At 38.5% G+C, this 526,923-nt stretch overlaps 9 protein-coding genes and 1 long non-coding RNA gene across 16 annotated transcripts; 4 read left to right on the top strand and 6 right to left on the bottom strand.

Moving 5' to 3' along the window:
- The first annotated feature begins 9,379 nt into the window (after positions 1-9,379).
- On the top strand, positions 9,380-20,758 carry LOC121642770. Its single transcript, XM_041989720.1, has 5 exons — positions 9,380-9,437; positions 9,579-9,920; positions 19,715-20,050; positions 20,461-20,589; positions 20,739-20,758. Exons 1-5 carry the CDS (start codon positions 9,395-9,397, stop codon positions 20,756-20,758), a joined length of 870 nt encoding a protein of 289 aa, XP_041845654.1. The 5' UTR covers positions 9,380-9,394.
- Positions 20,759-34,382: 13,624 nt separating this feature from the next.
- Positions 34,383-36,459, bottom strand: LOC121643278. Of its 3 annotated transcripts, none has more exons than XM_041990616.1 (6): positions 36,408-36,459; positions 35,957-36,286; positions 35,466-35,825; positions 35,239-35,370; positions 35,098-35,156; positions 34,383-34,982 (listed from the first exon to the last, which is right to left on the bottom strand). In XM_041990616.1, the coding sequence occupies exons 1-6, from the start codon at positions 36,448-36,450 to the stop codon at positions 34,866-34,868; spliced, it is 1,041 nt and encodes a 346-aa protein (XP_041846550.1). In that variant the 5' UTR covers positions 36,451-36,459; the 3' UTR covers positions 34,383-34,865. The 3 variants fall into 3 exon arrangements, with proteins under 3 accessions (XP_041846550.1, XP_041846551.1, XP_041846552.1); XM_041990617.1 differs by having other exon boundaries at positions 35,245-35,370; XM_041990618.1 differs by having other exon boundaries at positions 35,254-35,370.
- Positions 36,460-41,440: 4,981 nt separating this feature from the next.
- LOC121642630 lies at positions 41,441-45,677 on the top strand. 2 transcript variants are annotated; one of them, XM_041989405.1, is made up of 6 exons: positions 41,443-41,525; positions 41,645-41,992; positions 42,096-42,440; positions 43,258-43,374; positions 43,590-43,651; positions 45,327-45,677. In XM_041989405.1, exons 1-6 carry the CDS (start codon positions 41,483-41,485, stop codon positions 45,471-45,473), a joined length of 1,062 nt encoding a protein of 353 aa, XP_041845339.1. In that variant the 5' UTR covers positions 41,443-41,482; the 3' UTR covers positions 45,474-45,677. The 2 variants fall into 2 exon arrangements, with proteins under 2 accessions (XP_041845336.1, XP_041845339.1); XM_041989402.1 differs by having other exon boundaries at positions 41,441-41,992.
- Positions 45,678-49,988: 4,311 nt separating this feature from the next.
- On the bottom strand, positions 49,989-52,286 carry LOC121643277. The gene is made up of 6 exons (XM_041990615.1): positions 52,205-52,286; positions 51,649-51,978; positions 51,126-51,494; positions 50,741-50,881; positions 50,582-50,625; positions 49,989-50,506 (listed from the first exon to the last, which is right to left on the bottom strand). Exons 1-6 carry the CDS (start codon positions 52,245-52,247, stop codon positions 50,381-50,383), a joined length of 1,053 nt encoding a protein of 350 aa, XP_041846549.1. The 5' UTR covers positions 52,248-52,286; the 3' UTR covers positions 49,989-50,380.
- Positions 52,287-59,609: 7,323 nt separating this feature from the next.
- On the bottom strand, positions 59,610-327,095 carry slit3 (slit homolog 3 (Drosophila)). Of its 2 annotated transcripts, XM_041989715.1 has the most exons (38): positions 326,357-327,095; positions 310,313-310,384; positions 303,472-303,543; positions 297,557-297,628; positions 176,393-176,464; positions 160,269-160,340; positions 134,887-134,958; positions 131,381-131,544; positions 130,163-130,307; positions 127,171-127,242; positions 126,203-126,274; positions 124,857-124,928; positions 120,919-121,062; positions 119,867-120,030; positions 116,350-116,500; positions 113,690-113,764; positions 112,219-112,362; positions 109,669-109,812; positions 107,159-107,322; positions 103,911-104,043; positions 101,313-101,381; positions 101,121-101,192; positions 98,140-98,211; positions 94,493-94,564; positions 94,314-94,396; positions 94,120-94,200; positions 93,248-93,372; positions 85,209-85,306; positions 81,749-81,888; positions 79,124-79,217; positions 77,229-77,366; positions 76,410-76,650; positions 74,126-74,256; positions 64,330-64,484; positions 63,670-63,827; positions 62,627-62,784; positions 62,086-62,291; positions 59,610-61,988 (listed from the first exon to the last, which is right to left on the bottom strand). In XM_041989715.1, exons 1-38 carry the CDS (start codon positions 326,545-326,547, stop codon positions 61,735-61,737), a joined length of 4,614 nt encoding a protein of 1,537 aa, XP_041845649.1. In that variant the 5' UTR covers positions 326,548-327,095; the 3' UTR covers positions 59,610-61,734. The 2 variants fall into 2 exon arrangements, with proteins under 2 accessions (XP_041845649.1, XP_041845650.1); XM_041989716.1 differs by lacking the exons at positions 176,393-176,464; positions 297,557-297,628; positions 303,472-303,543; positions 310,313-310,384; positions 326,357-327,095 and adding an exon at positions 160,664-161,114.
- An 80,726-nt stretch (positions 327,096-407,821) lies between these two features.
- On the top strand, positions 407,822-483,217 carry fgfrl1a (fibroblast growth factor receptor like 1a). The gene is made up of 8 exons (XM_041990292.1): positions 407,822-408,329; positions 409,290-409,390; positions 437,413-437,685; positions 469,785-469,862; positions 475,881-476,174; positions 478,240-478,412; positions 478,498-478,678; positions 479,265-483,217. The coding sequence occupies exons 2-8, from the start codon at positions 409,330-409,332 to the stop codon at positions 479,690-479,692; spliced, it is 1,488 nt and encodes a 495-aa protein (XP_041846226.1). The 5' UTR covers positions 407,822-408,329; positions 409,290-409,329; the 3' UTR covers positions 479,693-483,217.
- A 7,729-nt stretch (positions 483,218-490,946) lies between these two features.
- On the bottom strand, positions 490,947-499,286 carry LOC121642982 (probable E3 SUMO-protein ligase RNF212). Of its 3 annotated transcripts, none has more exons than XM_041990092.1 (13): positions 499,275-499,286; positions 498,629-498,745; positions 497,939-498,000; positions 497,767-497,841; positions 497,526-497,582; positions 497,206-497,264; positions 497,042-497,101; positions 495,204-495,268; positions 494,714-494,774; positions 493,823-493,865; positions 493,608-493,662; positions 491,632-491,701; positions 490,947-491,291 (listed from the first exon to the last, which is right to left on the bottom strand). In XM_041990092.1, the coding sequence occupies exons 2-13, from the start codon at positions 498,735-498,737 to the stop codon at positions 491,162-491,164; spliced, it is 846 nt and encodes a 281-aa protein (XP_041846026.1). In that variant the 5' UTR covers positions 498,738-498,745; positions 499,275-499,286; the 3' UTR covers positions 490,947-491,161. The 3 variants fall into 3 exon arrangements, with proteins under 3 accessions (XP_041846026.1, XP_041846024.1, XP_041846025.1); XM_041990090.1 differs by lacking the exon at positions 499,275-499,286 and adding an exon at positions 499,131-499,181; XM_041990091.1 differs by lacking the exon at positions 499,275-499,286 and adding an exon at positions 499,031-499,136.
- LOC121642984 lies at positions 498,645-502,989 on the top strand. The gene is made up of 3 exons (XR_006011020.1): positions 498,645-498,728; positions 501,966-502,034; positions 502,344-502,989. It is a non-coding gene; the product is annotated as an uncharacterized LOC121642984 (long non-coding RNA).
- si:ch211-255i20.3 (transmembrane emp24 domain-containing protein 11) lies at positions 500,536-503,476 on the bottom strand. Its single transcript, XM_041990093.1, has 5 exons — positions 503,005-503,476; positions 501,937-502,028; positions 501,427-501,552; positions 501,165-501,311; positions 500,536-500,881 (listed from the first exon to the last, which is right to left on the bottom strand). Exons 1-5 carry the CDS (start codon positions 503,132-503,134, stop codon positions 500,732-500,734), a joined length of 645 nt encoding a protein of 214 aa, XP_041846027.1. The 5' UTR covers positions 503,135-503,476; the 3' UTR covers positions 500,536-500,731.
- A 1,785-nt stretch (positions 503,477-505,261) lies between these two features.
- spon2b (spondin 2b, extracellular matrix protein) lies at positions 505,262-512,237 on the bottom strand. Its single transcript, XM_041990089.1, has 6 exons — positions 512,026-512,237; positions 510,698-510,963; positions 510,118-510,341; positions 508,390-508,581; positions 507,904-508,090; positions 505,262-506,201 (listed from the first exon to the last, which is right to left on the bottom strand). The coding sequence occupies exons 2-6, from the start codon at positions 510,930-510,932 to the stop codon at positions 506,023-506,025; spliced, it is 1,017 nt and encodes a 338-aa protein (XP_041846023.1). The 5' UTR covers positions 510,933-510,963; positions 512,026-512,237; the 3' UTR covers positions 505,262-506,022.
- Between the last annotated feature and the right edge of the window lie 14,686 nt (positions 512,238-526,923).

Raw genomic sequence — 526,923 nt, 5'->3', positions numbered from 1 at the left:
GTGAGCCAATGTCTTGCCCACTCAAGCTGGATTTATACTTACGGGGCTTCTTTAAGTCAGCTTCTTTACCCAATAGGTCTGGTGTTATATCTTTAAAGATTAATATAGTTATTAATTTATTTGTCTGATTTAGATATGTAAAGGAGGCAGATGTGGTTTAAACTGTGGATTATCATGATCACCTCAACCTCTGGAAAAGCAGAGCAATGAGAATTGTTGAAAAAGATTACCCAACAGCACCTGTTGAATGGAGAGCTGCACAGCTGAGAGATGTGAGTGCACATTCCACTAGTGGAAGTAACAGGCAAAGCTCTACATTATTAAATATGACAGTGACATATAAAAATGGCAAGAATTCTGGGATTAGTTTGAGACTGCCATCCACGGAAATGGTGAGCTGAGTAAAACTGAAAAATGTACATATCTTAAATCATCTCCTCCCTGAGCCGCCACCTTATCGTGGTGGAGGAGTTTATGCGTCCTGATGATCCTAGCGGCTATGTTATAGGGGGTGCATGCCCCTGGTAGGGTCACCCATGGCAAACAGGTGTCTAGGGGAGGGACCAGACAAAGCTCGGCTCAGATCACCCTTATGATGTTGAAAAACAAGGGCCAAGGTTTCCCTTGCCTGGACGTGGGTCACCGGGGCCCCCCTCTGGAGCAAGGCCTGGAGGTGGGGCACGGAGGTGAGTGCCTGGTGGCCAGGCCTTTGCCCATGGGGCCCGGTTGGGCTCAGCCTGAAAGGGAGACATGGGCCTCTCCTCCCGTGGGCTCACCACCTGCAGGAGGGGCCATAGGGGTTGGGTGCATTGTGAGCTGGGTGGCTGCCAGAGGCAGGGACCCTGGCAGTCTGATCCTCGGCTGCAAAAGCTAGCTCTAGGGACGTGGAATGTCACCTCTCTGGTGGGGAAGGAGCCTGAGCTGGTGCGCGAAGTTGAGCGGGCAATGACAGTGAGACCTGGAGGGGTGTAATTGGGAGGAACGGCCCCCCTAATCTAAATCTGAGTGGTGCTTTGTTGTTGGACTTCTGTGCTTGTCATGGATTGTCCATAACGAACACCTTGTTCAGACATAAGAGTGTCCACATGTGCACTTGGCACTAGGACACTCTAGGCCACAGTTCGATGATCGACTTTGTAGTCATGTCGTCGGACATGCAGCTGCATGTTTTGGACACTCGGGTGAAGAGGGGGGCGGAGCTGTCAACTGATCACCACCTGGTGGTGAGTTGGCTCAGATGGTGGCGGAGGATGCCGGTCAGGCCTGGTAGACCCAAGTGTGTTGTGAGGGTCTGCTGGGAACATCTGGCAGAGTCCCTTGTCAGAAAGAGTTTCAACTCCCGTCTCTGGCAGAGCTTCAACCATGTCCTGGGTGAGGCGGGGGACATTGAGTCCGAATGTGCTGTGTTCCGTGCCTCTATTGTCGAGGCGGCCAGCCGCAGCTGTGGCCATAAGGTCGTCGGTGCCTGTCGTAGTGGTAACCCCCGAATTCGTTGGTGGACACCGGCAGTAATGTGTCACTAACCCACAGATAGGACTCAAAGTATCAGAGCTCCAGAGATTGGGTTAAAAAGTGGTTTATTGGACAATAAGAATGTGCAATGGTGTTCAATCCGGTCTCGCAGGGTCAGCTCTTCTGTGGGGTATGAGAACAGGGGTAAGTAGGCAGAAAGTCAGTGGCAATGATGTGGGATAATGTTACTCCACGTACCAGGTGTAGTTGGGTTGTCGGGGAGAACGGAAAAAGCAGGACCGGAAGATTCAGCAAGGAGTCCGCTGGGTGGGTTGATAACTGCTGAGTAGAGAACAGGTTAGTGAGGGAATAACTTGGCGGGGTCAGGGAATCCAAATGACAGAAGCGGGGCTTCTGAAAATCTCCGTCAAGGCAGAGAAGATAAGTCCGTGATCCAGAATCCAAATCCAGTGTACGGTCCTGAGGTCAGTAATCCAAGAATCCAATAACAAACAAATCAGCGTTACCAGACAGGGGGCAGGCTGAGACGAAAATCCAGGTCCAGAATAACAAGGTCAAACGGCAGGCAGGCAGGCAGAATCAAAGGCTGGATACGTGCAGGGAAGAACCAAGACGATCTGGCGGAGAGAAGCTGTCACAGGCAAGTATTTAAAGAGCGCTGTACAGGTGAAGCGCATCAACAATCAGTGTGGGGAAAGAGGGTGCATTCAGGGAAGCTGGGACGTCCGATCCTTATCAGACGAACCATGACAGTACCCCCCCCACAAGGGTCGAGTCACGACGACCCACCAGGCTGAGCAGGGAAGCGGCGATGGAAACGCGCCCGGAGAGCGGAATCCAAAACAAAACGAGCAGGAACCCAGGAGTGCTCCTCAGGACCATAACCAGCCCAATCCACGAGATACTGCAGCGAGCGGCCCGAGCGACGCAAGCGCAGGATGCGGCGCACAGTGAAGGCCGGCCCACCGTCCACTAACCGGGCGGGAGGAGGGGGTCTGGAGGAGGGCACAAGCGGACAGAAGGAGACAGGCTTGATCCGAGACACATGGAAGGTGGGGTGCACACGCATAGCCCCAGGAAGGCGAAGGCGCACAGCCACGGGGTTGATAACCTTCGAGATGGGAAAAGGCCCCACGAACCGCGGAGCCAACTTCCGACATTCCAGGCGCAGCGGCAGGTCCTTGGTGGCCAACCAAACCCTCTGACCCACCTGGTAGGAAGGGGCTGCCCGTCGATGCCGGTTGGCCGCTGCCTGGTAACGCCGGGAAGCCTGCAGGAGCGCGGCGCGCGCGCGCTGCCAGATTCTGTGACAGCGGCGAACCGCCGCGTGTGCAGAGGGAACCCGTACCTCCGCCTCTTGAGGAGCAAACAGCGGAGGCTGAAAACCGGTGACAACGTGGAAAGGTGAGAGACCCGTGGCCGAGGAGGGCAGGGAATTATGGGCATACTCCACCCACGGCAGAGACCTGGACCAGGTCGAGGGGTCGTCGGAACAGAGGCACCGAAGGCAGGTCTCCAGCGTCTGGTTGGCCCTCTCCGACTGGCCATCCGACTGCGGGTGAAATCCGGAAGACAGACTGACCTTGATATCAAGCAGACGGCAAAACTCGGCCCAAAACTTGGAGGTGAACTGCGGGCCACGGTCGGAAACCACATCCAGGGGAATTCCATGCAGGCGGAACACATGGACAGAAAGAAGGTCAGCTGTTTCCTTAGCTGTGGGCAGTTTGGGGAGAGCAACGAAATGGGCCATCTTAAAAAATCTGTCAATAACAGTCATTATTACCGTCTTGCCATCAGAGGGGGGAAGACCCGTGACGAAGTCCATGGCAATGTGCGACCAGGGACGATGAGGGATGGATAATGGGTGCAGGAGGCCGGCTGAACGTAACCTAGAAGGCTTAGAGCGGGCACAGACAGGGCAGCCGGCCACGAAGCTCCGCACGTCCTGGCGACAGGAAGGCCACCAGAAGCGCTGGGACAGGAGAAACCAGGTACGTGCCACTCCAGGGTGACAGGCCAGGCGAGAAGAGTGGCAGAGAACCAGGGTTTTAGAATGCAGATGAGGTGGTACAAACAGGCGTCCTGCGGGGCAGCCAGTGGGGACGACAGCTCCCGCCTGCGCCTGACTGATCTCGTCCTCCAGCTGAACTCTGTTTACTCCCAGACGTATGTGAGTAGGAAGGATGAAGTCCTCAGCATCATCCGCATCCTCCTCCGGGTGGGCGGTCTGTCGGGAGAGAGCGTCAGGTTTAATGTTTTTTGAACCAGGACGATAAGCCAGAGTAAAACAGAATCTGTTAAAGAAAAGGGCCCAGTGAGCCTGCCGGGGGGTCAGTCTTTTGGCAGTTCTCAGATATTCCAAATTCTTGTGGTCTGTCCAAACCAAAAACGGCTCTGCCGCTCCTTCCAGCCAGTGCCGCCATTCCTGCAATGCCAGTTTGACCGCAAGAAGTTCGCGGTTCCCGATATCATAGTTGCGCTCAGCGGAGGATAGCGTTCTGGAGTAATAGGCGCAGGGATGCAACTTAGAGTCCTCTGAGCTGCGCTGGGAAAGCACCGCTCCCACGCCAGTATCAGATGCGTCGACTTCCACAATGAATTGTCGTTTGGGATCAGGTGTTCGCAGGATGGGGGCCGTGGTGAACAGGGTTTTGAGCTGCTGGAAGGCCGAGTCAGCCTCCGTAGTCCAGTTGTAAGGAGTTTTTACAGAAGTTAACTGATGGAGGGGAGAGGCTACAACACTATAATTCTTTATGAACTTGCGGTAAAAATTTGCAAAACCCAGGAATCTTTGAAGTTGCTTACGGTTCTCCGGCGTGGGCCATTCTCTCACCACCGAGACCTTGGATGGATCCATCTCAACCCCACCTGCAGAAATGACACTCCCCAGGAAGGTGACTGATGGACGGTGAAATTCGCACTTCTCCGCTTTAACAAACAACTGGTGCTGGAGAAGACGCTGTAAAACTGTTCGAACATGAAAAACATGCTCCTCTGGACTGTGGGAAAAAATCAGGATATCATCCAAATAGACAAAAACAAACTTGTTTAACATGTCCCGTAACACATCGTTGACAAAGGACTGGAAGACAGCAGGTGCGTTGGTCAGCCCAAAGGGCATTACCAGATACTCGTAGTGTCCCGTAGGGGTGTTGAAAGCCGTTTTCCACTCATCCCCTTCCCGGATGCGGACCAAATGGTAGGCGTTGCGTAGATCCAACTTGGTGAAAATAATGGCTTCCTGTAACAGATCTAGAGCTGTAGACATGAGAGGCAGTGGGTAACGATTTTTCACTGTGATTTCATTAAGACCCCGGTAGTCAATGCATGGACGGAGCGATCCGTCCTTCTTTTCCACAAAGAAAAAACCTGCTCCGGCGGGGGAGGACGAAGGACGGATAAGCTTGGCTGCGAGGGAGTCAGAGATGTACTGTTCCATAGCGACTTTCTCCGGGGCTGACAGAGAGAACAGACGCCCCCTGGGGGGTGTGGTGCCGGGGAGAAGGTCGATGGCGCAGTCATATGGCCGATGTGGAGGCAAAGAGGTAGCCCTGGCTTTATTGAATACCTCTTTCAGGTCATGATAATGTTCAGGCACCTGCGACAGACAGGGGTAGCTGGTTTCCTCTGCCTCGGGTGTGGAACTGACTGTAGGAGGAAAAGAACGGAGACAGGAGGTTAAACAGTTCGTATCCCAATTGATAATTCTGCCATCACGCCAGTCAATGTGAGGGTTATGGATTTGTAGCCAGGTAATGCCAAAAATAACCGGGATCTGGGGGGAATCGATGACAAGGAAGCTGATGTTTTCATGATGACAGGAATCAAAAACCACTGGTACAGGTTCTGTCCTTATGGTAACTCTGTGCAGAAGGTGGTCATCCAAGGCTCGGACCTGTAGTGGTGCCGGCAGGGGAAAGAAGCTCAGGCCCAACTGCTCAGCCACGTTCTTATCAATGAATTCTGAGTCGGAGCCTGAATCAATGAAAACTGATAACGTGTGTTCTTCACCTGCCGCCGTGACCTGGATTTGGAAGACTGGACGAGTGACAGACGGATCCAGTAATGTTCGGCTCAACAAGGTCCGCCCGTTCCCTGCTGAGCCTGCTCTTTTACTGGGCAGGCGCGTACGAGATGGCCGGACTGACCGCAGTATAAACAAAGTCTTTCTGTTATCCTTCGTGCCCTTTCCGCTTGTGATAACTTGCACTGACCCATCTGCATGGGCTCCGGTTCAGCAGGGGAACTGGCGGCGGCGACAAATCTTTCAGGAATTACTGATGGACCAGGTTTGAGGGGAGATCGGAGGTCGTGTGACGCGCGTGCACGTCCTCTTTCTCTCCGCCTTTCTCTGAGCCGCTGATCGATCCGGATGGAAATATCGATGAGTGCATTCAGATCAGCAGGAGGATCCCGAGCAGCGAGCTCATCCTTTATCCGGTCAGATAAACCATTGTAAAAGGCGTCGAACAGGGCTGAAGCATTCCAGGTACTGTCTGCTGCAATAGTGCAGAAATCGATAGCGTAATTCGTTACTGATCGGTCCGCCTGGGAAACAAAGAACAGAGTCCTGGATGCCTCATGATCGGAACGAATAGGATCGAAGACCCGGCATAATTCATCTGAAAAGCTCCGGAAGGTGGCAATCGCTGGCGAGTCTCTTTCCCACTCAGCCGTACCCCATAACCTAGCCCGTCCAGACAGCAGAGACAAGACATAGGCCACTTTGGCTCGTTCAGTGGGGAATGACGAAGGCTGGAGCTCGAAATGTAGAGAACATTGAACCAGAAAAGCCCGACACTGACCTGGATCTCCGGAATATCTTTCTGGGGGAGCTACGCGGGGTTTGAACCCTGGATTTACCGTAGGAGGAGACGGTGGTGACTGAGTTGCCCCTGAAACAGACGTTGTTAGGGTTGCGATCCCTTTGGTCAGTGTCTTGACCTGCAAAACCAATTCATTCAACCCCGTTTCCTGTTGGGAGATAGCGCTCTCAACTCTGGCACGCCAATCTCTGGAATCTGATGAGTCCATTGTTTTGGCCAGATCGTTCTGTCACTAACCCACAGATAGGACTCAAAGTATCAGAGCTCCAGAGATTGGGTAAAAAGTGGTTTATTGGACAATAAGAATGTGCAATGGTGTTCAATCCGGTCTCGCAGGGTCAGCTCTTCTGTGGGGTATGAGAACAGGGGTAAGTAGGCAGAAAGTCAGTGGCAATGATGTGGGATAATGTTACTCCACGTACCAGGTGTAGTTGGGTTGTCGGGGAGAACGGAAAAAGCAGGACCGGAAGATTCAGCAAGGAGTCCGCTGGGTGGGTTGATAACTGCTGAGTAGAGAACAGGTTAGTGAGGGAATAACTTGGCGGGGTCAGGGAATCCAAATGACAGAAGCGGGGCTTCTGAAAATCTCCGTCAAGGCAGAGAAGATAAGTCCGTGATCCAGAATCCAAATCCAGTGTACGGTCCTGAGGTCAGTAATCCAAGAATCCAATAACAAACAAATCAGCGTTACCAGACAGGGGCAGGCAGAGACGAAAATCCAGGTCCAGAATAATAAGGTCAAACGGCAGGCAGGCAGGCAGAATCAAAGGCTGGATACGTGCAGGGAAGAACCAAGACGATCTGGCGGAGAGAAGCTGTCACAGGCAGGTATTTAAAGAGCGCTGTACAGGTGAAGCGCATCAACAATCAGTGTGGGGAAAGAGGGTGCATTCAGGGAAGCTGGGACGTCCGATCCTTATCAGACGAACCATGACAGTAATGGATGCCATCAAGCTGAAGAAGGAGTCCTATCGGGCCTCTTTGGCCTGTGGGACTCCAGAGGCAGCTGATGGGTATCGGCGAGCTAAGCGGAGTGCAGCTTCGGCGGTCGCTAAGGCAAAAGCTCAGGCATGGGAGGAGTTTGGAGAGGCCATGGAGAATGACTTCTGGACGGCTTCGAGGAGATTCTGGTCCACCATCCGGTGGCTCAGGAGGGGAAAACGGTGCTCCGTCAACACTGTGTACAGTGGGGATGGGGGGGCTGCTGACCTCGACTCAGGACGTTGTGAGGCGGTAGATTGAATACTTAGAAGACCTCTTCAATCCCACCAACACGTCTTCTGATGAGGAAGCACAGTCTGGGGTAGCTGGTGCTGGCTCTCCTATCTCTGGGGCTGAGGTTGCTGAGGTGGTTAAAAAGCTCCTTGGTGGCAAGGCCCCAGGGGTGGATGAGGTCCGCCCGGAGTTCCTTAAGGCTCTGGATGCTGTAGGGCTGTCTTGGTTGACACATCTCTGCAGCATCGCGTGGACATCGGGGACAGTCACCCTGGACTGGCAGACTGGGGTGGTGGTCCCCCTCTTCAAAAAGGGGGTGTGTGCTCCAACTACAGGGGGATGACAGTCCTCAGCCTCCACGGTAAGGTCTATTCAGGGGTGCTTGAGAGGAGGTTTCGTCGGATAGTCGAACCTCGGATTGAGGAGGAGAGGTGTGGTTTTCATCCCGGTCGTGGAACAGTGGACCAGCTCTACACCCTCTTTGGGGTCTTTGAGGGGGCATGGGAGTTTGCCCAACCAATCTACATGTGTTTTGTGGATTTGGAGAAGGCATTCGACCGTGTTCCCCAGTCATGAGCTGTGGGTACTGACTGAAAGAACGAGATCACGAATACAAGCGGCCGAAATGAGTTTTCTCCGCAGGGTGGCCGGGCTCTCCCTTAGAGATAGGGTGAGAAGCTCGGTGATCCGGGAGGTTCTCAGAGTAGAGCTGCTGCTCCTCCACATCGAGAGGAACCAGATGAGGTGGCTTGGGCATCTGGTTAGGATGCCTCATGGACGCCTCCCTGGTAAAGTGTTCCGGGCAAAGACCTAGGACACGCTAGACGGACTACATCTCTCAGCTGGTCTGGGAACGCCTTGGGATCCCTCCGGATGAGCCGGTGAATGTGGACGTGGAGAGGGAAGTCTGGGTTGCCCCCGCGACCCGACTCAGGATAAGCGGATGGATGGATGGATCTTAAATCATATCTTGTTGGCAGAAAAGATCTTATAGTGAGTGCCAACATGACAAAGCTGTTAATTCTAACCCCAGTCAAGATGTTCTCTAACATTGTTGCCTTGAAACCACATTATAATGATTGTGAGTTCTAGATCAGAGGATTAGTCACTTGAAGTTTCCTCAAATTCATATGGTGAATAATTGTGTCCTATCTTGCTCCAAATGACGCCAGAAGACCTTGCTGTTGTTTAACAAGAGCAATGACCATCATCAAGGAATGGCCATCATTTGTTGTGCAATTCAAAATCTAGCAGCAAACACAATACCTGATGTAACAGTATTGGAACTTAAATCCCCAATTTATTCATAATTTAAATTGAAAATACCATTTTAATCATACTTGTGAAATGTTGATTTCAGACAACTATAAAGGCAGACTGATGCACCAAATTCTTGTTTCCAGAAGAAGGCTAAACAGGTTAAAGCCTGTTACTGCCATGACATTCACATTCATTACACATATATATATATTTGCATTGTTAAATGAGAAGTAAAGCTGTGACTTTACAGACTCATTCCTTGTTGGTTATCAGGAAATTAAAAAAATATATAGGTTTTCATCTCCATGTTAACTTTACTTTCCAGACCAATAGATTGCAACAAGCTTTAGCAACAAATTGCTTTTTTTTTTTTTTAAATGACTGAAACAGAAACACTCAATTTAATTCCAATAAAGACCTTAAGAAATAAAAAAACATTTGCATCTCTTCTCATACGAAAATGGACCCCAGCTTTTCTAAATGTAGTGGGACGCCCATCTTCTACAGTTCAGCCAATCACTGAATTCTGCTTTGGAAACTTTGGTCAACCCTTAAATATTTCCTCACATTGGGGTGAGGTGACATCAGTATTGTGACACAAGAGTAACTTCAACACAATGATCACTAGATTGACTGCTCGGAGTTTTCTCATTACATTATGTAAGTGTAATCCTTGTTTTCAGAAAGATAAAAAAAGATACAAATTTCAGTTTGTACAGAATGTGAAAACTTTGCATTTCTTCTATTGATTGTTTGTAACTATACTTCTACTGTTTTGATGTATTCTCTCTTTTTCTACAGCTCTGATTCAAACTGCAGATCTCTCTCATTTGATCTCTTTGAAGGAGGTCGGCCTGGGTGAAGATGTTACTTTTGACTGTAAACTCTCTGAGAAGCCTATCTACCTTTACTGGTATAAGCAGTCTCTTGGAAATTTGCTCCAACCAGTAGCAGGTGTGGTACTTGATCATATAACGATGAATGAACAATTTAAAGACTCTCGTTTTGAAGTACTTCAGTATGAGTCTTGGTATTCTCTTAAAATCTCAAATGTCAGCAAAGAAGATGAAGCTACATTTTACTGTGGAACCGGAGCAGGTTACTCACAAACGTTCATCAGTGGCACATTTTTGGCTGTAAAAGGTAAAATTTGGTTCTTTCACTGCCTCTATTTGTCTAACTGATCACCTATGTTTTTTTTTTTTACTGAAACATAAGTTTTTCATCTGTATTAATGTCTTTCTTTAACTAAACCCCACAGATCACAATCAGACAAAATCTTTAAGTGAGAAACAAAGTCTGAAGACGGACTTGATTGAGTGGGAAAACTCTGTGACTCTCAAGTGTTCTCTTTCCTCAAAGAACAAAGAAACCAGGGTGCAGTGTCCACCTGAACACAGTGTTTACTGGTTCAGAACTGGATCAGAAGGATTTCATCCAGGAATTATTTACACTCAGGGAAACTTTAGTGATGAAGATGAGAGAAGCTGCTCTCACAGTCTCTCTATAATAGACCCCTCTGAAGCTGGGACGTACTACTGTGCTGTGGTCACATGTGGAGCCATCCTGTTTGGTGAAGGAACTAAAGTGGAAACAGGTATGTATTTACAGTTGTATTTAATTCATCATGTATGATCTGTTTGGTTAAAACACATCAGCTGTGGAATAGATTATTTTTTACAGCTCTTTAAAATTAAGGAGTTTAACAAAGTCCAAACTACAAGACAAATATAATCATGTAGGTTTAATAACTATTGTCTTGAGACACTGATAATGTCAAGACCATTAAATGTGTTTCAGACCCTAATTAATTCTTTACAGTGAGTTTGGGCTTTTTAGTTTATTATTTCTTGAAGGGCTTAAAACGTATTTATTGTATGTTATCGGCAAACACAGGACATTTTTTTTTTTTTTCTTTTTTGTTTTTGTTTTTGTTTTTTCACCACATACATTTCCCGTAAAATTTTTTTTTTATTATTTCATTATGTCTCTTAGGATTGTTTTCTAGACCAAAGCCGGATCCTGTTGTCATCATACTTGGAGGACTATTGGCCTTCTGTGTTACAGTGATTGTCATCTTAATTATCTTTGTTAAACAAAAGAAAGTTTGTGAACACTGTAAAGGTAGGTTCACACACAAACACACATACTGTACATCTGCCAAAAAGATATGTAGGCTTCTCAGAGCAGGAGAAGCATAGCTCTTAGTTGTCAAAAACATGAGTATCTTTTGTTTTTCTGAACTGCCAAGGCTCACTCGATGACTTATGTCCATCCTTTCATCCCCTTTGGTGGGGTATTTTGTTTCAGATCAGGGGTTGAAGTTAAATGGTTTTCAGTCTCTTCAACAGCTTAAATTAAAGAAAAATGTAAAGAAAATGAAAGAATAACTGATTTATCTAAGTTCTTTAGCACAACACATTGTACGAGATTTACACATTGTACTCACTGTTTTCACCTCCAGTTAAAACACATCTTCACCCGGATGATGATGATGATGAGTTACACAGACCACTTCACCATCAGCTGAACACAGGAATGTTAGATCAGGTTAACACATGTAAAACTAATTTAACAAGGTTTTAATTGTTCTGTGACCTTCAGACTTCTTAAGGCCACATTTTGTAACAATTTTTTGAAACTGTATTTACTAAAACCAGGAAGAAGTGTGAACTCTGTGTACGTCTGTGTTGTAAAGGATGAAAGACTGGGGAGTTAATGTGATCTTGTCTCATGGTCATCATGTGGTTCCGGCCTTTTAGTTGTTCTCAAAGTCAGAACCAAAACTTGTGGTGAAGAATTTATGGCATGCATGTTATGTGTGTGTGTGTGTGTGTGTGTATGAATGCATGTATAAGAGAGAGAGATTGTGATGTGTGTTTTTAAAGTAGTTAGGTAGTATATTTTGGAGTGTGAAAACTACTGTTTTTGTTTATATCTGCCAAATTGTTTTTATGTAACAATGTGACTAAATGATGAGGCAATGAAAACAGCAAAAATCTACGTCCAACATGAAATGATCCATGCAGTTTAGTTTGTAACATTACAAAGAAAGGAAAGCTGACTATCTTATGTACCACTATCACTGTGACCCAACATTCCCGTTCAGCCACACACTTAAAACATAAGACTCCGGAGTGCTATACTATATAATAAAACTATAAAACTATATCAAAATCTACATAAAAAATCTATATAGAAGTATATAAAAAACCTATATATAAAATGTATTTACATTATTGCACTAATATTGATATTGCACGTCTGTGCTCCCACCACAACGTGGCACAAAATCAGTAGCTAAATTCTTCTCCTCTGTTGTTCCCTGGTGGTGGAACAATCTACCAAACTCCGTCCGATCCGCAGAGTCCTTATCCATTTTTAAAAGCAAGCTAAAGACTCAGTTGTTTAAGGAGCATTTCCACACTTAACTTAACTCTTCTACTCAACAGAATGGGTTAGAAAGATTTGTCCAGCTTCTTGGCTCAACCAAGTACTGAATAAGCTGTGTGCACTTATGCCCAAGATGATATTGATTGATGAAATTGTGATGTTTGTATTTAAACAAAATGACTTACAAAAACTACAAAAAAAAAAATAAATAAATAAATGAAATAAGCACTGCCTCTAGCACTACATGACAGCACCTGGGTCCAACTGGGCTCACAGCATTCTGACTACCACTTAATGATGACGTCCCATCTTGTTTGAATTCTTGCTTGTGTTGTTCTTACTCTCAAATAATTCGCTTTGGATAAAAGCATCTGCTAAATGACTGTAGAATAGAATAGATTAGAATAGAATAGAATAGAATAGAATAGAATAGAATAGAATAGAATAGAATAGAATAGAATAGAATGGAATAAGTGCAGGATAAAGTTCAGAAATGTTTACACTGAGGCTTTGCCATCATCATTAAGAAAGGATCTCAGCAGTGTCCCCTGCACTCCAAAAGACCTAATTCTCCTTATGAGATACAGCCTACACCATCCTTTCTTGTACAGTACGTTAGTATTGTCTGTCCAGTCCAGTTTGTTGTTCAGGTGAACACCCAGGTACTTGTAAGGTGTCACCCATTCCCCGGATGTTCACTGGTGCTGGAGGAGAGTGTTTACACCCGTGGAAGTCCACCACCAGCTCTTTGGTTTTCCCTGCAGCGATCTGCAGGTGGTTCCGCTGAGACCAGCACACAAAACCCTGGATCAGTTCTCTGTACTCTCCGTCGTCTCCGTCTGCGATGAGGCTGACGACTGCAGAGTCATCTGAAAACTTTTGTAGGTGGCAGTTTGCTGATTTGTGTGTGAATTCTGCAGTGTAGATGGTGAAGAGAAAGGGAGCCAGAACTGTTCACTGTGGGGCCCCCGTGCTGCAGACAACCCTTTCGGACTCACAGTCTCATGTCCTCACATACTGTAGTCAGTTGGGCAGGTAGTCCAGGATCCATGTTGTGAGATGGAGGTTTACTCCTGTGACTTCCAACATTTTTTTTCTTGTAATAGTGTACTAGTGTACATTTTTGCTTTAAAATCTTAGGTTTTCAAATTTTATTACAAAATTCTTTTTCAGAAGGTCAAGATGAAAAACATAAAAGCTGATTCAAACAGTGTTCCTAAATTTGTGCTGGTGCCCCTACGTTCATGTTAAGAACACAAATGCAATGAAGAAAATGAATTAATTCATTTAGGGTTTTTCCCTCCATGATATTAGAAGCGTACAGAGTGTTTTTCTGGGTATTGGTATCAAGTTACAAATCCTAGTATTGTAAAAACCTTATTGCAGAATATTTAAAAATAAAAAATTAGGAGCAACATTTAACATCTGAATACTCAGGAGTTTGTTTCTTTGCAGGAGAGATGAACATTTGTCATAATCTTGGACATAACATACCGAGTATGGAGCCGTCAAATGATTTGGTAAATATGCCTTTGGTGAATATTTTATTGTACGTATGTATTATATACAGAAATGATAATCAAGATTACAATATACCTCTTACCAAAGAAACATTTGAATGAAAACTGTGTCTCTGTCCACCTTTCAGGCTGGTCAAGCAGTGGAAGCAAACTATGCATCAGTGGCATTCTACACAAGAGTAAAAAGAGGGAAGAAGAAAGCATTTGAGCATGAATGTGTTTACTCTGATGTCAGATCAGACCATCAGTAGAGGTCTCTTCTTCTTGATGAAGGCAGGACCCAGACACCAACCTCATCAGGAATGCTTACTTAGTTAATCTGTATTATGTATCATTTTATCTGGTAAGTCAAAATTATGGGATTAGGTTTACAAGTCAGAATGTGTACTAAGGAGTTTCTACAAATAGTTAAAGTCGGCTAATGCTTCTGTGTTTCCACACCAGGCAAATAACACACTGTATGTTACTAAGATTCTAAATAAATAAAAAACCCATTTGAATTGAAACCTGATTTTAACATTAAATGTGTCTTTGTGTTTGTGGATTCCTCAATTAAATAAAATATTTTATAAATTAGTCTATGTCCTGATTACACCATTTAAACCATGTTTACCAAGTTGCTGCTGCAGATGCTGCACAATGTGAGATTTCTGCATGGAGGTCAGAGTAAACAATAGTTTGTGCACACCAGCACTGACCCTTGTGAGCAGAATCTGTTCAGCATTTAAATGTTTCATCCAGCTGGCCTGCAGGATGTTCCTCTCAGATTTATTTGTATACCAACAAAATATACTTCCACCCTCTTTGCCTAAATTGTGAGAGCAAATTAAACATGTCTGCAAACCAAAGCGCACAATGTACCATTAAATCTAATGTCTGAAATTTAGAAGTAGGAAATATTGCACAAAATCCTGTAGCATACTAATTAAGAGCATTCATGGCTGATATACTCATATATACTCACTTTGTGCGATGGTGATTTCCTGGATGCTAAGCTAGTGTTGCATCCTTAAAGCAGACAGGACTCCTTCTTGACTTTGGCAACTTTATTCGCCCCGTGCTGCATATTCTTTGTTAATATGTGGATTTTCTTGAGGTAGCCAGAACATGCAAAATGACCACCCCCCCCCCCCCCCCCCACACACACACACAGTGTGCACAGGCTGATGACTATAGTTCACAAGTGTTACATATTCCTGCAGCATACACAACAAAAAATACTAACAGAACAAAAGACTTGAAAAATCGCTTAAAAAATACAAAAGAAAAATTAACATTGCTGAAACACTTCTCCTGGACAATATCTAAATTAGAACATATTATGTCTTAATCTTTCCAGGCTGCAACATTAGCACAAGCTTATACAAAAACACTGAAAATAAAGGCACAGCTTTTAAAGACTTTTCCATTTAGTAAATATCTTCACCACAACAATTGTGCAAGATTAACTTTCTAGAGATTTTCTAAGAGCCATATGTGTCATAACTGTGTCATGTCTTATAACCTGTGTATGAGGCCCAAAAATGAGAAAATTCTATCAGCTCTCTGACTTGCTTGCTTCCTTTTTTTAGCTAATGTGCGCGCTAACAGGTGAGTCTGAGATCTTTCCCCTTCTGCCCTGATTGATGAATGATCGAGCAGGCACCAGCGAAAGCCAGATCCTCTGGGGGGCATGGAGAGGCACCACTCATGAGCATTCCAAGGTTCAGACACAGAAACAGCTCGTTCTCAGTAGAGCTCACTAGAGCCACATTAAGCTAATAAATTTTAAACTCCATAATAAAACTACTGCTTGTATTTTAAATTATTTTCTGTCCCGTTCTCAGTATGTTAAACTTGGTAGTAAGCAGTCTGATATTTTAACAAATACAGGTGCTCCACAGGGAACAGTTCTGTCTCCTTTTTTATTTTCTCTGTACACAGCTGATTACAGGGTCAGTTAGCCATCCTGTGTACTGCAAAAGTACTCAGATGAGACTGTGGGTCTGATGACCCGATGTGATGACTGTGCCTACAAAACAGAGGTGGAAGCATTTGTCAGCTGGTGTGATGCAAACTTTTTAAAGTGTTTATTAACAACCTCTTCACTATTATGTGGGAGGTTTGGTCCAGGTCCAGAAAACTCTTCTTAAGAGAGGGCAGAGGGTTAGCGTGGATCTGAGAAGATGTTTGGTAATGACAGCAAGATCAGGGGCTTACTATGATCCAGGGCTTGTCTGACGGTGGAGGGGTAAAGCCAGGGAATGAACTCTGGTTGAGATGAATAAGTTAGGTGTCAGGCAGGCCAAGCAGGCAGGCACTAACAGCAGGTGGTAGGCTGGCAGAAAGAGAAGTCCAGATCCAGAGTTGCCTGTAAGTCTCCAAGGGATGAACTTCAAAGTGCTGAGGAGTAGAGATAACAAGGTGAGTTTACTTGCAAAGAGACACAAGAAAAATCACTGGAACTGGCCTGATTACCACAAAGTAAAGAGAAAAAATCTGGCGAAGACTGGAGCTCCTGCTTTTCCCTAAATAGCAGGGTGTTGAACAGGATAACAAGCAGGATGATGAGCTGCAGGTGGTGTCAATTGAAGCTCCAGACTCTGCCCTGAGTCCCCATTGCAACCTGCTCAGCCCTACCTGCAAACTCAGACACACACACACACACTCACACACACACACACATACACAGTGCAAAGCCCATGACAGAAGCAAATTCAATAACACAATAAAGAATATTTTATATTTTATTCTCTGGTAATTTATTAAATCTATTAGATGGCTGGCTATAGAGGCCAACATCACCACTGAAAAGTGCAAAAAGAAGGTTTATGGTAACTTATGTTTTATAAGAGTGCAGTCCTTTCATGTGTTTGTATTGATGTGTTAATAAGTCAGATATCTTTCCTAAAGCTTTCTCAGTTAAAAATGTCTGGATACCTTGCCATGTTTTTTTTTTTTTTTCTTTTCTTTTTTACTTTGTTTCAGTGAGAAGAATAAAATAATGGAAATAATGGAAAGCACAGCTCATCTCATGTTCAAGATAAGTAAATCTTAAAATAAAGGTTTAGCAGATTTTTTGAAAACCAAGTGATGGTAACTTGAGATTAGCATTGATGCTTTTTCTGCTGCATCCCTTATTTCTCTGCTGTCTTCTTTTCATCATAGTTCAACAACAGAATAAATCCATCTGTCCTCATCTCACGGAGAAAATATACTTTAAACATTTATGTAAGATTCAGATTTTTTAAACTTTATTTGATGAGTTTAATTTCCCCTTTAATATGTTACCTGTTTCTGCAGCACAGCAGCAGCTTGAATATAATGTGTAGAGTGAAGGTCAAACTTGATCACTGCTGATCTGTATCTGATACAAATGGAAATTTTCTAATAACTTAAAAGCTAAACAAAATATAACTTTTTTTTTTTTTGTTCTGGCATATTTAAAATCTTCAGTTGAGACCTGTGGACTTTTTTTTTTTTATCATTCTAACTTTATTTGTTAATAATGTTTTTTTTTTTTGACTGCTGTCAGCAACCATTGTCCAGCACTGCACCAATACTACTTCATACTCCTGCATGCAGTGTGATCTGGGTCATTAGGTGCTGTTGGCAGGGGTTTTTGCCCTTTCCTTATGACTTTTTTTTTTTAATGGTGAGGAGTTGTAGATATCTTCTGGAACTGGATGGATGCTTCAACTACAATAAGGCCTTGATGAGGCTGATGTTGTAACTTGCTTTTTGAGTGCACACAGACATAACTTGCATAGAAATTCTCAGGACTTGCCTTGTGGCCTCTTCATGGTTGCCAGTTGCCTGTAGTATGCCAAGGTACTCGTAGCTCTCCTCAGCATTTGCTATTCTGCCCTCTGGAAGTGCAATGTCCTCAGTGTTACCATTGGCCACATTTCTCCAGTCCAAATGGCTTTGCTGTAGATTCTGGTGGTGTGGATCAGTGAGCCAATGTCTTGCCCACTAAAGATGGATTTAGACATTCTTTAAGTCAGCTTCTTTACCCAATAGGTGTGGTGTTATATCTTTAGAGATTAATGTAGTTATTAATTTATTTGTTTGATTTAGATATGTAAAGGAGGCAGATGTGGTTTAAACTGTGGATTATCATGATCACGTCAACCTCTGGAAAAGCAGAGCAATGAGAATTGTTGAAAAAGATTACCCAACAGCACCTGTTGAACAGAGAGCTGCACAGCTGAGAGATGTGAGTGCACATTCCACTAGTGGAAGTAACAGGCAAAGCTCTACATTATTAAATATGACAGTGACATATCAAAATAAGCAAGAAATCTGGGATTAGTTTGAGACTGCCATCCACGGAAAGCTGTGGTGAGCTGAGTAAAACTGAAAAATGTAAATATCTTAAATCATATCTTGTGGGTGCTGCATCGAGAGCCATTGTCGATCTAAAGTTAACTGAGTATAACTGCAATGCTCAGAGACAGATTTGGCAGAAAGATCTTATAGTGAGTGCCAACATGACAAAGCTGTTAATTCTAACCCCAGTCAAGATGTTCTCTAACATTGTTGCCTTGAAACCACATTATAATGATTGTGAGTTCTCGATCAGAGGATTAGTCACTTGAAGTTTCCTCAAATTCATATGGTGAATAATTGTGTCCTATCTTGCTCCAAATGACGCCAGAAGACCTTGCTGTTGTTTAACAAGAGCAATGACCATCATTAAGCAATGACCATCATTAAGTTGCAATATAACATACATCTAAAAAGCCGATAATTTAAAGGTTTAATGTACAATTCAAAATCTAGCAACAAACACAATACCTGATGTAACAATATTGGAACTTAAATCCCCAATTTATTCATAATTTAAACTGAAAATACAATTTTAATCATACTTGTGAAATGTTGATTTCAGACAACTATAAAGGCAGACTGATGCACCAAATTCTTGTTTCCAGAAGAAGGCTAAAGAGGTTAAAGCCTGTTGCTGCCATGACATTCACATTTATTACACATATATATAAATTTGCATTGTTAAATGAAAAGTAAAGCTGTGACTTGACAGACTCATTCCTTGTTGGTTATCAGAAAATAAAAAAATATATAGGTTTTCATCTGCATGTTAACTTTACTTTCCAGACCAATAGATTGCAACAAGCTTTAGCAACAAGTTTTTTTTTTTTTTTAAATGACTGAAACAGAAACACTCAATTTAATTCCAATAAAGACCTTAAGAAATAAAAACATTTGCATCTCTTCTCATACGAAAATGGACCCCAGCTTTTCTAAATGTAGTGTGACGCCCATCTTCTATAGTTCAGCCAATCACTGAATTCTGCTTTGGAAACTTTGGTCAACCCTGAAATATTTCCTCACATTTGGGTGAGGTGACATCAGTATTGTGACACATTGTAGAGTAACTTCAACACAATGATCACTAGATTCACTGCTCGGAGTCTTCTCGTTACATTATGTAAGTGTAATCTGTTTATTTAGAAAGAAAAAAAAGATACAAATTTCAGTTTGTACAGAATGTGAAAACTTTGCATTTCTTCTGTTGATTGTTTGTAACTATACTTCTACTGTTTTGATGTATTCTCTCTTTTTCTACAGCTCTGATTCAAACTGCAGATCTCTCTCATTTGATCTCTTTGAAGGAGGTCGGCCTGGGTGAAGATGTTACTTTTGACTGTAAACTCTCCGAGAAGCCTACCTACCTTTACTGGTATAAGCAGTCTCTTGGAGATTTGCTCCAAACAGTAGCAAGTGTGGTACATGATCAAATAACGATGTATGAACAATTTAAAGACTCTCGTTTTGAAGTACTTCAGTATGAGTCTCTTAAAATCTCAAATGTAAGCAAAGAAGATGAAGCTACATTTTACTGTGGAACCGGAGCAAGTTACTCACAAACGTTCATCAGCGGAACATTTTTGGCTGTAAAAGGTAAAATGTGGTTATTTCACTGTTTCTATTTGTCTAACTGATCACCTATGTTTTTTTTTTTTTTACTGAAACATAAGTTTTTCATCTGTATTAATGTCTTTCTTTAACTAAACCCCACAGATCACAATCAGAAAACATCTTTATGTGAGAAACAAAGTCTGAAGACTGACTTGATTGAGTGGGGAAACTCTGTGACTCTCAAGTGTTCGCTTTTCTCTAAGAACAAAGAAACCAGGGTGCAGTGTCCACCTGAACACAGTGTTTACTGGTTCAGAACTGGATCAGAAGGATTTCATCCAGGAATTATTTACACTCAGGGAAACTTTAGTGATGAAGATGAGAGAAGCTGCTCTCACAGTCTCTCTATAATAGACTCCTCTGAAGCTGGGACGTACTACTGTGCTGTGGTCACATGTGGAGCCATTCTGTTTGGTGAAGGAACTAAAGTGGAAACAGGTAAGTATTTACAGTTGTATTAAATTCATCATGTATGATCTGTTTGGTTAAAACACATCAGCTGTGGAATAGATTATTTTTTACAGCTCTTTAAAATTAAGAAGTTTAACAAAGTCCAAACTACAAGACAAATATAATCATGTAGGTTTAATAACTATTATCTTGAGACATTTGAGACACTGATAATGTGTCAGGACCATTAAATGTGTTTCAGACCCTCATTAATTCTTTACAGTGACTTTGGACTTTTTAGTTTATTATTTCTTGAAGGGTTTAAAACGTGTTTATTGTATGTTATCTGCAAACACAGGACATTTTTTTTTTTGTTTGTTTTGTTTTATTTTGTTTTAGTTTTTTCAGCACATACATTTCCCGTAAAAAATTTTTTTTTATTTCATTATGTCTCTTAGGATTGTTTTCTAGACCAAAACCAGATCCTGTTGTCATCATACTTGGAGGAGTATTGGCCTGCTGTGTTACAGTGATTGTCATCTTAATTATCTTTGTTAAACAAAAGAAAGTTTGTGAACACTGTAAAGGTAGGTTCACACACAAACACACATACTGTACATCTGCCAAAAGATATGTAGGCTTCTCAGAGCAGGAGAAGCATAGCTCTTAGTTGTCAAAAACATGAGTATCTTCTGTTTTTCTGAAGTAAAACTTAATTTTTGTGGTCTTGTTCCAGGATCTTTGATCAAATATTGAGATACGCTGCCAAGGCTCACTCAATGACTCATGTCCATCCTTTCATCCCCTCTGGTGGGGTTATTTGTTAAAGAATAATTGATTTACCTAAGTTCTTTAGCACAACACATTGTACGAGGTTTACACATTGTACTCACTGTTTTCACCTCCAGTTAAAACACATCTTCACCCAGATGATGATGATGAGTCACACAGACCGCTTCACCATCAGCTGAACACAGGAATGTTAGATCAGGTTAACACACGTAAAACTAATTTAACAAGGTTTTAATTGTTCTGTGACCATCAGACTTCTTAAGGACACATTTTGTAACAATTTTTTGAAACTGTATTTACTAAAAATCAGGAAGAAGTGTGAAATCTGTGTACGTGTGTGTTGTAAAGGATGAAAGATTGGAGAGTTAATGTGATCGTCATCATGTGGTACCGGCCTTTTAGTTGTTCTCAAAGTCAGAACCAAAACTTGTGGTGAAGAATTTATGGCATGCACGTGTGTGTGTGTGTGTGTGTGTGTGTGTGTGTGTGTGTGTGTGTGTGTGTGTGTGTGTGTGTGTGTGTGTGTGTGTGTGTGTGTGTGTGTGTGAATGCATGTATAAGAGAGAGAGATTGTGATGTGTGTTTTTAAAATAGTTAGGTCATATGTTTTGGAGTGTGAAAACTAGTGTTTTTTTTTATATCTGCCAAATTGTTTTTATGTAACAATGTCACTAAATAATGAGGCAATGAAAACAGCAAAAATCTACGTACAACATGAAATGATCCATGCAGTTTAGTTTGTAACATTACAAAGAAAGGAAAGCTGACTATCTTATGTACCACTATCACTGTGACCCAACATTCCCGTTCAGCCACAAACTTTAAACATAAGACTCCGGAAGTGCTATACTATATAATAAAACTATAAAACTATATCAAAATCTATATAAAAAATCTATATAGAAGTCTATATAAAAAGCCTATATATAAAATGAAATTACATTATTGCACTAGTTTTGATATTACATGTCTGTGCTGCTCCCACCACAATGTGGTGCAAAATCAGGAGCTAAATTCTTCTCATCTGTTGTTTCCCGGTGGTGGAACAATCTACCAAACTCCATCTGATCCGCAGAGTCCTTATCTATTTTTAAAAGCAAGCTAAAGACTCAGTTGTTTAAGGAGCATTTCCACACCTAGCTTAACTCTTCTACTCAACAGAATGGGTTAGAAAGATTTGTCCAGCTCCTTGGTTCAACCAAGTACTGAATAAGCTGTGTGTACTTATGCCCAAGATGATATTGATTGATGAAATTGTAATGACTGTATTTAAACAAAAAACCTTACAAAAACTACAAAAAAGAAGAAGAAGAAAAAAAAAAAAGAAAGCTATGCACAGCCTCTAGCACTACATGACAGCACCTGGGTCCCTCACAGCAGTCTGACTACCATTTAATGATGACGTCCCATCTTGTTTGAATTCTTGCTTGTGTTGTTCTTACTCTCAAATGTAAGTCGCTTTGGATAAAAGTGTCTGTTAAATGACTGTAGAATAGAATAGAATAGAATAGAATAGAATAGAATAGAATAGAATAGAATAAGTGCAGGATAAAGTTCAGAAATGTTTACACTGAGACTTTGCAGAGGGTCTATTTCCATTTTTAAATGAAGGAATTTATTTTTCTGAAATACCAACCTACTTTTTTTAAATTAAGTTTATCTTTAAGATATGATAAGATAAGATAAGATAAGATAAGATAAGATAAGATAACATAAGATAAGATAACATAAGATAAGATAAGATAATCCTTCATTTGTCCCACAATGGGGACATTTTGGTGCTACAGCAGCAAAGGTGATGTAGTGCAAAACCAGTGCAAAACAGCATTACAGAGATAACAAAAACTGTACAGAACAAAAATTATATCAAAATCTATATAAAAAAATCTATATAGAAGTCTGTATAAAAAGCCTATATACAAAATGTATTGACATTATTGCACTAGTATTGATATTGCACGTCTGTGTACTGTTGTGGCTACTGGGAGCAGTGCAGATTGTAGAGTCTGACAGCAGCGGGAAGGACCAACCTGCGGTATCTCTCCTTAACACACCGCTGGTGAAGCAGTCTGTCACTGAATGAGCTGCACAGTGTTGTTAAACAGTCCTGCATGAGGTGGTATGTTTTCTCCATCAGAGATGAAAGCGTAGCCATCATTCTTCTCTCCATCACCACCTTCACTGGATCGAGGGGGCATCCCAGTACAGACCTGGCCTTCTTAACCAGTTTGTTCTGTCTCTTCCTGTCAGCAGTCAAGATGCTGCTGCCCCAGACGACCACACCATAATAGATGGCTGATGCTGATGATCTCTCAAAATGGTTTATCTCTCAAAATGGTTTATCTCTCAAAATGGTTTATCTCTCAAAATGGTTTATCTCTCAAAATGGTTTAAAACTAGTTTTCCTGCAAACCCCACACTTTGCCTACTGGGCGACCTGGGTGACACCAACATAGGAATACACTCCATAAACTTGGTCCTCGCAGTCTTATGCATCGCAAAGAAAACTATTCTTGTGAACTGGAAAGATAAGAACAATTTGTCTATCCAGCAGTTTAGAAATCTCCTGTTAGATCACATCAGCATTGAGACAATGTCTGCCTCCTCCAGGAACCAGTCAGTTGACTTTCATTCCCTCTGGTCCCCTGTGACTGGCTACATCACTTAATGTAGGTGGAGGATTGCGGCTTCGCTGGGATAGGGGCGGATGTGGGTGGGGGGTCCCTGGTGACTTCAGGTCTCCGGTTGTCTCCTGGGTGGGGATCTAGGCTGCTCCGCTGCTGGGTCGGCTGGGGGTTCCGGTCTGGGCGGGCGGCATTGGGTGGGCCCCGGGGTGGGGCTGCCTCGTGGCGGTGGGGGGTGGCTGCCTGGGTCGGTGTCCGTCGGCCCCTGGCCGGGTGGCCGGTCGGGCCCGGGGTGGGCCGGGTGGGGGCCCCGGGCTCTGGGGCGTCGGGTCTCCCCCCGCTCCTGGGGGTGGGGGGTCTGCCGCTGCTGGGGGGGGCTGGGCCCGTCCGGATGTGCCGTGCCGGGGGTTGGTCCGTGCCCTGGTGCCCCGGAACCTGGGTGGGGGTGTGTTTGTGTGTGGGTGTGTGTGTGTGTGTGTCTGTGGGTATGCTGGTGTGTGGGTGGGTGTAGAGGGACGTGTGTGCTGTATGTGTGTGTGGGTGTGTATGAAGGTCTGGGTGTGTGCGTGTATGTGTGTGTGTGAGTAGTGTGCGGGTGTGTGTGTGGAGGTCTATGTGGGATGTGGGTGTGTGTGAAGGTATGTATATATGAGTGTGTGCACGTGGAGGTCGAGGTGTGTGTGGAGGAGTGAAGGAGTGGGTGGAGGCGTGAGTATGTATGGAAGTGCTTGTGTGTATATGCAGGTATGTATGTGAGTGTGTGTGTAGTGGTGTATGTGTATGGAGGGGTATGAGAGTGTGTGTGTATGTGGGCACCGGTGTGTGTGTTTATAGGTATGTGCGTGACGTGTGTGTGTGGAGGTATGTGCACGTATTGAGGTGTTGGTATATAGAGGTGTGTGAGAGTGTGTGTGAGTGGCTGGGGAGAAAAAAAAAAAAAAAAAAAAAAAAAAAAAAAAAAAGAGTGTGTGCGTTTGCAAGGGGTTAGGACGTGTCCTCTGGGGGGCGCCCTGGCTGGGTGTTGGGGGCGGGGGCCTGGGGTTCCCTTCCTTCGCCTCGCCCCCCTCCCACTCAGAAAGAGGAAAGTGGCCCCTTGGGCTGGTGGCTGGCCCCTGGGGGGGTTCGTGGCGTGTCTGGGTTGGGGTGCCTGCTCTGGGCCTGTGACGCCCTTCGGGGCCGGCGGGGGACGGGGGCGCCCTAAGCCACTGGCGGGTCGTCTTCCAGGGGGGAGGCTTACCCCCCTCTGGACCTACATCTCCTGACCCCTCCCCTCCCCACTCTTCACTACATACACAGGTAGGGCCGTGGGGGGTGTGCTTGTTGCGCTGGGCGGGGCAGGGGGGTCATCATAGTGGCCCCGTTGCTTCGCCGAGCGGCAGCATGCCTCCCAGCTTTTAATTCCACTTAGTCACTGAGCACAAATAACATTTGCAACATACAAACACGTTTTGGGGGGTGGAACATGCGAGGTCAGGTGGGTGGGACTGCTCAGGTGGCCCCACCCCCTCCTCAATGCAGTTACTGCCCCCCAATTTTAACCCTCTTTTTTTTTAATTGCAAACAGCACATAATATATTCCCTCACTAGTGGGGGAGGGAGGGGGGATGGGGTCTTCAAGCGCCCCTGTCTCCATGGATGGCCCGGGGGCGGGGCGGGCCGGGTGGCCTGTCGCGTTGGCCCGGGGCGTGGGCGGGCTGTCCCGGGGGGTTTGGCTGCTGGCCCTGGGGGGAAGGTGCTGTTTTGGGGGTGGGGAGTGGGGGACTGGGGCGGGGTGGGGGGGGTGGGGGCCTGGCTCGTGTCTCCTCGCCTCCTGGCTGGGGCTGTCCCCCCGCGGCGTGGGGTGGCGGGAGGATGGTGGTGGGGGGATGGTGTTTGTGTGTGTGTGTGTGTATGTGGGGGGGGGGGGGGGGGGGTGGTGTATGGGTGGGAGAGTGGTGTGTGTGTGGGGGGATGGGTGGTGGAGGGATGGTGTGTGTGTGTGTGGGAGGGTGGGGTGTGTGGAGGTGGATGTGTGGTGTGTGGGAGGGGGGGTGGTGTGGGTGTGGGAGGATGAATGGTGGAGGGATGATGTATGTGGGGGAGGATGGGGTATGTGTGGAAGAATGTATGGTGCAGGGATGGGGAGTGTGTGGGAGGATGGATGGTGGAAGAATGGTGTGTGTGCAGGAGGCTGGATGGTGTATGGGAGGGAGGATGGTGTGTGTGTGGGGGAGTGGTGTATGTTTGGGAGAGTGGGTGATGGAGGGGTGGTGTGTGTGTGTGTGGGAGGATGGGGTACGTGAAGGTGGATGTTTGGTGTAGGAGAGGGAGGACGGTGTATGTGTAGGAGAATGATGTATGTGTGGGAGGATGGGTAGTGGAAGGATGGTGTGTGTGTGTGTGTGTGGGAGGTGTGAAGGTGGAGGATGGTGTATGTGTGGGAGGATGAGTGGTGGAGGGATGATGTGTGTGTGGGAGGATGGGGTAGGTGTGGGAGAGTGTATGGTGGAAGGATGGTGAGTGTGTGGGAGGATGGATGGTGGAAGGATGGTGTGTGTGTGGAAGGATGGATGGTGGAAGGATGGTGTGTGTGTGTGGGAGGACAGAGTATGTGAGGGTTGGATGGTGTATGTGTGGGAGGATGAATGGAGGAGTGGAAGGAGAGTGTGTGTGTTTGTGTGTGTTGGTCTGGGGGGGGGGGGCAGGACTGGTTCTCGGGGTGTGCGGCTGGGCGCTGGGGTGTGGGGCTGGCCTCTGGCGGTGGCCGTCTGGGCGGGCCGGGTCCCCCCGGGTGGCGTGCTGGCCCTTGGCCTGTGGGGGTGGGGGGTGTCCCTGCGCTCCTGGGCCCGGGCCCTCTGCCCCGTCTGTCCCGGGCGGCCGGTGCCCGGGGGGGTCGGGGACTGCTGGCCTCGGCCTGCCGGGGCCGGTGCCCTGTGTCCGCGGGGCGGCTCCTGCTGGGGTCTCCTGCTGCTGCCTTCCTGGGCGGGCGAGTGGTCGTCTCTGTGGACCGGTCGGGATCTGTAGCCTACGGGGGGGCTGGTGGCCTGGGTCTCGGGACCGCTGGCCTGACTCTGGCCTCTGTTCAAGTGAGGTGGCATCTGCATGATCACTCTGCATGGTCACTCCTCCCTGAACGTCTCCACACAGTCTTTGCGTCGCCGTGTGGCCGAGTTCTCCAGCATATCCACACAGGTTTCTCTGCGCGTGTTCTTGAATACATATTTTTTTTTATTTTTTTTTTATTACTTCTGTTCTTATTATTATTATTATTACTCTTACTCTTATTATTATTACTACTACTATTATTATTATTACTATTATTGTGATTATTATTATTGTTACTATTATCAACTAGTTGTGTAATGACCTACTGGTCAGGATGATCTTAGCTATATATGTTGCAAGTAGTATGGATTACATGGTTTTCTGTATAATGTTTTAAGTCCCCACCCGCACTCCCCACACCCTTTCTGTCCCTCTCTCTCCCCTCCCTCTTCTCTCTACTTTCTTTTCTATCTATCTCTCTCTCTCTCTGTCCCCTCCGGTCGAGTCCAGCATTAAGAGTCTGATTTAATAAAGTTTTTCATGTCATCAAGAGGGACTTTATACATGTAGTATAAATCCCTGCTTGATAGAGTAAAATTGCCCAGCACCAGACAGCAGCCAGACAATCATTCTGTTTGCAACGATGCTGGACAAGACAGGTTGAAGAAAAAAAAAAAAAAAAAAAAAAAAAAAAAAAAAAAAATAGATGGCTGATGCCATCATATAGTTAAAAAAGGATCTCAGCAGTGTCCCCTGCACTCCAAAAGACCTGAGTCTCCTTATGAGAAACAGCCTACTCCATCCTTTCTTGTACAGTACGTTAGTATTGACTGCCCAGTCCAGTTTGTTGTTCAGGTGAACACCCAGGTACTTGTAAGGTGTCACCCATTCCCTGGATGTTCATTGGTGCAGGAGGAGAGTGTTTACACCCGTGGAAGTCCACCACCAGCCCTTTGATTTTCCCTGCATTGATCTGGAGCAGGTTCTGCTAAGACCAGCACACAAAATCTGGATCAGTTCTCTGTACTCTCTGTTGTCTCCGTCTACGATGAGGCTGACGACTGCAGAGTCATCTGAGAACTTTTGTAGGTGGCAGTTTGCTGATTTGTGTGTGAATTCTGCAGTGTAGATGGTGAAGAGAAAGGGAGCCAGAACTGTTCACTGCAGGGCCCCCGTGCTGCAGACAACCCTGTCGGACTCACAGTTTCCTGTCCTCACATACTGTGGTCAGTTGGGCAGGTAGTCCAGGATCCATGTTGTGAGATGGAGGTCTACTCCTGTGACTTCCAACATTTTTTTTCTTGTAATAGTGTACTAGTGTACATTTTTGCTTTAAAATCGTACTTAGGTTTTCAAATTTTATTACAAAATTCTTTTTTAGAAGGTCAAGATAAAAAACATAAAAGCTGATTCAAACAGTGTTTCTAAGTTTATGCTGGTGCCCCTACGTTCATGTTAGGAACACAAATGCAACAAAGAAAATAAATAAATTCATTTGGCGTTTTTCCCTCCATGATATTAGAAGTGTACAGAGTGTTTTTCTGGGTATTGGTATCGAGTTACAAATCCTAGTATTGTAAAAACCTCATTGCAGAATATTTAAAAATAAAATATTAGGAGCAACATTTAACATCTGAATACTCAGGAGGGTTTGTTTCTTTGCAGGAGAGATGAGCATTCGTCATAATCTTGGACATCACATACCGAGTATGGAGCCGTCAAATGATTTGGTAAATATGCCTTTGGTGAATATTTTATTGTACGTATGTATTATATACAGAAATGATAATCAAGATTACAATATACCTCTTACCAAAGAAACATTTTAATAAAAACTCTGTGTCCCTGTCCACCTTTCAGGCTGGTCAAGCAGTGGAAGCAAACTATGCATCAGTGGCATTCTACACAAGAAGAAGAAAGCATTTGAGCATGAATACGTTTACTCTGATGTCAGATCAGACCATCAGCAGGTCTCTTTTTCTTGATGAAGGCAGGACCCAGACACAAACCTCGTCAGTAATGCTTACTTAGTTAATCTGTATTATGTATCATTTTATTTTCAACTAGCAAGTCATATTGATGGGAGAAGGTTCAGAATGTGTACTAAGGAGTTTCTACAAATAGTTATACTCAGGTAATGCCAAAGCACAATATTAGCATTTAGTTAATTAGTTACAGATGTAGTGAATTCCAGCGTCTTCAAAATAAAGATTGGAACTTTTGTTTAATCGTGACTGAATTAAACATCTTTGAGGGTTTTCTCTCCTTACAGACTAACAGTCTCACCCCCAAAGTGGGGGTCTGACTCAAATTTATGACTTGGTTTCCAGCTCCACAGGTCAACAAAGGTCGACGCTCTCCAACATGGACTGGGGAGGACTTCATTAAGTTATTTACAAGTCCTGAACTTTAATCTTCTGCAACACAAATTTGCTTTTTAATGACCAACCAAAGGATCCCAGATGCAACCCTTCATCCCAATGTCCACTTCACCGCAAGTCATTCACTGTCCATCATCGATACCACCAGCCGAGCCGCGGGAGAGTCCGCAGCGCAGAGCTGTCTGATCCACATGACGCATCTTCTGGCCTTCTGGAAGTCGCTCGGGATCCAAACCACCTGCGCCAACTTCCTCACTTGCCATCAGAGTCACCACAGCGGTCGTAAGTCGGCTCGATCCAAACAGAACCGGACGAGTCCTGCTCGGATAAATTCTCTGCTTATCTGCTCTAAGAAATGGTTGGTTGTCTGACAGTGACCTAGCAGTTCTACATCTTAGTTAAACTTCCAGTTTTAACAGATGAGATTCAGTTTTCCCTCTTTTTCTTTTAGGATTTAGAGATCTTTTTCAGTCCTGAACCTTAGTTTAATTAACACCGCAGGTTAATTAACTTTTGTTCATTCCTTGCATACATTTCATTCATTCTGACACATTGAAATAAGATTTTGGTTTGAACTCCATATTCTGCATTTTACAATGTTTGATTCATTTCTCCATGCGAAGTCCTTTGTAAATATTTCCTTTTCATTTATGCATGATTAGTTTAGTAATAAATATTTCATATTTATCCTAAACTGGTCTGGTTATTGTGAACTCCTCCTTTGAACCATGTTATGGGTCCCTTCGACATAAGAATTCACGTTAGTAGCATCCTGAGACTGATTGATTGATAACTGATTGATTTGACTAGCTTGAATTAATTAATTTATTATATTAATTAATTTAGTTCTCTAATGGTGTCCACACAGCCATTAGATTAGGCTAAAGCTATCTGTATGGTGGTACCCTGAGGTATAATAGAATATTTTGTCTGATAATTTTATGAAATTATTAGAATTAATAATTTCATCAAACATCTTTAATGTTTAATGACGTTAAACGCTACACAGAATATATACAGTATAGATATGCTGTCTGATACAAAACAAATACATCCATATATCACCTTACAATGTCACTGTTGAATTAAAGAAATACATCTAATGTCAAAAGAGAATTTAGCTAAACACAAAAGTAAAAGGGATAAAAGGGAAGAAACTAATTTTCTGTAATATTCTCAGGTGTAAAACTTGATAAACTCCTGGTTTGTAGAATTTTAATATAGACTGGTTCTCATCAATTCTCCCAAATTTTTTTAAAGCTTCAAAACAATCATCAACTGTTCTGTTCTTTAAATCACACCAACACCACAACAGCTTCAGTGTTTCCACACCAGACAAATAACACACTGTATGTTACTAAGATTCTAAATAAAATGAATTAATTGAAACCTGATTTTAACATTAAATATGTCTTTGTGTTTGTGGATCCCTCAATTGAATAAAACATTTTATACATTTTTTCAAACATTTTCATAAATTACACGGTGGTGTGGTGGTTAGCACCGCAGCCTCACAGCAAGAAGCTCGCTGGTTCGAATCTTGGCTGGTGGGAAGTTTTGAAACTTGAGGGCGGTGGCCTTTCTGTGTGGAGTTTGCATGTTCTCCCCGTGCACGTGTGGGTTCTCTCTGGGTACTCCGGCTTCCTCCCACCATCCAAAGACATACATATTAGGTTAATTGATAACTGTAAATTCTCCCTAGGTGTGTGTGCAAGTGTGAATGGTTGTTTGTCCGTATATGTGTTGGCCCTGCGATGGACTGGTAACCTGTCTCTCACCTGTTAATGATTGGATAGGCTCTAGCTTACCCTCGACCCTTAATGGACTAAGCGGTACGGAGAATGAATGAATGAGTCTATGGCCTGATTCCACAATTTAAACCACATTTACCAAGTTGTTGTTGCAGATGCTGCACAATGAAGGTCAGAGTAAACATAAGTTTGTGCACACTGTTACTACACCAGCACTGACCCTTGTGAGCAGAATCTGCTCAGAATTTAAATGTTGTTTCTACCAGCTGGCCTGCAGGTTGTTCCTCTCAGATTTATTTGTATACCTACAATATATACATCTACCTTCTTTGCATAAATTGTGAGAGCAAATTAAACATGTCTGCAAACCAAAGCACATAATGTACCATTAAATCTGGAATTTAGAATAAGTGGGGAATATTGCACAAAATCCTGTAGCAGACTGGTGCAATCATGGCTGATATACTCATATATACTCACTTTGTGTAATGGTGATTTCCTGGATGCTAAGCTAGTGTTGCATCCTTAAAGCAGACAGGACTCTGTCTTGACTTTGGCAAATTTATTTGCCCCGCGCTGCATATTCTTTGTTAATATATGGATTTTCTTGAGGCAGCCAGGACATGCAAAATGACCACACTATACACGTCAGCCAGCAGCCCCACACATATCGCACACACACACACAGATACACACACACATACCTGGTGCGCACAGGCTAATGACGTACTACAGCTCACATGTGTTACATATTCCTGCAGCATATACAAAAGAAAATACTAAAAGAACAAAAAGACTTGAAAAATCACCTAAATGATAATAAAAAAAGAAGAAAAATGAACATTGCTGAAGCAGTTCTCCTGGACAATATCTAAATCATAACGTATTATGTCGGAATATTTCCAGGCTGCAACATTTGCACAAGCTTGTACTAAAACACTGAAAATAAAGGCACAGCTTTTAAGACTTTTTTTTCCCATACAGCAAATATCTTCACCACAACTCAGGGAGGTAATAGCTGCTGGATCAAAGGTAACTACAGAATCCATCTCATTACCAAATATATCTCTTAAAAGTTCCATATTGTGCAAAATTAACTTTCTAGAGATTTTTTAAGAGGCATATGTGTCATAACTGTCATGTCTTATAACCTGCGTATGAGGCCCAAAAATGAGAAGATTCTGTCAGCTCTCTCACTTTCTTGCTCCCCTTTTTTGTCATGATGTCATGGTTGCTCCTGTGCTGGGCCTCCAGTCCCTCATCACGCTCATCTGCTCCACCTGTGGCAATCCTGATTGCTCACTCTCTTCACCTGCTCCCCTCCCTACTTAAGCTCACTCCAGTCCTTGCTTCCCTGCCAGATGGTCAGCATTGTTTTCACTTGTTGATGTCCAGCATTTACTCTTGTTTTCTGATTCCTGTGTTTGACCCAGTTACGGCCCTTGGACTTCTCTTGCCTCATTCCATGTCGGACTGCTCCTGCCTTGTGCTCTCCTGGATTTTGACCTGTTTTGGAACGACCCCGGATATTCGCCTGCCCCAGCTAAGTAGTCTGCCTCTTACCCCTGTTTATGACTCTTGGCTTCTTATTTCTCCGCTCATTTGGATTGTGGATCCTCCTGATTGTTTCTGGGGTCCTTTCAGGATATTGTACCCTGCATTACCTGAGGAAGTCACAACCACTTCCTACTGGACCAAACCCTGCTCATCTCCTCCATTACCCGGTCTCAATAAATTACATTTTTGGAATCTATCACTGTGTGTGTGTGTGTGGCTGAATTTCCGGTCCTCAGGGAGACATCATTACACATGATCCGTCTAATAGAGTTTGGATTTCCTGCAGCCCTGAATTCACCACCTCTCCACACTCACTGATTGCTGATGCGCTCCACCTGTGCCGAGCCCTTAATATACCTGCCAGTGACAACTCACCCCTGCCAGATCATCTTGTTTTTTTTCCTTGTACGCTTCCAGCCTTGAGATTCTGCCTGCCAGCCTGTTCCTGACCCTTGACCTGTTTTGACCTGGATTCCTGATTCTGCCTTCCCCCTGTCTGGTAACGTCTTTTTGTCATTTGGATTCTGGATATTGGATTGGACATTGGATACTGGATATTGGATTCTGAATAGTGGATTGGATATTGGATAACGGACTTAACCTCTTGTTTCCTAATGGAGAATTACGGAAGCATCGCCCGCTGTTCTCCATACACAGCACCCCTGATCTGTCTGCGGCATCCGCATTAACTATTCTTTGTTCAGCAGTTCTCTCTCTGCCAGTGGTCATCCTAAGGGCTTCCATCCTCTCAGCTGGTTCGGGGCTTTCTTGAATCGGACACGGACAACTGCGGCCGATACATTACCCCCAGGAGAAAATTCAATAACACAAAGAAGAATACTTAGTATTCCCTGGTAATTTATCTAAATCTATTTAGATGGCTGGCTATAGAGGCCAACATCACCACTGAAACGTGCAAATGGGAGGTTTGTGGGTAACTTATGTTTTATAAGAGTGCAGTCCTTTTCATGTGTTTGTATTCATGTGTTAAGTCAAATATCTTTCCTAAAGCTTGCTCAGTTTAAAATGTCTGGATATATTGCGTTTTTTTTTTTTTTTTGTAACACTCATTCATTGAGAAGAATGGGGGGGGGGGGGGGGAAATGGAAACACAGCTCATCTCATGTGTTATGCGCAGTTATGTACATTTAAATAAATAAAAAAAAAAAAAAAAAAAAAATAATAAATTCAAGATAATTTGTTATGTGCAGTTTTGACACAGGGTCAACAATGCAATGAAATGCTTGGGATGAGGGGAACCGTTTGACTCGCAAAAATAAAGTACTAATAGCATGCAACGATAGTACTTGTTAGAAGAGAAAAAAATACAAGAGAAATAAGTTAACAATATAGTAAGTATAATAAAATAATGTATAAAATACAAAGGTGCGGGTAGGATTAAAAATACGGTGTAGGTAGAGTATTTTACGGGTTGTAATATTGCTTTAAGTGAATTTCGTATTGCACATAGTATGGCTGCACAGTAATATGTAGCAAGTAGTTTAGTGCAGTATTGTGAGTTCAATAGTCAGCTTGGCGGTAGTAACTGAGTCTTTTGTGCGTACTGGCAGGCTCCTGTATTGTCTATCAGAGGGTAGCAAATAGAAATATCCTAGTGCTGGATGAGTGTAAATGTTAACATAAGCTTAGCAGATTTTTTGAAAAACAAATGATAATGTGTGACATTGGCATAAATGAATAAGAAATGTAGAGTGAAGATTAAGTAGGAATGCAGCACATTGAATACAACTGTAAACAATTTTAAGTTATAGCCAAGACAGAACACATCTGAATAATAACTTCACAGATATGCTGTAAGCACATGGACCATGAAATTTAATCAAAAAAAGGAAACCATGGCATATTTAGATAAGTATGAGTAAATTATGTTTTTGTCATAACCTGGGTACATGATGTAAATATAAAGTCAAACTTGATTACTGCTGCTCTGTATCTGTATCTTTCAATAACTTGAAAGCTAGACAGAATGTAACTCCCCCCCCTTTGGTCTGGCATATTATAATATACAAAGTTACTTTTTCTATGCAAAGACCTCACACATGTAAATGTGCTTTTACACATGATATTGTCATGATCTTGAGTTGAGACCTGTGGATTTTTTTTTTTTTATCATGCTAACTTTTTATTTTTTGCTGTTATGTTTAAAGTAAGGTACGTGCCATGTGGACCATTGATGGAAATGAAAAGATCAGGCATTTTACTATAATTTTTATACATAAATGGAGAACTTTACAGCAAATATAACAAACTTGATTAATGTTCTTTCAGACATAAATTGCCTTCTACAGTATGAAACTCAGAAAAGCTGACTATCACAAAGCACATGTTTAAAATGACATTAACAGATTAAAGAGTTCATACTCATATCAATAGGAAAAATCTAAAAGTCACACATATATTCTGAAGGTGCTTTTTTATATATATTTCACCTAAAATTTCAACTTCAATATCATAAGCCTTTTTTCAAATTTAGATATGAAATAATCAAAGGGCATTGACTTTGTAGGCTTAAAAATCTTACGAAACATCTGTAAATAGTCTGTTATATAAATCGTGCAGAAATGAAAATATGCTTAGCTAATTGAACACATACTATTACTTTAGAAATAAAATAAAAATACCTATGAAGAAGTTATTTTTTAAACAGTGTATGAAACAAAAATTAATTTGACATTAACACTGAGCCATAAATCCAGGTTTTGTAAAGTTAATCTCAGTAAACATCAGTGTAGATCGTCTCTGCCTTGGTTGGTGCATTTTTCCTCCCTGCTCTGTCAGCTTTCCTCCTGGTAACAGTTACTGTAGAATAAACCAGGGAGTCCTGATTTATCTGAAGAAATGGTAAAAATTACAAAAAAATGAAAAGATTTTAATACATTTTAAGCAAAAGCTAATCCTCAAAAAAAGTTATTGGTAATTATGTTAGCTACATCTGAATTCCTCACCTGCTGATTTTGTTGCTCATTACAGGCTCTTTCAGCATTTGTTTCCAGAGACACAGAAGCTATATTGTGAAAAGACATAACTTTATGTTAAATTAACTTAGTTTTTAGAAAACATATGACTATATGAGTAACTGATTTCACCTTTACCGCAATTACATGATTTTTTCCTGATGGCACAAATGAGCAAAGTTGTAATAATCAGACCTACAGCCAAAACAGCACATAATAGAAAGATCAAAGTATTGTTCTTCTCTGAATACGTTGTGCTGACACCTGAAACATGAAAGAAATTTAAATATTTAGTTAATATGAGGGGATGAGGGGGGGGAGACAGAACAAAAGTTATCATAGAAATGTAGATAAATCACCTTCAATATCCAGTTTTGTTCCATTTCCAAAAGCTATCTTCCCACATGCAGCCACAGCACAGTAATAAGCTCCAGCATCAGAGGAGGTGACGTTGTCCTTAAAGAAGGTGTAGACACAACTCTGCTGAGAAAGAGCTTCAGGACTGGTATCACAATCTCCGTCACTGTCACTCTGACCAAAAATTAATCTGGGATGTGATTCCTCTGATGTAACTCTGAACCAGAAAACCCTGTGTCTGTCTGAACATTTTTTATTTTCTCTTTCAGAAAAAACAGAACACTGCAGAGTCAGAGAGTCTCCTGCATAAACGGCATCAGATGGAGAGTGTTGAATAACTCTAGTAAAATCCGGTTCTGGTCCTGGAAGAAAAAAAAAGCCAAAACTAATATTTAGATTAAAATATGGATTTAAATTTTTGCTTCAAGTTTTGACAAAATATATACATATGGATTGTGAAAATCTTTTAAACTACGGTTTTAACTATATTTACCTTTAATTCTTAGAAACACTCCTTTTGAAAAAGAAATATTGTACTTTTGCAATTTAATACAATAGTAAAACCCAGTGTCACTCATCTTTGTTTTTGGAAAATGAAGAGATAATAATCCTGGTTCTACTTTTGTTGTACTATGGGAATTCCTGCTGAGATCATCAGTGTCAAAGCTAAATGCTTTCCCCAAAATTTCAGGCATGCTTCCAGGGACAAGCCTGACCCAAAAAAAAGTTGCAATGCCCAGAGATGTGTGGCGGTTACATGAAAGGATCACATTTTCTCCGACCTCAGCTGTCTTTGTCACAAAGTTCTCCTCAACTTCGCACCCTGACAAGTAAACACAAAGAGATCAGTGACTAATAACTGACATACTGTACACTTTTACATTAAAGATTGCAAATATTTTAAACAAAGCCGTAAAGAATCTGATCTTTCTCCGTATACTCACAACCAACTTGAAGAAACATCAGAATAAAAAGTGTAAAATCCATGTTCTGATCTTTCCACTCTGGCTGCAGTTAATTAAGTAGTATTATGAGATGATTTGCTTTAATGTAGTTGTATCAAATGGGTGGGAATAAGTTCAGAGAGATCTGATTGGCCGTGCATCTTGGTAGTTTCTCATTTTAATACCCCAGTGGAAAGACATCAACCAGCACTTTCCAAATTAAGCATTAAACAGCACAGAATAAGTCTTCTCATTGTGGTGGTTTTGGTTTGCTTACAGTTGCTTAAAATTTAAATATTGGGGGGAAACAAGAAAATTAAAAAGTATTTTTTTTAAAAAGTAGCTTACATTAAGACAAAATAAAAGCTGACTTGGCCATAGAAACAGGAAGTCTGATGAAACAATCATTTTGATGTTTCTTCAAACACCCTCGCCAAGTTATATAAAGAAAAAACACTTTATATGAGCATTTTTACATTAAAACCAAAATCATCATCAGTTCTGTTGCCTAAGAAGCCAAATAAAGAGTAATGAAGTGTTGGAGCAGGTGAGAGCTGCCTTTCAATCATGAAACTTTGTGAAACTGTAACCAGCAGACCTTTAGTCAGTGGTATGACAACATTTTACTAAAATACTTTACTTTTACTTTACTTTTTTTTTTTTTTTTTTGTAAAAATATTTGTGTTAGATGGTCCCAGTTTTAAAATAATGTATTTGTAGGCACCATTTTTAACCTTCATGTGTAGCTTCTCTCAAGACAGTTACAGGTCACATATTTTGTCCTAGAAAACTGCAGAGTCATGCGTCAGAAATTCTGCTGAATCATTATTTTTACAGTTGTGCTTGGTGGTATTAACAAAATGACAGATTCAGTCTTTGTCATCATCACTAAATACTTTTGTCTAATGAGGAATGTTTGGGGCCTGTCTTATTCCAATACAACGTATTACTAGGTCTTAGCCACTGATAAAAAAAAATGCATGGAACCACATAGCTTTGCATGAAAACTTATCACACATGTTTATGGATAATTATGAATTATTCAAATGTTTTCTTAATTATTTCAATTTGATTTAATTTTAACATAGGTATGAATTACACTAGCTTTTCAAAGTTTGTACACATTTTCCTGTGAGATTTAATGATAAAGTGTGCCCGGACTATACTATACTATACTATACTATGTTACTATAAAAGTTTAGTATAAAACACCGAAGTTAGATGGGACATCTGGTAAACCATTCAACAGTGGCTCCAGAGCAAATGTTACCAAAAAAACTAAAAAACCCACAAAATTGGGCAACAGTCTGCCTTCATTATGGTGAGGGGCATATTGCCAACTCAAAAACCCCAATACGAAGATGATTTTCTAAATCTATCTATCTTTCGACATTCTGGCAATCTAATGATTTCAAGTAGGCTATAACTCCTACAACTGTGTGTGCATGAGAAAACAAAGTACTGCTGTTGTTTCCTTCACACATAGTAAGCACCCTCACACACCTACAGATATGCATAACAGTGGACACCGTGTCTCGTTTTTCTTTGGGCTTTCTGTTTGTGCACACTGTAAACAGACAAACCAAGGTGTGGAAAGTTATTCTTGCCTGTGGTTTGGTTTGCAGATATACCGTGTATTCAGAGAGCTTTATCTTCACAACATACTGTGTGTGAAACAACTGCTTTTATGCTACAAATGTAACATTTTACAGTAAGCTAAAGGACATTAGTATCATTTATCATTATATTTTTTCTCAATTTAGTACTTATTTATTGGCAGTTGCAGTGAAGAAAGGGATGTGCATTCATTAATTCTAGCAAGGACTTGATTAGATTTATAATGTAAATGCAAGTCAAGTCGTGCACAGTTAGTGGCATTAACAAAGACAGGGTTAACTCCATTTCATTTTACAAATAGTCGTCATAGATTATGGCTTTGCCTCTTAATCCTGAAACACTTTCATATGGCCAATATTATTGTGGAAATAAGTGACGTGTGGTAGCTTAATGTCTGTAACCCAAACACTTCATAGATCAGTGTCTTGATTTGCTGAACTAAAGTTTAATAAAGAGTGGTGAAAATTCTAGGTAGTATTTGAGTTGTATTTAACATTAAAAGAAGAGATTTTTTGAGTCTGACTGAAAAGGAAAAAAATGCACTAGTTTGAGTGAAAGGTGAACAGCATGCAGCCACTGATCTCACAACTCCTCCCATAGCTGAAAAACAAGCAAGTCAATATGAAACTTTAAATGGCTGACATTACTTGCATGTGTGAGTTTGAGTGTGTCTGTCTGAAAACACTCAGTTTGAGCATCTTCTGTCATAGTTAAATAACTTCAGCACATTTGGGCTCGTTAAATGAACAATTAACAGACATTTTAGCGGTTTAACACATAAAACCTGCTCACATAAATGAGTGAATAAAAATAGGTCTTTTTGAGGAGCTTTTTGTTGGTTTGTTTTTTCCTCAAGCCTTAGAGTCACCTCACTATACATCCTGTTTCAGTCTAAAGTCAAGTCATTTCTGAGTAAACAACCTCAGTGGTTGGTCAAGAGGCAGAGTGCTGGCTCACCACAGCCTGCATCTTGTAGTGTAGATGCTGCATGTGGCTTTTACACCCAAAATGCCTCCACATAGAGCTGTGATCCTCTCCGTTGCTGCCTCTATCTCTGTCCAATCACACACAGTCAAAACCCTGTGACAATAATCTAAAATCTAATCTGATTTTATCACAATGTCTTTTGAAGAGTTTAACTGATTAAAAATCCCACTTCACTAACCTAACTTAGTTACCACAACATTTGGCTGTAATTCAAGATAGTATCTTGTTTTCATATCCGCTCAGATAAGAAGCCTCAACTCAAAACCTTCTGTCTGGCAAGTTTATATTGAGTCAAGTCTTTTCGAAAGAAAAAAAAAGAAAATTTCTTTCCTGTCTCATTTCCTGAGCTATAGTTTTGTCAAATTCATTCTGCAACAAATAAGAACAAGCTGATCTTGTGTGAATTCAGACCAGCAGGTCACAATTTCATGATTTAAAGCTGCCTCAAAGCAAAATGTACTGACAAGACTGAGGTTTCTTTCATAGAAACAATGTTTACAGACAAAGAAGAGACAAAGGTTATTTACACAGTAACTGTAAAAATCCAGGAGCTGGTGGTGGGGCCTTAAAGATAAAACCAGTAGACTGTGGATTTATAAAAATAAATGACTATAAACCACCTGCTGAGAATGAAGTTCAGATAGGCTAACTAAGGTTGATAAAACACTTGAATCATTATTTTAAAGTAAAACCTGAGTGCTGCTGCATTGCTATCTTGCCTGGCAATCAGGTCAAACTTTGGTAGACAATTTAAGCTTGTGCTGACATCCTAACATCTTACTAAATGTGCTTGATCCTCTGAATATATTGTTTATTTTGGGAAACTAGAGGTTATGATGGAGACTGACAACTTAACCATCAACTTTCAGGACCAAATCTCCAAGGTGTTGATGTTTAAAGTCTGCCCTCTTTGGTTCTGGCTGAACTGGTGTGATCACAGGCCGGTTTGCCAGTAAGCACTAGAGCAGAGCCGGAGCCGGAGCTGGAGCTGGAGTTGGAGCCTTGTCTGTCTGAAAGCACTGTCAGTGGCATGCCTTTTATACAGCGCAAACCTTTGGCTGGTGTGGTAGGCAGGAGCAGCAGTCCATTACCAATTGGTCCACTTTGGAAAAGGATGGAGGCCCACAGAAGAATGACATGGGCTCTTCTCTAAGCGAGAAGGCAATGTCTGACCAGAGCCTGAGGTAAAGGAGCCATCATTTTCTTTTCCCAACTCTGATAAATTAAAAGGTTGATACCCAAAACACTACAGGTAGCTAAACCTCTGGAAGAAACAGAATGAATTTTGTGAATATTCAATCAGTATTAGATAATTACTTCATGAGGATGGGGCTTGAGATGCCAGACAGTGGATGGCAGTCCCCATTGTTATGTAACTCAGTCTAACCACTGGAATGGAGATGGCATCCCTGAGGCAAACTGACAATGGGCCGGCTGAGAGAACATAACTCTGGCCAGAACTGAGTGGTCAACTCTGAGTTTTTGTTGGAGGTGATTTCCATGAAGATCCATGCTGGCTTAACATTTCTAAAGAAAAAACAACAACAACTCTGCAGAAGGTAATTTAGGAAGGATTATAAAGCAAGTCATGATCAAGACACTGTCCATGATGGTGAGATCAGTAACATCATTAATGTGACTATGTGACTAAGTCCAGTCTCAAGGTTCAGGGACATGATAATAGAGACACTGAAGGATAAATAAAGGTCCCAACAGACCAGCTGGACCAACAATTCTCTTCCCTTCATGGCAGACCACCAGAAGTGTTGCAGAACGAAGCTTAAAGACCTCTGTATGAGTAAGTATACAATTTGTCCATATTCCTGCTTGTGTTTGGACAAGATGTAAATGGTTAAAAAATGGTTCATAATGTCCCAAGAAATCCTAGGGGAAAGAGGTTTGAACACAACTGGCCATTCAGTTTAACCAGACACTCATATTGGCCAATCAGTGTTTGTTTTGAAGCTGTTCTTCTAAACCAGTTACATATTGTTGTTTCAGTAAACCTTTAATCAATTAATGTTTACCAAGTTATTACCTTATCAAATGAAAGGTGGTAACCTCATTAAATAGACAAACTAACAGCAAACTATGGTTTGTTTAGATAGCTTATATTTGCAGTGCATATTATTTACTTACTCATAGTCTCATTTAAAAGTTTTGATGGACATTTCAGTTTTACAGTTTTATTTACATTTTTTTTATTTAACGTGCATGACATAAAATCAAATAGTTTGCACTTAGTTTTACAGTTTTTATGAGAATATGTTTAATCAGGTGTCATAACTCTACAGATTCTGCCAGAAAAAGAGCTAAAGACATCATTGCTGTATTGAAAGAGGGTGGGCATTTGTTCAAAGTAGGCGGATGTTGTCATTTTGTTTTGTTCTTTTGTCCTTGATCACCTTGTGACAAAACATCCCAGTGAGGAAGAAGACACCAGTAGTGTGACACGACACCATTTTACCACAATGACTGGAGGACTGATTGCTCTGATTCTTCTTAATTCAATGTGTAAGTGCAATTTATTTTTCTTGTTGTGACACATTAAATAAGCCTAAATATTATGTTTTTATTTGCAGATTCATATTTTGTTAGCATTTTTTTTATAACAGTTACTGTCTCTTCTGCAGGCCTTATTCAGTCTGCAGAGCTTCCTCATCTGATATCTTTGACTGAAGTTGAACTTGGTGGAAATGTTACTTTAAACTGTTCAATCCCAGATTATCTAGAAAACCGATTCATTCACTGGTATAAGCATTCTCTTGGAAGAAATGTCCTAACAGTTGCTTCAGCACATTATGACAAGATTGATCTAACTGAGCCTTCTAAAAACCAGCGTTTCCTTGTCCAGAAAGAAAATGATAAATGGCTCCTAACTATCAGTTCTGTTAACAAAGAGGATGAAGCTTTATACTTCTGCCAAAGTGGAAAACAGTTTTTACAAACTTTCAATTGTGGATTCTTCTTGGCTGTAAAAGGTAATATTTACAGTTTTCAAATATATTTATTGATTTATTTGTATTAAAGATAATTTTGTACATTTTATTTTTGTACAGTTACTCTTCACACCTCTCTTTTAAGATTCTAGTCAGCAGACATCTGTGTATGTGGAACAAACCCCTGAGACAGCAGTGGTCCGGCTGGGAGACCCTGTGACTCTCCAGTGTTCACTTCTCTCCAAGAACAAAGAAAACACAGTCCGGTGTCCAGGAGAAGACAGTGTGCACTGGTTCCGAGCTGGATCAGGAAAATCTCTTCCTGGTATCGTTTACACTCATAGGAACAGCGTTGATGGAGACCTGAGGAAAAGTTGTGTGTACCGTCTCTCCAGAACTCTACACAACTCCACTGATGTCGGGACCTACTTCTGTGCTGTGGTCACTTGTGGAGAAATACTGTTTGGTAGTGGAACAAAACTGGACGAACGTATGTATTCCTTTTCTTTCATTTTTTAAAATTTCCTTTAATTTTCTTCTACATGCCATGCATCTTTACTTAGTTGAAATCAAAATTCAAGCAGATGTGAAGGTAATATAATTCATTTTATAATATCATTTTTATGTGTCAAAAATATTGTAAATTGTGCCAAAAAAGAAAAATGGGGGGAAGCAAAATAAGACTGTTTACTGTTAACAGAAAATAAAGTTTTACTGCTGTGAACAGGTGACCTGTCCAGGCTGGCCTGCCTCTTACATAATAGTAGTACAAACCGACTTCCAATAACGATGTCATGCTCAATTAAAAAGTCCTCTGTCTGCTGCCTTTCTGATGAGTTGCTGCTATCAAATTCGTGATCATTTTGATAAACCTCTAATTGTACTATTTTTAAGATATTGAATGTCTTCTACTTTTCATTGTGAATAAAATGACTTTTTTATTTACATTTACCCCTATATCCCAGCACTGGGAGTCTCCTCAGGGTGCACCCCCTCTGGCCTCCTGAATCAGATAAAGCGAGTATAGAAAATGGATGAACAACATCCGTTTTTTGTTTTTCTTTTTTTTTCTTTTTTTAGAACTGCTGACTGTAGCTGTAATAGGCTCAAGCACTCCTTGAATTATATCAAGTGTTTTTGGATGATAAACAACTTAATTAATATTCCAAATTGAACCCAAAAACAATCAATGTATTTTTCAAATAAAACATAGTTTTAAAATGACTGAAGTACAGAAACTCTCTGAAGTTTGTGCTTTCAGTATAAACACATTCAGAGAGCAAATACTTAAATATTTCTAACTACAGGAGCAGAACTGGACCCACTTGTTCTTGTGCTTGGAGGACTGCTGGTTTGCTGTGTGACTGTTGTTATCTTCCTTCTCTTCTACATCCGTCGAAGGACAGTTTGTGAACAATGCAAAGGTTGATCATCCACACATTTTATATGATTTTTATTAAACGCTGGACGTCAGCACATTATTAATACAATAATTGCAATGAGATCACTGCTATATATTGTGTGTATAAAGTATATGTAGCAGAATTGTAATCATTGATATCAAAGTCTCACCTTGATCATTTTTTACGTAGCAGATAGCGATCGTTGGTAATATTTTTGCCCTTGTTTTTATCTACAGAATCAAAAGCCAGTCATTGTCCAGGACAGGATACACCAACTGCCGGTCAATTAACTGATTTGGTAAATATCTTTTAAACTAATCATGTATATTGTTCCTGTACTAACAGCTCATGTACACAACCAGATCCGCGGTACTGACTTTAAAAAACATGGCAACAAAGTTGTTTGAAACAGAAATACACTCAAAATGCAACGGTTGCCAAATAACCTGAGGCCTGTACTTCGAAGCATGATTAACATACCCCGGCTTTCTCTCCGTTACCTGGGTTGACTTATCCAGACATTCAAGATCTGGATAAGTTGTACTACGAAGCTGGTTGTCAACTCGGTAACTCAACCCAGGATTTTCCAATTAAGATTAGTGCGTGTTCACATAAAAGAGGTGATGTTTGGAAGTTCTGACCAATCGTAAACAAGGACAAACCCTGCAGAGCAGTGTATTTTACCATTGAGGAGCAGACCATTATTCTTCAAAAATACGAAGAGTCAAAAACAAAATTTCAGGCCAAAAGCAACACCGTTTTTGCAGCAAAAGCCAGGAAAGAGTGCTGGCAGAAAATTGCAGACTCCGTTAATGCGTAAGTTCATCAGATTATCCAATATTAGTTAATGGGACAATATAAACTGACAGCACTCAGATCACTGTATTACAGCACAAACATTTCTGGGAATGCTTTAGTTACGTCATATTTCCCAGTTCTTCAAATGATCCGCTCCCATGTGAGCACGTTATATGTTGGAGTATTAATTCCTCCACCATGAATGCATGGATAGTTGTGCCTTCCATAACTCAATGGTTCTGTACTTATGTCATGTGTGAAAAAGAATTATTATTATTATTAACCTCCATTTCAGAAGCAACCCCAGTGGAGCTAAAATGACTTGGGAGCAAGTAAAGAACAAATATAAAACCTAACTCAGAGCAGTCAGTGACAAGGCTTTATTACTGTATCTGTTGTATGGATGAATGGAGTACAATTCATCTGCGATGGACGCTGTCTGCGGGACAGTAAGCGCCTGACTACAATGGGTCACATTTGCTACAGACGGCTCCAACAGCTGACATCTCAGCCCATTTGTTGAAAATATGTACCTTTGGTACAGGAAAGTCCAACGGGTTGGATTTGTCCCTAAAGACTCTTTCTCTCCTAAGCGCTCCTCTCACTATCCGTGCACCAACATCAACGGGATCTTCTAAAAATGGGCAGGCCAATTTTTCATGAGATCTGATTGGTCAGAAGGTGGCGCTTTTGTACTCGTTGATCTCTTATTCAGAACATAACCTGCTCTGGAGCAGGTTAGCCGTGATACAGCTTGGTAAGAAGTGAACAAGTGTTGTAGTACCCAAAACCCATAGTTAACCCTGAAGGTACGCCGATAAGAGAAAATCCAGTTTCGTTGTACAAGCCTCTGGAAATGAACATATTTAGTGTCAGATATAAACAATGCTGTTATATCTTGTACACATCCTCAATAATAATAATGCAAAAATTATACTAAATGTTGAGTGGCTATACAACATTCAGTGAGTGATATTTTTTAATATTGATGTTTAGTGGAATTTAACAAATGAATGAGAAATGTTATGGGAATATTATAAATCATAAATTCTACACTGAAGTTCCTCTAAAGTCAATTCAACATTTGACTACAGTTCGCTAGCCTGGCCTTGATGTTTTAGCTTTAATTTTTTTTAATCTTCATCAGTAACACAGACCATTTCATGTTATTGCAGGAAAGCGAAGTACACGCAGTGAACTATGCAGCAGTGGATTTTTCAAGAAGAAATGTGAAACATGGGAAGAAGAGGAGTGTTAATAGCAACTATCTGTATGAAGCTGTCAGAGCAGATTCCCAAAGCCATCAGCAGTTCTCCTTATAGGTAGATCAGGCCGGTGTATCAGCCCTCAAACCTTTTCAGAGCTGTTCAGCTTATTTGATGAGTGTTCACATAGCAAATGAGACACTGAGGTAAAACTGTTCAGGTACCAGGTTTTCAAACGTTATTATAAATTTATACACATAAACTGATAAAGGTCAATGTGTCCGTGGCAATTTGTGTTTTACCAAATAAAAAGTTGTTCTGGCGCAATAAGGTATGCAAACATTCTTCCATCATTTCTACACATATTTTCAAAGTTTAAACTGCTGAGTGGTAACAACTTGAGTAAACTATGTCTTAATTTTACTTTTTATATGGTTAAGAGGCTTTTTGCTTGGCAACACTTTAAGCAACCTCATAATCTCAATGGAACAGATGGGTAAAAGACAAGGATCTAATACAAGTCATAATACTTCTAATTTCAGATTGTTAGCAGTCATTGAAACCATCAGATTACCCAGTGGCTTACACCATAGGTAAGCTTAAGGTTCTGGTACACGCCATCACACCAAACTGAGCTGATTCTGGTCCCCAGCCAGTCAGTATCAAAGTATCACCCATGTTCTTGCATCTCTCCAATGGCTCACAATAAAATGTTTATCCATCCATTTTCTTCTACTTAACCAGGGATCTGGTTAGAGTGGCAATATGTTCATGAGGTAGACCCTGTTATGGGACAACATTATTGGAGCACACCACACACAGTATCATCAATACTGTTAAATGCCTGATTTTTTATCTTCACGTGTGACGTCTCAAATAGATAAAAAATCTCATCAGATTAAAAAAAATCTATATGTGTGTACCTAGCCTAAGACATACATGCAGAGAAACCTGCACTGTTGTCCCCTGTGGTCACAGATTCTGATGAGTCACAGATTTTGGAGTAACAACGGTCCGGTCGGCAATCCCTCCAGCCCCTCCAGCGTTGTTCCGATCCGTAGTTGAATTGTTGCTGTCGCTTCCAGCAAGATTCGCCTGCTCCGTCGCTGCCTGATATGCTTGTGGCCTGTTTCTGTACACCTTCTTTGCCTCTGTGCTCACCCCTGGGCCCCTTGTGCTTGTGGTGCTTTATTGCATTCCCTCCAGTCCCACAGCTGTCCTGCTTTAATTTAATCAACTCCCTCCCAACATCGTGGCAGGGAGGGCGGATGCTAATCACCAATCAGCCATCTTACATATTTTCACACCCAAAACTATATCAAATACACAGCAAACACATAAAGTGAAGAAAAATTACCTACAAAATGAGACAAGCCTGACTAATTAGTCCAGTTCTGGTTTACACCTTGACATGAGCAAAGAAGATGAACCAATGTCTGTCAGACAGGAGCAGCATAGCTGATATCTTTTGTTAATGGCACACATTTAGCCATTATTGTTTTATAAATCTATATCAATGCCATAAAAAAGCATATGCAGTTAATTCCCCTTCCTGTCTTCAGTTCAGATGTGGAGTCAGTCTCACTGAGCAACAAGATAAATTTGCAATTTTGACTTCATGTATAAATTTATTCATTAGTACATCCAGAAAAATTAATTGTCTGTTACCATTACTGAAAGAACTTACATGCGTTTTCTTAGAAATATTTAGCTGTAAATTAAGTTACATACAGTTGCATTTTGACAGCAAAACACAATTGAACGTTTCTTTATGTATGTACTATTTAAGTAATTCCTACCTCTTAAAATTTAAATAAAGACAATCTAATTATTTTTTACGATTCTGTCAAATCAAATGTTCAAACTAAGAAATTGTTGCTGATCACAGGAGTCCCCATGACCTGGCATGTATTTTCCCCATATTGTAAAGAAAGAAATATACGCACACACACACACACACACACACACACACACACACACATATACATACATACATACATACATATATACAGGGTGTGCAGAATTATTAGGCAAGTTGTATTTTTGAGGATTAATTTTATTATAGAACAACAACTATGTTCGCAATGAACACAAAAGACTCATGAATATCAAAGCTGAATATTTTTGGAAGTTGGAGTGGGGCTTTTTTAGTTTTAGTATCTTAGGAGGATATTTCTGTGTGTGCAGGTGACTATTACTGTGCATAATTATTAGGCAACTTAACAAAAACCAAATATATACCCATTTCACTTATTTATTTTCACCAGGGAAACCAATATAACAACTCAAAATTTACAAATATACATTTCTGGCATTCAAAAACAAAACAAAAACAAATCAGTGACCAATATAACCACCTTTCTTTGCGAGGACACTCAAAAGCCTGCCATCCATAGATTCTGTCAGTGTCTTGATCTGTTCACGATCAACATTGCGTGCAGCAGCAACCACAGCCTCCCAGACACTGTTCAGAGAGGTGTACTGTTTTCCCTCCCTGTAGATCTCACATTTGATGAGGGACCACAGGTTCTCCATGGGGTTAAGATCAGGTGAACAAGGAGGCCATGTCATTATTTTTTCTTCTTTTAGACCTTTTCTGGCCAGCCACGCAGTGGAGTACTTGGATGCGTGTGATGGAGCATTGTCCTGCATGAAAATCATGTTTTTCTTGAACGATGCTGACTTCTTCCTGTACCACTGCTTGAAGAAGGTGTCTTCCGGAAACTGGCAGTAGGACTGGAAGTTGAGCTTGACTCCATCCTCAACCCGAAAAGGTCCCACAAGCTCATCTTTGATGATACCAGCCCATACCAGTATCCCACCTCCACCTTGCTGGCGTCTGAGTCAGAGTGGAGCTCTCTGCCATGTACTGATCCAGCCACGGGTCCATCCATCTGGTCCATCAAGACTCACTCTCATTTCATCAGTCCATAAAACCTTAGAAAAATCAGTCTTATGATATTTCTTGGCCCAGTCTTGACGTTTTATCTTGTGTGTCTTGTTCAGTGGTGGTCGTTTTTCAGCCTTCCTTAACTTGGCCATGTCCCTGAGTATTGCACACCTTGTGCTTCTTGGCACTCCAGTGATGTTGCAGCTCTGAAATATGGCAAAACTGGTGGCCAATGGCATCTTGGCAGCTTCACGCTTGATTTTCCTCAGTTCATGGGCAGTTATTTTGCGCCTTGTTTTTTCAACACGCTTCTTGCGACCCTGTTTTGAATGAAACGCTTGATTGTTCGATGATCACGCCTCAAAAGCTTGGCAATTTTAAGAATGCTGCATCCCTCTGCAAGACATCTCACTATTTTTGACTTTTCAGAGTCCGTCAAATCTCTCTTCTGACCCATTTTGCCAAAGGAATGGAAGTTGCCTAATAATTATGCACACCTGATATAGGGTGTTGATGTCATTAGACCACACCACAGAAACTAATTATAATAGTTTGTATTTATAGATTTTAAAAATATATTCATTAAACAATTCTGCATTTCTCCACCCAAACTCCAAAAACCACAAAAAACTCTGAAGACTGAAAATTCGGTGTTGAGTCTAAGATATTGTTTATATGAAACCTGTAAAATTACAGTTACTGTGAAATAATACATATTTGAATATATTTCCTACCATTCATAATTAAAAACTAATGAAAAGTACAGTTGTGACCCTGCGGCATTAACTGGATTAAGCAGGTATAGAAAAGTGGATGAATCTTTATATTCTGACAAATCTAAAGATCTTTTCCCTTCTTTCTAGTTTCAGTCATTTTAAACACCTTCTCTTCCTTCTTCTAAATTAAAGTAAAACAAGACTTTGTCAGACATCTAAATCAACATTAACAAGAATATCTGGAAAAAGATCCAGTAATATTTTATTCGTTTATCAGTTAATCTGATAATTATTCCATAATTGAATAAATATTACATGTAATAGATTGTACTTTTGATCAACCAGATCCAGATATGGTCTCTTCTACTCAAAACATAAACAAAACATACTGCCCCTCAATTTTAATTGTAAACAACACACACTACATAAACAGTCAGGACTGGGGAGGGAGAGGGTATTGGGGACCTCTCACACTCCTGTTCCCCTTGTGTGTGGCTGGGGGCAGGCAGGGGGAGGTGGTTGGTCGGGTCCCAAAGTAGCTGCGCTGGTGGGCTGCTGGCTCTGTGGGTGTTGGGTCAAGGGGGGTGCTTGGGGCTCGCTGTCCTCTGGTGTCCCCCACGGGGCAATGGTGGGTGGGTTATGTGTGACGTGACTGTGTGATAGTAAGTGCTCGTGGGTACGGCACGGGGGGGGGGCTTCGCTTGGGCTGCCCTGGGTGGCCGGTCCCTGGTGGGGCCGGTGGCTGCTGATCTTGGCCCACTGGGACCTATGCCCCAAGACTATGGGGGGCTCTTGCTGGGGCTTTCCTCTGCCCCCCTTCGGGTGGGGCTGGAGCCGTCTTCGTGGTGGGATAGCTTGGGTTAGTGCTCCGGGGCTGCTGCTGAGGGTTTCTGTTTTTGTTTTTGTAAAAGTTGTAGGAAATGTTCTGGTGTGTTCATGTACACATGTAACAGTTTGTTGTCTGGTGATGGTGTGGATTGAAGGGTCGTTTCCTTCTGTCTGTGATCTTTTTGTCTCCTTTCTTCTTTCCCTTTTGCTCTTTTTGCTATTTTCCATCTTTTTCTGTCCCCTCCGGTCAGGTCCAGCAAGATCACATAAATTCTGTGATTCAAATTAAATAAATAAATAAATGAATCAGATCATCAAGAGGAGTCTTACCCATAGACCTCCCCTTGGCAGAGCAAATTTGTTCAGCACGATACAGCAACCAGATTATCATTTTGCTTGCTATGATACTGGACAGGACAAGTTAAAAAAAGAAAAAAAAAAAAACATACCCATCTAAAACACCAACTTTTTAAGAGCCAAATGGTGAAATTAAGGCTTCAAAACAGCATTTCAGAAACCAGTGTGTGACCTTAGAGTAGTAATGACTAATTCTTATATACACTGTTACATACAAGTCATTAAAAGGCTTGTTACTCCTCCGCAAAAGCAGCACAGATCTGCTGTCTCTCCACTGCTTTTGTGTTTCTTTTTCCTCCACTGTCAGTTTTTATCACAGCAAAAACAGCAGTAGAGTAAATCCACATGTCCTCTTCTCTCTGAGGGAATGAATGAAACATTTTGTAATACAGCCAATGAAAATATAACATGACTTTCCTTCTTTAGGATCTTACCTTCAAGTGCTTTTCTCCAACATTGTTTTGCAGAAACATGGCAGCTGCAAAAACAAATTATAAGAAAACAGGAAATGTAAATATCATAGTTCTGTTACAGCATTATTCATGGAGGATTAAAGAAATGCATGTGATGAGTAATAAGATGAGATGCATCACTGTTGCAAGAGTCACATTTTGTTCTCTTCATGATGGGAAGTAGGACGGCTATAAGAAGAACACATGATGCCAAGATGACACACAACGAAAGCAAGCTGATGCCGTTTATCTGGTAACCATCACAAGAATACCCGCTGGCTTCTGACAAGGAGGAAAAGGACAAACAAAGTTAGTACATGAAAGTGAATATGTAAATCTGTCTTCTGGCAGTATTTCAGTTTCACAGGTGTTTTTAAATCCAATTCAAATTTTAAAACAAATTGTCATCAATAAGTGAATATTCTCTCAAGTTTCAGTAACTTGTGCGCAATTTTCCAACAATAGAATATTTCCAAAAGCATTTTTAAATCTACATAACCTACTTTCCTACACTTCATACACTTACCTGCAACGTCAACTTTTGTCCCATTTCCAAATATAATTTCTCCACACGTTGCCAAAGCACAATAGTAAGTCCCAGAATCGGAGGAAGTGAGATTCTTTGAGAAGTGATAAACACAGCTCTTTGAAGGAGCTGGTCTGTCAGGTTTCTGGTCACATTGATAAGATGCATTTCCATTTGTGTACATTATGTCTCCAAGAGATTTATCTGCTCTGATTGCAAACCAGTGGACACAATGTTCATCTGGACAGGACGGCTGCAGAGAATCAGAGAGGACTGAACATTGGAGAATCACAGAGTCTCCAGGCTGTACCGCACCAGATGATGTTGGCCACTGAACAACAGTGTACTCTGATTTTCTTCTACTTTTTTCTATAAAGCAAGAAGTGAAAGTAGTAAAATGTCAGGTGTTTCATGTTGTTATTTGGGGACATAATGTAAAAAATGTCAGAATACAGAAAATCATAAAGACTGATAATGTAAAATACATGAAATACACACATCAATGACAAGACCCATACTTTACCTTTTAAGGACAAATGAATTCCAGTCCACTGATCCACCTTCCAGGTAGAGACTGCACAGTGATACAGTGCTTCATCTTCTGGCATCATCTTGACAATGGTCAGAGTGCTCATGACTGTTGAGCAGTTTGCACCAAATCGTGCGGGAGAAAACCCTTGCTCAAATATGGGAGTCGCAGTAGCTTTCATCATTGTTGTAATTAATGTAAGAGTATCACCAATACTCTGTTTGTACCATTTAATTCGGGTGTTGCTGTACTCCAACTCAGGATACAGACATGTGAGAGTTACAGGTTCACCAAATTGCGCCTTGATCTCTGAGATGAGTGAGTCTAAATTAGAAAAGCACAGATAATAAATAACGTCTGTTTATTATCAAAATATAGTATTATTAAATTACAACTGTAATACGAAAATCTACTTTTGTTTGTAAGCTACCGTTAAAGACAACAATGGTTATAATTCTCTAAAAATGTAAAAAATACATAAAACATCTTTTTTTTTCAAAGAAAACATTCAAATTAACTATTTAAAGGGAAAAAGGTAAACCATATGTACCTGCTTGGTGAAGAATGACCAGTATAACCCATAAATGCAGCATCGTGATGGTGAAGAAATGTTTAGCGGGTGATGTGAAGTGAATGTGATGGACTACCTGATGTCGTAACATAGCTGCAGGTTTTATGTCTTCACTTCCTGTAAGTGTGTTCTTGTTTTCTGGGGTTTTGTGGTTCATTCAAATAGGTCACATTTTACTGTTTCTGTAAGATTGAATTCAGCAAGTTGAAATAAAAAACCCCACAGTAACTTAGACCTGCATTTCAAAAGTTTAAGATCTGGAAGCTGAGCAGAGAGGTAACAAATGCGATGGATGAATTTTGCGTATGGTCCCTGCTTCCTGATCTCTCTCAGCTTGAGTGACTGCATGTCTCACTGGTGCCCAGACAGCGTGTCTGCAGTAATAATCTGTTTTTCTGGAACATGCACAATGTCGTATGTGAATTTCATCAATCTCAAGCGAAACCTCGAACTCGAGGGGAAAGCATGGCAAGTGCTTTTGTATTCAACAATGGGATGATTAGTTTTTGATCTGTTTCATGTAAATCTCATGCCAAGCAGGAATGATTGCAAACACTCACATGCCCAAGTCATAGCCAATGAGCATGGTGTTTTTGAGCTCCAAGGCCAAACGATGATGCGTCTGATGACACATGTGTCATTCTTTCTTTTCAGACATAAGGGTCATCCAGAGGATGTGAGAATGATGAGAGCTGAGGGAGGAACTTGTCCAGGTAGTTGGCCATGCCCATCACTCTGCAAACATCTGCAGCACATGTGGGCTCTGGCATTTCCAAGATGGCTTTGACTTTGCTGGGGTCAGGATTAACTCCCTCAGCAGTGACCCAGTGTCCCAGAAACATAATTCTGCTCTTGGAAAACGCACATTTATCCTTGTTCGGGGTCAGCCCTTCATTTTTTGGTCTCCTTAGTACCTGGTACAGCCTGGCCTCATGTTCGGCCTGATCTTTGCCATACACCAAGATGTTGTCAGCGTGGCACACAACACCTTCACAGCCCTCCGGTATTTGTGTAATTCATCTATGGGAATGTTCTGGGGCTGATGAAATTCCAAAAGGAAGCCTATTGAAACAATAGCAACCAAATGGGGTAATGAATGTTGTTAAGAGAGCACCGTTCCCAGTGTAGACAATCTGCTAAAATCCTAACATGGGATCCAACTTGGTGAAAACTTTTGCTCCAGAGAGCAAAGCCAGCGTGTGGTCAACGGCTGGCAAAATATGTCAAATCTCACACAGTCTCAGTTTCTCCTTTGAGCCGGCTTTGGGCACAACCGCCAGCCCCACATGCCGCATAGTGGGTTTACTTACCTTGCATACTGTCCCCATGCCCTCCATTTGTCCTGACTTTATCCCTCAGTGGGAGGGGAATTCTACGTGGGGCATTCAGTTCCAGTTCAATTTGATACGGGCCCTTCAATTTTCCCAGTCCTGTGAACACATTAGGATAACTATTTTTGATATCTTCACTGTATGCAACTGTAGACCAAGTGACTTTAATGGCTGGAAGGCCCAACAGTGTTTTCATCAGTCGATGACAACTTAGATGTCCTGTTCAAATTCCATATTACCAGTCTCCAGCTTTCCCTTACAGGGCTCCAGGGCACAGTGACCCCTAAGTTAAATTTTTAGGAGCGCAAGCAGAAAATTTAGGGGCAAACAATGAAATTGCCTTGCTTAGCAAATATTCACATTTCCTCTCATTTTCACTGTATTAGTGATAAATACTTGAAAAATAAATTCAGAAATTATAATGTTTACAATTCACTTTTTTTGTGCAGCAGTTGACATAACAAAAAAATAAAACATCTTACTGGCCGCACTAATACAAAACCAGTAGACATAGAACTTGTCAAATCAAATCAAATCAGATTTGATTATTTGATTTTATTTTCACTTTGTAGTCGAAGCAGAACAGCAACTTTGTCACCATCATCCCTCATAGGGCATGGTAGGACTTGTCCATGTAAATCCGGGCAATAAACAGCTTCAGGGACTGATACTCCTCTACAGCCACTGTCCCCAACTCCTTAGTAAGAAAAGTAGCTATTGGCTGTCCTAAAAGTCGCTAATTAGCATAATCAGCCTAGTACAAAAAGTTGTAATGAATAATGCCATAAAGAGGGATGTAGTGGGAAAGGCAAATATTGATAAAAAGACAACCTAAAAATGTTTAGAACAACAAAAATAAATAAATTAATTTATTAAAATAAAATACACAATAAAATAATACTGTCAATATTTTCTTTATTTTTTTAGTTCAGTTTTTAAGTGTATTTTGCGTTTTAATGTGGAGTCTGGAACATGTCACAACACTTTTAACTTTTTAAATATTTTTGTCCACTTTCTTTATTAGTGGACATTACTTTGAAGGTAAGCCAGCGCAGGATCCTCCAGCAGAAGCTTTGTACGTTTCATTTTCAGGCTGGTCATTAAACAGAGGTGAACGTCGTCTGCTCTGAATGCAGCTAGAAGCTGCTGCTGCGAGAAGAAGCCTCTTATGAGTGCTTTTGGACGGGGGAGGGGTCTGCGCAGCACCCACTCCTCATTGGGAAGAGTAAACTACGTTCATTCACGTCTGCCTCCAAAAGTCGCCAAAAGAAAAAGACCAGCAAATGTATTGGTCGCCATTGTGCAAGTAGATGAAAAATTCACTCGCGCTGTCTCACATTTTAGTCGCAAAATGAGACCAATTTGTCGCAGTCTGGAGCCCTGCCTTAAAATACCCTTTTACATCCAGGGGCTGTCTGCCTGGACCATACAGAGGGAATGTAGGTGGCAGCAGTATTTTTAATGCTTGTCTGCAGAGTAGTATTGGCTTAAAATGGCTGTAACGCCAACTCCAGTATCTAGTTGAAATTCTATAATCTTTCAATTTACTGCCTGATTTTTTCTCCACTCATTAACACTGTTGACCAACTGACACATTACTGCCACCCAGTGGTGTGAAGATGCATTGCAACTAAGCTCCTTATGGATAACAGCAATAGTTCTAATGTCCTCACTTGATAAGTTATGCAGTCCTGTGGCCCTCACTGAAAACCTTTTTGCAGCCCTCTAGGTGGCGTTAGAGCCCCAAGCATAGGCCGTGGCCCCATGGTTATGAATTACTGCTCTAGACTTGACCTAAGATTGACGACCACACCACAATTTGGCTTTTTAAAAAGCAATTTTTAGCTGACATTTAACTGATATTTTATTTTAAAAAACTTGTTTAATCTAAAGAAATAATAGTATTAATATTAATAATAATAATAATAATAATGTTTTTTTCTTTTTTTGTTTTTACTTTTGCAATGTAATGAACACTTTGAGAGACGCACACAAACAAGGCATTACTGACTCTCCTTAACTAAATTGACAGTTTCAGAGCCTCCTGGTTGGACTGGAACAGATGGAAACGCAGACATGAATAAAATATCTCCCTTGACTCTGCTGCCATCTGCTGGCGTGAGATTTGAGAAACGAGAAGGATTTGTGGAAGCAACTTACAAACTTAGAAAAAAATGTTTGTTATTCAGTTTATAGTCTTTCTGCAGCCAGCAGTCAGGATTGTGAGAACAGTTTCACTTTTTTCCTTTATTTTACAAACACATTGCCTTTTTTTGTGAGTACTTACCTTAGTTGGCCAATAAAGCTGACCTTAATGATCAGCCTTTACAAACTAAATATTAATTGCTTTTGCTTTGCTAACTTGAGTAACACACCCATCTCTCCATGTCCATGGTGCATGTTTAACATTTTGGTGGAAAGATGCTGATTTTGCATATGGGGCCTGCAGCAGGTGCATCAGAATTTATCCCAGATCTCCAAAGTTAGTGACCATAGTTCAGTTTCAATGTTGGCATAGCCTTGATTCCAGTGGACTTTAAACTTTCCTACAAACACAACCTGAGCAACATGTTGACAGTGGGACTATGTCACAGTTGAATATCTTCTCAACATCATAGATGACGTAAAAACAGACATCTGGCCGAATTAAACAGGTCTGGGATGGCCCACACCAGTCAGCCACCAGAGAACTGCCAAGTTAAAAAGAAACTTAAATAAAATAAAAGTGGAAATTAAACAACATATAACAGATAATATAAAATAGATCTGCTATGCCCCCTCAGATCTAGTAACACTCCAGGTTTTTTTGTGATGTAATTTCAGATTTCTATTTTTTTATGAATTTACTTCTATGGCTGCACTTTATCTCTTAACTTACCCATCAGCTTTGCTTTTTTATCCTCACTTTTATATGTTTCTGTGTTTTCACCTTTCATTCTTTCCTGATCAGCTTCAGTTTATATCCTTACTATCTCTACATGATTTTATCTGTGTGATGGTGTGTGTTTATGTGTGTATGCTGGGCGTGTTGCAGCTGAAAGGAGTTCAAGAGGGCTTGTAATAGTTCTATTGCTTTTATTGCTCTATCTAGGAAAGTACTTGGTGTTGCAGGGAAAGCACTACATAGTTTGATTGATTGAACCTCAGTCATACCATTTTCCTAAACATTCACACATGAGTTGTTTGAACAATGGAATATCAGTGTTTGGAAATGTTGGTGAAATGATGGGATGGAGAGAAAGAATTAGGATTATAAATAACATTAAGTATTGTGTAATTAAACATGGATTATTTTCAGCTGTAACAGTCAAACTAAATCGTAACACAGAGGACCAAATTATGTTCGCATAGTAAAGTGATCCTCCTTAAATTATTTTTCAATTTATTCATAAAGTTGCAAATGGAAGTAGATACAGATCTGTGACTCAAAAACACTTTTACAAAACCACAGAGGCTAATCTGCACAGTCAAATGCTGTGTTGTGCTCTCAGGATACCTGCTGATAGTAGATATTAAATTATTAAATGTAATGAAATAACTTATTGGCATTTTAAACAGATTTCTTTATTGTTAATCACAACAACATTATCACGACTGCTCACCAAGAACACGCAACTTTAAGTTGTCAAACTGTTTCTTTATTTAAAAAGTTTGACTTACAAAGCAAGGAATCAGTTCTTGAATCACATAACGTCCCCCACAAAGTGCACAGGAAGGTCACCGTCACATTCTATTATAATTCTCCTGGTACGGGGTTTTCCACCATATTCACAGCGTGGATGCCTGACCCCGTAGTTTCTCATTGTGCAGACAACAAGGTCAAAAGGTAGATTACTTATTCTGTTTCTACCATGCGGCGTTCCTGCCTGGCCACAGACATTTTTAACGAGGTTGGTGGTGGCTCGGATGAAGGTATGGGTCTCTCTACACAGATTGCTGTTAAGTTCGACGATTTTTTTTTGTCCAATCACAGAAGTGCACTGAGTGGTTCTCATCCCTGCATTAATATGCTTGTGTATAAAACCTTGATAGCGGTGATTACGATCCTGACAGAGCACAGTGGTAGAAAACAGCAGCAACCATGCAAATAGGATCTTCATGGTTCCCTGGTTTATAAAAAAAAAACAACAAAAACAAAAACAAAGAACAAATATATATTACTTCAAAATTACTTTAAAAACATACACATGATAAAATAACAACAGATAAGTAAATACACACATACATACTCAGAAATATATGTATGGAAATAGAAGTATTAAAGGACAAACCTTTGAAGCAACAGGCAGAAAGCTCTGCTCTATTTTACTCTTGCAGCTAAAACAAAATAAAAACAGTCAAAATAAATCTTTTATCATTAAATCTGTAACAAAAAGTTTTATCTTACAAAAAGTATGATTTACCTGTACAGGTGACACAGTGGCCAGTGATGAGTCTCAGGACTGATGAAGAATTTATAGGATTCATTTTGAACTTTGATTTCTAGGCTCAAAACCAAACTGGGAGGGAATTCCAGTCAAAAGTTGTTACGGTTTGCAAAGAAGGGTCAGACTGTTTGCTAATATTGTAGCAATATTTGTTTTCCTTAATGTTTTGCGAATGGGGAAGGCAGCAGCTGCATTAGTATTGATCCCAGTATTTACAGTCGACCACAGTTCAGTTTCAGGTTTCATCCCAGTAACTTTCCTACAAACAATATGAACAACATAATGAGAAATGGGACTATGTCCAGTTCAATGTCTTCTCAACTGCAAAGATGACCTAAAACCAGGCATCTTGCAGAATGAAATAGACCAAGGACCACTGAAACCAGTTTACAGTCAACATGAGAAAATGTGTGTAGCTACATGATTTTAAAATGAAAGAGGACATGCAGAGTTATGTTGTGGTGATGAGAAATGCTTTACATTATGTCACAGTTTTAGCTATAGCCACACCAGTGGCTCGATGCCATAACTTTATCTTTTAATATCCTACACTTAGCATTCACTTGTTTGTCCCTTTATGTGCATGTTTCTGTTTTAACTTTTCACTCTTTTTCCTTGTTTTCCTTATAAACTAAGGAGGTTTCCTTCACTCCGGATCAGCTTTTGTTAACTACACTTGTGTGGTTTTAGCTGTGTGATGGTGTGTGCACATGTTGTTGGCTTGGAGGGGATCAGGGAAGCTTTTAATGGTTCTGTTACTTTTATTGGTTCATCTTCTAAAGCTGTTGGTATCTTGCAATGAAAGTGCTACACCATTTGACTGACTGAATGAGAAGCATATAGTAAATGAAGGCCTGTCTGTGAGCAAGTTCAGGCAGACAACTACAAATGTTTCCTGTGTCATCTGACTCACATTTTATATGCTGATGATCAAACTGGGAGTCTGTTGAATCTGCGGTACTTACTGCCACTGATTTTCATTTTTGTGTTTTCATAAGCTGAAAGCCATAATCATCAAAATTATAATAAATAAATGTTTTAAATATCTCACTTTGCATTTAATAAGTCTATACTAGTTTACCTTTTTGAGATAAATTACTAAAATAAATTAAGTTTTGCACAATATTCTAATAAACAGAAAGATACAGGAAGTCATTAATGCCTGGAGCCATCACCCTTAAGCACTGGACTGTCAATTATTATTGTCGGTTTTTATCCATTTTATCAACAATGGAAGTTTGCTGGTGTGCCATCACCAGCTCAGTAGTTGCCAAGCTACAAACATCTCTGAAGATTTCCCACATCTGCTAAACTTTAACTTTCCAACTGTTTGTCAGCTAACGCTTATCTATTTTTACTTTATTTATCTAATTATTCAATGCAAAAATACAATTTCCTTTTGGAAATTAACAGTATTTTCAGTTCAGTTGAACATTGCTGATTGAACATCCTGTTGTAACAAAAAATAAAAAATAAAATAAACTTGAAACAAAAAATAAAAAAAAAGTAAACTATACATTTCTCCTCCATCCACCATTTCACCTTAAATGATATTAAGGACTTTATGTGAATGTTGACATTTGCAGTAAATTGATCTTGATGTGAAGAACTCAGACACTGAATGACTGTAGTTTTGGTGGTAGTTTAATTTTAACATTCAACATAAGCTTCAATGAACATCAGTCACATAATTATGTTTTAAATCCAGGACCTATACAATGGAAGTGACATTACAGTTAATTCTATTGTCCACAACTAGGATTTGAGGTGTTTTATGCCGTTCAAAATGGAAAACAAAATCTTTAAGACCAGAATAAGAGGACATGAAAGGGGCAAAGGGAAGGGGCTACAGGTTAAGATATAAAGGGAGCAAAGAACTAATGGAAAATGCTGAAAACATATGTTTGGAGGGAAGGAAAGAGATACCAGGGGAATGAGGTGTGAAAAGTCATGGTGGAAGACAAGAATAACACAGACATGTGGCAAGCTTTACGAAGCTTTAGCTGCAAACCTGTGGCAGCACTTTGCATCAGTTGTAAACAAAGAAATAATGTATTAGGTAAACAATACAGTAGTATCATAAATTTTTCTATACTTTAATTGTGTTAGTTAACAGTTAGTGTATAACCCAGAGAAGAAGCTGTTTCAGCTGTGCCATGGCTTCTTGGTTGAAATCAGATTTTGTCATTTGAGGAGTTGCTGAGGAGGTTCGCTGTGATCAGACTGGAGCATTTTGTCTTTTGGTAAACAACTACAAGGCACTTTTTAACCTCCACACAGAGTCCATTAAATGCCTTTTAGAAATTTATAGCACATTACTTCATCAATAACTTATGACACATTCAGTAACACTGACAGAGGGGAGCAAAGGACATGTTTCTAGCTGACAAAGCAGTTTCACATTCAGCGTGAAGCTCTGATGTATTTTTTGGACAACAAATAATTCCCATTAAAATCACTGGGATCATTAAGGCTTCTCTTGTTCTCTTATAATTAACAGAAACTTCAAACACAACCTGATTAAGATGTGGAAAAGCTATATTCAGGATAATTTCTTTTGGAAACTAAAAAGGACCAACCAAAAATGTCATTGTGTGTCATCATGAGACGGCTGTCGCTGGCCAACACAACACGTATATCTACTCGTAGCTCATCAGCAGCTGTTGAAAATCTTGGAGCAACACTTTCAAAATTTCAAAATATGGACACAAAAACTTGAAGTTTTGTTGATTTCAGTCTTATATTACTTCTCTATTAAGGCAAAAACAGTTGACTTTGGTGTAATGAGCATATTTAACCAGCTTTTGGAAAAACTCATGATGAGGAGCAACAATGAACTGAAAAATGAAACCATTCAAAACGCTGTTTGCTGTGTCTAACATCCCACCTTGCTGATTCAGGACCAACATAAAGCTGAATTTACAGCATGATTTTCCTGATTTAAATGGACATTCCTAATTTATAATAAACTCAAGTTCAGATTTTCATTTCAAACTTCATGTCGCTCCAGATCTGGTGCACAAAAGCGAACAACAAGATGCACAAAAGTAGAACAAACTGTTAAATCATCTCTGTGAAGAGTCTTTAGTGGAAACGTAGATGTGAGGATGATGTCCATTATATAGTGAAGCAGGTTAGCAAGGCACACACAGTTCCCTTTTTAGCCTCGGAGAGAGGACAACAAAAGACTGCCACCTTTTTCCCTTGTGGAATCAATGGGGCTCCTTTTTCTCAGATCTCCCCCCTCAGCGTCCACAACCTCTCACATGTCACCACTCACATTAACATCATGCAAATACACTTAAAGAGATATAAAATCCATTTGGTTAGGGTAAATATTTTATAAATTTACACAAACATATAAATTCATATACTTTTAAGGAATGTTAATCTATTTTGCTGTGTACTTTTTTCTTCTTACAAGGTAGAAAATAACTTTTATGCTATATAACACATATAATCAACATATTAAAAACAACTCATCAGTCCTTTTATCATCTTAGAAAAACATCCATAATAAAAATAAGTTCTATGTTTCTCACTTATATCTTACAATATATTTTCTCTCTGTCAAAAATCACACACACATGTCCCATTTTTGTTTTGTTTGTGGCTTCTCTTGGCAATTAATTGGCAGCGGTCAAACAGGATGTGGAACTTATTCACGCAGTGCTGGTGCTCATCAGTGTGGAGCGACAGCCTCGTTGACGGCAGCTGTGTGTGTCGCTGAACAAACAAAGCTGCTGTGCTGTTACAACGGGCATTTGGAGCAGCCACATTCCAGAGGCGTTTCCATCTCCTCCGAGTACGAGCTGCCGTCAGTGCAGCGGAAAACCACCTTCCTCCGTCTGGTCTTGGTGACGCCGCAGCAAACATCAGGGGGCGCTGAAGTCTGGCAGGATCTGGAGCAATCCATTCGGGGGACCTTGTTGGTGGATGTGCACGTTCTCATGGCTTGGTGACGCTTCAGCTGCTCCCTCACCATTTCTCCTTGACATGTGAGCTCTGCATGTCAGGTAAAGGAGACACATGCAGACAATTATTCCCCTGCCATGCATATTGTGTCCTAATTGATCCTCTTTTCTAATTTTTCCAGTATTACCTGTGTCACAGGTTGGTCCAGTGTAGCCTGGCTGACAGTGGCAGACCGGCTCTCCTCCCTCTGACACCCGACACTCCCCTCGTCCACAGCGCTGCCCCCTGCAGGCTGGAGGCTCCTGCCGTCGGTCACAGTACTGACCCTGGTAGCCTTCATTACACTGGCAACTGTAAGTCTGACCCTTTGCCACACATACACCATGAACACATCTGGAACAGGAAGAGCAGAGAGAAAACTTCTTAATCTCCCATTGGCTGCTTTAAGACAGGTAGAAACACAAGATGTGAAATTATTATTAGTCATAAGTGATTAAAAGTCGTTTCATATGGGGCACTTGTTGAATTCATAAAATGTATATAGCAGACGAAAGTAGCTAGTATGAACCACAGTTTGATAGGCAAGGGTTTAATCTGTATCTTTAAAGGCACTCCTGCATTGGCTTCAGTTTAACTATTTTTTCTACAGACCAAAATCAAGGAGTAGAAATGCTAAATGGTGGAAACACATTTACAAACCACTGTAGGCCTCTGCTGTCTTGGCTCACCTGCTGTTCTGACAGGGATTAGAAGCTGTCAACTCATCACAGAGGGCACCGCTGCGTCCTGGAGGACAATCACAAGTTACCCCCGCGTCCCCTCCCTCTCTGCAGGCACCCTGTGCACACACCCTGCAAGAATGACATCCTGCAAGAATGCCATCACCCTGGTGACAGGACAAGAAAAGGTGGAGACATAGTTAGTAATGGCAAAAATGGAGGCAGTTTAACCTGACAAACATTTGGATATAATTCAACAGTCTCTATCAGCACTGGGGCCAGTCTGATTATGTTGCCAAAGTGGATATATGTACTTTCTTGTTGAAGGAAATGCAAAGTCACTTTTTAGCATAACTATGATACAATCTTAATTCTACTTAGGTTGGGATGTTTCATTAAATCTAACACAATATACAACACAAACATAGCAAATCTCAAAATCTATGCTTCATTCAAACTTTGACACAGAAACAGACGTCTGACCTAAAGAAGAAAAGGAAAATCCAGCTTGTTAAATGCACTCAGTTAAAAAGCCTAAATCTCTGATGATATGGGGCAATATTAGAGTCTATGGACACCAACTTTGATGAGAATTACCCAACAATCCAGCCAATGTAAAATCACACACTGCATCTATTGCAAAAGCACAAAGTAGAAAAGTCCAGGTGTTCTGCCTGCAGTAGAGACCTTCCACCAAATCAAAACATCTGATGCTAAATAAAATGCAAAATACAATAAAGACTCAGGAACACCAAACGCCTGAAGTCCTTTATCAGACAAGAAAGGAGCAGAATTTTCTTTAATAGATCCAACAACTGTCTCAGTTCCCAGATATTTGCTTGATCTAATACAAGAGAAGCTAACATTTTTCATATTAAAGTGAAAGGTCTGATTTTGATGTGTTTTCTATGTTCTACTATGGAAAAAAAAATATTTTATATTCTTATTGGGGTCGTTAACAGCAATACTGGTTTCAGAATTCTTTCCAAAGTTTCTCCACCGCACCCAGTTAGTGGCCATTCGCCAAAATAAGTCATTCAGAAAGTAATTACCTTTCCTTTGACTGCTTGCAGTTGTCCTCCTGTAGATTTAAAACTCAGATCTTGAGTCTCCTCATTGATCCGAACATTGTGGATGCAGCCATTAAAGGTCTGAAGGGAGCGCTCAGGGCCCAGACGTAAACCTGAAGCCTCAACCTGGGATGGTACTCCTATGAATGAGACACAAGAAAAAAAAAATGCATAAATAAAGTGGAGAGAAAGAAACAATTGTTAGGATAAAAGAATAGACGGACAAGTTAATGTGGAAAAAATATAGCATATTGACAGGAAGAGTGAGACTGATGATTAATAAACTCTGTTCTTGTTTTGTTCTTGAAACACATTGTTCCAGTAAAAACCGCATAATAGTTCTCACTATTGCACAATAACATTATGTTGCTCAATAGCACTCTAGAAAAAAAGGCGTATTGCTCTTAGAGGTGTGTCCTGCTCCTTTTTTGAGGAATAGTTGAACAAAAATAGTTTTCCACTTCCTCACCACAACCCCTGCAGGGATTTAGTTTGTGTGGGCATTTAGCATGTTGCTTGTGTTTATACTTGTATGTACCCAATTAAAACCACAAAAAGGCAGTAAAGAGCATGCAAAAGTAACATCTGGGTGCTTTGTACAAGAGTCTACAAATATGTATTAATGTGTGCGTGCGTGCATACCTCCTATGTAAAGCTGAGTGTTGTGGTCGACGGAGGGCTGGCGCGGTAGCTTGCCCAGGCTCTTTGGGGCGCCATTATCCACCACCAGGCTTAGCGAGCGGTTCTGAATCAACAGCTCAACTGTGTGGAAAAGTCCGTCATTCACCGACTCGACGCTGTAACAGGCACACGGACAAACAGAAGAAAAGGAGAGCTTTTCTGTGGGGTTCTGATTATGATAAATTACAGCTAAATTCTATACCAGACATGAGAATCATTGAAGGGGGAAAAAATGAAAGAGCAACCTAGAAGTGCTGGACAAAAAACAGACTGCAAAAAGTCAAACCTTATAAGTTTTGTTTTGTTGTGTTTGCAAATCAACCAAAACTAAATGAAAAAGAAATCAGATAAATATGCACATAAAACAGACTGATTACATTCTTGATGCAGAGCTCTTTTGGAATAGATTAAATGATACCCTTGATCTAGCTTATGGTTTTCTATCATGAGGGTTGAGGCCCAGAATGGGGCCCCTGGCACCACATGGGCTTGTTTATTCGGATGCGTTTACGCTTCAGGGTGAAAGTAAATGTAAACATTTGAAAAGCTGTACTCACACAACTTGGACCGCTGTGGTAAAATATACAGCCTTTTTGCTTAAGTTGATATCTTCTTTTAGAAGAATAAATGTTTTCTGCAATGATCTAGGATCATGACCTTTTGCACCATGTCCGACCCTGGGAAGAGAGTGTGTTTGCATGTGAATGTGTGTGTCTGAGATCCTCCACTAAGTGGTTTTTGCTGGAAGGGTGACAGACAGCTATAGAGACAGTGGTTTGGCAAAGCTGAAAGAAGTGGGGGGAGCTAAAGTCGGGGGGTGGTAAAGTTGACTGTGCCTCCGTTCACCCAATTTCTTGCAGAGCATCAAAAACAGAAGAGAACAAGAAGAGCTGCTCTTTCTGCTGGTGGTCCTTTGCAGACTCCAACGGCTAAACACCAGCACAATACTTCCCTTTGTCTGCAGCCGCTTTTAGGCTAACAAGCTAAAGAGCCTTGAGTCCCTTCTGACTGACAGCTGTTTACAGTGTTCAGATTACAGCGATGTTACATTAACAGCCAGTGAAGCAATGCTGTAAGTTCTGGAGGAGGGCCAGTGTGACTTGCAAAGAAAAGTGCTGACTATCCAAAAGGAGAAAACCAGAGAACAGAGCAGAGCAGGGTTACAAAATACATAAAAACATGTGAGCAGGCGTTAAAAACAGTCAAAACATTATTTTGAACTCTGACTGCCTTTTTCCTGCATAACAAATAACCTTTAGGAAATCTAAGTTTCATTATTCTGAAGGATCTTCACATGTAAATGCACCTTTTGGATGAATGCACTACTATTAGTAACAATCAACACCAGCAAAAGCTTCTGGATATCAGTCTGGCTCTGTGTGTAGCTGGTGGTCTCAAATAAGAACCTCCCTGTAGACTCTACACAGACACATACATGGTTTCCATTAGCAGCCATGTAATTTAATAATGGACTCAAACAGGCCTGTTATGACCAAGCGAAATGATGGTCTGCTAGCCTCAAAGATCGGTTATCTGCTTCACCAGCTTCCTTTCTTATCTTTACTTTGTTTTTTTTTTTGTTTTTTTTTTTTGCTCTTTTTTTGCTTTTCCCCTCCCCATATATCTCTCACTCTTCTCTTTATTCTGTACCTCCTTCCTCATCTTCTTTTTCCTTATGGTTCTTCATATCTACTTCTCTTTCAGGTCTATTATGATCCCCTATCTATCCCTAATGCCATTTTCCACTCATGTCCCACTCCCGTTCCTCTTCTAAAGCTTATTTTCCTTTATTCTAAAAGCTTCCCGTCTCCTTTAATTCCATCTGCTCAAATGGTGAAATCCAAAAAGCAGCTCATACAGCCAAAACATTCCCAAATTGATTTGTTGCACAGAAGCTTTATTTACTCAATTTTAGACAAACATAAATGTGTCTCAGCACACTTATGCGTGCTTGTAACTGTCCATCTCTCAGAACAGAGGAATAGCACCTGCTGTGAGACCAAAGCGCCACCAGGTGGCAGTAAATTACTTGTATGTCTGAGTCCTAGCAGCTGCCCATCCCTGCAGATAAGTCTATGAGTTTGAAGTCTGCATACATTAAACCTCATTAGTGATCTGAGTGTGGATATTCTCAAAACCTGGAGGAGACACATGTTTTTGCATGTTTATGAGTGATTCTGCAAGTTAAAAATATGTAAATAAAGTTACATAAATTTGCATGGTCTTGTTTAACTCATGACAAAATGCAGATTTTTGAAAATGCTGGACATGGAACTTTTTAATTAACTAGATATATTTTAGCTTCTTTGAAGCTGGCTGTGTTGGCTCTCTATAAAGCCAATTACAGAATTTGATTAAAAAAATGATGAAGACACAGCAGATTGTAACTGCCCCTCTCTCTTAAACTTGTTGCATTCACGTATGCCCACAAGGGACTTCAATTTCCTCTTAGTCCAAAACCCTGAATGACTACATACATACACACAAAAATTAACCAAAATAAAAAAAAACTTCTAAAATCCAAAATGGGCTTTTTTATATATATAATTTGCTCATCAGAGAGCCCAGAAGTAATTTCAGGTCATAGATTTAATCTCTAATTAAAAAAACAATATTTGGATAAGAGACAACTCGGCTGATCCACTTACACTCTTAAACCTAATTATACATTATTTTCATTTACTTACAATGTTTCTAAACCACATTTGCTCTGTGCCTGTGTGAGTGTACGTGTTTAGGATGGTACATGTAGGCAGCACTTAAACTATAGTTTGTATATTTATGTTTGGATTTTTGAGTCTCTTTTAAATGGATTTAATTGTTTGTGAGAGGGTATACTTCCATAAGTGTACGCATGTGCATTTGTTTCTGTAAACTGTGTTTGTGTGTGTGTTTGTGTATGTGTGTGCTGAACAGCCCAATCTGATTAAAATGATGCTCAGCAGACAGGCATCCCAGTTCCATATTACCGTGGTAACCTCAATTAGTCATTGCTGAGATGGCAGCTGCAGAACAGAGAGCGTCTTTGCTGTTTTCCTTCCCTCTTTTTTAGCTTTCTTTAAACCCGCCTGGCCTGTTCAGATGAAATTTGTACTTCTCTAGAGTAGATTTATAGTGTTTTGATGTAGAGCTCCAGGAATGACAACTCATTGGTTCAGGCCTCTGAAGTTTCAGTATTAGAATATCTCAATAGACTTTTTACATTTAAACCTATAATGCTCAAGGATTGTCTGTCTGTTTTATATTCAGGTCAGAGATTCAGTTCGTAATTCCCTCTTGTTCATCTAAATCCAGGAGCACAAGTCTTTTTGACAGCCTGAATCTGAATAGAAACTGCATGGAAAAGCTGCATATTTGTCAGAGGTTGAATTTTTATTGCTGCAAGTTTAATCATTTCTATTTATTCTGGAAGCCACACAAACTGAAATTCTTGGTATTTATGTGGCTATGAAATGCTGTAGGGGAAACACTGCTTAAAGGCCAGGGCTATATAATTATTAACTTGAATAATAAGCATATAACAAGATATGCTAATCATTCCATGATGGAAGCAAATGCAGCAAATCTCTGTGTTGCTGCACCATCTGGGCTACTGAGAAACCACCTAGATGTCCAAAGAATTTCACCATTGCATTCCACCCGCAGTTGGCCTGAGGAATGTAAAGGAAAAAATATCTTCTTGCAAACAACAGCAGGCTAAAAAAACAACATTTGTGTTAGGATCTTTTTAATCAAAATGACATTGAACTGAGTGCATTAAAAATATTGATGACATTTCCAACATGATGTCTCTCCATTACAGAATTCAGTGCAGGTATCTTTTACCTTGTTACCCCTTGATGAGATTGTCAATGGAGGGAAATAATCTTAAGCTTTCCACTTATTCAGTGGTACCGGTTAGTTGCATCAGAGATGTTACAATGTGTTACAGTTACGTAGTACAACTTTAAACCATGTCTTTGTCTCACCACACTAGATAGTTTTCCTTTTCCCTCCATTCACCCATCCATCATTGTCCTTTCCTAGCTATCCTCTGTCATTTTTTACTGCCTCCTCTCTGCCCACTCATCCATCCCTCCACCCTTTTCTTCTGCTGCTGCCTTTACCTTTCTTCATCACTCTATTCATGAATAGATCCACCCTCTGTCCCCTGCCAATGAAAAACAGTAGATGTGCTCTCTTTGACCTGATAGGAGATTAGTCTGACATTTAGTAAAGGGCACCACATTAATACAAAACAAACACATGCTCTGTTTTCCTCTTCTCCACACACTCCCCCACACACAAATGTTCATTTAACACTAGGCATGCATAATCTGTTTCATCTGTTGCTAATGAGGGCACAGTGAAGGACTTGTACACCTTTTCCTGTCTCTTCTTCTGTCAGTGTCTTTTTTTTTATTCCAGTCCCTCCTACTTCTACATATTTATTGTTTTTTGTTCTTTGTGTTTTCTTTTCATTTCTGTGCTTGTTCCCTATTTCTCTGTCGTCTGGGCAGTTCTACACGTCTGTAGGTGCCTGACCTACATACATTTGCTTTATATCCTTTTTTTTCGGTCCTGTGCCCCTGTGCATAGTGTATTAGGTGTGAATGTCTGAGTTTATATAATTGAACTACAAGCGTTTCCTCTGTCCTGCTACATGTCTCCTCTTTATAGTGTAAATTTAAAGTTGCTCTGTGGAGGCTTCTGGAGCTCAAGAAGCAGCATGAACCATAATGCCTGGGTAGTAGCTGTGCAAATATTTAATGGAGAAAGGGATAAACATGACACATCAAATAGCATTCAAGAATACCCTTTGTGGGTTTGATATAGATTACTAAATGTAAATGTAAACAATGCAGTTACTATAAATCAGGAATAAGAGTGGTCATCTGCTAATTAAAATATTGATGGTCTGATCCCAGGCTTCTCCAGACCACACGTTCAGGCCTCGGCACAAGAGTAGAAAAAGTGCTATGTAGGTATGGTCCATTTAAGATGTGTGATTTCTTGATAAAACACCACAAGATAAAAAAAAAAACTTTTTACTGTAATGGATATCCAGAAACAGAAAAGTCAAACAATGTAATATTTATGCCAAAGATAAAATTGAACCGTTACAGTTGTTGCAAAACGGACTTAACACAACGGCCCTTCTGGCTCTCTGATTTCTACACAAGATAGTCAACCTGGAGATTGTTGATCTCAGATACTGGCACTGGTCCATGGCTGTATGATTGCAGCAAAACCAAGGCACACATACTCTGCTCTCATTGTACCCTTGTAGAGCAGGAGCATTTTGAAAATTTGGTACATATATCTTCCCTTCTTGTCTGTACATTTGAAAGAACAGCTCTGCACCTTAATGTCATAGAGGTGATATTTCTGTGTTTATTTGTTTTAGTACAGAAACTAATCAAATGGAAATAGCATGGGTCAGGAAAGAACATGCAAACTCCAGACAAAAAGAACACTATCTTTCAAAAGGAGTCACTATCTCATATATACAATCAATACAATATTTTTCCATTAGATGGTTCACACAGTTAAATCTTAAACCAGAAATCATCTGTTGCACAGCATCAGTGCAAACAACATTATACCTACACCCGAGAGTGTAACCTACTATTTGTCTATATTGTCCCTTTAGGTATGTACCTCTAGATTTCAGTTATGATTTTCTATCTTTAAAATGAAATAAATGTCCATAGTGTTTATCAGAAGAACAGTTTCTCTACCTGAGCTGAGTTCTTTTCTGAAAGCTGTACTATGGTTACAGAAAAGGTAGCCTTAGTATTTGTGTGTGTTTGGGATTATCCAGAACATGTGTTTGAATATGTGTACAATGTCATTTGTAATATTTAGAGTCATGCAATCAAAAGATGCCACATTGAAAATAAAAATATGGTAAAATGAGCCTCAGGATTAAAGACGGACCTTTGCTAATGCTAAACATATCTTTGAAAAGCACGATGCATTGGGGTCAGATGACTTGATTCTATATATTTTTGTATTTTGTCTCGCCATCATTCTTTCATTTTGTCTTCCAGTTTGACACGTTCTACATCTCATTCTGTTTTTGTTCTGCTACTGTAAACAGTATCTTTTCTTCTCCTCTGTTTTCATCTCTTTCATCTACAATCTTTTTCTCACTTTGTTTTTTTGCACTGTGTCAGTCTGTCTGTCAGTCTGTTTGTTTCTCAGGCGTGGCCCATGTCAAGTTAATAAAGTCAGACAGGGATAATTCCCTGACTCAGCCTGAGGTCTACGTTTCTTCTCTGTTCTCCCTCCTCCCTTCCCCCATCCTTCTATGCTCCCTTGGTTCTTTTTCATTCATCCAGCTGTTCAGCCGTATTTCACACTCAGTTTTATTCCATCTTAAGCAACTTATTCTACCGAGTTATCTGTTGATTATGTTGTCTGAAATTTCATTCATGCCTTCTGTTTTGGATCAGTATCTCTATCTTTTTAAGTCTTTATCTATTAGTCTGTTTTTTGGCTGATCAGTCTGTCTTTTTAAGTATCCATTTCTTCATCAGACCGTCCTTTTCTCTCGCCTGCTTGCCTCTTTCAACCATCCCACCCCATCTGTGACCAAGCTAAATTAGATTTATCTCATCATTTCCATCCTTTTATTCAATCCCTATTTCCTCCATAATGTCCCTTCTTCTTGTCTTTCTCTTGCCTTGTTCAGAAGTCAAGCACTGTGAAAACTGACAATTAAGGTCATATTGAGGATGTGGCTATTACATTTCAACCAAACCAAATTTAAAAACACGCCTCATCCTTGGGAGGAAATAAATATCACCACAGAAATGAAAACGCTCCAAAAAAATCTAGAGTGCAAAGAAAACTAGACAAACTCGGCAGGGTAACAGATTGTATTTATGACAAAGCCAACTGTCTCAGTCCACATACCCACATGGCGTTTATCTGCCCTGCAGAAGTTTCCTTAAATAACTTGACAGTTGAATTGATCATAACAGCTACAGAGCTGTAGATATACAGGTGGGCAACACTGAAGTTAGGAAGATGGAAAAGAAGCTTAAAAGGCAGAAACAAAACCACTATAACCCAGGTTATATGTTTTATATCCATATGAAACAGGGGTATGGACAGAGTAGACTGCATGTGTGGATCACATGTTAACAAAAAGTAGCAACATGTCTGTGTGTGCAGACACCAAATGTAGTATAAACAGAACCACATGGCTGTCTGCTGTCTATGTCCATTTTGTATGACCATTAACTATTTAAACATTGCCACATTAAACTGTTAGCAGCAGGAAAAGACTTTATACTTTCTATCCTGGTAGTATGAAGTGACACAAGCTTAATGACATTTTCTTTTATTTGCAGAACATGGGCGGTTTATTATATCTAACTGTTACACAAAAAGGATAGCAGTGCTGTCAGCCTAAGTCAGAGTTTAAAACCCATGTGCTAGTTGCTGTGGGTGGATAATTTCTATTAAAAATGCTAAAGCTATACATACCAATAAAACACGGTTTTAAATGAGTTATATTTGAAACAACTGATGCAGCGACAATATGTTGCCCTTTACGTAGTAAACAGTGTCTTAAATCCGTCTTCGTATTTACAAGATTCGTAAAAAGATGTAAAGTCTTAATCATAAAATATAACCTTTTAGGATCTGGCTGACTAACATTCTTAAAATCCAAATACACCAAAGAAACGAGGAGAACAAAACCCCTAAGCAAAAATGTAAAAACAATGGATATTGCAATAAGAATGGAAAAAAATAAAGAGCTTATTTCTCCTAGTTTCTCTTCAGCTTTCCTCTCTCCTCACTTCTTACAGTTCCACTAAGATTTGTCTCCCTGAATGGTGTGATCCTTCACAGGTAGCTGAAAAGCATTTTGAATACTGATGAAACACTGTCAGATTTCCTTTCATATTTTGGTGTAATGACTAAAAATGAGACACATGGAGATGAAGTGGTATGAAGTAGATGCATGTCATGTTTCCCCTCAGTGAATCTAGGGCCTATTATTAAACCAACTGTGGTTGTGGCTTTTGGTGCTTGTTCAAATGATGTTGTGATGATTTACTGGCAGTGACACATGATGATGTTGCATGTCATCAAGAAGTTTGAATACAGTATTTGTTGCACATGCAACATTCACTTGTCTATGCTTGCATTTAGTTTTGCATTAAACTTCCCTCTCACATCTCTTTCTTCATTCTACATACATGGTTAAGAGACACAGACAACAGGAGCCAATCAACAGCAGACAAACATAGACATGTGTCCATCTCTACTTTATGACAAAACCACTCAGTCCTTTATCTCTAGCATTCTTCTCTTTTAGTCGTTTTAGATCATTTGATTCGCCTTTCAGTCTGTTTTCTTGACTCAGAGAAACAGAAATGGATCACATTATAACCACACAACAAACCTTTGAACTGTGAATGTGTATTGTTTTGTTAAAGCTTGGCTCTTTCTTCATAGCAGCTTTTGCTTATTAAAGTTCTTGAGCTCTTTATAATAAAAACATGACTGTTCCACTCTGCCACTTTTGCAGCATTTTTCAAATTATGCAGTAAGAGAAGTTTGGCTCAGAGTTAAGGGTGAAATTACAAATAAAGTCTTGTAATGTACATGCTTCTGAAGCTTACTACTGACTTATGGTTTATAATACTTGAACATCATTCTTTGCAGGGTTTATATTAAAAGACTGTTGACATTATAGTACAGGGGCTTTTAATAAAACAGCTTGGTATTCCAGGTTAGGACTGATGGCTTTTTTATGTTTATGTCATGAATACTGATGGACTTTGTAATAACCATTTTCTCTGTTGTTAGAAAGTGTGAGTTTTGTTTTATTGTATAGATTTTTTTCCAATAAGAAACTACTGAAAACATTATGTTCTTCTCCTGGATTACCTTGGTGATGTCTACAGTTTACCAAGACATATCCAATTCTACAAAACTGCGAATGTCATTTATTATATGATATCTAGGGGTTTACCCTGAATAACTTTTGTATCCACTGTTCAAGAGTGTTTAACCCAGAGATGGGACTGTTTAGTCAGGATTGTAAAGGAATTTTTCTTTGTTAATGTTTGTTTATAGAAGTAAAGTCTCTGATAGGGATCTGTTACTGAGTGTGTGTCTGTGTGTGTGAGACAAAAAGACACAAAGATTAAATAAAGCATCTGTGTGGCCAAATTAGCCTCTACTGAAAAGTCCTTGGATGCTTTGCAACGTTGGCTGTTGGCATACGTGTACCATACGCACAAACTCTTCTTGTATCTAAATCATCTTTGCTCTGCTTTGAACCCTTGTTACATTTCAATCTTGAATTTTTTTCTATGGAAATCTGCTTCTTTCAGTCCATAAATGACTGTTTATTTGTGTGATCTATGCTGAAGGTGTGTGCTGTAGTTAGAATTGGGTTTCCACACACTTCTTGAATCGATTTACTGTATCTGTGAGTGGGCATTTGTATGTGCAGCTTTATTTTTTAAGGGCACTGAACTACCTTGAACCTTCGCAGCAACTGAATATTTTTGCACAATTTAACTATAATTTACTTGGAAAAAAAAATAAATAGTCATGATGAATGCATATTAAAAGAGTTTGCCATGAGTTAAGGACGTTGGTGAACTTTTAAATGTGACTTATAACATTTTCCAGCTAAAAATGGTTTAAAAAATGATGATAAAGTCAACTTACTTAACATGAGAAAAAATAATTTATTTCTAATTATATAATTTGAACAGAGTATTTTTCACTCTCATGCCTGGCTTACCTGTACACAGTGGTTGGTGGGTAGTTGGCGATATCATAAATGAGCCGTATATGTCCTTGATAAAGTTCCAGCGCAATGGGGTCATGGTCCTCCTTGTACAGCAAAATACCATTGTCTTTATCTGTAGCCACCTAGACACACACAAAAGAAAACACATTGAAAGATAATAAAAACAAGTGATAATTGATCAGGAACCTATTGTAATCAAATCGAATTTATTCATGATTATATAAAATAACAAGATGGTCAAAAATGCTATACAAAGTACAAAGAACGGTCCAATAACAGCTGTGAATGACAACTGTTATTAAATAAATCAGAAAAACAAAAACATAATACTAAAAGTAGTGGCGTGTACTAAAACTGTAGGGATGGTCACTGTTTCAGCACAAATGGCAAGAGAAAGAAGAAACGGGATGAAAATTATTCGGTGTGGGGGCAGCTTTCAGAATGTATCCACAACAATCAGCTACAACATTCAAAACAACCTACTTAATATTTTATATGTCCACCAAGCTTGTGGACTCTGGGCTGACTAAGGGTTTGCCACAGGAAAGGTGCGCTGGGTTGCAGGGTGGGATCTCCGTGGAACTGGCATCATTGAGTTCAATTTTTGCATCCGTGATTTAATTGGGATCAGGGTAGTGTGGAAGTCTGGTCAACCTATTTTTTGTTCTCTTAAAAAGTTTTTCTACTGCACAACAAAATATATAAGACATCTTGTAAATGAATAGAGCTAAACCTAATAAAGCTGAACCTTTGGAGTTGATGTTATGCATCAAGTGAATTTGTTCAATTTATATTCTGTTTTTGTTAGGAGACCAAACCTAAAGCACCAACAACCGTCCTCACACAACTGAGAGCAGCTAACAGCTCAGACTGCGCCACATATTTCTGATTACTGCCCCCAAGTGGTAGCAAAAATATCCTCTGGGATTAATAAAGTATGTTTCTTGTTGTTTAATTCAATTAAATATAATTCCAAAACACAAAAAATAGGGATGTCTACTTGAGGGAGCTGTGAGAAACGATGCACAGAGGTATATCCAGATCATGACTTATCCAGTCTGGAAAGAGCAGAGTCCAAATGGAGGGTCAAACTGATGTGAACCAGAATCAACGGTAGTCACCAAGCCAAATCAATGTGTGTCTTTTAGGGGCATATAAGGCTAGAGACAAGTAAAACAAAAAAAATAAATAAATGAAAACATTGTTAGGACTCAAGACTAGAATACTGCACCATAACATGATTCACTTCACCTGTCATTGGTCTGAATTTTGTGATTGATAAGTGTATGTGTCAAAATCTTCATCAAAATAATAATTAAAAAAAGACTTTTATTAAACACGGTATGTCCTGAATTTAAACAAAAACAAAAAACAGAAATTCTACTGCACACACACACGTGTCTAAAGGAGGTAAATCGAATACTCTTCGCAGACACACTTGACATGTCACACTTGCTCGGGTGCTCTGCTAAGCGCTAACTAACTAGCAAGTGGAAATGGGGCCACGGGGCCAAGCACTTAACACTCTGGCGTCAATGGAGCATAGCCAAGTCAACACCTGCTAACAAGCTGCCGGAAAAAGAGAAACCAGCAGGCTGAGAGGAGAAATGGAGGGAGAGATGTAAGAGCAAAGAGAGAGTAAAAGCAGAAGAAAAAGGAGGTGAAAGAGGTGTGTGAGATGCAACTGAGAGAAATGAGCAAAGTTTAAGAGAAAGAGAGAAGCATAGTGTGATTTATGAAGTGTTGTGACCCTTTAATCCTTTCTTTTTCATTTTCTCTCTCTTTCCTCTGAGTCAGGGTCTCTTGGTGGAGTTGTAACAGCCTTGGCATTGACATTGAAAGCTCCTGGCAAAAGCGCATACATGCACAAAAGCTCATATGGATTCAAACAGGTGGTGAATTTCAATTAGACTACTCTCCTGATATTGTTTCTCTGGTTACACTCTCTTTTCCAAACGGAAGATATTATGTCTCCACTGAGCTCTAACTCTCAGGTGTACAGGGGGTATTTGTTTGAATGAGCATGTGTGGCGTGCTCAGTAAGCCATGGAAACAAAGGGTGTAGCACACATTAGCGTAGCTTTGTGGGCATAGGTAGCATAACATTTTAGGCTGCCCAGCTTTGCTTTTTAATGAGCGCTTCACAACATGTTATTTGTACTTCCAAATATTGATGAAGTACAGGAGACACACTGAAAATGTTTCTGCGAAAGTCCACAACATGGACCTGAATTCTTTGAACACGTGCATGGACAGAGGTCAAAGGTTAACCTACCTGTAATGAAATATGCGCAGTCGAACGGAGCTTGGTGCCTGGCAGCTCCACGTACCCGTTGTGACCCTGGAAGTGAACAGTGGACATCTTGCCACATTTATTGCCATAGAAACCAGGCATGCAGCGGCAGATGGGCTCCCCGGCAACCACCAGGCACTGGGCACCATTCTGGCAGTCAGACTGGTCGCAGGGGCTGGTCTGCAGCAAGATCATCGGCGGTGGGTTCTCACAGAAGAGCCCGCTGAGGGAGGAGAAGATTAAACAGAGGATAACTTATTCATAAAGCTGTAATTGGGTGATTTGTTGTGCTTGTATCTGCTGATAAGTTAAATGCTTGAACTGTAATTTGTCTCAGTGCGTTCCATAAGAACACTGGATTGATGAAGATGGAAATATTCCTAATAAAATGGACATACTTTATCAGCGTGACACTGTACACAGACTCAGAACATCCACCTGCTCCCCTCTGGATCTTTTATATCTGTGAAACTTTCTGAAAATTTGGTCCATACAATAGTTTTTCTCATGCCTTTGCCCTTTTTCTATTTGTTTCCAGCAAACGCATGACTTTCTCTCTCCATTTTTCCATTTCTGTCCCTTGTGATGAATTTGTTTCACTCTCGCCAACAGTCTCTGCTATAATTAACCACATGGTGCTGCATCTGCTGCACACACACACTCACACAAAGACACACACATGAACTCAGTAGGTCGAGACAGTCAAGTGTCTGATTATGAAGTGCCATCTGCATTTTCCTCCCAGTCTGGCCCTGCAGTGCTTGACTGTGTTTGCGTCTGAGCTGTTTCCATGCCTCTCACCTGAAACCCTCTTTACAGATGCAGGTATAGCCGTTGACAGCATCCACACACTCTGCACCATGTTGACATTTATTCTCCAAACAGTCATTATAGTCCTGCTCACAGTGTTGGCCCACATAGCCTGGTAAACACTCGCACCTAGAATGACAGGGAAATATGGATGGAATTAGTCTTCCTCGTGATTACACATGGTTTACTTTACAAAGAGTTGACACGTTGGTCCTTGTTACAGTGTGTTCAGTAAGTAAACATATTTCTGAGCAGCAAAGCTAAGTTTATACCGATAACACAAGTTCTACATAGGAAAGATCAATCAGGAATGGGTACATCTTGAAGATACAAAAAAGGGTCTGTGCAGCCCTGACATTTGTTACCTGTCCTTCTAAAAGTGTCATGTGACCATTGAGGTCTTGAGGTTGTGCAACTAGAAGTGACATCCAAACAAACTGCAGCTTCTGGCACTTGTGTTGGATTACCTTTTCGTGGATGGTAGGAAAATACTAATTCAAAATACTACTTCCACGTAGTATTAACAAAATGTACCAAACATATTGGCTCATGGCAGGTTCCCAAACTTTTTCTGCCGGGCCGCCTTTCTATCAAAAATAATGTCAAGGTTCCCTGATCCCTGATCCCTCTACCACATGCACACGGATGCTTACAAAGAAACGTACGAAGAAACGTGCCACAAAATAGTCTTCAGTTTATTGGCTGCTATTTAGTTAAATATAGTTAAAACCATGTCAGTGGCAGAAGGATTCAAGCCAAGCCAACTTTATTTAAATTTATAAAGCACTTTACAACAGTAGCTACTGAAAAAAGTGCTGAGTTAATTAACAATTCCTGTACTATAGTGAGGCATTTTAAACCAGGAAACTCTACAAACTACTTCATGTGAGTTGAGCTTTCAATGCGACAGGCGCTGTATATTCACTCTGTACACATGACAGTAGTTTATTTCTAAAGTAAACAGGCTTTGTGTTCAGGATGAGAAGTCCAGAAGTAGTGTTATAACTTGTTTAGCTTCATTACCCATCATTGACCATTACCTGGTCAAGCCTAGGGCAAGATATGCAAGATATTATGTTTTCTTCTTTATTTTTATTATTTTTATTTATTTATTTATTTTTTTTTTTTGGTTGGTCACTGTTTGCCCATTGGTTCTTTAACAAATTTGTCCATGTTTTGCTAGCAGTGCAAAAACTAAGTTTGATTTAGTCTGGCTGGGCTTTACATCCCTTCAGCATTTCTATCTGTGCTGGAATGCAACCAGAAAAAGAGTAAACTGTTTCATTAAAAATTTCCAGTACTTTAACCCTCAGTGAGCCCCGAAACACCGTTTGCTACAAATGCACCTCATTTGAAAGGAAAACCGTGCAAGTAAACATAGATTACTGTGAAAAGGTACAGTAAGGTCCATGAAAAAAAAAATCTAAAATGTCTCTCTTTCAAAGCCAACACTTGCTTCCAGTCTGAAAATATAATACTTTATATAATGCCTCGTGACACGGTTTATGATAATGTAGTCTCAAGGTTAAAACCCAAAAAGCATGACGTTTGGGATGAAAATATAAGATTTATGTTTTTACTGGCTTTAAAATCTAAACGTACTGATTTAAACTAAGTGAATCCACCTTTTTATACATGACATATGTATAGCACATACACAGTACCTTTAAAAAAGTGTGGCCACAGCAACAGGATTGTATCTGAGAAAATATTACATATACCTTTTCTCTCTCAGACTGCACATTGTGGATTTGTTAGAGGGCAGTAATATTTGACCTTTTGGCAAAAAGTTTTCAACTTTCTGACCTCACTTCTCCTATCACCTTCAGAGTGATTTGACCCTTCCACCATTTTGAATATCGATCTTGGCTGAAATATTTGCTCACCTGTAACTGCGACCAACATGGATACACTTGGAGTCATGCTGACAGGGGTCAAAACCACTGAGACAGGGGTCAACCACCTCTTCACACAGATCACCTGGTGACAAAGAGAGAACATATTTAATTCATTTTCTAGTTATACTGCAGTTTGAATAAACAGCTGAATTTGGGATTTGTTTCTGTTTTATACAAATTGTAGCACCATGAAAGCACAGATATTTGAATTTTTCAGTCTTAGAAAGTGTGTCTGTGTGTGTGTATCTGACAGTGTAGGGTGGGTGGGCGGGTTTTGTGTGTGTGTGTGTGGGTTACTGGAAATGAAACACAGGCAGAAAAACAGAAGATTAAAAAAGACTGGGAGGAACTAACCTTTTCACATAGACTCCTTGTTATCCATAAATGACAGTAAGAAAAAGAAGGAAAGTAAAATAGAGAACAAGGGTTGGAAAAAGATCATTTATATGTGTGTGTATATCACATTTAAAACCTCACATCTGCTCATCACACAGAAAACAGAGCTATCAGCTTTTTCTCAGAGTTGATGGAGAGGTTGGTTAATCAGCTGTGTAACAGTGGTGGCTGTTTCAAGATGTACATACATGCACTTACATGCTTAAGAGGTGAGAAGGGTTAACTGTGTGTAAAATGGTAGCTAAAGTTGGACATAGGAAGGAGGGTGGGGGGGTGGCTGGGGGGTAGAGAAAGGTCAAGCACATTTCCATCGCTCTCTGCTTTAATCTAATCCTGCTGCTTCACTCCCACCCTGTCTGTCTCCATCAGCCTCCTTTAAGTCATGTTGTTTTGAGCTACACTTTATACTCATCTGAAATTCTTTGAGCTGAGAGTAAATTTCCCTCCACAAAGAGACAATTTTACACTTCAGATGCAACAAAATTCCAGCATTTACCAAATCACCTGTAATACCTGTGAAAACTATCAAAGGCAAATGAGACCGCTTTAAATATGAAGATAAACACTTGATTTATCCTGTGGCCTTGAAAGTCCCCCTCACTGTGAGGACAGTGTGTAAAGCAGGATTAGTGTCCTCTGTGTCCCCAGTGACTTGTGTCATTAAGCAACACAACAGATTAATCAAGAAAACTTGGTGTTAACGCAGCACAAAGAAAGACAGTGTTTATTCAAGCACTGGCAACTCTGAGAATTTTTGGCATCATTAACACCATCATCTTTTTAATTTCTTCTTCTTCATCTTCATCTTTCATTTTTATCATAATAGAGTTTTTCTGATGCAATCAGATGTAGTGAAGGCATATTAACACATTTACACATAAAATGTTAGAAAAAAAAGGAAAAACTAGCAAATTCTACCTGCCAAATTTCATGCTTATAAGCTTCTTTGTTTTTAAATCCTTAAAAAGCTATTTCATTTAAAAAAAAAACAACAAAAAAAAGGAGTTTTATCTTCATACTCTGAGTTATTAGCGTCTACACACACCAAAATTTCCACCTAAAGTTATTTCCTAGATTGTTTTCCTTCTTTTCTTGTTTTTGTAATGTTCAAACACTAAATCCAAAATCAGCTTTTCCCTCTGCTGTGTCAGAAAATAAACCAATAATTTATCCTCCTCTGGCCCAGTGCAACAAATATGAAGAAAACTACTTGTTGCAATGTCTGGAAATTCAACGACAACTCAAAACATCTATGCCAATGAAACTTTTCTTGATTAATTTGTAAACCTAACTATACCTTTAAAAGATTTGAGATTTTAAAGTTTACAGTAAATCAGTCTTAATGGGCTCCTTCCAGTTTTGAAGTTGGACACACGATATCTTTCACATAATCTAACAGACAACCTGACATTTAACTTATTGAAAACTTTGTAGAAACCCTAAATCAGGTATTTAAAAGGTCTTGAGGTATTAAATCCCTGTGAAATAAATATGATGTGACTTTCCCGGATGCTGAGTTTGGAGAAGTGAAGGACTGTCCTCTTAATGTGACACCTGATGATTATGCTGTGGTTCACTGAGCTCACTTGAGGTTCAGAGCCAAAGGAGCCAGCTGTGTGTGTGTGTGTGTATGTGCAACAGCTGTATGTGGTAAAGTGACTGGCAGGCGAAGATCGTCAATGCCAGCAATGTTAATGACTGGTGTGTGTGTCTGCTGGTGAGTGTGTTTGTGTATATTGACTGAGGTCCAGTGTTTGAAGGGACTTGGTGTGTGTGTCTTAGAGGATACAGGCGCAGACAGAAAAACTTGATTTCCCAGTCAGCAGTTTAGCTTCTACTTGTTGGACTTCTCCAAGTCGGGTATATTTCTCTCTTTTACTGCTTCTGGCCTTTGTCAACCCCATCATTGCCCTTTCCTTTCCTCTGTGTACTTTTCCTTTCCCCCCGAACACAGTCCCTCTTTGCAATTTCACTGTTACTCTCATTCTCCTTCGCTCCTGTGTGATTGCTCTTTAAACCTCCTGCAGGAACAGTTTCAGGTCACTGCAGAGAAGCTGTCCTATTACTAACTTACCATCCAGTGAAGTGGAAAATAAGATTCTGTATGTGAGTGTGTGTGTGGAGACTTGGTGACCCATGTGGTGTCTCAGGGGAAAGGACTGAGGGTTTCAGGAATATTTCAGTATAGAAACAGATAATGTGTGTTGTGTTTTCTACCTGTGTAGTTGGGTGGACAGATGCAGGTGTAGTTGTTGATACCGTCGATGCAGGTGGAGTTGTTCTCACAATCGTTGTCTTCACAGTCATCAGGGTTTATCTCACAACGCTGACCCTCAAAACCAGGTGGACACACACAGCTGCACAAAAACACACAAAAATGTGCATCATTGCATCATATTTGGTGCAGATCTGACCACACACTCCTTTAGCACAGACTTGTACACATGAAACATAATAGTTTACTCAACTTTGACTTAAATTGTCCTTTAATATATAGCTTTACTAATATTGAAGCTTTATCCTTTGCACTATGTAAGTCCTTACACACCACTGGAGTGATAGAATATCTATATTTAGTGGACACCATTTCATGCCTCCTTTTATAGCTGTAATTAACAAAGTTAAAGATTATCAAAGTTTTAACTCTCCCTGCAGCACACTATAAACCCAACAATATGCACAAGATTTAGAGAGCATGAAACATCTGTTTTAAAATGCAGTGTATTCATCTATGTTATCTCTAGCCAATCTAAACTTTTATAACAAAATGGCTACAGAATGTGTGGGTGTTTTGCGTGAGTAAAAAGAAAATAAATAAATAAAGTAGACTGAATGCTGCCCACCTAAATTCCTACAAAAGAAATCATCACAGTCTTGTCTCTTTTTCTGTGTCACACCTGCCCCCTTTTGTCAGCAGCTCTTAATCTCTTCCAGCTTTCTCACCTTTGCATGTCAGTCTGGTTAACTTTTGGTAACAGATACCAAACAGGAAGACTGCTTTTAACAGAAGATTATGGTGAAATGATCCCCTCACACCCAAAGGTGTATTCATGCCCTGTCTGTTATACTATGACAGTATTACTGAGGTTAATTGAAATATTCAATGCAAAGATTTTTGCATTGAAAACACCCAGATTGTTAATTGCCTTCAACACAACTAATTGGAAGTCATCGACCCACACAGACAGTATTATTTGTTCTTGCTTGTACCCAAAAATTTGTATGGTAGTGTAATTTTTATTTTTTATTTATTTATTTATTTTTTACTCAGACTTTTCTAATCAGGCTTTGCTGCCTCACAGACTTTTTCTCACGCCAGCACTTATCTTGTTTGTTCTGCCCTCCCACACAAATGATAGTCAGTTACACCACCCGGTCTGCCCCAGTTTGGATTCACATCCAGCCGTGTTGACCTCAAGGGGGCTAAATGACCACAAAAAACATTTCTGTGTGCCTGAGATACATGCAACATTGTTGGGCCTAGGGTGTTTCATAATTTCAACTTTTATGACATTCAAGACAATAATCACAGAAGCAACCAACTGTTGTCTGGTTGCTGATGCACAACAATGTGACCCTAAAATTTGATGCAGTAGAAATACTTGGTGCTCAGTTTGTAAATTCAACCAGATACCTAATTCTACTCTTTATCTAATAAAAATGTACAGTTTTACGCAGATTTTTAAAAAATCTTTAGCTACTTAAAAAGGAATGAATAAAAAAATATGACAGGATGAAGGGACACAGATTGAAAACAAGCAAAATATTTGCAGGGAGAAAAAGAAAAATGAAATGTTTACCTGAGAAACAAAGAGCACCGCTGGGACTGACAAGGTCAGGGATCACAGTTCCACCAATCAAATCCCTGTCCTGACATTTAAATTATATAGCTTGACAAATGGGCTCCTGCTATGAGCCAATCTAATTGGATTTATTAAGTGTCGCCAGCTGATTGCATAACATGTTCAAATGTCAAAGGGTCCTGCTTTTGCCCTCCTTTGGGATATCTCCCTCTTGGCCTGGTCTCTCACAGCGGTATCTACCTGTATTGGTATTACCATCAAGGCAAGACCAGTAAAGGGTAAAGAGACCTATAATAGCGTTACCACTCTAACATGTAAAAGGCCAAACTCGTATCAAAGCTTTTCAAAGGGCAAAGGCCTTGTTAAGAGGGTTGAAGGGGGATGCAGATCTGGTAGAAAGATATTAATGACAATTCTTTCAATTATAGCTGCTGTTTGTCAGAAACCTTAGACAAAGGGAGACTCTGGAATGACACTGATTGTCTAGACAGGCACAATCACGCAAACCCGTGCAGACATGCACACATAATACATATAGGCAGTCATAAACAGGGAGACTGAATTTTATCTTTATTTTTTTTCTTTAGAAAGGCTGTCTCTTTGGCTCCTCTGAGACCTTTAAGGAATAAAATAAATATGCCAGATGTGGTGTGGTTCAATTTAATGGCAGAAAAACTATTTTGTTAGCAATGCACCATATTAAAAAGTCTACATATGGTCTGTTTTAATTCATCCCAATTATAAATATTTGTTGACCATTTTGGTTGCTTTCTGTTTGGGGTCTGCTTCCAACTTATATTTTGTTTTTTTTTATAAATGTAACCTCAACACTTTTGTTGTGGTTTTGTAATCCGTACGGGATTAAATATGAGATGATTGGCGGTAAAACACAATGTTAAATATTTTATGTCATTGCCACGATTTATGTTAAACAATTCAACAAAACATTTTAGAGTTTTCTGAGACAGAGGTAAGAAACATGTCTAAAATCCTGGATGAACTGAGGGAAGTTGGTAAGGAAAGTGAATGAGTCTCCACTCCCTCAACAACTGCCACTCAGAGGCTCTTGACCCCTGATGTCTGTGGTGGAGCTGCTCTGCAGTCGGGAGTCAAACACTGTGATTATGTTGGGCAGCTCCCAGGTGTGAACGTCTAAAACTGTGTGAATATAAAACAGAGACATTCCGGAAAAGCGGCTAGTATTGGCCATATGTTCTCCTTATGTGAACATAAGCGAAAGGAAAGATTACGTGCATGGGTTTAGAACATGAACACATTGATTAAATAGAGAAAGAGTCATGGTCCAGTACAGATATTCTGTAATAAACTCTTGTGTAATGAGACAGCTTTAGCTAATCAGAAAACTGTACTATAAAAGGCTCCCTTTCATTTTTATGAAATCTTAAAATTAAATTAAAATGGTAGCAGAAATTTTTTACTGAACTTAGGCCTGAATAAAGTATCGCCCTTTAAAAATGCCCCCTACCCCCTTCCCCCTCCCCGCCAGCAAACATAACACACACAGAAGCAGGAAAACACACGATGAGGTTGAAGAAAGTAAGATGTTATCTTGGGTAATGCATTGTTTAGTGAAGCTAGACTGTCCACTCCAGTCACACTGTGTATATTTCTGTGAGCCAAGCAAAGTTCATTTTCCCTTTAGATGAGAATACAGGGTGAAGTTCTAAAAATGTCTTGGAGTAATAGAAACAGCAGGAGAAAAGAAAATCAGATTTGACCCATTACTGAAAAGACCATAAAAGTTTTTCTTTAAAGAGACCCTGGTTTTATTCCTCTCAGACATCCACATGTAAGAATTAAGAATTATGCTTTCACACACACACCAATGTGATACAAACAAAACACTGATGTACCTAAATTGGTCTTCATGGCCAGGCTGAATGTGGCAGGTTCCTCCATTTAGGCAAGGGAAGCTAATACAGGCATTAATGGGTATTTCACAGTTTTGACCCTGAAAGACAGAAGAGGACAAGGTCAGGCAAAGAGATTCACATCTGTATATACCACATTTCTCTTCTAATACTATTCAAACAAATACTGCTTCCATCTGTGATTTTTCTTACATTACTCGACTGCTTTAAACATGGTCCTCCTCCTAACAGTTACACGCAAAGCAGAAAATCTTTCAAAGCTCCCTGAGCAAAGCAGCCATAAAGTTATTCACATGTGATTAATCAGGCTCTTTGAAACAGTGACCAGAACTGTTTAGAAAATTACACTCTACATCAAACCTGACCATATATGCTTTTTGTTTTGTTTTAATATAGAAATGCAAAAAAGTGAAACAAAGCAGAACTTTTCCTCCACTGCCTTAAGTTAAGATAATGACCGTTTAATTTAACAAACTGGTTTTGAACTTAGTGGAAAGAAATGTTTGAAGAGTACCTGCTTAGTAAGCAACTGCACAATATTGTTTAATTCTTACTATTTTTCTTTCACACCACAAAAAGATGACAGCAGCACAAATACTGGAAACACACACATGCGGTCTGATGCATACACACAAAAATCATGCATACTCTGTTCTCATAAATAAGCTCATAGAATGAATGCATCTCACACATTCTTCACATTATGTGTACACAATTTTAAAAAGAAACCAAAGTTGATTTGATGTAGCAGATACTGAAAAAAGACCAATAAATTAACCAACAACATAACCTGAATGTGATGGTTATTCACTCTCATTTTTGCCTCCTTTTCATACCATCTGTCTTTAAATATACTAATAATATACTATATTTTTAGTTGTGAGTGCTATAAATAATGGCAGCCTGGAGTCATGGTTTTGTTGGAAGTGCTAATGAGGCTTTATCAAGAGAATTAGTATGTAGAGATTGTTCTGATGTACTGAAAGAAGATAGCAGGACTCTACATCTGTGTTGTCCTCATGACGATTTCCATATAAAACTGTATACATTACACTTTATCAATGCATCCAGAGAAGATAAAGCGGGAGTTTCAGCTAGTACTGTTTCATTTTGATGTAAATTAAAAAGGGGAGGGTTTGCACTCATTCATAGCTAAATATGGGAGTGGAAATCAAGTTTGCTCATATGCCTATGTACAGCTTTATAAACCTGGAGAATGTTTATTTCTATAGCTTTTGTCAAGAAATTACACCCAGTTTGATGCATCTGGCCCGCTGTCCAGATAAACAGCTTTCACTAAGAACCGTATTGTGTATCAGAGCACTACTGTACACAAACTCGTACATACCCCCTTCCACATCCAACCCTGCAGCTATAGTTTTAATTTCAAACCAAGAAACCTTTGGCCCACACCACACTGACTTCCTCTGATCAAAGCTAAAAATATTCTGGTTTGTGCTCTCCATCCATCTTCATTATTTATTTCCCTCCTTTCCTTTGTCTCCTTCCATTTTGTTCACGCTCTCTTTCATTCTATAGTTTTCTATTCATTGCTGATCCTTTTTTTTTTGCTATTTTTTCTCTCATTTACTTCCACAATGTCTTTTCTATTGCATTTGTCCCTCTTTTCTCTTCATTCCTGCTCCATCCATCCTTCTCACTTTCTCCTGTGGTTAAATTCCTGGCACTCCTCTCTTTCGTCCTTTTCTTTCTAACCCTCTTTCTCTCACTTTTATTCATTGCTGGTACTTATTTGATTCCCTTAACACATTTTAATTAAATTCATCTCAGTGGACACCAACACAGAAAAGAAGAAAAACATAGACACAGTCATGTAGAAACCCACACACAGTTCCAGTTTCTCAGTCTGTGACCTTGGCAAGTGATGTTTTAATTAAAAGCACTTCTAAGGCTTTGTCCTCCTGTACAATCCCAAAGGTTGTGAGGTGTGTGTTCTCATAAGATCAGAAGTGTATCTTTTTAAAAGCCTGAATACAAGCACACATGCACACATACACAAAATCTCCTTCAAAGACTTGAACCCAATGATCTCTGTGCACACATAAGGAAAACTGGAGGGTAATCCAATGTGTAAGCATACAGCATCAAACAGACCTGTCAGACACCTAAGAGGTTTAGAATTAGACTGAACTCAGTATAACAGAAAAAGTCATTGTGACTAAGGCTAGAGAAAATATTCAACTTCTACATCAAAAATACAATATTTACAGTATGTATATATATATATATATATATATATATATATATACATACATACATATATAAATAGATATATATATAATTTGTTTTTTATTTATTTATTTATTTTTATTTTATTTATTTGTTTTTTTGATAGGGACAAGTGTATACAATAAACATGTATCGCATCATAGCATTTATAGCCAAGGCTAATTCGCAATGTCCGTCCCTAGTTGGGCTTTTATAATACAAATACATTACATTTACAATGCACAAAAACAATACATTTAGTTTAAAAATGCAAACAAATTTAATCCCAGTTTAAAACCTTCTTTAGTTCGTTTTTAAAAGCCCCTAAATCTGGGTCCTGTTTCAATTTGGCTGATGAGTTCCACACTTTAGCAAACTTGACAGAAAAAGCTGACCTTCCAAGGGTTTTTTTTCTCCAAGGCTCTTTCACATTCCCATTGGAGGCTCCTTGTGTAATTGACCCCACTGCTCTTAGTGGGACTATAAGCTGTCCAAGGACCTCTTGGTTTGCTTGTGTATGCAAACATTTATACATCAATTTAAGATTACAAACGTTTATAAAATTTTCAAAATTAAGCAAATATAACCTCTGCAAAATCTCACAATGGTGAATCCTAATGGATTTTTTTAGCCAATATTTTTGAAGCTCTGTTGTAAATTATTTGCACTGGAGTAGTTGCTGTACTCGTTGCTTGTGACCAGGAGGTTATACAGTAACTGAGGTGAGAGAAAACCATTGCATGCATGAATACATTTGCCGCCTGGAATGATAAACAGTCCCTTATGTGTCGAAAGGTGTACAAATTTGACTTTGCTGTTCTTATGATCTTTTTAATATGACTTTCAAATGATAAATGAGTCTAAAATCAAGCCCAAATGTTTTACTTCCTTAACTTGTTTAATTTCTTGACCATTAATTACCAGATGCAGTTTTTCATGAGAACGAAATCTAGAAGAAAAAAAAAACAAAACTAAAAAACGACACAGTTTTATTAACATTTAAAGTAAGCTCTGAATTTTAAAACCACACTGACACAGCATATAGATGGTGCTGTAGTTGAGCAGTAATGGCCTCAATATTTTGACCACTCACATAAACAACTGCATCATGTGCATAAATTTGGAAACCGGCACCAGGACAGATATTTGGCAAATCATTTATGTATAACGAGAAAAGAAGTGGACCAAGTATAGATCCCTGTGGGACTCGTATTTAGTGTGAGGTAAGATGATTTTTCGTTATTAATTATAACACACTGCGATGGACTGGTGACCTGTCCAGGGTGTACCCTGTTAATGCTGGGATAGGCTCCAGCTTACCTGCGACCCGTATTGGACCAACAGTACAGAGAATGAATGATAAATTGTTGTCTTTGTTCCAGATATGAAGATTTAAACCACTGTAATGTTGTTTCGTCAATGTTTAACCTTGATAATTTCTGCAAAAGGACATTATGAATAAGCAGATCAAAGGCCTTTTTAAATCCAAAAAGACCGCTCAAACCGCTTGGCTTTTTTCAATTGCTAGTTTAAGCTGTTTGATAAAATAGCAGTTGGCAGTTTCAGTCGAGTGAAAGTGAGGGCGAGGGTGGAATCTAAATTGCAGAGGATGTAGCGCATTATTGAACTGCAAAAAAGACATTAGTTGATTTGCTACGATCTTTTCCAGCACCTTGGAGAAGATTGGCAAAATGCTAATTGGTCTATAATTACAGGTTTCATCTGTGTTGCCAGATTTAAATATGGGTATAACCCTTGATCGTTTCCAAGCATTTGGGAATACCCCCTTTTCAAAGGAAAGATTAACCAAATGAGTAAGGGGTTTCACTAGTGCTTCTTTGTTCTTATTAAGAAGCGAAACGCCATATGTATATATATATATATATATATATATATATATATATATATATACATATATACACCATGGTCAGGGTGAATACTCGATTCTGATTGGCTGTAGGGTGTCCATTAAAAAGTGATAATGAACACCTATAAAAGAAATTACGGTCAAATAGACTTATTGTTGTAAATTATTGCGCTGACTAAACTGTAGTTGGTAACCGTGGCAAGAGAAACTCTTGGGCTGGAGACACGTCAGATCATGTCTGTAACAGTGCATTGCTGTGAAATCAGCCTACAGGCTTTTTGGCCTCCGTCAGTCCAGGAGAGGTGAGAATGGAGCAACGTTTTGTCGTCCCGCAACATCCCAACCAGGAGTGGTCACAGTCCACAAACTTTAAATCTCTGTACTTCAAACGCCACTATGGACATGCCAGTATCTTTATATAATGTAACGATCAACAGCAATGTTGCATTTAATTATAAATAGGTCGTCGCCTGTCTTTCTGTCTTGACTACCTTACTTACATCCTTAATACAGAGGGAATGGTGGATAATAGTATAAAAACGATTTAGGATAGACTTACTTACTTGATACACATTTAATGATCAGAGTGAATGGTGGATAATATTCTGTGCAATAAAAACAATTTAGGAAACAATCTGTGGACTTTGACTGAAACAAAATGTCACATCATCCTCTGGACACACACAAGCTGTAAGAGCTGCACCCGCCTTCTGAAATGTTACTTTGTGTCACGTAACACAACTGCAGCCGACCGAGCTGCAGTTTCTGTATCAGAGCCGGTTACCTTGGCAACGCTTCACAATGAGAGATTTTAAATAGTCCACTCAACCGCTTCTTGTGAAAAACTTACGATTTTAACTGTAAAAACAAAAAAAAAAAGAAACAACATTAATGTATATTTAATTGATTTAATATTTATTTCTTTCAAAAGTGACCATGGTATAAGCGGGATTATGCCCTTTGAGGTGTCCACTATCATAAATAAATGGACGACGTGGAGGCGTGAACCGTCCGTATGATATATATATATATATATATATATATATATATATATATATATATATGTATATACACACACACAGAAAGAGGAATTTGTAAAAATAGAAGTGATGGGTCTGAACAGTCTGTATTGTGCACAAGATGGCTGAGCAAGAAATCTGGCACACTCTGGATTTAGAGCTAGCATATAGAGACACTATGAAGTTGAACTAAAGTGTTTTGGAAGCATGACAAACATGAGAAACAGCATGACAGTTTCCAGCAGAGAAAGATGAAAAACACCCAGCTGCTGTCAACCAAAGGACCATCAAGCGAGGGATGTCAAAAAGCTTCATCCCAGCTCTGAAAGGGCGAAGCAAATTACAAACTCTGTCACAACTTCTGCTGCCAAGGATTTGCATTCATGTTCAGTCAGAGCTGCTCCAGTCTGTTGCTTACTGGAGCTGAGATACACTCTGGAGTCCAATCTCAAAGAAATCTTATTGACACAGTGTTCACCAAACTTGATGATATTGCTAATTATGCATAACAGGAGGACATTTGCTACAACTCTGTTACAGTACATTTTTTCTACATCAACATCTGTATTAACTTACTAAAAATATGTCATTACAGGCTTACTTTCTTTTTAACTTTTTTTTTATTGATGAAACATACTGGAAATAAATCAATTATAGATCATTACAAATACTTTGTTTTAAAAGTATCAAAATTTCAAAAGTTAAGAAATGAAGGAAATCCTATAGTGGTGAATTAAGATGCATTGGTAACTTTTATATAACTGCATTGAAGCCATTTAGATCAAAATCTAATCCAATCACGAGAGATTCAAAAACCCCAATCGTAATACTGTCTTTTGCTTTGTGGACTCCCATTTTGAAGCCTCATTTCACAGTCTTAGTTTAAACCAGAGAAAAAGAGTAAATGGTGGCTCTGAGATGCTGAAGAAGCTATGCATGCTGACATGGAAACTACTTATCAATCATCAGATGTAATAGTTCCTGTTTATCATAATTTGCCAATAAATAAATAAATAAATTAACAAACAAACAAACAGGTAATGACAGCAAAACCCCTTAAAGCCTTCAGGTAAACGTTACAGGCTCATCAAGCAAGCTGTACAAGTTTAAAAAGCAGCTTCTTCTCTAAATTCAGCATCACAGTGAACTCTGCTCTGAAATCACACACAGTACAATTATTAACAAAAAGCATCTACAATGTGCTGCATTACTAATATTCTTTGCAAATTTCTTGAGCAATATTATGAATATTTATATATAAACTAGTGCTGGGCACGTTAACACGTTAATCGTGCGTTAACGCAATGCTTAATTAACGCTGTTAATTTTTTTAATCAAACGACTCAGCCAGCTAAATAAAACTCCTTTAGAGACACAAATGTTACGAGACTTTTCAAAAAGGCAAGTTAATATGTATTTTTAATGAAGAGCCACCATAGGGTGTTTATTATTTTTGAAGAACCACATTTTCATTTCCATTTTAAGGTTTTAAAATAAAGAAAAACATAAAACCTTTATAAAAAAAAGAGGATAGACAGACTTTCTGCTAAGGAATGTAGATATTTGTGGAAAATGATGTAAAAGAAAGGAAAAAAAAGTCCATGGTTTCCAACCTAATGATAAGAAAGATAGATTTAAAAAAAATATTTTAGCCACATATTTAGAGGCATTGTGGAAGGTCCAGAGAAACACTTGCAGCTCCAGAGTTGCAGGTTGGAGACCCCTGATGTAGTGTTTGTAAACCAAAACTTACTGCATTTTCTTTTTATAGCTGTAGGCCTTTTTTTTAAAGTAAAGAGACATTTTGCGCGTAACGATGCGATTAATCGCGATTAATCGCAGCATGTCATGCGATTAATCACGATTAAAAAATTATAATCGTTGCCCAGCACTAATATAAACACATTTTATGCAGTATTATGATTATTTAGACATCTCATGTGATACTTCTCACTGTTACTAATTTATTTAACATATAGAATGCAATATGGTATTACAGACCCTTCAATTTACTTTTAAGAATATACCGGACTGTCTGTGGATATATAGTGATTAATCTGTTGTATACACCAAATACCAGATTTTACTTTTCAAGCAATGCACGGAAATTTGCTATGAAGTTTCCACAATGCAAAAAAGAGGCTATGCCCATCATTTATGAACAGCTTATAGTTAAGATGTATCATGCTAACACCTCAACCATATTTCCAGAGGCATAATGTTAAAAGTACCCTGACTGAAGTGCACATACCCATATTTACTTCCTCACACTTAATTCAACTTACTATTTTAAGTGCACTTTTAGCAGAGCCCTTGCTGGAATATGAAAATATATAAAATGAAAAGTTTAACAGCCTTGATCAGTCAGTACTTCCAGTTCAGACAGCTGCAGTCATCATCTTTCTGTTGATGGACAGGTAGATACATTATGCATACGGGGTTGAAGTTAAGCCTGATAAAGCTGCTAATACCACTGGCTTATGGAGCATGTCTGTCCATCTAGGACACCTTTCACACAAACCACTGATTCAAAACAACTGAAATCTTTTGCTTCTTCCAAGCCTGCTGGACTGCATTCAAAAATGTATAATACAGAAAGAACTGGGACCACACGGCAATAGCGTCGTTGCTGGATGAAGTTTTTTTCAGTTGCTAATACCCAGTAAACAAAACAGTGTAGTCTGTTTAGAGAAAATTGTAAATTATTTAAAAAAAAAAACAACAAACAAATACATTTCACAACATCTACAAAAAAAAAAAAAAAAACTACTTAATCACTGACAAGGTGTGCAATCTGGGTTGGAATGGTTGCCAGTGTTAAGGCATGATCCTTTCATAAATCAATTTATGTATTCATCCATTCATTCATTCTTGTTGGCTAGATTGAGTTTTGGATGCCGTCTCACCTTGAATCCATATGGACAGGTGCAGTGGTAGGATCCCGCAGCATCAGGCACACAGGTGCCGTTGTTCTGGCAGGGGGCTGCCAAGCAGGGGGCGCACTTTGACATCAGGCTGATATCCACGGGACCTATGTATTATAAAACAAGCACAAAAAAGGGGAAAAATGGGAGGAGGAGATAGGATAACAGAAGGAGGGCAAAGGAAAGTGTCAAAGGCAGATATTCATATTCAGTCACACTGAGCTAAAAGCGCTCCCATAAGTAATTCAAAGCACCATGTAAAAAGAAAAGTCTTTGTTGGAGTGAAAGCGGGAGTGCTTAGGAGAGCAATGAATGTGATTTGTTTCAGAGGCCACGGCATGCAGGTGCAAGAAGGAAGAGAGATTCGGTATGATTAAAAGTTTGCTCTTAGCATCTGAAGCAACAGCACAGCTTATAATCTTACTTTAACTTATTAGGTTTAAGAGTTTTATTCTTTGTGTAGCAGGTGATGCTAGAGGCCCGCATCTCCTGAATGCACTGTTTCTATTAATCTCTATGGAAATAAATTTAATCAATTAATGAATTAATGAGGCAAAATGTTTTTCCTGACTTGTTTGTTTGACATCCAGATAAGAAAATAAGTCCAAATGACATTATTGTGTTAAGTGCACCATAAAAAGACAACAATGTCAAAGTTAAAATCACTAGCAACAAAGATCCATCCCATTACCCAACAAAATCGCTTGAATTTAACATGAGACTGAAAAGATTTTATCTGAATTCAGGGATTAAGTGAGTGCAAAAGCAGTTTAAGACGAACATGTATGTAGTATGAGCTCATATTAAGGAAACACAACAGAAGGAACAGATAGAAAGAAGAGGATTGTCCTTACCTTTACACTGAAACCTGTTGAGAGGCGTGGTGAGCAGCAGTCTGTCAGCCATGTCTGGAGGCCCAGTACAACGAGCAATGCCTAAAACCACATTTGTTTTATCTTCCATTTCTCTCATAGGGAGTAACAGACTTTTGTAAAGACTGACACCAAATTTTCCTAATAGGTTCTTGAATAACACACTGATTTCTTACCTGGTTCTTTAAAGCCAGCTTTGACCCACTGAGAGAGCCAGCGTAGGTCACAGTTACAGTACAAAGGGTTGGCACCAAGAGCCCTGTGCACAATTAGAAGAAAAAGAGAAATTTGCTCATATTTTGCTCATGGTTTGCAAACATTAGGTACAGATAAACAATGATTGGGCTGCACGTACAGGTGGGAAAGAGAAGTGAGATGGCTGAAAGCTCCTTCAGGGATAGTTGACAGGTCATTACCATGGAGAGTCCTGAAAAGGAAGAAAAAAACAAGTTAAAAACAAATTGCAATCACAACACTGACATTGATGAACATTTCAAAAAGTCACTTTTTGACCCACTGGGGTTTTATGTAGTTAATTTAATCAAATACTTCTGTTTGTGTATAATAAAGCTTTTTGCAACCATTAGAGACATGTAGAACAGGCTTTTTCATTTGTTACTTCTTACAAACACTCTTTAAATGGCTAACACTTCAAGTTTACTCTTACTAATAAAGCTATGTAAACGCAGCTACTGTCACAGTTGCTGAATTTTAGTAAGGTCCAGATTTCAAAGCTGCATTTGAGGTTTACAGTAAGGAGCGTGATAAACCTACTGCATTTTATCCATCACGCCAATGCTGGAGACAAAGCAATGTCTCCAGCTGCTTAACACTCAGTTTGGAGCAACTAACACACCAGTGTAAACCTCACCAGCTGCATACTAAATTATTTACATTTATTTGTGGTTCCTTGCTGCAGACACATATTTCCCCTTTTCTATAATGTAAAAATGTACATTATTTTTAAAAGAATATCATAAAATAACCCAATAGCTTATTTTCATTGTTATTGGGAATAGCTTGTTTTGGTCTCTGAATGAAATATAAACTGTCTCATATGGTGATCTAGCAGACAGTGGAGTGTGTGGATGCATGCACATGCATATGTGTGTGAAAACTTTGTGTCACATGAACTGAAAGCTGAGATGTTTGTTGGTGTGCATTTCTGGTTTGTGCTGTGGGATTTAAGCTCACATGCTTGATTGTGCAGATGTGTGTGTTTATGATTCTAAAACTTTTGTCGCAGAGGAGCCACAGTGCAGTGGATGTGTGTGTGTGTATGTATGCGTCTCTTGAGTCTATCCATTTGAGCGTGTTGCCTGCTGGATACAAGTTCACATTCCATTAGAGCGAAGGGATGTGGCAGGGGACAGCTATCAAATCACCACTATTGGAAAACTGAGTTTGTGTGTTTGTGAGTGTGAGCGCATAATTCAGTGTGTGCATTAAGGTCAACCTTTACCAGAGTGCATGCAAATGTTCATACACAGATCTGAATGTGCTTTCTGTCCTCAGAAATATGTGCTTGTGCGAGTTCTTAATGCCTGTAAGAGTTTGTGTATGTGTTTGTGCATGTATAGATGGTGGTCTAACAGCCCCTGCATAGACTGGCCCAGAGGGGGTTGTGGGTAATGAGGAAGTGACAGTGATGACTGCCTGGCAACCAGTTGCTATGTGGGGGCAGAGAGGGATCAGTCCCCATGGCAACATCAACTAAAATGAACGGAAGAAAGAAGGAAAGAAAGTCATCAGTAAACTTCTGCAAGGTGAAAGTCTTGCAAGAGATACAGTCAATTTGTAGAGAAAAAGGCCAAAGCTGCCATCTCAGAGGGTGACATACGGACATGTTTGGCTCTGCACAAAAAAATGGTTGCCAAAGCTTTGTTGTGACCGTGATCTTCTTTAAAAAAAAAGCCCAGAGAGTGATCAATCAAATAGTGCTGCAGTCCCTGCTGTTGTCTTTGATATGTTGAACTTAACTGTTACTTCTTCAACAGAGAAATCCCATCAGCTCTATCATTTTGTGATAGTCCGTAAATCTCAGGGGTACGCATTAGAAACCACGTAGCCTACATTTTTATATTTACCTACATAACCCAACGTTTGTAGTAATACTAAATAGTGACCTTAAAGATGCAGCATGTAACAAGATTCAAAGGTCAATTACAAAAAACCGTGTTTCTATTTGTATCTAATCACTTTACTAAAATAACATTATAACAGCTGCCATATTTGTGCCACTATTTTTATTATGGTTTCTCTGAACGGAAAAACAAGTCTGTGTGAAATGGGAACCCTGTAGTACCGGCTTTGTTTGGTAAATGCTTGAGCTGTGTTTGCCATAAGCAATGCCTTAAAAGAGACATAGAAGAACTGTCTAAACATGTAAATAATTTCTAAGCAGTTACCTGTAGCGCAGTCATGGCTGCACCTGAGGCCACTGGATCTACTTACAGATGAAAATATGTTGTGGTCTAGAAGAATTTTGGCCACTGAAGGCCACTGTCCATTCATAACTGTGCTTAGCATCTGAAGTCATTGCATCTTTAGCACTAGATATCAGTAATCCTTATACACTGTCCCTTTAAGCACCATGTTAATGCTTTCATCTTTTAAATATAGTCAGATTTAATACAACTTTTTACCAAGTTAAGTTACTCTTTACCACAGATTAATTCAATATAGCTCTCAATCAGAATTTAAAGTTTTAATTCTAATCAAGCAAAGATTTACAAGGATAATCAACTATGTGGTTCTAAATTGTTGAGTAACTTGTACGTTGAATATGGGATGAGTCAGAAAAGAATTGATCATCAAAACAAGCATAACACTAAAATGGTGTAAAATCTAAACTGCATTAGTATTCAACCTGCTAATTGTGCTATTTACCTATGGATTTAATACGCATCTTCCCTGAAGGCCTGAATTTTCTGAGCAGCTCTGATTCTTTTTTAAATGCTGAATGAAAAATAAATGGATTAACATTTCAGTTTAGATAAGCTGAAGAGCTCATACTATGTTTGAGGCTACAAATGTGGTCATAGAACTTTAGTTTTGAAGCTACACACAGTGGGTAGATTTTGTCACCACAGGCACCCACATCTGCAGGGATCATTTTGGATGGAGTGGTTATACAAACTTTTATCAGAAATACAAACAATACTGATACTTTCCAGCTGTCATCGTGCAGGAATGTGGTACTGAACAGGCTGTGCTACATGTTGCCTGTGAGTTGCCTTTTGTTGTTTATTTCAGAATGATTTGTCCACGGCTGTGTTGCAATAAAAATATTTTATATTTAGTGTAAATTGTTAATTTCATGTCCAGTTTAGGGTTTTGTTGGTTTCATTTGAGCTAATGGGAAGCTGTAAGTCAGCAGGTTCAGAGATAAGTAACAAGCTTATTTTTTTAGCATAATGAAACCTAAGTTTAATTTCATATTAGCATTCATATTGAGCTTGTACTTAGTATCACATTTTTTGTAGTGTGACATATTTAGTTCAAGCATATTTTTCTTGCTTTGCACAGACTTTAAAAATAACCAGCCTTAGTTTTGTGTACCAAGTAGATGTTTAATGCATGACCAGGTCTATGTGTATGAGGCTCCTTGCGTGTGAGGGGGTGGTCGGACAGCAGCATTCACTTGCACACTGTGTGCGAATGCATGTGGGTTTCTGAGACAGAGGGTGGACAACTGAATGGATGACAAAGAGAGACAGAGGCTGAAAGTCAATTAATCAAACGCAACATTGGGTGGAGAAAAAGAAAAGCAGGAGAGGATGGATGGACAGAGGCACACAGCAAGATGGAAATGCCAGAGCATAAAGATAGAGAGGATTTAAGAAATGAGAGATGGGTGAGTGTGACTGCATTTTAACACACCACTTAGCTTGAAATCAGGGAAGTGCTTAAACTTTGATCTAGTTCAGTAATATAGCCTGCAAAGAGGAGTGTTGAATATTGAATCTACCGCAGCACTTAAGGATGGAGCGTACTACTCACAGCAGGCGAAGTGACTTCAGCCCATCAAAGGCATGAACTGGGATGCAGCGAATCTGGTTATAACTCAGGATGCTGAAAGAAAAAGGACACAAACAACCTTAATAACACATTGAAAAATACACAAAGGGAGACAGAAAGGCTGACGAAGCAGATTTGGTTTACAGATCTGTAGATTCTGTAGGTTACATATGGGAACATTAATAAGAACATTTTAAACAATACATAAATAAATAAATAAATACATACCCACAACAGTGATTTACAATACTTATAATTAAACTGAGTTTACCAAGGAGTGACAGGCAGAGACAGATTTAAAGACAGCATTATGATCTTTGATAAATAATAACATTAACCACTAAAGTATGCTATTACCAATTAAGCTAACATTTTTAATCAGGGAGCCTGATAATGAAGGTGATCACTCCATGAATCTACAAGAATTTTATAAAAGAGAACCTGGACCATGATGCTCAATGAAGTAACACCTAATCATATTTGCTCATTGTCAAGAGGCCTAAGAAATCTTTCATCTGTTCAGATTCAAGTGGTGTGAAAATTTCCTAAAATGAGCTTCACAGGCAAGTAGGAAGTACTGGAAAAAATCTGATGTGGAAAATCAAACACACATCTCTACCTGTAGCTTCAATTCTCAGCAAAGTGGATTTAAGCAAAATATTTAACGGAAAAAACTAAAGTTCCAGTGATGCTGTCTCTGTGCTGCCGGAAATATGTGGTGCATCCTGCAGCAGGCAAGCGCAAACCAGTATAACTGCATGAAATATGAAACAGGTGTTACTGGAAAAAACAAAAAGTGCATAGTCACTTTGTCCTGACATGCAAAATCCAGTAATCCATTACTGTGTAGTATGCAATGTAAGGTAAAAGGCAAAAAAGAGAGAAATATAAACTAAAAAAAAAACAAAGAAATGAATGGAAAAGAAAAGAGGGGAAATGGAGGGAGGAGCAGAGCACTTTGCATTAAGGAAGGTGATGCCATATTTGGGGTAAATGGAGGGCAAAAATGGAAGGAGAGACTCCAGAAAGAAAGTTCGAAAGAAGCAAAATAAAGTTGTACATACAGATTTTTCTTTAAATAAACACAACTCATGCATGACATCATTCAATGGTGAGAATTTGTTATGCTCTGTGTGTTTTGTTTTGTTCTTTGTTTGCTGTTCTTTGTTTCCTTCTGATGTTAAACCTGAGGTCTTTCACAAAAGTAAGATTCAGACATTCAGGATAAAATGACTAAGCTGGGTTCATCGACTCCAAAACAAGAGCCTCCAGGCTTAACTGGTTGCACAAAAAGCAATCCAGGATGAGCAGACACGGATCCATCCAGCCAGGTGAAAGTAATCCTGGATCAGTGCGTGGTCATGTCTTCCCCAAATATACCCTCGTAATCTATCACAAAATCACTGATCTACCATGGAAATGACAGCGATATATTTCTCTGTCATAGCAGTAAGCATATGAAGAAACATCGCCACGGTTATAAAACAAAGAGAGATGGTGTGGCAAAGTACTGCAGATCGCCGGAATGTGTAAGTAGTGCACTACTACACACTCACTACTCTGCTCTAAACCTCCACAATTACAATCCACTATATTAAAATCTCTGAAAATGTAATTGACCTCTGATTATGAATCTGTTGAAATTGCAGGTAAAATTGACTGGTGCACTGGACTGCACCCACATCAACATAAGATCCCCCTCAGGTGCCCATGAGGGGGATGGCTGGTCAGAGACCAATATGTCTTAAATTATCTCAGTTAATATGCTTTCAGTTTATGTTACATATGACCTGCAATGACAGAGGAATTAATGCCATTTTAAATTGAGCTGGCCTATTATGATGTGTATTCTGTATACTATATATATATATATATATATATATATATATATATATATATATATATATATATATATATGTATGCATGCCTGTAGGGAGGCATCTGCATCCGTTCATAATGTTACTCTTTGATGTGCATTTGTATTTATATAGGATGTGTATTTTATCATCTGAGGGAATGTGCAAATTATTTAATGATTGCAAAAACATCTAAAATCATTTAACTAAAATGACTACAATTAATGATCACAAGTGTTTAAATAATGACAGTGGGTCTGGTTGAATGTGATAACAATGTGTAGTGGGCAGTGGAATAAAAATTGGTTTCAATTTGTGGTGACTGCTGACTGTAATAAGGGATTAGATTAAATAGATCCTGGGATTTAGTCTGGTCTGAAGCAGGCTGGCTCCACAGAATAAATCTCTATGGTGACTGATGTTACAACATATCACAGTTTCCACTATCCAGCTTTTGTGCAACCAGTTCATGGATGAGTTGAGCCAGGACTACCAAGATATCCTGGTTCAATCCCATATCCCGGTTTTGTGCAGTAGGCCCCTTGTCTTTTTTGGAGTTGTTGACGTTTCTGTGTTTTAATGTTAATCTTGTTCTTTGAATGTCCACATTAAGTACTTTGGTCTTCTAGTCTGCTTACTTTTCAAATCGGGTTTCATTCTTCTCCTTCATTATTTAGATCAGTCTTCATTCTCGCACACCTTTTTTTTTTTTTTGCATAGCTCTTGTCTTTTTATTTTGGTCTTACTGCCATATTTCTAGTTAGCTTTATTTGCTGTCTTTGTTACTCACTTGGTCTAAATTTCTGATTTTTACACACCCACCTTGCATTTGCTATTGGTACCCTCCACATTAATTCCTCTTTGTTTCCTTTGTTCATTACATGATCTTTGCTGTGATTGTCTTTCTGTTGGATTGATGTACATTTATTTTTAGACTGTAGGATTCCCTACTCTGTAGCATCTTCTGTTTGTCCTTGTAGTTAGCTAAAGGCTTCCAATTTCCTCATCTGCTGCCTCCTGTGACTGTTTGCATTCAGGTTTCCTTCCAAACTCTCAAATGTTACAACATATGTGGAAACACCACCATGTGCTTGTGTTATGACTTACAGTGTGGCGAGTTGAGTCATGTTGCTGAAGGTGTATGGGGACAATGTGCTGATGCTGTTGTTACTCAGGTCCCTGTGCAAATATAAACATACAGTAAATTGCCAAAGACTGACACACAGAACAAACATAGTGCTTGCAACCATTTGGAGGACATTTGTGTCCTCTGTTGAAGGTTATGTGAGAGGTACATACACAAGTGACAGCTGCTTCAGGGTTGCCAGGGCCTTCGGCACAGATGTCAGCATATTACCCTCCAGGTATCTGCAAGGAAACATGCATACTTAATTCAGTCTGTTGTTGAAAATGAAAATATTATTTTTGAACATGTACAGATATAGGTTGTTAGGGCTGAATAAATAAAAATATAAATAAACACAGTTTGAGAACCTCTGATACAAAAGATGTGGAAGACAGAGGAGATGAAGAAAAGGCACATTAGGGGATAGTAGTTTTTTCTGGAAGTTTAAAAAAAATATGTTTTTCTTAGCTGTATGTTTTGTGTGTGGTGCTCCAGGGGAAAAACATAATAAAAAAAGCTACATTTAAAAATTGTATGTCATTAATTTATTGGCTGACCACTGGAAGCAAATTAGGGCTCAACGATTTATCCCAAAATACTGAAGATGGGATTAAGGGGCAGTCACCACAAGAATCTGGAACATTAGGATGTTTTTTTTCTTCTTCTTTAATGCTACTGTTATTTTTTACTTTCTGGTTTGCCCCAGAAATGTGCTTTTCAGGGAGTGGTACAGTAAAGACACAAGAGTGATACCAGTGCTCATTTGACCCAAAAGCAGGTTAACTGACACTGGTGTGATGACAAAACAAACAATATTATTATATATTTAACTGATGATGTAACTGAACATACTGTAATTCAGCAGGATATCAGTATAATTTATTCCACAAATGAAACAATAAAATAAAATTAATCTATGCCTTATGTGTGACTGTAGTTCTATGTTCGGTCAGAACACAGTAAAACCGACGTTGTGACCACAGTCATCATGTTTCAATACAATACTGAGATAATGATGATTCAATTATACCATTCCCTCTTGTAGTGATGGGATTTCCAGCTCTTTTCAGTGATCCAGATAACTTGGCTCAACTCAGCAAAAAGAACTGGATCTTTCACCTTGTGAATGGCTCATTACATCCTGCTACAACGTATGTGTGCATGAAAGAGTATGTGCATATTACCATTAAACATTTTTAAACACAATCATTTCTACATTATCTCTGATATAAAAATATGAAGCATGACATATGTACAGGCTACTTAAAGTTTGATTTATGTTGAGTGTCATAAATGTATGTTTTGGAACAGAATCTGAGCACAATGCATCTGGTTTTCAGTGCATATTTGCCACCGAATTCCATCTGCTCAGATTATACATATTTTTAATATGAACGTTTTATGTTAAAAACACTGCATTCAGTCTTTGTGTTGTTTATGTTTTTAAAATAAGTCCAGATGCTTGGCCTACTTTGGTTCCGACTCTCTCATATTAATCTCTGCCTTCTATGTTCACCTTCTATTTTTCTGCTCTCAGAGACTGTACCACTGCTTCTGCTGTACTGCACGCCTCCTCGGCTTTTCAACCTGATGTCATGATCCTGATCTGTTTTGGCACCTGAGTGGTTGCATGACATCACCACAGTCAGGGAGATCCTGCGGTTGCTGCCCAGCAGTGTAGTTCTATTTATTGCTTGTGCAGAAAACAATAGGAGCACAATAAGACCTCATTCTTGTACCTTAATGTCTTGTGGCCGCACAATAAAATATTTTACAACAATATCAGCAGACATTTTTTGCAAACCCACAGTTTATTTTCTCCAAAATGTAAAATGATTTGTTTAAAAAAGATAAAGGATTAAAATATCTTATATATACATGCATGAATATCTACTGGTCTGTATGAGATTTTGTGGGACATTACACAAAAATAAGCACATTTTTATGATACAGTGGTCTCTCCTCTCTCACTTTCAGGTCATAAGTAGGTCATGTGGACAGTATGATGGAGTGTCTTCTTCATACCAATCAATATCTAATCACTGCTATTGACCCCGCAGAGCAGACTTATTTCACAGCTAGAGAGCCATCTGTGTGTTTGAGAGGCTTGTGCATGTGGTTGTTTTTGCACCTTTGCATGCAAGTGCAATAATTCACGTTTACTGTAAAAGATTAAGTTTCCAGTACATTCTAAATTTACTAATCTTGATTAACAATGTTTAACCCTTGTTTTATGCTCCATTGATTCTAACAGTTAGTATAATTATAGACATTTCCTTTATTGGTCTAGTTCTTTATTGCAAGAACTCCTGAGAGCTTCAATTTAATGACAAAAGCAAAACAATTTAAAGAATGTAGCAGTCGGATTATACAGGAAAATCATTAAGCAAATATATAATTAAAGATGTTATTTACAATTTTATGTTATAAAAATAATTTGTATCTTTGTTAGTGTCTATTCAAAGAGACTATTTCAATAACACTAAAACAACACAGATTCTACGCAGAAATTTCTTCACATTTTTATGAAAATAACAAAAAAAAGCATTGCACTGCAGCAAAGCGTTGTTGTCTGTGTTTATGTGCATGTGTGCATGTGAATTCCCATGTTATCGAGAGCAAGCAGTGATAGAAATGCAAATTTTTCTTTGTGTAGATGTGCAGATCACTTTTCAGCTGCCTATCCTGAATATACACCCTCATGTATTTTGTTTGTGTGTTTTAGTGCATGCACGCCTGCGTGTGTTTTATAGCATGTATGCCCGACTCACAGCTCTGTCGTGTCCTTGGGAATGCCTTTGGGTAGAGAGTTTAGCCCTCTGTTGCTGCATCGCACCACACCATCTGAGCAAGTGCAGACGTCTGGGCAACCAGATGCAGGGAGACAACCATTGTCCTCAGCACCTGGGGAGAGAGGAGAAGAGTGAGAATGTAAAAAGACAAAGAGAAGGAAATATAAAGAGGGTTAAAATGAGAGAGGGATCGGGGAGGAGAGGATGGAGAAAATACACAGATCAAAAGAAAATTTTGACACAAGTTGAGGAAAGAAAAAGACAAAGAGATAAAGCCCTAAATATTAATGGGGTATTTTTCATAAAAGTCTGGACTCAGCACTTTAAAAAATTGCTTTATAATTTATACCAAATGACAAGAGGCTGTTAAAACCAGCAGCACTGATGTGTTACAACTTCTGGCTCAGGAACCAAAAACAGGTTAAAGTCATTTTAAACTCCCTGACCAAATAAATATGAGAAAAAGTTCTCAGGAGAGCCAGCAACAACTTTAAAAAGCCGTAATTACAGCCACAAAGTTAAATTGGACACATCTGTAGTCAGTTTCCATGACCTGCATTGTTAGGTCATACCAAACAGGAGCTCACTAACATGTCAACATAAATAGAAACATTAAGCTTCCAGTGAGAAAAACTTTACTGTCTTGTATACAGATTCATATCCACATATCTCCTTAATCAGATTACTTAACCTGCAACTTTCCTAACAGGTAGTGCTTTATCATCTGTTAGAAAAATGGTGAAGTCAAACTGAAAACAAGTATGAGAGGTCAGAATATAAAGCAACATACCCCACACATGCACACAAACATATTGTGGGGGGGAGGGAACAAAACATCTGAGAGTTGGAGTCACTGCAACACTTTGCAAAACACAAATAAGAAAGATCAGAGTCAAGAGCTGAATGTTCTTGTTGTTCTTGGCTTAAAAGGCCTTCCATTTCCTTCATTAACACAAACACACACATATGCACGTAGCTTTAATTTAGCCACGCAGTATGTAAGTACTTGAACTGTGGTCCCAAATGTAAAACAAGCTGAGTTAAAACCATAATGAAGGATAATGAAGAGTGGACACTGAGCCAATCATAACACAACTGTAATTTGACATTTTCTGTGTGTGTGTATACATGTGTAACTGTGAGAGGAGGGGGAAAAGGAAAATTTAATGTTTATACTTAAATATTTGAAGCCTTGGTTGTGTTTTAGTAACTGACTCCAATGTGTCTTGTGTTAATTCAGTGTTAGCATGTGCAACAGTGAAAGCCATACTAAGTTTGAGTTTTTAACAGCTCCTTCTCTTCCTATAGTCAAATTGTCATTCACTTTGTCGTTTTATAATTGAGCTAATGTCTACATGTTGAGTAAATGGGTGCTTATGTGCTTGTGAGTAGAGTCATGTCTGCATGTGTAAATGTGTGTGTCTAATCTGATGTGTGTGGCTTGTGAGTCCACAGGGAGGTGTAGCCAGGGGGCTAACTCAGTCTACAGTTGGCTAATTGAACTAACATCTAAATGTGCGCTAAATATCCTCTCACAAATTCAATTAACTTTACCTTTCCCCCGGCTGCCTCCAGACACCTTAACAGCTATTTTACTCAACTATAAATAGACTGGACATGAGTCCATAAGTGTGTGTATGTGTGTTTCCCTTTGCCTATGTTCTTTGGATAACCAGTTTGAAAATAATGCCTTTAAAGTAAGGACATTTAATCATCACCAAGAAGTTACACCGGACAGTTTGTTTGTTTGAATGTCAGCAGGACTCCTTCAAACCTTTGACAGCCGACAGGCCTTGAGCCAAAGAACAATCGATTTGATGTTGCTGATCAGCTAAATCTTTGATTCCACAATTTAAACTCAGTGTCTCCTTAAAGGTGAAAAAAAACCGGCTAACCTACATTTTGAATACATGATTTTCTCTAAAGTGTATAATAGGATGACATTCATCCCTTTAGAATTTATTAGAATAAATGAGAAATGGATGCTCCCTGAAAGGAGTGTAAAGGCTTTGACTTACAGGCTTGAGTGTGATTTTGTCTGGTTGTATTTAATATCTGTGCTGCTGAGTGAAGCTGAAAGTAGATTTTTTTTGTAAAAGTGTGTGTGTGCAAGATGCAGGAATGAATATCAAGGTCTGATACCATCTTAGTGTTTCCTTAATTGAACCAACCCAGCTAACTACTTTCCAAACTCATTTTCAGTAAATGGCTGCAGCACAGCTACAGGAAATTAGAAAAGTGTAATGAATTAAAAAAGAGAGAGACCAGAATGAGGCAGAAAAAGAGAGCAAAAAGGGTTTTTAATGCAGGATAGAAAGGGGAGGTGAGGGGGGTTTACATTTAACAGTCAGGAAGGGGGACCACACTTTGTTTCTGGCGTCAAAGTTGGCTGCCAAGTTAAGTTGCTACAGTCTACTAGATATCGCTGTGGTAAAAGCAACGTCACTGTTGAGACCACATCATGATGCAATCTACAGCTGCTGCTTGCCAGGGATCACTGATCAATGTTATCCTTACAAATCAGTTTAAGTAAAACAACCAGGATGTTATGTTGTTAGGTTGTGATGTCAATAAAGTTCCTGAAAACATTTAATTTTCTTTAAATTGAATCTTTTTGAGTATAAGTGCACTGACTGTAGCAGTGCAGTTATGAAAAAATAAAGAGTAATCTCTGCTGACCTTTCATGGTAGGAGGAATTTCCAGGAAAGTTTCATTACAGTAATGTGAAGTGTTACTTTTCCTCCCCCAAGACCAATCTTGATGTCTAACTGAGGACTTAATTAAAAGTTAAGTTGAGGATTATTACCACATTCAACAGTTTTCCTGGAGGAAATTTCTTCTTAAATGTCTTTCTGGGAAAATGTAGAATGCATGCGGTCACTGGAATGAGTAAACATGATGCAAGGACACATTTAAATTACCTTTCGCTCACTTGACTCATGCTCTTATCTGCACAGGACACATGGCTGCTGAATGGCACATGTCATTTGTTTTCAGGTTTAAACTATGACCTTTTTTGTTTTTCCTGACACTCCGGTGTGATTGTTAATGCTGGCTGCTGTAGCTTAGTAGTCTAAGATTAATGCCAAGAATTATCAAGTTAATGCTCTTTAAATAAGCTTTGATGAGCACATGTTATTTCCAATAATATTTACAGCGGACATAAAGAGTACAATAACAAAGATGGGCTTATTTAAAGGCAGATTTAAGAAAAAAGGAGGCGCACCATCGCATGTAAAGTCTGGGGTAGACACATCCTGGATGGGGATCTCCTTCAGGAAAGCTGGTTTCTGACAGCGAGGGTTTCCACTCACCACCCTGGTCTTCTTCAGCCACTGACCCAACCAGGCCAAGTGACAATCACACACATATGGGTTGGATAGAAGGTTGCTATGGAAAAGGGACATTAAAAAGGACATGAGGCAAAACAGTGACATTATTCACTATAATCTTAAAATTCAATCACTATAACAATGCTAATGTTTGTATTTTCAAACAAAATCACATTTTCTTTTAATATTGAAATACATTGTGATGGAAAACAAAGAGTAAATTAATAGAAAAAAGGTTATCATTTATTTTCATCCATTTAGTAAAGTACAATGATGAATAAAAAGGAAAAAAGTCAGACTGAGAAACTGAGAAAAGGAGGGAAAGAAACGGTTATCTGCACATTTTATTCATTTTTGACCACATCTCATTGCCTTTTCTTGCTTTTTTAAGACACAGCTCATGTAATATTTATGTTGAGTCAGATTTAAAATGAAAAGGGTGGAAGCCGCATCAACAGCAGCAGCCCAGGCTTGACAGGAGATGTAACTCATGTTAAAGCTGCTCTGGGCTTCTTACATCTTGTGGCACATTAATGGATTATTAATAAGGCAACTAATATTTCTGTCTAACTTGGCTTAAACAGACGGTTTACAATGAAAAAAGAAACACACACATCTTTTATGAAATCTCTGGTGACTTTGTAAAATCTGATGGGTAAACTCTGAGTTGTTATGGCCACTGACCTTTTCTTTTCACTTTACTGCAGTGTTTTGAATTCAACACGGCTGAGTAATTTATTTTAAAATATCAACAGTGAACTGCTAAGAAAAAGAGATTTAGGGAGGCTGTTACAGTAGTAGGCAGAACAACAGTGAGTTGAATAAGAAAAATAAATTCTGTCCCTTTTTACAGCCTACCGCTGACAAGAGAATGTAAGTATAAAAGTATAAAAGGGAACAAATTTAAGCTCTTTCACAATCAGTATATCACTGTATAAAGCCAAATGCTTATTTTTAATGATGATGTGCTGCTTTGATGTTATATCTAGAAATGTGTGAGAAGCACATAGGCTTTAGTTGTGTCCACTGCTGCACCAATAAAACTAAATACTACTTTATGTACAGCAATATTAACAGTGTACTGCTACAGATAGGGATGAGTTATGTACTCATTTCCCTGTAATGAATTGACCTCACAAGCTAAATCCCTTCCTTCCTTTTCAAAGTGTTAATCTTTTAATTAAATGGGCAAACTCTACAGGGAAACAAGCACTAAGAATAGAAAGAGATAGTAGAAAAAGTCAGGCAAACAGAGGAAAGATAGGGGAACAAACAGAGGGCTGAAACCCAGAACTATTTATCTTTCTTTCACGTCTCTCAGCAGGTGTTTAAATATCAAATCAAGTGTTATTATAAAGCCAATGCTGACAAAAGTGCGAGTGGTGATAAATACCAGGAATGAGAGAGCTGAATGATCATTTCTTCTTTGTGGGGATGATCATCAACAGGCCCGGTGAGCAAATGTAAGTTTCTGCAACAGTGCTTCCATCTATCCTGAATCTCTACATCCCTGTTTTCCCTTTTCTTGTGTCCTATCTTTCCTCCCAAAAGACTCAAGTAGAAGCTTAAATCAAAGATGACAGATACACAGCAGGTCAGACAGAAGGAACAAAAGGCAGAACAAGGAAGAGAAGCCTGGAGGAAAATAAAGAGGGAGAAGACAGGATGTCAGGAGAATGCCTCGGCTTGGCATTTCTGTCTTCTGGGAAAAAGTGCTTATGAATCAGACTGTAATGTTTTATTGACATGATAAAAATCTATTATTTACATGCATCAGATCTGGGTGGTCAGGGGATTGAAGAAACAAAGAAACACACACAGACATTCACACATGTACTTCATCCACCCTTTCACTTGATAATGTGATGTGGCAGGTTAAAACTTGTTGTAACTTCGGTTCTGTATTTCTGTGTAGAGACTGAACACCAACCAGCATCCTCATAGTAATGAAAGCTTGCCACCCCCTCCTCTTACACCCACTAACACCCCTCAGATAAGTAGATATGTCATCCAATAATTGATTTCCTTGTCGGAGCATCTTTAATAGGGATTAAAAAAAAAAAAAAAGATAAATCAAGCTTGCAATTTTTGTGATAACAAATATCCTGGGATTCAGACCAATCAAGTCAATAATGATGGAGAGCATCTGTGAGGAGAATAGTGTCCAGATAGTAACAGGTGCACAAATATTACCCTGTGAGCAAGTGTGTTTGTGTGTGCGTACTGCACAACAAATAACTTCTTCCATGGGGAGAAGACATAAATAAAGAAGATAAGCATAAGAAGGTGAGGTGCATCTGCAACATATGCTGGGAGATGCTACAAGTGATGGGATGAAACTTCAAAGGGATTTAGGAATTAAGCAACAGAAAGAGGAAATAGATTAAGACAAAATGGGACTTACATGGTGGACAGGGAGTGCAGTGTGGAGAAGGCTCCTGGGGCAATGCTGGAGATCCTGTTGTCATACAGCGAAAGCAGACGCACAGAGCTCAGACCTGTGAATGTGCTGTTATCAATGCAGCTGATCTGGTTGCTCCTCAGCATCCTGGAAACACATACAGAGAATGTGAAGGTACATGACACTGTGTGGAATGCTGGGACGGGAACGCCATCATGTAAAGAATGCTCTCCTGGTTTCTCCGCCTACTGCTTTTGTTGGCTGGTTAGTTCTTATTATATTTGGCTAAAAATTGACAAATCTAATGATGAAGGGAACAGATGCAAAAAGAAAAGAAGACAGCTAAGATAAAACTTCTGCTAATTAAGAAACCAGTGTTGTGCCAAAAAATGATCCCCACGAAAATGCAACCCAATTTTTGGCCAATTTCTCTATGAGGACTAGATGTGAATTCAATGTTGTTGTATAATTATGAAACTATGGAGACTCTATACTGATATTTTTGGGACATTGTGAAGGGGACAGGTAAATACAAAATTGAAAATTAATTTGAATAATTTGGCACAATGTAGGAATTGTAATGCCAAAATCAATTATAATTAAGAGTGGTAGTGTGCCATGCAAATAAAAAGCTGATGGTGTTTTTCCATTTGATTTGGCATGACTTAGAAGTAACAACTCTAACTGTAAATATGCTGTCTTCCTGAAACCACTCCAGTGTGAAATCTCAGCTAACTGTGAACACTGAGTCAGTGCCTTTGGGTAAACTCAATCTATCAAACTCTAGCTTTTAGACCAAATTCACCCAAATTTAAAACAAGCACCTAAGAACCATTTATATGGCATTTGACATTGTTTCAAACAAAACATGCTCAGGTTTTTAAAGTAAACTAATTAAGAAACTCCCACACATATTCAGTAGTGTGTTTATTTTATATAGTTATGCAGTGGGTTTTATAAGTCACTACCACTAAGGCTTGTTACACACTCCATGAGAAGTGAGAAGTTTGTTCTTGTTCTCAAGGCAGCAAGAACAAGGAAAAAGTGAGGCTTGGTCTCTGACAGGGCGGGGCTGCGCAAAGTACAATAATGTTGTATTCATTATTGTACTTTCTCACCACCTCGATCAGCTGTTACTTAAAATTGTTCAACCTCGCATCATCGGAAATGCGGAACTGACAACTTTCCGCTTCATGTTTTCCCGCGGTAACTACATCCACCTCAAATGTCCAACCAATCACACAATACTTCTTGGAGCCCCACAGGAAGAAAGTTCTGCTCAGATGATGCACTGAGAACAAGCCGCAAAATGTCCCCAAACAAAACAAAAAAACTTGTTGCTTCTCATGGAGTATGTAACAGCCTGCTTAAAACTTTTAGTTAAAATGCTAAGTCTGTCAAAAGAGGTAACATCTTAATATAAAGTCTCATTATGTTTTGTGTTCAAAATTATATTTAGGGGAGATGAAAAGATGTATAAAAAGATAAAAAGGAACATTTCATGTTGGAAAAATAAAACAGAGCAGGAGTAAATAAATCAGTGCCAACTGGACATCCATGACAGTCTGTAATATGACATTAGCTTTTGACATGCAGTCATGTGGGACAGTAAGTAAGTTAGTTAGCATTTGCAATCTCTGGGACACGTTAACCAAGTTAGCGAGGCTATTACTGGAGCCGAGAGCCTTTTAACATAATACAGAGGCCGCCATGATACCATTAGGGAGTCATTAGCCAGCATATATATACATGATAGTATTAGCTAGTCATTACGGAGCATACACAAGCAACATTAGCTCCTCATTTCATACATTATCCTGCAACCCCTGATTCAACACAAACCTCTTTATGATGGGTTCCCAAATTAAAGGAACCACAATATGCTGTCATTATGCCTGCACAAAAAATCCTTGTTCACTCATTTTAGTCTGGAGAGAAAAAATTTAAAAAAGGTTTAAGTCAAAAGCAAGTATATATTATTTATATGATTGATGTAAATGACAGGTCTAGTATGTTGATAGCTTTTCTTTTAATATTAATTCTGTTAACGAATCACATGACAGATCATATAACTATAAACCACACACTGACTCACACACATTATCTAAACATTACATTGTCTATATGCATTTTATCTATATTCATCATTTTATTTATATTAGTTCTCGCTTCCTCAGGATGTCTATCCTGAAATTACAATTCTGGTCTAACTGGTCAGCTGGTTTGGTATAAATGGTCCTACTTTGCATAAGGTGTGCTAATTATTCAAGAGACAATCGTAAATATATTAAATGCTAATGTGTGAAGTTAGTGGTTTAAGCAGAAAAAAATAAAAACCTATTTTGTGAGTTTTAGGCTATGTAACTTTGCAGACCTTTTATTTGGATAGAATAGCCATATAACTCTGGTGGAGTGCAGCAATCCCAAAGACTAAAATTTTGTAGATCTTTCATTTCAAATTTCTAAACAAGTTCCCAGGTTGGAATTTACTGGGCTCTCCACAACATGAGTAATTCAAGTCCACACACACACAGTCCTATATAATAGACTCACAGAGTTTTCAGACCACCGAGGCCTCTGAACATGCGTCCCTGCAGTCCAGTTAGCTTGTTCCCCGTTAGCAGCAGCTCCAAAACTCCACCTGCTCCATCAAATACACCTTCACGAATATCCCTCAGCTTGTTGTTGCTCAGGTTGCTACACAAAGGACAAAAATACCATCGTTTTCTTATTAAAGGATTTTTTCTTATCATATTACTTTAGTTTCAGTACATGCAGAATTACCTAAAAAGGCATTCAAGTAAACAACCACAGGAACAAGATAACCACGCATCCAAACACACACATGCATACCATTCTCTATTTAATTGCAGCAATTAATCTCCTCTTTCTTTCATCTTAATATCCTGGTCTTCTACACAAGATGTTCTGATAACAGATCCAGCCATTACTACAACTCACCAAGCATGCAGCAAACATACAAACATAAAAGTAAATGAGACAAGTGGTCACAAATGACTGAAAATGATTGTGATCTCTCTTCCTTTTGCACACAATGAGAGAAATGAAAAGAAAACAAGAGCACTTGGCCAAAGACACAATAACTTCAGATGATAGCCATCACAACTATTGCAGTCCCCATTCACAGCTAGTTTTGTATTTCTTCTTATCAGCTTTATGGAAGATGGGGGAAGGAGTGGAAACTATCAGCAATGGCTGTTCAAAAAAGTTAAAAGAATAGAAAATAATGATCACAAACAAACTTAGAGTAAAATGTATGTGGGAAAAAGCAAACATCAGGGAGGGTGTGAGGTGAGGAGAGCTGAGGAAGGAAATCAAGAAGAGAGGGAAGGAACTGGGGAAAGGAAAATGGAAATGAGTCCGAACCAATCTATATTGTCAGTGACACTGCTAGATGGTTAGCAATTTCCTCTCCAATAAATCAGCCTCTCGTCTCTCCCGTCTTTCTCTATCTCGGCCTTACACACAAACACACACGGGCACAAACCTGGAGTAGTTTGTAGATAGCAACTGACTGTAAATCTGAACTGAAGGCCCTTCTTCTATTCCCTTTTAATATTTGCTTCCTCTGTACCTCTAACCTTCCTTTCCTTTTGTTCTATCCCTCCAATCTGAGTTAGCTCCTCCCTCTTATATCTTATTCACATCTCTGATATTCCCTCTCACCATCTCTGCATGTGTGGTGTTTACTTTTCTATTTTCTCTATTATGTTTGCCTTTTTTTGTTTTTCTCACCTTTATCTTTATTTCACCTTTTACCACCTCTTTGTTCTGTCTTTGCCATCATCTTTCCCTTGTTTTTTAATTGTTGTTCCTCATTATGTAATTCCTGCTATACATACAGGATTTATATAATTCACATCTTCTGTGTCTAACCCACATCACAGATGTCTTAATTAATATGTTTGTGTAAATAAGACAGAAAACAAAAACAAACAAAAACCAAACAAACAAAAAAACTGTAGTCGTAACAAAATGAAAAACATACAAAAAGTGTACATACATTTTCCTCAAGTTGGGCAGCTTCTTAAAACTCCACGTGGCCTCCAAAACAGCAATCTCATTGTCATTTAACCGCCTATAGAGATGAGAAAAAAAAAGGGATTTAGATGCTTATTCTTTCATGAAACAAACCACTTTACTTCCACAAATGAACTCCACATACACACAATCAGAGCCAGACTCATCAAGTGATGAGGGGACTCTTGCATGAAAGTCAGGAGGACTTTCGTGGGTGTTAAAATATGATGCAGAACAAACCAATAGAATTAGAAAGAAATAAAAAAAAATCGAGGGATAAGTAGAGAAGAAAAGGGAAGCAGAGAAGAGCAATGAATCTTTTCTATGTAGTCATCAATACCTATATTGCCCTGAGCCTAGAAAAAACAGTTGAGAGATAGGAAGCTCGACATCTGCTTTATTGAGGTAATTTGTACTAAAAGGGTGCTGCTAAAAGGATGCTCTTTGTGTATGTGTATGTGTGGAAGTTGTGTAGTGGGAGATACTGAGGAAAAAAGTGAAAGTTCAGCTGAAAGGGACGCTTCTAATGAGATACAGGGTTATAAAAGATGGACCAATCTGGAAAAAGCAAAGGTGAAATACTGTATTGTAAAGTCTGAAGTAGTTTGGTGATCAGTCAGTGTTATAGTGGCAAAGGTCTTTTTCTTGACTAAAACAAATTAAGGCAGACTGATTATGACGTTTTATTGTTAGTGACATTTTTTTAAATTCATTTATAAATTTTAGCGATTTTAATTTTATATTTTATTATATTTATTTAGTGTCTAAAGGTTTTTTAGGGTGTGCATGAGCCGGTGTGAAATTTATCTTCGCTTCTGCTATATCATTGTGTGTAAGTAGTACTTGTTTTACTACTGGCCCAATTTGCATTTTTGAATCTAGAGAGTACAGCTAAAACATCTGGTTTCTTCACCATGGGACCTACAGCCTCTGATATCAACCAGCCCTTTTAACTAAGAACACATAATTCTCTTAAGATCCATTAAATACTGATTACTGATTCCTCTCAAGGAATATTACAGCCACTAAGGAAGACAGAAAACTACACAAAAGTAGGATATATATATATATATATATATATATACACACACACACGCATAAACTATACACAAAATATATTGGCTTTCAGTTGAACTATATTGATTTCCCCTGATAAGCCAGGTTACAGGCTGAAAGCCTTTTTCTGTGTGCATGTTTCTGTGTGTGTGTGTGGCCTTTAGAAACCAACTAGTTGGATGTGTTCTTAAAGAGAAGTGGAGAGAAAGACACCGGGTGTTGAAAACAGTAGAAACTTTGACATCCCCTCTAGCCAACCATAAAGGACAAAGTATGTTTCTGACATGAAGCACTCTGGGAATAGATAGAGAGAAAAGGGGGGTGAGCTGGAGGATAAAACAGTTGAGATTAAAAAAAAAGGGTGGGGGGGACTAATGGTCATGGCAGAATTCCCTAATGTACAAGTAACCTGCATAAGTAACACTATGAAAAAAGAACAGCCCTGTCTTAATATTCGACTCCTGCAACTTTTCTCCAGTACTACTACAGTGGAAACCACACCAGCAGCTCTCCATGTTTTGCCTACCTGGCTGCAATTCAACATTTCAACATCAGTAGACATATCTGTGCTTCAGGCCAGATTCCTGTTTCCATGCTAGAAATATTACCTTACTGAAATTTTATTAAAATCTCAGCTGCTCAGAATGTGTTTATTTTATGAGTTATTAGCATTTTCAAGCCTCAATGCTGGAGTCATATTACATTTTATGTCATGTATGTTCAGTGCTTGTATCCGTTATGATTCGGTTGATTAATACTTCATTAAGCCATCATTATCCTTTCAAATTTACACATTGCATTTACATAACTTGAAATTCTCCTTATCATTTCATTATAATTTAATCTAATTTAAGTAAAAAGAAAATGTTGAAATGTTCCTCTCAAATTTTAAAAGCACAGTGATTTCTTTTAATCTGTGCCTGTATAAGAAGGTTTAGTAAAAACTTACATTAGGCACAAAGCAAAACAGTCTACTCAAGCAAATAAGAAAAAACACCCAGAAAATATCTTTTATCCAGAATTTGACACAAATGATTTTTCATTTATCCAAATGGTTGCAGATTTTTAATTAATTGTCTAATCTATTAAAAGTCTAATTACTGCAGTTTGTAATCTCAACAGATTAAACAGTTTTCCTACACTCCTGTGACATTTTTTTTTGCTGAAAATGAATGATCCATTGGGCCTGTTCAGTATGCTGGTGTGAGACCCTTCAAGAGACATCGTGATGGCTCCTACGGGACTTGAAGAGAGATGGAAAAGACTGCTATGGCACATTTTGGTCTAAGAGCTAGAAATTACAAGCGACTGGTGATACTGAGAAAGGCAGAAAGAGCATGTGCACTGCATATGTGCATCTGTATGTTTTTGCATGCAAATTAGTCTATATGCTTTAATTTACAATGTGTGCTGTGGCTGTACAGGTATGCTTCCATTTGTAAGTATGAAATATATATATATATATATATATATATATATATATGTATATATAGTTCAGTAGTTTAACATGTGGCTTTCCTTTTGATGTTTGAAATGCAAACACAATATATTTGAAGTTTATGTAACAGAAAATACCAGCCAACTTACAGGTCAGTGGTGTGTTCAGGGATGTGAGAAGGTATTCGGGTCAGTTTGAGATTGGAGCAGTCGACCACGGTACCTTCACATCGACATTTCTCTGGACAAACCAGGTCCTGAAAACATTCCCCACTCAGACGGCTGCGGTAATCCTCCTGACCTGCAGAGGATAGTGATGGTGGAAGAGAGGAAAGAGGACAAAAGAGATGGAATAAAAGAGAAGGGGATGGAGAGGTAAAGGTTGAATGAGGGAAACAGGAAGGGGGAAGGACAGTGGACAACAAGTTGAAGGAAAAGGGAAGGAGAAAAGCAAGGTAAAGAAAACCAGCAAAAAGAGCGACGTGAGAAGAGACAGAGAAGAAAGCAAAAAGCAACAAAAGTGAATGATGCTCCTGTTACAAATAACTGGATGACGTATAAATAAATGACACAGAGGAAAATTACTTTGGAAAATCAAGTTGAGGAACATGATTAGCAAACCAGCCATTCAAAAATGACCACCATCAAACAGTATCTACTTCATCAGTTTGGAAGAACAGGTTACACTGTAGCCTGCACAGGACTGTTGCATGGAGGGGGCAACTCTGCAGGGCTACCTCTGCAAATTAAATTACAAAACAGATATCCAGGTGGTTTTATAGAATCATCTTGTAGATAGATGTGGTTTAACCCCGGATGTTTTTGTTTAACAGAGTGAGCCAGAGACCACTTCTGTTATTTAGATGTAATGTGAGCAGATATCATTTATGATTGCAAGTGCCTGTGGAGCAGACCTGGTTTACATCATGCAGAGCTTTGTGTTTGTGTGCCACGAAGTGCACTCCCTTTACAGGTCTCAAGGTTATCATTACTTCTCTTTCTCCCTTTTGCTTTGTATTTATTTGTCTGTTTTCTGTCAGTTCAACAATGTCTGCTTTCCACCATTCTCCTGTATGACTGTTCTTTCTTTGAGAGAAAAAAAAACTTCAATCTCTACTGAAACAAACTCTTTCCCTCCTTGTTACAGTTAAAAAAAACAAAAAACAAAAAGCACTTATTGAGAGGGCAGCTGCAAAGCATAATCTTTATTGGAGACTTGCATATGGTCAAAATATCTTTTGAGAGATGAGGTTAATATATTTGATGACTCCAGGCTGCAGCTAACCTATTTGGCTGGTAAATTGATGGGAATGACAGAGTGAGAAAATTAGAAACAATGGGAATGGAGGCGAAAACTAAAGCAAACAATGCGTTGGATTTTTATTCCCTTTAAGTTTTCCCTTAGTGAGGATAAAGGTGGAGGGGATATGATATTAAAAAATGCATTATTTTCAGATTATTCACAAAAAGAATGTCTTTACCTTTTAAAAAACACAGCAATAAAGTATAACTTGGAATATATTAACTGTTCAAATTTACGCCGGCAGTCAAATAATCAAGGTAAATGTCAATAGTTTTGAATTACTTTATAAGTTCCTTGTAGACTTATTAAGCACCAGTAGCACCTAGAAGTAATGACCTTGGATGAGTCTACTGATTTTCTTTATATTGTGCTTGTGCATGATAGAAACCATGTGCAGATACAACCACATGGTCCGTGTAATAAACAAATATATGAAGCTTGCTTTATACTAATCAGTCCCCTGAATTAAATGTTGATTCATGCAAAGAAAATATGCAGATGACAAGTAAGAATAAAACTTCATGCTGGTAAATGATGCACAAAAACAATGCACAATATAAACTGTTGACAGCTTTGTATTTCCAAACATTTTATGGGGAAGTAAAACCTAATCCAAGGATACACACATTAAGTTCTGGAGAGAAATGCTGACTGTGACAGGAAAACTCCACAGGACACCAAAAATTGGCAAAGCAGCATCAAAGGAAATCAGAAAGTGACACTCAACACTTTTTGACTTTATATATTCTGTGTGAAATTGATGTTTTAGGAGCAATTATTTCAACCACAGTCATGGCCTCATAACACAAGCCCTACAAATAAAGCAAACAGTCAAAGTGTTTGACCCCCACAGATATTGCTCCAAGGCAGGTGACTGGCTGGGAGAGGCAGGTAGGTGTGTGCTGGGCGGTCCCTGGCGCTTGACGGAACCATGTGATGTCACAATAGGCGGGGCCACATGGTTAGATCAAGCACAAGAGACAGCTGCACTAACCAATCAGAATGCAGGTCCACACAGGAGGAAGGCAGGGCAACAGAGAGCTGCACCAATCAGTCAGGGGGGTAGGGTCCATACAGGATAGGAGAGGCAACAGACAGCTGAAGATCCACACAGGAAGGGGGGCAGGGTCAGAAAACTGCCCACGAATAGCAAAAATGTCCACACAGGTCCAGAAAGGAAGTGAGATGCAGGGAGAAGCATGGGGCTGCAGAGAGGAAGGGCTGAAGCAAAGACGACAGCCATAACCAGCTTTGGGAGCATTTTAAATCGAGTTATCTTGACTTCCTTCAGGGGTAGACCACTAATACTAGGAAGCTGCTTTCCACTGAGTTGGCTAAAACTGTTGCTCATGTACACTTTGAATAGAACTTTTTACGGTTTAATGATGTTGGTTATGCTCGTAGGGATGTGCCAAAATTCAACATGGCATGCATCACTTTAGAGAAAAGAATGGGTGGGAATGTCACATCTCAGCTTACTCTGTCTTACAGGCAGGGTTCGTACTGCTTAAGAGCAAACCAAAAAAACTGTTATTCATATATTTGGTGTACTTTTTTTGTTCAAATATTGTAGTTGATTGTATGTGTTTTTCTTTAGTTTCATACTCTCCATGTAAACAATCCATTTCTGATACAAGGTGACCCCTGGATAATGAAAGGGAAGTAAATGCTGCCATTGTTCACTTTGACTCTCATTCTGTAAGACAAACACTGAAAACCCTTCAATCAAATCATAAGATTGGTGCCACCTATTAAAAGGAATTAACACAAATTGTGGAAATCACAGTTTTACACAGTCACATAAGTGGGCAATCAGTCTGCGGCCCTGCTGAGTTAATCATTGTGCTGCTTCAGTGTACTGACTCAGTCTGAGTCGTAATTAGTAACACTCATGACTCATATCAAAGGAAATAACAGTGATACAGCACTGGCATGTGGAGTGAAGTACAGACTGAATGTCTTGTTTTAGTAAACATACAAATTCAAGTTTTATTTACACATCACATACACAATCTGTTGAATGTGTAATGAGGATTTTTTTATTTATGTGCTCAACCTTGACTCCTAAAATTCACCTTTCTGTAAACAAAATAAATTGTTTGAGGTGTAATGACAAAAAAAAAATGCAAGTACACTGATAATAAGTACATGAGGAAAATGTTTAGCTTCTATGCAAATGCATATTTATGACATCAAAAACCTAAAATCCATGTAGACCGACTGACATATCAGACTCAGACTACCAGTGCAGGTCACAAACCTGCTAGTTTAACAACTGAGTGTGTTGAATGAGAATAACTTCTAGAACACAGGGTTGGTGTGTTTACAAGCCTCTCTATGAAGTTTTTTTTTTTTTTTTCTTACCTGTACACCTGAACTTTTTGCTTTTCACCTGGCTGATCCGTTTGTTAGCCAGCCTTCTGGGGTGGCTGCAGCGTGCTCCACTAGTCTCAATAGGGTTGTCAAACAAGTAATCTGCCAGCCACTTCAGGTGACAGTCGCACATAAAGGGATTCTGGGCCAGATGTCTGTGAGAGACAGAAATAAGGAAGGATAATTAGCAAGATGAGAATGCCCATAAAGAGGATTGATATTTGTCATAAATGTAATAAATGTTATTCTGTTTCTGTGATAAATACAAATAAACGAATCATTGAAAAAGTATTCCTCATTCAACTTGTCAAGGTTTGGATTCTTGCTTTGAGCTGCCTGTGTGGTACATCTCTCCTTGGAAAAACACTGACTTAAGAATAGTGGTTTTATGTTTGGGCACCAGATTGTTAATAAAACAGAGGAATTTTAAAACGAGGAAAAAAAAAGTTATATTGATTAACATGAGAATAGAAAGATGATAGTGACATTGTTTTTTTCTGTCTGGGTTTTCACATTAGCACAACAATGTGTAATTTATTATTTGTATGCTTTGGCTGCAACTAATGTCTGCTTCCATTTTATATTTATATTCAATGTAAAAATTTGATTTGAATAACTAGAAATGAAAATGCTGCATTTTAAATTACCCTGAGGCTATAAAAATATCTGGAACCAGTTTAAGTCCTAACATGATGAATGAATTTATATGAGAAATGTTGAAAATATTCACTTGTTATCAAAATGGCTGTTAGTTCCTGCCATATATATATAATTATCTACCACCACTGATAACGGATGGGGTTGTTAAAGCAACAATCTCAACAAAGAAGCCAAGGTTTAAAACTCCTGTTTGCTTTCTCTGCTGTTCTTTGATGAGTCCATGGTCGTATCCTCATGCACTAACAGGTGCTTGTTAGTACAATCTTTGTCTGCATTAGGGTCTCCTCCCATTTGAACATGCCTTGAAAACCCTCTCTTGGGAGACATCCAGGTGGTCAGCTGCCAATTTTACGACCCAATTCTGAGAGCTTCGTTGTACTTACAGAGTCTTGATGGAGCGCAGAGGGGTGAAGAGTCCTTTACTGATAGTTTGCAGCTTATTGTCGTATAGCGACAGCAGGTTGAGGTTCTGGAGGTCTTGGAAGGTGTTGACTCTCAAGCAGTTAATTTTGTTGGCATTCAGCAATCTGAAACATGAAGAATAATTTGATTCATTAAAAGTTTTGTTTTCATTTATAATTTATGAGCTCAAGACAAAGATTAAACGCAAATGCAGATAAGATGTTTTATTTCTCAGATGGATTTCACTTGCAAAATCATTACTTTTTTCCCTGTCCTCTTCTCCACACTATATCTTCCTCCAAGACCCCCGCCAAACCTAATGATTATATTTTTTTCTGGCCGTGACACATTAATCTGAAAATTTCGGTTTTATTCTGTTTCACTTTCTCTTCTGGTGCAGAAGAGGAATATCCACCGTTATGTGTGCGAGAGTAATACCTCGTTTTGACAGGAGAGACAGATGGAAGAAGAGAGGGAGGAAGATGAGAAGAGAGGAGATAGAAGAATGGGGATGGAAAAGAGAAAAATAATGAAGTCAGACAGAGATGGGACAGGTGAAAATTTAATTTGGAGTGACACAGTTATACATTTAAGTGAAAGAGGATGACAGGCAAAATGGAGGAGTGTGGCAATGGGAAATGGGAATCGTGATAGAGGGATTAAATGACAGGAAAGGTTTTCACCTCTACCCTTCAGTCCTTTTCTCTGTCCTTTCATACCTGCACCTCATTAGCTAAATTCTTCCAGTTATCAGGTTTTTCCTGCCCTTCTACCATTCCTCTTTTCTTGCTTCTTGTCTGTCACAGTGTCGAGCTTTTTTCTCTCCTCTTACACCCACCACTCTTTTCTCGTCTTTGGTTGCTTTCTTTGTATCCATGTCTGTCGCACACACTCAACTGTCCTCTCTTCCTCTTTTTGTCCCTGTGTGACAGGTGAGTAACTTGGTGCTTGGTACGGCAGCTCAGCTTAATTGTCTCGAGTTGCTCTAATGAGCGACTGCATTGCCACAACCTGCTGAAACGTCCACACGCACACATACAAACACAGGTGATATGCGCACACACATGCTGCTCTGCGACATATCCACGCCTCATTAGGCAGCTCACATGGGGAACTAATTACTTGAAACTGCACCAGTAAAATAAAGCAGCACAGAAAACATAAACAACAGACCAGTAGCTATACAAAGCAATAAATACAGCTTTGCCTTGTAAAGTTTAATTTATAATTAAGACATAATGGTGGAGAATTTTGACATTTTTGTGAGGATGAATGACTTTTTTTGGAGACGGCAGGTTGTTTTCTGTCAGCGGCAAAATATTAAGACACATTCCTTCTTTGTGCCTGCTGAATGAATGCCGTCATTCCCAGGCAACGTCTCTTTTGAATGGATCAACCATGTAGCAGGACACAATTATTAACTAGACATTTTATTCATTTGTTGAATAAGCATGTTGCAAGTGCAAAAATGACCTAATGATCTAATAAATGACAATGCATGCATGTCTAAACATATATCAATCATTCATTGGTTTAATATTTTACATTTTCACCAGCTGCATCATTAGATCAGAGGGAACTGCTCTTCCAGTTGGGGGCTGCTAAATGTTAATGATATTACATCACACATGTGCTGACATGAACACCAATTTTCGTTTGGTCTGTGCTTCTCTTAGCTCTCTTTGTGTAATAGTTCCCACATTTATGATTCTCCACACCTTCCTCTTTTTAAATGTCTACAGTGTGCCTCTTTACATCTTTCACTTTTCATCCATCCATCCATTAATTCATCTACCGGTCCACTCCCCCCACCACTTCACCCTCTCTGTCTCTGACCATGCACCATGCATCCAAATGATCCCGTAAGCCTGTAAAAGGTGTTTGTGGGTTAGATTCACTCATCCTCATTCTCTTTGCTTCACTTCCCTTTACGACGGAAAAGCCCAGAACATTAGCTGCTTCTGCAGTGGACTGCGGCATTTGCAAGGGCCATATGCCACATACAGTACTTATGTAGCTGTACAAGAAATTTTTACTGCATGCTGAAGCAGTGCCACAACTCCAGTCGGTGCCCACAAGGAATTATTCTAAATTAATAGTTTTCCTCTTTGAATACACCATAGGGTTGAAGAACTATGGGAGATTAAAGTTTCTATTACTGAGCACCAATTTGTTCACGATGAACATTTTTAGAAAGTCCTCTCTGCAGACATACACATGGGATAAAGGACCGACTGAGAGTTGATCCATGAAGGAGGGGTTCTACAGCAATTACCTCCATTGCACAACTGAGCAATAGTGCTGATTATGAACAATTTAGTCTGACACAGCCACACCTACTTCCACATTATAGCGTAAGAATGATCTTGATGCACTGAATGAAAATTCTGGTATGGGAGGGGAAAAAGTGTTAGATAAAAATAATCTCTGACTTTAATCAGGAATGACAGACTAATGGAATCTTGGTAGAGTAAGTTTACTTACAAGGAGTTCATTTTTGCAGACAAGCTGTAAACAGTATACAGCCAGCTGCAAACCCAATGTGAGCCAAACGTGAACTGAGGATACGATTGGTCTGCACAAGTATTAAAACTGAGTTATCTTAGAAAAGTCATGTCCAGCTTTCCCATGTGAAAGGTAATATATCTACTGAGAATGTACTCACACACAGACGCAGCTACTTTGTAAGATTCACAGAATATACTTGCAAAGGTGTGGACAAGAAGAAAACAATTATAACTACGACACTATGATCTTTATTTAAACTATGATCTTTATTTCTGTTTGTATTTCTCTAAATCAATCACCACTGTGTTGATCAGCAATAACCCCAGGATGCAGCATCAGTGCACCAAAACAGTAGGGCAAACACATGAAAAGATCCCCCACTAAAGTTGAAATTAAGTTCACTGTGGATCAAAACAACCGAGTCAAAGAACACTGCAGTAATGTCTTTTTGTCAACAGGAAATGTCACCAGGAAACAATTCCTTTTACATTTCTAGACACCAAAACTATGAGCAATGTGTATGTTCTGGACAAATGTAAAGTTTTTAATGTGTGATGTTGCCATACTTTAGTCACTAACTTCACTCTTCTGCTCTTCATTGGGACACACAAAAACTTTGTGCTCATTTGGAAATCTAAGCTTTCATCTATGAATGCACTGGCAGATGTAACGAAGGAACCAGGATATCACTGTTTCACTTTTTTCTCATTTTACATTTTCTTCTTTTCCTTGTTTTCACATATACACCAAAGCCACTTTTGGTTTAAAATAAATACAATACCTGGGTTTGGGTCTGGAAAAAAATACATGGCTTGGCAATAAAAACCAGCCCGTTCACAAGGAAAGAAAGGAAGAACAGACTATGGAAACAGATGAAATGTAAAACACCTTCATCTGAACTGGTCCAAATCATACAGATTGCTTTTTTTCTGGTTAGCAGAAACAGAAAATAGCAGTGTGCTTTCCTTGAGACTGATCTGCTGTTTATTGTACTACCTCCAATTAAAACCAACATAAAGTTTATTGCTGGCAGATTAAAAATAAATCTTGAGTAATCTTAAATCAGAGCCATTAATGTTTATTTAAACTTTTGAAATGGTAGCAGTTTTCCTTAAGTTTTGTATTGTGTACTATTTCCCGGAAAACAGAGCAGTTAAGACCTACTGTGTCCTCACAAAACTAGCAAACCTGCAGTATGAAGCAGTGAGAATCAGACATAGTTTATTACACTTTATTTGACTTTTCTTCAGCTGCTTTTTCCTAAAAGTAACCGAATCTAAACTGACCTGATGTTAAACTGACAACCTGTTATAAACGTTTACTGATTAATGTCTTTAATAGTTTGCTGGGCGGGGTACTACAAAAATTCATTGAGGTACACATAACAAGCGACGAGGTGTAAGCCACTCACAGAAGCTGCAGGGAGACCAGTCCATCAAATAATCCCTTGGGGAGCTCGGTAATCTTATTTCCGTATAGCACCCTGCAAAGGACATACAATAAAAAATCATTTAGGTTACACATTTTACAAAGCTCACTTGTGTGTCCTGGAGTTGTTTGCGGGTTAATAAAATGCATCTACTGGTTTTCTGAACAGTATTTCTGCTGATGCTGTTGTTATTATTACACTGATGAGATGAACTGTTTTGATGAAAAACTTTCCCATCCACTTTCCAAGAAAGTTTGACTTCATGGGCATACTACGCTTTCAACAGGTGATCATATAAAGCTCATGTAAACTTGTTTCAAACGTGTAAAACAAGTGCTCAGAGCAATGTTGCCTCAGATTTTGAACTGTCTATTTTCTTTATTATCAACCATGTTGAACACGAACACAACAGAACATAAACATGACAGAAAATAGGAAAAAAACTATTATATTTACCATTTAAGTCAAATATTCAACTTATTTTGGCTTTTTAATAAAGAGGCAGTAATGACCAAATTACAGATTTGCTTTTCATGTTAATGAGTGATAAATTAAACTGAAGGAAATAAAATTTAACCTCCAACATAACATATAAATTAGTATAAATTAAATAAAGATGAAAATACCAGTCAAACGTTTGGACACACGTTCCAATTAGATTTTTTGGGGGAAAATGTGTCCAAACTTTTGACTGGTGCTGCATCTGCTCTTGGCAAACATAAACAAACGTCATTACGCTGAACCAGCTGGAAATAATGTTGTGGTTAAAAGACAACAGAAGCCATTTTTCACTTTGTTATTACATTAGAAGCAAGAGCACGCAGTCATTTCTGCAACGAGACAGTTTTTCTCTCTGTATGCATACTGTGTTTGGACCATTTCTGTCTTGGGATTGTAAAAACTGAATGTGTGTTCAGTTGCAGTTGCAATCACGTATTTTGCCACATCAGAGCTCTGCAGGCCTGTAGTGCAGAACTCTTGCCTCTCAGTGACATTCCCAGCTGAGTCGGCCTTGTGAGTGCTTGTTTGTGCATGTTTGCATGTTCAGTGTAGTTCACCATGTCTCCCCCTTCTTGTCTGACTGTCTTGTTTTCATGCTCAAAATTAATTCAAATTAAACTGTCCTGCATATTATTACTCCACTCAACCTCACAGACACACATATGAACCAATCCAAACACACACACACATTTAGCAAAAATGTATAACACTCTGCACTGTTTTCCAGTTGTTAACATCAACAACCTAGAAATACAATTATTTTCCTGTCTATATGTGTGTTTGTTTATGTGCCTGTTTGTGTTTGCATATGTGGGCATTATACTTACAGTGAGGTGAGCGAGCGGAGACCAGTGAAAGCATCTGCAGCGATGTCAGAAATCTGGTTCTTACTCAAGTCACTGGGGAGAAAATGAGATGACTGTTATACGCAGTAATGGGGTTCACTCTCTGTGAATGTCCTCGAACTGTCTGACAAACGATCATGCAAGAATACATGAGCTTAGGTCAAGGCAAGGGGACAAGAATAAAAAAAGAGCATAAGAGGGGCAGACTGCGTGAGTAAATGAGGGAAAGAAGAAGAGGGTGATGAACAGGACAGGGAGAACCACAGAAGGAAAGAGAAACTAACAGCAGTGGTATGTTAAATGCAGTTCATGTCATTTTTATCCACTGCTGCATGATTTATTATTAAACAATGCTGTTGAGGTGAGGTTAAAACTCCATCTAGGTAGATGGGTGGAAATCCCTACAACCCTGTACACGTCTGCAAGTCAAGCATTTTAATGCATTTGGGCATTAAGGACATTTTTCCACCACTTTGTGTCTATAGATGTATGATTTTGCCGTGATCATAATTTAATGTTGTCTTTATTTAACAGCATAATTACAATTTCACAAGGTTATTTGTTTAAATTTAAAAAATTGATTGCCAGCAAGCTTAATACTGAAGCTGTGGACACAACTTTCCAAGGTGCTCTGGTTGTATTTACTGATTTATATACAGCTTTCAACACTTTAAATCAGTCTTTGTTGACACTCAATCTTTGTAATATTTTGTTCTACGCCTGCTTTGTCAGGCATAAATACCAGGCAAAGTAATTGGTTGGAACAGTGGGATTTTGTCCAACCAATCTTTAACTTTTTTCTTCAACTGTTCGGTCCAGTTAGAGTTAGTCAGTCATCAATGATTATGAGAGTAAACAACAATAAACCCACCAGTGTGTTGATTTATATCAGTTCATGCCTGCATGTTTGTATTTGAATGTGGTCTGAAGTTGTATGAGGGATGACTCACATCCTCTTGAGCTTCTTGTAGGGAGAAAAGGCTCCTGCTGGGACAGTTTTTATCAAGTTCTGCTCCAAACGACTGGGGAGAAAAAAAAAAAAACAAATAAATAAATAAATAACATTTTTATTATATGAAACATCAAATGAAATTCATTTCAGAAAAAGTACCTTATGCATGACAAAGAAAAGTTTTCTTTCCTTTCAAGGTTATCGTGAAGCCCCATTTACTTCCTACAGAAAAAGTTCAAAAGGTTCCTGTTCCAATCAACATCTACAAAATTTCTCAGCAGGTTGGTCAGTGGTTGGTAGCAGAGTCTGGCCAAGGTCACTCAGTGTGCATACTGACTCCAGTTTTAAAGCTCAGCTATTACAGTATGAGCTTACACAGGGCAAGGCGGATCCGACTGTAGAAGAATAAAATTAGATCTTTCTGGCACTAAAACCTGGACTGTTGACCACAATAGCTGTCATTTAGTGAATCCCTGGATTAAGAGTTCAGGCGGCATTTATAAATTTATAACATTTATAAATGTATAACAACAAAGTAAGTCAGAACACAGAAAACCAATGTTGAAAGTTTCAGTCTGCAAACAGAACAGGGAGGGATTGTTTTAAAAGAAGCACAAGTACATCATATAACAGAGATATTATTTTCTGATCTGAATTCCTAGTGAAATGTTTCTGTTTGGATCCTTAATAATAATAATAATAAATTATTTTGATAGAGCCCAGCACTCTCTATTGGTCTTATGAATACCTATGGATTTATGAATACATTCTGGCCTTCTGAACATTTTCAGGAAACGGGCCAAAGGGAATTAACTACATCTCTCTTTCGGTAAGACACAGAGTCATTACACCATACTGATAGTATTACACTACTATCATGTCAGAACTGCACTTGGTTCAAGCACACATTTAGATAAATTTACTGGAGTTCAGTTTATGCTTTCCTGGTGGTCTAAGAAAAACGTTCCCCTCCATAGCTCATGAATTCTTTAAGTTGACTTGTTTTTGCAATGACAAGGAAAGAGGGAAGGATGTAAGGAAGGATGGGAGGCAGAAAATGGCCAGGAGGGATGTATATAGGAGGTAAAGGAGTGGATAATAAAGTTTAAAAAAGGGAAGAAAGGATCCCAATGGAGGGAGAAATGAGAAATCATAAAAGGGGACGGGGGAAGGAGGACCACCAAGGAGAAATCAGAGAAGTGGAAAAGTGTGAACAACAAGTGAGAGGAGAGGAAAAGAAGAGGATGCGGTAAGGTCCCAAGGCCAGCCACAGGGTCAGCTGTCAGGATGATAAATGGAAACTAATCCACCCCACTTCTTCTTCTTCTTCTTCTCATCCTTCTCTTCAGCCCCCACCCCGTCCAGCTCTTTAAGTCCACTTTCTATCCCCCATTCTCCTTTATGTACACATCCATATCTATCTATCTATCTATCTATCTATCTATCTATCTATCTATCTATCTATCTATGCTAATCATATTTAGTGGGATTAAATACAATTTAACTTATTGTGCCAATTTATTGTGGCTGCCATCATGTAATGGGCTTTTTAAATGAAACACTTACGTTGTCCTGGTTTTGAACACAACACAACCCTTACGCAGCACTACAGGTGTTTGTTCTTGGCGAGCAATAGCTTCTACATTTCAGCACCTCATTTGCCTGGCAGCCAACAATGCCTGATTTTAACCAGGGGGTCAAAATAAATCAAGCATGTGTGGAGACTGACAAAGACAATCTGCACACACATCAAAATACAAATTAAATCAGGGAGACAGTTAAAGAAGGTTGAGACAAAGACACTTAGAGGTTCAATGTCAAAGGATATATTAACGGGAACGTATCTGAAAAGCTGTTTTAAAAAATCTATAAGGTGAGGGGACATTTAAAATGGAAGTTGAAACAGGATGTAGGTTTGGCAGGTGAACATCCTCTGCACTGTTGAGTGTGTTAACACACACATGCACAACAGCTCACTCACACAGATTTCTAGGGATGTTTTAATGCTACTAAAGCCTTGAGTCAAACACTAAACAAAAAATGGCTTTATGAGTTTCATTTTTGATTTGAAGAGTCAAATCAACATACGGCGCTTGAAAACGCACCTTTGCATAATGAGTATGTACACACTCATATACACATCTGGCAGCGATGCCGCCAACATTCAGAGAGATGACTTTGTCTCCATTAAAAGACTGACAATACATCATCCTATTATGCGCTATTGTTTCTGGCTGCAGCAGCAACATTTATCATAATGCATCCAATGCTAATTCTGTGAGCGTGCATGTGTGTGTCCTTGTGAGTTTCTATGATGTCATTTTTACTGTCTCTGTTGTGTATTTGACCCCTCAAGAACATGCATTTGTAGCCACGTACAGACTTTTTCTTTTCTTTTTCTTTTTTTTTTCTGTGCAAACAAACTTGTGTTTCTGCATTAAAGCTGTTTGCATTGTTGTGTGTACGTGAGGGAAAATCCTTTCGTATGCTGGGGAGGTATAGTGGTGTTGGTGTAGAGCTGTGGTGGAGAATTGCTCCTTTAGTCACAGAGCAATCAACCAGATGTCCTCTGTACAAACAAGCAGGGGGACAGCGATCAATACATATATCAAACACCTCCCTCAGTGGTGTTTCTGTGTGTGTGTGTGCTTAAATTTGTGTGACAAGAAAGAAAGAGAACTGGAAAAGGTGAGGAAAAGTGTAGAATTTGTCTGCAACACATAAATTACTGCGAGGAAACTTACAAAATGCCACAGTTTGGGTTAGATGTGGGGTCTAATTCATCACAGTAACTCCAAGTTTCCAAAGACTACAATGTAACTGTGTGTGTTGGGTGTATGCATAAGTTTCTACTAAATAATCTTGTTTTTATTTAATCTCTGAATCAAAAATCATTTTAGAGTAAATGGGTAAAGTGCATAATACCTAAAAATGAAAACCCATCACATGATACACATTTACATGAAAATCTGCATGTATAGTTGTCTCACATCTCAACGATGCCCTCTGGTAGGTTTGCCGGTATTTCAGTGAGGCCTTTGCGACGACAGTCCACTATGTTGTTGTTACAGCTGCAGCTGGGTGGACACACAGCTGCCTGAGGAGCACAAGTCCTTGGCTCTGTCTGTGCTGGACCTGCAGACAGACAGACAGAAATAAGATACGTTTTTTTCTTTTTTTTCTTTTTAAAGAGAATGATCTCTATTTCATTTAATATGCAATTGTTTCTTTTTTTTTTTTTTGGTCAACTGTCAAATATAAGGTAGTGAACAGGCCATCCATCTTTGCCTGGAGCTTCATTTGCACATATAAATTCCATGATCATGTTTTAGCAGAATTTTTCTTTCAAAGTCCTTCATAATGTTTTTGTATATTTTATCTTTGAGCCTCCCTGTGTCATGGCTGTTGTGTGTGTGTGTGTTTTGTTTATGCATAAAAAATCTTTTGGGGAAACTCAAAATCTTTTGATTTGAAATTGGAAGAAACTAAATATTAATGCTGCATATTATCTGGCCAAATTATGCACATAAAATATTTCTAGATATGAGAAGCAGGGAAGAAGATGGACAAAAAAAAGAGGTTGAAATAGTACGAATGCAGGCAGAGAGAAGAGAGAAAGCAACAGAGCAAAAGGAAAGGGTGATAAACAGTGAAAATTAGAGAAAAATGATGGTGAGAGTGAACAAAGTAAAGAAAAAGAGAGGAGGGTCTGTTATTGACACATAAAGTTAGAAATGGGGATGAGGACAGGGGGCCTGCTTTGGAACATGAGAGCAGAAAAGACTTAAGGCTAAAAGAAAGAGAGCAACTAGACAATCTATTAGCCCAGAAAGCTGAATCAGAGACTTATAAACATTGCCTGGTCTATCTGCAGAAGATGACACTGAATACATAGTGTAATTTTTTCGGTATTATAGAATCCATTGAGAGACTTGTTTTGGAGGTAGAAGAAAAGCATTGAGAAGGGCTTCAACATTGGCCTGGTCGGCCAGCAGGTAACACCCTGGGCTAACTGCTTAACAGACACTGAATTTTAAACTAACATTCTCACATATAATCTCTTTACAACAGAAATAAGTGCCACTACCACCTTGGTAAGTAGACTTTTATAAATGACCACCATCAAAACAGAACAATATAAGTAGAGATTTATCATCTGAGCTGATATCTGAGACAAATTCAATGTATATGGGCTGCTGTCAACTCACCTTTGCAGACAAAATCCTTCTTCTGCACATCAGGGACGTTAAGGCCTCTCATATGGGCAGGGGCCATGCACTGGGTGAAGGGAGCCAAGCCCCGCCTGGCTCTGAGCCAATCAGAGAGCCAGGAAAGGTGACAGTCACAGTGAAGGTTGTTGGAGTGCAGACGGCTGCAGAGAGATGGAGGACTCAATTAATTTTTTTTGCGAGTTTAAAGTGTTACCCAGTCAAAATATAAATCTGACCATGATCGGCCACGAACATGGGTCTTGGAAGAAAGAGGCGCACAAACATAAGGAGGTTTTTTTTTTTTTTTTTTATCTCTTCTTTTCCAAAGGTCTGATAAAATATGACTTTTTTTACAGACAGGACTTATGCACTTCCAGTAAATCACAATCAGATTGAGGTATAAGAAATTCAACAAAAAAGAGTGGGCATAAAAACAGAAAATGAAAATAAAACATGAATCATGAGCAGAGGAGAATGTGAACAAATACATTAGATGAGTGAGTCATTTTGGGTTTTTTTTTTATCCTTTTTTCTCATCCTTTAGCATTGTTTAGCCTAAGTGCTATGTCGCAACGGTTACATGATATGATCCCTAGTGCTGGTTTACAAAGCTACAAAGTCTGCATTTAAAAAGAAAGTGTTGAAAGAGGACTTTCTTTCGGATTTTAGTTGAAAGACTTCCGCTTGTTTGATTAGTTTCAGCTAGGCAACTACAGTTCACAAAGTTCTGAATATTGTCCAAAAACAATACTTATTCTGTTTCCCAGCTGAAAAACGTTCAGCTAGGTTTCAAGTTAAAAAGAAAAAAAAAAAACCCATGGGAGGGATTTGGAAAACATGGTTTGGTTTAAAATGCGTCCTTTCATAGCAGCTACCAATGGACCCTGATGAAGCAGCTTTACATGACGTTACAGGTGTGAAACTGAGCTCTCTATGTTTCTTCTGCTCAAATATCACAAGACTAGTTCAACAAACCCTTTACATTCACATAAGAAGACAGCCATGAATGGCCTTTTCTATTAGATAATATCACTAAACTGAGAGTTACAAGTTGCTGGTTTACATTTATATTGTCATTAGTAACATTTCACACTAATGGGCTGTTTGAATTGAACTCACAGCATTGATTGAAGGTTATTTCTCAATACAGAGTGCATCAGGTGCTGGTTCACAGAGCTGAGACTCTACAGGCTGTGTTGGATATGGAGAGATGATGATGAGGAGGAGGAGGAGGAGGAGGAGGAGGAGAAGAGGGAGAAGGGCAGATGAACAACAGAATGTCTTGTCAGCGTATTATATGCCAGCCGGGATATCTAGCCTTTCAGAAGACAGGCCTCCTTTTGTAATAAAGCAGAGGACAAATCCTGTTATGGAACAGAGATGGTCTCATTGATGCTAGCAGCAGGGGCAGTAGGATTTAATACCGCTCTCTCATTATAAATCCAGTTTATAGTCAAACCCCCGCCTGGAGATAGCCATGTCTTGGCCCACCCCCCCCGCTTAGCCTTAATTACTGACAAGTAGGATTAAAACACAGGGGAGAATAGGAAGAAGCAGGGGGCATGGAGAAAGTGCTATTTGTGTGTGTGTGTGTGTGTGTATTGGGAAGTCAGTATGATAGTGTCTGCTGTACTTATTGCATGGTACACAGTGGTTTGGTGAACATCTGTTTGTGTGTGCGCTCGTGTGTGTCTTTGTGTGTCTTTATTATTAGTCGTTTGCCTAGAGTATTAGTAAGTACATCCTTAGTACAGCAAATTACAAACACACACATGTACACACACACAGACAAGCGCGAGAGGTCCAGTCTTTTCATTGGTTCAAGTTTCTGAATGAAGGCAATCTGTGATATCATTACTGCTAATATAATACATGCAAACTGCATAAAAAAAAGAAAACAAGAAAAAAATAAGAAAAGAGAAACGTGGGCAGATTCTAATCATATTAGAAATATTTTTGAAACTTTCATTAAATTTGTCAGTTTATTAATGTGACAATTTTACTTCTGGGATGTGAAGGCAACATTAAGGAATTCACACAAAATTACTGGTAAAGGAAGCTGCAAGAGGGGTGAGAATGAAAAAGATAGTAGGAGAAAGGAAGATTAAAATCAACTTGGATACGGACGTGAGATGAAAAGGAGATTAGAGAGAGGAGAATAAACATAAAGGGTGGGAGGAAAGAGATGACAAGGAGGACAAAGTAAGGGTAGGAATGAAGGGGGCAACAAAAAGCCACTTTGCTGCAAGGAGGAGATGACTAAAATAAGTGAGACCAGACATTTTTATGGGGAATTACAGAGGGGAAATTAGTGAAGGCCAGCTAAAATAAATTATATTGGGACAAATGTGAACTAGAGTGATGAAAAATGAGGAGGGGAAAATAGCTGGAGCAAGAAGGAAATCAGAGAAGACAGTCGCTCACTGTTGACTGAAAACAGTAGCGGATGAGGGCATCTGATTAAAAGATATTGGATATTGGTAACTCTGCGCTCAATCGGCTGGCGACTACACAGCCATGCTGCTGCCTGCAATCCAATTTCAAAAGGCTGATTTCGAGCTGTATTGCCACTGCAGCTGCAGGAGAATGGAAGAAAAATAGAAGCCCTTTTTGTGTGATTCGCTATTGATGAACATTGTGTGGTTAAGTCAAATAATACAAAATAGTTGTAAGAGATAAGTAGAACTCAGAAAATGTCGTCCTGCTTGTTTTTAAGTTATGCTTGTTTAGAAACCCCCACTTCTGAATGTAAAGCAGAGCTACGTGACCGCACAAGGGCCTCTTAAAAACAATGATCTGGAGAGGAAATCCCGTTCTCTGCATGCTGGTTTGGCAGAATCCAACCCCAGCATGGCCAGGAAGAATGTACCCAATGGTCTTGCCTCTCAGATAGTCCCACAAGATTATGGGTAGAGACTCCCATTAAATGTAGGGCCATTGCCTTGACAACTATAAGAATGTTTTTTACAACTGCATGCAGAAAAAAAAAACACAAAAAAAACACAAAAGACAGACAAATTGAAGTCTCTCTGAAAGAATGATTTGGTTTGAGGTTCGTATGGGAGTGCAACTGTGTGTGTAGTGTGTGTGTGTCTTCATCAGTAACATCGGTAGAGGGGGTTTTGTTTCTAATGAATCAAAGCAGATTGAACCATAGAGCCTAAACAGGCCTTTATTGTGGTATTAATGAGGTTGCCATTACTCAAGTCTGCATGCATGTGTGTGTGTGTGCTTGTGTGTGTGTGTGTGTGTGTCTTTAAGTTTGCCTGTGTGTCTGTAATGGCCACATGATTATTCACAGTCATGAAACAATGGAAGAGTTGGTCTCTTATTATGGCATGATTAGATGATGACACACAGACCCTGCTGCTATTTAATGCGTGTTTATTTGTGTATGTGGTGAGTGTGTGTGAACGCATGAAGATGAACTGATCTGTTTTCTCAAGGCCCATGTTTGTCAGCAGCTATGGTCTAATGTAGTTTGCAATGTGTGCTATACTCACAGTGTCCGCAGCTTGGGCATATGATTGAAGCTGGATAGCGGGATGAGTGTGATGTTGTTGTTGTTGAGGGTGCTGAAGGGAGAAACACAGAGAGGAGAGGAGAAAAAAACAGTTGGTTAAAAGTGTCAAATAAAAATTAAAGACCTAAAACTTAATAAAGAGCCCATATCATTACTTAAATCTCTTTCAGTGAGTGAATATAAACATGTATACTGGGGATTGTCTCTCTCATAATTTGCCACTCCAAAACTCTCTTCAAATGCTGTCTGTGTAAACCAGGATTTCCTTCCTGTTCTGAATGACATCACTATGAAGCTCTCTTCTAACAAAGAATAAGGAGCTGTGTAAAATCTCCTTGTGTTGACCAATCGGAGAAGAGAACAATGGAAACCAATGAATAGCGTCATGAATGGAACTAATAGAACAGGATGGGATGAGATTGGGTGACTAGAACACAGAAGGGACAAACTTAAATGAGACTAGAAGCAGCTCAGGAACTGAATTACATTTAATTTAGATATTTAAAAAAATATATTATAATAAAGAAAATCTTTAATCTCATCAGAAGGAAGAGAAACTGTGAAAGGTACTGTTTTACAGACATCACATGGAGTTAAATCCATTATTTAATACAAGCACAAACAAGTCAACATACACACTTTTGATCTGTACGTTTTCTTCATACTTAAGCAGGTCATTGCTGTCTCTGACTATTAGCCTTCTAATAAACTACACTGTCTCATATGTGGTATCGACCTAAAGAGGAATAAAAAAAAAAGGCTGACTGTGATTACTGTACAAGCAAAGATACAACCCATACACACACACACACACACACACATGCAATCCCACTGAGTATGTTGAAGGGGCACAATGCTTATCGATTCTCTGTGTTTTTCATGTATAGACGGAGAGAGAAATGAAGGCAGGGAAAAATGGTAAAAAGAAATCTGTCTTTCCATCTAGGTAATTCACATGGGGATTTTATTGATACTCATACAAGCTGGTAACTCTGTATGTATCACACATTCACAGGATGGTGGGAATATACGAACACAAACAAGCCCCTCATCACTGAAGACAAAGGAGTACAACTCCCTTCACATGTACAATAAATATGTAAAATGATATATATATATATATATATATATATATATATATATATGTATATATATATATATTAATCTACCAGTTTTAATTTTTTTTTTTTTATCAAAGACAAAATATTTTTTCTGGATTAAGAAGAACCTGTATTTAACAGCAAGAAATGTTTTTGAGCAACGTCCGAAAGATAAAAATGAAGAAATAGAAATAAAACGCTGAGGCCTGAATACAGTTTAAGTACAAAATGAAAAATTTCTCTCTTTCTTTTCTAGTGAATGTAAACAGTATAGAAAGAGATTCATCTGTCAGGGAAAAAACAAACACAATGCATAAAATATAATGACTTTTCACTACAACTTATGAGGCTGTTCAAATGGCTCGAAGTCGATTTTTATAAGTAAAGGAAAAACTGAGAACATGGGGCTAAATGAGAAATCAATGACATGTTGAAAATGTCTAAACATCTGTGCTAAGATCCTTTTCTTAATTTTTTTGTTGCCTTACTTAAGCCAACATCTACAAGCAAGTGTAGCCCCTTTTCTAATACCACCCCCACCCCCCCAAGTTTCACAGATCATTAATTTCACTGGATAGAAAATAAGAGTAGTTTACTTTACATATCACCCGAAACCTTGTGTATTCAAAGAGTTATTGTTTCAGAAAGAATGAAGACTGAGTGGTCATTTTTCATATCTGAAACCAGTTCATTTTTCTCATTTGACAGTGTGTTTTTAATGCTTTCAGACAAGGACAAGGTCAGATTTCCCCTTGAAAAATGGGCCTAATTCAAGATGAAAGGATTTTTCACAGCATCTGCAATATGTTTGTGCCTAAACATACAGTGTAACCGCGGCATGATTTCACCCACAAAAATCAAGGATGGTTTATTTTACATCCAGTATTGTCGTCACAACTGCTCAAAATAGTTTCATTACTGGGGGTTTGCTGTGTTTTCACTAACACCCACTCGGCCCTTAAATAGACTGTTTTTGCTCTCTCTGTTGATGTTACATTTCTTTCTCTTTAATTCTGTCTCCTTCCGATTCTCTTTCGACATTCCCCTCCCTGCCAGTATACCCTCAGTGGCCTTGGTAAACGGATAAAGTTTCACACTCGCTTTCACAAAAACACACGTGCACTCACATCAGCAGCACTGCTATGGTCAGCCCTGTCAGGGGTGATTCCACCCAGTCTATATAATTTAATTGTGGAATAACAATAATTTCCCTCTGCAATTTCCCCGTCAGTTATTCTCCCACTCATTTTGTTCAGACCCCCTCCACACTGCTTTGCTTTAATAAAGTAGTGACTGGACTGACTTTAGCCAAGGTAAACACTAAAAACACAATTTAAAAGTCCAGAATAGTGCTTTATACTTATTTTCTCCAGCTTATTTTACACGCCTCTGGCCATGCGCGCACTCTTTAAAATTGTGGATATTTGTCAATTTGAAGTGACTGAAGAAAAGAAAGAAAAAGTACATTTTAGTAAAAGTAAGAATCGTGTGAAATTTGCTGTTTAATGTTAATAACATTAAGTCCAGGGGGTAACTTTGTAACGAGAGTTAAAGTAATTGATTAAACTGTTTATTTTATAGTGTAATAATGGATTTGTACCAAATAATTTATGTTTGTCAGAAGAAGGGTGCAGTACTGTACACCTGTGAATTGTTCTGTTGCTTAATATCAGGGCTTTGGTTTTATAGTACGGAGGTATTGATCAGGATGGAAAATTTCAGCTGACTTTGGGCTGGGCTGCAGCCAAGTCAGAAACACACCATACCACAAAAACACAGTGCAAACAAAACAAAAATCCAAGTATTTCTCATCATACAGCATTATTTATACTATTAGCATACTTTTATTTTTGCACACGTTTCAGGAAAACGTGTGCAAAAACCTTTTAACTCTTTGAATTCAGTTTATTTCCAATACAATTTCAAATACAATGCTTATTCTGGTGATCAATAGGGCCCGGTTGCTATCGGTTTTTGGTTATCGGATAGGATCAAATCTTGAAAATGGGTTGTTCAAAAGAGAAATCCGGAATCCAAAATCGGCTTGGATCATGTAATTCAATCCTGGTTGTTATCCAGATAAAACCCTCAGTTTGGGTTGTTCAAAACTTTTGAGTAGGATCCAGACAACTTTGATCCAAAAAAACAGAATTATCCTGATCCCAACAGAGGGCAGGATTACAAGGCGGATTTCAGGAAGAAACTGCGTTACTACAGTTGAATAATTAATAAAACTTTTTATTCGGGGCATATGCTTATATTTGTATTTTGCACCTGACTTGTTTAACCGTAACATTTATTCTTATTAAAAGAGGTGAGTTATTAAAATCTAGCGTTAGATAAACACATTACTAGAGTTATTTTAACACAAGCTATAAAGTTCAGCAGACGTCTGTGTATGCTGGTGGCTCCATAACGTCAACGCATCAGCTTTATTTATTTTATCGCAATCATATTGTCATTGCATTGCATGTTTTCCTGATATTATGCAGCCAAACCACAAACCTTTACCCAATCACAACTAGCAAGGTATTCCCTGCAGCTTTGTCACACTTTGGCCCTGCAATCCCAACTGACAGCTGCCAATCAAAGGGCCAATCGGCCCACTTGCCTGGCAGCTCCTGGAGTGTCATAATCTCAAAACAAGAGTCAATAGGAGCATGATGAAACAAGCTTTCAAACAGTGCTGATGAAAGACAAAAGTCCTTTTGCAACCCTTTTTATGTCTTTCTTTAGTTACATTATGGTGGGTGAACCATTGCTTAGTTCTTTATTCTATTATCTGCAATCTGCTTCTTGTAGAAAAACTAAGCTCTTTAAGTGTATACATTTAAATCAGGTAGTTAATGTTTGAGGCTAATTATAACAGAAACTTTATTTAAAAAAAAAAAAAAAGGAAACAAAATCTCAAAGAGAGCTCGAGGACTGATCCGACACTGGTGTTTGCCACAATCTTTCCATTACAAAATGTCTATTCAGCATTTTTCTTTATAATTTGACCCAGGATGCAGTGACCTCTGCAGTGGTATTGCAACATAGATCCCTGACAGGGTGTGTACATTTACATGTTTGTGTGTGCTCATCTTATGTGTGTATTCTTGAGTCAGCATGTACATGCTTATGTGTGTGTGTGTGCTTTTGATGCAGTGAACTCTGTTGCAGTAAAAAGGCCTCTGCAGTCAGTGATGGAGGAGACTCTTTAGAGGCAACCCACCACGGAGATGCTATCACTAGTGCTCACGCTTGTGTGTGAGCATGCGCATGTGTGTGGGTGGGTGGGTTTGCGCGTGGGACATAGAAAGAGAATGATGTTATCGCATGTGTCTTTGCCGCAGCCTCCACCCAGAGGTCAAAGCTTTACTCGTCAATCTTTTCCTTCCTCATGGACACACACACACACACACACACACACACACTCTTACAGGCAACATGTCGACATCTTCTGCTGTCCTGTTGAGATCCTGAGTGTTGAAAGAGGCATTAAAAATACCTTCAATGATAAAATATGCAAAAACAGCCACATGGCTGTTCAAAAACAAGACACAGCACATTGGTTGGATCATTTAGTTGTTCTAATCTAATATTCCTCGTTTAGTCCTTGTTGTTTCTTCAAATGATAGAGAATTCCTCTACATGATTCAACCCCTGTGACTCCCATGGCTAAAAGTATATCCTCATTTCTGTCATAGAGTCTCTTTGAAATCGTTTCAGATGCTGACCATGAGTTTTAAACATTTAATTATTTTAACATCTGATCATCTGAAGTCTTGAGTCCGCTAAATGTAAATGAACGCTTCTCTAGATAATAAAAATAGTACTGAAAGAGATGAATCAATGAAACATCTAACTTCATTTTCTTCAGCTAAATTCATAACTCTGGGTTGCATGTGTGTGAGTCAGTGTGTGTTTTAAAGCTAATTTTCTATTAGTCTCTGATATGCTCAATCAGCCTTAACAGACACAGATCAATACACTGGCAGAAAGTCTGAATTATTACAGCCACTAAATTACAACCAAACATTATAATATGACTGTGATTACAGCCAATTGACTTTATGTTCAGTACGATTAGTCTCTCTTTTAATTACAACGTGAGCTTTTGTCAATAAAAAGAAGCAGAGTGACTGTATTATCAAACACAACTTAAAACTAATCATTTAAGTGTTTCCTATCTGAGAACTAGACGCCTGAAGCTGCTGGTGTTCATTTTAACATCCAAAATGCCTTTCTTGATGATCATTCTCTCTTCTGTGACAATTTCAAGAGAGTTTAAATAGGAAATACTCACATTACAAATCTTTCTGGTTGAAAAAAAAAAAAACAAAAAACAAAAAAAAAACCTGAAGATAATGTCCTTGCATCTCTCATAATGAAGAGCAAAATGACAGAAGAGTTATCTTTGATTTTTACTGGAGGTTAAACTTAATCACAGCAAGTGCAAAAGCACCTATATCTATCTCAATTTTCTGCAATCATCTTGGCGTATCAGGCCTAATTTTTTTCATTCATTGATGTCTTATTTTCTGTGAATCCCCTCGGCTAACACCTGCTGGTATACTTGTACCTACCGTGCTCCAAAATCTAAAATCAATATTCCATTGTAGGAAAATAACCACAAACTCGAAGCATGACAAAGTAAATTCATGACCTTACTTAGAACGGTATGGCTGCTACAGTTGATCAAATTGCCCTTATAACTATAAAGATTATAACGCAGTCACTGCAAGCTGCTCTGAATGGTCCCACTGAAATCAATGTCCTACAAAGAATTTCTGATGTCTTGATTGTTTCCAGTTAATCTAAATACTAAGAAAGCATTGCTGCTGATTAGTGATCTTCTTGTTTAGAAAACTGGATCAAGCTCTGGCTGAAGCTCTTTACTGAATGTCAATGAATCTTTGTTCGTTGTGCATCGAATTTAATAAATAAATGAATAAATTTTAAAACTTTCACCTGTAAGTTTGCTCCACTTTTACACTATTATCTTTTAAGAAGCTGTGTTTGTTGTTAATGACAATTCAGTTCAAGTGAAATCCCATTGCTGTCACTGATTTGATTTATAATACATTTGCATAGTGTCTTGTCCTCAAATAGTTATGTCAAACAACAGGCAGGGATCACACCTGTTTTCAAACATATGCTTGCATGTTTATGATGGTTACCTTACTTTCTGGAGGTTAAATAGTAAAAATCTTCAATGTCAGGCAATAAGGAGGAGCTGTTTTGGGACAAATGTGACCAAATATAGAATAGAATTTTATTGCTGTTGCAGCAAAAAGTGCAACAAAATTACAAATATATTACAATTAAATATATTATGAATTACAATATTAGATCCATTATTTAGGGACCTTAAATATCATATACAATGATGTACATGTAAAGATGCTGTAATCGTAGCAAAAAACATGAAATCCGTTAAACTACAGCAAATGGTCAAATGTTTGGGTTCCATAACATACCAGATAAGCAACAGCATCATCAGTGAGGTGGTTTAATGAATAATTAGAGTGATGATGATGTTTTCATCTAGCTTTTATCTATCCAGCTATCTAACCATTTTTTCTTACTGTTTACTTTCTTTATCAAGGTCTTTACTCACTAGTCAGATAAGACTTAAAAATGGCAATTAATGACAAGGTTGCCGAGTCTACATTTCGCATAAGCCATCAAACTAAGACATAAATGCTCTTTTTTTCAATAACAAAACAATAAAAATACATATTTTCTGTGTTCCATCATCTTCTTGTTGATCACTTTTCCTGAAATCTTTGGTTTTGAATAATGAAATACTTCAGCAGGTATCGTATAAAAGTAATAATTTTGTTATTGTGGCAACTGAAGGTTGTCGTAGAAAAAAGTTACTTTAAGTAGAAAGAAAGAGTAAAATGAGAGAAAAAGGGATAGGAAATAAAATTGAGGTTAGGCTGTAAATTATAGTGACTACATTAATGAGTCATATCAGTCATCAACAAATCGAAAACCTCCAACTAATCTTTACAGTGAGATAGCTGGTTGGAATTTCATTCCACACAAAACCATACCAAAATAAAATGCAAAAGAAAAGATTTTGCTTTTATTCACACTATCAAGTTCAATGAAGCTAACATGGCTGTGTTGCAAATCGAATCTTTTCAAGATCCAAATTGGAATTCCAGTTCAGTGACTGAAAAAATATTGATTGTACAGATTGAATACAAAATGTTATTTGCTGGAAAATAAAATGGATGAATGGCAAAAGGGGTGGAAAGGTTAAAGTAGGGATAAATTGTATCAGAGGTAAATGCTAATTCTCATTCACAGCATGTGTTAAACCATGAGGTCAATGTTAGCATTGATTTTGTGGGAGTCTGGGAAGTAAAGGCATTACAGTCATCAGACAATTTGGAAGCTGTCTGCATTAAAAATATAGTTTTAAAAGTAATTTACAAAACAATTAATAAATAATAAGTAGCTAAAATATAAAACTACATCAATAAGACTGTTCTGCAATGTAATAAATGAAAGTTAACATGACAAAAAATGAGACCTCAAAAAGCTTTAAGTGCTGGATGTCAGGTCTCATCTAACTCATAACTCCCACAATGAAAAAACAAATAAAAAAAACAAGATAAAACATGTCCTCATATAAGTTCTGAGGTGATTTTGAAGACTAGTTTTCTCCAGTCTTTGTGTGAAGCCTTTGTAAGACACCTTGACACTGACAGTAGCTTCATGAACAGTTAAGAGAGACAAATTCTCCTTTATCATTCATTACTTCTCCCCAAAGAGTTATACTTCACTTAAACTAGGACAGATTTAGTCTCCAGTCTCTATTTACCAGTGTTTCTGTAGTCATGGCGCATTGGTAGTTGTGGGAAGAATATGAGATGCCTTCTGTTTGGAATCAGTGTGTTGATAACTGCTAATTTTATAAATAATATATGCTGGCCTTTTGTCTCATTTGAGTCACCAAATACAAAAAAACTCAGAAAGTTGGCAGATGCTGGATGATTCTATAACAATTAGAGTAAAATATAATTTCAAACTAATTCAGTTTTTATTTTATTATTTTAACTCTGTAAAAATCTAAAAAAAGCAACTAAATTTTCTATACACAGATGGCAGATGCTTATCATCTACATATATAAGTAATGTGTTGTGTTCTGCTCTTGTTGGTTTTGTTCAGACTTGATGCCTGACTGGAATTAGTTTCCCACACAAACGTTGAAAAAGGACCAACTATCAAAAGACCTGAAAGCCTCATTGAGTTGTGTGAAGAGCCCTCATCATCTTCACCAATGCCTTATTACAGCATTGGGAGAGGAGAGAGAAGGAAACGCATGGACACTTCACTCCTTCAATCACACTTTGAGTTTGCTCCTTAATGCCTCGATCGTTCTCTGAGGAGAAAGCTACAGCAACAAGAAGGACCCCTGAAATGTGTCAAACAGGTCAGATGATCATTTAACCTATTATCCTTTCTTTTCACTCCATCCCCCACAAGGAAGAGTTTTAGTAGGTACACTTAGGGATAAATGCATGTGTGTGCACTTGTGCTTCCGTGCTGCTGTGCTTGCGTGCGTTTTGGGGGTTGGCCAGCTGTACTCTGTCTCGCTGAGTCAGACAGCGAGACTCACCGACCCTTGAAGCAATCAGTCACATGGTGGCACACAATGGTGCAGCCTTATGCCATGCTTCTGCATATGTAGGTGCATGTGCATATTTTGTAGATAAGTGTACCTGTATGCAATGTTGCTTTCTAAATATGCTTAAGAGATGTCATGGATGCATGAGCAAACTTGAGTGTAATTTGTGTGTGTCTGTGTTGCGTAAGGTGGTCAGAGCAACAGAGATTGAGTGAGATATTTGAATAAATGCTCTCGTCCTTGTGCATGTCTCCTTTGATCAGAAGATTTCAGCTGGCAAAGCTGAAGTGATTTCTGACCCTGAAGATTTTAACACTCAGCTCTAAAAGCTCTATGGCGTCTGCAAACAGGCTTTAAGGGTCTTTAGGTGTAAGAGTTAAGAGCTTTTAGCAGCTGAATTGTCTCATATTTGAACTTTCCCACGGGGTTTAGTGCCTTTTTACTGCACTCCCCTGGCAGCCTGGTGTGAAATTGTGTACGTGTGTTTTGTTTGTGTGCACCTTTGTGTGCACGGATATTTATTTCTGTGAAAGTGGGTCTTCGTAAAGGATCTGGTTTAATAAACTCAAGTGTTTGAACAACCAAAGTAGAGCAATTTACTCCACTCATCTGTGTTAAAATTGACATTTCTAAAGTGTTGCCATTGGAAACCACCCTGGGAAAGCTCAGCTTATTACAACTCTAGTAGCTCTAGTAGTAAATTAGTAGTCGATGTTTTTTTTTTTTTTTTTTTTTTTTTTTCTCAACTTCATTTACTGTTATTTTATCTCTTTGTTTGAGTTTCAGACAACCTTAAATAAGCATTTAACTAATTACCTTTATGTGAAGTGAGATATCACAAAATGCAGCTCATTTCTTATGTGAAATGCTGACGTTAACTAAGAGTCTGATTTTTCTGCAAATGATGGCAAGAAAACATTTACTTTAATTAACTGAATAATGGATGTTTGCAATATTCTGATACTGCTGGGCACTAACTGCTGCATGGTTTCTTTTTAGATTCTTTGAAGGACAAAGGGAAAAATTTTGTCCAATAATGTGGCAAATTCTTTATAAAGATTTTACTGAGCCAAAATCTGAAACACCAAGGCTATGTGATGTGCTACATTAATAAAAACCTGAATGTGGTTTTGTGTTTTAATAACTGTGCCCAAACCCATATATAGATAATGTTGATTTTATCCAGATTAAATAACACTAAGTAAACAGGAATACAGGACTGCCATTATTAGATTTGTCTATTTGATTTGGCCGAGGAAGGGAGACGGAGAGAAAGAAAAAAACATGTGTGTGCACTGAATTGAATGAATTAATCAGTGACCACATTTTTTTATGTAAAAAAAAAAAATAAATAAATAAAAATATAGATTAATAAAGTCTTGACTGTTTCATCCATTGATTATGTCTTATAGACTTTTGCAGGGGTCACAAATCAATTCTGCACAGGACACCCCTGCACCTGAACAGGTTGCCTGTTCATTACAAAGATAATACAGGTGATATACTGCAAAGTCACAACATATTTACTGTCACCAATTTACCTTAAAAAAAAAATACTTACAGAAAGACCCCAACAAACCAGAGGTTTCACATTTTTGATGGAGCATGGTGGTGGGAGAAAGAAGGAAGCCAATAACAGAAGAGAGTGGAATAGACAAACATAGTTATGTACATAAAAACCTTCTGATGAGACCGTTACACCTTAAACTTGTATTGAGAATGCAGATGTCTCTCTTCAGTGATTCTTCTCTTCCTAAAGTGTTCATTGGCCCGGCTTGATTTTCATCTGAAATTACCTCTGTGTTCCCTCATCAACGCTCATTCTCCTCTTTGTTGTCCTGCCACCAAGTGGCATGTGATTAATTGTGCATTGGGTCAGGCTCATCATGCTCTTAAGATATTAGACGCCAGTCTCACCTCTGCTTTCATAACCGTTTTTCCTCTTTCTTTCCTCCTGTCTTTCTGTCATACTGCGTCAATGTTTTACCTGATTGGATGTTTGAATCTGTTCTAATTACCTCTCCCTGTAAGATGGCCTCCCTCTCTTTATTATGAGCTCTTAATATTGATCAGTACAACATATAAATGCACCTGCAAAATGTTAAGGAATAAAAGGCTATAATAGTTTAAATATTTGATAGTTTCTCAGAGACGTCTACTAATGCTAGCATGCTAATGTGCTCATACCCTTGGGCAGTAACAGATTCTCTTCTCCAGCCCTTCTCCCCCTTTTTCCCACTTTCACTCATTTCTTCCTCCAAGCTTACAAATTCTGAAATACAAAAATATTTTTATTCCTATTGAAAAATTAATAAATAACTAAATGACTTTCATTTTTTTCAATCTCTTTTGAAGGCCTAGCCTTTCTTCATCCTCTCAACTTGTTGTTCACCAACTATTTCTGAAAGTTAAAAGCAAGTAGATCTTGAATCACTGTCATTACTCTGAAGACAGTAGCTATCTCACCCACTCTGCTGCCCTCCCTTATTCTTCCCTTCACTCCAAATCTGACAGCAGATTTTTTACAGCTACTTTAAAACTTTATCTTTATTCCTGCTACTGACCCTCTTTGTCAGTTTTTTTGTTTTTTTCTTTCTTACTTTCTTCCCGTCTTTCCCACATGGCCTCATCCCTCTCTTTCAGGTCAGACCCTTTGTGTTCGCCAAGGTACTGCTTGTTGCCAGGGTGAGATGGCTCTGCTGAGCCCACTGACTCAAAGGCAAGCCAAAAGGCCAGCCAAACCAAAAACGCTGCACAGCACAAAGCTGTAACACTCTGTTCTCTTCTGACCCCTTGGTGCACACATGAGCATTTGCACACATGCGTGGGCAAAACAACACATGTGCAACAAGCTTAAACTGAACATCCGGGACGAAAACGCTAACAAACTGAGAGTTTAACACTTGCATCAATTTAAGCTGCTTTTCAATCATCTGCATGATGCACACATAAACTTGCATGCACTTATACCTCCCCTCCCCCCGACACACACACACACACACACCATTCTTCATAAACTTCAGGTTCAGGAGAGGCATGTTACAGGGGCTTCAATCCAGCACCCACGCGTCGGGGATATAAGACAGATCTGGAAGCAGGGCGCAACCACAGAAATGCAATCGTTTCTAGGGGCGGTCGAGGCTGGACACACACCAACTACATTCTGACGTACAGGGCAAACACACACGCTCATACTCACTGATACACACAAATACAGTTTACCCTCCCCTCTACAGTAATGCTTGTTTAATTTTGACAGTTGTACCAGTGGAGCTTTCCAAACAACTGCTCTATTTGGCCATGATGTAAGCTCAAATTACACTTAGGGGCAAATTTGTGCACACACAAACACACACATAATACAAACAAAAGCCAGGGTCTTTCAACATACTCACTTAAATTACTATTAAGGGAAACAGAACTTTCTGTTCTTTGTGTTTCTTTCAATTGCAGAGGACAATAAAAACCCAAGATCATTATTATTTAACTGGAGCCATGCTGTCGTCTTTATCTTGGATGCAGGGATAGCTTCATGCTATAGCTAATAAATGACTCCGATCTAGACAATGCTGAGCTGAGACTGTTACAGTGATGGGTATTATATCAGTTATCATAACACTGAGATAATCTTTTTTTTGAAGTAGCCATAATAATAAGTAAGTAAGTAAAAATGTGTAGCCAACATAAGCCACAGTTTTAGCCTCATACCATGTGTTACCGAGTCTGAAGATTCAAACAGGGTGTTACTATATGAAGTCACAAGAAGTCTTTTCAAACAATCAAGATTTCACAAAAATCTTTCACTAACTTTTGTTTTTATATCTTGTTGTGCTTATTTATACTCAAACTTATTGTTTGTACTTCCTCTTTCTTTTTAATGTGCATTTTAATGTTTGATAAGCTCTCCCAGAGTGCATCCTTCTGTGTGCAGCTCTCCAGTTGCCAGCAGTATTATCTGGCGAGATTTTTGGCAAATGTGTTTGTATGAGATGATTTTCGTTCAAAAACTCAGTTGGAAACATCATTAAAGGAGCAATGCTTACACTTTTATTCCCATTCCACCACTTCCTCTGTATTTTCAAGCTCACAGTCACAGGCCAGAAGTCAACAGCTCAGAGGACAAAAATACAATTCACTGCCATGAGCCTACAAGCTGAATGGATACACTTTCTTCCATTTTTCTTGCTCTTTTTCTCCGTTGATCTAATAGTTTGTTTCTTTTATGGTGACTTACTAAGTTAATATTGGGAATTCTCATTTTCAAATGCAAAATTAGTGACTGTGAAAAATTATCAATGTTTTAAAGAGAAATTTAATTCCTATCTTACATCAACTACTGGAGAAAACTATAAAAAGATGGAAAGGGAAGGAGGGATAACAGAAGGAAGTACATGGCCAAAGAAAAAAATGTATATAGATTATAAGGAAGAGAAAATGAGAGAAAATAAGAGGTAGGGCTACCAAAAAATCTAAAATATTAAAAGTAGGACAGACAAGGAGTATTAATGAAAGCTGCCTTTTGTTAATATACCTAAGATTAGCATTATATACCAACCTATTTTTTATATATGGCAAGTCATATCCTAATATTCAACAGTGCATATTGAATATTTTTCTAGTATCATGAAGCCATAGTTATACGGTCAAAGTTTTGCTCCAGAATCTGTAAAAACTTTTTGGTTCACTATACAAATGTAGCAGTTTCACAAAGAAAGGTTTAAAAAATTGTAAAATGATTGTACTATGTGGGCTCTGAGGTTAATTTATCCTTTTGTCTTTCTAATCAAATTCTATGATGAAAACTGTCACTTAACAAAAAATTACTACTACTAATACTACTACTACTACTACTACTTTTCAAGGTTTTTTAAAAAAAGTAAAAGGCATCTTTACATGACATTACATTAGAGTCAGCTGTGTTAGTGTCTCATCCAACCAAATACTGTAAGGACTTAACAATTTTTAGTCCTGCTGTCAGTTGTGGTTGGTTAGGGTTAGGTATAAAAAATGCATATACAGTAATCATTGTGCTGCAGGAATGCTACTCTTTATAAAACAACAAAATGAATTACTTTGTTGTTATTAGTCAGGTTTGGACATGTGGATTTATCATGCATTTTCATGTGAGACTGTGTTGTGTATAAAGCAAGACAAAACAGGTCACAAGGCAGGAGGAAAGCTGTGTTTTACTGTAAATGAAGTAAAAAAAAGAAGAAAATATGTGTTTTTGCGTGTATGTGTGTGTGTGTGTGTGTGTGTGTGTGTGTGCGTGTGTTTGAGAGATGCAGTTACAGAAAAGTGAAAGTCACCTTGTGAAGTTACAGTGTGCTGCACAACTCCGTCCGTCTCCCCTTATGAATTATGACAGCTGCTGGTTGGCCAAAACCGCTCTGCTACACACACACATTTCACCTCTCTCTCTCTCTCTCTCTCTGTCTCTCTCTCTCTCTCTCTCGATCTCGCTCTCTGTCTCTGTGGTACAGACCTAACCAGAAAGTTGTGCTTTGAAAAGACATCATTAAATATACAGTTGTTCCAGAGCTCTTTAGAGTGCCTCTAAGACCTTGTGCATGTGTGATGTGAATGTGGGCATGTCATGTAATGGCAGGCTCATTCGCTTGTCTCTTCTCTTTTTCCAGCTATATTTTTTCTCCTTCCCTCCGCCTTATTTTTATGTCACACTTTGAGTGTGGATCTGTCCTGGTCATGGTTACAGTTTTTCACCTCCTTTTGGCTTGCAGTTTTAAAACTGACTTATGATCTGTACTGAGTGTGACTTAAGCAGGAAATGGCATCCCTGTGGTTATCAAGCTAAACTTTTCCTTCTAAATCTCTCCGTCATTCTGGTGTGTGCAGAGAGGTAGGCTGTTGATCAGGATCAGGATTCAAGATTTTAAAAACATTTTTTATTTTTTCTAATATATACATAACACTGGCATCGTAGACCAAATGTCAGATGTTTTGCTTCATTTTCTATTTTACTATTGATGAGTGCTGTCACAGTGACATCAGCAGAGAACATTTAGCTATGGTTTCAGTGCTTATATCATGAACTAAAGGCTGTTTTATATTTCATAGGCTTTTTGGGCTACCCTAAGAGTTAAAAATTATTCCAAAGCTGTATCCTGTGCTTTCCAAAGTGGCACAAAGATGTTATGGCCAAAAATCTCCATGTGTCAGATTGGAAGTTGCAACAGGCTGTTTGTAAAGATACTTTTAGCATCCCATGTCTACATGCTTCAACGTTTGCACATTAACTCTTTTACGCTTGCAAGGACACAAAGCATTACTGTGATTTTCCAGATGCACCAAGTTGTAATAATAGTAATAGTAGTTAAAAACAGTTGTAATAATAAAAACAAAAACAGTTAACAGTTTCTCTTAGATTTAGTATAGAAAAAAAATATGTTATTACTTCCAAAAACCTGATGCAAAACATACACTTTTGAAATCCTTGTTTTCAACATGTGAAATAGTATGAAAGGAGTCTTAAGGAATTCAGGGAAAGCAGCAAACAGTTCAGCTTAAAAGGAAATCAAGGATTCCACTCTTGAAAGCACTTGCACTCATTCAACTTCCTCAGTAGCAGCAAAGGCGGCGGAATTTTTGCACTATATTAGCTTGTTGTCAACCGGTGACGCTACCAATGACTGGGTAGAAAAAATGTCCACAAAAAGCCCAAGTGGCATGTCTGGTCTAATGTGTCATCTTCTAGAACATTTCTAGAACATCTCAGGACACACGTGCGTGCATGAAAACCTTACAAGACGGAGCTGTTGTCTGGACTACACTTCAGAATATGTTGCATGCTGAAGGACACATGTTGGCTTTATTAGGGACTAAACAAGTATAGATTATATGATTTGCTCCTGTTATCAATGGTATTGAGCTTGCACATTACGAGTGGAAAGAAGTGTTTTCAGAAATCCATAAATATTATGTACAATCTTAATGATGGAGTCTCATCTCACGTTTGAGGATGGCATTCTACAAAGATGCAAGAGATGTTACTACTTCTGACGAAGCAGAAGCTGTTCATTTTAACTTTGTTTTTTTTCAGCAGAACATTAAGGATCAGAACATTATAATGTAATCAAAATATCCTTTCAGATCTGAAAGTAAACAATTCTCTGATTATTCATATCTCAATATAGTCTTCATAGTTGATAGCTTAGATAGGGACCTTTTGGAAAATGAAACTAATTAAATCTATTTATATCTGAAAATGATCAAGTGCTTATCATTTATTTTCATTAATCTTTGTGTCAGTGGAAATAAAAATCTCAAGTTGAAAGATCAGTGAGCAAAAACTGCATCTAATTCAACTGGTTGAAAACCGGTCTATGTGTAATTATTAATTAATCAGCTTCATATTAGCTTGACATCACTGCTCCGCTCTCCTCATGGAGCTCTTAGTAACATACAGTACACACTCGTGCACACACCGCCCACATACAATTACATTTGACCTCTGCCTGTGTGCACAGCTGTGTGTGTGTGTGCTTCCCTCCCAGAACCAGTTGTGAATTTATGATTGTGTATGCATGCATTTACTCAGACTCTGTGTGTCTATGTGCGTGTGTGTGTGCATGTGTGTGTGGGTTGATGGGTGCCCTTTCCCCAGCTCATTGGGATGCAAGACGTGAGACCTTCGAGTGAGAGCTGTCCAGGCTAGCTTTGGAGTCATTAGTGCGCTCGTTAGTCCAGTTATGTTAAATCTAAATTACCATTCATCATCACACAGGGACCCATCATTTATTCTGATGTGGCCTGGCAGACACAAGCACTAACTGGATTAACTCATTCAAAGACACGCACACACACTCGCTAAAACACAGTGGAATTCAAAATCAGGTGTTAGCTATGTGGTAAGTGCTTTAAAATACTGTATATATTATTGATTGAGACATTGCAGGGCATTAGAAATGATTGGCTGGCTCTTGTGAATACAAACTATTTACAAAATGTGCCCTTTTGCAGACAAATGCGACTTAACAGAGAACAATAAATCAAGAAGTTAAGATCCATTCAATGGTTTTAAACTAGCTAGCTATTTTTAGAACATATCAGGAGTCTAGGGACAGTTTTGGGGTTAGGGACTTGGTAACATTTAGGGATTTACTAATGCTAGGTGATACTACAAAGGCAAAAATAAATAAATAAAATGCAATAATTAAAAAAAATCTAAAACTGAATGGAAAGTAAACTAGCTTCATATTTTGGGAATAAACAGATGCTTCTGTCTTCTACTGTAATCCTCACTGATATAAATTAATGGTATAGTGTAGGGTGGTGGAAGGCTGGTTTGCATTCAGTTCAAGCACTTGACATGAAATTAACTCTTGCTGAGTAAACACACACTCACTCACCCTACACACAAAATGGCACATACAGCCATTAGCTGCTACAGGAGGAATGCCTACCATCTGCACTGATGTGATTGCAAAGACGGGGTCTTCGTGGGACTCAGACTGAAGTGCATCAAGCTGCTCCTCTGCCAAATATGAAGACTGTGTTTATCACATAATTAAATTTCCCCTTCTGCTGTGTTTATTGGCCTTACAAGTTCGAGCACATCCAGCTTTGACCATGAAAGGCTTTCAAAAATAGGTGGAATCAAAGTGTTAAGAGGAAAAGCAACAATGGTGACGTTAAGTTTAAAAATCGCAACACTCTTCTCAATCATGCATTAAATAAAAGTCATGTCTGACTTCCCTCTGCCTGCATGAAAAGTTAACAAAAGTCGGACTTTTATAAGCTGTAAGCCATTACAGGGCTCACAAATAAAGAACAGGGTCTGACCTTTACAACAGATACGCAGATAATATGTTTCATTATGTATATATTAATCAGAGGATGAAACACAAGGTTGTAAAATGTGTTTAAAAACCTAACTAACACTAATCTGAAGCCTAAAAAAAGCTTGTACTGTGATGAAAGAAACTCTCATGTCAAGATAATTGTTATTGTTTGGGTTTCCACTACAAAAGCTCAGTAATGCGCCAGTAATGCTTGCTGGTAAAAACCACTTGTTTAGACTGATAATGCAGAACTAATTGACTGTGATAGGTGTTTAATGATAAATATGATATGACCACCCCGGCATGCAATCTGTTCAGGATTAAAAGACAAAGAATAATGAGTCAAGTGTGAGTCTTTTTGTGTGTGCATAGATGACAAAGAATACTTAATACTCGAGGTGGCACTAGAGTATTTGATCACTGAACAGCCACTGATTTTACACAACTTAATTAATGCTACTCTTTCCTGGCTGAGCATCACAGAGCATGGCAAGAGCATCAATAAATTCACTTGTAAAACCAAGGAAAAAGTCCAGATTTAGCCTGACGAGTTGAAAGAGTTGTTTAAAGAACAAGAAAGACTGTCTGAATCAAACTGTCTTTTTTTTTTTTAGAATCTTGGTTGTCATTTACATGATTTTTAACCTTCTAAAACCTCATTTCTCATCATTTTGATACATTGTGAACAGATGGTGTCAACTTGCCAAACTGGCTATTTAGGAAACCTTACCTTAACTGCCCATACTAAAACCTTTCTAAATATACAGTATATATATATATATATATTTTGGCACACTTTATTAGAGTTGGCCTTTCCAGAGATAATGTTCCCATTTACTATGATTTAGGAAAGGTTGCAGCTGCATCATTACAAAGGGATATTTATATTAATCCTGAAAGTGCTTTTTTTTTTTCTTTTTCTTTCTTTCTTCTTTGGCTAGCCTGAAACTTTTTCAATTGTGCTATGTGCCATCTTCACCAGAAGTACATAGACTGTTATTTACACATCTTAACAAATCTCACAAGAGTTCCCTTTACATTGATTCTAAAAGTATATAAACAGATCTTATATATACTCATTTCATTATGGGTACACAATTTTTGAGCAGAGACTAAAAACAGGCACAGGGCCAAAGGGTTAAAATTAATTTTAGATCTGAAGTGGGATGTAAACTTCTGTCTCATTAATGAAAGTCACAAGTTTGTCACTTACCTCCCTCTCTTGACGTCCATCTTCACTGAATAAAAAAAAAAAAAAACAAACAAAAAAAAAACTCACGAACACTTACAGTAAATTGTGCTGTGGGGAATCCTGCTGTATGAATCTATCACTGTCTCAGAGATACTGGGCTGATCATTCATACCTTTCAGCTAGATCTCCCTGCAGAGCAGACACCATATAAAAGGGCAACCTTGATGCTTAATGTTGAGTGATACTGCATGAGTGTGTTCTTTATTTCCCTACCTGTTGTGTAGCCTTGAATTAAACAAAGTTGTTAGAAATTGGCACAGTAGTGAATGCAACACATTTTCTGCATTTTTCTGTCAGTCTGCTTACGTTTTGAAGCGGAAACATTTCAACAGTGATATAAACTAAGTTTTATCTTTGGTTTTATAGCATCTAACAGTGCTTGATTTTAGGCTGCTCAACAAAACTGTCATTTCTCTTATTGCTTTCTGTCAAACTAGAAATATACTTGAGAACAGACACAGGGTGAATTATTATGATGAACAATCTTGTGATAAGTGTTTTAAACATGTGGAAACATGACAAGACTGGCCAATATGCTCTCCCGTCAGTCTTCTTAAAATGACTTTTTTCATTAATTATTGGCTTTTCTGTTATCTACACTGACTTTGATGACATCTGCATTATCCAAATCATTTTTTTTTTTTAACAATTTTATTCTTTTTTTTTAGTAAATGAATTGGGTATATTTTTGGTATCCCTGCCTTTAATTGACTCAGCTCTTTGATCTGTCACTGTCTCAGTCATAGAATGCAACTCTCCTCCTCTAAGAGTGTGTTTTCTTGGCATGCATGGCTCTGCACATGAGTAAAAAATGTCATTTTAGAAACTTGACTGCAATGTCTTAACCAAAAGACTTAACCCTCTGATTTTCAGGTGCTGAAAATTTACCCAAGCATGTTAATTTATCTGTTTAATTTATCATGCTGGCAATATTTGAGTTTATTTTCATAACAGCGGAGTGGAAAGAGACTGGACGGATATTAACAAGAAATTGAGATGACCTGCAGCTAAGATCAAGTTGAACCCAAAGCCACAGTAATAAAGTACAAGAACAGCAGTTTATGATGGACCATTTGCAGGCTTATTTTCAAACAGATGTGGCCCCATGTTTGACATCATCATGCACATGTCTCAGAAAGGAAATCATGGGCTTTTCTGTTGTTTTCATCAACGCAACAAACGCAACTGCAACTGTTTTTGCCTTTACATTGTGGCTACTGGTCCATAGTGGTGACTTGATTTTGCACAGATTTCTTTAAGAACAAATAATATTGGTATGGATAAAAAGAATCCAAAAACTAACTTTAATCTGTAATAAAATAATTTCCCCTTTTCAGTCTTTTAAAAACAAAAAAAATCAACACACCAGCAGCCCGGATGGGCTCTCCATCCTCACTTTTTGAAATGCTGCTCTGAGTCTATCTGACAGCCTTGGTGGTCTGAAAACAACAAAGGGCCAAATTGAGTCAGTCAGTCAGACATTTGTTCCATCAATAATTAATGCCTCCCTGCTCTCTTCACTCTGATCCTTTCAATCTATTTTCTATCACAGTTCTTTTTTCATTTTTCCCACTAATGCCACATCAGTGTTGCTTCCATCTTTTCTCTATCCCATTTCATCTCCCTTTCACTCTCTGATGTCTTTTGTAGCTTTGTTTCCTACATCTCTTTCTTCTTGTGTTGTATTCTATTTGTGAGGATAAGGGCTTAAGTTTTGTCTCCCACTGTTTGTAATTGTCCTGTATCTGTTTTAAAATATTTGTCCACTGCTCTGATGTATTAATTCTTTCTTTATTTCTTAGCTTTCTTTCCTTCTTTTCCTCCACATACGTCTCTGTCTGATTTCACCTCCCAATCTGTTTTTCTTTTCTTCTCATATCTCTTCCTATGTATCTCTTGATTTGTCCTCTCCCTCTCTTCAGGTCCAACAGTGGATAAATAAATAATGTGCAGGAAACCAGCAGCATTTACAACACCAATATCACAGGCCTTACTTTCTTTTCCTGCTCTCAAATTTCTCCTTCTACCCTTCTCCATTTTAGAAAAGCCCCTCATGCCTCTGTTCCCCAAAATATCTCATCTTTCTTTTCTCTCCTGGCAAAATGGATAAGATAGTAACCACAGTCCTTTTGGGTTTAAATAAATCATGCCCTGCACTGCTTCACTTTTACAATGCCAATCCTCCACTTTCATCCTGGCAGCCATGGAAGAGAGAGTGGAGAGGAGGAAGTAAGAGTGAAAAAGACCATCTGAGGACGTGTGAGTAAAGGGAGAGGTAATGGTGAATGTAAAAGTGTCATATCAGTCAGTCTTCTTAAACCTCCTCAGGAAACAAAAAAAAGAAAAAAAGAAAAGAGAATGGGAGTGATCGTTTGTTAAAGACAAAACTCAGGTTTCTGTCAGGCATTAATGGATCACAGAATACTTTTACAAATCTTACTTCAGTGTAAATATTACATTTTTTTTCTTTCATTTTGCTTTGTGATGTTGGGGATTTTTTTATGTATAGTATTAGTATAGTATTAGTATCAGATATATGGACTTTTCAGGAATTTATTTTATTTCATTTTTAGATTTATTTAACTTAATTTATTTATCTATTTACTGTGGCTTTTTAAAAATCTAATCATTTCAAATATCTCACACTCTTAAACATGCTGTCCAATTTAAAAAGAAAAAAAAAAATCTCATCACTCGCCACTCATTTATTTCCAAAGAACAATTATAACAAGATTAATTAAAGCAACAAACTAAAATTCATTTAGCATTTTCATTATGAGCCAGACGCCCCAATATTCAGTTTTGAATCGTCAAAGCTGCTCCTGTGAAACGTATTAAGCTCAGATAAAGCCCAGTCTACAAAGAAACATTGGCTAATTAAAAATGACATGATTAATTAAAGTGCAGATTCATTAGTGGCGCACACACAGAGCTGCACTTCTTTCAATTAGCATTAGGCATGAACACATCTGACTGAGAAACACATGAACACTTCCACACAACTCCTATCCATTTGTCTAAAGTCTGCATTTAATATCTTATAAAATATTATTGTAACTTCTGACTAAGGTTTCACAATAATATGATCACATACAAAGAAAAATCTAATGGAGTCATCCCTCTCTTCTACTCATATTCTGCATGAATATGAATGCTTGCACAGAGGTACAAGCATCAGGATGCAGACAAGCAATCAAGAATGCTGATGCGCACACACACCCACACACACACATAAATCTTGCCATTTTTATTATTATCATCCTGTTTCTACAATGCAGTTATTCTCAAATAATCTAAATAAATCATCTAATTTAACTTTTAAAACAAATACAAACTGTAAAAAAAAATTTCAACTCATCAATTACAGACTGCGACATGTTCAGACGCAAACATATTCATTTTACAACTGAATGAAGCAGTGTGACGACAACAAACTCAGACTGGAGCAAGCAAATATTTAATATTACTAAGAGACTAAGATTAACTTTAACTAACACATCTGTAGACATCCTAAATATATTTAACTGTGAGATGGTAACACATCAGGCATTTTAACAGGATGATCATAACACATAAAAATGTGTAACATGTAGACCAAAACATTCACTTTAATCATAAACTTTTAAACATGTGCCATTATCATTTATCAATAAATCATTGAGATGAATTAAGGAATTGTGGGGGAAGGGGATGTAATAAAGTGCAAAGACTGTTGGAGACATTGTCCAACATGAGCTTCTGACCAGCATTTTCTTTCATGAAGGTGATCAAAGTAAGACAGTTTGTGCCTCCCCTTCCTCCTTATAAGAGCTGTCTACCTCACTAGCAAGAGGTAGACAGCAGGTGCCATCTGGTAGGAACAAAGACGACAACATAGGATATTGGTGTCCTAATCAATCAAAACTGAAGCTTTATCTGTGTACAGAACACAATGAGGAAAACTTGTAGTAGAAATATCATTTTTTAACAGTTTTTGTTCTCTAGTTCACATCTTATCATGATCCGGTAACCTGTGGATGATGAATAGTGTCACTAAACCTGAACCACATCCTTCTCACCCAAAAAAAGGTCCTAACCTTAAAAAAAAAACTTTTAAAGAGGTGAAAGCTTCGCAAATATGTCCTCACCTTGAAGGTCTCTAACTCAAACTGGTCCCCACAAAGACAGAAGTATGTCAGTATACTCACACACACACACACAAGTGTGGACACACCAACTTGATGGTGCAGTCACATGACCTCTAATCACTATTATCTCTATCATCCCATTTTGTACTGCGGTCACGAAATCAACCCCTAAGAACCAAACAGATGGGGCTGCTTCTGTTTGTGTGTGTGTGTGTATGAAAGTGTGTGAATACACATCTGTGTGTACGTGTGCCAGGTGTGTGCACTCAGATGCTTGAAAAGAAGATCATTCCAGCAGCAGAATTGCATACTGTCATTCATGCCCTATACACATGTGCACGGCCACAGACACACACACAGGCCCAGACGCACACACACGCACACCTGCCTTTATTAAAACGTCACATTCAGTGAATATACTGTGTGCTGTCATGTCGTCTGCTGTGAATGGCGAAGGCTGTGTATTTACAGTGAATTATAAATCCTGCCGAGCACTCAGCTGTCAGAGACTTATGAATTGCTAATATGTTGTATCTCGCACCGCTGATCCCCCTCTATCTGCCCCCTATCCCTTTCATTGCACGCTGAGCAAAAAAAAAAAAAAAAAAAAAGCGAGGATAGGGAATCAGAAAAACATTTTTTTAAAAGGACTTAAAATGTAGCGATGAAGGAATCATGACAGTTTGAATAAGAATCTACAAAATGATCCCCCACATTTAAAAGAGACACTTGAGCCTTTATTTCTTTGCTAACAGGAGTGGTGATGGGACCTTGTGTTAACTTGGATGGGGTCGACAGTTAAAGCTTCTTAATTTACATGTATGTGAACTAAGCAGCACCTCAATTTATACCTTCTACTGCAGCATACTAATCCAGGTGTGCCTGACAATGTTAACTAAGTCATGGGTTGACAAATAAAACCTTGTAAATGGCAAGAAAAAAGTCTTCAAAAATATGTTGTAAAAGCGTAAACGAAGGAATTTTTTATTAATCTGCCAATATTATTTGTTTCAGATCCTCATGCAGACTGCATCGGTTTTATATAACAGTCTGATTTTAATGGTTGATCTCCTAAAATGCTACTTGTTACATTAGATCTTTGAGACAGATTTCCTCCAGAAGCAGCCAATTAGAGTTCTATTCTTCATTTAAGCCTCCCAACTGTTGAATAAAGTATCTGATTACTGCCACAATGTGCTAAATGCCAAAAGAATCAACAGCTGCCTGCTTCAGTTCACATTTCAGCATCAGTACTGCATCAATATATATGTTTCTGACGCACTATCACACCACTTGTCGTCATTTTCCCGGATTTACTCCTGGACTATGTAATTAAGTTTGAACAAACAGGTTGGTCATTTCCTTTCACTTTGTCTCAGCTTTGCTTTGCTGCCTGTTATTTCTCTTCTGCTGACGGTGCTTTTTCCTCTTTATCTCTGTACTATTTGCTATATTGTTTTCTTCCTGTTAAACATGTTGAGCAAACCCCCCCTTTTTTTTACCTTTCAGAGCCATACAGCTGGATATGACCACACTGCCAACAACACTGCAGACAAATGGATGAATGACTGTGCCGTTCAAAGAAATGACCTTTTTTTTTTTTGCTCTGTTTTTTTCTTCCCAACTTTAGAAAACTGCAAGAAAAATGTAGGGCACAAATCTATTCTTCAGCAGCTCCATGTTTAAATGAAACAAAGCACAGCATCAGTGTCTCTGCTTGTCTGTGCACACTATTAACTCATGTTCATGCACACTTACGCACACTCACATACATGCAAGTGTAGAAGAAGTAGGCACCTTTTCCAACACGGCTTGCCTCGCCGCCGTCAGTCACCATATCTGAGCATACTGACAAATGAGCATCATATGTGCACACAGACACACACATACACCCACTACCACTTGCACAACTGGAAGCAAATGTGTAAAAACATTAAAGGGGAAAAGCACCTTAATGAGCTAATCTACTCGATACAAAGAAAATGCAAACCACAGCAGGTGTAATGTCAAAGAGTTCACACTTGCTGGTTGACAAACAGATATGTTTAGAAGCAATCCGTACGATACAAGCACCTTGGCGCACACACAAGGATATCACTAAAGGTTATTCGAACATAGAACCTAACATTTCTCAGAAAAAATTCTATTTGATTTAAAGCTTTGAATACTTAGTACAGATGTTTAAAGGACAAAATGATAGGATGGAAAAGTATAGTAAGGCTAGAAAATGAGGATTGACACACAAGTATGAGAAGAAGAGAAGAAAAAATAAACATGATTGGAAAAATAAGTGTCTAAGGATGAGGAAACTGCAGAAGAAAACAAAGATGAGAAGAAGGGACCGCAGGAGAGATCACCGTTTCACAAACAATAGATTAAAAAGGAGGAAGAGACAAGAAGAATGAACTAGTAAGAGGTGGAGGAGCAGGAGGTATAAGGTTTGTCTCTACTTACAGAATCTCCAGATCGCGCAGCGCTCGGAAAGCTCCATCTTCGATGCAGCTGATGTGGTTGCTGTCCAGTTGCCTGCACATCGCACACAAACACACCCGCACACACACACAAGCACACACAGAGATGAGAGAGAGATGGGAGAGAGTCAGGCGCAAGTCTGCAAGGTCCGCTCAGCTGGGGGAGGGACTAAAACAAGATGGGTTGCGTGAATGAGTGTGTGTAAATGGGTATGTGTGGAAGGTGATACCCCAGCAGTGGGCTGAAAGCAGCAGGTAGGAGACACCGGTGGCAAGTCTCTCTCACTCACACACACACACACACACAAGCTCACACAAACACACTGAGAGGAAAACTAGTCCAGACGACAGCATACAAGCTGAGGTGAAGTGTCTCACCTAAGTGAAGATGTGACCAGCCCAGAGAAGAGGAGGAGAGGAAAAGGAGAGTGTGAGAGAGGAGACCGGTGTGCTGAAGTGGCCTGCCTGCCGTCAGCCTATCACCTCCCTTCTCTGCCGCACGCCCGGCGCACACTGGCCACCGGGAGAGAGAGGGGCGAGAGAGGTAGAAACAGTAAAGAAGAGAGCGAGCGAGCTGCTGCCACTAAAGCCCACCCTGCTTGTCTGTTCTGTAAATATTAATTGCATTTCTCCTCTCCCATCCTCCTCCTTTCCCTCCTCCCCATGTTCTTTTTTATTCTTTTTTCCCCCCCTCTCTCTGTAGTGAAATCGGAGTAATTTCATTACATTAGGCCAGCCAATCCATTAAGGGCCTTTTACCGGCTCTGTCACTGAAACAATTTCATTAAAAGGAAAGCCTCCGTAAATCAACCTACAGTCACGACTCTGCCTCTCGTTTCCATTCTCCTTCCTTCCTCCATCTTTTTCCTGAACCCTCCCCCTCCTCCCTCGGCTCACTCAGCGACTTGTTTGTTGGACTCCCAGATGCACCCTGTACCCCACCATCATCCATCCTTTGCTTTTACTTTAATTCGCTCAGCTCTAGGTAGTCAACCCCCCTCCCCCTCATCTCCCCATGCACCTCTTATGAACCCAACAACCCTGAACCTCTGCTCCTCCCCTCCTTACTTCCATTACTTCCATCTATCCATCTATCCATCTATCCATACGTCCCTCCTACTCTTCCTTTCCTGTCACCAAAGTAAAATGTTGCCAGTTTCTAAAAAACTGCAGCATAATCACTATGTCCCGGAATCATGGATACGCAGAATCTCATTGTTTCTCAGAAAAGGTAGCCGCATTAAAAACATGATTTTTTTTTTCTTTTTCTTTTTTTTCCCATGTTTTCAGGACTCACGTGGGATGGCATTGGAACTGCAGTGTCCATGGTTGAATAAAGTTAAAAAAGCAGCATTTTTCAAACTGGAGTTGAATCCAGTTGGGTCTCCATCACAGCAGTTAACCAGCACCAACCCTCCAATCTCAAAATGTTGGCTTATTTGCTCTTTCATAAAGCAAACGATCGAACATGTTTGACTAAGATGTGTTTTCATGCTTTCTAAAAATGTAGCAATCTTTCCCTATGACGACTGGATTAATCACTTGTTTCTTCTAAAGCAGCACACATGGATAGATCAATGGATCGACTGCAGATGCCTCAGTGTGTTTTCTTGTTTTATATCACAGCTCAGAAACATGAGTTGCATTTTAGCTACTGTCTGCTCTCAAGACACAAAAATATTGAAGCTTATCGTACTACCTTAATCTCTTTTTTCGCTAGATTCTTTAAACGCTAATCCCTTTTTCTTTGACTTGTCTTTTCTTTTTTCCTCTTGTTTCTGAACATTCATCTCCATTTTTCATGTCCTCTCTGCTTCTCCATTCATAATCCTTTCTTCTCTCTAGTGCCCTCTCCTTTCATCTGTGTTTCCACTTCACCTTTCCTCTTCTCACACTCAATCTATCCATCGCTAATCCATTTCTTCTCCTAGTTTGCTTTTGTCAACCTTTAAATCTCTTTTTTTTCTCCTACCGAGTTTTGGTTTCTGCTTCGCACACTGCAGCACCTGTTATAGTAGTCATGTCAGCATTTAACCCCGGAGAAGGCGCTTCCAAAAGCAGAAGCTGTTTTTTTTTGTTTGTTTGTTTGTTTCTCTGAAGCACAGGGCAAATTACATCAGAGCTTTAGGGGAAGCACATTCTGTTTTATGTTTGCATGTTTAGTGCAAGGGTCTGAGAATGTGCATGCCTGCATTTTTAAACAGGCAGGTGGCAAAAGAGAGGGGCTAACGCAGTTATTTAAGTCATGATAAATAAAAGACACAGCTGCCAAAATGTTTGGAGTGTACTTTAAGAATTATTACCATTTAGGAGCTTGCAAACCAACATGAACCAATCTATACACTATCCCTACCATAACCAGCAAAACCCCAGTTCACTTTATTTACACACCTAAAGCACGGCTTGATAGACCAGCTGCTAGTGGTTACCAGTTGGCATGAACTTCCATGCCAAAGAGCCAGGTCAAACTTGCAACTTAATTATTTTCAGGTCCACCTAAAATGATGCAATGTTTTAATTTACTTTAGATTTATTTTAGAGGTTATTTTATCAGAGAAGCTGATTAACTCTTTAGTGTTCTAACATTAATTGAGTATGATCTCTAAAGATTATAATCATGAGTGGGAAGCACCATACAGCCTTGTTAAATCTGATGAGAGTAGCTTGATAGGATTTGTGCTGCTGTCTTAAGTCTTTGGTACTTTGGATCAGGGATTTGTTCCCACTTGTTGGAAGAGAGTTGTGAATGTGAGCATCTGTTAAAAAAACTCGAGTCTAAAATATAGTGAGTCTGGGGAACATGAACATATGGTTATGCCATGTTTGTGTTTTATGTAATTAAAAGGCTGTTTTTTAGGCCAACAAACTGGCACACAGCCTGATCTGCCATATGGAGATAAATGGCTCCACTGAAGTTGACTTTAACTGTTAAAACCTTTTTGTTTTCAGAGCTGCTCTTTAATGTATCAGAACATGATGTATAGGATTTAGGTAAAACATGCTTTGTTAAGATTTGTTGGTTCTTAAGAATAGTCTAAACACAGATAGAGGTAATAATTTACATACATTTTTAATAAGCTTTACAATCTTCCTGCTCATTTGCCTAGGCTCACAGCAACAACAAATATCAAATACTGTTAAATAACAACAACAACAACAAAAAAATATTCAAGATAAACAGCAAATACCATCTTGTCACTGATGTTTTTACTCTTCATGCAATCTTCCGCGTCAAATCTGGACAATGAAAACTTATTTGAGTAAAGTTTGGTTGGCTGAGCCAAAGACATGTAGAGAGTATAGCTGCATAACCAGCTGCTTCACATTTGCTGCTGCTCTAATATTTTGGCCATATTCACATGTAAATTCATGAGGAACATCAATCTCATTCATCTCAATGCTTGCTGTTGTGTCGTTGCGCACGTTTGATGCCATATTGCCTTGTTTTCACTGGGGCATGTATGACAGGAAAGGTACAGATCTCCTCCTGAAAGGAGATGTGCTCAGCAGCAACTTATTTAATTTAAAGCTGCAGATAAAAAAAAAAAACAAAAAAAAAACAGGGTTGTATTTCTTCTCTGAAATCTGAGACACAACTTCTTTACATGAAGTATATTAACTCAAAACCTAAAAATGACAGATGGACTATAGTTTGACTTTTTTTTTACCAAGGTGCCCTGAAAGGAGCTTTTATATGGTGCAAATAAATTGATCTGAAGTGAACAGCTAAGAAAACCCTTTTCTTTGCTTTGAGCCATTTCACATATTAACTCAATTATGTTCATTGAAAATTTGTACGATTTTGTTTATTAATTTTGAACCCTGCAGACCTGTGTATCTGTATCCATTTCACTTTATTGTCTTTCAGTGTTCGGCAGTTTCTAAATTAATAAAATATTTGTTTTCATTTAATTTCATTTCATCATAAGTGAAAATTGGGACTTTTTTTTTAACATGTTCTGTCCAGTATCATAGCAAGCAAAATGATAATCTGGTTGCTATATCGTGCTGAACAAATTTGCTCTGCCAAGGGGAGGCCTATGGGTAAGACTCCTCTTGATAATCTGATTCATTTATTTATTTATTTACTTTGTATCACAGGATCTATGCAATTTTGCTGGACCTTACCGGAGGGGACAGAAAAAGATGGAAAATAGCAAAAAGAAGCAAAAGGGAAAGAAAGTAGATAAAAAACAGATGGCAACGACCCTTCAATCCACACCATCACCAGACAACAAATTGGGACTTTTTAAAATTGTATTTATTTAGGTTTTTTTTGTAAAAGTGAGTGATTTCCCCCCCATATTGTAGTGCTGATAAGGACTCTTGGACTCTTGTTAAAACATCAGCTCTTCAAGTGTATTTAGTTCCATACGACCGTCTTCTTGATGACTTTGAGAACACATCCCCCCAGAAGCCTAACATCTACAATTTTCCCAGAATGAAAAATAACTACTGGATTCATATTGGTGGCCATGTACTTCATCTTCCATCTTCATCCATTGTAAATGATTTCATCATCTGTGATTGGATTCCCTCACAGCTTTGTTCACCAAGCACTCCGATCAGCAGTGACATGATTGGTTTCAATCTAGGATGAGGGCAACTTTTTGTGTCTTTATGAACATTTCATATTTGTATCATCATGTTGTATTCAGTCCTTGTGAGGGTTTGTGTGATCCAATCATAGATGTTTGTTAGAGATTATAGAACAGAGGCCCAACATTTAATTTCCTTTCATATAATCAGTTAGTGTGTTTAATCATGTTTGTCATAAGGCAATTGGCAGACTGAGTCAAAGCTTTCCTCCGCTACCATCTGGAAGCAGAGGGAAGCACTGCTTCAGCTGGCACCATCATGAATGCACAGATCAAAGGAAAGAACCTGGAAACTGGATGCATGTTGACAAACAGATTTTACCTGAACCTAAGAACTTATGTACCTTAAAAGAAGTTATGTGCTGTGGATATTTTTAGCATTACTATAACACTTCAAGTATTTGGGTACTTTCTGGATATTTTAAACAAATATGACAAAAATAACAATTTCCAAATTTTTTCAAAAGTCTCTTTTAGGATTAATAGCATGAAGTTGCTGTTAAATATATACTTACTTGATTTGGCTTATATCAACCCATTCTCATTTTCAGCTTGTCACATAGGGATGATGAGTCAGGATACCTAATTACTGTCTAACAGCTACCTCTGGGGCAAATTATGCTTCGCCATGGCACTGATTTTCATTGCTATGCAGATGATACTCAGTATGTCCTGTTAAAGCTTGGTTCTCTATGGCTGTATCCTGTGTTATGTACTGCTTCACAGAAATTATAATTACCCCCATGTGGTCCAGGAACAATCTTTACCCTAGTTTATGTGGCTTATCTAATAATGTGAGAAATGAAGCAAGCAATTAAAGTGTTGTTTTTAACTGGGACCTATTTTCTTATAGTCAGATAACTAAAAAAAAATGGAGTTTAGACTTGTGAATTTGAAAACTGTGAAGCAAGTTAAAACATGTCTTCTAGGTTTCTCATTAATTGAAATTGTTTCTCCTGAGGGCTTTGAGGGCTACAACATGCCAGTCCAGTATAGATACAGTACAGGAGAACCTGTCAGGAGACGAGGCTGTAAGGACAGTAAGACAACAAGAATGTATGAGATTGGATACCGCAGGTTGTGTTGGACCACAGTTTCTGATAATCATGAAGCTAAGATAACTAGTTTATTATCCTGACAGTTTCATAAACATAAAAATGGAGATAGTTGCCCTCCAGACAAGTATAGCTAAATCACTTTTGTACCATTTTTGTCCACAATTGGTTGCTGTAGGTTCCAGAGCCTCCGTGTTACATTAGTCCTTGAAGTTGTCCTTAAAGTTGCCCTACGTAAAGTAACCCTATGTAACCAAGCTTGAGCTCAGTAGTGGTTCTTTTGTGTGTTTCTTTAAAAGGTTTTACATATTCACATGGCTTCAACTGAAGAATTTTCGGTTAGAATTAGTGCATTTGCTTTTTTTTATGTTTCCATCATCGCAGACCAAGCTGGAGCAAATAAATACTTGCAACTATTGCAAAGGCATTTGACAAAGGACTAAACAACTATTAAACTTCTTTTTTTTAATAAGCCAGATGTTAGTGGGAGTTATTCTATGAGTGAATATAAAATCTTAAAATCAAAAAGTTACTCAACCGTTCTGGATCTCCTTTGTCTTTTTTGCTTTTGTTGGTTGTTTGTTTTGTTTTATGTCTGAAGGTTTGTCGATTAGTGCCAAGTCAGAAAAGATGGCAAACCAATTTTGTATCCTGTTGGCTACTCAGTTCAATCCTACAAGAGCTGAAATCCAGCAGGTTTTCATTGTCTTCCTTCTTCAACACACCTGAATCAAATTAAGTGGATTTAACAGCCTATCAGGTTCTGCACAATGACTCATTAATTTGACTCAGGTGTGTGGGTACAGGGATATACATGGAAAGCCTGCTGGATTGTGGTGTTCATAGGACCAAATTGAGAAACCTTAATCTATAGTGTCAAGCTGTTTTAATACGTACCTAGTGTTTTAGAATTGCCCTGCTATTATAAGCAAAGCCTTCTTAGAAAAATATCTGGCTAACAGCACTTGTTGCACAAAAAACTACATTTTTTTCAGTGTTGTGGCTGCCATCATAGAAATGGAAGTTACCATGTACTCTAATTTACCCTTGCATACAATCACTCATGCTGGCTTTTGAACCAAGCCTCCAATCTTTCACTTCAACCTTGTTCTATTTTCAATCAAATATAGTTTTTTTTTTTTTTTCAATCAAGTATTGTCCTTTCAAGTATAGGTTTTTGTTCTTTCGTTTTACTCCTCTTTTACACATAATCCCCAGATTTTTGAAAATGACTTGAACTTGTGTGTTTATTGGGAGCAGGAATGAGGTCTCTGATGTAAATATAAGGTATTCTCAAAGCAAACCACAGTCTCCTGGGACTGCTGAGAGAGTGGATTTTGACTACTGTGCCATTTAAAGTGCATACTGTCTGATATTTGCATTTAAGGGTACAATGAAGGATAGGTTTTGACTTGCAAATGACGAGTCTACTTTTAATGTTATTCAAGTGTACATGCTTTTCTAGAATCATAAGTCCTGCTCTGCTGGCTGAAATCTAAACAAGGAGCCAAGGACAGTAAATGGCTCTTCAGTCAAGTCCTTGTTAAAATATTAAATCAGAAACTAAGCAATTACGAACATTCATTTCCATGTCAATATTTAATTTTTATCACACAGTTTGCAAGGGAAAGAAAAAAAACAGTAAAGCAGTCAAAAAAAATATTCAACTTTAAGTTAAAAAAGGCAACTTTGCATAATCTGCGAACCAAGCTAAGATTGTTTTCTCCTGTTTTCCAGTTAAAGCTAGAACTGAAACCCAACGCTGTGATGAAAAATAGAATTGCCTATAGTATGCTGTCTAGCTATGTAAATACTTTACAATTCACACAAATCTTTTCATATTTATCTCCCTTGCCAGTTTCTAAGCTTGAACTTTTGTGTTAGCAACATCCTGTTATGTAGGTAAGTGTGTCAGGAGGTTGGTGTGCTGCAAAGAATGAGTAAGTGAATCATCTTTTATTTAATCCATCTTCTTTGCAGCTATTTATATTATATTATTATATTATTGCACAGTCAGCCAATTATTATTATTTCTATTGTTATTAGCCTTTTTTTTTGTGTATTTTTTTATGTCTGTCCCCAGATGTCCATGGTTGGAATCGTACTAAACATGAAATCAAATCAAAGCAAACATCTACAATAACAGAGACATGCAACATTGCAGGTATGTGTGTGAGTGCATGTGCACACAAACAACATAGTGTTCTCACCCCTCTCTGAGAAGCTGCAGTCATAACTCAAACAAACGGCCATCCTGCACTGCATTGTGGGTAGGGGAGCATGAAGCATAGAGGTGTTTTACGGTGGTGAAAAGAAGGGAGAGGATGTGAGGAAGGAGAAGGCTATACTGACAAACAGTTATATTTGTATTTTGTGAAATGTTTCATTCCCTGAACACATTCTTCCAAAGCACCTGCAGGTACTGCTGCATGAATGTGTAAATGTTGAGAATGGGAGAACACAGCAGGAGAAATGAATGAATTTTTAACACAATGAAGAGAAGTGGGTAAGAGAATGAAAAGACAAGCAGATGAAAACAAGGTACGATATGAGGGTATGATGGCTGAAGAAAATAAAAAAGCATGTAGGCACTGAGGTGTAATGTGTAGGTACATAAAACAGCTGTACTTTATCTGATGTGACTAAGCTTAACTGTAAACCAACTACAGATACGTATTTGCCTACCAACACGTGTAATTTACACACATGCTATGATTTAAGCGTGACTTCACTGTCTCTCTTTACTATGAGCAGAGAGTATTATAGTAGCGACAGACAGAATATTGTAGTATAACCTTTACATTGGTCGATATAAACAGGTTTAACTTGTAATGTGGTGGAGTTTCATCATATTCAGTGTAGCACAACATTTTGGGGAAATTGTGGACAAGCCTGGAATACATTTTTGGGTGGACTACATCAGGATACTTGCCATTGTTAATGATCCATCCATCCAGAATAGCTTTTAATATTCATTTTTTTGTTTTTCAATGGTCTCTCTCTCTCTCTCTCTCTCTCTCTCTCTCTCTCTCTCCATATATATATATATATATATATATATAAGAAAAAAAAACTAATAGGCTTTTGGATATCTTCCAACTTCACCTAATATTAAGTAATCTTTTGGTTGGCATCGTTTGCATATATTCATTCAGCATTTTCTAATAGCTTTAAAGTGGGCACATTATTTGTCTTCTACTCCTTTGGGGATTAATAGATTTTTTATCAGTTGATTACACTTTTTCATCAATATATGCTGTATTTTTTTACAAAAATACATATAAAAACGTATGAAAAATTCTGTAGTGGTGTATTCTGCATAAAGTCCATTTAAATAAAAATGTGCAAAAATGCCCCTTTTATACAGCCCTGATTCTTGATCTCTCTTTTCATAAACCAACCGGAGGGATGACAAAAGCAGGACTGTTATCCCAGTAATGTGCAAGATTCTCACAGTCTGTGGACATCTTTTCAGCCGGAGTTTTGATGCACACTAAGTGAACAAAATGGATGATATTAACAATCGATCGTCAGCTGGCTTGCAGTGGTGGTGCCAAACGTAGAAAATACAGTAACAGATCCATTTTAAGAATAAGAAATCATTTGACTTCAGGGTACTCTCCATTCCAACAATATATCCTCATTTGTCTTGTAGCGGGGGTGGTGGAGCAAAAGGTCAGTCAGTTTTCTGAATTCAAAGATTTCTGGTTGTTACTTAAGAGGTTTATATATATACATATATATATATATATATATATATATATATATTATTTAGCAGCTACTTTTATTTCTTTCCAGCACTATGTTTTCATTAGACACATCTTCTCAGAGGAATCCTGTCACCTGTGGTTGCACGTAGCAAGATAAAGGGAGTATGATTTAAAAATGCAGCATGTCAGGACAAGTTTATAAAAATATGTTTCAATATCAGGGATACAATGATGGAACAGTTTAACAGATAAATTAAAGCAAAGAAAAAACACCTACTAGTTTAAAAGATGGTACAAAATGCAAATTTCAAACAAATATAAACTTGGAGAAATCAGTTTGATGTAGGATGGTAATGACAGTGTTTAAAACAAAAATAGTGTATTATTTTTTTTTTTTCTCTTCTCTGTAAATTTCAGAACTTTGTAAATAAATCTATCTTATAAACCCTTTTTGGATTTCCTCAAAATTACACACAATGTTTTTTTAAATACATTTTGAATTCATAAGGGAACGGTAAAGCCTACACATCTATAACTAAAGCTTGTTTAACTCTTTCTTTCTTTCTTTCTTTCTCTCTCTCTCTCTCTCTCTTTCCAAAAAGGACCATATGCTAATATTGTATCCTAGCTTTTACAAGAAATAGTGCATATCATGTACCATTTACAAAAGACTGTATTGTTGGGGACATAAATGTACAACTACTGTAGTAGTCGTACATTTCATTTACGCTACTTCTTTCTTCTGTACTACTACTGTAGTAAAAGTAAAATTTTTCTGTGTGACTGAAATTTACCTTTATGGTAGCCTGTACCTTAGATTGAAATACAACAGCAAGAGACCGAGGGCAAAAATTATATTTTTGTTCTTTATGAAAAAAAAAACCCAAAAAACTAAATGGTTCAAGTCTCTGGTGTTTTGATTGAAAAGTATCTTAAGCATTCCTACATCATACTTTCTTTCTCAAAACTTGGCCTAAACATTAAGAAAAATGAAAAATTTTAGCTGCACTCTAAGCTACACTGGCAAATCTTTACAGGAATGGTTAGCCTGATGAAACCTCTCTGCCAAGGCAAGACAAGTAAAAAGATTACACAACCAGACAAGAGCAGACTGGAGGCAAGATTTGATTTTAGAAAATTTGATTAAATAAGATCAGATATGATAAGATAAGCATCCAGAATGTAATGTTCTGTAGAGAAAACACAGAGCATATTATTGGAATTCACACTGTGTTTTCTATCCAAACTCAGTATTTACCTTTATCATTTGTGGTTTGACTGACAGGTTGGGTTTAGGGGAATGACAGGCCCTGCAGTCAGCAAGTACAGTCAGCACAATGTATAGGAGAGCTTACACATACACCCAGTAACACCTACACACAGACGTATGGCATATACCCGTCTCCTTAGGTTAGCGGAAATCTACAGTAATCGTATTTGCCACGTTCTTGGCTGTTTCAGCAAAGCAGTCATCTGATAGTGGGTCGAAAGGGTCTCAGTGTGTGTGTGCATGTCTCTGAATGTGTATGCAAAAGGAAAAAAAAATCCAATAAATTCCATACAATGCTATACTAGCCACAGTATTAAAGGGAACAACCAAGAGAGACCCTACCCTCTGAGAAACAGTGAGCAAGACAAAAAAAAGGCAAACAGATTGAGAATAAAAGAGAGATGGAGGGAGAGACAGAGACAAAGTGAGACAGAGAGAGAGACATATGAAAAAATCAATGCAATGTCCACCAGGGACATAAAGTCATGGAGCTTTTTTTTTTTTTTTTACTCTGTGGTATAATGGAGGGGTTGGAGCTTTTTACAGGAGGAGTCACCTTGTCTAATGGGTGGATGGATGGAGGATAGTGGGAGGGTGAGATGAAGTAAAGGGGAAAATTAGTGAGGGACAGGGAATTTAAGGAATTGGACAAGTTGGAAGAAACAGGGATTGAGCAATAGGGAGAAAGCAAGACAGAATGAGAGGAAGGATGGAGAGAACAAAAAAGGGTAGCTCAGAGAGATAAAGATGACCATAAAAATGGACAGAACTGCAGTTGAAAGAGAGAAAAGGGGGAAAAGACTGAAGAAAGGCAAAAAATTAATAATTGAAGAATAATTGAAGAAAAATAACAGTGGATGGGGAAAATAAAATAGTTGGATTGAAGATGAAGAAAGGTGAAGAAAGAGAATGCAATGCAAGCAGAATAAAAAAAAATGAACACAGTAGGATTGTTAAATTTAGTCTTTTAGTTTTTGTGGGCGATCAGTCATTTTTGATCAATTGGACATACTAGAACAGTGAGGCTCCAACAGTAATTCTGGTGTGACAAAGGTAAAGATATAATATTTCATGCAAAATGTACAAACAAATAAAAATATTGACTTTGTAGCTGTCCGGTGCAATGATGGCATGTGTAAGGGGGTGTTATTGTGTTAATTTGATGCTGTGAATCAACTAAAAAGAGGTTGCACACTCAGCAAAACTGCATGGACACACACCGTTTAAAGACACCAACATCAAATGCAAGTTGCCATTAGGTTTTAGAAACAATGGGATGTGCTCTGCAGCTGTTTGAACACGGGATGGCTGTAAAATATGAGAGATTCTTTGGTCAAAGAGGTAAGGTTGTGCGCAGCGTTTAGTTCGAACTGTGTCCGATGTGACAAGCAAGGGTGGAACCTGAACTTAAAGGTTTAGAACAAAGCCGTGAGAACCAGCATGCAACACAAATACAAGCATATGCACACACAAACATTTTCAGGGTCATTTAACTTAAGAGTAATAATCTCCTGTAGACTTTGGCGTCCATATTAAATCACTCGTGGGAGCTAAAACTAAGAAGAGGAGTTCATTTGCCTCTACCCTAACGTTGACTTACTGATTTGTGGCAAGATGTGTATTAATCAATTCACAAATTGCCCAATGAAAGAGAGAGAGAAACAAACTGAGAATTTTGAAATGCAGGACACATAAGTTCCCATTTTAAAGAAAATGGATGCGTGTTTGGGATCTTGCAGAGGTGATAAAAAATAAGTTCAATCACTTTTTGTAATTCTCTCCTCCCTCTAAGCTTTGCCTCTGTAATTTCTAATTTTAGTAGTGGGTTGTAATGCAATTGTGGTTGTGTAAGTCAATGTCTTGGACCACAGTTTGTCAAGTGTTTCACTTACCTACTGTAAAGTAGGTAAGTGAAAGTTTATTGTACAAAGAAAACACAAATTTTTCAGAACGCTGACTTAATTTTAGTGACCAAAAGTATGTAAGCTTGAATGCTTATTTGATTTAATAACTTTTAGATTATATGTATTTATGTAAAGAGGGTGGAATGTGCCTGAAATGATTCATTCACATCCCACCCTCATTAGAAAAATTCCATATTAATGTTAGTGTAGGCAGCTGCATTACCTTAGGTAAATCATGCTAAAAACTAGATTTACGTGGCAATAGAAAGTTACTCAATGAGGGAAAATTTGGAAATAATTGAACAGGACACTATGAAGAACCCCATCATCATCCAGGGTGATTAAAATGTTTAAAAAAAAACACCAGAAGTGAACTTTCTAATGTTCAGTGGCAAAGAAATCAGAAGAATAAAACATGACCCTTACTGAAAAAGAATCAGAAGTGAAAGGATCACAAACATGTTGGCCAATTTGAAAGATGCCTGGTTTAATGGACAAATAAAATGACTCTGGATGAAGCAGATGGGTCGTCTCTGTGACATGTTCCAGAAGAGGGGAACAGGGCTACTGCTAGGCTGCTGGGCTGTTGTAATAAAGAATAAGATAGATTTGGGGATTACAAACTCTGGTCCTTTAGAGCCTCTGTCCTGCAAGTTTACATGTCTCCCTGCTTCCACACAACAGATTCAGACAAAACAGATCTCCTAGAAAGATTCATTTCTGCACAAACCTGTGAATGACACATTCATGTGAACCAGTTGTACTGAAGCAGGAGCACATCTAAAACCTGCTGGACATTGGTCCTCGAGGACTGGAGCTTGAGATTCATGAGCCACATTAACCGTTTCAAACTAAAGATGGACTGAAAATGACTGCCAAAACCATCTTTTTTTCAAGCAGCATTACAGGAAGAACTCAACAGCATCAAAGAAGGACATGACCTGTATGCAGGGAAGTGTTTTATCACATACATGCACACTGCTTGGCTACTTAGCAAAGGCCTTAACAATCGTATGGCTACCTCCCTCAACTTAAATCACAAGGAGAACTTGCAGGCTTGTATTAAAAAAGTAAGATGTACATTAAAGGAGGAGCTCTTTGAACACCACTTTGTCAGCTTTGGTTGCTCTTTAGTAGCAGCTGGTCAGAGACAGATCAATAAACTGATAGATCCAACAGAATGAAGGTTGATTCAAGTTATTAAAACAAAGGGTCACTTTACTAATAACAAATGTTAATTTGCATTATTGTTTTTTCCTTAATAAAAAATTGTGAATGAAATATAAATTTTATTTACCAAACAACTGTAAACCCTCCCGTAACCCTGTTGGAAAACAAAACTGTCTTTTTCTTTCTGTACTTTGGAGTATAGTAATAGTTTGGATTGTATTTGTTCAACAATTAAAAAGAATCCAGATTTTTTTTTCCCTAATAATTGTGCAGGAATTCAGTCAGCAGCCATTATCAACGAGCACACCTCAGTTACAGCATGTCTGAAATAAAGAAAACAAGTGAAGGAGTAGTTTGTTTGAATTTGTTTTCATCAGGAGTTGCAGATGTTAGTTTCTTCTTATGTGTTGACTCAGAGGCAGGACTTCTCAAACCTTTTAATAGCTGGTGGAAAAATAAATTTCACTTAGTGGTTAATTTTACATCTGCTCTTTAACTTTAAATCCTATGATATGTTCGTCACCAGAAGAATGAAACAGCCAACGATGAATGATGAAGAAATGAATGAATGATGCGCAGTTTTCATTTATTCTTAGCAGTGGGTCAGTAGAGTAAAAGAAAAAAGATACAACTGGAAATTGATCAAATACAACCTACTCTTGCTTCATAGTTTAAGGATTTATAACTTTGTGAGTCAAAATTGTGGGAAGTTCCTCAAATTTTATTTCACCAACTCAGGAGGTGAACAGGAAAACTGTCAAATTACAGATGTTTATTATATATATATATATGTATGTATATATATATATATATATATATATATATATATATATATATATATATATATATTTACTTATTTATTATTATTTTTTGTTACATGTGGTTCTGTTTTTTTATTTTTATTCTCTTTTCTTTTTTTTTTTTATCACTTCAGTCCCATTTGGTCAAAAACAAAAGCATAAATTCTTTTCTATTCTATTCTATTCTGTTTCAACTTCGCCTATCTTTATTGAGTTCTCTTACATTGAGGATACTGCCTCAAGAGTCCGTCTGCTAGTTTAGAGGCAGGATTGATCAGCTATTATTGATGGGAAAGATTGATTAGGCAGCTTATTGATCACAGTATTGGTGATTTAGACATCATGAATAAATGACAGGGTGGTATTGAGCCTTTACTGCGAGGACAAAACCTCTGTGGACAGAAAAAGGGAGGAATGGGGAGAGGAGCAAAAGACGTGGAAAAAGAGAAAAGTGGGAATGTTGGGGGAGGTTGAAAAGTAAAGAGTGGAGAACGAGGAGGAGATAAATGGCAGAGCTGGAGAGAACGACAAGATGCTAAAGTGGAAATGAGAAGATTGATTGGAACATTGGAGAAATGATGTGGAAACAAGGTTCAGCTAGTAAAACCATCTTCATTAGGCTAAAAAATCAAAAATAACTAATTTTACCTTCGACTGCTTAAATTGTGGTTTTGAAATTGTGTTCATGTGACAACTTATGAGTTGTTCCCCCTAATTGAAAACGTTGACAGTCTCACCATAACACACATATTTAGTAAATTGTCTATATGCCCGAAGCTTAGAGACCATAATTGCAAAGTGGTCATGTCTTCCTTGGCCATTTTCAAAGTGTTTTTAACTGTAACTATATATTTTATAAGACAAATACCTTGCCATGTTCATTCATTTAAACCCTAACCATGTACTCTTAACTTCTAACCCTAACCATTGGGTGGAGAGAAGAAAGGAAGTAGGAAGGTACGACTGATAAACTGATCTCAACATGCTTGTAGGCTCAAAGAATAGTGTTCCCTATAATCTTCCTGTCTGTTATTACAACAATGACAAAATATGATTTCACATCGCTGTGCTAACTATTTCTCATTCTGTTATAAGTTCTGGTTTGATATTACCTCCTTTCCACCACAAGCAGAGCTTAAACTTCCTGTGTCCGCAAATTGTTTGTGAAGTTCAGATTTCTTGGCTTTACTTGCAGAGATTTGGGATCAAGTCTTGTGTTTCTTTAATAGGAAGCTTTTATTGCACTTACTGTAATGAGTTGTTGCCAGCTCTGGTTTTTATTACGTGTTCTCTTTCTGGACAGGTGAAGTCAGAGAAGAGAAGAAGAACTAATACTGTCATGAATGCTTGATTTGGGAGTTAAAGTCCAAATGCGTCTTTGCTTTTCATGTTGTTGCATCTGTATTCAAACCAGTGTGTTATTATATAGCTGTACTATATGTACAACATGGCAATATGCAACCAGGGCAGATTGTAAATCTTCAAATTAATAAATAAATTAGAAGAGAAGATTTACCTCGATGACAGAAAATGAAAGGATAAGACAGATGCAGGAATATAGGAGGGATGAGACATAAAGAAATGGAGTAATTGTACTTACAAGTTTTTAACAGTGGTTATTCCTCTGAAAGCTTTCCTTGGAACCGCCTGAATCTGGTTCTCGCTCAGGTCTCTGGAGAGGCAGAAAGACAGACACACATGCAGACAGAGGGGGGATGGAGAAAGAGTGACAGAAAACATTAGTTGAGGTACCCAGAGCACTTACAGATATATGGAGTCAAATGATAAACAAAACCACAAACATTTGATCATTGCCACACACACGCACGCACACACAGCCACACAAACACATACAACCAATTACAGAACAAAGGCACAGAAGGAGAAAGAGATGAAGAGAGGGAGGGGAGAAAGAGAAAGGATGATATGACATTTATGATCAGTGGAACAATTTGGTCCAAAGAGCTTCAAAGACAAAAGGAACTATCAGAAATACTGCTGGCATGAGGCCATCTGCTGCATTGAAGTATGTGTGTGTGATTAATGGAGAGGCAGTGGAAAGGAAAGAATGTAGAAAGGGAGAATCAGAACGGATATGTGTTTCACATGTTTTTAATTGTTTTGTGTTTTTTGAAGTGCAGCTTTTCGTTTCAGCTAAACCAAACATTTCAATGCCGTTCGCAAGCATCACATGACTTTTTTTTTTTTTTACTCTTAACACACACAGAACAATGCAGCACACACAACACCCTCACAAACTCTCCCTTTTTTTACTCTATTGAAAACCTATATGAGCCAAATGATCTTTGACATGACACAGTGGTTTAGCTTTAACTCTATTAGTGTTGTTGTTTGGGAAGGAGGCCTGGCAGAGAATCAGGGCTCAGAGAGAATAATGTAATTAGAGAGAGGGACAGAAAGGTATGAAAATATCAGACAAGCTAATCGCCCTATATTCCTCCCAGTCAGGCCTAAGCTAAACACTTCCTGCACAAAGTCAATCAGCAGCAGCACAGTAATACATGACCATGCATGTTAAATAGTTCGTGTACACTTAGATAATCAAAGCAGAGCAGCATGGAGGACCACCAGACCTCGGCCTGGACATTTCCATTTGACCTTGCTGCACACATAGACGTATGCTTAGAAAGTCATACACACAGAATTGAAATCGCTCAGATTCTATGGACTATGGCAAAAACCAACTATATTCATGACATTTTCTTGACACAAAGGTAACATAAACATAGTTTTGTATCAGTAAATTATCACACACACATTACACCAAATCCTCACACACAGATCTTTGAAAGATATAGAAGCTTTTAAAAAAAGAAAAAGAGTTACACCGTCTATATTTAATCCATTTTCACAAACACAGGAGTAAAATTATCTTTGTATTATTCTTGAACTGATTCACTTTTAGCTCTCTGAATGTTAATTGGTGAGACCAGCTAACAAAACACAAAACTCATTTAGTCAAACTAACAATGTTTCATCCGTTTAGACTTTTCCATTTTTAGACTTGCGTTTTCTGGTTGATTCATTTTGTTTGACAAGAGATGAACTTTTGCTGTTTTGTCTCTGCATGTCAGGCTTTGCACACTCTTAAGGGCAAAGAAAACATATGTTTTTGTCTTTAATTTGGTTCTGTACTGTAATAAAGGAGGAAAGACAGTACAGAACAAAACATATGTGTTTACCTGCTTTGATTCTGACAGTTTGGGCACTTTTGGGGTAAGAAGAGGAGGTTTTCTTCCTTTTTTTTTGTCTTTGTTCCCATGCTAACATTGATTTAAGAAAAAGAAAATAACCCAGATAGTAGGCACATTTTTGGGCCTTATCTGGGCCACTATTGGCATTTTTTGATTGGTCATGGTGCATATTTGTGCCAAACATCCATCACTATCTGGAAAAGCAGGCACATCCCATCCTTTCTTTTCTTTCTCTCCTATCTACCTAACTATATCCATAATTTTTATTTTATCACCATCATTTGCATCTCTTTTGTGTGGCTCTGCCATTCGTCTACTACTGGCAAAGTAAAGAACAATATGAAAAAAGAGAACAAGAGAATGAGAACATGATGAAGGGGAGGACACATTAAATAGTCATTTTTCAGAGCTAATAAATATTTTATTGTTTTGTTTACCAACCAGTATAATTATTTGGTATTTCTTCTAACAGAAGGAAAACCATCCAAGTCAAATAAAAGCCATTATGAGACTGCGTGTCTCTCTGTCAGCCTTTATGACTCCAGTTGAGTGACTGACATGAGCCCAGGAGTCCACAGTTTAGGCGCCTATAATAAAACTCACATGTCAAACAGCTTTGAATGAAAGTTTAAAACATATGGATGTCTTCTGGTTGTCAATTTATGTGATTACTGCTAGAGTTACAGCAAAGTTACATACATTGCTTATCCTACTGGTGACATTTGTGTAAATATCTGATCAACATCTTATTGGTAATTATAAGAATATTAATATATGAACTTGTTGAATACAGCAGGATAATGAGATGCTGTGGAAAAAGGATCACTGTGATGTGTTTGTAGTTAGATAAAATTAGGTGCAGAGCTAAACTTATAGAGGGAGAAGGTGTAAAAAGCAGATCCACTGTTTTCCCAGGAATTCTCTAGAAAAATAATCTGTTCAACTACACATTAGAGAGCCAGCAGGGTAAAATAAATTTTGGATTAAATCTCTATGATTGCAATGTATGAAAAGTATGTATGTATGAAAGCTTCACATGTTGTGTTTGCGTCCAGTCACGCAAAAAATAATTCAAGAAAACAAACTTTGTTTTCTCAAGATAACGGATTATTCAAATGCAGAGTTGTGAGGGGGTTGGAGCTCCTGGTCAATCACAAAACCAACACAGAGAGACAAACATTCAATCAGACTCACAGTCACCCCTAGCAAAAATTTAGAGACTCAGCCTAACATGCATGTCTTCAGACTGCGGGAGGAAACCAGGAGAGAATCCATGCATACGCAGGGAGAACACCCCCCCCAAGAAACTTACTTGTTGTTAATTTAAAAGAATGATAAAAAATAAGTTATATTAAGTATGTACATTAATAAATTATAGTGGATTTTATTGGGTGTGTATGTGGTCTTTTATTTGCTGCATTTTAGGATCAGATGATGTTCAATTATGTCCTGATACATAAAACCTCACAGCTGATCCAGGGTGTGTTCTTTTTTGTATGTCTGTAGGACTTAATCCACTTAGTAAAAAGCTGTTTGAAAAATAGTCCGTTGGGACGTTTAATATTCAAACAGATGTCTTTGTGTGCCATTTGGCTTTGCTTTTAAGGCTTTATGTACTGGCTGATATTAGAAACGACTCTTTATACTGTCACAATGTATTATTTATGTCAGAACACATTCAACATCCAGAACTACGTTACATCTTCATGTAAACAGCTGCCTGCCTCCCAGCTCTGTGTGAGTCATACCTGCCGACCTTTGAGAAGACTGAAGGCTATCACCAAGAGAAGATTGGCCTGTGATCCTTGAAAAGGACACTCTCTGATAGACTAACCACAAAGGCACACAGGTACAGACAGGACTCATTTGTATAGAGGGATGTGTTACACACCAGTGTGCTTGCAAACTTCAATTATTTGGCTTTTCCTTTTTGTGGTGCCCCCCCCCCCCAAACACACACACACACAAACACACTATATCCCCCTTTTCCACAGCGTTCGAGTGAGTGAGCAATTAATCTGTGAAAAATTCTATTAAAAAGACGGATGGCTGTTTGAATTATGCATCAATTCTATTAGAATGAAAAATTCTGTAAATTATAGTGATGCTGATTATGAAAACAACTATGGACCATTTGATAGATCGAGGGAAGAACTGGATGGAGACAAGACGATGTTCACAAAAATTCTAGTATTCCAAATTTTTTTAGGCTGCAAAGAAAAAAAAGATGGAGATGGCAGTGGACTGCTAAAGAATAAGAGGAGGGAGAACAAAACACCTTCAGAAGATGAAAGAAAATAGATTGTTTTTATCCCGCCCATATTTGTAGTGGCTTTTTAACCTTCTGGGGACTAGGGTAAAAATGGTTGTTTTTGACTACTTCTGATATTACGCTTATATTTCACTTTTAAAACACCTGCCTTGTTTAGTATTATTCTTTTCAGCACAATCTCACCTGTGTAAATTTACAGTTATTGTGCTGCCCCTTTAAGAAAGCTGGCAGAGTAATTGCTGCACAGCACTGTTTGTCCTTTCAGACTTGCCGTAGTTTCCAGCATCTCAACAGCCTTACAGCAGAGCCGAATTTTTCCAAATCTTTTACATTTTTCTTGCACGACCCTGAAGAATATGTCCGTAAGTAATCACAGAAGATTTATTTGATGTTGGTTAAGAGTATTGATCACAAGAAAGAATATGTTTGCATTAAACGTTTTAAAACGGAAAAGATGCTAATCGCGTCAGCGGCTCTATGGGGTTTTCAATGTTAAGTTAGCATCATGCTAATCGCTAGTTATGTGTGCTGTTAAGTATAAAACACCTGGCGTGTTACTGTGTTTTGTGGTTTTTGCAGTAACTTTTGTCACAATACCAGTGTAAATGTAAAAAGGGATCAAACCCATTCAAGTTTATTAATATGTACATTTGTATTTTTGTATTGCAGTTTTCACAGTGCCTCTTATAAATGCCTGAATTCATCCACGGCCTCTTGGGTGTTTAATGAAGAGCCTGTTAGCTGTCTGCCACGCTAGAAGCCACACCAAAATTCTAGTAAGGGCAGAATAGTGAAAAGGACATAAGCCTAACGGGTTACCTACAGAAAAGTGTGTCAACGTGAAGACATAAAGTGATCCTACAAAGCTGCCGCCAGGATGGATAGCAATCTGGAAGACTTTGAAATACGATCGCAATGCTCCAATAGTTCACGTACAAGTCGGTCATCTTCAGCAAGTGCTATGGCTGCCAAAGCACGTGCAAAAGCAGAGGCAGCACGCACTCAAGCATCATTTGCTCAAAGAGAAGCGGACATGCTTAAAGCGCAAGCATATATTGAAGAAGAACAACAAAAAGCTGCTGCTGAAGCGACAAGAAAGAAAGCAGAGCTGGAAGCAAATCTTCACACACTGCGGTTACAGAGTGCAGCTGCAGCTGCTATTGCTGAAGCTGAAGTACTGGAGTCAGCTGCAGCGAACGAATTTGGGGATCCAGATCGTGCAAGCTTGAAGAAAGAATGTGTTGAGCAAGATGTTGCAACAGATCTAATATCTGATCACTTTCACCATGACTCACAGCCACAAGAACCCACATCTGCACCAATGCGCCAGCCAACAATGGACAGCGAGGAGCCAGCTAAAAGCTACACGGGGGATTGTAACAGGGAGTCAAGTGAAATCAGTGAACATGAGTTTGACGAACTACCTGCTAAATACACATTCAAACGAGAGGGCGTTTTGCCAAGTCACCTTCAGTATCAGAGCCCATCCAGGTACACTCAGGTTGACCTTGAGCCCAAACACACCTCCTCACCACCCGGGGGAAGTTCTAGACACAAGGATCATTCACGTAATACTGCACCATTCAGTCACGGCAGCCAACGTCCTCAGACTCATATGGTAAGCACTGGCAGAGACACAGAGTCTGGTTCAGCAGCAATGTCAGACTTGGCCAAATATTTAGTGCGCCGTGAAATGGTAAGCTCAGGGCTATTGCAGTTTGATGACCAACCTGAAAATTATTGGGCCTGGAAGGCATCCTTCTGCAGCTCTATAGAGAGCCTAAATCTGACACCAAGAGGAGCTGGATCTCTTATGCAAATGGCTTGGACCAAAATCGTCTGAGCAGGCAAAGAGAATCAGAGCAGTTCACATCCATCATCCAGTGGCGGGTGTGAATATGGTGTGGCAAAGGTTGGAGGACTGCTATGGATCACCAGAAGCCATAGAAAACGCTCTTCTGAGGAAAGTAGAGGAGTTTCCAAAAATAACCAACAGAGAAAATCTAAAATTGAGAGAACTTGGAGACGTTCTGTTGGAGCCTGATGCTGCCAGAGCAGATGGCTTCCTGCCTGGGCTCAACTATTTGGATACATCTCGTGGTATCACTCCGATTGTTCAGAAGCTGCCCTACTCCCTACACGACAAGTGGATCTCTCTAGCATCTCGTTTCAAAGAAACGTACAGAGCAACATACCCACCGTTCTCCGTATTCACCAAGTTTGTCTGTGACCAAGCTAAGATTCTAAATGATCCGAGTTTTGCACCACTCACTGGTCAAAGTATGAATAAAACTGAGAAAACTGAGAGATCCTTCAAACAAAACACGAGGACACCAGTTTCTGTAAGGAAGACGGAGGTCTCAGTAGACACTGACAGCTGCCACAGCAACTCTGTAGGAAAGGAACTTAATGACCCAGACAAGCAGTGTCCTCTACACCTTAAACCACACCCACTTAGGAAGTGTCGTGGCTTCCGAAGCAAACCTCTGGATGAGAGGAAAACGTACCTTAAGGACAAAAACATCTGTTACAGGTGTTGTGCCTCATCCAGTCACCTTGCCAAGAACTGCAACAAAAATGTTCAGTGCAAAGAATGTAATAGTGACAGTCACCCTACAGCACTGCATCCAGGGCCAGCGCCGTGGATTACCGGAGCCCCTGCACCTGCAAAAGGTCAAGGCGGGGAGCTGAAGGAAGGAGCTTCATTAGCTGTCACATCAAAATGCACAGACATATGTGGTTCTGAATTCAAGACAAAGTCATGTGCGAAAATCTGTCTCGTCAGAGTTTATCCAGCAGGTCAAAGAGAGAGAGCTGTCAAAACCTATGCTGTTCTTGACGAACAGAGTAACAGATCTTTGGCAAGAAGCGAGTTTTTTGAGCTCTTTGACATCAAGGAAGGTTCAGATTCGTACACATTGAAGACATGCTCTGGAGTCATGGAGACCACAGGACGTCGAGCCAATAATTTCATCATGGAGTCATTGGATGGTAAAGCTCATATCCCACTTCCAGCTCTGATCGAGTGTGATATGCTGCCAGATGACAAGTCAGAAATACCCTGTTACGTCCCCCTTTACGTCCAGGGGTCAAAAGGACTGTAACACAGGAATGGCCGGACCAAGGGTAAATGAAATACAATAATGTTTATTAACAAAAATGGGTTCCAAAACACAAACAACCCTTAACCGGCAAACAATACAAAATAAACAACTCAAAGTGTCCCTGTCGGGTATTTAACAATTAGTCTTAACTCTACTTAGTAACAAAACAAACAAACAAACCAAAAATGTCCCCAAAACGGGCTACACGCACACAGGCGGACTAATTAACAAACAAAATAAACACACGCTCTCAGGCGGACTTCTATCAAAACAAAACCAAACTCCTAATAAACTAAACACAAAAACCTCCTTCTTTCAGGCAGGGACGGCACTAAAGCTCAGAACACAAAAAGGTATTTATCACTAAACCAAATCGCTAACTCGCACAGAAAAGTCTCTTAAACCACACAATCCACAATCTTTCTCAAACTGGCAGGCATGTGTCCCACAATCCACAGCTGCCCCGAATGATGGTGATGACTCTGTCTTAAAGGAGGCCTCTTCTCCGGATTGGACAGCTTGTTTGGGAAATGAGTGGTAAGGCGGCCAATCAGGGATCAGGGGAGGCGGGTGCTGGGCATCCTCCACTGTCAGCGCCTCCAGCACGTCCTGCAACTCTCTCCTGGCAGGCTGATAAGCCGGCGGGCGTCACACTCCCCCCCTTAAGACATGGCTTCTTAGACATGTCAGTCTTCACCACCTGCATACACCATTCTTTTTTTTTTTTTTCACACAATGCAAAGTTTAAAGCACACATTTTTCACATTTCTCTAAACCCTGGAGAGGGCATCAGCAAAGAGATTCTCTACTCCCTTTTTGTGATGAATCTCAATGTTGTATTCTTGTACAATCAGTGCCCAGCGCATCAGCCGCTGGTTGTGATTGTACATGCGACTCAGGAAGGTAAGCGGGTTGTGATCGGAGAATACGCGGACCGGCACAGGAGAAGATCCCACATAAACCTCGAAGTGCTGAAGCGCCAACACCAATGACAACGTCTCCTTCTCTATTGTAGAATAATGGAGCTGGTGCCGGTTGAACTTCCTCGAGTAGTAACTCACGGGATGGTCAATGCCAGCAGGACCGGTCTGAAGAAGCACGGCACCCGCCCCCACAGCACTAGCATCTACATCCAACTTGAAGGGCCGGCCCAAATCCGGCGCCCTTAACACAGGAGCGTGTACTAATAACGCCTTTACACTTTCGAATGCATGTTGACATTGCAGACTCTCGTCTTCCGTTTCCGATCGGGAGTCGCTATTATGTAATCAGTGTCACTTAGCTGCTTGCGAATAACATACGGCCCTGAAAAGCGAGCAGACAGGGCAGTACTGGAGAGAGGGAGCAACGCCAAAACCTTCTCCCCTTCTCTTAAATGTCTAGTGACAGCTGTTTTGTCATACTTGCGTTTCATGGTACTTTGTGACTCTTTCAGCGTAGCTGCTGCGAACTCACGAGCGTGAATAAGACGATTGCGGAAGGTTGTCACAAAGTCTAGAACGTTACGGTTCGGAGTTGTTCGTAGATCCAACAACTCCTCCTTGAGGAGTTTGAGGGGTCCACGAAGGCTGTGCCCGAAAACTAACTCGGCAGGACTGAACCCTAAAGATTCCTGCGGGGCCTGACGAGAGGCGAACAACGCGTAAGGGACTCCTTCATCCCAATGTTTGTGGTCGGCACAACAATATTTACGTAACATCGCCTTTAATGTTTGATGCCACCTCTCCAGAGCTCCCTGGCTCTGCGGGTGGTATGCACTAGAGGTTACGTGACGAATGTTTAGCTCACGCAGCACCTGAGTAAACACTTTAGACGTGAAATTAGTCCCCTGGTCGGTCTGGATTACACGCGGGAGCCCAAATGATGAAAAGAACTTTACCAAAGTTTTAGTCACTGATCTAGCAGTTATTCGGCGTAGTGGGATGGCTTCTGGATATCGCGTGGCTGTACACATCAGTGTCAACAGGAAAACATTCCCAGAGCGAGTTTTTGGCAATGGCCCTACACAGTCGATTATCAGTCTTTCAAACGGCTCTCCTATAGCCGGAATCGGGTGCAATGGAGCTCGAGGAACTGGCTGATTAGGTTTACCTGCCACCTGACAGAGGTGACAGCTGTTTATAAATCGCACTACGTCTGCCTTCATGCCCGGCCAGAAGAAATGCTTCAAAACCTTCTGATGGGTCTTACGGATGCCTAAATGCCCCGACCATAGTTCATCATGAGCTAACTGCAAAACACGTTGCCGATACGCCTGCGGAATCACAATCTGTGTTTCTACATTCCAGTCCGCACCAGGAAGCACAACAGGACACCACCGCCTCATTAATATTCCTTCATGCACGTAAAAGGAAACAGTGTCCGCCTCAGCACTCTCAGCACTCACCACCTTGGAGTAGTACGAGCGCAGTGTGGGATCCTCCTCCTGCGCGGTCCTCAGCTGATCACGAGAGAGCGGCAACAGAGGGACAGCAGGGGAGATCAGGGCTTTCCGAGCTTTTATGTCGGGGTCCCTGCTCTCCTCCACTGGCTCTGTCACGGCTTCGTCCGTATCTGTTGGAACAAGAAAGCTGTCAGCGAGATGAATTTCATCATCACGATGGTTACGTTTCTTACGTGATCTTCTCGCTTGTGCGCGTGTTACCACACCAGTCGGTGCTTCCCCCGTTACGGCATGAATTTCCCCTGGATTGCTGATCACCTCTAGGGAAGGCATCACTTGTCCACCTGCAATGTCGTTCCCTAAAAGCAATGTCACATTAGCAACGGGAAGTTCATCACACACTGCCATGGGGAAAACTCCGGTGATTAGATCAGTACTCAAATGTACTCGGTGCACTTCACGGGGAACATAACCCATTTCCACACCTCTCAGCATAACACAATAGCCTTCGGATGAGGCTTCAGAAAACGGCAAAGCACCCGCCAAAATGAGGGTTTGTGATGCTCCAGTGTCACGCAACACCTGCACTTCTTTCTCCTCCTCACTCCTGCCATTCAGTGATATTTTTCCGGCCATTATAAATGGCTTAAAACAAGGATCTATGTGGTTACTCCCCCTTTTCACCACTGATTCAGCTTGTTTTATAAAACCAACTTCTTTCTGTACCACGGGGTTTTGTTCTTTCTTAGCCAACAGTCGACAGTTGGCTATTAAATGACCCGGCTTCTGACAGTAAAAGCATTTTCTGTCGTCAGGTTTTCTCACTTTCTCAGTTTCAGTGGTTTTTCTAAATGTGGGTTTGGTTGGAGCCGAAAACACCACTTTGTGAGTGAGCACGTATTCATCGGCTAACGTGGCCGCAGAAGTTATGTTATCCACTCGGTGCTCATTAAGGTGTACCACCAACCCTTCTGGTAAGCGGTTCTTAAACTCTTCAACCAGTATAAGTTCTCTGAGCTTTTCAAAAGTCGTCACATCACAAGACGCACACCAGCGATCGAAGAGCGTGCTCTTCTCTCGCGCATATTCTACAAAAGTTTGAGAAGATTCCTTCTTGTGGGCACGAAACTTCTGTCGGTATGCCTCCGGAACTAGCGCATACGCTTTCAGAACCGTGGCTTTCACGATATCATAATTCTGGCTGGCTGCAAGAGGGAGCGCTGCTACCACCTCCTGAGCTTTACCAGTCAACCGGCATTGTACCAATAATGGCCAGCATTCTTTCGGCCACCGCAGCGCAAGCGCAATGCGCTCAAACGCCGGAAAATAGCAGTCCACATCAGACTCACCAAACACCGGAACAAAAGGAATAAACTTTGCTATGTCATAGGGGGCCGCGGGACTCTGAGACCCTGACGGGGCAGCAGAGATCCACGGCGAGGTGGCCTTGGCCTGGGCATCCAGCTCAACCTGCCGCAAGCGCACAGCTTTGTCGGCTTCAATTTCCAGCTTTCTGATCTCAAACTGGAATTGTCGCTGCTGGGCCTTCTCCTGGGCTTCCATGCGAAGTCTGGCCAGCTTAAGCCTGTGCCGTGCCCCCAACGGGGAAGCACCAGAGCTGCTGTCGAGTGGAAGAGGCTCAAAACGGGGAAGCGTGACAGGTGTCGCAGGCCTATCACCGTCCTCGCTATCCTCCTCCATATCAACCAGATCCAGCTGAGTGCTCTGCTCAGCTTCCTCTCCACCCCCACTGGTGGAGGGAACAGCCTCATCAGGAGAATCCTCCGATTTCCCAGCAACTGCAGGCACCTGAAGCACCTGCCGTTCCACCAAGCCTGCCACCACTAATGACATTAACTCCTTTTTCCGCATTTGTTTCGGCCTTGGAATGTCGTAGTGGTCAGCTACTAAGGCTAAATCATCCTTCCGACACGCCTCCAGACAATCCAGAGTCGGTTCCACTATGAACCGATCCAGATCAAACGGAGTGCGCCGCATAGCCATATCACAAAACTACAATTAACCTTACCTGTACAATGCCAACAAAACTGAGTTCAAAATTACCTACCGTGCCTGAAAAGAGCCACACAAACACGCAGCAGTAAGAGCAACCACTCTCACCACGAGGGGTACTCAAACCACGCGCCACACACACGTATCTAAATCTAATAAAGTGATATACAATAATATATACTATAATATTACAAAAAATCTCCCGGACGAGCCCCCACTATGTTACGTCCCCCTTTACGTCCAGGGGTCAAAAGGACTGTAACACAGGAATGGCCGGACCAAGGGTAAATGAAATACAATAATGTTTATTAACAAAAATGGGTTCCAAAACACAAACAACCCTTAACCGGCAAACAATACAAAATAAACAACTCAAAGTGTCCCTGTCGGGTATTTAACAATTAGTCTTAACTCTACTTAGTAACAAAACAAACAAACAAACCAAAAATGTCCCCAAAACGGGCTACACGCACACAGGCGGACTAATTAACAAACAAAATAAACACACGCTCTCAGGCGGACTTCTATCAAAACAAAACCAAACTCCTAATAAACTAAACACAAAAACCTCCTTCTTTCAGGCAGGGACGGCACTAAAGCTCAGAACACAAAAAGGTATTTATCACTAAACCAAATCGCTAACTCGCACAGAAAAGTCTCTTAAACCACACAATCCACAATCTTTCTCAAACTGGCAGGCATGTGTCCCACAATCCACAGCTGCCCCGAATGATGGTGATGACTCTGTCTTAAAGGAGGCCTCTTCTCCGGATTGGACAGCTTGTTTGGGAAATGAGTGGTAAGGCGGCCAATCAGGGATCAGGGGAGGCGGGTGCTGGGCATCCTCCACTGTCAGCGCCTCCAGCACGTCCTGCAACTCTCTCCTGGCAGGCTGATAAGCCGGCGGGCGTCACATACCCACACCGGAGATCGCCCAACACTATTCCCACCTCAAAAGCGTTGTGGGTAAGATCCCTCCATTTGATCCCTCAGCAGCCATCCTCATCCTACTTGGCCGTGATGTGTCAAGAGCTCATAAAGTTCGAGAACAATGTAATGGACCCCACAACGCTCCATATGCCCAACGTCTTGATCTAGGCTGGGTTATTGTTGGAGAAGTGTGTCTAGGGAGAGCTCACAAACCAGACAGAATCAATGTCTACAGGACTAACATTCTGAGCAATGGCCGTCCATCTCTTTTTGACCCTTGCCCAAGCAGCCTTCACATCAAAGAGAAGGTTGAGGTCCCAGCACTTCAACATCAGGTTGCGCATTCTGCCGATGCTGATAACCTGTTTAGTGAAACAGATCAGCTTGGCCAAGGAGTCTTTGAACAAACACCCCACGATGACAAAATCGCTATGTCTGTGGAGGATCAAATCTTCCTGGAGATAATGGACCGGGAAGTCTACATGGACAACTCAAACAGTTGGGTGGCCCCACTGCCTTTCAGGGAACCAAGACGGAGACTTCCCAACAACAGAGCGCAAGCAGAAAAGCGTCTGAAGTCATTGTGTCGTGTATTGGAAAGAAAACAAGATATGTTGGAACACATTCTTAGTTTTATGCAGAAGATCTTTAAGTCAGGTCATGCAGAACCAGCCCCTCCACTCACCAAAGGCCAAGAATTTTGGTATTTGCCGATCTTTGGAGTTTACCATCCACGCAAGCCAGGTCAAATACGGGCAGTATTTGATTCTAGCACCAAGCAGGATGGCATTTCCCTTAACGACATTCTTATGAGTGGGCCAGACTTAAACAACTCACTTCTGGGGGTTCTCACTCGCTTCCGTAAAGAACCGGTTGCTGTCACAGCAGATGTAGAGCAGATGTTCTACTGCTTCAAGGTTTGTAAGGAGCATCGTGATTTCCTGCGGTTCCTCTGGTTTGAGAACAACGACCCGACCAGAAGGGTTGTAGAGTATCGCATGACTGTCCATGTATTTGGAAACAGCCCTTCTCCAGCTGTTGCCATATATGGCTTGAGAAGAGCGGCGCTACAAGACGAAGAAGAATATGGCTTGGAGGCAAAGCAGTTTGTCTTAAGGAATTTTTATGTGGATGATGCACTGAGCTCATTTCCTAGCAGTGACAGCGCGATCCATGTTCTGAAAGAGACTAAAGACATGTTAGCCGCGTCAAACATCCGACTGCACAAGATATCATCCAACCACAAAGCAGTGATGGAGGCATTCCCACCTGAAGAGCGTGCTAAAGAGGTAAAGGATTTAGCACTAGGAGTTGATCCCCTACCTGTGCAAAGAAGCTTAGGGCTCATCTGGAACCTTCAGAACGACAGCTTCACCTTTCAAGTCTCAAGAGAAGAGAAACCATTTACCCGCAGGGGTATCCTTTCGACAGTCAACAGCCTATTCGACCCATTGGGTTTTGTGGCCCCAATAACAGCACAAGGAAAAGCCCTCGTCAGAGAACTTTCAACAGAGCATTGGGAATGGGATGCACCGTTACTTCCTGAAAAAGAGACAAAGTGGAAGACTTGGATAGATTCTCTGATGGCGCTCGAACAGCTTCAGATACCACGTTCGTATTTAACCATTTCCTTGGCCTCCACAAAAACCAGAGAACTTTGCGTCTTTTCTGACGCGTCCACCACGGCTATCTCCACAGTAGCTTACCTCAAAACGGTTGACAATCAGGGACATGTCCATGTTGGATTCTGTATGGGAAAATCGAAATTAGCGCCAAAACAATGCCATAAAGTACCACGTCTGGAACTGTGCGCAGCTGTGCTTGCAGTAGAGCTTGCAGACATGTTGCTTGAAGAGTTGGACATCAAGATACACACAGTAAAGTTCTACACAGATAGTAGAGTTGTCCTAGGATATATTTACAACACCCACAGAAGGTTCTACGTGTATGTTGCCAACAGAGTGGCACGCATACGAAAGTCAATGTGTCCGGAACAGTGGCAGTTTATCAGCACTGGGCACAATCCTGCAGATCATGGTACACGAGATATACCAGCTACGCTCTTGGGAGAAACGAGCTGGTTTTCCGGACCCCCCTTTCTACGAAAGGATGATAAAGCTGTTCCACCACAGCAAGAGTTCTTCGAGCTTGTGGAACCAGACCTCGATGCGGATGTGCGTCCCCTGGTTACAACCTTAGCCACAAAGGTGTCTGAAACTCACCTTGGTTCACACAGATTTGATCAATTTTCCAGCTGGAAGCACCTGACCATTGGTGTAGCTAAACTTATTCGGAAAGTCAGATCCTGCTCTAAGGTTCTAGAAGGAAAAAATATGGATGACGTTTCTAAGGCAAGGACTTTGATCATCCGCTGTGTACAACAGGAAATCTTCAAAGAGGAGATCAAAAACCTGTCCAAAGGAGAGACTGTGTCAAAACACAGCCGTCTCAGAAAACTCGATCCCATCATAGACACAGATGGTTTGTTGAGAATAGGTGGTCGCTTATCTTCTGCCGCAATTTCGTGGGAAGAGCAACATCCAGTGATCATCCCAAAAGACCATCACATTGCAATATTGCTGGTGCGTCATTACCACGAACGGGTTGCCCATCAGGGCAGACACATTACCGAAGGAGCCATTCGTTCTGGCGGTTTATGGATTGTGGGAGGTAAGAGACTGGTTTCAAGGTTCATACACAAATGTGTCACCTGTTTGAAGTTAAGAGGAGACATGGAGATGCAAAAGATGTCAGACTTACCTAGCGATCGTGTTACCCCAGTTCCTCCATTCACACACGTCGGGATGGACGTGTTTGGCCCATGGGCTGTTTGTGCTCGCCGCACGAGAGGAGGCCTTTCTGAAGGGAAACGCTGGGCAGTATTGTTCACCTGTCTAGTCACGAGAGCAGTTCACATAGAAGTAGTGGAGTCTCTTTCAACATCAAGCTTTATAAATGCTCTCAGGAGATTCACTGCTATCAGAGGTCCAACAAAGCTCTTCCGTTCCGACCGCGGAACAAACTTCATTGGTGCCTGTAAAGAACTAGGAATAACACCACAAGATGCAGAGCTCCAGTCTTATCTCAAGGACCAAGGCTGTACTTGGGACTTCAATGTGCCACACTCTTCCCACATGGGAGGGGTGTGGGAAAGGATGATAGGGATTGCTCGTCGCATTTTGGATGCTATACTACTTCAAGCACACACTCCCAAGCTTTCTCATGAAGTTTTAGTCACACTATTGGCAGAAGTTGTTGCAATAATGAATGCAAGACCAATAGTCCCAGTGTCATCAGATCCACACAATCCCACTGTCCTTACTCCTGCTATGCTTTTGACAAGGAAAACAGATTCCCTGACTGCTCCTCTTGGAGACTTTGACATAAACGACCTTTACCGGAGTCAGTGGAAGTACGTCCAAGGCCTTGCAGACTCCTTTTGGAAACGGTGGCGTCAGGAGTACCTTGCAACACTACAACCACGACGGAAATGGCAAACAAGTCAACCCAACCTACAAATCGGAGATGTTGTGCTCCTTAAAGACACTGACGCCAAGCGCAACGAATGGCCTATGGGACTAATAGCTAATACATTTCCTAGCCAAGATGGGAGGGTCCGCAAGGTGGAGGTTAGGGTGGTGAAAGGAGGTTCTCCTAGGGTTTATTCTAGACCCGTCTCAGATGTTGTACTTCTACTAAGAGAAACATAGTGGTATACTACAGTATACCAGGCGGGGAGTGTGCTGCCCCTTTAAGAAAGCTGGCAGAGTAATTGCTGCACAGCACTGTTTGTCCTTTCAGACTTGCCGTAGTTTCCAGCATCTCAACAGCCTTACAGCAGAGCCGAATTTTTCCAAATCTTTTACATTTTTCTTGCACGACCCTGAAGAATATGTCCGTAAGTAATCACAGAAGATTTATTTGATGTTGGTTAAGAGTATTGATCACAAGAAAGAATATGTTTGCATTAAACGTTTTAAAACGGAAAAGATGCTAATCGCGTCAGCGGCTCTATGGGGTTTTCAATGTTAAGTTAGCATCATGCTAATCGCTAGTTATGTGTGCTGTTAAGTATAAAACACCTGGCGTGTTACTGTGTTTTGTGGTTTTTGCAGTAACTTTTGTCACAATACCAGTGTAAATGTAAAAAGGGATCAAACCCATTCAAGTTTATTAATATGTACATTTGTATTTTTGTATTGCAGTTTTCACAGTGCCTCTTATAAATGCCTGAATTCATCCACGGCCTCTTGGGTGTTTAATGAAGAGCCTGTTAGCTGTCTGCCACGCTAGAAGCCACACCAAAATTCTAGTAAGGGCAGAATAGTTATGTTTTCATTTTGACCTAATGGATCTAAAATCACACACAAAAAAACACAAAATCCGAATCCGGACAAAACTGGATTTATTACTGTCTAAACCATTACTAACGAACCATTTTTATAAATTAGAGTGTAAATATAGATTGTAAATTTAAAAAAAAATCATGTACAAATTTGGCATATGACAATTAATATAACAATTAATTAATAATATTGACAGTTATTTACAGTGAAATGCAAGCAATGTCTCAGGTGTTTTTTGTCCAACTATATACAACTATTTAGAAGTAATCAGATGTCATGATAAGTTGTCCCATTGTTCTTCACAAAAAAACGACAATTCTACACACTAAAGACCATAAGTATACACTACAAACACAATTAATGTAAAAAATGTCAAATCTTTGCTGTCTCCCTTGTTTCGCTATCACTCCCACAACTTTCCCTTTTCCCCAGCAACTAAATGACGTAAATTACCAGATGATTTTTGATAGGTTGATGTTTTTTTTTTTTTTTTTACCAATAGGGAACACTGCTGCTTTTAGTTCTTGAAAGTTTCTGCTTGTTAGCACTTTCCTTAGAAAAGCTCATTTTTACAGTTTCTTTCTTCATCAAATGCATATCAAACGTGATGGTATTATACACGAAAAAGTGTTGCTTTATATGTTTTTTATTATAACTCTGGTCTTACTTGGTCAAACAACACGCATCGGAGCATTCATCGTCCCCAGAGGGTCAAGTACTGTTTAATTGATGGAATTTAGACCAAATATCTTCCAGGCCTTTCTCTACACAGACCCGCTATTATTGGGATAACATTTTCCAGCCATGGCCCCTCTATTCTGGAGATGGTGACTTTTCTGTGGCCCCTAGCAGTCTGCAAGGATAGAAGGTAACAGCGAGATCCTCCTCAGGTTGGGGTGGTCAAGTTAGGATGTGTTTATGTGTGTGTGTGCTCCCAGCTATCACCTCCTCCATATGAAGTTCTATTATTCATGTGAGAATAATAACACTCGCCAGGTCACCCTTTGCTGCTTCGGATATTACTGTTAACCCTTTAACACACAGGAGCACACACTGCACAGGCTCTGATACTGGCGTTAATCCTTTACATACATAAACACACATATTTGTCTGCAAACATCACAAAAACACACATCCATATACTGTGTGAGGACTTCTCTCTGATTTCATTCTTTTGTTCATACATGTGAAGCTAATAAAGCTTTTCTCTCAGGGTGTCGCAGCATGCATTTTTCAGTGTAAAAGCAGACACCAGATAATAGACGGATCCACCTTCAGGCTCATCCAGATATGAGCCAGGGCCACTCAGCTCTGAACCATTAACCCACGAACAGAGGAGTGGAAGCAGACCTGTTTGATTTCATGTGGCTTTGTGTCAGATGGCATCACAGGAGGTCTTAGTTAGACAGAGATGACAAGGAAGAGAGCAGAGGTGTGTGTCCATGTGTCAGCTAGAATTTGTAAGCCTCTGTGTGAAAGAAACAGCAGGCAAGTGGGAGTGAATGGGTAGCAAAGTATATGCATCTTTGTGTGTGTGTGTCTTTTATTAAAAGAAGAGTGACTGTAGAGGGAAAAAGGAGGAGAAGTGACCCTTGGCTTGGCTCCAGGGGGTGAGGAAAAAAGAAGGAAAGGAAAAGGGAGAAAATTGAGCCAGAGGAAGGAAAGGACAGAGTTTAGAGAAAGAGGTTACACAGTTTCATTGGTTGGTGCAAACCTCTCACTTCTCCTCACCTTGTTTCTTTTCTTCTGTTTTTTTTTCACCCCTCTACTGTATCACTTTCTTTCTCTGTCTGTCTCTCTTTTTTTTTATCTCCCTTGTGGGCTGTAACTACATTTAATATTGTTCCATAAAGAGAGTAATAAATATTGACTGCTGGCTAGCTCACTTCCCCCTTGTTTTTAAGGCACACTACTGTAGGGTACAAGCAAAGTCATGCAGCAGGTATATGCTTACTGCCCATTCTGTAGCTGCCATTCAACACTTCACATTTTCTACAACCTCTGGATTTATTTAGGTGTCATTTATACCATTTTAACTGGCTGTAAAGTACTGCCTTTAGGTCACAATAGATGTACAGTAAGATTTTAATGTCTGAGATAGTTAAAATTCACCATTTTAAGTGTTTCATGTTATGATTTCTTTCTGTTCCTATTTCCATTACATCACTTTCTCACTTGCCTGTATCAGTGCAAAATTAAAACATACTGTAAGTATATTCAAGCATGGGTGATTTTTTACATTTTAACGGCCACTAACAAACAGTTAGGACAGACATGCATTTATTTTGCCTCCTAAGCTACTTTTTAGTTGGACAAATTGAAAAGCAACTTATTCCTAACCTTCATATACCCTGGAAAAGATTGACTATCAAATCTGCATATTGATAATGCCAATAAAAAAGAGCTTCATCCATTTTGAACAGAACTCCCTCCACTCCTCCCTATTATAAGTGCTTCTTGGCTAAGCTTGAATGATTCTAGCTCATGCCAACAAGCTGGGGGGTATATATTATCCAACTTGCTGCCAGTACATTGGAAATGGCAGGACTGCAGTACGGAACTACATAGTGAGAATCTTCCAACATTTTTCTGCCATTCATTTCAAACTGCGGCAGTGGTTTCATCTGGAAAGAGATGGTGGTTTAATGATAGTTTTAAAACAGCAACTTCTTAACCTGTTTGAATCACGATCACCTACCTACCAAACTACAATCATGCTTACATAAACACAATGACCAACACGCCTTTTACTCTATATCAGCCATATTCTAGACTGCAATTGGTTGGTTTTTTGTTGTTGTTTTTTTTTTTTTTTTTTTTTTATTGTCCACAAACATGTGGCAATCATTCAGAAAAATAATCATATAGTTATATAAATAGTGTCCTTTTCTTTGTCTTTTCATCATCCTTTGCCACAGTTCTTTGCATCGAGCTTTTAAGTTTTATACTTTCCATAGTTCCTTGGATTTGTTGTCAAAAAGTCTGTCTCTTCTTTCTTTAGTGGAAGTTCAGCTATCCAGTTGGAAAAAATATGAATTAAGCTATTTGTCTGTCTAATGTAACCCCCACTTTGCCAAACAAATATAATGCCAGACTGTTATTGATCGTCTTGTCACTGTCTCTACAAGAAACATAATAAGTATATTTTCTAAAATGTACAACTACTAGTGCGCTTTCCCTAAAAGCTTGCCATTTAGATAATAGAATAAATGTCATTTTTGGGGCATAAAAAATGCAGCAGAGACAAATAAAACTACCCCCATCAGAATCACATAACCTTAAAATTTGCCCTCTGTTCCAGCACACTATTAATGGAGGACACAGAATGCGCTTAGTTCCATATTTATCTTTTTTCCCCCCTTCTCTTTTCAGTCTTTGTAATTCTTCATCAGTCCTTTGACTCCCTTGCCCTTGCATCAGAGCCCCATCCCTCCTCCCTCTATTCAATCCCAACCCCCCCACTCTACTCCCTGTGATTTAATTAAGTAGGCGCTGTATGAATAAAAATACTGCCCCCCTCTATTGATCATGGTGGATGGGAGCTTGACAGCCCAGCTGACTAGAATGGGACAGGACAGGCACTCTTTTAACTTGCTCCATTACACGGCCTTAAGTAAGTGTGTATGGTTGTGTGTAAAGGAGTGTTATTAATGTGAGTGGAAAGGTAAGTAAATGACATTGTGTAAGATTATTTAAGTGTGTGGGTTTTTTTTTAACCTGCATTTGTATGTGTAGGCAAGGAACAAGCCATCGGGGAGCTGTTGCATCTAACTCAAAATAAGTGTTCTCAAAAGCTCTCAAGGGCCCTTGCAAATCATTTGATTGAGGCACACAACCACACACATCTATACAAACACACATTCGGGCACATGTGTCTTAAACATCTTCTTTGAAGCGGCATCAGCATTATGAATGAATATTGTCTGCCCTTTTTGTTTCTCAGGCTCTCCCTCTTTGTTTTTTTTTTTCTTTTTTTTTGCCTCCTCTATCCATCGCTCTTCGTAAGGCTGTAAGTATCTATTATATTTTGTCGATACTGTAATTAAATTGGACAGCTTAATGCAATTCTCTGTGATCCATAGGCCTTTATGGATATAAAAGCTTTTCTGGCCCCATGCCCGAAAGACGTCCAGCAAATTTAGATGAGTTACTATCAGCAAAAAAGAAAAAGAAAAAAATACTTCTAGAGGTTAAAGCATTGTGCACACATGGTCATTTGTTATTGTCTAATTCCCTTAAATGTCCCCAATGCCATTTTGTTTTAATGCATTTCCTTATTTGAATTGTCTTCCATGGGACCAAGCTATGTAGCTACTGTGCCATTCTTTTTTTATTCCCGCTAGCTTCCTTCTCTATGAGTGCTTTAGGGAAGCGATATTGCAGGCTCTTAGGAACGTTTATGGAGATAATAAAACTTAAAGCAGTGGAAGATCAAGAAATGACATTAGAACAGACACGGGCACAAGAGATAAATGGAAGAAGAGGGGAGGGTGGTTTAAAAGGCTGGGAAGAAAGGACAGAAACAGACCTTAGAATCGCTTAAGTGATGGGTAGATAAATTAAAATGGAGACAGATGAGATATCACATGTAAAGAGAATAATTCCACATTGTGCACTGACACAACCACAATAAGTAAGTAAAAATAAGTCAACCTGTGAGTCAGCTCAGCTCAGTCTTTTTTATTTCACAAAATTCTAATAAACTGCTATATATATATATAAACAAATACAAAATAGCTATAACAAATATAATTAGGGAAACATTTTATTAATGTGAATGCAGCTGTTGTGAATGATACTGTGCAGCTGGTAAAAAAAATATCCTCTAATTAACAAACTTAGAAAACATATACTTACTAATAGTGTGTTTTAACAAGACGGATATCTTATATACTCAAGTATTACAAAGAGACAAAGTGTAATATTTTACATATCAGTTAGCTAAACATTTAGCTCCTTATTCAAAAACAAAGTGCTGAAATGCTACCAACAACAGCCACTCTCGATTCCTGTAAGAGGTAAGTAGTTGATTCTATTGTGTGAATGGAACCAAGAAGACCGGGCTGGTATGGTGAATTATTAACTTGCTAAAAGTAATTAAATTCCCTAAAATGACTATGAATGCTTAAGTTTGAAATATATTAATCTTTGAGTCATTGGAGAATAATTAACCTGAGCAAGAATGTTTGACAATAATACGCAATTACTATGAAATGCTCACTTTAAATTTTATCTGATGTTTTTATCTGCCTTAGCTAATTTTCAACCCACCAAGCAGAAGAGGTGCTATGACCTATGAGCTAATGCACATGTATGAAGCTGGTAGCTAAATGAATTAATCATATTTCCATAGTTAAAATGTACATAATAAACTTTCAGTGGATTTTTCCCAAAAGAAAGGTTACTCCAGTAAGTAATGTAAGTAAGTAATGGCTGTTTGTCCACAGTGCGAATGTAGCAATTTAACTATAGAAGCTCAAAATAATATAAAATTACTAACTTGTCATGACTACTTATGACTTTCACAATCATTCTATACTCAAGTTTTGTTCTTCGTGAAACTGTCACACATGTTCCAAGGTTGTAAAACTGCTACATTAACAAGAATCCAAAATCATTATATGCATAGGTTTTCCACTGTAATCTGCTACATGCCAGAATTTTAGTAAAAAGTGTTAAAACTGCTTGGAGATGGGGTAATTATATTGTAGACAGTCAGACAAGACAGTAAAGTGTGACTCTCATACCATCTGACCCAAAATATCAGTAAAAACATAGTTACAGGTTGGCATCACATCAGAACATCCAAAACACCATGGAGAAATGAGGAAATTAGAAAGCTGAAAAGAAATTGCAGGAGAGCAGAGAGGAAATGAAGGAAAACAAAACTAACAATCCATTCTGAAATTTTATGGCAACAACTCAAAATCTACAATAAGAAACTTAAACAGGTCAGAACACTCGACTTCTTAAACCTCATCACAGATAACAAAAATGACCTCAAATTCCTTTTTAAAACCATTGATCTTTAAATAAATGCTGATTTATAATAATTCCTCCATGACTGCATCAGATGCTGCGAGTGAGGACTTTGCAGACCACTTCAGAAATAAATTTAATACTATTAGATCCAGTCTTTTATCCCAACATATTGTTGACATTATCACATCTGAACCTCTGATTTTACCTGAGGAAACACTGGAGAGTTTTGTCCTTGTATATGCAAAGATGCTTGGTCGAGTTTTCTCCCAACTAAACCCACCTTTTAGACCTAATTCCCACATCACTTTTAAAATACTTTTATGGGTTCTTTGAGTATGCACTTTTAAATATTGTAAATTACTCTCTTCAGACAGATGTTTTCCTATCTGCCTTTAAAACAGCCTTCTAAAGAATAGTAATTTAGATCCCAGTGTTTTTAATAATTACCGACATGTATCCAACCTACCATTTTTAAGTGAAATCGTATAAAAAGTTGCTTTTATTCAGTTAAATGAGTTTTTGGATTGAAAACAATATCTTGGAAAAATATCTGTCTGGTTTTAGGAGAAACCACAGTACACAGTAGTGACCTCAGGTGTAACTTTGATGCACGGAAACTTTCAGTTCTGGTTCTACTGTACTGAATCTAAGCACGACCTTTAAATACAGTAGATCACCAGATTTTATTAGACAGACTCAGAAGTCTGGTGGGCCACTCAGGTAGCCTACTGTTCTTAACTGGTTTTACTCCTACCTCACAGATGGACAGTTTTATGTAAGTGTGAAAACATGCTCCTTAAAGACCCATAAAATCCAATGTGGGGTTCCCTTAGGAAGAATTCTAGATCCACTTCTTTTTAATCTGTACATGTTGCCTCTTGGGGAGGTCATTAGGAGGCATGCCATTGATTTTCACAGCTATGCTGACAATACGCAGCTTTACATTGCAGTGTCTCCTTATGACCTGGAGTCAGTTAACACTCTTTTAAACTGTATTTTAGTGATAAAGTCATGGATGGCAGACATTTTCCTCCAGCTCAATCAGGACAAAACTGAAATTTTAATTATCTGTCCTAAAGATAAGAGCGAGATGATTTTACAAAAATCGCAGAACTTCAAATATCCCCAGTGTGTGAGAAACCTGGATGTCCTTTTTGACTCTGAGCTGGATTTATTCCACACATAAGCACTGTCGCAGAGACAGGATTTTTATTGTTTTAAAAGCATCACCAGAGTCCGCCCATTTGTCTCTCTTGCCAGCACCGAGGTGCTGATGCATGCTTTTATTTCTAGTAAAATAGATTACTGCAATGCCCTGCTCTCTGGTCTTCCCAAAAAGTCTATTTCTAATCCTACAATTGCTCCAGAACTCAGCAGCACATGTTCTGACGAGGACCAGAGGGCAGAACTATTCACACCGGTTTTAAAATCGCTGCATTGTCTCCGTGTGCATTTCAGGATCGATTTTACGGTTCTTTTAGTTGTTTATAAATGTCCAAATGGTCTTGAGCCTCCTTATTTATTAGACCTGCTTTTAAATTATGAACCCTCACGGACTTGAGATCCTCCGGTACCGGCCTCTTAGTTGTTCACAAAGTCAGAACTAAGACTTACAGTGAGGCCTCATTCCACCACTATGGCGTTCGACTGTGGAACAGCCTGCCAGAGAACCTCAGGGCTGCAGAGACTGTTGCTGTTTTTAAAAACAGGCCCAAGACCTTTCTTTTTAGCTTAGCTTATAGGTGATTTTTTTTTTCTTTTATTTAGATTTTCTCTTATTTAATCATATTTTTTTCTATTTATTTTAAATACCACCTATTTATGTGGCTCTCCATTTTATTGTTTTAGTGTGTTGTTTTACCCAAGTACACAATTTTTATAAACTGGTTTATTTTATTTTACATTATTTTATCATTTTCCTGAAGTCTTTTATCTGTATTTTTATTTGTGTCACTCTTATTAGTTCTTATTGTTTATAAGTTTTTTTAATCTTGTTTTTACTTTTTAACTCCAGTGTTTTTCTCCTGGGGATCCTCCACAACAGTAATGCTACCGGCTCTGTCAGTGGGGTTGTTGCCATGGTGACTGCCCTGGTCTGCCCTGACCTGGGTAGTTCCTGCGTTTATACCGTTTCCTTAAAGCCAGATGTTTCAATTCTATTGATATTTTTAAACTTACATTCAGTTAAGGGACAGTACCTTGGGATGGGAGTTCATGTTTGTACAGTATGGGGTATGGGCGGGTGGGGGAGTCTGCATGCGATTTGTTTGTATGTGTGTGTGCGTGTGTGTGATTGTGTGTGAAAGAGACTACTATGAGGTGTGTTATATACTCTGCTGTGTGAAGGCTTTTAAATTTTGTTTTTAATATGCATTATTTGTTTTTAGTGTGTAAAGCACTGGCGATTGACTGGTGACCTGTCCCGGGTGTACCCTGCCTCTCACCTTCTAAATGCTGGGTTAGGCTCCAGCTTCCCCGTGACCCTTTATTGGATGAAGCGGTATAGATAATGGATAGATGGATGGATGTAAAGCATATTGTGTTGCTTTGTGCATGAAAAATGCTGTATAAAAATAAAAATTGATTTGATTTGATGTGTGAGAAATCCTTTTAAAAATCACTGATAATATAAAATGTTACCATCCTACAATTTTTGCCACTATATTTTAGATGTATGGGCTAACATACCTTTTACTAATTTACCGAGAGACTGGGCTGCCCGTTTAATTAAAAAAGATGGGTAATGAATACATACATTACCACACCCAACTTAAAAGCCCTTGATATATTTTTTTTAAAACAATGGGTTTCTCTTCAGTAACACATTAAGACATGTAGGGTAAAGAACCACAGCCAATGTGGCCTGGTAAGGACTTTTAGCCAAAAAGCTTTAAAGAAAGAGATCAATCAAACTGAGTTAAATTATTGTTGCTGGACTTTAAAGGTATTATACTTTTATATTATCATCTTATTATTACTTTGAAGATTTTCATATAAATAAACAAATAGTTTCATATAAACTGGCATTTTACATTAAGAACATGTTGGATGGCACCATTCTCTTGTCTGTAGCAAGCCTCTCCTCTCTTTTTCTGCCTTGCCATGGAAAGTCTTATCTGTAACATCGTTTACCCACAGTCACATGACTTCTTGGGGGATTCTGTTAAAGTATAACTAGCTGATCTTGACCAAGTTAGGAGTTAGAAATAAATGATTTAGACTAAAAGTTACCTATGAATTACCTCTCTGGCTAAATGGCTTTCTTCTTAAGGGAATTGTTAATAGCCTAAGGTTTTTTTTAAGATTTATTCACATGTTACTCTCAAATCTTTAATTGGTAAATGCTAATAAAAATTAAGTGAACATCAATTTTTTTAATGAAATCTGGCTCTGACAAGAGGTTTTAGACTGAAGGGTGAATCTCCTCAATACATACTGTAAATGGCCAGGCAAGCCTTTAAGTAAATGGTGAACTACATTAATAAATGGCCAGTGGTGAAACAGAGGTTAAGTGCTGCTTATGCATTATAATAAGGATGAACCTAACAAACCCTGTTGAGTGCTTTACTGACTGGCTGAATGGGCTACATGGCAGGAAAGATGGACAAGTCTTGAAGACGATGGGCTGTTAGGGAGACTAAAAGGAGGCACACGCTTCAAATAGGGAAAAAAAGGGTAGAAAGACAGGAGGAAGGTGAAGTAACGAGGTCGGGGTAGAAACTGGCAGGCGATGGAGTGAAAATGGGTGACAGGTGAAAGAAGCTAAGGATGAAGGCAGGGAGTCGAAGAGGTAGAGTAGGTAGGATAGAAAAGACAATGAGTTGATGGTTGACGGGTGGAAGAAAATAAAAAAAGGTTTGGTAGAGAACATCAGGATGTAGAGGTAATGGAGGTAGAGGAAGAAGAGAAGCAGGGGTGTGAATAAAGAAGCTGACTGTGGAATTTTGCCTGTATAAGCATCTTGGGAGCACCCATAAATAATACACAGCAAATTAGCAGATTGGACAGAGGAAGGGGACTGCTAGAATTGTGTGTGAGTGTACTTTGCAGAGTGAAAGTGCTTCTCTGAACACACACACATGGAAGTGATTATGCATTACTGTGCTTGCTTTATGTGTGATGCGTGTCCATATTAAACATGGGGCACTGAATGTTCAGTACAGCCTTGGTCAATGTGTGTGTGTTAGCTTGACCTGTGTATGTTGTGTATATGTAAGGCATTTCTCTGAGCTCTGATCTGTCTCTCAGCAGGTTAGCGTTGCCAAGGTTACTGTAGGTCATTTTGCTAGAGGGCCAATTAACTTTTAGCACAGAAACAGTGCAAAACAGCACAAGTATCTCAGCAGTGCTGAGGTTAAAGATAGAGAGCGTATATATGTGTTTGTGTGATGGTTCTTGTCTGAACGTATGATGTTGAAATAAGCCAACAAGCAGAAAGAAAGAGGGTTGAAACATAAATAAATTAGCATTGTTATGTTGTTTCCGTGTTTGGCTGCAATAGCTGCATAATGAAGATGAAGGCGTAAAAAAAATGATTATCAGACCTGTCAGTGATGACTGTGTGTTTACGTTGAATGAAATCTCTTTATGTGATGCAAGAATGTCATAAAAACCACACTGTAATCGAATGAGTTTGATTACTGAGACCCACTTTCCCTTTTGTCATTATTAAGTTTAAAACATATAAAAACCATGTGGAGTGGGAGTCAAGCTGAAGCAGCACTGAAATAATGAAGCAACTTTCATTGAAAAGAAGGATTATATTTCCATTGGTGTTACAGAACATAGTTTAATTAATGAGTATATGTCCATTATGATTCCTAAGCCAGTGCAACATTGTGTTCATTTAAAAACTTCATTATACAAAATTTTAAAAGCACAGTGCCTTACTCAGGTTTTTTCCCCGCTTAGGAAGTGTCTTCTTTTATGCCCAAGCTTTCCTGTTCTGCACCAATTTTGCTGCTGCAGCTCGTTGCCAGATCTTGTGACAGAATAAGCAATCTGACACATAAAACAACTCCTAAACAAGTGACTGGGTTCTTCAAAAGAAGTCCAAAGAAGCCCAAAGCAAACGTGGCTGCTTTGGAAAGGAAGGTATGCATCACAAAACACTTTAATTCAGTCATTTATTCATGGGCCAACTAACCCTCAACCAAATTTACAAGAGGTTGGTTTCATAGACTATACAAAAGCCAAACATGATTGCAGAACATTGCCACTTCTTCCTCTTGTGTTGAATTGAGGGAAAATTAGGCAGAAGATTTGTTGCAAAAAACAAATACAGACAGGCATCAGATGGTTAGCATGTTAACTTTAGTAGGATATCACATTGACATATTTGAACCATCATTGCTGCTGTCTTCACATGTTTTTAGAAAATTTAAGTAAATATTAGACTGAAAATTTTGAATATTGCTCTTTTAAACTAGAAACCTTACTTACATAACTTGACTTACAAAGGTAGACTTTCACAATGGTTCCAACAACCTGAGTGCACTGGTGAAAAAAATTGATTGTGATAGCGAACAGAGCAGACTGTCATCCTCCCTTCCGTCTGGCAGACTGTCTTCCACAATGGCTACTGGCTGCTGTCGTCATAGCCTGAGGGCCTGTCTGGTGATGTGTCTGTGAGTGTGTGTGTGTGTGTGTGTGTGTGTGTGTGTGTGTGTGTGTGTGTGTGTGTGTGTGTGTGTGTGTGTGTGTGTGTGTGTGTGTGTGTGTGTGCGTGTGTGTGTGCTTGGGCATGTATGTGTGAAAAACAAGAGAGATAAAAAAGAGGATGGGTAGATGGATAAAAGAATAAAGGATACAATGAATGAAAATAAATCAATTTTTATATGTATGTGTGTTCCTGAGAGTGTGTGTGGTTGCTATGCTGTCTCTAGGCCCTAATCTCTTTAGCAAGCCCCATGATCCAGTTAGAAACAGCAAGTGGCTAATGTCAGGGCTAACTGGAAGAGAGGGATCTATGTGCACGTGTCTGCATTTGCAAATGGTTGTGTGTATGCCTTCGACTGTATCCGTATCTTTGTTAAGTTGATCAAGGTCTCTTTGCAAACCTTAAGTGTTGTGCATTGGCTGAATAAATGTTATGGCATTTACTCGCATATTGGTTGCATAATTTTCGCTGTGTGTGTTGGTTGTGTGTGCATTTGCAGGATGTGTCTAAAAAGCACCAGTGTCCATTAAGGCTGAAAAATGAGATTGAATGGATCCTGATTCTGCTCCACTGCACCGCTCAAGTAGGCTCTTTCAATGATTTGACCAAAAATAAATATATATATATATATATATATATATATATATATATATATATATATATATATTTATGCAGTTATGAAGGATCTGAATGGCAACAAGGATCTTCCACAGGAACAGAAGTATTGATAGATGAAAGACTATGATGTTTCTAATAAATGTTTTATTGAGGAAAAAGGCCAATGTATTGTGGACATTTTTGAAGTTATGGGTTCCTACTAAGAAGTTAAATAAATAAATCATGAACAAATAATAAGTGATAATCTAAATGTGCACTCATAGCTGCACATTAATCTTCTATGTTTCCTTGTGAAACTTTTAAATGTTATGGAGTTACTGTAGTTATGCCATCTAAATGGGACAAAAGAAAAGTCTGTTGTCTGCTTTGTTTTCATACTAACATTAACACTAATTTACAAATAGCTTTTGTCTTATTCTAAGCCAGTATTTGTCAAATTCTAATAGGCTACATTACTTTAGCGTGTGATGGTATTTCATACGTGGTGCATTCAGCCCAGCGTGTATATGAATGTGCCTGAAGTGAAAAGATATGACTAAAATGAATGCGATGATCAGCAGTTTTGTCACAGAGGGCAAAACTGCAGCTAACTCACCTACTGTCATAATAAATGATAAGATGCAGAGACCAGAAACATGATGAACACCCATGGTTTGCTCCTATTCATGCTTTAACACAACTGACTTTAGCTTTCTTCTTCACGTGTGCCCATTTGTCTACATAGCTCTTCCACATCCTTCTTTCTCACTCTAGTTAGTCACTATAGTCAAATAAAATAACAACCCATTACATTTCTTAATAATTTTTAAATATTGTGCTTTGAAGTAACATGCACAACAGGATGCAATTCACCTCCAACATTTTTATATGAAAGTCATTCATATATCGATTTGTATTAAGAATGGCTGCAGACAGACAGAAATTAAACCAAATTTCCCCCCTCCCACCCAATCACACTAGCCAACAAATCACCAGTCCTGCTGCTGATTCAGAGGTGAAACGGTGCACAGCGCAGGCCTTGGCTTATGGCATATGGTGTGTGTGTGTGGGTGCATGACAGCACTTGGGTCTGTACAAAAGTGTGTGTTAGCATACTGGGAGATGAGAGAAGAGGGGGGAGAGACAGAGAAAGAGAGTGAGAGAGAAGCAAAAGATGATTTAGGAGTAATGAGAGACGGTAAAATCGTGGTGCCCAGCGGCATTATGGGGCTAAATCTAATCTGCTAATGGAGAGGGCATAGCGTGAGCTGAGGTGGGTGGGTAAGGGGGGAAGAAAGGAAGGTGGAGAGGAAGATGACTTAGGGAAAGGATGGTAAAAGTAGAGGGCAGTAAAATGGAGGGCAAATGGGACAAAATATGACAAAGAGGACTCAGAATGAGTAAACGGAGAGTACAGAAAAGGAGAAGATAGATATAAAAGAGAGAAGTGGAAAAAAGGTGATACGACAGGAAATTCAATTAATGAATTCCTGAACAAAAAGCAAAGTTAAACAAAAACGAAAGATTAATGTAAAGAGCAAGAAGAGAATAAATGAAGTTGCTGAGAAGAAAAGAAGGCAACACAATGGGGGAGGGGAAAATTACACAGGATGGAAAAAAGAGGTCGGAAAAAAAAAAAGAGAATAACTAAGGCATAAAAGGTCAATGGCACAGCAAAGAGATGGCAGGTGAGCTTGGGGTGTGACGGGCGTGGATGTGTGTGTTATAGAAACAACCGGGAGGTGGAGGCATCGGGAGGGCAGCACCCAGGAGAGCACAATCAGCACATATTGTTATCACATGGCGCTCAACACACACACACACACACACTACATACATATGTGCAACAACACAAACAGCCACAGTGTGTTGACTGTTACTTTCTTTGTCATACACACACACGCACTAACACACTTGGCAGAAGGTAGCTATTGAGGGGTAATTGCCCCAGACTGTTAATGCTTTCCAGGATAAAACTACACCAGTCTTTACAAGGCCGGGATAATCTCAAAACATTACGTTTTCACCTCACCAACCACATTACAGCCACCCCAAAGACAAATTAGCTCAAATGGGAGTAGGTTTGATTTAATTTTACATAGTCAATCATTTGTTTTAATTTTCTCTAAGTTATTAGATACAGGGGCATTTTATTTATTTATTTATTTATTTATTTATTTTTGAAGTGAGCCCACCCATGTTGCAGATATTGACACAATACAGCTTATTCTGGAAAAACCTGAAGAAGAAGAAAAATTAAATAAATAAAAACATATTTCTTGTGTTGGAAATGTTATTAAGACGTAGAAAAACAGGAAGCAATTTTGCTGCATGTCTACCGGTCGGTTAAAAAGTGTCAATAACCTGGAGCATTAGTCACACTACCGTTTGGAAAATAATTACCTCAGTACTGCAGCATGCTGCTGCCGATGCATGTGTTTTGGCTGTGAATGTTCAATTCATATCAAGGTTTTTACTTGAACCAAGTTTTCTCGTAACGTCACAACACTACGATTTATTTTTATCGTAACACTGAACATATGGGTGTTAACTTTGTATATTTAAGTATTTAACACAGCTTTTTCTTTACACTATTTTTAAAGATCAGAATTAGCTGGTTTTACCGTGTTAACATTTTAATTTGTTTTTCGTATTTTCACTGTGTTGTTAATATCTGGAGCCCTGAGTTTCAGTTGCACCTTTGCCTTTTTTGTTCATTAATTAATTATTATCTATGAACTTTTCTTTCTCATCACCTACTTTTCTTTTCCCTGTATCAGTCATTCAGTCATTTAAAATTTAAACATTTAGACCATGCAATGCTGAAATTTCCCAGTGAGGAGTGAACTCACATTATTCTGGCTGGGTGGCATTTTCTACAGTAAGGAATATGGGCAGACTGTCAGGTTTTATAGCATTGTACTGTATTATATTATATTGTTTTATGCCATTTCTATGATTCATGTCCCTGTGATCATTTCAGTTTATGAATACAATCTGTAGTTGGAAACTGGACCTTGGGCCTCAGTGGCTAACTCCTACATAAGTTTGAAGGCCAGACACCCTGTGAAACTGCACCAAAACCTTAACAATCTGCTATGAGCAAGACAAACAGAGCCCAGCCACATGGCAGCTCCATTATCCTGATGGTAAACAGAACCACAGCTCTGAAAATTACAGTATCCAAGCTACAGCATCAACACACAACAACTACGTAAGCAGGCCAAAACTACAGTGTCTTGTAATGATGCTTTACTGTATAACCGCAAATCCAGAGAGTGCTTTTCTTAGCAGGGATCTACCTCAAAGGAAATTTAATTTAAACACATTAAATTTACCTGTAATTACCTTTTTAACAGTCACTCCTTACAAAGAAGACAGAACTTCCCCAAAAGTACACTTACCCAGTCCTCGGGAGAGGACAAAGTAATTCCAAACTTCCAATAAATCAAAATTAAATGATGGATACATTTTAAGTTAGCAATGATGTAGAACAGCTGCAGGATACAATGTCAACCTGCAACTTAATGTGCTTATTCACAGGCCAGTAAAAGAAAAAACAAATGCAATCTTAGACGACAGCTTAGTCAGTTGAACCAAATTACACTGAAGGACTGCAGCAGTAATGAATGCATGCAACTGTAACCATGCTCTCTATGTAGGTCATAGGTATGCTGATAATCAAACAGCTATTAAAGTGAGAGAAAGCAGATGAGGAAAGAGATGAGGAAAAACAAACAAAAAAAAAATAAAAATAAAAAAGAAGTTTCTCCCATTTGAGCAGACAATCTAACAACATCTATATTTTCTGTAAATGAACAAACTGTGTAATGTTTTTAGTGAAAAAGTAGTCCGAACTCCACCAACAACACCTTGCCTGGTAGAACACAACAGGAGGACAGTCCAGACAGTAGATGGAGCTGTGCTGCTTCTCTGTTTGGTCTCGACACAATCAGAGAATGCAGATAACTGTCAAACACTGCCTGTTCATCGGCATCAGTGCCCACACATCAGTTGCACTCACTGATGAGATAACCCTTTTTCAATGAAAATGATCTTTTATACTTGTCTTGTAACACAATTATTGCAAGATTTCACAATTTCTCACCCTGGCAAACCTCAAAATAAGCTCAACCTTTCTTTAAAACTTACCCATAAGTGCAGATAATTGTTTTTTTTTTTTTTTGTTTTTTTTTTTTTTTATGAGTTGATGCTAGTATGGATGGCAAGAGGTTTTAATAATGAGAGATTAAGGGTATGACAGAAAGATTAAGTATCCTGTGTCCTGGCATTTAGACGTATTGCCATTTATACAAGATATTTCCTCGGTTTATTTATATGGAGATATTTCATGTAGCACTGCATAATTTTCCAATTTCCCACTAATACTCTCCGAATTTGTCAAAACTGGACAATAATCAAACTAACATGTCATTCATTAAGTGGAGTGATGAGAGGCAGAATTCAAACAGAGATGGGAAAAAAGGAAAGAAAAGGATGTCAGTCTCTTTCTTTTTCCACACCTGTTGTGTGTCCTCATTTCTTCTTGTCAGTCCATTTTAAGCTGTCTTTCTTCTGTCTACAAAGAAGAAAGAGATATTGGAGGGATCTGTGAATCATTATGTTCTGCTCCCCGTGTGATACAAAGAAGCTAAAAGGCTTCCACAGGGGAATATAACTGTTTTGTGTGTGTATATATATATATATATATATATATATATATATATATATATATATATATATATGTGTGTGTGTGTGTGTGTATATAATTTGTATTTTACTGTTTGTGTGAATGTTTGGCTAACCTTTTGCTTTTATACATCCTTTGTAAGCATACATGTCCTGTGTGTACTTTAATAGATTCATCCACTGAAAACATGTTTTGTATGCGTTTTGTTTGTATTTGCGCTCAAGAGGGTGGTTTGCTGTGTCTAACTGTGCTAAGTGTGTATGTGTGTGTTTCTCATTTCCTCCTTGTAAAGATTAGGTGCAGAAGAAGAGCAGCATTATCAGGCAGCTGGAAATGAGATCTCAGTAGGGGGACTCTGCCTTTTTTCCATCCCCTCTACCACACCTCCCTCTGGCACACTGTCTCTATACTCCCTCTAGTCCTCTTTTTTCCTTCTTTTCTCATCTGCAGATCCATTCATCTCTCAATCCTCTCCTCTTCTGCCTTCCTCTGCTGAAAAACATGGCATGATTTTTCTGTGTTATTTTTAATCTCATTGTCCCTCCCTTCATTAATCTAGTCTCCCCATCTATTGGCACAGAGGGGATCCTCAATATCCAAGCTGCAATCTATCTTCCCCATAACAGATACATAACATAGAATCCAGCACATTAAAGGTAATTAGTGACTTTGTCCATTCTTCAAGCGTGAAGACAGTTACTTAAATGAACTTTCATTAAACTGTCAAGCACTGGTAAATCAGTGTGGCTGACCAACTAACATTAGGCTTTTTTGTAAAGTAGGCAAAGGCATTCATCCCAGGTAACATGACTATGGAAGTATCAGGTATTTATTGGTTTTAGCTGTAATTGGTATTAACCCAAAATACCCAAGAAACCCATAAAAGTTGAGGTTGCTCATTTGCACCTTTTCCATAGTCATTGACGCATTTGTGGTCTCACAATTCTAGATCAAACAATAAATAAGGGCAAATTTATCTGTCCTTCAAATTTAGTTTTAAGAAAAGTCCAACTCTCTGACACTTGGCTGTCAATTTTAATTGTCATGATTATTTAGTTTTGTATCTGTGTATTTTAACTGTTCACAATGATAAAGCTCAAACTCCAAAATCCAGACCTTAAGTGAATTCTAAAAGGAACAAACTGATGCAGAGTAACTATGGTTATGATCTCCATGAGAAAAAGCCTGAGTTGATGTCATATTTATTTATTTAAGTTTTTGCTGGATGTGTTAAAAGGACCTCTGTGTGTCATGTTCCTCATCTCCTTTCTGTCACTATGACAACAATAAAATAAATGTATGAAATAAATATATAGGTGCTTCCTCAAACTCAAGGATGCTTCATTTGTAGACTGGAGCATTCATTAGTAGCATTTTTCTGGCTATAGGAAAGAGACTTTCCTTGCATTTAGAAAACACAAAATGGTAGAACCACCAAGCAGGCTTATGTCACCATAGCCCCAGCATCAATTACACCCAACACAACACAACCTAAAAACTGACAAGGCTGCTAATTGCTTGTAGCTGTTACATACGAAAAAACTAATAATGTGCCATCACCATCATCGGTTCATTTTCCTTCATCGCCTTTGACTCATGTGGATTATAGGAGCTTTAAGAACAGTGACAATACTCAGAGGCATCCTCGAAATTTCACAGAATAAAATAAAGAGGTTCTGATGATCCTTCTGTTGACATCAGAACAGTCCTTCAACAAGAGTCTGTTAAAGATTCTATCTTGACTTAGAGAAGCACCTCATCTTTTGTAATTTGGTGGGAAAATGTTTGATATAAAAAGAAGTATACATGTAATAATTCTATATGTCTACAAATCAACAGTGTTTTTTAGTGTGTATGAGTCTGTGTGTGGGTCAGTGTAGACTCTATTGGGTATTAACAGGAAGTGGTAGCCACACTAAGTTTATTATCTCTCTTCCTCAATCAAATCAGTGAGAGTGAAACATGTAGAACAGAACATTTCCTGAAAACTCACACACAAGCACACATTCATGCACACACTTGTACGTACATGCTGCTATCTGGACTGAAACATCTACCAAGTGTGACCTCTGTCCCAAAGAGAGGAAATCCTTTTGTAACCCACACCGACTCATAATGTATTACATCCTGTTGTGTGTGTGTCTGTGTTTGTGTCAAAGGGTGTTAGCATGTTCAAACTTCTTTGTGTTTGTTTTGTCTGCTGATGCTATCTGTTCCTGTAATTGAGAGTAAGGAAGGAAAATGACAGTCAGTCATGCTGACAGTGACCCAGTCACTCCCTGACATGTTCACATTTAAGGTTTCATTTTATGTTCTGAACATTATTTGTGTGTGTTGTTGATGCAAGACACATGAATATTTTAAGTGTTAGGTTCTCTCAACTGCTAGGCCAGTGTCATGCAAAAATCATAAAATAGCCATTTAACAGAAAGTCAAGAAGCCACAAATTTTCCATGCTATCCACCACGGCTTTCAGAGCAATGTATTTTATTATTACAGGGTCCATTTTATTTATTTATGTATTTATTTTTAAAGCCACACTACTGAATTTTGACAGTTTTTTGCACTTTGGCACCCCCTAAGGAAAGCTAATTGCATATTCGTCTCGTAACCTGTCTCTTCTCTGAGTTCTCTCCAGCCAGAAAAAGTCATTCTGATCTTGACTCCTGTTTTATCTGTTGCTCTGTAACTTTCTTTCTTTTCCTCTCTTTCACTGATTATGTCTTCTTGCATTTCTGTGCTTAAACGGTTTCATCAGGACATTTACAAAGTTTAACTTTTTCCGTCTTGAGTGTGTTTTGTTTTATTTTTTTTATTCGCAGCATTTTTGGCTGTGAACCTGGGGAAAACACTGCCCAAAAATGCAGACAACAATCTTGTGAATATCATATTTCCACTTATTAGTTACACTGAAGGTTTTTCTAACTTGTCCAACAACATGGACATAAAATAAAATTAAAAATACATATTTGTTTAATGTTTGATTCTATAACATGACCCAAACAAATGTCTTTTCAAGAGAAATGAACTCAGACTTTCACAGTAGCAGTACTGACGATATAATGCTGAGAAGGTTGCATAAATTTTATTCAAGTCTTATTTGATATATTACACTAATTTTTGTTTCATGTTTTGCTCCATTTCTTTTTCTCTCATATTTCCTCTTGTCATCGTTCTCCCATTCTTTTTCTTTTTCTCCCCCCCTTTTTTATTTTATGTATTTGAGATCACAGTGAGCTTAGGACATTTAAAAGAAAGAACTGCTTTGACTTTTCTCTTCAGCTTTGCAGCCATTAAGGACTCTTAAAACAATGCAGCACAAGTGAATCGATAATTTTGCTTCTGCTCTTTAAGGTCTGCTTGTATCTACACACAGTATTTATGTATTTATTTTTCTCTTTGTGAAGCTGAATGTTCTTGACAGGCTAAAATTATAAAGCCACTAAAATTACATGTGGCGCCGTCGGCCATACACACTAATCAAATCTGCAATCCTTGTGTCAAGTCTCAGTGGGTTGGTAGAGAAAAAAGAAAGGTGGGGGGTAGCAGGAGACAGGGATATAGAAAGGAGAGCTGACCACCTTCATTTGACCTGTTAAAAAATGTGTGGGAAGATGGAGAGAATGAGAGAGATGGAAAAGAGAGATAAGGTGGGGGAGGCAAGATCATGAAAAAGAAAAAATAAAAACAGACAAAAGACATGCATAAATCACCCCATCTAAATGTTAATTGGTGCCAAATGGCACGTTTGAATAGGTTAAGTGGACGCTCTGAATTAGAGTGTGTTGCGTGGGAGGTTTGATAAAAGATGATTTCTGAACTCATAACTCCCCAAATATCATTTCTGTCACACAGCAGAACATTTGATTATTCCATCACAAATTGCTGGAAACTGTGGACAAATAAAGCAGTGGATCTTTCAATCCACTGACAAAATAAATCTTGTCTTTTTCAAGAGATTTTTCATGAAATAAAGCAACTAGTGTAACCCTGTTGCTGAAAATGGCTGACCACAAATCCGAGTGCCACCAGGGGAGAAATGTAGCTTAAACAGGCCGGGTATGGGCTTTCCTCCATTTTGCCTGTTGGAAAATTAATTTCCTGACACTGCACATATACCTTTTCTTTTTTTCCTTAAACATCAAGTATCCTCTAGGGCCGATTAAACACTCAGTGTCACTTACAGAAAGGTTGGGAGGGTTAAGTGGACCAGCTGAGCATTAGACAGACAGAGTTAAATTGCTGCAATGACAAACTACTGCACTGCTTGTATGAGTCCCACTGTGCCGTGTAACATGGTGCAGTGTGTGTGCATGCTTACAAATAGCAATCTACATCACTAAAGCATATGTACTGAAAAAATAAATAAAAAATAAATACTGCTTGGAGGATGAGGAGGGCCACAGAAGAACACAGCATTATGAGGTAGGCCTGATTTATATGCATGCTGTGGTGAGGTGCATAACCAAACAAATGGGAATCCCATGGGAAGGTAAAGGAAGTAGGGGTGAGAGGAGAGGAGACAAGGAAAAAAGGAGATAAATGTAACACAATGCTCAGTAAGAGTTGACGGGAGCAGAAAAGGTAACATTGAAAGAAAATAATAACTAAAGAGAGAATAAAAGGAACAGAGAGAAAAAGCCAGGAGGTAATAGTGTGTATTTTAAAAAAATGAATGAATGACCTCCAGCTTGATCGAGTCCTATATATTATACACACTCACACACACGTGCACACTTAGTATCCTGCAGCTGAATGTATGATTAACTGTAAAGATATGTGATCCATTTATATTATAACCAGGAGCATTGTAGTGGATTATCAGCTGAGGTCACCTCTCCTCTTTTGTTCTCACTTCACTGAATGTGACTGCGCCTCAACATGTTTGCGTGCATGTTTGTTTGCAAGGACACTCTAGTATGTGTGTGTATCTGAGCAGACCTGAGGCAAGCTGCAAGCAGCCATGGACAAAGTGAGATGCCCCTTTTTAACTTGGATAAAATGCTGGTTTGGAATTAGCTCCTCATCCTGAAATAACTCTGCATAACAAGTGCAAGCTTTGGGTTAGGACACATTATTTTAAAGTGACACCAGCTTTTTCGTGATCTACAATCAAAAAACATTTATATCCAAGGACACTATTCATAAATACCATCAGAGATTGTTAATAAACACCAACCAACCACTGACTGAAAAGTGAAACACACAATGAGCTCACATCAGATCAAATTTGGATTTTTGGTTGGTTAATAAATCATTGGACTAACTGTTGCTGATGGATCACATAAAAAAGTGGGAATTTAAAATAATTATTCTTATAACTTCTTAAGAGCCTGAGAAAACAGCACAAATTTTCCACTTTGCCAATCTTCATTATATTCCTTTAACTTGTTAGAGTTGGACTGAAAGCTGCACTTTTGACACTTTTTGTGATGGAAAACTGACTTTAACTTAAGTTTTGAAATTCAGTCACAGTCTGGGTTATTTTATAATAACAATTACAGTTTCCTGCTGTGGTTGTAGCCTCATTTCAAAGTAAATGCTGAAAGGTTTACTCTCATATTTCCACTCAAGTTGGCAATTCTCTTTGCAATAATTTGAATTTAAAGAAAACTGGAAAAACACTCATTGTGCCGTGTGTAAGAGTGTTTAGTTAAGTTACTGTCTTTTGAGACAAGTTTGGCAGACACTTCATAATAAGTCAGAAATACAGCAATCAAAGCATAACGCTGGAATCTTCCTCTAGGTTCACACAGTCCTCTGTACGGAAATAATTTATTGTGTGTTGGTGTGTGTCTGTATTTCTACATGCCCACAGTAAATACAGCATCTCATGTCCAGCGTTGTGAACCTCAGAACGCATGTACACAGACACGCAGACCAAAGTAACTCATTAATACGGCTCATTTCATCCTAACCTCAGCCAACACACAAACCACTCTTTGATCCACACACACACACACACACATATGGACTGCAGGCTTAGCCACAATTGTGCAAACACCAACACACAGATGCACTCATTCTTGGGCAACCATCAGTGTCACTTCCGGATTTTATTTCATCTTGTTTATTTCCCCAGTTTTCTACTTTTATATCCCACCCTGGTTTTGAGGTGAAATAGGGGAAAAATAGGAAATTAAGTTGGTAACCAAGGTTGCAATGATGCCTAAAATTCTAATTCTGGAAACATAACATCAAACATAATATCACCACATTTAAATTTAGTCATCAAATTTTGCTTTCGCTAGGTGGGTGATTTTGTGATTAAAGTATATTTGAAAAGTTCTGAACCATTGCGTAAATATAATTTTCAAAAATGATATATAGTGTGTGTGATTTATCTCTTGTCTCTTATCCTGTGCATCACTGAATTTTAAGAAATTTTTGTAGAGAGATTCCTTGGCTGCACGTAACTGAATTGAAGTTATGTTTGAATATTCGCTACGAGATGTGTTCTGCAAAGCAAAATAAGTAAAACAGACTGAAATAAACAACCCAAAAAATGAGGGCATGTGTTGGATAAAATCAGAGACGACACAAAGCCAAAAAGCAAAGACGCAAGGACAGAATCTCTCATTACTACTGACAAAAGCAGAGGTGATTTTCAGTCTTTCTCTCCCTACTGTTTCCACTTAAACCGCAAAAGAGCTTGCTGGGGTCAAACGGAGCCAACCAGGTTTTACTAAAGCATTCACACAGTATAGAAAGTTGCAAAAGAAAATTCCTCCTGTTCTCTGTTCTTCCCCAGGCTTACAAAAACATTATGTTTAAAGGGACAATTATATGACATTGTTATAAGACTTTAGAAAATAATTATTTCTAATATTATTAGTATTATTATTACTATTTTTTTCTTGTACCTACTGAAACATGAAAAATACCAAACCCAGAAAACCAAAAATTAAAATACTCTTTTTCTTGTACTTGTCCAATACCATAATCAACCTCTGAAAATATTATCTTTATCTCATCAATTTATACAACTCAGATTGAATGAAAGGGAAAAACTTAAAAGCTCTTTCGTTGTTGCACAAAAGAAAAAAAAAATCCCACACACAATCCTGCTATTTCTTTTCTCCCCAAAACCTCAAAACCATGAAAACTCCCCCTTCTTGATCCAATCTTTCCTTTAGGACCCAGAAAAACATCTACCACCTACTACAAATCTGGTTCTACTTTAGGCCAGTGCTGAGATTTAGGGTGGGGGTGACTTGGAGGCAGCTGACGCTTATAAATAAATAACAAGGAAGAATGCAACATATCCAGAATCTCTCCACATCTTTATGATTTTTTAATGTGGCCTCACACCCATTAAATTCAGTATTTTTCATTTCTCACTTTTTCTTTTTTTGAGATATTAGTCCAAAAGAGACTTTAAAATAATCTAAAATATCCTATAAATTTTGATCCGTTAAGATTTTTCAAAAACAGAGAAAATAAATGAAAAAAGCAAAGAAAAGAAAAGAAAAGAAAAGAAAAGAAAAGGACAGCTCATCATGTGAATTAAAGCCTTCAGCTTATGTGAAATTTGATGGCAGTGGTTTAACTTGGGTTACCATGTCTTGTATTAGACCTGACACATTTATGGCACACATATGGCTTTAGAAACATACCAAAGTTGAGGTCAAACAGTCCAAAATCCAAAACCATGAGCATCAGCTTCACCATGATTCCTCTCATATCAGACTTTTGACCATGCAAGTGAAATATCATAAACCAATCATGCAAATGTAAGACGCTTAAAATGATTGTGCAAAAAAATTGTAAACTACAGTGTAAGTAGATGCTTTGACATCCTCGTTAGCCACCACCGTTAAATTCTACAATGCTAAGAACTCATCCAAGGAGTAATTATATCAAAACATACATTCTGACATTCCTGCTGTTTCAAAACATCCTTAGAAATAAAGATGGTCGCCACATAAATAACCACTTAGAAGAGCATTAGCTTAGATGAGTGCTGACATCACATTGCATCATTCAGCACTAAAATCCATTAGCAGGTGGAAGTGACAACATACTGAAAAGAAATGACTCAGCGTGGCTTTTGGTTATAGTTTAAACATTTTAATGCACCGTATTTGTTTCAGCTGTCTGCTACTGACTGTCTCTCGCTCACACTGTCTCCATATGGCTTCTGCTGTGAGCCTGGCCAATATGAATGACACCTGTGAGACATATGGTACATAGCTGTGGTGAAGGTCAGGTTACGATGTATTCTACGTTGGTCCTGACATCTCAGCAGGACCCCCACAGGTCTTGCATAGACTCACACAGATGGGAGCTGAAGTACAGTAGTTTTAACAGTTAGCTGAAGCTACCCATATGGAACTCATATGGATGGAAAAGCATTGCAAAAAAACATTTGGAGTAGTTAAAATAGCACTGGGAAACTTGTGCATGTGTGTGTGGATGCATTGAGTTGGAGTGCACAGATATCACTTTGTACATGTGTGAATGCTGATATGTGTCTGGATGATAGGATGAAGCTGCAGGATTTTCATATATGAATGTGGCTAACAGTTCAGGTTATGAGACGACAGTATCCCTTCACCTTCCCCCACCCCCCTTTTATTTAACCTCTTTATCCTAATTTCTAAAATCTTGCTCTCTCTTCATCAACTAACACTCAATGTATTCTTCCTCTTACATGCCATGTCTCTCTATCATTGCTCTTTCTTTGCTGTGAACTGTTGAGCGACACTGATTGGACAAGCAGTAATGTTATGCATGCTGTCCTGGAGGTGATCCCTCCATCCGTGGTAGCCAGCCAGCAGCTCCAAGATGTACTGCACTGATGAAGTTAATCTCTCATCTCAGTGCCGCAATTTCTCCCGAAAGACACTTCTAATCTCACCGATATCACCATGGACACGTGTCCCTGTGTCTGTTTAGGAAGATAAGTGGATATTTGTGTGTATGAGAGGACGACTGAGAGGAATCCAGTGTTGTGCTGTTTGAGGTTCAGCTCTGACAATGATTGTAAAATAAGATTTAGATGACAGTCTCTTCAACACACAAACCTTTTTCTCTTTTTTAATCCAGGAGCTCAAACATGGACCAACAATTTTCTGTTTTTTTTTTTTCTAGATCAGATAAAAGAGTAAAATGCAGGATTGCGTTGTAGAACGGGGGATCAAAAAAGACCTTTTTATGTACCTCACCAATAACCCCATGACCCTGTAAATTACCCAAAGTACAAACAGGTGGCAAGGATGAAAAGTGTTTTTTCATCCTCAGGTTCCCAAGATTGCTTTAAACAATTGTGTAGTTGAAATCTTAAAATAACAGTAACTCCACAGCCTTGTACCTTTAAACACACACTGCTGGGTGAATCACTGCAAACAATCCTCACCTCATCAAACACAGGTCACAGGTTAACTGCCTTCCTCATTTACCAGTCTATCACAAAATGAATCAGCGCACCCTCGCCTCCACTGGTACGAAAGGTGATTCAGTGCTGGAAATCACACTAGCAATGCCAGATTTAAACAACCCAACATGGAGCTAAATGTTCTCATGTGTGCATTGAGGTTGTGGTTTTATATGTTGAGGACTAAAATAAAAAAAAGTTGAGCAAGTTATGTGAACAGACTATTTTTATTGGCTGCATTGGACATGGGGCAAGTACAGAGTCGCTGCAGGTGTTCCATGTTTTCCTTTACACACTGAGTTAAGTCAGCTTTCATTCTCGTTTCGAAATTTTAAATTACAAGCACTGGCTCACATATGTTGTTGTTTGGACCAAATATGCTTGCTATTGTGTAATATTCAATTACAAAAAAATAGATACTTCAGCAGTTGAAAGATACAAAAAATGGAGTAGGTGCAAATTTGACAATAGTGGAAACATCTTACTGCATATAAGATTTCTTAGTGATGACAGAGGTTTTGTCATTGTTAATTAAAGAGCTAATGCCAGAGGTTATAAAATATGGAAATATATACACGTCCCATATAGTCTGACTGTGATAACTATCTAGTTTAAGTTGGCTGACCTCGTATGCAGATGGAGGCAGAGGAGTTTCCAGATACATGGAATTCAAATTAATTTTTCCTGCAACATTTTTTTTTTTTTTTTTTTTTACCCTATCTTGATTTCCTCTGTCAGTCCAGGTTATCCTATTCTGTGTTTCTGTTTATTGTCTCAGCAACAGCTGAATGCATTTACTGTTAGCTATTATAAAAGAAAACAGTCAAGCAGACTTGCATGGACAGAGTCAAATACAGTCTTTCTTTTTATAAAAATTAAGATACATCCCATCCAGAACAAATCAAGTCTTCACATTCCACAAATTTTCCAAGAAGGATTTGCTTTTGACAGCCTTGCAGAATAACAGCATTGATATGTTAATGTTATGTCAAACAGAAACCACACATTTCTACTTTCAGAGTCTATTTTAGTAACTGAAAGTTGTGGAAGAATGTAAATGCAAGGAAATTGGTATCTACTACTATGGAAAGCTGGAGAAGGGTTTCTTTAAATGTGGACGTAAAACTGAAACAGTGTTTCTGACTGCACTAAAGTTGCTGCCTTATTCACATGTTAATGATGATTATGCAGTAAAAGATAGCAATTACATGCTTGAGGCATCAGTGGTATTAAATTTTAATCTCATTCAACTGTCATCACAATGTCACAAAATTAGCCACAACCTTAAAACCACTGAAAGATGCCATTCATGATACTTAAACATAAGTATGTGCAACTTTAACACTGTTGCAAATCTACCACACCTTTTCTTTTTCTTTCTTGGCAACATTTCTTCAAGACCGTAGTGCCATGTCTCAACAAAACCTGTTCTCAGCCTGCAAGCAACAGGATCCAAAAGATCTGCTGCATCTATATAAAAAAACCACAAACAGGCATGAAAGCTAAATGTTCCATGACTGAAAAAGAGGCAACATATTTACAAGACATCACTTGAGAAAATCTTTGTAGCAAAATTTGGTGTAAAAACATTTATCATATCATAGATTTCCCTACACTGATTACTCATTCAAAGACAGAGTGAAGAAACTGGGGAACAGCTGATGGTGGTGACCGGAGGTATTTAAAAACCATCGGTGCTCACTGGAGCTCAGGGTCTGTCTGTTTAGTGTTGAGCGCTGCAGCGCTACTATGGATACATATTTGAAAAGGAAATCTATGACACACATATGGACATCTCATCTCTTCTTGTCAAAGTCTGAAAGACTGAAATGTCTGTCAGTCAGCAGGTGTCCCTCCTGTGCACACACATACACACTGATGTAGGCTCATGCACAAGCAAACACACAAATAGACATAATCAACCAACCCCATCCGATTTCCTACTGTCTACTTTGTGCAACCCATCCATCTTCCTCAGCTGTCAGTCTAATGTCAAAAAAGTTTTGAAAACACTCAGTCATGCCAACAAACACACACACAGACTGGTCTTAATATTCTTGCATACACAAATCAAATCGAAAAAACATGCTGAAGAACAGTCACATTGCATGAAGACATGGACTGTGGAACTTGCAATCGCAAGCATGCAAAAATCCACCTCAACAGTCATGCATGTGGATATTAATGTGCGACTGAGTGAGGTTTTGCCAAACTCTGTAGGTGAAGGCAGCTCCAAAAGATGTGTATGGATGATAAACACTGCATGGTACACAGGCATCATATGGGTACACCAAGTATCAGCAGCTGTTTTCCATCTTTCGCTCTTCCTCTGTAATGTGTCTTTCTTTGTCTGCCTGATATTTCTAACCAGGTGTTGAAAGGAAACATAAAACATTTCTGTACTGACGTGCCATCCCTTTTAAGTTGAGACTACATGTGTGTGCATGGTGTTTATTATCCAGAGCCATCAGATGTTTTGATCTTTCTGAGCGTTTAACTGTGTTTGTGACCACCTACGGTACAACCGCTACGTAATGCAGGCTCTCTTGCAGCTTCAGCCCGCGGTAAACTCAAATGCAGCCCCGCATCAATCATCTGTCCATGCCAGGGCAGATGATGAAAGTGGCAGCACTCAGCGTCTTGCTCTGGTGATTTTGTTCCACATTTTACTGGGAACATTTCTCAGACCTTGCAACGTCTTTTCCTTGACTATTGTGTTAATATCTTTAGATTTTTAATAGTTTGCTCTTTTTTGTATGTTTATTCATGACAGCTCTTCTGCTGACTTCAAACTGTCCAAATCATGAAGAGAAACAGGGAAATGGCCCATTATGTAAGCAGCTCTAGTCATGTTTTGAGTGTCATGGAAGAGTCAAAAAGTTAGTGAAGAATTTTCTTATTAGATAAACTTTCTTCTATAGTGTTCTGGCTCTCTGCACAGTAGTTCTGTTTTTTTTTTGTTTTTTTTAAGTAAATAAAATTGCAAACCCTTCAAGAATTCTCATATTCAGTTTTATTAATGACAATTGTCAAAACAGTCCAAAATCCAAATCCAGCAGGCTCAGCATTGCCATGATTCCTCCCAAATCTTCAATAGTTAAACCAGACTATTTACCATACATGTGAAATATTATAAACTAATCGTGCAAATGTAAGACACTTAAAATGTTTGGTGCAAAAAAATTGTAAACTACAGTGAATTTAAGCAGATGCTTTGTATCCTCCTTAGCTGCCAGCAAAACATACATTCTGACATCCCTGCTGTTTTAAAACTCCCTTAGAATGAAAGATGGTTGCCACATAAATAGCCACTAAGAAGAGCATTAGATGAGTGTTGACATGGTGTCTACATCATATTGCATCATTCAGCGCCGACAACCGTAAGCAAATGGAAGTGACAACTGAAAAAAAAATGACTCAGTGTGGCGTTTGGTTATAATTTAAACATTTTAATGCACTGTATTTGTATCAGTTGTTTTCTATTGATTGTCTTACACTGTCTTTTTCTGTAAGCCTGACCAATATCATTATATGATTATTTTGTTCATGTCCTGACCAGCGGCCCTTTGCTGGAGGACATCACCCTCCTTTTCCCTGTCCACTTTCTCTGCTCTCTTTGTAAATTTGTGTGGTGACGGAGAAATACCATTAAAAAAATCCCTAAGGGGAAGTTATAATACTGTACCAGGTTCTTTTAGTTTGTTTGTTTTGTTTTGTTTGTTTTCTAAGATAATCAATCATCAATCATATTGTTCTGAAAGAGAATTTCCTGTTTTGTTGGCAGGTTTCTGTCTTACTGTGACCATACTTGAAGAAGCCTCTGACTGAACACACACTGTGTCCTCGCTGTGTTGTGTAGAGGATGTAAAGAATTGTCCATTATGTTTAGCAGCTTGTGCCGCATTCTTCTTGGAACAATCAGCTCTAATAGCTCCAAGTACAGCCAGCACAGGCAGTCTTCTTGTTTTTGATTCCTGAGAAATAATATGGATGAAAAATTTCCACTAGCAGTTCAGTGACCTCTCTGCAGATATTTTCCTTTACCATGACATGTCCAAGTTCAGAAGCACTGCAGGACTTCCTTCTTTTAGCTTTTCACTAACTTCATTGTCTCCAACTGCTTGAACAGTCTTAAAGCAGTGTATAAACACATGGGAGTCTCGAATATGTTCCTGCAGCTATGTCTCTGCATTATTTGTATTCCTTTTGCATTCTTCTTAGTGCTTGTATTTTGTTCGCTAACAATATCCAATTTCCCATCAAAGTAATTGGAAGAAATGTTTTGAATTTCCTCCACTGTTTTCTTTGCCTTGCTCCTGCCCTGCATCCTTTTGTTTCCTCTTCAGCTAAAGTGGGATTTAATGCATTATTTCACTCATTACTTTGGTTTTGGGGAGCTTAAAGAGTTAATCTTTCTGGTTTACAGCTTTTTCGTTGCCATGGATACTTATCACAACAGAGCTTGAGAAGAGTCCAATGTACAAGTAAAAATGACTTGAGCAGCACACACTCCAAACCAGCATTAAAAAAAACAAGCTTAACAGTGGATTGTCAAAAAATAAGTTGAGGAAAAAAAGCAAACTATATCTAAAATATTAAAACAGTATAATTATACCATCTACAATTAATGCCACTAAGTGGCATATTCTAGAATGTAGTGTGTAATATGCTGTAGTATAGAATATAGACAGGACATAATCAACATCAGAATAAATATAATCAACATTCATGTTCAATAAACCTTGCTCATGTTCCGTGTTTCAACTAAGTTCCCCTATGCCAACAAAAAGCCACGATGATGGCAACTAAATGTGAAATTCAAAGGTTAAAATTATCTATGCCCATCTTTAAAAATATGGCTTAGGATACGGTTGTAGCTTTAGTTATATCAGAACTGGACAGTGTTTCTTTTTTAATTGAAGACTTAAGATCTGCACTGAAGGTTTTTTTGCTGTGGAAAAGATGTATGAACACTTCTCCTGTCAGGCTTTTGACAAGAGTTTGATTTTATTGGACAGTGATAGACAGATGGTTCACCCAATCACCTACCTGCCCTTTTCCAGACACTTTCTATGGATGACTTCCTAGATGGATTTGTAAAACAAATCATCAGACATGTCAGGTAACCCATCTTAAAACTGTCAATGTTGAGATAATTCATTCAGAATGTATTTTCAAAGATATGGCTAAATACTTTTGACAAAATTAGGCATACATATATGTACTCCTTTGTACTAGACCTTTGAGCTTAGATCAGAACTTAGAAAAGATTTCAGGGGGTAAATTAAAAGGTTCATTCATTGTTAAGTCATCTCAGATGCTGATGGTAAGTCATAAAAGAGATACTTCCATGTTGCATTACCATGTTATTTAAATGATTTCTTCTGGAAACCACCAAAAGTTCACTCAAGTCATGTCCTAACCACATTCAACTGGAATCTAACTCATCTAAGAAACCAGTTAAAAACACATTGCCTCAGTGAGAGCTAGCTCTTCTCCAAGCATGAGATTGAGGTGGTCACTCTGACTTCACACACCAATATGTGCACGTGCGCACAAACGCACACACACACACACACACACTCACACAAACTCACACTCTAATTTACTACTGTCATATCCACGCACAGCCGCCCTACTTACAGCACTTCTGCAACAGTCCCCGGAGTAATCCATCACTGTGTGTGCGCCTCCGCCTGAGTGTGTGTATGTGTGACAGTGTTAAATTACTGCTATGGCACATTGAGCCCTGGCCATTACTCTAGCAGGTGACACCCATTAAAAGAGGTGGTGACACTGACACAGGGAGAGAGGGACAGTTTAGAGGAAAAAGAGGAAGAATTTTGCAGTTTTGAGTAAGACATGAAATCTTAGAAATGGGGGGAAAACCGTGTTAAGTGATTAAGTATATAACAACATCCTCTACATCTTTTCAGAAGAATGAAAAGATGTAGAGGATCAGTCAAAAGATGGGAAACATTGACTTGTTTGAGATTAATGGTCACACATGTCCACATATGACTTGTATTATAAAACAATAACAAACAACAATATCAAAATTACAACTGCAAGCAGAAAGTGGAAACAGAAAACCACCCACTGTTTAAGTGTGGGCCTAGACACATAACACACACATTCATAAGTACACATCCACAAACACACAAACTATCTGAGCCAAGAAAGGTACAAAGTTTGATAGAATTTAGGTCTGGCTGACCTCCAGAAGTCATTAGCCACACCATCTGAAACTGTCACATTCACACTCACACAACACAAATCTTCAACTTGAAGAAACGTAATACAAATGGACAGTCAGACGCTCAGACATATGAAATCTTATACAGGCCTATTCATACAGATACCATATTCTGTTGTAAATAACTTGACTCATAGTTTAATATCAGAAAAAGTGAGTTGTTATTAATTGATTTATCCGTGTTCATGGGATTTGTATTATAGAGACTCATTTCCAAGGTTTTAAATAATTCATAACAAAATGGGTACACCCAATTAAAAAACAGTTGGGTTCTGCTAAACAGAGACACCCTGACTGTGCCAAGAAGCGATATCTAGTACTACATAACATTAGGACATAAGATATAGGATCTGTACATATTTGAGAATACATGTTATATCATCACAATTGAACAGTAGGAGATACAGGTGGGAATGCATTCAGTACAGGTTGAGGATACATTCAATTCAATCTGATTGCTAATTCAAACGTGGACACAATTATCCAATCTTATTTGGCTCTGTATACAAATAAACACAGACTATGTCACATTCAACTGAGCAATAAGCAGGTCATCAGCATGTCTTCCAATGGGTCTGTACAATCAAAAGTATATGAAGTAACATGCCAGCTAGTTAAATCATACAACAGACATGATATGAGGAATGTAAAAAAAAAAAAAAAAAAAACATCAATATGTTATCTTACTAGATAAATCACTAGCAAAACTAATATGGGTGGCCACCTGATACAAAAAAGAGAGAGGCAACTACCAACATTCTTCATACAAACAAAAGGATTCACCCAGATTCACATCTTTTCTATCTTGCACACTTAACACAGCTTTTCCAAAGGTACACTTTAATGGCATACCTTACGTACTGCAGGGCAAATATGGCTGAGGACATATTTGTCCTGTTCAAATCACAGGGTTGAGGTGTATGGGCATTTGTGAGTGTGTGTGTGGGTGTGTGTCTGTAGTTTAGTGAAAAATAAAGTAGAAAAAAAGAGTTGGATGAAGGGTTAGAAAAAAAAAAAACAAAAGACACCCAGAGAAACTCATAACAAAAGACTAATTAAATCTAGTCATCATTCAGCTTAATCCCTGGAACTAATTAGTTGGCTGCATACCTGTCTTCACCCAGCATCTACACGCTTAGTGACTGTGCTTCCTAGCTTTCAGAAGACAATATCTCGAGTTAGAGTAATTTTCCAGAGAATTACCAAAATTTAAACCTAAACTAAAGTATGGGACATACTTTCAGAAGATGGAATACTGAGGCTGAATTAGTGATGCAATAGTATAACTTCCCTGATGGTTCTGGGTGCTATTCAACACATGGCAAATTCAGTTTTACAAAAATCTAACATGTTCACTCAAAAAAAGAATTACACGTTTTTTTTTTTTTTGTTTTTTTTGTCTGTCGTCTATAGTGTTTATCCTTGTGTCTCTATGTGTCTCTGCCCACCCGTCTGTCTGTCCGTCTGTCTTTCATGCCTCATCGCTGTTTGAAGTTGTGTTAATGTGGTGTTATTTGTGGGGCAGAGAGCACTTTCATCTGGCCTAGCTGGCACTGCATTTACGCACAATGACTTTATGATGTGTGGGGTTCAAAACTCAGTCAGACATGTTTTGAACAACCTCAGCTGTGGCCATCAAGAGCATTGTGACAGAGGAACAGAGAGGTTTAAACTGACAGAGAGGGAGAAAAAGAAAATGAGGGAAAAAGAAGAGAAATAAACAAAACACAAACACTGCAAAAGAAAGAATTTATTGCCTTTCTTACTTTAATGAAAAATCCCTTTAATCATGGTCAGACTATTAAGTCCAAATCAGAATTCCCAGTGCTCTTGACTTTTAATTAAAAGAAATACCTTCAATCAAACTCACACTGTTAGTCTGAATGACATCAAGTGTTATTTCTTCTTTGTCTTTTAGCTCATTATAAAAACTTGGCAGTCTGATTCATTTTCATTCATTCATTTTCTTGCATTTATTTCCTCCCTTCTCTGAGTTATCACTATCCATTCTATCTTTATTAACCAAGAAGTTAGAGATATCTGCCCAAACAAACTCTAGTTGTCTGCACATGAAATATTTTTTCCCCCACTTAGTTTGGTCATTGAGACTGCGGTTTGAACTGTCATGATTCTTGTGATTGTTTCCCCTTGCTTTTTGATTAGGTTTAGGAACCAAATACGTTAGAAAGGGGGGTCGCTATTTACGTAAGTAAAAGGGAGACTGTACACATACTCGCGTCTAATTATGCGTACAAGTTTATCATGGCTGCCTTGTTTGAAGCATTGTTGAAGGTTGCAGGATCAAAAGTGGTAAAAATGACAGAACATTCTGAAATAAAGACAGCGTTGTTTAAGAGTTTTACACTCCACCTATGGCACCTCTATTTTACTGCAGTGATCTTACAATTAACCAAACACAAACCTCTTCCATTCTGCTATGTTCATCAGTTTGGTTTCACCGTGCAAATTCAGCAGAACTATCTGGTCTGAGGCCTCTAATGTCCTCCCAAGTGCAATATTCTTGTAACAAGCATCGTACACAAGCAAGTATGTAGGAAATTATGCTCATGACAAAGCCAAGTGTATTCTCATCCTTATTGTACTTCTATCTATTCTATCTAATGTTACAGGCTGCATTTATTGTTATCACACACGTTCAAATACCAGTGAATGCATCTCAGAAAACATCAGGTTTAGCATATTGCACACTAATCTAGCAAGTGGTAACCACTCTTTACCTTAATCCTCATCTATCCCCGCATCATTCAATGATGATGATGGTAGAAAGAAAGAGAGAGAGAAAGAAAGAAAGAAAGAAAGAAAGAAAGAAAGAAAGAAAGAAAGAAAGAAAGAAAGAAAGAAAGAAAGAAAGAAAGAAGGAAAGAAAGAAAGAAAGAAAGAAAGAAAGAAAGAAAGAAAGAAAGAAAGAAAGGGGGACTTTCTGCGGAAAACATTTTATAAAAAGACTTATGGGTGAAGAACTACCGTGACCCCATGACAAAATGTTATGACAAAATTTAGAGCAGAACTATTATCCCTCTGACATGGTAATTCATTACAGCATCAATATATGCAAAATTAGGCTTCTACCATTTCATTGCATTACAGGCAATTTAAAGCATCACCAGCTTTGTATTACACATTCAGTCATTTCATTCTACACTTCTTTTACACAATACATAATAATTACGTGAAGTGTTTTTAATAATCCTTGACAAAGACTCTGCTTTCCTTCTACTTGATCTCATAGCTGCTGTTAAAGGCACTTTTAGCATCAGTTACCTTAGAGGCATTATTGACAGCTTTTTTCTCCTTTTTGGGAATATGTTGTTTCTTTTCATCAATGATTTTACAACTAATATGAAACAATTTGATTAGATTATATGACAGGAGATAAACAATGATACGGAGATTGTGCAGTTTGTTTTGGCTGAAATAGTTATGGGGGGTGACAATGTACATTCTTGTTTTTTTAGTCTGAAGTCAGCATTTAGTTGTTTATTGATTAATTCCACCTCAATTTAGGACTACATAATCAGAGACATTGTATGTCAATAACACTGTGAATATAACTCCAACTATGCTGAAAAAAAGGAAAGTTGGAGTAACAGAAGACAAAAGAAAACGTAAGACTACTGACGTTCAAATCTAAATGTAAAAGAACGCCAGCTTTGAAAAAGCTGATGGAAAAAAAATCAGTGTCAACTCTTGATCCTCTGCCAACAGTCGAGCAAAAATCACCTTGATCCAATCACTTTTATTCAACTTCAAGTCCTTTGCAGACTACAGAAATCCACACTGAGTACCATGGAAATCCCCAACTCTTTACCTCACTTTTCTCCCCTTTGTCTTTTTATTTCTTTTTTTATATTTTATGCACTTTCTCTCTTTCTGTCTCATTTCCTTTTGCTATAATTTTGAAGTGGTGTGTGGAAGCTATCACTCTGTCCCTGTGTCTGCCTGCCTATATTGTCCATCTGCTCGTCCTCCTCACCACGCTCAGTTTGCATTGATAGTTTTGTCGTTTCTATAAAATACCATCTGATGTTTGTGGTAAAAAAAAAAGCACACCACCAGGGAAAGGGGAACAAGAACCGTTGTTTTCACAGAGAAGTTACAGCATGAAAAAAGTATGTGTTCATTTGCGTGTTGAAGAAAACAGATCATCTGCTAAGTATGTGAAACAAATCAGATTTAAAATCTGTCATCATTATATTGTTTTTACTGGTTATGTGAGAAATGGAAGCAGGGGATACATGGGTGGAGTTGGCTGAGGGTGTGAACAGAGGAGAAAAGAGGAAAAAGGACAAAGAGGGAGGGAAGAATCACAGATGAAAGTTTGGAAAAGAAAGTGCACTCGTTCTACATTTATAGCTCATAAATATGCTTCAAAGATAACTGCTCTCTATTGAACACATCTTTAACTTTACAGCAACTTATACTATAGAGTATGAAGATGTACTTTTGACTGTGCCAACTGAATGGACTGCTTACAATCAGAGAAACTCTGCCTTTAGAACCTCAGTCTGCAAGATATTAAACAACTTGACAAATATTTCCATGAGATCACACAGAGACACACACACACGCACCAAAGTACCTACACATGTTCACAAAGAAATAAAGGTATGGAGAGCAAGACAAATCCCAGACAAATCCCAGATATCCACACAAAGAAAAAGAGTTACCTCAAGCACTAAGGAATTATGCACTTTTACTATTAATGTCCACTTCTTAAAGTCTCATTGGAATTAAGCATTAGCATGATTGTGTTTCATATTTACATGTGGATTACATGACAGGGCATTAACCAGGCTTTAAGCATCTTAGCTTGCCAAAGAAAGAAAAAGCAACAGGCAAAACAACAGAGAAGAGAAACAATAAAAAAGAAAAAAACTAAAATCAGCATGGAGGGGGGGGTTGTTGGAAATGGTTTTCCATTTGGGCTTACAGAGCTGAGCAGCGCTAAAGCTCCTGCATCTGTTCACTGTTTGGTTTTCTTCAGAGGTTCAGCCACAATCAACAACCTGGATTCCTTTTAAATAGGACTAACTGTGCTGCATCTGCAGAGGAATCATGCACTGATAACCGTTTAACCAGGGCTGTGAGGGAGAACAAACCAGGGCTGTGAGGGAGAACAAACCTAGCACACCCTTAATGCGGTATCATCCCTGTCCCACCTGTACCCCCCACATCACAGGGCCTGGAAACACTACAGCACAGCATCACCTGGTGGAGGAATGCAAGTAATGCAACTTTAACTTCATCCAGTGATGCTACAACCCTTCACCGCCATCCTGAAAAATAAAAAAATCTCCAGTGCTCTATAATCTCTAGGCTACAATTATGTTATAATTGCTGGTTAAAATACATAAACAAGTTAACCTGTCAGCTGCAGTCTGCTCTTGTTGAGCAGAAGTAGTTAGGGATTGAAATATAATATCTTTAATTGCCATGGGCATCGTTATGTCATCAATTTATTAAGTCAGCTTCTTAGTGGTTTTTCTTGTAGTGTTGATAAAGTTTTCAAGATAACATATAGACACAAAACATAAAAATCTTACTGAGGAGCAGAGAAAAGGATTCTTTGCACATATCCTCCAACAACCAGCTGCGTGAAGTAATTATGGTATTGTTTGCCTAAATCATTGCCAGTGGCAAACGTTGCCTATTACTCAATGTAAAGCGAAGGAAATATCATCTTTAAACAAAAACAAATTGCTGCCAGGAGGGAAGGGACAAAGGTGAAAGGGTGATAAAACTTAAACGTGCTGACACTTCTCCAGATGTGCCCTTAATGACTGCCATATACTTACATGCATGTGCACATATATGCAAAAACTTAAAGCAATATTCAAACATGCCTATGCAAACACACAGGAACACATACTTGCTGTGACCTTGGCGTGGATGATGACTGTGTGTATCTGAAACACAGTCTGTTTCTTATCTTTCTTTAGTGTCCCTGTGGACACATTTCTCATCATGACTTTAGAGGGTGTGCACATGTATATCATGTTGTCACCTCACAAACATCTGAGTTAACCTCTTATTCCAAATTAAAGGTGATTCCTCTTATCAATTCTTTGTGTAAATTTAGTTCTCACTCTGAATTTTACATAAATATGAGAGATGATTGTCTAGGTTTAGCTTAATTTCCTGAAGCAAAACTTTTGACCTCTTCATTTACATAAGAAAGTCATAAGTTAACTTAAATTCATTCACAAACTTTGGAAAGAATTTAAACAAGCCAGCTTTTTTAAGCTCATAAAAACATTAAACCTAGCCAATTCCAGCATTAAACACAGAGCTAATTCTAGATTTACTTGGATAAATACTTATTTGACAGGCGATGAGGCCGTTTTAATAGGTAACAATTTGAGGGGCATCTAGAGGAGCAACTTGAGCCTGAAAGGTCACTGTTTTGTTTCAGTGACAGAAAAAAATGTGAGCTTGGGGCAGTGAATGAATATTGACAATGAATGATCAGCATTGTCCTGCTCCATCACCATCCACGCACCAATGTCCTGCCCAGGTGTTAACACCTGTGGCTGCCTACAGCCATGGCCACACATCACTGCCTGTAGTGTGTCTTCACTAAACTGCCTCAAATTCTTGTGTGTGAAAAATGAATTCTGCTTAATCTCAAGGTAAGTGTACAACTAGACCCTAAATATAAATCTTTTTGTTTATCAAACATGAAAAAAAAGGTTTAGAAGGATGAACATAAAGATACATCGAATATACATGTTATCCAGAATAATAAAAATACGCGTGCAGCAGCTGTATCTAAAGAAAGTGATTGCATTAATGTGTGTCCTGCTTTTTGTCAGGGAGGAACCAACTGACTGGACCGCCATGGTCGAGGTAAGTGTGGGGAGGCAGAGTTAATGGTCATCAAACTGTCCCTATATAGACTAATTGCATGCACACATCGTAGCACACACATACACAAAGAAATTCATGGAGAAACTAATGGGGTTCTGCTTTTCATCAAGATAAACCATCCTTTCTCTGGGTCGATCCATCAGTGCCATGTTGTTTCTCTTTCATTATCTCTTAAGTTTTTTTGGCTTCTCTTTCCATTTCTCCGACTGATGAATGCATTTCAATCCCTCCCTTCATATCTCATCAAAATACATTCCTCATAGTTCTGACAAGGTCTTTTGTAGATTGGATCAAAATTTGCGATGACAGCAAAAACTGTCCTGATTTGCCCGAAACACCAGGATGTAATCAAATGAAAGCCTGAATCATGCTTCGCTGATTACACTGTCTGCCAGTTTGATCTTGAATCATTTAATTTTTATTGTTCTTATTGGAAACCTTTATACAGCTTGTCTGTGGGATGACAACACAAGGAACCATGAGTAAGCTGTGACAGTGACTGTGTAAATCCTCACACACAATTAATATTGGTTTCCATATGGTGACTTCAAGGCAGCCGCAGTTCGAGTTTCCAGGACTGCCTTTTCCCATCATGGGCACACAGGCCTTTAATCTCATTCACAATGGAAACTTTACCTGAAACCATCCCGGTATTTGTTAAAGGTAAATCCGGTATAATCACAAAAAGACAGCTTTGTGAAATAACCATATGGCAGTTTTGTGTGTCAACATAAAGCAAGGACACTTTATAAATGAGCATGTGAATGGGTTTGTGTGTGTTTGGGAGTGTGTCTTCATGTCCACATGTCCAGATTGGCAGCAATGGTACCATCTGTTTGTCATTATAATGTTGACAGAACTGTTGCCCAGGTTAATTACCACAGTAACAGGTTAATTACACCAATTAAACATTACTGGGAAAACTGGTGACACTGGATTCTCTCAACACATTCACACGTGCACAGACTAAATGTAGCAGTAGATACATGATGAAAGACACCAAAGGTTTAGAAAGAAAGCATTATAAATAAGAAGCTCCTATTATAATGAATGGTAATGGTGATGAATGAATGGGACGTCTGTGTGCAGAAAAAGGCCTCTCTGTTGCATCTGACAGAGACAGGAAGTGGACAGGAAGCTTCTGACAGGTGGAGGCGGGTTTAAGGGCTGACAAGCGGTTTGGTGAATGACCCACAGTGGATCTGCGGAGTTAGTTGAATTTTGTGTGTGTATGTGTGTGTGTGTGTCTGTGTGTGTGTGTGTGAACTCAAGACTCATGGGGATAATACTGCGTACGACCTCTTACTGAGTGGCTCGTAGAGGGACAGGGCAAAGGGCCAAGTCACACACGCAAGGACGAAGAGCCCAACTGGTATTCCAGATTTTTCCTGCCTCCCCACTGGACCGTCACACACATGATTAACTATGTGTAAGTGTATGTGTGTGTGTGTCCATCGCCCAGCACAGGGCTATCAATCTGCATCAGTTGAACGTGGAAAAGCTAAACCTGATGGATTTATCTTTCATTGCAGCATGAAGTTGCCAGACAGGGGGTCAGATTCTGCTGATGCTGTTCAGACTGAATTTATACAGAATACGCTTCAATGCAAAACACAACACATTCATTTAAAGCAAAGAAATCAATTTGGTAAATGTTTTAAAACCACAGACAATTTTGACATCTTACAGGATGTGTTCTCAAGGTGTTGAGATACACTTCAGCCCTCTGAGCCCTCTGGTCAACCAATTTCAAATCTCAGCTTCTTGGAATGATTTGTGGGGAAGCTATATTTTTAGATTTGGTTTTATAATCAGTTACCATTTGGAAGCATTAGTTTTGTTCATTTTTGCATCTGGTTTTGCTTTCATTTGCAGTTTACTGTTGTTTACCTGCAGGGTTTGCCTTTTGTTGTTTTGGTCATTTAATTTGAGTCATTGTTTCTCTAAATACTTGCTTCTCACGAAACATTATTTCCTAGTTTTAAGATCAATAAAATTATCTATCATCCATCTATGTATCTTGGAAATCAAATCTTGTGGTTAGGATTAAGCCCTGAAATTAAAGTATACACTTCAGCAGTGTTCTCCTCAAAAATATTTTAATTCACAATGTTTATGGTACAACTATGGACTAGTTTAAAAGTGAGGCCGCTCATAGTCCATATTTCCACAATGTGAAACTAGCTTTTAAGCACATTTTTTTTTAGAAAATAAATGAATGGAGTATTTGCATTGTGTAATTCTTTAAGCAAAATTCCTAAAATTTAAATGACTCTAGCTTCAAAATGTCCACATTTAATAGGCAGTGGTCTTAGAATAGAGCGGCCACTAATATATAATTTTCTAAGTTGATTTATGATGTGAGATCATTTCATTTTCATAGAGGTTGGCGAGACATCACTTCTCTTTTACAAGTGGTGGAAATCTCATTTAAAGGTTGCACTCTGAATTTATAGTAAAAACTAATACTATAGGTTTCCAAATTGGCAAACATGCAACCACACACCCACAGTAAAACGTTATTAGCCTAATTTTCAGTACCTTCATCTTTTTGCATTCATCATAAAATATGAAGAGTGTAAGTTACAGCCATGAGTTACTATGGAAAAGCTGCTATAAAGAACATTTAATATCTTTAATGTATCGTTAAACTTGGAGCTACTTCTTCCTCTTTATTCTCTAAATCTGTTACATGATTTTCACAGAGCTCTTTTCTTTCTTGCCTATACCTACTCTGCAGCTCTAATGAGAAAGGAGAGAGGTTTGGGCATGTAGAAACCCTAATTGGAAGATTTAAAACTGTGTGGAGTGATAGCATTAACAGCGATGGCATTAATTGGAGACCAATCTGAACAGTGCAAAATTAGCAGCTGCAAAGCTATAGCTTTTTTTTTTTTTTTTTCAACTGTTTCAGATACAATGTCCTGCACGTATTGGTTGTAGTGGGCAAGTGTTTACAGTTAAATGTTCTAGTGAATCATGTGAAAATTATAGCAATTTTTTAAACTGTGTCAAAAGTTTTAAAACAATTAGCTGAAAATTATACTTGGTTTCCGTTAACATAGCATATTTTAGCTCCAGTCTACTGTGAGCTCAAAGTGGAGGGCTGATAAAAGATATACGTCTTCAACATGGAAATACCCAAGAATATCACAATCAACTGCATCAATGGACCAAACATCAAAACATCCTTGTTTATTGGTACAAACTCATGAAACTATTAAGAAATTTAAAGTAATTGTCCTCTGCTTTCATCCACCGCTTTTCCTCCTTATCGTACAATGCTAGGGGCGGAAAGTTTATCACTTCCTTTTACTTCTTTATTTTGCTTTCTTCCTTTAACTTCAAAGCTTTCTCCGTCTTCACCACCTTGCCAATCCCACATAGTCGAACATCAACCATCCGTAAAGCCTTGCACACTTTAGCCCCAAACAAACCCACTGCCTCATTACACCCACTAATTGTTAAGTTTCCACTCATTTTAATGCAACTTTCTTTCTGTTTTAGCTTCCTCTTTGTTTTGTTTTCCAGATCATTTCTTAAAATTTTCCATTTGCTTTCATTATATATATATATATATTTATATATATTAACCATTATTATTTTGTTGTATTTTAACTCAACTGGATTGTTAAATCTACATCAGCGCAACCGTTAATTGAAAATATCTTAAAGCCATTTTCTTTGTCTGTATAATATTACCTCATGCTTTTCTTTAGTTTTCCTTATTTTTGTTTGATACAGATTAATTTATCAACATTTGTAACTGAGCTTAATGTTCAGTTACAAATGTTGAGGCGGCGTGGCTCTGTGGGTAGAGCGGTCGTAGCCTGATGGTTGCCGGTTCGATCCTCGGCCTGTCGAGTTCATGTTGAGGTGTCCCTGAGCAAGACACCGAACCCCAAATTGCTCCTGATGGGCCGTGGTTGAGCGCCGTGCATGGCAGCTTCTGCCATCAGTGTGTGAATGTGTGTGTGAATGGGTGAATGTGATGTATGATGTAAAGCACTTTGGGTTAAAGCGCTATATAAATACAGACCATTTACCATTTTAAAATCCATTTTAAGCTGTTCCTGTTGAACAGTGGATATAATTTACTTTGGAGATATAAATTTAAAATGTAAATGAGTTCTGTTGTACCGTGACTTATTAGAAATGGACCACAACTAAAGACTATTCTGATATTCTGATACTATTAAAACAACTAGTCAACTAATCAGATGTATCTCATAATTATTCGTACATATAATTATGGTCGAGCGCCTTGCATGGCAGCTTCCGCCATCAGTGTGTGAATGTGTGTGTGAATGGGTGAATGTGATGTATAATGTAAAGCGCTTTGGGTATCATCCCAGGTACATTAAAGCGCTATATAAATACGGACCATTTACCATTTTACCATTTATTAAATGGCAACTTATTTTACTTCCAGCTTTGAAATCTTGCATGAGGTTGTTACTTAAGTCCGACGTGCTTCATCTTTAAATGTTCGATCATTGCAGACATCCTTCCATGGTCCGCTTCATAAATGTCACATGTAATTAATTTTTTTTGTTCCCTGGTCCCCTGCCATATTTTTCCCCTGGCGGGCTTTTTAACTCTCAGCAGAGATTGGAAAGAAGACGATGTCTCACTCTGTCGTTATTTTTATCTTTTTTTATTTCATTTTATTTGTTGTTGTTGTTTTTTTTTTGTTGTTGTTGTTTTTGTTTTTTTGCTGACAATAGTCGATGGTTAAATTCGAATCTTGACTCTTTTTATTGTTGACTATTGTTGACAACGTCGACTAATCATTGCAGGCCAAGAGCACATACAATCCTTTAATACAAATTATTTATAATGATGACTCAGCTGATTCTGAGAATGTTGACTTATAATAACTTTAAGCCAACATTAAACCTTGTGAGAAGCAGATATTTTTTGCCTGAAGTGACATTATTACATTATTCCTGAATTAACCCTACATCCTAACTGCAAGCTACATCTTTAAAAGATAAATTCATTTAAGCAGTTGTAACTTACTTTATGTCATTGTGAATGTCTAAATGGATTTATTGCATGTTGAGTTAACCCTCTGTCACCCCTTTAAAAAAATTCCTTTTTGCACCCTAACACACATAAATGTGTATGTCAAAAAAAGTCATATAATTTTTTTTTTTTTTATTATTTTTATTTTTTTTTTACATTTTTATTCTTCACACCAGCATCAGTTCTAATCATACATATCAAAGATTAATGAATTTTTAACCTTTTTAACTTCTGATTTGCTGAGCTTTGGTCATGATGCACCTCAATTTTATGATCTAATAACACAAATATTAATAAATTTGAAAAATATTTTATGCTAACTGGATCATTTATGGGTTGGTTATTGCACCCTGATATATGTTAAAGATTAGCAAAGAAATTAGTTTATTTGCATTTTTAGTTTTTGCTAAGTGTTAATTACTAGAGTTATGCACCATAACACACATAAATGTGTATGTCAAAAAAAGTCAAATAAATTTTTTTTTATTTTTATTTTTATTTTTTTTTACTGTTTTATTCTTCACATCAACATCAGTTCTAATCATACATATCAAAGATTAATGAATTTTTAACCTTTTTAACCTCTAATTTGCCGAGCTTTGGTCATGATGCACCTCAATTTTATGATCTCATAACACAAATATTAATAAATTTGAAATATATTTTATGCTAACTGGATTATTTATGGGTTGGTTATTGCACCCTGATATATGTTAAAGATTAGCAAAGAAAATAGTTTATTTGCATTTTTAGTTTTTGCTAAGTGTTAATTACTAGAGTTTTGCACCATAACACACATAAATGTGTATGTCAAAATAAAGTCATAAAAAAATATTTTCTTCTTTATTTTTCATTTTCACATTTTTTATTCTTCAAACCAGCATCATTTTCTAATCATACATATCAATGATTAATGAATTTTTAACCTTTTTAACCTCTACATTGCCAAGCTCTGGTCATGGTGCACCTCAATTTTATGATCTAACACAAAAATGAATAAATTTTCAACATATTTTATGCTACCTGGATAATTTATGGTTTCATTATTGCGTCGTTGTTAAAGATTAGCAAAGAAATTAATTTATATGCATTATTAGTTTTTGCCCAGTGTCAAATGCTCAAGTTTTGCCCCCTAACACACAAACATAGTTACATAAAAATCAAGTTATACATTACACTAAATTAATTCTAAATGAATGATTTTTGTATTAAATATTTAGTGCTTTAAACCCTCAAGTATTAGGCGAGAAGCACCTGTTGATTTAGGTAGGCGTTGTCGCTGGACCATCAATGGGATGACAAGCTTCTTACACAGCTCCTCGAGGAACAGCTTCGAGTGTCACTCTTTTTAGGCCTTCAGTCATCTCCAGCACAACACTGCGTCCTTGATTTTTTTCTGCCGGTGCACCAGCTGATCGGCAGGTGTACAGACTGACTCTCCAGGCGTAAGACGTTTTCACGTCGCAGGCAACCCACATTTTCAGGCCATACCTGGCCTAAAACTGCAGCGCCCTTTATACGGAACCAGCTGCTCATCCACACAGATGTCCTCACCAGGGTTGAAGATCATCTGGAGCCGGTCAGTCCAGTAATCCCACATCTCACGGATGGCAGCCAACTTGTCTTCTCTCCGGTGCCGCAGTCTGGAAAGTCGAAACGAATGACACTGGAGAGAACAGTAAACTTTTTGACCGACATGGTAGCCCGGAAGATCTGTCGGCCCGTCTGATCATCCCACAAACTGCGGACTGCCTCACCGCGGGAGCGGTAAACGCCAGCCAACAACAGGAGACCAAAATAGGCCTGCATGGTAGTGCCATCAATGTCCGTCCAGTCGGTGACCGTCCTCCTTCCATGCAGATTTGTGTATTTCACAATCAGCTCCTCTGTGAAAAATAAACTGAAGCAGTCCACCAGCTCATCAATCCGGGCCAGGGCATAGCGGGTGGGTCCAGGGGAAATCCCTGTGCCTGGAGGATTCCACTGGAGCGCCATGGAGTTTGTGGGTGACCACTGGATTTTCCCACTTCTAGACCTCCGCGAGGTCTACCTCCCGAGGGCTGACTCATCATCCTCCAGCGACTCCATGGAAGAAGTTGAAGAAGCCACAGAAGACCTGTATTGTCGCTATCGGTGGTCAAGTCTGAGATTCCACCGCCATGATCTGGGGCCTCTGTTTCAGACTGCATTATCATGTCCCGGGCCTCTGCTACCGTGTAACGCTTCTTCATCGTGTCAGGTAAAAAATAAAGAGCTTTGCTCCAACTTGCTTTCATAAACTGCTGCAGATGCAGCTGTGTAAACAAAGACGGGGTTTATTTTGATTTTCACTTAGACCCATAACTTTGATGTGCTGCAAAGGGTCCTGCGTTTTTTTTTTTTTTTCAGAGCAGTGCAGGTGAATGCATGTAGATGTGTGTTTTACTTATTTTAAAATAAGAATGTGGTTGTGCTTTGAACTTTTGGATAAAAATTACACATGAAACGGAGAATATGGAAAAGGTGCCGCATGAACGCTACCTGCGCGATATGTATTTAGTTACACTGCAACGCATCGTGCACGCTGTTGACACATGCGCGTGCACAGACACACAAATTTGAATGCATATGTTTCCTTATTCATATACTCTCACACACACACAAATCTGAAGCGGAGGAGCATACAGTATACAGCGCAAGCTCTCCTTAGCAGATAAAGTGGGCATTTTCCATGCTTGGCATAGCTTTGGAAAATGACGTCATTGGGGAGGGAATCCCTTCGAGCACAGACAGAACCCGCCTACTTTCAAATGAAGTGGATACATTGGAAAATGTATGTTCTATACTTTTTAGTTGAGCGGGATCAAAAATAGTTAATTAAATGGGTTTCAATGTACACATTTATGTGTTTTGGGAGCAAATGGGGAGTAATTAAGATCACATTGTTTACAATAGCCTAAAAATAAAATTACACTTGAAAAAATTAAGATCATGAAAAAATGCATTCTTTTGCATTCCTTATCTTTAAAATCAGTGAGGGGGTATGTTAAATATGCTGGAAATTAAAATGCAAAAACACATAAATGTGCTTGGGTGCGATTAAGGGTTAACATGACTAATACACACAGAAAAACACATAAAATAAGTTGCATCATTACATGAAAGATGGCTGCATCAACATCTGCTCCACGCACCATTTCTCTGTTTCTCTCTTATTCCCACTCAAACACACACAAACATCTACTCTGGCTACATACCTCATTACATCAAGTGCAGTTGTTCCACTGCATTAGTTCTCTCTCACAAAACTGTATTGTTTGAGTCATTAGCAGGACCCATACTTTGTGTGGGCTGAAAATTTGTCTTGCATAAATGTGACATGATCTGTTGTGCAATTTGTTTCAAAATTCATCACCAGTGGAATAATCAGTGGATAAAAAAAGACATTGTAACAAACAAGATTTGAACTGAAATACAGCACACTTCGAAGATTATAGCAAAATGAAGAGCAGGAAATTGGAGGGGCAATAGGGCAATTATAAGGGCAACAGAAACAGTCCAAAAGAGCAGCATTTACATCTGCACAAAGTTGAGAAAAAAAAAAAAAGAATTGGAGGATGGTGTGATGTCCATAGGGAATAATTAGTACTGACAGTGGTACTAATGGTCTGTCTGTAGCGCTGCAGACTGGAACTCAGGAAAAGGACTCCAGGGTTTAACTTTTTCTCTTTTTATTTCTCTCTCTGACCAAATTTCCAACTGAGTAATAAGATTTAAAATGCTGCACAACATTAAATGCAATGAGGAAAAAAAAGTTTAATATATTTTATATAAGCACCATCTAATTTGCTAATCAATTACTTGTGTAGCAACATCATAGTGGTTGATGGCAGCTATATTTAATTCATAAAAGCTAGAGTTATTCATTTTAATTACTTGGAGAACTTCTGTAGATGCTTTGTGGTTAATTTGACCATTGGCTGCCACAAAATTGGATGTCATGCCGGAAAAATTTAAAATATCTTTTTCAGTTTTCCAGAAATAAGTTCATTTTACATTATGTTTTTTTGTGTCTTCACCCAACCTTACCTATAACAATGGCAGACACAGAGCCACAGTAAGTGAGACATATGTCTACTTAGCAAAACAATGGGCACTACATCAAGTGAAATAACACTTTTAGCGTCAGTAATGTCAATGACTGGTGGCATGATGTAGCTATATTAACCATTCTGATGGAGGATGGGTTCAGCTGAAAACATCACTTTCATTAAACGTGTAAGAGTTGCACCAAACAATGTCAAGAACAGCTACAAAGTAAAGGTTTGAACTACCCTTCAAGACGGTCTCAGTATAAGATTCTTGGCTTTGACATAATGTGCAGCATCTATGTTTGGTGTTTCTTTACAAATTCCATAACATCACACAAGTTTGGAACAGTTGTGCAGCGAGATGGAACAAGCTCATCATTTGTCATTCACATGATGACAGGGGATCTCTGAAGCGTTAATGCATCGTTGAACAAAGTAACAGCCTCATAAACCACTGAACAGCAATCAGCAGTAATATACTATTCAGGCCAATCTCCTCACTACTTCTTTGTCTTAAATCATGTCATATATGAGCACAATTGGGGCAATTTTGCTCTCTTTTTCTTCTGTCAGAAAATGATAAGATTAATGACGCTGTCACAAAGCATTATGAGAAGAGTTTGGCATTAAAATATGCCTGCTCAGTCCAACAATGCTATTTCAGGTGCCTTAACGGGCCACGGTTGTAAAAAGTTGCAGTGACGGGCAGGTATCTCCCCCTAAAGATGAATAAGTGCAGTTTCCATTAGGAGTGTTTTCATCACTAGATCTTTAACGTCTGATCTCACCTCTGGGCTGAAAGGAGCCTGCCATGTCAGCCAAAAATGTGCTGCATGTGTGTGTTTACACCATACATGTGTGTGCGTTATGTTCATGTGCGTGCTATGCATGTTGTCTTCGGGGGCGAGGCCATGTTGTTCCAGCACCCCCACAGGTCTTAGCTCTATAAATCACATCTATCATTTAAAATGTGCACATTTGTGTGTGTGTGTGTGTTTGTGTGTGTGTGAGTGTGTGAGTGTGTGGATGGGTGTGTAAATCCAAGTGTTTTTGAATACAGAGCCAACACCTGCTACTAATCACCATCATTGAACAACAGTGAGGGGAGTGTGGTGACGTGTTAATATTTTTACATGTTCGTGTACACACAGACACAATCACGCACACATATCTTTGGACATGCACGCGCTCACACATACACACACACACACACAAATCAAGTTGAAAGGATGTGAAAAAAGCAGTTGTGACTGATATGTCAATGGAAATTAGGTTGACACTCCAAAGGGAAAGATGGAGAAAAGAATGAAAGGAGATGTGGGAGAGGCAGAAGGGCAATAAATTAAAATGAAATAGAAAGAAGAACTCCAGAGACAAAAAGATATAGAAGGAGAAATACAGATACAGGTATAATGCACAGAAACAGGCCGCGCTTCATTTTCTTGTCAGAAAAGAATTCCTGAACTGAATTCTCTGATGAAAGAAAGCAGACGGGAACGTAAAGAAAGTCAGAAATGTAGCATATAAAGAATGAAGAAACAATAAAGATCTGTCCTCCTCTTAGTCCACATAAGTCACTTTTTACAAGACCAAAACATTTTTTCACAGACATCTAATATGACTGAGTGATATCATCTTTTTTAACATTTCATCTTGAGCTTGAAACTCTTCTGTTACTCATTCCTTATTCATGATTCTTATCTCCGCTGTCCGTCTGATATAAACCTTCACTGTCACCTTCCCTTTCTTTTTGTTCCCTCCCTCTCCACCTCTTTCCTTTCAGCTTTCTTTCTCATCTCCTTCCCATCTTTGTCAAACATGTGCTAGTCATCGTGAGTTCTATTATCTTTGCTACAAGCCAAGAAAGTCAGATCTCACCACTTAATCGTAGCTACTTTAATGGAAAACAGCTAGATATTAAGGGATGAAGAAGAAAAAGAGGGGATGTGTGGAAATATAAAAAGAAATAAAAAGATGGAAAATATGCTGATATCTGATACATTACTGGAATAAGGATTTTCAAATGGTGAACAAAAGAGGTATCTTTGAAAGTGTTATCATCTTGAAATGTGTTTTTAATCAGTCGTCCCTCACATTACCAACTATCAAGATTTTTTTTTTTTTTATAATTTTGTAAGCACAGGTAGCACATATTTATATAAGCAAGCTTTGGATTTTGCGACTTTTGTTACTTTATCAAATGAGGAACTTATTTTACTTTAGTTTATAACACATTTATTTGCTTAATCTTGATTCAAACAACCATTCAGAAGATAAAAATGAACCGTAGACAGATTATGGGAAATGCAATGAACATGGCTGACAGGTTTTTGAATGTTTATAAAAAAGTAAACCAATGTCAATGGCATAACCAAAATAGAATAATTATTAAATAAAAAAAATTTAAAAAATCAGTCAAGCGCAGCTGCTCTGATCTGTAAATGGGTGGATGATAGAGAAGGCTGTGACAGAGAGGTACTAGGCATTAACACTCCTAGAGAATAAAAATGGATGCAGAAGAAAGCTAACAGCTGGAAGGATGAAGGGATAGATGGATTTAGATCCTCAGTAATAAAGAGAAGTAACACACTGCACAGGTGCTTTACGGCATGTTTTATCATAATGTTGATAAATGTTCAGAAGGATGAATGAAAGGATAATGGATGAACGGAAAGGCGATTCGCTAGCTGCTGTGCTGGGATATGGATGGATGGATTTATGGATTCATGGATGGATGGATGGATGAATGGTTGTTTAAAAAATAGTCCCATCTGTTGTCTGATACATGAAATAAGAACCTTATGGCCAATCAAAATGCAACACCGACACATGTTGAGCCTTTACCTCCAAGCAGACAAATATTTGGATTATTACTGTCGCTCTTTTATTCTTTCCTTTGTAACACCCGCCTGTTTTCTCAGGGCGATGAATTACCTCAACACACAATCTCTCACACGTCTTCCTGTATCTCACGTTCTCTCAGTCTCTCTGTTATTACCTCCTTGTATCTAAGTCTTTCTGTCTCTATCCCTCCTTTTTTCTCCATCTACATCACAGCTTTTCTTCTGTTCTGCATTAGTTCTGCTGGTTTTTTTTTAGCATGCATGATCACTACCAGATCTGACTGAAGGAGAAAGTCGGGCCTGAGAGGGAGTCAGATTAGGAAAGTGTAAGGCAAAATGGCATAGTGGAAAGATGGACGAAGATAAAGAAAGTTAGTAGCCGGTGGATACAAAAGAAATCTTACTTTATAAATTACAATCAAACAAAGAAGGAAAAACAAGTGAAATGAGATTGTTGATTCTGCATAAATAAACTTGAAAAAAGTTCATTAACAACTATTGAAGCAGACTTGTCAAACAAATTAAGATCTAGACTTGCAATGATCCCACACTGAATCTTTCAGTTTTAGTGGTTTGACATGCAATCAAAATTAGCTCCAGGATTATGTCTGTAACATTTCTGATTGCCCTGAAATATTATACCCACCATGGATAAATGCAGTTGTCAGCTAATAGATATATATATATATATATTTCTGTTTCTCCTTTTGTTATTGAAATAAAAATCATGACATTTGGCGATAACTACAGTATCTGAAGCTATACACCATGAACAACCTGCCAACCCTTGCAAAGTGATGTATTTTTCTCATGGAAGCATTCCGATCTGTGGGAATTGGACTTATGTACAATATTTTCCTCTTTTCCAAGGACATAACCATCATACTTTATATTTTGTCATTATGGGCAAAAGCTTGGACACTAGATGGATAGTTAACAAGTTTAAGTAAAAGAAAAAATACTTAGCTTTTTGTGCTTCTTAGTTCCCAACGAGTATTAAAAATGGTGTCTTTTCAAAGCAGTCACACACTGTTTTTGTAACTTATAAACTCCTTTTTTGAGTCGTGACTATAACACAGCAGGAAAGTCTGATGTAGCCAGGGTTGCTTTTTAACTGCTTCCACAAAAGCATCCATACTGGGCCATTTCACACAGGTCAGTGCGCTCTCTAAGTCAGTTGGACATAGCATGAAGCAGCTTAATTTTGACCGTATTGGTTTTTAACTGCCTACACAAAACAGATGGGTGTTGGGTTACATACAGCTCAATCAGTCAGATAAAGACAGAAAATTGTGGGGAAAAGGCAAACTGATAGGTGAGGAGACAGATGGGTTCAGCAGGTGGTTCTGTGGGTTAGTGAAGAGGAAGATTAACCTCTAAAACTGACCTCTATCTTCCTTGTACAAGAAAGCAAATTCCAGCTTTTCTCATTTTGGATCAGTCATGATAGAAATTGCCCCAAAATGAGTTATTTAAACCTAAACTTTTTTTTTGTTTTCTTTTTTTTTTTTATTTGGGTTATTTATAGACAGGTAGAGTCATGTGAAGCAGTAGTTTGGTGCCAATTTCTATTGTGCTGTGAACATACACAAAGATTTGCACCCCACACTAACATGTGGTTGATACAACATATATTTACACAGTTTGGTTCCAGTCCACTGATCAGCAGTTGGTGGCTATATTTTGTAATGCAACAACAGTTAAAAAAAAGGAAATTGTTAAAGCAAATATAAATGTAATGAAAATAAATAAATGCCCATGTATCTTAGCATTTTTTGTGGCTAAGAATGTGCATTAAGACACACATAATGCATGTTTAATTGAAATAAAAGCAAGGTTATTTTTACAAGAAAACATTTTTAATGACTGTTTTATAACATCACACAATAACTGTATCACAGATCATTATTAAAGGCAGCTTTACATAAAAAAAAAAAATAATAACATTGCATACTGCAGGGATATTTTTCCCATTAGTATAAATTACAGCCTTTTAAAACTACATGGCATTCCTTTCAAGCACCTCCCAACTTCTCGCTGTGTTTTAATTGGCTGGAAGGTTTATGGTCATCACTTTGATTGATCAGAATGGGAGCTGAGAGGTCACCAAGTCTGCTGGTCTACAGTGTTGGATGAGACTGGTCCTGATGTCCACCATATATAAAGACAACAAATGAGATTTGGACGTGACTCTGCTCAGTACATCTGGAGCACAGCTGTCTACACTGCATGTGTCATCAAAAGTTCTCCACCCTGTCATACACCTCCACTCACAGACAAACTGCATGTGCACACACAGTTAAAAACACATGTAGTCAATATGCTGAGCACACATGACATTATTCCCTTTTTAGAGGGCCTTATTGAAAAAGAAAGAAAAAAAATAATAAGATTCAATTCAAGGTGATATTTTCATAGCAGTAAGTAGGTTTTTATGACATTTTCTTGCCACAACATAAAACAAAATGACATCAGCCCATGGCAACATAAACTTGTTGTTGCGCTCTCATATTAAATTAATAGACTCCGACAAAAGAGGGGGAAGAACTACACACAAAGCTACAATAAGCACACATTCTTTGTTGTCAAGGAGATTTTTTTTTCTTTTTTGCACATTGAACAAACACATTTTTCATGTTTTTACACAAAGCTAATAATAAAATTAATTGTGGTGGTCTCTTAAAGCGTAAAGCTGTGATTTATAAGGACACTTGCCTCAAAATAACACATTTACCTGAATGCAGATGCACACTCAGATGATCTAACGTTTCTCCATATCTGGCTGTCTCTCAAAATCATTTTATTTGAGAATAAGACTCATGAGAGACCAGCAGTGATGGATTAAGAAAAGGAAAATGATGTAAAAAAACAAGAGAGCGCATGAGAAGGAACGAGTGATTGACAGAGAAGGTAGAGAGGCAGAGGGAGTGTAGCCTTTCAAGACGATTAACACTGCTCCACTGTGTTTTATTGCTACACCCCTTTGGGTATTTTTAGTTCAACATTAGTAAAATCATGTCAATGACAGAGTATGGAGGAAGTTTGACCGCAAAAACCTAATCAGAGTTGTTTCGCTGCAGGGCAGGGTTTCTGAAAAATATCTACACACACACACTAATATACACTCACTGCGCTGGGATTACTTTAACATGAGATTTTGAGCCTAGACAGGATGTAAGTTTAAGTAAAAGGCTCAACCACTTGGCAAAAAGAAACTTTAGACTAATAGAGGAAAAGGACAATCTTCTTTTTTTTTAGTATCAAGTGAAATCCTCATTGCTCAGATCAGGAAGTAGCGCAGTAGGTGAACCAACGTTCACGGTCAAATATGAGTTCACAGTTTGTGGAACATCTGTATTGTTTAGTCACAGCGCAAATCAAATGAATGGTCTTGAAAGGTCAGCAACACCTATTTTTTTTTTTTTTTACTTTGAGAAGATTAGGCTTTGTTTAGCATGAACAATAAATCAGTTTTTCGGTTGATTTGTACATAAATCAAACTCGTAATGAAGACTGAACTGAAGAGGGTCCGATGTGGCTCTGGTCACAGCTGCACCAAGTTAAGAGAATCCCCCCATCAATAATGCACAGACTACCACAACATGTAGAGATACACACTCATCTTAGCCCAGACGGCTCTATCAGCCTGTCAGGTCAAGTCATCAGTCGTAAAGTCACACATCCCTATTTCCATTTGATGTCTGCTGCTTAGCGAGGTGGAGGGATGAGGTGGGGGTGATGCTGAAGGGTGTCCCGCTTTTATAATAAGATTTTAACAGACCACTGCCAGTAAACAACGGCCATGTGGAGCTCATAGAGTGCTGGATGTGTAAACATGACACACCTTCTGATTTAGATCAGGGCAAAGTTATAAAAACAGCTTTGATAAGGGCAAGAAGCAAACCTGGTGTTTGTGTATGTGTCAGGCAAGAGGGGCCACTTGGCATACTTAACGAGACAGTACATATTGTTTTGGTAACTTGACTTGACAATGTAATTGTTATCATCAGAACAGAAAAAAAAATCCCATCATGTAACTCTCTCGCCTTTCCAACTGTTTTCAGCATTTTCAGTAAACATATAGTTTGTCATAATATCAGAAACATATGGGTGAGAATGTACAGGCCCCCTTTTTTTGCTGTAAAAACATTTAGCTTTTTATGAGTCCAGACAGCTCTGGCAGGAAAAATCAAGGTTGTAAATGATTTTGTGGCTTGATGCTGTCAATCTCATAGTTTCTTTCTTTCATGTTTACAAAGAGGAAAGGTTATCTCAAATTCAATCATGATTATTATTATTAAGTATGGATGTTAACCTTTCAAGCTACATTTCTACCATGTATTTTTGTATTTATTTATTTATATTTTTTTTTGTTATTTGCTGCTTGCCGAACATTTGAATGACAGTATAATCCAGATTTGTATGTCAGTGTATCAGGTTCTGATGGTTGCATTGGGGTTGTTCTTTCTCTCTTTGTATCCATGTTTATTGAATATTAAGTAAATGTACCACTTAAAATGGGATTGGATGTAATGGGATGTAGTAAATGCCCATCCACACATGTACAGTAGTTACACCCTTCAAATGAAGTTCACTTAATTTCATCTTAAATTAGTAAAAATTCTTCGTGTTCTTAACAAATGTGCAGAAAATACACCTATTTTTAATAAAGTCTATCATAAAAAATAAGCAAAGTCCTACTGGATGACCTGTAACTGTTACTTAAAAATAACTTTTATGCCCTAAATTTTCCTCAATTTAAACATATTTTACAGAGACAGGCATTTTTGGAGTCTTTTAACTTAAACGTTTTCTATTAAATTTTCACATATCAAAGAGTGTACCTACCCCATCTCCAAATTCAAACCCCTTTATTTTTTAGCCAAAAAATTTTCTCTTCATTTTAGAAACGAGGGCCTCTTTAAACAGCAATAAAATTATGTACTATACATTAAATAAATAATAAATATATCTGTTTAAGAGATTCTGCAACTTATGGTCCAAGAAATTGTTAATCACGCTTGGTTTTTGTACAGAGTCTGACTTCCTGTCTGCTCAACAGAACAGTGCTGCAGAGTTGTTTTATGATGGGTTTTCAAAATCAAAGGGCATGATTTTTTAAGTAAAGTTTTGGGGCTTTAAAAGCTGTCATAGTATCTCAGTGGGCAATAGATGCTTTGTCTCTTCTCAAAGTTAAATCTAACTGTTTTAGTTGGCCATTGATAATTTGTGACCAATGACCTGACACATGTGATCGTGACTCACCCTCTTTCTGTTTCTTTCATAGATCAAAGTAAATCCAGCTGGTAGTGATCCTAACCTCCACACGGTGGGATGTGACCCGCCAACCCACCAGCACACACACACACTCATATGCATGCACAGTGGTCAAGGAGCCAGAGCTTCATGCCAAATGCCAAAGGGTGTATATGTGTGAAACAGAGTTTGTGTGTATGTGTGTGCAACAGATTGTGTGTATCTTTGCCTTGCTAAACCCATGGGTACGTTTTCACCTTGAGGTCAGAGGTCAACAGAGCAATCAAAGCCAGTTTCCATCTGCTCCCTGCCTGGACACGTTCTATGTGTCTCTGACCGTTTGAGTCTGTAAGCGTTTTCACCCTAAAGCCATCCATATCTAAGAGTGTCCATGACTCTGTGTGTGTGCTGGCATGTGTGTGAGCATTTAGATTTGTGTTCCTGCATGTGTGTTCACCCCTCCAGCAGCAGTTGCCCTTTAGTCCACAGGAATCCCTCATCAAAGAGGGAGGATGTACGAGGTGTCTGGACTGTCAAAACCTGCAGGGAACTTTTGCAGCAACCACCACTAGTTGTAAAATAATACTTAAAGTTTTTATCTCCACCTTTTAAAACAGACAAAACACACTATGAACACATTTGTCCTTTTGCTTATATATATATAGATATATATATATATCTATATATAGATATATATATAAGTATTCACTTGAATTAATTTGTACTGAAAGTATTATCACCAAAACCACAGGTTTTAGTGTGTTGTTCTAGGAACAATTACTGGAAATAACTAAAGTTTGAATCTCTGATCCCCCCACACAGAAATCGGCATTGCCGCTTACACCTACAGTACAAGAAGCAACGGGGAACACCCATAAAAGTAATATATTGACTTAATTTATAGTTTTCCTGACCAGTCAAAATGCATTTTTACAATTTCCAAATATTTCTCTTGAGACTCTGGATTTCCTCTGGCCCACCCTGCATGATGATGAAATCGGTGACAGGTTTGTAACATATCAAATCGTAGCTGTCTGAACACTTTTTTTTTTTTTTTTGTCTGAGACCAATGCTGATGCACCACAGGATTCAGGAACATTCAGGTGTGGCATTTGACCTTGATTTCTTTCTTTTCATATGAAGAAATCTGCTAGCATAACAAAAGAACAACATATGGACTTTTTAACATGGTGAACAGTTTCTGTTTTGACAGTCCACATGCTTGTCCATATATTGCAAATTAAAAAAGCTTTTGGGAGGACTTTTTTTTTTTAGCATTAACTGGGGAAATTAAGTGCTTTGCTTAAAGACAATATTCAGACATGGTATGAACAAAAGCTTATAAATACACTCCTCATAAATAATTCTGATGGTTAGTTCTCTGCAGAAAAAAAGGCTATGCTCTACTTGTGTATGTGTTGTGTTTGGGACAATTTTGTGGATTAACCTTTAGGCAGCAGGAGAGTGGACACTAACCCATGTCTGTGTGCTTCTCTAATCTGCTCTTTATCTATGTACATCTCTGTAGCAGGCTCACAAAGAGCAGAGATATAAAATCTCTGGCCTTGTTTCACCTTGTTGTAAGATTGTATAGAATTGTGCTGACTTGTGGATGTGTTTATTTCTTCTCAGGAATGTACGTACTGTGAAACAATCAGTACCAAAAGCATATTTCTATGATTCACTGCATTGTTCTACAAATGAACACAACCTGTCTTTCACTTTTACATCTGCCAGCTTGAACACTGCAAGTTTAACACCACCAGCCACATACACACATGTTCACACCTTTTGTTATGTATTTTAATAGTCTCCCAAAGTGCTATGGTTATATTTATGTTAAAGCACAGCACACATATATGCACCACCTCTCCTGCTTTTATACATGTTATAGATCTATAAAACATAAATATGTATGTGAATGTGTGTGTGTAAATATTCAGAACTGTCAGTTTTAAAAGAAAAAAAATATTTGTGAGACTGTAAGTACATATAGACAAAATATATGTATTGTGTGAACCTACATATGTCAGACTATGAGTGCATGTTACACCCTAAAGCTAACATTTGTGTTCAGAACAGAGAGTTGGTGAGTTCCTCTAAAGAGCCCATATGTTTCTCATTTTTCCATACACATTCATGAGGCATTTCTGCATTTTTACAGAAAAGAATCTGAAAGAAAGCAGAGAAGAGGATGGATAGAAAACAAGATAAAAAGAACTTGTATTCCCTATAGAGATGTCAGATCAGAGAGCTGGCTTGTTTCACGACCAGCCGGGTGAGTATGACTAATATGGGAGACCTCACAGAGTTTACCTCTTCCTTTATCTTATTTTCTCGCTTGCATTCCCTCGCTCTTTCTTAATCATGCAAATGTGAAATATATATTCGTTTCACACACATACACTCACTGGTGAAACAAGCCTGACACTTGCATAAACATAGAAAAGACATATACACTTGAAAACAGACCGCACAAAAAGTTTGGGCAGCTAGCATGCCCCAAGGACAGAGGAGATGAAAACTAAAACCATACGCAAAGAGGGAGCGAGAGGGGGATGAGTGCTAAGGAAAGAGGGATCGAAAGATGGAGAGAGGGGAAATGAGAACTGCCTTTATTCAGCAAAATGTCCCAGCAGCCTTTTTACCAAATCCAAACAGAAGGAAATATGTGATTGGCTTTTGACCAGTTGCTGAAAGTGTGTTATGGCATTGTTCAATAAATGGACAGCCCCTTAAAACGTGTGTAAGCATGTGTGTCAGTAGGTGCTGCTGGGTTGCATGCCTGTGACAGTGTGCATGCGCACGTGTGTGTGTGTGTACAGCAGAGAAAGAGCTGTCTCTATTTTACACTCTAACAGGCTACAAATCAGCTAGCAGCCAAATCTATATGCTCAGGCAGGTTATGTGTTCTGGTGTGGACACTTATTTATGTGTGTGTGTGTGTGGGTGTGTGTGTGTGTGTGTGTGTGTCAGCAGCACACAGGATCAGAGCGTGAACAAGTAGCAGCTGCTGAAAAGTGATGGACTGACAAGGTGTTTAGAGAGAAAAAGATGGACAGAGATATGGAGAAGATGTTGAGTGATAAAGGAAAAAAGTAAAGATATTAATGAAAAAAGAATGATGGTTTGAGAAGCAAGTATGATCTCTACAAACACAGATTCACACACAAACATGAACTGAAACAGTATCCCCTGGCTCCTGCTATTCAAGCACAACTACACATATGGTATTACCTTGTTGATGAAAAGCTCACACACACACTCATACACACACATTTCGACGACCAACCAATGACAGCTTCCATCGGATTCGTGTAACGCGCAGACTCATGAGAGTCAAAAATGTCGGTTTATGTGATTCTGCATCTCTGTGTGTGACAACATACGTGCAACAGAGCTGGTTACAAAACTGCTGAGAAGTGATGGGGTGTAGCTTCAAACCATGCATAATTATAAACAGAGCAGATTGAGCAACTACTTTGTCAAAGTGCTTTAACTGGCTACACGTTTACTCAGTGGTGTGTGTCTGTGTGTGTGCCTCAGTAGATCTTTCAATGATATGCTCCATATACAGCTTTCTTCAGTAATTGTACCTGCCCCCCAAAAGTTCAACTCTTTTAATTAAAGATACAATAAAACACAATGTCAGTAAGTGAGTGGTTGTCTTATTGCTCGTTCAATCTTTGTCCATGTGTCTTTATTGGTTAAGACGCTGAATGAATGTCATTATCAGGCGGAAATTGTCTTTGGGTGTGAATGAAAGTGTTAATCTACAACATGGATTAGATCGAGTGTGATGACAAGCGGCTGGAGTAATTACACCAACAGTCTTTATCTGCATCAGTATTTGCATCACAGTGAAAGCAGCTCTGTCTTCTTCATTTAAAGAACAGCACCCCCGTCCCCCCACCCCAGCCGTAAAGATCTATGTAAGGAGAAACCTCATGTCTGACTCATGTTATTAGCTTAAATGTGTTATTACTAAATATGTAGTATATGTCACAGTAACTTAAACACCTTGTAGTACAACATAAGTGTCAATATGTGAGTCTGATGTATGCTAAAATATCAGTTTTATATACTGAACTGCTGTAAAATGTGCATTAAATGAATAATTTCATTTTTCCTGCATTTGCTAAAGCAAAGATCTGCTTGTAAAGAATGATTCAAGATCAAAAGCACTGAACACATGACAAAAAAAGCAATTTACAAAGGCAGATGACGATGTTGCCAGTATCTTGGAGGAGACATAAAATACAAAAAAGGTTTAGTTTATATGTGAGTGCCGATTTCAGTTCATCAAGGCAACCAGGTGGGTGTAAACCTCTTAGTAGTGTTGTCAAAAAACTAAAATTCAAATTTAATATACAGTTAGATATCAATTAGCACATGGATCTATACTTAAACGGCACTTTTGGATCTGTTGGTTCATGGAAAATCCTTTTTTTTTTTTTTTTAAACTTTATTTATAACTTTTGATGGAAAATCCTTTTTAATAGGCGATTCAGCAGGCAACCCCTCCCTCTGCAGAAGCTACCTGGTGGACCCATTGTTTACATGAAAGAAGCACTTTCTACATGGCAGCGGCAAAGAGCAGCTCGTGCTCAAGTTCCTCCAAGCCAGTTTTGGTAGAAAATCTGAAAAGAGCTGCACGTTGACAAGACTCCAAACAGAAAACGTACAATTCGTAGAGGCGGACCAGGGTTTGTTTAAAGCAGACCAAACCGTGCCAGTGTAAATGTGTCATGGCGTATTAGAAGGTGAATAGGTTGCTGTTTAAACATACTGTAATATTATATGGAGGTGCCAAAATCAAGCATGGCCATCAACAAAAGTTGATCAAAACTATATGGCTGGTTGTGTCTGCGCTCCGCTCACACACACTTTACAGTTATCTAATTGCACAACATGCAATAGCGTGTCAAGCTCTGTTCTTAGTATTGCTATTGAGTTTGAAATTTTAATATTGTGACAACCCTACCTCCTAGGCGTGCTGAAAAGAGACCAGAAGAAAAAAGAGTAGATCAGTGAGGTGAAGGACCAGAGTGTTGATTCAAGTCCAAAAAGCAACATAACAACTGACAGTGTTTAAGTTGGGCCAGACATCCCAGAAAGCACAGAGCAACGTCTGCTATGACTTATAAAGACATTTTCTAGTCATTCTTTATACCTGCTGTTTGTGCGTGTGTGTGACCCAGTTTTTGCAGCAGTGTGGAATGTCAAGAATCTCTCTCTCTAAAAGTGTCACTGTCATGTCAAGCAGTTTTATCATCAGGTCTCATCTTCACCTCAAATACACCTTTTCTTCCTTTTTCTCCCCTCCTACAAGCCATCTTCTATCTCTACACCTGAGGGGTAATGACTAGGAGGTTAGAGGTGTTGAAAAGAGGTGAAAGGTTTAATTATCTTGTTTTTTTTTATTATTATTTTGTTTCAGAGAAAAACAACCAGGAAGGCCATACAACAAACCCAAACAGCAGTACTAATAGCCATGTTACACCACACAATCTTAACTACATTTGAAGAAGTGCCATTTAGCCTGGAGCTTTTTCTTTGCTTCAGAATTAATGACACATTACTCAGATTTTTTTTTTTTTTAAATAAAGGACATAACAGTATAACATAATAACATTTATATCTATATACACTTGTTGACTCATATGTGTGGTCCAATTATAGTAAAGGTCAATAACAAGGTACCAAGTGAATGTTTAAGTTGGCCTTGGTTAATGTCAGGCTGGTAATATGAAGGGGGATGATGATGACATTTGTCTTCACACAGTTTGCAGACATCAGTAATAGCTTGAACTTTGCCATCCCAGCAAAGTGACAGGGTGATACTATTAAAGCATCCCTGCTTGAAAAGTGAGAAGTAGCAAAACAGCAAGTCATTTGTCATCCACTGACAAGCCACGAAACAGAAGTGAGTGAGACCCACCATCAACAGTGTCTGCACTGGGTGAAAGGGGGACGACTGAAAGGCAGGAAAGAAGTGACAGAACAGAGAGGAGATGTGGAAGGAAGGCATGATAGGGGTAAATATTTGAGAAGGGAGGCCTACAAAAGGAGATAAAAAAAAAGATGAACAACAGAGAGTGAGGAAAAGCTTCAGGAAAAGAGAGAGAAAAGGGGATAAAAAGGGAGCAGATGAGAAACAAAAAATGCAGCAAAGTGATAAAATGATGTGATTAAGTGGGAACAAGAGAGAATTTTATCTTGGCAAGAGTCCCCAAATCCTTCTGTTGACTGACATTTCCTCTTCCTTTAAATACCTTCATCTGAATTGCTTTTGTCTGCCAGTCCAGTTTGTGTGTGTATGTCTGTGTGTGTGTGCATCCTGTAGTAACCCAAGAAGCCTTTGTGCTGCCATTGCCAGGTTAAGTCTTTCAGTCCTATATTAAAATCCACTTGTTGAACACAATGAAGCTCAAGTGGCTCCTTTAAAAACAACTAGTGGAAATGGAAGAATGAAATATTTCATCATTCCTTCCTTCCGACCCTTGTTTCTCCTCTTTTTTGCTATTCTTTCAACCACACACATACTTCTTAAGATGTTTTCCCATTGATTACTAATTGAAGTGGAAAGATATAAATCTCTCATATCTCATAAGAAATGTCCAAAGAGCAAAACTATCAAGGTTATGAAATATGAAAAATCCCAGATCGGCAAACTGACTGTGTTAAAGGATAAAGGAGACAGAATATCTTAAAGCTTTTGTGACGAGAAAGTTCTGCTTCTTTCCAACAAACTAAACCACATCTACTATACCCACTTGGAATGCCAAATCTGTTCAAAAGACAAAGCCAAATATAAGAGGTTACCACTTTTCCTGACAGTCTATCTATAACAATATTCATAAAATAGTCATCTTATGTTGTGCAACGCAGATAACTGTGTAGGTATCAAATTGCAAACTTTTGAGTTTGTAGCTTTGAGAAAGCCAAAAGAAATTAACTGGTTACATCACTTCCAGTCCTACAAACATAAATTCAAATGGCTGAGACCGATGCAGAAAATATGAATCAAACGTAACACCAAAAAAGATGAGGACAGTGATGAAGGTTATTCAGCTAAAAAACTGCTGAAATGAAAACTTTTCTGGCAGTGCCTTCTCTAAAGGGCCTCCCAAATAAATAACATTTTTTTTTAAATGGTAGATGGATTAAATCATGATGAACAGCTTCCTACAGTAAGACAAGAACTACAATTTTAAAGTAATACTTTAAAATTTAAAAAAGGACTGCAGCCATCCTTCTTGGAAGAGGAACAGACTGAATGTGCCTTACAGAAGAGATAAAAGCAATTTCAAAAGACATATAGTTGAGCTGACCCAGTGAATAAGCCCAACCTCAACCCCAATAGTCCAATCAACCGATCATAAATTAGTTGTGGCAGGCTGTTATCAACAGGTTTAAATCAACCAGTTCCGCCTAGCAACGGAATCTTACTGTGATTGGTTAGACCGCCCCGGGTGCTGTGGTAACGACAGACCATTTCTGTGACACGGAGCTATGCTGTGCTGATGTCTACATCAACTAAGGTTAAAGGTGACCAGTGAGGGCATAGACCACTTACGCAAACTGCATAGCTGAAAAGCGCATGGGTGTGTGTGTGTGTGTGTGTGTGTGGTTAGCCGTCTGCATTCAGCCATTCTCATTAACTGGGAATCTGATTTATTGTCAGTTTAATTACAGAACTCTGAACACCAATCAATTAAGACCTTAACTTACAACCTTAAACATCCTTCTACAGCTAAATGTGTGTGCATATATGTGTGTCTGAATGAATCCCTTAAATCAGGAAGTGGAGTAGACATAAAGAGGCAGACTGATTCTGTTTCCAATAACGGAAGACCTCACAACCCCTCTTTCCTGTGGGTTTTATTAAGTGCCATTACACTAAACAGACAGTAATGATGTGGTTAATGGCATACAAAATCACTGAATGTAGTGGGATTACAGTAATTTTACTACTAGAATGTATAAATGGGAATCTGGACATGGACAATAAAGAACTGGGTTTGCAAAGTCATGAACAAAGTAACATAATTAGTCTGGTGTTACAGTATTATGATTAAACAAAAGAAATAGAAATCCTTAACTGTTTTCTGAGAGGATCCTCAACTCAAACTACAGATACAGCTCTGTATTGGGCTGGAATGGTTTTTATTTTTTTTTTTTTTTTTTAATTGATGTAAGTAGTAAACTCAGAAGAAAAATACCAGTTATAAAACTTCCACTAGAACATATATTTGCAAAGATGCTTGCATAGAGTTTTCTTTTTGGGGCACTGTTTGTTGCATTTTGTTTGCTGTTTTTTTATAATTACTGACCTTGAATAAAAGGACAAATCTCTGAGTAGTAAGGCTTTATGTTACATTGTCTGGAAAAAAATGTTTCTTCTTACCCAAGGATTTTACTGAGAACAAAGATGTTATGGTTTTAAAAATGGCATTATAATTTCTCCTTTGACCTTTTATTTATTTATTTATTTATTTATTCATTCATTCATTCATTCATTCATTCATTCATTCAAAAATTCATCCCTCTCACCCTCTATTAACTTTTTCCCTTAAAAACATGCAATTTGACTAAAATTTGTATTTCTGTGTGGGCTTTTACAAACCATGCCAAGACTTTGATAATACTACCTCTGACATCAAAACCATTATAATTCTAATGGGAAGAAATTCCAATTACTGAAATTACTTCAGTAATTCATGTGCATAAGTGCTTGTGATGGGAAGAGAGAAGCAAACCCAGGGAGGAAAATTGACAGCTGTCCCCCCTGCCTATTTCATCACTTTCATGTCTGAATAAAATATAACATCCCTCCGTGAGCTGAATATTCATTACATTGCTGTTAAATCAGTAAAAGGAAGCCTGTGCTTTCACACGCTCCTTTATAAACCTATTGTAAATAAATCCATCAGGAAAACATGTCCCCACACTCTGATAACCAACCAGTGGTCCATATTCCAGAACTGTGAGGGGATCACAGTTAAATTACGTCCTTCTTCTATTGATCTAAGAATGCATTTATCAGATGCTTATACATCATCCTCACACATCATCCCTGTGGGAGGCAGCTCGTTAACAGATAATGAGCAATCTATATGCAATGTCCAAATACTCCTTTATATGGACTTTTCTGAGTCACAACATACAAAGCCAGCTAGAACTCAAAAATCTGATTAAGGCTAACCAAATTAAACAAGCGTAAGTACAAGATAGAAGAGGAGGTTGAAACTGGATAATGCAAAAGAATAATGTCTCATAATTTAGATGGAGAAATAATTAATTAATAAATTAGTTTCTGAATGTCATGTAGTACTTTAATCACACATATAAAGCAGGTATAACACAGGTATACAGGTATATATAGAGGTCATAGGTTCATGTAGGTGAAAAAAAAACAACAACATAGTGAATAAGTGCCCTCTAGTGGCTGGAAAAGCAACCATGCGTGAAATGTAAAAATGGCGTCAATGAAATGAAAGTTTTGTTTGTTTTTACTGCTTAAACCCAGTAAGGAAGAGAGCTTTGTCGTAGCATGTTGTGTATCTAACTGAGGGTAACAGCAAAATGGTTTTTATGATGGTGAGTAATGTGTTCTAAGTTGTCTTCTTTCCCTAACCAAGTAGCTTGGATTTCTAAGGCTATATTCACATCAGAATAGTTCCGGGAGACTTGGCTCAATTTGGTGTGGAATTCTTAAAATTTTTGCACCTTCCTTTGGTTTAACTTTCCATAATGAATTTTACTCAAGGGGACCAAACTCCATCATCACACAGTTACAACTGCTCCCAAGGGCAATATTCCCCCAAATGGCCACTGACAAAAAAAAAGGAAAAAAAATTCAGCTCATTGATTGGACAGAACTAACAATGCAATTAAAACAATAGAGCATTATAAATGTATGTAGTCTTTGTTTTTCTGTTTTTACTTTCATATTTAAACCCAATATGCTTTCCACAAGAATCTGTCCAGTATAAGCAGCAGGAGAGGCAACAAGCTATTCAGCATGCTGCACTACAATCATTACTTCGGCTCTTTGGTTCACTGGATGGTTCCATTTGCTTTCATACAGCAAGCTAACTGCATCAGGGTTAACGTGGAAGTGAACCAAGGCCCTAGTTTTCAAGCCATCTAGAGTTTTCTAGAGCGCAGCATTACCGAGTAACATTATTGCAATGACGTGCTTTGGTAAAGTCTTAGCATTTCACAAAAACATAACTTAGCCTGGCTCAGAGCAAAAAGAGTGTCATCACATGTTGGTTTTGAATGCTCTGTTAGACTAAAGATGCTACTTATACTGTGTGTTCTTTTCTTTCCTCTTTATGAGGAATTTGTGACTTGATAAAGGAGAGACTTGAGAGTAATATGTGCTCTGATGTGAAAACACTCATATGAGTTGTATGTCCCTCCTGCTGCCTGTATTGGTTGTACTTTACAGAATACCATTATGGGTCATACTGAAGGGTATGGAAACATAGCCAATAGGAGTTGTGTTAATTGCAAAACTTTGAAAAACTTTGAAAATCCGTAGTGGCAACTTGCACTGAAAAGAAATTAAAACCTAAGATTTCCAGCTCAAGCAGCAGAAGCTGAATTTAACGACTACAACTTGAGCTTTTAATCTCAGCGAATGTAACTCACTGATAACCGACTGCAGCTCAGAGTCATGCCGTTACAAATCTATAACTGACCTCCCCACACACAGGGATCTTGTACATAAACATTCCCTAACTAGTGTTTTGAAATTGATAAAACGAGACATGATCACCTGAAAGAAGATATGTATGAATTTTACACACACAGAGATACACATCTCTTTCAAATAGTGCATGCAAACTGATTCACATCTTCCCACAACTTCATGTTTCATCTGATCTGTTTTAGTCCAACAGATTTATCTCAGTGCCTTTTTGTGACCAAAAAGATACAAGGAAATTAAACATAGAAGCAAACACATAACACATAATTACTGTTAAAATGCATACGCACACTAAACACTGAGGCACTAAACGGATATAAGTCTTATTCATAGGTTGAAATGAATGAGGCTGTGCACACATAACCATCTACACCAGATGGAATGTGTGAGGCTGTGCTCTGACACCTAGCTTGAAGCGATGGCCCAATGCAGGTGGATTCCTGGATACATGAGAAATATAAAAGAAGGAACCCGCATATCGACACAATAACAAAGTCTCCCCTCCCTTCTTTACCATGCAAGAGTGAAAAATAGGATGAGGGCTCCTTTTAAGGGTAGAAGGGTTCAAAGGGTGAAACGTCTGAGTAAAATTTCACTTTCAAGCAGTTCAGATTACACTCCCAGTAGCAAATCAACTTTAACTGCAAACTGGAAATGATCTCTCTGTGGAGAAGCAAAGAATTATCACTTGAATCTGCAACTCCCTGCAGCTTTCCAAAGTTTTATACTGAGTCATTATTTAGCGGTCTGGCCTGGATTGATATTTTGTTCACTCTGAAACTTTTTCTTAGTGTTGCTTCAGACAGCAAATATTATAGCTCTGTCATTTTTGCACAACAGTGTATACGGTGAAGTATACTCTAGCTAAAAAGACAGATATTTACCTCTACAAACTACATTAAATATTGACTAGAAGATGCTTGACTGTAAATAGATGATGATGATGGATTTGTAAATTAGTTTGATGAACTTAAAAGATTTGTCAAACACTTTCATAAATTTTTTAAAACTACTTAATATATGTATATGGGTGTGTGTGTGATTTCAGCTAAAACAATGTGATGCTGGCTTAAAGGCCACCCAAAGTTAAAAGAAGGGAAAAAAATTTAGTGTTTTTATGCAGAAGGACCTCTATTTATTCAGTAGTCCCAAACACTTGCTTGTGAGACTCCTTGTTTTTACCACCATAACATCACAGTTCCTGGTTTTCCTTGTATGGTCAAATTTTCCAGGCAGTTTGTCCCAGTTTGAGCGTGAATTTTATCCTCTTTAACTATTTTTTCACCACTAAGTTTGTGCATCACAAGGAACAAGTAATCCACCACTTTTTTTCAGAGCAAGGCAATTTGTTTTTGTTTCTGAAATGTCTTCAAGAAAATGTGCTGTTGGTTACGATGGCAAGTTGACAATTTTCAGCTTCCCGAAAGACCCAGTGGTCTTGGGTTCGTGTGAATAGGTTTGGTTTGGCTTTCCTGGCCAGCAACACAGTCAAAGAGGTGTTTGGATTTATTCACTACACTTCAGATGATTTTTTTTTTTCTTTTAATGAATCAAACCGAAAAGTTGAAACTGTTCTAACACAAAAAGGGCATCAGTCTAAACCTCAGCAGGTAATGAAACTGTTTCAGATGTCTTGGCATTAGATTTTAGTACAAACATCATGGGTACACTGAGTGAAAAGAGAGCTAAAAGTTTTTTCTGTTAATGCATTTGCTCACTGTGCAACCAGTAGTACCCGTTTTTTGTTTCTACAACTGCTTAGAAAACCAAGATATTCCCTGAGCAACCGCAGTTTGCATTTAACAACCCTCTCAAATTTCACATAATGTGGTAAAAAAATCTTTCACAAATGTAGATTGTAAGAATATCTACCAAACTGTGATTCTGGCTCAAATATGAAACGTTCTCAAGCTCCAAAACATTTTGTTTGTCAACAGTTTTCTTATGTTTCAGAGCTGTAGTAACTTCCAGACCAGAGGTCACCAAAGTCAACATCACCTCACTGCTCACCAACTTGACAAGCCTTTAAAAATTCAACCAATCAAAGGACATTTTTGCAAATCCTCTGATTTTCAGGAGGACATCTCCCACAGGAGAAAGCTCTCCTTTCTTCTTAGGGGGGGAAAAAAAAAAATATTTGGCATTATTACGGGTGCAAAGCTAATGAAGAGGTAGTCAAGATTAAGTGGATCTTAGCAAGTCCACTTTGAAGTACAATTAAAATGTTATAGATTGTAGATTCATTATCAAAACACTTTAAAAATGCAGCGTTTTGAAAGGCTCAAGACAACCCACAGCTTACACAAACAGATGCTTCAGGATGAGGAATTTGGTGCATGGAAAGAATGATGATCACCCCACATGTTTGCTGCATCTTGTTTTGGTACACTTGATTCAAGAGAATATTCACATCTGGTGTCACAAATATTTCATCATGTTCTCTTTCTTCATCTTTCCTTCCTTCACCTTCCAATTTATCTCCTCTCTTCATCTGCAACTTCACGTTTCCATGCATTATTAACAGCAGCCTGAGAAATAATCCATGGCATTTATCTACAATGGTTAAGTTACTATGATGAGTATAAAGAAGTACAGGAACACAGAGGACAAAGTTGCAGAATTGTTGAATGTGAACGGTCATTTAAATAAAAAATAAGTAGAAAATTCTAAATTAATTTTTTGTAAAGTTTATGTTTGTTATATTAATTGCCGTTCTTAATCAATTTACATGTTTACAGTCTTTCAACATTTAGAGTAAACTTGTTTCCACAATGTAAAGTTTTCCGTTTTTGTGGGAAATCCACTCGACAGCTAGATGGAAATGTTGCCAAGAGACACAAAGACAGGCAGAGGCAGGGTTGTAAAGGGTAACATGATTGGCATTACTGAGATTCCTTTCAGCTCTTTTGTTGTTTGTGGGCATGCACATGTGGAAGTGTGTGACTCTGTGTGAGAGAAGGTCACAGCCAGAAATCTCAGTCGGGGGCAAATTTAAGAAGACTTAACTTTTCTAATGGCTTTAAGTTCTCTGTAAAAACCAAAAAAATAAAAAGAAAGTCAGAGCGGAAGAAAATAAAAAGTAAAGAGAATAGTTAGTCAATTCCATCATTTTCATTAGCACACATTTAGTCAATAATGTTACATAAAGTGTATGAAAAACATCCTAAATGCCACAGACTCAAGCTATTATTCAAGTCACATTGATGTTTGCGTGGACTGGGCCGGTTGATTGTTAGTTTAAATGTCACAGCTCAGAGTCTGGACTCAGTATTTCTATTAAAGCTGCTTCACCTTTCCCTATTATGTTGCCTGTGTCTCAGTCTCATCAGCCACCGTTCTCTTTATCTTCTTTTTATTCGTGTATGCTTGAATATGCTTGTGCAGTTCATGCAGACAGACAGACGTGTGCTCACAGAAAGAAGACAAACACACACACACACACACACAGAGGCAGAGAAAGACTTTTAGACAGTGCAGTTATTGACAGATGGCACCTGTTAGCTCTTAATGAATACACTGAAAGATGAACGGACAGAGGGGGAATCATGAGGGAGGAAGCGGAAATAAGCAACACCCCCGTTTTGTCTGACTCGCTCTGTGCTCCTCTGTCATCTCTCTATCAAGTTTTCTTGCATCTTTTCTGCTCACTCATCCACTTCTTTATTGCTTTCAGATTTTTTTGGCCAGTGTATATAATTATGGAACAAAGGAGAGCAGGAGTTAAAAGAGAAAAATTAATCTTAATCAGTTCAGAGAGGAAAGTAATTTATTGGTTCTCTGTTAGTTGCCCTGGGCCTAATTCATTATTGCTAATAAAATAGGTGATTTTTATGCATGAAATGCATGTGCTGTTGAGAAAGATAAAAGTGTGAATAATGTCAAAGCAGAGGATAGATAAAAAGTCATATCAAAACATTACATTTGATTAACACTTCAATAATTTTTCAATAAAACAACTTAATTATACAGTAATATATAACAAAATAGTGTTAATTCCAGCTGATTTTTTCCATATATTTGATAGATAACAATGTCCTTCAATCTCTTGAACTTTCTTACAGGCCTTTTCTTTGTCCACTATCCTCCCTCCCCCAGCCAAACCAGTAAGGAATGTTGCTGATGAGGATTTCCCAGACTGTGTGTATGTGTGTTTGCACACAAGTGCGTGCGTTTGCATGTAGAAAGCATTCCTACCCCCCGTTATGCAGGGGCGCACACCTGCAGGGCACCTGAGGTCACAGGACCCCACACTCACACGTACACACACACACACACACACACACACACACACACACACACACACACACACACACACACACACACACCCACACACATATTGTTGGATATGCATGACTGGGCACCAACTACCTGTTGCTCTACTATTCTCTACCTGCACTGTGAATACCTGAAGGAATACCCGTTTTTCTTTTAGTCCCGTCTTCTAGCAACTTCTTTTTTATAGTAGCAGAAAATATATGGATAGTCAACAGACTGCACATATACTCCATTCATTCCTTCCTTCCTTCCTTCCCTCTTTTCTTTCTTTCTATGCCACCCAGCACACAACCGGTGAGAAAGTCATTAGGGATAGTAGTTTGTACTGAGATTAGAAAACTAAGCTGGTAAATATGCTGAAGCTTTCAGCTGGCAGCCAGTAAACGAAGGGAGAGGAGCAGACAATGAAAGGGGTAGACAAGGACAGAGCGGTGGAAGACAGGGAAGGAGAGGCAGAAATGGGGTGAATGAAGCTGAAAAAAACAGATGAAAAGTAAAATTAGGGGCTGCTTGGTAGAAAAAGAGAGTGGCTTCCCTCGTTGCTCATTAAAAAGTTGAGGGAACTTAAACAGAGCTGGTGGCAGCTTGCAGTCCGTCTGCTGAAAACCAAACACAGCAACAGAGCGGATGGGGGCAGGAGAGAAAAAATGAATGACAGAGAATGGAGGTACTTAGTTTTCCCAGTCGTTTAGCAGCAGCGTTGTTGTCTGTCTTTAGAGACGTTCGGAGAAGATAGCCATTCACTCACAGCCCGATGGACACAGCTGCTACCCACACACACACACACACACACACATATACAGAAGCAAATATATGTCTCCACACATTATCGGGAGTCCAGTCTATAAAAAAAAGTTCACATAGAAACACTTTTGGATTGACGTTAAAATGAGATCACATTAAATTAGGGAAGCTAAATTAAAAGTCAACAAAACCAGTAAAACTAAGATAATAAATAATTTTTTTTAAACATAGAAGCAAAATTCTGCAACATAATGTTAGGTAGTTTGGAAATATCAAAAGAAAGGTCCGTCTGTAGCATTTTGTCAGCTGTCGCATGCATGGACTTTATTCATTGCCTACACAATGTGTCCAGGAATATGAAAAATCATACAATTATCCAATGTGTACTGTATGAAACACATACATTTGAAATGACGGATTTTGAGTGTGGGGACAAAGCTCTTTGGTAAGTGACTAATGACGAGGAATTGCGCGGGGACAAAGAGCCGTCTTTGCACAGAGGATGTGGGTTTGCAGGGTGTAAAAGACAGAAACAACAGAATGGAATAAAGTTTAACTAAAATGAGTGTGTGTACACAGACTTGTAAAAGCCTTCCCCCACAACCACCCACCCACCAGGGCTAAATGAAGTAGACTCAGTGTGAAGGGTTGAAAGCCTTTAAACAAACTGATCGAGACATTTCAAAGAGGGCTCAGCTCAGTATTTAGACAAAGGTAGACAGATAGACAGACAGATAATGTTCATACAATGATTTGTCTTTATTTCTTTTTTTTTAAATGGGAAAAGATGCAAAAGCAGTCCTTGGTTTTCTTTTCCCAGGACCTGAACAGCCAAACACAATGTAACTTCTGATTAACCTGCAGTGGTTTGACCTAACTTAAAAAACCAGCAGCAAAATAGTATGCAATTAAGTTTGATGTCAGAGACTGTAGAGCAAACAGCATTTCCATTAGGATAAGCACAGTCAAAGATCTCAGATTGTCCAATTAAATTCATTAGCCCTAAAAACAGGCAGGTTTAATGTGCTATCTGCAGAGGAAAGACTTTGTTTTATTGTGTTGTATAGGTTGAAACTCAAAAGCAGTTTTTACCAGCCATATTATTTTTTCTTCTGGAGTGGTTAAAAATACTGTTACACTAGGATTGTCTGTTTTCTGTTTTATATATATATATATATATCTATGTATATATAGATATATATATAGATATATATATGTATATAATGTTTTGTCCTCAGCGTCAGTGCAGTTGACGTTTAAACCTACAGTAGAAACTAGGTCCATGGTGTGACTTTTGGCATTTTTGGGCCCAGACACATGTTTACATGAGTAATTGAAGTCACAAACTATAATCATATATATATATATATATATATATATATATATATATATATATATATGATAAGCCACAGAAAACATGTGTTGACATGGTGATCTGGGAACTAGAATCGAGGAACAAAACAAAGGTAACTGAGGACATGCAGGAACTATGGCAGGCAGCAGAGAAAATTAAACTTAGAAACAAAGACTAGAGGAAAGAACAACAAAGCCAAACAGAATATACAAGTAAACTCTTATAAAATGAACTTGAACAGCTTCTAATGTAACATATACATTAGTAGCAGAGCAAAGGGAACCAATGAGACTGTTTTCCTCCACAAATCATTTCCATGTAGTGTATGTGCACGCAGGCAGCAATGAGCTACAATTAAAGTCAAAGAATATGTGACCTCTGGTGGTTGTGAGAGGAACTGCATCTATAGGGTAAACTGACCTCTATGGCAATGTAAAAAGAATGTATTTTACCTCAAACTAAAATAATTTTACAACCATAACAAAGAGATGTTACAATATCAAGCATAAAAAAATTTTTTCACCCTAACAAGTAGTGTTCTTGTGTAACCATGGCAACCTGCCTAATGATATAGAATAAAATAGAATAGTAATACTTTATTAATCCCTTTGGAGAGCCTCAGGGAAATTTGGGAATGTCCATGACTTGACTGTTTTCTGCTAACAACAAGTGAGAAAAATGTTTTATTAGTGTTGCGTTACTCACAGAATGTATGTTAGACTCAAGCTTATGCATTACAAAGACCCGTGGTTAAAAATGTAGCCTTTAGTAGCTCCATTCAATCAGTCCTCCTCCCTTTTTATGTGGACTTTGTGGCTCTCAAATGATAGACTCTACAATGATTTCCGCCCCATTGAGGAAACAATTATATGAGGCGTATTTCCCTGGTGCTGCATGTAAGTTTGGTAGCATAATCATGAAGAGTATCTAAAGATATGAACAAATAGCAGAAATGATCATTTCAGCATGAGAAGTTGTTGGAATGAACACAAATAAACCAGTTATAAAACCTATAAACATGTAACATAATACAGAAACCTTCACCGAACATGTGGTTGTCTACATGCATAGATGGAGATAGTTCTTCCACCAAGACATTTCCTCATGCAGAATTATTTAGATTTCAGCTTGTATTCAGGGTTTCAGGGCATCACAATTAATTTGAAGCATTGCATAAATGGCTTCTGAAAATTTGAATGCATCGTGGGCTCACAGTCCCTGTAGTTGGAAGTATATGTGTGTGTATGTGTGTAATTTCACTTTAGTGGACAGGAAAAATCGGAAGCTGTGGTTGATTGGCTCTTCTCTGTACTCTCTATTTGGTTGGGTTTGTGTGAGTATGTGTGTCTTGCTCTGATCATGGGTGAGGAAAAGGGCAAGCGCATGATGAGCTTGCCCGTGAGTGTGTGCATGCACATTTCCGTTGCCTTCGGATCATATGAGCGTGGGAGGTTCAAAATGCTACATCAAGCCAGAAACACAGGGCAAGATATGTGTGTGTTTGCTCGCATATAGATTTCCCAACCGCCTATTTACAGCAAAAGGAAAACTATAATTAGAGAGAATGAAGACAGAGCAAAAAAGAAATAAAAAGATGGAGAAAAGGGACAAACAGAAAACTCTCTCCATCTGGCCCAGTGGTGGTGAGCCTGCCAGAACACACACAAACACACACACAAAGAGGCTCAAACACGCCGATGCAAACTGTTATTTTCTTCTATTCTCATTTCCCAGTCATAAACAATACCTCACAAACCAGCATCCTGACAGCATCAGATGTGTACTTATGAACACACATGCTTACAAAACATGTGAAAGTGTCAAACAGGTATACAGACAACAGACACAGTCCAACAGACAAAAAGACCTACAGACATCTAGAAATGGACTGCCCTTAAACAGCCTTAGTGGTTTATCACTTTCAAACTAAGAATTCAACTCCTACTTCAGCTTTTTTCAAAACCGCAGAGTGGTTGAAGGATTTGTTGACACACAATCAGTGGTTCTTTTACAAACTTTATATTGACTTAATCGATGCAGAGTTTCTGAGCCCCTTTACCCTCCACACATTAAGTTTTTGTCTGCCTGCTAATAAAGACAAACTGTCTTATATTCCAGCCAGACAGATACTGGTTCTGAAAAGTCAATTAATCAAACCGCAATCTTTATTAAATTAAACAGATCATTTGTTCCCATCTAGGGAAATTTTCTTTAAACAGGAACTGTTACTAAGGCCCAATCCTAATCCCAATTCCTTATCTGAGCCCTTTCATTCCATTATGCAGAGTAAGGTGATGGAGGAGTTTTTGTCATCTAGCTCTTTAACAGGCCCTTAGGGGGCAATTTGGATGACAAAATGGCAAATACTCCTTTACCCTAAAAGAACAGGAGCCCCTTAACTCTCCAAGACAGAATCATAGGGCCAAGTGAAAAGGCCAAGACAAGCAACTTTTTAATGCACTCTCAGCCTTTGTATAATTCCAATGTGAACCTGGAAAGATATTTAACATTTTGTTTTTGGTTAATCTAACTGTGTTGCTGCTTGACAAAAGCTTTCTATAAGGATCCCTTGCCTATGTGGTTACAAAAGTTGTTGATGATTGATGGGTCTTGATCAACTGACATCTGTGAGATCAGAGATCATGAATATCCAGCTTGGGCTTGTGCCCTTGGCCATTATGCATGAAAATTCCTCTGTATCCCTTGAGTTGTTTAATTACATTATAACCACCATTATTACCTCCTATCCCCAAAATGTCATGCATCAAGGGAGTTAACCCAATAATTCTTTGCATAGTGAAACATTAGACTTACTAAAACCTACTAAAACAGTATATTTTAGTCTACGGTACAGCATAAAACAATTTGTCATTTCTGACTTGTTAAACAGAGAAACATAAGTGCACAAATAGTTAAGCCTGTTTGTGCAAAAATGTCATTCCCATATATGCTATAGGTTCATGTGCTATTCAAGCTAGAATAAAGTATAGAGGATAGGTGCAGAGCTGATTGAAAAGACTAATTTTTTTAGATATAAAGCATTTCTCCCATGTACTTTATCACAAAGACAAGCAACTAGCGTAGCTAAAAAGATAGTTCGACTTGATTTTTATAGCAAAAACTACTTTCTGAGCAATTTAGCAGAGAAGACAGGGTGTTGAGCCTAAATTTCCCGTGAATTCCCTTTTTTTCTAGAAAAATCTGAAGTCTGGAAAATATTTCCATTTAACTTTAAGTGCAGCTTTATGGCTTTAAAGTCAAATTCTACCTGGTGTAGAAAAGGGTTTTGACATTGGTCTCCATGTCTGATTTATTACTAAATCAAATGCATGAATATGCTAATGTTGTCCATAAAATGCACTTACCAGACATGGTCTGTCGGAAAGGGACTTAAGTCTCCTGCTGTGCTGTTAATGTACTGGCCAGCTACAGAAGAACAAGTTCTCAATTCTCTTTGATGGTTTTAAATGACTTGAAGAAATGACAAATGACTCTCCAATGGCAGAATCAAACCAAAAACAACACTTCTAGCAGGGGATTGTATGAATTATATACTGTGCAAGTAGCCAACACATGCACAGAAATACTAACATCTGCTGATACACAAGTTTGTTTTCACAAATACACACACACACAAACACATACACAAAATAACTGAATACTTGAATGCATACACAGTCTGGCGCATGCAAAGGAGGAAATGCACACATATACAGTGACCACAATGCTGCTTTGTAAACCACCACAGAAATGAGAGAGGTAACCTAATGAAAGCCTGGAGGATGAGGGTGGATATTTCTGGGCTGGTGCTTCTTGTACAATAAAACAGATTTCACATTGTGTTATGTCAATGATCACTAACAGCTGACTTGGGAACTTCTGCAGGCGACAGCAAGAGGTCTCATTCCCGACAATGCAATAAGGACCTACCTTAGGAAAAAGCACAGGTGACAGAATTGTGCAAAGACTTAACTATCATAAAGTCAAATATGTTTACTTAGTAAGGACAAAGGAAAAAAACAGGGAGAGTAAGTAAGAAAGAAAGAACTAAAAAGAAAAAGAATCTAAAACCTTATCCATTAATAAAAGAGCTCCTTGATAATCTATTTATCTATCTATCTATCCATCTATCCATCTATCTATCTATCTATCTATCTATCTATCTATCTATCTATCTATCTATAAGATCTTAAAGTTTGAAAAACTTAACTAATTTTCATTTGTATTTAGTTTGCAAGTATCAGTTTTAACTAACAACAAAGTGCAAAGGGATAATAAAGACAATGAAAAAAAGAGAAATAGATGTAAGGAACAGAGGACAGGAAACAGACATAGAGATATTCTCTTGTGGTCTTTACCGGCACAGCACAAGGTAATTCTGTTATTCCAGGTCTGCAGTGTGGAAAACATACAGGCAATGCTTTAGACTGAAAACAAATGTCATAAGAAATGGGAGTCTGACAGCTTGGACAGTGGATGATACACCAACGTGGGCACAGTATGTTATTACACTGAATTAAAAGTAAAAAGAGGCAGAGAAAGTTTTTTTTTGTGTTTTTTTTACGTTTCCTGTCCAGCATCGTAGCAAGCAGAATGACAGTCTGACTGCTGTGTTGTGACAAATATTTTTTTAACTAGAACAAGTATTTAAAATATCTGAATTTGAAATATTCTATAACACGAAAACACAGTATACTCAGATTTTAATTGAATATAGTCTTTTTTAATAGTGATTAATTATCATTTTATGTTTTCCAAAAACAGCGTCTCCTTACTAAACTAAATAAGTTGTTTTTAATAGTTTTCAACATTGTGCAGTGAGATAATAATGATTAGAAAAGAGAAGGTGGGCCTATAAAAAAAAAAATCTGGACCAGAAAGGCTCAAGGGACATGTATATTCAGCAGAAATTTAACCTTTTGTGACTACTATGCTAAACATCTAAGCTATATGCTTTACTTCCTGGGTTATGTTTGCATTTCAACAATGTAGGAAAGTTCTGTTCTGTTTGAGTTTTAAAGTTGGTACCATGATGAGAAGCACAGTACAGGTGAAGAAACCCACCACTACCACAACCTCTAATGTGTGTGTAGCATCTGAGGTTAAATGATAATAGTTACAAACATATCCTAATGCAAATTTCTGGGTCCTGCAGACTGCAATATACCCCTAGTCTATTACTATGGGTATATCGCAGTAAATTTGATTTAAGACAGTTAGTTGAAACAATGCGTATAAAGAAAATTAGTTGAGTGAACTAAAGGTTTTTAGAAAAAAAATAGTGGTCTCCTATGTTGATACAACTTAACCCTTTTTAATTTCAACATTTTTAAAAACTGAAGAGGTTTAGAGGAACAGGTTTCCACACAAACGTCTAGTAAACTCAACTAATCCAGGATTACAGTGTACTTTCCTTTTGCAGATGAGTTAGCATCAAAACGTCCCAGCTTAACTTCTATATTCAGTGGTGAATCATTAACGCCATCCCAGTTTAAACCTACTTAAAATTGTCTGCTTGTAGGCTGAACAACTAGCGAAATCAAAGGAAGAGTAATGTCAGCATTCTGCATGTTCATTTCATCTTTCATCCACAAGAGTAAGCAAAATAATATGTGAAAATGTAGCTTAAACTTAACTTAAGATCTCTATGGATCAAACAATATCTTTTTTTTTAATCTGTTTTAGATAGTGCACTGGTCTTATTGTTGTTATGAAACGTGTCATAAACCAAACTGCTGTTAAGTGTGAAGATAGGAACATTGTCAAGGAAGAATTATATCTTAACACATAAACACATAAACATTGCTTTGTGAATACACATCTATCCACTAGTTTCATCATAGACACAAATTAGAAAAATATCTAAACCAACTAATACTTAATTAGAAGCCTTTAATACATGCACTTTTGAAAATATACCAGAATGGATCATTCCTAGTTTAAATAAGTGTTTTAAGCACCAGTAATCTCATTTGTAAAGATACAGATATGAGAAAAAATTGAACAGCAGTGATCAGAAGAGGAAAACAAAATGAACGAATAAAGGAAGAGGCTGAAGAAAGATGTGAAAGAAGGAAAACTCGCTACTTTAAATGACAGCAGAAGGGTTGTTTCAAGGTTCAGAAATCATGTAGTAAACCTTTTTTAAGTACACAGACCTGTTGATTCAGTTAAGTGTGTCAGGGACTTAGATTTGCATGTGCACATGCATGTTAAAGGTCTGGAAGACCACTTAGATGAAATGGTGAAACAACCACAGCAAACTGCAGCATTGACCCATCACACACACACACTCCTCTGTTTCTCACCCATGTCTGGTACACAGGCAAACAACACTTAATGGCTTTTTGGGTCATCACTGAAAGCAAGGCATCATGGGAGTCATATGTTGCCTTCCTGGCATCTGCACCGCTGTCTACTCTTGACCTTTCACCCCACAGTCATGACCAGTTTTAAAAAACACCTCACCTACTGATGCTCTGTCAGGTTGAGTCAAGGAAAGCGCATCTCTGAGCGAGGCAATGTAGAAGTTATGTTGCAGAGGACAACACTGATAAGTATGTGAATCAGTGAGAAGGTCACTGCTCTGACCTTTCCTTTAGTAATAAGAATGAGCTGAATCTGACAGAATCCCTCGCACAGACATCCACTAAGAAATTCAATCCAAGACTACTTGCTGAAAAGGTCAAACCCCGGTGCTGGAAAAAAGTCTAGACAATCTTCAAGCAAAGAGAAAATGACAGCACACCTGCACTGACCCATTTATGGTTGACCTAAACCATTAAAAGCAAGGCTAAAAAAATAGATAACCCCAAGCCTTAGTATTAGTGTACCTGTTTAGAGACCTCTGGAAGAGTATTTTAAGTAAATTATAGTTTTAGTAAGGAAAACATCAGGGAATCATCAGGCAAGTGCCCCTGACATACTATACAATTAGTGGTGGGATCTGATTCTTAAATAATTCACAACTATCACTACTGGAACAACATAAAAAAAAGGTGTTTCAACAAAAGAGGATGCAGTTTTTACATTTGAAGTAGATCTAATACATAAACATATCCATGCAATGTTTAACTGAATATAAACATTCACAAAAATGCCACACCATCCTCTCTTTGAGTATTCTCAGAAAAATAAACCAATAAAAAAAAAGAAAGCAGAGACTGTATCTCGTAAACTTGCCTGAGCTGTCATGGCAACTGTTTCCACAGTAGAGGTTGTCAGAGTTGTGATTAGGCCAATTAGAGTGAAGCCTAATTAAGGGATGTATTTAAAGCTGTGTTAATTAGTGGCTACACTAGCTAACCCTCTCAACACACAGATCCACACACACACAGTTTATCACTTTAGACAGCTGTACACTGTCTTCCATTTATTTTGTCCAAACTTAAACCAAGTATTGATACTCACATATAATAATTTGTGAAGTTTGACCTTGCCCTTAGGGACCTTTAGGAACCTCAACCTGGTCCCCACAGTGACAGGAGGTCCTCATAGGTTAGGGTGCAGTCAGATTAAAGTCCCACATGGACATAAAAGCAAAAACTGTGCACCACACAGCTGAATGGACAGGAAGTCTGTACTTGTCTTTGCATGGCTGCTGTTCACTGACCCATTGAAGACAGAAGGAACTCCCGCAGCGTTTATATTCCAGTGAAAGCCCTGTGTATGTTCTACACATCAATATCTGCATGTCTCTTCACCTAGAAGGGTCTCACTTCCGCTTGTGTGCGCACGTGTGTGTGTGTGTGTTTGCGAGTACGGGGCCAGTCCTCCTGGTTCAGCTTTCACTCAGCAGATTTCATTAACGTGGCTCCTTGAGGAGTCTTTCATCTCATCTGTCTTTTTTCCAGAAAGACAGAATGGTCTATTTACTAGCAGAGCAAAGCCAAAAAGCTGAAACTGCTATTATTACTACATCTACCTTTAGAATTAGACTGGTGATTTATAGAGGGGCTGTGAGCACATTTATAGTGAGTGTGCAGTGTGGATGTGTGTATGGTGGAAATGATTCAAAGAAGTACAAAGAGAAGGAAACACTTTGGAGAGAAAGAGGGATTATTAGTGAGGAAGAGAGACCTTCCTTTTATTGCCCATTAAGTGTTTTAAACCTCAAAGTGAACTATTTAGTTCAGTCTTTCTTTGCATGAGTCCATTTTTGTAATCTGTAATCTCAGTACCGTAAACAGAAAGACTGATTTACAATGCAACTTAAGGTTAAGGGCAATAATGCCCATCAAAAGAATGTAAAGAAAACATCAAATGGCAATGTTCATGAGGAAGAATCAAGATTTGGTGTTAAATCTTTTCTTTTTTTCAATATTTTCAGATAAAAACTTAAGACTACAAATGTGTGAGAGGACCTCATATCTTTGATAAGTACTTTTTCCAGTCATATTTTTGGAAATGAAAATGAAAAACATACTAATTGGCTAATTCAAACTCCTTTCTCACTTATTCACGATAGTTACTAATGGCCTCTATGAATAACTCGGTATTCGGTGGACGATAACGAAAAGGACAGAGTGTCAGTTAGGATCTCATTAAGCAAAATGAGAAATGGCAACATGTTGACACTCTGTCTGACAGAAACTTACACGACTTCTCTACCTGCACTTACAATTAGCAACATACACACTAGAAAGAGAGTGAGGGGCACGCGCATTAAACAACAAAAGCACCCATAAAGCTCACTGTCAAAGCTGTTGCACACAAAGTGCCAACCTCTTGCACCAGGCAGACAGACAGACTATGGACTGAAAGCTGGAACTCCAATTATCCCAAAAATCCCAGAGAAGACAACTGAGAGGATTGTGTCTATGCTGGGGTGTAAGAAAAAGTGCTGAAAACACAAGAGCCGAGGGAGACATCGGCATTCAGACCCAAGATAAGTACGATGCCAAGATGTGTTCATGTAATGTTTCACTGGAAGTCATACCACATGACATACTGTCAGGTTTAGGTGATGTATTCTAACCCACATGTTTTTTTTTCTGAGTGAGAGTTCTTTAACACGATTTAACATGGAAAGTTTATGGAGATGCAAAGAGGAGAAAAAAAAAACAGAAGAAGAGAAAGAGCTGAGTATTGTGGGTGTTTATTGTTGGTTTACTTCCTCATTCCAGTGTTTCCAGTGTTTCCTCAACTATTATACTGGGGGGAATCGCCCACCCTCCGTCCCCACTAGAAGGTCAATTTGAATTATTTTTATCTTGTTTTCTATACAGCGCCAAGTCACAACAAAAGTCATTTCAGGTTCCCTCTAGAGCAGGTTTATAGTTTGTATTTTGGTTAAAAGAATAAACAGTCTCATGTTATTTATCTGATTTACATGATGGTGCGTTGTGGCTGCTCTCTGGGTCCAAGGTGGAGCTCTGCTGCCACACACATAGACATGCCCACGCACACACAGGTGAGCACGCTTCCTTCAGCGGATAGAGAGTGCACGTTAAAAACACCTGAAATTCAGACAAAATTTTCTTTTTTTTTTTTTTTTTTTTTAAACTCTCCCAGGAAGGTAAAGATGGAAACCGTCGCACTCCAACGAGTATTTTTCCTTCTCTGGTGTTACACTGAAAACTTCATCACGGGAACACACACAGCTTAACAAGCTGAATCTACGTCATTGTAGTCACTACTGAGTCGCGTTATAGCTTAAAATAGATCCAGTATTCTTTAAGTTAACATATTGTCTGAGATCTGAACTTTCAAAAATATTTACAGCAACTCCACTGAATGAAACCATTTTCATCATTCATTTAAAAAGTTTAACTGTTTCTTGTGTAGAGTTTTTTTTTTTTTTTTTTTTTTTTTAAATCAGCACCTTTCATTTATGGAAAATTGGTCAGCGATAAAGTTAGAAAATGCAACGTGACAGCAGTCTAACTGTCACTTGATGCTTAAAAAAGACTATTTTGTCATTATCACGTGCCATATTCCTACTGTAATGCTGTAACAGGAAGGTTACAGAACACATGATTCAGCAGAGCTAATTTTAAGGTTCAGATTTACACCCTGTTCAACTAAAGAGTCAAAACAGACTAATTGTTATCTGTTGATGGATGGATGTGGGTTTTAACGCATGAATGGCATGACGAGCCCAATACATTCTTCAGTTCTTGGGACATCGAGAGGCCAGATAGAACATTACAATCATGACAGCTGTTGGTGATCAGGATCAGCTGATTGTTTTTTCTCTCGTGTTTGTTTATCATTCAGCTGAGAAGGTGGACACTAGCACCAGCACCATATTTACCCCAAAGTATTGTCTTTTGCGGTGGCTGAAAGGTGGTAGAAAAGATTTATACTTCAGCTATGCAGGGGCAAGTCTAGAAAAGTTTCAATGAGGGACCAAGCAGGAGCACTGACCAGGAAAATGGGGGCACAAATGAGATTTTATGAAATATTAAAATAATTATTGCAAGTAAAGTGATCATCTAATGTAAAATAGTGAAGAAAAAGCTGTAAAAAAGCCAATGATTTTTTCATCAACAGGTGTTTATTTTGGGTGATGCTGCTGTAGGACTCCTATCTCTGCTGCAAAAACACTTACACTTTATTGATTTTAGCCTGTTTTAGCCAAATCATCAGTTTTATCATTGTTTCTTCATCAGTATTGATTGTTTAAAATCAGCTGTCATGTTTGGTAGTTTTATGAAAGATATTATCACCATGGAAACGGTTGGTATATAGTATATGAATTTTGCATTATGGCCTAGAACATAGAGCTGATGCAGAACAACATAGAAGTACATCACATGCTGCATTTACTGACCCTTGGACATCTTACATTTACCCAAGGGAAGGTCAGTTAACACTAAATATGTGTAAGCATTGGTTCTTTTGGTTGATACAATACAGTAAAACCAGACGTATTTCTGGCAAAATCACAAATGGTGATTAATCATGATTAATTCACTTGCAAACTGTGATTAATCTGATTAAAAATATTAATCATTTGACAGCGAAAACTCCCAAACAGAGCTTAGATGAAAAGTAATTTTAATCTATAATATTCAATCTATTGCTCCGTCTTTCATAGGTGAGAATTTAAAAAGATGAGTAGAAAAATAATTAATGTTAGAAAAATAAAGCTCCTTCAATGTGAAGATAGTGATTAATACAGAAAAAATGAAAAACAGAATGATCATTATGATGAAGAAATGATGACTGATGATGATGATGACTACTGTAGAGAAACACGCAGTTATGTTTTCAGTACTTAGACACTCCAAACGGTTCCAGAAAATGTCTCTGGCCAACCAGAGGCCTGTAATTACCCACACTGATATTTTTTAGATGATGAGAATGGAACATGCTCACAAAAAATATTTTGCACATACACATACTCTCACACACACATAACGTCTGCCACTCTAGACTTGGCAGGGTTTTCAAAGAAAAGCGGGCATCAAGGCCTCAAAGTGTTCATCTGTGTGTTTAAAGCCTTATTCCCATCATTTAAAACATAATCCATACATCAGTGTGGTGGGTCCGCAGTGTTCCAGGAAGGAGTGTGCAACCGTGTGTGTGAGTGCTTGTGTTAACGAGACAGAGCTAATTAAAATCAGAACAGTTTGAGCACAGCCGTGTTCCCTTTCCATGATATTACTGCACATCATTGTAGATGTCTAATGTAAAAAAGAGAAATAAATCAAACACATCAGCATGCAGACCACACAAAATATACTACACACAACTGTATACACATTCAGATCTTTGGCATCTTTGTGGTTTCTCAAACCCATCAGTGCTAAATTCTTCCCGCCTCAATGCTTCCCACAATCCTTTGTGATTGTGAGTCTGTGACGTCAATCACGCCTCTTGGCTTTTTTTTTTTTTTTTTTTTTGTCCTTGTCTGATTGTCTTACTGCTGGCCTTTATCAAAAACAATGACAATCTGTTCTGCAAGCTCTCAAGCTCTTTAATTTTTCAGCCTTTGTCCTTTGACTTTCTGACTTGATCAAGGTGAAGTTACTTTCACAAGGTAAATAGTCTACGTTTATAAATATAAGCATCTTTCTTGGTATTTTGGTGCCAGTTGTAAAAGTGTAATAAAATAACTAGATTAGAAACACTAGAATAAAACGTATATATTTAAGCAAATGAAAAGCTTTAACAATTTTCCTTCAAGTTACATTCAGAGTTGCTGATTATTAAGTGGCCCATGGAAAATTCAGCTGACATGAACAATCAGCTTTTTAGTGTTTAACTATGTATGAGAGGAAACACAAGTTTTTTCTTCAACTTCTGAAAACAGTTTAATATTAAGTTGTAGAATATTGTGTGATTGTTCACATGGATTTTTTTTTTTCTGCTTTATATTAAGATCTGTTTGTTTTGTTTTCTTCTTTTGCTTTGTTGCTGCCTCATGCACCAGTAGTCAATTAGTCATTATATAGCTGGTACATATACTCCCCCATTTTCCACTGACTTTGTTTATTGCATCAAGCTTTCCAGCCATTTGTATTCTTGGTCTGTTTGGTTATTGATTCCTGTTTGTTTCCTGTTTTTGTACTTCTTGTCCGCTGTGTTTTAACCAGCTGGTTTGGACTTTTGGATAGTTTATTGAACGGCCTGCTCCTGTGTCTGCTATGTTAAGCCTTACCAAAATAAACCAAGGAATTAGGATTTATAAGATGTCTGTGTTACTGGCTCCTGAGTCTATTTTTGGTATTCAGTCAACAAAAATGCCAGATATTTGCTTGTTTTAATTGCTCATTTGTTAACATATTTTTGTAGCAAACTAACAAAGAAAAAGCCTCGACGAACAATAGGAATTTTAAACTAAGAGCAATGAGCTCATATCATCAGTTAATGTTTACACATTAACTCTGTAACATTTTAGTCTATGTTGTTGCAAAAATAAATGGAAGATCTTAACCAAAATCTAAATTAGAAGTTTTAACATGCTGTCAGCTAAGGGCTTATGGCACACTTAAAAGACTTTCTTCCATTAATATATTGCTCATTCAGTGGAGAGAAAAAAAACAAACCCTCCTGCAGACATAACACACACAAACACACATTAAAGTGATCCCTTACAACACTGCCTAGACACCTTTCATAAAACAATGTGACCGCATGCATTGCACCCTCCAGAGGATGTACATCCATATGGTTCCCCCGTCTGGGTTTGTGTGTTTTCAGGCAAGTGTGGGTATGTGTGTGTTCACTCATCTTAATAACCCTACAAAGATGGTCTGATGAAAGCCACATGTCTGTGACTCAGACTTGATTCACTCAAAGGAAATATGAAAAAAATGCCAAATATACTTGAAGAGGGCAAAAATAAGATGCTATTAAAAGGGTGAAAGAGAAAGAAATCAAACCAGTTACCGGTTACAGCCACACGCTATAAAAACCTAGCTGCTGAGAGTCAATCTTGAATGCAAAAGCGATTACATAAAATAAAGAAAAAAACAAGAATGTTCTCTCATTTTATGCTTTAAACAATGTCCATTCTTATTAAAAGGGATTTTTTATGACACGAGCATTAATATGCTTGTGCACACTGATGTAACTCACTTTTGTGGAGTGATTTCATTGGCTACAAATGCACATGAAACCAGGCAAACTATCACACATTTGGTTGGTCTCTGGCTGGCAAAAGGCACTGAAGTGTAATACGATCCAACACATCCATGAACACATCCAGGATCAATGAGCACCTTGTCAGTCAAGTAACATGATGTGCCTCTACATATGTATATTTGTGTGTTTTTATATGTGGACATGTTCATGCTCTTGTCAGCCAACAGCTCATCAGCAGCATATCCAACACGCAGTAAAGAACAGATGCTGTGTCTGCTCCCAAAGAGTCACTTTTTTTTTTCCTTTTTGCTTCACCGAACAGTGTAATAAAACTAACATTTTGATCATGAACAGTTGTGGTGATGTATTGTTTCTTTTCCTTTTCCTCTGGACTATCAACAGACCGTCTGGGCAACTTCATTATCTTGTTGTAGCTAATGTCTTTAGGATTTGATGTAAAAATAACCATTGTAAGCCTTTTTACTTCAAAATAAGAAATCTTACAATAGACACATTAGATACAGTCCTACATCTAAAACAGTTGAGACATTGTCAATAATGTAAACATAACACACTATAATTAATGGTTTAAAGTTATTTAAACCAGAAATTTAACTAGAAGCACTCATGATGATGACTCAGACCCTATGACTTAGAAAAACCTCAAAAGGCCCAACAGTCCACATAGTTATCACGCCCATGCCAACACTCTTGTGTATACTTCAAGCTAATATCACTATCTTTTCCATCATCAGAATAGATGCAACATATTATTTAGAATCCCTGACCCTGGAAACACACCCTTAGATACCAAGATGAATCAAATGGCTATTATAGTCTTAGAGTTATTGAAGAAATTTGCATTTTCTCTAATGGTGGTAATCTGGGTTGGTTACAATCTGGGTTAGCTGTTAGTGAATTTAACGTCTAGATGTTATCTTATAATTTTATTTTTATTTTTTTTCCCAATGATTCTGGACATTACCTGTTGAGTTAGAAGCTGTAATGGCAAAATTATCCTTATCTTCCAGTAGTAAAGGAACCTTTAAACAAAAAAAGTCCTGGATCCAAGATGGTGATCTGGATCACCCTCAAAATGTCATCACTTGTTCCTTTTTTTTCCATTTCTCACATTTCCTGAAAATATAATCAAAATCCATTGCTAACAGACAGACAGGCAGACAAACCAAACCGAAAACATAACCACCCTGGCAGAGGTAATAACAGCAGAAAGCATATTAAAAGTTGACAGTGGGATATTAACTCACTGCATTTTCATGTACAGACTTTTGGAATCAGGGTTGTATGAGAAGAAACTACCAGCTTTGACTTGTGAAGGTCATGTGTGTCTATGGTAAGTAAATTCCACAAAATACTAATGACTAATACTAGAATGCTTGGTTTAAGCAACTAAATCTATTTATTTGCTGTACTTTTGTGTAAGTTACTTCATACAGAAAAGAGGTGAAACAGTAGCAGCCAGAAAATAGAAATACAGCAAACAGTGGCCATGACATCATGTCTTTAGTGACCACATGAAAGTGACCACCAGGCAGTGGGTGGTGTGGACTTTAGTAACTCTTTGCACCACTTGATGCCTTCAGCTGTTTACTTAGCTTCGCCTCCAGCTGACATAAGCTGACGCCATATTTATTTACTCTCCTTCTATTAGGTTATATTTATTTCTATGTCTAACTCTGTCATTTATTGAAGTGAATACAAAAACATGCTAAAATTTTCCCTTAAAAAAATGGTGGCATGCCTATGCTTTGCAACTGTTGGGGAACTTTAACCATGCTATGTCACTTAGCGCTTCCAGAAAGGGAAACAGGCCTTAGAAAAAGAACTCACTGGTGGCTTCAAGCTCTGTAAAATAGAAGACAAAAGTAAAAGTCAACTGTGTTTACATGAGCTGCAGCATAACAGTAATCCTGTTTTACCTGGTTCTTCTGAATTTGATGTGAACAAATGTACTCACCTGATTCCACCCTTTTCTGGAAAACATGTTAACAAGTATTTGTCTTGCTTGAGTAGGTGGAAGCAGCAGTTCTCAGGATATGTGAGCTGGTGCCTGAGGCCTATTTTGTGTCATTTTGAACAGGTAATGGAAGCGTTTAACACCACTGCAGTAAGTGTATGCTGAGCCTTTGTTTGTTTATGGAACTATAACAAATACCGATAAATACTTGGAAGAATGTAGTAAGAGATAGCTGACAGCTGCTCATACAGAATGCTTGAGTTCCAGCCAAACAAACATTTTGAATTGTGATCAAATGTTCAGATTATGAAGTTAAGACTGGGCTGGTCATTGTGTCTCTGTTATTCTTTTCCCTGGCATATCTTGATTGTCTATTCTCTACGTTGATCAGCTACAGCATTAAAACCATGGACTGCTAAAGTAAATAACCCTGATAATTTCTTCACTTTGCAACATTGGGTTCTGGTATCAGTGTGGATTTTTTTGACCACACATTTACCACTGTTGTAATCAAATACACCACTCCTTTGCAACGGCCCAGTGAGAGAGCAGCAGCCTCCCCCCAGCAGACAGCGTATCCTACCACACTCCATGAACTGCTCAGAAGTGGCTTGAGGAACTCGACAAAAAGTGCAAGATGTTTGACTAGGTCTCCAAAATCACAAGATCCAATCACGTTGCACATCTGTCAGAAGTGCCAGAAGTCACCGACTTCCCACCCCACAAGTAACAGGAACCAAATGATCTGCAGTCAAAATCCCAGGGGTCAGACACCACATGAACTCAGAGTTTATGTGTCCAAGCACAGAATTAATAACCTGCTGGTTATAATCTCTGTGGCATTTAAAGCATTCTGATTTCTTCATGCTTATGACAATACTGACGAGACAACTGTGGCTACTTTATACATAATATTAGCATATGACATTAACTGCAAACACTGAAATTATCTATTATAATTTAAAATTAATTCTTTAAGATCATTTATTGTAATGGAACAACCTCATGTTGAAAATATCACAGCTAAAAATGGGTTGTTTTTTTATATCCAGGATGTTTTCTGAACTTTTTGATTTGTGCACATTTGGGTTACTGTGTAAGAAAAATTGCAATGCTTGGGACCCATGTAGGCTCCCTGTCATTTTGATGATACACTTTAAATAAATCAGAAATTATGTCAAAGTAATTTACAGGTGATCTCTGACATGCAGCGTTAAAAGCGCATGTTTTCCTCTTCTGTGATTTTTTGCTTTAAATCCACTCTGTTTTTCTTTCTTACAATCTCATGATGAATCTCTCAACAGGTCATGCTATCCATCGCTTCTTTTCTTTTACTCATCTTCTCTTTCTCCATCTTCAAATGTGCCACAGTCTGCCTTCGTCTCATTTCTCTCTCTGATTTTGAGTCTGTTGTGATCATTTTCCCTCCCTCTCCATCTTTAGGTACGTCTCTCCATCTCCAAAATTTATTTATCTTTTGTCAGTGTTGTTAAGGGCCGCCGGCAGTTTATTGACATTCAGTGGTGGAAACAAACCTTTCCGTACATCAAACATCCCTCCGTCAGTCTACATCATCTCCTGCTGGTATTTGAAACTCCCTTTTCTTTCTCTTCCACTCAGTCAGTGTCTGTAGAACTCACTATTTACTGTTAGTAAAACAAATATCATCAATCTGGGATACACCAACAGCCTGTTCAGAGGATGTGTTCTTTTATTAACTTATTTATGGGATTACTTTAGTTATCAGCTTTCTAAATTAATATGCATACTAGCATGCACAGAAATATTTTAGCTAAATTTGGCAAAATTGACACCAATGCCATGTTTATATTAATGATATAATTAAAATGCTTATTATATATCACTGGATGTTGGAAAAGATGCATGCATCTCATTAACTCGATGCAGCTTTTCTAAAATTATACAAACAATTCTAAAGGTGAAGCCATAATTATAGTTAGAAAACAAGCAGACAAACTTGTTTGCAGTTAAAGGCTTAGAGTTTCAGTTGGTTTTAGTGTCACACTGTGTAAATACAGCATCACATACAAGCGAAATACATTCAGTTGGCAATATCCTCTATCTCTACCTCTACTGTAATCTCTGCTGAATTTCCAATGCATGTAGTAAAACAAATAGAAAGTTGGTAAAGTAGCACTGTCATAAAGTCGATTATAACTAATCTGTGACTGCTGGCTGTGAAGTTGTTCTGCTGTGTTATACTGGAGAAGCTGTGGTGACTTGATGACCTTATAAAGTAAAACTACAAATTAGTGGGCAGGCCACTGGAGCCTATTGTCTTTGAATAAAACAGGAACCTATCACAGGCATGCAGTGACACACACACATAAACGTGGCTCTACACCACAAGTGTGATGCAGCACTTGTAAAAATGACCAAACTTCAGGACGACAAGTTTACAGAGAACAATGCATAATGCAGAGCACTAACACTCTCTCTGTTGACCTCTCATTACTTTGTGTCTTTACTTTGATTTCTAATTAAATCATTTTTTAGAAACCTACATTTTTCGCAGCTTTCTGCTATTACGCTCTGTTTGGTGATGACAACATTTAAGTTCACGTCATTTAGTTTCCTTGCAGATATAAAAGACAAGGGGTATTAACAACAGCAAGGAAGCATCTGACAGTGGAAGATGCATTACTGTTTGCTTTAACCAACATCAGGAGCCAGAGTACAGACACATACTCAAACAATGCCCATACATAAACTCTAACACGTCAGTCAGCTAAGAATGCAGAAGCAGATGTTCGTCCTGAGCAAACACAAACAACAGAAGACGCAAATAAACCCTCTGACAGGTTATCTGATGTCTGTATGTCTTCCCCAGTTGGCAAACGATTTAACCTGACTAAATAAATAGTGTGAAACGATGTAAAAAATACGAGAATGAACTTTTCTGATTCACTTATTTAGCTCATACTAAGCAAATGAAAAGCAACTCTGTTTGCACATGCACAGCAGTGTTGTGCACAAAGTGTTGTCTACGTGCATTTTCAGCCATGACAAGAATTTTCAACCCAAACAAGATAAATCCTCATGTTTGTGACTTCATTTGAGCCACTTAGACAATCTGTCATTGCTTTTCAGGATCTTTAATTATCTTCCTTAACCTAAAAATAACAAATCTCCTCCACATGCCACCACTCAGTTACCATTTCATTCATTCTCCTGACAACATCAGCCCATTTTTCCATTGCAGTAGGCTTTTATTTGGGTAAGAACAGATTCAGCTGCCTTTTGACATTTTTCAAATAGATTTTCTTCTTGAAATGATTTACTTTTATTTATTTATTTTTGGTGATTATAAATATGATAATTATCCAGATATTTTCCAAGTGCAAAGGTGCAGCTCCAGGCCTTTTATAATATCTGAAAAGCCATTTTTGAGTGACTGGGGCTTTCTGTTTGTGTGTGTTAGGCTTACAGAGATAAAGATATAAAAAGATAAATAAACAGGGAAACTACACAGAGTGTGTCTTTTGAAATCTGAAGGGTTTTTTTTTGTTTGTTTGTGTTTGTATGTGATGTATAAATATATCTCTGCAGGTTTTCAAGTGGTTTGTGGTGTTCTGAATTTAGAGGAGGCCTGGTTGAATCTTTTCTAACCCCATTCATGTGGCTGACTCTCTCTCTGTCTCTCTCTCTCTCTCTCTGTTTGTGTGCGTTCCTGCTGACCATTTTATTTCCTCTATCTTCTATCTGCTCTTCATGACCTCGCAGTCAGAATTGTCCAAACTCAACTGCCTCTCTAATCAAAATGATTGTAAAGAAAAACCAACATCATAATAATAACAAAAACAGAATGCAGTGATTGAGAGAATTTTTGAAAACCAATTTCTTTGACCATATATCAAAAGAAAAAACACTACTTGTATTTGAATGCTCTGCAGCTCATGTTCTTCCTGTCTGAATTTGACAAGTGGTACACAAAGATGGACTTAGCTTTAAGGCTATGTTGTAGTTGCCAGTCTTCTTGGCAGCGGCTGTTGTTGTTAGCTGTGTTTATACTAATGTTTCAGCCTCAATATGGTCCTGATTTAGTTATGTTAAGCTGCTGCATATAGAAACTCATGCTGGTTATTTTTTACTGACTCATCTGATGATGTAAAAGCTTCCAGACTTAATTTTGCTCTGCATAGCCAGCATGTTACACCATAATTACAAACAGGAAAACCTTGATTTAGTAACTCTATGATGGTCACTGCATAACACTGAACTTTAAAAGGTAATTATCTCCAAAAGGTTCTGTGAACTAAATGAATTTAGGGATGACTTTGGAGGAGAAGATCTCTTGAATCCTTGAAAAAGTGATCTTCATTTTTCCTGATAGACACTGAAACAGAAGAAATATTACAAATACTTTTCTTGACCATATACTCATATGTTAAACACAGATGACAGTCTTTGCATGAAAGTGACAGCGAGACAAATGAGAAGAGAGGAAACAGCGACAGGACGGGGTTGTGTTTGCTTGTGTCTCTCCAAAATATGCAAGTCGATGTGTATATGTAGTGTTTCTGTGTGACAGTAAGACATGGAGTGTTTGTGGGTCATTCCCTCCATGTGTGTGTCTGTTTATAAAACTCTGATTACATCAGAGCAATAATAACAGTTTTGGTTCATTTGTAATAATCAGACCTCGCTTAAACAGTATAAATCATGAGTGTCGAACTGACAGACATGCATGCTTGCACATTCACTTGTAGCTCCATACACATAAAGAATAACCCTCTGGTCCCATACACATGTCTACATGTGTGTGTGTGCAAGAGAGACATTAGCCAGTCCCGGGTATGTAGTCTGTAGTCATAATAATGGACAACAAAGAGAGCAATGTAGACCTCCCACAAAGTTACACACAAACACTCGCAGACTGGAACATTTCCACTGGCGTTCATTCGCTAAACATTAATGACATTATAATATATGTATGCAGTGTGTTATAGTGTTTAAAACTGGTTTATAACTCAAGAAATCAGCTTGTTCAAACATGTTGATACTTCAGAAAACTGTCTTTTAAGTTTGTTTATATTAAATTCCCATTTTTAAAAAAGGCACTTCATTACTTCAAGCTAACACCAACACCCCCCCCCCCCCAATATATATATATCTATATATATATATAGATAGATATACAGTCGGATGAGTTTTAGACAAGAGATATTTCACCCCTATACCTTTTTGTGCCATCAAGGGTTGTGGGGTACTGGACAAGAAGATAGTTACACTTAGACAAGACTTCAGTCTATATCCGAAATCCACACAAAGACAAACAAAAACACGCTTGCATTACCTCCTTGGATCATTTTATTGGTTTGGGACTTTGGGGCGTTAAGCCAAAGTTTTCTAAAAGAACCCATACAAACACGCAAAAGGGACTCAAGCTGAGAGTGGAACCAGCAAACTTGCTAGTACTAACCACAACACCACCATTCAGCCATTTTTAGTAATCAATATATCAATAACAACATCACCAAACACTTCAAAATCACATCAGTTTATCCCTTCTAATGAAACACTTCTTGTTTCAATAAGGTTAAAAATAGATTTCGAAATATTATGGCTTCAATAACAGGCAAGTCAACAATGTGGTTGCTCTGTTGACAGCTGAATGGTTTCAGACAGCTCTATTGCCACTTAGCTGATATTCAAATAGCAATTCCACTGCAAAGCTAAAATTTTTATATCCACAACAAACATTTTCAACATAGTCTTTTGTTTCCTTGTTTTTTTTTTTTGTTTTGTTTTGTTTTATTGTCAGAAGAGATTTGGTTTAAAGGAAACATTGTGTGCAGATATGAGGCAGGACATTGACTTTGGTAACCTGCAACCTGCATCAAAGTCAAGTACACCACTTGTCAATCAATTACAAACTGGGTTTCTCCCATTTTAACTAAAAAGCAAGTAACTCTGCACAAATACTCTTTTAAAGATTCTTTTTTATGAGAAAGTCCTAAAAACACATCATTATAACATCATGGTGATAAACCATAAGTCCCCTCATGCTTTAAAAAAACAAAAAAAAGAGAGACATTGAGAATAACTGCGTCTCTGACAAACTGAAAAACAAATTATACATAGGACAGTGATAATGCAAATAAAGTAAGAAAATTTGTTCTTGGTTGATTATTTTAAATCTTATACTTTTGGAAAGCCTGCCTATTCCCCCTTTTAAATGATGTCACATTTGCAAAGAAAATGCAACATGGGATGAGCAACAGAGTTGAGTATGTGGGTTGCACCCATGAAAAAGTTGTCTGCCAGTGCCAAACAGCTTATTCTGCTTATGTCTGCCATGATTAGCCCTGCCCTGTCAGAACTCCAAAGAAACTTCTTCTGAAGTCAGTTATACGCACAACACTGCTCAACCTCCATCTATGAACATCTTATTGAAGTATGTAGAATACAGTACAATGTGCTGTAATAAACCTGTATTGCTAATATTTATTCTGGTCAGTAAGCAACTGACCAACTGGTTTTCAACTGGAGCAATGTGAGCTGGTACGTGATTTCCAGCCCTAAGTTCCAACTTCCAAGGTTAATGGAACACAGCATTACACACATAAATACACACAGGACCAGGCCAAACTCCAGTTTCCAGATTCTAAAATATCCTTTAGGAAAAATAAAGCCTCTCAAATAAAAGCCAGATCATTTGTCTGTTGTGTAAGGGGGGAGGAAAAAAGGGCAACAATCAACAAAAGCTGTTATTTTTTGCTCTCATTCAGTGACTATTAACCTATTTTTCCCTACCAGACACCCTTAATCTTCCTTGTCTCTTTCTATTCTGTCTTTTCCTTTTCCCCTTTTCCCTGTCTTCACCTGTTTGCTCCTCTTTCCTCTCCTCCATTTCACCTCTCCATACGTCTCCTGTTCTCCCTCACCTCTCTTCATCTTTCCCTCTTCCCATCTTCTTCCTCCACCTCTTCCAGCTTTCCAGAATGCCGAGTCTGTTTTTGATTAGCATTCTCATGTAAACTTAAATTGTGATTAAACAAACACTGTGTAAGTGTGCTTGGATCTGTGTCAAGGTTGCCTCCTCTTAGATACAGGTACAAACTGGCACACATACGCTCATGCACGAGCGAAACCAGACATATTTATATGGAAAGACATTTACAAACAAAACACAAGACGTATACAAACATGCAGCAAATTTGCAGAGGAAGGAACACAAATTATTCAACTATGTGATAACTGAACACATGAGCAAACAGTTGGGCACATATGGTGCATTCATACAAATATACTCACTAATTGCACGTATTAATGAGTTTAAGCACACAGATACACACACACACATACTTGTATATACAGTATACTCCTGAATACACATCTAATGGCTGCTAGGATAAGCAGGTCAACAGGAAAATCTGACAGTTGTACCCTAAGTGTATGTGTACCAGAAACTTCATGGCTACAACCCCTGTTCAAATCACCTTTATATGTGAAGTCAAATTACTACCACATGCAGTCTCTGCGCTATTTCAGTGCAAACATATAAAAATTCCTTCTCATATAAAAAGAAAAAAAAATCTACAGGCAACCAGCCTCCCACAAACTTTTCATAGGTTTTGTCCCTGCGGCGGATTAGCTAACTGGCTAGCTGCTAAAGTAGGCAGCTGAAAGGGAAAGGTGTTGCTGCTGTGAACTTTAAAACCGACGGGGTGGTGTATTCTTAACCACTCTGGCTTGTTTAATTCACACATCATCCACATACTGCAGGAAGACACACGTTAGCATGCACACATAGTTTTGGCAAAAAGTTGTAAATAATTAATGTTTCTTGCTTACAAATGTGTTCATCCAGGGGGGCAAAACCTCATCTGGCAGTCATATGATTGTAATAAAAGTTCTTAATAGATTTACCATTTTTCTATATTTAGCTAAATCTTTTTGACTCAAGAATGATATGACTCACTCAACAAATGCTCTTTCATAGGGTTGACATAGGCTTGTGTAAAAGGTCTACTGACAATATTCCTGAATGACTGCACTGTCATCGCTGTTTCGGGGCTTGGCTCTGCCAAACTAACCAGCAGTGATTTCTGCCTCTGCTAGTTCCACACACTGCAAGGAAATCCATTTTTAGGAAAATTTCAAGGGCAGAAATCAATATGAAACCTGTTTTTTATTTGTGTTCATCCTGTGTATGCATATGTACATTGATAGAGATCAAAAAGACATACAAGATGACCAAATGTTAGCAAACAGCAGCGCCAGTAAGAAAAATATACAAAGGTCAAACACAAACTAGTTATTAAAAACCTTCTTATGTCTATATGTGAGAAAGGCTTTGACTTTGAAAAAGATACTTTCTTGATCAACCAGCCACATAAAGAAGTAAATAAAAGCAAAAATAAACAACACATCCACTAAACAGCATGGAAACACAAAGAATAGGTTAAAAAGGGATTTTTTAGACAGCATAACAGAACGAATTAAAGTTCTTGTGGCATAACCAAATTTCCCAAATTATCCCAATATCATTTTTTCTCTGCATTTCTTTTTGTCTTTCTTGGTTTTGAGTATCTTTGCAGCGTGTATTTATCTAAATATGTCTTTGGACAAAATCACACTGCCGTCTGGGCTGTGGGAAACGCACACGCGCACACAAGCCACTGAGATCAGACTTATTTTAGAAGAGCTCTAGTTGAGTTCTGTTTAAGTCCTCCCCTCCCTGACTGCAAGATAATATGACTGTGGGCCCTGTGGTGCAGCTCTATCCTGGAGACTATGAGTCTTCTGTTCCTTTATAATCCCAAAACTGCTTAGATTTTAACTTAACAGCATGTTTTCTCTTGATTTATGAAGCAATTAAATCCAGCAAGATTTTAAATCTGACAGTAGGGAGGATTGATAAACATGTTTGAAATGCACAGACAGTTTACTGGTGTGTATAGGCCCTGTTGTGCAGCTGCGTGTCAGGTCCTACAAGCCTTGTGGTGCAGCTGCATACCATGGTCCGTACATCTGAGTCATATTTAATTATTAGGAAGCTCAGTCGTGGGTGTGTAGTATAAAGTCTGCAACGCACCAACACAGACACAACAACCGACGAGCAGACGCACACATCAACATCCAGAGTCTGTGGTGTTAAATCAGCAGGAGAGGTGGCGTGAGAGAGAGCTGTGTGTGCTTCTGTGTGTTTGTGTGTTGGAGATCTGTTTGTTTCTCTCCAGGATCCAGTGGCGTGAAAACCAAACAAAAGGTCTGGAGCCTAGTAACAAGAAAACAGTCTTATGATTCCTGACAGCAGTATAAACATCAAGGCAGTTTGTTGTTTCCATGTGGGTGTGTGTCACAGAGAGAGAGGGCTTATGAACAAATAAGAATGTAAATAAATATAATAAAACATAGCTGATAAGTTATAAAAGCTTGCATGTACCATCACCCTCTTGGACCATTCCTACCAATCATTACTGACGTGCTTTCTGTCACAGCCAATCACAGGACATGCAGGGTGCAGCCACTTCCTGTAACACTAACCTTAACATTCCAGCAGGCAAACTACAGCAGTCGCCTCTAAATGGACAATTAGCCAAGATTAAAGGCAACCTTCTCATCTTTCTCCATTAACTTAATTATGAGGAAAAGTCATCTCAAATGACCTCCGGCCCCCACCCCCACCCCACAGTCCTCATTCCATTCTCTGCCTTGCTCCTCAACCCCCTGAATTAATCAGCATGTTTTATTTACAGTAACATTGAGGGTTTTGACTAAACTTGTACATTGAGAGCTCCAATGAAGCATTTGGAGGTTAAAAGCCTAGCACAAGGGTAGCCTAATGGTTCCAATGGGCCTAATTAACATCTAGTCATCAGTGTCACAGTTTAAATGGGCAGCCTTCCAGGTCTTAATCTGTTGACCATTAGACTCATGCAAATGATTTTTTCTTTTCACTCATTCACTTTCCCAAAGCAATCCATTTTTGTTTTTCAGATGTTTATTTTGGGCCATTACCCTGCCTGGTCTGCAGTGAGTGAACAAGTAGGGATTAAGTATCATTCTCAAGGACACTTTGAATGAAATCCAGCATCTTCCCTCTGGACATAAACTTGTTTTCTTTCCTTTAAGCCTAAAAAAAACCTTTTAGTCCTAATGTTTGACTGCTGATGTCCTGCTGTTGTGCAGTTTATGGAGTGCAGCGAAGGCATCAGGGGAGCAGAGCAGCATTATTAGAGCAAGCAAAGCTGAAAACTAAAAAGGACAGGATTTTATAAGCTTTTCTACTCTTGGACATGTTATCCAACTGAAATCTGACAGATTCTTGGGTAAGATGAATGCTTACCTTAGCTTCTTTTTTATTCTTTCTTAATATTTTCCAGAATAGTGCATTTGCCAATTCACCATATAAATCTATTTTATATTAAATGTACATGTTTTATAATACAAGGATCTAAGCAATGTGAGCATTACATTCTTGAATTCTGATGAGAAACTTTGTGCAAGTAAAAAAGTAGGGTTTAAAGACATCCTGCTGATTAATGTACATTTCAAAAGCTACAAATATATCCATTTGCAAACATAACCCACTTTTAATTAAGGGGTATGTTTTTGTTTAGGAACTGAACCCATTCGTAAATCTAAGTTAAGCACAACAACTTTTTTTTAACAATGACTTGACAAAGCTTTTTTGTCAAGTTATTGATTGTATTTTAATACATTACTGAAAAAATACTATCCATCCACTCCCATTTTCTTTATATTTTGCTTTCAGGATATCAAGCTTAGGTAAAAGCCTTTTCTTTGGACATTGGTCTTTTTCACACACTTTGATTGCTGACCACTTTTAGAGGAAGCCTTTTTGTTCTTTGTTTGTGAAACCACTTAACTCTGACCTGTGTATCATTTAAGCAATTAAAAAGGCAAGTGCCTAACTCAGGACATGAACCACAGCTTTCCTCATTTTTGTATGCATTAAATTTGCTTCAACACAGCCATTCCAAAAGAGCTATAAGAAAAAAGGTGCACAGTGTGTCCTTAAAAAGGGACCTGAGAGATCCATCTGGCCCATTAAATAATCCATCAACTGGTCACTAAAGCCTCATCAGAAATGGTATACAGGAAACATGGCTGTCAAGACGTCCTTATTAAGAATAGGAAACAGGGAAAAAAGATTGAGGTATGCCAAATGACACAGGCATTGGACAGAAAATCAGTTCTCATAGAGCGATGAATCTTCCACAGACTGTGATTTTTGCACAGTAGAGTGTACCCATATTCCTGTTTGAAACAAACAGTCCCATCTACCCTTGAAGAGAAAGTAATTAGGTTGTCTCACTGTCCATAAGTGTTAAAACACAGTCAAAGATCACCTTCTTCATTATGTAATACTCATCATTTGAGGCCCTACTAGAGCAGTATTAGTAAAGGAAAGGGGAAACGTCTCTTTAGTCTGACATAACTCCCATTTCCATCTTCCTTGCGGCCCCTCAAACCAATCAAATGTAACCTAAGCTGTTTTAATGGAAGAGAATGATGTTGTTTCATGAGTATTGCTGGCTGTAAACCAGTGCTGGTTCAAATGAGCAGAAAGTACACTCAGAGTCTTTGCATGCAACACACACACACATGCTTTCACAAGCTTGCGCACTACAAGTATGCACACACATGAAGAAACTCCCAGAGGAGAAAGCGCAGATAACAGGATGAGGCTCTGTCCGGGTCAATGTTATTAGACATGACACGAACAACCATCAAGTCACTTAGCAAAGTAAACCTTTATGACAGTGTGATGTGCACTGAGGTAGTAAAGCCCTCTAACCAAAGGATTGCGTTTTTCTTCTAAGTTAGCATGAATTTGTTGTATTACAAACCAGGAATTCACTGCGTTCTTAGTTATCGCATTTTACTTAAAGTTTAAGCTTAAAGCGTGTAGTCGTGTGTCTGTGTGCATGTCCTGTGAGGCCACAGTCTCTGTAAACTGTTAGGGGGGAGGGCACAGCCACAACTACACACAGCAAAACCCAAAGACTCCAGTCAACAATCCATTTATCTAACCATACCTGTTTTTGCTTTCTCTCCCTTAGCAGTGCCTTCTAAATTATATGATCTTTCTACCCATCTCAAAGCCTTCATCCTCCACCAGCATCCTTTCATCAATCTCCCTCACTTCACGGCCTCATCTAAATCCTTAACATACATTTGTGAAACATTCCTTAACCACATTCAGTGCAAAATTAAAATTACTTTAAACAAATTCAACCTCTTTGCCTGGTTTGTATATTTGGTTTAGACCAGTAGGATAAAAGACTGCTAAACGCTACAATCCAGTTTGATACATCTTGTCCTTACCTCTACTCACCCTCCTCAAGAGCAAACCCATGTTTTTTTTTATTTGTTTTGTTTTTTTCTTTCCTTAATACTAGTCCAGATCCCTCCCACTCCTCCTTTCTCCAAACCTCAGACCACACTGCTTTAATAGGAGGGTTAGGAGGTAATTCCTATCACACTGCCATCATTTAATATCTAACCAAGGCTGACAGAGAGGAAGGTTACGAACCCAAACCAGAAAGCCACCAGCAAACCTCCTTGTCTCCTCCTTGGTACTCTCCTGCTGTTACCCCCTCTCTTTATGTCTCCTTCCCTCTGACGTTTTGTCTCTCTTTTCCTCTTTCTCTTTTTACATTATTGCCACTCTCTAGTTTTGCAAAAGATAGGGAAAAGAAGCAGTGAAGAACCAGAGAGAAAATGACTAAATTGGAAAGTAATAGGAGTAAGAGGAAACTCCATACACTGTAATTTGGATTGTGCTGATGGCAAAGTGAGGACATAAAGAACATGAGATTTATAACGTTAAGTTTGGAACAGTCTCACCCTTTCCACTTTCCTGAGTTGTCTGAGAGGTCTGAGGGGATCCATATTCAACTGGTGATAAATAAGCGCTATCGAGACCAATTAAGGGTTTTATAGAAGAGTAAGCCAGGATGTGGAGAAAATCAGGCCGTCACTCAAGAAGAACAAGAAAAAGGGTTGGAAAAAAGAAATAAAACAATGGGAGTATGTGTAAATGTGTGTGATGGAACACTTGTGTTTGCAAATGTCACTGTGTGTGTCCCCGACGTTCACATGAGGGGGGTTTGATTGTGTGTGATCCTAGAAGCCACAGTTGACGCAAATGACAATTTGCTCTCAGCCATAACAGTCTACTTTGCTGTCTTTAGCAACACATCACCACAAATATATGAAACACACAATCAGCCCCATCCAGATTTTTTATTACATGCTTCCCAGTAAGCACCCCACCAAGACCATTTCATCTTTCTGTGGCTTTTATACAATATATCACACACTGAACGTGCTGCAGAAAATAAACATCAATTCATTTTCTTATTATAGACCATTATTACTGAAACTGTACTTCCAGTCCAATTTTATTTGTAGGGCACTTTATAAACAACACTGTCAACCAGTGTACACAACAAAGGTCAAACACAGCAAAGGTAAAATTCATAATAACTCCATAATATTTGCTGACTTTGGTAGCCATTCAACTTTATTTGAAACAGGAAGGACTTGTTAGGCTAAAGTGCGTGTTGACACTTTGACTGCAGTCAATCTCCAAAATGTCAGCTCTACACAAAATTAAAACTAGCTTGTTTTATCTGGCAGTAAATCTAGACAGCTCCCAGAAATTTTATGTAAAGAGGCCCTGAAGTAACAAAAGAACATGTCATGCTTCCATCTGACTGAAAACCTTTAACATGATGAAATATTTAGATGCATATTTGATTGTTTCTTAGATTTACTGTTTTGTGTCATAGCCTATTTATTTCTTTTCCTTTTGTTTTTTCTTCTTTTTTTTATACAAATAAACCATTTTATTCTGATGCATTTATCCTTCACTTTTTACCCAATTCCTATTTTGGCACTACATACAAAGAAAATGTCTATAATTTAAATAAAATAAAAGGTATAACAGATGCTGTGTAAAACTTTTAGCTTACTTGTACTTTGACCCTTGCAGTTTGTATCATCAAGAATCCACTTCAACATTTCTGCCAGCAGTTTACTTTCACTAAAAAGTAATTAAATCATTTTACAGGAAAAATATTTGCATCACTTTGGATTTTGAAACTGACAGCTACTGTAAATGTTGCAAAACAAAGTTTATGTTAGCCATCATTCTCTGCAGCGAGTCCGTGTGTGCACTTATCAGACTAAGATTTTAAAGCTTTAATTGGATAAAATTTGTAGTTTTTTTTTTTTTTTTTCAATTTGTGAACTAAAACTACAATAATGTACAAACACATAAAGACATGCACAGAAGATTATATCTTTTAAACACAGAAGGGCTCTAATAACTTTGGAAGAATTCTGTCTCATGGAAATAATATAACAGAAACAGAGATGTTTAATGTCTCAGAGTTGGTATGTTCAGCCCAAACTGTCACAGCTCTTTTTTATATTATTCCTTTTTATATGCTCAAACACAATATCATATATAAGTCATATAGCAAAATTAGCAACAATATAGTGCATACAGACATATGCATGATATATAAGCTATGGAATGCTAGCAATAATCACTTTAGACACACAATCATCCACCTACAAATGTACAGTCAATTCCACGAGTTTCTCTTGAAGGCAGCCCAATGTAAACAGCTATTAAGTTTAAAAGGTGTTTCAACCTTCAACCTAAGCTGACAGAGACTCTCTAAGGATAGGAGAGCTTGAGTGGAAAGAAAGAGTACAGACTGAGAGAAGAGGGAAGAAAAGGAGATGGTTTAGATGCACCAGTGGCCCTGAAACACACAGAAAGAGAGAGAGAGAGAGAGAGAGAATGTCTGCGAATCTGAGATGAAAAAGAGAAGAGAAGGAGGGCAAGTGGGAGTCTTTACTGCATCAGCTTGACCTGCCCCTACACCCAGAAAACTCTGGGAAAACTCCATATTCCTGAATAAAAATTCCACATCAGTCCAAGCAAAACATTCACTCCAGGCACACTTTCACCTTTTTAAACCTTCCATACACACACGCACATCTGACACTCATAGTCGTTTCACCTCTCGACAGGAGCACAGAGCAGCACTGTGCCACCTGGCACAAGACCTGAACCCTCAACCTGGAAGAAAGTCCTGACATCGCACCACGGCCATGTTTTCAAAAAGGATCATGTAGCACATCAAAAGAGACAGAAAAGGAGGAAAAGAGGGATAGTGGGAGATTTTTTTAAATACATTGTAGTTGGAGAGTTGCAGAAAACAGTACAAATGTACTTACACTCGTCCCAGTTTGGGGTTGGACTGGAAGAGAAGCTCTGGAAGAACCTGGAGTTTGTTTCTGTTTACACGTCTAAAGGATGACAGAAGCAGAAAAATGTAAGAAAATGGGCAAAAGTTAAAAAAAAAAGACACTTTAATACATCACTTACATGTCTTTGTGTTAACTGAACAATTACAACACAGCTGACTGAAACACCTTAAAGTCAGAAGGTTGAAACTCATGAGAACATTTGTGGTTTCCTGTGATCATGGCCTAAAGGTTATCAAGTTGTGTGCTGTGTGTACATCAGGGATAAATTATAGTTCTCTAAGCACTATACACCAGTATTCTCTGTCCTCCTGGCACAAACTGACTGGGCTGTGAGAGCAGAAATGGTATTAAGCTCAATTTATTTCTGATAAGACAGAAATGTAAGAACTTTGCCAAAGATATCAGTTTGTTCATATGTCTTAGATAAATAAAACTAGTGACTTATTAATTTCTGCACTAGACCACTAAATGTCCGGTGTACACGTGGCAAACATGTACGCTGATGTTTCTAGAAAAATGCTGTAGTGACAAACTCCAAACTTATTTGAAAGATTAGAGCATTGTGTGAACAGAAAAAGTATAATTTCTTTTTGATTAAATGCAATCGGCTAGTTTCAAGAAGGTTTTATGAAACATTTCACAATAAATTAGGTTTGTTCCCACAGAAAGAGCTTCTCAGAGAGGCTGGGTTGCACAGCAGAGACCATAAATCAAGATTGAAAAAACTCCAACAAATTTGTGGCTTTTATCATAGTTGAACATAAATGATAAATGATCAATTATGCAAAGTATCTTTGTATGCTTGAGGACTCACAGCTTCTGAAAACTATTATCTGGGAGCAGACTTTGTTGATGCAGCCACACATGCAAGGTAAAACTCTACTATGAAAAAACAAATAAAACAGATAAAAGATACAGAATCCTTTCTCTTAGCTTGAGATCTCTCAAGATAGCGCAAACTAAATTGGAAAACCGGACTGCAGTCTAAAAAAAAATCAGTTTACAATCTTCTCAGGAGGTGATGGGCTTCAACTTCTGGGTGAAAGAGGAGAGAAATCGTACAACTTAAAAAGTCATGGTTATGGCAGAGAATTTTTGCACATGGAATGGGTAACTTGCGTATGTGTAGTAAATATCACATGTTATTGGTCTCTTATCTAATATGCTGCCATCTCACTTTAAGAGAGAGCTAAATTTAAATTTTTAATATACTGCCCTTGTGATATTTGAATAAACATTAGGTTTAAAACATTTGCTGCATTTGTTTTCTACTACATAAATGTTTTAAAACCAATAAACCTTCTTATACCAAGTGTCTTCATGTGTTTTACAAATACATAGCTGGTGTTCAGATAGATAAGCATAAAAGGAACACATGGTAATTATTCACAAATAAATGAGAAGCAGAGACTGACAGAAGAGCAGTGGCCAAGAGAAAATGAATGTGAAATGAAAGTCAGAGATGGAGTGTGCTGGGGTGAAAGATACGTATCCTCGAGTGTGTATGCGCACAGAAGAGAGGTGGGGTTGCCGAAGTAGAGATAGATGATGACGGCGTGAGCGGAGGGAGAGAAAGTGTTATCAGGCTACCAAAGAATTTGGCTGAGAAATGAGGCGTGGACAGGAAAAAGAAAAGAGAAGGAGGGTGGAGGGTTACAGGGTCACAATGCAGAATTTGTGCTGGAGAAGACACAGACACGAACCTTTAACCCTTTCTGATAATGATAAAAGGACCCTGATTTTCACTTCTACCTTTGTGCACCAACAGACAAGAATTGTGGTAAAAAAAGAGACATCCATGATCTGAAATAACTGACTGCTGCTTTTACAAAATAACTAGAAAAGAACATGAGCATGAACTTTTACAATAACCATCATCATGGCATATTATTAATTATATCTGATATTTCACTGTGTTTTGACCAATTCTATGACTTTATAATATATGAGCTGACATAAATGAATGTTCTCACCCTGGGGGTTGACTAGTTAAGCTCCATGTTTTTCACATTGTGACTCTATAAATCACACAGACTCAACAGCAGGACCTCTCACCCCTCACCTTTCACCCTGGCAGGCAAAAACATCAGGGAACTGTCAACTTAGCATTTTAAAAAGCATTTCACTATCACTTGAGTAAAAGTCAAAATGTATGAAATGTCTTCCTAGTATAATCACATGTATTTATTTTTTGTAAGCAATGTCGGTCTGTACTTGATGAAATACATAAAAATTTGATAAACAGAGTTTAGTTACTTTGTAAGACAGCTGGATTATTGCAAAGTCCACAAGATCACAATCACAGGACGGTGGTGGCTTCTGCAGGGGTTAATAAAAACGCTTATATTAGTTATACCAAAATAAGGAAAACTAAAGTGTCTGTTTTTCTTTTTTCACTTTCCAGCCAGCTAGCTTTGGAAACATTGATTTTTCTAACTAGGTCTGCTTTCATTTATTTGGATGAAGCTCATCCATTAAAGACAGTAATACACAGATGGTTTATCCAGTACTTGCCAAGTACTTGCTTAGTTTCCCACAAAAGTTTCACAAATGTCTCTGTGTGTCAAACCACTTGGCATAGCAGGTTAAAAAGTAAATAAGGGCTCCAATAAAACGAAAGAAATCTAAATATAACGCCATACCATACATTCATTTTGGAAAATAATCTGACATCAGAACAGTATGGCCCCTTTAGGAATAGTTGAGCTGGAGAGGAGTCACCCCCAATTTATACCAGGTGCGTGTGCATGTGCAGCCTCCACAGCTATTTGAAACTGTTTTAGTCAATTAGTTCACACTGGGTGCACTGCAGTGTGTTTCAGAAGCAGCCGAGAAGTGCCTTGTTGCGGCTCTCAGTTAAACATACATGGCAAGTCGATTTTTGACGGAGCACACGTCCAAAACTAAACAAACTCAGCAGTTCAGACAGGGGCAGACAGGAAATCAGCAGTGTAAAAGCTTCCGGAAATTTTCAAAATAAAAGCCCCTATAGAGATTTGCTGAACCATGTAAGCATTACGTCATTAATTTGTGGGATTGTGTGAGTGTTTTTTCTTTTCTCATCATGGACGATGAGATGTTTATCCTGGAAGTGGAGAATCACAAGATTCTCCACTTCTCCTGTGATCTCCTATGGGCACTCTGCACCTGACATGCTCCCAGTGTGGACTGACATGCCACAGGGGTCCAACCAAATTCTTGCAAACTTCACAAGATCACAATCACTTGCACCCGGTGTAAATTGGGGGTCCGAGCAGTAGGGAAGGAAGGGGGAATGTCAGAGCAGAGAAAGTAGCTGTGAGAAACTGCCAAGTTTCCAACAAGTTTTAGCAAAAAACACCACACAGCTCTACTAGTTACTGCAGAGTCCAGTGTCTACTTCACTACTGCTGGGTAAAGTGAAGGGAGCTAACCCTGAAGCTAGCTGCTGCTTCACCCAGGAGTTATCCCCTCTCCTCCGCCTCCTGACCTCAGCGGTTACTAAGCCCTCACAGAAATGTTCAAAAAAGACCAGCCGGAAAGATGAAGTAATAACTGGTTTCGTTGTTGCTGAACATTCCTGTGGGTGTAGTGATGATGAACAATAAAGGACACTAGAGTGTTAAATACATACCAATGTAAAACACACTTGTTTATGGAACACATGCAATATATAAATAACATCTCACACACGTTTTAGAATTTCCATTTGGAAATAAGGTATTTTTAAAACTGTCCATCCCTAATATATATATATATATATATATATATATATATATATATATATATATATATATATATATATATGTTATCTTTTATCTTTTTTATTTTTGACCTGGATAACTGGATAACTATATAATATTTTTGCATTTTACAGTTTAATTTTACTCCTTTTTTCCAGTCTGTTGTTTTGTTAATGCTGCTGTAACATTATTAAAGTATGTCTAATTTTGAAGAGCTCTAGGTTCTGCTGTACAGATATCAGCTACAGCTTCCCGGATGCTCTCTGCCATCTGCTTTACCTACACTTTTCTCTCCCCTATTCATATTTTGATGAGACTTATTTAGTGAACAGCTGGCCGAGGTGTGGAGAAAGTACGAAAATGTTTACATCCCATTTAGTATTTAAGACACATCACCACCGCATGCACAATCCCATCCTGCCTGTTTCACATTAAATATGAAATAACCAGGTCAGCGGTATAGATCAGCTTTGGGTGTTTACATGTATGAAGTGCTCCCTTTAGGTTTGACGATAACAATTTTATTGACTACTCCAAAACCTTCAATGTATTTACTTTTATTGTTTCAAAAGTCTCAGAAATGTCTCTCTGAAATACTCCAGCAGTGATGAAAATCATTCTGTTCCAGAAATTGCAAATCTTTTGCAATCTCAAATAGTTGGAATTGATACAATTCTTGGAGTCCAGACTTGGATGGTTTGGTAACCTTTAACAGAATTAGAGCACAAACAACTTTTTCTGATGTCCTACAAGAATCTTCTTTGTTGTTACTATATTGCAACAAAAATGTCAGGTCAGACACCGAAAATCTCTAACAATTGATCTTGAGCCCTTGGGTTCAAAGTTATTATACACTACCTGGCCAAAAAAACGTCACCAAAGAAAAAAGTTGACATACTATAATATTTCATTGGACTGCCTTTATCTTTGATTATGGCATGAATTCTAGTTTTTAATAAGGCATTGAAAAGTTCTCAACCCAATTTTAGTAGTTTCTGTGTCTCCTTAGATGTTATCTCTGATTGATGCATGCCAATAATTAGACCTTTCTTAAACAGACCTACATCTTCTCCATGACCTTGGGATGTGTCTTTATACATGGTTTAAGAAAGGATAAGCTACTCATTGCATCAGTTGGGGTTAAATAACTTGTTGCCAGCTGAAAGATAATTGTCCATGCAGCAATTATCCAATTAGGAGACTTGAACCTATTTACTTAGTTAAATCCACGTGGTGACCTTTTTTTGGGCCCGGGTGTGTATCTATATTTAGTTCTTAAATTGGTTTCTTTATCTACTCTTAGAATTTGTGAATAACAATAAATCAATAAAAGATTCACAAAAGGAAAACTGTATGTCAACATCACTTAGGTATATGAAATGCCACCTCTTGTGTAAGGATTGACAGAAAACCATTTTGCCTCCCAACTTCCTTCACCTCTTATCCCTGACCTCTGACCTTGCCTGACACACTCCATTTAGCAGCCTTTCAACATTAAAGCAGCCCATCCCCTCAGACCTCCACTATCAGCTGTGCAATCTCCATTTAGAGACAAGACACACATGCTGCTGTCACTCAGCATCTTGCAAGAATTTGTCCAGTGTAGTTGTTAAGGTCTTGTCTCACTTATATGAGCTTATTTTTCACAGCAACAACCAAGTGTGTTACTGTGCAGAATCATCTTCCAGGAAAGCCATGTGTTCATTCTCCCTCCAACGCAGTCATAAACATGACAGTGTGTGTGTGAGAGGTGTTGTATTGTACACTGACACCTCTATTCTGTTGACTAGAACCTTGGTGTGAGCTAACAGATGCAGAAACACACACACAACTCAGAAGGAAGAAGGTGGTATTGATGGGAAATTCCAAGTTGACGTGTGAAGTGGATTTGCTGGGTACCAATCAGATGAACTGTGAATTTGCTCTACATAAAGTGTGGGCAGAAGGAGTAAATCTCGGGTGTGTACACTTGCTACCAAAAGGGAAAAATGCAGCAGGAAGTCAAACATCTCTGTAAGTCCATACATGCATATTGTGTGTGTGTGTATAGCCTTGTGGTTTGTTATTTGTATCAGCTCTTTAGCTTACACTGACACTTGTTTTGTTGTTGTTGTTATTTTGTTACACACTATACATAGAAATGTAAAATGTCAAACTTACAGTCTCTCCAGCAGTCTTAGGTCCTGGAAGGCTCCTCTTTCAATAACACTGATTTGGTTGTCCTCCAGATGACTAAAAGATGGATATAAAGACACAAACAGGACAGAAAACAGCAGCTATAGTTATTGTCATCATTTTATTTGCATGTCTTCAAAATCTTCTATTATGAATATCAAATTTGGAGGCATTCATGTAGTTAAAACAGCAGAGAAGTCTCATTCTCCAGTCTATGCAAAGAGTGAGAGAGACATTTGCACCGGTTGTATAAACACAATCAGCGCACTGCACAGATTAATCTGGCATGAAACGAAAGTTTAAAAAGTTTATGACACGCAGCAGTTGACAAATGTTACAATCTACCTAGCCAAAACAAATAATTAACAACCTTTCCTCTTCAATTCTTCAGTGTATATCTTCTCCATTTCTCTTCTATCTTTCATGTGGTCCTCCCAGAGTAACACATATTTTTCTCTTTTCCCTTCCCTGCTCTGTGTGTGTTGTTATGAGGGCAAACTAAGGTTTTCCAGATGGGTCATAGAGAGGAGAGAGCGAGAGAAAGAGAAAGAGAGAGATGGAGCATTACAAGTGAAATTTGTGTGTATATTTTCTGTCTGAGGATGTTAAGAATGACATCTCCTGAGAGGGAGAAGAGATGGTGAATGCTGATGTAAAGCAGAAGAGGAGCAAGGAAAAGGGCGAAAGAAAAAGCTAAAGAAGTGAACAATGTCATAATGTTAATGAGTGATCATTGTATGGATACAAAGAAACTAACTGCTCTCAACACACACACACACAAAGATTTATTCACTCACTTGTGATTGTTTGATGGGACCCAAGTTGATTTTAAAAAATGAATAAATAAGAAATGTAATAAATGGGAGAACAAAAGCAGTAATAAAAAAAAAAATCTATGTGCATGTGGAAGTTAAAAAAAATATCATGAAATATAACTTCTTATACTATAAGCATAATTTTTTACTTTATATTACCAAAGGATTTTGAAATTGAGTTCTTTTTTAGAGTTTTCAATGTGAGAGCAACAATCAGTTTATCAATCCCTCCATCTTCTGCCACTTTTCTGAGGTCTGGTCGCAGGGGCAGCAGAGACGCCCAGACTTCTCTTTGCCTGTTCACTTCTTCTGGCATAGTCCTCCTTGTTCTTCCCCTTGATCCTGGTGGGACATCTGTGGAACATCTAACCAGGGAGGCATCCACCAAGAGGCATCCTAACTAGATGCCCAAGCAATCTCGTCTGATTTGTCTCAGTGTTGAGAAGCAATATATCCACTCTGAGCACCTCCGGGCTTTTCATGAGGCAACTTATTCTAGACGCTTGTATCTGCAATCCATAATTAAAGGCTCGTGATGGAATGTGAATTGACTTGTAAATCGAGAGCTTCACCTTTTGGCCCAGCTGCTTCATTACCACTACAGACTGATGCAAAGCCCACATCACTGCAAATGCTGCACTGATCCACCTGTCAATCTCCTACTCTATTCCTTTCCACACTCATGAGCAAGACCACGAGATACTTAAACCCCTCCACATGTGGCAGGGTCTCAATTCCTATCTGTAGATGGTACTCTATCATTTTCCAGGACAACAGTCTTGGAGGTGCTAATCCTCATCCCAGTCGCTTCGCGCTCACATGCAAAACCACTCTAGTAACAGCTAAAAGTCACAGCCCAATAAAGCAAACAAAATGACATCATCTGCAAAAAGCACACTCCCAATACTGATTCCACCAAACTGGACAATGTCAACATCCAAGCCCAATAACAAAGTGCAGCCGTCGCCACCGAATGATCCGACTTACTGCTGACAATGCAACTTAATTAAGCTGATACTGCATGAGGTGATTTATCTGTTTATTTAGTTATTTATACAGCATTCTTGTTAGCAAGATTCTTTACTTGCATACATTCTTGTATCCTGACTTGTTCTGGTATTTTTATCACGTAGAAAATGGTACAGAAAACACAGCATAGGAGCAGCTCACCAGTCACTGCAGGGCGTTGTGCTTTCATCACTGAACAAGTTGCAAGCTTGTAAGCCATTAAGTCAACTCCAGTGTGGGTGGGAGCATGTTTTTTTTGATGAAGCTCTTTGATGAAATGCTCCCTGGAAAGTGTTATTCCTCCAGAAAAAAAAAGACACTGTGTGGACTCATGCCCTTAGCTGACAAGAAAGGGCACGCCTACACCTAGGCCAAAGTCCTTCTTCTCTAATTTAAAGACAGTTAATCGAGCTCTCTATGAAAATTTAATGAGGTCTTTCTTTGCCCATCTGCAGCTCACCAAGTGTTTGTATAATGCAGCTGAAAAGCAAATCAAAAAGAAAAATAATCAAACGATTTTAAATTGGCTCTTGCTTTGGTGGAGGAACTAAGATGCTACTTTATAGAAAACACTGTAAATATATGCACACACACTCAGTGTTACTGGTTTAAAACATTTATGCAAATATATAAAACATACTTATAAAATGTTTGCACATATTGCTATCCACCAATCAAAATTTACTGTAAAACCATGACTAATCCTATGCCTTAATTCCAGGACAGCAGCATTTTCTCCTTGTAAAACAGCCTACCCGGTAAACCTCATGGAATGCTAAATCAAGACATAACTTTGAAAAATGATCAAAGTTGTTTTGTCCAAATGAGAGCTCAAACAAATTGTGATTTATAGATTAAGTTTAGAAAATCAAGCGATATTAAGCCAAACACATGGAGTGGGGGAATCAATGTTGGCATAATGTTTTGATGAGGTATTGTTTTTATTTTGTTTTGTATCAAGCACATAGAGCTGGAGAAAGAGAAAATAGTACAAATAATTTTTGATTCATGTGTGTGAAGAATGTTGTGTCTTACAACTATTTCTTAGCAGCCATTATAAAAACGCACAATGATGTCATGCAACCTTTTAGCAAAGTGCGAGAATTTGGCCTTGGAAGGAAATAAAGAGACACTTCAGGAGACATTAACATAACTTGTTTACACACAATGGGTGACACCGCGTTAACTTCCCAGCCAAACTGTTCAACACTAGGCCTAAGTTTTCACCTACTTCTAAATTTGTTTGGAATTACTCAATTTGGCCGCAGTCTGGAAAATATCTCTCAAAGCACGACTGCCAAAGATATTACGCTAAGCGTTGGGCCTGTGGTGTGCATGCAGAGACAAGCAGTGTTTGACCGCACTGATTAAAGATTATTCAGACCGCTGGATAGAATTACATGTTTTGGGATAAACACACAGTGATGTAAAATTCTTTATTAGATTACAGAAGGTGGCCTGAATGAAGTACTTTCATGAAGTCAGAAACAAAGTCTGAGGATTTTAAATACTAATAAAGTAGTTTGTTTAGCATGTTTTTATTCCTGTACTATGGGATCATCGGGAATGTCAGTGTACAACCAGATCATTTATGCTTGTCAGATTTCGTTTTAACAGTGATTACATTTAAGTATTTATACAGGATGTATTATCTGTAATTACTACCTTGTGCATGAATATAGCACTTAGAATCTATACTTTTTTTTTTCAATTTTACCCAAACCTACCCTCGGAAGAATGTTAAGCGCTAAACTACAAGCAAAGTTTTCCCATGGGATGCACAATGACCTGGGATCCCAGAACTGCACACTGTGAGAGGGAGAAACAGAGGTCTGCTGAGTAACAGTAATGCCTGTTTGACTAAAGATAAGGGTAAAAGCTACCATGTTGCCTTCGTTCATCTCTTGATGCAAGTGCAAGAATGTGTGTGTGTACATATCTGTGTGTGTGCTTTCTCAGACTAACTCCGCTTTCCCAAGCCATCTCCTCCCAATTTCTTTAAGAGATTTACAGCAGGGAAATGTCACAGCAGTTTATCACCCACCACATGAAACAAGCTACTCGCCCACCACACACAAACACACACACAGGCTATTTTCCTCTTTCCTTCTTGCCCTTTTTTTTATAGGCAGAAAATAATAACTTAAATAGTAAATTTTCTTTCTCTTTAAATAAAACTCAAACAGACAAAACCTTAACGATTAAGTGAAATTTAGCTCCAAAATCTTTTAAAAGAGGGTTCTGACAAAACGTGTGCACTTACATATGCACACACATTTGAAGAAACTCATTGCCACTCTTCAATGTAGTTGGGAGTGTATTTTTATCTGCCAGTCCGGTTAAAACAGAGAAAGGAGGGAAGCTGCATGCAGCCAGCAGTGATTATAGTTATTAAAGCCATCACACACACACACACACACACTCACACACACACGTACACACAAACATTTTAGCCACTTGAGGCAAAAGAGTGAGAGCCTGTGAAGTCAATTAGGACAGCTGCGAGGAGATGAGCAGTTCCACTCTACTGAGTGCAGCCACTCAGTAGAGAATCTGAAATTTACTTTTTCACTCACCGGCCAAAGGGAAAAATAGATGAACAAAAATCCATCAGCCAAGCATATTTAAAAATTTTCTTTCATGTCACAAATTGTATACTGTATTTTCATTATATAAATTATATTTCATTCAACATTTAGGTATGTTACTCCAAATTTAGACAAGCAGTAACAACAAAATAATAATAGTTCAAGACTGATTATAAACCATCTTGATTGATCATCTGGATTTTGAACATTTTGCTCAATATATCTGATATCAAGTGCATTTTACAAAACTTAAAAAAAGGCTTGCGCAATCTCCCTATACTGTCAATAAGGTGGCTATTGCCTGGTAAGAGTTATTAAAAAAGTTAACCAGTTTAACAATCTCCATCAAAGTTAAGTGACATTTTTCTCTATGTTTAAGCTAACATTATTATCATTATTATTATTATTATTATTATTTTCAAATTGTAATGTGCCTTAAAGCTTTCAATTTGAACTGTCACAAATGTGGTATTGCACAACTATTACATCACGTATAATGTCTTAGGAGTTGGTGGATGGTGATGTTACACTGAAATGCAGAGAATGAGATCAAGTTTGTGTTCTAATATTGTCTGACAATTAACGTTTTCTTGTAAATTCTTTACAGTGGTTACTGTGGCACTCTGCCCTCAGATATTTAATCCACAAATAGAAAATTTATGAATACTTGCCATTTTTTAATTGTGTTCATTTTAATATCATTTTATCTTAATATCTTAGTAGGCTTAGGAAAGGGAAGTCTGGGCTTTCCTGCTTAGGCTGCTGCCCCTAAATAGTGCGCTATCTATGAAGGTAAAAATGTGCCAAAATGAACAAACTTGTAGATTTGATGTGAAAACTCTCGCGAGTCACAGCGTGATAAAACTGTGGCCTGACTTTTGGCTCATTCCTTGCGAGATATTTGTGCCAAAACTAACTTGTGTCCGCAGGTTGGTGCGCCATAGTGATAGCGGCCAAGAGGGCCGACAAGAGAAACTCTGGAGACGTTGGTCTCACGACCGTTCACTCTAATTGGCTCAACTATTGATGACCCACGTTGGGCTCACAACCATTCACTCTGATTGGTTAAGCCAATGAAGGGAACCAAGCATAAAAGTGGTGTGCTCATGCTTTTCTGGTCTGGTCATGAGTCATGCTGCAGGGTTTTAAATCAACTTGAGATGATGGAGGAAGCCTTGACTGATACCCCAGCTAAGTATCAGTATCAGTCATGGCTCAGGTCAAGCTGTTTCACTTGAGCATGAAAACAAAGGTTAAAATTAAATATTGAACCTAGTTTCCAAGCAGCCTGGGTAATTTGACTCTAACTTAGTTACATGTTTAACTTTACTAGTAATTTCGCCTAGAAAGGAAATATTGTTCAAAAAGAAATAGTTCATATTAGTAATTGTCCAGAATTAGTGTATCGTCATATTGTAATGGTTCATCATCTTCAGTGGTCCTTGCTTAAAAAATGGAAGTCTTGCTGACATGTAAGCACACAATTAGTCTGTTACTTAACCTTGTAAATATCCAGTAATTGCAGAATTCAACTGCTTGGATAGGACACTCACATTCTCTCCTGCCCCGAAAGCCCTCATTAAGATGGGAAACTATTTTATAGAGACTTGTTTCCCTTATAGGCACACACAGGCTCATTAGGTAAATATAGCATTTGCTTAATTGCTCCAGCATGGCAATTCTTGATAGGAGTCCTTGTAAAGACACACATATAGGTCACAATAAGGTAATAAAGACAGGGAAAAGGAACACAGAAGGCCGCTGGTGCTCTACCTGGCCCAATTCGACCAAACCTCAAACCTAAAATAGGTTGTCAGCTTTTTCTAAATCGCAGATACTTCTCCAAAACTTACTTCTTCCCTTTAGGGATAAATAAAGTATCTGAAGATAGGATGTTTTCATGAGTAACAAAGAAAATCTATTTAAATATGAGCTTTTCCATCACTCTGCTTCTATACTTGCTTCAAACAAGCAAAATGATCAGGTAACAGAACCTGAGGAGAACTTTTGATACGAAAAGAAACAGGACGGCACAGTTTCTAACTGTGACTAGATCAACTTCTGGTTAGCAGTATGATGAAGAACTGACCTAATGTGGTTTATGTTTGCTTCAGTTCACCTTTTTCTTTGTACTTGCTCTTTTATCTAAAACCAATTTTAAGCATTACTGTAAGTGGTTAAGGTTGAACAAATGAGCTTTTAATGCTACTGTATGTTATTCATATTTAAAGTTGTTTGTGAACTTATTAAAAACTCATAAAAGGTCACTAGCACATAAATAAAAAAAATATTTTAAGTTGTTAATACCAGAAATCACAGCCAATATTTTCATGTTAAACAGTCCAATATTCAGCAGCACAAAATTTTGCATCACCAAAAAAATGATTTGTGAATCAAAGAAACAAACACACTTACAGAATCCTGAGGTTCTTCAAGCCAGAAAAGTCCACTTTAGTGATTCTGGTGATGTTGTTTCTGTTCAAATCCCTGCAAAAAGAAACAGACGTTACAAATCAGACTTGTGGCTTTCAGTTAATATAATGAATTTTTAACTCAGTATACCAATAATTCAGAACATATAATAAATGCTACAAAGCGTATGAATATTTGTGTAAACCCACTGAATACATGTCAGCATTTCTTTAAGTTCTAACTCAGCCAAATTTGTGAATGTGGCAGCATGGACAGCGTGAGAATGCCCCACAGCATATGAGCCCACACAGATTCATGCAAACAAACATACAAACACAAACAAACAGAAAGCAAAATGAACAAACACTTCTACTGTACAGGCACCAAGAACATTAGCACGTGTTGGGCCCCTGCTGCAGTGAATTATTGAGGGAAAACTTCCAGAGAAAAAAGGGAAAAATAAAAAGTGGGATGAAATTATTTTCTCTCTCCATCATCGCAGTTTAAAAGCTTATCGTGTTTCCTGGCTGTCATTCAATCTGTTTTAACCTCGACTGCACAATGTACACATACTGCAATAAGACCTGACATCCGTGTGTGTATTGGTGTGTGTGCGCGTGAGTGTGGGTATAGACTGGCTTCCCTTAAACAAGTATGCTGTTTATTGAAACGCCGTTGCATAGGAGGAATCAAAGCAAAGTAAAAGAAACACACACAGTGAGGGTACAAACAAGACACACCATTTAGCCTCTTATTCATACACACATCTTTCCCCTTCACTTTCCGACACACTCGCACATAAACAGAGCTTAGGTTTGCCAAGGCAGTCAGCGTGTGTGTTTTTCATAATACATATAAACATTTAGAAATCTGACTTAAGACCATATTAGGTTTCAAAAGGCTTCCCCACACTGCCAGGGCAAGGACCGCTAATAAGAGCCATACCATGACCTAAGACAGGGAGGGCCGGTGTAGGCCAGACTAGCGCTTCCCTAAAGTCCAAAACAGGGTCCAAGACCCACTGGGGTGTCCTGAAAAGGGCTCCAAGGTAATGGATAGTTTCAATATCTCATCTGATACAATCAGAGTTCCCATAAATTACTCTGCTGATAAATGATTCCTACCCTCTACAACAAAGGTACTCTGGGAAAGCTGGCCTCAGTTAAAACCAAGTTTGCTGAAGTAAAGTTCATATTTCTTGATATGTAAAATGGGGAAGGGTGGTGGGAAAAACCTCAATACAAAATCTGTGAAAGGTTTTTAAATTGATGTAATATTACAAAAAAGTATCATGAATACTTCGTAGCATGTAACGTAATGGTAACATAACAAAAACTGCCACCAATTTTTAATAATCGGTAAAGTTTGAGGCAATGCAAAGTTTTCTAAACCCAGTCCTGGATTTTTAACTCCTAATTGTAAGCAGGTGAGAGTGAATTGTCCCTGAAGTAAAGCAAATGTTGAAAACTGAAGGATGGGATCTGAGCCAATGATTACTTCCTTAAAGGACAAGGGTTTTAACGACACCCACCAATCTCTCATCACTCGTTACGTAAATGTTGTCCTGATCAAGAGGGACAACTATTGACACCTTGACAATGAGAGCATCAAAGTCTTTAGAAATGGAAACACCACCAGTAGATGTATTATAATAGAAAAGGGAAAAAATGAAAACATAGTTATTGCACTATATTTGAACTCTGAGGAATTTGCATTAAAAGATAATGCTGCATCATCTAGGGTCCTGAAATTTGGAAGCATCAATAAAAAGAGAATACCGGAGTTTTGAACAGTGAGCTGCTAAACAGCCATCTCAACTAGATGCTGCTGGTTGTCGTCACAGTACTACACAGTTTGTGTAATAGTTGGTTCCTTGAAAAACAAGTACTGGCATTTATTTCACAAGCCTTCTTATATAGAGAGAAAAACTTGGTACACTACTCGTTTACCATTCTGAACTTGAGAAAAACTGTCATCCATGACGAAAGAAGCCATTTTTCTTTGGGTTGATATGTAATTCCAGGTATCCACTCACTTTTGAGTGACTCCAAAGTAGCATCCAATCCGAAAACTTCCATTCACCACTTCTTCACCTCAATCCATCCTCTCCTCCCTGTATTACCCCTCTCTGCTATCTGTCGCTCTCTATCTTTTAACATTTGGCCACAATCTCTCACTTTTTTTTCTTTTTGCCCTCCCTTTTTTCTTAATCTATCCTAAATCTCGCCCCAGTCATTCCTCTCTAATGTCAGTCTGTCAGTCCTTCACAGCCAGCTTCACCTCACGTTCCCAGGCTTCCTCTCCACTTTCTGTATTTCTCTGTAATCTCCCTCTCTTCTACACTGCTTACCACCTCTCTCTCATGCCTTATCATTCACCGTTTCACAGTTGACTAAACGCTTTTTCTACGCCTTCATCTGTTTTTCTCCCCACCCATAATCTCTCTTCTTTTATCTCAATCTTTTACTCTTTTACAGTTGGCCACATTTTTCCTACCCATTGCTTTTTTCTCCCTTTCCACCTCTAATCTCTCCATCCTTATCTTCATCTTTCTCTTGTTCGCGCTGGAAACTTCTGATTTCACCAAGGAGACCACTCTGCAGTCAAACAAACAGCGAGGATACAGCTCCAGGTAAAGCACAATGGCATTGCCCTCTCTGACACTGGCCCAAAAAAAAAACTGAGAAAGTGGAGGCTGCTGCCAGAAGGAAAACAAAATGGGCTGGAAAGTTACAGAAAATGTATAAACTTTTCAAATAGCATACCAATCCATGATGATGTATGTAAAAAAATCCCTGCAAGTGATGACTTCATACTGAAGCAAAGAGTCAAAAACCTAAATTTTATTGTCCAATAAAACCCTAATTTACAATTTACCCTTATGAAAACTGCCGTATACAATCAATAACATGGCAAATTACATATGTTATAACATATTTAAGAATTTGCCATTGCCAAGTACAGTGCAAGTTTTCTGTATTCTGAACTTCAACTATTGCTTTCTTTTTTGTCACGTGTATTAGAGAGCAGATTATAATGCAATGCTGGGAAATGTCACATAATAATTCACACATACAGTATGTAAGAGTAAAATTGGTAATTACGGTTCAGCTGTCGACCACACAGCTGGAGAATGAGCCAGTCATTATGAAGCAGCTGCCACCAAAGGAATAGAGAAAGCGGGTCCTCAGTACTTTGGTTTGTTGATCCAGCCTTAACAAGCTTGATCAACTTGGAGTGCTCTTGCAGAGAAAGAGTTGGACTACAGTGAATTTTGATAACTAAAAGCTAGTGAAGCAGCCATTTTTATGCACCTGGACTGTTAAAACTTGGGTGTCCACCCCACCCCTGCAGTAAAGCTTAACTTAGCTTCAAATTTAACTGACCAGCTGGCAGACAGAAAGCTAGCAAGGGGCCTTAACACAAAAGCCCTAACCACTGTTTGTTTCCATTGCAGGCAGAGGTAAAGTGTGTATATGTGTGTGTGTGTGTTTGCAACAAGGGGATAAGACAAGAATGCAAACAGCAGGTGTGCAGGGAATTAATACACTATGCAACAAAGACACACACACACAGACATCTAACCCTAGAGCAATGAAGCCAATGAACCTTAAAGTCTGGCAGCTTTGGGTTGGCATTCAGCTTGACTAAACACACATACTATACAACACAACGCATGTATGCATATAATGTGTAAGTCTCACAAGGGATGGGGGGGGTGTAACTTGCTTATAGCACAGGCTTATTAGCTATACAACCAAAAAGGCTGAGAAAAAAACAGATAAATAACTATTAGAGAGGAATCTTAAACAAATGACAGATCGTGTGACTCCCAAGAGCCCAATGGAATGAAAATTTGGACTGATGCTGCCACTGTGGTAAACTATGAAATTTCTACATGGATCAAATGTCTTGTAGGTTGCTGGCTGGTCACTTGTTCCTCCTTTTTCTTACCTTGACCTCTGTCCCCCTATCTCAGTTTGTCTTGTTTTTTTTGTTTCCATGACCTTTTTCTCCTCTTTTCTCTATCTTGGACAACAACATCGACAAAACAACTGCAGTTTCCTCTTTCAGCTTTATCTCTGTCTGACACTTAGACATTTCCTCTTTACACTTTTCTCTCACTCCATCAAGCCTTGCATCCTTATCTTACTCTCCCTTCATCCTTTATCTTTCTGCCATCCTTTGTTGTCCTTCATCCAATGCTTAGCTTCCAAATGCGTCCACTTCCTCTCCTAATCTCATGTTATTTTCCACAAAGCTCTTTTAACGCTTCACTTTCTCATTCCTGCTTTCTTGCTTTCCATCCATCTTTCTAGGAGATAGGTATGCTCAATTTCTCTCTCTAAATTTCCCAGTTACGCAAGGAATCCTAATTGCCGTCTTCCTTTTCCCCTGCGCTCCACATTATAGTGAGTGTGTCACCAGACAGGCCAGGCAGCGACAGTGATTCAAAGCTGGTTTTGGTGTAGCTGAATTTCATCCACTTCACATGTTAAGATATGAGAGGGTCTGCAAAGGCTTTTTTGTTAACACTCATGGTTACCTCAGTGGGAATTAAAATTAGAAAGCATGAGGAGCATAATAATTCATTAAAATGTTTCATCCAAAGAAGCGAGCTTAGGGCCAAATATATGTTTGACACTTGCCCTTTAATAAAACATTTTTCAGGTGAGATGGTTAAGATTTGGACATGTTCAAAAAAGATGATGATCAAACCTGAATAAAAAATCAGACAAAATAGTTTTACATAGTATTATTTTTCACTTGAGTGCTTTACTGTGATGCAGTGGCTAGATTTGTGGGTCCTCTGGCGTCTACCCACATTCCAAAAATCTGTATGTTATTCTAAATGAACCTTAAGATTGAATGTGAGCATGGGTGTTTATCTCTTAGATGGCCCCGTTACAGCCTGATGATGTGTCCAGGTTGGACTGGACATGTCATCAGCCCCTTGTGAACTTGAAGTGGATAAAAATGGGACTGGAAAAGAAATGGATAATTGTTTGATTAAAAAATGCTCAAACTTAAGCATTAACTCTCTATACAAAGTGAAGAATAAGACTAAAACTATTAAAAATACAGTGAAAGGTATTTATATTAAATAAGAGAAGCCCATGTTACTTTCCCCAGAGAAATGGTGAGCCAATAGCTTGGTTACCGAATGATCTCAAAGAAATTACAGACAAAGACTGGACCAGGTTTTAGGTTTATAAGTTATGCTCTACACACCCACATATTTGAGAACTGCTGTGAAAAAGTGTGAGTGACTAGGGGTTGCTACTAGCAACAGGATGTTCAGCTGAAACCAACCGTTGGTCACAGAAAACATTTCTCAACACTGAATTTAGTTAGATTTTTAAACAAAAACCAAGTGCAGCATTCTATTTTTATAGTCTAAATATGTTATTTTTAACCCTATAAAATAATCAGAAATAGCAACACAGTAGCATATTTTAGTTGGGCCACTAAGACACGTTTGTGTCTTAAGGCCACATAATGATGCATTCAAGGTCATAATGGAACAATTACCATTTTATACTACATGATTATTTCAAGATGTTATTTTAGACATTTTTTAAATTGTTTATTTCTAGAAAAAAAACATTTAATTTACACTGCAAGCCATCACTGCCATCAGACAACAATATCCATCATTTTCTTAAAAATATAAATCTTCCAGGTTTACAGCAGGAACAAGTCACGGCCTTAGATTCCCCCCTCACAGTGGAAGAGCTACTTGAAGCCCTTAAACATATGCCCTGTAAAAAAGCCCCAGGTCCGGATGGCTTCCCAGAAGAGTTTTATAAAGAATTCTGGTCAACACTGGCCCCTACATTTTTCAAAATGGTGACACAAATAAATTAAAGTGGTTACTTACCCCCAAACATAAACTCTGCCACCATTACTGTACTAGTAAAACCAGGTAAAGACCCCACAATACCATCTAGCTACAGACCCATATCACTGATAAAAGCGGACCTTAAAATAATCTGCAAAGAATTAGCTGGAAGGTTAGAGAAAGTATCTCCGCTCATTATACACCCTGATCAAATAGGCTTTATAAAGGGCAGATATTCCTCTGTTAACATGAGGAGACTAATTAATGTAATAGATTATTCTACCATCAATCACCTGGAAACAATAATAGTTTCTTTAGATGCAGAGAAAGCTTTTGATCGTGTTAACTGGAAATATTTACTAGCTACTTTAAACAGATTCGGCTTTGGAACATCTTTCATTAACTGGATTAAAATCTTATACAGTTCTCCTATTGCGAGTGTTAGAACAAATGATCAAACCTCTCCAAGTTTTAATTTACAAAGGGGCACCAGACAAGGTTGTCCGCTATCCCCCCTCACTTTTTGCTATATTTATTGAACTGCTAGCCGCTGCAATTAGACAAAATCAAGCTATTAAAAGCATTCAGTCCAAAAACATATTTCATAAACTAAGTCTTTATGCTGACGACGTTTTACTATGGTGCTGCATCGGGTGGCTGGTGAGACCTTAGGGAGAATGTATGTGGTTGTGTGAGTGTGTTTATGTGGACTTGGGCCTGTGGGGTGCCTGACCTCCATGCGCCCTGGGAGAGGGCTGCGGACATGTTATTGTCCCTGGGGTGCTTAGCCTTGGTGTTGGGTTGGCGTGGCCGGCGGTGGTTTTGCCTGGGGCAGTCAGGCCCCAACGGGTTCCTGGGCGGGGCTCTGCTGGGGGGAATGGGTGGCCCTTGGGCCAGTGGGGTGCCTGCCCTCCGTGCAGCCAGTGGTGCGACGCCCCACTCCTGCTGGGCCTGCTCACTATCGCCCTGTGCTGCCCGGTGCCCCTGCTCCGTCGCGCCGGGGGCCTCCGGTCTGGGGGCACCTCTGCTCTAGTCTGAGTGGGCCCCTGCTCTGTCTGCTTTGGCCGTCCTGGGCTTGGTGCTCTGTAGACCTGCTGGGCCTTTGGGGCCTCGGGCTCCCCACTAATGCTTTGGGGTGCGGCGTGATCACCGCATCTTTGCAAGCATGCATTTCTTCCTTGTTGCATGGCCACACACGCACACGTGCATGCTCACAAACGTGCGTGTCTCTCCATCTGCTTCTGACTAGATGTTGCTGATGTTTGTGTGTTGGTACGTTTCTCTGCAGGTATGTTTGATGACTACTGTACTTTTTCATTATCTTATTCATCATTATTCTATTTTTCTTTATGTATCAGGTAGTACTGTGGTAATTTATATTGTTTTGTTTTGTTTTGTTTTTTTTTGGTTTTTTTGGTTTTTTTTTTGTGTGTATGTGTTTTAGGCAGCCTAGACAACTGTTATTTCCACATTTTAATCCTGTCCTTTTCTTCCTTTTTATGTTTTTGTTTTTTTTTCCCCTCTTCCTCTAGCTCCCTGTCAGGTTTGGCACTGACATATAAAGAATAAAGAAAATAGGATTACAATAAAAATAATAAAAATATCAAGGGCAGCCATGTAAATAACATGTCTCCCTTGATAGAGCAAATCTGTCAAGCAAAATATGGCACACATACAACCGTTCTGTATGTTAGGATGCTGGACAGGACTGGGTAAAAAAAAAAGAAAGAAAAAAAAAGAAAAAGAAAAAAATATTTGAAAATTTATACTACACTGTGGAATTGTTAAGAGATTTCTATAAGTAAGTTAGTAAGTAAATAAATATTGAAGAGGTTTTGGATCATTTGAGTTGCTGTGAAGCCATTCTCTGTTGTTTTTGGATCTCTATCAAACGGATGCTAAAAGGTAGTAAACTCTACTATTACAGAGCTGAGCATCACTGCAAGGTTTCTGGACAATTTACAGCCTAAAATGCAACTAAAAACAACAAGTAAGAGCAGGTGCAAGTAAAAGTACCTTTAAGAGAAGATTTTGTCCTTTATTACAGAAGCCAAGAGAGGTGGGCATTAGAGCTAGCCATTATGTTCTTCTCTCCCAACACCTCAACTGATGGATCCAAGGGATATCACAGTACAGAGCTGTTCTGTACTGACAAGGCTGAAATTTCAACATGTCTGACTGTCAAGTGTCACATACTTACTTTTGAGCCCACCTTAATCATCTCATTATCTCAAGAAGACAAACTTTGTTTTCTCGAGATAACAAGATATAATTTAACTTTATCACGAGAAAACAGTCCTTGTTATCTCAAGATAACAAGAAAATTGAAAACATAGAGAAATAATTGTGTGTTTGAACCAGTTTGTGTAAGTTTGGCTATAGCAAAAAGCACCAAAATGCTCTATTTTGGTATAAAATGGTTTAAATTAAACTCAAATCTTGATGTCTTCTCAATTTAATTATTATTATTAGTAGTAGTAGTAGTAGTAGTAGTAGTAGTGGTGGTGGTGGTGGTAGAAGTAGTAGTATTAGTAGTAGTAGAAGTAGTATCGTTATTATTATAAAACTACAGATTGACAGAAAAATATGTCTTTTGAAAGCTTCACAAACTGCCTGTTATAGCACCCCTGACCCACCTTCACAACTAGTAGGTTGATGTTCAACCTTTACTTCATCTGTTATTATCCTAAAAAGATAAATTGGGAAGTACTGTCATGGTGAAACATAGATATAACAAATTAAACAGGATCCTCTTCACTTTATTTTCTAAACATTAATACCTACATTCTTACATGTTACAACACAGAGATTCCAAGTGAACTTCACATTGGCATTAATTAGATTAGACACTTAAACACAACAACAGAGGTTTGCCTGGTGTTGCCTGTTTGCTCCAACTATGAGATAAGGTTTGAGTGTGTGGGCAGTTCACGCTTCTCGGATACATTGTGACATTTAACATGTTTATTGAACTAAAGCTGCTTCCTGTAAGAATACACAGAGTAGAGATGCTGTAGTTAAAGTAGCTATTAGTCAGTAAAACATTGTCCTCGCAGCAGATTTAAGGACACTCGCTTTCACTCCATAAAGGGGAATCCTGTCTGAATGATGTTCAGTACAGCTCACTCTCATCTACTCTTTAGTTTGTATGTACCATCTCAGTCTGGCTTAGTTTTGTTCTCACGCTCACTTATTTTGTTTTCACCCCATTTAGACTTCTCTTCTTTTTCCAGATATTTTAGCTGAAAGGTCATCACAGTAGCAATGTTTCTCTTCATGTGTTTCATCACCAGTTGACTGTTTTCCACATTGTCTACACTCAATCTTGATGCCAATCAGGAAATCCATAGTTTGGTGGCGCTGTTAACCACACAGCTTGACCACATTACTAGCATCGCTTTCTTTTGAGTTACAAGCCAAAGGGGTTGCTGTATTTGCTCAGCTCTTTTCTGTAGGAGTTTATAGGCCTGGATTGCTTTTGTCTACATTTACTATGACTGCACTGTAAGTGAATAGCTTGCTGTAGGGAGTTTAGGGGTAATTTGGCAGCCAAAAGGCTACTTGACAAGAGCAAGCCTAGCTGTTGCTCCATCAGTCAAAGAGAGGATAAGAGAACGAGAGAGAGATTTAGAAGAATGAGAGGCTGAAAGTGAATGTAAATGTTAGAAACTAAGCTTGAGAGACAGAGAAACACACAGATATGCAATCAGATATGCACAGCCCAATGACCATTTTCTGTACAAGTTTCCAGCACAGCGTAAACAGTCTGGCACACAGAGCTTAGCTGAGTGGGGGACAAAAAAGGCAAAATTATAAGTCTAACTCTCATGCTCCATGTCCACAAATAAATACAAACATGAATATGCGTATGTGTAGGGAAGGACTACACACAAAAACACACACTGAGAAAATATAGTCCCTGCAGAAGGGATTCAATGTGTTTCTTTGGTGACAGTGGCCTAACAAAACAGTGGCAGAGCTTGTTAACATCAATTTATTCCAAGCGTACCGCTCACACACTCATGAACGCAAACCTATATGTTCCCTCTAGTCTTACACACATATCTAAGTCTTCAAGTCTAAGGACTTCTGTCTCAGCAGAGTCACAGAAGTTCATTCGTGACTCTGGGTTGTTTTTATGTGACACAAACTCTCTCTCTCATTATACGCCAGAGTTTCCATTTACAACCAATTCCACGTTTAATCCAGTGAAAGCATGACAGTCAACCGTTTGCCTGTGATGGCCTAATGATGAGCGTGCAGTGTGTGTGGGGTTACATGCTACGTTTTCCATGTCCTTTATGATTACAAATTTAAATTTGGAATATGTATAAATCTTTTTTATGTGTGTATGAGTGTGTGTGTGTGTCCTCTTATGCTATCTTAGTAAGAACCCTTTTTTTTTTTTTTTTTTTTTTTTTTTTTTTTACTTTGACATGGAAATTATTTTGGCTAGTTCCTACAACATCAAAGAGTTGTTTGAAGTTTAAAAGAAAAATTACGCTCTCCTAAACCCTGTGTTTTTCTAAGTCATCATCAAATCATGACCCCAATCTGTAATAGTAACACTATACACAGCAGGTTAATCACAGTGGTCCTGTAGTACAGAAGCTTTGCTTAAGAAAAATGGAAAAAGCAAAGTCTCCAAAGCAGCAGCTAATCATGCAGGTGTTAAACTGACCCCAAGGTTGGCAAAACTCACTTTGAAGGCAAACTGTAAAATAAATGTTTAAACTGTTCACATCTCAAGTATAGCTGTTATGGTCCATTAATTATTGTTCATCTTTTGGTAAAATGGCACACTTAGATGTGCTCTCTTCCAGTGCTCTTTATTTATATAAATTGTCCAAGTTTCAAAAAATAAAAATAAAAAAAGCAATACTTAAAAATTTGATAAAAATGTCTTATTTTTTTAGAGCTAAAGCCTGGGTTGATGTGAATTAAGTTAGGGGAAGAGCCTATGAATATGGGAGCATTCACACACTGCAGTTTGGTCGACCTGGTCTATTTCCACGGATGGTATGGTTTATTTGGAGTAGTTTGAACACTCATTTGGACTCGGGTGTGGCCTTCGCTTGAAAACTGGGGGTCTTGGTTCACCTGCAAGTAAACCTTGGTGCGGCTTGCTTACAGTGTAAATGCAGATGGACTATCCATTGAAGAAAGAGAGTAAGTGGCACATGCTGCTGTTGTTCAAACTGGACAGCTTCTCATGAAAACAGTATTAGGTTTGAACACTAGAGTAAAAACAGAAATCTCAACACTGCATAAATTTGATGCTGATGCCTCCAATGAGGAAAACCTTTTGTTTTTTGGTCCTGGCCAATCCATGAGCTCAGTTTTTTTCATCCTGTTTTGTTTTTGTTTGTTTTTGGTCATTTGTCATTTCAGATAATGCAGTTGTTGTAATTATATAACATTGTTCAGGTAGGCTGGTCCTAAAACTGCCACATATATGTATTCAGCCAACATCTTGCCAGTTCATTCATATGTTTGCAAACACATGCCTTGTTTTTCATGCATATGTAAGCTAGTATGTGAGCCTCTTTCCCTGTACCGTACATGTGAAAACAGAATATGTGTGTGCATGTTTTAATGTGACATCCTGCTTACTCCATTTCCCAGAAGGGCAGTGCCCACTGTCAGTGCCAGCTGGCTGCTTCTTTGGCAGGCTAAAAGTTATTATATAGAAAGGTCAACTGCCCACATGCTGGAAAAATTTAGGGAAAAGAATATCACCCACTGACCTAGAACTGGAGCCCAAATGTTGGTTACCCTCACTTAAGCCATTTAGTATGCCATAGCTGATTCAAATAAAGCTGGAAAGGGGTCAAATGAATACCACAAAATGGCTACAGATAATAGGCATAACAGAGGCTGTTGGAGAACAGCAAGTCCATTGTAGAATATACTTCTTAGTTTAGATTTGTCTGCTTTAACAATAACACTGTGCTGTATTACATCACAATTGTACCCATGATAACACTAAAGAACATTCTTCATTGAATGCTGGTGTTTACTTAATAGCTACCAAATCATTTACTCTTGCTAAAATTTTCTTTACAGTGGTGCACATATGAAGAAATACTCACAAACAAAATAATTAGCTCCCTGGTTCTTACAAAAACTGGCAATTTACTAGCATGACATGTTTAGCAGACATCATGGGAATTATTGAAACAGTTGGAATACATCTCAGACTTGCAGATTTATTGGGTGTGGTCAGCATTTGTATACGATACTATAACATTTGTACTTAGATCAGGAAAAATGTTCCAATCAAACTGAAAGGAGTGCAGCTGAATGATGTCAAAGCAGATTTTTTTTTTATCCCCGTGAACTTTAGGGGCCTGGAGCCATGTCAGCACAACTTTGCTGATCTGCTACATGTAGAAAGATCATTCACACCCAAACACACAAATTCCAGTCCCACCATGAAACACCATCTCATAGCTGAGGGTGTGGCGGTTACACCGTCCACTGACCAATCAACACCAAGCTTTGATAAGAGCCAGGAGTATGGGCTGGAACGTGTGTGTCTGCACACAGAAACACACACACCAGCAGCAGTATCCTACTGTTGTGTGCTCCATGGTAGGTTGGCAAAAGGAGGGGAAATGGGAGCTGTGAAAACTCTACAGGAGAGATGCTGCTGGCAAACTGTTGGTGTTTGAACGTGTATGTGTGTGTGTGTTTGTGTTAAAAGGGGATGTGGAGGTCAGGGAAAGTGGTGGAACTGGAATCAGAAAAGATCGCCGACGGAGCCAATGGTGAAAAAAATAAAATACTAGAAACTTAATAAAAGACAAAGGATGGGGAAAACGACCACAAGGTGTGGGAAAGAGAAATACAGTTGGGATAAAGATGAGAAGTTGGAAAGGGAAGTAAAGTGACATAAAGAGAGAAAAAGCCAGGCAAGGCTAGAGAAAGTAGAGAAGGTGCTGCTTGTAAAGAACTTGCCAAAACTTCCTCAGAGTGCTTTTAGCCAAGGAACAGAAGAATGGGCAGTTAAAATCAAAATTAGTTTTTCTAAAGTTGGCTTAAGGAGCATGTCGTTTCCAGCAGCAAGTCCATTCAGCTGCAGACCCACACTTACTCATCTAACACACAGCACAGACACTCATACACATACAGGATAAATCTAAACATTGCTAAAACATACTGGCATTAAGTAAACACACATATTTGTAGAAATGCACTTAAAGAAAAAAATACTGAATTTTCCTGCAGTTCAGCCAATTGAAAGCTCCCTCTGGAGTTAACAGTGGTCACTTCTCTGACATTTCACAGTAGTTGGGCAACAGTTTGCAATTTGCAGCTAAAAAAGATTAAACACTGCAGGGTGTGTGTTGGTTTTTGTGTGTGACTGCACCATCCCCGTAAGGCAGGTGTGAAGTGAACCCAGGAGAGAAAAGCAGTCCTAGTTTTCCAATTCATTTTACCCCCACCTCGTTAAGCCTGTTAAGCCCTCACCCCTCCCCAAACCCCTCCACTCAAATTAGATGCAAATGAGGTCTCAAGTGGCTTCCCAAGGAGGACATTACAGAATTGGCTGGCCTGAGGTAATCTGCAAGGCCGACTGTGACTACGAATGTGTGTGTCGAGTGAACAGTTGAGGTCACCAGTGTTTTTCTCTCGTTAACCTTTCTGAATGCTCTGTTTATAATAGTGAGGAAAACCTGGCTTTTAAAAAGATTGACTCTATGGTTATGACAGGTGGATGGCTGCTCACCCTCTACGCAGAAGAGAAGAGCTGGACTGAAAGTTATATGTGGTGTGAAGGTAGGGAGTAACTAACCATGCTGATGGTTTTCATGCCTTACAGTGCCAGACATTTTCCGTCTTGACCAATTTCCTCTGTTCTAAGCAGCTATGTGATTCTTTTTCATGAGAAAATATGCATCTGTATAACTTTTCATAGTAATGTATCAAAGTTTTTTCTTGTGAATTTCAATACTTCGCTTCTTTGTCAGACCCAGTTTTCCTCACCGTCTGTAATGCACCTCTACACCGCTTAACCACTTTTCTGCATTTGTTTTCAGTAACACTCTCCAGAGTCCTGCTAAATTAGTTTGATTTAGCACATGTGCCTTTACAGAGCGATAAAAGGGGGCAGCAATGTAGGGGCCGGGAAAGATTTTCCACTCAAGATAAGGTGAAAGCCTGGTCTCAAACATCTTTTGTGGTCTTGTTTTGTACAAAATTCTAAAGGAAACAATACCTCTAGACTGTTCTCAGTGAATTCATTTAATGGTGTCGTTTCAGCAGAATGTAAAAGTCAGAATTTGAGAAAAATCTAAAAATACACTCAAATAGTATTTCCGACTCAAGGAAAAGAACAAAGGTTTTTAACTTACATGTCCTGCAGTCTTTCTCTTGTATTGACATGTGTTCCCATCCACTAGTTACAATAAAACTAAATGCTTTGAGTATGAAAATGGTTTCACTTATATGCTACGAATGGACCCAGAAATTAGTGAATATATTTGAAGGAAAACTGCTCCAGTTGACTTGAAGCAATGTAAAGGCACACTTAAACTACTCAAATAAATAAATATATAAATAAATATCATCCATTTTAATGTTTCCCATCTCAGGCTCCCTAAAATATATCTGCAGAGAAAGGAGACGTGAAGGCCAGCAAAGGGAAAGAGAAAGAGGGAGGAAAAGAGCAACTCTTGGACAAAGTCGCATCTGAAACACTGACCTGGATAAATCAGGGAAACATAAACACATAGTTTCTGGAGGGAAAGGAGAGGGGGAGAGCACTGCTACCCCAAATATTCCACCCCAGGGACCCCCAACGAGAAGCAGAGGAACACCTTATCCCACCTCCCCATCATAACCCGCTGTAATTATTTATTTTTCTAGGGTGTAAATGTCTTCAGGGGATTGCTGTGTGAAAGCCAGCAGGTCTTTGGAGGTCACAGCAGCTCTATAGGATAGAGAAGGTATGGGGTTCATTCCTAAAACATACGTGCACAAAAAACACAATCACACCAGTTAAACACAAGCACATACATGTAAACAAACACATGCAAAAGTAAAAATACATTCCCATGCTAATTTAGGTTCATAACCAGCAGAACTCCCTATATTAACACACACACACACACACACATCCACAAACACTGCCCCCCACTTTCTTCTACAGCCTACTGATTGTGTTTGTTGTCTCAGGGTTAGGTCTGTTGTTGATCCCCTGCGGGGCTTTTGGCTGCTCCGTTATCACATATAATCACTTCCATACCTTAACAGCAAAGGTGTGTGTGTTTGTGAGGGCATGTGTGAGGCTGTGCTGGTGTATACGTGTCAAGATCAGGCAGCAGCATCAGTCAGGGGTCTGTCTCTGCCTGAGGAATGAATATCATTTTAAACTAACTGTCACCAGGTTTGGAAAAAAAGGGGGGACAAGGCGGTGAAAGTTTTGGATTTTAGGCTAATGAATGACTGAGGATGAGAATCTAGCCCATTAGGAAATTCTCGAAACTGAAAAACGTTTTAATGGTCCAAGAAGGAGTGCAGGAAATAATAAAGACACTGAAATAAGCTCTTTTAGACTTTTCTTTTGACTTGTCTGAAACCTTGAATACTGTCTGTAAAAGTTATGTCAGGACTTTAACAGCCTTTTTCACTGGGGTCACTGGTGATTTTTCCACTAGTTTCATGCACATCAAGTATCCTGTGTGTAATCAAAGTGGCTTTACTTTTCCTAGTAAACTATGTCTCTCAGTAATTTTAATTATGGGTTCCTTTTAGTAGTTATCAACTGTAAATGTCACAAAGAAAACAAGTTTTGTTAAAACGGTTTTGAATAAACTTTTTTTTCTGTTTGTTATGGCATCTAAATCTAAATCACGGCAACAAAAATTATCAGAGGAAAAGAAAATATAAAAAAAAAAACTGTAGAAAAAGAGGGAAATTATGCAAAGTGCAGCAAAAATGAATGAATGTTACTCAATAGTAAATGGAGAACTCATGCAGGTGGATGCAATCTTTCAACCGAGCAAAATTTATTAGAAAGTAGTTTTAACTTTTAAGTTTAGACGCATACGCTCTGAAAACAGTTGTTTGGAAACATTTAAAACCCCTACATGTGGCAAATTCAACGCCAAATCCAATTAAGTCTTTCGAGAAACATAAATGTGACACGCACTATAAGGTCACAACAAAGTTACATTCAACTATAATACAGATGGACTTACAGGCGTTCGGCATTCCTCGGTATTCCTTTGGGCACAGTCTTCAGACCGAGACCCTGGCAGTCCACATGCGACCCGGAGCAGCTACACTTGTGTGGGCATCCATCCACCAACGCTACGCACACCAGTGAAGCGAAAACCAGAGCCCATACCCGGCAGAGCGCGGCGCGCTTCTCTGGCCCGGTTGGAAGCATGATATCCACTGAAACTACTTCCAACAGAAGTTGATTGAAAATCCGCGAAGTCAAGACAAGTTTTGGACGTTAGGATCCTTAAGGCGTTCAAGAAGAGAAGCCGGATTTTGTGATGCAAAAATTCTTAATGAAGATTTGTGTTCGCTTTTTACACAAGTTCACCAAACTTTCTCTTGAGTGACTCGATCAGGGGAAAAAAACTCCTTAAAAGACCTCCTTTCCATGGAAAACAAACACAAAAGGAGGACAATGAGGACTTTGACGAGACACAAGAAAAAGTGTTTTTCATATACAGTATGTATAACATAGAGTTAAACTGTGCGTCACTTTGTATTCCCAAATTCTCCCCATTCACAAACCCTTTGAGAAGTTATCAGCCTGATTCTTAAACTTTCCAAGATGAAAATGCTGTGCTGGGGTGTAACCTCCTTCCAGAGAACATCCCTGCATAAAAAAGTGAGGGTTGAAGATTAGTTGATAATAGAAGAAAAAAAGTTTTAAGAGCGCAGAGGCGCAACACAGACGCCTGGAGGTTGTGAGAGTGAGTGAGGCAAGCAGATTTGTATTTAGGTTTCCCCCAAAATCCTCTCTCTGAGTCTCTCCCTCCCTCTGTCGCTCTCTCTCTCTCTCTCTCTCTCTCTCTCTCTCTCTCTCTCTCTCTCTCTATGTTGATGCCACCAGAATAGAGAGCGAAAGAGCTCCACAAACTTTCACTTGTCTCTTATCTCACACAGAAGCAGTCCCTGCTCTCTTTCCACTATATTCCCACCCAGACGACGAAAATCCACCCTGAGCCCACGGTAGCGGTGTACACACATTTTACATTTTAGCCAATTTCCCAGCCACTCTTCCTTTTCTGTCATGGCCCATTTATCAACTTAACGATCTACTTTGCGATCGTATGTTAGTTTTGAGGCATGTCTTATTTGAACCATATCTCCAATGCATCATCCGAAGAAAGTCTGTCAGATGAATGATCTAACAATCAGCTGATGACACGTTGAGAATTCCTTCCTATTCAAAATGTGATTAAAATAATATTGTAGGTCTTCCACAATCTCTTAAAATGATAATCACTTTGTTAGTTTTAATAAACAAAGACAGAACTCAAAATAATCAAACTTAAATTTGAATTTAAAACATTCCTGCTAAGCAAAAGTTAAAGTCCATGTCCATCATTCTTTTTCCAAAAAGACTGTGGACTGTGTGGTCTGAAAACATAAAACTAAAATCCTAAAAATGATTCTTCATAATTTTTAGCATTGTTGTGTAAGGCATTATCAAACACAGCTGTCCAAATCTTCTTCAAAACTCTTCACTTAACGTTGACTATGAGGGACTAAGCATGTGATTTACATTATTTTTTACACTCATCAAACCATTTAATGCCTCCTCTTGTCCTTTGGATTGGGGGCATTGTCAACCTTTAACAGAATACTTCCATCATAAAAGAAAATTTAATTCACAGAAAAAAATGGTGACAGAAAACAACCTTTCCTACTCAGTGTAGAAAAAGACACAAACTGTGCCAACTGTGTCCCCCACAATGTAACAGAGCCACCAACAGGTATTCATGTTTTTTTCTTTTAATTGCCTTCATGTGTCCAACTTGTCAGTGCAGCTCCATAATAAAGAGAAGCAAGACGTAGTGCTGCTGCTGCCCTCTATTGGTCAAGAGAAGTAATAAAAATGGGGATTCATCAATGTGTTGCAGTCAAATTAACTTCTGGTTTAATAAGCAATGCATCATGTGAATTCAACTAATTCATTTGGGGCATTTTCTTGCAAATGCCAAAAATCTGAAAAGCCTTTTCCTCTGCAGTGTTTCTCTGTAATGAGAAGTGCAGTCGTTATAAATAATGCAGAGCCACAACTCAAACTGACCAGTGTCTCAGTCCATGAGCAAATTAAACCCATCAATGGCAGACTTTTATCAGTGCTAAAGAAAATAAGAATCTAAACAAATTTGTTGTGATGTTTAAAATGAATTCTGCAACTAAATAGAAAGAACAATTTTGTCTAATTAAATGTTTGTTTTTTTATTCATTCAGATTGCAGGACATATGCATTCATTTAAACACAGTCTGAAAAATAATCACTTGTGAATGCTAAAATGTGCAATTATGGGTTTTAATGAGGAGAAACACACTTCGCATCTACAATAACTGCTCGCTATATGCAAGTAACAATTTGTGTGGAAATATGAAAAGACTGGGTCCTTTTTACATTGTACAGAGTGTCTGTCTCTGAAGACACATATATTTCCATAAAGATGTCAAAATACCTTAACTGACTTCAGTATAAATTTGGGAAAATCCTTTTTTTTTTTAAAAAAAAATGTGACATGTCACGTGTTCCCTTGACCTCTTTAAGAAATAAGAGCTACTTTGTCATTTTTGTCATCTTTGTGTCATACTGGTTGCAGCAGGGCATGCAGAGCAGTCATTCTCAGTAGCAACTAATTCAAGCAGCTCCTGGATGACCCCCAGGCTCGTAATGGCATGCAGGAGAAGTGGCTCCTCCTGGAGATACCCAGAGGCTTCCTTTGTGCTGGTCCATTCTCATTACCTCAGTCAAATATTGCTGTTTTGTTAAAGCCACATGTAAATAGACAAGATGTTCTTCTGCATACTGTGATGTGGCTGCAATATTAGACAATATCGGACAAGGGACAAATTATAAACAAGTGACAAGGTCCACATAATGCATACATCATTGGAGTTAACAGGATTTTAAGCAACTTTCATGGTTAGATTTTTGGCAGTGAAACTAGTTGATAAATGTTTTAGAACGAAGCCTCCACATATCTGAGAAATGTCGTCCCTTCACCCAGTTTATAATGAACCTGACCTTGGATTTCCTTCCCACAGGTGGTGAGCACATGTGTAGGTGGCAACACGTAGCTTCCACGGGTGGAGCCTGGCCTCAGGTGCCAAGGCTCGACCCCCAGGTGCTCACCGGCAAGCTTCCTTCCCAGGCCTGCGTGCTCCAGGACATTCCCCTGGTGTCCTTATTCTGTGCAAGGTTACTGATATATGATGTAATCTGTCCATCAAGGTCCCTGAATTGCTAGTCTGACCACTCCCCTGAGACCACTTTATTTTGAGAGACCCTCCTTGGGGCCATTGCCCCAGACAATACTGCTCTCAGGTTCATGGAAGGACTCAAACCCCTCAACCACAGTGAGGATTCATGACGGGACACTTTCATTAACCTTTTCCATTTATCACATCTACATCAACAACTGCAGCTGAAACCTGGATATAGGTTTCTACCCTTTATTATTAGGGTCCGAGCCATAGGAAGTATGGAAGGACCCTATTGTTGTTGAAATGTTTAGTCTCCTCCTCCTCCTCCTCCTCCTCCTCCTTCTAAGCACTTTGAGCCCAAATATGACACCCTAAACACCCATGAAAAGTTGTGAAATTTGGCACACACATCAAGCCCGGCGAAAATTTCGATATTCTGAAGTCCGAATAGACTTCAATGCAAAATTGGCTCAACAGCGCCACCTAGAAAAAAATAAAATCCCCAAATGAATGGGGTCCAGAACGTCTACTTTGACGTAGGAAGACAAAACTCGGCACACACGTGTAACACCCCAAGTCGAGCGCAAAAGTCAATTGATGACATGTTGCCATGGCGACAGGGTGCCCGCCATCTTACACACATCGTATTTAAACGAACTAGTCTGAGGGGATTCGTGCGACTGACTCCAAACTTGGTGGGAAGCTTCCTGACAAGTTGGGGACCAAACGCTATTCAAATCTTTCTAATAGGAGGAAGCATGTTGCCGTGGCAACCGCCAGAAAAAAGCCTTCTCGCCATGAAACACGGTTTGCTCATATCTCCATAGAAATACATGGGATCTGCACCAAAGTTCACAGGATTCATACGTGTAACACCCCAAGACCAGCAAAGAAGTCAATTGAACACCTGTTGCCATGGCAACAGGGTGCCCGCCATCTTGGATTTCACTGCCATTTTAACGAACTAGTCTGAGGGGATTCGTGCGAGTGACTCCAAACTTGGTGGGAAGCTTCCTGACAAGTTGGAGACCAAACGCTCCTCAAATCTTTCTAATAGGAGAAAGCGTGTAACCGTGGCAACCGACGGAAAAATGCCTTCTCGCCATGAAACACAGTTTGCTCATATCTCCATAGGAATACGTGGGATCTGCACCAAACTTGACAGGATTCATACACGTTGGGTCCTTAACGCATTACACCACCTGTTGTCATGGCAACATATTAGCATCGGGTGGCGGGGTCCAGGACGCTCGGACCCAATGGATGCCGCTTGCAGCTTTAATTATTATTCTTTCTTTTCTTTTTATGAAAACCCTCATTCATGATGTTTGACTTAAACTGGCAAAAGCCAGTATCTTGTAAGTTGAATGGACAGACCAGCTGGCCATACTTGAACAAGTTGTTTAATATGCTGCTGCCAGGCTTCTGTCAAAATCCTAAAAGGTTTTCTCATGTGACTCCAATCTTGCTGCAACTGCACTGGCTTCCGGTTTATGTCCGAGTGCAATTTAAGATTCTTTTACTGACCAGGAGATCTTCATGGACAGGCACTAGCACTAGCCTATAACAGAGGGCTTTTGAAGCCATAGCTCCCTGGCAGGTCCCTTAGGTCCTGTGACCAGGACCTGCTGATGGTGCTCCATAGAACATTAAAAACTTAAAGAGACAGAGCTTTCTGTTCAGTGCCCCCAGACTCTGGAACTCTCTTCCTTTGGTCGATTTTAGTTAAAAACACATTTAAAATCAGCTTTTTATTCAATTTTTGTTTGTTTGTTTCTTACATTGTTGGCTCTTGTGAATCACTTTGTGATTTTATATCTTGAGAGGTGCTATATAAATAAAGTTTTACTTACTTACTTACTTGGCATATGTAAATGTCAAAAAAAAAAAAAAAAAAAAAAAAATGCCCATAAAAGGTAAAGACGTATGGCCGTATGCAAACAGAGACAGCTGTATGACAGACAAGGATAAATAAACAGAATACCAAAAGAATGAATGAAAACAGAAAATAATAAAGATGTGCACTGACTTATTGTCTTATTGACTCAGTGACTTGGTTATAAATAATCACACAGTGAGTTTCAAGCCATATAAAAGCTGATAAAATTAAAGCTCCAGCTGAGTCTGATAGTTGTTCACCTGTGTTACTATCCAGGAGCTTGACTATAACCTGGATTTTCTAAAAGAAAAACTAAACATTATAATAAAAAATGGCCTACATAACTATTTCTTGGTCAAAACAAAGCGCAAAATGGTGGAGCCCAGACTGGCCCATGGGAGGAGCGAAACAATTCCCAGGTCTGGCCCTTAAGTAGCCTGACTGGCCTGTTTGTAAATAAATAAATACAATAAAACAAACAAACAAACAATAATTACAATAATGTTACAATGCTCTACATCCCTGTGGCTGATTGGCCTGCCTGGTAGAGGCATTTTTATGTAGCTGTAATACTGACCCTGATACAGCTCACTGTCAACACTTCTGTTGTTGCACTACTGTTATATCTGCAGTTAGCTGAAACATAAAGCTACTGGAGCCCCATGAATCCTGGCAATTTTGTGTTGTAGAAAAATTACCAAGAGTCTGGAATGAGTAAAAGTATATAAGGTTTATTTACAGGAGAAGTATTGAATAAAGAATTACTTGCAAGTAAATGAGAGTGGCCGTCCCGTCTCGCATGGAGGTGGCAGAGACTCTAATGATTCATCAGAGAAAAACTTGTTTTATTCAGCTGGTCCCCAGCTGAAGGTCAAACAGCAAAATAATAATATGAGGAATAGAAGACTTAGTCACGCCACTTTCTTCCAGTTTTCAGACAAAGCCCACATACCACAACAAGCTGAAATTCCAAACAACTATTGCTATCTAGCAGGTCGAAAACCAGTCTCAATTCTGCCATATCAGAGCTCTGGGAAGAAAGTGGTCAGTCTGACCTCACACACACATACACAATGAAAACTGTTACTTCAGTATTCTGTAGAATGAGAACACACAATATGAAAATGTAAAAGTGAATGGATTAACATTCAGTATATTCAGGTAGTCAGCTAATGTCATTCTTTGGACACATAATGTTGCTGAACCCAGATCATAGCACTGCCTGTAGAGGCGGCACTAGGAATGATGGCTGCATCATTTCATCTGCGTTTCTCTAACCCTGATGCTCTGGAAAAAGGTAAATCTGAACTCATAAGACGACATGACCTTCCATTGCTCCAGAGTCCAATCAAGCTTATTTTTCTTTTATTATCCTAAATGATTAGTGGTTTTCTTATGACTGTTCGGTCCCAATCCTTTGAGCTCCCTTCATATTGCTTGTGTGGAAATGCTCTTACTTTCACTATTATCATTATTTTTTAAACCTTATCAAGTCCAGCTTCATGAAATGCAGAACAACGGTCTGCTTGCCAAATTATGCCAGACAGATCTGCTCTACCAAGGGAGGCATCTCGAATATACACTACCAATCAAAAGCCTGGACACCCCCCCACCCCTCATTGGATTTTATGGGAAAGTGTGTTCAAAGTCTCAACCAGCACTGGATGGCTGCCCTTGATATTTTAGATAGTTTTTTTTTTGTTATTTTAGGGTGAGAAGGGTAAAAAGGAGACGGGTAAAGAGGCAAAAGAACAGAAATAAAACGTGATAAGGAAAACAGACTAGCCCACCATGATCACAACATTAAATGCAATAACAATATAAATAATTTTAAATGGAATACATAAAGAAAATAAGGAAATACGAGAAAAAAAAAAAAACCATTTGACATCCATCTGCTACATCTAGACATAAAGCAAACAGAAAGCATCATATAACATCCATGAAAAAGCACAACAAATGTACAGACGCACAACAGCAGTAGCAACCAGACGAAAGCAGATGGAGACAGGAGCAACTCAGTGTGCACGTGTGAGCGTTTAAGTGTTACCATGAAACAGGGATGTGCTCCTTGTGAGCACATGGTTACACTCTATTAAACATTGCCAAGTTCTACTGTTGTTTTTCTTCGGTTTGACCCTTCTTAAACAGACTGACATCTTTTCCATGACTACGATATGTGTCTTTCCACAAGGTTGTTTAAGAAATGAAAAGCTACTCATTACTCATACATCAGTTGGGGTTAAATAAGTTGTTGCCAGGTGATAAATAATCACCCATGCCTTTTTTGTTTTTGTTTATTACAGCATAGATTTTAAGAAAAGACTCAGAAGTATTGATCTCCACAGTAAAAGTCTTTAGTTTGAAGCCCAATTAGCAATTAAATATTTATATTTTTATTTGTATGCAATGCAACTTATAAGATTTTAACTACTAATAAAACTTCAAGTGTAACTTTTGATAAAATAAGGTATTTGGGTAGGATTTTAATTTAGTAGTTTCAAGTGGAAACTGGTGGAGGACCTGCTGCTCCAGAAATGCAGTTGTGGTTTTACAATCCAGTAAGCGGCACTGTTGCAAAAACATTAGGGGTCTGGAAGTGCAGGTGCAGAACTGCAGGTCTGAGGCCTTTTTTACACCAGATTTCCATTTCCATACAAAATGCAAATATTTTTGCATGTCAACAGCTAGTTATTTCTATATTTTACCGTTATTAATGAATTAATGCCCTACTTCATCAAACAAAAATGTCACATAAGAAAATAGCTGATCTATACGTTCAACATATAGCAACACATTGTGAACTTGTAGTTTGGTTATTTTCATCAATACTTACAAAATCAAAAGGAATGATTTTAGACTTAGAAGGTTTCCAACCAACAGCAAATACTTTCTGATCTACTTAGGGTTATGCATTGCACAGATAAAGTGCTAACCAAAGCAAAGAGCAACAACATCCTTACTTTGGTAACTGAGGCTTTATTTCTGAGAATTTTTTGAAGTGCAATACTACACCCTGAACATATTCATGCCCAAAATATGAGCAATGGATGAAGAACACATGCTCAACATGACCTGGTCTGCCAGTGAAATTATGATTGATTGTAGTTAAAATAAGTCCATATATTGTTTCGTCGTTTCCGACCACCAAACCCCTTCGTCGACGCTGCCGCCATGATTTATCTATGAATGAACTGCTTGTCTGTGTGCACGTTGCATGTCTGGTGGTGGGTGTGGCCAAGGTGCAGCAGCATTGCTGACTGACAGACTACACTCACAATAGGCAGAAATGTTGTGCATTTTTAATGTCGAACAATCAGCCCTTGAACATTTTCGTTTCGTCATGTTTCGTCATCAGAGAGCCATGTTCAGCTCGTCACCGTCTCGTTATCGCCATGAAAAAAAGGTTCGTCAACGAAAAAAATTCGTCATCATCATTGCACGAAAACAACACTGCATGGAGGTCTGCCATTGTTTTTGTTGTGCTTTTTATTGGTTAAGCAGGGTCTGAGTACAAGATGATGTGAAATACATTATCGTAGCCCAAAGATTCCACTTCCAGTTTACACTGAGGGGACTTCCCTTGCGAGTAAATTTCAACTATGGAGGCAATTGTCAAATCTTTGTGATTTTATTGACCCAAAACTTTGTTATCATGTAAGCAAGAGGCCAGAACACAACCAAAGTTTAGCGTTTTACTGTCTCAGCGTTGTGGTGTAAACAGGGCCTAAATCTCGAGTTATTTCATCCCCATGTTCGACAGTAAGCATACAGCGCTTATTTAGCTATAGGGCTGGCATTGCTGGATCAAAATTATGATTCTGTTTTCATCACATTCTAAAAATTTTGTCATTTTAAATGTTAGGATAAGATTCAAAGTTAGCCCGGATGTCTGGCTTCCAATCAGGGAAATTCATACAAACTGTTCCTGTGATGCAAGACAACACAAGAAAACAACAACAATGCCCAAGCTCAAAGAAAGGCCATAAAACCATCCATCCATTAAGGGTCATGGGGAAGCTGGACTAACGCAGCATTTAGCAGTGAGAGGCAGGGTACACCCTGGACAGGTCGCCACTCCATCGCAGGGCCATAAAACCATATGGGCAAAATCTGATGGTGGCCTAAGACATTTACAACAAAACGTGAATATTTGATTTTAAATTTGGTTAGAAGGGGCAGGACTTTAATTTCATGGGTACACCATTTCAGTTATATGCAAGTGTGGCAGGAGGTTGCTCCCTCCTGGTTACTATATGGCATTGCCAGTCTTGCTGCAGCCACCTGGATTACCACCTTGATTAGTGGGTGGTGCGACGGTTCTTTAAAAAGTGGATGTGTTTGCTCCGCTGGTCTTTCCCCTTCAATCTCCCGTGGTGGCTGTGGCTGGAGGGGCTAAGCTTTTTTTCCGTCTGCTCTGCTGTTTCTCGGCCCGGGTCAGCCCTGATGTGGGCCTGTGGACCAGACGGACGGTTTTCCAACCCCTATTGACACTACCTGTTTGCAGGAGCATAGACTAATTGCCCTACCAGGCTTGTGTCATTTTAATGAACTCTTTTTGTGTTTATACTAATTTGCTGTTTAAGTTGCATAATTATTTGGCTTTCTTTCTTGTGCATGTTTTTGTGTTGGATTGTTGATTTTGTTTGTGTGTGTGTGTGTGTGTGTAGCACTGTGGCCATTGTGTTTTAACCGCGCCCTTCATTTTTCTTTGTCAGGTGCTGCGGGCCCAGTGCTGGGTTGGCCCCTGACAGTGATTTTCCTTTTTGCCACAGTCATACCATTATTTTGGATTTGTTTTAACTTTATTATATTTTTATTGGGTTGTTTAATAAAGTCATTCTGTTTTATATGATACGTCTCTGGCCTGTGGTACCTTTAAAGAAACCTAACCGTGTGGTGTAGTTCTTGGACTATGTAGCTGGTTGTGTGGCACTACGCCGTCATATTACACAAGGAAAGACTATGATCACACTGCTATACAAAGAAGGAAGGTTTCTTAGAAAACAGGGAGTGCAGAGGTACAGACCAGGCACACACAGAGAGCTGGGAAGCCAGATTTAAATTACCAGTGTGTTTAGTTGTTTATTTAAATGTTTTATTATTAAATATTAAACATAATTATGTCTTCTAATAAAAAACAAAAATGAGACTCTTTTGATAAAAATATTACATACCAACAAACAAAACTAAACTAAAATCAATTAGACTAAAATAGAAGCTCTGACTGATACTAATTTAAGAGCCATTCGGGATTAAAGAGCCGACTCTTCTAAGGGAACCCAGTCAAAAGAGACAGATCTTTGAAAAGAATCAAACTTCCCATCACTAGCAACCAGGGCTCTAAATTAACCCACTTTTTACAGGTAGAAATAAGAACTTACAAGCCACTTTGGCAGGTGATAAATAAGTGATGTGTCTTCCAAGTGAACAAGACAAGGTGACTCCTGTCTGTGACAGTTTGAGCTTCAGGAAATGCTGGGGCAGGGGATGGGACTTTATTTTGATGGACACACCATGTGGCCAATCACAGAGTGGTATTATACCACTCCATAAAAGATGGAAGGGGGAAGAGCTCAGTGTAGGTAGGTAGAGGCCATAGTCACGGGGCAACACAAAGCTGGATTACAGTGCCAGTACATCAGGAAAAAGTCAAGAAGTGGGGTAAAACTGGAAAAAAATAGGGATGGTGAAACCGAGGCCTCATGAAACACTGAGTCAACTTTGACACAACTGCCTGAAGTGCCTCACTGTGCTGAAACATCTGCTGGCTGTTGGTGTCTGATGCATCAGAGGGAAAACAATAAGGTTTCCTCACTGCATGTCTGTCATCCCTGTCTCATCTTTGATTAAGTGCTCAATAAAGGAAACGTCTTCTACCATGTATTAACATCTTCTTATGCCGGTCACATAAATTATAAAAGGGGCTGTTTGGTAACATTGGTTTAGGTAACAAGATTATGGTGTAATTTAAAGTATACCAATCTGTAATGACAGTAGTAGGCTACTTGCAGCTGCATTTGTATTTGTAAACAGGAACATGTGAGGAAAGGGGTGCTTGTGCAACGGGGACAGTGATTGTGTTACTGATTTCATACTGTTGTATTAAAATGAATTATGAGAGAAATGCTTGTGCAACTTTGTGAAGAGTCATAGATTTTTTTTTAAATGTATTTTCTCAATAAGGCTCCAGTCTGCTCCTCTTCTAGCAGACTATCTCTCCAGATTTGGAGAGGTTGCACCTGAAAGAAACGCAAGAATTAAATTGCAATTAACCAACTTTAAAATCATTAAAAATCTTTGCTGATGTGATTGGAAATCAGCTCGGCTGTTGAAAGTCTCACAGCTTGTCATGCTCCTCTAGAACTGCAGACTGAGATGTTTCCTCTGATGCTTCAGGGGTGAAGTTTATATGTTTAACTTTAAAGTCAGCTTTTTGCAAGGCTATTTAAAGGGGTAGTGCACCCAAAAATGTGATTGTTTGAGCTGTAAACAACACAGAATTACTTAATTGTGTTGAAAATCACATATACTGTTGATAAAAATTGTATTTTTAAATAAAAAAAAAAAAAAGCAAAACAGGATTTTGTGGTTAAAAATGGGCCATAACGCCCTCTACAGGGTAAAACCAGGTTATGTTTTTTGTGACATAGAGAGGTTATCTAAGATAAAAAACAAACAACAACAAAAAAAAAACCTCACAGCCCCTCCCTCCAGACTCAAACAGATGGGTCCTCGCCTTGCAGGCATAGAAAACTACGCCCACCAATGCATATGAAGGGATATGAACTTATATGGTGTAGATTTGCTAGTTTTTAGACTTTTATTCATTCACAGAGTTTCTGATTAAATAATCCTGTAGTGGGACATATTTGTGCTTTTGAGGAGTGTAAAAGTAACATTGGACTTAATTTTTTTACCTGCTGATCCTCATCTGGCGACAGACAGCAGCTCAAATCGCGGCAGCGGCAACTTACAGCCACACTTCCTGCAGCTGCCGCAGTTTTTGTACCTTCATACAGCTTTGGGAAATGATAGACAATGACTAAACAATGGTGAGCTCTGCTGTGTTGTATTTGTAGATATAAACAGGTATTTAAAACTGTCTGTGGAAGAAATAATGGTTCATTCAAAACTTTATACCCTAAAGAAACAGTGGTTCCCAAACTTTTTTTTGCAGGACCCCTTTTTATTGACAACAGTAATGTCTTCAGGTAAGATGAGCTTTCAATGAGACTGATGCTGCTTTAGTAGAACAATTCTACTATATATGACAGTTGAGTAGTTTACTTCTAAACAACAGGTTTTCTTTGTGTTCAGGATGAGACATCCCCAAATGATGTTGTAACCTGTTTGGCTTCATACTGTCAGATGCTGATATTTTGAGATAACACACTGTAGACTCTCTTCATTACCCACCACTGACTTCGCTAACCTTAACACCGCTCCCAGGTTGGACATTATTGTTGTCACAAATTTAAATATCTATCAATTCCCCTTTGAAAGTGGTCACTACTACAGAAAAATGACAGTCCCAAACTGCTGATGTGCTATCCCAGTACAAGTCCATGAACTACATCATCAACATTTCAACAACAAGATTCTAGGTCTCCTCCCCTAGTTGAGGCTGTGGACAGATGCTGTGCACAGGAAGGGCATGTGCAGCCTCTCACTGGTGTGGATGCAGTAGCTGAGAAGTTGTTCTAGCTGTAGATGTGCACAACTAACAAAGGAACTGGCTGAAACTTCTGGCAACGTTGGCTGCTGTTTCCATTTTTCTCCCAAGTTCACCACAGCCGCTGCTGCAGGAAAAACAAAAACACGCTCTCCTCGGACTATCAAGTTTTCCTCACGACAAATGTACAGGAAAAATAAATAAATTCAACAATTTGGTGGTTATTTTATTTGACTCATTAATTCAGCTCTAGATGACAGGGCAGACAAACCAAATGCAGTGACCCATAACTGGTTCCATGTTTTAGCTTTTCCCTGGCCAGTTTGGAGCATCAATACCTCAGTGTTGTTCAGTCTATTTCGGCTCTACATCACTCAGCAGTGTAACCCATCCCTTAGTTGCCTGTACTTGCTTTATCCAGTTCAGTTAGGTGACTTTCACAAAATATTACAAGGCACACCACAGCTCCTGTGATGATGTTAGCCTTTGATCTGTAGCTTTAGAGATGGATAAAGGACAGTTCCACAGCTTTCTTCAAGACCCTGCCCGCATTAGGTCCTACAAAAAAAAAAAAAAAAATCTGGCCTGAAATGCTTGGGGCGGCATGGCTCAGTGGTAGAGTGGTTGTCCTGCAGTCCAAGGGTTTCCCCGATCCCCAGCTGGAGAGCTCATGTCGAGGTGTCCCTGAGCAAGACAACTAACCCCTAATTGCTCCTGATGGGTCGTGGTTGAGCACCTTGCATGGCAGCTTCCGATATCAGCATGTGAATGTGTGTGTGAATGAATAATGGATACACAATGTAAAGCGCTTTGGGTGCCTTGATAAAGTGCTTTAAAAATCTAATCCACTATTATTATATTGAACTTTTTTTTTTTTTAAATCCATGCATCAAACAGCTAGACATGAAACAGAAATATTACACAACAGTATGATTTTTTAAAAAAAACTAAAATGCAATTTTGATGCAACAATCAAATTAAAATAAGAAAAAGAGTAATGAAAATATCATGTCTCACGTCCATATTTAAGTTAAATGAAATTGAGTCCATTACACCCAGAACCTGTTTCCATTGAAGGGACTAGTTGATCTCCCATTGAATTCCCTGGACAACACCTTCCAGACTTGCTGCCACCACGGAGCAAAGTGTATCCTTGCAGATGCAACACACCCTTGCCACCACCTGTTCTCCCCTCTGCCATCCGGGAGGCGGTACAGCGCACTAGAGGCCCGCACCTACAGAGTGCAAAGCAGTTTTTATCCCAAGACCATCGCCCTCCTGAACAATGAACTCACTCAAAGGAAACACTGATACTGTATTGATTTCCTTTACATATTGTTTGTATGCCAGTGGATGACTATGTGTGTTTTTCAGCAATTTTATTACTTCTTTAATTTTTTTAAGCACACCCTCAATTTTGTCATGTTGATGTGACATGATGACAATAAAGTTTCCATTCTATAAAAAAAAACAAAAAAACCCCTGCCAACCACTTGCCTTTGTCTTACACTAGCTCACAAAATCTGTGGGCGTGGCTAAATGAGTCATGTGACACGGAGCATGCTGTAATTAATGATGTCATTAAGGAAAAATGGTCTCAAAGCAAGTGATGACATCACAGCTTGTGATGCCATTACTGTGTCTAGATATAAGCTCTGTACTCAATAGCCAGTTTATAACCTGAAGGTAAATTTTGTGTAAGCAAGCACTGTAATTAAGTTAACTGAGTAAGTTTAGCTTTTTATTTTACAAATAAAAAATGGAAGAATCTTTTGAAAAACAGGAAAAACTGCAGTCAACGATTAGAATGTATAGCTCGATGTCCCACAAGCAGTTGTTAGCTACAGCTAAAGCGCTTGTAATCGAAAAAGGCACCATGACGGAGACCTTGAACCTCTATAGAAATAATAAAACTAAGCAGGATAAAGAGATATGTAAGTATCAGAAAGAGATAAGCAAGAACAAAAAAGAGATCATGGCATTCCACCGAAAAGAAGCTGAAATACAAGCTAAATTAAAACAAATAAAGAAAATGGAAATTTTAGAAAACAAGAACAATTTCTTAAAGCATCAAGTACAGGAATTACAAGAATATAAGACAAAATTTAAAGATAGTGAAAGGAGCAAAAGAGAACTCAAATTGGCCATCAAGGTAAATATATTAAAGGAAACAAAGCATCTCCAAATCCTTGAACAAGAGAGGGAGAAGAGAAAGAACCAGGAGGAAGCTATGAAACATATGGCACAAAAACACATGGCAGAACTTGTTCAAAACGCTGAAGCCAAAAGGAAACTTGAAGCAAAATGTTCCAGATTGGAAAAGGAGATAAATGCAATGAAAATTCCTAAGATGAAAAAAGGCGGTCCAGAAATACAGGAGACACCTAAATATGAAAACCCATTTTTCACTGTTAATGAACAGCTGGTACATAAAAATAAAATGCTGCAAAACTTGAGAAAGGCACTTGACAAGAGCAAGACAACAATAAATGAACTGCAGAAGGAAATTAGGGATTTAAAAGAAAAACTGGCAATTTCAGGGAAAAGAATTAAACTGCAAGATGAGATTGTAAATTATAAAACTTTATACAACCATGCAACGGAAAAGATTCGGTCACTAACTGGCTGTCTAAGAGTGTGCGAAAAGAAATATGAACAGTCCATAGAGAAAATGAATGTGCTGACTGAAAAGGAAGCTTACACTAAAAAGTTATACCTTAAAGAGAGGATGAAAAACATGAATTTGACGAAACAGCTGAAGAGCCTTGAGGTCCAGAAGATGCCTGATGACGAATCTGATGAAACTCCTGCTGATTATTTGTTGCAGGACCAAAAACAGGACTTTGTTAAGATGCAGACCAACCTCGCACCTATCCCAAAGAAATCCAAGTTTAACTCTAGAATAAAGTCTGAATATGAATATAAAACAACAAATATTGTATTTCTGCCTGATATCAAGCCTGAAACAGAAAAACGAAAGTCAGTTATGAAGCCTCTCACATCCATCTCTCACAACTCTCAGAGACCCTCCAAGTCTCAGAAGAGAAGAGCTATTTTTTACTGAAACTGAGGACGAAATTGATTCTGCGAAAAGAGTTCTCTACCGAGATCCCAGAGGATTTTAACTCTTTACATAACACATAAAAAGCTTTACAGAAAAGTGCAGAACAAACAATAAACAAGAGAAATACTTCACACTTTTAGATACAAACATCACCAGCGAATAAACATTAACTCACAGTTAATTCAAACATTCATGGATATGTCAACAAACAAGCCAATTTAGACCAAAACATATACATTTAATTTTTATACAAAATTTAAAGCAGCTTTTAAAATAAATAAAAATAAAAATAAATAAATAAATAAATGAAAATAAAAATAAATTAATTAATTAATTAATTAATAAATAAATTAATAAATAAATTAATTAATTAAAATCTGATCAATCAACCATCACAAGCAAATTCATAACAACACGGACCTAATCAATAAACAGAAAATACAACCTAGTTTCATTATTACTGAACCTTTTTCTTCACTGACATATATTGCTGGAACCTTCAACCACAAAAGTAGGTTCTCCTTGACCTGAGAAGCATTTTTAGTAGATAACCAACTTACAAATGATATACAAATAAAGAATATTAGGGCCACTGAGAAAATGAAAAAAACTAGAATTCTGAGAAAAAAGTCAGAATTCTGATTCTAAATTCTGACTTTTCTCTCAGAATTCTGAGAATAAAGTAATATGATATATGGTATGGTTTTTTCACAGCTTGTGATGCCATTACTGTGTCTAGATATAAGCTCTGTACTCAATAGCCAGTTTATAACCTGAAGGTAAATTTTGTGTAAGCAAGCACTGTAATTAAGTTGACTGAGTAAGTTTAGCTTTTTATTTTACAAATAAAAAATGGAAGAATCTTCTGAAAAACAGGAAAAACTGCAGTTAACGATTAGAATGTATAGATCCATGTCCCACAAGCAGTTGTTAGCTACAGCTAAAGCGCTTGTAATCGAAAAAGGCACCATGACGGAGACCTTGAACCTCTATAGAAATAATAAAACTAAGCAGGATAAAGAGATATGTAAGTATCAGAAAGAGATAAGCAAGAACAAAGATGAGATCATGGCATTCCACCGAAAAGAAGCTGAAATACAAGCTAAATTAAAACAAATACAGAAAATGGAAATTTTAGAAAACGAGAACCATTTCTTAAAGCATCAAGTACAGGAATTACAAGAATATAAGACAAAATTTAAAGATAGTGAAAGGAGCAAAAGGGAACTCGAATTGGCCAACAAGGTAAATATATTAAAGGAAACAAAGCATCTCCAAAACCTTGAACAAGAGAGGGAGAAGAGAAAGAACCAGGAGGAAGCTATGAAACATATGGCACAAAAACATAAGGCAGAACTTGTTCAAAACGCTGAAGCCAAAAGGAAACTTGAAGCAAAATATTCCAGATTGGAAAAAGAGATAAATGCAATGAAAATTCCTAAGACGAAAAAAGGCAGTCAAGAAATACAGGAGGGTATTTCATTCCAGGAGACACCTAAATATGAAATCCCATTTCCCACTTTTTATGAACAGCTGGTACATAAAAAAAATGCTGCAAAACTTGGGAAAGGCACTTGACAAGAGCAAGACAACAATAAATGAACTGCAGAAGGAAATTAGGGATTTAAAAGAAAAACTGGCAATTTCAGGGAAAAGAATTAAACTGCAAGATAAGATTGTAAATTATAAAACTTTATACAACCATGCAACGGAAAAGATTCGGTCACTAACTGGCTGTCTAAGAGTGTGCGAAAAGAAATATGAACAGTCCATAGAGAAAATGAATGTGCTGACTGAAAAGGAAGCTTACACTAAAAAGTTATACCATAAAGAGAGGATGAAAAACATGAATTTGACGAAACAGCTGAAGAGCCTTGAGATCCAGAAGATGCCTGATGACGAATCTGATGAAACTCTTGCTGATTATTTGTTGCAGGACCAAAAACAGGACTTTGTTAAGATGCAGACCAACTTCGCACCTATCCCAAAGAAATCCAAGTTTAACTCTAGAGTAAAGTCTGAATATGAATATAAAACAACAAATATTGTATTTTTGCCTGATATCAAGCCTGAAACTGAAAAACGAAAGTCAGTTATGAAGCCTCTCACATCCATCTCTCACAACTCTCAGAGACCCTCCAAGTCTCAGAAGAGAAGAGCTATTTTTTACTGAAACTGAGGACAAATTTGATTTTGCGAAAAGAGTTCTCTACCGAGATCCCAGAGGATTTTAACTCTTTACATAACACATAAAAAGCTTTACAGAAAAGTGCAGCACAAACAATAAACAAGAGAAATACTTCACACTTTTAGATACAAACATCACCAACGAATAAACATTAACTCACAGTTAATTCAAACATTCATGGATATGTCAACAAACAAGCCAATTTAGACCAAAACATATACATTTCATTTTTATACAAAATTTAAAGCAGCTTTTAAAATAAATAAAAATAAATAAATAAATAAATGAAAAAATTAATTAATTAATTAATTAATTAATTAATTAAAATCTGCTCAATCAACCATCACAAGCAAATTCATAACACCACAGACCTAATCAATAAACAGAAAATACAACCTCAATAAGATACAATAGCTGTGTCCCAATTCAGGGTCTGCACACTTCGAAGTGCGCAGACTACGTAGGCTACAGAGTGTCCTCCGTAGTCTACACACTTCGAAGTCTGCTTAACGTTCGTGAAATGGGACAGCGGTCCGTGTACGTTCAGGCAATTCGTTTTTTCGTTTTAAACTAAAATCGGAAGAACGGAAGTATCGTCGTTTTTCTGTTTATTCATTTGCAATCAAAATCAAAAAAACAGATAAACAGAACCGATTTTCCTTTCCTATGACCAGAATTCAAAGACGAAAAATAAGAAGAACTGAATTAAAAATCCGTCCCGTTTTTGGATTTTGGTAATTCCTTTTTTAAATTTTTCCTTCTGAATTGAGAGATGAAGACATGTTAACAGGCGGCCCGGAAGTTAGAATAATTCTTTCAAATTAAAAGCCTAGATTAACGCTTAGCGTCGTGCCAGCACATACTGCGTTGACTCATACACAACAATATTAATATGTTCTTTCGGGCAGACAGCGACCCTGAGATAATAATAATAATAATAATAGATAGAAATTAAAGCCTAGTGGGTAACAAGTAACCAGGATTATAATGATTGTTCACAGTGATCACAGTGCTGTGAACTGTTGAGTGTCCTCCAAGCCATGTAGTAATGGGTCGTTAAGACTGGTTTATTATTTCCAGAGAAATTCCTAATTTACTACATAGGATTACGTTTTACTTCATTGGAGAGATTTGATGAAGCTTGGAGGATACTTGTTGACGTTGCACCCTTTAAGTAGACAGGACCACGTCTTTGTGTCGGCAACTTATTTCTCCCAGTCCCAGCGGTGCATATAGCCTTTATAATTTTCATTTTTATTGTCAGGAGACAACATGTTATTAACTAAAAGCAGCGCACACGCTCTGTTGCCACTCAGACACATGCACGCACCGTCTCACTGCGTGCAGGCAGGTCACGCACCGTGTTGCTTATAACGGTCTTGTATACAATAATAAACCAGGTCTGCACCAGCCTCTTAACGACCCATTATTTGAGTCAGGTGTGCTGCAGTATGGACATACTGAAAACCTGCAGGACACTGGCTCAAGAGGTCCCAAGTTGGGGATACCTGCTCTGTGGCAATTCAGACACACAGGCACGCACCGTCTTACTGTACGCAGGCAGGTGACCTACGTGTTTCTCATAACTGTCCCACATTTCTGTACAACAATAAACCAGAGTAGAACAATTAATTATTGTCAAAAAGAACTGAAATGTTTCTGCTTGATGAGTATATTTTCCATAAAATGTATTTTGCTCCAATATAGGTCGTAACAACATCTGCATACAGTACAGGCTATGTTCTTATAATAAACTTATCACGTTTTAACATGATAGGTTTCACGTTTTCACAATAAACATGTCACGTTATAACGTGATAAGGTCCGATTTTTTTTTATTTGGGTGACAGCTCCACGCTTATTCTATGGTGCAATAAACATAGAAACATGTCGTGATTACGCCCTAATTTCACTCAGGCTCTATATCAGGCACTGTTGTGGAAACTGTGTTGTGGAAACCTTCTTTGTACATCGGAGTGGATGGTATATTGTTCAGTCTTTGTTGTTTCAGTCTTCAGTATGTGTAGCCTGCCAAAAGTCCAGTCCATTTCCCTCATGTACTCTGCCACCTTGTGGTGATTCAGTAACAGCAGCTGTGTAAGGAAATAGAATATTAGAAGTTTTCCTGCGCTGTACTGATGAAACAACTTTTCTAGACTCCATTTACATTTACTATTGAGAAAACTGCGCAAATGACCTACCCACTGGAAACATCTGAATGAAAATGTTGATTTTCCGCTTTGGCAGATTAAGTTGGTCACCATGTTATATGACGGCTTGGCACAGATAAATTGCAGACGTTCAACGTAACTTAGCCAGCAAGGAATAATAGCTATGAACAGTTCACAGCACTGTGATCACTGTGAACAATCATTATAATCCTGGTTACTTGTTACCCACTAGGCTTTAATTTCTATCTATTATTATTATTATTATTATCTCGGGGTCGCTGTCTGCCCGAACGAACATATTAATATTGTTTTGTATGAGTTAACGCAGTATGTGCTTGCACGATGCTACATGTTAATCTAAGCTTTTAATTTGAAAGAATTATTCCAACTTCCGGGCCGCCTGTTAATGTGTCTTCATCTTTCAATTCAGAAGGAAAAATAAAAAAAAAGGAATTACCAAAATCCAAAAACAGGGCGGATTTTAAATTAGGTTGTTCTTTTTTTTCGTCTTTGAATTCTGGTAATAGGAAAGGAAAATTGGTTCTGTTTACCGTTTTTCCGATTTTGATTGTAAAAGAAAAAACAGAAAAACGACAATACTTCCGTTTTTCCGATTTTTGTTTAAAACGAAAAAACGAATTGCCTGAATGTACACGGACTTTTTTTTTAAATAAAACTTTATTTAAACTTAATACGACTCTTCTGAGGTTGCTGATTCGCCACCGTCCTGTGCGCAATGAATTGTGGGAAAAAAGAGGCCGCGAAGGATGCATCACCAGCAGCCTTCGTTTGAGGCCAAATGAAGTGCGGATTCGAAGGGTGGATTCGGAGGGTCCTTCAAATTCTGTGAATCGGGACAGTACTTCGCGCACCGCGATGACGTATGTGGCCGACGAATCCGCACTTCGAAGTGTGCAGACCCTGAATTGGGACACACCTATAGTTTCATCATTACTGAACCTTTTTCTTCACTGACATATATTGCTGGAACCTTCAACCACAAAAGTAGGTTCTCCTTGACCTGAGAAGCATTTTTAGTAGATAACCAAGTTACAAATGATATACAAATAAAGAAGATTAGGGCCACTGAGAAAATAAAAAAAACTAGAATTCTGAGAAAAAAGTCAGAATTCTGATTCTAAATTCTGACTTTTTTCTCAGAATTCTGAGAATAAAGTAATATGGTATATGGTATGGTTTTTTTTAAACCATACCATATACCATATTACTATACCGTTTAACATATATACAGGCCTTGTCATTAGCCAAGGCAAATAAATTTTTATAGTTATAGTATAGTTTATATTTTTATTTTATAGTTTAATAAATAAAATAATTTATGCTTTACATAGTAAAACAAAGATATGCATGTATACACCCACACACACACACAAACACATATATATATGTGTGTGTGTAACTAAAAACAGGTCATTAAAAATTCTTAAAAGTGCAGTTTTGAGGGTAAGAATGTAGATGGAATTTAGAGCTTTGCCTTTTTGACTCAGCTCCACCACGACAGACTGATGCAGAGTACGTATCACAGCAGACACTGGTCCACCTGTCGATCTCCCGCTCCATCATTCCCTCACTCGTGAACAACCTCCCAAGATACTTGAACTCCTCCACTTGGGGCAGGACCTTATTTCCAGGAGAGAACACTCCATCCTTTTCTGGCTGAGGACCATGGTCTCGGATGAACAGAATTGGTGAAGAAGGGCAGCCTTGGTGGAGTCCAGCCCTCCCTGGAAACAAATCCGTCTTGCTACCAGCAATGCGGACCAAGCTCTGGCACCGGTCATACAGGGATATGACAGCTTGTACGGGGGGGGGGGGGGGGGGGGTTGGCACTCCATACTCCCAGGGTACCCCCCACACAGGAGTCCCTGGGGGACACGGTTGAATGCCTTCTCTATGTCCACAAAGCACATGTAGACTGGTTGGGCGAACTCCCATGCCCCCTCCAAGAGCCAACCGGGACAAAGCCACAGTGCTCCTCCTCAATCCAAAGTTCCACTATCCAACAAACCTCCAGGACCCCTGAATAGACCTTATCAGGGAGGCTTAGGAGGGTTATCCCCCTGTAGTTGGAGCACACCCTCCGATCCCCCTCTTTGAAAATGGGAACCACCACCCCAGCCTGCCAGTCATGGGGAACTATCCCCGATGTCCATACGATGCTGCAGAGCGTCTCCAAACTCCTCCCATACCAGAGTTTTTGCCTCAGTGACCACTGAAGCCATGTTCCGTTTAGCCTGCCCATACCCATCAGGAGTCTCACAGGTCGAAAAGGCCCAATAGGACTCCTTCTTAAGCTTGACAACATCCTTGACTGCTGGTGTCCACCAACGAGTTTGACGTTTGGAACTGTTAAGTCCCCGGAGCTGCACCCTGGGCACGTATGTGAAAAGCCTGCCATTTCTTCACCTGGCCTACTGAGGACTCCTGCCTCTACAGTGATTGGCTCATCAGGCTTCCACATTCCTTCTGCAGAGACTGACGTGAGGATCTTATTGGACAATGGTCCGACCAATCAGCATCCGAGTCGGCCTTTAAAGGAGGGACGACGCCAGGAATCAGGGCAGCTGTGTTCCTTCAGCACACAGCTCGCCAACTCTGGGATTGTGCGCGCTTGTTGTAGTAGCTGGTCTGAGTACCGATTGCGGTTGATAAGAGCTTTAATCTTCCTCCTTTTGTGGATACACTATTGTGTTTGTTAGTGGTTGGAATTGTGAGCTCTCCTTCTATTTTTGTATCTTGGTTTATACTGTTTGTAAGATTCTATTTTTGTTTGAAGGATATTAAGAAGTAGCTCTATTTTGTGTTAAAGTTAATATATACGATTGATACTTTGGTTTGTGTAAATAGTATTTTTATTGTACTGGATTTAAATAAGTTTTGGTCTGTAAATATTAAGGATTTGTTATTTGTTTTTTGTTATTACGTCATTGAGGACACCTTGAGTTGATTAAGTTAATTATCTGAATTTGATCACCGTGGTTGCCCTTGTTCAATTTGAACCCGGTTGTATATTTTGGATTTATTATTAAATATTTGCGGTTATTTTAAACTTGATCCAGTCTGCTTTTGTTACGGACCCTAATTACCCCTGAGGGGTATTGCACGAAACCAGAATAAAGAAACCCAGGATAATTAAGCAAGCCCAGCTTGACCTAGCTTGCGCGGCCTATCCTGGCTTAATTGGTTGCACGTTTGCTGAGCCAGGATGAGAAGGTGCGGCTAGGTTCTCTATCAGCAGTGTCAGCTTGTCACTAATTTTCAACTTCTTATGACTGATGAATTGTCCATGACACTAACTGCACAATGATTTGTGATGGTTAGCTCATATCTGCAAACACATACATGGAATCTGCACCAAAGATGACAGTATTCATACTTGTTAGGTCCTTAACACATGAAAACACCTGTTGCCTTGGAAATAGGTTCCCTCTGGTTGGAGAGAAGTGCTGGCTTTCTACTGTTTCGTACTCACCCACCTCCATGTACATTATTTGAAAACAATCACACAGGTACACCATGCTGAGTTAACCCATCTATGCCTGTCCCATGAAAAAATGGTAAGAAAAGTACACATTTTTCAATATGATTTGGCCCTTTAACAAAATGTAAATAATGGTATCTACCATTTATTACCATATGATATATTAAAAATAATATAATATGGTTTTCTGCTTCTGGGTATCTATTAGGGAACAGAGGACAAGTATGACATTGTGTTCAACAGGATTTTGAACAAACTTTATTCCATAAATTGAAACAAACTGTCTCAGAAACTGTATGTGACACATATGTCATGTCAGGCTCTTATGGCTTGAGCTAAAAAGGTGAATGACACGGGTGGCGGGGGCCAGGAGGCTCGGACCCGATGGATGCCGCTTGCGGCTTTAATTATTAGGGTCCGAGCCATACAAAGTATGGCAAGGCCCTATTGTGGTTGAAATGTTTATTAGGGTCCGAGCCATACGAAGTATGGAAGGACCCTATTGTTGTTGAAATGTTTAGTCTCCTCCTCCTCCTCCTCCTAAGCATTTTGAGCCCAAATATGACCCCCTAAACACCCATGAAAAGTTGTGAAATTTGGCACACATATCAAGCCCGGCGAAAATTTCGATATTCTGAAGTCCGAATAGACTTCAATGCAAAATTGGCTCAACAGCGCCACCTAGAAAAAAATAAAATCACCAAATGAATGGGGTCCCGAACGTCTACTTTAACGTAGGAAGACGAAACTCGGCACACACGTGTAACACCCTGAGTCGAGCGAAAAAGTCAATTGATGACATGTTGCCATGGCGACGGGGTGCCCGCCATGATCTGACCTGGGATCAGCTTGGGGATGCTGCTTGCGTCAGATTGACCAACACAACCACACTGGCTGACTTGGATAAAAACTGTTTAAAGAAGGGGATGCTATCCCACAGCAGTGTGTGATCAAGCTGGTTACCAGCATGAGGAAGTGCCAGGCAGATGTGACTGTGAATGGTTCTTCCAGATGTTACCAAGGCCCCTTTTTGTTCAATGAATAAAAATTTAAATTGCCAATATGTCTTGTTTCTTCAGACTTCAATCATCCAATTAAATAAACAACACCAAACAAGAGTCAGTAGCAGAATATGGCAATTGGCATTTGCAAAGAAGATTTGGGAAATTGTCACAACACTCATACTCAACTCTGCTCATCACACAAATGCATTTTCCTTACAAATGTGGCACCATTTGAAAATGAAAATAAATAGGCTTTCCAACAGTATCAGATTCATTACTAAGAAGCATTACAAGAAAAGAAATAAACAACCAAACGTAAGGAAGTTTTTTAGAACTGGGAAAAGCATGGGCTAATGAGACAGTTTATAGAAACTATAGTGATGTTGCCATTTCATGCATACTGATGTGGAAAAATGAGCACAATGTACTAAAGTACAAAGCAGACTCCTCACAATGGAAAGTTCCTGTATTATCCCTTTCTTTTCTGTCTTACAGTATCCTTTATCCCCGTCATGTCTGTTCTTTGTCAAAGCAAAATGCTTTTCAGCATCTCACCATGGCAAGAAGTTGAAAAAGTCAAATCAAGTTTGTACATTTTAAAATATATTCCATGACCAGCTCCAAATATTTCTGAAACCCAGCAGCAGCTTAGGAGAAAAACTAAATAATAAAACCAACACAACAGCAGGACTTCTTTTCTTGGTCTTAGATTGAATTCGTTCTGAGGGTCATGTGTTATGCTTTTTGTGTGCATGTGTCATGAAACATTTTGTCAATATGAACAGCATCTGCGTATGTGTGTAGTTAAATAGATATAATAGCCAGACAGATCTTGGCTATAGGCCCTACTGTGGCCCCAGCAATGCTATTATCTATAAATATACTGTGTACCCAGACCTGTTGAGTGTGTGTGAACGATAGTGAGAGTAAAAAAGCTAACTTTTAAAGGGGGCTAACAAAACATCCTCATGTTGCCATAGACGCACAGGACCATACAGGCATGATCATTTTTATGTGTACTATCAAAGGACCGCTTGTTAACTTTTATGTATTTATTTTCAGATACAGTGGGGCAGCTCCTGATTTAGGATTCCATTATATTCTCTTTATTTAATTCCACTGATTGTTTTTTCTTTTCTTTTTTTTTACATGCATGCATTGTATTATCACTTGATAAAAAAATAAATAAATAAAAAGTTTAATATTGCAGTTATGTAAGGCACATTCAAGAAGTGAACATCACATATGTGTTTGCAGTATTGTAATTCTGGTGGTTAGCCTAACCTGACCTGATTACTTGAATTCTGTCATGATTGCTGCCCTGCTGAGCCTCCAGTCCCTCATTAAGCTCATCTTCTCTACCTGTAGCTTCCCTGATGATCACACTATCCTCACCTGTTCCCCACCCTACTTAAACCCTCTCCTGTTTCCCTGCCAGATGGTCAGCAGTTCTCACTGTTGATATCCAGCTTTTCTCCTTGTTTCTAGATCCCTGTTGCCAACCCTGTTACGTTCCTTGGATTCCCTGTTGTGGGATTCTCCTGCCTGCTGCCTATTTGGATTACGACCCCTGTCCTGGACTAACTCCTGTACTCTGTCTGGCCCTGATAACTATCCACTTCCTGCCTCGTGTTATGATCCTTGCCTGCCTGACCATTACTTCTTTGGATTGTGGACCTTCACTGTTTTCTTCTGGAACATTCGTGGATTCAGTATTCTTTATTCTATTCTATTCTACAGTCATTTAGCAGACACTTTTATCCAAAGCGACTTACATTTGAGAGTAAGAACAACATAAGCAAGAATTCAAACAAGATGGGACATCATGATTAAGTGGTTGTCAGACTGCTGTGAGTGCAGTTGGACCCAGGTGCTGTCATGTAGTGCTAGAAGCAGTGCATATAATTTTTTTGTTGTTGTTGTTGTTGTTTTCAGGACTTTGCTGCCCCTCCCTAAGGAGCTGCTTCCAGACTGCATCTGCACCCCTGACGCACAATAAATTTAATGTTGCTTAGACCCCTGTCACTGTGTGTGTGGCTGATTTCCTGGGCCCTCAGGAAATAACCGTTACAAAATTCTGTTTATGAAAAAGAGTTAAGGCATTACTAACAGAAGCAGAAACTTCAGTTGTACTGCTGTCATAGGTTATATCTCTCATACTTTCAGAATGATTGAGAAAGTTTTTTTGTTTTGTTTTTTTTCAAGGTTGCATTTTACTTCCAGATTCCATATCTGCTTATCCAATTCCATGGTCACAGTGGGGCTGAAGTCTATCTCCGCTACCATTAGGCAAGACGCAAGGTACACCATAGACAAGTTGCCAGTCCATCACATTGCGCCACACTCGCTCCCAGAACCAGTATAGAATTACCAGTTAAACTAACATGCAGGTTTTTGGACTGTAAAATGTTGGCGCACCGAAAGAGAACTCATGCTGCCACACCACTGTGAAGCTCCAGTCTAATCAAATTTCAATAAAAAATGCTCTCACATAGCAATTCTAATGACAGCCTGTTATAGTTTCTTTTCATTTGACCACTTCCCCCCACCCCAATGAAAAAATAAATAAATAAATAAATGAATTGCAGTGGTTCAGCATGATACGGACTCAGGCCACCTAATTATGATGGATCAAGATGAGCTGATTGATCCAGTCTTTGGTTTAGGTTTGGTGTCATAGTTATAATTTAGGTTTAGAGCTGAGAAGGGAGGTGTGAAGTGTCTCCTAAAAATCTTAGTCCAGGGGACTTTTGCACTCAGGATAAATAACTAAGGGCTCATCCAATCCAAAACAAGAGTGTCTAGCTTTATTGGTTGCACAAAGAGCAAGCCAGGATGAGCATACATAGATTCATCAGGCAAGGAGAAACTTATCCTGGATAAATGTGTGCTTGTGGCTTTCTCAATAGACCCTTGAGATCTATGACAGTATCACTAATCTACCATGGCAACAAGAGCAGCGTACTTCTCTCCATCGGAGCAGGAAATCCTCAGAGAAGTGTATGAAATCAAGGACCTAATAAAAAATAAGGGAAACACCATCGTGGCTATAAAACAAAGAAAGAAAGCTGTAAATATGAGTGGCTATTAAAGCTCTATCAGATGTTTTTATATCTCCTTCCCAGAAGACTCTGCAACATCAAAAATAATTTTTATAGGATTGCAGCTAAGATAAACTACAAACTACTATCCAAGTGTTAAGAGTCATAGTAGGATACCCGCTGCTTAGTGTTACAGGCTTCCCCAGTGTTCCCCGGTCTTATCAGGGCTGGACACGTTAAAGCATTGTTATCGAGTTGACGCACGATAAAATAATTCACGCAGTTAATTATTTTATCACGTGTTGCTGACCAACTAAATTGTCTAGTGTGTTGGTTACTACCATGCCAAAGCTAATTGGATTAGCAGCTGCGTTAGCATGTCTTCTTCTCCATTCAGTTCAGATCGTGCAGTATTCTGCCACCTATTGTTACACCTTATGGTAGTCTGTGACTACCAGTATAAACTGGAAATCGATTGCCACGAGACAGCTCATTCATATTTAACCTCAGCGAGACTCCCCAGACCAAAAATTGGAAGAAGGAGCTAAATAGTTGCAGAATGCTGCATGGACAATATAACTAATAGGAAGTAGACACAGACAGCAGATATATCAGACTGGCATGTGCCCAAATTGACCTCTATTTTAGTCCAACTTTACCTCTGAGTTTTATGTATTTGAGAAATGTAATCCTTCATCTAGCCATAATTTCAACCTTTATCTTGTCAGGCTAACTTTTGTCATAACTTTTTATCATTTTAGATAGATTTTAGATACCTTGTGATGACAGGCCAAAGAAATTTTGTGCAGTCTCTGATGAATAACTGTCCCCAGAAAGTTCACACATCAGAATTAAATAATGCACATCATCATTCTTAAGCGTGTTTTCACAAGTGCACTCTAAGACACACACACACACACACACACACACACACTTGTGTTTCTTAAAAAGCAGTTAAATAATGCCATATGTTTTCTCCAGCGCTTTGTTTCATTCCTATGTTGTGTTTGATTGATGGTCTAATTTACTAGAATATCACACAGACCCACACACTTACAAACACACATATACTCATTCGTACCCACCACCAAACCAAAATCCTGGTGCTGTGTTAGAAGGATTACTTTGCCCAGGCAGATCCAAATGTCGGTAGACAGGCTAAGTTACTGATACTCTTGTAGTGTCTTTTACCCTTTTAAAAAATACTGAAAGAAAACCTGACCAGCACTCTTTTACACTGATATGCATTTCAAAAACTTACTGGAGATATTTTCCTTCATGTCATTTGGCCCCAAAATCTCTCTCTTGTTCATCTCCTGAAACAAAAGTATGTTTTTAGACCTGGAAACACTTAAAAGAGACACAGTCCAGTTCTGAGGAGCAATTTGTTTGCTGCAGGTCTTTAACATGTATACCGTACACGCATATACCACATATAATCACTGGGCAGCCATGTGTTTCTGTGACTTAAGGTTCAGTAACAATAACTCATTAAACTCTAACCTCTGTGATTAAACTACAGATTGAGTAGAGGCACATCAGCACAACTGACCCCACATGTGTGCATATGTGTGTGAGTGTGCTGTAGTACTGCCCTAAGCTATTTACTGACAGACAGTGCAACAGAAAAACAAGCCTCTGTGGGCCAGTGTATGTAAGTTTACATTTGATGGCAAATGTTACTTATATACTCTATTACCTTTATTCCGATCACAGTATTGTTGGCATGACTAGTTGAACAAATGTTGCCTAAAGATGAAATAAAACATATTTCTTGCTCATTTTGTCTGTGTTTTGACTGTTCCATCATTATGTTAGCATCAGTGTACTTGCCCTGCAAGAGGTTAAAATTCATTAAAACAAAAAACAGACTAATACAAAGAGAAAGTGAGAAAGAGAGCTTTGTATATGTAATATTCGTGGCAAATGCCCAAGTAAAATATTTTTGTTCAGACTGGTAATGGTAGACTGAGTTGTAAAGCACAAAAAGACACAGACAGTTCATGATAACTGCATTTAGAATAATTTGTCTGAACGGAAAAGAACAGAGCTGAGTAAACAGAAAAGTGTGCAGACAAAATGATGTGAAAAACATAAAAAAAAAAAAAAGACTTTTGCTAACTCTGCATTTGGATATGCTTAACTCAGTCCAAGAGATGTAACAATACAAAGTAAGTTTTTGCACAGTGAAGGAGCAGTAATTCCTCAATTAACAAATAAATGATTAATGTATGACTATTATAGAATATATTCATATCATTAAACCTCAAAACTCCAAGACAGTTGAATTTGAGCTGATTATGTTTAAACACGCCTGTTTCATTTTCAGTAAATTTGAAGAGAAAGGTAATTATTTATTTGTAGATTTGCCGGCCAAACCTGAGCAAAAGTTGTAGGACGCTGAAAAAGTGTGCATGTGCTTGAATGTGTGTACTTTCAGTGCAGAGGTTAACCTCTTCCTTTTCCTCCCTAACAAGAAATGGTCAGAGGTCATGATACAAATGGAGGGAGAGGAGGAAGGAGGGATGAAAGGATAAATTGCAAAGGAGGCAGAGAAGGAGACTCTAAGACTGATTGGAGGCCAGATGTCTAATTAGGTCTATAAATAACAAAGTGACAGCTGACGTCAGGGTGGGCGGTACCATAAAATTTGGTTTCAATACCAATGAAGCACCAAGGCAATGATCACCAAAATCAGCAACAATACCTTTTATTCCTAATAGGTGACGAATCAGAAATGTATTCTGACTTAAGAAATATTTTCACTATTTCTCTATGTATTTATCTAACATGATACATGTGTCTTTCTTGTAAATCACATGCATGTGCAAACACAAGATATGGTGCAAAGATAATTAAGAATATTACAAAATTAGAATTTTTCAATTATCTAAACAGGCAATCAGTCCACACATGCACACATGAGCACAGATGCAAATACTGCAGCAACAAGACACGTGGCCTATAATGTCCTCCACCCATTTATTTGCATACAAGTAATTCCTACTGATATTAGTACAGATTGAGAAAAAGCTAAATTTTGTTCCAGTGGTATCAATGGTGTGTGAACCACTCTAGACCAGTGGTTTTCAAACTTTTTGAATCCCCAAGATAAGATGCATTAGTATTCGTGAACTCCACCTCCCATGCAACAATTTAGTGATTCATTTTGTCATGGGGCATCTTGCAGCCATCTTCTAAATGTAAAGCTGAAAAACAGCTTTACAACTGAATAAAGTGGTTTTTGGTGATTCACCATTGTGACAAGGTACCCAAATGCCCCAAATCAGCTTTTTCATGGTAATAATGTCAAATTCAGATTTTTTTTTCTTTCTTTTTTTATGGAATATGTCCCAACTTAGTTTTTTGTGTGTAATTGCACACAAAAAAATAATTAGCTAATTTCAAAGATTTATCTATTCATTAATGGTTTAATTTTGAAAGCCCTGGTAAAAATCCAAAATCTATCTCATAAATTCTTTTTTTTCAATTACCCTGGACAGGTCACCAGTCCATCACAAAGTGATAAACAACAATTCACACTCGCACTCACTCCTAGGGAGAATTTAGAGGGACCAATTGACCTAACATGCATGTCTTTGGACGGTGGGAGGAAGCTGGAGTACCCGGAGAGAACTCACACAAATACGGGAAGAACATGCAAACTCCACACAGAAAGGCCACTGCTCTCAAGGTTCAAACCTCCCCCCAGCTGAGATTTGAACCAGCAACCTTCTTGCTGGGAGGCTGCAGTGCTAACCACCACACCATCATGCAGTCCAAGACACAAGTGTGTGGAATTTGGACTAAAAGCAAGACAAGGAATTTGAAAACTAACTTTCTTCTTCCTTTACCTTGTTTTAAACATAATTTTATATCACTCATTGGATTTTGTATGTCTGTGTCTTGTCATCAAGAAAAATCAACTGACTCCGCTAGAGTGTCTCAAAAGGTTTAAAGTATGAATAAACTTTAATCTCTCTGTTAGGTTGTCTTTTTACTCCCTATCTCACTCTCCCACCACATTCTCCCTTTCTATCCTACCTCCATCCATCTCCACACTTTCCTTTCCTTTCTGTCTGCCTACATTCTTCTCTATCAGATAGCCACAGCCTTATCGGTGTGGAGGTGCTGAGCAATGAGCACCTCCACAACTCCACCATAACAACAACACATTCCTGCCTGCTGCATGTGTGTGTGTTTTACTTTAACATATGAAGGCAAAGTTAACAGACTGGTTTAGGTCTCTACGTGAGCATATCAGAGGGAAATAGAAAGACTGGGTCTGTATTTGCGAAGTGCATGTGGGTTGTTTTAAAGTTATGAAAGTGATGCGAAAATAAGTGTGTGTGCATGTCCGTTTGGTGTGAACACATTCCTCTTCGCCACTTTCAAACTCGGCTGACTCTGCTCTGAAGGGCAATCAAAACAGACGTAAATCGCGGTTGGATATAAAAGCCAAAGCAGAGAAGAAAGTGTGCGTGTGTGTGTGTGTTGTGCATGTTTTAAATACCTTTTTCTGCATACAAATGTGGCTGTAGTACAAGGAAAATATATTTCTGTTCTAGTTTAGCAGCAAAAGATAAAATTAGATTTCCATATTGTAAAAGCAGTGACAGAATTTTGTCTCAAACAATAAAACAGTAATAAAAATATATATATCAAGTTCCTTTTGTCAGTTACAATGACATTAATTCAAGTTCATATTTCACTGTGGGAATTACATGTTATACAAATAACTTGTTTGTAAAGTTTTACATTTAAAATTGTATCAAATTATAGGAAATGGTTTCAGTTCAGAGAAACCTTTAATTCAACTGGGCACTTGTTAAGTGCTCTGACACAAATTTGGGTTGACTTTTCCTGGTTCAACTGCCAGCATGGATCACTGGCTAATTTAAAGCATGTTACTTGATCCACTGAGGGAATACCATCATAGGTGTGTGCGTGTGTATATCTGTGTGTGTGGTTGTAGGTTACAGGATTTAGGGTGATGCTATTACCCTATCAGCATCTCATTTCCACCCTCAGTTCTTTGCATGTGATACTATATGCTCCATTTATGAAGATATGATTACAAACACGCAGCTTTTCAGCCTGGTAGACATTCATAGCTGAATGTGTGTGTGTACTAAAAATGCCTGAAGTGTGTACGTGAGTGTGTGAGTGTGCGTCCTAGCTGCATGTTATAGGAATCTTAAAGTATATGTGTAAAAATTCAACTGTGGAAACAATGTTGAAGGGAAAATACTTTGAAAAATGGTTTACTTGAGCATTAAATTAAAAGTGTGTGTGTGATTATACTCCAGTTCTGACTATTCTCAAGCAACACAGTGTTGTCTTGTCTTATTCACTTTAATCATTTTGCTTTAACAATAATCAGGATGCATCATGCAGCTGGTAATGTGTTTTGTATTTTTGTCATCTTGCTCTTATTTCTATGTCAAAACTTAACAACACTTTGGGGACCTGTTATTTTATCAGATATGTCCTCCTACAAATACGAACAACCATGAGATGATGAAATCAAGCTGTATTTCCCATAATTGGTCATTCTCGATTAAAAATGTCTTACAATTGGTTTCTTTTACATCTGAGAGACAAAACAGTGCGCTGGTTTCATTGCACTTCCACATTAACTGGGTCATGCTTAAAGAGTCCACAGGAAGTCTGCAGTGGCAGCTGACAGCTATGTAACAGAACAATGTGGGCCAGACTTTCCCAGTAAACACGAATGAATTTAAGAACAATGCAAATGCAAGAAATTTACATGATCCTTCTTTTAGAGAGAGTTCTGTGGTGGAAACAAAACAGAAAACCCAGAGCTCTCTTATCAAAGCAGAAAGGTTAAAACGAAAAGGTTATCATCAGGATTTCCACAACCGGCTGTCAAACACTATGAGCAAGTGGCAAGAAACTGAGATCCATGAAAGAAAAATTAGGAAGACGGGCTTTGCTCTGGAAACAAGAAGCTCCTATGTTCTTCTTCAACAAATAGTAATAGTCCCAAAGCAAAATGTTGGATCCCTTTGCTCCAGAGGAGCTGCTCTGTAGTCAGTAATACAAGATTGCACTTGACCTGGGCAGCTCCCAGGTGTGTATCTGTTCCTATATTTTATTTCTGGTGTCTGTTCCTCATATTTTCTCTGACCATTTCTACAAAGAATAAAGGGTCAGTGCAAGGACATTTGCTGTTGTCACTATCAGAAACCATCATATCTTTTCCTGTTATAATAAAACATTTTTTCATATCATTATCACCTGAAATCTTTGAAAAACCACATCCATCAGAACGACATCAAGTTTGAGATCTGGTCATTTACTTCATCTGTTTGATGCCAACATGATTCACTTTCAACCCGTCATTCATTCATGTGCACCCACACCAATACCCACATGCACAGATGTCACCTGAGCCAGCAAGCCGCTACAATCATGAAGATGTGTGACTGAACCTCCAACATTTCAGTCAATAAAGGACAGATGCTGAGACTCTGACATGAAAAGATTTAAGATCTGGACTCAAATTTGCTGTGGAACGTCATGTGATTGACTCAACATGTGAAAGCTAAATTGTTTTTGCTCACATGTTAAGATATCAGAAAACTTCAACAAAACCAAAAGCAGACATTTTATCATCAAAGAGCAAGGATATAAGTGATTAATAAATCTCATGCAGTTGTTTTGTTTGCTTGTTTTGTTCTGATCTTTTTTTTGCTAAGAAAAAATAAATAAATATAAAAGTCCTCCATGACTTAAAATGGCTTAAAGTTATATCTATATGCTTATATCCTATTTTTCTGAAAGTGATCTATAAAAAACTAGTTACCTTAGCTACTAGTTGCCATAGCAGCTAGACAATAGCTAGCATTCTAGGCAGCCTCATAAGCTGTATCCCAGGTAGGCTACGGAGTGTCCTACGTCGTCTGCACATTCCGAAGTTAGCTTAACATTCGTGAATTGGGACAGCCTACCTAGCCAATGAGAATTCCCATTGCAGCAACGTAGGACACTGAATCGCTTAAACCTCTGAAATTACTGTTTGCATATCGTAGGGCACTTTAGTCAATGTTAACACCGACCGAGTAATAATGTAAATAAAAAAAATGTAAAAGAAAAACTCAAAAACTCTGATGCCCTATTGTTTTCCAGCTGGTACACACTTCATTAACCCCTTAAAAATCCATGAATATCAAATATTACAGAATATTAATGTTTAACATGGTTTAACCATGGTTTCTATGGTTTTGTCACGTTTCTACTAAAGTCTACTTAAAAAAAAAAAAAAATACTCTTCTGACCTTATTTGCTCATTCACCACCGTCTTGTGTGCAATGAATTCTGGGAAAATATGAGGCCGCACAGTATGCATCACCAGCAGCCTTCCCTTGAGGCCAAACAAAGTGTGGATTTGTAGGGTGGATTTGGAGGCTCCTTCAAATTGGGACAGTGCTCGGCACACCACGATGACGCATGTAGCCGACAAATCCGCACTTTGAAGTGTGCAGACCCTGAATTGGGACACAGCTGTAGAATCTAGGTGACTGCTAGCTGAATGCTATCTGCTAAAAACACACAACCACAGTTGCTGAGCAGGTTAGTAGCATTTAGTTGCTCTTATATTCCATCTGACTTCAGAATTGTGTATCGCGAATTAATGTACAGTGCATTCTAGCACCTCACTTTCTTAAACATATATTGTAATAATTGTAGCCGCGATGTGTCAAAAAGCCGCAACAACACTGATGAAAGCATGTCACTGGAAATGTTCACTCAGGTAAAAAGGATCGTGATTTCATAAATAATGCAAACTGTATCCCATCAAACAGTTAGCTATCATCCCTATTAAGAAGGAAGAATGGTTCTCACAGCGGCAACAGATCTAGACGAGGAAACTAGCCTCGACACAGCACCGGCTTTTTGTCAAAGTAAAAGCCCGCTTTACTACGACTGAAATCCAGCAACCAGTAAAACCGTGATTATGAAAGGAACTGAAACCACGTGAACATAGCCTACACTTCTGTATACCAACGAGACTGGTGTATTTTAGCAGGATCTACTGTTATGCTGCCTATGCTAACAAGCAACACTGTCTAAGAAAATCAAATGAAAAAACTAGCCTTAGGCTAATTTAGGCAGTACCACTGACTTACTTGTCAAAGAGAAAGCTGGCAATTTCAGCATCCCTTTTAAAATCTTTCTTCTTTTTGAGTTCCTTACAGCTGGGGAACTCTAGTGCAATATTGATCCTCGTGTTTTTGTATTGTCTGGTCATGCTGCCTTTTAAGTGCCCTCTTTCACTTTCCTGGTGATGGTAAAACAGCTTCCATACTGCTGCAGCATGTGCATGGTCCTGCATTTTTTTTTTGAAAAACAATTTAAAAGATTTTCCAACTTGCCGGTGTTATTTTCTCCTCTCGCGTCTCAATCACTGCGCTGGCTCATAGAGATTCCATGTTGGTGCTATTTGTCCCTTGCCAGCAGCTGTAATTTCAAGATGGCAGACCATCATGGCTACCAGCTTACACATTATATCTATGAACAAATGTGAAATTCTTTGCTAACAAGAATGTGTCAGATCACTAGCGGATGTCATACACAAATGATAAGACATGTACATTCATACATGTACATTCATACATCAATTTTGGCCTGTAAACAACAGAAAATGTTATGCAATGGCTCTTTAAAATGAACAAAATGCATTCCTTATCAATTCAGTAAGGTATACAACTTTTTAGAACAATTCCATATTTTAACAGATAGTTTTAGCAGATGAATGCTAATGGTTGACTGGAGCAGCCAGGTAATTTCTCATCATAGACTGCTGTCTTTCATTTGTCGCAACACATTCAAAATAGCTGTAAATCCCCATCCCTCAGATAGTACATGGAGCACACAGGTTTTTAGACCTTGCATTTTTTGAGTCTGTGATCTGCAGATTCAAAGCAGAAATCCTCAGCCATAGCATTGATGGTTGATTTTGCTCAAATGTCTTGTAACACACACACACAAAATAATAATAATAAAAAAACATCATATTTACATATTTTTAAAAAAATGTAAAACTCACATTTTAGTGCAGGGGGACTTTTACATATTTAGCTTCATATGTAACATCAACCAGTTGAGCAAGTTCAAAATTAATGAAATGCTTTGTTCAAAGACTTGGAGATCTGAGTTCTTAAAGCTGGCTCCTCAATATCAGGACTTCATGGGATATTTGATGCCTTGTCTTGATGAAGTCATCTACTCTGTGAATGTTCAATGTACAGTCTGTGAGGGCTGAGAAAGTCACTTAGTTGGCTCAACTTTTATTTAAATCAAAACTCAAATGGTTTAAACTTTATTAGCATTATTTGATTTTATAATAAAATTCAGCATATTTTTTTTTATTGATTTTTAAGTAATTCTGGCTAGGATTTTAATTTCCACTGTTCCACTGTGTCCTTTGCTTTTTTGTTTTTCTTTTTTCTTTTTTTTTTCAATCCTTGAGCGGCTAAAACACTGAAGTCACAACATCAAAGCCACATGCCTGCTGGTAATAGGCAACACCAACCCACCAGGAGTCTTCTATGACAGGACACACACACAAGTGAACATGCTTGGCTCCAAGCTGCTAGCTTATCTCTGATCCGCCATCTCCCTTCCTGTGGTTTGGATCTGATGAAGCCCTGTACTTCAAAGTTTGTGTGTGTGCTCATACTGTATCTGCATGTGTGTAAGTTGTAATGTAAAGCACCTGCTCTCAGTGAGGCAGGCAAATATTTTGTGTGAAACAACGGGGAGATGTGGATGGATGAATGAATGGACTGATGGAAAGATTGAAGAAAAGATGAAGACATGAATGAAAATATATCATTGCTTGTCTGAAAAAAATGTTTTGTTAATACAGCTTTGGAAATAAATCATGATGGATATGATTTAAGAGAGAGATTGATGAATGAATTTAAAAATTGGTCTGAAACATCCAGATGTGGGGCTTTTGGAAGATAAAACAAGGAGATGAATTGGGTTGAACCCAAGATGTATAAAACTATGGTAAGACTGGAAGCATGGATGGAGGAATGAAAAAAATATGGAGGCGAGGATTATGGAGACTGAAACAGGGATAGTGGTGATCAGATAAGGTAAAATAAAGACAGCGGATAGACGAAAGAATAAGGAAGTGGGGATTTTAAGTGTCTGAGGGGATTGTGAACACACAAGCCTGAGAGATGAATGAAGGGATGGGTTGGGGGTTTGGATGAGGAATGGAAGGACGTGGATAATAGTGCAAAGTTGAGAAAGAAAATGAGAGAAAATTGAGGCTCAAGAGGGTCAGATTTTAGCCAGAGAAAACTCTAATAAGTGGTGATTTATGGGATTTTGAAGCAATTTAAAAGAGTTTGGGGTGTAAGTAAACATTGCACCCTTTCATAGTCTTTTGTTTTTGTCTTTTATGTATTAGGCTGGATTTTACTGTGAATATAGACAGAAATCATGGGAGACAGACTGAGATACCTTTGTGCCAAAAGTCAAACCTACCATCTTGGAAATATACAGGATGTTCCAAAACGCGGTGTGCTTCAATGCACACTAATTTTCCATGATTGTCTTTCTGTTACATTTAAGGTCAGCCTAATGGTATTTTTTTTAACTAGACACAAAACTAGAATCATTTTATTTAAGCTAACATGAAAGAATGTTTCCTTTTCCCTTTCTTTCTTCTGTTCATGTTTATTCTTTTTTTTGTGACACCTCACATGACTGTCAGACAGAACTCACATGGACGCAATTCATTACCACTGTAGGATTTTTAGCATTTACAGGATTAGACACAGTATTAGGCAATGTTCACACTGTAGAAGTATTAGATTTTTTGTGACAGTCACATATTATAATTTTTCCAATCAGGCCTACTTTTATATAAATCAGATACATATTTCACATTTTTTCAAGCTACCTTAGTTTGAACTGTCATGTTGCATTTCATTCAACTTCTACGTCACTGAACTAAGACAGATGTCATAATTCTGTGGAGGAGGAGGTGGAAAGCAGCAAAAGCAAATCACATCATCTCCTGTGCATGTGGGTCACTTCAGGGCCAAAGACTGTTCACACTGGAGTCTGTTGGCAGTCAGATGTAGCAAAAAATCTGAATTGAACATTAGGGCTCGTGTCCTGCTCAGTCAGGCAGTTTGACTGGTGAGCTGGTGCTTGAAGAAGTTCAGCTCTTCTCAACTTTCTGCCACAAGCTATGCTAACAAAGCAAAGCATCATACCCAGTATTTAATTAAGCAATGAAAGACATCATCTATAAATGAAAACGTTCAACATCCAATGGACCAATAATCTGAAAAGTTACAGCAAAAATTTTGTCGTTTGTTTCCTCAACCTATCATGCTAGCTTAAAGTTCTAGCTTGCCCATCCTTTTCACTGTTATGTCCTGCTAGAGATAGTTTTTCAGACATTTTTATCCACTTAAAGTATGGTTAACCCTTTTTTAAGATGCACTTTTAAACAAATTACTGTTGCTTATCAGCTATTTTCAGTGATTATGAAACTGATGTGAGAATCAGATGTGACAGACAGTAACACAACACAACACAACACAGTAGCACAACCTCATCAACAGTTTTCAGTGTCATGTTGCTGCTTTCTGTAAGAGAGTGTAGGAGCTCAACAATTTTAGGTTTTCAAGCAAACCATTTTGGCTTAATTCCTTCATGAAAGTTTCCTGGTGTCGCCTTACCTACAAACTATTTGTTTGTGGAATCCTGTGACAATCCTGGATAGATTGCATGTCACCCCACGTTTTTCTGATCACTTACGAATATTTACTGAGCGTTTCCAATAAGTCTCTCTTTATCAACTGAACGACAATCCACTGTTCTCCTTAGTAATCAATCAAAATAACACATACACACATGTAGTGCATTTTGCCTTTTAGCAGTCACAGGAAAGAGTGACTTGTTTTTATTGGGCAGAGTTGGTGGTCTGATGCTTGGATCTTATTTCCCAGAAGATGATCAGTTTAATCCCATCATGATTCACACACTGCTGGAAACCTCTAACATTGATGCTGATCTTTGCTGGCAACCAAGTCAGAACCTATTCAGTGTCAGAACAGTTTATATCTACAATAATACTAAACAAATCAACAGACTAACAGTTTAAAATATATCAAAATGTATATGTTACAAAATAAGCACTGGATGTTCAAGATCATCCATAAAATATGTGAAAGGTTAGATGTCACACTTGTTTATGTTCCCGGAATGAAAATGTTGTCCCTCCATGTGCAAGTTATTAGGAAACTAAGAAAGCGTAATAGGAGTCCCTTCTTCTCATGCCAGAACTAAATGACTGATGCTTTTAAACAAGAATAGAAGTCTGTGAGTCACAGATTCAATTAATGCAAGTGATTAAATGTTTGCACATCCAGCCAGTGTTTTCCTGGGGGTTGTTAGGCTGTTTGTTTAGAGCAACAGAGTGAAAGACAAATGGAGATGAATGAGTGTGAAAAAATAGCAGAAAGTTGAATTATTACCCAAATGTCAGTGGGAATAGTTAAAAAGCAAGCTTTTATTTGACGCAGCAGAGAGAAAGCCGCTTTAGAGAGTGGCTGATTAGATTTCACTGTACTTTGCTTTTAAAAGCCAGGAGTTTGAGACCAAATTATATGTTTCTGAGCACTGTTAGCAGAAAATTCTGCCTTGAGTAGCAAAAGCAAAAGCATTTGTCTCAAATGTGGAGCAGGATGGCTATTCATTTTGAGCAGAAACCCATGTAATTTACTGCTTTCCCAAGCACAATGTAAACTAAATTACGGGTTGTAATACAATGCATGGCTTACATTGATAACAAGGCCGTTCGGCTACAAGGGAAAAAGTCAGAAGGTTGGCCCCCGTTCATGTGCGCACACAAGCCTTTATCACATATACACACACTCCCACTCACATACACAAATCATTATGAAATTTGAAGTGACACTGTAAACTTTGCTACAAATGCAAATTAAAGTCTGATTACATGATAAGCTTTGCATTAGTTTACTGATGCAAGCGAAAGAAGCCGTGGACTCTTCAACAACCAAACATTTGTTAAAATTATTTAGAGAGGAAAAGAAAGAGAAAAGTTTACACTCCCTTGCCCTGGCCCTCGATTTCCTTTCCCAGGATATTAATGAGGAAATGACACACACTTGTAAAGAAGAAAAAAAGAAAGAAAAGGAAGAAGGAGAAAAGAAAAAAGGAGAAAGGTATGTACGTTTTCAGGGGGATGAGGGCTGGTGATTAATCCTGCTTTGAGTTGACTCCATCGGGAATTCCATCAAAAGGACGGAGAAAAGGGGATTTTAATTGCTGTTCTGTCCACGTTTCCCAAAACGCTTACCTACCTCCACTCTCTACCCACCCTCTCTCCGCTTTTCTTCACCATCCCGGTGTTGGGGGCAGAGGGGGGGAGGGGTTGGTCTGGAATCTGGCAGGCCTCCTACCACACACACTCACACACAGACACACACACACACTGAGAATTACTTTCAGATGTGCGGCGAAAGCAAAGGAAGGTGTGTATGTGTTTGTTTTAAGTGCTGCCTCTCCTTCTACGGCCTACATATAGTTCCTCATTTTTAGTTTTAAATGTATGTTTGTCTAAATGTCACACGTGTCAGTGTGTTAAAATCCCATCTGTGTTTAGTTAAAGTAAAATTCAGGATCCTCACAGAACAAAAAAACCATCCTCACGTCTTCATACATTGATAATCTACAATTAATACAAGTGACACTACAGTTTGATAAAACTACCAGCTGAATACCTTCCTGCCACATCTGGTGGATGTGTTAGTCCTTCCAGTGTGGTGACTTTTGTAGTGTAGCCTGGGGAACCATCAAAGGTTCTTGAGGGACACCACATGGCTCCCCAATAAAAATAAAGAATAGTTTCATTTGAGTATTATTTCACCTACCAGTTAGCTAAATCACAGAATGAACTGACTGTGTCAAGCAGGTGTAAAGCCATGTCTGATTTGTAAAACAAAATCAACTACACCTTTTAAAATGTATACACATCCTACTTTCCTTCCTGTGGCTGCTAAAATGTTACATATTACTATATGTTTCTGCAAACTAAAGATGCACACCATATAATCCTGATGGGTTGATGCAGAGCTGCAGATTCGATGCAGAGAGCCCCGACAATGCTCTGATAACAGTTTGATTAACTTTTGATTATTTTCAAATCAGTAGAAGGGTGATGGTGGAATAAAACCGTACATTACACACCAGATCCTAGTTTTTAAGCTGCTCTGTGTGTGTGTGTTTTTATGTTTTGCTTTGGGAAGTATCCATGTTTCAGCTTTCTTTTTCTTCTTTTTTTTAAATACCTTACACTTGTTTTTGGTTTGGTTTAGGCACCAACACTACTTGGCTATGGCTAGGACAGGGCACTTTTAAGCCAGTAACTGACTTCTGAGAGTGCTGAATGGCAAATGCCAACATTTTATTCCAGCTACTGGGATTTAACTGAGTGTATGTCACCCTGATCACTCAAAGAGTTGGTTTAAAAGCATGCATTTCTGATTATTCTGTGCTGATTAATGCTGTAGCTTTCAAAGACTTAATTGCTATCAGTAATCTATCAGTTGTTTTAAAGGAATGAAGTTTTAAAGTCCAAATAGGAACATCCACACCTACACAAACAAGTGTCTAAGGATGTCTTGATTTACTACTGCAATAAAGTGTCTCTCACCATTAAAGAAATTGTTTTATTGAAGGTGGAACCACTACAGTCACAACACAGTTTAATAATGTTCAACAGTAATGCACAGAAATGACAAATTTCCCAATTAGTAGCGAATTTGAGTAGCTTTAATTTGTTTTTTTTAACTGTATAAAGTGTTCACAATTAAGGGAAATGCAACGTTACGGTGTTTTGGGAAAACAAGATGGACTTTTGGTGTCTAGCATGCAGTTACAACCAGATCTGTCTTCATAAATGAAACTAATTAAACTGAAAATAACCCTTTCCTTATCTTTATGCAGTTACATTGTTTGTTTGTTTTTTTTTGTTTGTTTTTTTTTTTTTGTTTTTTTTTTTCTGAGTAAATGTACAAAAAAGCAGGTTTTTGCTCAATTTGCAGCACCCTCTAGTGGTTATAGTAATTACTGAAGAATAAAAGAAGGAAACATGGCGCAACAAAGTTCTCATATGGAGGTGGCCAGGGTGGACACTTAGGATGACTGAACCACCCCAAAAAACTGCCGTTTCTTTCAAAGTCAAAAGCAATTTTGTTTGTTTGTTTGTTATTTGTTTGAGATCGTGTTACAAAGGGTGAATTGCTGGTTGGACTCAGTGAGTACTGGCCACACTATTCTCCACTTTCAAGCATGTAGAAAAATCTCATGTGGTCAAAAAAAAAAAAAAAATGAAATTAAAAAATAAAAAAAAACAGAAAGCTTGCTCTAGAGCTTGAATGTATAGTTTGCCCCCTCTGTGTTACCATAGTTAAATGGTGGTGCATTATGGAAGATGAGCTCACCTGGAAAAAAAAACTTTCCAGGACAGTGCCTGATATTATCTAACCTTTTACTTTCTAATAGTTTATCTGTTACATGTCTTCTACTTAATCTGACATCACAAGACTGTTCGGGTTGTATCAGTAGAAAAGGACTAAAGTCATGTTTGGTAATGTGGGTTATAAACTTGACTAAATGTTCCAATAATAGGATTGCAGAAATTACCACTGTGTTGTCACCGATGTCTGAGCGTAAGCCTGTTTGTTGTTGTTGTTTAAATTGTCTTTATTTTTTGTAGCTGTTACCATCTTCTTCTCTTTTGTTGCAAGATGAACATATTACCATGAGCTTCTGGTTCACCTCAGTGTTTCCCTTATACTTTCCCATCAGATCAAACAGGATCAAAGCAAAGAGTTTAGAGGCGGGGCTTTGACCACAGCTAGAGGTCTGACCATCATGTCATGGATAGATGACTTTAACAAAGTCTTCTCTCAAATGGAAACACCATGCAGCATGTATTTACCTCCCCCTGTGGCATCATATGTCCTTGGTTAGAGATAAAGGCAATTTCAAAGCTAGCGTGGTGTTTTCTGTAGATAGATGTGCAAACATCTACTGTTTAAGGACAGTAACAGCTAACTGCGTTTTGTTTTTTCTTTTTATCTATTTCAGTCTATCCACACAGTGCAGGTTCACATGTATGTGGTATCATATGGTTCTTATTAACATTTTTCTCTTAAAAATGTTTTATAGCAGACCAGGTTATTGAATTGTTATCTAGACTTCAAGTAGGTGACCACATGATAACATCATTTCTGTAACACATGGAAAATAATAGTGTTTACATATGGCTTTTATTAAAGTAAAAGAGATGTAAATGACTGATTACAATCTGATGACATTTTGAGCTGTAATAAAAAAAGGTAGTCCTTGATATTTGTGAATCACTGCATGGTTAAACTTTTCATGCCTCACTTTTTTCTTATATCAGTGTTTATTTCCATTTATCTCTTCTAAGAAATCCAGACCGCTGAAAGGATTTTTATTCCATTTATAGTCAAAGACATGAGGATGCTGTAGCGGTACAAGCATGGATTAAAAAGATTCTAAATGTAGTATTTATTAAAGTCTTGCATGTCAGTACTCAAACTCAACTTATTTAACGTGGCTATGACTAAAAAAAAAACTTTTTTTGTGCCTTTGATTCAAAGCAGTAATATACAAGTTTGCAACCCTAAAAGTTTGACTTATTTTGACGTCACACTCACATTCATTATGCACATTCCTGGAGCTTATCATCACCCTATAGTGTCCAGGGACTGAGAGTGAGAAACTGCACTTTGTGGACTTTGTGTTCCAACCTGAAGCATCGTGTGACAGCTGCGTTTTGCTCTACAGCACCCCATCACACACCAGCAACTGGATGTAAACACAATGGCTGTTTTGGGCACATACATGGATGACACAGTAAAGAAACACAAGAGGACATTATCAGAGGAAGCGAGGAAAACAAAGAGAGCAAGAGAAAAGTCAAGAGTTAACACTGGACTGACACTGGGTGCAAGACAGATGCCAAATTAGTCTTTGTTATTCATTAGGCGGTGCCAAAGTGTGAAAATCTGCAAAAGTTCAGCAGTGATGCTTTAATCTTTTTGAATGAAAAATTTCTATTTGCATTGTTTGTTGATTGGTTTCCATATTCATTTATCTACCGAAGGGGAGACTGTGAGAAGTGGAGCTTCTCGTCAGACAGAAATGCTGCATGGCATGATTATTTGCTCACTAGCAGAAATAAAGGTTGGAAAATGAAGGCCACCACTATCATCATCATCATCATCATTTTTCGGTCTTTTATATAAAAAGAAATTAGCCGTCTGTAAACACAGTATTATATTTGTCACATAAATATTTGATTTATCTGTGTGATCATTTTTTTGTTTGTTTGTTTTTGTGTAAATTATTTGTGTCTTTATTTTGTTTAGATGGTGGTTTGATAAAGTATATTTTGTTTGTGTGTTTTTTTAAGTAGTCATGTTACAGAACTTTGCATTTATATTACACAGCCTTAAAATATTGGGGGCAAAATGTGGAAAACAGCATGTGAAAAACTCATTTGATTTTGTTTCACTTGAAGAATAATATAAGAAAATAATAATACTGCTTAGAAATCTTTTTTTTTTTTCTTGTTTATAAAAAAAGTGCACGTCAAACCCATGTGTGGAAGAACCGGCACAATTCATAGTCTTGCAAATAAACTCTGTGAAAATGCGTGTTATCACTGCAGCTGCATGAAGGTGATAGCAGATATTTGTTTTCTCCTCCATAAAAAAACAGAAGGAGGTTTACAGACACCAAGTAGGACATAAAATATCAACAGGAGAGACGACGCTGGAAGAAGCCATGTCTCAGCACATTTAATTAAATATAACAACAGGAGATAACTGAGAGAAACCAAGTGGGATGTCTTGTTTTTATTTGTTCTCATTTTAATTTAACAGTAGAACAGGATGGTTTAGCTTTTTATTTATTTTTCTACACAAATTTGCCAAAACTAAAATGTAAAAGATGGTATACATTAAATGTCTCATTATTTTTTTTTACCTGTTTTTGGATGTTGTTATCGTTTATAACCTTATTATACAGAAGAACAGTATACATTAAGTCCACATAACTTTGTGTGGTCTTGCAGCTAAAAGTCTTTATGATTCAATGTCAGTGAGAAGACAAGTGTTACCCCGTTCCTAAATGCATCCCATCAGGAGTTAGTTGTTGAACTGCCTCCTTTGTGCCAGCTATGCTTCTAGTTAGCAACCAACAGGAGTGTCAGATCATAATCAAGACAACACCTGCTGGGAGTACCCAGAAACCTGCACACATATGTGCTGCATTACTGCTCTCTCTAATTGGCTGACTCCTGTAGGCTAAGACCTTGTGCTCAGTGAATGGTAAAGCTGCTGGGTTTTGAGTGCAAAACTGCAAATCTGTGAAAACGGGAGGCATTTTGAGGTCTATATCTGAAAGTGCCTGCACTTGTGTTGTGAAATTTAACCTGATATGATCAAACTGCATAGGACTACAACTTATAAAAACCTCCTAATCTTTTTTTTTTTTTTTTTTTTTTGAGAAGCAGATGTGACAAATACATTGCTGTGGCATCATTTAGATTCAAACATCGCTTATAGTCTAATAAATAATCTCTAATCCCCCCATTTAAGGCTGTGGTCATAAACTTGTGGGTTTGTGTTGCTACATAATTTGTTTTCAATGATTTTGTATCCAGACATGAGCTCTGTTTGGTGTGTTCTGTAATTTATCTGCTCTGCCAGCCTCTTCAGTCAATTCCACAATCCTGGAGGGAAACATTTTGTCTCACCCTCAAACAATACCAACCCCTTCTGGTATGTATTTTACAACTAAATGCTGTCATGGGCACACAATATTGCCAGAACACATTGCACAGGAAAAAATATAGATTCATGCACCCAAAAACACACACACACACACTCACACAGGGAAACACAATTCAAGTCAATAAAAGTATTTTAGTATACTCAGGGGGGCACAGTTTTAAGACCTTCTTCCTGCTTTCACTACTGGATCCCCAACACTTAAGATTTCAATCCTACTGCCTTGCCATGTGTGTTTGTGTGCGCTTATCTGTGTGCACACCGGTTCTTCCATCTGTGCATAAGTGTGCTGTGAGTTGCCCCAATCAAGAGCACAATTAACGACCTCTGTTCTCTAGTAGCCGGCAGCCAAGGTGGAATGGTTTGAGTTAGAAGGAGAAATGGCGTGAAAAGAAAGCTAGAAAAAAAAGAAACACTAAATTCACACTGGCTCCATGGACGTCTCCTGTGACAGCAGAGGCTGAGGTTCTAGTACACGCTTAATTTCCAGCCAGAGTTATATTCTCAATTTAATGCAACAGTTGTAGAAAAAAGGTTTTTATCCCCCTTTACCTACTTGAAGTTTGCCAAATCACAGTATTTTTGCATGCGAAAAAACATTATTAGGAACGTTTGTGTAATAATTCTATCAGCCAAGGACAAAAGCAAATCATTACAGAAAAAAATATATTTTCACTGAACTGATTATTAATCGGTTTATTAGATTTTAATTACTCCTCAGACATTTAGCCCACATCTAGATTTCTTTCAGTACAGCCTAAAAACTATTACCCTGAACTAAGTTTACAGCTCTTGGAGCTCTGTAAGATTCCAACCACAGTTAGAGTGCTACTGCACACTGTTAATCACACTTTCTATTATCTTTTATTGGTTACGCACATGCAGTGACATTGAACGCAGTAGAATGTACAAACATTAGGAAATTTGTTTTCTTCTTTCTTTTTCTGCTTTAAATAGCAATCATAGTGAATTAGCAAAAATGGACAAACAACACAAACAGAAGAAAAACAAGAATAGGCAGATTGATAGAGAGACACAGGTACTCTTATTCAGTTCTGTTTTTATCCCTTCATAGGCATTTAATATTAAAATCACTGGGGTCTCAGGCAAGGAGGACCCACACAATGCTTTGTTCTGCTTTGCAATTTATGTTTGTGTGCAATTTATCAGCACACAAACATTTCCACCCTCTTGGGTGGTTATCAAATAAAAAGAATGGATTATATTTCATAGTTATAAACATAATGAAACTTTTGTTAGGTGTTGTGCTACTTGCTATCTGTTTTTATAACATGAGTAAAAGTGTTATAGTGCCAGAAAATTTGGAATCATCCCTAAGAGCCATGTTTGTTTTCTGATCATTTCAGACACAAGACAGCTGCAGTTTTTCTTACTACGCTATCTAAATGAAAAATGTAGGTCCAAAAGGTGTTAAAGGGTTTTATAGGAGCCATTTTCAAACAGTTATTGCTAATTGGTCCAATTCGAGTTAATTTCTTTGGTCTTCTTTGGTTGGAAGGGTTCCAGTCCAGCCTTTTTTGTGTAGTGTTTGCATGTTCCCTCCATGTATGCATGGGTTCTCTCTGGGTACTCCAGTTTCCACTCACAGTACAAAGACATGCATGTTAGGTTAATTCGTGATTCTAAATTCTCCCTAGGAGTGAGTGTGCATAATGGTTGGTTGTCTCTCTGTGTTGGCCCTGCGATGGACTGGTGACCTGTCCAAAGCGTTCCCTGCCTCTCGCCAAGTAGCTGCTGGGATAGTCCTCATAACCCTCCCCAACTCTGAAATGGAATATCCAGGAATGGAAAATGGATGGATTGGTGGATGGATCTTTTTATTTCTTTTTATTTAACTAGGTAAGTCACTTGAGAACCAGTTCTGGAGTTGTTTTGAGAACAGAACTCATTTACAACGATCACCTAGTCAATCAATGATCAGTACGGATTTTTGCAGAAAGAAACAATGAAAATGTTTTGGTGAGCAATAAATGTTTAGTTGTGTAAGAAACATACTGTACATTTGAGATAAGAAATCTCTTCCAAGAGTGATCTGGCCAAGAAGACAGCACACCCAAAAGTCTATATCTGAGACTAACTACAGGAAAGGACAAATAACCTGGTGAGTGCATCAGTGCTGGTACATACAGGTCCTCAGTGGCTTTAAGTTTAGGCTGAACCACTTCATTTTTCATAAATCCTACATATCAAAACAACAATAAGTTAAAGACAGAAGATATTTTCACATACAAAAGGAGCGAGTGAGTGGAGCGAGGGATCAACCAATAAGCCAAAGAGACTGATATTTGACCTCAGAATTCCCCGTTAGAAAAATCCTACAACTGACTAATAAAGGGGTATGCTGGTATTCTCTGTGTAAAAGATATGTAGGTCCCTGTTATTTTTTTATGCTCCAGGAACTGAAATAGAGTAGAAGAAACTTAAAAGGAAGAGAGAGAGAGAGATCAGACAAGGAGAATGATTGCAATAACTCTTAAGTTTAAAGGGATGATTAAAGAGAAGTGGGGGCATTGAACAGAGGAAATTGGGGAATCAGTTTCAATCATAACACTTGCGCATTCACATTAACCAGGACAAACTTATGTTAAGCATCTGCAGTTACAAGAAAACTGCAACAGCTGATTAAGACTCGGAGGATGGCAGCATATATTCAGTTCAAAAATAAACATCTTCACATCATAAAGACTCGTTCGGATACCTCTTGCATGACTAGCTTTCGATATTATGTCCATGAACACTACTGTGTTTTCATAGTTGCGATGTTCAAGATATGAACAGAAGTTTGATGGAGCCAACTGTCCTAAGATCACATGTGCCCTGTGTGAGGGATGTGTGGTCAGGAATGAAGAAGATCACTGGCTTCGGGATAAAGGAGGATCAGACCGATGGAGGTCTGGACAGAGCGAATGAACTGAACATGTTCTTCAATAGGTTTAGCTCATCTCCTGCTTCAACCCCAACTAGCCACACACCCTCCATGAGCCCACAGCTTTCCTGTCACACCTCCACTCTGTCACCCTGCAGCTCAGTCAAGGACCTGGACACAACCTCATCTCCCTCCACATCAGGACTTCCTGAAACCTCCTCTGCCTCCACCTCCACTCTGTCTGTCTCCTGTAACCAAGTCATGCAACAACTGGTGAAACTGAACCAGAACAAGGCTGCAGGTCCAGATGGTGTCAGTCCCAGAGTTCTCAAGACCTGCTCAAAACAGCTATGTCCGATTCTCCAGCACCTGTTCAACACCAGCCTGAGTCAGAGAAGAATCCCGGTGCTGTGGAAAACATCCTGCCTTGTTCCAGTGCCTAAAAAACCACAACCAGCTGAACCAAAAGACTACAGACCAGTCGCCCTGACATCTCACGTCATGAAAGTCCTGGAGAGACTCTTACTGGCTCACCTCAGCAAGCAGGTGAACACCTTTCAGGACCCATTACAGTTTGCATACCGTAATGGGCTTGGGGTTGAAGATGCCATCATATACCTGCTTCAGAGAGCCCACTCTCATCTGGACCAGTCAGGCAGCACTTTGAGGGTCATGTTCTTTGATTTCTCAAGTGCTTTTAATACGATTCAGCCTGCTCTGCTGTGTGAGAAGCTGCAGAAATTCCAGGTGGATCCCTCCACAACCACCTGGATTTACGAATACCTCACAAACAGACCACAGTTTGTGAGACTGAAAGGTTGTGTGTCTGAGATGGTGGTCAGCAGCACTGGAACACCACAAGGGACTGTACTTTCACCATTTCTATTCACGCTGTACACCTCAGACTTCCAGTACAACTCTGAGTTCTGTCATCTGCAGAAATACTCTGATGACTCAGCAGTTGTTGGGTGTATTAGTGATGGACAAGAAGCAGAGTACAGAGAACTGGTCGGTCAGTTTGTGAAATGGTGCGGTGACAATCATCTCATCTTGAATACCAAGAAAACAAAGGAGATGATTGTTGACTTCAGGAGGAACAAGAACACACATAGAAGTGTTTCCATCATGGGAGAGGAGGTGGAGGTGGTGGAGGAATACAAGTACCTTGGAGTTCAGCTGGACAACAGACTTGAGTGGAAAAGCAACACTGAGTACATTTACAAGAAAGGTCAGAGCAGACTCTACTTCTTAAGGAAGCTGAGATCTTTTAACGTCTGCACCAAAATGTTGCAAATGTTCTACAGGTCTGTTGTTGAAAGTGCAATCAGCTTTGCAGCAATCTGCTGGGGCAGCGGCATCAGAACCAGAGACTTGAAAAGAATTAACAAACTGATCAAGAAAGCTGGTTCTGTGCTTGGAGTAACTCTGGAGCCGCTGGAGTTGATCATCAAAAAAAGAATTCTGTACAAGCTGACGAAGATAATGGAAGATCCTTCACACCCTCTACACAACGCCGTGACGAAACAACAGAGTGTGTTCAGTGGGAGGCTTGTTCAAGTCCGATGCAAGACAGAGAGATACAGAAGATCCTTCCTTCCAGCAGCTATCAGGCTGAAGAACAAAGCCCTTAATTAATTAATGTGATTGTTTAAAAAAAAAAAAAAAAAAAAATTACTACTACTACAATATTGAATTTCCCTTTGGGATTAATAAAGTATTTTTCATTTCATTTCATTTCATTTCATTTTTCTTAACCGTATTTATTTAATCATGTGACTATATTTTTCTGCCTGTTTAAGCTCTATTTGAAGTGGGTCAAAGCACATTGTCTGAATTATATACTAGACAGTCAAATCACATCCAAATTGGATATGGAGGGAACCATGTTTGGGAATAGTCTGTCTGTCTTTATCTCTGTGGGCCCTCATCAACAGATGTTTCCATGAAAATCAGCCTTTCTTTAAACAATGTGGAGTACTAACTAGGCAAATGTTTTACAGCCTTGGGGCTTGAACTATACTGCACAGATGTACCAATACTATATAGCAGCTCTAATAAAGGATTTACTACTGAGTCATAATACTCTAAGCTGAGCAACTTCAATTACGTAACATTTTAATGCAAGAAAAAATTAACCCATTAAGACAACTATCTTGTGTGAGGTGGTCACAATGATACAAAGGGACATGTTCATCCTGAACAGTTAATCGGGCAGTCACTTAGATGTTAATGAACTGTGGTAGGAAACTAGAGCGCACAGGGAAATATATGAATCCCACACAGAAAAACAGAACCCCAGAAACAGAATCTAATCACTGGACCTAAATCCGTGTATTTCAATATCTTCTTTTTTTTCTTGGTTTGACAAGCTGATAACACAGCTGAGTTTTTTTGGAGAGTTTTTAAAAGTGACCAACATGCCTGGTTGAGAAGTGGAAAGTCTAAGACTTCCATCTGCTCATTGGTTATGGCATTGTAAATACTTGATGAGGGTCGGCAGCAAAAATATGGTAAGATTTAGGAATTAAGAATCAACTATTTACATTACAGTCATTTAGTACACACTTTTATCCACAGCAACCTATACTGGTCAGGCAGTAGCGTTAAGGTTAAGGGTCTTGCCTAAGGACCCAACTGGAAGGTGTTAATATTCATCCCCTGGGGGAATCAAACTCTGGTCTCCCTCATGGGGGACAGATGCTCTGCTGACTGAGCTATCCAACCAATTTAACTTTTAGAAAAAAACTTTTATTTTTAGATTAAAAGTAAATACAACTTCAAAATGGTTGTCCATGTGTTGGGCTAATAGTATTATCACCAGGGTTGTCTGCCTGATGATCTGACAACTGAAAATAAAGGTCTCATTGGTACCCATTGGTATGGGTGAGAATAAACGGTAATTCAGTAATATTTTCCACAAGCTGAAATGGTTCAGAAGACATTGGACTAAAGACATAAAGCTTAAACTGGGTCTCGACCAGTAGAGGTCATCAGAGGGCAGACAGATTAACTCTGAGCCCAAAAAAGTCTGATTTGATCTCTGAGATTATGATTGCAACGGGCAGGAGTCTCACATTTAAAGTTCATGATTCTTGATCAGACAGACTGAAGTTTAAGCCTAAAAACTTCCAGACTTCCACCATTAGGTATTTTAGGAATCAATGCCTCCTGCTCTATTGGCATCCTAACGTGGATGAGGCTGAACACGGACACCAAATTTAAGTCATTTTATGCAAAGTTCAATATATTTTGTCAAATCATAATACATTATTGTAAAAGGAAAAAAATGCATTATTGCAAATTTTAAAAAAAAGCTGGTTCTTCATTACATCTTTTTAACGTTTTCCTCCTTTACACTAATTTCATTAGAACATTTGAATTTTATTTTACTGTATCATATAAATTGCTTTTTGGTACTATTCTGTCACACTGTGCAAGAAACAATCAAATTTCATAATAAATGGGGAAATAGCCTCGGTCCACAGCATCTTCATGTTTTACATCATCCCAGTATAGTGTTTGGCCTCAAATGCTCATAAGGTGGAGGGAGGAGTGCAGTTTATGGATTCTTATTCAAGAGATTTCTTTTCTACTGTTCTTTTACATGTGAATGTTAAGGCTATTGTAAACATACATAGAAAGATTTAGAATTAATTTTCAGAATTAACATAGAAGCTCTACCCATGCAGACCCTATCTGTTACAAAAGATAGGGTCTACATGAGTACAGCTTATACAGGTCATTCATCACGGGTCACAATTTTCTTCATTTTATGTGAATGCCTCCCTGCTGAATACAGCTCTCTATCAATATGTAGCTATATCACATTTTCCCACTGTGAATTGTGACAGTGCTGCATTTTGGCATAACCTTTTAATTAAGCATCTTCTGCAGAGATAGGGCTGTATGAAAACAATATGATCTGCAGCTTGTTGATGCATGTCGTTAATCATTCTTTTTTAAAATGTTTCCTAATCTATCTATCTATGCAGATCTTTTGCCCTAAAAACCATGTTTAATTACAACTACTCTAACTGAACAAATATTTTTAAAATGTGAAGTAATACAATATTATATCAGGATTAAGAGCACAAATGGGGAGATTAGAGACAGACACACATGGAAGTGCTGTAGTACAAATGTCTTGGTTCAGTTTCCAAGATATCCACTGGCCAGAGGGAACTAACTAATTCATGTTGAAACTGATTGGAAAGGAGAGGAGCAATTTGTTCCAATCAGACCTCATGTTGCTACATAAGCCTGTGGCTGTGGTATTTCATTCTCAACATGTTTTTTTCACCTGTTCTTATCTGTATGAGTCTTCTTTCTGCTCATATACCTCCCTTGTGCATATAAATCAATTCCTGCTTCTTTAGTTCACTTCTCAATCTCTCCCATCTCTGTTCTCTCTGTTTTCTCCACCCTCTCATTGCCTCTTTGTCCATGAGTCAGTTCTTTCTATTTTTCTTGACCTTGACCCCCATCAGTTGATGATTCCTAGAAAATCAACCACTATTTAAACAAAGAGAAGATAGGCTGTCCTGCAGCTCTACAGCTTGAGGCCATGAATGAAACCACTGGCCACATAATGCCACTAAGGAATGTAATCTTCAGCTAAATTCTTTACTATAAATCCACTTCAAGCATACCTGACATCTACTTAGCATTTGCAGACACTATCAGTCTTTGATTGTCTGTCAGTTCCTCTCTCTACGCCTATCTCTCATTGTGTCTTGCCAGATGGAACAAAGAAAATCTAGGGTTGTAAACACTGTTTTGTAAAAAAGCTGTTTGATTGTCCTTCTGTGCACCGTCCCTCTCTAGATTTATTTGATTCTGCAATGCAGAGCTCCAGTTTCAGGCGGTTCAGCCAATATAAACCTTGTCACAACTCTAAATTCCTGAGTGGGCTACAGCTTCCAGGCAGAGCTACAGTGGATCAGCACTGGATAAACACAGGAGATAAGCTGCGCCAGAGCTGCACCCAGTAGAAGCTGAATTGGGCAAAGAGCTCATAACCACAGAAAATAACCAGTGGTGGGATTCTTCATCTGAAAGAGGCCTGGGATTGGTCATTTGAAGTGGAGCCATGGTCAATGCTTGATTGGTATCATGTCCGTGAGTTTTTGGGAAGAAAGAGGCAGCCTCTGGGCCTTCAACAAAAAGTATTTGGCACCCCAACATGACCTAAATTTGACAATTCATATCAACATTGTTGTGAACCTTGTTTTTATTTCACAAATCGTAGGGTCATTTTTTTGGACTTAAATGAAGCCTTATAACGTCCCATTTAATTGACATTAGGCCATAATCATTAAAGAAACAGGCCACTGTTAGACATGGGTCAAAACTATACATCAATATATGCAAAGAATCCACAATAAATTTTCATTTTATATATAGTATTTAGAAGACAAAAAGTGAGCATAAATGACAAAAACCAAAAGAGAGGGCAAACAATGAATTTAGTTGACTGGATAGCAGGCTGGCAATGACATTATACTGCTTCGGCATATTCAGCATATCAGTATATTTAATTTCGTTTACAGAATTTCAACCACTAAAAGCAACACTTATACCTTTCGAGCTGTTGTATAACTGTTATTGTAAGGGTGGATTGGCTTACAAATCATTGCATACTGTTTTTATTTACATTTAGCATAGTGTCCAAACTTTGGTAACTGTATAGTAGAGCGATTTATACTTGGATGGATACAGTACTGCAGACTACATTTCTGAGAGATTATAGACAATATTGTTTGTTAGAAGCTCTTCAAAGTTGTTATAATGGCAGATTGTTTATTTCTGTTTTTAACCAGTTGTAAGGCACAGACTAGTCTTACTTCTATCTGCTCTGAGCTGGTCAAAGGGGAGACAGGAGGAGGTGAAAGAGGAAAGGTGAGCAGAGATGAGGAAGTCGGATATACTTCAGGTTGAGCTAGAGATCATGATGTACAGCCATTCTCAAATTTAGTCATACCCTTCCATTAAAGACTCAAATAACTGGAGACTGAAAAAAGTCATAATAAGTAAAACTTTGCAAAATATAATTTAGTGAAACAAGAGATTGCTTTGGAATTTAACTGAGTTGAAAAGAATAATTAAAAACAAACAAACAAAACTGGCATGGGCAAATTAGAGCACTTTGCTTATGAGCAGTGGGCCAAAATACCTGTCAACGGGTGCAGAAGTCTGATTGAAAGTTACAGAAAACACTTGATTGCAGTGAGTGCAGTCAAAGGATTGTTCAACAAAATATTACAGGTGACTATATCAGTTTATTATGTTTATTTGCTTGTTTTTTTTTTTATATTTCTATTGAACCACAAAAAAGCAATGTCATTATTTTATTTAAATTTTTGTTTAATACTTTAGTCAATTTTAACTTATTTCAGTGACAGCTGTTTTTTGTCCTTCCTTAATGGGAGGGCATGAGTAAATGTGAGGACGACTGTAAATATAGCTCATAGTGAAAGTAATGGGATATAATAACCTGTGATGCCACAATATTAAATTAGTTGAGTAATTTTATGCTATTATAAACTCTGGTTCATATTTGACATTTTTTTCTTAAAAACTTCAAAATCTCTGGCACCTAAAGGGTTAATCTGTACATGTTGCCACTTGGGGATGCCATCAGGAGGCACGGCATTGATTTTATTTTTGTTATGCTGATGACACACTGCTTTAGCCAGTCCTTTTAAATTGTGTTTAAGGCAAGGCAAGTTTATTTGTATAGCACAATTCAACAACAGGGGGATTCAAAGTGCTTCACAGAATACAAAAAGCATAATTTAATATAAGAAAAAAGAAAGAACATTGGATAAAAACAGTATGGAAACATGATCAAGTTTAAAAATTCAAGATTAAAAGAAACAGATGTAGATCTGGACTTCTAAATCAAAACTGCAGCTAACTAAAAAATGCAGCAGAGAACAGGTGGGTGTTCAAATTGGATTTTAATACTTGTGTTTCAGCTGATCTGAGGTTTTCTAGGAGTTTGTACCTGATATGTGAAGCATAGAAGCTGAATACAGCTTCTCCATGTTTAGTTCTGACTCAGGGAACTGATTAGAAACTGGATCCAGATGACCTGAGGGTTCTGGCTGATTCATACTGGGTCAAGAGGTCATTGATGTATTTTGGTCCTAAACCATTCAGAGCTTTATAGACCAACAGCAGAACTTTAAAGTCCTGGATAGCAGAGAATATCCTTTAGCTTTACCGGGACAATACTAAAGATTTAATAATCAGTCCCAGAGACAAAAGAGAGGTCATTTTACCCAAATTACTCAATTTTAATCCTTTTCAGCGTGTGAGAAACCTGGGTGTCAGACAGCGGGAACACATTAAACCAGTTTTAAAATTGCTGCGTTGGCTCCCCATGCATTTCAGGATTAATTTTAAGGTTCTTTCAGTAATTTATAAATGTGTTATGGTCGTAGTCCTTTTTTTTTTATCCAACCTTTTAAATTATGAGCCTGATGTCCTCTGGTATTGGCCTTTTAGTTGTTCCTAAAGTTAGTACTAAAACCTACGGCGAGGCCCTGTTCGATCATTATGGCCCTCATCTGTGGAACTGCCTGCTAGAGAACCTCAAAACAAGATCTGGTAAAAAATTTAAACCTGCACACCTAAAACCAGAACTTCCTGAGCCATGAAAATAAATAATTTTCAAGAATTTAGCTTTTTCTTTGGCAGGCAGATTAATATTGCAACATTTCCATACCAGCCTCTGTTTCTCCAATAAATCACATTAGATAAAAACACAAGCACATTCCAGACATATATTTATGAAAATATATTTAAAAAATACTCCTGCTTGGTTCCAGAGCCTCTTCTTTATCAGGAAAATAAAGATTAGATTAAAAACGGTAACCATGGTGTGCAGCTTAGCATGCACACATAGCTGTTGCATCCTTCTTTTGCAGGTATATTTCCTGAATTTACTTAGATATATTATGACCATGGTTTTGTTTGTGTGTGCCCTCTATCTGCATCTAATTCTGCATTTCTCATTCAACAACTGCAGCAGGTCAAGCCACTAACTCTGTTATCTAGGGTGACAATAATGTTTTTCTTTATCCAGGGCCCTACAAAAAAGTTTTTGGATGCAATGTTGGGCACATTACTTTAAAAAAAGTAGTCAATTATACTAGTTACTAGTTCATGCAAAAAGTAGCTGAGTTTATAACGAAGAACTTCAAATTTATCTGCAAATGAATGTCTTGATAATGAAACTGAATCTTAGATCTGAACAATGAATCAAATGCTAAACAATAAATGGAAATAATAAATGATTAATTGGCTTATAAATCATCAGTATGATGATGGAGTTGAAGTCGACAGTATGTAGACTTGCAGGTTTTAATGAGTATGCCCACACCTGCTCGGTGCCTCTCACTGGGAGCAACTCCAGAACAGAAGAGGGTCCAGCCCTTCTTGAGGATGTTGGTTCAAATCCCGAAGCCATGCACTGAGGTGAGTATATCTAGACGGAACCACTCAAACTCTTGTCCCAGCTCAGGCTCCTTCTCTGCCAACGTGGAGATGTGCTCCACCCCCATACTCCACCTCCAAGCCTGGCTCTAGAGAGCACCCCGGTGACGGTGTCCTGGCAAGGGAAACTTTGAACCCATGAGCCACGCTTTGTCTGGTCCCTCTGCCAGAGACCTTTTAGCCATGGGTGACCCTACCAGGGGCATAAAGCCCCCAACAGCATAGCTCCTAGGATCAGGATGCTCAAACCCTTCCACCGTGATAAGGTGGCTGCTCAGAGACTGAAGACAATTCGTTAGTACAGGGTGACCAAACATCCTCTTATCGTTTTTCAGCACTTTTTAATAGCTAAAAAATGTGTCCAGTTGAAATTTCAAAATCATCCAGGATATATTTCAACCTCAAATGTGTTCACATTGGATTTGTGTTGAGTTTCACTCCCCACTCTGACTTATTTTATCCACTCTCTCAGACAACAAGCAACAGGAAGGGGAGATGCAGCACAGAGAGGCCAGAGTTACCTGGTAATGACGTCATATGCTCTCGCCTGGTGATCTGGTTTTTTTGTTTGTTTGTTTTTCTCACCCTGTCCTGTCCAGCATCCTAACATACAGAACGGTGGTCTGTGTGCCATATTTTGCTTGACAGATTTGTTCTACCAAGGGAGACATGATATATACATGGCTGCTTTGATATTTTTATTATTTTCATTGTATTCTTATTTTCTTTAGTCTTTATATGTCATTGCCAAATCTGACAGGGAGATAGAGGAAGAATAAAGAAAAAAAAAAAAGAAAAGAAAAACACAAAAAAAGGGGGGGAGGGGGGTGGCATGATAAAAATGTGTAATAACAGTTGTCTAGGCTGCCTTAAGCACACCTAAAAAAACAATATAAACTACCACAGTACTACATGATACATAAAAAAATAAGATAATGATGATATGAAAAATTACAATAGTCATCAAACGTACCTGCAGAGAAACGTACCAACATACAAACATCAGCAACATCTAGTCAGAAGGAGATGGAGAGACAAGCACGTTTGTGAGCATGCACTTGTGAACGTGCGTGTGTGGCCATGCAACAAGGAAGAAATGTGTGCTTGCAAGGGCAAGGGGGCCGTGATCACGCCGCACCTCAAATTATCAGTGGGGGACGGGGGGGAGCCCGAGGCCCCAAAGGCCCAGCAGGTCCACAGAGCACCAAGCCCAGGACAGCCAAAGTAGACAGAGCAGAGGGGTCCCCAGACCAGAGCCTCCCGGCGCAACACCCAACACCAAGGCTAGGCACCCCAGGGACAAGAACATGTCCGCAGCCCCCCTCCCCACCCACACTACCACCACCCCACTCACACAACCACATACATTCCCCGGGGTCTCTCCAGCCCCCCGATGCGGCACTGAGGGCGGCCCCCAGGGCAAACGGCGCCCAGCAACACGCCGCACAAGACTCCAGGCCGGCACCGTACCCCCACCCCCACCCCCCCACAGTCCCGAGCGCATCCCAGGACACAAGGGCGTAGGAAGACCCCCCCCCCCCCCCGCTTGAGTTGTGTATGTATGAGTGTGGGCTATTTATATTGCAATTAAAAACTGGAAACAGCAATGAGATGGTGGTGGGGTCCTACTGTTGCCAGTCAGCAGGACCCCTCAGGGCTCCCTCAGTGTGTGTGGGTGTGTGTGTTATGTGTGCTGTGCAATTCTGTTAAATGTGGTAGTGTCTAATGTGTAAATAAAATTGGGGGGAGAGAGGTTTCGCCTTGTGTTCTCAATACCTTGTCTTTACCTCATTTTATTAAGCTGTTTGTCAAAAATGCGTGAAAAGTGTGTGTGAATCTCCCTTATCATATAGTCTCGGATGGGCCATTCAAACGTTTCCCGGTGAGAGGTTTCCACTCTCTAACCTTCTCTGCAGTTTTGACACACACCTTAATAAAACGAGGTGAAGGCGAGGTTCAAGTTTTTGACTGATGGCTTTGATAACTTAGGAAGAAACTGTTCAGGAGTTTTAGATCTCAGTGCCCAGTATCTGGTAAAGCTAGAAAATGCAGAAACATAAATGTAAATTTTAAACTACAGAAAAGAAATCCCATTTTCATCTTGGTGGTGATGCATGGGAAGCTCAGTGCATAACAGAGCTAGAAGCTCACATTAGTTCTGCCCAAAGACAGGTTTCTCTTGTTCTTTTTTTGTGTTTGTGTGTGTTTATGCATATATATTTATTTACATTATTGCTTTATAAAGGTACAAACACCAAACAGAAAGACACACGTGTAGCTCTACACTTTATCTAATCCTTACCAAAAAGTAAATAAATAAATAAAAGTTGTTGTATGTAGACAATATATATTCTGTGATGTTAAAAGATCAGTGTAAAGTTGGCCTCTTCTTCATACTGCAGTAGCTCTGAATATAAACACATCTATCCCCACGCCATCACTAACACTAAATGTCCTCCTTTTTAGCAACTCAAATGTAGTCACACTACATTATGATACTAAAGATATAGTGTCATCTTCATATTTTCTTTTTAGTCTGGCCTACTATATCATGGCTCAAGGATCATCAGTTTCTGCAAAAAAAAATTTCAAAACAATGCTGATGGGCTACACTTGGATGACACTGAAGAGCCAATGTTTGCTTGCTCATATGTAGTTCCTACACTTTCTCACATGGGTGGCAAGTTAACAGATGAACCTCAAAAATTGACAGTATAATCATCTGTCTGTCTGGTGTTTGTTGTCAACATGGCCCACACACAGAAACCACTTCCACTTTGTCACAATGGAGACGCACTGAGAAAATAATAACGGGAAATACCTTAGGGATCTTTTTGCTTCTATCTGTCAAATATCTGTCAGTTGTGGATTGGTGAACTACAAGGCAGCTTACATACAGGGGAAAAAACTGACTTTTTTAGACCATCAGCCTCCAAAGACTTTGTGAATTTTGACATTGTGGCTTGCATAGAAAATTCAAACCATGTGCAGAGCTCAGGAGAAAATATAAAGACAGAAAGGGGGAAAAATGGCACCCAAAAAGGCTAAATAGTCATCCATCTGTGTTCCCTTTACACCACTTTATGAGCTGTGGCAAGAGCCACCAATCCCAGCGGAGATGAGTCAGGGGTGGGGTAGAAATATCAGGAAGTTGACTTTCTTCTCAACCTTGTTTATTCAGGACAAACTTGGTGTACATTCATTCACTTTTTCAAATTCCTCATCAAACAGCCCACAACCACGGTTCTTTCTCAGGTATTCAGGACATACTGCAACTGCTCAGGATTACCTGCTTTGCCCTTCTCTAAATCAGATTGTAGAAGAAAAAATGAGGATTTTTTATTCTTTCCTAAACTAGATTTCCACGGTGAGCATGTACATTCAACCTGGCATCCCTCCAACAGACAACCACATGGGAAGGCTTAACTGTGTAAGAACAATAGTATAAAGTTGGGGCTAATAAAGCATATTAAACATACTACTTTTAACATTTCTTGTTTCCCCAAATTAAAACCATATTTCCTCTAACTTTGTTGCTACCTGTGTCAGTGCATTTGGAAAAGTAAAGGAACTAGTAGGAGCCCTAGATACCCTTCTCCAAAAGGTGTTGAAATTCATTTCAAGAGATGTTAAAGCTGCAAATCTGCAGATGAACATCTTCTTGTTTTTGGCTTACAGCAGTTTCGGTAAAGAGTGCAAAGAAACTCATCAGCTTAAATAGTTAATTATTAATTTCCAAAATGGCTTTATTCATAGAAAAACTTTAAGTTTTTCAGCTGATTAACAGTCTCACTTGAACTTTTCACCGTGCTGCAGTAAGCTGTGTACTCTAGGACCCCTCTAGGATTTTTTTAACTAAAAGGTTTGTGCAGCCAATGCAATGTTGACTTTGATGCAAACACCAATGGAGAAAGTGGGAAAGTGTAAAAGGTTTACATAGGAAGTATGATTAAAGGGAAATCCGGGGAACTGTCCAGTCAGGGGGTCAGTCATAATAGTACAGATTTTGAGGGAAGGTTGTCCACAATGGGTGTTAGAGCCGGAGGATAGGGTGGCAGACCTATGGTGTGTTATTTACAGGAGTCTTTTACTGGAGATGGCTTGCGTGAATGAAGCAGGATATTTAGCCGAGTAAACCGCTTAAAACCAACAGAATGGTCAAATGGTAAATGGTCTATACTTATGTAGCACTTTTATCCAAAGCGCTTTACGTATACGTCACATTCACCCATTCACACACACATTCACACACTGATGGCGGAAGCTGCCATGCAAGGTGCTTAACCATGACCCATCAGGAGCAATTAGGGTTCGGTGTCTTGCTCAGGGACACCTCAACATGAGCTCTCCGGGCCAGGATCAAACCGGCAACCCTTGGGTTACAGGACGACCACACCACCCACTGAGCCATGCTGCCCCATCAGGGAGACTAGAAGGCACAGGAGAAAGCTAGTTAGTAGAAAACATCACTTAAAGTGTTGCAAGTAGTTAACATTTCACATGATGAAATGGGCTACAATTAATACAAAATTTTGCTAAGCTACAGAACATATAATACTGATTTTGAATTAATTTATTAGTTTGGAAGGCAAAACACATGATTTGAATAATTTGATTAGTACTTGATTCTTTGAAGTGGCACTTTAGGAACTGGTAAAGTTTGATTGATGGGGCTTTGTTTGTGAAAATTAGAAAATAGAAAGCTTACTTTTTGTTCTTCTTTGCCTCAGTGAGGTCATAAGGGAAATGTTCACAGCAGCAGAAACTATGACTCTGTGTGTGTTTTTATGAGTCATTGTGTGTGTACATAAATTCTCATGTTTCTCTGCATTACTCGAGATAATCCCCGCAGCCTGATTAAAGGACAGCTGATACCTTTACATCAGTGGTTGCCATGGCAGTTAATTTACACAAATTACCCAGAGTGTGGCGGTCATTTCCTCGTTAAGTGTTTAGGGAGGTCACAGAGGCTAACATTACACCAATCACATGAAGAGTTCTCAATCATATCCTCGGATTACTGGGGGTGTTGTCACAACCTGGGCAGGATCAGAACGAGAGATTTGTTTCCCTTTCATCTCTTCATTTTTCCTTTGTAAACTTTGCTTGTCTTTTCATTTTTTGGATCTCTCAGTTAGATGTCTTTACTTCTGTTTATATCTCATTGTTTCTTTAAATATCTTTAACTTTGGTCAAAATGATACCTCCATCCCCAGAGAAATCATCTTGACATCTGTCTTTTCCGTTATTTCTCTGCCTTTCTAGTAGTTTCAGTAATTTCAGCTTCATCTTTCATGTCTCCCCTTCGTCGTTCCACTTCCTTGTTTTTTGTCTCTGGTTTAAACTGCCTGAGGCCTGCAGTAAAGAGCAAATAACTGCAGTTTTAGGATTTTACAAGAGGAGAAGTGTAGGCAGAGGAACAGGAAACTGAGTTAGAAACTGAAGGTGAAAGAGCAAGTGAGCAAATGTGGAAGAAATTGACAAATTAATTAAAGCAAAAATGGAAAAGGCACCAATGATAGATAGATAACAGGAAAAATTCAGAACAGAAATGAAAGAAAATAGATGAGATATAGATAATAATGTACAAAGGCAATCACAGGATGAATGAAGTTGATGAGTAAGGTGTCATAAGATTGAGTAGAGAAATGTAGGAGGAAGCACAGGACAAAGCTCTTGTAAATGCTTGTACTTGATCAAAAATTCCAACTTACTGATTATCTTCCAGTAGATAATATTCAAGACTTCTTGGAGTATTAAAAATATGTGAAAATTTTTTTTTACAATTGTCTTAACCTTTTATCTCAGGATTTTCTTTTTTGCTTAAATGGTGGCTCCTCTGCTCTCCTCCCTCAGAGTTAACATTTAACATGATGTCCAGACAGCAGATGACCGACTGAAATCATTTGAAATAGACACATTAAACAAAAAGTCTACATAAAAAAGACACCATCTTAGAAAGTATCAGACGATGTGATTAAATAACCTTTCTAAAACTTACTTTAAAGAAGGCTTCTCAAATATTTCTAACAGGGAGTTTCCTGACCACCCAGTCAATAGTTTACCAGTTTCAAAGATATTAAGGAGTCTATTTACACCGGTATCTCAGAAACTATCTGTTGAATCAAAAGACTCATATTCATCATCAGACAAGCAACCTATTTGTGGAAAAGCTGCATGGCATCACCCTATAAGGATCAGGTGGTGGGGGGCATGTTGATATTTCAAATTCCAGTGACTGTTTGTATCTCAGAGTAACTCTGTAATAGCAGATTTTTTTTGTTTGTGGGATGTCAGGATGAGATACTTACCACACACATGCTACCTTCACTAATCCAGTTTCTCTGTCCACTCCAAATGGTGAAGAAACAAGGGATTTAAAAAAATCAGCCTAAAGAACAAGAGGTGCTAATTTCCAGATCAGAGGAGGGTTAATGAAAATACTTTTGTTTCGGTTTGAGCAGCGAGTCAATTCTTCTGCATCCATGTTGAGAAACTGATTTCTTGTGACCCATTAAAGAGTGTCCCCCCCAGGGTTGTCAACACTTTTGTGAGATGAATATGTAAGGTTGGCTGGTATTTTTTTTTTTTTTTTTTTTTTTGTTGTTGTTTGTTTTTTTTTTACAAGAACTTATTCAGGAACCTTTCTGACGCTTGACTGAAACATCATTTGGGTGTGGCCATTTTCCATCTCCCTTGAAAGAGCCAATAAGTTACAGGAAAAGAAGTCTGCCCTCTAACATATTTAGTTATACTGGTGTGTTGTGTTTATGTTATCTAACACAACTTAAATGGTGTGATGAAGAGTAATAAACAATAGCAAATAAAGATGCAACAGTTGTGAAATAAGCTTCAGTAATACATTTCTGTACCAGTACAATAAATAGCTAAATATATTGACTCTATATAACTATATTAACTACGTTTTCTTGAATGCAACAGCTGCATCAATGAAATCACTGCTTAACCAACTGTGCATGTCTAACGCAAAACCCACACAATCACAGGGAGGGCATGTAAAGTCCACACTGAAAGGTTCCAGCCCACCAACAGGTTTTAGTGGATAAAAAGCAAGTGAATGCATAAAAAATATATTTAAACAATGCATAATTTAACATGAAACTGCAAAAATAAACATTACATGATTAAATGTATGAGCAGCTGCTAGTGCAGAAAAGGCAGTTCTTCTTGTGCACCATATGCTCCATATTCAAATCACATCTATAATAAACAGTTCATGTTACATGTTCTTTTCTTTCTCCTTTCTATTTCCTTTGCTCTTTGTTTCTGTAATTCATGTGTAAGAGATCACTAGCATCAAAGAAAGAATAAGACTTATTATAGTTATAGTTACTTAGAGGCACAGGGATTAGTAAAACACATGTCCCTATTTCTCTTGTTGTTTTATCCAGCTGTCCTCATACAGATATTTGTGCTGCTGAGTATATTGTTCTCGACTGTAGAAGCACAGAATACAAATAGCAATTATCCACCAAGAGATAAATTATTTGGAGCTATAAATATTCTTTTGAAATCCTCACCATTTTCTTTTTCTCCATAACATTTTTTAACACTTGTTTCCCCCTCATTCGGCCTCTTTCTATGTTTTCTTCCGCTCTCCCATTGCTTTCCACTAATCATTACCATCAAAGACAAAATAACAAATTACAGCCAGATGTAATCAATCCGTATTCAAAAGAGAGGGTAGATGTCAAAAGATTTTGACCAGATTATTCCTAGTTTTATATAAATACATAAGAGTAGAAACTTTAAAAGGATCTTGTCTATGTCCAAGCATTAGAACCTAAGCTAACCCTACAATAGACTGCCAAATAATAGTTTGGACTAATTAGTTAGAAAACTTTCCAGGCCAAATCTATGCTTTGTCAGAGTTGAGGTAATATAAACAAATTGTTCATGAAGTAATTCTCCATTAAAATTTGCATTATAAACTAATTAAATTGCACCGCTGCCAGTATTGCCACAACATGAGTTGCTCTGATGTCTAATGAAGCAGCTGGAGTGGAAACGTTTGTGGTAAAGAATAACTGAATGTATTAAAAAAAAAACATAAAACACCAGGACAACATGATCAAAGCAAAAAGTTAAATGAGTTATTGAAATATTACAAATGTGAAAAGTAAATGATGTAATGACAGAAATGTTGGATGAATACTGTAACTGCATATGTTCACACGATACAAAAATATACAAAAACAGCATGACAGGCTCCACAAAGCCACCTCTACATGAGTAGAAACATTAAAAGGACCTTATCACAAGGGGAATGCATCCACTTTGTGGCTGAGTAAGGATAATGAAAATTTATGTCCTCCCCTGGCTGTCTTTTATGACATCTTGCAGGCCACTTAAATGACATGAACACCTGATTAAAAAGCATTTTGCAATCTTTTCTCCAGAGGCATAGAAATAATAATAAATCTTAATAAGCTTATAAAATATGTGAAAAAAAGAAAACAGGTTTGGGGATAATTTGAATATTTAAAAAAGATTGAAGCTCTAGTGGTGAAAATCCCATACTCTGAGCTAACAAGGAATAGTAGCTATGTTTACATGGACATATATTTTACCTATCTGATTGAAATCAGTCTGATCACAGATGAGTGACGCTGAGTAATTGAATGAATCATCATATAAAGAAACCAGTTTAGTTTTAATACTGGTTTCATGACTGATATCAGAAAATAGATAGTCCTAGATCCTCAAGAACTGACTTTTACAATAGATTATGTAATTAAGGCACATTAAGTTTAAGATGTTACTGACTAAGTGTTGATTCTACAAGTTTTTATTGTTCTAACTTGTTGTCATCAGTCTTTGAGAGCATACATGTCTGGAGCTTCCTGGTGTCAAATTGAATACAAACATTTACCAAACCGGACATACTTCTTATTAAATGTGAGGCGAGCTGTGAAGGCTTCTAAGAATTTTCTTTCTGAAATATAAGACAAGTCATTGCTTTGTCAGAACACCAAATGTGATTTACACCATGCAGTACACTTTGTATTAACTTGCCCAGACCATTTGTGTATTGTATGTCAGTAGGCAATATTACTAAATAAGGAAAGGACATATGCTTTAAACAGGAATGCGTTATCTCTGTCACAGTGGGAGGTCGACAAAGCTTCACACGCCAGGCCAAGTGTGGGTTGCTGAAAACTGATGGCTTCCAGCTCTTTGTTATAGCTACCTTTAGTGTACAAGTGAGTTCATGTTTTACCACGTTATGATACATCCTGCTTTCTTAAAAATTTGGAAAAGTAATACTCAGTGTTTACTGTATCAGTTTATACATAAAGACTGACTTCCTCTAAATAAACCATGTCATTAGAACCTTTTGTGGGGGGGTCACTTAAGGCTTCAGTTTTACATTTTAGAGTATGGGTTCAAAATAGATCCAGATCGGCATTTTCAAAGCTATATGGTAATCTGATACTGGCTTCTCATAAAATAACCAAATCTGTGTTTACTCCATACATCAGTGTCTGTGTGCCTCTCTGTAATATCTGCAGCACATGCACTCATAACACCTGAGCAGACAGTGGTGTGGTGTCTTCATGGAAAGTTGGGAAACACATTCCTGGGCAAGTGATGAATGAAGTCATTGTTGTATTTCTATATTCAAACCTGCTGGGTCACACCGTGTCCTTTGCACCATAAATATATTTATTCTTTCATTCAAATAAAATATTGTCCAACTTTTCACTTCACATGACAACTAAAATAACCCTTATCTTATATTTTATCTCTTACTCAAGTTACTTTTCTTCAAATTTTGTGCAAAATAAGGTTGAGCCAAAAAATACATCCCCATTTGGAGCATTTGTGCATGATTGCTTTTACATTTTTAATTCACAATGTGTTTGCATTTGTGTTTGTGCAGATGTATGCTTCTCTAGCTCAGAGGTCACTACATTTTGCCATCACAGAAAAAATTATGTTTTTGCTGCCGTTGCTGAGAAAATATCACAGTAGTTGTGGCCTATGATGGACAAACACAGAAGCTCTATTGTTAGAGGTGTGGCGTTAAGGAAGCTGATCTCTGAGAAATGTGGATTACATCAGACAAGAGATGTTCATGTTAGTACAGAACAAGATCAGGGTGTTTGCAAGCAAGACAGAGAACATAAGCAAACCTTTGTTGATTTTTTGTTGGTTTGCGTGTGTTTGTGCAAAGATGAAAAGCAGAGTTGGAAAAAGACGGGATACACAGCATATCATTCACAGGCCTTCCTGTTGTTTTCTGGGTTACCAGCACAAAAGATGCTTTCATATGCAGAAGATAAGAAGTAAACAAACTTAGCTTTGGAATGAGACTCTGCTGCAGCTATTCCTTCCCATGATGCTGAGATTACAATGAACAGCCAGTAACTAACATGCTACATTGTAAAAAGTGTGCAGGCATATGAGACTGTTGAACATCTCATTCCAAAACCACTGGTATTAATATACAACCCCCTTAAGTCGAGAAAGGTTTTCCAAAAAAAATTAGGAACCTGGCTGCAGAGTATTGTTCCCTTTCCAGCTCAAAGACAGCAGAGAGGTTGAGTGTAGGTGCTGAGTCCAAACAGTCTTTTAAACAAATCAAAGTTTAAATGATAGCCTAGAATAGAACCATGAATTTCTACCCAATAAATTTAAAAACAATTTCTGTATTATTCACTTCACTTTGTACAGAAGGAGAACAGGAAAGGCAAAAAGTTAGAATCTAGTATGCTGGATGGTTTTATTGCCAACAGCATTAATATAATGACAGAACAAAGTAAGTTTTTGTCCTTTTGTCCTTTATATAAAGAAAAACACAGGATGAATCAGATTGTTCATAGTGTGTACAAACATACACAAAAGTAGAACCCTTCTATTTTTGTTGTGCATTCACACCAGGTAATCCAGCAGACTCAGCTGGATTAGGCAGGGAATTCCAAAACATTTAGTTCCTTCCTTTGGTTTGGTTTTTCTTGTGTTACTAATAGAGATATTCCTGAAATGACCACTACTAAGGAAGAAAAAAAAGCTGGAGGAAGAAGAAAATCTAGCTCATTGATTAGCCAGGACTGAGAATGAATATCATTCCCCTTAAGTTGACTCATTCCCACAAGTAAACAATGGAGCAACAATAAATTTATATCTTGGGGGTTTCTGTTTTTACTTTGATGTTCAAATGCAATACGGTTTCAAAAGAAGCTGCTGTGTATGTGTAGCAAGAGAAGCAAAGAGGTATTTAACATATTGCTTTACATCACTTCTTCTGTGGTTCACTCAATGGTTTGTTTGCTTTCACACTGCAAATGAATCACCCCAGGGTTCACTTGCGTTCCTTGCAAGGTCTTGCGGGAGCGTTCATACTGCTCCCAACAAACCAGACTATCCACTGAAGCACACCAAGCTTCGCAAACAGCATCAGTGTAAATGTGCCATCAAATCATTAAAGGCAAAATAAGTAGCATTGACATCTAGTGTTTCAAATCAGAATTGCAGTCGAAAGAGAAAAACACGGAGAGCGTTCTTCCCCCGTTGCCCCCTCCCCCTGGGAGAGTTTGGCGTAGGTTGCCGGTTTGTGAGAGAACGGTTCTTTTATACAGTCTATGCAGGACGGAGACCATAGCGCCAGCAAACATCATGATGAGGAGTGAAGATGATTTTGCAATGCTAGCGCTAATTTCATGTGCTAATTTACGTTAGCATAAAATAGAGTGTAAACAAAAGCTACATTAATCAACAAATTCCATGCAGCAGCTGTTTTCCCTTAGTCCCACTTAATAAATTAATTTGATAATAATTTCATAAGTTTATAAGTACAAACACAGTATTCACTTGGCCTAAACATTATTTCATTTTTTGTTGTAAACCAATAGGCTACCAATTTACTCCACTAATACATCCATACAGTCACACAAATTAATTTAATGAGTGCTGAGAAATAAATTAGACTAAAATCTTTGTAAATCAAGATAAACTTTTCGGATAATTTAAGCAAAATTTCGGTGTTTACCTGTCGAGGAGAAACTTTGCCAGCTCAGACTTCTCCACCTTTCAAAAGATTCTCCAATATTGATCCTCTTTTTAAAAGAAAGAGCAACACGGTGCACCCAAGTTATTCCGGCATGGAACTCTTATTTTGAAGGAGAAAAACTTAACAAAGACATTGTTGATGTAGGAGACATTGTTGATGTAGGAGACAGATTGTTTATAGGGAAGCTTCCTTTTATCACTCGCAGCAAATGAGAACATTTAAAATTATTTCTAAGGAAAAAAAATCCCAATTATTCAGCCTTTAAACCTAACCTGAAGTAAACCCTTCCTGAGCCTAACCTTTCAGATTTCAGTTCCTAAACGTAACTACCAAGTTTTCAGTGCCTAAGTGTTTCAGGTGCAAAATTCTTCCTAGAACAAGAAAGGAGAAGGTAAGAAATTTCTCATGAAATTGTGATACAAACTTGGACCTCCAAACTGACCGTCATAGATGAGTTCACTGCCCAACACCTCAGGCCTCCTGATGCTGACTTATTTGCCTTATTTGTCTCCTTATCTGACTTATAGCATTGAGAAATAATCCAACTTTACAGGTAAAAGATAAGCAATGCTCATCAACAAAGACCATCCTCTCTACATCTTAGCTGGTCTAAAAGAACAGGTGCAGTGGATGGCTCATTTCACTACACCACAGAACAGTGGCTAGGCACTCATTTGTTCCAGCTGCCATCAGAAACTTCGGTGTATAGTATGTAGTGTCAACCCTTTTCATCCCTTTCACTCTGTTTATTTTATCTGACCTGTTGGCTATGCTGTTTTTTGTGCTTTTACTTTCTGATTGCACTGCTTTTGTTAAGTCCTTATTTATCCTCTCAAATACTGTCGCGCCTCTTATTATGAGCTACTGGACAGTTAAATTTCCCTATGGGGATTGATGGAGTCCATCTCCTTATCTCAAAAGTTAGGTTAGATTAGTATCTGAACAGTGATACAAATGACATATTTCCTCCTCTGAACAGCACCAGGATGGTTTTGATGTTAAAAATTCAGGAAATCATTTAAGTGTAGACTTTCATAAAAATATTGTATTAACTGTTTCGAAATTTCCGCAGTTTGTCTAAATGCAACCAAACCCATAAATGCCTCATGACAAATTCATTCTGCGAGCTGAAATGAGACTTGTTTGCACATTATAGATTCTCCTGCAAAACATTTTAATATTCAACTTAGCAGCATTTGCCATGCAACATCACCATTATGTCTTGTTTTTCTACAACAGAATTAACAATGACTTTAATGACAATAGCTATTTTGAAAGAGATCCCTGCATTATAAAAGATTAACAGTGTAATTGGAAACAATGACTACATTTTAAGTAGAATTTCTATTTCCACATCTGGATGCCAGGTAGCCCAACCTCAGCACACTGCCACACATTCACACACGCAAATATACACACTGGTCCAAGCGACCGAGGGGGCCTGTTAAGCTAACAGGGGATATTTAGCCTCCAGACTGGGAAAAATAAAAGGTCTAATGTAATGGAGCCAGCTGTAAAAGCACAGAATGGCACAAAGTAGAATAAAACAAGACATTTTGCCTAATTTATAGCAAGTATGACTTGACTTGACCTGAGAGTGGACAAATTCAAGGTTAGCTCAGACTGCAGCCTTCCCACTGATGATATCAGATAGATGAAAGTAGAAGAGCATGGGGCTCCGTAATGATCTATTCAATGTGTTTCAAGTGTAATTCAATCATTTACTTATCATCTAATAAGTTTCTTATTCATTTCTTTACTTGCCACAGTTTTATATGGTCTGAACCTAATGACCAGGCATGATTTGTTTCTGGCGTAGAGATTGCTAGAGGTTTGATAAATGCTGAACAGAAACATTTATGAAATTTAATCCCCAATTAACCTAAAAGGCAGAAGATTTGGAAAGAAAGCAGAGAATGTAAAGCCCACATTAGGATCTATGTGGCCAGAAGGAAGAAAACAACAGTGCCAGCTATTATTGTCTTAGGCCACTTAATGATATGGGTTCATAAAATACTTATAAAACATTTTGCTTTTCTGGGAAAACCTCTTACTCAGAAGTTGGTAGGAAAAGAAAGATCTGCTTCTGAGGGAGAAAGATCGCTGCTACATATTTTGTGTTTAGATTATTGTCAAACCAGTTGAAAGAGCGATTTTGCGATACTTATTTTCTCTTGGGAGGCAGCCAAATACAGCATGTAGAGGATGAGAGGTAGCTCTGACTGCATGTAGAGTTTAGGATTTTACAGTTGTGCCTGTGTGGGCCACTGGAACTGCAGCTGGCGGTAGTATTTCCACTGCTGCTGTAAATAGTCTCTGTATAATAGTGTGTGTGTGGTGCTGGTGGCTTTCTGACGTGCCGTTGGTTCCACCTTGTTTTAGCCCTTTTTGTTAAATAAAAGTTTTCATAACAGCTATATTATAAAGTCTCATTTCCCACACTGAGGTAATGTGAAGCGTGGGGGGTTTTTATGAGCACATAACACTAATGTCAGACTGTTTCTGCAACCATGAGGTCATATTCTGAGTCCACACACCCATCAAAGAGTATATATATATATATATATATATATATATGTAAGGTGTGTGGACTCAGGACATGAGGACATGAGTCCTTCTGCACTCTTGCTTATTGTTTGGTTTATTGTTTATTTTTTACTTAGCCCTGTGAATTTTATTAGTTCCGATGTGACAGTAAACTTTTAAAAAAAAAATTATGCCACACTGAATAATTTTTGTGATTTTTTTCTTCCCTTGCCATCTGTTTCTCATCCCTTTCTCACTTTTCATTTCCCATTTGCTTCCTTACAATTGGTGGTTAAAATATTCTAGGTAACCCCCAACTCTTTTATGCTATATGTGTTATTATTATTATTATTATTATTATTATTATTATTATTATTATTATTATTATTATTATTATTATTTGTATTATTGTCATTAACTAGAAGCAGTTTTGTCTAATCAGTGATATCAGCCTTGTGTTGAAGAATGTCATTATGAAGGTTACAAAAAAGGGTAAGATTTTACTTAAATGTTTTGATTTTAGCAGTTTGTTTTCCACCAAACATAAAAAAAATCACACATTTTTCACATTAATTTTGTTTTAACTCTATCACAACTTTAATTAATCCACCCACTATGTCATAGCTAACGTAATGTTTAGCAACCAGTAAATTCTCCTTTATCTTGTTCTGTGTTTTTTCCACAATAATACAAAAGTCATGCACGCCCATGCCAAGGCCTAGAGTTATTTCATGTTTGTCCACTGGTAAATCAGAGTTCTGGTTCGGAGTTATCAGCCAGGCTTAACGGGCTGTATTTATTGGCTGTGAGCATGCATACGAGTCCACAGGAATTCCACAGAATTACTGCAGGCATGACTTACTGCCTATTACTGCACATGAGCACTTGTGAGTTCACACATGAAAGTGCATGAATATAGGTGAAGTCTTACACATGCACCCATGCACAGAGCAATTACTTTTTATATTCTTTGCCATTCCTGCAAAAGTCCAATCAGTTGATTTACAGGCTCACAATGGTCTGTTTTTATTTCTACAGTCTCATTTAAAATTTCATTTAGTTTTCTGTTGTACTTTGCTTTTATGAGCCAGTTTGCAACAAGTAAGCTGGTGGCATATACACTATATATATATATATATATATATATATATATATATATATATACATATATATAGTATATGAATGAATGAATGAATGAATGAATGAATGAATGAATGAATGAATGAATGAATGACAGAATGAATGAATATCCAAGAGAAAATAATTGCATCTGAATCATTCTGCCACCACCTTTCAATGCAGACTTTCTCAGTGTCCAAATGGTAATTCATAGTTTTTCCATGTGTGCTTGTGTGACTTAACTTTTGTCATTTTTATTATTCCTCAAAGGTCCACCAGTTTACTCTGTGGCTGACAAAAAAAGACCTGACATACCCATTTTACATGACAGGTAGCAGCTCTCTGGGACTTCAGTTCATTCAAAAAGTTTAAAAAATAATTTCTACCAAGAACTGTATGTAAAGATAACATTTTTTAGGTTCTATCCATCTTAGAAAAGTTGATGAAGCCATGTTCGAGAACTAATAATCAGTTCACTCTGACAACTCTGTTATATATCTGAAGTCATATGTAGAAAAATTTGTAAAAAGGTTTAGGACTCTACTACCTTTAAAGGTGAGATTTGTAGAAATGTGTGCAGTGATGTGCAGTACATGGGGTACTAGTCTACAGAGGCCTTTTTTACTATGATGTACACATATTTGTAAATAAAGACTGACTCAGAGAGTCTTTAAATCAGTATTTAAGACATTATCAGATGCTTCTGCAGCTAATTTATCCCAGAATTATCCAAGAACCAGCCTATAAGAGGATGCTCTGGTAACACAAAATAGTCATTTATGACTTGAGTCGAAATTCTGACTTCCCATTTGTGAGGTATAACAAATTAAACATGTCAAACTACAGTGAGGGATGAAGATGAGCAGGGTGACAACCTCTAATCTGCAAAACTAAGTGACAGAATTGTGTTTTGTTGAAGTTATTCAGACGGTCACTCCAGATACCAGAAAGTCAAAACCAGACAACAAAAGTTGATCTTCTGTTCTGTAGACTTCACTATTTGGGCCCTTTTAACAAGAAATCTACCTGGGAAACACATTAAAAGCAGCCATACTTACACAATTTAAATAAAGAAAATTATTTCAAATATCTTTATATTCAACACAATTGTGTCTTTTAACAGCTGCCGGGTTTATTTTTACGTCTATCCTCTTGACAGCTGTTTAGCAGGAAATTACTGACAAACCAGGGTTAGGGTTTGGGCGCGAGCCTGAGCTTGATGAAAGATTTGACTATAGTTCATCTGTGGTTAAATCTCATGTCTTAAAGGTATTCTGAGAGGGATGCGTCCAAAGCTTTGAGTTCGCTCTCCAAATGTCTCTTGTATGCTTTGTTTACCTTTTTATCACACATATTAGTTTAACTTTTCAAAGAGATGGTTTTCAACAAGCTGAAGTTAAATAAATGTTATTTCACTCAGAAAGCCCGTGGAGTTCATCCAGAAGCCGTGTTCATGTCACTTTTTGACAAAGCCAAGGTTGGAGGCAAGATTAGATAGAATGATTTCCCCGCTGACAGACTATTATTATTACTTAACTATTGGTGTAAACATATTTCATTTTTACTATAAGCAGCATATGACTATCACACTTGTTGAACAGTGGATTTATCATGTCTGTCTACATGATGTTTTTACATTTTATGTAGCGATGAATGGTTCAGTTTTCATTTACATTTTTATTTTATGTGAGCTTACATTTGTTTTAGTTATTAGTTGGCCCTTCTCAACATAACAGATTAATATAATTAAGTCAGCTGTGGATAACTGATTTTATGGATATACAATGTGGAGGAGGTCACAAAATATCCTGAAGAGTACTCTTTGGGGTTCAGACTCTGAAGCCATGTTTCTGAGGAACAGTGGAATTGATGCGTTTAGCTTATATAGTGAATTTCATGCTCTTTTAATCTTTTTTCCACCACTTTCTCTCTCTCTAGTCTGTTGTCTAAGTACTCCAGAAATGATAACCCAAAAAGTCCCTAAAGAGAAAACTGCAAAACATATTTTGTGAAATGGGAAGTGAATCAGAAGTCCGCCAAAAAAGTCTCCCCCCTGCTCAATCTCTCCCCTTCTCTCCCTCTGCAGCCGTTTTCCATTATCAGCGCCCAAACCAGCTTGTTAAAAAGAGTGAAACTCAAACCACAGTTTTGAAAATTACAGAATTCCTTCATAAATGGCCAAACCTCCCAGCGGCTACTTTGGGTTCAGGCTTGAGGTGAGACTGGCATACTAGAAACTACATACTCATACACGCACACCCCCACGCAGCATGTTGAAACAGCCAGAGATAGAGTTGTATTTCAAAAACACAAAAACCTACACAAGCTCCAACATACACGTAGATTTTTCTAAGAAAGTGAATCCTGCACAGCAGATACACGCTCAGATACACTGATCCCTCTCCTTCTTACAGCCTGCAGCCAGAGCCGTTTCCTCCAACCGACTGCTGCATAGCAACTGCTCAGGCTACCCTAGCAACAATATTATCACTTAATTCACCTCTTTATGACAGTGAAGAAATTAACTTGTTTTATTTTACATGTTTTGTCTGGTGTTTCAAACTTTATATTCACAATTCAGAATTTGAATAATACTACTTACATGGAGATTTTTTTACTCCGTTAAAAGTCACCTGTCATGCTTGTCGGAGACATTCGGGGTTTAAGTTTGTTTTCTGAGAGGTAAAAATGTTTATGAGATCTAAAAGGTGACTTGGCCAGTATCACAACAGTGCATTGCTCTCCCAAAACCTTTGAATAGGCAGGAAAGCTGGGGCAGAAACGGTGACAGTGACGCAGTTACACTTTCCTGATTCTCAGCAGCTGCTGTTTAATTTCCCTTGACTGAGTGCTCGTTCGCCTTTCTATCGCCAAACCCTCTCCAACCTGGCTGGTAAATCATAATTATTGTCAGCTGCTCCTACATGTGGAAGTGTTGAATTGCTTAAATGAAAAATTGTTTATACAACTCTCTCTATGGTACATTTAGGTTTTGATACAGAGACAAAGCATCTGATACTGGACCAAAGCAGTACGAGTGGAATAGTACCAAACCACAAATGCTTCACACATACACACTGCTCAGTTTTGCTCTCCATGAATAATTCTGTGTTTTGCTTCAGAGGGAAATTGGTGCACTTTGGCCATAATTGTTTCAAAACTGCTAGCTAATTATGACCTTTTGAAAACAAATTGAACAGATTAAAAGTGACATTTTGCTGGGCCTGCAAAATATAAATGCCCTCTTGCTTTGGCTGAAACCCAGTAAAACCTAATAATGAAAACAATCATTTGTTAACTACTGCTTTAACTCAATTGAACATTTGTATTTGCAGGTTTCTTCCCGCTGACCTGCAGAATAATAAAACTACTTGCATGCAGTTTGATAGAGAAACACTTTTAGATTGTCTGTATTTATATTTACTTACTTACTATTTTCTTACAGATAAAAGGATGTTTAACGGCAACCAAAAGTAATCATCATCAGCAAAATGCAATATGCCACAAGACACTAAGATACTGTTTTGTCAATTTTTTGATGTCATGATTCTACATACATAAATTCCATCTTACATACACACATTACATGCATTTTGCAGCACACAACAACCAAACAAGAACTGCAATTATTTCATTCTGTAAGCCCTAATCATACACACACTAGTCCTTACATAATATCAGAATACACAAATTATACATGCTAGCTAAATTAGCATCCTCTTTCAATTAACCTTTCTCCAATTCACATAAAAACAGCATCCAACAAACCCTTCCATAAGTGAATATGACTGATTCCTAGCTACTCTAAAGGAGTTGTTTCAGTGATAGCTGGTGCATGCAGGAATGCTAGTATGTAATCTGCTGCTGACAGCTGATGTTCTGCATGTGCTGCTTTATGATTCTTTTTTAAAACAAACTGGCAGCAACCATCATGGCTGGCTTGACCACTTCTCTGCGGGAAGAAACAACTAGAAGCAACAGAAAGTACAGCAGAGGTAGAGGAAACATACAAAACCATGCACAGTGAAAGTATTGAACTCTGCAGTTTTGTATCTTAGCATGCAGTTTTCAGTAGCTGTGGGCGTAATGATCCAAAAATTGATAATATTGATACGAATGTTGGTATTGCTATTGATTAATACCAGTGTAATAGTATCGATACCTTAGTTTTACTTCCTCTGCTATATATCGCAACAGGCCCTAACTCCTGATGCAGAGGCAAAGGTACTTGGCAGAGGCCTTTCAAGATTCAAGATTCAAAGATTCAAAGCGTTTATTGTCACATGCACAGTAAGGAAACAGGTTTCCCTGTACAGTGAAATTCTTACTTTGCCGTCCACACTAAATGCCATAAATATTCAAAGTATATAGAAAAGACTAATTTAAGAAGAGCATGCAAAAGAGTAAACATAAAATATAAACTATAGGTAAAATATAAGTAAAGTAAAGTAATCTATGTACATAATGTGCAGCGTGCTACATAAACTGTGCAACATTCAGCATTGAATGATTAATTGTGCAAAAACAGAACTGTCATGAGGTAGATGGTATGATACATGTGCAAATACTGAATAATAATAATAAGGTGCATTGATAATGTAAACAGTCAGTATGTGTAAAGTAAACAGTCAGTACGTGTAAAAAAAAGTATAGCAGAGAATATTTAGGTAAAATAACAGTGTTGAAAGTACAATGTCTGTCGTCTTTGGCATTAGTTATTAATTTCATTAATTCTGCTTCAACGTGCAACAGTTTTTTTTTTTTGTTTGTTTGTTTGTTTCCTTATCTAACTCAAAAATGACCAATTATGCTCAGACCATGCCATAATATATTTATCCCATTGAAATGTGCTATTTTAATTAATACATTTACTGGAACTGAAGCAAACATACTAAATACATTTGACTGAATATATATCTTATAATATAATCTTTTTAACAGTTCTGTTATTTTCGTTTAAAAAAAAAAGAAAGAAAAAAAAACGGACTGGAGGTTCAAAACTTGGTTTTAGAGTTAGAATTAGGCTTTAGCTTTGGATCAAGGTTTTAGTTTTGATGGCAAAAACAGAGAGAATACATGATGTCAATGCTAGTTCCCCATAAATTTAGGAACAGCTTTATAACAAGATGTGAATTGTGGTGTCTCCTTGGTACAATCCTCTGCTGCCATCTAGTGTTGAAAAAATGAGGTAACGTGTGCATTAAATTCATATCAGTTCCACTGGTTGTACTTCTTGTCTTTCTTATAAACGTGTAAATGTCTATCCAGGAGTGCACATGCTCTGAGGTCTCTCTCTTCAGCTTTAATCCAGGGAAAACAGCTTGGTAAGTAAAGGTAAGTTATCACATATCTCTTTAGAAGAATCTTTCAGAAGGATATCATCAACTCACAATTTTTCCACTGTTCACTAAAGAGTGTAATTTCTCATGGACAACTCACTTCCATGTATATCTACTGAAAAAGTCTTTTTTTTTTTCTTTTTTTTTTGCCATGGTCTGAGTTTTTGGTTTAGGTTTTTATGGTCTTGTGATGTTTGCTTCTGTTTTCTTGTCTTATTTTGTAGGTTTTTCTTTGTGTGTTCTGTTTTGCTTTCTGTTTCCTGTCATTAGTGCAACTGCTTTTATTTAGCTAACTCACTTCACCTGTTTCTTGTTAGTTCTCCTCTGTGTACCCCTCAGTTTAATTTATTCTCTGCCAGTTAATTGTAGTCTTCATGTCTTGTACCTGTTCGTCATCATCAATAAAACCTTCATTCCTAAATCAGTCTGCCTCCTGCCTCGTAAACCTACACTTGGGTCCTCACCTCCACCTCAAGTCCTGACAGAATGAACTGGCCACGCTTGGACTCAGCAGGTTTTCCCAGCATCACCTCCAGTGAGTGCTTGCTGCTGGGATTGATCCGGAGGCAGGCCAAGCTCCTGTAGAATTGCAATTCTGGAAAACTCGTTTGATGATTCGGACAACAGCATTTGGGAACTCCATGTTCTAAGGCTCCAACACACCTTGCCTTCAAGCACCGCCATCAGGCCCACGTATCCTGTGCCCCCTCTAGCTCCACTAAAAATAGTGGACTGATCTGGACTGATTTTAACACAGAAAATCAGAGGCAGACTATAGAAAACCTAAGATTAAACTGCCATATTAAGCAGAGTCTCCTAAAATATAAAAGCCATGTTAAAGTTTGAACTGAAACACAGCATACTAACATAGTATTCATTTTTTATATTTCATATCTGAATTATCTAAGTAATGAGCATATGATGTATGAGCATAAGAACTAATCATGTGTCTAAGCTTTGCAAAATACAGTGAAATTATAAAAGCTAGAAATGGTTCTTTTGGCTGATTAAAGCTAAATGAGGCTTCCACCAGTACAAAATACGTGTCATTTGCTGATATTAACTCAAACCTGTTGAGGCTGTTAAACTTGATTTGAAGGGTTAAGAAGGGCTGGACGAAACCATCTGAAAGTAGCGTTTCAAATATGTGGAGTTATGTTATTACATTTTTTTTTTATTACATTACAGTTTATAGTTTATTTATGCCTCTAGATTTGGAGTAGTAAAACCACAAGTTCAAGATTTATTCCTTTAAATAAGTGGATCCCAAACTTTTGAGCCATGACCCCAAGATAAAATACAAGGGTGTTGTATGTTCTCATTAATAAAAATTCTAAATGTAGGGCTAGAATCATTTTAGAAACTTCATAAATAAGGAGGATAAACTGTTATTTGTGGACTTGGTTCACAACTGTAACAAATCACCTACATGCCCTGAACCAGCCTCTCACTGAGATATCCAGATTTTTACTATGGCATATGTAATAACTTTGTTGTTTATGCATTATTGTTTAAAAAAATTTCTCTCTCTCTCTCTCTCTCTCTCTCTCTCTCTCTCTCTATATATATATATATATATATATATATATATATATATATATATGGGACAATGAGGACAAATATTTTTAGTCTAAAAGTTTAGGGCATAAATTGACATCAGAAAATACTTTTCATTTGAAAAGAAAGTCTCAACTCTGAGGCTCCACTATGCAGAGCTCGTCAGGGCTAACTCACTGCCATGACAACCCCATCCACGTTTTGTGCGCGTTTAGGCTAACTGAGTTATTTGTTAAATAATCTATTACACTTTAAGATATTGGCATAACATTGACGTCGGGACTTTTAGCGGAGATATGGTGCTGTAATGAACCATAACTGTCACGAGATGGCAGTGGACGCTTTCTTACTTGAAACGTGTTGAGAAACGATTGTGATAGAATAGAATAGAATAGAATAGAATAGAACAGAAAAGAATAGAATAGAATAGAATAGAACTTAATAGAATAGAATAGAATAGAATAGAATAGAATAGAATAGAATATCCCAAATGAAATACTTTATGAATCCCAGGGGAAACAACACAAAATAAAACAAAAACTACTTTTATATACTGGAAATACTGGAAAATTGGAAAGAAGCATTTCCAAAGACTCGTGGTGTCCAAAAGTCCTCTGGGGAAAATGGCTAACAATGTTGTACACCCTCGAGGTATCGTGTAAATTATGAGAAACGATAACCCGACTTAACCCCCTCCATCTCATCACCCTAAACCGCTCCAAATTTGTCCTACACCTTCCTCCTCTCTGATTGGTCCGAGCGCTGATTGGCCTGTGCTCTGATTGGCTAAAAGTTGCAGGCTGGGATTGTCTATCGACGCAGTTTTGTTTTCTCGCCTGCGGCAGAAATACAGACGGTGAACCGCTGCTGGAGGCATTTTTGATGTAGTATTAAGGTTGTTAATCCTAAAAGTACGTGTTAGAATTGTTGGATAAAGTGGCGAGGATGTAGACAAGACTTTTAGCGCTCTCTTTCTCTCTGCTCCCGGTCTTCTTGCTGATTTCATTCGAGCGGTTTACATGCTGACAGTCATTCAGAAATACCACAGATACACTGAGCTTTCACGTGTTTGACCGAGCTTGTTTATGATAGTTTCTTCACCTTTTACACTAATATTTTTCCGCATAATTGTAGCCATTTTTTCTGTACTCTGTCCAGTCCATTCACTTGAAGTTGGCGTTGTAATAACAGACGAATTGTCTGTACATTACTCGGGTTAAATTTATCGACAAGACACATAAATACTAAGGGCATTGGATCGGAAAAAAGGAACTTCTTTTTAGGAATAACGGCATGGTATACCTGCAAATTACCAGAGAGTAACATATTAAGGATTTTTCCACTACAGCTGGGACATACAGTAAGTCCATCTTTAATGTAATATTCTCACAGTGTTAGTGTATGTAGTGATTAAGAGTGAGATCACTGTAAACTTGTCTTTAACTCTATTTCCTTTTCATTGATAGCTAATGTGTTATCGAGTTTGACAGTTTAATTTAGTCTGTCTTCTATAATCTGGAACATGCTGACATTTGCAGTAAAAATGTTCTGTTGTGAATAACTAAGTTACATTAAAATGACAACTTTTAACAGCACAATCACTCAATTCAGTCTTTATAGTATATGCGTCACAATTTGCAGAGTTTTAATAATGTTTTAACCTTTTATTTTGGTTTCAGCTCCTCTTGAAGTGCGTTTTAATTAGCCAAAGGTGTTTATTTTGAACTCAGATGATATTATGAGCTATTTTCATTATCATTCGCTGCCAAATAAGTTATTGTGCACTTTAAAACTTTGTTAAGATGCTGAAGATGACAGTCACTGATCAAAGATATAGCATGTGAGGTACTGAAATAAGATCTCATGAGGTTTGGAGAAGAATTTATGTGTCAGAAAGATTAAAACCACCGTAAGAAGAGACAAATGGACAGGTGGATAAAATAAATCTACAGGGAAAAGAATTTTGACTTCCAGAAAATCTTTCTGTCTGGTCCATGATGAACGCCTCACTTTGTTCTGACTGCCATGGGCCGCATTTAGAAACCATTCAGCATGCAATACCACAAAAAGAAGAGATTAGGATCAAACTTTTGGAAGGGAATGCTTGCATCATTTCACCACCTGTGTTCTACCTTTTGAAACTTGATGTTTTTATTTAAATATGCCAAACGTTTGCAGTGTTGCGTTCAAAGGAGCAGGAAAGGTACTGATCAGTAGTTCCTACTTTTTTTGTTTGTTTGTTTCTTGAGAAGAAAAAGAAGAGATGTAATCCAAAAACAATTACTTAGCAACGCCTCTCCTCGTTTGATTTTTCTTTCAGGTTAAAACGGCTAAGCATTAGTCTTCATTGTTGAGTGAAAATGGAGTTTCTTTGGATCTTTCTTTTGCTGGAGATGGCCCTGATGTCCACAGCTGCCAGGGGTGAGTAACAGAAGCAGTGATTTCAGCAGGCATGGGGTAAAAGATATCAGCAGCAAGACAAATCACTGACACTGATGTCACAGTCCAACAGGGGTATCTCATTCATTTATTTTTGCTGTAAAATAGTTGATATTTCTTGCTATTTTATTGCTTTTGTCTTTGGGTGAACATTACTTCGTGGACATGGTCTGGTTATTTAGCTCTAGGCAGTCCTCCCACTCACCCCATGGTTATACTGCTCTGCAGGCAGTAGAGTACTCCAAAAATTGAATAGCACATCTCCACAGGAAGGTCAGCCACCAGGGTCAGCTACACACCAGCATCCTTGCTACTTTCCAGACCACTGTGTTTTTTTTTCTTCTTCTTCTCTGAAACTAAATAAGCGGTAGATAGATGAGAACTATCATCTGTCTGCAAACGTCATGAGCAGACAGTTGTAGAGTTGGCGCCCGTTTCTGAGATCACACTGATGATGAGTTTTCAGAGGGAACAAAGCTGCATTCAGCAAGGCGAGGCAGAGCCAGCGTTCAGACACGGGGCAGAAAGTAAACACAAGGCCATAGACCGCAAAGAGATGAGATTAGATTAGCCTATTAGGGATGTTTGTCGTACAATGCCACAGCATTTCCTCCCCCTCACTGACTGCAGTGTGTCAACGAAAGCAGGGCAGGCAGCGGGGACAGAAGGCAAGAGTTAGGAAGAACAGAGGGCAAAGATGGAAATGAAAGAAAGGGATAGGGAAAGAAGAAAAGGGGAGGACTTGGGGAGACTGAAATCGAAAGAATAGATAATGAATAGAAAGAAGGGAATTGGGAAAAGGAGAAAAGAAACCATGGAGCAAGTGAGGAAAAAAATGGACAAGAGAGGGAAACAAATTACAGAAGGGGTCCATGAAGAGGACACATGAAATAGCAGCTCAAGCCTTTCTTTTGACTGTGTAAACTTGAGTTATCTGGCAGATAAAGCTAAAGTTAATGTAAAATTAGGTTGTGCAAACTAAATGTTTTTACCCCCCCCCAGTTTAAAGAGGTATTGTTTTTTTATTTTGTTGTTATGTGCTTGCACAATATGGGGATGAAGAGGAAGCTGGGTTTAGGTCACTTTGTGAGCTCAGGTTCATAGTTTTGTTTAAGATTTCCTGTTTGCATTGCTTGCTATATAATAAAGCAGCAGCTAAATTATATAAAAGTGTCTGATTAGGTTGCAAGATAGTGCAAATTTGACAAATCTTTGCAATATGTGTCTAAAACATTATTACAGAAAAAGTCAAATGTTTAAGTTAGCAAGCTGAGTCAAGTAAAACCTGCTCACAATTTCAAAAGACCAACTTTCTTGAACATGTGTCAGGCTTCCCCTGACTTTGCCTACTCGTGTAGGGCTAACCCTCTATTAGTATATTGACCACAAGAATCCAAACCAATTAAAGGTGTTGGACTCTTTAAAAGATTAAAAAAATGAAGTCCCATTAAATTCACTGCAGTCCTTTGGTAACATGCTGTTTCTTGATTTTACATTTCCACCCAGCTCTCCTCTTCCAGCTCTTAAAAAAACACACCAGCAACTGGCTTTTAAGTGCAATAGGATTGTTTGTACTAGACATTCAGTCCTGCAGCAAATAACTATAGCATGTATCTTCTCTGGTTACTGTTTGCATTGATGGGTACACAACAATTGCATATTGAAGTAGTTGAACCTTGTGGGTGCTGGAAGGTTGGGCGCAGGTACTTTGTGCCAGAAAGTGTCACAAGGTAGCTGTGAAGAGGTTTTGTAAAGTTAGCTTCCTGACAGAGACACAATTCATTAAAGCACAACACCTCAGAGAGAAACTCTGAAACTGGAAACAACAAGTTGTTAAAAAAAAAAAAAAAAAAAGACATTTTCTATTAAGCAACAAGGGGCTGACCTCTGAGGTCTTATCAAAAATATATAAACTAGAATTATCTCAGACGATTTCTGAACAGTCACATTTTGGAGGATACAGTGTAATGTCATCTCTTTATATTGTCTTAGCTTTTCAACTTATCCCCTGGTAGATAGTAGTTATTAACAAGACTGAAATCACAGTCATCTGACTGATTCTTATCACTGATTAAAAAGTAAAGATCATAATGAAAACATATAACTGTAATAACACAAGGCAAAGTCATGATTGCAACTTCTTATATATAATTTGAATAATAATAATAATTATAAAGCAACTTCTTTTCCCTAGTTTGTTGGTTGTAGCTTCTGATACACTCCAAAAATTATGTAGAGATATGTTTTTATTTGTGAACCCAGAGATATTAAGATAATATGCATACCGGAGGCGTGTTACCGAAGCCAACTATAAGAACAGTGAGCAATTATAAGCCAAATGTCACAGGACACAATGGGCCATTTAAAACTAAAAACTGAACTCATTTGTTGGGGTATTTTCTTGCAGGCAAGATACAGTTACAGTAAATGTAAGCAAGTGTATAAATCCAGTAAGTCATTTCCAATAGTACATTCATCAGCTCTTAAATTACCACATGGCAAAACAGACAAGTGGTGTAAATGTTTGAAAAGCCAACAGAAAGCTTTAATAAGTATTACCCTAAATTACTTCTCCCTGTATGTCCTTGGGGTTGATGGGAGCTCGGTATCAGGTGGCAAAAGGCTGTTTTCTGCTGACCGTCCATTGGCAAATGGAAGCAGGAACACTGAAATAGCTGAGGGCTTTGCTGAGGAGATGGAGAAATAAATAAGGAGCTCAAAACAAGACCTACAAGTGGATGAGAGATACAGATAAGCCTGGGGACATATAGTGATGAAGATGAAACATTCATGCTTTTCTTACAGCAAATGTACAGCAGAGTCACATAAGCTGTGCTCCAGAGGCTTACACAATTGTGCTGTGTGAACCAGTGTCTGAGCCTTTGTGTGCATGTGTGTGTGTAGTTGAGCATGAGACTGAGCAGCTGAGAGATTAGCAGTCTCCCCTGTTAGCTGAGCAGCACTGAGCTTGATTGCAGGGGTCAAAAGCAGTGCATTCACAGCTACCCAGAGCTCTGGACAGAGATTAAAGAATTTATTTGATACTAAAAAAACTTTGATATTGCTAAAACTAAAGCCTAATATTTAAGAACACATGCTTTTTTTTGCTTTTGAGATAGCTGACAGTCATATTAGCAAAATATGACCCTTATTTTAGCATAAAGACAAGAAAGATAAAGCTGTTTATTGCAGACATTTACATGCAGATGCAGTGAATTCCTGGAGTCTTTGCTTGCACATAATCCTGTCAATCAGCACATGCTAAGTTTCTGTAAGCATGGTTAAATCATCTAGAAAACATTGACTTCTTTCTTGTTAATCTGTAGTTACATTTCTCTTTCAGTGATGTTGTAAATTCACCAGGAAACATTCTGATATTGAAAAGCAGAAATGAGCACAGAGCCTTGTTAAATTTCTTCCTCACTGAATGGCTTTCCAGTGCTGCACGAACCGTCTGACTGAACCTTTGGTAGAAGCGCCAAAGAGTAGAGAGCAAGAAAAAGAGCAACTGGACTACTTTTCACCTTTCATCCAAAGACTTGTTCAGTTCTAATCAGCTGGTTAGAGTCACAGAGAGGTGAAACAGCTTTAAAAACCAAGAGAAGAAGTACAGTTGCCCTTATTCAAGCTTTTAGGATTACCATGACCTGGAAGATTGAAAATCTACAACAGCAGTAGCAGAAGTTACTTGACCAAGGCCATAAGTCATAATGGCTTTAATGATATATATGTTTGATGGTCACATCAAAAGGAGTAGAATTAGCATGCCCATCTATATATCAGCTTTCCATCGCTTTCAATCATAGCTGGAATTGATAAAAACGTGACTACTGCAAAACAGCTTGACCCAAAGGAAACTATTTGCATCCTTTCCTGCTGAAAACAAAAAGCAGATGTTAGTGGCTGTTGGTTGGCTTTTTACGCAATAATAAAGGGTGCTTCGGTGAAATCGAGTAGTGTTGGTAGTATTGTGTGGCCTTTAGACAGTTAAGTTGAACAAACTGTTTTCTGGCTGCAACTTCAAATTTAAACTTTGCTGACTTCAAATTGATTTGGATTTTTTCTTGATTTTTAGCAAGAAGGTACAAAACCATATTTTGCAAACTGTTGAACCACTCATTCCATGTATTGGCATTAATTTTTGGCACTTTTATCCAAGTGAGAAACACAGTGGGGGCAATGTGGGATTCAGTTTTGTAATAAAATGAAATATAACCTCTTGATTTATCGTCCTCTTCCACACACTAAGAATCTGATTAAAAACAGAATGATTATACCGAGAAAAGCCAGAAGTCCAGGTTTCTCAGTATGGTTTCCTGATGTACTGTTCTGTCTAAACAGTGTCATGTTTTCCAGGTGATTGTGCCACAAAGACCACCCATTATCTGGCCAAAAGGGGAGAGAAACAGACACAAAGATCAGAGGGTTCATCTGTTGTTAGGCTAAGTGTAAAAAAGCCACAAACACATTAAAAAGGCATCTTCATTCCATGAAAGCTGCCAGAAAAAACAGCGTTGCAAACACTTACAGAGAAACAAAGAAATAGAGCATCTCATCACTGCAGACAATGACAGACAGACAGTGCTGAATGTAAACAATCACATATATACACACTGGAAACATATACAAATAAAAGACACTACCCATAAATATAACTCATGTCAGCACACACACATCTAACAACCCTTTGTCCCACACTGTCTTTACTGAGGAATATAATTAGCACACTAACAATAATGCGTAGGAGAGAATTGTGGCTAGGTAAAGAGGAATGGAAAAGCCACAGTTAACAAAGGTGATAGCAATGCAGGAAACACAAGCAGGACAAAAACAGTAGAAGACAACAGACAAAAAAACTGTATGGCTGCAACTAACAATTATGTCTTAGTCATCTATCAATTGATTTTCAGCTGAGTTGGTGTTAAAAATAAAATTAAACAATTAAAAAATTATTGTCCAGCAGAGAATTTTGAAACTATGATGCTGAGTTTGGCCATTTTTCATTCTCTTTTCTGTTTTAAATCATTATAAATTCACCTTAAGATTTATATTATAAATATATTTGAATAAACATGAAAGCCCTCATAGCTCAAGGTTTAATTATTAAATAGTTAAAGTAAAGAAGTAGAGAATATACCATATCAGTTGTACATATGACTCTTAACAAGTAGATTGTCATACCCAGGAGGTTATTTTTCTTTGTATTTAGATAATAAAAACTTTATTTACTCATATGACAATAACTTCTTTTATTTTGTGACTATCCCATGCATTGCCAATGAGACCGGGCTGGTCTAGCACAACATGATCAATAAGTGGTAACCCTCTTCAACGAGAAATGATTGTGCTTTAACATAACCCTGTTGTTTTGTATTTGCCTCATAGTGGACATAAAGAGTTAAATTCCAGTGTTTTTTTTTTAATAGAAAATGTTTGTAGTGTTCTTTATCTGCCTCTCTGAACAATAGATGGTGAGCAGGTGATTGACTTAAACTACCGCATACATAGGCAGATGCTTCAAACAGACAACTTTATGGTAAACAAACACATTATTAGACACACTTCTCTTCTAACGTAAGAATGCAGCGTGTTCCCAGTCGGCTAACTGTCGTAAATACCATTTGACATACTGTTAACCATTAAATGGCCTGGTGGTGGTATTTACCCGCTGGTTTGGGTGTTTATTCCAGTTTATTTCAGCCAGGGAAAAAGCTTTTTTGGCCTGTTACCATGAGGTAATTACTGTCTGTCACATGGCAGATTATTATAGTGGAAGGCTAAAAACAGATTTTGGTCTTGTGAAAACTAAAGAGGCTTTGTAGGTGGTTTTCTCTGATTTGGAGCTCAATTTTCCAATTTTTAGTTGTTTTTTTTTGCCATAATTAAGAGAGGAAAGAGACTTTGAGTGTGTCTGTGTTGATCATGTGGTGATAAATGGAAAACGGAAAGCTTCTAAAGGATCCAGCTGAGTCTGTTAGTTCCTCTTGTTAAATTCTAATGTCAGGGCCAAATGTTGGATGACTGGACAAGTAAAGCCAAAGAATTCCAGATGTAATACAATTTGTGACTTGATGACACTCAGTCTTGAGTGAAATAGCCAAAAGATTTCTGTTTCATACTTATAGTATATTTAGTCAAAAGTAACGGGTACAATTCAACATCACAAATTAACTGGTCATCATGTTACTCGTTCACAGAAAACAGACTGGGAAAACTTGAGGTGCTGCCTCCCCCACTTTAACCTCTCTGTTTGCAACCACCGTTCTGTAGCTCAGAGTTTTACGGGGCCTGTTAATGTTAAAGGCTATTAGCCACCATTTAGATAAAGTCAATGTTTGCTTTGACTTTACTAATGGTGGGGTATAAATGGAGCTGTCTGGACGTTCTCTGCAGGGGTTGACGGCATGTCACAGGGATGTTAAGATGTGATGTTTGTGGTGGGGGTGCAGCAGAAAGAAAAGCAACCACAGGAGATAAGGTTATAAGAAAAGGCACTGTGAAAAGAAATAGAGACAAAGAGACAATGATTTCAGTCTCTTAAATTAGGACTCCATGTTTTTATGGCATCACTTTTATCAAACAAATATTTAGTGTTAAACATAATTGTAACTTCCTTTCTTCTCAGCTTTCTTTCTCCCAGTCTTTTTGTGCGCTCCTGTCTTTTTCCAGTGTGCTGCTGCATTCTGTGGGTCATGGCGCCACTGTGTTGTATTGTGGTCTCAGTGGGGTTGGGGTATGTTTGGTCAGTGCTACAGCACAGCGGGTCAAAGGGCAACCAGTAGATCAGGGAGGGGTCAAGAAGAGTGTGTGCGTTAGTTTATGCACACACACTGTGAGTGTGTGTGTGAGCGTTGTGTATGTGAGGTAGGGTCAGAGAACGCGCATGCTGGCACCAGAGGAGACTGTAATAACACACCGGGAACCCCACAAGACAAATTCGCTCTGCTTTCACTCCTTTTTCCTCTCTGTGACTCTGTTTGCCAGAATTAGTATTACCAAACTTTAGTAATACATCTGATTAAACTGTTGAAAGCTATTGTAAAGAAATGGTTCGCTGTCCCTGGCCTTCCTCTCTTTCCTGGTTCACAACACTGGGATTTGGTTTTCCTCACTTCTGATAATCAAGTGATTTGGTTGCTAAATTTATCCAGTTTTTAAGAAGTAGCTTTTTTTTCCCCAGAGTGTCTAATGACAAGTTTAAAGACTTTTTAGACAAACAATAAGAGCAGAACAAAATTTATTAGAGAAATGCTTCTAATCTCCAAGGGTAGATTTGTATTTTTGCAGTTAAATGAGTGATTAATTGATGCAAAAGAGAGAAAGTTCAGAAGAACAATAAAAAGATAGTCAGCTATTCTTATTATGTAAAGTTATCCCTGGGCAGGAATGAGCTATTGCATCAGTCTTTGTTGCAGTGGAGCTGAAGAAGCCTCTGTCTGATGACAGTACATGGTTTAATTACTATATTGTGTATGGGATTTGTAGTGTTGTCAGTTTGAGAGACTCCAGAGCAGCTCACAGTACAGAGTATTTATTTAGCAGCTTAGCAGCTACAATGTCAGCCTCCCCTACTCTGATTTTGAGTGAGGACCAGAACTTTTTGTGCATAATATCCACAGTGTTGTTACAGTTTGTGATCCAGGCATAGCACTTACCATATAAAAGTCAAATGTTCGGATGCAATCTAAGGAATTGTTACCCTGCAACGTATCCCTTACAGCTGCTGCATTGTCAGACAGCCTTATACTCAGGCACCCATTTCAGCTCATGTCCACCCACACAGTTTGTGCTGGCAAACATACCCAGAGAGGGAATCGATCCACCACTCGCCTACTCCTCAGACTAATACTAAAATGGTTGAACTATGTCAATAATAATTTTTTTCTCAAAAGCAGAAGGCTCAGTCTTCCTCTGTGTCAGTTATGCACTCATGTGCCATCATTACAGTTATAAAAGCCATTTAGAATTTTACATTAACACGTATTACAATCTCCTGCAACATGTTCGTGTTTTAGGACTTTAAGCAGGTTGGAAAGATGCCAAAACCATCTAATCTGCTATGAACCACCAGTTTATGCTCTATTGTCACTTGCTGTCTTTATATAATCTGTCCTCTGGCCATTTCAGCTCACTTCTGTTTGAGTTTATGCATTTCTATTTCAATCCACATACAAACCTTCTCTGGAGATTTTTTTCCTTCAAGTGTTAAAAATGTAATTAAGAAAACAGGTTTATACTAAAGCAGCATTACCAGTCATTTTGAGTTTTCAACAGACTTCATTCATTTAGGACAATTTTCTGTTAAAAGGCAAAGCAACAGTAAAGACTGTATCTGAGGGGTTTGACTGTCAGTCATCTGAGTTCTGCTGTTTTTGCATCTGTTTCTGTGATCCCTCTGTTTTCTTTCTCACCTTCTATCTCCTTGACATTTTAAATCCTCTGCTGGTTTCTTTCTCTGTCATCCTGGTTTCTTTATCCTTCAACCAGATATTTTCAGACCCCCTGTGAACCTCCACAGTCTCCAGCTGTTATCCCTAAAGACATTTTCAAATTAAAAAGTGCTCAATGGAAAGGAAGACAACAGACAGTTGTCGTATTTGGGTTTGTCAAATGATGTTCAGTGGGTGGTAAAACACTTAGATGTGTGTGTGTTTGTGTGTGTGTGTGTGTGTGTGTGTGTGTGTGTGTGTGTGTGTGTGTGTGTCTGTAATAGACAGAACAACAGAAAGTCAAAACTAGCCTTAACAAAATCATAACCATTATAATCTTAAGGCCCATTTACCATTTAGTATATGTATATATATATATATATATATTGAGCGCACACACACATGAGAGGACACAAATGCAGTGGTCTTTTTTTCTCAGTGCCAGCTGTCCATGTGGAATCCATACTGCAGTGGGAATGTGAGAGGAGTTTGGGAGATGTGGGGGTGGGTTCAGCAGGACAGGGACTCTGAAAGGGATGTATGTTACATTCACTGTGACCAAACAGATTTATTTATGTCATCTTGTGTTTACTGATACTCTTTTTTAATAATAATTAATATAAAAGGGATTGCGTAAAATTTAAACTATGGAAAAAAACAAGTTCAAACGACGCATATTTTGATCATATCTTGTGTGTATGGCTTTTAGTAGCCTCACTCAAAAGGTTGAGAGCAAGCAGTGGTGCTAATGTCAGGCATATGGATGGTTTTTCTGAAGTTTATCAAACATCTAAAAACAGCTCTGATTAAATGAACTGGTCTGTCTTTTATCATTTTGGGATTTTTTCATACTTAAAGTGACCTTGACTTGAAGTTCTGTCAATCTGGTTTTAAATCTGCAGCTTGAACATCAACTTGTTGAATCTTCCTGTAAAAGCAGTCACTTTTGGAGTAAAATGTTGTAAATAACTATTCTACTGTATCTGAACTCTCTGCACTTGGCTTCAGGTCTGTGAAACAACTGACACTGAGTTTAAAAGGAGTGGCTGTGGAATTAGTGTTTTTTATGTTTTGCACATACATCATGTGCAGTGTCTGTTCATTAGTGTGTCTTATGTGATATTTTTTTCCTTTGAAAAAGCTATTCAGACAAGTGTTTCTTTCTAATACAGACAGTAAAACCCTCATTTGACCTGCATTCATAAAGTTGCCGTCATTAGACTTTTTTTTACATGTATTTAGTGCCAAAAATGTCTTCAAGGAGATAAAAAAGGAGTTCATATCCCAGATGCTGACCCAGCGTGGTACAACTATTTTAAGACTGCCCATGCAGCCAAAGTAGACACTGAATCTTGAGTTGATTATTGTTAATAATTCAAAAAGCAACAGAGGATGGCATGACTGACATTTCTTGCATTTTTCCCAAAGCAAGAAGCAAAACATTGACCAGCTCTGTAAAAGATTACAACAGCAGAGTACAAAAACATATATTGATTACAGCTACAGTGAAATACGCAGGGATACTTATCCCCTGCCAGTAACCACAACACTGATGTCTAGCTGAAACTCCTACAGACCAGTTAGCTGTGTTAATTATTTCCCACTACATGGTCCTTCATCACACCAACTTGGTTATTATCCAGAGGTAATCCCTGTTTTGTGCTGGCACCATTACCACATCGGGACACAACAGGCCTATTCTTCCACGTGTAATTAACAAAAGGTACTTATGAGCAGCTTTCTGAGATTTAACTGTTATCTAAGCTTTAGTGGAGGCAGAAGGATGTGGTGGAAAAGAGAGAAACTGGGGGGAAGGAAAGCTCCCAGATCAGAATGTAGTGAAGGTTTAAGAGTTAAGGTGTGTGGCTTTAACCACACTGGATTACATGTGGCAAATTTGAACTAAGAGAAAAATTTAGTTCATATTGTTCCACATGTTCCACTCTAAGTGGAAGAAAGTAACACCATTATGATTATTTCCTTGTTGCTATGTTGTGATATTCTCACCAACACACTTGGACTAAACATGATTGGTCTATTTTCCACGTTTGAGATTAAATCTTCAGATATTTTAGTGATTTCAGTTTGCTTCAGATGCACACTTTATGTTACCATGTTACCTAGAGCGACATGTCCTGAGCTAACCAAGTTAAAAGCTCACTTTGGGGGAGTAGAGGAGTACAGAGAAAAATAGTTTTAAAAACATAAAATAGATCACATTTAGTACATAATACAACAAACTATCAGGCTGTTAAAGCTCAACTGCAACCTCAACCTACATTTAAAGTTGTTCTTAAGTTCTCCTCCCTAAGGCGGTCAAATAAGTTGTGCATAATCTTTCCCGGAAGCATGGTTTCTTATTGGACAGCAACAAGCATTGCTTGAAAGGAATTATAGGAAAAATAAGGTTTCAGAGTGCAATAGCGATGTTATATATTCTGTCTAAAAAGGTAAAACGACTATTTCTTAGGGTGAAATTGCATTTCATGAACGTGTGTTTTCAGTATGCCTTGCTCTTGACTGCTTTCACTGTTTACATTTTCTGCCTCAAACTCCATGAAGTTATTTATTCATTTCACTCATTTTTTTTGTTTGCATAAATTATTGTCAAAGTTGTGCCGAATGGTAATAATATCACTCTGTAGCTACGTTCTCATTAATTACTGCAGATTTAATGAACGATGAGAGGAAATCAAGAACAAGAAATAAAGAAAACCAAATAAAGCGGACCAAAGAGAGACAGAGGGACTAGTCCACACTGACAGGGACAAGTGAGATGATGACTGATTAATTTCAGGCAGTTATTTGGGCTTGTGTGTGTGTGTGTGTGTGTGTGTGTACAGTCAACATCTTGGGCCCAGTATATAAAGTTCTGTATGTATCCAGACTCATTCATGTATCCAGATTCAACCAGTGGAAATGCTGAATTCTGCACATATAGAAGTAATTAAAGGGATACAGAAAACCTTCTTAAAGTTAAGATAATCTCTCAGTGGAAGTTGATGTGCAATCTTCCAGCTGTTGCAGATATTAAAGTTTTCTAATCAGTATCTTTACAAATTGAAAAGTGGTGCTAGGTGCTAACGCAAGCTTTTTTTTTGTGTGTGTGTGTAAACACCCACACTGCCTGAATTCACTTATGGCATCCAAATAAACTGAGTCGATTTCAGTTTTTTCATCTGTTATAATTATCTGTTTGATTTGCACACTCTGTCTTTATAACAGTAATGATTGGAGGAGGCAGAAGTTTGAAATCCCATGCTGACTGAAAAACAATCTTATTGTGGAACAGATTTGTAAGTCAAGGCAGCACTTGTTGATCCAGTCATTAAGAGATTACTAAAAAGAGATACAGGTTGAGCACATCAAGCAGTCTCTCTCTGACACACACACGCACACAAACTCACACACATACACAGTCTCGGGAGGCTAAGACAGTGACCAGAGCTGAACAAATGGACTTAGTTATGGCTGAAGATTGGTGTGGAATGTGGGAGGGGGGCACAAGCTTGTGTGTATTTACGTGCATGCAAATGTGTGTTATGTGCATGCTTGGAATGTTTGACTCCCCACCCACTGAACCAGAAAACACACAGGTGGAGGAGAAGTTGGATGAGAAAATGTGAAGAAGAAAAGGTGGAAAAACAGGAGGAAGAGTGACAGAAGAGAGTAATTCTGGATGTGCACCATGTTTGAGAGTGAAACGTGCTTTGATTGCAATGAAGTGAATTTAAGAATTTAAGTTTGTCTTCCAGACTATGAAGATGTAACCTTCACACGTCATCACTTAAAGTTCATTTAAAACAAAATTAATATTAGACAAACAAATTGCATGTTAATTGTATGTTTATATCATGGGTTACTTTGGTAACGCAGAGGACGTAATATGGTGACTCAGTGTAAGAGAAGTGTGACCAAATGTCCCTGATATTGCAGCTGTTTTTTGTTTGTTTTGTTTTGGTTTTTTCTATCATGATACGTAACATCAACCATGATTCATGAAATCTTGGAATTCTAGAAGATCCCTCGCTGAAACTGAATGTAAAAAGTATGCCGCTAATAGAGTGGGATACCTACCAGATGACAAGAGTGAAAAGCAAGAATATTTCTGGCCTAACATTCACTAACATCTGGCTTTTGTCTGCAGTTGGAAAAGATGCAGTTGGCTTTCAGTCTTTTGTCAAGAGTGGCCATTGCAGTGGGAATTCATTGGCCCCAACGCCAACTGCATACTTTTCTTTTACTAACACAAATTTGCCATCCAAAGCAAGTCACTTGAAGGCTCACAAGAGCACCAACCTGCAGATGAAAAGGTCCTAAATCCTAATCCGTAGTTATAGTTTGCACTCCCACTGGAAATTCACACTCTCACTTCCTCTGTGCAGGGCTAAAAAACAAAAGAAAAAGAAAAAGTTATGCCTATGAGAAACTGTGGTCCAGCACGGTGTGTTGGATACAATGCCATCCCTTTATGTTGTAGTAACTTAAAGGGGTTTTTACTGGGAGAAAAGAGTGGTTACTGGACATAACTAGTTCTATGACACACTGTCGTCAGTGCACTGAAGATGATTTCATTTACATATTGCCAGGAAAAAAAGTAGATAAACACAATAACTTGCTGAAACATAGAATTTTAACAAGCTTCAAAGTCAATATTTAGTACCTTTATTGTTCAACACAGTATGAGATAAGCTATCTTGTTATTTCTTTAAATAGTCTTCAGCAATAGTTTCTTGGCTTCTAAAAGGACTTTCCAAAGCTTCTTTTTGCATGTTTTCTTCCTTCTGTTCTATCAAGATGATTATTGCTTTAAAATGTTGAGGTTCGTGCTCTATGAAGGACTTCAAATGATCTGTTGCCATTGTTTCTCAGTCTGATTCTTGTGTAAATTAGCATATCTCAGCCTTTTATTCCTTTTTCCTTAAAATTGCATCCCTTCAATAGTGAGCATTTATGATGAGGTTTCAGTAAACAGAAGATCAGATAAAGTCAGTGCATCTCTCAGGTGCTGTGACATTTTTTTTCTATTTCGCCAAGTCATCACTTTCAGATACAGTGCACATCAAGCAGAGATGTTCCAGTTCTTTGGGAGTTATCTTGTATGTTATCATTGTTTTGTTTTTTTCATGGCTGCAACTAAAGAGATGGAAACAAATGATGTGTCTTGCTGACATGTGAGCTAGTAGCAAATTATTGCTAAATCATCTGTTATTTGTAGCCACACCACTGGTCCATACTTTGAGTTAGGTGCCTTTTCATTTCTTGAATGATGCATATGTCAATGTCAAGTGGCTTGTGTTAAATTCAATTACTTATACTTACAAATGTGAGATTAGCCTGAATTTCATCAATGTCTGTGATAATCTTAGCTTTTCGGCATCATCTATTCTGTCTACAACCCTTTTAAGTCTTATCTGTAATTATTTAACAACTCTCTCTTCTGCCATCTTGTTTTTGTCTCCTTCATATGTATGTCAATATGGATGTCTCCCTCCTGGCAAATATTCACCTCTTTATCACTGCAATGGACCATAGCAGGTGGTGGTACTCTGTGTGTGTATGCTTGTGTGTGTTATCATTGTTAATGAGTAACGACGTCTGCCTCCAGAATGCTGATAAGCATAAGGTCGAGGACACTTCACATGCACGCGTGCGCCCAAACCCACATAAATTCAACAGTGTTAGCCGTCCCTTATATTATTTCAACTATGTAGTGTCTTATCTGGATGGCATGAGACAGACTGTCGTCTAGTTGATATATTGTTACATAGTTTAACGCAAAATGTTTGTGTATGAATAGGTTTTGCTCCTTCTCTGGTTGGTTCACTGGGTTCTTGCAAAGTTGTGTCCACAGCTGGTGACTGTAACCTGACAGTGACTGAATAAGTAAACTGACCCCAGTCTCAGATTCCCCATATGCCCCCTTGACACATGCCACTCCTGCATTTTCTAGAAAAGACTTTGCATGAGTGTTTGTTGGAGGAGGCTGCTGAGGGCTGGGATGAAATGATTAATCCGTCTTTATGTGCTTGCATTGACTCTGTGCAGCTTTGTTGAATCTGAATTGTGTTTTCTTCAGTGTCCAGTTAAAATATTTTCTTTTATTTATATAATTTTGCAGCCAGAAACAGGTAGTTTCTCCTAAGGTTGTCCAATCTGTTGGTAATCTGATGTTAATTCTGTTATAGCTGTGAGATAAAAATGACAGCTAGTTATTGAATAGAAAAAGCTGCTGTGTTGTTGGTCATGTTTATCCATACAGCAAAACATTTCTTAAGATATTTGAGACAGTCACAAAGTACAATGACATGGCCATTAAAACCAGATATCGGGTGTAAGGTAAGTGTAATAATCCAGGGCTCCAGACTAACTTTTTTACGTGGAGCACAGTAACCCCTAACTTAAATTTTTAGGAGCACAAGCAGAAAATTTAGGGGCAAACAATGAAATTGCCTTGCTTAGCAAATATTCACATTTCCTCTCATTTTCACTGTATTAGTGATAAATACTTGAACAATAAATTCAGAAATTATGTTTACAATGCACATTTTTTTTTTGTGCAGCAGTTGATATAAAATAAAAAAAAAAGATCTTACTGGCCGCACTAATACAAAACAAGTAGACATAGAACTTGTCAAATCAAATCAAATCAGATTTGATTTGATTTTCACTTTGTAGTCGAAGCAGAACAGCAACTTTGTCACCATCATCCCTCATACGGCATGGTAGGACTTGTCCATGTAAATCCAGACCATAAACAGCTTCAGGGACTGATACTCTTCTACAGCCACTGTCCCCAACTCCTCGGTAAGAAAAGTAGCTATTGGCTGTCCTAAAAGTCGCTAGAAGTCGCTATTTAGCATAATCAACCTAGTACATATAGTTGTAATAGATGCTGCCATGAATGCCATACATATGTCATGGAAAAGGCAAATATTGATAAAAACACCACCTAAAAATGTTTGGAACAGCAAAAATAAATAAATAATTCTGTGAATTATTTTTCTTTATTTTTCAGTTCAATTTTTTTAGTGTATTTAGTTTTTAAATTAGGAGTTTGGAACATGTCACAACACTTAACTTTTTAAATATTTTTGTCCACATTCTTCATTAATAGACATTACTATCTGACGGTAAGCCAGCGCAGGATCATCCAGCAGCAGCTTTGTATGTTTCATTTTCAGGCTGGTCAATAAACAGAGGTAAACGTTGTCTGCTCTGAATACAGCTGTGTGCTGCTGTGTGAGGACAAAGCCTCGTATGAGTGCTTTGGATGAGGGAGGGGTCTGCGCAGCACCCGCTCCTGAATGGGAAGAGTAAACTACGTTCATTCACGTCAGTCTCCAAAAGTCTCCAATAATACCAAAAAATGTCGCTAGTCCCTTGTTTTTTTTTCAAAAAAGTCTCTAGAAGGGTCTGACAACTCGCTAAATATAGCGACAAAGTTGCTAAGTTGGCAACACTGAGGAATAATAAATTCCCCCAAGACCCGCCTCTTTCCACACATAAGCCAATCACAGTGGTCATTCGTCCCTGCTCACACCCACATTGGCTGTCGTCTTCTTCGTTGGTCGTCGGTGTTCGTCTACTTTTCTCATATTGAAGTTAGTTTGACTCGGCAAACCAGCAGCTAATTTGCACATTGCTGTAAACTGCTGGGCTGAAGAGGGGAGCAGAAGTTTGTTACTGACAAAATAAATTCAATTATAACTACTACAAGAAAAAGACCGACAAATATATTGGTCGCCATTGCTCGAATAGTTGAAAAATTCACTCGCACTGTCTCACATTTTAGTCGCAAAATGTGACCATTTGGTCGCAGTCTGGAGCCCGGTAATCTGATATGATGCATCTGCATGCACTTCCGAAATATATTTGAAAGATTGTTATCTACATTAACCAGTTCATTATCCAGTTTAATTCGTACGTATATGCGTGGTGACATCAATTCCTATTATTGTTTTTGGTGAACATGGTGGGGCCCACAGTCTTAGCATTATCTGCGAAAAAGAGAGGTAATAAGCCCTTAAATAGTTTACAGGTGAATGCAATTCAATGGTGAATTAAAAAAATCCCAAAAGAAGCTGATCTTGGGCTTATAGATGCCTTGTCACAGCTGTAGACAAATAATCCACCAAAAACATTTTTCGTCTTTGTTTATGACGTTTCTGATAGTTTTCCAAGCTTACATTTAGATTTTTTTTATCATTGGGTGTCCAGAAATGAAGTTTTTACAAGTGCTATTTTAAAAATTTGACATTATCCCAGCAAGAGAAGTAGATTTTAGATGGAAGCAACACATATAATTGTACATGTATAATTGTACCTTTATATCTTTATAATTGTATGTATAGATATTGCTGAGCATTGGTAAGTTATGCAAGAGTAGGGTTACTGTTGTCACTGCAAAAAGAAACATACGTAAGAAAATTGATCTCCAACTTTTATGAATTGATATTGGATAAAATGAATTTGAATAGATTTAAATCCATTAATCATTATTTTTATTTAACAGCAGGTCCTAACCTAAATACAGCTTTAGAAGAGAAATAAATGCAGAGATTGCAGCACCTGCAGTAATGCACAAAGTGCCAGCATCCTTATTGCCTAGCAGTTCCTGTAGCCTGGTTCTGGATCAGTGTTTGTTTGTGTCAGGTCTTTACTGTCAACCTAGATGTTACCTTGTCCTCAGCTTTCACACACTGGCCAGCTATGATATGCACATATACTGAACTGAAATATTTCTTTCACCTGGTTTTACATAAACTATCCATACTGTGTTATTTGTCTGTGCACTTCTTCTATCTTTATTAATCAAAGAGCTGTTAGCTTAACTGTCTGAAACTTCTAATCCCTATTTTGCTGAACATAATTTACATGATAATAAAGCACACAGGGTGTTACCTCTTTATTTTAAACAACAAGACACCATTAGGTGTCTAAAACTAAACTAAAGCAGTATTAATAATTTCTGTCAAGTTTTGAAGACACTCTCTCATCACAGGACACAAGCTTGGTATTCAACATTCTCAACATCAAACTGAAATTTGTGAGTTTCTTTTTGTAAAAAGCCTGAGCAACACAGGGGAAACATAGTTTTGTGTCTTCACGTTAGAGCACCAAGCTGATCAGTTTTCATCAAGTCTTGACTGGAAGTTGTTAATGGATTGTTTAGGTTGTCTCCAGCTCTGTCAGTTATTACTTTTCTTCTTTTTTTCCTATCTCCAGACATGAATGAAATACGAGGTTAAACAAGTAAAAGTGAATTATGTTACAAGGTAGCCATTAAAATGTCAGTCTGTAGTTAAACTGTAAATCCTTACATGCTCCAGGTAGATGTGGATTAACCTTTCTCTATAATGTTCTGCTTTAGCTCCTTCTGCATCCCTGAATCTATTTTTATGTAATGAGACTATTGCATTACTACACACAGACGCACAGAGAAACTTTGTTTGTGGTAATTCACCATTGACATAATGCATTCCACAGCTCCTCACCCTAACCAAAATCATCCCAGTTAGATGCCTAAACCTAACAATAACTTAATTCCAGTCCTAACCATAAAAACACGTTTTAATCATCAAAAAACCCTCTTAACACAAATACCTTTATAAATGTCATAAGAATGTTGCAGGTTTGAACTGCCATCATGTTCTTGGTATTTTCCAGAACAAATTCTCCCCAAAAAGACATATTCTCCCTTTTTCCTGATCTCTGGTATTTTCTGTCTTTTCTGTCTCAGATTAAAAATCTGCTGTCTTTGCTGACTTTTGGCATGAATTTGACTGTTTCTTTGTCCTATCCTTCCTTTAGATGGAATAAACAAGTTCATTTTTGCCACTATTTTATCAGAAATAGAATTAATAAAGATGGAGAGGATGCATGTTTAAAATGCATTTCCTGGCAAGTGGATGCTGAACAATGCATCAAAAAACAGCCTTTAGAAATGTTACTATTTTTCCATGATTTAAGTTTTGAAATTATACCAATTAAGAGCATTTAATAGTTTATTTAATTCTTTTTTCCCTCTATGACTCAAAAAAATACTGCAAATTTATAATAGAATTCATAGGATTTGAAGAACCTTTTTTAGTGAGTACACAGTTAGTGGCAGTCTTTAGTTTTTTTTTTGTTTGTTTGTTTTTTTTTCTCTCTCCCTCTCTCTATCTCTCTCTCATTTTTTTAAATAGGAAATCTGCTCAGATTTTCCCACTACTGCATTAATGTAAAACAAGATTTCAAGGTAAAACCATGTTCCTGTTTAACGGTTTCCTTGTGCTTAACTTAAGTGAGCTAATTGCTTTCATAAATCTCTCCTGTTTTCATTTGGGTGGAGAGTGTCATTAAAAATGATTCACATCTTTTGCAGTCCGGCACTTTGACAAATGTATTGCTCTTTCTGAGTGTAAAGTGAACATGAAAAGATCTGCTGTAGATTTCACATGTTGCCCCTTTGATTTTAGAACATTTGCATGACGTTTAAACAATGATACTTGTGTTTGAAAGGAACAGCATTATTAAGTGGTAATCTTATGCAGTTTTTACTTAAATTTCACAGCGATGTTCAGGGTACTATTTCTGCAAGAGGTTTAAAAGAAATCTTGAAACTAAAGCTTTACCATGGATAACCGACCTACTTGTGTGGTGAGTTTCTTCTAAAGGACAGTCTTGATCCTTAATTCTTTGTGGAGGGTTTTTTTTTTTTGAGTGAACATTTGCCAGGTGCAACAAACAGAAAAGTAGAAAGCTGGAACAACATAACCAGTTATTAGAATTACAGTAATGAGCGGAGCTTAAAGACAAGGATGCAAAGATGAGGATGGAGAGCGTGAAAGTTAAAAGGGAACAATCACATCAATCTTTTAGATCTAAAGTTATATTGGTGCATGAGTGGCTTTTACCTTCATGCAGGTGAGATGCTCGTAGAACCGAATTTTACTGTTTTTACGTTTTTTTAACAGGGTTTTACGTTTTTTAAATTAAAAAAAAAAAATTAAGCCTTTCTTGTTATAAAAGCCCCTGTTTTTTCATCATTATTTCAACCCAAAATATTTTTATTTTTTATTCAGATTTATTACAAACAAGGCGTGTAATGGCTGCCTCAACACCTCTCAATAACAACCTGGAGCCTACAAATACTAACAAGCAGATCACCAACCTCAAAGAACACATCTGAAAGCTCTCTGACAAACTGAGGTCCAAAACTGAAATGCTCAATAGTCTGCTGGACTTGGCCCACCAACAGTCCGTGCACATTGCTTCACTAAAGGTGACTCTTGAAGATTGGGTGCCTGGGGACCCTGACACCCACCTGGCCCTCCTCTAGCTCAACACCGGAATACCCGCTCTGGTCTGAAGTAATCTGCCACAGGAAGAGGACCTTGGTCTGTGCTGGTTGTTCTTTCCAACCACTTTGAGGTCTTGTCAGCATCTGTATCTGACGATGAGGTAACCACTCCACCATCCAGCTGTGACCTTGTGGCTACGTGGAATAAAGGCTCGGTCAGCCACTGCTTTTGTCTGTGCTTTGTCCACCTCCATGAGGAACCTTTGCCTCCTCCTCTGTGGGCCCTGCTATGAGAATTTCCATTGCAAGGAACTCCACCAAAAGAACCACCAATTCCTTTGTGTGTGACTAGAAAGAGTTGTGTGTTTTTAAATAGATTTTTAAAATACTTTGGTGTGTGAAGGCTTCAAAAAAATAATTTGCATACATTTTTTATGAAAAGCACTTTGTGTTGCTTTATGCCTGAAAGGTGCTTTATAAATAAAATTGGATTTAATTTGAATTAAACCAAATATTCTATTAGATTTAAAGATTTAAAAGGGTTCACACCTCTCTGCATACATGCATGTTTCTGTAAATGTGGCTGCTCTCAGAAAGTTGATGGTAAGAGTTGCTGAGGGGATCAGATTGCCAAACCAAGCACTCAGCAGATTCCTCAAAGTTTTGCTTGCCGCTGTGTATTTATCTATTGTGTGCATGGGTTTGAGAAAGAAAGAGACAAGTGTAGGCCTGAGCTATTATGTGTGTGTTTGTGTGTGTGAGAGTGCATCGTGCAGGCCTTCAATCTTATAACAGCCTCAGGCCCAATGTAACCTGTCAGGATGTAGTAACAAGCAGCAGTTGACCTATTGATGGGGTGGAAGTGATGGGTCAGGACGAGAAGGAGTTTGTGTACAGGTCTGTGTGCACCTGAGAAAGACAACTTAATGTGCATCTATCCCTCTGCCTCTGCTGCCTCAGGCAACAGAGAATCAACTGAGTTTGTGCTTGAGTCTGTGGATGTCTGTGAAACAGAAGCAAGAGGAGGTAAGACAATACTGCAGATTTTTGCTAAATAATCTGCTTCTGTTAATGCTGCCTTATGCAACTAGCATTGCAAATGTTCAGTTCAGAAGTGATTTATAACAGAATTCAGAATACAATATAGTTTTTAAAAAAGCCAGTCATGATTATGTATGTAGCAAATATGCAGGTATTTTAATTTAAGCAGAGCACACAAACTTTCATACTACAGACAAGCAACCTTTCTGTATGGTAGTTACTGATTTGTCTGTTGGTTTTCCAGACTTCTGAGAAACGCATACTTGTTTCACAGCATATACACACACTTACACACCTCTACCTTGCAGTACATCAATGCTGTGTCCTGCTGTTAAGAGTTCTCCATCAAAAGCATTCCTCGGCGTTCCTCTCACGCCCCAGTCTCACTTCCCTGCCAACAACAACGTTGAGCTGGACTCTGCAAGCATATCTGAGTCAAACAGCAATGGAACATCAAGAGCATTAAAAGTTAAATTCTCAATCCAAAACGTAAAGAGCAGAAAATATAAAACACCAAAAATATATATTTCTGGCAAATATAAAACACAGAAAAATTAGCCTTTGGGGGGGGGCTTTAAAGAAATGTATTTTGTATGCGGAAACTGCTTTTAACTTCTTCTGAGAAACCTCATTTGTGCCCTAACTTTGCCAAGTAATATTTTGTATTATTTATTCATTTTATTTGTTTATGAAATGTTAATGTGATTAGAACAAACATCACAGTGACATAACAGACACTTCATAAGGCTACCAAATACAGAACCATAAAAAACAAGGTACACTAAGAACCTTAGGTTTACACCAGGGACATGTCTGCTATCATATGCATGTCAAAGCTTTGCTGACAGAATTCCTCAAAAATCAAATCAAACTTTATTTATAAAGCGCTTTTCATAATGAAGGCAACACAAGGTGCTTTACGTGATAAAAAAAATCATGCATATTAAAAGTTAAACAAGCCGTTACACCCATCAAAATAGATTACATAACGATTAATAAAAAAACTCGTTAAAGTTTTTCACATAGTTGCACGCACACACAGAACACTGCAGTGCAGGCTTTTGGCATCATCATTGTGGTGTGTGCACAGCTAGATGGCAGAAAATAGTGCCAAACCCAGGTTGTACTAAACGTCAGAGCCAGCCGAGCTCCTAAACAGAATTTTTAAGAAAAGCTAAAGGATCATTGTCTAGTGACAGCAGTAAATAGGTTGAGGTGTCCTGTACAGCAGGTATCATTTATAAATCTGGCTGGTTGTATAGTATAATATATATATATATATATATATATATATATATATATATATATATATATATATATATATATATATATATATATTAGTATTTTTTACTTTTTGAGCCCTATGAAACTAACATTACTAGTATGTTGTTATTGTTAAAGATTAGAAACACAGTCAATATAAAAAACATCATGTACTATCATTTGGAAATATTTTCAGCTGACATTTTGCACAAATCTTTATCAACCATTTAAAAAAAAATTATCAAAATTTTTTTAAATACATTTTTTGAATGAGTTGATATCCTGTGACTGTTTTTGCACCCTAAATGAGCATACATCCTGTACTGCATAATTAGTAATATAGTAATATAATAAGCACAATACCCATCTAATGGTTGTCCAGAGATGGAAAAATTCTGTACTTTCATGAGTACCTGATAGATCTTCTCACTCCTTAAGGCCAAGCATGACTCTTAAGACTAGACCAAACTGAAAATCAAAACTGTAGTAACCTTAAGGAAAAAGTAATGAAATGTATGTTTATTTATTTGTTGTAACAATACTTCTTGGCAATAAATCGTATACCGTTGGAAAGCCTGTTAATTTCCCTTTTAAATTTTTAGGGAAAACACATTTGTGGGATGTGCCCATTGAAAACTGGCCAAATGTTCTCTGCCAAAGCCAAACAGCCATTCCAGCCTCTCCTCTTCTAACTTCTGGAGGTAGTCACTGATGAACCTCACTCTGTGGGGGCCAGTGTCATCATCACAGAGAATAGACGTCTGTCCCAGACTGTTGAGATGTAATTATCACTGGTTGTAGCATCTCATCTCAAAATCTCTCTAAATTAAAATTGTCTTCAAAGATGACAAGCCTTGTCTTTCCAGTGGGGAAGCTGCCACCCAGTCACACTGCCCTTCCTGGTTTGGCATTGGCCAGTTTAGTTTACTGTACTATGGACTAGACCTATAGAAGGTACAGTTGCATATCAATTTCTTGAAGCTTAGATCAGTATTCTTATATATTAAGCATTATTTCTGTTTTTGTTTTCCAGCGGCACTCAGTTGACAGTTCAATAAGCATCTCTTTCTGCAGTGACTAATTTTCCTCCCAGGTTTATTAAATAAGGAGGTCTTTTGATAAGGATAAGGTAGGATTTCCTAAAGAATGACCAAAGCAATTTTTAACAGCCCAGGCTTCCTAGGAATTCTGTTGTTACTGGCCACTTCTGCACCACACAGTAAAAAAAAAGAAGAAAAAAATCCAGGGAAGATTAACCTATTTTATCTGGAAAAATAAAAGTTGAAAATGATGAAGCTGACGTGTTGAAGCAACCTCCAAATAAAACCGCATTCCTCAGCAGATCTTGCGCAGTGTATTTTCAGTTGTTTGGGGAGTTACTGTTAAAAGAACAGAATGTTTGAACTGATTTCCTCTTTATTTGGCCTTCAGATTCTCTCCCTTGCTCCAAATGGAGGCTGAGCAGCTCTGAGCAGAAAGAGTAGTGTGTGTCATGAAGTTGGCTGCATTTTCCTGTCGTTAGGTTGCAGAATACCAGACGTTCACGCTAAACCTATCTACACACTCCTTGAAATATAAGGGAAAAACAGAGGGAGAGCGTGCATGGTTTGGGGGGTGCAAAAGGCAGACAAAATATCTTCAAGTTGCTTTAAATTGTTGTGGGTAGTGAAATGTTGCAAGTACACAGCACAAGCTCAAATAACATAAATCATAACAGACATTTTAATGTCCTGCAGTTTTCTTTACTCGTTTGCAAACGTTTACACAAACTGGCTAAACAGTAACACAATTATGATAAAGCACATAAAAAATATCATCGTTGTTGCTCTAAGTACAGTGTTAAATTAACTTTAAAGACTTTGTGTATTTATTAGAAGGTATGTAAGGCAAGAAAGCACCCCCACAAATTGTGTTTTTATGTTTGCATGCAGAGGTCTTTTCACATATTACAGCTGAAAGGTCTGTGATCATTTTCTCATTAGATTTAATGGAAAAGTGATGCCAAACTTTTGAGTGTTAGTGTAGTGCTGCATGCGTTCTTCTGTATATCCTTAAAAAATACTTGTATAGACTGAAGTTTGTCCTTAGTTTTTCCAGGTAAGCTGGTGGTTCGAATCTTGCTTCATCCCAGGCAATCTGCTGTTGTCTTTGGGCAAAATACTTCACCCACCTTGCCTCCCATGTCAGCGTTGCTGGTGTTAAAATGTTTATGAATGTTTGGTGGTGGTCGGAAAGGTGATTGGTGTGGCAGCCGCTACTACACGTATATTAAGAACAGACTCTTCTTCTTATAATTATTATTAAGAAAACCTTCATTGTGCATTCTGCATGATTTCTTTGGAGTCTTCTGAGCTGAACATACACCTCCAAAGCAAGTAGCCACAGTAGTAGATTCTGTCAGTGTAGAAGTCTTGATGCATAAGTAAAACTCAGATCCATTCATTATTTTCTTTGTTGGACTGATTTAGACTTAAGTTGCCGTTACTACATTAATTTGTTCATACACAGGGGTTCACACATTTTTTTCCCAGACAAAATCTTTTCCAGACAAAACCATATATATTAATACAGAATGCAAAGGGTTACATCAACTGTCTTTAAGTCCCATATTCACCCTCTTATGAGCAGAAATGCAAGTGTACACACTCTGACCTATGTCTCCTGTAGTAGAAGAAGAGATTTTTTACTTGCTTGAGTTTCAACTCCCATGAGAGAGATTTTAAGATTTTACTTCAGTCACGGACCTAGGAGGAGGAGGGGGAGGAAGACGAGGAAAAGTTGGAGGAGAAATAGTGGCTGCTGCTTTTGTGTTCTAATCAGTGAGGAGAGCTGGAATAGAGAAAATGGGGAAGTCAAGGAGGAGGATGTAGGAGAGGCTAACAGTCGAAAGTTGAGAGGTTCAGTTAGAGGTCCTGCTCCTGTGGTCCCCTGAGGAAGATATTGGGGAAGCTGTGTGTGTGCAGATCTGAAAAAGGCAGGAGGCCAGTAAATCACTCCTGAGAGAAAGAAAAGATTCTGCTGTGGAAGAGAAGGATGGTGCAAATGAGAGTGATGAAAGAGGACAAGCAAGAGCAAAATGGAGAGAGGCAGAGAGAAAGGAAAAGAGTGATGACAGGGAAAAGGAGAGGACGGGTGGTGGTGGTAAGAGGAAGAGAGGGGCCAAGGGCAGGAAAAAAGAGGTAGCAGGGGAGTAGTAAGAGTTCAGCTGAATGTGATTTCAATCTGTTGGCGAAAGAAAAGAAGAAATGAATAGAAATAAAAAAAAATTACCCTAAAGAGTCTGTGGAAGTCAGAAATATGAGCAAAAGAGGTAAAAGTTTTCAAGTGAAACAAAGAGGGAATGTTACAGCCCATAAAGAAAAGATAAGGAGAGTTGGTTTTCTTCTTTTTCAGCATGTAGGATGTATATTGTATGTTAATCTAAAGCACAACCAAGGAATCTGGGGATGAATAGATAACCAGAAAAAGAAAAGAAAGCATGTATAAGTTAGGAAATGAGGAGAATGTGAAGCGAGTAAGCCATTAAACTGAATGAACACATTCCCCCCGTCCAGGAAAGACAGGATAGAGTGAGCAGAGAAAAAGGGAGTCTCCTGTGATTACCTCTGTGTGACTAATGTCTTTTTCACACATTTCATTTCCATCCATCCATCACTGCACCCACCCCCCTTATTCCCTGTTTAAGAAAATAGCCTGTTATAACAGCACTTAGAAACTCCTGTAACCGTTCTCCCGTTTTTATGTGCTGTGCTATTTTATCCCTCCTACAACTGCAGGGTGAGAAAACAGATGAAGATCTAAGTTGATCTATTTTGTCGACAGTTCATGTGTTGCTGCTGCTGGTCAGAGATTATTTTTTTTCCTTGAAATTTCTTAAATCCGATTAAAATATACTCTCACGTTCTTTTTTTTTTTAACCTTGTTGTTGCATGTGCCTAAACAAAATATCAAAAGTTGTATACAAACAAATATTTTTCCTGGTGAATGAAATATTGACACTAATAGTTAAAAAAAATTACTATTAAAGGATTATTCAAGTCCTAATTGGGGTTTACTTTACATGTCAACCTGAAAAACAAGGGATAAGTGTGTGCAGAGAAGAAAAAAAAAAACACTTATCCTGCTTATTTCGTGTTACACAGCAATTATTTTTATTGCCAAATGGTTTCTGTAAAATGAATAACAGAGGATTTGGTGTCAAGTTAGAACCTGGACTCAATATTTGCAGTATAATCCTGTGAAACTGGAGAAGCAACTGCACAACATCATACACTGCCAGAACAGCCATCTAACCTGACTGCATTTAGGGAGATGTGGTTGGACTAGCTTGCTAGTTAGCAGTGAATAAAACTCTTTAAAAAAAAAAACTGTTGCAGGCTGCTGCATAAATGTCTGTGTTTGGTGGATGGTATTGCTCTTTCTTATTGATTTAAGGTTTCAAGTAATAAAAATTTTATATGGGTAAGGCATTAAAAAAATTTGGATGGCCAACTTGATTAATTTATATGTGAAGGAAACTATCGTCTTCATATAAATAGACTTAAACATAAGTTTTTATTAAACAAGTAAATCTTAGTTAGTGATGTATTTATCAAATAGTTTAAATTATAACTCCTTATCCTCTAAACTCTTAAACTATACTAATAACTTGCTAACCTGAGAGCTCTTCTCGTTTCTAAAGCCAGAAGCCGACCAAAAACAACAAGCAGTGGATAAATTCTGCAAAAATTAATAGATCTTTTTTAATTTTTTTTTAAGACAAATATGTCTTCTAACAGACAAATAAGTAAAAGAAAAGTTAAACAAATCGTAAATGTTTGCTGTGTTTCTCCTATTTGTCAGGCCACATGTATTTTACTTGATAAGCCTCCATCAGGCACATTGTCAAGATTAGTCTCGGCTTTGTCTTTCCCTTGAAATGTTTAACTTGCAGGACATGACCTAAAAGAAATTGTTTTGTGGTGGATTTCCCTACAATTGCCTTTTGTTTTTTTACTTTTTTTTTTCTTCATGGTGTCATAGTTCTTGTTTATCTACTGCTATGTTTGTGGAGTATTGTTTTAATCTAAAATAAGTAATGAAAGGTCAAATGGAGATTTAGAGAAGGCATTGAAACTAGTTAACTCCCACAGTTCTCCTGCTTCCATCGCTCTGTCTTCCTGTTTGTCTTTCTTTTTATGCCTCTCCCCCACCATATTTCATTCTCCTTCTCTTTTCAAATTTACTCCCTTGAATTCCATCTTCCCGTTCCCTTAATTTCCTCCTTGCTTGTCCTTTTACCTCCTCTCCTCCCTTCTTTTTCCTCCCCCCATCCCTATTTGTTCTCGCCACCATCTCCTCCCACCTTTCCAGTTCAATCAGGCTACTTTTACACCCCTTTTTGTTTTTCTAGTGTGCGGTTTCACAGTAGACTAGCTACTGAGCAGCCAAGGTCATGCCTGATTCTGGATTTCGGCACAGTATCACCACTGATATTAAGCCTTCTACTCGGGATGCATTTGCTCCAAGAGGATGCTATGGTTTTTCTGTATTAAAATAGCAACGTTGAGCCATCAAGGACTTAGATTACAGGAAAATTCTTGTGTTTGTCAAGCATATATTTTGTGCTGGTTTTTGGTTTGGCCTGAAATGTTATATTGATATCACAGTAAATTCATAAAATTTAACATGTCAGACTTTGTCATGTTTAAAGCAATAAACAATAAAGTCCTCAGCCCCTGTTCTACATGTATCCAGTTCTTATATGTCAAGACTTGTGAGTCTTTCTTATCACTTCAATGTGATGCCATAACAACACAGAAATGTAGCAGAATAGCATGACATGAAACTGTCCAATGACGGGAAAAATCTGTTCATACTCTGCTGAGAATCAACTGTCACAGCAGGACATCATGTCGGCCAGCTACAAACTACAGCTTTTCAAGTCAAAGCAGCTGGATGTTGCTGCTGCTGGTAGTAAATCTTTTTCTTCTACTATTCTATAGGTCCTCCAAGAGTTTCAGAGAGGGTTACCCACCGTCAGAGCGTCCGCCTGGGTCGCACTGTGAAGCTCCCCTGCCCTGTGGAAGGCGACCCCCCTCCCCTCAACATGTGGACAAAAGATGGCCGGAACATCCACACCGGCTGGACACGGTTCAGGGTTTCACAGCACGGCCTGCGTATTAAAGAAGTGGAGACGGATGATGCAGGGACTTATATCTGTAAGGCTACCAATGGGTTCGGCAGTGTGAACATCAACTATACGCTGATCGTCATAGGTAAGCACTTTTTAAATTCTGAGCCATTGCAGCAAAAGAAAGTAACACAAACCTTTGATTTCAATCATGATATTATGAATAAATGACATTGGTGGGCTGGCGAAACACTTTACAGTTTTAAAGAAACGTTGTTCTTCAACTCTAAAACACTTCTCTCCTAGACATACTGAGGTGGCCTTTCTCCCCCAAACATTTCTCAGACAAAATCTGCACATGCAGAATAAAGTTGTCATTTTTAAATGAAGTAATTGTTCTTGGACAGTAAAACAATGCTTTTTGATTTTTATTTAAGAGTTATATTAAACTCCTCCCATGTCAGCATTGCTGGTATAAACGCAACAAAAGAAATTAAACCAAAAAATCAATAAAACAAAAATGTCTTTGTTCAAAAGGAGAAGGAAAAGCCCTGCATGTATTTAATTCCACCCCTTTTCCATACACCAATGAATTATAAATACCATCATTATTTGTTGTCTGAGTCTTCCTGTTTGTGTGTACTTATGACCAAAATTGTTGTTTGAATGAGGCATTTGTTACAGAAGAAACCTTTGTTTTTGCTTTGCCCGTGTTTTGCATGTGAGACACTGCATCAGTGTGGAATGTCATGTCTGCATGTGCATCTCTTAAACGTCGCTATAAAAGAGACATTGTTGTGCCTTGCTCCTTTTTCCTAAACAATGAGTCTGTAAGTTGTTTCCCAGAAACTGTGTCTGTCGTCAGCATGTCTGGGTTGGTGTATTTTCACGTCTTTGTCTCAGCTTTTCAGATTGTTGCGGTGGCCATAGTTTGTGACCCTGTGGACAACCTTGCAACTCAAACACAGGTGTTCTTTTTTCTGTCCTGATCTCAAATAGCCACTTCCCTCAACTCCTATCCATGTAAACAAAATACCTGTAGGAAGGACATTGTGTCAGGGCACATTTACACATACAAGCCTCTGTGTTTGTCAACTTGTGTGTCTGGGTCGGTGTGTCAGAGTTCCTCCACATCCCTCTTGAGTGTGTGTGTGTGTGCATCAGTCAATGTGTTTGTGCACATGCCAGTCTGTGTGTGTGTGTGTGTGTGTCAGGTTTCAGTCAGTAGAGTGGATGCCAGCCGGGAGATTAAGTCTGCACAGCGTTCCAGAGAATCTGACTAAAGCATCTCCCTCTGCCCTGCTTCGGCACTTCAAAGACGGAGTTGAGTAAAATGCTCCGATACAGATATAACCACACATTATTTTAGTGCTGAATGACTGAAGATGAAACGCACTCATAGTGTCCTAGTAAATATTTGTATTTAGAGGATATTCTTTGACTTAACTTAAGCTAATTAGATATTTTTTATTTGAAAATCAGGCTGAAAAATGAATGACAATGTTTTATCTGTACGTCTTTAGTGACCTATTCTATTCTATTCTATTCTATTCTATTCTATTCTATTCTATTCTACAGTCATTTAGCAGACGCTTTTATCCAAAGCGACTTACATTTGAGAGGAAGAACAACACAAGCATGAATTCAAACAAGATGGGACGTCATAATTAAGTGATAGTCAGACCGCTTTTGAGTCCAGTTGGACCCAGGTGCTGTCATGTAGTGCTAGTGCAGTGCATATAATTTTTTTTTTTTTTTTTTTTTTTTTTTTTTTTTTTTGTCATTTTATTTAAATACAGGATCACGATTTCATCACACAATATCAACTTGGGCATAAGTACATGATTTCATCACACAATATCATCTTGGGCAGTCAGTAGAAGCATTTAAGTTCATTGTGGAGTATTAAATAATTATAAAAATAAACAATTTCACATGCATTAAACCTTTTTATAATGTTTAGTTGCTCATATATGTTCTTAATCTCTGTTAGCACAATAAATTGGCCTATTTCCAGTGAATAATATGCTTTTATGCTCTCCAGTAATCATAATCGGTATGTGATTCAAAGCTTCATCGGTCTTGACCTGAACTTCAAAGAAAAGCTGGCATACAGAGGACAGGAGGGTGCAGAGAGGTGGAGGGTGGTGGGGGGCAACAGCTGCCGCTGAGGTCATCCAGGCAAGCAGCTGCTGCCCCCACCCCAACTACCTCCTCCCTATACCCTCATTCACTGTCCCTTTTCATTCACTTCACATGTGCACACACAGACATGCTACAGAAACAATGAACTGCATGAATCCACATGAACAAATCAGTTCTTTATTAATAATTACACTCTGAACTAAAGCAACTAGTAGTTTAAATGAGCACCATTTATATCAGTATAAAGCCATTAAGATTTTGCGGCTGTAAATTAATCTTTGGAAATAATTTCAGTTTGAATTTGTAAAACAAGTTTTTTCACCCTGTAAAAAAAAAAATCTCCCTGAGAATTTCAAGTTTGTGTACGTGTAGGAAAGAATTTGAATGGTTGTAAAATAGATTTGTGTTTGTAGAGAAAAATAGAAGTGCTTTTCCAAAAATCTGTCAACAAAGCAAAAACCTGCAAGACTGAAGTTGCAGATTTATTTATTTATTTATTATCATTTTTTTATATTTAGGATTAATCACCATTCACGAATATGCCTGAAATATGTTTGTTTTTACTGTTTTGTATCAACAGAAAGAGCCAGAGCTCACTTCTTTGTTTTTCTTCACATTTTTACATTTGATGATCACTTTAGTTGTAAGTCAGTTCAATATTACATAAAATCAAGACCTTATAAAATATATCTCTTTTGTGTCCCCCTTTTCCTGGCCTGTGCGCCTGCCTGCCCCCCCCATCAAAACTTTTCCAGCCCCCCCCCCCCCCCCCATCTGCAGTATATATCTTTTTTACCACCTGTCAGCTACTTAAAAAAGGTTCCTGCTCTAAATTTGAATCTCAGAACCTGTTTCTCTCACCACATCATCAGACCTGTGTCTCCAACATCTGCACAACACCAAGGATTTAGAGAAAAAAACTCTTGCTTCCTTTAATGTTTAATTAAGAGATATGAAATAAAGGCAAACAGTATGTAATGGAAACAGGCTGCTGTTATCAACATGTGTCATTCAGCTTCATGTGACAGTAACCTGGGTCTGATGGACATGAGACTGATAAATGTAGCTTAGTACTTTAGCTAGTGCATCCAAAATCAATACTTTTGGGTAAATATGTGCCCGTGTGAAACACGAATCTCTAGTTTCCTCCTTTTCAGATGAATGATAAACAACTGCAACAGAAGAGATGGTACTAGCGACAAAAAAGCTGATCAGCTGATCACCGACAGCCGTCATGATTCACAACAGGAGAGGGAGGGGGAGAGGAGGAGGCTGCAGCGATGCGCTGTACAGCTGCAAACTATATCCGTCAACCTTTTTTTTTTTTTTTTTTCTCACCAGCAACATTCTCACCAGGAAAAGTGTGGGTGTTAAAACATCCTCATGCCCCACATGTGTGATGCCCTCAAACAGAGTGAGCCATCTCAGACATCCATGTCTCGCCGTCATAAATTACATATGCTGCATGTGTTAAATGCGGTAAAAATTTTAACGCAGTTAATTACATAAATTAGTTACCGCCATTAACACGTTATTGTTGACATTCCATATATATATATATAAATATAAATATATATATATATGGAATGTGGAATGAGCAACACAGCTAAACATGTGGGTAGTCTTCCCAAAAATGTAGCAAAATCACTGCAATATTCTCCGGTATTCACTCTTATTTTGAGATTCAAGTGCTGACAGGTATGTGACAGTCACAGATGTATGATTGGCACCTACTTGATAGGCAGACATAAAGGAATGAGGTTCTGGAGCCAGGGGTGATCACATATCAACAGAATCTGGGGCCTTACGCCATTTTCCAAGATGACCACACTCTCCCCCACAGAGCCAGGATCGTCACAGAGTGCCTCCAGAATTTGGAAGTGGAGAGGATAGAATACCTGTTGTGAGTCCAGACCTCAGCCCAATTAAATACTTGTAGGATCAGCTTGGGTGTGCTGTATGTGCTAGAGTGACCAACACAACCACCCTGAAGACCTTCACTCCTGGTTTAGAAATGCGACCAGCATAAGGAGAAGGAACCGAGCTGTTGTAGCTCTAGATGGATTTTCCACACTCTACTGAGATCCCTGACAGCGTAAAATGAATAAAGTATAAAAAGTTTTCCTTGTTACTATGGAAGAGTAGAGTCATCCACTGCCCACATGTTGCTCATTCAGCAGAAGCTTGATCTTTAGAAGTTATACCTCATTGTAAAGGTGATTACTCAGGCTTTAACACAACACCGATTGGTATTATTAAAGAATAATTATTGGAGAAAGAATCAACCAAATGCAAATTTCCTTACATGTTGTCATTTTTCAGAAAATGAAACCGATTTAATTATAAAATTTTTAATGTCCCAAAAGCAAACCCAATTAATGCAGTAAATGAAGTCATTTGATAAAATCACCTATGGCTATGTCATGTGTGTTTATATTATGGTATTATTCCCACTAACAGCTTACATGCTGAAGCTGCTCTGATGGGCAGAGGGAGAAGGGGAAATCTGTGTTTTCCAGCACAGATTTAAAATTTTCTTGGATTTTTTTGCAATGAAGTTATTTGAGGAATTGTTTCAGCCTTAGACGTGTCATGTGCAAACTGAAACTATGTCAATTGTCGCTATTTGGTGATTACAAAATGGCACCCAGACACACTTTGTTGAAGGTTTACTTTTAAGGATGACCCCTTCCTGTAATTCAAGGCAGGAATCATGCCTCAGCATTTCCTCAGAGAGGCAGTCAGCATGAAAAGCAGTGTTTTTATAGCTGGGACAATCTGCATTGGCAATGATGTTTAAAACATGGAGATGAGATGGATGGGTGCAGTTGACGCAGTCTAAGAAGTGATGGCATGTCTCTACTTATGGCTTCAACTGGACGAAAACAAAGAGCGTTTTTATGCTTTTGTTTTGTTTTCTGCTGCTCTGCTGAGATTTCTTGCTCCTGTTTTGCTTCGCTTCCTCTCTTCCCTCTCTGCTTTCATCTCCACCCCTCTCCTGTGTGGTCCTGCTGTAATTATTCTATGACCGCTCTGTTTCACAGTAATGAGCCCACACCTGCATCTTTTAGCCTCGTCCTCTCAATTTCTAACCCAGAGTATCTTTAACACCTTTTTTCTATTAGCACTCAGTCTTGCGCCTTCACTCCTCCTCCTTCAGTCAGCTGGCTTATTTTTCTCTGACCACGTTTTAATTTGCATCAATATTTTTACAGTTTCCCATTTTTTCCCCACACATGACAGCATTTTATTGCCACGAAACGTCCACTGCGCTCCTGCCCACTGGTTGTGGAAGTGATGGATAGGTGTTTTTTTTGAAGGCAGGCTTTCGTTGGCGGGGCAAATTAGAAGATTCCTTAAAGTGTTTGTTCTTTTATTGTGAGTCAGTTGGCAGATGTTTGTGTGAGTAAACAGTCTGTGTGCGGGTTTGCGCTTGTTTATCTGAAGGCTTGTGTACGTGTTGGTTCAAAAGGATTTATGGGACCACCAGTAAAGTGAAACTGAAAAAGATGTTACTTTTTTCTGCTCTGCAAACCTCAAAAGTTCTTCAAAAGCTGAAAATACCACCAGGGATCTCAGCTGTTCCTCCCACTGTCTTTCTTGATCTTTATTTCTTCTTTACTCTTTTTCACTCTTTGTGTTTCCACATCATTTATACTAACTTCAGATTTTTTTCCCCAAATGAGTGAATGACAGAAAATGCATAGTTCAAACCAGATGTGATAACAATGAAACGTGTCAGGGAGCAGAGATGGGAAGCCGTGCGTAAGAAGGAAGGAAGGAAGCGCGTCAGTCGTGTGAGTGCACTCACGTAAAAATGCGGCTGAGCGCCTTCATTGATACACTCCGTCTGAGCGTGCATGCAGGGCCATTCATAAGTGACTGTTTTGATGACTTGTGGTGATTTGAGAGCTCAGCCACCACGGCTGACATCTGGGCATAATTGGAGAACAAAGAGGTCAGAAATGCAGATATCAACTGTGGACGTACTGTATGTTTGAGCATGTAAGGAATTTGTATTGATTAAGCATCAGATATATTGTAAATTTGGAGGAGAAAAAAGAGGAATCAAAAACAGGACTTCATTTATATGATGTGGACTTAGACCACAATCAGTTCACTAACATCTTCTCATACACCTTGACGTCATACATCTTAGTTTACTGTGTCATGACAGTTAATTGTAATGGTGCATGTTGACTAAATTAAACTAAAAATCAGACTGTTTCTTCAGTCTCCCTTTGTTTCCCAGCTCTTTGAAAGCAAACCACACTCTTCCTTATCTCAGGTTCATTCTGCATATGTGAGACTGCAGCTGTCTTCCTGCCAGAAGCTAACACATCAGATCAGGTTGCAGACCAACATCACCTCTCTGTCCATCAGTCCCTTCATCCTGATTCCTGCTCCGTGTTTGCATTCTCAGATTTCTGAGGTTTTAATTGAGATATCTGGTGCCTCATCTAGAGAGGATGTGGAGGTGGCCAAAGTTTGCACCCTAATTCATATGAGTTGTACATACACACACACAGTGAAATGTGCAGGCATGTGTGATTGCAGAGCCCAAAATGAATCTCAAATAACCCAGTGTCAGTCACACAGCCTCACCCACCTACTTGCTAACATACCACATCTGCTCAGGTTACACTCAGCAGTGTCTCACTAATTGAAGAAAAATGCATGGAGTGAACCTGGAGCTGCAGCTCGCTCCCAGGAACGTGGTGTTCATTTGTCTGAGAGTTTAAATTCGCACAGGGGATATTTTGGGGAAAGGGTATCAGTCACCATACATAAGGAAAGATCTTTCCACTTTTGCTTCTCCTGTGCCTGAGCAGTGGACATCTGTTTTATTCTGCAGCATGCAGATTTGGTTGGAGAAATTTTGAAAGTTTAGATTGCAGCATGAATTTCAATAGTTATCTTAAAGAAATGAGCAGTTTTCATAGTGATTAAACAAGATGAAAATGTGTGAAATATCTGCGTGTGCATATTGATTTTCCTTTATTTCCTTAAACAAGAAAAAAAAAAAAAACAATGCATGATCTGTTCATTTAGCAGGTGCAGAAAATAAAAAGGTGGTTGATAGTTAATGTAAATGTGCCGGTTTTAGCTATAGTAAATGTTTAGTGCTGTTGTGCATCAGGTTTCTTTCATTCTCTTTGGTCCTGCAGTTGTAACAACATGCCGCCCTTACAGTGAGGTAGACAAAGCTGTTTCTCCGGAAATCAGGGTGGCACTGTGGAGACAAGGGATGTAAACATGCTGGTGTGTATGTGCATGTGTTCGTGCACATATAAAAGAGCATGGCGGGACTGAGGAGGTCCAGATGGGGGATAAAGAGCGGAGTCAAGTTTCAAAAGCTGTTTTTCACCTTGTTTTGTTGTACAGAAAAACTTGCAGATGTACAAAGATATATTTACCCCTATTTTTGCATTTATATATATATATTAACAAGAGGGGACAGGAAAATATTAGTCCCTTGCATACACACCAGATTGCAAACACGTCCAGAGTTACACACTCATCAGGGCCCCTGGCCTCCATTTCATGGCTGTCTGTCCCACATCCTCCTGTTCTGCCTCGTTTGATGTCTAGTAAAGAGATAGAAAGAAGATGGACAGGACGGAGAGATGGCAAAAAGAAAAGAACAAAAGTTTATTTTTCTTGCCTCCAGTGTGCAGACACCAACAAGTCCAGAGAATAAAAGAAAACCATGTCCTAACAGGTTGAGATGCCACAGAGAGCTGTATCTACTGTATCCAGTGAAACTCAAACTACATCCGCAGAACAAAAACACTTCCTCCTACCTGACACTTAGGTGGTCTGTGGAAAAATGATTGTAATAACATACAGACAAGACAGTTGCAGTTTTTCATGGGCGGTATGCTATCCCACCACACTTTTAAAATCATCTCGCCTTCTTTCAGCTTTGTCTCTTTGTCCTTTCCACAACGCTCCTTCCTCTCTCTTTGTCTTACAGCCTTCCTGTAGTTGCATCTTTCTACATCATCAGTTAAAGGGAGGGGGGGGGGGTCTTTTCTTTGGAGCATCTTTCGCCTCCTCGTTCTTTCCCCTCCTGTTTGCCTTCATGCTTCATTTGCAGCTATGTATGTGTCAGTGTGGGGGTAAGCATAGCGTTTTTTTATACAGATTGTGTGCCAAGTAAAGCTCTCACAGACCCCTAATGGGTCTTAAATACCCTTTGCTAGCTTTAACTTCTCAATTCTCCATTCTAGATGCCATCTGTCAGTCAACAAGCCTCTTTCTAGAGGCCCAAGTAGGGACTCATTCTGAGAAAATCCACCCTAAAACTAAAGTGGGGAAAATTGTTTGTTATGCAGTTTAAATGATATTCAGTGTGAAATTTCTGAAATCAGATGAAATATAGTCTTCCATGTGACATGTCTCAGTTAGATTCATGAAGGATGTCGACTTTTTAAGCGTTCAGAAGCATTCAGCAACAGCAAAACCAGTTATTTTGCTCGTCTTTCTGTCCGGTGTCTTTGATCCTGAAACATTTCTGTGAGGGTTTATTTACCGTGCTGCTGGTGAACTGTCCTGCTTCCTTCTCCAAACTGTAGTTGGGATGCAGAGGAGAGGTGATTACACCTTGGCTGAAGCAGCAACTAGCTTTAAGCGGAGTTTTCTTCTCTTTAGTGGTGAAGCAGACACAGGACTCTACTGTAACTAGAGGGGCTGTGTGGTGTACATTGTTAAAGCTTGTAGCAACAGGAAGTTTCTCACAAGGACTTCCTCTGCTTCGATGTCCCCCCGCTCTGACTCAGACCTCGAACCAGCTGAGGTGCTGTGCATCTCTCTCTCTCTTTGCCCCTCTAGCTCGACCACCACACTGTTCTTTTAAAACTTCGCTGTAAACAGCTCCACGTTTCTGCGTATTGAGACATGACTCGTTCAAGCAAAAAGTTGACTTTTAAAAAAAGTCAGTCAGTATTTTTTTCACACTTTTTATTCTATAAACTTTTGGAAATTTACATAATTTATTTAAGATGTGTGACAATTTCCATAAATGTAAGTAGTTGTAAAATAGTTTTCTTCTCTTCCATCCTCTTTAAATTCTGTTTCAGGGTGGAATTTTGTTCTAACTTAATTTGCCAGCTGTTCAAAAAATCCAAAGCAAGTGTGTTTCCACAGCAACTCTCCCATAGCTAATAGCTGAGGTGTAACTTTACTTCCCTGTGTGTTTTGGCACTCCGGCTTCTATTGAATGAAAAACATAAGTCTAATGGGTAACAAATGGAACAGGATTTCAAATCTATCTTTCAGTTCCTCGTTTCTCATACCATGTGATACCTTCTGTCCCTAAGTGTGACTAAAATTATGAGATTGAAGTGATTATTTGAGGATGTTGGCTACTACAAACTATCAGCCAATCAGTTCAACTCAATCAAGTTCAACGCTCTCAGTGTGAGGGCAACATCAATACCAAGACAGGAGAAAGGGAGAGGCAGAAGAAGAAGGGAGTTACGAGAAAATGACAAAGAGAACTGATGAAGACGAATAAAAGTTTGCATGCAAAAGAAGAGAGTTGGAGTAAGTGAAGAAAGGCTAGAACTAACAAATCTGTTGATTAATTATTAAATAAAACATCAACATTTAAGATGTTTTTGCTTAGCAAAGTAATAGACTGATTATGAGCTGACAGGTCATACATACATATGTGCAGCAGAGATTTTGACATTTTTCTCTGCTCACACATAATCCCCAGCTAAAGGGATACTTCCAAAAGCAAGTTTCTTTTCATAACATTTACATACAAACATGGACGTAAATGAGCATAAATTAACTTAGATTAAACAAAAACTATTACTAAACTAGTTGTATGAAGGCTAAATAAGGCAGAAGCAGGTAAGTTTTATTTTTAAGTGTACCAGAGGCCAACCTGCAGAGTTAAATGGCAAATAAACTCAAGAAACGTATATAGAACGATAAAAAAAAATAATAATAATAATAAATAAATTAGATAAATCATTAATTCTGAACATTTGACATGTTTTTTATTTTATATCGACTGGCTTTCTGTCAGCACTAGTATAATTCAAACGGCACTTCTTAGGAAACAAAGTGACAGTTTACTTTTTTCTTTTAAGGATTTTTGGGCACTTGTGATCTTTGAAAGTTGCTTAATTGGAAAAGGGGCAGATAGAGTTGACAGGCAGCAAAGGTGCACAGGTTGGGATTAAAAAAAAGGATCTGCATCCTCAATTTGAGCTGCCTGATGTCCTGCAACTTATTAACCTGAACAAGTAAAAATAGGATCAAAGTGTATGAAATAGAGAGTGGAATAGAACGTCCATCCAACTTTTATAATTTGGTCTAATCTTTCTTTTTACTGAAAGCACCAACAACACATTTCATAGCAAATAGCAACACAATTAAGGTTGGAAATATACACCAGTCCTGCCTGACTAAAGTTAAAAAACCAACTAATTCAAATGTGAGCTGATTATCAAATAGGAATTTGTGAAAGGCATTGACAAATTCCCTCAAGGAAAACACACTCTGTTTCTGGAGAGGGTGCTTACGGAAGATGTCTCCTGCAAATCCTTCACTTAACAACCCACTCCCGTTCCAAAACCTCCCACAGAAAGAAAACAAGGCGCTTCAGCATCTCTGTCTCTGGATAGTACCAGGTCCCTCATGAGCAGCAACAACAACTCTACATTCTCTAAATTCTCACAAACAGAAGAAAATAACAAGAAGGAAGAAGGTGGTGGGGGAGGAAAGAGGAGATGAGGGAAAAGAGGAGCAGAAAAAGGATTAAGCCAGCAGATGAATAGATGAGGAACACAAAAGATGGAGAAACAGAGATTACAAGTCATAAACAGAAATGTTTATATGTTATATTGTTATATAGTTTAGATATATTTATAAAGTTGTGTCTCAGCTGACATTTTAAAAAACCTAAAAACAACTCAAAACAAGATTTTTCGGGGTTATGGTGGAAATGATGTTATTAAAGATATTAGGATGTTAACATTTGAGACTTGATTTTGATTGTACATATTGTCGTACACTATCAAAGATACGAAAAATGTTCAGGGCAAAGGAAGGAACGTGAGTGTGGGTATTTGTGTCTGATCAGGGGCGTTAGCAGGGGAGCTATGTGCTTCTGAATAGACAGCTTAGTAGCCATTATTCGGTCTGGAGGATTAGTGCTGTTCACTATTGTTACCCTCAGGAGGTAGCTGCACACACACACACATGTAAGCACACTCTGACCTTCTTTTTCTATTCTTTTTGTGTGTGTGTGTGTGTGTTACTTTTTTTTTAGTTTGTATATAGTTTTGTTTTTTGTTTTTTTTGGTAAAAGTTATGTTTGCCATATACCTAAACAGCAACACATCCATAACTAACAGTAAAAACACAAACACTGCTCCCAGTACGAGCTAACAGGGCTGTATCCACCCCCCAGTAGTTCCATAATAGCTCCACTCTATTGACAGACCTGCTTGTTCGCTGAAGGAGTCTTTTCTCATTAGGACTGGGATTTTGTCACTGGCCCTGCAGTTTCCGTTGTTCCACTCCAAGGGAGTTATTAGGCCACCCCTATGTAACAACCCCAACGCTGAATAGACCTGAGAGGAGTGGAGGGCCTACAGAGGGCAGAACAGGGTGTAGCAATTAGCAAAGACATGTTTGAAGAGAGCAGGGAGGGGAAAGAGTGGAAGAATCAGAGAGAAAGAGAGAGCAGACCTGTGCTACAAAAAGCTTTCTTTTGAAGTTTTAGAAACTTTTGTCTGCTTTTTGCTGCTTCGCTCTTGTGCCATCATCAAAGCCAAAGACTGGTTCTTCAGCACACAACACCCCTCGTCCTCCCTCACCATCTTTTATTTTTTCTTCTGTTCCGCTCTCATTCGTTACTCTATACCCCGAGAATGCATTTGTGTCAGTGCTGAAAAGCTCTGTATCTTCTGCAGCTGCTTTGATGTCTTAATGACAACGTGAGGAGCTAATTATTCTCAGAGATTCCCCCCTCATTCTCCTCTTGTTGCTCTCAAAATTCCAGCCGTTGCATCTGGCTTTTCTAATCTCACATCACTGACAACAAGCAGGCAGGATGCAACTGAAAGAGGGACGATTAAAGCAGGAAAACGCAGCGAGCATGGAAAAACTCGCTCCGCTTATCAAGAGCTTTATCACTTTCAGCTATGTATCCAAACCTAGGGTCTTATCTGGATTTGACAAATCTCTGTTGTCTATTTAGTGTATATCTTGTCATATGGTTTTAAAAAGTAGATACAATTTCATAGAGCTAACAGTGCTGCATCTCAGCGCTAGCAAGTTTGATTAAATTCTTTATGATCTGTATTAAGACGTTGAATAAGCTGACAAAATAACAATAATTATAATAATGATCAAAGAAAATTCCTGTGAACAAAAATTTATAACTGAATTAAGTATATTGTAAAAACCAGATAATGTCACTGTCAAAATGAGAAATGAGCTTCGACAGGCTGGTTTTGATGTAAACCATCAGGTGTGCGCGTCTGCGTGTGCTTCCTTGCACCATGTTGCTGCATTCCACCGCATTATATTTCACATAAATGCATGCGCAATATGTTTTTGCTGTTTTCTGTGTGTGTGTGTGTGTGTGTGTGTGTGTGTGTGTGTGTGTGTGTGTGTGTGTGTGTGTGTGTGTGTGTGTGTGTGTGTGTGTGTGTGTGTGCAGTTTTTTTCTTGTGGTTCTTATGCAAACACAGCAATGGTTCTGCGGTGCCTCCGCTATCTGGCTTAAGTTTGATCAGTATGACAACATGCTGAAAACTGATATTCACACATCTTCTGCCACAAGTAGAATTTTTCCTTTATGGTCCTCTGCTCTGACATTATTTTGCATTTGTTTACAGTTTTGAGATCTTTCTTCATTATTAGCTCATTAATTTGTGATTCTTTCTATATCAAGCAAACTTAATTCAGCACCTTTTTAAGTTTCTTTCAGCTCCAGAAACTTTTGGCAATTACAAGATTGTCCATGCTTTCAGTCAAAGCCAACATCTTTAGACAATTTCTCTGCTGGCGAGCGCTGTTTTTATGAAGCGTTTTATGCCAACATTTGTTTGATTTAAGCTGCTGTTACTCCTCTTGGCCCAAAGGACCAGCGTTCTGACAACAAGGGGAAACAGAAGTTAGGAAAGGAAGGAAGAGCAGAGGATGTGTTGCTGTCAGACGTGCCACTGAACAATGAGAATAAGTCAAAATGTTAGACCCTCATCAACCCATCCAACCGTTTTGCTACAACTGCTGGTTTAGCAGCAGTTTTCTGGGACTGAATTTCATGTGCTATATCGCTTGCCAGAGTTTCTAATGTAATTATCTTGCAAGCGGATAGGGATACTTTCAGCTCTTGGAGCAAACATATGTGAAGATATGTAATTTTCTGCACTGCTATCTGGCTTGACTATCAGAGGCAAGCAAAAGGAGCTATAAAATGTTGCATTATTTTTAATGCACAAACACCTCTGGGTGATGTGAATGAGTGTTAAACAAAACACGCACTGGAGTGATTCATGTTGAAACATGGCCCAGCGGCGCATCATGATGAGCGGGTTAGTTTTACATTGTTGTAAATTGTTTTTCATCAAAGAGAACCTGTCAGCGTGAAGCCTCACGCAGCAGAGCTTGCCAGCATCTTTGAAGTTCAACAAGACAGCCGCTCATTCCCAACACACACACAGTTACACACTCACACACAATGGCACGTTTAATGAGCTCACATGCAGATCTATACAGAAACAGTCATGCATACAAGTATGTGTAAAACAAACAACCTCATTACATATTCACTTTTAACAGGTTCAATATAGTCTTAGAAGTATAGCTGGTTTTGAGGCCTCTCTTACATTCCAGCAAGGATCTTAGTGGAGTTCATCGCTCAGCAGAGCAATAGAGTAGATAGCAACTAATAAGTCTTTGTGTGTAGATCTTTCTACAAGCTAAAGTGCTAAATCTTTGTATGAAAAAGTTGGTGCAACCATTAATTCAAAAGCCCACCTTTAATTTTATAACTTGAAGTAAGGTTTTCTGTTTGATGGCATCAGTTTCTAACAGCTTTGTGGAGGAATTTAAGCTCACTTTTCTTTGCAGTGTTGCTTCATTTGGTTTGCGTATGTGAGTATTTGTTTTTGCACAGCTCTTGCAAGATCCTACCAGAGCATTTCCGTCTGGTTAAGTTGTGGACTTTGACTGGTTCATAGCAAAACATTAATTTATTTTCTCAGATTTTATTCAATTTGTTGTAAACTTGCTGGTGTTCTTTGGTACCATAGTTCTGGTACACAACTCTCTTTCAGTCCAGCTTTAGCTGTTGACTTCTCGCATGTCACTCCTAAATACTTAGGAACAAAGGTAGTTTATAGTTGACAATTACTGCGAAGTGCCCAAAAATCCCAAATCATCAAGCCTACAGCGCAGAATGATTGACTTCAAATTGTTTGGAAATTAACCCATATCGTTGTTGCTGTTGTCTTTCCTCCTTGGCATTGTATTAAGACACACCCGGATTCACCAGACCAGCAAGCTTCTAAAACTTATGCTTTTTTTTTAAGGTGCTCACCCTTCAGTTAATCAGTTAATCAAGTGCATTTATCACCTGTCAAGATTAGTCGATTAGTCATCTGAGTGACGTCATTGAATGCTGTCAAACATAAAGAATAGACTAGAAGTGACTAGAAACACTGATAAATAAATATTTTAATAACCTTGTGATGAAAATAAATAAAACAAACAAGTAAATGAACAGATAAAATAGCTTTTTTAGGTGGGAAAAGCAAACTACCAGTTTTACGCAGTAGTTTCAAGACACAAATCCGACACAGCAGCAGTGTAAAGCATCCGGTAAATTTCATAAAACAAGCCCCATGTGCAGTTTTGCGATCGCTGAACTATGTAAACATTATGTCAATAATGCTCAGGGGGTCTTAGTGTTGTTTTTTTGTTTGTTTGTTTTTTCATCATGGATGGCAAGACGTTTGTCCGGAAGTCAATAATCACAAGATTCTCCAATTCATTCTGTGTTTTGATGATCTCGTGGATCCATCTACATGAACTGCCTTCGCGGCGCTGTGTGTCTGACACCCTCCTGGTGTGAACTGATGTACACACACGGATCCGATGGAGACTGGCCATTAGGTAGCTCAGAAGCTGGTAGGACTAGGCTATCAAGTAAACAAACACCACTCCACTAGAACAAAACAAACTGTAGGCAGAACTCCACTCACCCTTCAGCCGAGCATCACTATGGGGTATTTTATTTTCTTCACCCCAACCTCTTTTCATGACAATGTCCCTCCTTGCTGCGACATCTTTTGCAATACACGTTCTCTCTCTTGTGGTTTGAGAGGGGCATGGGCTTGGCAGCTCTGTGTTTGTGATTGGTTGGAAGGAAGTAATGACTATAGTATAAAGCTATATAATGGGCTATAATGAAAAAGGAAGAAAAATTGTGTTTTTCTATTGAATTTTTATCTATGATCTATGGATCGATACATATTGTTATTGAATTATCACCCAGCTCTAATGTCTACTATCAAAATCGTCAGTGACTAAATTTAATAATCAACGTTTACTTTTTTTAAGCTTTGTTTTTCTCTCAAAAGTCCTGCTGTAGCCTTCAGTGCATTTTCTGCCTTTTTATCCATGTGCAGTAGTGACAATTGGGATCAGCCATGACGTCACTGGAAAAGCCCAAACAACAGTATCATTGCAAGCTCAAGAGTTTCAAACGAAGCATGTGCAATGCAAAATCTGCAAGGTAGAACTTGCCTTCCATGGCAGTACGACGGTGAAAGACGAGCATCTTAAGCAGAAGCACGTTGTGGCTGATTCAGTTTTTAACGAATTGGCTAGTTAGCCGCTAACATTAACGTCAACATTGAGCTACTTGTATTGATAGCTGTAACGTTAACAGTAGTGATGGCAATTTCATTACCCTTAGTGCACATATGTCATATGTTTGCTGTAACGTTATAATGACACTGTTTATCAATAGGAAATGTGATAATGTTTTGTTTTATTATGGTAAGGTAGTGTTAAAAAAAAAAAGCATTTCTCTTAAATAGACGACTTTGTTGCCAATTTATGTAATTATCTGATTAACTGACTAATTGCTAAAATAGTGACTAGTCAGTTATTAAAATAATCATTTGTGACAGCCCTACACCTGACTGCAAGTTTAGTAGCTGGTGAGGAAATTACATATTATATGTTTTTATGTTATTTGTCCTAATTATAAGACCTGAACAGATGATAATTTTATTATATTTTAATATTTAATAAGTAATATTCTGAAATTGAAACAAATCAACTTTAATTTTTAATTGATTTTACACTAAATAACTCAATCGTAAAATATAAAAATAAATTTTTGCATTTATTGGAAGTAATTACAGCCTATTTTTTAATACATCTTATATCTAAAATGCTGATTTTAGACATAAAATAAAAAGCTGATGATCAGTAAACAAGAATTAAATGCAAACCTGTGAAAAAGACCACTAACAGATGTTTTTCATGAGCTCATTGTCAGGTACTTGAGCATATTCATGCAAGAAGTGAGGTGCAATAAGGGGCATTTACTATACTAGATGTAGTCAGGAATGATAAAAGGGCATTCAGTAGAGGCAGAAATTATAGAGGAAGCCAAAGTAGAGGAGATGTTTCCTTGATCACCTTGATTGCACTTGTGGCCAGTTGCAAAAATGAATTAAGCAACGTAAGATGAGAAGGAGGTTAAATGGGGGCTGAACTTGTACTAATGAGCAGGTATTTAACTGGAGTACAATTTCATACAGGGAAGAGCAGGGTGGACGTGCAAGAGAATGATTGAGAGTTCAAAGTGCTGAGCTGAGGCCGGCGGTGTGTGTTTCAAAGGCGGCGCGTGGCGATGGATACGAGAGATTTGTTAATTCAGCAAAGCAGGGCACTGCCTTGATGTTTACTAGAGTTACACAGGCAGCAGCTGGATGGACACGCACACACAAACTATATCACATACACAGGTACAAATGCACTTTGACACAAAACATATCCTGCGCATAGTCTACGCAGATGTAATAATGCGCTTATTTAAGTACAAGTTTTGACACATATTTGTAGAAGTGTGGCTCTTTTAGAGTCTGTACAAAGATTGTTTCTCTTAGTTTTTGATCGAACAAACTTGCTCTTTGAGATAACGGGACAATTTTATGCTACACAGGGATAACAAGCGTATACAAAGTTGTTTTAGCATCTGTCACCATTTAAGAAGTACTTCAATGTAGGCTGCAATACCGAGAATCAGTTCTTTACTGATAGGGTTTCATCTATTTTTGAGCGATGACATCAGTTTTTATAAGCCAGGATAATTTAAGATTGGGAGTCCTCGCTAAATATATCCAACTTGTACTTTTATGAGCTAATTTTTCCTTTGCTTCCTTTCCCGTCTTATTTCTCACTATCTAATCAACTCATTGACTTTCAGTAAACTCCATAGCATCCAAATCTTCTAGATGTTTCAATAAAACAAAGTAACAACCATCTGTAACCCTTTTTATCTGGTGACAGATATTTATAGTACTTTAGAGTAGGACACTTCGGATGCTTATGTATATGCATAGACATATCCTCTACATTCTTCAGCCCACACAGAATGAAGGATTTGTGTATTTAATCAATATAGATAGACATGCATGCAGTCCTACATTAAGCTAACAGTGCACGGTTATGCTACATGTTGGCTGAAAGTAAACTCAAGCCAGGAGGAGCCAACAAGAGATTTCACCACTAAGGAAAAATCTTAAAAAATGATAAAGAACAAAGATACAAAGAAATAAAGCACAGAAACACTACCAAGAGCAGCCCCCAGCTAAAGTTGTCTAAATTTATGTCCATTTCAAACGTTGTACGTCGCCGTCCTCGTACTTCCACGTATGTTTTGCGTTGCCATGGTTGTTTCTCCACTAGTGGGCAGCGCGGAGCTAAGAGGTCACTCCCGCGAGCTGACGTCAGTTTCAGGCACTGTTTGGAAGGATCAATGCACCCCTATTAAGATGTTTCAACCTTGCATATAGTCTTTATTCAAAAGCTCGCGCAATTTCTACAGTTGTGCTCGTCTTCTTCTTCTGCTTTTTTTGGCCCCTTCCTGATTCTCTTTCTTCGTCTCTGGTTTGTTTCTTTCGCTGGTCGCATGTCAGCTGTTGTGCTCATCACTGCCCCCACGTTTGCTCCATTTTCTGCATCAAGCGATGGAAAGCTAAGCTTGTTACTGACTCCTCTCAAGTTGCAGTAAAACACTATGACATGTAGCTGTACTTTTGCAAAGCCACAACACAGAGAGCTTATAGAAGCCTATTGAAAGTACTACATGAGACTCAAACCTGGGTTTTGAGTTTAAAAGTCCTGCAGCTTAATATTTTGTCCTCTTTCATTATTTACAAAAAACACAAACACTTAAATTTTGTCGAGGCAATTGTATCACAAATCAAACCTTAATACTACCATTGCCCTACAGCATCCTGAAGCTGAGAAGCCACACTTAACAACTTTTTTAACCTTTATTTGGTTAAATTGTTCTAAAAAAAAAGTTTGGAACTTTTGCATAATGTCAAATTATGTGATAGCTGTGTTTCAGATACTGTAAATGCAAATCCTTTATGAGTTCAAATGCTGCAAATGATCCAGATCCATATGTGCATTGCCTGTTTTTATAAGGATATTAATAGCTGTGTGTTAATGGTGGGCAGTACTTATTACTGCTCTTATATTTGGCTTTTTTGTGGAGCCCCCACAACCACCCTCCCACCAGCTTTCTGAGCAACGGACATGAAGTAATTCACTAATTCCAATGAACTAAATCATTTCTGACCTTGACAAGATCACCCACATCACTGCAGCTGCAGCTGTATGTTTGCCAGATTCCATATTGTCTTATTTTCAGGCTAATCTCAGTGTGTGTTCAAGGCTTGAAGCCGCTGCTCTATCACCGAAGTGTGAACAATGATGTAAAACAGCTATATAATGAGCGCTCACATTGCTCATGCAAAGATTAATACACTGACACAGTCACACACACACACAGACTCACATGCGTATGAAAAAGTGAGTGAAAAGACAAAGATAAGCAGATCAGTTTACTTTTATACTGAGGCTTTAAACAACTTAATGAGCCAAACCAGATGAGTTTGCTTTACAAACACACAAAGAAAAATGGGAAAAACTTGTTTCTATCTGTATGTTTTCAGAGCTCATAAACCCCATTGCTCTTTGATGAGTATGGATGAGTGTGTGGAAACCACTTGTGCCTCAAGCCTGTATATTATTTCATCACTCTGTTGATATTTTCAGCTTTGACACAGTCCATGTTCAGCATTGGAACAGCCCAAGGTGCTTCATGTATTTCCTTACTGTTGGTTTTCAGTGCATTTTTCATCTCCTAACCAAACCCAGGCCCCACTGTTAACCTAAACTTGACCACCAAGTGTAAATGGCCCATGCCTGGCCCCAGTGACTGAAAATATACTGTAGCTGAATCTACAATAATTCTGCTTGAAAATGGATCTGGGTTTCTTTACACTCCATAAAAATGTGGCATGTTAATCACATCTTGTGTATTTGTATAATATCAGATGAAGATTGAATGAGGCAGGATTTTTGCTTCATCAGCTGCAAGTAGAAATTTTCTGGTCCTGCTCGTCACTGCTCCAGAACCAGGCAGCTGTTACAGAGAAGACAGATAGAATAATGGACTGCTTTATTCATCCACAGTGGAAAAACGTCATTTCTTTTCCTTCCTTCAGCACAGTCAAGGGCAGCAGTCAGCAGTTAGAGATTAAGTTTCTCAACAATTAGCTGCCTCATATAAAAATCTGCAGTATCTTACAAATCACTGATGATGGAATTTACTTTTTTTATGCTTTTATGCTGCAAACAAATGCTGATGTGCAATAAATTATTAATCTGATTATGTCAACACGACTTTCTTTGTCATTTTTTAGCGGTAAAATGCTGATTTGGAACCGACTGGATTTTGTCTTCAGTAGTAAATTTATATTACAGAAAACTGATTCTCTGTCGTTCATTATGACAGCTTTGCTTGAATTTTGTGAGAAAGCTTTCGTCACACCTTACATCTTTTCTATAGTATGCAGTAGGTCTGTCATTAAACCATATTCTAGTCTGAATAGCTTCAACTTTAACCTATATTAATCTTTAAAACATATTAACTGTAATTTATTTGTTGACGAGTTCTGATATCCCCTAGGCTGCTCACTGTGTGTGAGCATCCGGTGAACTGCAGATGCTTAATATTGTTTTACTTATTTTGGCTGATTGCTGATTACTTTGCCCATAAACCTGCAGTCACATCACAGACGTCACTCAGTTTGCCTCATTGACTCATTTGTAAATCCATTTTGTTCCACAGCCTGGACCTTTTCATGTAGAATAGTTTACCTTTAAATGTGATCATTCTAGCATTTTACAAAGGGAAAATTAAAAAATGTGGTCATTAACGCTGTCAGTAGCATGTAGTGTGTCCATCAATCAACTAATGACTAGAGGCTTTTTCTGTTTTCTGTATAAAAACAGCTTTATTGCAGCATAGAAAGAAATGTGGAACTCCATATGAATCTCTGCATGCTTCTTCTTTAACCAACACTGAAGAAGAAGAAGAAAAAGCAGGTTTCCTTTTTATTTTATTCTTCTCTGTTTTGTTTTGTTTAGGAGAAAATATGCTTTACCTGGTTGCGATTTAGTTTATGATTATGTTGGATACAGATTATTATTAAGCATCGAAAATCCTGATTTGTCATTGACTGAAAAGCGTATCGACTGTCCTTGCTGTAGAGGTGTCGAGGTTTATATGTTAAATAATGGCCTGTTTGCACTCTGTTGCAGATGCAGACACGGAGAGCTGCAGGTAACATGGAACAGTAGTTGTTTTTATTATGGAAGATTGCTTTCCTGTAGATTTGCAGGGAGAACAACACACGTGTGTCCAGTGGATAAAGTCAGGCGATAAGTCCATGAGTTCCACGTTGAGACTTGCTTACATGACAAATAAAAAAAAAAAAAGTAGTGTAACAGTTGGATTTTGATGCATCTAGTAGTGAAAGTGTTCACTTAAAATCTGTTGATATATTCAGAGTGCAATAAAGTTTTTTTTTTAGTTAAGTCAGGCTCCAGTAAAAGTCAGATACGACTACAGTTTAATTTACCATTAGCAGATAAACTTGTAATGTACTTTTCAGTGTAGTTTGTTGAATAGAGGCATTAGTTTCTTTCTTCTTTTATTTTCTGTACTGCCTCGTCTAATTCAGAGTCGTGGAGAATCTGGAGCCTATCCCAGCAATTAGCAGGCGAGAGGCAGGGTACACCCTGGACAGGTCACCAGTCCATCTCAAGGCATTAGTTTATGCTACTGTTTTGTTCTTCTAACACATCCTCGATGACAGCATTAACAAGACATTTTAAAAAGTTAGTTTGAATGAATTGAGAGGAGAAAGCTGAACAGTTAGAACAGAGCAGGCTGTATTTTATAAGACAGATGTTTAGTGGATCTATAAAAGTTTCAGGCTGTAGGGTGATGGGTTTTATTTCTTGGAACAAAATTTTATTGCTGAGAAGTTTAATCCAAACATTGCTCTCAAGCTTAAATTAGTTACTGGCCGATTGAAGATGAGGAAATAGGTATACTGAGGCCTTTTCCTTCTTAGTGGCATTTTTTATGTCATTCAGCACTGAGATGACTGCCTGTCCTTCATACTGTTACATTGTTCAAAGATGACGCATCAGAAAACCATGTGACCATGTCAATCTTTTACCATAAAGCCACCTATTTGTGCAACAAGACTACTCTGTGTGCATAATTGGAAACATGATAAAGAAAACCCGTTTTATCCACAAATTTGACGCACATGCATATATTTTTATCCTTATAAAGTTAAATAGTCATGTTACCTTGTATGTTCTTCAGAACATGGAGGCTACATATTTTAATAGCATTTGCTTTGAACAAGAAAAATTGATTTTCATCATATTGGTTAAAGCAAAAACAGTTTCAGAGAAAGGTGCCGTGGAGTGGTTTAGATATCATGTGTGAGCCTTCCTTTATGTGTTTCTGCCCAGTCATTTTTTTTTCTTTTTGCACATTTGGACTTTAGTGTGTTCTTGGCTGTAGTGATTGACAGCTGCACATACTGATTCAGACAAGTTGCTTCTTGGTTTTGGCTGTGAGATGCAGCCGAAATGAAAATAACAGACCTGATAAAGAGCAGACATGCACATACATACATTTACGGAGAAGAATGGTACACTATTTCTTTCCTAAAAAATGTGTGCATAAGTGTATGTGCAGAGTGGAAACAGCAGGTTGCTTTTATTCATGGCCGTACAGTCGCTCTCCTCCCTCGTGCCTAACACACACACACACACGTACACACACATGCACACAGGTGGCTGTAATTAGTGTGTGGAGCTCATTCATGGCGTGAGATCAAACCACGGTACCGCTCAGTTTCAGGAAATACAGAGCTCTGCTCTGAGTAAGGCACACACACAGTTTCACACACATTCATAGCTGTGTTTCTTTACTCTTTATTTCTCTAGCTCTACTTCTATCATAATGCTTGCTTTAAAAAAAGGTTTTCCTCTAAACAGTTTTTGTTTAGTCTGCAAGTGAAACAAATGTGTGTTTGACTCCACTACAGAAACTAATGCACTTTTGCACAGTCAGTGTTTACTTCTGCTCGGGGGGGAAAATACAGACAGAGAAGGTGGAGAGCTTAGGATTACAGTTCCGATACACCTAATATGTTCAGTATCTCCAATCGAGCTTAAAAATATATATACAACTGGCTTTCTCTGCAGCAGTATGCAGATCTTACAGAGTTGGACCAGCTGGGCACAAGGTTATAAAAGCAGGCGTAATGCTGCTGTATGAAGAACTTTAAGCTGTGAGCAGTCAGCATTCATACTGATGATCAGGCAGGTTTCTCATTGAATTCCTGCTTATCTTTTTTTTATTTGAAACATACATTAACATGAATGAAAGTACCGACAAACTAAAGAAATAAAAATTACTCACTGTAACTGTTGTAATAGTTTAAATAACAGTTAATGTCTAATTGTTTTTTGCATTTTCCCATTTTTCCATTCCACAGTCAAAGTGGACTTTCTTGCAGTCGTATAGTTTTATGAATAAGAACAGGATGATAATCATAATAAAAATCGGGTCCTTACTAGCTCTTCAAATCAAGCAAATGCATACTCAAGCACTTTCTCTGAGCATTATGTAGTCTGACTTTGCTTGAACATCCATTTCTGGAAAGACTGGTATCTGTATTGAATGTTTTCCACTTTTGGAATATTTTTTCTCACTGTAGAATGAAAACCTCCAAATTGTTTGAAAATGGCCATTGTTTGCTAAGAGAGAAAGAGAGTTGTTACTGTCTTTCTCCCTCAGCAAACTGCCAAAACCTTTACAGATGATGATCAATTAATCAAGTACATTTAATTATCAGCATCTGCTTGTGCTTATCCTCTTATATCCTATGGAAGTAGTGAAGGTATGCTCATTTTTCCTATAAATAAATAAATGTAATATATCTTGAGCTGCTGGTCATCTGAGATTACATTTAACAACTTTTAAGATTATAGAATGATTAAGTAATTTCTAAAGTTGTTCTTGTTCTCAAAACCCTAGAGAGTTGAGATATGTTACTTACAAAATATCCTTCATCTCTATGCACCGTTTTGTGTTGCATAAAGTTGCTCATAACAGCATAGAATAACAGAAAAAATGAACTTAACAAATTTTATTTGTAAAGAAAGCTTCCTTAAACATGCCTTTAGAAATGTAAAATAAGCAATCACATGCCCAGATTGCTGCATGAAATCATTGCTTATGTAAGTGTGTGCAATTTTCTCCAAAATCCACGTTTGCACCAAACAAGTCAGAAAGCTGGAAGCGATTTCCTGTAGAACGTTAACGTATGTTCATCATATTTCAGTAAGTCTGAGCCCAGAAGAGCACATCATGTAATTGCATTTGTAAATAGCATCGTAAAGTTTTGCTCGTAAAAAAGCGTGTTGTTTTCTTGGCATGCTTCAAGGAGGCCAGCGGGTGGTTGTGGCTGGAACTGACGACAGTCAGGTGTTTGTGTTTCTATGTGTGTCTGTATGATGATAAATGGTGATGATCACTGATATTCTGCCAAGCAGAGGTGATGATTTCTAACGCAGAAATTGTGCGGTTTTTACATCTGAATGTGATGAAGTTATTTAACTAATTTTAGAAAATGTCATTGTGTCAAACTCACCGCTAAATACTTTGATTTTACACGTATAAGCAGTTAATCTATTTTGTGAGACATGCTGTCACTCAGAGAGCAGCAGCTAACTGTAGTGTGTGATTGTCTGCTCTGTGGTTCCAGTTAATAAATCTCTCTCTCTGTACTGTCACTTTTTTCAAGCCAACTGTGTCTTTTTATCACTCTCCTGCTGCCTCTTGACCTCTTCAAAAAGTCAGTCAGTTCCCCTCGTGTTCGCTCTTTTTCTCTGTCGCTGCCTCTTTCAGCATCTCTCTCTCATGCTGTTAATGGAGGTCTATGTAGCAGCGCAACTGATAATGATTTCCATAAGGCTGGACAGCCTCTCCACAAGCAAGAGGGTAAATCACAGTGACGTGTGTGTGTGTGTGTGCATGGACAGTAAGTCGGTAGAGTATGTACACGTGTGGAGACACTTATGTGCAGTAACACACATTTTTATTGTTTTTTTTACTGGAGAATATGTCAAATTTAAAGATGGAGAACATTTATTTTCATATATATTAAGTAGCTAAACACCCCAGATATTAAATAGAAAACTGACATGATAAATTAATCATCACTTAGTCAATAAAAGATATTTAGCAGCAAATTGTTACATTTTAAAAGCTGAAACAAGTTAGCATGATCAGTATTAGTCAACAGGTTACATGGCACTTGGTGGGGGGGGGGACAAAAAGTTTACTTAGTCCAGACAAAACTGGGGTATAGCTCCTACATTTATATTCTTAACTAGACTCAAATGGGCCTCTGTTTGCCACACAAGCTTGTTTTGCATCTGTTTGTAAAAATGGTAAAGCACAAACAGATATTTCTACAGCTACAATCCCATTTCCAGACCATTTTATAACAGTAGGGTCATCTGACAAAATCACCATTCATGAACCTTACAGACAGCATCTGTGCAGTGAACTTAGGTGTACTTATGTGTGCGATTAGCTCCTACACAAACTTAGAAACAGCAGACTGACTTCAGTGTTTTCTCATGCAGCTTCACAATGTTGGATTGCTTGTATACTGTTGGTCCAGTTAAATGGCCAAGTTGAACTTAAACCCTACCTCAACTCAACTGTGCACGTAACTGCAGTCATTGCTGACTCATTCCAAGAGAGCTAAAGGAAATTCTCCAAGTTGTTCCTTTAGATTCAGATTTTAAGCTCTTGTCAAGGTATCTAAGTTATATTTTGAGCACAAAACTAATAATTTTATATGGAAACTTAATTGAAAACCTTATCATTTTTGGTAAATATTAAATGATGGTTGAATGTTAGACTGAGTCCATGTCTGTGATCATTAATTTCCCAGTAGTATGTGTTGTCCATTACACTTTACGCCTAAATTAAACAACATCGGCTGCTAATTACAGGAACAAAACCTAAACTGCAGGAAAAGTTTCCACAATCTGCCATAACACTTTTATTATGTAGAGCTGCACCATATAAATCTAACCACTTACTACTATGACACTGTTTGTAAAGTTGCAACATGCTGCAATGAAATCTATATAAATATTCCTTTAATGGCCTTTGCTGGAGAGAAACATAAGTTTTAAACACAAGGTCACAGAGCAGGACTACTGTGGTGTAATACTTTATGTAAGAAAAACAAAACAAAGGAGGGAAAACTTGGATGTTTCTCTCTGTATCCTTTCAGTTTCAAAAGCTTCTAATATCTTTTTTTAATTCCATCACCCAAAATAATAGGCTTCTAACACAAGATCAAACCACATAAAATCTGGTTTCATTGTTTCCTGGTATTGTTGAGCTGATGGGGGTAAAAAGGCTGTGTGTTTCGGTAGGAGGTCGGTGTAGTGACAGGCCAAACAGCTGCCAAAGGGCAGATGGTGTTTATTCTTCTGGTTGTTTCAGTGGAATACTGTTGAGGAGAATTGATTCCAACAGAACAATGCTGCAAAATGGGGTTTTTCAAGTTAATTGTCTGGACAACTAAGTGTATTTATTAGTAGTTTCACTCTTTGATCCAAGTTTTCTACAAAAGCCGACTCTTGAAAAGATTTAGAGCTTTGCAAACTCTTTGTGCTGGAATTTCGTGGAACTATTCATCTTGTGTTCTTGGTCTGAAGGCTACAACTGTAAGATCTTCATCATGATGGAGTGATGCAAGTACAGATTTTTTTAGTTAAAAAAAGCAATTCATTTCAAAGTGCCAGACACACTGGTATCTGTGTAGCTGTAGACTTTGTTGCATGCTCGGCAGCATCTCAGAAGAAAGTCCAAAAGGAGTGAGTATATATTGCATACTATATATATATATATATATATATATATATATATATATATATATATATATATATATATATATATATATATATATATGGGTTAAAAAAATTCTTTCAAATGAATAATGCATAAGCATAAGCAGAAATATTTTGCATAAGCAAAATATATTCTGTATTTACAAAGAAACATTTTTACTTTGTGTTCTGCCTATATGAATGTGTTTGTTACTGTTTTTTTTTTTTTTTATAAAACAAACTCCAACCTATAGATGTCCTTGTAAGATATTCACAATGTGTTTGCAGTATTCATTAAATGCAATAACCTAATGTTTTGAATTTTATACTGGTCCAATATTCTGATTCAGTTCTATTCACACCATTTTTAAAATCAAATTTAGTTGAATCTGGACAATATTGTAACATTGTATTTCTGTGTTTTTGATCACTTATGCAACATCCAGTGTGGTTAGATTACAATGAAATTGTCTAAGCATAAACATTTGATTAAGCAAAGCCTTCTCTTACTGCGTTATGTAAAACTTGTGGTGTATCTGAATTTTCAAAAGAAAAATATGGTGTGTGAGGCAAGCTGTGTCTGTGCAAATCCTGAATCTGTAACCATAACTAATTTAAGGGAACTAACAGTGGTTTACAAGGTTTGTCAGATACACAAACTCCCATCAGGACTGCTGGTTTTGGCCCAGATGCTGCAACAACCGGCGGTCAGCAGAAGCTGACAGAAACTTCATGTACACCCACTTCGGCTTTAAAGCATGCAAACTCTGAGGTTCTGTCTACATATCAAATGTCTCTATATTAAAACCTGGGAGGACATGACCCTTTAGGAAAACATAGGCCTCCGGACACACTCTTAGATACGAACACACGCACAGACACACACTCACTAGACTGTTGGGACTCATATTTCTGAGTGTGCTCATGTGCAATGGCTGCATTTTCTCTGCAGCCCTGACAGCAAATACAAGAAGAGGTTACACAAACACGCTCACTCACACGGGGGTACCCAGGCAGTAAATGTGTGAAATGTAGCACACCGTTGAGCCATTTCCCCTCATGTAGATTACGATCAGGCAAATGGGGAAAAGAAGCAAAACTTGGAGAAGAGAAAGAAGGAAAGTATTAGACTGAGGAGAGAGACTGAATTCTTTTGAGTAGGACACAATATAACTAAGCTAGATTCAGATGCTCAGGAGCCACAGGTCTACTTTGTTTATTCTCAGCGTATAAATGGCATCCAGGTTTATTGTTGGTTTTTACCAATAGGATATTGATATACGGTTTAAATGCGGTATATGGGCTGCAGCATGCATGTATGACCGTGTGTGATTATCTTTCTTTTTTGGGTTTATGTGCATGTTTGTATGTGTGTGATCATGGGAGTTTGCAGAGCATTTGGCTGAACATTAGCAGGTGGAACAAGATCAAAAGAAAACATTTTGTTTATCAAAAACAGCTGAAAGAAGGAGGGAATATGTTTTCTACAGTGTGTGTGTTCACTTGGAACAAAAAGCAAAATGTTAACTTTGACCCCAAAGTTCAATAACTGGTGCTGCTGGCAACGTTTTCTGAAGACTGAAAGTTGGCTGCAGGCACTGAAACATACATTTAGAGTTTAACTCATAAAATTACAATAAGTTTCAGAGTTTTGTCACTTTTAAAAATTGTATGCACAGCAAGGCATTTCTATAGCTCAATTCTTGGTTGCCCAAAAGTACATCTGTAATGATTACCAACTACATTGATGATCTTTGAACCTCTTTAGACAAAAGCTCCCTCCTTTAGCTACAAGGTGATAATGAAGGAGTCAGCTGGTCCTTTGAACAGCATCGTTTGTTTATATTCAGAGATTAACTCTTGATCTCCAGAGCTAGGCTAATTCCAGAAATAATGCACTTATTCCTGGATCAAAGAGTTTCTACATTTTAAACATTTCAAAAGGATGCCACACTTCTTCGCCTTTACACTTCTGCTGCAGTGCAGTCATTGGATAGTTGGAAATTTAGAAATTTAGTTCCTTTTTTTATCTTTAAAATTCAAGCGTGGATAAAAAAGAAATAGTTTTTGCCTCCAATCAGAGCTCATTGACCTTTGTGTAATTTAGTTTTGTAGTTTTGACAAAAGCTCATAATACAAGGACATGTCATGCATCATCTTTGAGTAAGCTCACTGTATCCAACCATTGTTGGTCCAACCACTGTTGTAAATTCTGAATATTGTTTACAGCAGCTGCAAGGTAAACAGTGTTGCTTGTGTGTCTTGATGACAGGAGGGGTCACAATCTATGTTGAGGGTGTTTTATTCACAAGAGAGAAGCAGACACATTTAACAGGGACCCACCTGTCCATTAAATATATCATGCAGAGAGTAAAAACACAATCCGACCGACTGGTGTTGCATCCCTCAAGGCATTCAAATATTTCTACAATTACAGTTTTAAACATGGTCAAAAGAACAGATTAATGCAAGAACCATCCATAAAGTAACACAAAACACACCCGGTATATAATTTCTCTCCAAACAACTATGTTGACAATCCAAAGGCATTTGCTGTCATGCATGATGTCCTTCATGGTTCCTTTTAATGCCTGTTCCTCAAGGTATACGTCAGTTAATTGTACATTTATGTGCAAAGATGAAATAATGTACTGTAAATAAGTAAGCACAAGTTTTATCTGTTGGTGTCTCTCAAAGCCGTGTAGACAGGTGAAGGTGGAGCATAATGTGATGTCAACCCACAGAGATAACATAAAATCTGACGTAGCTCCTGATAATCCTTTTTTTTTTTAAATATCTTTACCCTGGCCTGAGATTTCCAAAAGTTTTGTATTCAAGGACCACATACTCAAAATAGAGGGGGAAAAAGCTTAAGTTGCTCAGGACCCCCAGGTCTACCATGTTTATCCTTATCTATTCATATTCTTGTTTAGATCTTTAACTATAAAAATATTCATATTCTACACCATGTATTACACATCCTCATGTAACTCACAGGTAAGTATTTAACAGATCAGATAAAATAATAATAAAAAAAACATAAACCCTGCAATATTAAAAGAGACTAACATAAAACAAGTAGATGCATCTGTTTAAGTTTCACACTCTGTGTAACCTTCGGGATTTGTTTAACTCCACTTTTCTTACTGTAAATGGTTTCAGGAGAATAAAAACTCCTTAACATCCATTTTTCCCCTTTTGGTTCCCCCAGAATCACTTGGCATTAACTTTTCTGTCTAACGGTATCAGCTTGTTCCAACTTTTCACTCAGTCTGTTTGATGTTTACACAAGCTTTATTCATGTTGCCTTTTCTCTCTTGATAAGCGTACTTTCTCTTACATTTTTACTTTTGATGTGCATGCAGAGTAATGTCTACCATACAGGTTAAGAAATTGTAGTTCTGCTTTTTGTTGTTTAAACCCACCTCATTTACATCAGCATTAGTAGTCACAATCAGATCCTGAACCAGAGGGTCTTCTCAGGTGTCTTTAAGTAAAATAAATGAAATGAGTGAATGATGATTAGGATACTCCAAAAATTCAGTACTGGCATGGATGTAAATGTAGCCAAGGTTTGGAGAATGCAGATGATAAATAAGAATTATCTGATTATGTATGTTTCCAAAAATGTCATATATTATGGTGAGAGATCTTTTGCAACTTATAACTTAATGGATTTATTTTAATTTGTGACCATATGTAAATATGTTGAATGCACTGTATGGTTGCAATGCATGAGTGGAGTTTGTCTGCAGGGAGTTAGCCAAGTAAGTTTACAGTCTTACATGAGGCAGGGGGAAGGGTCTTCTTTCTGCTAAGAGTGCTAAACCATGTTCCCCCTTCAGATCAGACCCCCACACCGCTGGGCTTCAAAAGCACTGCCCTTTCTCAGAACTCGCCGTGCATGTGGCAAGAGGGAGGGATGAAGGGGGAGTGTGACAGAGGGAATGGGGAGTGCGGTTTGACTGGAATACTGGCACCTCAAGTTACCATTTAGTTGAATAATGCCAAGACACATGCAGCGACACACCCATACAAGAATTCATATCACACTCAAACATGGCCTGCACCACGTGGCTGCCAGGATGCTATTAATACCGGTCCGTAGGATGCAGGTCATGCCACGTATTTGCATTTCAGATGTGCCTTTTATTCCATCATCCAAATAGTGATACTTCCAAGACATTTGGCGCTGCATTAAACACTACTCCCTCATAGGTGGTCTTCTAAAATTCCCCAAAAATCATTTTTATGTGCCAACATGCATGATAAACAGATCCATTTACAACTACACACACACATCTTCCTAGCTCATACAGGTGGTCCAAGGGTGTATGATTCCTTTTTCTTTTCCTCCATAACTACCATCAGGTTTTGCTTGAAGTTTAGGTTCAAGCCAAGTTAACCGCGTACCTCCACCCCTCAACCCCCCCATCCCCACATGTATTATGACAGACCTGATATTAGCCTGTATAAACCCTCCCTACTCCCCACTAATCTTATAAAGAGCCCCTCCGTTACATTGGTTCCATCTTGAAGTGTTTCTTGACATAAATGTCCACACAGATGTTCATATCTTTTTTGATAATCAATGTGGGAGGACATGCTGAGGGAGGGAACCAGATACAGCCCCATGAATGCAATATGATGTTACAGAGTGTGATTAAACATACTATATAAAAATATTTTAAAAAGATAGAAGAGAAGAAGTCTGAGGTCCAAATTTGGGATTGTTGTTTTCAGAAGCCTGAATCAGGAATTTATTATTTAAAGACGCACTACTGAACTTTTGCAGTTTTTCCATTGACACCCCCCCTCCCCTCCCCCCATCGTTGATTAATCCGACATCCATTTTGCATCCTACCTGTACTGTGAGATCTTTCCAGCCAGCAACAGACAGTCTTATCTTGACTCCTGATCTGTTCTTTCTCTCTTTCTTTTCTTTTCTTCCTCCGATAATGTCTTCTAGCGTTTTTTAAGAGTTACAATTTGAGGACTAAAGGCAGGGTAGTTTCTTTTAATATATTCCTTTCATCATTAGAAATTTTCAGCAACAATCTTGTATTTGTACTTTGTATTATTTATCATCCTCTTTTCTGGTTTAACCAGGAATGACGGCATTTATACTTGTATTACTTGTATTACAGCATTTATACTTTGTGCCATTTGTCTTCCCATCAGTCTGCTTTCTTAACCCCAGTTTACCCACAGTTACTGCAGCTGAGATTTGGCATTATCTAAGATATCTTGAATTTATACTAAACAAATAATCATACCTTATGGCTGCACGCTCGATTAGCTGCATCATGTAAAACAACTATGACATGCTGATGGAAAACAGAAACACCTTTCTAGCTTCCCACTTAATAAGCTTCGTGCTATTTTTAAGTGATCTTTATTGTAATCAGTTCATAACAATTTAATGTATAACTTATTTAACACTTGTTGTTTAGTCTAACAAAACATTTAGTTTTTTAGTCTCACTTATCCGTTCACTAATGATGCTTCCTGTCTTTCTCTGACCAGATGACTCCAGTTCAAGAGGTGGAACAGGTGCAGCCACTGGTGACTCTGAACACACCCCCGAGTTGGCTGGGAAGCTGGGTAACTACTCACTTCTTTTTCTTCTTGTCATAATCTCATTACTGCCTGACCAGAAACATGAATGTGAGTAATGCGTGGTGTGATACATGAAATATCTGAGATAGTACTTAAAAATGTACAGTAGAAAAATTAGAAAGTACTAAGTACTAAGCAAGCTGTCGGACAGAAGGTGAAGGTATGTGATCACACAGACACAAATGTGCACAAACACACCACCAGGGTGGCTGTTTGTGTTAGTAATTGGGTCTGACAGAGTGGAGAGGGGTCTATTTGTGTAAGGTGTGATTTGGTGGGACACATTCCTTCCTTTCCCTCCATCCCAAGTCTCCCTGGACCTCCCTGTCACATTACTTAACCTTTGCTTGTTGTTTAGCCTTGTATCAAACACTTTCTCTATTTTTCCTCCTTTTCTTCTCTACTATAACTGTCAAAAAGCAATTATGTCAAGAAAGAAAGATCTCCTTCCCAGTAATGATAACTACTTGTATATTTTGAGCATTCATGTACCTTATGTAAATTTTTTTAACCATGCAGCACCTACATGTTGCATATGCTGTATGAGCAAAATGTCCCTTTGCATACTCATTTCTGCTAGAGAGAGTTTGCCGCACATAGACAGACGGAATTTGGCAGCATTCGGCTTTTATTTACCAACTTATTGTTTGTGAGTTCGGTCATTTTCTCCTATGCTTATGCATGAGTTTTTTTTTTAAGTACAGAGTAAGGCTGTGTAGTATTACCTTTTTAATTTATATGTTAACAACTTTTTTCTATATTTATTCAAATGAGTAATGTTAGAGCTCACTGCAATACACCAAACTGCACAACTTATTATAATTGGAGGCGGCGTGGCTCAGCAAGGTCGAGTGGTTCGATCCTCGGCCAAGTCGAGTTCATGTCGGGGTGTCCTTGGGCAAGACCCCGAACCCCCAAATTGATGGGTCGTGGTTAGCGCCTTGCACGGCAGTTTCCGCCATGAATAAAAAAGTAAAAGACATGCATTGTTTTATTTCTTTCATTTTATAATCTTTGTTCTACACGTCAGACAAGAAATATTAATATCCACCTCTTTTGTGATTTTAGGTTTTACCCCCTTTAAAAAAGTTATTAAATTGCTGTGGTATGTGATATGGTGTTTTCTCTTGCTTTGTTTTATGTTAAGTTAAAGGTTTAATATTTGATATTTTGAACCTTGAAAAAAAGGTTTGTGTGAAATAGTGACATCACAGTTGATTGTAATCGATTGTAATTTTTTCACTAAATAAGCCTGTTTTTCAGCTAAGAAAATCCCCACAAGGACAGGATTAAACCGGAGTCACTATTGTTCAGGTTTTGTGCAGTGATCTCTAGGGCCCGACCAATATGGATTTTTTGAGGCCGATATTCCCATATTACCATATTCCCATATTTGACTGAAACATTTTCAAATTACAGATTAATCGGCCAATTTTTAAAAAAATATATAATGAATAAATTAACCTAATTTTTGGTTCATTAACGCTTACACCACCACTTTGAAACAGATGAATTTCCAAAAACATGCAACAAAGCTTTAAATAACTGGAAAATTAAAATATATAACCTTAAAAAAAAGTCAATCTATGAATGAATTGTATAAATGAAGGATGAGTTAGTTAAATATATCTTGTTTTGTACTTCTTGCTGATGCAAATTAGAAGTAGGTTAAAGTACAGGTAGAAAAATATATAAGGTGTATGCCTTATATAACCAACATGAGTGAAGTTAGCAAAACATTATTTATGCAGTCTTCTGATGCTCTTTAATGTTAAATTACATTGTCTGTACATATATGAACCAAAATAAAAAAACAGATATGCTTTTCTCAAATGTCAAAAATATGTCACCTTTAATAGAGTTGTATTTTATTTATAATGGTCACAAATGGTCTGGCACTAATTGTAACAAATAGTGTGTCACTATTACAGCCTGTCATGTTAGTATTTTCTGACAAAGTAATACTAAGGGAAACATGATGGTGGCTGAATACAGACTGTAATATTAATAATGTTAAGTTTTCTGTGCTGCAGTGAATAAACCTCCTCCCCTCTGCATTCACATCTCTCCAAAAATACACCTCAGCCTGCAGCTGACGGAGTGATGAACGGTCTCAGATATTTTGTACACTTGCGTTGTTTCTGCAGTTACTGGCTACTTATCTAATTTTATGCTAGGGTCAGGATAAAAACAGCGACGTTATTGCTAACATAGACGGGAAATATGACTGGCCGTTTTTAGGAATAACTTAACCACACGATATGTGTGAACTGCCAACATCAGCCTGTTCTTTATTGCATGCTCTTGATGTGCAACTACTGCTTTTTTTTAACATTTTACATGCACATCCTGTTTCGGTGCTTTAAACTTCAAAATAAGAGTTCCGCCTACAGCAGTTAGCCAAAACATTACAACGGGTAGCGCCTTAAGCTAATTTAGCACAACTTTAGCAATGCAGCGTAAATAAAAAAAACTGACCGACACAATGAAGTACGCGTCACTCGTCATTACACATGGCAAACTGAGTAAAACGAAAACTGGAGACATGCTGAGTCATTAACTTCACAACATTATTATAAACTTACCTGTCGGCAAGCTCCACTCAGCCCATTGCTTTAATGTAACCTGGCTAGCTACTAGCTATCTCTGTTGAAAAGACGGGGGATGGCTGTGGGATTGAATGAAGTCAGAGCTCCATTTAGTGGACAAACGCTGCAAGGACATCATTCTGCAGACTCCATCACTTAACATTTCCTGTTTTATGGGAAAGCAAGAATGAATCAGCGTATAATCGCAAAACAACGGCCGATATTGGCCATTTTGAAAAGGGCTAATATCAGCTGATTAAATCGGCCTGCCGATTAATCGGCTGGGCCCTAGTGATCTCTGAGCTGCTCAAAGGTTTCAGCATTAGTTTCAGATGCATCTACTATTGTTAGGAATTCTTCACTCTGGTTTTCAGTGGTGATAGTCCTGACAGTTTAGAAAACCAACTGAGATGAGTTCATTGAAAACACCAAACAGATGTTTAAACTTAAAAAATGTTGTGTCCCAGCATCCTGTGGGGAATATTAGTGTTACCTAGTTTTAAAAAAATTAAACTAAAAAGTCTGAAACCAGTGTTCACAGGGAATTAGATTGAGAGGAGCGCCAACCATCAATGAGCAGCTACATGGATCAATAAAGGCTCAATTCTTGTACAAGAATTTGATCATTATGATTTTTTTTACATTACTGACCGTTTATTTTTCACTGGGAATCCTTTGAGCCAGCATTTACAGTATTTGAAGTGGCCATCTTGACTGTTACATGACAGCATCTTACACCTCCTAAACTTTTTTTATCTATTCCATAGCCATAGAACTAGTATCAAATGTTTCAATCTCAGCTTGAAATTAACTAAATTAAACTTCAAACCAGTGTCTGAATTCTGACTAAAATCTTTAATGTATACACAGTTATCAACAAAACAACTCATGTTAAGATAAATTAAAATTAGCCGAGTAGCAAAAATCTCTGCCATCTTGGTGTCTAAAATCCATGCTGTATTTCACAAGCTTTCACAAGTCTCTCCTTCACACTCCCTCTTTGGCACACTGCCTGATCAAAGGCGTCAGTCAGAGGGTCAGCAGTATTTTTACACTGTGAAGTGTGGCGTTGAAGTGGCCCCTGAGACCCAGAACAAGCCTGCCCTTTAGCTCGCTCTGGCTCTCACCTTCTCCCCTTTTCTTTCTCTCTTTCTATCACCACTCTCTCAGCTCCACCTTTTCCTCTGTGAGTGTTTTTCTTTCTTTCTGCTTGTGTGCCCTCTCTTTTACCTTAACTTTTTATTGTTTTAACTCAGTCGATTTCTCTCTTTGTTCTCAATATTTCTGCCATCACTTCCAAGTTTTGCCTGTCTTTTTTTTCAGCAGCCTCAGTTCGAACTGCACTCGCTCTTTCACCATGTTTTCATATTTTAATATGATTTAATATGATTGAGTGTATGAATCAGCTCAGTTAAATGACACTTTTATGTATTGGGTTCTTGGAGTCTTTCCTGCTTAGCCTTATCTTTTTCCTTGTCTTCGCAATTAAGTTTAGCCTAAGCTACTACATCAGCTCAAGGCATGCAATCATCAAGAGTCCAACATTAAACCATGACTCTTTCTTTGCTCTCTGCTAGATCTATTGAGCCTGTCTGGTCGCAATTCAGCTGTAGTCCAGTAGCTTTTCTCAGACTCAGAGGGCACAAAGGCGAGACTTAAAAGCCTTTCCGGTATGTTTGTTTTGTCATCCTGCCCAGCTTCAGGCCTGTCGACAGAGAGCTATATTCCACTGAGTAATGCAGCTGTACTGAAATCTCCCAATTTAAGCAGCACAAAGCCGTCACATAACTCTTCTCCCTATTTGTTTACCCAGAGCTGGAATAATAACTGTGTCTAAAGAAAGAGATGCAACTGCAGTAGTTTCACGCTGATTTATCGGCCCCGGCTGATGGCTATCTGCTGTGGTTGGAACATGGGGGCTATAAAATCAAGCGCTCTTGTGAATGATTTCCTTTCCTTCCTCCCTGCTGGATATATTCTATCTCTTTGATCTGTTTTCACTGATTGTTGTCTTGTTATTTATCTGTGTTTAAATATGCTCCTGAGTTTAGATTAGTGTAGGTTAGTGCTCCACATTATATATTTTATGAAGGAGGAATATGTTAATCTGAAGGACTAGATGAAGTTAAGTCACGCAAGTGATGGGTGTACGGGGTTAACAGGCCATTTTCTGCTTGTAAAGAAAGTCTTTGCATGCATGGGTGTCTGATGTCAGACTGAGATACAAGCTGGATATTATTCAAAGTGATTTTATTTAGTTTGCTAGTGACTTTCTAATTTCAACAACCAGCTTCCATGGATTCTTGATTCAAGATGTAGCATAGGTGTTCTTCAAGGGCAGAAGTAAGGAGTGAAAACCAGGCTCAATAGATGCTGGATCAGTGGAAAATGCAGAATCTGGGGCGTGGTCTTGTGCATATGTTTGTGAGTAAGTCTTTTGCGTCAGGGAGAAGAGGAAGTGATTCAGAATTTTTACTCAAACAAAACAATTAGGGTTTATTACGGCAAATTAGTTTGTATATACCAAGAGGCGCGCAGCCATATGTTGTTACAGCACAACAGTGAATACTTGGCACTGCCTGCAGCGATGACTTCAGCCTTCCTGACGCTCATAGCACTGCAACAAATGTCTCACTTTAGTCTCATGATTAGTCCATAGATTATTCAACTAGTTTCTTATTCCACTTTTCTTTGTATGCATGTTTTGTGGAATCATGTGTTAGTCTGACATAAACCTGAAACACAAATCCTGGGTTTGTGTGTTGATGCAGATTATAATTAACTTCAAAGAAACTGATTTCATGTTGTATAATGGAAGATTACACAGCAGGGATGACTGTGGGGCAGGAAATTAATTTACAATCACAGCAATTGCTGCAGATGTCGGCATGTATGAACAAGGGTTCAAACACAAAATATTAGATTTAGATTTTAATTAACGTGATTGTTCAGTTTGTAAAGATGTGTGTGATTATAAGGAGTTTTTAAAAGCATTTTAGTGGAAATTAATATTTTAAAAGATGCTTTTCTTATTAACTCAAGAGGGCTTAAACATCTCTGAACCCTCTTTCCATGTCACAGTCTTCTCAGATAATATGACGCTGATTTCTCTTTATGTCTAATAAAACTGTCATTTAGGAATTTTCAGTGAATTCCGCTATTTTTCCCAATCTGTTCGTCGTCTTCTGCTCTGAAGAACAAAAGACTGCTTGTAAATATAAACCTGCTCCATAAACCGTTTACTTCTACAATTAACTCTGTTCCTTTTTTTTCCAATCTGCCACAGACTGAGACAGAATAAGGGTATCTACCTAATTTCACTTGTATTTTTGAGAGACATTTTTATCTGCTGTGACTCCAGACTGAGTAAACCTTGCTCTCACTGTTATTTTTTCAACCTTCTTTCCAACTACAGTTCGCCCACGTTTCACACAGCCAGCAAAGATGCGGAAACGTGTCATTGCACGTCCAGTGGGCAGCTCTGTACGCCTGAAGTGCATGGCAAGCGGTAACCCTCGCCCTGACATCGTCTGGCTGAAGGACAGTAGGCCGCTGGTAGATGAGGATGGAGGACCAGGAGGGGACGGCAAGAAGAAAAAGTGGACTCTGAGTCTGAAGAACTTAACGCCTGAGCACAGTGGGAGGTACACCTGCCACGTGTCCAACAGAGCAGGAGAGATCAATGCCACCTACAAAGTGGAAGTCATACGTGAGTCACCTGACAGATGCACTTATGTAGCTATTGGTTAATTGAATTCTCAAATGTGCTGATCCATGTTGTACAAGGAAATTTTTAATACATTAATTATGTTTACATATTTGTGTGACATCAGGGACTTTTACATCAGTCAGATTAAAAAGGAAAATGTAAAGATAATTTTATCATACAAGCTAACACTTCCATTTTCTCTAGATATGATAAAACTGCCACCAGCTCCTTCATGATTTGTTGTTTTTAACCTGGAAACTCATAATGTATAAGACCCATCAAACTTTGTTATGTTTAATTTTCACTCCCTAATATGCTGCGTTCTTCAAGATAGCCAGTCTGACTTATTATCTATGAAACAGTATCTACAGTACAGCTGCATGTTACACACTCTGACATGATGGCAAGAGTACAGCTGTTGAGGTTACTTTAACCAAAACTTAGATTTATTGTAATGGGCTTGTTTTATATCTATGTTTACTTTCATGTTTTGATTCATCTGGTATTCAGTCAAGTCACTATTCATGTGAAGTTGATGTATTCTGTAATGTAGCATCATTTACCACATGTAAAAAAAAAGGCCAAATGAGTTGTTTAGCTTTCTAACTGGTATATAACAAAAATAATTCCTTCCACCCAAACAATAATTTACATTATGCATGACATGTTATGTGTTTAAGTGTTTTACTCAGAGTTCTTTGTGACTAAGTAGCTGAGTTTGTTTTCATTTTGGCTTACAAAGCACTGATTATACAGAACATCTAAGATCATACAGTCAAAAACACCATAATGTTTTAGCTATTTGACCATTTGTAGGTAAGTAATCTTAAGCCAGAAAGAGTGGAAAGGACAGGAAGATGACACCAGATTTTTAGGCCGTTGGCTGCACTGTATGATAAATGGCTCTATCTGTAGTAATGAAGTAAATCTCCTATCACTTTCATGTCTTTTAGTTATCATTGTTAGTAGCAAAGTTAATTTTAATCACATTCTGCAAATTCATTATGAGTTGTGGCAGGAATAGAAGTTTAAAATAGCTTTAAAAGCCTTTAAAAGCCTTCTTCCAATGGCATTTATTGAGCACCTCCAGTGTTGTCAGTAAACATCATTCAAGTGAGCAGGAATGTGCAGAATTTTTGGTTCGGACGTTGAGCCAGCTGCAGTTTTCGTATGGAAAAGGTTCCATTTTAATGTGAAGAGCAGAATGTGTGTTGTGATGAGATATGGGTGGGTGTTGATGCAATAGCTTGTGTTTGCAGGCTGAATGAGCTGTTGTTAGGCTAGATGATTTAATGGTGGAGAGTTAAGCTTGAATTTGTATGTGTGTGGGTGTGTGCGTGAATGCATGTGTGTGTGTGTGTGTGTGCACCCTGAACTGAATGTAACTGCTCTGTTGAGAGGCTCAAACTAGCTCTCTTGACGCTCGCTTCACTCACCACATCTGCTCTACATTAAACTACAGCTGTAATGTTTCCTGAAGGACAATTACATACTCACACTTTTCCACACACACACACACACATATAAAAAGGAAGTAAATCAAACTGATGGTTGCTCATGTCAAGTGTGACATTTTCTCTATCAGTCGAGATTCAATCAGCTGTCAGTCCAGTTCAACTATAGGAGGGAAAAAAATTTACAAAACTGAAGCTGGAGCTATTTCAGTACAGTTAAATGAAAGCTTGAACTAAAAGAATTTTGAGATTTGACACTTAGAAAGCAAATTTTTCTATTTTTTTCTATCTTTGTTTTTGCACGGTAGCTGAATTAGCTTTGACTGTCTCTTCATTGCATTTCATCACAGGTAGCAGTATTTAGCAGATACATGCAGAATGTACATAACAAGTTTTGAAAGTTTTAAAAAAATCTATATTAACTTCAATAAAGAGAGATAATGTTTTGTTAAATACATAGTTTCAAATTGTAATTCTGTTCTTTCTTTGTATATTTTCCACCAAATTTCATGCAGTTCAGCTTCATGCTAAAGGACTTAGAAAAAGCAATAAAGACATAGCGTCTAACAGATGTTTCTGCATGTTTGTCTATTTTGTGTATCTTGCCTCAGAGCGTACCAATTCTAAACCCATCCTTACCGGTACTCACCCAGTCAACACCACTGTGGACTACGGAGGAACCACATCTTTCCAGTGTAAAGTCCGCAGTGACGTCAAGCCGGTCATTCAGTGGCTCAAAAGAGTTGAACCTGGTGATGAGAACAAATTCAACTCCACCATAGAGGTACAGATACCTTCTACTGAATGCCTCTGAGGCCGTTTACTTTTAGACTAAATAATTTCATAACTTTCTGTGGATTTATTCGAAGGTTGGAGACCATCGCTTTGTGGTGCTGCCTACAGGAGAGGTTTGGTCGCGACCAGACGGTTCCTACCTCAACAAGCTGCTAATAACCAGAGCCAAGGAGGAAGATGCCGGCATGTATATCTGCCTGGGAGCCAATACTATGGGCTACAGCTTTAGAAGTGCCTACCTCACTGTGCTGCCAGGTCAGTAAAAAAAGGGGGATAACAGACAAGCAAAAACAGACAAGAGAGAAAAAATAAAATTGATTTCATCACATTTATCAACAATACAGACAAAGATCATTGGTTTCTATTGGATCTGCTTAACTGTCTGATCTCACTGGTTAGAAGGAGTTTATACATAACATTCAAGGCTAAAGTATTTTAACTCCTTAAAATACTTAAATTTCTTGCCTAAAATGGGTTTTTATGGATAAAAGACTTATTGTGGACCAATTTTTTTACTGGCCTACTTTTACTGGACCCTTGCTAATGTAAGAGCAATGTTTTTTTCTGCTACCTGAGTACAGTATGGCTTCAGAGATAAATTGCATTTCAATCTAGAGTTATGATTGCAGCCTGGAATGGTATATATACATCTTTCAATCTCAGGAATCTTAGCTTTTCAATGGTGTAAAACATGTGTAGGTACTTGGAAGGGAGACTGAGTAAAATACAAACTTATTAGTAATGTCCTGCCCACGGGGCATCTGATATCATTGACTTAATATTCAACATTTCAAGCTATTAATTCACCTGTTGTTTATTTCTTTTTCTTAATCCTTTGCAGATCGGAAGCATCAGCCCTCTGTCCCCACAGCAACATCCCCAACGCTCCCCTGGCCTGTCATCATTGGGATACCAGCAGGTGTCACCTTCATCTTAGGGACTGCCCTCCTCTGGTTCTGCCAATCAAAACGTACCTGCTCCTCCTCTCCATCTCCTTCGTCCTCCTCTGCCCTCCCTGCCGCTCAGCGTCTGCCTGTGGCCAATCGCGACCGAGCTGGCCCATCACTCACTCCTCAAACAGCCAACGGGGACAAAGACTGCCTTTCCTATGAGGACTACATTGCCCATCAGCAGTTGCTTCTGGCTCAAGGAGGCACCGGATTGGCTCCCAAGGTCTACCCCAATATCTACACTGATATTCACACACACACACATTCACACGTGGACGGGAAAGTGCACCAGCATCAGCACATTCATTACCAGTGTTAGCAGGAAGGCGAGCAAGCTGAAGCGTGTCACACGCTTCCCTTTCTCAAACAGAGACACGCAGACTCATTCGTAACAGTTAAAAGCTGACTTACAGAGCAAAGAACATGCAAGAGACCACGCGGGTTCAAAAACACAAACTTGGGATCATGCAACTCGACTGCAGACATGTGTTTGTAAATGGACTAACTCAAGGCATGAGCAATGAAGAATGTAAAGAAAGAAGCTCTTTATTTAATCCAGTGTGATCTATGAGAGGAAAAATCCCCAACTATCTTCTAGTCAGGGATTTATTATATATCATAACACAAAAAAAATAGTCTGCTCTCTACTGCAGTCTCCCTAGAAGTCATCCATACTACACCTTGCCCACATGAAATGCTTCATCTATAGCTACTTATAGTTTATATAGAAATGATAATACAGCATTTAGCATGCTTTTTCATGTAGGGTAATCTATAAAGAGGAATATATGTTTTCTGTAACCAAAAGTTTAATTTCAGCTAAAGTCTCTAAACTGAGCCACAACAACCCTAAGACAAACTGCTGCATCCTCAACCTTGGCAACAACAAAGGCTTCTGGTGTTGTTACATCTGCTGGACTCAAAGCTGCTTTTATCAGGATCCAGCTGCTATCTGGGTGCTGTGAGGAAAAAAAGAGCAATCTGAGTGACAGGCTGCATCTCCTTTAGATTGATTTTAATCAAAGCAATGCTGTAAGGTTTTAGAAAACTGATTACAATGGTACTAATTCCTGTTCTAAAAAGACTGACAGATCCTATCATTGACAGCACCTTTATTTCCCAGAGATTGTTGGCATTTTCTGTTTTGCAACGCCTCTTTTTTTGCTTTTGTTCAACCTTCGCTTAGTGTAAAAGAGATCAGCATGATGGATATCATGGTGCTTTCTGGCATTATTTCAGGATTTTGTGGCTCATCTGTGATTCACCAGATATGTTGCAGGTTTTTCTGTTACGTCTAGGGAGCTTCAATCGACCTGCTTCATGTGTAAGGTTAGGCTATGACTGCTTTACAGAACACCTCACATTATGATATGATGTACATCAGAAGAAGCTTTGCATATTCTCGGTCTCCACTTATTTTAAAGCAGAGACTTGTTTTAGGAGCAGAGTTGTAGGATAAAGCTGCTTTCTCATGCTCAGTCAGCCTGATCAAACAAATTTTATTCTCATCTAGGAAATTTCGATTGGAAGCAGCTTAAAACTGAATCAAATATTAATGTTTTTATAACATTTAGTCATGTCTTTTTCCGGAAAGTTATATAGCCCAACTTACCAGCACTCCTAGAACATGTACTGCTCTTAGCGCTGCGCGAGACCCGTGAAATGTAATCATTTCTTTCTATGTTCGTAGGATATGGATGATATGGATATTTGATCCTGTATGTTTTGATATACTTGCTATTACATTTATCAACACTTCTACTGACCCTTTTGAGAGACATTTTTCTATAATGACATCCACAAATCTGTATAATCCACTTGTATGTGGATTTCCTTTCTCCCTCATTACAGTTTGGCCTAATATTAATGCCACCTGAAAATCACACACCAACACACCAATGGAGCACTTTCACAAGTCTGTATTTGTGGCTAAACAGACCTTTCCCAAGAAAATAAGGGTTTGTAAAGACAATGTTTGATATTTCCCCCCATACTGTTGTACACAGTTTCCAACCAGTGGAACTTGCTTGGCAGAAAAAGGGAAACATCTATAAATGTATCATCAACTTTGTTGTAATTTGAACAAAATTAAATCTAATGGAAACCTGTTTTTGATATCAACTGAAGCTCAGGTCTTAATTACTTCATCTTTTCCTTCTATTGACAGTGTTTTGGGAATTGAATTAGCTATTTATTAGTGCTAATAACTCTATGATCCAAAGTTTCGTTTTTATACAAAACTCACAAAATCAGCTGTGGATTTGGTGGGAAAAAAAGTAGCTTTACCTTTCATTAAGATGATTTGTGGTTAACTTCTTCACTGTGTATCAGCAAATGAAAGCTTTTAGCTCTGTGAGGTGCTGGGATGCATCACCTGTACTCAACCCCATCACAGAGCAAAATTCCCAGATTCTCTTCTGTTCTATCTCTGGTGTCCATTCTTGTGTTTGTGTGTGTACTGATGAATCTAACCACTAAATTAAAGCTGTATAAAAAAGATGTGCTAAGATTAGATTTAGGTGTCAGCCATTTTCACTTACAGCACTCACTGAGGGGCATGTTTGGCCAGCTGTGGTCGAAACAGTGAGGCGACTCGATCCGGACAATTTTAGATAGAAATTAAACAAAGTTAAAAAGATAACTGAAAAAAAATGTATTCATTTGAAATATAAATGAGGTTTAAGAAAATCAACTGAGTGTTTTTAATGAACCACTTGACAAAAACGTTATTTAAAGTCATCTGGCAAGTTCTTTTTTTTTTCCTCACCATTTATTTTTGCACATAAATCAAGAAGGACAATGTACAAATATCTTTTTCTAATTGTTTTTATTTTTATGTTTGTCCCTGATATGTTATCTGGAGCAATACACCACAGCTTCAAGTCTCCATTAGCTTTCTTCTTTTTTAATGAAAATAAGTTTGATACCTGTGAAGTTCCTTTTCTTATTTTACTCCAGCTAAGCAAGATGTTAAATCACTACACTTTGCATATGTTTAAACAGTCAGGGTGACTGTTTTTTGTGGAGTCTCCTATTGTTTCTGTATAAAACTTCTAATTTAAATAAGAGACAGTGGGAAAAAATGTGCTTACTCTGCTGTCTAAATGCATGTGATGCATCTCCAAAGGGATCTCATGTTAACACTGTGCTACCAGCTTCGACTGAAATTAGCTTATCTTTACCTCTTTCCTACATTATCTGTAAATACATTTTATTTTTCTTTCAGAACATCTGCTCACCCTGTAAAATAACTGAACTTTGTAAATGTTACCCGAAGGTATCCTCCCTCTTTTAGAATAAGGCGTAATGGTAAAAAATGACCATTAATTTTCTCGCGGTTCCTTTCATTCAGTGAATAAGCCCTGTCATGGTGGCATAATGCATCAAAGCTAATGGACTGCTACTAAACAGACTGTGTAGATGTGCACTTACCACTCGTTTGTACATAGAATGACGTTAGTGTTGAAGTTAAATAGTCTTTTATATTATTTAGTAAGAGTGCCTTTGACCATACAGAAGCTTTAGCAACACATAGGCCCACAAAACATTGTAAATGCTAAATTTTGTCCAGATTGGAAAAGAAGGTGTTTCTAATTTATATTTTTGACATGTTTATTTTTCCATATATCGGGCATTATATTGCATGAATGTGTTAAGAGTCATAATGTAAGCTATGTAGCAAATACCATGTAAGATACTGTATATGTGCTGAAAATTATACAGATTTTATCAATTATATTTGTATCGACAATCTTGTACAGTGTATCATCATTTAGATTAAAAATTGTTTCCCTTCCATTGTAATCATGTTATTGGTGCCAATAAAAAAATACGAGTGATGGTGTCTTTCTTCCTGCGCTACAATGAAAGACAGATTTTTATTCTTTAACATTACAGATCTGTGTGTGGCTGCATCCATTCTCACCTGGACAGCTCAAAGCAGTTGTCAAATATTCAGGTTTTTAACCATGTTTGTTTTGAATTCTGCTTCTTAAAACCTAATGTTGACCTTCTCTTATTTATTGGCAAGACTGAGCTTTAGTAACAGGCACCTAGGTGGCCAGAACAAGCTTTTAAAACTGTTTGCAGATGAGTGTGGAAGCAATTGGAGTGAGTCTTTTTTCAAACCTTTTTCCATACTTCATGTTTCAAACTCATACAGTTCTTTTTCTCTTCAGTCATCACACACAGTTGTCCACATCACGAGAGTGAAAACGAGTGTTAGAATATGTTGTTATTTTATTAAACGACTTTTTATATACAAATTCAGACCATGCATGTAGTGCTTGATGAAAGCGCCTTCAGTAGTGATCAGGTTTACATGGGAATGATCTTGTAAACATGGCACACCTTTCCATTGGAAGTTTCTTTAAAGAATTAATCAAGCTCAGGCAGGTTGGGTGGGGTGCCTTGCTAAACAGCTACTTAAGCAGAGTGCACCAGTTTCCAAAGATGCTTAACTTGGGGTTCAGATTCCTGCTCTAACTGGGTCATTCAGGAATATTTTATAGTTTTCCTGTGTTTACTTGGCAGTATGAAAAGTAAAACTTTAGCCCAAAATCCTAAGTACCTGTGAAGGATTTTTACTAAGTAGAGCTTTGTATTTTTCTCCATCCCTCTTTCCTTATGTCCTTACCAGCCCGAAAGTTTTGGCTAAGTTCCAGTAGGCTATAACATGCCGTTTAGAGAAGAAAAACTTAAGTCAAATCTCTGTACATTAAAAGTTAAATGTCTTTCTTATTTTCCCATCCCAGAAAATAAAGTCTTTTGGCTTTTACCTAAAGCAAGGAATAACATCCATTGATCATTATGGATGGATTGCATCCCTACACACAATTCTCTTGGGTTTTCGCTTTTGTTTTAATTCTGACATACCATGTTAATCATGAGGACTTATTCTTGACCACTGAATTACATTTCCACTTTGATTTTGTTCCTGGATCCCTTATGAATACACATCTTATGAATACAGCGATGAAAGATGCATTATATGTGTGTAAAAGCTAAAGAAAAAAACTAAAGGCAACAAACAGACTGCTTTGGGCTGCTCTCATCTTTGAGATTCAGCTATTTCTGTCGTATCTGGTAAGTTTCATTTGCACCCGATCATCTACTGGAAATTTGATTGACTTTTAGAGTTGTGAAGAGGACTGGAAGGACGGGCAGATGAGGAAAGATAAGGAGAAACAGGGAGGAGGAGGATGACACAGAGCTGAGCTGCCGACAGATGTGCTGATCTCACTGTAGCTCAGGTCTGGAGATGAGAAAATGAAAGATGAGTGTCAAATGAAAGGGGAAAGAATGATGCAGGACTGGACAGAAGGAGGCCAGATACCATCTGTTCCAACTGTCTCTACCATCATTTGTCAGGGAAGTCCCTAAAAATGTTTGTTTGTTAAATTAAATTAAATTAAATTAAATTAAATTAAATTAAATTAAATTAAATTAAATTAAAAAGAGTATTTACTGAAAACTGTATGATTCAAATACAGCACAGTAAATTATTTTCTGTCAACCATGCAGACATCACATTGGGATTTAAAGATTTTGTATCTATCTATCTATCTATCTATCTATCTATCTATCTATCTATCTATCTATCTATCTATCTATCTATCTATCTATCTATCTATCTATCTATCTATCTATCTATCTATCTATCTACTCACCCATCCAGTTGGATTCAGTTATGTTCATGTTTCCATAGTAACAGTAACTACAGAGTTTTGTCTTAAAGCCCTTTACATCCATGACTCATGCTGTAAACTTACTGAAGAATTCAGATGTTCAGTGTGTGTTGTTTAAAGAAGAAAAAAAACAAGGAGGATTTTTCTTCATTTGGTTTTCTGTCCATGACACTAAAAAACTCTCTAAATATATCTCTGAAAATCTGTCTTTGTCTATATTTATTTGTGTTTTTTCTATGGTGTGGGGTGAGCTTTATGTAAAGAAATTCTTTAGCTCAGTGATAACCGCTGATGACACAATGAGTTTAGACAAGAACCAAATTCACCAAAGACTTTCCTGAGACACTGAGATGATGGATGAATCTTTGTTTTGTTAGGTAAATGTAGTCTCGCAGTTCATTTGAAAGGTAGATCAACTTTTGCAAGATTTCCAAGACTGTTTTGTCACAACTGTTTTGTGTACAGTGTTGAACAAGCTTTTATGTTAGGTTTGTTCTAAAGAGTAATGTCATTTTTTTTCTTTTTTTTTGTTTTGGTTTTTAGTTACTGTGCTTCCTGCTTTAACTTGTGCGGATACTTCTACCTAAAATCACCTGTCAGTAAGTCATTACAGTTATGAGTGAATGCTTCTCATTTATCTTTTGTATCATCATTTCCTCTGGCTAATACAATGGCTGTGTTTTGACAATAACTCGTCCATAGCCAGGGCACATATTTTGGACCTTCGGCCTTTGTTTTATCCTTTCTGGCAGGGGGTTCTGCCCTGCATTTTGCTGGTTAAATGGGTGTGAACCCATGGAAGAGATTCCTGGACGCTTGAGTCAACAGCAGCTGTGGTTGGTGACGAAGAAAAGCTGTCCAAAGAGCCGTTTACCATCAAGTGCCTTTTCAATGGGAAAGGAGCACTCAGGTGAAAGGAGTCAGTGACCATGAAGGATTCACACACACACACACACACATGGGAAAACATACACACATCTGCTCACAGAAACTTGAGAGATACCTTTACATACGCAAAGTCACCTGGACAAGTAATGAAGTGCATATGCATCATGTGCTCACAGTTATAAACACAAAAGCACTAATGCATCCATTACACACACATACATACAGATGGAAACAACACAAACACCTGGCTGACATTGAAGTACTTTTCTGTTTGCATGCCTCTCCCTCTCTAATCACCCTCCACACCACCACAAAGCCACCATTAAAACTAGGAAAACAAAAACACAAAAAAAAGGGCAACAGGCGGCTTCCATCCTTCTTCCACCCATCCCTCCCTTCCACCTTTCCTCCCTTTCTCCACAGCTCTGTGCCAAATGTTTACCTTCCCCCTGTGAAAAGAGAGGGATGTGGACAGACAGGGTGAGAAAAGAAAGAAATCTGGCTGAGGGGAAGGGAGCCAAGGCCTTTAAAGTCTGCAACAGAGCCGTGACAAAAGCCTCCTAATCTTGGTGTTGTCTTTCGGGCCCCTTTTTCTGCCTCCACATCCTGCCAAGATTGTGTCTGTGTGAGTGTAAGGGAGTAAAAGAGGGGGATAAACTAACATTCACTGTGTGAGTGTGTGTCATATGAGCAAAAGTGTGTGCATTTGTTTTTGAGAATAGTAAAATGGGAAAGTTGGATGGTACGTGTTTGTGTGAGAAGAGATTGTGCACGATAAGGAAGTGCACATGTGCATGTGTATGACAGGAAAGGAATCTTCCACAGTTGTGCTGACATCACTCAAGCATACACGGGACAGTTGGATGAGGCCCCCTTTCAAAAACAGCAGCCTGCCTGCCTTCACATGTGGGATGCCTGTGTGTTTGCATGTGCACTGAAGACTATCCAGGTCACCAACCCTCACCTGTTCCTCTCTGATTCACAAACCAACTTCCATATTCAGCTCTTCTCTGCTAAAATGCTACAAAACTGTCCTTGGACTGAATGTGTTTGTATGAGTAAATGCAGCAGCTCCTCCATGTCATTCTTTTTGATATCTACAAAAGCAGTAAATTTTCATTTTTAACCTAATCTATATCTTTATGGAGACATTTGTCTACACAGTCAGTTTGGGGGTTTACATCTTCACGATGTAAAGTGTTTGAGCAAATCAAGCAGTGGTTAGATTTTGTAACCAAGACGTCAATGTAAGTCAATGCAGCGGTCCCAGAATTGATTGAACGGTTATTTTACATTGGTTTTTGAGTGAGTCTGTGTGCATGTGTGGGACCTTTTGTGAATCCCTTCCACATCCTGCAGATCCCTATCTGTGGCAGCTGTGGTCCGCAGACCTTCACACTCACCAGAGGAATGTATGGCTGCAGTGGAAAAGGATATATGCAATTCCCAAATAGACTATAGTGCCATCTACAGTCTAATCAACTGAATGACAAACCTAATATCAAGGAAATAATGTGACAAGTTAAAAGAAATATCTGTCCCTTTGGCTGAAACTTTCATTTTAATATCTTGCTGAAAAAACTCCAATGTATTGAAAAGAGGAGTGGGGATCAGACCACCCAGTGGTCTGTCTGTGCTCCTTCCTGATCTACAGCCACCATATAAAAGGAAGTTATTCCAAACTTTTCTGACAGGAATTTTCTGTCTCAACTGAAGGAGCTCGTTATCCACTGACTCACACCTGTAATCCCCCAAGCCTCTAAAGTCCTACCTTTAATAAAACTGGTGAAATATCAGAATTATTTGAATTCTGTTCATATTGTCCCTTGACAAAGGAAGTAACACCGTCTTTCAAATGTAAGGTTTTATGCAACAGGGCATAATAAACAATCATCATGTCCTTACAAGGTCTTGAAATTAGAAATACAAACCCAGATGAATAACACATGACATATTACACTAAGTTATTATATAAACAAAACCAGAAGCAGTAAGCCAAAATACAGAAGCAGTGTGTAAAAAGCTAAGTACTGCTTTCATTGGAATGAAGCTAAGTCGTAGGCAGGTGATGCTGATCTAATGCACTTGATTAATTGCCTGTCAGCAGGTGTGAATACTTCTATAATAGCAGAAGTTTTGGCAGCCTGTTGGTCAGGAGCATTTGGACGTGTTAGCACATTACCAAGGAAATGAAGCGTCAGTAAAGCACTGTGAGATGCTATTGTTACTGTCTGTCAATCACAGAGGGGTTATAAGGCCATTTCTAATTATTTGGAGTCCATCATTCTGAAGGGAGGAAGATTATTTACAAATGGGAAAACATTGAAAATGGCTGCCAGTCTTGTCATAAGTGGAAGTCCCTCTAAGTTCACTTCAAGGTCAGACTGTGCATTGCATTTGAGAAACTGCAAAATTCCCAAAAGCTTAATATCTGTCTTCTCCACACAGAGAGAGGAGTCAGAAAAGGTGGTTCAGTCATCTGTTAAGCATGTCTCCACAGGGCCTTTCAGTTGACGTATTTCAGGCGTGTCTCACTGGGAGTAAAGCTGAAAGCAGACCTTGACATGCTAGAGAGAGATTATGTCTCTCGGTTGGCTTGGTGTCCTCTGAGAGGGAGAGGTCCAGGTAACTGTCTAAATTTGTGCCCCTGCAAACCATGGCTGGATAAATGGATGATTAAAAAGATGACTTCTACTCCTCTGTTGTGTTGCATAATAAGATGTCTGTTTCTAAGATACAAAACTCTTTTAAAATTCACCTTACCCTTGGTTTCCAACCCCTTTGGTATTCTGAGATATTTAAAATCAGGACATGCACATTTGGACTTGCATTGTCACAAGCAGCACACTTGTTTGAGTCAACTGGCAGCAGTTTTATCCATTGAGGTCTGGAAAGGTAAAACATGGTTGATGAAACATAACATGACCAATCTGGTGGTTGTTGAGGGGTTACAAATTGAACCTTGCCCAGCTCTTCACTATGAAATTGAAATCATTAAGAAATGAATCCCACAATTAATCTAAAATCTGTTCTAAAATTAGTAATATATGAGAATAAATTGTTCATTAAAGTTCTATTATTACAACGGTTTGGTTGAAGGTTAAAGTGACATTTTGAAGTAAATCCTCCTCTGTGGCTTCTGTTGTGTTGCTATTTTAAACAATATCCTCTTGGTTGCTTTATACATTTTCTTGTGATAGAAAATAAATCACTACATGCACAGGACTATCAAAATTGAAATGGTGAATTACAGTTAACACCAGAGGAAAAAGAGGTTTATAAAAAAAAAAAAAAAAAAAAAAGGAAAAAACTTCTGAGTTATCCTTTGGGTGTTTTAATAAGAAATTCTGTAGAACATCTGCTTCTGTTTGATAAGTTCAAAACAAAGATGACTAAATGTTTGAGATTGTATAGGGCATGTTTGACCTCCTTTTTCTTTCTTTTCCAACGTAAATATGTGAAAGTGATTGAGATCACAGATTTTGCCATGTAAGATTAAGCAGGAGAAGTTTCTGCACACCTCAGAAAGACAAATAGCTTCAGTGTGAAATCATTTGGTTCATGTCATGTCTTGCCTAGAGGGGATTACACTTACTGCACTAAAGGTACAAGACTGAAATACTGAGTGACAAAGTGTGAAGTCTGGATCAGTTTAAGAAAGAAGCTTCTCTCTCTCTCTCGCTCATCCACAAGTAAGATGTAGATGGAGAGGCTGAGACAGGAAGGGAGGGAGGACGGTCTGTGGGAACATGCTGCTGAATAATTACCACTGACATCAGAATAGTTTTCTTTAGCTCTCTGAAGTGGCAGAGCTCATTTGTACAGCCTGAAGCCATGCAGAAGTTTGTGTGAGAGTGTATGAGTGGAAAAGTGGAGGGAGCAGGATTTAGAAAAGGAATAAAAATGCATTTCTAGCATGCATTAATATGGTGAAAATTACTAATTGGACACACAACACATCCTGTGTTTTGAGGAGAATAGATCATCCAGTATGTGTGTGAGTGTATAAGGTGGAGATTATTCTGATTTAGTCATCTCACTATGACAGCTTAGGTAGCCCCAGGGAGATATTTCTAAGTGGACCTTGAAAACAACAGGAAATGACTTTAAATCCCTCTGGAGCAAAGACAAGGATCAGGCCTACTTACTCTGTAAAAACTCTACATACACACACACACACTCGCACATGTAAGTGCCTGAGTATTTTGTGTGCAAACCCAGAACACACACAGTCACACCTGAGCCCTCTTCAATAGACATGTTTCACCACCCTGACAACCAGTGACAATAGAGGCAAAAACGCAGGTCTACAAAGAAAGAATCGGCCTGCCTGAACACATCAGGCGTCCTCGCCTCCCGCTTCATCGCATGAGCTTTTCCTTGTTGCGATGACTTCAGGTGATATCATGTTTCTATATGGATACATACCTCTTTGTCTTCACTTGCCAGCTGTTTAGTAACAGAGTTGAGGGTGAAATGACAAGTCATGTTGCTGAAGTTACATCCGACAGGCCAGCACTGTGGAAAACACGGCTAAGGGCAGTGAAATGTATTGCTTCAAACAGGACTTGCTAATGTTATTGCAGCATTTGTCTGTCATCTGTTAAGCCCAGTCTTGTAAAAGCCAGCAGAATGGGTTAGTCTTTTGTGCACGACATAATCCCAGTTTATCTTTGTAAATTGAACAGGTGCTGGTGCAGCACAGTGAGCACCATGTCAAACTGAGCCTTCGGCTAAAAGCTTGTAAGGCTTTGTGGTTTCAAAGCCTTACAAGGTTTCTCTGCTGGATTACTGAAAGTAATTCATACGAATTAGCTGATCTTTCACTACATAGTACTAGTTACCAACACAGAAATCAGTGCAGCACAATTTCACTAGGGAATCTGCAGAAAGCAAAACAGTGTCAGAAACAGTAACACCCATGTAAGTCCAACTTATCTAATCAATAGAAATGATCATTTTAATAGTTTATTATAAGTTTATTTGATTTGCAAATTCAGAAAATTGCAGTTTAACACAAATGGGTTAACAGAGTTCATAACAGTGCTTATGGACTCAAGCTGGATGTTTTTAATTATACATGTACATAAAGAATGGCTAAAATCAACTCACAGATAACTTTGCAAAAATTATCAACACCTCTACAGAGGTGTCATGTGGCCAAAGGCACTCCCTCTACAGGCTTCATAACAGACAATAAATGTGTGTTTATGTTAAGGAGGAGGGCAGGCCGGAGAGGACATGGAGTGTCTGAAGGAGGCCGGAGGTTTGAAGATGAGAGACTTCCATCCAGAGCTCTGGCTGTATGGCATCTCTGAGGTCAAAGGTGCTCCTTGAAAACGACTAAAAAGAAAAAAAGAAAAACCGTTGCTTTGTATTTACAATAACCTCTTCAGAAATACTTATTATTAGTTGTACACAGCCCTCTGTTTGACAACACTCTTGTTTTGGGACAACTACATGATGCAAAAACCATCTTGAAACTAATTTCTTTAAATAAAACTAACAGTCTTATACAGAAAAAGCACAAGTCTTATTAAAATATAGTCACGACAGCTCAACAGATGTATGGAGAGCATCTTGTTAAGCTCATAAACATTACTGTCAGAGTAGATTGTGGAGTGCATATACACAAATGGATGGTATATATTAAAGAATTAATCTGCATCATATGATTTGTCACCTGACTGTGGCTGAGCATGCAGAGTGGGCGGCTGGCATGTTTTGGTTGGATGACCTGCAAGGGATACCACCTAAAAAACAGAAGGAAAACACACCAGATGATGTTCCACTTAAGTCAAATAAAAATGGCTTACAGTGGTTTAGAAAAAAATGCATGATGTACATTTGTATCATTACAGGCTTATGTGTTTTTTTTTCTCCCACAGATTAGCTTACTGAAAGTGTAATTTTGAAAACCCTCCAGGAAGACAAGATAAATGGGAGAGTCATCTTCACTTCAAACTAACACCAGAGGGTTGCTACCAAACACAGCAAAACACCTCCAGCATGTAAGTACAGCTCTGCTGCCGCTGGCTCAATAACGAATGGCACAAGTTGTCATTACCATGAAATAACTATCAGTCTGATGTTACGTACTTTAAAAGGCAGAGTAAATCTTCGGCTAGTTAAATATTTTGATTTCTAATGAGAAAATATGTACTATGTTTCACTAATAAAACACACAAGGTTAATATCTACACAACCCTACAGGAAAAGCAACAGCAATGTTATCACCTGTTATTCTCCACAACATTTAACCCTTTAATGTCCTCACTAAGTAAAAACAAAGTTTTTTTTGTTTTTTTCATTTCCTTGGGGACAGTTGTAGAATCTGTGTTTGTTTTTTGTTGTTTTTTTTATTTATAACACTACATACCTAAACCAAGTGGTAAAGAAGCCGCTGGCAAGTTGCTTCGACAAATTTTTAAAACGATATCGTCACTAAAAATGTGCTTTTCCAAACAACAGAGCAGGATATTAAATGGTTAAAAGATTGGGAAGCATAACATCAAATATACCAAAAGAAAAAAAAACTGTACTTTTAGAATAAGTGAAGATTTTGGATTTATCTGCCTCAAACTGATGACAAAGCGCTCAATATGTGTCATCACTGCTTGTGTATCTTCTTATCAGGGACTGATGTCTGAATTCTTGCTGTAGTCTCACAAGAAAAAAATGATAAAAATCCAAAAAAGAAATTGTGAGATGACTTGTCAGTTGTTTTATACAGCCAACCTGTTACCCTGCATTCATTTACATCAGCGTTTTCTCAGTCCTGGTCCTCAGATCCCACTGCCCTGCATGTGATTGGTGGTGTGGAACCCTGGTCCTCGAGGGCAACAGTCCTGCTGATTCAGATCCATTTGAGCTGAATCAGGTGTGTTGGAGCAGGGAAACACCTAAAACCTGCAGGATTGCGGCCCTCCAGGACCAGGCCTGCCCACCCCTGTTTTATAGCTTCCTATATTTTAACACACCTGGCTGAAACAAGTGGCTCATTACCAGGTTTTCAAAGAGCTTCACATGGAGTTGAATTAATCTGAATCAGGTGTGTAAGAGTTGGGAAACATTTAAAACATGCAGGGCAGTGGGATTTAGAAACACTACATTAAGGCCCAACGTTTATCAGCTGATGGTAAAATACAAAAGGTAGTGTCTTTGAATAACATTGAGGCATATAGGGCCTGAACTCATTTCTTGGCATGGGTTTGTAGTGTAACGCTGTCATGAACCCCCTCCTGCTCCTTATGGCTGTTTGTCAATATGTTAGAATTGTATTTGTCATTGTAAAATCACATTTCTAAACGTTTTATAAAATGCAAACGTACTTTGTTTGAATTGTAAAGTAAAACAGGGGTATGTAGCAATTTTCAAAGCTTAAAAATGTGAAAATGTGGCCACTTTTTTAAATTTCTTGCTGTTAAACATGCTGTGTTTGTGTTGTAGACCAACACATCTACAACAGATACTGGAGTGAGACTCTTTGGAATTTCTTGGAATACTATACTAATATCCCCACACTGATATAAAAGCAATTTGCACACGTCCAAACACGTGCAAGCACATGTCGTAGACAGTGTCTGAAGCAGACAACAATATTCTCTTTAAAAAAAAACAAAAACAGCAGTGTGATGACAGACAGAGCAGAATACATACCCATTCGTCCGTCTTGTGGCGGCTTGATTATTGACAGTCTGGATACAGAGTCAGGCTGAAACAAAACAATGCACAGTAAAAGAAAAAAAAGCACTTCACCTCAGTACTTTATTTCTCATGTGCTAAAATCTTGAAGTAAATGTCAGGATACTGTGAAGTCTTAACTGATCATTTAGGAAAGAAAGAATGACTGTGGGTTAAATAATGGCACTTACTTTCCTGCACAGACTCCTTTCATCTACCTCCATGTTTTCAATGCTGCCACATAGGAAGGCACACTTCATTAGTTCTTTTGGGTTCAGCTGACTGAACACTGCAGTGGTGCCTGAATGTTTTTTGTAACAGCAACAATTATCTTTGCAAAGAAAAAGCCTGACACTGAAAGTAGGATAACTGACACACTACAAATAAATGAATGCAAAAATGGGCGCCTGTAACTAAGGGAAAAGTTGCTCTACTGTACTTTCACTACAAAAAATGCAAAAACGTCATATTTGAGAAAATACCAAGACATGTTAGGCCTTACCTTACAAATTATAATGGCTTAAATCACTAATATATTGAATTCCTGTACAGTAAAAACAAATACAATAAAGTTCTCCAGCTGTTTTCAGTGGAGGCGATCATTTATAAGTGAATAAGGTGATGGGTCACAGCCCATTCTTGTATAAAAACTAAAATGACCCTGCAGCAAATGGACTTTGCTTCTGATATCCATCATCTTTACTGCTTTTGGTAAATGTAAGAAAAAACGTATTGGATAAAACAACATTAAGACTATTAAATTCAGACACGAAATTAATCCTCTGTCAATGAGAAGGAGACACAGCAGGGAATCTTAACAAAACCCAAGCAGAGGTCAGCCAGTTCGGCTGTGCTTTGGTGGGAGAGTGTGGACAGCCACACTGGGGCAAAGCTAAACAAAAGCTAAATGCTAACATAAGACATCAAGACTTAAGATGTAGAATTTAAGAAGTCTGAGGGATAGTGATGCACAATGAAAAACAGAAAAAACTCAATGCCTGAAATGAGCAAAAGAGAATTCAAAGAGTATACAAAGGAAAAAAGGGGTTAATGACATGAAGACAAACAGGGACAATACTCACATGTTAGTGACTGGTGAGTGTCGTGAGAAGGACACAGTGGAATTGAAGGGAATCTGTAGGACTGGAGAGACATAATATACTTTAAATTATACTGTATACCACTAATGACAAAGACAAGTGAGGTTATGCAGAAGACGTATCATAAAGTTTCTGAAGGAGGATGCCAACTTTTTCTTCTTCTCTTAAATCCAATTTGGCTGTCATCATCATGCAAAACATTTGGGGGAACAAATAAGTTTTTAACTTTATATTCTCACTGTGAATGTCAGTAGGAAAAATGCTCTGTTTTGTAATGTTTTCTGATCTTTTTTAAGTAGAAATAATGCTTAATACTCAGAATAAATCATATTTTTTCATCACAAACAATGTAAATAATACATAAGATACATAGCTGGATAATGCTTTTGTGATTTCTGATTATCTGGATTTGATCGTTGTGTCATATAGATCAAAAGAGGCAAAACAGCTATTAAATCATGAGGTTGTTTACCTGGTTTATGCCCTTGTGGAGTATGGGAACTGCGGCTGATCTGAGGCACTGTTGACAGCTTAATACTGTATTAGAATAATAAATAAGACTGAACATAACAATGTTCATAGCAACATAATTCTTGTTTTGCTTCCAGCAATGGTGACGCGTACAGTTAAAGTAAATCAGGCTGAGCAAGAAGAAGAACTAAGTTCCAAAGAACAGAATCAGAAATACTTTATCCATCCCAGAGGGAAATAAATGTGGAAGATGAACCTTTTCTTTGCTTTCTTTCATTTTAAGACAAGGCAAGCCAAATTTATTTGTACATTAAATGTATTTGTTAATGTCCAAGACTATTCAAAGTGCTTTAGATAAAACAAAAGTTAAACTGAAATGATTAAAAGCTAGATAAGTTAAAGATATTTAACAAGATCCATTTGGTAGCTTTTCCTACAATTTCAATTAACCCATAAGAACCCGACGTGACATATTTGTCACATACAGTTTCTGAGACATTTTGCTTCAATGTATGGTATAAACTTTGCTTAAAATCCTGTTGAACACAATCTGATACTTGTCTTCTGTCCCCTAATAGATACCCAGAAGCAGAAAACCACATTATAATATTTTTAAACTATCACATGGTAATAAATGGTAGATATCCCCCCCAAAAAAATTTTTTTTTGTTACATTTTGTTAAAGGGCCAAATAAAGACCTCATATTTAAAAAATTTGGACTTTTCTTACTATTTTTGAATGAGTCAGGCCTTTATGGGTTAAAAGAAAGGATGTAAGAGCCATGAAAAAGTGTTTGGGTTTTAAAACTTGATAAAAGTGACAGAAGGGAAAGGTGGGGCTTTTATGTTTATTTGCAGATTGCAAAATACTAAAAGAGGCATTAGTGTAGTGTTGCATCTGATATACTTTAAAGCATAAAGGGATTCTTGTCAGGGGAAAGAGTCCAAATATGTAATACTACAACTTCGTTTCAGCTGCTCCCTTCAGGGGTCACCACAGCAACTCATTTGCCTCCATCTAATCCTATCCTTTGCATCCTCCTCTTTTACCCAAACTTAACTTCAGGTCCTCTTTCGTAACATCCATACATCATCTGTTTGGCCTTCCCCTCACTTCCTGCCAGGTAGCTCCAACTTTAGCATCTTTCTACCGAAATATCACTATCCCTTCTTTGTATGTGCCCAAACCATTTTAGTCTGGCATTTCTGACTTTGTTTCCATAACATCTAACATGTGCAGTCCCTCTGACGTATGTCTCATTCCTGATCCTATCCATCCTTGTCACTCCCAAAGAGGACCTCAACATTTTACTCTATGCCACCTCCAGTTCTGCCTCCTGTATTTTCCTCAGGGCCACTGTCTCCAAACCCTACATCACTGGCCTCACCTGCATTTAAAGATGTAATACTGTTGAACAGGAATCTGAAGTTTTATTTTTACATAACATTTAAAATCCTTTTAGTATTTGTTGGGAAATTATAAATTATTTGTTTATTTGTTGCAACTTTCTGCAAAATCCGAAAAAGGCTTGCGTAAATATAGCTGTTTGGGTTCTTAAAGAAAAAAAAATCTCTTATTTCATTCAGTCCTGCAGAAGCTGGCAAAGCATTAATGACTCAGGAGTGACACCTAGTGAGGGATGAAGAGAAAAGCATCCAGCTGGCTTAAAATGCATTTATATTTATGTCAAAATCCAAAAGAAAAATTAAAACATTTAATTACTTAATCTAACTTCTTAACTTTTCCAGATCTTATTTCTTTTTTACAACCGTGCATATTTAGAGACACGTCAGCAACATATTCAGTTTGTTGTCAGAAATATTTATTCAGCACTTTACCTCTGATGTTGAAGTGAGTTTTCCAGCTGAGCAATGTAGGCACTCTGTTCATTCAGCTTCCTTTTAAAAGGGAAAAATGAGTAACAAAGTGTCCCAACTTTATCATAAGCTCCAGTTTAGAAACCTCTGTGTTAATGTATTGTAATCATACAGTTTCTACTAACCTCTTCATCTGCTGCATTTCTTGTTTCATCTTGACTAACACCTCCTCTAGTTTCTCATTCTGTAATAAAAAATGTTTAATAATGCTCTGGTTCAGCAAGTGTGACTATACTGTATTATCAGTATTATTTATATCTGTTTTTGTAGGCTGCTAGTAGGGACAGAAAATTGTTTAAATATACATTCAGTATGGTTACTTGGTTGAAATTTATAATCAGGTTTTCTTGTTCAAAAGCAAAACACATCTTCAAACAACTCTAAAAGGCAAATGAAAATAGTTAATTATCTACCAAATAGAAAACAGATATAAAATTCCTCTTACCCTTTGCTGAAAGTGAGTCAAAAGCCGCTTCTGATGTCTTGTCTGAAACATCATAACCTGAAGAAAGGGAAGAAACAGCACTCGTATGCAGTGCATTACATACTGAATAATTTATATTTACACTTTAAACCTAATTTTTAAGCTTTGCTACATGGACGGAATACAACAAATTTAACTACTTAATATAGTGAAGATAAAAGTAGTCTGTTTTAAACTCTTGATATTAAAAAAATGAACAAACTTTGCTGATCTCTGCTACGTGTTTGGTTGCCACTGTTTTGATGTCAGAGAACAAGGCCTTCACATCAGAGCTGCTCTGAAATGAAGACAATGTATACAACTGTGATGACAGCAACATTTTGAAATGACATTGGCCTCTGAGGATGGTGTTCAAATAGAAGAAAGCTACTTACTTTATCTGAGAGAGGTGATACTTGGCATTGGGTGCTGCAAATGAAACATTCCCCTGGGTTGCCTGAAAAAAAGACTGCATTTGCTCACAAACATTCATGGTCTGACTGGGCAACTCTTAATAGAAGAAATGTTGAAGCTCACTCAGATGCATTAACTAAAAAACAAGGGCTTTCCAAAGTGATTTTTCCTGAGTAAAAATAAGTTATTAACTTGGACTTTAGAGGGAACCCATCAGGAGCTGAGCTGGAACTTGGGAATATAATCAGAAGTTCCCAAACTGGGATTGAGGGACCACCAGAAGTACTTCCATTACTCCCATGATGAGTGTTGAATGGCGTGACTTCATTCTTATTTAATGTGAGGACATAATTTAAGGCACACAGTGACAGGATGACTAGTTTAAAGTCAGTCATCTGCTATAAGAACTAGACCCTGTGTGACAACAGGTGTGTTAAGTTTGTTTCTTATGTGTTTCTTTTTGGAGGTCTTAGCCATCTAAATATTCATTGAAGAGCTGCTGGATGTTTAATCGGTTCTGTAATATCGCTTCATGTCCAACAGATGTCCCTGTCTAATAACGCTGCATGAGCAGTCGGTAAGGCTCAGCTGAAGTGTGCATTTATCTTCTGAATATGCAAACATTGGTATGATTGTTTTTAACACGTTTCAATGAAAATATATTTGTCTACCTTTCTGATAACAGACACTACACAAGACATGACCACAGGAGGTGACAGCCAGTTTGCGGTCTGCGCTGGGTGAACCAAAGCAGGAATTGCAGCAGACCCAGTAAGACATTTGAAAACCTGCAATTAGATGAAATGAGCGTTAAGTTTACTAGCTAATTACTTAGCTATGTAACTGTTACTGCGTTTCTTGTACCGACAAATTTAGCTAATTGGTATTACAGCTGACGGCTACATTTACTATGCTGTTCAGAAATATTTTCTGTATTTCTAAAAGAGAAAATCTTTGTTCACTCTAAGGTAGCAATGACCAGATTACCAGTTAGTTAGTTAAGCTAAATGCTAAGTTAGCATTTAAAATCGTTATATAACCTATATATTCATAGCAGATGAGTGTAGGTTTACCGATGTATTTAACGTATTTATTTAGTTGATTATTAGTTAATAAGAAGTTTTACTAAAACTGTCAAAACTACCTTTACTATTACTACTATTACATACTTCCGGTCACAAAATAAATTTTATCAGTACGTAACGACGTCAGAATTAAACGTACTGATAAACGCTAACTTAAGACGCACCTAACGTGGTTGAGTCAGTCACCTGTAGCTAAACTTTTAGCTTTCATAGATTATTTCTCTCCACAAACCTTTTTCTTTTCCATGTATTTAAACGCTAAGTATGAAATGAAACTTTGCATAATGAGGAAAAAATAACACACTAATAATTGCACTTCAAGCTCAAATTTTATAGTTCGTCACCTAAACAGCTGGCTGTATTGTAAAATACATGAGCATTTAAGAGCATAGTAGTCACATTATGAATCTGTTCCAGAACAAAATGCATTTTGGGAAAAAGGACTTTTTTTTTTATTCTAAGGGTTTTGAATTTGCATTTAAAGTGTCAGGTCATAAAATATGTATGAACCTTACAGGTTTTAAATTAGTTCTAACAAGCTAAGGTGACAAACAGTGGACATATTACTCTGTGCCATTATTTATTTATCAAAACCTAAACTAAAATGCAGAAACTGTGTGTAAAAAACTAAGTAGACACTTATTGCTTCTGTTGAAATTAAGCTGGTATAGCAGCAAGGTGCTGCTAATCAAGTACACCTGATCAGTATGACCACTTGCATAAAAGTAGACGTTTGCTGGTCTAGCTTTCACATGTGTGTTAACTCAATGCTAAGGAGGAAAGACATCAGCAATGATTTTAGAGAAGAAATCTTTGCTGCCCATCAAGCTGACAGGAGCCTGTCAGTCACCAGTATGGACAACTCCAACTGAATCTTCTCCACTGATAAATGTTCTTTCTTGTTTATGTAGTTTTATGACCTGGACAACTTGTGATCATTGATTTGGCCACAGTTTTGAGGGCCAAATCTGGGACCATATGTTCATCAGCTAAAGCCTGGCCAGAATAACATGACAATGACTCCAAACACACTAGCAAATAAACAACAGGAAGGCTATGGAAAAGAAAAGAAATTTCAGCACCATTGAAATACTGTGGTGGCACCTTAACAAGGCTGTGCATAAACAAAGTTCCCATAAGCCTCAATGAACAGAAGCAACATTATAAACATTATCATGTAAAAAAATGATTACTCTGAGTTATTGCTGCAGAATTTAGTTATACAAGGTACAGAATAAGTCTGGCTTAGTTGTTAAATTAATAATGGAACTGTAATATGCCATACTGTGGTTATCTAATGTTTTAGATGGTAAGGTACAGATGGTTTTGATATCTACAACCTTAGAGGTTGAAAGAGGTTGGAGTTTCTTCTTTATATGAATATTTAGAACTTGGGTATTTTATATAGCAACAAAATAGGACAACACATAGGCAACAGTCAACAGAATTCACAAACGTTTGTCAAACTTTTTTAGTTTTTTCCAAATCATGTTATTCTGCTAGTCATAAATACCCTTTAACAGTACCATCTCATTTGCTATTGGGTAAACACTGGTATTTTAATTCATATTTCTAGGTCTGAAACATTTTTATTGCTGCATACAAAAGTAATTCTGGCAATGGCACAGTGGGACACAGAAAATGGAAAGAATGAACTATGAGGCGTATCCTTGACAGATTACAGCTCTATCACACCAGTTTTTTGGCAATGAAGAAGTCTTTAAGGCGTTTCATCTGCCAGAAACCAACAGACAGCAGTAGGAAGGTCTGCACTACGGCCCACCACAGCACCTTGCTGTTGGTCTCCTCACTGATCTGACGAAACACCTCCTCCTTCTCCTGAGTGATGGCACATAAATAATAGGAGACAGAAGCATTAATTTTTGCAGCTATACACTGTTAAATATTTTCCCCAGTTCAGTAATATTTGAAGAGAGATGTCATGTTAGTTTGAATATTTTAATTACTCTGAATAGTGTAATGTTTTACCCCTTGCTGGGGTAAAAACTGAATGGCAGGAGTAGCTTTCTCAACATCCATGAAGACCTCTTTCTGTTGTGTGGTGCACTGAGCTCTGTCAAGTGATCAGATTGATAGATTAAGACAGTACAGTAAAATTTACCCTCTGGTACTCCTGTTGCCTTGTGATGTAGACCATTTGTTCTGTAAGGTGAATGAGACTGTCCTCGAGAGTCTGCAAATGGTCTTTGGCTTTGACAGTGTTGGGATCAGTCAAGTGCTCTCCCATCTGAATGTCCAAATGTAGCTTCTGTAAAACATAATAGGAGGAAATTTAACTAATGTAATCCTTTGTCATTAGCACTCTAAAAGAAATGTTTGCGTTGGATGTTTCCCATCATTCTTGCAGCGTCCAGAGGTCTTACCACCTTATCTTGAGCAAAGACAGCAAATCTTGTGGAGTTTGTTTGGAAGCAGAAGTAGTGCTGACCAGAGGCGTGAGCTGTGAAGGTGAATTTCCCTAATTTTCCATAGCGTTTGGACATCTGCACCTAAAGAGGATGAAAGATATTTTTCTCCCCGTTGATCAAATGACTAAGGCAAGGAAATGATGCTTGTTAATTTTAAAAGGAATCAAGTACATCTCCCCTGATGCCCTTGTGTATTAAGTGTTTCTTAAAGTTTAAATTAATAACATAAATGTGCCAAAAGTTGAACTGCATGTGGGAGAGAGAATAAATAAATACAGTAGGTTCACAGGAGGCTGTAGTACTAAAAATTTCATGTCAGTTAAAGCAGATAGCAACACTGTGCTGGATGTAAAATATCATATTATGGGTTTTGAATCCTTTAACAGGCCTACTTATGTTCTAATTTAGCATCCAACACTTATTTTGTGGCTGTGTAGTGATAAACCTCGTCTATGAGTGCAGTACCTCATAGTTTGGGTCTCTGACTCTCACAGTGACGCCAAAGTGAGGAGAGTGGCTGAATGTCTTCGGGTCCCAAGGCTCCATCAAGAAGTGACCTACAGGTAAGAGACACGCATACAGACATTGTGTTTTTTGTGTAGCGTTTGGAAAATGTGAATTAGAAAAGGTGAAAGGAAACTGTAAAAATTAAAATAAATCCTGTTATATAAAATAAGCGAGAATGGAAACAACTTTGCGACACATCTAATTGAGAAAAGATTAAAATAATGTATATTATCAGCCATTTCTGGTCTGAGCCAGCAAAACATAAACTTACATGACTGACTGTTGTCTTTCAAGATATAAAAAAAATAACTCTTTATGTTACTTCCTGCATGTGCACCTCAGAGGTTGTATTTTCTACTCTTCAGGTTATTTTTTTCCAGTTTGGACAACAACTGCTTCTACTGAATGCGTTGTAGCTTGTACCCCCACCCTCTGGTGACACTATGCAGCTTTCTTTAATTGCTTCAAACCAGTTATGTCAATGTTCACACCTGCATATTTATTTTTGTGGCTTTTCAAAAAATTGACTTGGCCTGAAAAGGAATTCTGTCTCCCACAAGCAGTTCAGCCATATGCCTCTTTTTATTTGGACTTGAAATTACTACACAAATTTACAATTAAGTTAATCCTTAAAATTGTAACATGAAGTTACTCATTTGTTTACTTATTGTATTTTTGGATATAGCTATAGGAAAGCAAACCACACAATATATGCATTGTTGTTTGCTTTTCTTATGGAAACTGATTGGTACTGAAACAGGACAAATCAGTTTTTAAGAGCACAGTATGTAATAATGGTCAGCGAAGTGTGTGCTGTATAAACCAAGTTGCTTTTCAATTTTTGCACTTCATAAAATTATCTAAGAAATGGCTGTGCTATTACAGAATGATTCAACAGTTAAGTGGTGAGTCACAATAATTGGCAGTAAGGTACAAGCTTGGAATCTAATTCCACATTTATTGCTAAAGTTGAGAACATAGAACATAAACGACACTGTGGAGGACTATTCCTTGTCAACAACTCACCTGTCACAAGTGTGTTTTCTGGAATCTCCTCAATGATGCATTTTTCCTCTTGCTCCCCAAGATCAAAATACATGGCCACTGCCAGCATTAGGTAACACTGGAGGAGAAAGCCAGTGCCTTGCAAACCCATTTTAAGTTAAATACGAGCGATTAGCTTGCAATACACTTGACAGTGAATAAACGTTTGGCTTTCAGCTTAAGTAGACTTCTGTAGAGCTGCGAATCCTAGCTCGTGTTTGAGATCAGAATACAACCAGGCCCTGTACCATGCATATATTTTAGTAGAAGGCTGTGAGGGGGCAGTTTGAGGGTGAGAAACTAGCAGGTGCTTCTTAATGTGATGAAACATTCTGGTTGTTTTGTGATTGGTTGACGTGGGAGCCAATGGGAAAGCTGGTAAAGATGGAGTTTCTACATACCAAAATTTATGTTAAATATTGGGCTAATAAGGAGGTCGAGATAAGCATCAAGACCACATTATTTGCCAGCATGGCAATATCCAGCATCCGTGGGATCATGTTAATGAATATACTGCACTTCAGAAGTTCATTTGATTTTAACAAACTACAACTCAGCTGAATTATGAGCTAAAGTTAAACAACAAACCTATGAGAGGATGTTTAGATGCTGTTATTGGTGGCTGATCTTGATTTGTTACTGCTATATACAAGAATGTGTTCTAGTGGGAAATGTGACTCGAAGCATCACATATAATAGTTGCCATATGCTTACTTAAGAAGTGAGTTAAAATGTAAACTCCTACACACAGAATAATCTCCTCTCATTTTCAGCATCTGCAAAAGTCTGGAGTACAGAGTTGAATTTCTGTCCCCACCCACACTTCAGTTTTGTAACAGAAAATCTCAACAGTATCAGTAAATCTTATGTATAAATAATAGACTAAAGTTTTAAATTCCCATGAACTGATACAGTGTCAAAAAAATCTGTTATTGTTGTTTATTCATGAATAACTTGTATTTAAATGCCTCATTTTACACAGCTACTTAGGTTTTGCAGTAATAGAATATACTGAGAATGTTTTTCCTCTTGTGTTTTATTTATTTTCTAAAAATGTATCCTGAGTTTCTTTCCATTATCACTCAGAAAAGAAGAATGTTCCTCAGGTACCAGATCTTAACAATGTATTGCTTTTTAATCCACCATATTCAATATAGTTTCAGTCTTTGTTTTTCTAGGAAAGAGGGTCATAACTGACCATGTTTTGAATTTATTACAATTCCTTACATTAAATTGTCTCGGCTCTGTGTCATTTTTAGTAGCTGTTTTGATCTGTAAGTAGGATTTATGCTTCACGGGCTGCAATGTGCTGCAGTGTGTGTCACTGTATTAAGTCAGCACTTTGAAAGCCTTGCCATATAAACATTTGGTGAACAGTTTTTTGATGAGTGGGTTGCACCTTTATCCTTTTTTTTATGACCATCAGTTTATCAAGTGGATCCTGTTCATAACTTGGACTTGAATCCGGGTCAGCCAGTTCAGTTTTTTTTCTCTCTACACTGTTTAGTCCTGCAGCTCCAATATTTGTAATATTATCTTGGCAAGTACGTAATTCTAAATGTGCGCGTCACATCTAAATGTGAGAGATGACATTGAGCAGAAGCACTAAAGAAGAAAATGTGATATAATGATTATTTCAAGGAGACATATATTTTTTTCCCCAAGTTGAGAAAATTTCTTAGGTCATAAGTCTGTTTATTTACACCTCTGTTAATGAGCTTTTTGGGGTGTAAAGTTATAGATTACTTCTCACCACTCAGTGAGCTTGCAGCATGTTACCACAGCACACAGTATATTTAATGTGTGCTTAATATTCATAGTATATTTTTGGGCTGAGAGCTCAGATCTCACACCAGACTGGTAGAAAAATACTCGATTGACAGTTTTATTCTCAGATATTTACGTTTTTTGTTAGGTTAATAACAAAGCTGAGAGCAAAAGGATTTCACTTTTCGCCTTCTAAAGTACAGCAAATGTGACGTCATCTGAAGTTGAAGTTTGGTGGAGATAATGAGAATAAAGACTGGATAACTTTGTAGAGTAATGTAATTTTTACCCTGCAAATGCCACATTTTCATGATGGGCCCCAAACAAAAAAGTACCAGGGTTGTACTTAATATGAGCTTTTGAGTTGTTAGTGACTGTAGGCTGACACATAAGGTAAAAAAAAAAACAAAAAAAAACAGACAACTAAAGAACAAAAAATCATCAGTAAAGTCACAGTATCATTTGACATATTTACACTTTATTGACCTGTACAGAAAACATACAGATTTTTTTTGCACTGTTTTTTTTTTTCTTATTTTACAAAAATGGTACTTTCCATGTTAGACTTACATCTTCATAACATATAGGAATACAAGTAATTACTTTCAGATTTCATATGCTGTACACAACAGGTTAAATCCTGTCAATAAATATATTCTTTTTCTTAAGTAAAAAACACAATATGTCTGTAAACATGTTATAAATGCAACATTTTTTAGGAGACTTCAATTTTCTATTGGTATATTTTTGCTTATCACACTGTAGGCGTGTATTGTGATCTTTCTGCAGTTTGATAAACATGGTCCTTCTTTTTGTAATTATATCTGTGATCTTTAGAAATGTAAAACCAAACCCGATTACAATGTGGTCATGTGTTTTCAGTTTTCGGTTATGTTTAAAGCCACATCATCGTATCTCCAGTCCATTTGCTAATCTGCCAAAGCTGAAGTGGTGTCTAATAGCTATTTTGCTAAACTACACCTATTTAGCACTGTCAAATCAATCAAACTGAGGATAAAAATGGTTTTCTGCTGTCACTCTTCCTGTTTTTCCACAGAAAGAAGGAAGGACCAGGGAAAAGAGAGGAAATCTCATTCACCAAAGCTGTCCCTCATGCACATATGTTGCAGCTCTTTTATTGTTTTTTGTACGTCTTCGTCCCTTCCTCCCTTTTCTCTCTTTCTTCTTTCTCCTCTCCTTCCTCTCTTTCTTCTCCCTCCTGTCCTGGCCTAGTCATAAGCAGTTGTCTGGGAAGCACTTTCTCTCTTCCTCCAGCAGGGGGCAGGCTGCTCCATTGTTTGCAGGGTGCATTATGACGTAGCGAGTTCGGTGCTGCACACCTGAGTCTCCACACTTGCCTTTGCACAATCCCCACGGAGACCACGGTGACACCTCACAGTCCAGAGGGGTGTCTGCATACAGAGGAATAGGTGGGTCATCATAATTGCAAGTGTGGTTTTTGTCCATTTATTCTTTTCTGCTCTTTCTCTCTCTCTCTCTCTGTCTCTCTCTGCTCTGTGTTTGGAAGTTGGGATTTTGTAAGAGGATGCTTGACTTTCCTTTAACAATTTTAAATATAAAGAAGGGGGATATGTTATAATTGGGAATATTGCTGCCCTTTAAACAGCTGTGTTTTAAAAAACAAATAAAATAATTATAGGGGCTCAGAGTAAATGTTGGAACGTACAGCTCCTTATAAATAACCCTTATAAACCCTTAATAAATCCTTGCCAGTGGTTGTGCAAGTTACTTTAAATTTTTTTCACCTTCATTTATTGAGCGAGTCTCTGCTGAATCTGCAAGCTCTTAGTATAATCCTGCCTTACAGTAAACTACAAATAGGGATTTTACTCCTTGTGAAAGGGCACTTCAACTGTAGCCGATGGAAAAAGTTGGCTGTCATTGGTCAGTTAACTTAATGAATGCTGTAATCATGGAAATCTCAAGCTCTGTCTTGCTTTCACCCTCTTTGACCAGCATAATGAACTCGCTTAGCTGCATCAGCCAGCTGAGCTGTCAGCTTAAGTACAGTTGATATGAATCACAGTTGTGGGTTAGAAAGTGGAAAAGCAGACTGATCGGAGGTGGTACGGAAGCTGCATGGAACCATGGTCGGATGGAGGGGTTGAATACGAATGTCAAGTCAAGGCTGATTTTGATGTATCCTTTCAAGCTGTGTGTCCATTAATGACAAAGACGCAAAAGTGCTTGGCTCTGACTGTACATCAGGACAGTGTTTTACAGATAAATCAGCAGCAGACGATTGCGAATCGTTGAAGAAAGCTCCAGAGAGAGAACATAGAGAAGAAGTAAAGGTGAGGGGCTGGATAAACAGACGGAGGGCCAGGATGGAGCATTGGGAGCAGGGCAGGAAACCCCAACAGATTGTTGGCCATTCTCTGCTGTTTGTTGATGGGTTGTCAAGGGAACTGGCTTGTATTTTGTGATGCTGACTCAAACTTTAACGGTCACACTCAACAGTGAATCTGACTACCACGCTGTTAGCTCCTTTGCCAGCTTGACATGCTGTCTGCTCTTTTTTTCATAAAACCAATTCTGGTCATCTGTTTGGAGTTTTGTGGTAAGTTTAGATTTTTTTAATGTTTGAGCTTTTAGAAAGGTCATCTGTTCTCATTCTGTCAACATCACTCTTACAAAAAGGCTTTCTGATGACAGCATTGTTGGCTTTTGAGACATTCTCATTCTACGCCCTGCTGGACTTCTTATTATTACAGTGAATTACTTAAACTGGGCCTTGAATAGTCTCGAAGCCAAGTAATTTCAGCTCATCCTTTATGGATTTAAATCTTAGCATCACATTTAGTTACAGGATCTAGGTGTGTAATAACCACTTAGTTTTATGAAGTGATCTTTCATGTATTTAGCCTTTTCCTCAGGATATTCTGATGCCCTGCATTCATTTGGCTTCTCCAGTTTCTACTTCGAATGGGAAGTGTGACGTTTGATGTTTCCCAAATGCTTAAATTCCTAGTCTTTTGTTTAGCTCTCTTTTTAGCAAAGCATGGAGCATGCTATAGTTTGATTTTATTTAATTTGTTCCTTTTGATATGTGTCACACGAACAGAGTCATTCTGAAATTTTTGTCAGACTTACTTATGAGCTTCTCTTCAATCTCATTTCCTGTTGGCAGAAGGTTGGATTGGGTGGGCTCCACTGGCAGACTGATGATCTGATTCGTCTTCTTTTTTTTTGTCAGGGTGACCTTGGCAATGGGTGGTAGGTGCTTCAGGCGGGGGTAAAAGAAGGAATTGGCAGGGTGGCTAGGAAAAGAGGAGGTGATCTATTGATGGGGAAAAATGGACAAGAAATAACATTGGGTGAATGGAAATGTGCTTATAGAGTGCTGATATAAATGCAAATTGTCATTACTTGCCTCTAACTCTCAGTAGATCTTGACACTTGCTTTATATTTAAGCTCGACTAATGATTTCATTTACAATTTTGCCATAAGAAGCAAAGCGTATAAAGTTTGGTAGAATACAATGCACACTTTTCTGACTGCCTCAGCTTCAAAATTTGCATCTGTGCTCTGAGCTGGGATTTTCAGTTTGGATTACAGCTGTGTTGCTCTTGACTCACCTGGCTGATTTTGTCCTGTGGGATGGTTTCAAAGTTAGGAGATGAGAAGGTGAACCCGCTGTCAGTTCCTGCATCATATGGGAAAAGCTCCAGCGTCACACTCTCCTTCCAGTGCTCCCCATCACACAGGTCAACACTGTCCACACCCACAAACCAGTCCGGACTGGGAACGATGCGCACTATAAATGATAGCTGCAGATGGAGGGAAATATAAAAAATTTTAAAAAGTGAAGGAGAACAGAATATGAGGTTCAGTCATAGTCATGCATGAAGATAAAAGGTTTGACAAAGTAATAAAACACTGTTGGTTTATGTCAACATATGTTTTAATCATCACTGTGTTAAAGAGTTCATTTATTGTTCCAGTCATTTCTGTAGGAGATACAATATAATGCACTTCATTTCATTGACATTGTGAATCTGATTCCCTTCAAAGTTCAGCTGTGTGCAACTTTATGTCAGCTTACCATGAACACTGGCAAGATTAATGACCTTAGCAGTCTACGGGGGGTCTGATATCTTCAGTAACAACTCTCTTTTTCTTCATCTCCTAACAATCTGGTCTTCAGCCACGAAAGACTTTATTTATCTTCAGATTGTAAATAGTCTGTATATACTAATATAATGTGTTTTTTCATCATGGTTTAGAGAGTTATTTTGAACCCTTATTCTTGGCTGGGGTTTTTCTGTGTGTAGGGCAGCCTTGGCATGCATACTGGATAACTGGTGATTACAAATTGACTGAAGGTTTGAGTATATTGTCTTGGTTACAATGTGTAATTCTGACCCCAAATGTCAGGGGTGTCCATCTCCTGTCTTCAAGGGCCACAATCCTGCTGGTTTCATGGATCCATTTCATCTGAGTCAGGTGTGTTGAAGCAGGAAACGTTGAAAACCTGCAGGACAGCGGCCCTCGAGGACCGTCTTTGGACACGCCTGCCACATGTGTTCTAGTATCACCTGGGTTTTGTATGTTAGGCAGCGTATGATCGCTCGATGGCTTATTTCTAAACAAATTTAGGTGTTTCTAATTTCATGTCTGAGCCAGAGACTTACCAGTCAAAAGTTTAATAGTAAAGTGCTGACATACATCTGTGGATCGCCACATGTAGGTGTCTCTCTTTAGAGTTGAACACATGGAAAAAAAACAGTCTGGAACTGGTTTTACTGGAACATAACTCCATCAACAGAATCTACTTTGTTGTGGTTCTTTATATTGTCTACAGTCAGTGATGACATGACAAGTTTTTATGTATTTAAAAAGACACTTCTTTGGTTTAATTAAGGATTTTTTTTTTTATTTTACTGGTTTTAAAGTCCTGGTTGTATTTCTATAGTATTACTAAGCATTTCTTTTGGTAGCAGTAATAATTTTCTAACACTTAAATTGCTGGGACATGGCCTCAAAGCAGCCTTATAGAATATAACCTCACAATAGCTCAGTTTATCTAGGTTTATTTCAAAATGTGTGTGATTGTAATGCCAGACACATTTTATTACAAATAATTTTTCAGTGATAATAAAGATTTGAAGGAAAAAAAAGTTTACCTTGAACTGAACAAGAGTTGTAGTTTTCAAGATTTCTAGAGAAATTATTCAGGATTTTGATGCAGGCCAGAATAAGGCTTTACACTACCTTGTTATGTATACAGAGCTGTCAGCAAAAAGCTTCTCATGTACTCAATGCCCTGACTCAGACTGAAGGTAGCCAGCAGTTGAGACACTTACATATGAGTGCCTGGCAAAGACCTCAAACTCAGTGTTCATCTGGCCCGTTCCTCCCACAACAGCAGGAGCAGAGAGGATCCCATAAACGCTCTGAATGCGTTCGCCGGCCGTCTCGACTTCCTTCATGATAGTCCAGGCCTCGCCTTTTTCTGCAAACTCCCTCACTCCGTTGCTGGCAAACTCATTACGTTGCCACATGTGGTAGTCAGAGCTGTGGGTCACTCCTAGAGTAGAGGGGAGGGAAGGAGAGGGTTGAAATAACGGCTCCAACAGATATTAGTCGGTAATATTGAGTTTACAAGGATGTTAAATGACTTGTGTAACTACAGACTTTTTAATAATCCAGCACTCAAAACAGCCAGACAAGCTTTGTATTTCGACTAATCCTCTCTGCTTTTAAAAGCAGGTAATTTTTGGGAGATTTTTACTGGTAAATTGAACAATTAGAGCCTTATTTATCTTCTGACTTTGTATTTCATTATCATATTCAATTACATTGTTAAGATTTTGTTAATACTGTTCCACATCTCTTATAAAGTAGTGGGAATGGTAGGAAAGCCTTTAGCGTTGTTGCTCCTACCGATAAGGTTTGACCACTGTGCAGGCGGGCGATAGACAGGATACTGCTTAGGAAAAGCTGCCTGTGTCCATTTTCCGGTAAACGTGAGGCTGTACTGAGCTGTTTCAGAGGCAGTGCACATGGGGACATCAGTAGGAACAGGCATTGAACGAATGCACCGGCCCAGTGTCAGCATCATGACAAGCAAGCTATACAGGGCCTCAGTGAAGGAGAGAACTTTCTTCATGATGTCCATGACAGAGGCAGATTGTGAGAGGAGGGAGTATCTGAAGGAGATGTATAAAAGGAAGAATTAAAAAAGGAAAAAAGTCATTTAAAAATTAACATTTCTATAAAACAAGGTTATACACCTGCACATGTATATGTGATGCGACTTTACCAGACCATGCATGCCTTGCTTACAGTAAGAGTTTTACTGCTTACCCAGAAGATAAGTATTCCTCAAAAAATCTTATTTTTTTTCTTGTTTGTGGCCAAGTTGGTTATTTTTGTTTATGTCCTCTTTCCTATATTAAAAGTTATATTCCGATCATAAATATCCACCTGCTGACAGCACTTTGTGCCTAGTTAATTACCTCAAGACCAGTTGGTCTGGAGCCTGGAAATGAGTGTGGTGCATATTTCCTGTGAAGCAGCATTTCACAAGTTTACAGCAAATGCTTCTTCTGACTCAAATGTTAATAGAAATTTTTGTCTTGGTCTATGTCTAAAGGCTGATCTGTCGTTTTTTTTGTCAGATCTTGGACTTGACTAGGATAATCTAGACAAATGAGAAAGCTAATACATCTACCTGCACAGTTGGTGTTGATGTGGCTGAGTGTTTAACAAGTGGAACAAATGTCAAAGACAGATACATAAACCTTTTACACAGTTTTGTCACTGTTATGAAATTAGCTTGGGATCTGGCATTTATTAAGATGCAATACATCAAGGGTGTAGCTCTTGCAGCTTGGTGACCTGACTCAGTCTCTAACTCAATATTATGATTAGGATGCCTAATTATGTCTTGAACAGCATGTGCATATTCTATATACTTGTATTACATCCATTTCAGTTCAGTTGTGTAATGTTAATGTGTTGCCTTGCCATTCTCTCAAAACTTTACTGTTCATCTGATGTTTTGAGCTGCAGTGACCATGAGTGTTACTCCAGTGTTAAATCTTGTTGCTCTGAAAATCTTCCTGCTTACTGACAGTAATTTGCTAACAATCTGCTGACCATACTTCAGCTGTCACATCTGTCTGATTAAGACTTGAAGTTTTCATCTGTAATGATCCCTGTACAGTCATGCAGAAACATGGTAACAGTGTGGTGAAGAAATTACTCACAGGTTTTGCTCAGGGTTCCAGTAGAATGAAGGTTTGCAGTAGATGAATGGAGAGGAGGGCTGGAGGTAAGGAGAGGGGGAGAGGAGAGCTGTGGATGTGGCTGTCAGGATGGGTGACTGCGAGGCTCCTAGACCTCTTTCACCTATTTATGTCTTTAGGAGGTTCACTCCCCTTTTCCTCCTCTTCTTTCCCTCCTTTCCCATTTTCATCCCCTTCTTGCACCTCATACTCCACTCCCCTCTTCTACTTACTCCACTCTTTCTTTCAGCCTCTATCTGCTCAGCAGTAACTTCCTGCCCCCTTTGTGCCCTCCGACTTTGGCTCTTCCTCCTTCACTCTCCTCCTGTTACTCTTTATAAGTGGCCCTTTAACTAACTAATGTGTTCAGCAGCTTTGGTGCACAGCCGGGGGTGCTGTGCAGCTCTGTGGGTAGAGTGTCATTTCACAGTGTGCTACTGTAGCTCGCTATACCAACAGATATGACTAATGAGGCTAATATTGTATTTCTAGAATTCTCTACATGCCTTATGGTCAGATTTATTCATTTAAGGTGAGTTACTACAGTATATCCAGTCTCATTGCTGCTTTTTAAGTTATATATACGTTTTTAATTTAAGTTATATTGTCATTTCAGTTGCAGAGAGAATGGATGACAAAGCCTTATGTTTCAGTGTCTGCTGATGGAGTGGTTATTTTCTGATGTTAAAGTGACATTCACTGTTTCTTTTGTAAACTTTGACTTTTTACCCATGTGCACAAATATTTCCTTCCACTTGAAACACTTAGAACTAACTTAAAGTGTATCATTATGTCCATTTTTAAAAAATAGAAAACAGATTTTTTGCTGCAAAGGCTTCTTTTATCTGCCTCAATGATCAGTGATGCAGAAAGTAATACACTTTACCATCACATCATTATGGTTGTGTTGTTTTCAGGTGTGATTGTTCTAAACCATAAATGTGAGAGCATTTGTTCCGTGAGGGAACATTATGGTATGACTGTGTATATATGCGGTTGCAGGCCAGAGATGTTGTGCTTCACTTGCTGGAGGTGACAGACCCACACACTCACGTGCAAACACACAAATATGGCAGTATGCTGAATCAGCCCACAGGTAATTATTTCCATATGGTCACGTTTCCCACAAAAACAAACCAAAACACCTACACACACACCCAGACTGCTTGCCCTGAATCAGCCTCCTTCAGAACAATTTCACAGTGTAAATGTAACCACGGTGAAACTGATTAGATATTCAATAAATTCTGTCTTCACCACGGTGACAGCAGTTTTCTGTGTTAATGAAAAACTGGACATCTATTTTCCTTCGTGGTCTCAATAAACAAAACAGTCCTAAAATAGCAATGTTTTTTCACGGTAATGTTAGTAACGTTAACCCCTAAATATATCACAGAGACACCCCTAATTTTGACATGGCATTGACGTTATCTGCATCTGCTGTTTTCTTTCTCGGCTTTGACACAAAGAGGAAATACTTTGTTTGAGAACTTTTCACAGCTGAAGGTCTGATACCCATCCTGCTACGAAATATTTATAAGTCTCTAATCTGACTTAATTCTGCCTCCGTGAAGTGCGACTTTCAATTGACAAGGTAGTTGTAAATGTCAAGGTAAGGCAAACCTGGTAGCAATATTTCAGTCAGCTGGATGTTTTGGAGTTTTTTTTTAACCAGAAATTTGGAAAATCATACAGATTTTGAGCGCTAACAAGTTTACGTTTTTTCAAAATATCGCTGTCTGACCTGACCACATAAGTGCTGAAAAGGTTTGGAAAGTGTTAAGTCTGCTAACGCCACCCCTGATGAGAAAAAGTTAATAGTCACTGTTGAGAGATCAGGGTTCCGGTTAGCTTTTTGCCACCCAATGTGGCGTTGTAAACGAACAATGTGACGTCAGTGAGAGTAGTCCATAGTATACTGAAATTCTCTCATACATCACACTGAAATCATTCTCGCACACTGAAATGTCTGAAATCACATTTCATTAGTACAGGGCTACTCAATTTGGTCCTTCGAGAGCTACAATCGTGCAGGTTTTCAATGTATCCCTGCTCCAACACACCTGACTCAAATTAATGAATCACTGTGCAGAATTTAATAAGTTGTTGGATCCATTTAATGTGAGTCAGTTGTGTGGTAGCAGTGGTACATTGAAAACCTGCATGACTGCGATCCTCGTAGGACTAAATTGCGTAGCCCTGCACATGTCTGTGTGAGAGACAAATTAACTTGAAAAGGAAGTCAGTTCAGTTGAATTGGAAGTAAAGTAGTAGAAAGAGAAGAGAGTGCATTTTAAGAACAAACAGAAGAGGAAGAAGATGGAGAACATGGTGGCAAAGATTTTATGAAGACTTATGCTGTATACTAATAACTGCTAGGCTGCCAGGAAGTAATATCAGTGAGGCAGCTGCCTTCTTCAATTCTATACTGGACTCAGCAAAGATTATTAGAACCCCATCTAACCTAACACAACAGCAGCCGGACAATTGACAGCAGCAAGTCTGAATGAGGACATGTCAACTAGCTAGGTCTTCAAATGAAGACTTGGACAGCACTGTGACTCATATCCTGGAGAACACTCAAAACGCGGGTGAAGTGTATGTTGTTCAGTTGTTGGTCCTCATTTCACAGCACAGCATATCTTAATGGCCCTACTTATGCTAGGTGGCTATTAGCGACTTCTAATCGTCTCCTTTAATAGTCTCAGCAGAGATTATTTGAAGGGTTTGACCTAATCCCTCTATCAGTCTTTGCTGAGGTCAGTATAGGATTGAAGAAGCATTGAAGAAGGCAGTTACTTCACTTCATGATGTTATGTTCGAGCCCGTCTGCTTGACTCTGACCTAATCTTACACAAGCATTGTTTCAACACTTTGCTTCAGTGTGTCACATGACCACACCAACTGAGGCCCCATTACGTCATCTGTACATCTCAAGCTGCTCCCGGGAATTTCAAAGTGGCTGAGTTGGTCAGTCTGTCAATGCTTTTGAATGGTTTCAATCGCATTGTAAATAATAAGTGTTTGGGGAGAGATTTTTTATTTATTATTTCATTTAGAAAACAGATTGAATAAAAGCATCACATTAGGCAAGGCAAAGCAGTTTATTTGTATAGCACATTTCATGTACAAGACAATTCAAAGTGCTTCACATAAAACAAAAGCATTACAGATATTTAGAAATAGGAAAAGGCATCAACACATAATCACAATAAAATAATAAATTACATTAAAATGATTAAAAGCAAGATAAGTTAAAAAGTTAGCGTGCAGGTTTCATGCATAGGCGCATGAGAAAAGAAATGCTTTTAACCTGGATTTAAAAATGTCTACATTTGGTGAAAGTTTAATCTCCACTGGCAGTTTGTTCCACTTGTTTGCAGCAAAACAGCTAAATGCTGCTTCTCCATGTTTAGTCTGGACTCTGGTTTGGACTAGTTGACCAGAGTCTTTGGATCTAAGAGATCTGCTAGGTTTATATTCTCTGAACATATCACAGATGTATTCTGGGCCTAAACCATTCTGGGATTTGTAAACAATCAGAAGGGTTTTAAAATCTATTTTGTGACTGACTGGAAGTCAGTGTAAAGATTTCAAAACTGGTGTGATTTGTTCAAATCTCTTAGTCCTGGTTAAAACTCTAGCAGCAGCGTTCTGGATGAGCTGCAGATGTTTAATGCTCTTTTTAGGAAGTCCTGTTAAAAGACCATTACAGTAATCCAGCCTACTGGAGATGAATGCATGGATGAGTTTCTCTTGGTCTTTCTGGGAGACTAAACTTTTAATTCTGTTGATGTTTCTGAGCTGGTAAAAAGCTTCTTAGTGACAGCTTCGATGTGGCTGCTGAAAGTCAGATCTGAGTCTATCAACACTCCAAGGTTACGAACTTGGTCGGTGATTTTAAGAGCCCGAGTCTCCAGGTGTTTGCCAATGCTGACCCTCTTCTCTTTGCTACCAAACAGAATAATCTCAGTTTTGTCTTCATTTAATTGTAGAAAATTCTCCCTCATCCAGGTGTTTATTTGCTCAAGACACTGACACAATAAGTCTATTGGGCTGCAGTCATCTGGTGACAGACACATAAAGTTGTGTATCATCTGCTTAACTTTGATAATTAATGCTATAGTTCTGTAATATTTGACCCAGAGGGAGCATATACAAGTTGAACAGAAGAGGTCCAAGGACTGACCCCTGGGGGACTCCACAAGTCACGGCCACTCACTCGGATTCATAGCTGCCGATCGTAACAAAATAACTCCGGCCTTCTAAATAGGACCTGAACCAGTTAAGAACCGCTCCAGAAGGTCCAACCCAGTTTTCCAGCCTGTGCAACAGGATTCTGTGATCTACAGTATCAAACGCAGCACTGAGATCCAACAGAACCAGGACTGATACTTGACCAGAATCAGTATTCAACCTAATGTCATTTAACACTTTGACCAAAGCTGTTTCAGTGCTGTGATGAGGTCGGAAGCCGGACTGAAATTTATCAAGATTTCCACTTTCATTTACAAAGTCATAAAGCTGGTGAAACACAACTTTCTCAATAATCTTGGAAATAAAAGAGAGGTTAGAGACAGATCTAGTTGTTTATTATAGAGACGTCTAGAGTCCTTTTCTTTAGGAGTGGTTTAATAGCAGCTATCTTTAGTGACTTGGGAAAATGCCTGATGCCAGTATGCTGTTAACTATAAGTAGGAGATCACTTTCTACTGAGGTAAAAAAATTTTTTAAAAAGTTGGATGGTATCATGTTATCATTAGGATGATCTTTGAATAGATCTCACTTAGTTTAGTTTCATTTAGCTATATGTTCATAGTGACAAACACATGCTTAATACATTCACAGACATACACAGTGTACACACTTTCACACAAACAAAAACATATAGGCTACATATAGTTAGACAGGAATAAATAATCCTATTGATAAGTATAGAGAGTGAGAAGTCATCCCATAAATTAATTCAGAAGGGTGACAGCAAGTGGAATTCTACATTTTTCGTGCAGCAGTACCCACACAAGCAGCATGAACCAGTTGGAGCAGTGGTCACATATCTCGTCACTGATGAGATAATGCCGTAATGAAGCCTCGTTTACGCTTTCCATCAAATGCATCACACACAGACAGCAGATGAAGCTCTTTTTGAATGCATCAGTTTTTCAATGCAGTGAGTTATTCTCACAGCAGTCGCGTCAAAGTAACTCAGTGTTTCACAAGGCTTCAGTTTTACCATACCAAGCTTTACAAGTATTCATAAAACCTTTGTCACGGTGTTTTCCAACTTCTTCCTCTTAAGTTTGTTTTGAAAATGTGCTCCTTTTTTTCTACTATGTGACTAATGTTTCAAGTGAAATTTGTGTCTCACACACACTAGTAGAATTCATTTCATACACACTAGTGAAATGTGATTTCAGAAATTTCACTATAATGTATGAGACCATTTCAGTATATGAGAGGATTTTAGTATATTGAATGAGAGGATTATACTGTAGTATAGTATGTCACTGGATTTCAGTACAATAATTTCAGTATAATGTATAAGAGGAGATTTCAGTATAGTGTGTGAATGATTTCAGTATGATATATGAGAAGTTTTAGTATAACGTGTGAATGACTTAAATTTCATGTGTCTGTGAGAGGGTGATTCTGAATAATGTCTCAAATGGCTCCGTGTAGTCTTGTCTGCTTTGACTCAGTGATATTTGAAAATGAAGTGTAAACTCATCACCACTCTCATAACTCATGCACATTGAACAGAGGCACTGTGTTTAGTTTTAATCGAGGGTAATAAATCAGTGTGACTGCAGCCTCGGTTTGTGGAACACACCAGTGCTGACTAAATCCATGGAATGGATTCCCAGATACAGCTGTGTGATGGGAAAAAAGGGCATCATCTTTGAACGCTGAAGGTTTTTTCTTTAATCAAAAGGTAAACCAAAATTTAGAAGCAGTTGCAAGCATTTGCTTTCTGGTTGAGGACTGGACTTGAATGAGCCATTGCAACACCTTGATTCCTTTCTTCTTTATCCATTCTGTTGTAGATGTGTTGACGTGCTTGGAGATCATTATCCTGGTACATAATCAGAGTTTGGCCAAGCTTTAACTGTTGGACAGATGTCTCACATTTAGCTCTAAAATACTATGCTGCTCAGCAAAGTTCAAGGATATTTCAGTTAATCCAAGATCTTCCGAACAACCCACAAGCTTTGACTATTAACACCCTGACTGAGGCCTGTAGGGTCTGACATGTAGCTCTTGGACTTTTTGCACTGTTTGCCCTTGGAAATAATTTTATTGGACGTCCACTCCTAGGAAGAAAAGCAAATGTCTTGCGTTTTCCACTTGAATAATCCTTCTCTCTGTAGAATGATTGTTTTGAAATAACCTCAAAGCCTACACAAGATTTATGGGCAGAAACAGTTGCTTCTCTCAGATCATTAATATCCTTCCTCGTTGCTATTGTGTTAGGCTAGTGTTCTAGAGCCAGAACATATGCTTCCATAGAGTTGCTCACATCTGCTGATAGTGAATTGTTTAAGTGGATTTGATCAGCATCACCTTATTCCTGGGAGAACAGTGATGGTTTGTTTAGGTTTCATACACCTGTTTTTTGTTGAATATATCATGACAGGTTTAAACATGCCATGAGTTATTATTCATCTAACTTCCTAATTATTTTTCAAATTCTGCTTCTCGGTAGGTATCCTCAGCTTAGGGTTATGGTGCTTGCCGATCCCTTTTTCCTGTCCTCTCTACCCCTAACCGGTCAATGCAGATGACCGCCCTTCCTGGTGTGGTTCTGCTGGAGGTTTTCCTTCCTGTTTAAAAGGAGTTTGTCCCTTCTGCTGTCACCCACCACTCTGTTCATGCTCAAGATGTAGTATTGAATCAAAAGAAGATCGAGACTGTTGGTTCTCTTATCAAGGCAACTATTTTTTAATGAATTGGTAGGCTACCAGACCCACAGAAATAACACTTTAATTCCCATGTCATCAAACATTCATACTATTATGAATGTATATAGAGGTGTGTGAGAGTGTGTGTGAGTGGCTGGGGGGAAAAAAAAAAAAAAAAAAAAAAAAAAGGAGTGTGTGCGTTTGCAGGGGGTTAGGACGTGTCCTCTGGGGGGCGCCCTGGCTGGGTGTTGGGGGCGGGGTCCTGGGGTTCCCTTCCTTCGCCTCGCCCCCCTCCCACTCAGAAAGAGGAAAGTGGCCCCTTGGGCTGGGGGCTGGCCCCTGGGGGGGTTCGTGGCGTGCCTGGGTTGGGGTGCCTGCTCTGGGCCTGTGACGCCCTTCGGGGCCGGCGGGGGACGGGGGCGCCCTAAGCCACTGGCAGGTCGTCTTCCAGGGGGGAGGCTTACCCCCCTCTGGACCTACATCTCCTGACCCCTCCCCTCCCCACTCTTCACTACATACACAGGTAGGGCCGTGGGGGGTGTGCTTGTTGCGCTGGGCGGGGCAGGGGGGTCATCATAGTGGCCCCGTTGCTTCGCCGAGCGGCAGCATGCCTCCCAGCTTTTAATTCCACTTAGTCACTGAGCACAAATAACATTTGCAACATACAAACACGTTTTGGGGGGTGGAACATGCGAGGTCAGGTGGGTGGGACTGCTCAGGTGGCCCCACCCCCTCCTCAATGCAGTTACTGCCCCCCAATTTTAACCCTCTTTTTTTAATTGCAAACAGCACATAATATATTCCCTCACTAGTGGGGGAGGGAGGGGGGATGGGGTCTTCAAGCGCCCCTGTCTCCATGGATGGCCCAGGGGCGGGGCGGGCCGGGTGGCCTGTCGCGTTGGCCCGGGGCGTGGGCGGGCTGCCCCGGGGGGTTTGGCTGCTGGCCCTGGGGGGAAGGTGCTGTTTTGGGGGTGGGGAGTGGGGGACTGGGGCGGGGTGGGGGGGGGGTGGGGGCCTGGCTCGTGTCTCCTCGCCTCCTGGCTGGGGCTGTCCCCCCGCGGCGTGGGGTGGCGGGAGGATGGTGGTGGGGGGATGGTGTTTGTGTGTATGTGGGGGGGGGTGTGTGTGTGGGGGGATGGGTGGTGGAGGGATGGTGTGTGTGTGTGGGAGGGTGGGGTGTGTGGAGGTGGATGTGTGGTGTGTGGGAGGGGGGGTGGTGTGGGTGTGGGAGGATGAATGGTGGAGGGATGGTGTATGTGGGGGAGGATGGGGTATGTGTGGGAGAATGTATGGTGCAGGGATGGGGAGTGTGTGGGAGGATGGATGGTGGAAGAATGGTGTGTGTGCAGGAGGATGGATGGTGTATGGGAGGGAGGATGGTGTGTGTGTGGGGGAGTGGTGTATGTTTGGGAGAGTGGGTGATGGAGGGGTGGTGTGTGTGTGTGTGGGAGGATGGGGTACGTGAAGGTGGATGTTTGGTGTAGGAGAGGGAGGACGTTGTATGTGTAGGAGAATGATGTATGTGTGGGAGGATGGGTAGTGGAAGGATGGTGTGTGTGTGTGTGTGTGGGAGGTGTGAAGGTGGAGGATGGTGTATGTGTGGGAGGATGAGTGGTGGAGGGATGATGTGTGTGTGGGAGGATGGGGTAGGTGTGGGAGAGTGTATGGTGGAAGGATGGTGAGTGTGTGGGAGGATGGATGGTGGAAGGATGGTGTGTGTGTGGAAGGATGGATGGTGGAAGGATGGTGTGTGTGTGTGGGAGGACAGAGTATGTGAGGGTTGGATGGTGTATGTGTGGGAGGATGAATGGAGGAGTGGAAGGAGAGTGTGTGTGTTTGTGTGTGTTGGTCTGGGGGGGGGGGGGGGGGGCAGGACTGGTTCTCGGGGTGTGCGGCTGGGCACTGGGGTGTGGGGCTGGCCTCTGGCGGTGGCCGTCTGGGCGAGCCGGGTCCCCCCGGGTGGCGTGCTGGCCCTTGGCCTGTGGGGGTGGGGGGTGTCCCTGCGCTCCTGGGCCCGGGCCCTCTGCCCCGTCTGTCCCGGGCGGCCGGTGCCCGGGGGGGTCGGGGACTGCTGGCCTCGGCCTGCCGGGGCCGGTGCCCTGTGTCCGCGGGGCGGCTCCTGCTGGGGTCTCCTGCTGCTGCCTTCCTGGGCAGGCGAGTGGTCGTCTCTGTGGACCGGTCGGGATCTGTAGCCTACGGGGGGGCTGGTGGCCTGGGTCTCGGGACCGCTGGCCTGACTCTGGCCTCTGTTCAAGTGAGGTGGCATCTGCATGATCACTCTGCATGGTCACTCCTTCCTGAACGTCTCCACACAGTCTTTGAGTCGCCGTGTGGCCGAGTTCTCCAGCACATCCACACAGGTTTCTCTGCGCGTGTTCTTGAATACAGCAGTTTCACTTATATCTATTATCATATTTTTTTTCTTTTTTTTTTATTATTTCTGTTCTTATTATTATTATTATTACTCTTACTCTTATTATTATTACTACTACTATTATTATTATTACTATTATTGTGATTATTATTATTGTTACTATTATCAACTAGTTGTGTAATGACCTACTGGCCAGGATGATCTTAGCTATATATGTTGCAAGTAGTATGGATTACATGGTTTTCTGTATAATGTTTTAAGTCCCCACCCGCACTCCCCACACCCTTTCTGTCCCTCTCTCTCCCCTCCCTCTTCTCTCTACTTTCTTTTCTATCTCTCTCTCTCTCTGTCCCCTCCGGTCGAGTCCAGCATTAAGAGTCTGATTTAATAAAGTTTTTCATGTCATCAAGAGGGACTTTATACATGTAGTATAAATCCCTGCTTGATAGAGTAAAATTGCCCAGCACCAGACAGCAGCCAGACAATCATTCTGTTTGCAACGATGCTGGACAAGACAGGTTAAAAAAAAAAAAAAAAAAAAAAAAAAAAAAAAAAAAAAAAAAAAAAAAAAAAAAAAAAAAAAAAAAAAAAAAAAAAAAAAAAAAAAAAAAAAAAAGAAAAAAAAAAAAAAAAAAAAAAAAAAAAAAAAAAAAAACATTCATACTATTAAACTGTCTTTCTGCGAAACACTGATTGCAGTCCAACTCCTGGTCTGTTTTTCTGCTGAAAATCTGTCAACCCTCACTTAGAAAACACATTTGTCCTACAGGGATTAATAAAGGGATAAATATTGGTAGCAGTTGGCCTTATTTAGATAAATGAGTTTTCCTTTAAAAGCCTTCTGTTGAAAAAACTTTTTCAATTCACTCAGTAATTTTAATCAATCTTTTATTAAGTTAATGTTAACTAGACATTAAAGGATCCTTTTTTCATATAAAAAATAAATGCGTACAGTATATTTTTTTAACATTGTATTGTGCAGTAACATACAGGCTATACAATTCTTTAAAATGCTGGAGGATGTTAGAAATAAGTGAGATAAGGACTGACCATGCCTTTTAAAGGATTTTTCCACAATTCAATGTATACAATATTACCATCCTTATCCTGTGAAGCCCAGTTTTCCATTCGATTGTATTATTTTATTGAGAGGCTGATCTAAAGGCTTTAGTTTGCGTCATTACGATATTGCCTCTTAGACTGCTGGTCTGTCATTTCTTCAGCATATGGTTAGAAAGTACCTGACTGGCCTTGATTCTGAAACGTCTTTGCCTTAGTAAACACCGTGTTTGTGCTGGGAAATGACCAGTAGGAATCTCTAGAGAGAGGAATGTCAAAGAGAAAATAGGTCAGTAAACACCATAAAGATCCTCAGCCAAAGAGGCGAGTGTGTCACATGTCTGCCTGGAAGGGATGTCAGGTAGGAGTGGAGGATGTGGGTGCACACTGTGGAGGGGAGGTGGGGATTGTTATTAGCATATTATTCCCTATTCTGGAATTGGGTTAAAATGATAAATGCTTTGGTTTATATTCATGGATCTTTTTTTTTTTTTTGGTGACATTAAATTTTTTTATGCATTAGCTTGAAATTATACTTGCCATAGTACTGATATTTAGGGGAACAATTAACTTTTTCTACTGTAGGCTGTTACTGCAGTTTTGTGCCATATAATTACATTTGTTGTCAAAGTAAACAACACCTTTCACTTTGCCATGAAAACTACTCATTTGGCGTAACCAGCATGAGATCAGATTGCTGTTTTTTTTTTTTTTCAGTGATAAAACATGATGAATTCACACATCCCAACTTCATCGCCTTCCACTGCATTACAGTCAAAATAACAGAGAAACAACTTAGCAGGTGTTCGCTGCACCTACTTATTTATGTTGAGAAAAGTCTGAGAAGTCTGTTAAAATTTCCAGAATTTGTTAAAAAAAAATAGCAGGTTGACCTTTTTGTTGAATCCTCTGTTTTCAATCTAGATGATGGCTTGAAAGTTTGTATATATTTGGATCATAGTTTGACCTTTGCAGTTACCATTTCTAAATGGAAACAAATACTGTATAATCATGAAGTCATGAGTAATTCCTGTTTTTGATTCTGCCTCTGTCAGGCACTGGAAAGACCACGGATAATTTAAACCAATCCAAGTGTCCAAATTGATCTTGGAAGGATAAAATAACATACTGGTTTCACTAGAATGTGGAGTGTAGAGCATAGATAAATTGAATATGATTTGGGTCTGGTGAACTTCCAACAAACACAGTTAAAATGGAGTGTCTTAAATTCTCAAAGTTACATTGACAGGTGTACTTCTCGCCCTTGGCTGCACTCAATAGCTTTTCCAACGCCTCATATCAGTGAAAGGTCTGAAACTAGTTCAATCTTTTAATCAGACAACAAACTTTCATTGCTGTGAAATATTATCCAAAGCAGGTTTACAACTTGGAATTGGCTTTGCTGCCAAGTACCATCATTAAACTTTCCAGTAGAAAATAGGAAACGGGGCTGAACACATTGAGTTACTGGGTGAATGTCAAGACGCTGAAGGCTACTCAGGGGCCACCATATGTCAACCCGATGGACTGGACAGCCTGTAAACAAAATACCAGAGGATGTCAATACGTTAATTGCCAGTGTTGCTATAGTGACAGGATGTGAGGTCATTGTTTTGACTTCATTTAAGACAGCTTCATGGTTGACCCTGAATTTGTAAACACTGACAAACAGAAATGCTCACGTGGACACAAACAGATGCACATCTAAACAAATGCATGCAGCATTTCTTGCAAAAGGCCACACAGTACAAACCAAAACATTCTAGACATATCAGTTATTTATTAGGAATCAGTCTGTTTCCCTGTTTCTTTCTCTCTCATACACAGACATTCACAATATCTTGCCTTATGTGGACACCTGGTCTCCCAAGCCAACCTTTTCACATTGTTCCTGCTACTAGTCTCCACTTAGAGTATCCCCAGGGCCTTGTTTCAGCAATAATCACTCCTGATTTCCGAGAGTAATTTCCTTCACTGTGTGGGAGCAGTCTGTGTGCATGTGCACTTATTTGCACGTTTTTGGATAAACTGTGAGTGTCGACTCAGCTGCTGCTTGTCATGGAAAAACTAGAGACGGATGGTCAATGGTGAGATCATATTTCAGTCTTGTTTGACTGGAACTTAAATTGTGTTTAAGATTTGTTGATACAGAGTTTTTGTGGCTGTGCTTTTTTAAACGTTAGATTATTATTTTTCAGTCTTTACAGTGGCACAGAAATTTAGGTTTTGTGGATCTGTTTTCATCAACTAATACATGGCAGGGTTTACTCAGTAACACCAAATGCTTCTGTATATTTATGTATATGTATGTAAATCTTTCTCTGTATTTATTCATATGGTTTAAATCTGGTTTGAATCCTGTTATAGGTATAAACACTGTAATAAGAAGCCAATATTAAGAATATAAGTGGATCCCATAACCTGTCTGACCTGCTTGAACTCTGTGAGGAATTATTAGTGAAAGGCTTACTGTTTGACCCCAGAGAAACAGAGTGCTGGTATTTCAACTGACTGTATTCAATATTTGTATCATCAATCATAAAAACCCACAACAGTCAGACATGAAGCTGTTAGATGTCATTGCCAGAGCCGTTTATATCCTAAAATAATGAATCAGCTCTTTTCCTGGGTATAAAGTGACAGACGAGTATTAAAACACAGCATGTATAAATTCACTTTTAGGAATACAAAGCTGCTGAGTCTGCTGTTCTTTCTGTCTCATACTTGTGGGGTGTAGCAATTCACTAAATTCACAACTTGGTTCAGGCCTAAGTTTTTTAAGAGCTTTTTTTTTTTTAAGGCAAAATAAAACTTATACTGTAGTTGTTTTGTTGGCTGTTGTCAGTTAAAAGGAGAGCCCTTCAGAAAAAAGTTTGGGAACCACTTCACTTTTCCCTCACAGAGATAAAAGACAAGAATGTTATAAGAAATGTTCATCATAACCAGAAATGTTTTGTTTTTTCTTTTTCTTCTTTTTTCATGGTGGCTGTAATCAGTTAGAATCACGAGAAGCACCTCTTCTGAGGAGGATACAGAAACACGACATCCAACAGCCTGAGATTAATGTAGATTATTTTTCTGTTAGTAATTTATTCCATTAGGTTTCCATTTCATTCATTATTCAGACCTAATATTTGGTTTTATTATGAATGAATGAACATGCAGATGGATTTGAAATTCTGTTAAAGGGAACATATTTGAACATTATTTTTTAAAGTTGTTACTGTTATGAGTATTTATTAATTTTTTAATGCTTTAATTCTGTTAATTAATTCCATTTCTAATGCTGTTACATTTTGCAGGAAATAACTAGTAAGTAATATATTTAATTACTTTTTTTAAGTAATGTGCCCAACACTGCCTATAGACACAAAGTAGTCCCTGTTTTTTAAATAGGACTCAAACCAATTAGTTGCAGCAAAAGTAGAACAAATGAATAGCAAAAGTAATATATTGTTGTTCAGTGGAAAAAAAACTCTTCAGACTATCTGAAACAACTTCTTTCTCTTTTCTTTCTTCCTGCCACAAAGCCCTGACAGCTTTAATATGTATTGTTGTTATTTTTGCTCTTTGGGTAGTGTGATTTACTTGCTGTTGCTAAAAAATTGTTTGAAATATAGTCAAAATTTTATTGCCATTTTCATTGTAAATTTACGTTTCAATACTCTTGTCTTCATTTCTTCTTTCAGATTATATTTCAACATTTTATGCCCTGCTGTCTCTCTGTCATCCTCTGTAGACATCTCCTAGCTGCTTTGCATCTCCTCCATCTCTTATGCCTCTTTTCTTCCCCTGTCTCTCTCTGGCCCACTAAAGTGAGATCCCATCATGTTTTTCCCATCATGCTCTCCTCCCACCCTGTGGTGAGGCGGTGAACCCCCAGCCGGAGGTATAAAGGACATGATTTACCGGGCCCCTTTGCAACAAAAAAAAGAGGGGGGGGAAAAAAAACTTAAATGAGCGATCAGTTTTCCAGCAGAATGGCTCAGTGCTTGAGTGCAGGTATCCCTCTTTAAAACCTTGCCTTAAAATATAGTGGTGCAGTCATGATACAGTGTGGTCCAATTTTGTCAGGTTGCAAAAGTGCCAGAATGTATTTCCACGGGAGACGAAAACAGTGATAAAGCTGGTTTTGGTTTTCTCCATATGTGTTCTGTTGACATGTCTGGAAGGAGTAACGGGAGATCGAAATGAGGGAGGAAGTGGGAGCAACAGTTGAGTATTAAAGCCCAAGGCTGTGGCATTGACACATTGTAATGCCCCACTTAATGAAGGCTGGCTTTTACACCTTGTTAGGCATTTTTCCATACAGTTAGAAGCTGAAATGTGCAGCAGTCTATCTGTTGCTGCTGTAAGAGGTGAATGACATGATGAACACAGAAATATGGTGGCATTGTTTTGGAAATTTGTCTGCAGGTGTGCGCTGGTATTAGCCCTGGAAAAACATTGAAAAGGTGAACGGATGATGCTACTTCTTTGGAGTTTTGGATAAAATTTTTACTGATGATCCAGTTCTTTTCTGATGAAGCCAATGGTTTGTGCTTTGGG

Source organism: Melanotaenia boesemani, chromosome 7 (assembly GCF_017639745.1).
Source record: "Melanotaenia boesemani isolate fMelBoe1 chromosome 7, fMelBoe1.pri, whole genome shotgun sequence".
Classification (NCBI taxonomy): domain Eukaryota; kingdom Metazoa; phylum Chordata; class Actinopteri; order Atheriniformes; family Melanotaeniidae; genus Melanotaenia; species Melanotaenia boesemani.
The sequence above is the reverse complement of the archived record's forward strand: the minus strand, read 5'-3'. Positions and strand labels throughout refer to the sequence as shown.

Bases quoted from the DNA above. Each gene is read 5' to 3' on its own strand.
- LOC121642770 (XM_041989720.1), top strand. From the start codon at position 9,395: ATGATCACTAGATTGACTGCTCGGAGTTTTCTCATTACATTAT. The intron at 9,438-9,578 runs GTAAGTGTAATC...CTTTTTCTACAG, and splicing joins GAGTTTTCTCATTACATTAT to CTCTGATTCAAACTGCAGAT. The intron at 20,051-20,460 runs GTAAGTATTTAC...TATGTCTCTTAG, and splicing joins AGGAACTAAAGTGGAAACAG to GATTGTTTTCTAGACCAAAA.
- LOC121643278 (XM_041990616.1), bottom strand. From the start codon at position 36,450: ATGGATTTTACACTTTTTATTCTGATGTTTCTTCAAGTTGGTT. The intron at 35,826-35,956 runs GTAAATATAGTT...TTTTTCTTCCAG, and splicing joins AGTGTTTCTAAGAATTAAAG to GACCAGAACCGGATTTTACT. The intron at 35,157-35,238 runs GTGAAATCAGTT...TTCACAATATAG, and splicing joins ATCATGTAATTGCGGTAAAG to CTTCTGTGTCTCTGGAAACA.
- LOC121642630 (XM_041989402.1), top strand. From the start codon at position 41,578: ATGTTTTTATTTGCAGATTCATATTTTGTTAGCATTTTTTTTATAACA. The intron at 41,993-42,095 runs GTAATATTTACA...CTCTCTTTTAAG, and splicing joins ATTCTTCTTGGCTGTAAAAG to ATTCTAGTCAGCAGACATCT. The intron at 43,652-45,326 runs GTAAATATCTTT...ATGTTATTGCAG, and splicing joins CCGGTCAATTAACTGATTTG to GAAAGCGAAGTACACGCAGT.
- LOC121643277 (XM_041990615.1), bottom strand. From the start codon at position 52,247: ATGCTGCATTTATGGGTTATACTGGTCATTCTTCACCAAGCAG. The intron at 51,495-51,648 runs GTAAAGTATGGG...CTTGCTTTATAG, and splicing joins AATTCATTTGTCCTTAAAAG to AAAAAAGTAGAAGAAAATCA. The intron at 50,626-50,740 runs GTGATGCATCTC...TTGTTTTTGCAG, and splicing joins AAAATGTGACTCTTGCAACA to CTGCCATGTTTCTGCAAAAC.
- slit3 (XM_041989715.1), bottom strand. From the start codon at position 326,547: ATGCTTCCAACCGGGCCAGAGAAGCGCGCCGCGCTCTGCCGGGTATGG. The intron at 130,308-131,380 runs GTGAGTTGACAG...GTCTGTCTGCAG, and splicing joins GAAGGATTTTGTCTGCAAAG to GTCCAGCACAGACAGAGCCA. The intron at 74,257-76,409 runs GTAGGTTAACCT...GTGTGTGTCTAG, and splicing joins CTGCGCATATTTCATTACAG to GTGGCTACAGATAAAGACAA.
- fgfrl1a (XM_041990292.1), top strand. From the start codon at position 409,330: ATGGAGTTTCTTTGGATCTTTCTTTTGCTGGAGATGGCCCTGATGTCC. The intron at 478,413-478,497 runs GTACAGATACCT...ATTTATTCGAAG, and splicing joins AATTCAACTCCACCATAGAG to GTTGGAGACCATCGCTTTGT. The intron at 478,679-479,264 runs GTCAGTAAAAAA...AATCCTTTGCAG, and splicing joins CTACCTCACTGTGCTGCCAG to ATCGGAAGCATCAGCCCTCT.
- LOC121642982 (XM_041990092.1), bottom strand. From the start codon at position 498,737: ATGTCTTACTGGGTCTGCTGCAATTCCTGCTTTGGTTCACCCAGCGCA. The intron at 498,001-498,628 runs GTAGACAAATAT...TCTTTTTTTCAG, and splicing joins TAGTGTCTGTTATCAGAAAG to GCAACCCAGGGGAATGTTTC. The intron at 497,265-497,525 runs GTAAGAGGAATT...TTTTTATTACAG, and splicing joins TGACTCACTTTCAGCAAAGG to AATGAGAAACTAGAGGAGGT.
- si:ch211-255i20.3 (XM_041990093.1), bottom strand. From the start codon at position 503,134: ATGGGTTTGCAAGGCACTGGCTTTCTCCTCCAGTGTTACCTAATGCTG. The intron at 502,029-503,004 runs GTGAGTTGTTGA...TCTTACCTGTAG, and splicing joins AGAAAACACACTTGTGACAG to GTCACTTCTTGATGGAGCCT. The intron at 501,553-501,936 runs GTACTGCACTCA...CATCCTCTTTAG, and splicing joins TCAGAGACCCAAACTATGAG to GTGCAGATGTCCAAACGCTA.
- spon2b (XM_041990089.1), bottom strand. From the start codon at position 510,932: ATGGACATCATGAAGAAAGTTCTCTCCTTCACTGAGGCCCTGTATAGC. The intron at 510,342-510,697 runs GTAGGAGCAACA...CCTCTACTCTAG, and splicing joins ACAGTGGTCAAACCTTATCG to GAGTGACCCACAGCTCTGAC. The intron at 506,202-507,903 runs GTAAGTCTGACA...CTCTGTATGCAG, and splicing joins GATTGAAGAGAAGCTCATAA to ACACCCCTCTGGACTGTGAG.